Genomic DNA, 448,029 nt, shown 5'->3' with positions numbered 1-448,029 from the left:
CACAGTTTATAAATCTTTTATCCGCCCTGTCGTAACATACAGTTCATTGACCTGGCTCACAGCTGACAGACAACAATACGTGACCTTGCTTAAACTTGACAGACATGCTATGCGTATTGCATACCATCTCCCCTTTGACACCCCTTCTGCTGACTTCCAACCTCTTTATTCTTTCCCCACCATCCTTACTCATGACCATGATCTTCGTCTCAAATATTACAATCTGCCCTAGCCATCAATCATTCTGCGATTAAAGAAGCCCTCAACCTTTCTCCTCTTGCCACCGCTATCCTTAATAATGACCGCTCTCCTGCTATCTCTTACCTTTTCCCCACCCCTATCACGTAACTTCCCCCTCTGTCCCACTGCCTTTTTATTCTAACTTTTCTTTTACTGGATATTATGATGCTCCTCGCGGCAGTGGTACCGGCCTCCAATATCTGTGTCTGAGTGCTTTACGACACTACCAGTGTCATCTCTATCCGTGTTCATTTTCAATCATTCTGTGTTTTTCGCGTCCTCATTGTTTCACTAGTGTTCGTCCATTTCTTTCTGCTTTGTGTGCCAACCGAAATCAATGAAAAATAGACTGACATGGAAGAAATCACATAATATTTCCTTGTTATATACTTGTTTATGTTTTACATTTTCTCTGTTTCAATCTGTATTTGATTATGTTTTGTTTTCAGTATGTACGAGACATACTTCTATGTATGTGTTCCAAAATTCTACTTTTATGTACTCACTCACCGGCCAAAGAGCTACATGTTTAGCTGGTGGCCCGCCTGCCCCTTACCGGGCAGGAATGTAATAACTATTTGAATAAAGAATAAGAATTTTACCTGCATACACCCCAGCATCAGCGGGTAGGGTCTGACACATCCCACTCTGACGAGTCTAGTGTCAGACCTAAGACGAAATGCTGGTTAATAGAGCAAACGCCTGAAAAGCCATACATCTAATTTTTGATATGCTCTATTGGTGGAAAAATATCTAATTCCCTCCATGGGAATTTAGAATTTCCATTTGGAATTGCTAGGTGGGCATTAATTCCATTGTGGAAGTTTATCTCCCGTATAGGGATGGCAGTTTTTTTTTAAAAAAATACCGATATATCGATATATTGAAAACTTATTTTCGATAATCGATATTTATTGCACATAATATATCGGTATATTCAAGCGATATTGATATATCGTAACCCAAGAGTACAAGAGTAACTACAATATCATCACCAGACCTCAATGCATATATATCAATATTGGTTGATTCTGCCTGTGCACGCGACTGGTTGGTTGAGTTTATCTTGCTACTGGAATTCGCGGTTTAATTTTCCATGGAATATATCCATCAACGGCTGCTAATTTCAGATGACCACTAGCCTGCACGGTTGCTAGGGTTATACTATGGCTGGTCCTGGTTCGACAGCTCTGCACTCCGACCGACCGAGCAGAGGAGTGGCCACAGCTCTGCCATGGCTCTACGCTTAGGGATGGCAAAAAAAAAAAAAAAAAAAATTAAATACCGATATACTGATATTGCGATATATTGAAAACTTATTTTCGATAATCGATGTTTATAGCACATAATATATCGGTATATTCGAACGAAATCGATATATCGTTAATGATAACCTAAGAGTCCAAGACCAACAACAATATCATCAGACCTCAATGCATATATATCAATATTGGTATTCTGCCTGTGCACGCGATTGGTTGGTTGAGTTTATCTTGCTACTGGAATTCGCGGTTTAATCATGGAATGTATCCATCAACGGCTGCTAATTTCAGATGAGCACCAGCCTGCATGGTGCTAGGGTTATACTTCCGAAACGCAAATATTCATTGACCCTCAGTCACAAGATATACTTATGTCAATAGGCGCCAGCAATCAAGGCATAGACCCTGAATAATTAGCATTTTGAAAGAACTAAGTACACCTGTGAAAGAGAGTGAAAAAATAGTGTCAGTAATGCTTGATGAGGTCCGTATAAACCTCGTAAATTAGTAGGAATGGCCGAAAATAGTTAAGAATATGATGCAGAATCTACCGTGCAAGTATTTATGGCTTTATCATTGCATTCTGGGAATAAAGATATCATTGGTCTTTTTTTTCTGGAGAATAACAATAACTCAGACACTTAAAGTGTTAGAATTCATGGTTGAATTAGGTTTTGATGTTTTGTACTTTACTGCCGATACCATTTTACACAAAATATTTTGGTCATTATATTTGATTCCCTTAATTATCTTGTTTTTCTTGGAACTGTCGTGGTCCCCGTTTTATAGAACTTCAATATAATTTCAAATCCTTGTATTATGGAAAAAAAAATGATATCGAGATATATCGATATTTTGTTTTGATAGTAGGATATCCGCATATCGATATCGAAGGAAATATCGATATTTTAGTACGGTTTATCGGAACGTCCCTAGATGTTATCGTTACCTACGAGATAAGTAAAGGCCTCTGCATGCACGGTCTCTTCAAGTACTAAAATGACAGAGTAGCAGCAGTTCAAATGGCGCCGCTGGATGTCAGGTTTTCCCTCTATTCCTCAGCACGATTCCAATTGGCATTACGAAAATAACTTGCAGATAAAAGCACATTAGAAACATAAAACATTGCGTTTTGAGTAAGAAAGTGATATTTCTATGACGTTTAATGAAAAATAAATGTAGGCTACCACCCAGTAATTCAAGATGAGGTAGTATGATTGCAACCGGAAAGTTCACGTCCTAATAAATATGAAAATACTCCATAGCATATTTCAAAACACTGCAGTATTCACAAAGCGTACGTCGATGAAAGCAGAGTGGGTCTCGGTCCGCAAGTGGCCACGACTGGCCCGTGGTCCCACAGTTCTGCACTCCGACCGGCCAACCGAACAGAGGAGGGGTGGCCACGGCTCTACCGTGGCTCTTCACCTCTGTATTCGGAAGACGGGACAGGGCTGGACCTCACGGCTGGTCCCCACTGTCGACTGCCCTGAGAATGGTTTCCCGTGGTTTTCCATTCTCCTACACTAAGGCGAATGCCGGAACAATTCCTAGTATAGGCCACGGCCACCAACCCCCTCACCTTCTCCGAGCATCTCCTTCAACATGACAAATCTCCCAGCCTGAGAGACGGCGTCACCGTTTAAGAGGCCCGCCTCCTCCTTCAGGTGAGGAATGAGAACATGTTAGTAGTAGTACATAGCCTAGTCTTGCCATGCAAATATGATGGATACCCTGAAGAAAGTGTTGGCATTGATTGTGGCTAGTTTTAGTAGAAATGCTAAAGCATGTGCTTTCAAAATGTTTACTACATACTACAGACTTCGAGGAAGGTTGCCACATGCTATTCTTCTCGTCACCCCGACATGATATAATTTTGACCCATTTTTCTCGTAGTTCTACATTTGCTCGTGGAAAGAATGCCACTACCTTTCTGAAGTTTACTATGGCAGAATGGTACACAGCAATAAACCATTGTTTATCACGCGCAATAAACATCCTGTGAATATAATGTTTACAATAAACTCTATCTCGGCTCTTGTGTATTTATCAATATGCACAAAACATTTTCTTAATATAAATCCTCAGCTTGTTTAGTCATTTGACCGGGTCAGGAATGGAACGAATAAGGCCTCATCTAGCGGCGAGGATGGGAACTGTGTCGGCTGCCGAAGCCTGTCGCACTTTTTGGGGCAATTATTAATGGCTAACAGATGAAATGAAATGATAGTGGAGAAAGTTGCTGGAATGAAAGATGACAGGGAAAACCGGAGTACCTGGAGAATAACCTGTCCTGCCTCTGCTTTGTCCAGCACAAATCCCACATGGAGTGACCGGGATTTGAACCACGAAACCCAGCGGTGAGAGGCCGGCGCGCTGCCACCTGAGTCACGGAGGCTTCTATTTTCTTAATGTTACGTTTAAATATAAACCATATACTCACCCCAAGCTGAATACACAAATCAACGTCGCTTATAATTAATGTTAAGGCTTATCTCACATAAAAACTCACTGACTTACCTTTTTGCTTCACAGTTTCCTTATACGTCTGTGTTGTTAAACAATGGAGGGCTAACACGAAGTCTAGCGGCGACTCTGGAACTAGAACGTATTTCACGCTGCGTAAACTGCCATGCGGAGGCCTTATTACTAATCACGTAGGCAACGGTGTTACATATTCCACCATTTGTATTCGAATTATAATCCAGCCAATCAGAGGCTCAGAGCAAGGTATTGATTAAATTGGATATTTCCAGGTTGCAATTCCACTTTCACTAGCACCATCTCTTGAAGAATTATCGGCGTTCTCTAGTGCGGATGTATTCATGAAAATAATAATTCAAAGAAAAACGATACATTTACGGAAAAACCGATATATTATTCGGTAAATTGAATCAAAATTTCGGTATCGATATACCGATAAATCGTAAGGAAAATATCGGTATTTCGTAAAAACCGATATATCATTGCCATCCCTACTCCCGTATGCAGTTATCAGACTGTGCCTCATAAATAGGCTTCTGATAAATTTCACCTGCATACACCCCAGCATCAGTGGGTAGGGTCTGACACATCCCACTCTGACAAGTCTAGTGTCAGACCTAAGACGAAATGCTGGTTAATAGAGCAAACGCCTGAAAAGCCATACATCTAATTTTTGATCTGATTTTTGATATGCTCCATGGGAATTTAGAATTTCCAGACTATTTAAATGGTTTCAAGTTATGGGGGGGATATTGATGCAAGTGTAATGGACTAGTGTAACTTGGAAACAATTCTCTAACCCATGGAAACATCGAGCTCGATTATTATAATAATAATAATTATTATTATTATTATTATTATGACTTGTGAGGTGTGGCTATGAAGTTGTTTACATATATTAGTATTATTTATGTAATTATGTACAAACTTCATTTGGTATAAATCATGATCGTATTATTTGTGAGGTCATGTCATGAAACATCTGCTGTATGTATATTAATATGAGTTTATTTAATGTAAGAACACATAATTAATAGTATTTAATTTATTATTTACCTGTATATATGATGTATAAATCCAATGCAATGTTGTGCAACACACTGTAATAGTCCAGAACAACACATCTTGTGACGTACCCACTTGGCCCACAGATTAATGACAAATTTATAACGTGGCGGGTCACTTTAATATTAAAATAAATAAATGATATGTCATGGTTTCTCCAGAAACAGTATCCCAAGGGCGCCAGTCTTCAAGCTTATGGCTTGAAAACAAAAGTAGATAATTAATAATAATAATGATAAATAAAAAATACGTAATGAGACTCAAAAAACTCCCAGGGGTGAGGTGAACGGAACACAAATCATTAAGTACACTAACTTGGAATTTAAGGATCATTAATAATCATTTCATAAAATACAAATTAAAACAGCTATTTATTAAGATGAAAAACGTGACGTAACGGCGTATTAACGAAATCTGAACTTACGGAAGCAAAAGAAAAAGTGAATGAAATTAACTTTAAGAAAATGAACTGTTGCGCGAAGACTTGCAGTAACTTATGCCATAAGCTCACCAAATGTAGACTCTGTTGTCTTGAAGCTGAAGATGGGTGGATCTCTCGTACAGGCTGCCTCATCTGTTGTTGGATTCCAGTCCTACATCCACATTTCCTGTCTTTAACACTTCCTATTGTACTCCTTACATAAAGTCGTAATGAGTCCTAATTTTAAGTGCAAAACCACCATGGGTTATGTTCATGGAGAGAATACACTTGTATTCTTCCGAATTACGGAACAGTAGCGTAGCTAAACTCATAATAAAAGCTCTCCTGCCCTATACCAGTCAGAACCGGTCTCCCGTTGACTACCTCTCGTCATTGAGATAACAAGACCCAATGAGAGTAACTTTTGAGTAGAATATACTCCGATGCGAAGTGAACTAAGTTAAAATCTTCTCCGATGTGTAGACGTAGAATCGTAGTAAGAGTATCTTCCAAGCGTGAGAATCAGAATCAGAATGTCCGAATCTCCGAACGCGAGTCTGAATGTGAGAGAATGAGAGTGTCCTCTCCAGCCCTTGTCGGTGGTATATATTGGTTCAAAAGTCTCCTTCCATCAGCCCTATCACATGGTCCAGTAAAATTCGAGGTCTCATCCCTTCTCCGATGTATAGCTGTGCATCCATCACGTTGCTTCATTACGTTCATTCACATAGGCTGAACTTTCCCGCTGAAATAAAGCGTCCCCAAGCATAGTTTGAAAAGTGGGTGTTAATAATGTATCAACTGTCTCATCATGAGGTGGAGAGGGTAAGGTCTCTCGTAACCTCGATGACGTACTTTTCCTGGAATTGGGCTGGAATTAGCCTGCTGACTCTGGTCACCTCACAACGGCTATTGGAAAATTTACTGCAAGTTATAAATATGCGTGATGTTGAAATACTTTACCCAATAATTTGTTCGTTCAGAATACGTTATAGCCGCGATACAAAGAAATGAAATGATGATTGAAATGGATGATAAAAACCCTATATATATATATATATATATATATTGTAACAGTAACGCCCGTACTTCAGTTTATCGGAGAGCATGAGGAACGACAAGGCGTGTACGGCCCATGCTAAGAGAGTAAGAGAGAAGGGTAGTGAAAGAAAAATTCATGATTAAGTGGATCTTTCAGTTTATTCAATAAATAGGCAAATAATTATGTCACCTTTTATAGCTGAATTGTAGATTTGTCCCTGAGGGCGTGAAGAGGACGTTGTCCCGCGGCGGCTGCGTCGTCTTGCGGTCGGCGTCGGCGTTGTCTTCCGTCGTTGGTGTTTGTATTAGTGTTGATGACTCGAACCAGAGGCAGGAACGGGGAAATGTGGAGCTTCCACATTTGACGTCATGGGGTACTGGTGTGACACTTCCCTATGGCGAAGCACGCCGAAATAGTTCCCACAGTAGCAAGGATAAAGTTAGAGTCACAGTTCGTATTTGGAATAATACGCAAATGAAACAATCTAGAACCTTCCGAGGTGCGGTGATCAAGCACTTCATAAAGAAAATTACATTTATCGAGTACAGTCTCTGCACTGTACTCCACCAGCATAATACATTTGTTGAAATAAATGACAGTCCAAATTCCCGTGCGTCGTGATTTTCAGATTAACACTGGCACTTAAGATCATAATGCAACACAGTTCAACGGATAGACATAGTCTTTAAATGAAATTGAGGCTGGCTAGAAATACTACCGCTGCTTTCACACAGTCTTTGAACGAAATCAATGCTGGCACAGTTAATGCAAGAACACAGTCTTTAAATGAAATAAAGCTGACACAATTAATGCGAGAACACAGTTTTTAAACGAATTCAAAGCTGACACCGTTTATGTGAGAACACAGTCTTTAAACGAATTCAAGCTGGCGAGAACACAGTCTTTAAACGAATTCAAAGCTGACACAATTAATGCAAGGACACAGTCTTTAAACGAATTCAAAGCTGGCACAGTTTATGTGAGAACACAGTCTTTAAATGAATTCAAGCTGGCGAGAACACAGTCTTTAAACGAATTCAAAGCTGACACAATTAATGCAAGAACACAGTCTTTAAACGAATTCAAAGCTGGCACAGTTTATGTGAGAACACAGTCTTTAAATGAATTCAAGCTGGCGAGAACACAGTCTTTAAACGAATTCAAAGCTGACACAATTAATGCAAGAACACAGTCTTTAAACGAATTCAAAGCTGGCACAGTTTATGTGAGAACACAGTCTTTAAACGAATTCAAGCTGGCGAGAACACAGTCTTTAAACGAATTCAAAGCTGGCACAATTAATGCAAGAACACAGTCTTTAAACGAATTCAAATATACAGCCGGACCGAGAGACGAATTATGCCGCGACGGCTTACTTGCACACACTTCCTGATTCACGGCTTACTGCCGACTCACTCCACTCTCTGCCTTCAACACACTGCCGTCGCATACCGCGCACTCCCTCTGCTTTACTGCAGGCTCTCTGCTTACATTCTGCCTTACCCCAGGCTGGCGACTCGCTTATATTTCGTTCATGCAGCAATGGAACACGAAGGAACCTTCTGCGTGACGTCGCTTGTCCTTGGCCGGTGTTCTAGAAAGTCGCGAACTTACTCGCAGTTCCCACTATGCCAGTGCGCTCGGCGCAAGTTTTAAAGGCTTACGGCCGGGTGTTAGCGAGCTTCTCTTAATAAAAGAATGAAACGTGAATGCTCGTAGGGTGTTACCGTTTCATCTCCCCCCCTGCTCGGGAAAAAGAAAATTGCTGGGCGATTTTCTTTCGCTCATCTCCTAGTAAAGTATTTCAAAAACTTCAACAGTCTTCTCACTATAGCCAGAGGATTAATGTAAAGTGTGACGCATTTTGATATGATTCCATCATTCTCCATCTGTTTAATGATGACCCGTGCTTCTTCCAAGTACTTCATGGGTATCGGATAAGGCCGTTTCTTATAAGGTGATGTGTCAGTAACATCTAAGTGGTGCTTGAAACCCTTAATGACTCCAGGTTTCTCAGAAAATACATCTGGAAACTTCTTGAAAAGCTCTTGGATTGCCTTTATTACTTCATCATCATCGTAATCTGGGCTTTCAGCTACATTGGCGTAAAGCGTGAAGTTGTAGTGGTCCTCGTTAAACTCATCATCGATAATGGACGCCATCTGGTCCTCTACGGGTCCCACTTCCTCGGGTCGCCCCTCTTCGTGGACGCTTTCTTCGACAGGCGGAGCCTCGCTCATCTTGCCTTCTACTATGCCCACCGGGGTCTCACATTCCGGATTCTTCACGTCATTATAAGTAACCAACTGTAGCCCTACAGATTCGACGTGGAAAAATTTAATCACATTAGCGGGATAATCAATGATTCCCCCATGTTGAATGAGAAAGTCTGATTCAAGAATTAAGTCAAATTTCATTTGCGTCAAGATCAAAAATAGATGTTGGAACTTAACACCACCAATTTCTAACTCAAGAAACGCCTGGAATTTGCATTTAATAGCTTTGTCCGGAACTATGCCTTTAACCTTAACTTGAGCAACCGGCAAGATGGAGATGTAGGTCGTCTCCTGCGCCACATCTATTAATTTTTGCGAAATTAGTGAGGCCTGCGATCCTGAGTCTACTAAAGAGTGGACAATCATATTGCCTAACTTAATGATAATGATCGGCAAGCCGCGTTGTATCTGAGGCTGTCGTGGTGTTGAATCCTCATATAGTAAATCTGCATCCTCTAAATACCAATGGTTAATGAGTGCGCTACATACTACTTCTCCTCCCTCCGGGTTTTCAGGCAATCTCTTTATTGCTCCGACAAAGTTTTTTTTTTGGTACCCGTAGCTCTTGGATCCATTTCCGTTCTCTCATTTCTTCTCTGCATCTCTGCCTGGTATTCCAAAGAAGCTGCTCCAGGTAAGCCCTCTTCCCTGTTCTTATTCCTTACATATTCCGTAGTCTCTCTCCAACGTTTCTCTAATTCCTCCCGCTGGGAGTTCCTATTATCATTGGGTTGGTTAGCTGCCTGCCTCCATGAAGGTCCAGGTTGAAACTTAGCCCTCCCTTCGTAGGGACGATTCCTAGATCTTCTGTACCGAAACGGAATATCTCGGCGAGTTTCTCTTTCTTCTCGCGGTTCTGAATTTACTTGAACCGGAGTCTTCATTTCCGTAAAGTTGGTTGTAGTTTCTTTGGTTCGACCTGCTTTTGCTGCGCTCTGAGTGTGCGCAGTATCGAGTTTCCTCAGGACATCATCGAGCTGCTCCAAGTCCTGGACGTTTGCTGCCACCAATATTTCCTGAACATTTGGTGGAAATTGCAGCGTTATGACCTGAATAAGTTCTTGCTCCGGTAAAGGAGGGTCGAAAAACTGCATCTTTTTAAGCTGAGATATGAGATAATCTGAATATCGCGAGGAATTAACGGACGTGTTATACTTTCTAGAGTATAATTGAAGTTTTATCAGGTGCTGAGCCTCAGCACTCCAAAATCGTCGAAGTAAGGCTTCCTTAAACTCTTCGTAAGTGTTAATACTGAATTTAAAAGCGGTAAACCACATTAACGCCTTGATTTTCTAACAATCGAGATGCTATTCGCAAACGACGGTCGGTCTTAACGTGATTTTCTTGAAAGAATTCTTCGAGGTTGAGGAGAAACTCCTTAGCAGTATACTCCTCTTTCCCCGAAAATTTGGCTGGTTTTTCCTCAGTTATTTTAAAAATTGTGGAAACATTCATGGATTCTCCACTAGTGTTGTGAAGGTTAGATAATGAAACATCCTGTTCGATTTGCGATACTTTGCTGTTGAGAGCTTCTATACCCCCTTGGAGTTCAAGTTTTAGGGTTTTAATTTTCCCCTGTACAGAATTCTCAATTTCCTTGACCTCCTTTTCTATGTCGGTCTTGACTTCTGCTACGTCGCGACAGATACGAGTAATCTGCGTGTGAGCATTATCTAACTGAGTCTTAACACGTTTATCGGCCTCCTCTTGCTGACTTTTCAGAAGAGTAATTTCGTTTCCCAACTTCATGAAATTATTTTTAACAGATTCATGAAGTTTGTCTTGAATAGACGCGATTTTAGTTTGCGCAAGAGATAATTGAGCATGGGACTCTTGAAATTCTTCCTTTAAGCTTTCTACTTCCTTAAGGACTTCCTGAGAAGAAGACGGGAAAGCAAGTTTTAAGTCCTCCGCCACTTGTGATTTTATATCTTGCTTAATGGTTTCTAAGTCACGTGTTAATCTTTCATTTATTTCCGTAAACTTAGAATCCATCCTTTTGTTAGATTCTTTAAATCTTTTTTCAATTTCGGCACCTGCACTATTGAGCCTACGTTCCAAATTATTATTAACTTCTGCAAATTTTTGATCAACAGATTCTGTCAATTTTACAATGTTGGCATCATTAGCCTCCCTAAGTTGACCTATACTAGCCTTAGTGGCTTCCATACGACTTTCCAAGGCCGCGTTAGATTCTTTAAGTTGAGCTCCTAAAGTATTATTAGATTCAGCAATCCTACGCCCGAGATTAGTGTTACTTTCCGTAATCCTGTCATTTAGACTGATTTTTAAAGCCTCAATGGCAGCTAGTATATTTTCCATATTAATGTAGTTATTTTCACAAAATGCAGAAAATACAATCATTCACCTCATACGTAAAATCACCATTATTGTCCAACGGTAAAGTTCAAAATTTCACCAACACAAAATATCAAACACTTGTACATAAAATCAAATATCACCATTATTGTCCAATGGTAAAGTTCAAAATTTCACCAACATAAATATATAAGCCTGTGCATGAACATTATGCCTGAAATGTTTTACATAGCAAAAGAGAAAAAAAAAATCACTTGTGCCATAAACTTGATCAGAGTTCTGTGCCAAAAGTTTAAAATTTCATCAAAGTCATTGAATTGAACTTCGTAAAATTTCAACACGTTCACTGAACTGGAATTAACGTACGTACTATGCACTTTTATTTGAACTGGTAAGTTAAGATATCACTGATTTCAAAGTTAATTTTTATCACTTTACTCTCTTTAATCTGGCCCCAACGTCACGGGTGCCACTATTCACTACCTTCTCTCTGTAACAGTAACGCCCGTACTTCAGTTTATCGGAGAGCATGAGGAACGACAAGGCGTGTACGGCCCATGCTAAGAGAGTAAGAGAGAAGGGTAGTGAAAGAAAAATTCATGATTAAGTGGATCTTTCAGTTTATTCAATAAATAGGCAAATAATTATGTCACCTTTTATAGCTGAATTGTAGATTTGTCCCTGAGGGCGTGAAGAGGACGTTGTCCCGCGGCGGCTGCGTCGTCTTGCGGTCGGCGTCGGCGTTGTCTTCCGTCGTTGGTGTTTGTATTAGTGTTGATGACTCGAACCAGAGGCAGGAACGGGGAAATGTGGAGCTTCCACATTTGACGTCATGGGGTACTGGTGTGACACTTCCCTATGGCGAAGCACGCCGAAATAGTTCCCACAGTAGCAAGGATAAAGTTAGAGTCACAGTTCGTATTTGGAATAATACGCAAATGAAACAATCTAGAACCTTCCGAGGTGCGGTGATCAAGCACTTCATAAAGAAAATTACATTTATCGAGTACAGTCTCTGCACTGTACTCCACCAGCATAATACATTTGTTGAAATAAATGACAGTCCAAATTCCCGTGCGTCGTGATTTTCAGATTAACACTGGCACTTAAGATCATAATGCAACACAGTTCAACGGATAGACATAGTCTTTAAATGAAATTGAGGCTGGCTAGAAATACTACCGCTGCTTTCACACAGTCTTTGAACGAAATCAATGCTGGCACAGTTAATGCAAGAACACAGTCTTTAAATGAAATAAAGCTGACACAATTAATGCGAGAACACAGTTTTTAAACGAATTCAAAGCTGACACCGTTTATGTGAGAACACAGTCTTTAAACGAATTCAAGCTGGCGAGAACACAGTCTTTAAACGAATTCAAAGCTGGCACAGTTTATGTGAGAACACAGTCTTTAAATGAATTCAAGCTGGCGAGAACACAGTCTTTAAACGAATTCAAAGCTGACACAATTAATGCAAGAACACAGTCTTTAAACGAATTCAAAGCTGGCACAGTTTATGTGAGAACACAGTCTTTAAACGAATTCAAGCTGGCGAGAACACAGTCTTTAAACGAATTCAAAGCTGGCACAATTAATGCAAGAACACAGTCTTTAAACGAATTCAAATATACAGCCGGACCGAGAGACGAATTATGCCGCGACGGCTTACTTGCACACACTTCCTGATTCACGGCTTACTGCCGACTCACTCCACTCTCTGCCTTCAACACACTGCCGTCGCATACCGCGCACTCCCTCTGCTTTACTGCAGGCTCTCTGCTTACATTCTGCCTTACCCCAGGCTGGCGACTCGCTTATATTTCGTTCATGCAGCAATGGAACACGAAGGAACCTTCTGCGTGACGTCGCTTGTCCTTGGCCGGTGTTCTAGAAAGTCGCGAACTTACTCGCAGTTCCCACTATGCCAGTGCGCTCGGCGCAAGTTTTAAAGGCTTACGGCCGGGTGTTAGCGAGCTTCTCTTAATAAAAGAATGAAACGTGAATGCTCGTAGGGTGTTACCGTTTCAATATATATATATATACATATTAATTTAAATTGACCTATCAGTGATTAAATATATACATCTTATCAATTAAATATATAGTTCAATAATTAAAAATATACAGTGATGTCCCAAACATCACAATCTTGGCGCTGGAATTGCGTAGAAAATTCCTTCGTTTGTAAATAGGCTATTGGAGACTCTCAAATTTATTAGAAAAATGTTGTGTCATATTCTTCTAAAAGCCTGGCCAAGCAATGTGTATAAAGAGGCAGTCTTCAGAGTTGAGTGGAGTTGTTTTAGTGAGAGTTATGAGTGCAAGTCATTAATCGAGTATGTGAATTAGTTGCATTGGTGGTTGGTTGACATGCAAGTGTTGCAGTCTCTATAGCCGTCAAGTCTTAAAAATGGCAGTTTATTGATGCGTGTGTAATAGGTAAATAATTTGTAAATAAAACAGTGTACACAATTGACAGCGATGTGCGCCTTTGTGGATACAACACCATTTAGAAAGTAGTTACCCTGAAACAAAGGTCTGCACTGTCACTGAAATTGTCTCCATATTTTGATAGTTTCTGTGACCTAAAACAGCCTAACAGCCTGGAAGTTTCCCTCAAAGGAAAAAGAGTGTCCAGTGACCAAGAAAACTTTTGTACATAACAAAAGTTGTTTAATATGAAGGGAAGTTTTACATATAGCCCACAGATTTTACAAAAAATCAGTAGTATAAGAGAAAATGGAAGAAAACTGTTGTGGTTTTCCTATAAACCCGCAGTCTATTCAGTGAATGTTAAATCATATGCATATTTAAACCTTCCCCAGGATGAGTATACTTTAAATATGAAGTTTGGTCGAGATCTATCCACCCGTTTCGCCGTGACGGTGGAAGAGACGAGAAAAACAGACACGAATGCTAAAAAACTACTGATACAGTCTTGAGTTGACCTAAATAAGATAAATATCTGAAAAATTGACAAAACAAACAACATTTTTATAAGTGCAAACCTTCATTTTCAGATTTACTGCTTTTAAACGGTATGTCATATCGTCAAACAGATTTTGCCATCAGATGCCTCTTTTAATGTTCTATATGGCTGGTCCTATGTCATTTTCTTGTATTAATATATTTATGGGTTAGATTGAGTTAGAAGCATTGAATAGGGTAAAATTTGGGTACAGTTTTCACACATTACTATAAATCCCAGATCCAGAATATCGGTTGTAAGACGAATTTACTGTATTGTGATTTAAAAATATGTTTCAGTTGGTACTGCAAGTTTTATATGCAATATTAGTTTCCTGTTTCTTAACACAGTTAGTAATTTGATATATGGCTGGATTTGTGTAAGTGACTCACATGTGCTCAATGTAGTTTTTCGTTCGTTGGGCAGACAGGCCGTAGCTTCCAGGCCAGATATTTAGAACATTACAATGCATTAAGACATAACAAATATTCTGCGATGAGTTCCCACATGAGAGACAGGACAAAAATTTACCACAATAGAGCAAGATCTAAAAAACATAAAACGAATCAATAAAGGAAGTTTAATGACAGAGTTTGAAAATATATATATTTATTTAGATCAATATTTTAACAGTATCAAAATCTAAATGATGTAATAGAAATAAGTCCATTAATAGAACAAATTCCAAAATTACTAACAACTTTTAATATAAATAATACGAACTTTACAGAAATATTTAATTCTAAATTCATAAACATGTCCACTACACCGGCGGCAGCTGCTTCCCCAGCTCCCGGTCACGCTCATTCCCCTCCGCATACCACCAGCAATCCCAACGACCCGCCCACCCCTCCTTCCCCGACTCACTCCCCGCTACAACAGGCATGCCCCTATAACACGAGGAGAAGAAACAAACCTACTGTCAGTCTCTCTCATGCAGCCAACGCTGCAAGTCATTTCTCCAGCAGTCAAAGGGATAAACGTTAACAAGTTCAATTACTATTTTTTAAAAAGAAAAATTAGAATCCCTTCATATTCGATACTCACACATACTTTCCTTTTATTTGCAGACTTCAACACACATCTCATAGCGGCCTCTTAATTACATCTAATGTCCAAGCTAAACGTTCTCTTTAGACTTGCTCAGTTTACAAGATTACAAGTTCTTCCAACAAATGATAACAACAACAACAACAACACTATTTCTATATTTTTATAATAATATGAAGAGAGTCAACACTGACTTTAGTAAAACAATTCATTATAGTGAAGCTTATTATTCGTAACGACTGGTCACAAACCTGAAAACATGCTGTTCAACCAGTGATTTCATTTCAGTTTACTACGGAAAATATTGTTTTATATCTTACAATCTAAGTGATATTAAGAAGTTATTTTAACACTAAAAGTGTTTTCAATTAATCCACGCATCACAATCTAAATGTGGAATATACAAACAATAACTAAGTAATAATTGCACAGAACAATTGTATATACTGTATTATTAAACTTTTAAGTAATACGTTCTTTAACAACTATATTACAGCTGTGTTTTCACGACGCTAAGTTTACAACTTTTATTTCTTAAAGAGGTTAAGATATTAAGAACATTATAGAAGTTCTGGTTAGTAAAATGCTTTCAAAACTGTTTTAACTTACATTAATGTCCACTGTTTCCGAATTGTTTAAGTATAATAACTATGTGATATTCATACAAAATGTATGTAAGTAATAGACTTTGATGGGATAATCATATATATATATAACAACCAATTCAGGATCCTGATCTACCTTGGTAAGATAAGTAGCTGATGATGCTAGTATCACAAGTAAAACATGTCCCACAATAACTAATGTAAAACAAATTATATCCTAATCACAAGGTTGTATGGTATTGAATAGGTGGTTGTCAATAAACAAATTGTATTTTATAGTATACTGAAACTACAATACAGATAAAAAATGAGATTAATCACTTGTAATGAGATCTATCCAGCCGTTTTGCCGTGACGGTGATACAGACGGACAAACAGACACAGCTAAAAACCACTGATATGGTCATGAGTTGACCTAAATTGGATAAAAACCGAGTTCGATAACTGCAATCGCTTAAGTGCGGCCAGTATCCAGTATTCAGGAGATAGTGGGTTCGAACTCCACTGTTGGTAGCCCTGAATATGGTTTTCCGTGCTTTTCCATTTTCACACCAGGCAAATGCTGGAGCTGTTCTTTAATTAAGGCCACGACCCACGCCTAGAACTTTTCTGTCTCATCGTCACCATAAGACCTATCTGTGTCGGTGTGACGTAAAGCAACTTGAAAAAAGAAATGGATAAATATCTGAAAAATTGGCAAAACAAACTAAATTACAGACAGCGGACACCCTACAACTATGTTTATATAGATAATAACAGCCATTGTCTGCCTTCTACTCTTATACTGCTTCTCAGATATGGGACTGGCATGCATCATGCACACCTGCTAATAATATCATTGTCCTCCCATGATCTGATGCTGATGATGATGCTTGTTGTTTAAAGGGGCCTAACATCTAAGGTCATCGGTCTCTCCCATGATCTATACAGCCTGTGAAGATGAAGAATGTGTTATTTTTGGTGCAATTTTAATGGCAGCGCAGTTCAGCACCATGATATATATAAAACTGAACATAATACAAGCATTTCAAATTATAAATACAGTATTAAATTACAATTTCTTAGCCTTCTAATTGGGTGGTTTAGTTGATCTTTTTTATTTTTTTCTATTTGTTTTATGCTGTCTTATGGCAACAATGGGATAGGACAGATCTAGGAATGGGAACGAAGCAATCATGACCTTAATTAAAGTACAGAACCTTCATTTGCCTTGTGTAAAAATGGGAAACCCTAGAAAACCATCTTCAGGGCTGTCGACAGTAGGGTTAGAACCCACTACCTTCTAAATGCGCACTAACAGCTACAAGTCTTAAACCACATAGCCAGAATTAATTATTTTAACCATAATGGTCAACTCGCTCAGTGGTGGTTTAGTAGACTGTATGAGATAATTTGGTTGAATATTAAAAAGTTATGCCTGGTATTCAGGAAAGAGGGCTGACCTCCAAAGACCTCGCAAAACAAAGGGCAATGAAAGACAAAAACACACGGAGATGAGGAAAAGTGATGTCTATCCTCAGTTAAAGTAAACTCATGTCCTCATCCTCATCTGGCTCCATAGCTAAATGGTTAGCAAGCTGGCCTTTTGTCACAGGGAACTCTGGGTTCGATTCCCAGCAGGGTCAGGAATTTTAACCATAATTGGTCAATTTCCCTGGCACGGGGGCTGGGTGTATGTGTTGTCTTCATCATCATTTCATCCTCATCAAGACGCGCAGGTCACCTACGGGCATCAAATCAAAAAGACCTGCATCTGCCTAATTGTACTTGACCTCGGACACTCCCGGCACTAAAAGCCATACGCCATTTCATTTCTTCCTGAGGCGGTGCAGCTCTTATCAGGCACACCCCCAATGGAGGTGAGCTGCATGTACCATTTCAACCACATACCAGCCCTCCTGCCATTCTGGGAATCGAACCTGGGCCACCGAGGACAGCAGCTAATAGTGCTAACCGTTACTGTATGGAAGCGGACTATCCTCAGTTGTACAGTAGGATACTCACCAATTCTTTGAAACCATGAAGATTTTGATGGAAAATTAGGAGCTGTGGGTGCCAAGAATCATTTTTCCTCCATCAGAATGATCCACGAAACATATTAATTGAAGAATCTCTCCAAGCTAACTTGTACTATCAGGTGTGGCAAACTGACTTATGAGAAACAAAGAACTTTCAAGTAAAACTAACACAGCTTCAGAAATGTGAAAAGATGAGCACAATTTCTAGACAACATTGTTTTATTTTAAAAAAGTAATTACTTTGCTATAAATGGGGACTTACAAGTTACAAAAATGAAAATCAAGGGATTGTCAAGACTACTTTAGCTGGAAGTCATTGAACATGGTCATCCAGAAGCACTGAGGCCCAACCTGAAAGCTATCTCAACCATGTTCTGTGGGGCAGACTCATGGTAGCAAACGTATACTTCTCTTGGGTGTGGGGTGAAAAATAGACGCCTGAAAGAGAAAAAACAAAATTGTTAAAACAATAGTAAAAGAAGGGCAGATTATAGGCAATATTAAAGTGTGGGAAAAGGTTAAGAAGAATGAATGACTAGCTGAGAAACATAAGACAGAAACAACATGAAATTGGATGACTGAGAATTCAAAATACCTATAATTTGATGTTTTTTTTAAAAGTGAAAGCAAGAGGAGTGATATGGACATCAGCGGGCATACAAAGAGGATAATTACCGCATGGAGAGGAGTAAGAGTAAGATAAAAACAAGAGGCAAAAGGGAAGTCATTCACATCTGGGCCTCTTGGTTTAAGAATGAGTCGAGTCTCTGAGTGCAGCAAAGATATAAACAAAAAACCACACATCAAAAGCACTACTTCATGAGAAAAATCTCAGGACTTATGTCATACATGAGCAAACCTCGAATCAGTGAATAAGCAACCTGCAAAGCCAACAAACACTAAGTAGTTCAGAACAAACAATAAGTACAATGGAGATTGCTGATTCTTGGACAAATATTGATTATGGTTCGTATGTACACTCGAGCACAAACATTGGCTTGTTTTTCTCTCTCCCAAAATCCTCTTCTTTCAGAGGGGATGAACATATTCTGCAAGCGGTAGCATTCCACGTATCATCTATTCGGCCAGAGACTACCGACCGTTTACAAATATCGTCATATTTTGAGAATGTATAAAATTAAATATTTCACTGCCAGCCAATATTTGTGCACTTCGGCTTACTTTAAAGTACAGTAAACAAATAATAAAATATAAGATTTTATTATAATTACAATTCTTTTATTAAAATTTCAGTTTAGTTCAGTTAAAGTCATTTTCAGCTGTGCCGAATGGGATCTATATTTTTCACTTGGAATAGTTGGGAAAATAAAATTTTCAAACATTTTGCCAAATGTGATGTAAATTGGCAGCTAAAAGTAGAACATCAGCTGTGGACAGGATGAACTGCAGGAGGCCCATAAATATCCACACCTGGCTTGCTGGAGAATAGAATTCATGATGATGATGAGGATGAATAGTTCATTTGTGAAAACAGTTGCTCACACAAATACGTAGAAGCAAATATAGTCAAAAATATTAGCTGCAAATAATCATTTCATATTAACAGCAACAACCAAGTGCTTTAACCAAACCTCAATGTTGGTGATATAGTCGTAGTCCCTTGGCAAGGCACTTTTCTGGATTCACAGCGACTTTACTCGGCGTAACAGATACATTGGTCTCAGATATTTGAGTCACGCTTTTTCAATCAAAGTTGTTTTTGGGTCACTCAACATATTTGGGTCACTCATTCCTTTGATCAGAATTTCAAAAGGAAATCAATTTTTAATATTTTTGTGTGTGGCCTAAGCACTAGTTACTAGTGATCAACTTAATTATCAGTTTCTTCAGTATTCTGGCATAGACTGAATTTTGATGTGTACGCCAAAAACAGAGCTAGACCTTATTTTCAGGGAGGAGGGGTCCTAATCTAGAAGCAGGCTAACTTAAAAAAAATCTAACATGGAAGTTCTTAAATTCAAAAGTTTTTATTCTCTCCAGAGCAAATATATTTTACTTAGTTGCACTACTAGTCCTAAATACTAAACTGTTTTGATCTAGTCTCTTCATCACACACTTCTATTATATTTGCAATTGTATTGTGAGCCTCATTATGAATAACTTAACGAAGCATCCTTTTACTTGATTGTAATACTGTAGCTGACTCGTTCACTGACAAAGAGCGACTGATTTCCTAGTACACACTGTAGCGATTTAAACTCTTAACATTCAGGAGAGGCCCAGGAAAGGGATGAAATGGAAAGGTTCACATTTCTTTCAGACACGCAGAGTAGGAAGTCACACAGTAAACATAACATCAGGCCAACGTCCCGCTGCTAAGAGCAGCTGACGATGAGTTGTCATGATTTAGTTACAGGAGGTAGAAAGATGATTTATTGTAGAACCATTAACTTCTTGAACTGTCCAGCTCCATGGCTAAATGGTTAGCGTGCTGACCTTTGGTCACCGGAGTCCCGGGTTTGATTCCTGGCAGGGTTGGGAATTTTAACCATTGTTGGTTAATTTCTCTGGCATGGAGGCTGGGCGTATGTGTCGTCTTCATCATCATTTCATCCTCATAATGACGCGTAGGTCGCCTACGGGAGTCAAATCAAAAGACCTGCACCTGGCGAGTCGAACATGTCCTTGGAAACTCCCGGCACTAAAAGCCATACGCCATTACATTTCAACTTCTTGAATTTATAGGTTGCTACTGTGAACAAAGTGAGCTAATACAATATAAAATATAGGCCTACATCGAGTTCATTCCCAATTTAGCCGTTATCTCCCCCATTCCGAGTACCCTCCATCCATTGTTCCCATCTGTTTGTTCCAGCGATCATTCTCGCTACTTTCATATCCATTACTTCTAGCTTGTTGTTGTTGTTTGAGTCATCAGTCCATAGACTGGTTTGATGCAACCCTCCATGCCACCCTATCCTGAGCTAACCTTATCATTTCTACGTAACTATTGCATCCTACATCTGCTCTAATCTGCTTGTCATATTCATACCTTGGTCTACCCCTACCGTTCTTACCACCTACACTTCCTTCAAAAACAAACTGAACAAGTCCTGGGTGTCTTAAGATGTGTCCTATCATTCTATCTCTTCTTCTCGTCAAATTTAGCCAAATCGATCTTCTCTCACCAATTCGATTCAGTCTCTCTTCATTCATGATTCGATCTATCCATCTCACCTTCAGCATTCTTCTGTAACACCACATTTCAAAAGCTTCTATTCTCTTTCTTTCTGAGCTAGTTATCGTCCATGTTTCACATCCATACAATGCCACGCTCCACACGAAAGTCTTCAAAAACATCTTTCTAATTCCGATGTCAATGTTTGAAGTGAGCAAATTTCTTTTCTTAAGAAAGCTCTTCCTTGCTTGTGCTAGTCTGCATTTTATGTCCTCCTTACTTCTGCCATCGTTAGTTATTTTACTACCCAAGTAACAATATTCATCTACTTCCTTTACGACTTCATTTCCTAATCTAATATTTCCTGCATCACCTGCTTTCGTCGACTGCACTCCATTACTTTTGTTTTGGACTTATTTATTTTCATCTTGTACTCCTTACCCAAGACTTCATCCATACCATTCAGCAACTTCTCGAGATTTTCTGCAGTCTCAGATAAAATAACAATATCATCGGCAAATCTCAAGGTTTTGATTTCCTCTCCTTGGACTGTGATTCCCTTTTCAAATTTCTCTTTGATTTCCTTCACTGCTTGTTCTATGTAAACATTGAAAAGGAGAGGGGACAAACTGCAGCCTTGCCTCACTCCTTTCTGGATTGCTGCTTCTTTTTCAAAGCCCTCAATTCTTATCACTGCAGACTGATTTTTATACAGATTGTAGATAATTCTTCGTTCTCGGTATCTGATCCCTATCATCTTCAGAATCATAAATAGCTTGGTCCAAACAACATTATCGAATGCCTTTTCTAGATCTACGAATGCCATGTACGTGGGCTTGTCCTTCTTGATTCGATCCTCTAAGATCAAAGGTAAAGTGAGGATTGCTTCACGTGTTCCTACATTTCTTCTGAAGCCAAATTGATCTTCTCCCAACTCAGCTTCAACTTGTTTTTCCATTCTTCTGTAAATAATACGTGTTAAAATTTTGCAGGTATGAGATACTAAACTAATAGTGCGGTAGTTTTCATACCTGTCAGCACCGGCTTTCTTGGGAATAGGTATAACAACATTCTTCCGAAAATCGGATGGGACTTCTCCTGTCTCATACATCTTGCACACTAAATGAAATAACCTTGCCATGCTGGTTTCTCCTAAGGCAGTCAGTAATTCAGAGAGAATGTCATCAATTCCAGGTGCCTTGTTCCTATTGAGGTCACTCACAGCTCTGTCAAACTCTGACCTCAAAATTGGGTCTCCCATTTCATCAGCATCAACAGCATCTTCATGTTCCAGAACCAAATTATCTACATCTTTACCTTGATACAACTGTTGGATATGCTCCTGCCATCTTTCTGCTTTGTCTTCTTTCCCTAGAAGTGGCTTTCTATCTGAGCTCTTAATATTCATACACCTAGATTTCCTTTCTCCAAAGGTTTCCTTGATTTTGCTGTATGCAGCATCTACCTTTCCCAGGACCATGCAGTCTTCGACATCCTTGCACTTCTCCTTCAGCCATTCTTCCTTAGCTACCTTGCACTTTCTATCCACTTGATTCTTTAATCGCCTGTATTCTTTTCTGCCCTCTTCATTTCTAGCATTCTTGTATTTTCGTCGTTCATCAATCAGGTCTAGTATCTCCTGAGTTATCCACTGATTCTTAGTTGATCTTTTCTTCCTTCCTAACATTTCTTCAGCAGCCCTACTGACTTCATTTTTCATGACTCTCCACTCTTCTTCTATAGAGTTTCCTTCAGCCTTTTCATTTAGTCCTTGTGCAACATGTTCCTTGAAACAATCCCTCACACTCTTTTCTTTCAACTTGTCTAGATCCCATCTTTTTGCATTCTTTCCTTTCTTCAATTTCTTCAACTTCAGATGGCATTTCATGACCAACAAGTTGTGGTCAGAGTCCAAGTCTGCTCCTGGGAAAGTTTTGCAATCCAACACCTGGTTTCTGAATCTCTGCCTAATCATAATGAAGTCTATTTGATACCTTCCAGTGTCTCCAGGTCTCGTCCACGTATACAGCCGTCGTTTGTGGTGTTTGAACCAAGTATTGGCAAGGACTAAATTATGATCAGTGCAGAATTCAACCAGCCGACTTCCTCTTTCGTTCCTTTGTCCCAATCCAAATTCTCCTACTGTACTACCTTCTCTTCCTTGGCCTACCACTGCATTCCAGTCTCCCATCACAATTAGATTCTCGTCACCTTTTACATATTGTATTAAATCTTCTATCTCCTCATATATTCTTTCGATTTCTTCATCATCCGCTGTACTAGTGGTGGTGGTGCACTATTGTGGTGGGCATTGGTTTGGTGTCTATCTTGACGACAATAATTCTTTCACTATGCTGGTCGTAGTAGCTTACCCGCTGCCCTATTTTCTTATTCATGATTAAACCAACTCCTGCATTTCCCCTGTTTGATTTTGTGTTGATAATTCGATAGTCGCCTGATCAAAAATCTTTTTCTTCCTGCCAACGTACTTCACTTATACCAACTACATCTAACTTTAGCCTATCCATTTCCCTTTTCAGATTCTCTAACCTACCACAACGATTCAAACTTCTAACATTCCACGCTCCGACTCGCAGAATGTCAGTATCCATCTTCCTGATGATCGCCCCGTCTCGTGTAGTCTCCACCCGGAGATCCGAATGGGGGACTAGTTTACCTCCGGAATATTTTACCCGGGAGGAAGCCATCATCAGTACATCATTCATACAGAGAGAGCTGCATGTCCTCGGGAGTTAGTTACGGCTGTAGTTTCCCGTTGCTTTCAGCCGTGTAGCAGTATCAACACAGCTAAGCCATGTTGAGTATTATTACAAGGCCGTATCAGTCAATCATCTAGAATGCCGCCCTTGCAACTACCGAAAGGCTGCTACCCCCCTTTCGATCTTATGAATAAGATATCCTGACACCACCCAGCTTCCACTCCCGTAAAGCAAAGATATCAAAAAGCCACACGCTGATTATTCACTTTACCGTCACAAGGAAAGACTGACTATCCTCTCACTCAAGTCGATTCTGACAAGTTCAGATATCAACCAACTCTTCAGCTCACTGTAACACTCACTCTAACCCACACTTGACACTCTCTCTAGCTCCCACTCTCACTCTGGGCCTCTCAGTCTGTCAGCTCGATATATATACAGTTCGACAAACAGTTCAGAAATATCAACATCTGAAAATGTTCTTACAACACTCTAAATGGAACACATCAGAACATACAAGGAATAATCGATCAACCGGCCTCTCGAATGGAGTAGATCAAACTCGAACGTTCGATTACAGTTTACAAACACATAGTGACAAAAATCTACAAAATTCCTAATGTTTCTACATGTATCTGGATAATAAATCATTACAGTAAGTTTCCAGAAACCTCCATATGCTCCTTTATGTTGAGTTAAAACACTCCACAAGTTTCAGCATTTTGAATGAAGAAGATCCCTTACAACAGCTTTTATCTCAAACTTGAATACTGACTTGTTGAGTGTTTTAATTCAACATGAAGGAACATTTTATTTCATCATAAAAGTTTTTATTTCATTTATGTCAATTTTTGTATCTTTTTTAGCTGTAGATGTTCCACAATAGGAACAAAATATGTACTTTTTTAAATAATTTAATTAGATTTTAAGCTGGAATATGTTTTATAATTACAGGGCAACAGCTGCATCATCTTGTCCAGAAGTGAGTGGTGGATGAATCTCCCAATCTCCGGTGCCGTATAGCTGTCGACCAAGGAACAGTTCCGCTGGGGAATAGCCAGCGACACGGTTGATGCGTCGTCGCAGGGCAAAGAGTGACTGCGGTACCTGATGGTCCCAGAGTCGACGTTCTTTGCCTATCAGGTGGACCCATAGCATCCTTCTAAGCTCCTGGTTCTGCCGTTCCGTTGGATCGGCCCTTGGGTTATAGATGGGGGTGGTCCAGTGCTCCACACCCCAATCTGTCATCATTTGCTGCCACTTCCTCAACGTGAACTGACTTCCGTTGTCTGACAGAATGCACCATGGATAACCGTAGCGGCTGAATACCTCGCCTTGTAGCAGGCTGGTGATGCGTCCCGTCGTGGCTTCAGGTATCGGAAAGGCCTCAATCCATCCTGTGAAGAGGTCGGTGATTACTAGCAGTCCTGTTTTACCCCTTGGTGTTCCAGGATAAGGACCCATCAAGTCCAGGGCTATGACCTCCCACAGGCGTTGTGGCCGTCTTCCTCAATGGCTGGAATCCGCCTTCCTGTTGTTCGCCTTGGTGCAGGCACAGATGAAGAACCACTTCACGTAGTCCAGGATGTCTTTATGCATGTTGACCCAGAAACTTCTACGCTGGATAGACTGATACGTCTCTCTGCCTCGTGGATGTCCGGCTTCAGAGCTGTAGTGGAACTTCTCGAGGATGTCCGTCGTGTGTTGTCTGGGGATCACCACTATTGCAGGCGTGTCAGAGAGGTGTGACCTGTACATCAAGAGTCCTCTGTCCACCCAGAAGTTCTTGTATCACATCTTGAATTCCCTCGGGACGAGTCGACTATCAGTGTTCTGTCTCCTGATCAACTGCGTCACGGTCCTACAGGAATTGTCTTGTTCTTGCCATTGTTTAATTACTTCCAGATCAAGTTCCTTCTCGATGGTCACAAGAACAGGTTCCTTAGGCTCACATTGGTGTTTTCATGGGAACACCCTCTCGACAATGGTGCTCCTAACTTCAGGTTCCATCGCTGGGTGCCTAGCTAAACTGTTTGCTCCTATGTTTGTCGGTCCTGGGACGTGACACACATCAGAATCAAATTTTGTGATTGACAGAGCCCATCGCATCAATTTAGATTTTGAACCAGAGACTGAGTTCAACCATTTGAGAGCAGCATTGTTGGTATAGAGCTGGAACTTCCTTCCTTCCAAGTAGCCTCTGAATTTGCCCATGGCCCACATCACGGCTAAGGCTTCCTTACATAAAATCAGCTTCATGGTCCGTATCGCACTTCAATAGATTCACAATTAAGTATTTATTTATTTTCCACCTAGTCGATACAATGATTGCTTAAGGCAATTTAATGGTTAAAAGTGGTACATGTTTCGTATATTATCAACATCTTCAGCCACATAACACTGTTTAGATGAAAAATATATAAATTGACAAAGTAATGCTTTAGAGGAAGTGTCCTTAAAATTAACAGTAATTAACAATAATTTTAAGGACACTTCCTCTAAAGCATTACTTTGTCAATTTATATATTTTTCATCTAAACAGTGTTATGTGGCTGAAGATGTTGATAATATACGAAACATGTACCACTTTTAACCATTAAATTGCCTTAAGCAATCATTGTATCGACTAGGTGGAAAATAAATAAATACTTAATTGTGAACCTAAGGCTTCCTTGTCGGCAGTGCAGTAGCATTGTTCGGAGGAGATAGCTTCCTGCTGGCATACTCGATGATGTCCCTCCCGCTGTCACTCCTCTCCTGGAATAACACTGCTCCTAAGCCGGAGTCGCTGGCGTCTGTCTGCAGGCACATCTTCTGTTAAGGGTCCGGATGGGCTAAAGTGGGAGCATTGCATATCGCAGCCTTAATGTCTTGGAATGCTGCCTCTTCCTTGCCGGTCCATCGGAACAGGCGGTTGTTATGGAGTAGATCGGTGAGTGGTATTGTTTTCTCTTAAATAAGTGGCACAAAGCTGCTATATCAGAACTGATGTACTTGTCGCTTGGTCCGTGGGTGTTCAACTTCTTTGATAGCTCGATTCTTTTCATTGCCTTTCTAAGCCTTCAGATGTTAGGACATGGCCAAGATATTCTATGCGGGACTGGGCGAAGTGGCACTTTTCCAATTGGCAAGTCAGTCCATGAATCTTCAGTCATTCCAGTACTTTCCTCAGATGTACAAGGTGTTCTTGAAAATTCTTGCTGTGAATTAAAATGTCACCGAGATACACTTGGTAAAAATCTCCAACATACCCTGATAATACCTTATCCATCAGTCGCATGAAGGTGGCAGGAGCAATCTTCAATCCAAAGGTCATTCCTGCAAACTGGTACAATCCTTTCTGTGTCATGAAGGCGGTAAGTGGTCTAGAACTTTCCTCAACCTCCACTTGCCAGTATCCGGAGTTGAAATCCAGCGTGCCGAAAATCCTAGACCCACTTGTTCCAGCGAGTCTTTCAGTCCACACACAGTCGATACTTCCCATTCTTCTTCTTCTTCTCCTTCTTCTTCTTCTTCTTCTTCGGTAGGACGATAGGCAAAGCCCAACAGGATGTAGAGGGTTCGATGAGACCTTGCCCTTCCATCTCTTGAATCTTCTGGATGATGAAGTTGCGCTTATCCGGGCTGATTGGATATGGATGTTGCTTGATGGGTGAGGAAGCGCAGCATTCAATGGTGTGCATTACCGCAGTAGTCCGTCCTATTTTATTGGTGATGACTTCCGGTAAGTCCTTTAAGGTGTGTCTCAGGTCCTCTTCTTCACTCGGTCGAAGATGCGTGAACTGGATATCTCCCAGGTCTACGTCGACATCCGTATCTTTGTGAGTCTGGAGACCCTCAGACATCTGTCTTTTCCCCAAAAGACTTCATGAGCTGCATAGTCTAGGATCACCTATTCCACCAGAAAGTCATGTCCTAATATGACATCAAGTGCCAGGTTCTGAATCACTGCAACATCAATTACAATAGCCATACTCATACATTTAGCGGTTAGGTTAGTCTGTCCTTGGATGGAATAGGTTACCCCGTGTGCTTTTCCCACTACCTTTCCAAGGTGGTGAGACTTCACAGGCAGTAGTAATCTGGCAACAGTCCCGTTGACAAATGAACGGCTTGCTTGGCTGTCGAGTATGACTGAAAAATTCTCGCTGCCAATCCTTAAGATGATAGCTGGGCGGGGTTGGCCTGTTCTACTCACTATCTGACCAATCCCTCTCCTACTTGACCAGAGTTGCTCGTCTGTTAGGTCTTGAGGCATCTTCCTGTTCTTGGTCCCATCCCTCCTTAATCCAGAATGGGCAGGACCTAGTTTCTCCGACATCAGGGTTGGGCACTTGTTCTTCAGGTGTCCTGCTCTTCCACACTGGTAGCACTTCCATACTGCGCTGGTCTCTTCCGTACCTTTGCTCTTGTGCTCCTCCTCCAGCTGGGCGATGATTCTGCGCAGATCATCAAACGATCTCGGTTGTGATACTTTCACAAAGGTTCGAATCTTATCGTGGAGTAGCTCTGTGATGTCTGGTAAGATCTCAGTTTCGCTTCTATCCGGGTGCATACGCTTGAAGAGTTGGTACTTCTGTAGGACGACGGTGCTAGCTTTCATACCAGTGGGTTGTGCCTCAGTCAGTAGCTTCCTTTTCACGGAGCTCTTTACCCCTATGGAATTATACCTAATGAGGAATTCCCTCTTGAAGTCTGTCCAGTTTAAATTTAAACCTTTCAAGTTGTTCCACTGTGCAGTGGCTTGCCCCTTTAATCGCGGTGTGATGAGTTGCACGAAAATGTCCTCTGGTAAATTGGTCCTTCCTAATAGGCTGACAGATCCCTCGACGAACCTAGTCGGGTTCTCCTCCAGTCGCCCGTGATATTCTGGAAGGCTATCTATGATCCCCTTTGGGTCTATGTGTCGTGTATTGTCAGTTAGGTTTGAGGGGTTTAGAGGTGTGGCGGTACGTCCTGTTTGAGTTAATCTATTTTCTACTGTGTGAAGGATGCTTTCCCTTATATTCTGCACATCTCCCTTGATGGTCGAAATCTGGTTTTCTAACCTTCCTTCAACAGCAGAAATACAGCTCCCAAAATTTCCCTCGATGGCAGAGATAAGGCTTTCAAAACTTCCCTCAACGGTAGAAATTCTCCCCTCAACATGTTGCTTTATGCCGGAAACCTGGATTTCCACCTCCTCCTTAAGGTTCAACATATCCATTTCCAGTTGGCTTACTCAGCTATTGAACTGGTCAACCTGTCAAAGTTTTGACCTGATATCCGATATCTGCTGCGTTAATCGACCGGTGACGTCGCTAATTTGCGATGAAATTTTGTCATTTACGGTTGAAATTTTCGATTCTAGGCCCTGTTCTACATTGTAAAACTGTGTGTACACTTGTGCTATCTGTCTGGTTAAAACTGAGTTAGCCTGAGAACTTTCACCTGAAAGTTAGTCATTTACTTTCAAAATCTGGTCTGCAATCTGTTCTGTTAGGCCAGAATCGATGCCTGAAATTTTCTTGTTTAGTGCCTGCATCATGGTCATTAAGTTAGAACACATTTAGGTTATATTTACCTCTTCTTCTGTCTCCGAATCTTCGTCAACTTCGATGAAAAACTTTTCCCTTTTCCACAAGATTTTCCTGTAGCTGCGCCTGTAGTGATTTTTTTCTTCCCATTCGTCGGGAGATTCCTCTTGGTGAGTTCGTGTTTTTGTTTTAGCGACATTTTCTCTAATATCACTTGCATGTATTCACTCGTAAATTCTTACGTCCTTGTCACGGTCGCCAGTTTACAAAATGCTGTCAGTTGGTACAGTTATTTATTCACATCTATTTACAAATTAAACACTCACATAACCTTAATCACTGCTGTCACTAGCAAAATACACACATCAACAAGCCGCCATTTTTAACAATTGCTTACCACCGCACATGGAGATTGCAACCTTGAAACAGGTGAAACAGATGACTGCTCACAAGTATGTCACAACACGTGGTCACAAGTATAACCTGTTAACCCATAACTCTACTGAACAATAACTCGTCTCTACCATCAAGATCGCCTCCTTATATATGTCCTGGCCAGGCTTCTAGAAAGATTCGTTACAAAAAAAAAATACCTTCTCGTAAATTCTCGAGTGCCTAACAACATAGATATAGTGTACAGAATATTCTCCATCGTGTTCATCTACTCAGTGTCACTCTAGATGGTAAAGTGTGTTTCACAATTTTGTAGTGGATTACAAATCATTAATACAGGTAATAATAAATTATATACAGGTTCTTACATTAAGTAAACTCATATAAATATCTATACACAGCAAATCTTTCATGACATATCCTTACAAATAATGCTATCATAAACTAATAATGATACTAATAAGTGGAAACCTCCATGTGTGCAGCCACAGAATAAATTGTGCAGTTAATTTTGATTAAACAGACTGTGACTGACGGTGCTCCCTGGAAACGGTAGAGAGTGCATATATCTTCCATTCCAGAAGTGTTGAAAGATGATTTTTAAAAGGTCCTTTTCAGGACCACAGTTGTCGATTATGTCTATAAACATCGAAGGAATGTCCCTTGTAAAAGAAGAACTCTTGCAGTATTTATGTAAGGAACATGGCTGTGATGTCCTTTGTGTACCAGAAACCCATCGAGACACTAATCAGAGCAGGCCAAGAATTTCTGGCATGTGTTTAGTGGTAGAGAGACCAAGTCAACAGCATGGAAGTGCAATATTTGTCAAACCTGGTATAGCGGTCCTATCCACTGATATATCTGACTGTGCTGACGTAGAACTCCTTACAGTTGAGTTAAATCATTGCACTGTTTCCTCTATATATAAACCACCAAATTCTGCATTCCATTTCCAGAAACCAAGGAATTTCGACAATCAAGCCATCCACATTGTAATTGGTGACTTTAACATGCAAAGCAACGTCTGGGGATATGAACATGAGAATGAAGATGGAGAGGCTGTGCTGGAATGGGCTGAGACCCACCAGATGCTACTGTTACACGATGTTAAACTTCCTCCTTCTTTTAACAGCGGACGTTGGCAACAAGGTTTTAACCCTGATATAATCTTTGTTAGCGAAGGAATTGCTCAGCAGTGTATAAAGAACATCGGCACCCCAATACCACACACACAGCACAGACCCATCATGTGTCAGGTATTTGCTGTGGTACGTACTATGAGCGTACCTTTCCGCAGGTGATATAATTTTAAGAAAGCAGACTGGAACAAGTTTACTGCATATCTGGAAGATGCTGTATCTGATATAGGTATTTCTATGACTGACTACGATCTGTTTGTAGATGCAGTGAACAAGAGCTCCAGACAGTCAATTCCCAGAGGTTGTCGAATGAATTATGTTCCTGGTCTCAATCAACATTCCTCAGCTCTGCTGGCTGAATACATTGATCTATTCGAGACGAATCCCTTTGGCGAACAGACTGTGCAGAAAGGTCTAGAGTTGACAACAATGTTAGCGGAAGATAAACGAAATCGTTGGATATCTACCCTTGAAGAGCTGGACATGTCTAAAAGTAGTCAGAAAGTCTGGCGACTCTTAAAGAGGATTAATAATGACATCACAAAAGCCCCTGTACACGTCAATTTGTCCCCAGATGCCATTGCTCATCAACTTTTGCTCAATGGAAAAATAGGGGGTTATATGAATAGAGTTAAAATAGAATGCCAAATAGATAAGGAGTCTAGCAACCTCACTAATAATATCACCCTAGTGGAATTAGAGAAAGCCATAAACAAATCCAAAAATGGCAAGGCTACAGGTCTGGATGATATGAGAGTGGAACAAATAAAACATTTTGGTTCCAGAGCAAGGAAGTGGGTTGTTGATTTTCTAAACAATTGCCTGCAGAGTAAACAGATACCTAAGGTATGGAGGAAGTCTAGAGTGATAGCTATTTTGAAACCAGGTAAGGATCCATTAGATCCTATGAGCTACAGCAAATATCATTACTTTGTCACCTATATAAGATATTTGAGAGGATCCTACTTGAGTGCCTCACATCTAAAGTAGATCAACATCTTATTCCAGAACAGGCGGGCTTTAGATCCGGAAGGAACTGCACTTCACACGTGCTCAATTTAACTCAGCACATAGAGGATGGGTTTGAAAGACGTAAAATCACAGGTGTGGTACTTGTGGACCTTACAGCAGCATACGACACAGTGCATCATAGAACTTTGATCACCAAGCTCTATAACTTCACCAGAGACTATGGTTTCACGAAGATTATTGAAACTCTCCTGCAGAATCGCCGGTTCTTTGTTGAGTTTCAAGGAAAGTGCAGTAGGTGGAGGGACCAACGGAACGGACTTCCTCAGGGCAGTGTCTTCTCGCCAATCCTCTTTAACATCTACACAAATGACTAGCCAAGGCCTTCCTATACAAGAAGCTTCATTTATGCCGATGACCTGGCTTTAGCGGTCCAGTGCGAAGACTTTCAAACCACTGAAATGCAGCTCTCAAATCCACTTAAGGAACTTTCAGTGTACTATCAGAAGAACCGGCTACTGCAAAACCCGACTAAGACCCAGGCGTGTGCATTTCATCTTTGAAATCGAGAAGCTACTAGACAGCTGTGCATGACGTAGGAGAGTAAGCAACTGGAGCATTGTTTTACACCTAGGTACCTGGGTGTCACTTTAGACCGGACCTAAATACACAAGAAACACTGTGTTAACTCTGGACAGAAAGTCTCAGCCCGAAATAACATCCTCTGTAAACTTGGCTCAAGCAAATGGGGAGCCCATCCAACTCTGTTAAGAACCTCAGCTCTTGCTCTGAGTTTCTCTGCAGCTGAGTATGCGTGTCCTGTATGGTTTAGGTCAGCCCATACGAAGTGGGTGGATGCAGCCTTTAATGAAACATGTAGAATAGTAACTGGGTGTCTGAAACCTACTCCCACTGACAAACTCTACTGCTTGGTTGGTATTTCTCCTCCAGACATTCGGCAAGAAGTGTTTGCAAGGCAAGAGAGGTCGAAGGTGGATCTCACAAGCAACCACCTGTTATTTGGACATCGACCTCCACCCAGAAAACCGAAGTCCAGGAAATGTTTCCTCAATGTCTCCAAGGCTCTGAATAAACCAGCAAGAACAGCACGTTGTGATATGTGGCGAGCAAAAATGGAGCATCTTTCTAATTGGATGGTGCCTTCTGAATCTCCACCCCCTGATCATCATTTGGAATGGACAACCTGGAAGGCACTGAATCGTTTGAGGAGTTGAGTAGGTAAATCCAAGGATAACCTAAAAAAATGGGGTTATCTGAAAGATCAGTCAAGACTTCTGCGATTGTGGGGAGCAACAAACTACTCAACACCTGTATGACTGTCAGTCCTGCTTGTTGTTTTAAGGGGCCTAACATCGAAGGTCATCGGCCCAAGACTGTCAGTCCTGCCCTGTTCGTTGTACACTTCAAGACTTGATTCAAGCCACTGAAGAGGGAATTTCTGATGCCCATTTCTGGGCAGACATTGTGTGAAACATGTTTTGTGACATAAAATGTATTCTGTTTTATTTGTATATAATACCTTATTTATATTTTTAAGTTTCTCAACACTCTGACACAAAATAAATAAATAATAAATAAATAAATTAATAATAATAATAATAATAATAATAATAATAATAATAATAATAATAATAATAATAATAATAATAATAATAATAATAATAATAATAATAATAATAATAATAATAATAATAATAATAATAATTCGAGCATGATACTTGCATTATTTACCCATGGGTGAGAGAATATTGTTTTCAAGTTTATCAGTTTATCACATTTGTGGCAATAGAAAGAGAAATTTTCAGGAAGAAAGTTTTAAAGATGAAAGGATTCCAAGGGAGAGAGGCAAAGAAAACCAGCACAAAGTGGTCTGAAGAAAGGAAAAAAAGTAACATAGTGAAACAATGAAGGAATATTGGAAGATGAGGAAGGAACAACAACAAAGGATGAAGAATTGAAATTGGAACATGGTCCCTAATAGGGCCTAACGCAATAATAATAATAATAATAATAATAATAATAATAATAATAATAATAATAATAATAATAATATATGATATATTATAATAATATATAATATATAATAATAACAATAATAATAATTATTATTATTATTATTTATTTATTTATTTATTTATTTAGTAGCCTCCGTGGCTCAGACGGCAGCGCGTCGGCCTCTCACCGCTGGATACCGTGGTTCAAATCCCGGTGACACCATGTGAGATTTGTGCTGGACAAAGCGGAGGTGGGACAGGTTTTTCTCCGGGTACTCCGGTTTTCCCTGTCATATTTCATTCCAGCAAGACTCTCCATTATCATTTCATCGTATTTATCACTCATTAATAAAAATCACCTTGGGAGTGGCGACCCCATTGTAACAGCAGCCTATATATGTTTCATTCATTACATCCCTGACCCGGTCAATGACTGGAAAACAGGTTGTAGGTTTTCATTTTTCATTTATTTATTTATTTATTTTATTTTACATTTTAGGGCCTACTCTCTAGTCAATTATACAAAGGATTTATTGATTTCCAATCCGCCCAATATTTTTTCATTCTGAGAGTTGCTGCCTTCCTTTGTTCTGTTGAAAGTACCCTTCCATTGACCTTTTATTGATCTTGGCCTGTAGCCAGGTGTGTGTGTCTTGAAGTATCTTAAGTTTTTCTGTTTTGTTTTTGAGATTGTCTATTGTTATTTGTAGTTCTTTAATATCCTCCTTAATTTCCGTTATCCATTTAATCTTGGTCTTTCTATTTCATAATTTTTCAATTATACTTCTGCTAATTCTGGTGTCAGGTGTTCTGATAAGATGTCCAAAGAATGATATACGTTTTTTTCCTAATCGTGCTCAATACTGGTTCAATTTCTTTATAAACTGTTTTATTTGATGTTATTTTCCATTGTTCATTAACTTGATACTGTTTATTTATGCACAGTGGTTTTAAAAATGGGTTCACTAGCATAAGTTATTTCTGGCTGCTTGACTGTTTTATAATGTCTTAATTTTGCTGCTGTCGATAAGCTTTTTTTATAGTATGTAGTCTTGATAATATAATTTGCTTTGTTTAATTTATTTCTTCTGTTATGGCCAGCTGGTTTCTCACTAAGATTATAAGTTATGATTTTTCCTGAATACTTAAATTTATCAACAGTTTTGATTTCTGTTATTTTATTTACCAGTGGGGGATGTGTAAACATGAACTCAGTTTTTCAAAGGATATTGTAAGACCTATTTTTTGTGCTATTTCCTGTAGAGATTTTTTTTTTTTTTTTTTTTTTTGCTAGTCGCTTTACGTTGCACCGACACAGATAGGTCTTATGGCGACGATGGGACAGGAAAGGCCTAGGAATGAGAAGGAAGCGGCTGTGGCCTCAATTAAGGTACAGCCCCTGCATTTGCCTGGTGTGAAAATGGGAAACCACGGAAAACCATATTCAGGGCTGCCGACAGTGGGGTTCGAACCCACTATCTCCCGGGTGCAAGCTGGGAAGAAGATTATTATCTCCTTTTTCTATGAAGAGGGTGTATTAAGGCTGTTGTCCAATGTTTTGGAAACTGTTCATGATCAAATTTTTGTTAAAGACACGTGTAAGGAAATCCGAACCGTATTACTTGAATATTTCCACGTCTCTACAAAAACCTGGTCTTCTCCGCATGCCTTATATTTTTAAGTTCTTTTAGTGCTTGTTTTAGTTCTTCATATGTTGGAGGGTCTGTGTTATTAAATTTGGGTTTTATTGGAGTATTTGTATTCATTTGTAATAGTTCCATAGGTTCTTTACAGTTCAAAAGTTTACTGAATGCTTTTGCCATAATCTCAGCATTTCACTACTGCTATGTGCCTTTTTCTATTTTCGTCCTTCAACATTAATGTAGGAGCATATTTCTGTAGTTGTCTTCCAAAAATTTTATAATAGTCTTTAGAATTGGTGTTATGATAATTAACTTCAATGGAGTTTATTATTTCCTTATGAAATTCTCTCTTAATTTTTCTAATATTTTGCAAGAATTTCTTCCTGATATTTTTAGGTTGATAGCAGTTTCTTCTGATTTATGGGCATGGAACTTTGACCATGCCTGATGTCTCTCTTTATGAATTTCATCACATTCTGCCGTCTACCAGGCATGTTTTTTATGAGGGTTCAATGGAGCTAAATTTTCAGCTTGCTTTTTGAGAACTGGAATCAATTCTTCAAAGCCATCTGTCAGTTTTATTGTTTGTGAGACTTCCTTATATTTGTCATTTTTTATTAACTGGTGTTGGCCATAATTCCACTTTACTTTATTAGTTTTTGATATTCTTCTCTTTTAGTGGTGTGAATTTAAGTTTAATTTTTGACAATGTAGTGATCAGAACCAGTATCTATTCCTCTTATCATCATCATCATCATCATCATCATCATCATCATCATCATCATCATCATAATCATCATCAATAATATCAGAGACATTGAGAAAATGGAATGACATATACTGGGGAAAATATTCGGACCCTAGTTTGAAGATGGCATTTGGATGTGAAAACGCTCAGAGGAACTCTATTCATTGACTGAACGATTCGCTTCACTCGCACGCAAAAGATGTATGAAATTCTATCGGCATTTAGCATGAATGGATGACTCACGATTCACCAAGAAAATTTTTTTTCGTTACCAATGGAACACGACAAACCAAAGTGTGCTGGCTAGTAGACACCCAAAAAGATCTCTCAGAAGTCGACACTGACCCACTGGAAACCACAAGGACTTCATATGGACAAAAGATCAACACCCACAAGTTTGCGCCCAAGAAACAGATAGCAAGAAATTTGGAAATAAAAAACACGTGTACACAAGAAAGACGACAGGCCCATAGTGAAAGGATGAGGAAGTTTTGGGAAGATAAGAAGAACAAGAAGATTAAGAATACCAATGCTAAATAATGATTCTACGTGCTCCTTAGAGGGCCAAACACATGTATAAATAATAATAATAATAATAATAATAATAATAATAATAATAATAATAATAATAATAATAATAATAATAATAAAAAAGAATGTGATTACATGTGTTCTTTCAAGAACAAAACATGTCATTCTAGTGTTAAGTAGACTGCATTTTTTCAGGTATAATCTGTTCTTAACCCTTTCACCGCTAATATGTCAAGCGACAATCAGAACCCTCCATGCTGAATTATTTGTGCGAATATATAGTAATATCTAGAAATATATATGATATATATTAAAAGTGAACAAAAATAATAAGAAATCTCATCTCAACCAGCAAAAGAATTCAAAAATCTTTCAGTTTTATTATTTATTTTGCACAAAATGGTTAAGGACAGAGAAAATCAGGGTTGTCCATTAAGCCAAAACTAATAGTATCCTATAAAAAGGTCGATATTCAATCTCTGACATCGGAGTACTCATCTTCCAATTCAAGAGTATTCACAGCTTCTGGCATAGCAGTGTAAGTGTTAAACGTTTTCTTTTCCGGTATTTTTAAAATTTGATTTTATCCTGTATATTTTTGGCAAAAGCGTGCTGTACAGAAACTGCCTTAAAACTTGTTGTGGTCTCCCTTGATTTTGCAGTTTGTTCACCTGTCATTTTAAAGTGTGTTTCTTCAGGCATATCATAATAATTTCCTCTTCGGATCTGTGATGCTGTCTGATGTAGCACTATAAGTAAAAGTAATATTGTAATATCCTAGATGTTTAGTTTTCAGTCTTATTTTTTTATCCTCAGTAGGAAAATGTATCCTACACTTTTTTATGTATTCTTCGTATTATATTTTGTATATTAAATTATGAAAAATGAAATGAAATGTCGTATGGCTGTTAGTGCAGGGATATCCCAGGACAGGCCAGGTGCAGGTCTTTCTATTTGACTCCCGTAGGCGACCTGCGCGTCGTGATGAGGATGAAATGATGATGAAGACAACACATACACCCAGCCCCCGTGCCAATGGAATTAACCAATTAAGGTTAAAATCCCCGACACGGCCGGGAATCGAACCCGGGACCCTCTAAAACGAAGGCCAGTACGCTGACCGTTCAGCCAACGACTCATTAAATTATGCATTTAAGTTAAAGTGGCAGTTAGTTACAGCCAAAGGGACCTCTGGTCCTACTTGTAGTTCACTTTAAATAACTTGTGCTGTCTGACTTGCAGACTCATTGATGTGTTCCTCCGCACATCCTGTGACAGCACTGCATACTCGGCGAACTTGTGCTTTCACATCTGCAGGATGACTGTAATCTTCTGTTCCATCAGCAAACATTTCTATGTCAAAAAGACTCAAAGAAGTACCATCTTGCTGAACATGTCTCCCTGCCCTCACAATGTCAGTAATGACAAGTTTTCTGTTTTGTTGCATGTGTGAATTGGCAGCCAAATTCATTTTTTGTTCTTTGTGGACTGAATTATTTGTGCCATTTTCAGTACATTTGGTTATAATTCAGGACTTTATAAAAGCAGTGACAGAATGAGAATTCAAGTAATTCTAAACCAAATACGAACAATACAATTAAATGACCATTATGTCTGGGATAACAATACACATTATCCAGTTATTGTTGTACTGCAATGTCATAAGACCAAACAAATTTGTGACCTGGAGAGAGACCAAAACTGCCTGGAACACCTTTCTGCTCTTCTAGCCAACAGGACACGGTCTACCCATACAAGTGGAGACAAAACTCAATGTTGCTTAACTTTAGATATTTCACAGGATCTTGTGTTTCAATATGGCTGTCTTTGGCTTCATGTGCTTATCAAATAAAAAATGTTTGAATGTGTCTATATTAACTTTACCTTGACACATATGTTTAAGAAAAGTATAATTTTGCTCCAATATGAATTTAAGCTGCAAATTAAGGCTTACCTTTGCAGGCTGGACATGAATAAAATTCACAAAAAGGTGTAAATAATTTTTACAGGCTTTCGAAATATACAAATCGATTTTCTAAAAATTAAGTCTTGTGATTTTTCTAATAAGGGACTATACTTATCAACTGGTTTTTACTCAAAATTGAAAGGTAGAGTGCTCCGTGGACAAAGCAGGGAACTAGAAACTTGTATAAATTTAAGCAGAAGGAAACAAATTATAAATATTTCAAAATTCCTGTCACAAAGCCATGAGAATTAACGGCTGCAGTGGCTGAGTGTCTCTATGCATCGTCACAAAAATTAGGAAAGAACTTGAGGAATTAACTGCAAATACTAGTGAGGAACCATGATAATTTTAAACACCAACTAAAATTCATACAAGAAAGAAACCAATCAAAGAATTAGATGATTTTGACAAGGGTGGGGTGAGGCATTTAATTTATGACTTTTAAAACAGTGGAAAAATGGCTTCCTATTGCTATACTGCTTATAGCAGCACTAGAAAAAATATTGGGTTCAAAGGAAGTGAAAAGAGTGTCAAATCACTCCTAAAAATCATGGGATTTCAGTGGAAAAGAATTGAAAATAACAGGAAGCTGCGCACTGAGAAGACTGATATTAAAGGAAAAATAATAGCATATTTGCAAGCTATCACAACATATGGGGAAGAAGATAGGCCTATTATATACATGTCTTATTTGTTGTCTAGTCATGTGTCAGGTAAATCTTGGTCAGATGGACCGTCTGAGAGCATTCATATGCCTATCTGAAAGGCAGAAAGATTAATAATCATTCATACCGGAGGGGAAAAAGGATTTGTTCCCAATATGCTGATGATGTGGAAGTCAGGATGAAGTCAAATGAACAGATCAAATTACATGAAATGGTTTAAAGAAAAATTACCACCGAACCTTGAGCTATAAACAGTTCTCACCATAGACAATTCACCGTACCGCAATGTACAAGTGGATATGGCCTCAACTTCGAACAGTGACAAAGAAGATATGATAATAATTTAATGTTATTTGCTTAACGTCCCACTAACTATTTTTTTTTACAGTTTTCAGAGATGCCAAGGTGCCGGAATTTTGTCCAGCAGGAGTTCTTTAACGTGCCAGTAAATCTACCGACACGTTGCTGACGTATTTGAGCACCTTCAAATACTACCGGACTAAGCCAGGATCTAATCTGCCAAGTTGGGGTCAGAAGGCCAGTGCCTCAACCGTCAATCAATCAATCAATACTGATCTGCATTTAGGGCAGTTGCCCAGGTAGCCTCTTCCTAAATGATTTCAAAGAAATTGGAAATTTATTGAACATCTCCCTTGGTAAGTTATACCAATCCCTAACTCACCTTCCTATAAATGAATATTTGCCCCAGTTTGTCCTCTTGAATTCCATCTTCATATCTTCATATTGTGATCTTTCCTACTTTTATAAACGCCACTCAAACTTATTCGTCTACTAATGTCATTCCACGCTCTCTCTCTGCTGACAGCTTGGAACATACCACTTAGTTGAGCAGCTCTCCTTCTTTCTCTCAATTCTACCCAGCCCAAACTTTTCAACATATTTGTAATGCTACTCTTTTGTCAGAAATCACCCAGAACAAATCAAGCTGCTTTTCTTTGGATTTTTTCCAGTTCTTGAATCAGGTAACCCTGGTGAGGGTCCCATACACTGGAACCATACTCTAGTTGGGGTCTTACCAGAAACTTATATGCCCTCTCCTTTACATCTTTACTACAACCCCTAAACACCCTCATAACCATGTGCAGAGATGTGTACCCTTTATTTACAATCCCATTTATGTGATTACCCCAATGAAAATCTTTCCTGAGCCACTTAGCCCGGCACGAAGATATGAAATCATGGATGCGACATAATGGCATTCCTTTTGAAGGTACAATGCTTAAACAGCAGTTATGCAAATTGGTACAACTTTACAAACCCAAGCATAAGCATTGTTTGGTGAATGAAATTTTGGAAGAGCATGGCCATGAAGTGCTTTGCTTACCCCCTTACCACCTGGATTTAAATCCAATAGATGATGTTAAAAATTATGTTGCTGGCCACAAGCTGCAATATGGAATTCACAATGACATTTCTTAAAGCATTGTGTGAAGAGAAAATTTCACGGATGGGTCTAGCAGAACGGGCTTCGAAATGTGACCATGTTATAGAGACTGAACAGGAATACTTATCAAGGGAGCCTGTAATGGACAAAGTGTTGGACTCTCTTATTATTCTCTTAGATAAATCAGATAGTGGTAATGTTCACAGTTCAAGTTCAAGTGATGCTTCTGACACCTTATCAGCAATTAAAGAACTGAATTAAAACTTTAGAGAGGTGAACTAATTCACGTTTTTATTTTGTATGTGTGACTCCATAATAGGGAACTTGCATAATTTCCAAAAAATATTTTTTTTGAGAAGTACACCAATGAAATAGTACGTAAACGTATTACAATGAGGTAAGTTGCCTTGTTTTCTACCATTAAAAATATTCAAAAGTGCTTTTCCGCAAGGCGAGTGAAACGGCCTCTGACGTAAGCGGCGCGCTGTGACGTCACGATCCAGTACCGCACGCAGCTCTACCAGCCATTGTGCATCAGCCGTTACTAAAAGCCGATTGTTTATTATTCGTGATCGCGAATAGCCTCAAAATGACAGAAGAAAGGTTCAAAACAGCACAGTCAGAAAATCTATTATGTGTAGATGTCATCATTCTTGAAAAATAGTGACTTCTGTGGCTGCAGAAATTCGCGGATAAAAAGCAAGTTTGTAAGTGGCATCTTTTATATACGTGCAATGTATTGTAACTCATAGTATTAGGATAGCAACGAACCTGGTTAGAAATTACACCACTTTCAACATTTCCTTCTAGACTGATTCCCATATTAAAGAATACCATTACATTTTCGGGCTTTCAGCATTAGTAAAGTAAGAAATCGGATTTCAGCACTAACATAAACATATAGGTAGCATTATAGTACTACTCCGCCTCTGTGGTGTAGTGGTTAATGTGATTAGCTGCCACCCCTGGAGGCCCGCTTTCGATTCCCGGCTCTGCCATGTAAGTTGAAAACAAATAGTACGAGGGCTGGATCAGTGTCTACTCAGCCTCAGGAGATCAACAGAGTAGAGTGGTTTTGAATCCTACCTCAGCCATCCTCGAAGTGGTTTTTCGTATTTTCCCACTTCTCCTCCAGATACCTAAGGCCACGGCCGTTTCCTTCTCTCTTCCTTGTCTATCCCTTCCGATCTTTCCATCCTCCAACAAGGCCCCTGTTGAGCATAGCAGTTGAGGCCACCTGGGCGAGGTAATGACCCTCATCACCAGTTGTATCATCATACCCAAAGTCTCACGCTCCAGGACACTGCCCTTGAAGCGGTAGAGGTGAAACCCTCGCTGAGTGCGAGGGAAAAGCCAAACCTCAAGGATAAACTGATTAAGAAAGAGAGAAAGAAAGAAAGAAAGAAAGAAAGAAAGAAAGATCATAGTACTATAGGTCTATAATCTATCATTTCCGAAAAAATATATATTTACGGTTGGGGCAACTGGCCTACCCACTTCTGGGGCCCATGAAAGAGAAACATTAAATACCTTGGTGGAGGGAAAAAGTTAAACATGATAAAGATAAAGATAAATATGACTTCATCTAGTTTTCACAAGTCGGGCTGAGTGGTTCAGACGGTTGAGGTGCTAGCCTTCTGACCCCAACTTGGCAGGTTCGATCCTGGTTCAGTCCGGTGGTAGCTGAAGGTGCTCAAATACGTCAGCCTCGTGACGGTAGATTTACTGGCACGTAAAAGAACTCCTGCAGGACTAAATTCCTGCACATTGGCGTCTTAAATTCCTGCACATTGGCGTCTCCGAAAACCGTAGAAGTAGTTAGCGGGCATAATGCCAATAACATTAATTACATTTGGCTTTTAACAAGCTGAGCATATCACGCAAAAAAAGTGTCTTGGTGACATTTTAGTCGTTCAATACAGAAATGTCTTTGGGTACTGTGACTTTTACCTTTTTTTTCTATTTGCTTTACATCGCACAGTCACAGATAGGTCTTATGGTGACGATGGGACAGGAAAGGCCTAGGAATGGGAAGGAAGCGGCCGTGGCCTTAATTAAGGTACAGCCCCAGCATTTGCCTGGTGTGAAAATAACTGTCGCATGCCAAGATAAATTGGTATAATTAGAGCTGTCAATATGGTTCATAACCCCTTTGGTTTATTACCTAGACATGGATCACCCAAAACATAGGTTAGGTTTGGAGAATACTTTAATAATCAGCATGAATTAATGCACTGTTTATTACTTTCATATTCTTTAAAAAAATAAACTGTAGACTTTTCCGATATATCACCAGCATTTCTCCGGCTCGCCAAAATCCATTTCTCCCTAGTTTTAGCGTCTCTGGAACATTTATAAATAATTTGTTTGGGATGGTATGCGGTGTGCTATTGCTCATCAGAACTATACACCATTTATAAGTTTTCTGCCTCACGCAGCATTCATTTTAAGTCTAAAATATACCACTCAGATTATTATCCAATGTATAGACTTCGAATTTAACCAAACCAGATACTAACATAAAGTAGAAATACGCTCGTGTATCCTGCTTCTCACAGCACACTGTGTTATTTCGTCTGCTAATTCAGTCAACCTGTACGATGACGTCAGACCAATGAGATCGCGTACTTGCGTGACGTGACATTTTCGTACTTTAATTTAGATTTTTATCATGTTTGGAGTTATTATTTGTACATTTTGATCACATTTTTGAATTCTGCGTGAAATTTTGAATCAGATTAGCATATTTTTAATTAAAACCCCGGATCATGCATGTTCCTTATTGGACTGATTTCAATAAGCAACATGGATTGATGACCTCGTTGTTAAACCCTTTTAAGCTATCATCATTTTAATGCTATTCTGATTTAAATTGACTTGTTTTATTACTTTAAATAATTTAAAGTGGTTCTACTATGTAACATCAAAACGCATCATCAGAACGTGATTTAAAAAAAAAAGTGTCCCGTACAAGATTGCAAACTTACAAGAGTTTATCACTATAGCTTGTATTTATAGAAAACCTACACATATCAATAGATTTTATACTGATTAATATTTGAGAGGAAAATTTAGTGGGCAACAACAGCAACATAATGGCTGTGTTGAGTGTGTTGCCACATTGCTCTACTGGTTTTTTTTTTTTTTTTTTCCACTTGGTATTTCTGCTCAGGCCTGAATCATTTGGAATTCACGAAATACACTATATATACATTCTCAGCAATCTTTTATGTTTCCATTCTGAGTCAAGATGCCTTTGAGATATTGGTTTTCAGAAGCAGAGATCACGATTCTAAGCAGGATTTGCTTTTTTAAAACAGAAGGTGAAAATGCAAATGATAAAGGATATCCAGTTTATCAGAAAATATTGCAATGCCAACACAGTGGCAACACAATATCTGCAGGCCAGTGGAGTGTAGGTGTATTCCATGCTTGGTGCTCACGCAATTTACCTCTCATATAATAATTTGTATAAAATCTATGGATGCCTGTAAATTTTCTGTACATATCGGCTATGAAAACAGTATTTACAGTGCTCATAACGGTATTAACAACAGCTTTGTCAAACTTTGCAGAACTCGGAAACCCTTTACTAATTAAATTGATAACAACCTTTTAAGCTATAGTGATAAACTTTTGTAAGTTTGAAATCTTGTTTGGGATTCTTAAGGATACGGATACATAAAATCATCACGCTCGGATGACACGTTTTCATGTTACATAGTTTTAAAGTAAAGGTTTGTCCATAGAATGCCAGAAAAACAAGTTCTTTTCTCATTCTAATTACAACAGCTGCAGAAACGAACAATCTAAAGAAGTTGTATACTACTGTTAAACAAAGAAAGAATGGAGCTATAAGTAGGTGCGATTAAGTTTGAGATTGGTGCACTCATTCATCTCTTATAGAAGTTTAAACTTGAACTTTTGAATGTGACAGTAGCACACCAGTGCCGCTTAGCTTGGCTAATGTTTAGCACTGAATAAGTATGCAGGAGGAGTGGTATGAGGAAGTGAACAGCTGGCTGCCACTTACTACACTGCAGAGTAAATTAGTCCTACGGAATTCCAGACACTTATCATGACTTCTTAGTGGTGTTCAGCTATTCATGAATAGCAGGGTATTTCTTTGAGTACCTGGGGTCTATGATCACTGATGATGGCTGACTTACCTAAGTGGTAAAAGCAAGAATTCATACTGCATAGATGAATTACTGAATGACAACAGGTATCATCTGTGATCATAGGATGAACGAGCACCTACAATCAAAGATCTTACCATACTATCATTCATCCTCTTGCACTCTATGATACTGACAGCAGGCTGAACACCAGAGAGACAGAGAAACAAATATCGCTAACAAAAGAGCAAAGAAATGATTTGGTGTAGCAGCAATCGAGGAAAAAAATGTGAGAGGACTGCTTATGATGCTCTGAGCACGTGCTATGATCAGTAGTAAACACCATAAGAAGGGCTATACCCTGTAAGTTGCTGGAAAAAGACCATTGATGGTTTCTGGTTTAAGGGGGAAAAGATGCAGGTTATCAAAGCTTTCTAAAACATATAATCTAGGCCCTGGAATAAGTAACAATATCCACAGAACTTACCCAACGACCCAGTAAATGAAGGGAGTAGATGATTTCTTAGAAGTCTCTCCTTCAGATAAGTTGCATTCAAACAGCATCCCATGTTCCTTGATGGCAATTAGGGATTTGTTGATGACAGATTTTGTTACCTCTTGGCCCATAAGTTTCTGTTAACAGAGAAAGTAATTTTGTCAGCTCTTGGCCCATAAGTTTCTGTTAACAGAGAAAGTAATTTTGTCACCTCTTGGCCCATAAGTTTCTGTTAACAGGGAAAGTAAGGAGGAATTCCAAATGTTGAATATTATTACTTTAGAGAGTTTAATCCTTGAATGCCAACACTGATTATATCAATGCTCAGAAATGTTGCAAAAAGTGCCAGTATTGATATAATTAATGCTTCATTTAAAATGACATAGTTCTTTCTATATTCCCTAGATGTCACCAATACACTAGTATATTTTCCGACAGCAGGAATGCTGAGCTTCTTAATCTGACCACTATTTTCTTTGGAGGGAGTAACACCTGACTGATGTACAGCATGGCATCATCCAACTTTACTGCAGTCTCATACAACAAGAAATGAGAGCAGTTGGAAGTAAAGAGCGTATATAACTGAGGCAATATTTCTCACGCAAGAACTGCAAGCCCTTCATTGTCATTTTCTGTTATAACACTTTCTAACAGACAAAGAAGACTGCATAAGGTTTGTTCCAATGACAAAACCAAGAAATGGACTTCTACTGTGTGTGTCAAAAAGGACTGCATTGGACTACCGCAGGGCTATATGTAAATTCTGCAAGAGTTTGTGAGCTGTGAATGTTGAAATATGACCTAATGCTTTGGTTCATTCACTACTTGTAACTCCTGTAGTAAGATGTCTTCTTTCATGGGCATTTTTTTTTTCAAAAAGAATATGGCTATTATCTTTACAAATTCCAAAATAACAGTCAGTTAAGTGAGATGTTGCATTTTTATCAATTATTAACTGTTCTGTTTTTAATTACAGAATAGTTCTGAAACATTCCATTTAGTGCCATTTTTAGACTATAAAACAAACAAAAAATTTCAGAAGATTTTTGCTTTACAATTGGCCTTACGTCGCACCAACACAGATAGGCTGTATGGCGACAAAGGGGTAGGAAAGGGCTAGGAGTGGGAAGGAAGCGGCTGTGGCCTTAATTAAGATTTGTCTGGTGTGAAAATGGGAAACCATGGAAAACCATCTTCAGGGCTGATGACAGTGGGATTCAAACCACTATCTCCCAAATTCAAGGTCACAATTGTGATCCCCCTAACCGAATGACCAACTCGCTCGGTCAGAAGAAAAAAGTTTCTAAATTTATTATTTCATGTACTTGTCACTAATGATATTTAGATTTTTGGAATACTAAAAGACAGAATGGAATGTTGGGCAGCTAACAAAAATAAATAAATAAATAAATAAATAAATAAATAAATAAATAAATAAATAAATAAATAAATAAATAAATAAATAAATAAATAAAAATAGGTCAAGTGACTAACTTTACTAGCTAAGAAATTATCAATGTTTATCATAGGCTGTGCATTTTTAGGGAACTATGGAATTTCAGCTGGCACTCCAAGGTTTAGAGCAATAAATACAACAAAGCGACTCTATTTTTCAAGTAAAAGCATTAGAAGCTTGCTTAGGTAGGAAAAAAATTGTCAGATAGCAATAAACATTAATATCATGGACTGTTTTCTGGTCTATGTGATCTTCACATACAGACCCCCTGTGGGTGGGGGCGGTAGAATAACACCCACGGTATCCCCTGCCTGTCGTAAGAGGCGACTAAAAGGGGCCTCAGGGGCTCTGAACTTTGGAGCGTGGGCTGGCGACCACGGGGCCCTCAGCTGAGTCCTGGCATTGCTTCCACTTACTTGTGCCAGGCTCCTCACTTTCATCTATCCTGTCTGACCTCCCTTGGTCAACTCTTGTTCTTTTCCGACCCCGACGCTATTAGGTTTGCGAGGGCTAGGGAGTATTTCATTTTCATCCCCCTGTGGGTGGGGGCGGTAGAATAACACCCACGGTATCCCCTGCCTGTCGTAAGAGGCGGCTAAAAGGGGCCTCAGGGGCTCTGAACTTTGGAGCGTGGGTTGGCGACCATGGGGCCCTCAGCTGAGTCCTGGCATTGCTTCCACTTACTTGTGCCAGGCTCCTCACTTTCATCTATCCTATCCGATCTCTCTTGGTCAACTCTTGTTCTTTTCCGACCCCGACGCTATTAGGTTTGCGAGGGCTAGGGAGTCTTTCATTTTCACGCCCTTCGTGGCCCTTGTCTTCCTTTGGCCGATATCTTCATTTTTCGAAGTGTCGGACCCCTTCCATATTTTCCCTCTGATTAGTGTTATATAGAGGATGGTTGCCTAGTTGTACTTCCTCTTAAAACAATAATCACCACCACCACCACCACCTTCACATACAGATCTCATCATGCCTCAAAATACCACTATGCAAGTCTGCCAATGTTGGTATAGCACCAGGAAACGTTGCTGATGGAGATTAGCAGGAAGATTCTGTATGTTACTACTGATGCTTTTACAGCCCTTAATTGTAGACATGATTTAGGCCTTTTGGGCTTATGTTGTGTCAAGAAAATAAGGTGAAATTCTTTACGCTTATTGGAGAAGTCTTCCATGTGAATGGTCAACATTTTCTTCTGAAGATGCAGAGCAAAGTTCTCTGTGAAACATAAAGAATTTCTCCTCATTTTCTTCACATGGCATAAGTCCAAAAAGCCTATATCATGTCTGCAAGATTCTGTATGACTTCATGTTGAGCAATCTATATATAATAAAAGCCAAATAATAATTAAAAAAAAAAAAAAAAAACCACACACACGCATGCACGCACGCACGCACGCACGCACACACACACACACTTGATGAATTCACAAAGACGCACACAAAATGCTGTCACTTGCAAACACTAATTTATTTCCTACTTATTTTCACATTAAACACACATCAATAAACCACCATACAACTTATGTTCACATTAAACTCCTATTCACTTTATACATAAATGATATCACCAGATCAATTAAGCACTGCAAGTACCATCTTTATGCTGATGATCTGAAAATTTATTACCACACTAGAACTAATAATATACAAGCAATATGTAATGTAAATGCTAATCTTGAGCTAATGAATGGCTATGCAATTAAAAACCACCTTAAATTAAACCCCCATAAAACGCAACCCATTATCATGGGTACATCAAAAAATCTTGAAAAAGCTTGAAACTACAACGCACTCAAAAGGCTTGTTTTAGATATGCTGTGGATTTACGGTATGCCGCTTCTTGAGTTTCTCCCTACTATAAACAATTATCTTAGTTACGAGTAGACGGCAGGTGTAAACTACATTTAAATACTCTTGTGTACCAGGTACTTTCGGAAGACATCCCTGCTTATCTCTCCAGCAATTTTCGTCACCTTGGTTCTTTACATCTCCATGATACTCGCTCAGTGTCCCTCCTAGAAATACCTGTCCACCGAACAACCACATACCATTGATCATTTACTATCACCGCTTTGGGATGGTGGAATGCTCTTCTCAAAGACATTAAGGATGCTGCATCAAAAAGTATATTTAAAACTTCTTACCAGCAGTTCCTCGTTAAGTGCTTCCAGCAAGGAACCTGTATGAGTGGAACAAGTGATTATGTGTGAAAATGATATGAGATTATTGTGCAATAAAATAAAATATTGGGTTAATATGATTATTTGATTAAATTAAAAACATTCGTACTGGATTGACAAAGTAGAAGAAGCCTAAACATAGCTAGTAGTAACAACAGTATTTAACTTAGATCTAGTATTGCAAGGATACAATTAGTTAAATTTCATTTAATATTTTTATTTTTGCTAGTATTTTTATGTTCATATTTCTTTTGTTTTGTATTGAAATGAGTATTTTTTCAAATCTGTATTATGTAGGCAGTTCCTTCTTCTTTGTGTGTATATATTCATATTTTTTACTTAAACATTAGTGCTATTATAGTTAGTATTTTAAGTTAATCAGTGTCATTGTATTAACAAATGATAATATGTGTGTGGTTAAGTGTAAGAAAGGGCCAAGAGCCCTAACTTCGCCACAGAAAATAAAGGCTTTTATCTATCTATTTATCTCTCTAGCAATAACCCACCATTTTGAATAACTGCCAATCGCGAGAAGGAGACTGCACCAGAGGCATGTCAACTACCAACTCAACAAAACCAATTCACATACATCAAACACGACTTCTACACACGTCTCATGAAAACAAGTCTTGTTAAACAATAACTCCACTCCACCATCAAGACCGCCTCCTTATATATGTGTGCAGCCAGGCTTCTAGAAGGATATGTCACAACATATCTTCTTGTGAATTCTAGAGTGTCGAAAGGCATAGTTACAATGTAAGGAGGGTTCTACATAGTTCTCGTCATACATTCTGGATATTACTGTGTGTTGCACAATATTGTAGTGGAGTATACATCATATACAGGTAATAATAAATTATATACTATTAATTATGGATTCATACATTAACTAAACTCATATTAATATATATACAGCACATGTTTCATGACAAAACCTCACAAATAATACAGTCATCAGTAAATAATAATAATGCAAAGCAAAGCAAAGCAAAGCAAAGCAAAGCAAAGTCACCTCCGTACAGGCCATGAAGGCCCTTGGAGGAGTGGAAGGTAAAGGCTTCCACCATTGTTAACCTTGGCACGTGATGGGATAGAGTGGTTAGTTTTATGCCTGGCCGCCTCTGCCCCCAGGAATTAACCTGGTACTCATTTTTGGTGTAGGATGAGTGAACCTCAGGGCCATATGCACTGCCAGAAGTGGAAATCTCGTTTCTTAAATTTTACGACTTCCTGACGGGGATTCGAACCCACGTCCTTCCGGGCGAACCGAGCGTGCCTTTACCGCCTCAGCCAGGCAGCCCCTAAATAAAAATAATAATAATAATACTAAATGGACGTAAACACTACATAGCCACACCTAACAACAACAACAACAACAACAACACCACCACCACCACCACCACCACCACCACCACCACCACCACCACCACCACCACCACCACCACCACCACCACCAATAATACAAGCTTGATGCATTATTTACCCATGGGTTAAAGAATATTGTTTTCAAGTTATATCAGTCTATTACACTTCCATCACACTAATCATGAAATTTCCAGATCGTAAAGACCTAGAAAGCTGAAATTAGGCACATAGGTTCCTCTCTTGCCCTCAAGGTGCACTAAGAAAATATTTTTCAAAATTCAGAAGAAAACTAAATTTGTTGTAAAAGGACAAGACAAAGCTCATTTTAAGTCTACTCCACAACGCATGGAACAATTTTTTTTTTTTTTTTTGCTAGTTGATTTACGTCGCACTAACACAGATAGGTCTTATGGTGACAAAGGAATAGGAAAGGGCTAGGAATGCGAAGGAAGCGGCCATGGCCTTAATTAAGGTACAGCCTCAGCATTTGCCTGGTGTGAAAATGGGAAACCACGGAAAACAATCTTCAGGGCTGCCGTCACTGGGGTTCGAACCCACTATCTCCCAGATGCAAGCTCACAGCTGCGCGCCCCTAACCGTACGGCCAACTCACCCAGTGGAACAAATCTTGATATGTCCCTACGGGATTCTGAAAACCATGTTTTAAGGCCCTAAACCACCTGTTTTTGAGAAATTAGCACCACACTGCCACTGTTCTAGGTCAGATGTTCACAGACTCACGAAGCATTCAGCTTCCACTTGGGCAGACTGGGCGAGGCATGGAGAAAAATTGCAGGAAGAAGACATTCTGTGAGAGAATTTTACGGTGTTCACTGTTGGTTGTCTCATTTACAGCAATACAATCAGACATGCTTCTGCGTGCTGCTGTCTCATTCACAGTTATGTGATCAAATGTGCTTCTGCATTCTATCAGACAGCTTTATCATTTTATTCACAATGCCTTTTTTTAATTTTACAATTTGCTTTACGTCGCACCAACACAGATGGGCCTTATGGTAATGATAGGAGAGGAAAGGGCTAGGAGTGGGAAGGAAGCAACCATTGCCTTAATTAAGCATTTGCCCTGTGTGAAAATGGGTGGGTTCGAACTCACTATTTCCCATATGCAAGCTGATAGTTTCATCACCTTTGCTTGGTCACAATGCTATAGTTGTTCTACCACACTTTGCTAGAGCTCCTGTATACTGTAGTTCCAGTTACACATAGATGACTACTTTCTTTTCGATATAAATATGTCTTAGGGCTGGAGATCATCTGAAAATTTGCGCGATGTGACACGATGTATCAGAAGTGACGTCACAAAATATTTTACATCAAAGAAAGGACAATAGTTCCACCTTTTCAATACTATATATTGCGTGAAAGTTTTACATTATAGTTAAAACATCACAACTTTTGTACATTCGGTACCGGTTTCGACAGATTCCCTGTCATCATCAGCCGAGAATAATTAAACAAAGACAAGTATAGATCATGATTCTTATGGTGTGATTACAATGGTGGATTAAAAATATACATTATATGATTAAAATAGTATATATATATATATATATATATATATACACACAAATTAAAGATAAGTAAAATGGGAATGGTCATTATTCTATGAGGTGTACACCTTAATATTTCTAATTAAAAGGTTAATTTGTTAAAAGAAATTTTGTTCTTGTAATATATGATTAGGGCCTATAGTGAAATTTGATTGTAGGCTTAAATCTGTAATATTTTAACTTTTTGACCAGTCAATTCATTGAAGTTATGTAGCCATGTTTGACACATTAAAAAGGTAAACAAACATTTAGTCGAATGGTGTTCCACATAAAATATGTACAATAAAATTCGATTGGAGCTTCAACTTGGACTTAAGAATGGAAGAATTATATTAATGTTCAATGCAAGCAGAAATAGATGAGTTAATTTTTTCACTATGTATTAGTTAGAATGTCCATTGAACAGTTCAATATGTCGATTTATATTCTGGAATGGTTTACATTATTTTGAGGAATAGTAATTGAGATTCTTGCGAAGGTGGTACTTGTCCTTTCTTTGATGTAAATCTTGTTTCAATACGGAACCTAAATATGAAATTCTTAACGTTAAACAAAATATTTTATCTAGCAACAGTGACCTTGAGAGGTGTACAAGCTGTAGATTCGATTTTTTTTTAAACTACTCATCTCTGTGAAATGATGCAAATAAATTATTTGTTATCAATATTTGAGTTTCATTTATTTAAAGATATATTCATGATCACTAGCTTTTCGCAAAGGAAAAAGTTTACGTTTTTTTTGTATTAAAGCATCTTAAAAAGGATATCAGTGTTTTTATGATTACTAACGATTGATGGCCTGTGAATTCATTTTCAAAGAACTTGTCAATGTTCAGTTGTTAAGGTGGGCACACACGCTACGTTTTGCTTGATGATTTGCATGCGCAAACCAAATTTGCAGTGTAAAACTCAATGTGTGTGTTAATAAGTCGTACGATTTAGTAGGCTTGCGCAGTCTTGGGCATGGCATGATAGAAGTCTAGAGCTGCTTGAAATTTTTCTGCGTGTACAAGCAAGACGCTGTGCAAGTTGTAGCGTGTGTGGTGACCGATTGCGTTCAGTTCCAACTTGAGTTAAAACTGCGTAGGGAAATGTGTGATTTACATGTGTTACCGCGTACATTCTTAACAGAATTCATTTATATCTACAGACAAAATACTTGTCTGTGGAAAATTAAATCAAAGGAATATTCAGATGGGAATAAGAAACATGTTGCGTACGATTTGTTGACAGAAAAACTCAGAGGTTGATCCCGAAGCAAATAAAGATAGAGTTTTAAAAAAATTTAACTCGGTTCGAACCTGTTTCCGGAAGGAACTAAAGACAGTAGGAGACTCTAAGAGATCGGGAACTGGCACTGATGAACTGGTATTTTTGGCAGATCAAGAAACCACAAGATCAAGTGTCTGTACAATGCAGGAATGAATGCAAGAGGATGACATAATAAATCAGGTAAGGTAAAAAATATATTTAGAGGTATTATTGTGATATAATTATTATCTAATTAGTACAAATCATATGGAAGCCTTTATTTTACATGGAAGTTAAATTACTGTTTCCAGAATGATGACGACAATATTGATGAGGTTGAAATAGAAGAAGTGATATCAATGTCAGCTCCATCCTCTGTGTCCTCTTCATCAAGGCGTCCAAAGAGGAGTAAAAATCCCAACTCAGCTGATGAGGTACTGCAGATTGTTGCAAAAAAACGTAAGTCACAGGAGGAAGGAAAATATGTGACATTTGGCAGGCACATTGCAGAATTGACTGCACTTGATGACAACATGGCAACAATCTGCAAGAAAGTCATCAATGATGCAATTTTTGAGGCTCAGATGGGGACACTTAACCGAACATCAACAGTAGTGATGCAGGGAGTGTCATCCCACCCGCAGTCAGTTGTGTACATCCAGATAGAGGACAACATGCACTACGGAAGCTCAGAGATTTCCTCAAGCAGTGTCACTGGAGAATACCTATCAAGTTTTCAAGTAAGTAATAGCATAACGTTATCTAAGCCCACATTGAAAATCACTGTTACACTTAATCGATCATTCGGTCCTGCCATTCTACCCTGCCTTCATTATTAAAGAATTGCATGAACATATCTCTTACTTCCTTTGCCTCTTGACCATAATTCCTATTGCATCCTCTTTGTAGTGGAATTAACACATTATTGGCTAGCTCTGTATCTGCCAGATTCATTTCTTCATGACTGAAAGGTTGTGGAGACCAGTAAGATGCAGATCGACGATGTAAATAGTTATGCAAACAGCAACAAGCCAAAACAACAGTTTCTATACGATCTAATCTTAAATTGATTTCTGTATGAAAAAGTCTAAATCGTGAGGCCATTATTCCAAAAACATTTTCCACTATCCTTGCTCATGAAAGCCAGTAGTTAAACACTTTTCATTCTGGAGAGAGATCCTTTTGCCCGAAGGGCTTTAAAAACTCTCTGCGAAAGGCAAATGCTTCATCTCCCACAAACACAAACGGAAGTTTGATTGTGCTATTTTATGGACGTCTTGGTTTAGGCAACTGTAGATGACCAGCTGCTAATTTTTGGTAGAACCTTGTATTTTTCAATATTCCCCCATCTAAAATTAGGCCATTAGTTCCAATGTCACAGTAAATATATTCATAATTTGCATTCACAATAGCCATTAACACTAAACTGTTTTTTCCCTTGTAATTCCAAAAGAACGATCCACTTCCTCCAGGAGGGATTATTTTTATGTGTTTCCCGTCAACAGCCCCCAACCAATGTAGGAATTGCCATCTGTCTTCAAATGCTGCTGCAATTTGTAATCACTCTTTCTCCCTTGATGGGAACTAAAAAATAACAGAAATACAAATATTAGAACCTTTTCTCTTTTTTTTTCAGGCAGCAGAAAATGATCTGTGAAGAGCTGTGCACATGCACAAGTTGCAAATAACAACATTTATTTCTTACCGATGCTTATTTCTTTATAATTATAAATTTTGTATTACTCATCAATTTGAATAAATAATATCATATCTTGCAGTATTCTTCTTTTAGTTCGTCATAAATTGCTCTGCATGTTTCTGGAATAATTACTCCAAGGGCCTGACTAGAAATAGCAGCAGAGAACTTCAGATCTTCATAATTCCTTCCAGTGGCTAAGAAACGGAGTGTTACAGTGAGCCTTTCGTGTGGAGTAATTGCTTGTCTCATGACTGTGTCGGATTTTTTAATTTGAGGAGTTATCTTATTAAGAAGAGTTAAATACTTCTCTTCATCCATGCGCAAGTAATTATACCAGTCACCTGGTTCTAACCTCAATTCACTCAGTAATTTCGTGTGCAAAAAATCCTTTCGTTTCAGTAGTCAGTTCTTTGTCCATCTCTTTCTAGAAAGTGTTTTTCTTCCTTTCTCGTTTTGCAAATTATGGCAAGAGCTATGTATATACCATCGTCCGACATGTTTCCACATAAACTTGCAAACATAACTTCTGAGAAATACTGAATAGCGTGTGCCAGTCTCCGCGTTCCGTCTTGATAGTGACTTAGGTTTGCGCATGCAAATCATCAAGCAAAATGTAGTGTGTGTGGCCACCTTTAAACTTATGCCTCTCATTGTTAGATGGTAAGGGAGTGTCAACATGACAAGAGGATAAGGTGAAAATGAGCTGTGTGCAGGTGTCTCGTTTAAAGCAGTGCAATCAGATGTGCTTTTGCATATCATACAGTTTCATACAGCTCATTGATGTAACTTTTATTTGTCATACTCATCTTCTTATCTTCTCTTCTTTTTTTCTTTTATTCTTAATATTTTCCAACCTTCCAGGCTCATTCTGGTAACAATGCTATTGTTTTCCTTTCTGTTTATCTACAGCTCTTGTATACTGTAGTTCCTGCTTACCATTTTCTATTTCGCTTTTCTTTTCCATAATGGGATTCCTTAGGTATGGAGCTCATTGCCATTGGCGGTGTAATGGTACCTCACCGTGGTCTACCCACGAAGGGAGAAAGGTCCTCCTTTTTCCTATTTTCTATCTTACTTAACCCTGTGAGGTACAATAAATTTCCTGCCTGCATCAAGCACAGGTCCAATATAACATGAGGAATATATAGGAAGGAAATACATTAGTAAAATGCTGAATTTTTACATTAAAAATATGAACTGCACATTTCTTTATTACCCTCTATATTTATAAAATTATCAGCAATATTTTGTGAAAGTGTGGTACTTTTGGAGGCATTTGTTTGGGTGCAATCCTGGGCTCCCTGAACAGGTCTCCCAATAAAATTATGTCCCATTTCTGCCTCCTTTCAATTTCCTGTCAGAACAAATGGCACAGTCCTTAGTTTTATTGCTTCATGAGCATATATGATATGTAGCTTTCCATTCAGATAAAATTCTTCATCACAGCTGCTCCAAAGGTTGTGTTTGCAGGCATTTCTTTTTTGTAACATTCTCCATAAGACCTATAATAACTAGATCCCTGAAAGGCTTGTGACTCACTTCAGACTTATTTTCTGTCTTCTGACGCATATTATAAAGTTAAAAACTGTTCACTAAAGCTACCAGCTTATTTTCTGTATTAGGAGGCATGTATTCCACAGCAATATTTTTAAAAATTGTGGTCACCTTCTTCATTCATCACCCACTACACTACTTTTTTCACCACTGTCTTCCACCTCAATTTCCTCCTCCTCACTCAAAATATTGTTCTCAGATTCGGGATCACTATGTTAATAACAAATATAAATACAACAGCAACGAACAATCTCCAAAGAATAAGCACCTGATTTAAAAACAGTTAACAGCAGATGGTAATATGGAACATAGAACTGTCCAGGCTAAATACTGGGTAAAACTCAGAGCCATTTTTGATCCAACATACGAAATATACAACCTTAAAGTTGTGTCAGACTAGGTCAGACATAGGACCAGAATGGAAAATTAGCGGTAAGACTGAGTCCGACATTCGATCCCAATAGCTTAATGTAAGACACTGACTCACTGGCCGCACTGGCTTAATGAAAGAGCTATTCTCACGCCTAAAAAATGACACTGCAGCAAGCATCAATGATTCCTCACTGGACAAAATTCTTACTAAAATGGTGAGATATAACTCTGTGAACTCCATAGTGGAGATAGGCTTCACTACCTTGCAGAGTTCCTCCACACTTAAAATCCACAACGTTTTCCACCTCGCAATCTCAGTCTGAAAGTTGGAACTCAATCAATCAATGCTCAATCAATAGTGTTCTGCATTTAGGGCAGTCGCCCAGGTGGCAGATTCCCTATCTGTTGTTTTCCTAAATGATTTCAAAGAACATACATACATACATACATACATACATACATACATACATACATACATACATACATACATACATACATACATACATACATACATTATCATTATAGACTGTTATGCCTTTCAGCGTTCAGTCTACAAGCCCCTGTCAATTTACTAAATGTCGCCACAATCCTCGATTTGCAACTAGTGTTGTGGCCTCATTTAGTTCTATACCTCTTATCTTTAAATCGTTAGAAACCGAGTCTAACCATCGTCGTCTTGGTCTACCTCTACTTCTCTTACCCTCCATAGCAGAGTCTATTATTCTCCTAGGTAACCTATCCTTCTCCATTCGCCTCACATCCCCCCACCACCGAAGCCGGTTTATGCGTACAGCTTCATCCATCCAGTTTATTCCTAAATTAGCCTTTATCTCCTCATTCCGAGTACCCTCCTGCCATTGTTCCTACCTGTTTGTACCAGCAATCATTCTTGCTACTTTCATGTCTGTAACTTCTAACTTATGAATAAGATATCCTGAGTCAAACCAGCTTTCGCTCCCGTAAAGCAAAGTTGGTCTGAAAACAGACCGATGTAAAGATAGTTTCGTCTGGGAGCTCACTTCCTTCTTACAGAATACTGTTGATCGCAGCTGCAAGCTCACTGCATTAGCTTTACGACACCTTGATTCAATCTCACTTACTATATTACCATCCTGGGAGAACACACAACCTAAATACTTGAAATTATCGACCTGTTCTAGCTTTGTATCACCAATCTGACATTCAATTCTGTTGAATTTCTTACCTACTGACATCAATTTAGTCTTCGAGAGGCTAATTTTCATACCATACTCATTGCACCTATTTTCTAGTTCCATGATATTAGACTGTAGGCTTTCCGCACAATCTGCCATTAAGACCAAATTGTCAGCATAGGCCAGACTGCTTACTACATTTCCACCTAACTGAATCCCTCCCTGCCATTTTATACCTTTCAGCAGATGATCCATGTAAACTACGAACAGCAAAGGTGAAAGATTACAGCCTTGTCTAACCCCTGAAAGTACCCTGAACCAAGAACTCATTCTACGATCAACTCTCATTGAAGCCCAATTGTCAACATAAATGCTTTTGATTTTAATAATCTACCTTTAATTCCATAGTTCCCCAGTATGGCGAACATCTTTTCCCTCGGTACCCTGTCATATGCTTTCTCTAGATCTATAAAACATAAACACAACTGCCTATTCATCTCGTAGCATTTTTCAATTACCTGGCGCATACTGAAAATCTGATCCTGACAGCCTCTCTGTGGTCTGAAACCACACTGGTTTTCATCCAACTTCCTCTCAACGACTGATCGCACCCTCCCTTCCAAGATGCCAGTAAATACTTTGCCTGGTATGCTAATCAATGAGATACCTCGATAGTTGTTGCAATCCTTCCTGTTCCCTTGCTTATAGATAGGTGCAATTACTGCTTTTGCCCAATCTGAAGGTACCTTACCAACCCTCCATGCTAATTTTACTACTCTATGAAGCCATTTCATCCCTGCCTTCCCACTATACTTCACATTTCAGGTCTAATTTCATCTATTCCTGCTGCCTTATGACAATGGAGTTTATTTACCATCCTTTCCACTTCCTCAAGCATAATTTCACCAACATCATTTTCCTCCTCCCCATTTGCTTGGCTGTTCACAACACCACCAGGATGATTTCCTTTTACACTGAGAAGATGTTCAAAATATTCCCTCCAGCTCTCCAGTGATTCCCTGGGATCTATTATGAGTTCACCTGAATTACTCAAAACACTGTTCATTTCCTTTTTCCCTCCCTTCCTAAGATTCTTCATTACTGTCCAGAAAGGTTTCCCTGCTGCTTGACCTAGCCTTTCCAAGTTGTTACCAAAATCTTCCCAGGACTTCTTTTTGGATTCAACAACTATTTGTTTCGCTCTGTTTCTTTCATCTACGTACAACTCCCTGTCTGCCTCGGCCCTTGTTTGGAGCCATTTTTGATAAGCCTTCTTTTTACGTTTACAAGCTGCTCTCACTTCATCATTCCACCAAGATGTTTGCCTTTTCCCATCTTTGTACACAGTTGTTCCTAGGCATTCCCTTGCTGTTTCTACTACAGCATCCCTGTATGCCACCCATTCACTTTCTACATCCTGAACCTGCTTACTGTCTACTGTTCGAAACTTCTCACTAATCATATCCATGTACTTCCGTCTAATTTCCTCGTCCTGGAGATTTTCTACCCTTATTCGTTTGCAGACAGATTTCACTTTCTCTACCCTAGGCCTAGAGATACTTAGTTCAGTACAGATCAGATAGTGGTCTGTATCATCGAAAAATCTGCAAAAAACTCGTACATTCCTAACAGATTTCCTGAATTCAAAGTCTGTTAAGATACAGTCTATTATGGATCTGGTACCCCTAGCCTCCCATGTGTAGCGGTGAATAGCCTTATGCTTGAAGAATGTATTCGTAACAGCTAAACCCATACTAGCACAGAAGTCCAGCAAACGCCTCCCATTCCCATTAGCTTCCATATCTTCCCCACATTTACCAATCACCCTTTCGTATCCTTCAGTTCTATTCCCAACTCTCGCATTGAAATCGCCCATTAGCACTATTCTATCCTTGCTGCTGACCCTGACCACGATGTCACTCAATGCTTCATAAAACTTGTCAACTTCATCCTCATCTGCACCCTCACATGGTGAATACACGGACACAATTCTAGTCCTAATTCCTCCAACTGACAAATCTACCCACATCATTCGCTCATTTATGTGCCTAACAGAAACTATGTTGCGTGCAATGGTATTCCTGATAAAGAGCCCTACCCCAGACTCTGCCCTTCCATTTCTAACACCCGTCAAGTACACTTTATAATCTCCTATATCTTCCTCGTTATCTCCCTTTACCCGAATATCACTTACTCCTAGCACATCCAGATGCATCCTCTTTGCTGACTCAGCCAGTTCTACTTTCTTTCTTCCATAAGCCCCATTAATATTGATAGCTCCCCATAGAATTCCATTTCGTTCGCCAAGTTGTTTCCAAAGAGTCCCTCGCTTGTCAAATGGGAGTGGGACTCCATTACTCCCATAGGTCCGAGGTTTGCTTAAAATGTTCTGAGCTCGGTAGATTCATGAAACAGGATACTACCCTACTTGCACATAATCTCTCCTCTAACGGGTTATGGACCACCGGTGGATTGTATAGTCCTAGCCGCCTGAGCACAAGGAGGGCCAGGACTCAGAATATGTCCGAGATGCCCACTCCCATTCCATAGTAACTGGTATCCCGACTCTCAGGACCACTTATTAGGCCACTCAGCCGTTGCCCATGGTTCACGAACTAGGACGTGACTACAGTAACCCACAAACAAAGAAATTGGAAATTTATTGAACATCTCTCTTGGTAAGTTATTCCAATCCCTAACTTACTTACTTACTTACTGGTCGGCGCTACAGTCCTTGTAGGTCCTTGGCCTCCTTTATCACCTGCCTCCATTCATCTCGGTCCTCAGCTTTTCTTCTCCAACGTTTAACTCCTAACTTTCTAAGGTCATCCTCAACATCATCAATCCACCTTTTCCTGGGTCTTCCTCTCCTCCTCCTTCCATCAAGTTTCCCTATAAACACCTTTTTTACGGTGCAGGTTTCTGCCATTCTCTGAACATGACCGGCCCACCTAATTCTTCCCTGCTTAATTTTAGCAACAATATCTGGCTGGCCAAACAGTCCTTGCAGCTCTACATTTGTCCTCATTCTCCACCCATCCTGCTCTCTTACTGCACCGAATATCTTTCTCAATATCTTCCTTTCCCACCGTAACAGCCACTGTTCTTCTCTGGAGGTCATCACCCAGCATTCTGAGCCATACATAACTATTGGTCTTAGTACTGTTGTGTATATTTTAATTTTTGTATTCCTGCTGACATTCCTGGATTTAAACATATTTTGCAAGGCGTAAAAGCATCGGTTTCCACTTGTTATCCTCTCCTGTATTTCCACGGAGGTTTTATTGTCCTCTGTTATTATAGAGCCTAGATATTTGAAAGATGTGACTCTTTGATATTCCTTCCCATTTAATCTTACTGGGGTCCTTCCTCTTACTCCCTCTGTATCTCCCATCTTCATATATTTTGTTTTGTTTATATTCACTTCTAGTCCTAGGTCCCGTGCTTTCCCTTCTAATACTGAGTAGCTCTCTTCAAGAGCTCTTTCATTTCTTGCAATTATTGCTACATCATCAGCATATGCTATCACTTGTACTAATCTGTTCAAAATGGTTCCCCCTGGGTTGATGGGCAATTCACGGATTACTTTTTCCAATGCTAGGTTAAAAAGAAGTGTGGAAAGTACATCTCCCTGTCTTAGTCCTCTCTCCACTAAAAACTCCTCTGACAGATCTTGCTCCACTCTCACCTTGCATACCGTTGTTTTCAAAGTCATTTCTGTTAATCTAATCAATTTCCTTGGGATTCCAAATTCTTTCATAATCTTGTAAATTTTACCCCTATCTAGACTGTCATATGCCTGTTTAAAATCAACATACAGCTGATGTAGCTGTTTGTCATATTCATAAAATTTCTCTAGCACTTGTCGTAATATAAATATCTGATCCAGAGTAGAGCGATGTTTTCTAAAACCTGCTTGGTAATCCCCTAATATTCTTTCCATCCATAATTCCAATCTTAAGGCTAGTACCTTACCAAAAACCTTGTACGTTCCATCCAGCAAGGTGATCCCTCGATAATTTCCACATACTGCCTTATCTCCCTTTTTATGTAATGGGTAAATTATACCCAATGTCCAATCCTTGGGTATTTCCTCCTTTGTCCAAACCTCCTTAATCAATTCATAAACAGCCATTTCTATTCCTTCTCCCCCATATCTCAACAGCTCTGACTCCATTCCATCTTCACCTGGGGCTCTATTATTCTTTAATGCATTAATTGCAGCTTTGACCTCTTCTAAGTCTGGCTCTTTTACTGATTCCTCTTCCAATTCTCTTTCTTCCCCATCAACATTTATATTTTCCTCCTCTCTATCATCTTCATTATTTCCATTGAGTAACTCGTAAAAATACTCCTGCCATCTTCCAAGCACTTTGCTTTTATCACCCAGAAGGTTTCCATCTTTATCCTTGAAGAAAACAGCTCTTGGTTGAAACCCTCTCTTAATGTCTTTTGTTCTTTCATAGAACTTTCATACCTCGTTTCTATCCTTCATTTCATCCAGTTCTTCGATTCTCTTTCTTTCAAAAGCTCTTTTCTTATATCTACATATCTTATCTGCTCTTCTTCGTGTCTCTCTCTATACTCTTCTACTGTTTGTCTTGTTCTCCTTTGAAGCATTCTGTTTCTAGCATCATTCCTCTCTTGGATTAATGTTGAACATTCCTCATCAAACCATTCTGCTCTCTTTACCAATTTCTTCTTTCCCAGGGTACTATCTGCAACTTCACTGATAGTTGTTTTCAGTATCTCCCATTTATCTTCCACTTCTCCTTTCTCCCATAATTCCCTTTTTATTGCCAAAGATTCAGCTATTTTCTTTTTGTATTTCTCTTGCAATTCCTCATTTTTTAGTCCTTCAATATTGTGCTTTGCCTTTCTTGTTACTTTTTCCGTTCTTGCCAAATCTATTTTTTGTCTGTACTTGACTCTAACAAGATAGTGGTCTGTATCTGCATCAGCACCTCTGCAGCTTCTAACATCCATAATATCTGATGCATGTCGCCTGTCTATGATAACATGGTCTATTTGATTTCTTGTCACACCATCTGGTGAAATCCAGGTCTCCTTGTGAATGTTTTTCCTAGGATGCCAAGTACTTTTAATTATCATCTGCTTTCCACTCACAAAATCAATCAATCTCAATCCGTTATCATTACTTACTTCATGCAGGCTTTCTTTCCCTACTAAGTGTTTGTACACTTCTTCTCTTCCAATTTTTGCATTTAAATCTCCAAGGATAATTTTCACATCATGCCTTTGAACTTTATTAATTTCTTCCTCCAATTTGGTATAAAATGCATCTTTCTTCTCATCTTCTGCCTCCTCAGTAGGGGCGTACACACAAAACACAGTTACGTTGAAGAATTTTGCCCTAATTCTCACAGAGCACATCCTATCATTGATTGGAGTAAAGTTGATCACGCTTTGCTTTACTGACTTATGTATGAGGAATCCTGTGCCATTACTGCCTGCTTTTTCTCCACTGTACATCAAAATATGTTGTCCAGACATCATCATCCCTTGCCCTTTCCATCTTAGTTCCTGTAGAGCTGCTATTTTCACTCCATACTTATCCATTTCATTCCTTAATACTTTTAACTTGCCAGGTCTCTTCAATGTCTTAACATTCCACGTTGCTAATATAATATCATTTTTCCTTCTCTTTAGCCGTTTTTCTCGCCGGTTCGTCACCAAGTTTTCCAGTCCTGCATTATTCATTCTTAAGGTATCCGTAACAGTTGGTTTTTTTACGAGGTAGGGGAGTTAACCCTACGCTCAACCCCCAACCTGGAGGACCAGGGTATCACTCTTAGTCTGGATCATCACCTTAGACCTGTCCGGCTTGGGTGGCCCTACCAGGAGCAGATGCTCCCGCCGGCATAGCTCTAAGGATCATTTGACCACGCAAGCCTCCAATAAACACCCGGCAAAATATATTTTGCCTTCGTCAAGGTGGTGATACCTTCGGGAGGCCAATCCCTAACTCCCCTTCCTATAAATGAATATTTGCCCCAGTTTGTCCTCGTGAATTCCAACTTTATCTTCATATTGTGATCTTTCCTACTTTTATAAACGCCACTCAAACTTATTCGTCTACTAATGTCATTCCACGCCATCTCTCCGCTGACAGCTCGGAACATACCATTTAGTCGCGCAGCTCTTCTTCTTTCTCTCAATTCTACCCAGCCCAAACTTTGCAACATTTTTGTAACGCTACTCTTTTGTCGGAAATCACCCAGAACAAATCGAGCTGCTTTTCTTTGGATGTTTTCCAGTTCTTGAATCAGATAATCCTGGTGAGGGTCCCATACACTGGAACCATACTCTAGTTGGGGTCTTACCAGAGACTTATATGCCCTCTCCTTTACATCCTTACTACAACCCCTAAACACCCTCATAACCATGTGCAGAGATCTGTACCCTTTATTTACAATCCCATTTATGTGATTACCCCAATGAAGATCTTTCCTTATATTAACACCTAGATACTTACAATGATCCCCAAAAGCAACTTTCACCCCATCAACACAGTAATTAAAACTGAGAGGACTTTTCCTATTTGTGAAACTCACAACCTGACTTTTAACCCCGTTTATCAACATAGCATTGCCTGCTGTCCATCTCACAACATTTTTGAGGTCACGTTGCACTTGCTCACAATCTTATAACTTATTTATTACTCTATAGAGAATAATATCATTCGCAAAAAGCCTTACCTATGATTCCACTTTTTTGGTCATATCATTTATATATATAAGAAAACATGAAGGTCCGATAGTACTGCCTTGAGGAATTCCCCTCTTAATTATTACAGGGTCAGATAAAGCTTCACCTAGTCTAATTCTCTGAGATCTATTTTCTAGAAATATAGCAACCCATTCAGTCACTCTTTTGTCTAGTCCAATTGCACTTATTTTTGCCAGTAGTCTCCCATGATCCACCCTATCAAATGCTTTAGACAGGTCAATCGCATACAGTCCATTTGACCTCCTGAATCCAAGATATCTGCTATATCTTGTTGGAATCCTACAAGTTGAGCTTCAGTGGAATAACCTTTCCTAAAACCGAACTGCCTTCTATCGAACCAGTTATTAATTTCACAAACATGTCTAATATAATCAGAAAGTATGCCTTCCCAAAGCTTACATACAATGTATGTCAACTTACTAACCTGTAATTTTCAGCGTTATGTCTATCACCTATAATGCTGCTACGGAATCTGATATCTCCTAAGCTTTGTATTAGCACCAGGCTGCAAGTGAAGTCTTTACGCAGTAATGTGATCGAAGCAACCATTTTCACGGGATGTAGTGTAGGAGAAACAGTTTTCACCCCCACATTCCTTTGATTCCGTCCGACCACCACTTCCTACTCAAACGACTGCAATTTTCCATTAAAGTATGCTTCGCAATGACAATAAACAAAGCTCGCAGCAGTCTTAAAAAGTTGTTGGTGTGGATTTAAGGAATGATTGTTTTTCCCATGGCCAGTTACATGTAGCATGTTCACGTGTAAGCTCTTTTGACAGCCTTGTGATTCTGCAGCCACAAGGGTGAATGAAAAATGCACTTAACAAGGAAGTTTATAAAAACAACCTGACTTCAACAACAACAACCACCTTGGACAACATAATTTGAAGAGCAATAGAATTAAACTGTACCGGCTGTAGGCAAGGGAACTTGCCATTATAATGAGAACTTCCTAAGTTAAGTGTGACTGGCAGTAGGTAAGGGGGCCTGCCATTATAATGAAATCACTCCAACTTGACTGTGACTGGCAGTAGGAAATGTGGTCTGCCATTACACTGAAAACATACCAACCTGGACTTTACATGAGAAACGACGTATGACAACCTCCCCGTTGTGTTTCTTGGGTAATATTAAGAGCAAAGCAATGTAATAAAATCTTACTCACTGTATAGTATTTTACATAGAATTCCGTATAGAATTTAGAACTCCGTAACAAAGCATGGGTACACGAGCTAGTAATAATAATAATAATAATAATAATAATAATAATAATAATAATAATAATAATAATAATAATAATAATAATAATAATAAATCTGCTAGTGAAACACTTCAGATAATTAAACTAATTTATGGCAAAGAACATACATTAAATGCGTACATACATACATACATACATACATTACATACATACATCATACACTTTGGCGCCACACAGTTTCCACATCAGTTACAGTGTTTGAAGAGGATAAACGACAAGCACGGAAGCTCCGTCAAGCTCAGTCCCGCCCTCTCCCAGCAATTCCATGTGATCTGAGTAGACGTATGTTTCATGCCAAGATTGGGCTACTAAGTCATATGAAGCATATTCACAAAGCACTGTGAGTGTGAAAATGTGAAGTGCTGAATAATATGTTTACTTGGATACGAGTTGCAGTAGCTGATAACAACATACATACATACATACATACATAGTCGTCATCGGCTGTAACTCGATCTGAGTATATATAACTTCTTTCTGCATACATTGACCAGTTCAACTCAGTTTATGGATGTGTTTGCGATGACCAATCCTGGCATAAAACATACACCCACACAAATCACACTGAATGGATAGAGGAGGGCGGGTTTGTAATTGATGGAGTTTTCTTGCTTGTCGCTTGGCCTCTTGATGTCTGCGGCGTTCTCTTTCAAACAAGTTGACAGCGGAGGATGTAGTGTTCCGCCACAGTGAACGGTCCACAGCACATTCTTCCCATGTCTGTATATCTATACCAGTTGTCTTCATGATGTGTTTCATCTGGTTCTTAAAACGCTTAAGAGGGGCTCCATGAGGTCTATTGCCAGAGCAAAGTTCTTATCATAATAATAATAATGTTTTATGTGACCTTGCCGTGGTGGGGAGGCTTGCGTGTCCCAATGATGCAGATAGCCGAGCCGCAGGTGCAACCATATCGGATGGGTATCTGTTGAGAGACCAGACTAACGAATGGTTCATCGAAAGGGGGGTAGCAGCCTTTCGGTAGTTGCAAGGGCGGCAGTCTAGATGATTGACTGATACGGCCTTGTAATAATACTCAACATGGCTTAGCTGTGTTGATACTGCTACACGGCTGAAAGCAACGGGAAACTACAGCCGTAACTAACTCCCGAGGACATGCAGCTCTCTCTGTATGAATGATGTACTGATGATGGCTTCCTCCTGGGTAAAATATTCCGGAGGTAAACTAGTCCCCCATTCGGATCTCCGGGTGGGGACTACACGAGAGGGGGCGATCATCAGGAAGATAGATACTGACATTCTGCGAGTTGAAGCGTGGAATGTTAGAAGTTTGAATCGTTGTGGCAGGTTAGAGAATCTGAAAAGGGAGATGGATAGGCTAAAGTTAGATGTAGTTGGTATAAGTGAAGTACGTTGGCAGGAAGAACAAGATTTTTGGTCAGGCGACTACCGAATTATCAACACAAAATCAAACAGAGGAAATGCAGGAGTTGGTTTAATCATGAATAAGAAAATAGGGCAGCGGGTAAGCTACTACGACCAGCATAGTGAAAGAATTATTGTCGTCAAGATAGACACCAAACCAATGCCCACCACAATAGTGCACCACCACCACTAGTACAGCGGATGATGAAGAAATCGAAAGAATATATGAGGAGATAGAAGATTTAATACAATATGTAAAAGGTGACGAGAATCTAATTGTGATGGGAGACTGGAATGCAGTGGTAGGCCAAGGAAGAGAAGGTAGTACAGTAGGAGAATTTGGATTGGGACAAAGGAACGAAAGAGGAAGTCGGCTGGTTGAATTCTGCACTGATCATAATTTAGTCCTTGCCAATACTTGGTTCAAACACCACAAACGACGGCTGTATACGTGGACGAGACCTGGAGACACTGGAAGGTATCAAATAGACTTCATTATGATTAGGCAGAGATTCAGAAACCAGGTGTTGGATTGCAAAACTTTCCCAGGAGCAGACGTGGACTCTGACCACTACTTGTTGGTCATGAAATGCCATCTGAAGTTGAAGAAATTGAAGAAAGGAAAGAATGCAAAAAGATGGGATCTAGACAAGTTGAAAGAAAAGAGTGTGAGGGATTGTTTCAAGGAACATGTTGCACAGGGACTAAATGAAAAGGCTGAAGGAAAGACTATAGAGGAAGAGTGGAGAGTCATGAAAAATGAAGTCAGTAGGGCTGCTGAAGAAATGTTAGGAAGGAAGAAAAGATCAACTAAGAATCAGTGGATAACTCAGGAGATACTAGACCTGATTGACGAACGACGAAAATACAAGAATGCTAGAAATGAAGAGGGCAGAAAAGAATACAGGCGATTAAAGAATCAAGTGGATAGAAAGTGCAAGATAGCTAAGGAAGAATGGCTGAAGGAGAAGTGCAAGGATGTCGAAGGCTGTATGGTCCTGGGAAAGGTAGATGCTGCATACAGGAAAATCAAGGAAACCTTTGGAGAAAGGAAATCTAGGTGTATGAATATTAAGAGCTCAGATGGAAAACCACTTCTAGGGAAAGAAGACAAAGCAGAAAGATGGCAGGAGCATATCCAACAGTTGTATCAAGGTAAAGATGTAGATAATTTGGTTCTGGAACATGAAGAGGCTGTTGATGCTGATGAAATGGGAGACCCAATTTTGAGGTCAGAGTTTGACAGAGCTGTGAGTGACCTCAATAGGAACAAGGCACCTGGAATTGATGACATTCCCTCTGAATTACTGACTGCCTTAGGAGAAACCAGCATGGCAAGGTTATTTCATTTAGTGTGCAAGATGTATGAGACAGGAGAAGTCCCATCCGATTTTCAGAAGAATGTTGTTATACCTATTCCCAAGAAAGCCGGTGCTGACAGGTGTGAAAACTACCGCACCATTAGTTTAGTATCTCATGCCTGCAAAATTTTAACACGTATTATTTACAGAAGAATGGAAAAACAAGTTGAAGCTGAGTTGGAAGAAGATCAATTTGGCTTCAGAAGAAATGTAGGAACACGTGAAGCAATCCTGACTTTACGTCTGATCTTAGAGGATCGAATCAAGAAGGACAAGCCCACGTACATGGCATTCGTAGATCTAGAAAAGGCATTCGATAATGTTGATTGGACCAAGCTATTTATGATTCTGAAGATGATGGGGATCAGATACCGAGAACGAAGAATTATCTACAATCTGTATAAAAATCAGTCTGCAGTGATAAGAATCGAGGGCTTTGAAAAAGAAGCAGCAATCCAGAAAGGAGTGAGGCAAGGCTGCAGTTTGTCCCCTCTCCTTTTCAATGTTTACATAGAACAGGCAGTAAGGGAAATCAAAGAGAAATTTGGAAAGGGAATCACAGTCCAAGGAGAAGAAATCAAAACCTTGAGATTTGCCGATGATATTGTTATTTTATCTGAGACTGTAGAAGATCTCAAGAAGTTGCTGAATGGTATGGATGAAGTCTTGGGTAAGGAGTACAAGATGAAAATAAATAAGTCCAAAACAAAAGTAATGGAGTGCAGTCGAACGAAGGCAGGTGATGCAGGAAATATTAGATTAGGAAATGAAGTCTTAAAGGAAGTAGATGAATATTGTTACTTGGGTAGTAAAATAACTAACGATGGCAGAAGTAAGGAGGACATAAAATGCAGACTAGCACAAGCAAGGAAGAGCTTTCTTAAGAAAAGAAAATTGCTCACTTCAAACATTGATATCGGAATTAGAAAGATGTTTTTGAAGACGTTCGTGTGGAGCGTGGCAATGTATGGAAGTGAAACATGGACAATAACTGGCTCAGAAAGAAAGAGAATAGAAGCTTTTGAAATGTGGTGTTACAGAAGAATGCTGAAGGTGAGATGGATAGATCGAATCACGAATGAAGAGATACTGAATTGAATTGGTGAGAGGAGATCTATTTGGCTAAATGTGACGAGAAGAAGAGTTAGAATGATAGGACACATCTTAAGACACCCAGAACTTGTTCAGTTGGTTTTTGAAGGAAGTGTAGGGGGTAAGAACGGTAGGGGTAGGCCAAGGTATGAATATGACAAGCAGATTAGGGCAGACGTAGGATGCAATAGTTACGTAGAAATGAAAAGGTTAGCACAGGATAGGGTGGCATGGAGGGCTGCATCAAACCAGTCTATGGACTGATGACTCAAACAACAACATTTGTTTTACATCCCACTAACTACTCTTTTACAGTTTTCGAAGACGACGAGGTGCCGGAATTTAGTCCTGCAGGAGTTCTTTTACGTGCCAGTGGGGGAGCAAAGTTCATGATAAAGAATTCGGCAGGGAAGCCTGGTATCAGCCACGCGGTGAACATGGCTTAACCATCTCAGCTGATGAGTGATGATTGTTGCCTCAATGCTATTTAGGTGTGCTTTGTCAAGAACTGCCGTGTTGGTCACATAGTCCTCCTACTTAATATTCAAGATTAATCTAATTTTCTGATGGTGGAAGCGCTCAAGTTTTTTAATATCACGGCGATAGAGTGTCCAAGTTTCACAGCAACATAGCAGCGCGGAAATGACAACAGCTTTGTACACCATGAGTTTGGTATGCAGTTTTAGGTTGTTATTCATAAAGACTCTGTGCATTAACCCTCCGGAATATGCATGAGAAGCCCCAATTCTTTTATCAACATCTTATTTGCAGGTACACTGTTTAGAAAAGATGCTTCCAAGATATGAAAAGTGATCAACCTGTTCCAGTGTTGTGTCTAAGATGGAGATAGTGAATTCAGGAAGAATTTATTCTGGGGCAAGTTGTGTAAGTACCTTTGGGTTTTTTTTTTTTTTTTTTTTTTTTTTTTTTTTTTTTTTTTTTTTTTGCATTAATGGCAAGACCAAAACGATCACATGCAGTTTTAAAGCAGTTGACTGTCTGTTGTAGTTCTGCAGGTGTTAGAGCAGGAGATGCGGTGTCATCAGTATACTGCACTTCTGTCACCCGGGTAACCAGAGTAGGTCTTTGTGAGCAAAGTCTTGCCAGATTGAAAAGGCCTTCATCAAAACAAAATTTCATCTCCATGCCTAAGTTGTTTGCAGATGATTCATGCAGAATGGCAACCATATACAGTGCAAAGAGTGCAGGAGCAAGCACACAGCCTTGTTTCAATCCATGAGTGATTGGGAACGAATCTGATACTGAGTTACCATGAAGAACGTGTCCAGACTGGAATGGGAATCTTAGTGCACGGGGATATGGTACTACAGGCACACTTCGAGAAAATCGTATTCCTAAGGATTGTAATCTGAAATCTTCCGCTACAATGAAGAAAGAAAAACGGGGTACATATGATTACCTAAAGAGCTTGGAGGAAGGTGTTCAGGTTTGCTGTTGTGTGGATAATTCAGTAGTAACCGTAACATCTACGGGTTATGGAGTGCAACCTGATAAACAGGTATCTCATTATGTGAAAGAAAAAGGACAGGCTAGAGGTGGAAAAGTACGAGTGTCTCAGCCATACATGATTTCTCAGAACAATATGGGTATGGGAGGTACTGATCGTATAGGTCATAACTTGACAGATGTGCGAGTAGGAATACGAGGAAAAAAGAGGTAGTGGGCAATATTTGCCTGGCTCGTTGATGTAGGAATACATAATGCATGGCAGCTGAAACACATGTCTGGAGAATGCATTTCTCACCTTGATTTTTGATGAGCAATTGTCCAAGACTTATCTCACACGCTACAAAGCTGCTCCCTTGTTCAACAGATCTTATTGTTTTGTACATAATACAGTGCAGGAACTTCAGTACAATGGAATGCATCACTGGCCTTCTGCAATTCCAGAAACAAAGAGAGGAAGATGCGCATGAGAAAACTGCCTTGCTAGGCCTAGAACCCAATGTACCAAGTGCAATGTAGGTTTATGTGTAGACTATTTTACTGATTATCATACTCACAAAGGTAATAAGTAGTGTGTACGTGCCTTTCAGAACATCACCATTAGTGCAGTACTCATATCTCTGTACATACCGTTGCTATAATTCCTCATATAGACTGTCTAACTGCCTCACGATGTAATAAGTGATTTGGATAGCTTGTGAGATTTTAACATTATTATTTAAAATATAAATTAATTTCCTCATACAAGTAACAACTCAGGTCATTTACAACCCCTATACAATCATCCCTAGCACTAAAAATCAAACATCTAGGTATTTTTAATAGTTCTGGAACAACACAATTTTTGTAATATATGCAAATATTGAAGAAAAACTTGTATACTGATGATTTACAAAAGAAAGTGTTGGATAAAAGCACATCACTAAGCCAAATGCGGAATAACATCCAAATTACCAAATATGAAACAAAGACAGCACTACCGCCCAGCACGCCATATATGACACGGGCCTTTTCTCGAAAGTTACATGTCGAATAAATATAATTAAGGCTTTTCCGGGATGTTCATATGCAGATTATCCAACGGTAAAAGTTACAAGTTGATTCTCAAAAAATAAAATCTTGGGCGGATCCAGGTTAATAGGGACTTGTATGCTTAAACACTGTACCTCTTAAATTATAGCACAAAAATTATAACATGTCAGTCTTTTTAATTAATAAATATAAGAAAATAAAACTGACTTTTTATTTTGAGCACAATAAAAATCAAACTGGAATATCTTCAAAATATCAGTTTTTGTTGTTGCGATTATGGAATTTTATTTTAAATAATGTACCCCAGTCAGTACTTCGCTGTGTAGTGGGGGACAACTTTGTCATAGGTTATAATCATAGGTTTGTACTGTTTGTACTGTAATCACAATTGAATGTCAATGCTCCCTCGCTTCCCTGCAAAGTTTGTTCACTCTCGCTTCACTGTGACATAAGCTGCCCACATTTACATCAGGCCAGCTCGGCCGCATTGGGCTAGCCTCAACAGGCGCCCAGCTGAGCACCTCTGATGTAGAACAATTGTCTCATCCCTAGTTCCTAAGTTGGCAGCCTTTTGCACTGCACTATCACATCATCCGCAAGAAATAAACAAATGACTGTCATACCGGGCCTAGATGCCTGCACTGCAAGTGGTGACTCCTGGTACTAATGTTGAGCAGCACAAGGTAAAACTTTGGCCAACATACAAATTCTGCTGATAGAATCACAGTTTTTACTACTCAATATAGAGCTGTCCGCATCATTTTAACGTGTCTTGTGTCCGACTCGTTGGCTGAATGGACAGCATACTGGCCTTCGGTTCAGAGAGTCCCGGGTTCGATTCCCGGCCGGGTTGGGGATTTTAACCTCCATTGGTTAATTCCAATGGCTTGGGGGCTGGGTGTTTGTGCTGTCTCCAACATCCCTGCAACTAACACACCACACATAACACTACCCTCCACCACAATAACACGCAGTTACCTACACATGGCAGATGCCGCCCACCCTCATCCAAGGGTCTGCCTTGCAAGGGCTGCACTCGGCTAGAAATAGCCACATGAAATTAAAAAAATTAAATGTGCCTTGTTTAAATAACCTGCTTTAAGTTAAAACAGAAGTGTGTCCTATGTCAGGAACATGTGTTTCATAATCTTTCTACTTTAGCTTCATGCCACATGTCACTTCCCATGACTTTTGCATTGTACCTCTCCAATATCTGCAGCTAAAGTCCTGCTGTCAACAATGTCTATTTTAATGGTCGTATTTCTAACTGACCTGTATTTTGGTAACATAAGGAAATTCATATGTCTACAGCAGTTTTTGAATTCTGTTATGTACAAATCAACTTTATTCAAAAAATAGATGTCTGGCTCTTAATCTTTCTCTTTTAGTTAAAACCCACCACCAACAAAGGTGTTTTGATCAGAGGAAGTGCACATGTAGGCAACATTATTTTAACTTTGTTACATACAAATAAACTGTGTTTAACGAAAATTAGTATGTATAACACCAAATTACATATAAATGGGTTACGTACAAATGAGGTTTAATCAACAATTTTTTAGGTCATATTATGCAGGGACCTGCAGAAATGTATGTATAAAACAGAATTATGCAGAACTGAGTTGCATATAAACCAGTATCAACTGTATTTACTTACCTTAAACTGCACAGTATTCTGAAGTAAACTATGAATTGCCTGACAGCTACGCCGGAAATTGTACAGGATCTCTTGCAACCTAGTGGATTGCACCTGCTCACGATTCACAGGAGGGCAAAGCAGAATTCCTTCTGTAGTGTCAAGGTGCACATAATGGAATAGCACATTCTCCTCTCCTGCAGTCAATCTGAGGAAATATATTAGGATTTAAAATGATGTGAAAGTTTCTAATACTATATAATTTGAAACTGTGGTTAAAGAAGGATCTTGTGAGGAAATCTTAAAATGTTGTCAAAATGTTATTGGCAAAGACTTTCACAGTATGAGCCTGTGACCTTCTGATTTGACGGAGTGATCTTTGAAATTATTCCATATAGAGTGAATGTTTAGAAAACAAAAGTAAAAGTAAAGGAAAATTAAATGGGAAATGAAACAACATAAGGAAATATATGAGATACATCTTTAGGTGCCTTATAAACTAGTGTGTAGATACTCAATACCAACCCTAACAGATTGACTAATGGGGTATATAGGAATAGCTTATGGTGCTTGTGGGTGGGGAGGGTCATGTGGTGGGGATTAGGTATGGGTATATGAATTGGAGGGTTTAATGTTGTACTTTTATTGTTTTCTTTTGAAATAAATAGGAAGAATTATGTCAAAGAGAACGTTATGATTCTGATTAATTCCATTGATATTGTATGCTGTACTAAAAAATTGGCCTGTACAGTCACTGGAAGTTCTTGTAGCACATCTTGAATTCCCTCGGGACAAGTCGACTATTGGTGTTCTGTCTCCTAATCCACTGTGTCATGGTCCTACAGGGCTTGTCTTGTTGCCAATGTTTAATTACTTCCAGATCAAGTTCCTTCGTGATGGTCATAAGAACAGGTTCCTTGAGTTCACTCTGGTGTTTTTGTGGAAACTCCCTCTCGACAGTAGTTCTCCTAGCTTCAGGTTCCATCGCCGGGTGCCTAGAAGATGTCTTGCCTTAAAGCTGCATTAACTGGACATCTCCCAGGTCTACGTCGACTTCCGCATCCTTACGAGGCCGGAGATTTCCATCATGTATTTTCCCAAAAAGACTTCATGAGCTGCATAGTCCAGGATCACCTTGTACTCTTCCAGAAAGTCATGACCTAATATGATGTCAGGTATTAAGCTGTGAATCACTGAGGCGTTAGCTACAATCAGCAGGTCCATACATTTAGTAGTTGGGGCCGATGACCTTAGATGTTAGGCCCCTTTAAACAACAAACATCATCATCATTTAGCGGTTAGGTTAGTCTGTCCTTGGATGGAATAGGTTACCCCGTTCGCTGCTCCTATTACTCTTCCGAGGTGGTGAGACTTCATGGGCAGTAGTAATCTGGCAACAGTCCCATTTATAAACGAGTTACTTGCTTGGCTGTCGAGTATGGCTGAAAAGTTATCGTTGCCTATCCTCAAGATGATCGCTGGTCAAGATTGATCTGTTCTACCCACAATCTGACCAATCCCTCTCCTACTTGACCAGGGTAGCTTGTCTGTCGTGTCTTGAGGGGCATTCCTGTTCCCAGTCTTATCGCCCCTTAATCCTGAATGGGCCGGACCTAGTTTCTCCGACGTCGAGGTTGGGCACTTTCTTCAGGTGTCCTGTTCTTCCGCACTGGTAGCATTTTCTAACTGAGCTGGTCTCTTCTGTAGCTTTAATCTTGTGTTCCTCCTCTAACTGGGCGATGATCCTATGTAGATCATGAAAGGATCTCGGTTGGGATACTTTCACTAGGGGTCGAATCATATCGTGGAGTAGCTCTGTGATGTCTGGTAAGATCTCGTTCTTGCTTCCTTCCGGGTGCAGACGCTTGAAGAGCTGATACTTCTGTAGGACGAAAGCACTAGCTCTCATGCCAGTGGGTTGCGCCTCAGTCCGTAGCTTCCTTTTCACGGAGCTCTTCACCCCTTCAGAACTGAGCCTAGCACGGAATTCCCTGTTGAAGTCCGCCCGGTTTAAATTTAAACCCTTCAAGTTCTTTCACCAAGTAGAGGCTTGCCCCTTTAATCGCAGTGTGATGATTTGCACGAAGATGTCCTCTGATAGATTAGTCCTTCCTAATAGACTGACCGATCCCTCGAAGCTAATCAGCTTCTCTTCCAGTCGCCCGTGGAATTCCGGAAGGCTCTCTATAATCATCTTCGGGTCTAGGTGTCCTGTATTGTCAGTTAGGTTTGAGGGGTTTAGAGCTGGGACGGTACGTCCTGTTTGAGTTAATGTATCTTCTATTGCGTGAAGGATGCTATCTCTTATATTCTTGATGGTCGAAATCCAATTTTCTAATTTTCCTTCACTGCGTGTACCCTTGTGCTATCTGTCCGGTTACAACTGTATTACCTACAGAAATTTCATCTGAAATTTTGTCTTTTTCTTTTTTTCAAAATTTGGTCTGCAATCTGTTCTGTTAGGCCACAACTGACGCCTGAAATTTTGTCATTTACTTTCAAAATTTGGTCTGAAATTTTGTCATTTACTCGCGTTAAGGTGGAATTAACTCGTGAATCAACATCTGAGATTTTGTTCTTGAGTGCCTGCATCATGGTCATTAAGTTAGAACACATTTTTGTTATATTTACCTCTTCTTCTGATGACTCCGGATCTTCGTCGACCTCAATGAAAAACTTTTCGGGATATTCGCGTTTTTCTACGAGATCTTCTTGTAACTGCGTCTGCAGTGATATCTTCTTGCCGTTCGTTGGAAGATTTCTGTTGGCGAGTTTGTCTTTGAGCTGTTGTACGGACATATTTTCTAGTATCACTTGGATTTTGATCTATTTTGCACTTACACTCGTATTCACTCGTAAATTCGTACGTCCTCATCACGATCGCCAATGACGTAGTCACAAAGATGCACACGAAATGCTGTCAGTTGCATACATTAATTTATTTACAACTTCACATTACACACACATTAACAAACCACAATTTTTAACAACTGCCTATCACGAAGCAGCACAAGGAGACTGTAACCACTGCATATCAACTACCAACTCTACAAAACCAATTCATATACTTCAAACATGACTTCTACACATGTCTAATCAAAACAACTCCTGTTAAACAATAACCCAACTCCACCATCAAGACTGCTTCCTTACACAAGTTGCCTGGCCAGGCTATGTCACAACATATCTTTTCGTAAATTCTAGAGTGCCTATAGTATAGTTATAATGTAAAGAACATTCTACAACCATCTAGTGTCAAAGATACGTTATTCTGGATGTTCCTGTGTGTTGCACAATGCGACAGTGGATTATACATCATATATACAGGTAATAATAAATAATATACTATTAATTACAGGTTCTTAGATGAACTAAAATATATATACAGCACGTTTCATAACATAACCTCACCAAAAATACAATCGTCTGACTACGTAAATAATAATAATACTAATACTAATAAGTAGATGTAAACACTTCATAGCCATACCTCCCAATAATAATAATAATAATAATAATAATAATAATAATTGTAACCCGTAGTGGGTGACATGGTACCTGAGCTGCAAGAAAACGTTTAAGTTTTTATTCTGGATGAATCAAACTATTGGACGGCGATCTCAAGAGTGTTTCCTATACATCAAGAAATTGTAATTTTATTTTGTTTTCTCGGTGAAAATGTTTTGTGTATCTCGAGAAATTTTTTTTTTTGCTAGGCAAAGACTATCCGAAAATTATTTTGAAAGAAAATTATTTAGAAACAAACTGTTTGGACATATAAAGAAAAAATGTGTTATTATGTTTTGTGTATTTCAATTATTCCAGGGATAACTAGAGAACTTGAAGATTGTATAATTTGGTCTTGCTGATTTTATGTTTTAAAATTTTGGTCCAGTTTAAAAATGAACTCCCTATACCGACACGTGTAAGAAATTGATGGTTCAATTGTTGCGTCAGCAATTTCTTCATGGCTTGTTGTTTGCTTGATGCCCATATAAGGTTAGGGTTTTTGTAATTGGTTGTAATTAGAAGTGTTGTAATTTTTTTTTTTTTTTTGCTAGGGGCTTTACGTCGCACCGACATGTTTAACATGGAGGTGTTTTCCGATTGGCGGTTTGATATCGAACAATTTCCGGTATGATGTGAGGTACGCGTGTGCTACCGTTTTCTTGTCGTCTTTCGTTTTCGATCTTCGAAGGGGTCGGACGCGCGGTGCGCGTGGTCCGGGTCTATGGGGCAAACCTACCCTAAGGTAAGCACGTTTAATTATCTTAAAATTTTGTTTTTTTCTTTCTAAATTTAACTTTCATGTGTTTCGGCCTTTCTTCTTAAATTTCGCGAAATGTAAATGTTCTTATCCTGCCAGGAAATCACCTCAGATCTTAGTTTGGGCTATTTCATTTATGCCTCTGTGTTACACGAGGCCACCTTTTGGTTGGAGGTTTTCCAATTTTAAAATTTCTTTTATCCTTAATGTTGTAATTTGTTTAATTTTCCATCAGGTTGCCTCCAGTAGCTCTGTATAAAGAAATTATGAGAAAAGTTTGTTGTTGTCCTATGATGGACCAGCCAGAAGATTGTCTGTTATATCCTATTTGGTTTATTGTTCAAGATTCAAGTTGCAGTTGTATTTCTGTTCCTTTTCCACGAACTGTTTTCTATACGTTTCTGTTCTTTTCTTTGTTTTCCTAATTATATTTTATACGAAGGGTATGGGCAAGTACGTTCTTTTCCTTACAACATCCTACGATCTTACAGCCTCATAGGGTCCAAGTCCGCTTTCCACACTATTCCTGTCTGTAGTTGTCATTTAGACCTTTAAGTTTTAAGTATCCTATCCGCATCTTTTATTTCATTTACGATTTTATTTTATGTATGTAGCCAACCTTATCCTTGCTTCCCTTGTGTTTTGATAACTTGCGTGATACCGTTAATACCGTATTGCTGGTATCGGAATGATGGTGATGATTATCTTTTATTATTGTTATTATTACTTCGACGTTCACATTTTATGTATCTTTTGGCCGCGTAAATCAATCCTGGCTACATTAGCCAATTCCAGGCTGCTACTACTACTACTACTACTACTACTACTACTACTACTACTACTACTACTACTACTACTACTACTACTACAACAACAACAACAACAACAACAACAACAACAACAATAATAATAATAATAATAATAATAATAATAATTCAAGCTCAATATTGGCATTGTTTACCCATGGGTGAAAGAATATTGTTTACAAGTTATATCAGTCCATTACACTTGCATCATAGTATCACTCCAGAGGTTTCTGTGGCAAACTTTCCAGTTTTATTCAAACAGCATCACCTAAATTAAGCGCATATGGATCATAAAAACATATTTCAAGTGCCAGTAGAGCAATGGTCCACAAACCTACTATGCTGTCGTAGCTGGGTGGAGAGGTGATACTCTCACATGGAGCGTCCCAGGTGGTGGAAAGAGGGAGGGGGTCTTTACTGGCTTGCCAGTGGACTTGAGCGAAATAGAATAGCTCTCGTGGACCAAATACACATTCGACTGGGTGGAGGAGGGTGTTTGTTTATGCCTCAACAGTGAAAAAGGAAGAAGGAACCAAGAGTCAAAACACATTGCCTTGTAGGTGGTCGGGGGACCTACAAAAGCTAAGGGATCACCCCCGTCAGAAAAGGCAACCATCCAACAGGTTAGAAAGGGGCCACCTTCCTGATGGGTGTGCGCAGGGATGATTGCCCGGCCACATAAAATATCAATAGTTGAACGCGGATGAAAACTGGACTGCCTCTATGGGGACGACGAGGCGACAAATAAGGAAAAATGAACTAAGAATGCCTAAATTGAGTGAACCGAGTGTGGGAAGGGTGGGTCCATTCAGGAACTTGAAAGACCAGCTAAGAAAGTACAAAATAGAAATAACAGCAATAGAGGAGATCAGGTGGAGGAGACCTGCACCATGGACTCAGAGGATTGGAACAGGCTTCTTTGTACGCAGAGCATATAACCCAGCGATTCTAAACTTTGAACCAATAAATGGTAGGATGTGCACATTGAGAATTAAGATGAATTTTTTTAATCTGACGGTGATTTGTGCACATGTCCCAAGAGAGGAGGCAAGTGATGAGGATAAGGACTCATTTTACGAACAGCTGGTACGCACTTATGATACCCCAACAGCTAATGATGTGAAAATGATCCTGGGCAATATGAATGCTAAAGTGGGCAGGGAGGCTGCTTTCTGACCAAATGTGGGACCGCATAGTGTGCATGAGGAATGCAATAAAAATGGGCTGAGGTTGGTTGATTCTGCTATTAACAAAAATCTCAACATTGTTCCCACACAAACATATTCAAAAAGGCACACGGAAGTCTCCAGGCGGTGTGATGGTCAATCAGGTCGACCATATTCTGGTGCAAACAAGGCATGGTTCAGATATAACAGATGTTAAAGTGTGCAGGGAAGCAGATGCAGATTCGGACCATTTCATGGTGATTTAAAATACCAACAGAGAATATCTAATGCCAGATGCAAACAGTTAGAAAAGGAGAGGAAATTCAATATGGACAGTATCATCACAAATTAACAGGAAAGAGTAGAATTTCAGAGACAAATAGGTGAGGCAATTAGAACTATAGTTGTAAACGAAAATGATAGTCCTGAAGTGCATTGGAAAGTAATAGAAAGAAGAATATTGCAGACGATGGAATCGAAACTGCACACAAATAATATCAGTAGTGCCAGGCAAGGTTAACAGTTTGATGATGAAAGTGAAAAGGTTATCGAGAAGCGAAACATGGCAAGGAAGCGGATGTCCAAACATGAAACAAGAGCTACCAGACAGAATTATGAGACCAAGAGATTTACAGCTAAAAAGGTCTGCAGAAGGAAAAAGAGAACCTTAGAGAGGGATAGACTGAAGGAACTTGAGGACTCTAGAGATGAAAGAGATGTTAGAAGAATGTTCAAGAGAATAAAGGAAATAAAAAAAGGAGTGGCAACCTCGCACTACAAGTTGCAGAGATAGACCAGGGAATCTGATTGGTGATAAAGAGAGAATTATGACAGGTTGGGAGAATACTTTAAGGAACTATTGTATGCAGAAGAAATGCAAGAGGTAGAGAACCGGGATCATCATCATCATCATCATCATCATCATCATCATCATCATCATCATCATCATCATCATCATCATCATAATGGTGAAGAACCAAGTCAAAGAAGTGAGTGAAGCCATTAAGGAAATGAACAATCCTATAGCTGCAGGAAAGGATATGATAGGATACCTAGCACAGTTTTTAAGTATGGTAGTACTGAGCTATTAAAGGGAACACACAGACTGTCAGAAATAACTTATTTGACATATTGTCACAAGGCTTTGCACACACATAGGAAAACTCAAGAAGTTTTTTTGACATTTACAAATCTGTGATATGTGCCCCCTTAGTGATTCTGCAGACATCAAGCTTATACTTGGCGCAGCATATCCCTATCAATGTATTTGAAAGCACGGTTGATGCGAGCTCCCAGTTCTGATGGTTATGAATTTCATGTTTTTGGTCCGTATTGAACTGAGAATAATATATAAGTAATAATAATAACAACGTAAACGTTTCCACCTTTTCAATACTAAAATATATTCACAAAATTATAAATTACACGGTACTAGTTTCGACCCATCTAGGGGTCATCATCAGCCGTATTGGAGCAAAGATCATTTTTTTTTTGCTCCAATACGGCTGATGATGACCCCTAGATGGGTCGAAACTAGTACCGTGTAATTTATAATTTTGTGAATATATTTTAGTATTGAAAAGGTGGAAACGTTTACGTTGTTATTATTATTACTTATATATTACTCCCAGTTCTGGCAGGTTTGTTGGGAGAGGAGGTATAAACACTGAGTCTCTCACGTAATCCCACACAAAGAAATCGCATGGGGTTAAGTCAGGAGAGCATGGAGGCCATGACATGAACTGCCGATCATCAGCTCCATCATGACCGATCCACGGTTTAGCAATCTCCTATTTAGGAACTGACGAACATCACCATGGAACTGGGGTGGAGCACCATCCTGTTGGAAGATGAAGTCCGCGCTGTCCTCCAGTTGCGGCAAGAGCCAATTTTCCAGCATGTCCAGATACGTGTCCTGTAACGGATTTTTCGCAGAAGAACACATTAAATTTCGGTGAATTTCGAATGTGCTGCACGATAGCATGAGGATTCTCTACCCCCCAGATTTGCACATTGTTTCTGTTCACTGTACCATTAACAAAAAATGTTGCTTCATCACTGAAGACAAGTTTCATGCTAAACTCATCCTCTTCTATACACTCTTGCAACCACACCGAAAGTTCAAGGCGTTTGACTTTGTCATCGGGAGTCAGGGCTTGTAGCAACTGTAAGCGGTAAGGCTTCTGCTTTAGTCATTTCTGTAAGATTTTCCAAATGGTCGGCTGTGGTATGTTCAGCTCTCTGCTTGCTCTCTCCTTTGACTTCTGTGGCATACGTGTGAAAATTGCCTGCACACAATCAACTGTTTCTTCAGTCACTGCAGGCCGTCCCATTGATTTCCCCTTACAGAGATATCATGAAGCTTTAAACTGCGCATACCATCACTGAATGGAGTTAGCGGTTGGTGGATCTTTGTAGTACTTCCTCCTGAAGTGTCGTTGCACTGTTATGACAGACTGATATGAGTGCATTTCAAGCACAATAAACGCTCTCTCGGCTCCTGTCGTCATCTTGTCTCACTACAAACTTCTCACTGCTGCTGCACTCTCGTGGCAGAAATCTGAAGTGCGACTTCAGCAGACCAAAACTTTTGGAGTTTTTTTATACATGACTGTTGCCAACGGCCGTAGCTGTGTTGAAACACCGGATCCCGTGAGATCTCTGACGTTAAGCAACATTGGGCGTGGTCAAGAGTTGGATGGGTTGCCACGCGCTGTTGGTGGGGGGTAAGGGAATGGAGGAGCGGAAAGGAACTGGCCACCCTACCGCACGTAAACTCCGGCTCAGGAACACCTCTGCGGAGGTTCGGACCTGCCTTCGGACAGAACAACCCTTACCTACCTTACTACATGACTGTTGAGTTTCGTGATCATATGTCAATCCATGGAGCTACAGTGAAATTTATGAAATAGCTTCAATCATTTGTAATAATCCTGTAATGTCGACAAGTTGGAATACCTCCATAATCATACCAATCCTCAAGAAAGGGGACAGGTTGATTTGCAACAATAATAGGTAAATATCATTATTAACCCATTCAACGCCAAACCCATATATATACACTGACTGACAGAGCAAATGCAACACCAAGAAGGAGTGGTTCCAAAGGGATGAAAGTTGGGGAAAAAACAGAGACGGCACGGACGAATAATTGATGTTTATTTCAAACCCATATGCAGGTTACACAATGCGCACGGCATCGACTCAGTAGGATGTAGGACCACCGCGAGCGGCGATGCACGCAGAAACACGTCGAAGTACAGAGTCAATAAGAGTGCGGATGGTGTCCTGAGGGATGGTTCTCCATTCTCTGTCAACCATTTGCCACAGTTGGTCGTCCGTACGAGGCTGGGGCAGAGTTTGCAAACGGCGTCCAATGAGATCCCACACGTGTTCGATTGGTGAGAGATCCGGAGAGTACGCTGGCCACGGAAGCATCTGTACACCTCGTAGAGCCTGTTGGGAGATGCGAGCAGTGTGTGGGCGGGCATTATCCCGCTGAAACAGAGCATTGGGCAGCCCCTGAAGGTACGGGAGTGCCACTGGCCACAGCACATGCTGCACGTAGCGGTGGGCATTTAACGTGCCTTGAATACGCACTAGAGGTGACGTGGAATCATACGCAATAGCGCCCCAAACCATGATGCCGCGTTGTCTAGCGGTAGGGCGCTCCACAGTTACTGCCGGATTTGACCTTTCTCCACGCCGACGCCACACTCGTCTGCGGTGACTATCACTGACAGAACAGAAGCGTGACTCATCGGAGAACACGACGTTCCGCCATTCCCTCATCCAACTCGCTCTAGCCCGGCACCATGCCAGGCGTGCACGTCTATGCTGTGGAGTCAATGGTAGTCTTCTGAGCGGACGCCGGGAGTGCAGGCCTCCTTCAACCAATCGACGGGAAATTGTTCTGGTTGATATTGGAACAGCCAGGGTGTCTTGCACATGCTGAAGAATGGCGGTTGACGTGGCGTGCGGGGCTGCCACCGCTTGGCGGCGGATGCGCCGATCCTCGCGTGCTGATGTCACTCGGGCTGCGACTGGACCCCTCGCACGTGCCACATGTCCCTGCGCCAACCATCTTCGCCACAGGCGCTGCACCGTGGACACATCCCTATGGGTATCGGCTGTGATTTGACGAAGCGACCAACCTGCCCTTCTCAGCCCGATCACCATACCCCTCGTAAAGTCGTCTGTCTGCTGGAAATGCCTCCGTTGACGGCGGCCTGGCATTCTTAGCTATACACGTGTCCTGTGGCACACGACAACACGTTCTACAATGACTGTCGGCTGAGAAATCACGGTACGAAGTGGGCCATTCGCCAACGCCGTGTCCCATTTATCGTTCGCTACGTGCGCAGCACAGCGGCGCATTTCACATCATGAGCATACCTCAGTGACGTCAGTCTACCCTGCAATTGGCATAAAGTTCTGACCACTCCTTCTTGGTGTTGCATTTGCTCTGTCAGTCAGTGTATGTTATTGAACGCCGTGCCTCGTTTGCTAAACCCGTATATATACGTTTTGGCGATCTCGTATACGAACGAGATATAGTGTCCTCCCTTGCGAACCATGTAACCTTGCTGTGGTGGGGAGGCTTGCGAGTCCCAACGAAGCAGATAGCCGAGCCGCAGGTGCAACCATATCAGATCGGTATCTGTCGAGAGACCAGACTAACAAATGGTTCATAGAAAGGGGAGTAGCAGCCTTTCGGCAGTTTGCTCTACATCCTGTCTTAATTAATCCATATTGCTTTCTGTCAGGTTTTGCTTTCACCCTGTCTTAAAGAATGTCGTAGTGACTGGAAATGTGAATCAGTTGGACCGAATGTGGTGCGTTGGCGCCAAGCGGTCGGTCAGATCACGCTCATTAGGGGAGCAGGATTTAACTACAAGACTACTTTCGTCCAACTGACCGTAAATGGGCAACACAGACCTCTATTGGTCTTGTACCTTGGCACTCCCACTCTCATGTGTTTTAATGTCCTCCAACTACCTAGGGCAGATCACGACCACGAGTTGGGTCTTCTTTCACTAGGATGTCAGGATTGCCCAGTCATTTCCCCATTCGGCAAAGCGGTTTGTTTCCTGTGACCCCTTGAGGATCAGTGTTGAACACAAGAAATTCAGTAACAGAGTGTAAGAGAAGACGAGAGATCCCAAGACAACAATGGTTAAACTCAGTTTTTAATGATTTAAGGTTGAGATGCAGAAATAAATAAGGCCATGGAGTTAGTTGCAAATAGAGGACTTTGGAGGTGCAGTGTTAATTCAGACAGGTTTGCAGACTGAATGCTGATAGGCATAACAGTCTATACTGAGGATATATTATGTAGGCCTATGTCAGCCTTCTAGGATGAATGGTTAGCATAGTTGCCTTTGGTTCAAAGGACCTCAGGTTCAATTCCTGGGTAGGTTAGGGATTTTTACTGTGTCTGGTTAATTCCTCTGGTTTAGAGACTGGATGTTCATCTTAAAACTCTCTTCACATACAAACAACACACCATACTACCAACTGCCACAAAACCTGCAATAGTCAATACACTCCCCATACAGTTGGTGCTAGGAAGGACATCCAGCCATAAAACTGGAATTAATCTTCAAGAAGTGCCAACCCCAATAAACTGGGGAAACACCAGAAGAAGAAGAAGAAGAAGAAGAAGAAGAAGAAGAAGAAGAAGAAGAAGAAGTGTGTAATGTACATACATATGCATCTACACTGCATAGTATGAAGCGAAAAATATATAACCCTTGAAATAAGGGTCACCAAAGAAACTTACTTTGATGGTAACAAGTCCTCTACATCAGAAAGAAGAGTCTGTCTCACATCAGACAAGTCATAACTGCTAGTCATACTCCCATAGTGGTTCTGCTCCTGAAAACAAAAGGTATCACTGTGAGGGAGACTGACAGATTCGTTCATTCCCTTTCTCTTCTCTTCCTCTCTACTCACCCTGTATGCCTCCCAGTCTGAATCGGAATCATCTGAATGTTCGGAGTGAGAGTCAGTAAGTCTGCTCACGTTCACACTTGTGTTGCTGCTACGGTGACTGCCACGTTCTCGTTCGGCTCGACGTCCCAAGATAGGGGCAGCTTCATCACTTACTTCGCTCACCACACTTGCTGCTTGACTGGCAGAATCTTCAGAGGTGGAACCCTGCTGAGAGTGTGCTAAACAAACATACATTTCCATTAAACACCAAGAAGGTAAGTTTAATATCCCATTAGTATTTTAATACGATGGAATCCTGTTCGTAAGTTCCTCAGTAACATGTCTGCCTGTATACGACATTGAATTATAAAGGTCCCAGTCCCAAAAGCACTAAATACGCACAAAGTGAAGATTTAGCACATTACTACGTTCAAATATTGACATATCTCATTCAATATTTTGGCCCTTCCTTGTGCATTTGTCAGCCCAACTGGACCTGCAGCCAATGACACTCGTGCATCATAGTGACGTAGAGTAAGGTACAGAATGCTTAATTAGCCTTACAGACAGCGGGCATCCTGTATTTCATTTTGTAAACATTAGAGCAAGCTCTGGAGCAATGATACTCTTATTTCATGTCGTCGCACAGGGTCAGTTTTCTCTGCTAGCATTCGGAAACACGAGTCCTGAGAACAGCCGCAGTCTTATTACCTTCACATTCCTTTGTATTGTAAGGTATTTGAGCGATTGGCTTTCAGTTGCTGATAAATGCTATTTACAGCTTTGTTCCATGAAAGACTACTGTGGCAGTCTTCACTTTGAATGTCATACAGACATCGATATTGCTCATAAAGTTCTGTGAGTTTCAAAATACGATTTTTATTCCACGCAGACAGTATGGATTTTCCTGTAACTGCAAGCAACTGTGAAAACATTTTAACAGATGATCTCTGAACCAAGTTCAAGCACCGTTGGTTCAGATTGTGTCACTTTGTCTAAGGTAGAATAGAGTGAATGCTTTACCTTGGCACTTTATAGTTTATTATTTTCATGTCCGTATTGATAAAGTTCATGATTGTAAAATGGGGATAATTCCATCTAATCAATACTGCTTATTAAAAATACACTATTTGCAGTAACGATTTTGATCTGTATCGTTCATTCTCAGCTGCATTAAGAACATGGCATAAAACAACATGTACAAATCATTGGACATTACTTAGTTTAAGAATGTGATTAAAAAGCATGATGAACAACATTAATAACAAGTTAAAATCAATTATTTATTTATTAACTCATGTCAGAAGCAGACTTAATATATACAGTTAAAATAAAATAATAATAATTAAACTATTTGCAAAAATTACAAAAATTAACAAACAAAGGAAACATCAAATTTATAGTACATCTAGATGGTGTTTTTCCAAAATTGAGCCACACGTAGGGCAGAATTCATGGCATGTGACTTCTTGCTGAAATACCTCATAGCAAATATGGAAGTGCCATATTTACAAAACCTGAAACCTTGATTCTGTCAACGGCATTTACAGTAGAGAATGAGATCGAAAATACATAATGAACAACATTAATGACAAGTTAAAATCAATAAAATTTGAATTGCATCCATAGGTCCCTTATAGTGCCCGTTACACCTGTTGTAGTTCTGTCTTCTTCATAGTTACGATGGACTTAGGAGACCTGGTGTGTTACTAATTGAACACTTAGTATCTTGTGTGATACCCACTTATTCCAGTGAGGTGTGGGCTTGTCAAATATGGTGCTGAGGTGTCATGCTGTTATAGTACACTGAGGCGAAGTCTGAGTTCGATGACAGAGTACAGGTTTAAGATCATGATAAATGACCAAAATAATGATGATAATAATAATAATAAGGAAACACTATTGTCCGGGATGTAAAAGGGTGGTATCATCATCATCAATGTCCCACTCCAGTTGCCCAGGTGTGGTTAACAAGCCTCCTCCACTCCTTTCTGTCCTTCCACTTTTCCTGCTCCATTACTTCCGCCACATCCAATCCAGTTTCTCTAATGTCCTTCCAAATCTTATTCATCCACCTTCTTCTCGGTCTTCAAACCGGTCTCTTTCCCTTAACTTCTCTTTCCAATTCCCTTCTTGCTACCCGTTCCTTTCCAATTCTTTGTACATGTCTGTGGTATCAATGTGTACAATTAAAGGAAAGATAGTTTCGAATGTAACAACAACCACCTTTACTTCAATAAATATATATATGTGTGTGAACACTACCAACCAGCGGGGTACAAAAGAATAACAAATCATTGAAATGATAATTTGAGAAAAATTTCACAAGTGATGTTGAGGCAAGATATAGTGCGAGTAGATTACAAAGTGTGATGACAAACTTCAGTTTAAACAGTTGATCCAAATCGCTTGATGTACAAAGACTAGTGCCAAAATTGTTTTACAAAGAATAATCTACCAGGAGAATGTATAGAACAATGGAGTAAAAAGTATGCAAGTTTAAGTAACAAATGAGGCGGTCCGTTCCAAAACTCGTCTTATCCATTTAGAAAAAAAAAAATGAGTTAGAGGTAGCCTTCTTGGTGATGTTTGTGATAGTTCTATCACAAAATTAAGCACCAAAACTCGCCTTTTCCCATAGAAATCTGTCACCAAACTTAGCCTATTGTTCCATAACTCGCCTTATCCACGGCGCTTGTCATTCCAAAACTCGCTATATACAATCAACCAATAGAAATGGATAATTTCAGCACGTGACTCACGCTACAATTTACCCGCGTTTTATGCCAGTCTTTCCACTCCTTGAGTTGTTCTTGAACTGTGTTAGTCTTTCATGCAGTTGTGTGCTGTGAATAGAGTGTATTAAGATGACCGAAAATATTGCTCTTGTTGTGGAAGGTATATAAAACTTGCTAATACAGAACAGTTTCACATTCAGGTCTGCCAAAAGACATTCTTGAATGTATTGCATGTCAGCAAAGATCGGGTTCAGAGGATTGCCAGAAATCACTTCACGACAGGGTAACTTCCAACAGAAAAGAGGAGAGGAGCTAGGATCAAATCAGAGTACATTGAAAAGAGGCACTCTGTGAAACGTTTCATTGAAAGTTTGCAGTGTTGTGAAAGTCACTATTGCCGCGGAAAGTCACCGGTCAGACAGTATCTACCCTGAAATTTAAGCATCGCTAAGCTTTACAAAATGTATAACAAGAAATCACCTGAAGAACTCAGGGTGAAGCGGTGGTTCTTCCGTGAAATTTTTAAGCGTTGCTACAACATAGGATTCGGAACACCAGTTATTGACGCTTGCTCAAAGTGCATAGAGCTCAAGGAGAAAGTTCGAATGTATCACTGAAGAATGATTTAATCTTGGAACTTAGAGTACACAAACTAAGGGCTGCAGCTTTTTTCAAAAAGCTCCAAGAAGAAAGGGACAGCATGGCAATATTTTCATTTGACTGCCAAAAGAATCTTGTGAATCCAAAAGTTCCAGATCAAATTGCCTATTACAGTCGCCAATTGTACACCTATAATTTTACCATTGTGATGGGTGCCTCACATGCCAAGTTGACAAAGGAGAATGTTTTTACATACACATGGATGGAGCATGAATTCAACAAGGGGTCTAATGAAACGTCATCTGCAGTTTACCATCGATTATCACAAACTGATTTGTCAAACTTCATTACTATACGAATTCGTGCGGATGGCGGCGGAGGACAGAACCGCAATTCTACAATGATTGTAATGTGCTCATATTTCTTGGCACACACAGCTCCGCCTAATATAGAAAGTGTTGAATTGGTCTTTCCTATGACAGGCCACTCATTTCTGCCCTCTGACAGGGTATTTGCTCAAGTCGAGAGAGAGAGATACGGAAATGAACTATAATCTGTAATCCAGCAGAATATGAAGACATCTTTAGCAAACATGCTGAAGTCTTCAAGTTTGGCAGAGACTACTCGGTGAACAATTGGAAAATGGTTTCTGAAAATATGATGAAAATGCCTGCATCTTGGCACTGTGAATTTTCTTTAGTGAAACGATTTGTTATTAGCAAAGACTCACTGGGAAATGTCACCCTTATGGGGAGAACCTCATTACACCTCAGACATCGGTTTAGGAAAATCCGTAATGAAAAAGGGAAAACGCCTGCGAGATATGCTAATGCCACCTGAATTATTGCCAGGAGTAAACTTGAATCCTGCCAAAGTAAAGGACGTAAAAGGTTTGCTTGAAAAGCATTTTGGAATGGATTGGGATAGGAATGAGTTGCTTTCTTTTTATAAGAATCTGTGCACCTCAATTTCTGTAGACGAAAACAATCTTGTTGAAGAAACAGAAGTTCTTTGTGATGGATCTCAAGAGGAGGGAACAGATTTGAGAGTTTGATTAACAACAAAGTGATGTTTTATTGTTCAGGTTACTTCTATTGCGAGTGCAGTGTAGCCTATAAAGGAAGAATTCTCTCCAAATACTATGGATAGGATGTAAATATGATAAATCACACTGCTGTGTTTAATATTTTGAATTTTTTTGGGTGCTCCAAAACTCGTCTTATCCAAAATACAAATGTAATTTATTGACGTTCTACTAATTATATTTATAATTCTTCAGTAAGACGACCCTATGACATTGGACTTGAACGCGTCGTAATACATTTAAACAAGTCAGACTTATATTACAAAAATTACAGGTTTTTCGCTTTTCCTGAAAAATTACTTATGATGGATAAGACGAGTTTTGGAACGGACCGCCTCAAATAACCTTATTCAGCAAGATCAACTATGCCATTGATCTAAATAGTTAGACAAAGGTAACAAAATTCTTATACAAGTGTGTCATAAATCTATGTCCCATAAATGATACAAAATTGAAATAAGATATGGGGTAGAATGAGAGATGGAATGGGGATGAGGGAAACCGAGAGACACGACCAGTAAGAAAAATGTTCTCATTGGATGCCCAAGGAATAACTCGGAAAACACAAAGCTCTGGATTAGCCATAAAGGTTGGAGTAGTTTGATTGCACTGAAAGGTGTATGTCCAAGCTTGCTTTAAAGATCTGTAGGGCATGAACACAGAATGAAATTTAATGCTCTCTAACTTGGTGACTCTCCCAACTCCCTCACCATCCGGAGAAAGATGAATGAAAAGGTATGTTTACAGAATGTGATCTCTATGTCTCACCCGAAGAACAACAGCAGTCGATGGGAGCAGAGAGCCAGCTCTGTCCAATGTTATGTGCTTGCACATCCAGCGGGAAACAGTCTCTCGTTCAACCTGGCGAGTTTGGCTGGTTGGCAAGTATTTATACAATCTTAAAGAGTTCATTCTAGAAGTTGCAAGACATAAAATTGACGTCAGGGAAGCAGGAGAGTCAGCTGATTGTCCAAGATGGCGGTCAGTAAGTGCGAAACAAGGCCGGCAGAAGGTAGTGTAATATGAAGTGCCGGGGGATGTTAAGTTCTGGGCATCACAGCACAGTATGTTGCTTTTCGTGTCGGCAGGGCTGTCTTAAAGTCAAAATGAGTTAAGTTGGAGTTGACTAATATTCAAATTTGCTTGTGGAGATTGATGTCATGTTATTTTAGTAAAAGTTTTCTTGTTGTTTATTGTACATTTGGAGTAGGGAGAATCATCTATGGGATAGTAGTTGTAGAATCTAAATGAAAAAGAGGAAAGATTGTTGCGTATGAGAGGATGTCTGTTTTGTGTGATATGAAGTGGGAGCTATGTGTATTAGTTTACTCACTCAGTTGGAAAGGCTAGATGCTGTTGCCCTGCTGGAAGCATGTTGGGCACTGCTCCTTGTACGGCGAGGGTTAGTGCCGTGAGTAGTCGAGAAGGGAGGGAGGAGTGAGGGTGGGGATGGGGCGGTGATTTGGGTGGGTGGGTGCGTGTCTTGTGGGGGACCATTTGAGTGTTTTTGTTGTTTATTCCTTAGGTAATGGCTTTCGAGTAATGGAGTGATCGTGTCATAAAGGACATTTGTTTTATCTGTTAGTTCATTTAAGTTGTGAGTTGGATTAAAGTACTGGTCCATCTGTATACAGAAATCCTCATTAATATTGAGTAAAGTGCTTTTGGGGGCTATTTTTAGGACAGCCATGTTTCTTTCAATGTTGGAAAATTTATGTCCAGAATCTGCTATATATTGTCCAAAGGAAGAAAACCTGTTATACTCGACAGCATTAACATAATGTAAAACAAAAGCTAAAGGTTTCCACCTATTCAGTACTATTTATTGTAACCTTAAAAGAGTTACATATATTTGATGAAACTAGTTTCGGTCTTGATAGAGACCATCATCAGTCAAAATCAATAAAAGTTAAGGCAAGACATGACTTATAGATAAAATTTATGAAGCAAGCGTGTGTTGTTGAAATTCAGTGCAAGATAACTAAAAATTTGGATGTTACAACAATCATCACAATCACATGTCTTATGTAAGCTCTCAGTTTTTTTCTAATTTGAAGAATGCGCTTCACAGAAGAAACACTTAAAATACTAGCACTTGAAGAATCTTCTAGAATTACAACAACACATGCTTGCTTCATAAATATCATTTATAATTCATGTCTTGCCTTAACTTTTATCGATTTTGACTGATGGTCTCTATCAAGACCGAAACTAGTTTCATCAAATATATGTAACATTTTTAAGGTTTCAATAAATAGTATTGAATAAGTGGAAATCTTTTGATTTTGTTTTACATTATATTGCTCTTCAATATGGAATAATATGAAATTTATTACCTATGAGCATTAACATGTTCTGAATAGCGGGTGTTAAAACTTTGGCCAGTTTGTCCTACATAGCTTTTTTCACAAATCATGCATTCCAATCTATAGGCACCTGATTGGTTGTGCTTACTGTTCTTATTGACCAACTTGGTGTTGTAAATTATTACTGAACTGTTGTTAGTCATTTTGAAAGCTATGTTTAAGTTACGTCTTTTAAATATCTTTCTTAGAATTGGTTTCTTTGGTTAATTTAGTTTTAGGTCGATGTTTAAATTTTCTGAATGGTCTTATTTACTGACTCTTTAGAGTATCTGTTGTGTTTAGCTATTTGATGAATTGTGTCTAGTTCTTTAGTCAGGTTTTCATCCGATAGGGGAATGTTGAATGCTCTATTAATTATGCTGTAATAGGCCGCTTTTTCATGTGCCTCAGGGTGGGTGGAATTCTTTTTTCATGGTGTTAGTCGTGCTTGTAAGCTTCCTATAGATATTATATGTTAGGTGTTTGTCATGCCTGGTGACTGATATATCTAAGTGATTAAGAGTGCAATCTATCTCAGTCTCCATGGTGAATTTTATATTTTGGTCCCGTTTGTTGATTTGCTCCAGTGTGGTGTTGCCATTAGCGAACGGTTCATCTATTATGATGAAAATAATACTTGGCAAACCTACAACAAAAGAAGATGTTATCTATTCTACTAATTTTTGCGTGTTCCAGATGGTTTAAGTATATTTCGTACATGATTCTGGAAGCCGGCGATCCCATGAGGAGTCAATGTTGTTGGTATAAGGTATCATGAAACTTGAAGTAATTATTGCTGAGAACGAATGTCAACAATTTTACAAACTCCTCTATTTTCAAGATGCTTAGCCTGTTCTGTTTTTTTCAAGTTTGTTTCCATTAAGTCTATTGTCTTCTGGATAGGGATGTATGGATACATTGTAATATCATAAGAAGATAATGTGTGGTACTGTTCGATTCTTAGGTCCTTCGTGATTCTACAAAATTCTATTGTGTTCTGAATGGTTTTTTTGGCTGAAAATTCAAAGTGTTATTTAAAAAAATGGCTGAATGAACTGCGAGACTTTGTTGGTTGGGCTAGGTCTAAAATTTGTGATGGGCCTCATGGGTACGTCGGTTTTATGGATTTTGGGATACGACTTGGTTTTTGGCAACCTAGGGTTCATAACACTTAAACTAAGTAATGTCCAATGATTTATACATGTTGTTTTATATCAAGTTCTTAATCCAGCTGAGGATGATCGATACAGATTGAAACCGGTACTGCAAATAGTGTATTTTTAAGCATAAATACATTGTACTTTTAATAAGCAGTATTGATTTGGTGGAATTAGCCCCTTTTTTTACAATCGATAGCTTGGCACGGTAACATAGTCGAGAGCTCATTATCAGTTTACTTATTTATTTACTTATTTATTTATTTATTTATTTATTTATTTATTTATTTATTTATTTATTTATGACACATGTCTGTAACAGAGCTGCATTCCAATTACAACAGACATTACAAAATATAGTATTATGATATATAATGCAAAACAGAAAAGGATTACAAAAAATTAACAACAGATTTTGAAAAATTATAATAAACAAATTTAGAAAAAATGACAAAAACAACAAGTTTAAAAGTTGTCATATACAAATCAGGATTAGATAGTGTTGCAATTACTGGCTCCTGATTAGATAAGTAAGAAGAACTAAATATTTATGTGTAGGCACACACATATGCGAATAGGTCAGGTAAATGATTAACAGTGTAAAAATAATATCCCGAAGTTTATAGACAACTGAATTCCATTTGTTTTATTGACAAAGAGATAGTGTAATGAATTCTATTTACTTTTAATGAGATGCTATTTGTGAAGATAGTTGAAGTATATTCACTAAAGAAAATCATGGGCTCGATAGGGTCCTCAAAGATTACCTACTTCTATTCATTCAGTGACGATGGCTTGCCTTATAGTGTTGTTGTCATATATTAACTAGGGCTTTTCTATGTGTTGGCAATGGAAAGAAAGTGCAGCAAATAATACACAGTGAAAATCTAAAAAATTCTTCAAGAAGTCAATCGTAATGCAAATATGAAGCATGTGGATTAAGCATGGAAGTTAAACATTCCTCAGTCTTCTTTAAATAAGGTTGTTAGTAAACGCAAACTGATTGAAACTGCTTTTGAAGAAGGGAAAAGTGCCAAAAGAAAACTTAATCACGACGGTCAGTTTCAATTTTCAGAATCAGAAAGTTTTCTAAAGTGGTTTGTAGAAACGCGGGCTACAAACATGCCATTAGACAATACTATGGTCGAGCTCAGACAGCCCATTTAGCACAGAAGATGGGACCTGATGATTTTAAAACATCCAATGGCAGGATTGAAAGATTCAAGAGTTGATACGACTTAGTTTATATATGTGTGCGAGGGAAAGCTACCTCTCTGAATAATGACACTACACTATATGAAACTACTGAAACGTGGACAACTACACGGCTTTCAAACCAGTGTAAATATTTCAATCTGACTGTAAGATACAATGTGTTATTAGATTCTAAGATCATATATTCCAAAGTTTGTGGTTTTATTTTCATGTTTTCCCGTCTACAATGTCCAAATCCCTGGATCCCTTTAAAAACATACTAATGAGATTCCACTGTATTAATATATATTAATAAATAATAGTGTACAATGATAAAAGGAATTACCCAGAGTAGTGTAACTGAGAGAACGGTCCGGACTACCGCGTCGCTTTAGAATGGACGTGACCTCTGGAGGCTTCCTACTGCCAGGAGAGCCTGATGTAGCAGGATTGGTAGAGTTACTGCTGGCACTAGCACCACTCAGTGAGGCTCCTGTTAATAAAAGAAGAAATTTTAAAGGCTCATTATCCCATACAGCATAATTTATATGAGCTAATACATGTAATATGACAATGTAAATCGGTCTTTGTTTAATTTGAAGTCGTGTCACTTTTACACCACCACTTGGAAGACTTGTTGAATAAACGTCATAGTTAGCCTGTTTCATTGACATTATACATTTGTTCTGGTGTTAGATTGTGCTCCTTCACTGTTTACTCAAACTCGTAAATGTATTCTGTCACTGTCTGATGACTTCTTTTCACCAGTTAATATACATCTAATTTTCATATGCCATGGAAAGTCTAGAAACCAGCTAGCCAACCATCTTGAGGGGGACACTCCTCTGTTGGTTCCATGTTCTCATACAATTCTTCAGCCTTTTCTATAATCATGAGCCCAGAGACTGTTTGATTGTAAACCATTCATATCAAACAACGTCTAGTTACTCCAGCTTAGGTTTTCATAAAACACGGCATCCGATGATGGCCTTGGTTGATTCTTTAGTTGAACACAATTTCAGCAATTTGTCCTACATGTTCCGATGCCATAGTTGTTCATTGATTTATTATGGATTTTGACACACTAAACTCTATGACAATGTAATGATTTTCTTTTATTGTTAACACCACTTTTCTCGTCGTCTTACTTTCTCCTCCCATGAAACTGTAGTACTGTTCGAATGACAAAACAACATGGAACAAATTGAGAACAAAACTGTAATAATGGATGCAACAGTTAATTTAGTTACACCACACCATCTGGCGGAACACTTGCTGAACTGCACAGGATTTTCTAACTCTCGCAGCCAGTTGATGGGGAATAGTGAACCAGAACGAAGCATTTGATTGATTTTCCAGTTACACAGAACTTTCTGAATGGTTGACTAATGGATAAACCTGCTTCTACTGTGTTACACATTTAGAGTTCATGTCCTGTTTATACTTGATATAAACAAAACAAACAAAAAACAAAAAAAAAGTTCTGTACTCCAGGCCAAGAAAGAACAAATAAAAAAATCACTTGCATAATGGCCAGATGTATATTATAATTGAAATGTATTTTATTTATTTATAAAAACTTCCCTCAGTTATAGGTTGCCACAATGGACAAAGTATAACGAGACAATGAAATGTATCATTTTGGCTTACAATGGAAACATCAAAGAATGGACTGGAATTCACAGTGTTATCATCTAGCGAGAGATCGCACAATATTTGCCATAGCGATCGCCAACGTGAGGAGGAGGAGGAGTTTTTGTTGATTACATTATTCTTATAAGAGTTATAGCATACCGGTATCGCAATGATTTCCACGACAGATATGGAAATACAGAGTTCAAAAATATTTATCAATATGATCAGCAAACTAATTTAACATGCCCAATATCCTGATCAAAATGATTAGATAGTGGTCTGGTTCCCGTTATATATAACATTTCAAATATATATTTTAAAAAAATACAAGTTGCTTTACGTCGCACCAACACAGATAGGTCTTATGGCGCCGATGGGAAAGGAAAGGGCCAGGAGTGGGAAGGAAGTGGCCGTGGCCTTAATTAAGGTTCAGCCCCAGCATTTGCCTGGTGTGAAAATGGGAAACCACGGAAAACCATCTTCAGGGCTGTCGACAGTGGGGTTCGAACCCACTATCTCCTGAATACTGGATACTGGTTGCACTTAAGCGACTGCAGCTATCGAGCTTGGTCAAATATCTTTAAAGAACTGGAAAGGAACAAAGAAGTGACAAATCAAGTGATAAGAAAGACTGGAACATTAAAAGGAACACACAATAGGATGAAAACAGTGACGGGTCAGCATCAGAAAAGAGGACAAGGAAAAACATGAAAATCCAAAAGGACAAGGAGAATCTTCACATCTGTGTACAGTCCCATCTTCAAATACAGCCAAAACCATTTATTGCAACATCAATTTTAACAACATATTGGATATAATGGGAAAGACCCGCCTGGTGGCCATGATCGTTAAGGCGCTGAAGTCTAAAACGGTCTAACACCAAGGTTAGCCGGTTCGAGTCCCGTTGGTCGAAAAAATTTTCACCATCAGAATGTTGGCCGGCAGGGTAGGGGAGGTGGTGGTATACCATTTCTAATCACTAGATTGCGTGCCAAAAGCCTGGATTAAATTCCAAACCTCTCCGCAGTGCTCATATGGAGTGAGGGCATATGACGCTGTTGATGGTGATTCGTCCGTCGGATGGGGACGTTAAGCCTTGAGCAGACCCCTTGGTGCTATTCGACAGGAGTAGGCTATGTGCCGGCACCGGGTTTCACCCTCTCCCTACTATCATATATCACGTCATTCATTTCATCTCTCATTAACTCCTCTGATGAGGTTGACGTCAGGAAGGGCATCCGGTCATAAAAAACCGCCACGACAAACTCATCTCACCTCATACCCGACCCCGTAGGGAAACGGGACAAGGGCTGGACAAACATTGGATATAATGGGAAAATCTAACGGTCCCATCTAAATCCTATATAAGCACTGTACTTAAAAAATCGCTTAGTACAACATCACTTCTTACGACATATCGTAAAAATGACGAGCTTTTAACACATTTTCGGAGAAATGTATCAGCTATAACGTCCAATGTTGATTCTTGTTTGTTATGTATTTAGGGATTGCTGACAACAATGTAATGCTTATTTTCAAACTCCTGTTTTCAGTAGATTGTAGAATGCAAATCAGTCTGTCTGTTAAACAGTCAATGCAAGCATTGTTGTAAAGATGTCTCAAAAGAAAAATAATGTTTAATATTGAAGAAACGTCACACACAATATGGCGATTAGAAAATGGGGGAAACAAACGACAGCATCGCAAAGGAATTGGGTGCATCACACTCAACGATTTCTACTATGTGAAAGGACAGAGAGAAAATACAGTCTATTTTCGAACAAAATTTTTAAAGCTCAAGTGAGCCACATCATTTAAGCATAAAGATATATAAGTTTACTTAGATGATTAAAGCAGCAAAGAACAAATTATGTGCCAATCAATGGACCTATTCTTCAAGCAAAAGCCAATGAAATGATGAAAGCCATGATATTGTCGCTGGAGTATCTGATGGCGTAATATCGAGTGCCTGTCTAAGAAATGACCTGCTTTGTGTGAAGGTTACAAGTCACATGATGTATTCAATGCAGAAGAAACTGGATTGTTTTACAAAATAACCTCAGATCAGATACTGAAATTTAAAGGTAAATGGTGTTCGGGTGGGGAAATGCCTAAGAAAAGAATCACAGTTATGGGTGTTGCAAATATAACAGGATCATCTACACAGAAAAAAGGAAAGAAAAGAAAAAGCTTTTGGTCACTGGCAAATCAAGAAAACCAAGATGTTTTAAAAACATTCAGTTCCTACCTGCAATTTACGGAAACAAAGCAAAGTCTTGGATAACATTTCAGACAAATATATCGGCTATAACGTCCAATGTTGATTCTTGTCTGTTACGTATTTGGGGATTGCTGACAACAATGTAACGCTTATTTTCAAACTCCTGTTTTCAGTAGATTGTAGACTGCAAATCAGTCTGTCTGTTAAACAGTCTATGCAAGCATTGTTGTAAAGATGTCTCAAAAGAAAAGCAACTGGGATTCTCAGCTGAAATCAATGAAATGTAAAAATATTTTCTTGATCAATAACTGCCCAGCTCATCCGAGAGTCAACAACCTGCAGTTCATAAAACTTATGTTTTTACGTTCAAATGCCACTCCAGTTTTAAACCTATAGACTAGGCAGTTATAAAATCTTGTAAAGTGCAGTAAAGGAAACTTCAAGTGATCAACATGTTACAAAAGTTGAAGTACGTGAAGAAACTGTTCAGCATTCTTGATACAATTTTAATGATATTGGAAGCACATGAAAATGTCAGTCTTAGGACATTGCCAATGGTTTTAAACATGCAGGTTTCAGAGATCTTTCTTCACCATCCCACGGCGAGGGCAATAATTTTCCAGCAACAGCGGATGGCATTGATGATGAAGAAGAGAAGAATGACATTCTTTTAGTGCGATTAGTGCAAGAACTTGGTCCATCTTGTCAACTTGTGAAACAGAGGACTTTGCTGAGGTACCGTAAATAACAATCTTGCTGTGTGCACCTCAGCGAGTTAGGAAGAAACTGCAGCTGACATCCAAAGCAAACTCATCAGTGACAAGAATGAAAATGAGCAAGAAGAAAAGTTTGTTGTGTGGTCACTTAATGAAGCTCCCAGTGCAAATACAACTGTACAAAAATGTCTTATTTATAAAGAAGAGTTTAATACAAGGAATGCATCGTCAAATGCAAAATGCGCAAGCACAACTTAAGTGCAAAAAGCAAACAAATATAACTGATTACCTTAATTAGTAAGGTATACTACAGTATGTATTGCATTTTAAAGTCAAAGCAACTGGTTAAAAAAATTAAATAACACTGTCCTAGCTTATACTGTATTATGTTTTCACGACTGCATTGTTAGGAAATAGCATTTAATCAGCTTTTCAGTGTTTTCTGGTTATGTGTAATGGATTTTTCTAATCTGTAAGGTACAGTGCATCACATTTGTATACATTTTAAACAGAGAAAAAGGAGAAATTCTTAATTCATAATTTACAGTACTGCATTTACTGTAGGAGAGTAGATAATTTATGTATAGTATTTTCATTTTTGTACTGTAATACAGTAATTTATTTTTGTAATACAGAAACTGCCAACATCATGAAGGTGGACATAGTCAACCTTATGATCCTGACAGAAAAGGCAGAAGTGGTGGATTTTATGGAGAAAGAGGGTATAGAAATTATGGGATTGAGCAAAGTTAAATGGAAGGGGAAAGGAAAGAAGAGAATGATAAAAGGATATACACTATACTGGAGTGGTGGTCAAGAGGCAAAAAATGGAGTGGGTCTGATAATTTCAAAACAGCCAGAAGAGTATGTAGATATGGTAGAGTACATCAGTGACAGGATAATGAAAATTAGACTGACAATGACGAATGAAGTGAAGAACTTCATACAAGTGTATGCACCACAGACAGGGAATAAAGAGGAGACTATTGGGGAATTCCTGGAGAAACTAGAAAAGGAGATAACTGATGTGGAAATTATTATAATGGGAGACTTAAATGCACAGATGGGAAATGAAAGACAAGGAAAGGAAGAAATAATTGGAATGAAGAGGGAGGAATGGAATGATTTTGGACAACACATGGTTTTGGAAGAAAAACAGCAGGAAAATTACAAGATAATGGCTGGGGTGACAGAAGAATGTTTTTTTTTTCTATTTGCTTTACATCGCACCAACACAGATAGGTCTTATGGCGACGATGGGATAGGAAAGACCTAGGAATTTGAAGGAAGCGGCAGTGGCCTTAATTAAGGTACAGCCGTGGCATTTGCCTGGTGTGAAAATGGGAAACCATCTTCAGGGCTGCCGACAGGGGGACTCTAACCCACTATCTCCCGATTACTGGATACTGGCCACACTTAAGTGACTGCAGCTATCGAGTTTGGTGACAGAAGAATAAAATCAGTAACTGATTACTTTCTGGTGGAAAGGACAAATCGCATTCAGTTGATGGATGTAACAGTTTTACCAGGAGAAGCATTTGATGGAGATCATAGAGTTGTGATAGTAAAAACGAGAGTGGGAAAAATGGAAAAATTAAAAGAAATAAAAGATAGTAAAATAAAAGTGTGGAAATTAAAAGATAAGAATGTACATTATTGGCTTTACGTCCCACTAACTACTTTTATGGTTTTTGGAGGATAAGAATGGTACAGGAATAATTTCTGGAGACTGAAACAATGAATTCCAGTTACTGAAGTAGGAAATGTTGAAGATGAATGATCCAACTTCAAAAGGGCGTGAGGCAGAGAGTGCCTGCAGTAGAATGTCGATGAGAGTGAAAGAAAAGGAGACACTGTGGTGGAATGGTAAGGTGAGAGAAGCAGTGAAAGAAGAGAAGAAAGTATGGCAAGAATAGAATAGATTTAAAAAAAAGCATAAAGAAGTATCTTGGAAAATAAAAGGAAATGTAAGAAATTAGTAAGAGAAAAAAGTTGGGAAGAATTTACACAAAATATTTTCTTGATCAATAACTGCCCAGCTCATCCGAGAGTCAACAACCTGCAGTTCGTAAAATGAAAATGGGGAAGGCACCAGGGATGGATGAAATTAGTGTGGAAATGATAAAGCCTGTTGCACCTGTTGGACTGCAATGTCTGTACAAATTGTTAAAGTGCATATGGAAACAGAAACGTGTGCCAGAAGACTGGGGAAAGGGAATAATAATACCATTCTTTAAGAAGGGGGGACAAAATAGTGTGTGATAACTATAGAGGAATAAAATTCTTATCACAAGTGAAAAATGTACTGGAAAGAATATTAGAGAGGAGAACGAGAAGAAAGGTAGAAGGAGAGCTGCAAGAAGAACAGTATGGCTTTAGAAGTGCAAGATCTACAGTGGATTCAATCTTCTGCATGAAGCAATTGATGGAAAAGAATTGGGAATATGGAAAGGATCTGGGAACGACTTTCATACTCGTAGGTCTAACAAAGGCATATTATAGTTTTCCTAGGGAGAAGATGTGGGAAACCATGGTCAAAAAGAGACTGGGTATACAAACTGTAGAAATGGTGCAGGCAATGTACAAAAACTGTATTAGCAGAGTACAGACTCCGTTTGGAAAGACGGAATGAAAATGAACTAAGACAGGGGAGTGTTATGAATGAAATTGTAAAGGAGAAAAAGGAAGCATATGGGAATAGGGAGATGAAGTTATTAATATTTACAGACGATATTCTGGTCTGGGGAACAAACAGCAGAGAAGTACAACAACAACAACAACAACATCAACAACAACAACAACAACAACCTGATGCACTGAACAAGGAAATTGAAAAATATGGTATGAAAATCTGCACAGAGAAAAGCAAGACCACGGTGATATCAAGAGGAGAAAGACAAGGGGAATTGCTGACAGTTTCAAATAACTTACCTAGGGAGTGAATGAATGCAGAATACAAGGCTGCACATCGAGATTAGCAACAGGGCAATGTATTCTACCAGAGTGTAAGAAACCTTGTCTGGAATAAGGAAGTACCGAGGAAGTGTAAAGAGATAATGTACAAACAATGAAAGGTAGGGAGGAGAGTAGAATTCAAGTCAGCAAAACAAAATACCTATGAAGTACTGTATGTTAGGAAAGACAAGGAAAGTCATATTGAGAAATAAAGATGTGAGAAAGGATGTCAGAATGGGAAACCTAAATGAGAGAATTGATAGAAGTACACTAAGATGGTCTGGACATGTAAAGAGGATGGAGGAGAAAAGAATACCAAAATAGATGATGGAGATGAAGTTCGAGGGAAAGACGTGAGAAGGAGACGTAGAACAAGATGGATTAATTTGATAAAGAGGAGTGTAAGAAGGAGGAATCTGGACTGGGACAAAATGATAGAAGAGGAATGGTGGAAGGAGAGAGGAAGATAGAGAAGTGCCTTAAAATGCCCCAACCTGGCAGAAGGGGAAAGGTTTGCATCCGGCAGACAATCGGTTCGAACACCACTGTTGACAGCTCTGAAGATGGTTTTCTGTGGTTTCCCATTTTTACATCAAGCAAATGCTGGGCCACTTGTTTCCCACTCCTAGGCCTATCCCATCTGTGTCAGCACAACATAAAAAACAAAAAATAAAGGGGATGATGATGATGATGATGATGATGATGATGATGATGATGATGATGATGAATATCGTAACTGGATCGATGATGGCTACTATACTATATAGTGCAAGCATTAAGTTTAAAATATACTAAACATTTTATCACATTTACTGGCCAAGACCAATACAACATTATTGCTAGTTCTTTCCTCACTTATTATAGGTTTGCTGACATATCATTGTTGTATGGACTGTGTAAACATTAGATGGAAAATTCCTCACAATCCCACTCCACAAATACAGTACCTATTTCAGTTACGTGTTTTGAAGCTTTAACTCCCTCAAACAATGTACAGGTTACAGTAGGTGTACAAGAGGGAGGGGAAGGAAAGGGAGGAGTTGTAGAAGAAAGGTGGTCTAATGTTCTAAGGGGAAGAAGATTGCAGGCTAAGGGCTCTATTCAGGATCAGAATTCAGGACAGGTGTCTGTGCGAAATCGGTACGAGTCACTCCAGGTAGAACAACAGAGGGAAGATGAGGGACAGGGAACTGTTGCTGAGATGTGTGGAAGTAGGAGGAAGAGAAAAGGTAGGAAAGGAAAATGTAGAGTAGAGGATAGGAAAAGACAGGTGGAACAGGGTCATGGGAAGGAGAAAAGGGAGGAGGAAGTAGCTTCTGCAGCTATCAGGAAAGATAGGGCTGACCAGGAGGGGAGGGGATCAAATGAGATGGGTAGGGTTGAGGCTCTGGTCATGGGGGATTCCATCGTTAGACACGTGGGGAAAGTGTGTGGAGGAAAGGGTACCAGGGTAGAGTGTTATCCAGGAATTAGGTTGAGGCAGATGTTGAGGAAAGTAGAAGAGAGGGAGGAGGGGAAGGAGAAGGTGGTAGTGTTTCACGTTGGTACCAACAACGTAAGGCAAGCTGATATAAGTACCAACATAGTTGGAGATGTGTGGGATCTGGTAAATGCAGCACGGGTGAAGTTTAAGAAAGCGGAGATTGTTATTAGTGGAATACTGTGTAGAAGGGATACTGACTGGAGGGTGATTGGGGATTTAAATGAGACTATGGAATGGGTATGTGGGAAACTGGGAGTGAAATTTCTAGATCCTAATGGGTGGGTAGGAGATAGGGATCTGCGCTCAGATGGCCTTCATTTAAACCGCAGTGGTACGTATAAGTTAGGAAATTTGTTTGGAAGGGTAATAGGGAGGTACATTCAGGGAAACGGGATGGCCTAGGGAGCGGTGATAAGGGAACAGGGAACTGGAAATCAAGTAGGGATGACATAAAATTGTTAGTGTTGAACTGTAGAAGTATTGTAAGGAAAGGAATAGAATTAAGTAATTTAATAGATATATATTTACCAGATATTGTAATAGGAGTTGAATCATGGCTGAGAAATGATATAATGGATGCAGAAATTTTCTCACGGCACTGGAGTGTGTATCGTAGAGATAGGATAGGAAAGGTGGGAGGGGGAGTGTTCATTCTGGTGAAAGAAGAATTTGTAAGCTACGAAAAAGTTAAAGATGAGACACATGAAATTCTAGGTGTAAGGCTCATTTCTAAAGATAATAGGCAACTTGATATATTTGGAGTGTACAGATCGGGAAAGGGTAGCACTGACGCGGATTCAGAATTATTTGATAGGATAGTCAGCTATGCGGGAAACGACATGGAAAGAAATGTGATTGTAGCGGGAGATCTGAATTTGCCAGATGTCAATTGGGAAGGAAATGCGAACAACAGGAAGCATGACCAACAAATGGCAAATAAGTTAATATGGGAAGGACAGCTGATTCAGAAAGTGATGGAACCAACCAGAGGGAAAAATATCCTGGATGTTGTGCTGATAATAGAGAACCAGATGAGCTCTATAGGGAAACTGAAGTAATAGACGGTATTAGTGATCATGAAGCTGTTTTTGTGGTAGTTAAAAATAAATGTGATAGAAAGGAAGGTCTTAAAATTAGGACTATTAGGCAGTACCATATGGCTGATACAGCAGGCATGAGGCAGTTTCTAAAAAGTAACTATGATCGGTGGAAAACGGTAAATAAACATGTAAACAGACTCTGGGATGAGTTTAAAGAAATTGTTGAGGAATGCGAAAACAGGTTTGTACCATTAAGGGTGTTAAGGAATGGTAAAGGCCCACCTTATTATAATAGAGAAATAAAGAGACTAAGAAGGAGGTGCAGACTGGAAAGAAATAGAGTTAGAAATGGCTGTGTAAGTAAGGAGAAATTGAAGGAACTTACTAGAAAATTGAATCTAGCAAAGAAGGCAGCTAAGGATAACATGATGGCAAGCATAATTGGCAGTCATACGAATTTTAGTGAAAAATGGAAGGGTATGTATAGGTATTTTAAGGCAGAAACAGGTTCCAAGAAGGACACTCCAGGAATAATTAATGAACAAGGGGAGTGTGTATCTGAGGATCTTCAAAAGGCAGAAGTATTCAGTCAGCAGTATGTAAAGATTGTTGGTTACAAGGATAATGTCGAGATAGAGGAGGAGACTAAGGCTAAAGAAGTAATAAAATTTACATAGGATAACAATGACATTTACAATAAGATACAAAAGTTGAAAACTAGAAAAGCGGCTGGAATTGATCAGATTTCTGGGGATATACTAAAGACAATGGGTTGGGATATAGTACCATATCTGAAGTACTTATTTGATTATTGTTTGGTCAGAGGAGCTATACCAGATGAATGGAGAGTTGCTATAGTAGCCCCTGTGTATAAAGGAAAGGGTGATAGACATAAAGCTGAAAATTACAGGCCAGTAAGTTTGACATGCATTGTATGTAAGCTTTGGGAAGGCATTCTTTCTGATTATATTAGACATGTTTGTGAAATTAATAACTGGTTCGATAGAAGGCAATTCGGTTTTAGGAAAGGTTACTCCACTGAAGCTCAACTTGTAGGATTCCAGCAAGATATAGCAGATATCTTGGATTCTGGAGGTCAAATGGACTGTATTGCGATAGACCTGTCTAAAGCATTTGATAGGGTGGATCATGGGAGACTACTGGCAAAAATGAGTGCAATTGGACTAAACAAAAGAGTGACTGAATGGGTTGCTATATTTCTAGAAAATAGATCTCAGAGAATAAGGGTAGGTGAAGCTTTATCTGACCCTGTAATAATTAAGAGGGGAATTCCTCAAGGCAGTATTATCGGACCTTTATGTTTTCTTATATATATAAATGATATGAGTAAAGGAGTGGAATCGGAGGTAAGGCTTTTTGCGGATGATGTTATTCTCTATAGAGTGATAAATAAGTTACAAGATTGTGAGCAACTGCAACGTGACCTCGAAAATGTTGTGAGATGGTCAGCAGGCAATGGTATGTTGATAAACGGGGTTAAAAGTCAGGTAGTGAGTTTCACAAATAGGAAAAGTCCTCTCAGTTTTAATTACTGCGTTGATGGGGTGAAAGTTCCTTTTGGGGATCATAGTAAGTATCTAGGTGTTAATATAAGGAAAGATCTTCATTGGGGTAATCACATAAATGGGATTGTAAATAAAGGGTACAGATCTCTGCACATGGTTATGAGGGTGTTTAGGGGTTGTAGTAAGGATGTAAATGAGAGGGCATATAAGTCTCTGTTAAGACCCCAACTAGAGTATGGTTCCAGTGTATGGGACCCTCACCAGGATTACCTGATTCAAGAACTGGAAAAACTCCAAAGAAAAGCAGCTCGATTTGTTCTGGGTGATTTCCAACAAAAGAGTAGCGTTACAAAAATGTTGCAATGTTTGGGTTGGGAAGAATTGAGAGAATGAAGAAGAGCTGCTCGACTAAGTGGTATGTAATACCAATATAAATGGTCCGTTATTGGACATTATAAATTTTCCAGCTAGCTCATTCTTGGTTGCCAGCGTTTCGCCCTCGTGTGCTAGGGTGGGCTCATCAGTTGGTACCTAGCACACCTACCAATACGCTGGCTAGTGCATACCGTGGAGGCCACTGCGTAGGCTAACTGGAGCCACCGGCAGTGCCAATGCACTAAGAGACTTTGTCTCATCACTAAAAATTGATGCCTGCTTGGCCATCAGATGATATAGATGTTGATTCCCATAGGGAATCTGAAATATTTGTCCTGAATGAGCAAATTTATAATACCAATATAAATGGTCCGTTATTGGACATTATAAATTTTCCAGCTAGCTCATTCTTGGTTGCCAGCGTTTCGCCCTCGTGTGCTATGGTGGGCTCATCAGTTGGTACCTAGCACACCTACCAATACGCTGGCTAGTGCATACCGTGGAGGCCACTGCGTAGGCTAACTGGAGCCACCGGCAGTGCCAATGCACTAAGAGACTTTGTCTCATCACTAAAAATTGATGCCTGCTTGGCCATCAGATGATATATAAATGTTGATTCCCATAGGGAATCTGAAATATTTGTCCTGAATGAGCAAATTTATAATACCAATATAAATGGTCCATTATTGGACATTATAAATTTTCCAGCTAGCTCATTCTTGGTTGCCAGTGTTTCCAGCAATCGATTTCGTACTTCCCGGGTTAGGTCCAGTTATTCCACCCATTCAGTTGGGTCCCTAAATCTTTGCCATCTTTTCCTGTAAACATTTTTAATATGGATCAAATCCTTGAGGAGATCCGGCGTGGTGTCGTCTTGGGTACCTTGGCGATACTGAACCTACGGCCGGACTGCATTCGTAGTCATTAACCTACCATTCCTTATGCAGCCAGTCCCTGTTATGAATGGTGTGAAAATATCGCTCATAGGGTTGGTTGGTTGGTGCATACATTTCAGTGGGCTTGGCAGACTGATATGTAATAGCAACGGCTGGCTTGGTGAGGAAAGCAACAGGAAACTACCTCACTCCTCATTTCCCTAGTACGCCTCTTCAGTGACGCCTAGGCTATTTGTGACAGCTGTTGGCGGAGCTGCAGAGGACCAAACCAGCCTTCGGGCTGAATACCCAACATACATACATACATACATACCCACCCAGGACCCGTTTCCAGCGCGGTCCGCACATTTTGATGACGGTCCAGAACATTGTTGTTATTATTATTAGGGTGGGTGATATTAGTTAAATTTAGGTTGTTATTATTATTATTATTATTATTATTATTATTATTATTATTATTATTATTATTATTATTATTATTATTATTATTATTATTATCATCATTTTAGGAAGGCTCGGCTTGTGCCGGTAACATTATTATTATTATTATTATTATTATTATTATTATTATTATTATTATTATTATTATTATTATTATTATTATTGATGTTCTGGACCCCACAGCAAGATGCAAGACCGCTACTTGGCTGTAAATTACATCCGCTGCCATTGTCATTACTTACAATGTAAACAGCACCATTGCCGCGCGTAGGCAAGTGCGCAGGATTTCTGGCGATACGAATGATATACTGTACTTCCGAGCATTATTGACCTTATAGATGTGGACAATTGCACGGTCAATATAATTCCTATCGTTTATTTCAAATGTGTTTAAATTTTCAATCATATGCTAGAAGAATCTACTGTAATCTAACTTTAAGTTTTCCAAAGGAAAAAATGGCTCTTGGAAACAAACCCAGGAAAGATTAAAAATGATTGGTTTATGATCAGAATAAGTACATTATGAACAGTAAAATCAATTGGTCTCAACTACATTTTCACCCCACCGATGTTAATTTCATTTACCCCACCCCCCAAGAATGAAGAAGCATGTCTCTTTATGTTTAAAGGAGATTCCACGCCTGTTACCTTCAGTTTTGAGATATGAGTTTCCCCATAAAAGTAATTAACATTTTTCACTTCCTTTCACCCCCCCCCCCCCCCCAAGTGAATTTTCCGGCAAAAAATACTTGTTTCTTTAATAGTAAAGGATCTTCTAAATACCAATTATCCCGACTGTACCATCTTCAGTTTTTGAGATATGTGTCCTCATAAAAGGAATTCAACTCCTTTTCGCCCCCGTCTCCCAAGATGATTTCCCACAAAAACGCATTTTTCTTTGTTTTTAAAGGAGATACAAATACCAATTTTCACATCTGTAACATCTTTAGTTTTTATTCGATGTACGTATCCACATACAATTAATTCAATTCATTTTTCAATTCTTTCACCTCCGCCCCCCCCCCCCCACCTCCTTCATTGGATTTTCCGAGAATACGTGTTTCTTTTTTAAAGCAGATTCCAAGTACCAATGTTCACGCCTGCAAAATCTTTCGTTTTTGAGATAATAGTATCTGAATACAAATATTTCAACTATTTTTTCAATTACCCTCCCCACCTTTAAGTGGATTTCCAAAAACAAAAACTACATATTTCTTTATCTAAAGGAGATTTCAAATACCAAATTTCACGTCTGTAAAATCTTCAGTTTTTGAGATATCAGTATCCTAATTAAAAGAATTCAACCCCTTTTTCATTCACCCCTCCCCCCCTAAGTGTTTTATCCGAAAACAGAAAATACATGTTTCTTTATTTGTAATAGAGATAAAAATACCATTTTTCACTTCTGTAACATATTACGTTTTTGAGATATACTGTAGAAATGCTCATTTTAAAATTTCACCCCCTTTTTAGTTCCCCTTAAGTGGAGTTTCCAAAAACAAATCACCTATGTTTCTTTACCTTTACAGGAGATTCCAAATAGCAATGTTTACGTCTGTAACATTTTATGTTTCGGAGATACACTGTAGTTATAATCTTTCTAAAAATTCACCCCAATTTGTCGTTCCCGTTTAACCCCCATTAATTGGATTTTCCGAAAAGAAAAAAAAAGTGTTTCTTTGTTTTTAAGTGAGATCCCAAATACCAATTTTCAGGTGTGTAATATCTTCAGTTTCTGAGATATAAGTATCTTCATTAAAGGCATTTAACCGTTTCTTCATCCTTTTTCACCCCTCCTATTGCGATTTTCCGAAAACCAATAATAATTTTTTCTTTATTTTTAAAGGACATTCTAAATACCAATTTTTAGATCTGTAAACTTTTAAAGTTTTGAGATATAGATACACTCATTTCAAAAATTCACCCCCCCTTTTCACCCCCTTAGCGACGGAATATCTCACAATCCTCCCTTAGCGAGCACCTACATTGTAATATAAATGTGTTCTCAAAATTTCATTTCTATATGTCCAGTAGTTTTGGCTCGGCGATGATGAATCAGTCAGTCAGTCAGTCAGTCAGTCAGTCAGTCAGTCAGTCAGTACAAGTTACTTTATATATATAGATGTGTCCCTCTCTATGTTCAAAACTTTCACATTATCACTTAAATATTATTTTATATATCTTACAGATTATTTCTTACCATCAAAACATTTGCTTCCATTGTGCACCAATTCAATATAAAAATTAGTCGAGAGCCTAAAAAACCAGGATATTGATGGCCTAGATTGAATACCTCGTATCTCACGAAGTTCTTCCTATCCATTATCTTCCTTAAGACTGGTCACGCCTTCCAGCCGCATTTGGATATGCAGTCCATCAGAACAATGTTTGTTGGGTTAATTTTCCTATGCTTACGAGTAAAAGAAAATGAACCTTATAAAAATTATACTCTAGGAGTTAGTAAATACGTCACACAGACATACTTTCCTATAGTACGGTATGGTAAGGTTCATTTTCCTTCACACATCGGCAGAGGAAAAAAGAACACAACGAACATTGTTCTGATGGCCTGCATATTCATGTGTGGCTGGGAGACGTAACTAGTCTTAAGGGAAATAATGGATAGGAAGAACTTCGTGAGATACAGGTATTCATTCTAGGCCATTGAAAGGCCTATGTCAGCTTGCTTATCTTCACAACTGATTTTAAGTCGAGGCATTGGTGGTAACTATTGTTTAACCCAAGAAGTGCAAACCATCTTCCTAGAAGATGGTGAGGTATTTCACGAAGTGCAACCGTCTCTAAGAGAAACAATGTCTATATTCAGAAGTACAATGAAGACTGTCATCAATTTTATATTATGCAGGCTGCAGAGTGTTTTGTCTTTAGTTTAGAAAATCTTGAAGAAACAAACAACACTTGCAGGCGGTCAAAATACTGGAGAAGTGGGAATAATTTCACTACTTCTGAGGCCTGAGAAGCAATATGACTGCTAACGTTGTTGATGACTCTGAAACCGAGCGCTTAATTTTCAAAGATTTATGTGACAGTAATAACTGGAGCCCAGATTTTTTTGTAATATCAAAGTGTGAAATATGCACATAAAAATATACTAAATATCAATGAAATATATACTTACTTACTTTACTTTCTGTGTCCGGGAGAGACATTAAATTCTTCCTCTCCGGAACTCTGCAGCTCTTATCCCTCGGTCTGTGGCAAGCATAAGATCTTCCTGGGTTCAGCAGTCATTCATCTCTTGACATATGAGTAGGTGTTGTGGAGTCTGGATATCTTCACAGTCACACCTTGGATCTTCCGCATAACCCCATTTCACAAGATTACTACGGCACTTGGACACACCTGTTCTCATCCGGTTTAATGATTTAAGGTGATATCGGACAAACAGCTTCCACCACTCAGCTCTTCTTTAGGAGTAAACCCCTCTGGCAGTACTTGTTTCCAGAGTGATATATGTCGAACTTCTGGTTTCGTAGAGAGGGGTACTGCTCTTTTCATAAATCTCTTCCTGGATGTTAGGCAAGATGTGGTCACCTTGGATGTCTGGGATCTGACTCAATCTTGTGTCTCTCTTTCTCAGCTGCCACCTCGTGTCAAATAGCTGGAGATGCAATACCAGCGAGAGGGTAGGTCTTTAGTACTGGAATAGGTCTTAAACACCCAGTGACAGTACGAGTGAACTTGTTGAGAACTGTATCCAATAGCTTGGTATGGCCAGATGCTCCCCACACTGACGATCCATACTCTCCTGCAGCAAAGCACAGTCCCACAGCAGTTGAACGCAGAACAGTTGAACCAGTCAACTTCCACAGTCTACTATTCCTTGAGCTGATCTTGCATTTCAGCTCTCTACAATGTTTCTTGAAACTCAGGGAGCGATCAAGCTTGATTTCCAAATACTGAGGTGTATCACAATTCTCCTCGAGTGTCACTCCTTTCCAGACAACATTCAGCTCTTGTCGGGCCTCTCTGTTGCGAAGATGAAATGCGCAGACTTGTATCTTTCCTGGATTATGTTTCAGGTGACCGTGTGTGTAATAATTACCTAATCTCTCAAGAGCACTGGTCAGTATTCTTTCCACCTCTTCAAAGCTCCTACCCTGTGCAGCAATAGCAATGTCTAGGCATAGTTGAAGCACCATGCCTCTAGATATTCTGGCTGATCATTTGTATAGATGTTAAATAGTAATGGTGATAACACACTGCCTTGAGGTAATCTGTTTTCTGATTCCTCCATAGACTCTTTTATCCATGAAGTGTGACATAGAACCTTCTGTTCTGGAGCATTACTCATATGACATTTGTTAGTTTCATATCCTTGGTGGTGTTGTATAGCTTGGCAATGAGCTTCCTATGGTTCACTGTATCGTAAGATGCATTGAGATCTATGAAGGCAACACCAGTGATCAGTTTATTCTCATATCCATCCTTGATATGCTGCATTAGGTTCAAAACTTGGCTGCAACAAGATTTTTCTGGTCTAAATTCCGCTTGATTTTGAATCAGCTGGTCATCTATGAATGATGCACATCTCTCAAAGATCAACCTTTCAAAAGCCTTGTATAGGTGGCACAGGAGAGAGATAGGCTGGAAATTCTTTGCATCTGTTGGTGCTTTGCCTGGCTTTAGCAATGCGACAATGTGAGCTCTCCTCCATAGTGTTGGTCATTTGAGATTCTCGACGCATCTATTCATAATATTTACCAGCCAATAAATTGTCCCTGGACCAAAGTTCTTAATTTGTTCTGTCCTGATGTCATCCAGACCTGCAGCTTTCTTGACCTTCAGAAGTTTGATGGTATGTTCTAATTCTGCTGATGTGAATGGACAACCGAGGAAATTATTTTCCTCTGCAGTAGGTTTTAGTTTTACATGCTCAGTTTTCTTGGTGGTTTTCCCATTAGAGAGTAACTGGTGAGCTATTTGGTTTGGTGTAACTTTCGTGAGATTCTCTGATGGACTCTTAGGAGTGTTGCTCCAGTTCTTGATCAGTTTCCATGCTCTTCTACTGTTCTGGGTCATGTCTAGGTCTGCAAGTAGGTTCATCCATCTTTCCTTACTTCTGTCGGTGATGCTCTTCAAGAGTTCTTCACCTGTCTGAATGGTGTTGTCCGCAAAGGGATCCTTCTCGTATTTCTCCTGGTAGTCTTTTAACAGACTCTTGGAATCAGCATTGAGACCAGCAATGAACTGGGTTTGACAACCTCGGGGAATATGTTTACGGGAGATCTTCTTGACAAGTTCCAAGAAGTCTTCATAATGACTTGGCTCTGGTTGTAAATTGGTCAATGCCTCATCCAGCTTGGTGGAAAAGGTCTCCCAGTTTGCCTTTTTAAAACGGAAATGACGTTTGAAAGGAACTTCCTCATTGCTAACCACTCCTACAACTGAACAAGTGATTGGGCTATATTGAGTTCTAGAGATGGACTCCTCTACCATTTTGGTAACATGTTTAGTTAGTTGTCTGCTTATAAATATGTTTATCACAAATATTACAACAATATTTATTGAACCACCTATTCAATACATTCCACATTACTTGTAATATAAATATGTTGTCAGGGTTGTAACCTCTGCGCCATCTGCTGTTGTTGAAAGATGGTCTTAGTTTGGGATTGTGAATCAGTCTCATTCCTTCCTTTTCTGCCCACTGTTCGAGTTCCTCCCCATTCTTGTCTGTGCTGTTATATCCCTAACTGATGCACTTACAATTGAAATCTCCCAGGATAATTTTTTAAATTCTGCTTATCAAAGTTACTTGGCTTTTCAAAGGCAAAATTTTCACTGGGTGGTTTATAAATAGATGTTACAGAATATGATTCCAATTTTACAGTCAAGATTTCTATACCGTTTCTGAAGGTTATTTGAGATGACTTGACACTAATCTCCAGTCTGACAAATACAGCACTGCCATACTGTTCATGGAGGCGTTCAAGAATCAGTCACACCCCTTGTATTTTAGGTCTGTTGTTGTTGACCCCTCTGTGAGTTTCTTACACCACTAGTATGTCAATCTTTTTACGTTTGCACATATCAGAGAGTAAGATCGCTTTATCTCTGGATAAACCTCCAACGTTTATTGAAGTTATGCTTAGTCTTGAAAAAGACTGGTCGTTATATCTCCCGGTGGTTAAAGGATCAGCTGCTGGTCTATGACCACCGTTGCCCAGGGTACACCCAACTACAATATTCATAATTTTGCACTTATCTAGTAAATATTCACAATCTTCGGGGAGGCTCCTTCAGTGTACCCCAATAAAACATGCAATATTCACAAAATCACCATCATCTTCCTTCCAAGTATTGGGCCATGTGTCCCGTCATCTCTTCATCGTACATCCTACAGATCTTTTTCCTCTGGGTTGGTATCGAAGAATCTCTTCTGCCAATCTACCAGGTTCCGTCTTATGTATATGATATTTCCAGCTTTCATGATAACTGTAGATGTAGTCGGTTATCGGTTCTACTTTCAGTTCTTTTAGCACCTCTTCATTACTTTTATGGTCCCATTTTGTATATCCTACTGTACGACGCATGAATGTCATTTCTCATGCTGTAATTTGAGACAAGTCTTGAGATCTTAACATCCATGCCTCACAACATCCATAGCAAAGTGTTGGTTTAGCTAGGGTATTATAAAGGTGCAGGGGCTGCCTGGCCGAGGTGGTAAAGGCGTGCTCAGTTCGCTCGGAAGGACATGGGTTCAAATCCCCGTCAGGAAGTTGTAAAATTTAAGAAACGAGATCTCCACTTCCGGAGGTGCATATGGCCCTGAGGTTCACTCAGCCTACACAAAAAATGAGTACCAGGTTAATTCCTGGGGGCAAAGGCAGCCGGGCGTAGAGCTAACCACTCTACCCCATCACGTGCCATGGTTAACAATGGTGGAAGCCTTTACCGTCCACTCCTGCAAGGGCCTTCATGGCCTGTACGGAGGTGACTTTGCTTTGCTTTTATTATAAAGGTGCAATAGATTATGCTTCTGAACAAGTGATGGTTTCATGATGATGTTTATTATTCCTGTAGTTTTTGTGACTATTAATTTTTGCTGGCATATTAATTCTGTTTGGTATGATAAATTATAACCAAGATAATTGAACACATTTACTCCTTCCAATGTTGTATTATCTAAACATATTTTACTAGGAATCGGTTCTCTTCCCTGGAAGGCCACTATTTTTGTCTTTTCTGCTGAAATATTCATATTAAAATCTGAGGAAACATTTCTTAGATTGAAAACTGATCTTTGTAAGTCATCTTCTGTCATAGCCAGCAATGCAACATCATCAGCATATAATATGGCATCTAGGTGTTCGAGGCATCTAATTATTGATATTGATCCACGGCATTATATGCTCCATAGATATGCTCGAAAAAACATTATATGCGGTTAAATATGCAGACTATGCTCGAAAAACACCGTTAAAAACTACAGAAAGGAAAGTAAAACTAAAAAATCAATAACATATCTTTATATAGGCTACAAGCTTTATTTTCTAATTGTATGTATGATACACTGCGATATACTCGCATTCAAGTTTCAAGTATATATACAGTCAGTGGACAACGAATTAGGAATTTCCAGCAATTCTTATATTTTATAACTTTATTTCAATTTGCACAATATATTTACAATGCTTTTACCATGTTTCGTAAGTTTATAACTAATGAACTTATTTTCACACCATTTGAGACAGTCAGTACTTGGTAGTACCACCTTTAGCTTTAATAACAGCCGTAACACGTCGTGGCATGCTTTCAATACTCCGTGCCACCATTTCAGTAATAGCCGCATCATGTTGCCATACTCGTTGCAGACCTATCTGTGTCGGTGCGACGTAAAGCCCCTAGCAAAAAAAAAAAAAAAAATTAATTCAGGAATATTAGTGCACCTGGGACTACTGACCTTACTTTTCATAATATTCCATATCCCTTCTATGGGGTTCAGGTCTGGGCTGTTCCCTGGCCAGTCCAACACTTTGATTCCTACCTGCTGCAGATGATTCATGACAAATTTTGAAGTATGGCAGGGTGCCCCATCCTGCATGAAAATTCCATCATTTTATGGATACCACTCATTTATTTGAGGAACTAGGCAAGTGTCCAGGACATGTTTGTATTGTTCCTTCCTCATAGTACCCTCAACAAAATACAATGGCCCAGTGCCATGGACAGATATCACATTCCATACCATAATTTTACTGGGGTATTTAACAGTTTCCTTCATGCACTCGGACATCAACTGCTCTCCACGTCATCTCCACACATGCTGCTGACGATCTTGCATAATTTCTACTGTCAACTCATCCGAGAAGCAAACCTGCAACAAGGAAACGTATGGAGTAAAAAGTATAAAAAAAATCAACGACTCAAATTATTTTTGAAATTTGATAAAATTTTGATAAAGCCGACAACAAAGTGTGGTCAAAGGGCTGAATTAATTCACAAAACAATAGAAAAAATGAACTTACCTTTGACCAATCACTTGCAGTCCAATCTTTATGCCTCAATGCCCAAGATAAGCGCTTTCTCATCATGGCTGGTGTTAACTTTGGCTTTTTTTGGACGGAGAGATCGTAAACCGGACTCGTGAAGTCGCCTACGAACTGTCTTTGTGCTTCAATTACAACCTGCATCACTCAAGGCATCTCTAATGATCTTAACAGTAATCTTTCGGTTACACAAAGCAAGATTCCTGAGCATTCGTTCCTGTCTTGGCGTGGTCTTTCTCAGTCCCCTACAGTTTTGCCGCTTTGTTGGTGTAACTGGTTCACCTAAGTCCACCTTTCTTTTAATTCTTCCAACACTTTGTGGAGAAACATTACATTTTCTGGCAATTTCGTATGATTTTAGGTTTGAACATTTCAACAAAACCTCAATTTCCCTTTTCTTCCTTGGACTCAGGTCTCCTCTTTTACCCATTGTTATTTTGTCCTTATTAATCTCAGGAATAACAATAAATTAATATTATATTCACTTGGAAAACTTTGACAATTGCTAACCCACCAAATCAAGTTCAAAAAAACAACTTCCTTTATCAATATTCTGAAAAAAAAAAAACTAAGAGGCACAAAACTAGACACACTTTCACAATGGCACCACTTACACTATCTACCGGGAAAACTTAGAACTCTAAGACATCTAGCGGTGGAGAATTGAGTTATTACCACATTCAAGCCAAGAGAAGTGCCTCACATTCATTTCCACCAGAACAAATAACCTAAGTGAGTAAAAAGTTGATAAAAAGTCCTGAAACTGAATCAAAATTAAAAATTCCTAATTCGTTGTCCAGGCACTGTATATATATATATATATATATTGTGACATTTTGGTCTACTGTGATCGGCCGTGAATTTTATAAGACCGGACTGTACCCCAGGTGTCTCGCGCGGGTGCCGACAGAGAAACACAAAGGGATGATTTTTTTTCCAAATAAATGGGGTAACCTGCTGAGGAGTGAAAGACCATGTTATTACCACGAGAGAAGACGAGAAAAATTTTAATACAGCCGAACCTTTCACCCACGACAAGTATTACATTTAAAATCTTTCGTCAGATTAACACGTCAGATCCGACATCCTAATAGTCACTCTCCAACAAGTATGCATAAAACCGTGATACCATACTTCAGGAAGGCACGAATAGTAATAATTGAAAATTAAGTTAATTAGGAAATTAATTATATAATTATTTAACAAGAAATTAACGGACATCTCAATTACAACGCCGAGGAATTCAGGATGTCAGTTGAACCACGAGGTGTGACGTCAGAGCTCGGAACATCGGTGGCAAGCTAGTACTGGAATATTCGCAGTCATTCTCTCAAGTCTGTTTCGCTGCTGTGCTGGGTGATTGCTCGGGAAGCTACTACAGAAGATCTCGTACAAGCTTGGACAGCTGTTGTTCGCTCTACGAGGGGAGCCGTGTTATTTCAGTGCGGCTTTAACAGTTCATTTCAACATCCTCACAGACGTCAATAGTGTTAGGAAAGAAGGCACGTATCATCCTTTGCTAATTGTGAAACCACGAGTTCGATGCATTTGTGTTAATATTTTTGTGAAAGTTTCAGCGTACTACAAGTAATAAGAGTTCGATACCGGCCAAGGACATGGAAGCCTGCAGTGTGAAGTTCGTGTGCCTTGGAGACATCACTTGGATCATGATGCAGCACTAATAACCCAGAACCGACGCCAACGACGTCCTAATGCCTTGAATCCTGCCTAGAAGAACACCATGGTCATCAAGACATCCAAGTTAAGTCGACATTTCATTTATACTGGGTATTATCTGTTCTATGTAGCTGTAGTATGTAGTTAACTGTCTTCTTGAAGGGATTATTAATTGTACAGTAGTTTGAGTAGCTTTTTGATATCTTTACCATGTTAGTGTCTGGCGTTATTCGATGTTGGAGTTGCGGTTTCACTTACTACGTGATTTTAAGGTGGATGATGACAGGGTGTCAACATCATCGGCCATGCGGGTTTCAAATAGTAATGTCATCGGACATGTATCTGATTTAAATATCAGCCATCTACTAATCTTTAAGGAATTTTACATTTCTATTCGGTTACTATGATATTGAGGATTGTGTAAGCGTGATATTTTCATTCTTCGAAATATATTTCTCTTATATTTTGCCCTAAAGTGTTTGCTATATTTCACACGAGGCAACCGGCTCATCTGACATATTAACGCTGTGCTAACGATACGGATAGCTTTCTTTGAATCCTATTTCATACTTTTTTAAGGAAGGATAGTATCTTATTATTATATTTATATGTGGTTCAAGTCATTTATGTAAATGTTCCTGTAATATTTTGAACGGATGTTGCGAGTTATTTTCGCTATTTTACCTCTCACCTTGTGCCATGTGGTGAATTATGGCATGAATTATGCTGATTTTATGTGCTATTTGAAGGCGAATCTTCACGTCTCTATGGATAGAGGCACATTTAATATATTTTTGCGATGTTGAATGCATTGATGAACTGAGATTTTGGAATAATTTATCGTCATTTGACGCATGTGCGAGTTGTTATTTGTGAGCGGTAGGCGATAGCGTCTTCATTCAATAATGAATCACGAAGTAAACCACATGTCTTCCTTTCAAATAAAATTGAGTGTATGAGATAATTATTTGTCATACTGGATGAGCGTCATCACCAATGGTATTAAATCGAAGTTGTATAATATTATTCACTTCCTCAATATACGCTAAATGTTGGTAACGTAGATTGGCGATATTATTATTTTTTTTCTTTCAGTCATCATTACCTAGATTGTTTGTACCAGGTGGATTTTATACAGGTACAGATCATTATTTACAGGAGTCTGCTATTCCCAGGAGATGAATAGACAACGTGCGGGCAGATGTATATTTGTAAATATTACTCCTAGTTGTAGTGGGTTGTAATTGTTTTTCTTTGGTGGATGATGGTAATGGGAGATCACTGCGTGTATTTTATGTTGTTATTCCACAGGTTGTGTGACTTAATTTTGTCGTGCAATATCGATTTTTATGTGTAACCATCGTTGTTCCGAATTTCGGCGTTGTCAGGATTATGACACATGGTTAAGGATTTAATTTAAATTTTTTTTTTTCTTTCTCTCATTTGCTTGCCTACTTTGCCACGTAATATCACGTGTGTTATGTTACAACGAGCAGATAATTATTGAAAAGTCGATTTAAATTGGAAAGTAATTAAATTAAAAGTGAAATTAAGCGATAGAAGTAAATCGTTAAAATTCTTTTGTATTTTTATTTTTTTTTATTTTGCTCAGTCATAACTTCAATATTTAAAATCTTGTTCCAGATTTTCCGGCATGAATTGACATGCGTGCAAGCATCATTCTCTAGAAAATCAAAGATAATATTCAAAGCAATATTCACAAAACAATGTGACATGGACGAAACAATTTTGTCAGAATTAATAAGAATTCATTAACTTGTACCATCTCATTTGTTTTAATTTTTGGATGTACAGCAAGAGTTGATATAAAATTAAATTTTAGCGATCATTTCACATAATCATCATTTTTGAGGAAGGTATTATTTTCTTTTGGAATAAATCATCCACCATTTATTTGGATTTGATGGTTCATTATTTACGAATATCTGCCCATCTCCTTGATCCACACCATTTTATCATGGAACATGTCAATCCCTTACTGAGCACCCCTGAGAGGGTCGCGTGCCTCCAAATGCTAGTCGTGGCTTAAACGGGCAGAATATATATATGAGAAGTTTTCTTATAAAAGTTACAGTTTATAAGTGCATTTACAAGATGTTCAGAATTAGGCGAGTCATTGAAGTGGATCTGCATTGCTCTGTACAACAAGAATTTTTTCTGTGTTTTCAGTTCTGAATGATTTTCTTAAATCAGTCAATAAAAGTTTCAATGATGAGAACGATCTTTCGACGTCAACTGACACGAGTGGTAAATACTTGAACGATGCTGCTTCTTGTGCAGAGTAGTTTGGAAAATCCTCTGACGGTGAAGACTTGCCACGCAGCATCCTTTCCAAGTCCAACGCTGCACTCCAACCGGGATTTCGAGCCAGCACGAACTCCAATTTTTGTTTCACGGTTTTCCCAGTCTCTCCAGGCCATGAGTCGGCTTCTTGGATGACTCCTTCAAACAACTCCATCCCTCGCGATTCCAACTTTAGGATGGCCTCAGGAATGACGCTCATGTAGGCTTTTATGAAAGTCAAGGATGGCATCAAGCCCTTCATTTTCAAAGCAGCCTTAGCTTTCGCGATGTACTTGCTGTCCGCCTCATCAAACGTATTGATCACCTGGAAAAAATATAAATGAAAAACATCAGCTGAGGAGAATAACTGAGAAAATTACAAAATTAGGCGCTGTATGATGGAGTAAAGATAAAAGATATGAAAAATTATAGTGAGAACCTAAAAAATGAGAAGATTTTAAACATTTCAACTAGTCTTACCTCTTCAATTGCCCTATGATTTTCAGCATAATACAAGGCAGCCAATATCCAAGTTCCCCATCGTGTCAATATGGGCTCGGGAGGTAAAGGGAGCTCTGGATGTATCGTCTTGAAGGCACGGACGCGAGAAGGAGCCTTGACGAAAATTTTCTTCACTGAGGAAATGACGCTGTTCACGCTGGGCGATTTTTCGCGCAGCTCCTCAGCAACTCTGTGCATTGCATGGGCAAGACAAGTAACATGTAACATCTTCGGGTAGAGAAGCTTGAAGCTCTTCCCGGCTTTAATCATGTAGGGAGCAGCGTCAGTCACCAATGCGAGTACTTTGTTTACCTCCTCATCTGAAAAGGTTGGGCACAGCAAGCCTGAAACAGGAATGCATAAAAGGAAGGGTGAACCGTTCAGTTAATGGGATTCTGACATGTCGTATGACTGTAAGAGATATTTAACTATCAGAACTATCAGAGTCTTCACTGAGCATACGTAGAATGCATTGAAATTATAGCCAGACTGTACTTATTCTTCTTAGGCAAAACGCTCAAAAAATAAATTAACAAAAATATACTTACGCAGAGCTGCTTGTGCTGTTCGCACAATGGTACCATGGTTTGTCACATCTAGCTCCCTGCACAGAATTAGGTGGCCCTTCCCCGGTTCACTGGGATTGAGTTTTCCAACAATAATGTTGGCCATGTATCTTCCACAACTGTCTGTGGTCTCATCGATAGATAACCAAATTGGGTGGCTCCCGATGTCGTCCCTGATTGCGTGTAGAACCTGGTGAAGAAAGTACCTGAATGAATATTCTTTGTGGAATGAAGGAATATCGAGAGATTACCTTCATTACCACAGAGCCAGATCCATGTTAAAATTCTAAATTGTTTAAACGAGAATGCAGAATACGGCAATCTTGCATGAATTCATACCTTTTCATACTCTGAAGAAACGTAATTTTTACGTAGGGTCGACTCATGAGGCAACTCTCTTCCTGGAAAGTCCTTGAAGAGAGCTCTAATCTCAGCATGTTCGACCTTGTAGAGGGGTATGTTGGCACTTAAAAACGCCCTACAAACTCTGGAAGAGAACTCGTCTGAGTGCTGTTGCTGATTGAACAAAGGTTGTATCAGCACTTCTTTCTTCGATTTCCCTTTTTTTAAATTCTTCAACTTTTGCTGAGTGCCCACTTGTGGCTTTATGTTGAGAAAATTGAAAACCCTTCGAAACCTTGATTTGAAAATAAATAGGTAGGTATGCATAAGTGAGAAAAAATACATTGAATGAACAAAAATAAAGCATTGTGGACTATGAAATTATTTTCAACTATTGCAGTAGAAATACGAGCACCCTCTCAACGATCCCATGAAAAACCAGCAAATCCGAACGTCAATTTCCGTCTCGGAAATGTAAAATCTGAGGATCTAACGGGTCTACACTCCGAATTCTTAGACTTCTCTCTACTTACCTAGTAGGTAGGCACCGTATGCTGCACATACGGCTTACTTGAAATTTCAACCGTTTGACCAGTAATATCTTTAGGAACGTAGATGTGAAAATGTCAATAAGAACTTACCTTTTTTCGCACATTTTGCAGAAAAGAATTTTCCCGTCGGTAGAAAACGAGTCAGGGTCTTTCTTTGCACATCGTCGGAGCAAAACACTCAGAGATTCCTTAACTTTAGGCATCGCGTACTTGGAAATCACAAGAACTCAATAGGTACGTACGGATACGATTACGAACTGAAAACTCAGAGTAGAATACAGAAACTTCACTTGACCGGGTCGGATCTTCCACCACTTCATGAGAAAAGCCACCTAAACAATACTGGTTCCCAAAATAGGCACACCACTAAAATACCTCACATTTCAAAGTGAAAGGATGCTTGGGGCTTCCAGAGCTTATCTGACGAGTCACACTCTAATCCGGCAGAGGCCAATTAGTGCGTGTGAATAACCTCACTAAATGTTAAAAACCTGCGGTTCTATTATTTGCACCAGATAGGCTTTTCAATAATTATTTCTGTTTTAGAACCTTAAGGATGGTCAGGGCCCGAATTCGGGGGGGAGTTCGAAGAAAAACAAACTATTTAGACGAAAACCACAAAAATATGCATTTATATGCTTCTATTCTGAAAACCGCGGTTTTATGCATTTATATGCTCGATAAATTTAAAATTCTGTTGGTCCCAGAGAGATGAAAATACTACAGAAAGGCTTCTTTCAATGTGTACTATTCAGGAAAAAAATATGCTAATATGCTCGAATCCGAGCCCTAATAATAAACAATAAAATTATTTCAAATACCTCAATATTTTACAACAAAGGTATCGTTGTTGGTTGTTGCTTAAGATAATTGACATAGTCTACTGTTTTCTAATGTCGAGAGTAAGTTTATTTATTAAATAATCAAATTAAAGGCATACTCAAAATACTTCAAATATTTCAAAAGAATGTTAAGCACTGTAAATCCGTAGGGGCCGTATTTTTTTGTAATAACAATATGCACGAGTTTTTTTGATATCTTCTTTCTTGTCTATATATGACTTCTCAGATACTAAAAATACCGTATTTTAGCAAAACAAACTCGCAAAATATTGCAAAATCTGATTTATTGCACGAATTGCACAAATAATCACGAAATATACCCCACTTGGTGTGAAAAATGCGAAATGGCACTGGAAGAGCTCTCCTATAAACGTTTGAATGCTTTGAGAACTTGACTATCGTAGTTTCCTCCTCATTTGCTTGATAGAGCTGTATATTCTCTACACAAATGCACACAAAGCGGTACCAAGATGGTCTTGGCGGTACGCACTACGCACTGTGTATCGAAAGTATGTTTATTCAGTTTCGCGATCTCTAAGGCAGTCGTTAAAATACAATATCTGTTATCGATTACAGTAAATAGCATTGTGGTCATAACAAGATACAAGACCGGTTGTAGACGCAGATACAGCAGAGCGCAATGAGAGTTTGTTACTTACGAACATTTATCGGCAAATGTCCAACATTTAAGTATAAAAATGCTGAAAACTGAAGTCACAACAGGTTTTTCGAGGGCCGAGGAATACAACAGTAAGGGGTTCTATGTATTTGATGCTGCAAGAAAGATTCTAATGTATCAATAGTGTACCAGTAATAATCGTAAAGTGGAAATGTGTGATATACACTGCAGAGAATCAGAATGAAGCAAATGAACATAATTCTAAGTGGCAAATAACAATCGGCGATACTTTACAGATTGTAAAGGTGTTGGAACATTCCTCTAGAAAAATAGGATAATCCTGGCATGAAGAACAGAATGAATATAAAAGGAAAGATAAATAATAGTCTTTACTGCAAAATATGACGGTATTGGTAGGCCTATTGTAAATAAATCGCCTGTTTGAATAGTAATAATGTTATTGTTTTTAGGTCCCACTAACCACTTTTTTACGTTTTCCGGAGACGCAGAGATACTGGAATGTTGTCCCGCAGGAGTTCTTTTACGTGCCAGTAAACTAGTGACACAAAGCTGACGTATTTGAACTCCGGACTGAGCCAGAATCGAACCTGCCAAACTGGGGTCAGTAAGCCAGCGCCTTAACTATCTGAGCTATTCATCCCTGACTGGGGTAAAAGAGCATATCCATGAACATCTTCTTGCAAAATGCAATGAAAGCACATCTGGTTGAGGAAGTGAAAGAAAACAGTGTTAGCAAAGTTTTAGGAGGTTTTATGAAAGACCACAGTGAACTTGCACGTAAGTGTTCGCAAGCATTATGGTTTCCGACATCTAACGTGGTCAGCAAGAGAAGCTTCTCTACTTACACAAAGACACTTTCTGACTGTCACACAACTCTGCATCCTGATGTTGAAACCATGCTTAGTTTGTACTTTGGAGACAAGTAATTCAACGTCTAAAAATGTAGGCTATGTATAAATGTATATCACAGGGCAGATCACTTAACTTAATTTCGAAGTATCAGTGATTTATATACTTATTTCTATAACAATTTGCATATTTGGTTTTTCTAAGATTTAATAACAATGATACATTACAAGAGTTTACTTTAAAACCGCTTATCACAAAATTAGTTACATTTACTCCATACGCTACTACCAGGAAGATTTTGCAGGAAACATCGATCAGTATAACAATTTATTTCACGAAATACCTACCGAAATAGTGTCAGTTTCACCACCAAAATCAACAGTTTTATTTCACTAAAAAATAAGGCCCCTAAGTATATTACACAATTTATTGTTGTAGCTAATTTCCTGTTCCCCTCATGCCCTAAAAATGAAAAAAAAAAGTTACTATATAAAGTTAATATAGAATCTGTCTTTAAATTCCCTGTTAACAATGAGTATGGTACTTTTTCTTTTTATCATGATGCACCATGCATTCCATCGTGATGCTTTGGCGCTGGTCTGATAAAATTATTTTGTAGGCTGAGAACCATTCAACAACGCAGGAAGTCACCGGTGCATATTTTAAAAGATAAAACTTTCCGAGCAAAGCATCTTCCAGGAGTTCTTCCTGTTCACCATGAATGACCTTGCAAAAAGAAAGAAAAATTGTATAACTCGGATTTCATTTGAAGGCTGCATGGAGTTTGTTAGAAACGCTGATGCAGATTTGTCCTGCCATGGTACTACTAAGTTTCAATTTAGCATTCTCCATAACTGTCATAGATTCTTGAAGTGGTCTCTACTTTTGTAATGCTCTCTGCAATCCAAGTAAAATTACTCTGAATGTATGCAATATTGCTGACTATACTCTGTTCACTTAATGGAGTCTGCCGACTCGGGAGGAAATGAATCTACAACTGACTTAACAGCTTCAAAATGTTCATTGTAGAAACTAGCAGCTTGAAACCAAGTGCTCCATCATGTTAAAATAGGCAAGGCGCATGCAGTAAATGTCTTTTATAATACTGAAGTCTTGTTGGGACTTTCACAAGTACGTTTTTTTTTTTTTTATGCCATTAAATTATTTACGTTCATAAAATTACTTCTCACTTCTTCAGTGACATGTTTTAATGCATGTGCTAAGCATGTGAAATGAACAGTGTTAGGGTAAAAAAATTGCAGTGTTTTAGCGATTTTCAACGTATAGGCCGCAGCATCTGAATACAAAACAAGTACTTTATCTGCTTGTGAAGCCTCCGTGGCTGGCAGCACGTCGGCCTCTCACTACTGGGTTCCATGGTTCAAATGCCGGTCACTCCATGTGAGATTTGTGCTGGACAAAACGGAGGCGAGATAGGTTTTCCTCCGGGTGCTCCAGTTTTCCTTGTCATCTTTAATTCCAGCAACACTCTCCATTATCATTTCATTTCATCTGTCAGTCATTAATCATTGCCCCAGAGAAGTGCGACAGGCCTTGGCAGCCGGCACAATTCCTATCCTCGCTGCAAGATGAAGGCTTCATTCATTCCATCCCTGACTGGAAAACAGGTTGAAGTTTTTTCATCATATCTGCTTGTATGCCTTCATGCCAGAAAACTTTCAACCCTTCATTAACAAAATGTACAATTGTTGCATGGTTTGTTTGCTCCAGGATTCTCAAACAGATTAGGTGTGACTTATGAAGGGGCTTCTGGATCCAGTTTACCAACAGTGTCCCTAAGTGTCTGTCGTTTCATCTTCTGCAATCCAAATACGTTCTGAATATCACTTTGAACAGATGCCAGTGTATCCTGATAACATTCGTCTAGATAGTTTTTTCGAAGTGTAGATTCATCTGGAATTGCCCTAGTGCAATACCTTCCAAGAAATGAACGATATTCCAGCACCTGAAGTTTGTTCCACAGAATATTCTTAGCTATCATTGCCCAGCACACATCTTTTAAAACTCACTTTTAGAACCTGACTGTTCCATTTGAGTTAAGATTACCTGCTTAGATGACACACGATGTTTATTGTTTGTGTGCAATGCACTACGTAAATGACGGCGAAGTGGAGCACCCTATAGTTTAGTTACACATTTGGCACATTAACACTTTCCCGTCCATTGTAAAACATTCCTCAGTACTCGACCACGATCTTAGTTTTGACTCAAGACTAGATTTAATTGGTGCCATTTTTAAGAAGTCTACTTCACATACAGTAAGTACAGACTAATAAAACAGAACACCATTAATATACACTAGTCAGCAGTCGCAACTTCAAACCATTTGCTTCAGAGCGCTGGAGTTTTATGAGTGATTTGCCTGCTGTGCTTTCATCACATATGCGGTCATTAGAAGTGTATTGACAGAAATATTGTAGGATCTCGTGAAACTAGGCTGCATTCCCATAACTCAGCAAGCTTTCCACACCTTAATGACAGTCTTTCCTGTGTGTATTTCACATCATCTTCCTCTTAGTGATTATTTGTGTTCACACCATGCCGTCTACTTATCGCGGAGTAGGTTGGAAATCCAGTGTTAAAGAAACTATTCTCTACGGACAACTTTAGCAAATGAAATATTCTCTATATGAATGGAAATTTGTCAGTTACTTTATTAGAGTCTGAAAAATAAAACAAACTTTTTCTTTTTTTTACTAACTGCCTAGATATGTACAAAAATGTTACAATCTTCACATAATATGTAAAATTACTATGAATATGTAAAATGAAACACAAGTATAACCATATCAGAATCACAATTTGATGACATTTTTCATTTTCAGTTGTCTACAAGTACAGGAATGGAATATGTAATTACATAAAAATTTGGGCCCTAGTAATAACTGTGAAAATGGATGAAATGGCAATTTATCTTGACTGTTTCATAGATGATAACAATACAGGGAAAGAAAAACCAGAGATACGTCATAAGTGTTATTACTTTTGAAAGATCTAACAGGAATATTGAAAACTGTTGTGTAAAGAAATAAATGAATGCTGGATTAAAGCCACTATATTTATTTAATGAAGCAGAGCTTTCAGCCAAATTACATTGGCCTTCATCAGGGCATGTTAAGTTCTGCCTCCCGACAGTGAGCAAAGAAATTTGAAGGAACGTGGAAGTCATGACCGTTCTATCCACGGCCTACCCCACTAATTGGACTCGAGGATTGTGGTACTGTGATTCCCCGCCCTCTGTCGACAGTTTCGTGAGTGCGTCCCGCTGTTCCATGGTGGTGTTATGCATGTATTTCTGTAGTACAGGTCTCCATGTATTTGATAACTAGAAGCCATCTTCCCTGTTGATGTTAGTTGGGCGCAGCTCTATCTCTATGGCTTTCATTACCAGTCGAGCACAGAAGTCTTTTACAGGCGCGATGACCTACGCCTGATCAAAGAGGATTTCATGGCCTGTACTGTATAAATATTCTGCTATGACAGACTGGCTTATGGCATTCTCCGTGGTGTGTATATGAATTTATTACATTAGTTTAGGACTGTATAGAGTGTTATAGTTGGTAATTATATCTATCCCTGTTGAATTTTTAGAGCAACGCCACATTGTATAAATTTCAGCTAATAACAGTAGCTATTGATTCAAGCAGTATCGAAAATGTCCAATAATTTATATTAGGTTATAAAAATATATATATTTCAAGTGCAAGGGTGGAGGAGCCTGTGGTAATGAAGTCTTATGATAAGTCTTATGAAGTAACATTTTTATGATGTTACTTATCTGGGGAGTGCGTCATTAAGTTATGCCAATGATTTTATCAATAAATTTGATTGAAACTTCACAAGATAATATTTTTGTTACTTCTGCTATAATTATACAATATGAGTCTGTTACTAGTTAAAGGTATGTACACTGACTGACAGAGCAAATGCAACACCAAGAAGGAGTGGTCAGAACTTTATGCCAATTGCAGGGTAGACTGACGTCACTGAGGTATGCTCATGATGTGAAATGCGCCGCTGTGCTGCGCATGTAGCGAACGATAAATGGGACACGGCGTTGGCGAATGGCCCACTTCGTACCGTGATTTCTCAGCTGACAGTCATTGTAGAACGTGTTGTCGTGTGCCACAGGACACGTGTATAGCTAAGAATGCCAGGCCGCCATCAACGGAGGCATTTCCAGCAGACAGACGACTTTACGAGGGGTATGGTGATCGGGCTGAGAAGGGCAGGTTGGTCGCTTCGTCAAATCGCAGCCGATACCCATAGGGATGTGTCCACGGTGCAGCGCCTGTGGCGAAGATGGTTGGCGCAGGGACATGTGGCACGTGCGAGGGGTCCAGGCGCAGCCCGAGTGACGTCAGCACGCGAGGATCGGCGCATCCGCCGCCAAGCGGTGGCAGCCCCGCACGCCACGTCAACCGCCATTCTTCAGCATGTGCAAGACACCCTGGCTGTTCCAATATCGACCAGAACAATTTCCCGTCGATTGGTTGAAGGAGGCCTGCACTCCCGGCGTCCGCTCAGAAGACTACCATTGACTCCACAGCATAGACGTGCACGCCTGGCATGGTGCCGGGCTAGAGCGACTTCGATGAGGGAATGGCGGAACGTCGTGTTCTCCGATGAGTCACGCTTCTGTTCTGTCAGTGATAGTCACCGCATACGAGTGTGGCGTTGGCGTGGAGAAAGGTCAAATCCGGCAGTAACTGTGGAGCGCCCTACCGCTAGACAACGCGGCATCATGGTTTGGGGTGCTATTGCGTATGATTCCACGTCACCTCTAGTGCGTATTCAAGGCACGTTAAATGCCCACCGCTACATGCAGCATGTGCTGCGGCCGGTGGCACTCCCGTACCTTCAGGGGCTGCCCAATGCTCTGTTTCAGCAGGATAATGCCCGCCCACACACTGCTCGCATCTCCCAACAGGCTCTACGAGGTGTACAGATGCTTCCGTGGCCAGCGTACTCTCCGGATCTCTCACCAATCGAACACGTGTGGGATCTCATTGGACGCCGTTTGCAAACTCTGCCCCAGCCTTGTACGGACGACCAACTGTGGCAAATGGTTGACAGAGAATGGAGAACCATCCCTCAGGACACCATCCGCACTCTTATTGACTCTGTACCTCGACGTGTTTCTGCGTGCATCGCCGCTCGCGGTGGTCCTACATCCTACTGAGTCGATGCCGTGCGCATTGTGTAACCTGCATATTGGTTTGAAATAAACATCAATTATTCGTCCGTGCCGTCTCTGTTTTTTCCCCAACTTTCATCCCTTTCGAACCACTCCTCCTTGGTGTTGCATTTGCTCTGTCAGTCAGTGTATAATGTATAGATAATGTTTTCTGGGTAAAAGTAACTGTAGCACTTGATAGGCAAACCTGCAGCAGCTCACCGACACAGATAGGTCTTATGGCGACGATGGGACAGGAAATGCCTTGGACTGGGAAGGAAGTGGCCGTGGCCTGGTGTGAAAATGGGAAACTACGGAAAAACCATCTTCAGGGCTGCCGACAGTGGGGTCCGAACACACTATCTCCCGGATGCAAGCTCGCAGCTGCGCGACCCTAACCGCACAGCCAACTTGCCCGGTAGTTCACAGTTTAAAGGGAAGTACAGCAAGATAAGAATTCCCTCTTAACTTTAATCAGAAGAGAAAAAGGGAGCGTTCTGAATAAGTATGAAAATGGAAGACTCCCTTGAAAACCCAATACCATTACGTTGGAAGAGAACGAGATGGCTAAATGAAGTCAGCAGGAAAGATAGCCTGACACAAAAAGTGAGAGCAATGCCAGGATCAGTTAAAGATCCCGTGGTTGCTGTCAAACTCTCCCAAGTTAAGAACCCCTGCGGTTAGGTAGCAAATCACGTCTTATCCAAGTGCTTCTTCAAAGGTCCACATATTGCCCGTCAGTATTGGAAATGAAAAATCAAGTCATATACTGTAATTTAAGTCAGATAACTTCAAACATGTGCACCGCAGTGTTGAAATTTGGTTTGGATCGTAGCGGAACACACAGCTCAACAAGGCACCTGGTTTATTACCAACTGTCGGGAAACATTATCTTCAGAGAGTTATCTAACACAGTTTCAGCTGAAGTCTACTCACATAATAGCAAACAAATGTTATATAAAGTGATTAAAAATTAAGAACACTGAGATATGCCACTTTAAAATAGATCTCTTGTAACTCCCTGGGTGCTGTACTGCAACAATGCAGTTATTAAATATGTGATAAAAGCCCACAATCTTTCCTCTCTAGAAGAAAAGAATATGCTTCAGTAAAACGTTAAAATATTAAAACAAATTATAAGATGAATTCTTTTACCAGAGCTCACATTCCTGCAAGTCTAATCTAGTGCTCCATCAAATGGATCACTTTAAAAGTTTTAGTACACATTTTCTTGTCATTTGTTCCTCTGAACACTTCACAACATTCACAATGATACCTCTCTTCGAGCTGTGTATCGCAATATTGTTTTTCCTGAGTAGTAGTGTTTGCACATTATCAACATATATCAGGAAATAATGGGAAGTACTTTCAGCTGAATGTTTACAAATAAAAGAGTACACCTGCAGAGCAAGTGCACAGAATCATACTGCTGCCCTCTTCCCATCTCTTCACCTCAGAGCATGGTTTAAGCTATCTAAAGCAGGCACAAAAATGACAAGATCAATCAGATGGTGATAGTGGTAAAGGTGGTTTAAAGGGGAAAACAATGTGCCTGTAACCTCCAACATTTATGGTACATAAGCTGTGCCATTCTTTGACTGCAGAATCTAGAGTGTAATATGAATTACAACACATTTATTCAAAATGAAAATTTAAAGCAGTAACATTTTTCAAAAAGCTTCCTCATTAACCTTTATGTCAAATCTTTCAGTGACAATAGATCAAACTACCTGATGGCGGTACTGGCTTGGTTGGTGTAGTTGGCTCAGACTGACGGACAAACCCCAAGAAGTTATCTGCTCGTCTAGATGTTTTATTTGCAGATATGACTTCTGGTGTGGTAATCTGTGGTCTAGGATTTGTATCCAACCTGAAAAAGAACATCAAAATTTAATACCACAACAGAGGAAGTAGAACTCTGACATGATAGTAATAGAGGTCGAGCATTGGTTGTCTGACTTACGAAGATCCAGTGCTCTTGTTCATGAGTACAACAAGATCTGCAAGAATCCTCTGCTGATTGTTCTAAATGACATACTAACTCTTGGTCACCAAAGACTGAAATTATGACATCCACCCCTATGTGATGCTGCTCTGAAGACGTCTACCAACTTCAATGTTTTGGAGGAGTGGAAAGGCTGCTGGAATAACCCTCCTGACTTACCCCTGCATAACATCTTCAGACGGGAAAATATTGCAAACGGATTCCAACTGCCGCGTGCAACTTGGTCCAGATTGAACAGGATCAGATCAGGTCATGGAAGGTGCAGGGATTCTTTCTACAAGTGGAACTTTGTACCAACTCCAGACTATGATCGTGGAGCCCCTCACCAGACTATTCCCCCATTGTAAGCGAGTGTCAACTATGGGCTTATCCAGGTAGATTGGAAGACTTCCTATCGCTAACAGGGGAAGCACTACAGTGGAATCAAAAGTTGGACATTCAGATATAACAGATAACACTAATGCCTGAAGTGAATGAATGTTTTTTGTTATTGTATATATGTTGTATATTATGTATATAATTTTCTTGCCATATCTAATAATAATAATAATAATAATAATAATAATAATTGGTTGTTAGTTTCTTAAAATAAAAGAAGGAAGATTTTGTGGACATACTGCATAGTGTAGTTTCAAGCTGAGGAAAGAACTTGGGAAGTCATGCTAAACAAAAAAACAAACAGTTACAAAAAAAATCTTTTGACAATGTTCAACAAGATATCCTTACAAATCACCTGAAACATATTGGGCCTGAGAGCAAAGATGTGAACATCATCATCAAACTGCATTGGAACCAAACAGTTCACATCAAAATAGCAGACCACATTATTGAAGAGATAACAACACAAAAATGAATGAGACAAGGTTGTAACCTCTATCCAATCCTGTATAACTTATACTATGAAACCATTTTTTGAACTGCCCATCATGAAGCAAATAACCACCACCACCACCCATTTCGGAAAACAATATGAAACTAGCTGACAATTTAGAAGACCTTCTGAACAGCATCAGTGAAGCAAACAATAGAAAATCAAAATTCATGGTAATAGCAAGCAGTTACCTCCCTGTAAAGAAACACCATTGCAAAGGTATCATATTTCAAGTACCTAGGATGCTGGCTAACACAAGAATGAGATTCGGACACTGAAACCAAAACTAGAATTGGCATTATAAAAAATGTCACTGAACTTAAAATCTCTTGTGTGCAGCTATGACCTCTGATTTGATACTCAATGGTTATGCTTTATGGCGTTGAGGAATGGATGCTTAAGGCTTCATCAATGAATGGACTGCGGGCCTTTGAAATGTGGATGTATTGCAGAACATTCAAGATCCCATAGGTAATCCAAATCTTCCAAAATGACAAATACCCCTGATACAACAGTTCATAAAAGGCAAGATACAAGGGAAATGTGGATGGAGAACATTGTCCTTGGTGGTTTGACATAAACAATATGGCAACTCAGATAATGGAAATACAAAACAGGAAAAATTTGAAGAAGAAGAAGAAGAAGAAGAAGAAGAAGAAGAAGAAGAAGAAGAAGAAGTGGTATCTCTATATGACTCATGTATCCCCAACCCTTATCCCATTTCTCTACGGGGTCAGGGAGGAAGTGAGATGAATTTTCTTAGCGAGTTTTTATAACCGGATGCCCTTCCTAGCATCAGCCTCATCAGAGGAGTTAATGTGATGAAATTAATGATGTGACTTATGATAACAGGAAGGGAAAGTGTAAAACCCAGTGCCGGTACATAGTCTACTCCTGTGGAATGGCACTAAGGGGTCTGCTTGAGGCTTAACGTCCCCATCCGACAGACGAATCACCATCAACAACGTCATTTGCCCTCACTCCATATGAACACTGTGGAGAGGTTTGCAATTGAATCCAGACTTTTGGCAAGCAATCTAGTGATTACATAGTATATACCACCACTCTCCTACCCTGCTGCTCAACATTCCAACGGGACTTGAACCAGCTAACTGCGGTGTCAGACCACATATACTTGACGCTTTAACGATCATGGCCACCCGGCGGGCTTCTCTGCATAACTATGGACCTATTATTTGCCTTCACGGTTACAAGTCATAAAAGACTCAGGAGCAGTGAAAACAAAGTCTCTCTCTATTTTTAACCTCAGTACTAAGTGCAGCACAGAGTGGATCCCTGACCCATCCCTCCGCCCACCAAGGAATGGACCAGCATTGTTGTGATGATTGCTGAGCAAATCCTACATCTGTATGCATTTCCGAAAGTGGAAGCCTTGCCTCTGAAGTTTTTCAATTCTGACAGAGAATAATATAAAACATACAGTATATTCTCCCATGTGAGCCAACCATCCCTTCACTGCAGAGAGTCCCAGAACTAGGTTATAAATTTGTATTAATCAGAATGATTAATATAATAATGTTCTACGTATTCTGTATGCATAAACACTTTATATCCCAGCTAGGATTATGAAGCAATGATGTATGTTGCGTTGGAGAACACTTAAGGATGATATTAAAGTTATGTCTAGAATGTGGTGAATTTAAAATAGAATCTCTACGTCTTAGCACAGGACTATTGCTGGCAGATGAATCATCTGGAAGGAGAATTTACCATCTCACTCCCCTCTGTACACATAAAGTAGAGCCAAAATGTCACTACGATTGCCACTGCTACCATAAAAGGCTGAGGGACCGACCGACCGACCAATCACTACTGATCTGCATTTAGGGCAGTCACCCAGGTGTCAGATTCTCTATCTGTTGTTTTCCTAGCCTTTTTTAAACGATTGCAAAGAAATTGGAAATTTATTGAACATCTCCCTTGGTAAGTTATTCCATTCCCTAACTCCCCTTCCTATAAATGAATATTTGCCCCAATTTATCCTCTTCAATTCCAACTTTACCTTCAAACTGTGATCTTTCCTACTTTTAAAGACAACACTCAAACTTATTCGTCTACTGATGTCATTCCACGCTATCTCTCCACTGACAGCTCAGAACATACCACTTATAATACCAATGTAAATGGTCCATTATTGGACATTATAAATTTTCCGCCAGGCTGAATGGCTCAGACGGTTGAGGCGCTGGCCTTCTGACCCCAACTTGGCAGGTTTGATCCTGGCTCAGTCCGGTGGTATTTGAAGGGGCTCAAATACGCCAGCCTTGTGCCAGTAGATTTACTGGCACGTAAAAGAACTCCTGCGGGACTAAATTCCAGCGTCTCGGCGTCTCCGAAAACCGTAAAAGTAGTTAGTGGGACGTAAAGCTTATAGCATTATAAATTTTCCAGCTAAATCATTCCTGGTTGCCAGCATTTCGCCCTCGTGTGCTAGGCTGGGCTCATCAGTTGGTACTTAGCACACCTACCAAGACGCTGGCTAATGCATACCGTGAAGGCCATTGCGTAGGCTAATTGTAGCCACCGGCAGTGCCAATGCACTATGAGACACTCATGGGAATCAACATCTACAACATACCACTTAGTCGAGTGTCTCGTCTCCTTTCTCCCACGTCTTCCAAGCCCAAACTTTCCAACATTTTTGCAACGCTACTTTTGTCGGAAATCACCCAGAACAAAACAAGCTGCTTTTCTTTGGATTTTTTCCAGTTCTTGAATCAAGTAATCCTGGTGAGGGTCCCATACACTGGAACCATACTCTAGTTGGGGTCTTACCAGAGACTTATATGCCCTCTCCTTTACATCCTTACTACAACCCTTAAATACCCTCATAACCATGTGCAGAGATCTGTACGCTTTATTTACAATCATATTTATGTGATTACCCCAATGAAGATCTTTCCTTATATTAACACCTAGGTACTTACAATGATCCCCAAAAGGAACATTCACCCCAACAACACAGTAATTAAAACTGAGAGGATTTTCCTATTTGTGAAACTCACAACCTGACTTTCAACCCTGTTTATCATCATACCATTGCCTACTGGACATTATAAATTTTATAATTTTATAATTTATAATGTCCAATAACGGACCATTATATTGGTATTATAAATTTACTCATTCGGGACAAATAACTCAGATTCCCTATGGGAATCAACATCTATAACATTGCCTACTGTCCATTGCACAACATTATCAAGGTCATTTTTTAGTTGCTCACAATCTTGTAAATTATTTATTACTCTGTACAGAATAACATCATCTGCAAAAAGCCTTATCTCTGATTCCACTTCTTTACACATATCATTGATACACACAAGAAAATATAAAGGTCCAATAATACTGCCTTGAGGAATTCTCTTAATTATTACAGGGACAGATAAAGCTTCACCTACTCTAATTCTCTGAGTTCTATTTTTTAGAAACATAGCCACCATTCAGTCACTCTTTTGTCTAGTCCAATTGCACTCATTTTTGCCAGTAGTCCCCCATGATCTACCCTATCAAATGCCTTAGATAGGTCAATCGCAATACAGTCCATTTGACCTCCTGAATCCAGGATATCTGCTATATCTTGCTGGAATCCTACAAGATGAGCTTCAGTGGAATAACCTTTCCTAAACACAAACTGCCTTCTATCAAACCAGTTATTAATTTCACAAACATGTCCAATATAATCAGAAAGAATGTTTTCCCAAGGCTTACATGCAAGCATGTCAAACTGACTGGCCTGTAATTTTCAGCTTTATGTCTATCACCCTTTCCTTTATACACAGGGGCTATTATAGCAACTCTTCATTCATTTGGTATAGCTCCTTCATGCAAACAATAATCAAAGAAGTACTTCAGATATGGTACTATATCCCAACCCACTGTCTTTAGTATAACCCCAAAATCTTATCAATTCCAGCTGCTTTTCTAGTTTTCAACTTTTGTATCTTACTGTAAATGTCATTGTTGTCATAGGTATATTTTAATACTTCGTTGGTATTAGTCAATCCTTACAACACTGTCCCTTCCCAAAATACTTAGGTGTCACATTAGACAGATCCCTAACATATAAACATCATATTAACAACACAGCCGCCAAGATCAAAAGTCGGAATAATATTCTTCAAAAATTAGCCGGCACATCCTGGGGTGCAAACAACCAAGTGTTGAGATCTACTGCTCTAGCTCTTTGCTATTCAGTTGCCGAATACTGCGCTTCAACTTGGCTGAACAGTGCTCATACTGCGAAGATTGATGCTCAACTAAATCAAGCAATGCGCATCATAACTGGTTGTATTCGCTCTACAAACGTGGCCTGGCTGCCTACACTCAGTAATATTCCACCGCCTTGCTTAAGAAGGTCTGAAGCTCTTCTAAAACTGTGGAAGAAGACCAGCCTGGACTCCAACCTCCCCGTTCACCAGGATATTACTCAACCTGCCCCTCCACGACTTAAGTCTAGATCTCCACCCTGGCGCACTGCACTTACACTGGAAGAATCTGGGTTCTCCATCACGAACGCCTGGTTACACCATTGGCAGCAGTCTTCTGTTCCCAATCAACATCTTGTGACTCTACCTCATGTTCAACCTCCCGGATTCCATCTACCCAGACGTCAATGGAGGACTCTAAACAGGATAAGAGTCAATCAAGGAAGATGCGGCTATACTCTTTATAAATGGGGCTGGCAGAAGTCTTCTGGGTGTGATTGTGGAGCTACCTCACAGACCATCTACCACGTAATTGCCGAGTGTCCACAGAGAGCATTTCAAGGTTCTTTGGAGGACATTCATAATGCAACTGAGGAGGCCTTAAAATGGATCAATGGACTTGATTTGGAACTATAGGCTTCTGCTTGTATATATTGTGTATATATTGTATACTTATTTATATAATCTATCTGTGCACATCATATGATAAATAAATAAATAATTTCCTCTATCTGGACATTATCCTTGTAACCAACCATCTTTACATACTGCTGACTGAATACTTCTGCCTTCTGAAGATCCTCGCATACACACTCTCCTTGTTCATTAATGATTCCTGGAATGTCCTTCTTGGAACCTGTTTCTGCCTTAAAGTACCTATATATCAGGGGTGGCCACTAACCTTAATTTTGGGGTCTGCAAATTTAGGAGACAACATTGAGAGCATGTTTAAAAAATGGATTATAAAATGAAGACACGTTTTTCATTTTATAAAAAATGAAGGAACCTTTATTTTCTACACTACACAGAACATTATTGTTCAGGTACACATCAAGGAATGAGATTTTACTTTTGAGAATTGCTTTTTCGAGTGTTCATTTTTGCTGTTAAGTTTTTTGAAATCTGGCTGATAATTGGTAAGCGCAGTTCGCGCAAGTTCACTTTAATGTTCAACAGTTAGTTCAGATCGATATTTAGATTTAATGAATTTAAGCATTGAGTACAGTGATTCACACACATACGTAATCCCAAAGATTGAGATAAGTCTCTTAGCACACTCTTTTGTTAGTGGGTATTTTTCTTCTGGAGCATTCTTCCAAAATTCTATGGTAGAAACGCCACTTCGTTTGAGTCCTTTTACTCCTTCGCCCTCTTGCAGTTCTAGTAGCTCCAACTCTACAGCTGCTGTATCCTTTGTCATCGGTGGTGAAACAGGACAGCCATCGCCCACAACATCAACAGCAAAAGGATTTTCCAGGAATGAAAATGAAGGTTTAAGTGATCTCAAATCATTAAATAACGTTAAGCCAAACATCGCTGCTACTGACTGCCGCCGGCCGTGAGATGCTGTTAGTTTCTATTAATTATATAAATTAATTTTACTCTAAGATTGGTGTAAAGAGCCGTACGAGACTGAAACAAGAGCTGCATGCGACTCGCAAGCGGTGTTGTGGCCAGCTCGGCTATATATACTCTTCCATTTTTCACTAAAATTTGTATGACCGCCGATTATGCTTGCCATCATGTTATCCTTAGCTGAAGTTTTTGCTAGATTCAGTTTCCTAGTAAGTTCAATGTATTCAGTCCTACGAGGTACCCGCAGAATCGGTAGAGTAACAGAGCTTAGTGACTTTGAATGTGTAATGGTTACTCGTTGCCACATCAATAAACCGTCAGAGCCCTTTCTGCCCTTCTCAAATTGCCCAAGTCGACTTTGGGGGTGTGATTGTGAAGTTGAAACGAGAAGTCTCAACCATAACAAAACCATGGTTGGGTAGATCACGTGTGCTGACCATCAGGGACCATCAAGCACAGAAGAAGGTTTTTTTTTTTTTTTTTTTTTGCAAGTTCCTCTACGAGACACAGATAGGTCTTAGTGCGACGATGGGACAGGAAAGAGCTAGGAGTGGGAAGGAAGTGGCCGTGGCCTTAATTAAGGTACAGCCCCAGCATTTGCCTGGTGTGAAAATGGGAAACCATGGAAAACCATCTTCAGGACTGCCAACAGTGGGGTTCGAACCCACTATCTCTCTGGATACTGGCCGCACTTAAGCGACTGCAACTATCGAGCTCGGTGCACAGAAGAAGGTGGTACAGGTAAATAGCAAAACATCACATGATACCACCACTCATGAATATTGTAGTGCCACCAATAGGGATGTAGGCAGAGAAAGTTCGCGCCAGATAGCGCTCGTGTACTACTGGGTAAGCGCAAGGCGATCGTCTTATGTTTCTCCCAGTCAGCTGCGAGAAATATACAGATTGTGACCGAGTTTCCTAAGCTAAAGCCTACTATATATTCTCTAATTTTACTCCAAGACTATATTAATTATTTGTACAGGTATATCCCCTAGTATATTATGGACGATTTTCAGCGTTTAAGCGTTAAACAGCTGCAAAATGAGCTATGGACCAGAGGCGCTAAAACTAGCGGGAGGAAGGAAGAATTAGTACAGCGGTAATTACAAAATTCTAACATGTTTTATTATCTAAATAATAAATAGGAGTCAGCATGCCTTTTCCTACAGAATACAATTACTTGATTATTGTACATTGAGAAATATATAAATATACCTCCACAAGACTTAAATCATAAATAGAGATTTAAATACGCATTTACTCTACTTGCTTATAGTCTTCAATTCACGTATTTTTTTAGGTTGATGGCTTACATGAAACTGCAGAGACAGCCTTGTCCACCACCAAAGGCATGTGAATTTCTTCAGTTTCCTAGTACCGGTTCCTTTGAAGAATTGACTATCAGCCATAAGGTGAAGATCACCATCACAAATGTGCATTTGATGGATTATTTTGTATTTAGAAAATCGGAAATAGATGGAGCACCTGTTTCTAACTACAAATCATTGTGTGATGCTGGATACAGACTTTTCAGTGAAAAGTTTGTTTTGTTTATAAAATGTTTTTTTCAATTGGATGAAATTCTAATATGCAGTGCTGTGAAATCCGAGTACACAAAACATAAGAGCTATAATGTGAAGCTTATTTTAGGAGTACCTGGTGACATTATAGGAGCGGAATGTGAATGTGTTGCTGGAGCAGGCCCGAAGGCATATTGTAAGCATATTGCTGCTGTAAGCTATGCATTAGAGCACTTCTCCAAGACTGGTATTGTTCAGTGTTCAGAAACATGCACCCAAAATTTACAAACTTTTCACCATCCCCCTTCCAAATGGTTGAGGCCAGTTAACCCTATGAAAGTGGAATGTTTGCCCTTGGAACAAGTTTTCCAGGAACCCTGCCATGATGTTAGGCCATTGTCAGGAGTTAATCAGCCTGGATATCAGCAATATGTTGAAGGTATTGTGAAAAGTTCCCAACATAAGCTTGCTTTTTCTTTTGCTCTAAAAAAAAGAACAGGCCAGCTACTTTGATGTCATTCATGACCACCATTATGGTGTGGATCCATGTGCGACACAAGCTGAAAATCTTGTAAGAGTCAATGATGAGGAAAGGAAGAAAATTGAGGAAAATACTAGACAACAATCCCAGCAAAGTCTATGGTTCAAAGAGAGGAAATATCGTTTGACAGCAAGTAATTTTGGGAAAATCTGTCACTCAAAAACACCTAAAGCCCTAGCAAAATCGTTATTCAAGGGAAGTTTGTTTTGCTCCAGTGATATGAAATGGGGACTTCAAATGGAAGACTCAGCAAGGGACAGATATTCTCAGCTAACAGGCCATGTAGTCCAAAAGTGTGGCCTCATTATTCATCCTATCAGACATTATCTGGCAGCATCTTGTGATGGATTAATTGGACAGGATAGAGTCTTGGAACTTAAAGGGTTGCCAAGTAATAAAAATGAAGCTATTTCAATCAAATGTGTTTCATACTTGGGTGAGAGCAGTGGTGCAGTGATACTCAAGAAAAATCACAACCATTACTTCCAAGTGCAAGGCCAGCTGTTTGTTACAGGCAGACATTATTGTAGCTTTGTTGTGTACACTGCTGTTGACATGCTAGAGTTGGAAATAGAGAGAGATGACATTTTCATTCATGAAATGGTGACAAAATTAGACAAGTTTTACCATGAATATTTTGTTCCAGTCATCCTAACCTGACATAATGGTTTTCCTGAAATTGCATAACATAAAACATACAAATATTATCCTCCCTGAAAGACGAATTTTACTGACATGCAATTTTGACTGCAGTATTTTGTATGTTTTAGCAAGTCCTATAGCCCGTTCTATGTGTATTCTTTTAGAGGCTATCCTCCTTGTTTCAATGTTTTCTGATGGAGTAAACTGCCTTTTGCCTTTCAGAAATGGTGGTATATCTAATGTTACACCTTTAGTGCATAACAGATCCTGAATGTTGAACTCCCTATCTGCCATAACTGAATCTCCTTCTTCCAAGAGATCCAACATTCCTGATCTGATAAATAACTGCCTATCTGATATTGCCCCACCATATGCATCAGATATGAAACTTATGAAACCAGCTGGATTTATACCTATTAATACCTTTGGTGTGTTTGCATTTTTGTATGTAGAAAATTTAGCTTGCTGTGCTGTAGGGTTCTTAGGTTTTGCTATTGTAATCTCAGTTGCATCAATTATTACTCTAGTCGAGGGGTATTTCTGTCTAAAAGCAAGGGAGCTGTTTTCAAGGACAGTTTCTCTATCAGGCCATATGTTCAACTCTTTAAATTGGCAGTACATGAAATTAATTCAAACATTAAATATTCTTCCAACAGTAGTTTTATGGATTCCAAAGTTAAGGCCTAGTTCCTGGTCAGATTTGTTGGTCCTTAGCTTCATAAATGTCAATAAGAAACACAGTCTGGGTTCAAGAGGGAATATCTGTAAATTGTATCTGTTTTCTCCCAAAACAGCAAACACCAAATTAAAATGTTGGACGTCTGCAAACCCTGTATAAAGCAATACGGCATCAGGATTATTCATTATTTGCTCAACAACCAAATTACCTGTAGTATTTGTCTGAGTACTGACGTCTATGAAAATGGGAGTCACAGATGTTACATTCACTTCTTCGGGTATATTCACGATTTCTTCCCGTACTTCAATGGGGATGATTTCTGAAGATTCCAATATTGTAAGCTTATCGTGGTAATCCGGTGATTTTCTTGTGTATGGCCTCTTCCTTCTTTTTGTTGTGTTCGTGGTCCATGGAAAAAGCGATGGAACAGCGCCCGGTTTTAATCTTGCTCTCTCACCTTTAAATAGAAATATAAATTCTGTGGTTGTTATCGAAATGCCTAATCACTTTCTTCTTCTTCTTCTTCTTCTTCTTCTTCTTCTTCTTTTATGACCACATAGGATCACTTTAGTCAGTCCGTCGTTCAGGTCTCTTTGAAGGGATTGTTCGGGCTTTGCGGTCCTCCCAGTACTTCTTCAGACGCTCCGATCTTCGTGCCCTTTCCTCAGTTGAAAATGTGCGTGTTGTTGGTTTGTTTTGTGTAAGGGTAAAGCGGAGGTTTGTATTCTTGAGTTTTGTATTCAATTTTATCTTATTTTTGGTGTCTTCTGTTGTAAGGCCTATTTCCTTCAGATCCTCTCTTACTTCTCTGATCCATTTACATCCTGTTGTGGTATTTTTTGAGACGAGATTGTGTTGTACTAGTTGTTTCAGAAGTCTCGAGTCCTGCATCCTCATGATATGTCCAAAGAATCCCAGTCTCCTCTTACGCATAGTATCTGTAATGGGTTCTAGCTCTTTGTACACGACTTTGTTAGGTATTAACCACCACTGTCCATCTTTCTGATATTTTTTGTTGATACAGGTTCTTCCAATCCTCCTTTCAATTTTCTGAAGTCTGTCAGTCTTTGATTGTTTATTCAGGTAAAAGAGTGTTTCTGCTGCATATGTAGCTTCCGGTTTTATAACTGTGTTGTAGTGTTTTATTTTTTTATTTATTGATAGACATTTCTTTTTGTAGATATCCCATGTTAATTTTTGTGCTTTAGCTAATCTATTTGTTCTTACTTGGATTGAGATTTTTTCATTAAGTTATGTGTTATTACTTCTCCAAGATATTTAAACTGAGTTACTATTTTGATTTTATTACCATTTATGGTGACTTCTTTTAACTGTGTTGGTTTTTGGGGCATAATTTCTGTTTTTTCAAATGATATATTGAGGCCAATTTTATTTGCAATGTTTTGAAGTTCTGATATCTGGGTTTTTGCTTCTTTTATGTCCACTGCTAGTAATGCTAAATCGTCAGCAAAACCCAGGCAATTTGTTTTGATTTTTCGGCCAATCTTTATTTTGGGGGGACATTTTCTAAACCATTCCCTCATTACCATTTCTAGAGCACAGTTAAATAATAGTGGTGAGAGCCCATCTCCCTGCCGTAGTCCAGTTTTAATTTCAAATGTCTCTGATGTTTCACCCCTAAACTTCACTTTTGACTTGGTATTGGTGAGAGTCAATTTTATCATGTTTATTAATTTGGGGTGTAGTCCAAGGTGTCTTAAAATTTTAAACAGAGATTCTCTATGGATGCAATCATAAGCTTTCTTGAAATCTACAAATGTTATCACCATATCTCTGTTTCTTCTCCTGTTATAGTCCATTATCAACTTAAGACTCATGATCTGATCAGGACAGCTCCTCCAGGGTCTGAAACCTCCTTGATATTCTCCTAGTTCTTTCTCAAGTTGTAAACTTATCCTATTAAGGATGATTATTGAAAATATTTTGTATGTTATGTCTAGGAGAGAGATTCCCCTGTAGTTATTAGGGTCGGTTTTGTCCCCTTTTTTGTGCAGAGGATGAATGAGGGCTGTTGTCCAGTGTTCTGGTAGTTCTTCTTTAATCCAGATAGAGACAAGTTGTTGATGGAGGGCAACTTTTGCTGAGGTTCCTGCATATTTCCAGATTTCCGCAAAGGTCTGATCTTCTCCTGGCGCTTTGTAGTTTTTTAATTTATTCAGAGCTTGGTAGACTTCCTTTATTGTGGGGGGATTGATGTTTTCTGGTGATGTTTTTATCGGGGTGTTGGTGTACAAATGAAGGAGTTCTGTAGGTTCCTCACAATTTAAAAGCTTGTTGAAATGTTTAGCCAGAATTTCTGCATTGTCTTTATTGTTATGGGCCAGCTTACCATCTTCATCCTTCATCAGTAGGGTCGGGGGTTCATATTTTTGGAGCTGCTTTCTGAAGGTTTTGTAGTAGTCCCTTGATTTAGTTTTACTGAACTGTTCTTCAATGATGTTGTCTTTTTATTCTTAAGACTTGGGTAGTTTCTTTTCTCTGTTTTACTAGCTTTTGATAGGATATTTCTGTCTTTTGGGACTGATGTAATAGCCATGCCTGATGTCTTTTCTCCACTGTTTCATCACATTCACTGTTCCACCATTGGTGTTTTTTACGTGGTTTAATTGGAGCTAGGTCTTCTGCAATTTGTTTAAGGTTGTGTACTAAGTCTTCAAGTTTGTCTGTGATTTTTATTTTTTCAGTTGCTTTCTGGTAATTTTTGTTGTTGATTAGCTGGGTAGGATCTATTTTTCTTTTAGTTTTAAGGGCTTGCTTTTGTTGTCTCCTCTGGGGAGTGAGTTTAATTTTAATTTTAACTACGTAGTGATCTGAACCTGTGTCTATTCCTCGGAGGACTTTGACGTTATAGATCTCTTTGTGGTGGTATTTGTCCATGCAGACGTGGTCCAGTTGCCATTCTCCTTTAGTGTAGTCAGGGTGTTTCCATGTTTTGAGTTTTTGAGGTTTCCTCTTAAAACATGTAGATTTTGAGATTAAATTATGGTTTCTACACAGGTCAACTAGTCTCTCTCCATTTTTATTTGTTTTCTTGTGTGCTGGCCATTTTCCGATGATGTCACGGTATTTTCTTTCTCTGCCTAGTTGAGCGTTGAAGTCGCCTATTAATAATTTTATATGGTGTTTGGGGATGTTATCTATGGTCTGGTCCAATAGGTCCCAAAATTCTCCTGTTTCCTCCTGGTCTTTTGAGGAGTTGTTTTTATCATTAGTGGGAGCATGGGCATTTATTATAGTATAGATTTTATTAGATGCCTTTAAGGTGAGCGTTGAGAGTCGTGGAGACTGTGATCTGAATTCTTGAACTGAGTTTATTATTTTAAGGCTGACCAAAAATCCTGTTCCAAATTGTGGGACATTCTTCATCACTCTCTTCCCGGGTATACCTTTATAAAGTCTGTACCCTTGAGATTCCAAGGCATCCTGGTCAGTGTTTCTAATTTCCTGTAATCCCATGATAAGAATTTTGTGTTGGTCCATTATGTCGGTGATCACTTTTAGTTTACCGGTTTGCATGAGTGAGTTTATGTTGTGTGTAGAGAAGTATGTTATCTGCTTTGGTTTGATTCTTGATTTTGTCTCATTTGTGTATGTAGTACTGGGGTATTTCCGTGCCTCCGACTTCACGGTATCTTTCAGGTGGCAGCCCACCGTATCCGAATGCTGCCTTCTCCGAACTCTTGGTTCAGCCGGTGGAGTATTCCTTAAAAGACCTTCCATGGTTGACTGTCAAGGTGTCACCTGTGTGGGACTAGGTCCTGAATTACAACTCTGGATGTGATCCAGTGAGGTGATAATGAGGCCGCTCCTCTGGAGTACAGACGCCTTGTGCAGCCGCCCCTAACCTGGAGAACAGACGCTGCATAATGGATTCCAGTGGCATTTCCTCCACTGTGGGGACCATCACCCCACCCAAAGGGGCTCATTCGCCCGAAGCCGTTGGCCCCCTTAGGGAGTCAGGTTATTTCCCGCCGCCCAACACTCGGCGTTGGCAATTTTACAGCTGGGTGCCAGACCAGCAAACCCTCCTCCTTTCTCATTCCGGACTTGGGACCGGACAATGGCGGTAGAAAATACGAATTATTTCCGTTCGTAAGTCGCACTTACCCAACAAAGTTTTCGTGAAGTCTCCGGGTTGAAAATGATGGGAACACACTTTAATATTTTCGGTCAGATTCTTCTCACTGAAATGTTTCCTTCTAATAGTATGTAACCATTTCTTCCTCATTTCTTTATTTTGTGGAAACTGATGAAACGAAAACGAGCTTCCCTGATTTTTACAAAGAGGAACACTGCAATAGCTCGGCATAGTCATGAAAATAACAATTTAAACAACTTAAATTCGTGGATATTAGCGGCATGAGTACACAGGAGACAAATGAAGAGCGCCTTGCGCTTACCCAGTACAACAGCACTGCGCTCTATCGGTGCTAGTTCTATACATCCCTATTGTGCAGCTAGCATCATGATAGTGTGCAAGGAGATACGAGGACTGGGATTTAAGACTCCTGCACCTGCCCATAAACATTGAGTGCTGTTGTTAGAGGCTCTTCAATAGAAGGGAAATATACCTTTCTGTTCCTACAACACAGACCGGGCGTTTTCTTCTTTCCATTTTTTGCATGACACCACTTGCAATTGACTTTCAGGTCAACAGCAACAACCACGTAATTACTATCATCAGTATTGCGGTCATACTTGAATCCCGATAAAGATTTTGTTTTCCATTTCACTGTATCTCCTAACAGCTTTTTGACTGATTTCAGGATTTTTCTTAGTGTATTTCCTTATAGCCTCCCTATTAACATCAGGTTTTCTTCAGTATATATTTTTTCAGAATCCCAATGTGTTTAAAGATCTTAATACTATTGATGAATCTGCTGCAGTGCTTCTTTCCTCTTTGTTTTTCATTGGATGATGGAACTTTTGAACTGCTTATCGAGTCAGAGAGAAAATTTAGATCATTATCAAGCACAACACCCAGGACTTGTTCAGATGGTTTTTGAAGGAAGTGAAGGTGGTAAGAACGGTAGGGGTAGACCAAGGTATGAATATGACAAGCAGATTAGAGCAGATGTAGGATGCAATAGTTACATAGAAATGAAAAGGTTAGATAGCACAGGACAGGGTGGCATGGAGGGTTGCATCAGACCACTCTATGGACTGATGACTCAAACAACAACAACAACATCAAGCACAACAGAAACACATTTGTTTTTAGGAAGAGGATGATAATAAGTGAAAGGAAAAGGAAATTCACTGCCAGTTCTGTCACTGGCATAGCACTGAAAAAAACAAAACCCTGCAGGGATGATTACATTAAGTGAAGTAATGACACGGCTAGCAAAACAGGCGACTGTTGATGAGGAGAGACTTATTGAGGTATGAGTGGTTCAAAATGCAATGACATCATGAGGCCAGAGCACTTAAAACCTAATATGGCCCTTCCCTCAATAGGCTCTTCAGGCTGTGTTATCACATTCCCTTCACAATTCATCACCAGAGGGTAAATTTCAAAAGCAGCCACAATTTTGTAATGTGTGGCATATGAGGTGGGAAGGGACAAGTAAGCCTGGTATTCAACCATGATTCTGTACATGTATCCACATAGCATCATAGTAAACACTTGAAAGAGTTGCCAGTTATAACAAATGTGGTGTATGACACTAGCCTGCACCTGAGGTGCTAGGGAGTCAGTGCTGTACATTAAATACGAGAGGGAATATAAAAAACAGGACCCGCCTCCCTTTGTAGGTACAACACGGTGAGATACTGTTAGTCAGCCAATAGCAACAAGCTCCATGTCTAATGAATCCTATTATAGAAAACAAAAGGAAAATAGAGTTAGCTTGAGAAACAGGAACTATAGTATACAAGAGTTGTAGGTAAACAGAAAGTAAAACCTGATAGAAAAACTATAGTTTTGTGACCAAAATGAGTCTGAAAAGGTGGAAAGTATTAAGAATAAAAGTTTAGAAGATGTGTATGAGGAACAAAATTTACTTCAATGAGTTATTTCAATAAGCTGTATGAAGCAGAATGAAGCTGTAGTTTCTTAAAACTAAATACTCTTCATTTCAAGGATTTTGAAATTTGTGGGGAGACGAGGGACATGATCTCGAATTTTAAAAATACAGTAGAAGTTGTTATAGTGAGAATTCATAATGGCGAAAAATTTACTCGCTATAGTGGATTCAATATAATCACTGGAGTGCATAAATACCAATACAGTAGAACCTTGACTACATTCCCGGAAACTATGTTTCCCAGATTATTTGTTCAAATTACGTGGTCCCACGTGCATCCTAATTAAATCACGTTGTAAAAATCCTGAATTATCTGCTCCTCAAAGAAACAATTTCTCGGATCAACCGTCCTGAAATGTCAGTCCCATCAACGCTAAATCCTCGATCAAGCGTTTTTCAAGAAACTGTATCTCAGCAAAGGATGCCTATGGCATACTTACGGATCTTGGTGTTAAGCTCCTGTCATTACGATAATTAGAGCAAGTACCGGTAATGTACTGGAAAATCGATTGGCGGTGAACTTGCATAAGGTACTATCACATTCGGGTGGTATTGTTTAGAGAATCCTCGGAAATCATAAAGCACACAGTGGCTACAACAACTGGAAGGAGACAGAGTGCATTTCGACAGCTCCACTTGAAGACGGAATGGGTTTTGTCAAACATTCGTACTTGAAAAACATCTACATTGTTACGATCGCCGCATATACTACGTATATTCCCTACCTTGTATGCCTGCTTTTTTGCCGATCATGCCGCCGCTGCTCCACGCATTCAACTGCTCCGCTCACCTGTGGTCTGGTTACTCCATTCATCATGTGACTCTGACGTCATCCTCTCCACACTTCACTTTCTCCATCATGTGTACTGGTGCTTACCTATTGGACACGTGATAATGACGCTTCTGGAACTTGCTGGCTTTCAGCCTCTTTACTTTTCTCGATCTTTCTGTACTGCTATATATTCCCACTCCGCTGCTCCAAAAAATTGAGTCTGCCTTCATCTCGGAGTGGTGGAGCACCAAAATAACTGTGCTACGTTGTATATCACTTCCACCTGGACTGTTATTACTTCTAATTTGGTGAGCAAGACTTATTATCTGTTATTTGGACATTAAATTTTCTATTGGGCCATCTGCCACAGCTGAAAGTTTCTTCCGCTGACTTAAATTTGTATCTTCAAGTCACATATACAAGACTTTATTTCTGCAAAAACCTTTCAATCCCGAACTGCGCTACGGACAATGTAAAAATTGTAATCTCATCATCCGGCTCCTAGGACTTATGCTACTTTGTATTATAAATATTATAAATATCATAACAACAGATTCCGCAGCATAGACACACCCGGCGAAGAAAATCCTTTCCCAGTTCGATCCTTACCCCACTCCCCCTTTCCCTTCCTTTCGCATTTCTTTTCTTTCAGGTTTTGCTCCTTTTTTTTAAATTTCGCTTTTATATTCTTCATTGTACGCTTTGTATTTGATCATACGGTTTTTTGGATACATTTCTTATTTATATTGTAAATGTGGCACATTTTTCTTATCTTCTCAGGTTTCCTCTATATAATTCACTATCTATCAAACTTTTGTCTTCGATTTATTATTTTGCTGCAAAATGTTTCATTATTTATTTGTTTATTGTTAAATATATCTTATCTATATTGTTAACCTTTGGTTTTCTCTTGTTCCTATATTCTTTCATTTCTTGGCCTAGCTCCTTCTCACTGCGCGTTTCCATTGTTCAATTATTATTATTATTATTATTACTATTATTATTATTAGTATTTGTGCCTTTTCTTCTATGACCTTTTTGCTTTGGCTATATATATTAACTGATTCCATCTCAGCACCATATGTACATTACCACTACTGACGTGTATTACTACTACTGATCAACTATTGATAACACTAGCCAACATGATTTTGCGGTAACATGGAAAATATGTAATTCTTATGGAAATCGCTGCCCTGATTCCGAAAATGATGCTATTTTTTTCCTATCACATCTATTTTTGATGCAATTCGGTGTTTTAGTATCTGCATGAATTTGTAAGATGTAATGTTGAGAAATGTTCTCGCGCAACTATTTTTAGAATACAATTATGTGATTTGATTTTTTATTGTTTGCATTTTATTGTAGGTTTATTGCTGTCTAAATTTTCATTTTGTAGTTGGGGATTTCCTGGTAAATTCATAACAAACTCCCCCAGATACGTAATAGACCGCGAGGTATGTAGGATTGAAGATAAGACAGTTGAGAGTTTGTCTCTCACCTTAGACCACTTGAATAAACAGACGTATTAAAAGCCCCAGCCTTTATGCAATGTTTATGATGGACTGATAAAGCAGTTTCCTTTCAAAGATAACAGTCCGAAAGTATTATATTCAAGAAGATGAACTTGTATTTTGTACGGATGTTTCAAATCTTCTACGTCGATTGGGAGAGAAAGAGTATGATCCTAGTAACTGGCATGTTTTTATTGACTCTTTCAAAATAAGTTTAAAGGCTGTTTTGCTTCATAATATAAATGTTCTGGCATCTGTCCACTTGCACACTCCACAAAATTGTCTGAAACATATGAGACTTTAAAATTGGTGCTTGAAAAAATTAAATATTATGAACATGGGTGGCAAATTTGCGGTGATTTTAATATCATTGGATTGTTGCTGGGACAACAAAAAGGCTATACAAAATTTCCCTGTTTCCTATGCAATTGGGATAGCAGGGCACAGGATAAACATTGGGATACAGTGAATTGGACAGAAAGGAAACAACTACAACCAGAATCCAAAAATGTCTTGAATGTAAGTCTTATTGACGGTGAAAAAATTCTACCTCCACCCCTGCACATCAAATTTGGATTGATGAAACTGTATGTCGAGGCATTAGATAAAAGTAACCTATGATTCCAATATTTATCCACTAAATTTCCCTCATTATTAGATGCAAAAATCAAAGAAGGCGTATTTGATGGACCACAGTTTCATAAACAGATGAAGGATAAAATTTTCACAGACACGATGACCAAAATTGAGAAAGAGGCATGGAACGTATTCAAAGATGTAGTGACTAAATTCCTTGGCAACATTAAGGACTTCAATACAAAGAAATTGTAAGGAAAATGTTGGTAAAGTTTAAGGAACTCGGTTGTAATATGAGCCTTCAGCTTCATTTCTTAGCTTCGCATCTGGATTATTTCCCTCTAAATTTAGGAGCTGTCAGTGAAGAACAAGGTGAAAGGTTTCACCAGGATCTCAAAGATGCAGAATGACGCTATCAGGGACGTTGGGATGTGAATATGATGGCCGATTACTGTTGGTCGATTGCACGAGACGACCCTTCTAGAGATCATTCAAGAACTTCAAAAACCCGGAAATTCCAAGGAAAACAGGAAAAGACGGAAGTGTGCATCTAACCTGCACATAATGTAAGTAACAAAACTATGTATGTTTAACCATGTAATTTTTATTCAAGGTACGGTTATATTAATTTAAAAGCAACTGTACAGTCGAAACTAAATAGGCGCTTTATGCTTCAGTTTCACGAATTTCAATATACATTAAAAATATAATACATACTATCTACTTGCTTACAAAGCAGCATTTATGTGTATTCAATGCATGCAAAATATAATTACGTTTTGCAAGCTGAAATTGACATTAATACATCAAATTTAATTAATACTAAGTATCAACAATTTTACGTAAGAACAAAATAATATTTTGTAAAATTGCCACCAAACCAGACGTGATTCACCAAAGCTAATTTTTTTCTCAAATTCTGCGTTAAGAAATTCATAAAACCCACCTAGTTTCGTTTTTACCGCACAAAAAAACGTTTTATTTTGCAGGCTAGTGTAATCGCACGCTCCCAACAGTATGGTTCCAGAGCTACCAACAACATTATGCCCAGCGTTAGATGTTTATTTTTTTCTATTGTATCGGTGAACAGGTTTTTGGCACTTCCCTCAGGGCACTGTATAGTCACTAGGCTTTCAGGCAGGAATCGAAACTGTTCCTTTTTAACACAAATCTAGTATTTTAATATTATCGTATACGATTATGTTATCAAGACTAAAACAGATGTTACACCTTACAAGCATAATGCAACGGGAGAGCTTGGGATTGCCTATTACTGTTTTGGTCCTAATATAAGACAGGGAATTTGTGTTAAAATATTATAAAAACTGCAGTCATTTTATCTGTGCACGTTACATTTAAAAATTTTTTATTATCATTTCCCACTCGTACCGACTTGTACAGCGAGCGCGCTTTCCAGCTGAGTTCAAGGTCAAGAATAACCATAATTGCTGAAGTTTTCATGATATTTTCTCTATTTCCAATCTTATTGTGATTAGTGACTGGCAGAATTGAATATAATGCATTGAAGAAATTTTGAGAATCAATACATTCAAAACCATATTCTCAAGTTCAACATAACCTTTAAAAGCCGATGTAGGCCTAATTTAAGCGGTAGAAGATTTCCAGAAACTGATTATGAACAGTGTACCGGTGACCAAATTACAACAGAAGATTAAAAAAGGGATTTTACCATCACGTTGGGTGCTTTTGTATCTAATGTGCTTTATTTTACTAGATTAGAGAATTAAAAACTACTTGTGGTCGACTGTCGTTTGGCTTGACGTCATTTGATTTTTCGAAGAGTTTGGCTGATCAAAGTTGCTGAACTGAAAGAAGTTTTCACAGGAAACTGACGAAGTTTCTCCGGTAAAACTAAAAGTAAAGTTTCGAGATTTTTAACTTGCGTACCGGTAATTAATGTTGCAGCCGGCCCCACGGTCTAACTTGCCTGCCTTTCACTCAAAGGACCCGGGTTCGATTCTCGGCCAGGTCAGGCACTTTTGCCTGGATATGAGGGCTGGTTCCAGGTCCACTCAGCCTATGATTACCTTTAATTAAGGAGCTATTGAATGGTGAGATGGCGAACCTGATCTAGAGAGCCAGGAATAATGACCGAGAGGATTCGTCACACTGACCATGCGGCACCTCGTAATCTGCAGACTTTCAGGCTGAGGAGCAGTCGCTTGGTAGGCAAAGGCCCATGGGGTCTGCAGTTTGGTTTAGGAGTGTTTGTAAGATTATAATTATATTTATTTCATTTTTGTGATACTTCATATCGTTGATGGTTAATTCATTCCTGGATTTTCCGTTTTCCTGTGTTGTACGTATTTTTTCCGTGGTCCCTCCAAAAATGGAGAATCAAGGTTGCACTGTAATGGAAAAAATTTACACACACTTAATCACTCGTAATAATGAATGCATCAGTGATACGGTTCTCGCTGTAACCAAAGAATAATACACAGTTTAATATAGGAATTTTCAAGGGACAAAAAAAAAAAAAAAAAGCTGCCCGTTATAACGAAGTTCTCGCTATATGCCATACTCACTACAGCGGACTTCTACTGTATAGTTTCAGCTCCATTAGACAGAGATCTTAACATTTTTCGGTGCAATACTAAATTCACCTGAGAAAATATCAAGATACAAAACCAGTTACATACCATTTAGACGCAACTGTAGAAATCCCAAGGCGCTGGATATAGCCAAGAGTCTCCTGAGCTTCTTCCACATAACACACATCTGGTCCTGGATTGCCGACAGCTCTATAAAGACAATTAATTGATTACTGCATTTTAAAAATAAGGAAGAGGCATTGATGTATATAATGCTGAAACAATTACATTCCCTTTTCAATGGCTTTCATCAAGTTTTCCTTTAAGTCTTGAAACAATGTTGTAGTAGTGGTAGTAGATAGCCACATACTGTTTGTCACGATTCTTCAGTACTCTAGGTCGGACACCATGCTGTACAAATGATACGATGGAACAAGGAATATTACTGTAATTGCCCATATGCCTTTGAAAATGGAATACCCCATCTGACTAGTGCTAACAATTGAGTTCTGCTTAATCAATCATCAGGCTGCATCCCTATGACTAGACTGACTTATGTTTACACTTAACACAAAGAACTTTACAACTGATACATGACTGCTGTTTCCAAATTATTGTGGAACAGAGGTCCCACATAACTTCACCCTGTGGATGGTATCCCCTGCCTGTCATAAAAGGTGACTAAAATGGGCCCTTGGAAGCATGGGTTGGCAACCACAGGGTCCTTAGCTGACTCCTGGCATTGCTTCCACTTACTTGAGCCAGGCTCCTCCCTTTCATCTATCCTATCCGGCCTCCTTTGGTCAACTCTCTTTCTTTTCCGACCTCGACGGTATTAGATTTGCGAATCCAAGGGAGTCTTTCATTTTCACGCCCTTCGTGGCCCTTGTCTTTCTTTGGCCGATACCTGCACTTTTCGAAGTGTCGGGCCCCTTCGATTTTTTTCTCTCTAATTAGTGTTATATAGAGGATGGTTGCTTAGTTGTACTTCTTGTTAAAACAGTCATCACCATCACCTCCACCTATCACATAATAATTTCCATACTGTAGTACTGCTATTGTCCGAATTTGACATTTGAGTGTATAAGCTTACAGGCGACCATCATAAGTTTACATCATGTCACTACAATATCAGAGTACAAAGCGACTTTTTTCCTCTTCTTGGCCTTTTCCCAAATATCTGGGGTCAGCGCTTTGTATGGATTTAGCCCTGTTCCAAGGTTGGATGCCCTTCCTGGTGCCAAACTTAGGAGGAGGGATGTATTCACTATTGATTTTTTCTGTAGTGGTTGGTAGTGTGATGTACTGTATGTAAATTAAATATGTATATTAAGAGGAACACAACACACCCAGCCCCCGAGCCAGAGAAACTGACCAGACTCGGTTAAAATCCTGGGCATAACCAGAAATCGAACCTGGGGCCCTATGAACCAAAAGCCACTACTGAAAACCATTCAGCCAAGGAGTCAGAAGATGACTTCCTTATATTTTTCATTTTGTCTGCCCTTTACCAATTTAACAGCAGTGAAAATCAATGTGGGATCACTGAGGTTACATCACATACCTTTAAAGAAATATAATATATTTTTTCTTTTGCTAGTGGTTTAATGTTGCATTAACACATTGAAGGTTTTTGGTGATGCAAGGATGGGAAAGGGCTAGGATTGGGAAAAAAGCGGCCATGGCCTTAATTAAGGTAAGTCTAGTGTGAAAATGGGAAACCATAGAAAACCATCTTCAGGGCTGCAGACAGTGAGATTCGAACCCACCATCTCCTGAATGCAAGTTCACAGCAACGTGACCCTAACCACACAGCCAAATTTTTCTGTAAACAAATTTTCAAAGCTTTAAGATCTGTCACAACTATAGATGTGAATGTAAAAAGCGTACCTCTTATTTCTATGTTCTTGGTATTAGACATAAAAACTGACATTTACTCCAACATAATACAATTTTGCTTTACGCTGCACCAACACAGATAGGTTTTAAGGTGATGATGGGATAGGAAAGGTCTGAAAGCAGCAAGGAAGCAGCTGTGGCCTTAATTAAGGTACAGCCCCAACATTTGCCTGGTGTGAAAATGGAAAATCACGGAAAAACATCTTCAGGGCTGCCGAAAGAGGGATTCGAACCCACTACCTCTCGAATGCAAGCTCACAGCCGCACAACCCTAATCACATGGCCACCTTGCTTGGTCTTCTCCAATATAATTACAATTGCACTGGCTATGTGATGAATATACAATTTTGAATGTATTCTGTTTAAAAGAACACAAGATATTAACAGATCATGCAAATATTACCCCAACAAAACTCAATGCTGTGTTGTCACTGTGGTTATTGTTTGTTTTTTTGCTATTTGCTTTACGTCGCACCGACACAGATATGTCTTACGGCGACGATGGGATAGTAAAGGCCTAGGAATGGGAAGGAAGCGGCCGTGGCCTTAAGTAAGGTACAGCCCCAGCATTTGCCTGGTGTGAAAATAGGAAACCACGGAAAACCATCCTCAGGACTGCCGACAGTGGGATTCGAACCCACTATCTCCCGATTTTCGGATACTGGCCGCACTTAAGCGACTGCAGCTATCGAGCTCAGTGTCACTGTGTTTATCCGGTTATGTGTTCCTATTCATGTTTCTAGCATTGTGTATATGGTTTGACTTTTCACTAGTATTTTGTCATCTATACTCATCCTTATAATTTTGTCTCTTTCCATTTCATATGTTTATCCGGCCTTCTTCTTCTTATCCCACACTTCCCACATCCCGACTTGAGAACTAGCAAACAATGAATGAAGAAGCTTGCACTCCTGATGAAGCTGAGAACCAGAAATGAGCTTGTCAGGGGCTGTGCTGATAAACAGGGTGAAAAGTCAGGTTGTAAATTTCACCAGAAGGAAAAGTCCCTTCAGTTTTAATTACTGTGTTGATACAGTGAATGTACTTCATGGGGATTGCTGTAAGTACCTAGGAGTTAATATAAGGAAAGATCTTCACTGAAGTAATAACATTAACGAGATTGTAAATATTGGGTGTAATCTCTTCATATGGTTACTAGGATATTTAGGAGTCATAATAAGGATGTAAAGGAGAAGGTGTGCAAGTCACTGGTATCCCCATTAAAGCATGGTTCCAGTGTATGGGATCCTCACCATGATTACTTGATTCAAGAACTGGAAAAGATCCAAATAATAATAATAATATATTTCATTGCAGCCAATGGCCAAAAGATATTTACATGAATACACAGCATTAGTCATCTCTGCAGAAGGCTATCATCGATTCGCGCCGACAAGTACAAATCATGGCATGATAACGTTCACAGCTCTTACCATAACGTTCACATACACAGTCCGTGTCTGGTTGATGGAATTTCTTTGTTTTACACAGCTTATAATGAAATCCGTGAATTGCAAAGCGTGTAACCAAGTGTCTGAGCTCATATCCTCCTCCTTGCCAGTCTTTGTAAATCATTGCGTCCATTGAGTAAAATTCGCTCCATATGTCTCTCTACTTTGCTCTTAATTTCTCTAAGAACTGTAGATATGTTGGTGTAGTTGGTAGCGGTAGGTGACAACGGAGATCCTCTACATAGAAAGGTTTGCGAGTTAACTCACAAACAAGCCTTGAAGGCATATACTTCGAGACAATTAGCGCTTTCTTTCAGAAACATGGCTTTCACTTTTTCTAGTTGTTCGAACTGTTTCATTTTTAGATGTGGCCATACAATTTCTAATCCATAGGTGATCACTGGTGACACTTTGAGGTCAAATAATTCCAGGCCTGTTTTGATAGACAACTTATTCAAATTCTGTATGTTGTTGATGGCTCTGATTGCTGCATTTGTCCTGTCATTGATGTGGGTAGAGAAAACATTACCTCTAGTTTGTAGTATGACTCCCAAATACTTGAAGTTCGATACATTCTTTAGAGGTCTCCCATGTATATGAAACTCTGATGCTTTACCTCCTTTCCTAAATGTCATTGATACTGTCTTTTCCTCATTTAACTGAAGTTTATTCTCTTCTGTCCACTTCACCAACGCGTCAAGTGTCTCTTGCAGTTTCTCGCTGGACCTCGAGGCAATCACGATATTGTCTGCATACATATATATGCTTGTTTCTTCAGGGATTACTTCTATAATGTCCGCTGTAGCAATTATAAATAGTACTGGGCTTAGTGGATCCCCTTGCAGTACACCGGTGGTTTGTTGAATTGGGTTGGACTTCACTATTCTGTCACTAATTTCTATGCAGTTTGAGGCCAGTATGTTCTGAATTAGGCGTCTGAGACTTGCATTACTTCTCATTAATCTGTCTAGTTTCTCCATTATGATTTTTCGGCTGATAGAGTCCAAGGCTTTGGAGAAGTCTACAAAAATGGTGTACAGCCAAGGCCAACTCGATAGACAGGCCAGAAGGCTCCCCCTCCACTTTGGATGCTACGTCACACAAGTCGCCAGCCGCTTCACTTCTCGCCAGTTACTTGTAGACTGATATGAACCTCACAGCAGTGAGGCTATCGATGGTGTTGAATGATTTAAACGTGTGTGAACATTGTGAATTATGGCCATGTTGTGTTGTATACCTGGTTGTAGAATCAACTACAGTTCAAAACAGCCTAATATTTCAGTGTTCAAATTTCCTACTGACTTGTTTCGGAAACAAAAGTGGATCATAGCCATCTATCGAACCGAATTCGTCCCTTCAGCAAGCTCAGTTATGTGCATAAAACACTTCGACGAAGTTTCGTAATTAGGCACGATTCTGTTAAAAGACCTGATGAATCTATTTTAACTGTAAAACCTAACCATTTAAAACTCTCAAACGATGCTATTCCTAAGTTTGAAGATGTGCCTGCTTATCTGTCTAAAAATCTTCCAACACCGAGCAAAAATCCTATTCAAAGACAAGAAGAAATTGAAAAACGGGAAGAGGAAGGAAAGAGAGAAAGCTGAGGAAAAATATGACAGGATCAAGGACTTCGATGACGTTCAGGGTAATTTCAGTATTAAACGCAAATTAGATTTGGACAAAGTTTTCATCAATTTTAACAGCCAAAGTCTCTGTATTTTCAAAATGTATATGACTGAGGAAAATATTCCGAAAATTGGTACTTCCTTAACATTAAACGAGGCTCTTGATCTTAAAGCCGTTAAACATGATATTTTCATGAGTGATAACCCTGATATGCGTGCATTAGGTGACGCGGGCAAGATATTAAAATGATCATATTAGAAAAGTTAACTTCCTGTTTAAACCTGCTTGTAACTCAAAAGTGACTGTCCACGACAAAATAGAATCTGTGCACAAAATAACCGATGAAATTGAAAGTGAAGTTGATGAGTGTTTCATTATTGATAAATTTTGTAAATATAGCCTTTGCAAAGAAAGTATCTTACTCCTGTATACTAATAACATGGTTCAATTCAATATTTTTCGCATTTTCTGGGGCGTAAAAGAAGATAAGACTGTCAGCGATTCTTACAATGCCTCAACCGGTTATTCACAGTCTTTTGCTGCAAAACTAGGCACGGGAAATTTGGGTATTGATGATTCACATTGGAATTACTTGAAAAAGAAATTAAAGTTGTTAAAGGAGCATGAAAGATTTTTTAACTTGTTGAATGGAGTCTACGTAAAACGTGAGCTGACCTATAAAGGGGGCCGATGACCTTCGATGTTAGGCCCCTTAAAACAAGAAGCATCAAGAACTATAAAGGAGGAAAGGTTTTACCTTTTGTTTTTGCTAGTGGCTTTACGTCGCACCGGCACAGATAGGTCTTATGGCGACGATGGGATAGGAAAGGCCTAACAGTTGAAAGGAAGCGACCGTGGCCTTAAGGTACAGCCCCAGCATTTGCCTGGTGTGAAAATGGGAAACTACGGAAAACCATCTTCAGGGCTGCCGACAGTGGGATTCAAACCCACTATCTCCCGATGCAAGTTCACAGCCGCACGCCCCTAACCGCAGGCCAAATCGCCCGGTAGGAGGAAAGGTAGAGGGAGTTGCTTTTAGTAGTAAAAGTGGAGAAAATAACACTACATTAGCTACAACTGCACAAACTTTTATGTTGTCATCCAGTCTTTAAAAAAAAATAAAGACGTTGTTGATTTGTTTCCATGTAAGAACCTAATGTGACATTTCTTAGAAGAACTAACTTTGCAAGTCTTTGAAGTATTAACAGATAGGCCAATAGCTTATGAGGTAGCATGCATAATTTCTAATAATAACAGTGTTAGTAGGAAAATGTTTGAAAAGCTGTGCAAAAGCAATTTACAAACCACTTTTCAAAACCCATTTGACGAAACACAAAAAATAAATAATTGTTTGATACTGGTCATTTATTTAAAATCTTAATAAATAACTGGCTTAATCAAGCTGACAACTTAACCTGACTTTGACAACCCTGAGTCAGGCAAAAAAAGTCTATCTGAGTCTATCTAGTGCGGCCTTGGCTTGCTCATGCCCTGGACCAAAAGGTGTTGTACCAGACTCTTTTAGAGCTACAAAATGTAAACCTGTATACTAATGTTTTTACATGAGGATTCTCGGAGAAAAATTCTGATTTAGCTTGTCAACAATGCTCTGGAAAACGAAAACGTCATGTTTAAAACATGCAGTGATTAAATAAATAGTTTTAAACATTTCGCTGACAAATGTATATACATCTGTAATATATTATGGAATAACAATAGAAAAGTTACCGTAGACAAACTCATGGCTAAGAAGAAGAAATCCTCAGGAAAATAAAAAAAATGTATAAACTGAAACCTTAGGAATTGTTAGGTAAGTTTTAAGTTGCAGCTTAATTTCTAAGAAAGGTTTCAGACTATTATTGTGAATTGCCATCATGTATTTTCCTAGTAACATTACAACTATTTGTATACATATTATGCGTTCTAATCTTTTACATGATACCGTGTTCAGTTACAAGTGACAGATGTCAGCAGAATTTTACGTAAAGAAATGTACATATACTGCCCAGTCAGTTTTCTCCCCGCATAAAACTTGTGTAGTATACAAGCCTAAGTAAAGCCACAATTGAAGGAGTGTTCAATTATATCGTTAAGGTTGAATAAATGAACAATATCATGGTGAAAGTGAGAGTGGGGCCCTACACTGCCATGCTGAACGCCAGCCACTCTTGTTACGTCACGGTCCGAGCCTTGTGGCCTGTCTATCTAGTGCGGCCTTGGTACAGCTTGCCTCCCACTCTAGTTGTACCTGCTTGAATATCATCCAGTAGACACTTGATGGCCTGAATCGTGTTCCTCCCTCTTCTAAAACCGAGTTGTTCTTCTGGTAGTTTGGAATCGACTTCTCTAGTCAGGCGTTGACATAAGAGTTTTGTTAGGATATTTAGCATCGTACATTCGAGAGCGATGCCTCTATAAGCGTTTGGATCTTCATTGCTTCCCTTTCCTTTATATATCATTTTGACTGTGGACTTTCTCCAGCTGCTTGGAATCGTTCCTTGCTTAAGGCATTCGTCCAAGACATATGTTATTGCTTCTTTTAGTGTCGGGAAAGCAAGTTTGATGTGTTCATTGTAGATATTATCCGGACCGCAAGCCTTATTATTCTTGGAGCTCTTTATAGCATCTTCTGCTTCCTTGAATGTAAACCGTTCAGTGTTTAGGTCTTCTTCTCCCGTGGGTGTTTGAGCTAGAATACTGGAAGGACGTGTATCTCTTGTACTTAATACGTGGCCCATATGATTCTCCCAAACCTCAATAGGAATATTTCGCGGATATTTTGGGCGTCTTGGGTTAAGAGCTTTATACGGCCATTGCTCTGCTTTTTCTATCAATCTTTGTTCTTCCTGTTCCTGAAATAGCCTTTTCTCCTGCTTTATGAGTGCCTTATAGGTCCGTCTCTTGTTGGTGTAATCTTCCAGTAGATTGGTGCTTGGGGCTTTAAGGGCTGCGTGCAGCGTTTTCAGTGCAGTATTTCTTGCCTTGTAGCAATTTCTCTTAAACCAAGGCTTTGCTTTCCTTTTAAATGTAGGCTCTGAAATGTCTGCGCCTTGTAGTAAATCTTCTAGCTTGTTGGCCGCTTCCTCCAGGTTGCCTTCCACCACCATCTTCACAATTGCCTGGTTGTCTGTCTCACATATTTCGTGCTGGAGGAATTTCCTCGATATCCTACGGGTTTCAATCTCCTCTCAATCATAATCACCTTTATTCAGAAGCATGGTTTCTACCATCTGATGTTTCCTTACTGGGTTTAGGATAATTTTCTGTCCTATTGGTTTTAGTTTACTCAGGTTTGTAAAGATCAGGTCTATGGTGCTGGTGCCATTATGACTTATATATGTTTTGTCTTCGCTTCTGTTAACCATGGATAATCCTTCCTCTTCCAAGTATTCTAAGACTTCTCTTGATTTTTGCGAAGGAACATCTACTCTACAGTTGAAGTCACCCGCAAGGATGATGCCGTCATTTCTGTTTGTTGTGCTCAAGGCTGTGCCTATTTCATCTATCATTTGGAGAGAATTGAAGTCCGGTTGGAAGTACGCACAAATGAAAATACACAGTTTACTTTTTACTACTAAGACATTATTAGTTCTATGTATAGCTTTAATGGGCATGAATTTCGGCGTGAGGAGGCATGTGATTCCTCCTTTTGGTCTTCCTGTGAGTCCTTGTTCTGCTAGTACGTTAATTGTGTAATGCTTGTTTGCTGTCCACTCTGAGGTCAGGAAGGTTTCTAACATTATCACTGCGTCATAGTGATCAAAAATATCCTCTGGCTCTAAGTTGGCTACATTTAACAGGCCTTCAAAATTCCATAGTAATAGCTTCACTTCTGAGTCTGTCATTTGCCATGAAGTTTTACTGTCTATTTGAGCTGAAACGAAAGGGCCGAAAAATTACGTCCGTTGGCCAGAAAGCTGGCTTGTACACTTTATCTTTGCTTTCTAGAGGAATTCCGACCTTGAAGGCTTTATTTTCTCCTTTGGTTCGGAGTTCTTAACATTTAACTCCATGTAGTCGATTACATCATTTGGAGTTATGTCCTGGTGTACTTGTCCTATATAAATCCAAGCTATCCTGTCTGCCACCCTTAGTTTTAAGTTGCCTTTGGATGTTATAGCTGTCCCTCTTTGTGTTCTTTGTGTCATTTTGAGTCTGGTATTTTCAGCTTTTGCAGGTTCCCTCCCATCACTTCTCCAGGGGGTAGTGTCGCCCTCTCTTCGCACGGTAACTTCATGCCGGCCTGCATCTGTATAGCCGTCCGTATCTTTCCTTTCCCATCATCTGATGACTCCCTTCTGAACTTCGTTAGCGTCCTGTCTGGGTGTTAGTCTAAGTTGTCTCGTCATCTGAAAGACAATCCTATTTCTAACTTTGCTTGCGTCAGGCTTAAAACTACTGTTATCTTCTTCCACCATCTCGTAAACTTCCTCCCTCATCTGTGCTCCGTCTCGATTTCCACTTTTCCATGACTTATCATCATTGCCCTTCCCTTTCTTTTCATTTGCGTTGATCTTAGTAGCTTCAGCGGATGTGTTTATAATTATCTGCTAGTCTGGGGAGATCTCATATGATTGTTTTTCATTATTCACGCTGTTTCTGCAATCTTGCAGGGGGTGCGCTACTTCGTCCTCTGGCCTGGTCTCCTTTTCACTTATGTTCTTCCCTATATCTATATCTACATCTGTCTCCCTTACGCGGTTTCTTGAGGAGTTGTTGTCTACGAATATCAACTTCATATATTGCTTCATATCTTCCATATCTTTCATCATTCTGAACAGAGTGCTCTCATAATTTCCCAAGCTTTTCGTCTTTGCTTTACATTCATCACATACCCTTGTCAATTTGCAGTTAGTTCGTTTTAAAGTGTCGAATTCCCCCTGTGTTAAACCAGCACATTTCTTATGATGCCAAGTTTCGCATCCTTCGCATTCCACCGAATAGCAATCACTATCAAAATCGTTCTTGCAGGTTCTGCAGAAACCCTTTAGATTGCTTTGTGCAGCTATTTCCGGCATGTTGAAAACTCTCTAAGTGGCAGTGGCTACGATGACAAACGAAACAATTTCTGGGTGATTTTTGACAAAATAGTAGTGTTAGGAAAATGTTACAATCTTTCGGCTAGGAGACTTAAGAGTAAGGAGGCCGCTCAACACTAAGCGGTATGTTCTAAGCTGTTGGTGGGAAGATAGCATGGAATAACTAGTAGATGAATAAGCTTGAGTGAAGTTTTCAATGGTAGGAAAGAAGATCAAGTTGGAATTCAAGAAGACAAACTGGAGCATATATTAGTTTATAGGAAGAGGAATTAGGGATTGCAATAATATACCGAGGGAAACGCTTGATAAATTTCCAACTTCTTTGAAATTATTTAAGAAAAGATTAGGTAAACAACTCATAGGGATTCCTTGAGAAGCCTTTCTTGTGAATTTTCTTCTGATGACGCAGAGCAAAGTTCTCTGCGAAACGTAAAGAATTTCACCTTATTTTCTTGACACGGCATAAGCCCAAAAACATATATCATGTCTATAACTGATAGGGAATTTGCCACATGGGTGACAACCTTAAATACATATCTGTTTAAATGTAATGAAATGAAATGCAAAGTAATGAAAAGTAGATGTAGAAGAAAAATGGGGTTGATGTGGAGATTGTCCTTCCTTTTGTGTTTTCATATTTGTCTTTGTCTCTTTTTCTATTGCTCACTCAAATCAAATCAAAAATCAAATCAAATCAAAATCTCTTTATTTGCAAATGAGGTGTCTACCTCGGTGGCAAATGGTACACTAAAATACATTATTGTCAAGCACTAAATATTAAATTAACAAGAGAAGAAAATTTTTCCTATAATACAATATTATACAATTTACGCTAACAATGTTTTCTATTAAACACACAGCTCGTCCTTAATAAATTTATATTGTTTACAAAATTCTACTTATAATATCTCCTGTACTACTTACAAATATAGTCAACTGATATACAGTATGTGGAATTACTTCAAATGATACTATACAACTGGTATAAGATTAATATTTACATTGCATTTATTTATTTATTTTTTTTTTTTTTTTTACCCGTTCTGGATCCTAAGTAGCATAACGACCAGCTGCGTCTTAACCAGAGCCCCTTTTGCCACCACTTTTCAGAGTTCCTGAAGGGCCTTCACAGCTACCGTAGCGGTCCCAGGGCCCTCGAAGTCCCCACTGTACTTCACCCCTACAGGCAGTCCCCTACTTTGGCTGTCCAAACTCCTTAGACCAGGGGATGGAATTAATTTATTCACACACATTTTTTTTATTTACAATAACCTGCACTGGTCGAATGCCCTCTAACACTTCATTTATTTTCTCTGTTGCTGTTTATTCTCTTCTTGAATATCTGTACAGATTTTGGAAAAGGATCAAACACTACCCCTGGTAAACTGTTCCACTCCTTCACACCCTTCCCAATGAATGAAAATTTACCCCAATCGCTTCTGCTAAAATTCCTTCTAATTTTATATTTGTGGTCAGTCCTGCCGATATAATTATTTTCCAACTGAAGCCTCTCACGGATATCTCCCCATGCTTCTTCTCCTGTATAGGCTCTATATAATCCTGTAAGTCTAGTTTTCTCCCTTCTCTTACTTAAAGTTTCCCACCCAAGTTCCTTTAACATTTCTGATACACTACTCTTTCTCCTGAAATCCCCTGTTACAAATCTTGCTGCTTTCCTCTGCACACTATCTATTTCTTTTATTAGGTATTCATGGTGAGGATCCCAAACACTGTTTGCATATTCCAATAATGGACGAACCATACTCAAGTAACTTTTTTCTTTTAATTCTTTGTTGCATCCTTTAAGTAGCCTCATTATGACATGTAATGATCTGTATGCTTTCCCAACAATGTCATCAATATGATCCTTCCAGTGCAAATTACTTTCAAATCTCACACCTAAGTATTTGCACTTGCCATCTTTTGGGATAACTACCTCATCCAAAGTATATTCAAATTCAGTTTTAAAGCTCCTGTTTGTAAAAGTTGTAACAGTTGATTTGCCTCCATTAACCTTCATATTATTTTCTTCAACCCATTGTTGGATACTTTCAAGGTCCCTTTGCAATTCTGAACAATCCTCAATGTTATTTATTTCTCTATAAACAATTATGTCATCTGCATACAATCTTATTTTTGATGTTATATTGTTCCCTAAATCATTTGCGTATATTAAGAAAAGTAACGGACCGATTATACTACCCTGTGCAATTCCCTTCCAAACTTTCTCTTCCTGAGATACATTATTTCCTACTTTGACTTTCTGAACCCTTGAATTTAGAAATGCTTTTATCCAACGTGTAACCCTTACGTCCAATCCTATTCCCTCCAATTTCTTTAATAATATTCCATGTTCCACTCTATCAAAGGCTTTGGAAAGATCTATGGCTATGCAATCTAACTGACCTCCTGAATCCAACTGATCTGCTATGTCCTGCTGAAATCCCACCAGTTGTGCCTCACAAGAAAATTTCTTTCTAAATCCATACTGGCTCCTCATGAACCAATTTTTATCATCACATATCCCTCTGATGTACTTCGATATTAAACTCTCCAGAATTTTACAAACTATACTGGTCAGGCTGATTGGTCTGTAGTTCTCTGGTTTCCTTTTATCACCCTTTCCTTTATAAATTGGTATTATTATAGATTCCTTCCATTCCTTTGGTATTACACTATTATTTATGACATAGTCAAAGAGAAATTTTAAATAAGGCACTATGTACCACCCCATTGTCTTTAATACCTCCCCAGTAATTTGATCACTTCCTGCTGCTTTTCCTTGCTGAAGCAGTTGGATTTCTCTGAAAATATCTTCGTTTGTGAATGAGAAGCTTCTTGTTTCCCTCTGTCTCTCTCCCTCTCTATCTTCTGTTTCGGTTTCCAACTCTTGACAATCATCTACTGAATCTCTAAATTCCCTACTAAATAGGTTTGCTTTCTCAGTATCTGTTAAATAGTGTTCACCCCCTTCTCCCACCATTGTAGGAATTTGGATTCCTTTTCCTTTTTGATTCCTGATATATGAATACAGCTTTTTCCATTTCCCTTTGTGGTCATTACCCTCTTGAAGTATGCCATTCATATAATTCTCTTTTGCTTCCTTTTTCACTCTATTCAGTTCCCTCATTAGCTGTTTTCTAGTTTCTCTACTCTCCCTACCCTCTTTGATTTTCCTGTTTACTATTCTACATTTTCTTTTTAATTTTCTTATTTCCCTTGTATAATAAACAGGGTCTGAGGTCATTTTACCCTTCTTAACAGGTACAAATCTCTTCTCTCCTTCCCAAATAATTCCTTTAAATTTAGCCCAAAGTGTATCCACGTTACTCCCTTCACTTATCCAACAACTGAATTGTGATTTAAGGTAAGTCCCAAATTCATCAACTTTAGTTTTTCTGTACAATTTCTTGTCTTGTGTAACCCTCTTATTAAGCCTTTTTGGTACGAGTCCTACATCCATTATTACAGCCTTATGGTCTCCTATTCCTTCAATTACCTCAGTTTTATCAACAATTTCCCATGGTTTAACCAAGAATACATCTAGTAAGTTATTGAGACGAGTCAGTTCTTGTACTACTTGTGTAAATCCTCCCTCCCAAATTAACTTATTTGCCAGTTTCTGTTCATGGGCTTCACTTGCAGCTCCTTTCCATTCAACTTCAGGCAAATTTAGATCTCCCCCAATTATTACCATATCATTATTATTGTTTTTACGAGTATAATCTATTATTTTTTCAAAGATTTCCATGTCTCTTTCCTCTCTTCCAGGCCTGTATGTTCCTATAATTCCCACCTCCTTCATATTATCACAAACTAATTTTATCCCTAATATTTCATCCCTTTCATCGGTAAACCATTCATGTGAACAGTAAGTTTCCTTCACCAGAATAAACACACCCCCTCCCCTCTTCCAACACTGGCCTGTTATTGTGTTTATTCCATCATGTTTCTATCTTTTTGTGTATGATCTGATTAATCAAGAAACAACTAAACATAAATAAGAGTTTAATAACCAATGAGTTTGTTATATTACGAGGATTGGGGCAAAAGTCATGGCAGCTATTTTTTTTCTTGTAGATATGTGCACGGATCACAAACGTATATGTCTCGTGTGGAAGTTCTGCAGGCATAGTGTGTATGCAGAACAACAGATGGCTCTGTGATAGCTGGTAGTAGTGCAGCGAGGGCTGTGAAATCAGTCAGTTGGTGAGTGTCGTGCGAGATGGAAGTAACCTGTGTTCAGCAGTGCGCTTACATCAAAATAGCCATTCTCCACGGGAGAAATGTGATGGAATGTCACAGTGAATTAGTAGAAGCTCTTGGGAATAATGCCCTAACATACCATACAGTAGCACGGTGGGTACGAAAGTTTCAGCAAGGACGTGTGTCAACCAGTGATGAGCAAAGTTCGGGATGACCTGTCAGTGTGCGGACCGATGTGGCATGTGCCGTCATCGAGCAGCTCCTGGATGAAGACAGACGATGGATGCTACTGGAGTTAGAGAGGGCAAGTGGCATCGAGAAACGCACCGTCCACAGGATATTGCGTAATGAGCTGCAACTGCGCAAAACCGTATCACGGTGGGTACCACATGCACTGACGGAAGTTCAAAGGTGGGTGCGCTATGCAATATGCTCCGACCATCTTGCACACTGGCAACAGGACGGCGATCAATTCTTGTCACTAATAATCGCCATCAATGAACATTGGGTCAGGGCATACGAACCAGAACTGAAACGTCAGTCTGCGGAGTGGCGACATGTTGGATCACCAAGGAGGCAGAAGGTCCGTCAGAATCCTCCCCAGTCAAACTGATGGTGATCGTCGCGTATGACGTCAGGGGTGTCATTGTTTGCCACTTTGTTCCACAAGGCAGAACAGTGACTGCACAGTTCTACATGACTTTCTGGTGCGACAGGTATGACGTGGCTTTCGGGAGAAACGTCCGGATTTTGTGGACAGTGCAATAATCCTGCATGACAATGCAAAACCACATAAAGCAGAGTGTGTAGGGCAGCTACTGCAACGTTGGGGATGAGAAGAATTGGAGCACCCACCGTACTCTCCTGACATTTCGCCCTGTGACTTTGATCTCATTCGAAAGATTAAGGAACCAGGTAGGCGGTCTGCAACACGAGACGACATTGCTAATGCTGTGTGCCAACAGGTGACCCAATTCACACATGGTGCGGCAAATGCTGAAGCAGATGGTATTCAGCGCCCCCCACATCGTTGGCAGTGTGTGGTATCAGTAGCAGGGGACTACTTTGAGGGTCTTTAGACCCAGGTTTGTCATGTCAACTTTATGTGTACTGTGTTGTCATTCTTTTGCACGGGGAAGGCCATACTGTCCTGTATACTACCGTAATAAATTAGTGAGTTACGATATTTCAGTGCTATTCATTGTCCACACATGTAGTTAACACCTTGTTCTTTCATCTGTATATGTCACATTTTCCAACCGGACTGGTATCTTCAAGAAAAAAATAGTTGCCATGACTTTTGCCCCAACCCTCGTATATATAACCAAAGATCAACATTTATAGGTTTTCAGTCACTGAGGACATATAAAAACAAATGTATTAATAAAACAAAAATAAAATTATAAAAAGCAAGGCAGGTTAATTTTATATGGAGTAATGGAGTTGGAATAAAAATGTTTACAATCAGGATAATTTTAAAATGTGACTCCAAGTACAAAAAAAACAGAGTAAATTGCACTATTTTCATCTTTATGGCATAGGTAACTACCATATTATACATTGTTCTTTCAGATATAATCATTGACAAAAGTCTGTATTAAAGGAAAATATCAGTGAGCCTGCATCAATAGTCATTAGAGGAAAATAATATGTTAGTAATGAATTTGGAGGAGGAGTTCACATATTTATCTGATGAACAGAAATTACAAAAGAATTGGGAAGCAAAATTAAGAAAACTGAGTTTTGAAATTTGGAAAATACAGTTACATTTCACGAGAAGAAGTGTTAGAAAGTCATCAAACCAACAAAGCAATAGCGATATTGTCTACACAAATAAGGAGTGCAACTTCCTGTGAAAAGAGAAAAAAGAATGAGAAGCAAAAAGGGCCAATGTTTATAAACATTTTTTATTTTTTATTCTTACAATTTGCTTTACGTCGCACCAACATTAGATAGGTTTTATGGCAACGATGAGCTAGAATATATTAAGAGTGGAAAGGAATTGGCCGTAGTCTTAATTAAAGCACAGCCCCAGCATGTGTGAAAATGGGATACCACAGAACCATTTTCAGGGCTACCGACAGTGGGGTTCGAACCCACTATCTATCGGATGCAAGCTCACAGCTGCGTGCCCCTAACCGCGCAGCCAACTCGCCTGGTGTGTTTATAAAAGGTAACTGGCACCAATGATCAGATCATACTTACAAGGGATGGGAATTTTTATTCACATGAGTCTCTTGACACCAGGAGCCAAAATCTCAAATCAATGTGAATGATGTTGCGTTCTCTACATGCAAATCATAATGTGTTGAAAACATTTATCCTTCTATGTGCAAGACTTGGAGCTGTTTTAAAGGATCACATTTTTGGTTTAATCTGTTACAACGCACTGGCAACATCTGTTTAAAATGTTTTGCCTTTAGATTAAGGTTATACTGGATCTTCTTTGTTAATATTAACATAACTGCTTATATGGAAAATAAATGAAGAAGAGTTTACAAACTCTTGAAATAAAAACAAAATAGTATTTGCAATCAAATAAAATTGATTGTTGTCATTCCTTTGGATTACCATTTCTTTTTAGTTTCTCCAACAAAAAACTTTGTATTCGACTGTAAAATTATAACTACTACGTACATACATACATAATAATTATAGACCTTTATGCCCGTCAGCGTTCAGTCTGCAATACTCTGTGAATTTACTAAACGTCATCACAATCCTCTATTTGCAACTAGTGCTGTGGCTTCATTTAGTTCTAAACCTCTTATCTTTAAATAGTCAGAAACCGAGTCTAACCATCGTTGTCTTGGTCTCCCTCTACTCCTCTTGCCCTCCATAACAGGGTCCATTATTCTCCTAGGTATCCTATCCTCCTCCATTCGTCTCACATGACCCCACCACCAAAGCCCGTTTATGCGTACAGCTCCATCCATCGAGTTCATTCCTAACTTAGCCTTTATCTCCTCATTCCGAGTACCCTCCTGCCATTGTTCCTACCTGTTTGCACCAGCAATCATTCTCGCTACTTTCATGACCGTTACTTCTAACTTATGAATAAGATACCCTGAGTCCACCCAGCTTTCGCTCCCGTAAAGGAAAGTTGGTCTGAAAACAAACCGATGTAAAGATAGTTTCGTAAGGGAGATTATTTCCTTCTTACAGAACACTGATGATCGCAACTGCGATCACAACAACTCACTGCATTAGCTTTACTACACCTTGATTCAATCACCCTTACTATATTACCATCCTGGGAGAACACACAACCTAAATACTTAAAATTATCTACCTGTTCTAGCTTTGTATCACCAATCTGACATTCAATTCTGTTGAATTTCTTACCTACTGACATCAATTTAGTCTTCAAGAGGCTCATTTTCATACCATACTCATTGCACCTATTTTCAAGTTCTAAGATATTAGAATGCAGGCTTTCAGCACAATCTGCCATTAAGACCAAGTCGTCAGCATAGGCCAGAATGCTTACTACATTTCCACTTAACTGGTGGTGAGGGTAACTTGTTATGTTATGAGCTAAAGCTTATTGATTTCACTTCTGAATCAACATTCAACATGTTAGCTACATTCAACAGCCGCATTGCCTTTTCGATCAGCATGTCAACAAACCCACATTTTTAATACGTTATAACATCATATTAATGAGGTGATCCATGGAGGTCCAATATAAACGTCGTATATTACCATTCAACGACAACCTCGTACTTTTTCATCAAAGCGAACCACAACATCACCATATGTTATTGACCTTTGACTTACGTAAACGAATAATTACAAGTCACTTGACCATCTTTCAACTTTATTTTGTTCAACATTATATTTTAAAAATACGATTTTGAGCGTCATCCTCAATATTATCTAGTTCCAACCACTAGTTGGTCAACATTATTTTATAGCAATTTTACCACTTGTTTATAACAAACTGTTGCTCTATTCATTTACTTATAATATTAGTCTTTCAATGTTACTATTGTAAATACTTTCACCAATTATAAACTTCTCATTATAGCATTGTTTTTAAAACCAACATTGTTAATGTTAATTTTCTTTCAAGTCTCTTAAAGGCTTTTTATATATTAGTTTTATCTTATTTTTATGTAAATTAGGTGCCTGATTTTATTTCAAGGTTAAACCCATGGCAGATGATGCCTGTATGTAAGGCGAAACATGTACCATTTTAATTAACATGTCAATGTAACTCAACAAAGACAAGATTTATTGTATTGATTAGGTGGACAAATTAATAAAATAACTTACTGTTATTATATCAATCAAATATCAATATGGATCAAAAATGATATTTATCACATGTAATGTGAATTAATTACCGGTCACATACGAAAGCAACCCATGAAATCGCAGATGACAAACTCCATTTACAAATCTCGGATGCGTGGTATTGACGAGAAGTTTCAATGTGAAGGAAGGAAAGGTTAACAAATAACAAACAGAAGAGACTAATAGATTTTTTTCCAAAGGTGTTAACCGAAGTATGTTTCTTGTTTCACTACTGTATGTAGTGTAACCTGTCTTCTAAACAAGTTACTATAATAAGGGTTATAACTAAAGTGATGCCGTAAAATAGATTTTGTTTGTATATTTTTAAATAGTGTTAAAAATAATGTATTCATTGTTAGCCCGTAGATACATAAGATTCAATTATGTGCTATACATGCTCAAAAACATACATCTCGAAATTTTGATAACTCGAAATAAAATTTATCTCCCGAGGTGATTTGAGATGAAAACGAAATGGCGTATGGCTTTTAGTGTCGGGATGTGTCCGAGGACTTCGGCTCGCCAGGTGCAGGTCTTTTGATTTGACACCCGTAGGCGACCTGCCGTCGTGATGACGATGAAGTGAAGATGACACCCAGTCCCAGTGCCAGGGAAATTAACCAATTATGGTTAAAATTCTTAACCCTGCCAGGAATCGAACCTGGGACCCCTGTGACCAAAGGCCAGCATGTTAACCATTTAGCCATGGAGCTGTATGTGATTCGAGATATCAAGGTACCACTGTACAAACATTTTTGGAATAAAGAATTTGACTCATATCACTGTTATGTTTCATGTCATACCAACATAGGCACAGACAATGATGGAACAGGAGATAGCTAGGATTGGGAAGGAAGCGATCATGGACTTTTTTAAAATGCTATTTGTTTGGGGCATCGACCTTGAAAGATCTTTTTCCCCCTACTTGCACCACATGTTAGGAACCTGCACGTATCTGGAAATTGCGGAAGTGTAAAGTATTGAATGTGAGGAAAGGAATGTTAAGGACAACACAAACACCCAGTCCCCAGGCCAGGGATATATTTACAATTAAAAACCCCTGACCCGGCCGGGAATCGAACCTGGGGCCGCCGGGTGACAGGCGATGTGCTGCCCCCTACACCACGGGGCCGGATGATCATGGCCTTCATTATGGCACAGCCCCAGCAATTACCTGGTGTTACCTGGGAAACCATAAAGAAACATTTTCAGGGCTGCTGTTAGTTGGGCTCGAACTCACTATCCCTCAAATGCCCATCAATTCTTGGACGTCTATTTCCAAACTGTGACATGCCATACAGAACCAACTACATGGAGTGTTGGCATCAGGAATTCTTCTTCTACATGGCAGCATAAAAAACACAGATTGGTGCCTTCACACTCTAGAAATAGGGAGGGGAATTTCTTGACAACCCTTTTTGTAGTCCTGCCTTTGCATCTATATTCCTATAGCCCAAGAAATGCCTTGCATCTCAATGATCTGAAGAAACTGCAGTCATGAAAACAGCAGTGCAGGCCTGTTGAACTTCCAGGAGGCAGACATTTATGGTAAAGAAAATTAAAAATATCCGCAGTACCATAATAGTTTGGAAAACGATGAGACTATCAAGAAAAAAATGCATTTTTGTAACTAATAATAAGTGTTGCTACACTTCTCTTCTTATTGAAAATGACCAATTGCTGTTTTTATTTAAAACAGGGCTTTAATGGAGGAAGAGGAGAGGAGAAGGAGATTATTAAAGAGGTATTTTATTTTATAAGAGTATCCTCTGCTACAGTCATTTGTATAGAGGGTGTATCCAAGCATTTGTAACAAACGTCATGGGGTGATTTCTGAGTTCAGAACAAGAAAAAATGTCCCTATGAACATATACGTTGGCACCGAGGTACAGGCATTGCACATGGCCACTATCATACTAAAGTTTTTATCGTCCATCATCCATTTTGTTTGAGCACGAGGCCACATTTGCAAGAGATAGGATAATAAAATTGCATAACACATACACGTGCGAGAGCTGAAAATCTCCATGATATGGTTGTCATTAATTATCAACAGTGGTTTGGACGCAATGTGTGTAATTTTATTATTATTATTATTATTTTATTTTTTTTTACAAGCAGCTTTATGCCGTACCGATACCGACAGACAGCGGTTTCAGCAGCCCATGCTGAGGCTGCTCATCTCATGTCAAACACATTGTGGGACATATGACACCCTGTATATGTGAGTGTTGTTTAGAAAAAAAGACAACATAGGTAGCTCCTCAATATGTCTATGGAAGCTGAGCACCCGTTCAAATCCTTATCAATGTACTGAAAACATACCTGACAGTACAACCACCTGACTCCAACAATACCACCAACATTTCTTGATCCTGAAAAGAAATTACAAACCGTTACATGCAATACATAAATTCTTCAAACTGTAAACATTTAACCTCAGTTCTGTATCTATAAATGAAATATGACATTTAATGTTATGAAAAGTTCCAAGAATTGCTATACTGAGAAATACAATTTTTTTTGTCAACCTGAAGGAAATGTGCATACATTACCATCACGACGACAGAAGAGAAACAACACTATGATTCACAGCAGGGACCATGCTTTTTAAACAGTTCCAATTATCACATCAAAGCTCGAATATTTTCAGTTCTAGCCTTTAATTCAGTGTGTGGAATATATTTAATTTAGAACTCATACATTTTTCATTAGACCTTCCTTGTTTTTTTTTGTTTTGTCATAATGACGATGGCAGTAGTAAATTGTGAGTCTGAGAGGATAAGAATACCCATGGACAGCTAACCAGGTGAGTTTATTACATAATTTATAAGGGTTTACGACTGGGGTATAGGAACTTAAAGAAACAGATAGAATCATTTTTCCTCAGTAAGCTGTGTTTCATACGTCCATCAAAACTAAATATTTCTTAATAAAATGGATACCTGCCCCACTGATGCAAGTAGGAAGCAAAAATTAACTTGGTAGAGTCTGATAAGAAATTTCTACCAAAACGGGGGTAGATGTGGAGAAACACCATTTATAAGAAGACAGCAGTACACAAAGACGTGGAGTTTGTCTTTGACCATTTGTGTTTTAATGTTTATCCTTGTCTACTCTTTCTGTTGCTTCCTGTTCCCATACAGACCTGTTATGTTTATATTTTGTGTATATTACTATACTGATTATTAGCATTTTATTATAATTAAAAAATCAACACCATCCCTGACTCCATCTGCGTTGACATCAGAAGTAGAACTCGGATTTGAAAACTGTTGGTAACAATGTTGAACTGTCCAATAACAACTTACCCCTGATCAATCTCTCCGTCACGTTTCATCTTTCTCAAGAGCCCTCAGCCTCTAAATCAATTAAGGTGTCCAAGGCCATTACGACGGAACATTACTTGTACTGATTAGGCAGTATACTCTCCTTTCATAGTCCAAGGTGTACAGATGAACAATAAAAAAAAAAATTCTTTTCTGATAATATCTGAAGCCACCTCTTTTCATTTTCAACTCAATTAATTTATAACTGTTAGGTACTTCAGTCTGCTGAAACTAATTTTGAGTAACAAATATATACACCAGCTGAAAAAGAAAACATATGGTGACAGTATTACACATAAAAGAGAAACAACTTAAAAGGAACCAGGAAGTGTGATAGGCTCAAAAATGTCAATATTCATGTTTTGAGTTTTAAAAAATCTCCAATCTTTCCTGAATTATTGTGCTGAAGTTATATTTGAGGCAATAAAATTAGGTTTAAACATAACTCCATGCTGAATATAATTAGATGCCAGCTACCATTCTTTTTGGATTTTCCTTGTCATATTTTTTGAAATTTTGTGTACCTTTTCCTCAGAAAATATCACATCAATGTATCTGAAACTTGGCAGTCTCTTAGACACTATATATATATATATCTGCTTTCGGAAGTAAATTTAATCACATATCTTAATTAGTTCATTGAAGACAGCTTGAAAAGCACTGGAAATTCTACAGAAATTTGAAGTTTTCAGCCAGGATATTAAAAAAACTCAACTCCTGTAAACAATAGGACAATAATTTTACTTCAGCAGCTCAAAAAAAGTTTAAATATTACGAACGCAAAGTTTCTTGGGTTTTTATCGCCCATCATCCATTTTGTTCGAGGATGAGACCACATTTGCAAGAGATAGCATAATAAAATTGTATAACACATACATGTGTGAGGAGAAAGGTACATCAGTTGAGGGGATTTTAAAAATATTTTTAAATAATATTATTTACATAATGTCTTTCTGACATAAAATATTAACATAAAAGCTTCATATTATACCCAAATAATGATGAATGTATTCTGAATATACCAAAAGAACATTCAAGGAAATATTTCTTTTACTTTCTGAGATATGTAACTAAACATCGGAAGTTACATTTTTCTATCATTTCACACCTCCCGGTTCCCTTAATTAAAATAGAATGACATGTTTCATTCTTGAAAGAAATTTCTAAATATAATATTTCTAAATATTTGAGTGTGATTTGAAAGAAGCTGATAATGTTCTTTCAAGAACGAAACGAAAAATGTCATTCTATTTCAATTAAGTTGTTTCTTTCTCAAGTAAAATACTGTTACCATATGTTTTCTTTTTTAGGCAGTTTACAAATTTATTACACAAAATTAGTTTCAGCAGACTGAAGAACCTAACAGTTATAAATCAATAAAAAATTGTTGCATATTGGGGGACGTGAAATATAAGGAAGTCTACCTCATCTTTCTTTGGCTCTGTACTATCAACTGTATGCAATCTGCAACACAGCCCATAGTTCTTTCTCTCCCTTTTTATCCTTTACAATTTGATTTACATCACAATGACACAGATAGGTCTTATGGTGACGATGAAACAGGAAAGGGCTAGTACTGGGAAGGAAGCGGCCGTGGCCTTAACCCCTTCAGTGGCACGCCCGAGAAATTCTCGGGTGGCGCATGCCTGCCCATAACGTCACCGCCCGAGAAATTCTCGTTTAGCTGCAGTGTTCATTTCGCGATCGCCCAATAATTTCTCGGGTACTCTAATCGTTTGGGAAAATGTTTTCAAGTATTCTCAACAGATGGCGGGAGGATTTCCAGCTGTATTCACATAGCGTCTGGCTTAAAATATGCCTTATCTTCTCTACTTTACATATACAACCTCTGGCCAGCTGACGAGGTAAACAGAAATGGCGAGCGCGAAACGGAAGAGAAGTTTGTCTGAAGACAAAATAAGGAACTACATCAAAGATGAATCACTAAGTGACATTAGTATTTCTGATAGTAGCTATAATGATTCTATTGATTCTTCAGATGATGACCTTAGTAATTCTAGTGAAAGTGAAGAAGATATTACGTCAGACGCTAAGGTGATGGTAGATGTTGAATATACATTCGTTTGGAAAAAGTGTAAGCCTGGGGATAGTGTGTGAACTAATTTTATTCAATTTACGGGAAATCCTGGTGTGAGGCTTAGCTTATTACCAGAGGTGAGTGCGATTGACTGTTTTGAATGGATTCTAACAGATGAAGTTGTAAATTTGACAGTGACCGAAAAAAATTCGTTGGCCCTATGCTAAAAGTGCATTGAAAACCTTGTAAATAAATCTCCGCATGGAAGGGTACAGTTTTGGAAAAAAGAAGCTCTTACAAAATTTGGCAATTTATTGCGTTAGTATTGCTGATGGGAATAATACAAAAGCCTGAAATAAAAATGCATTGCTCACAGGACAGCATAGGCCCTACTCAAAACACCAATATTTTATGAAACTATATCACAGGCCTACTCTAAGAAGTGTAAATAGAGTGTAAAGTAAGTTTTTATTAACCTTGAATAATATATGAATGTGTTCCCTTAATAATTGTTACTCATTCCTTGCTTCCTAAAAATAAATAAATTCCTCCGAAAAAACCTCACTTTTCTGGCACAGGAGGTCTGCCAAAACCCGCCACCGAAGGGGTTAATTAAGGAACAGCCCTAGCTTCAGGGCTGCTGAATTGGGGATTGAACCTGTAGTTCTCACTCACTGTGTCAGTCACTCTCACTCTCCTCACTCCCTTCTCTCTCCTCCTCATGACATGCACTTGCATGCAGCACTACGAAATTATAAGCACATTGTGTCAGCTGTAGGCTGCAAAATTCATGCCTACCATAACAGCTACGGTTTGAATCCCGGTGTTAACATTTCTTACCAAATGAATACACTGTGATGACATCAGGAAACGAACACATCAAGTTTGGCTGAGCTAGCTTCAATGTGAAATGCTTCACTCCACTTTGACATGGCACACTATTCACACGTGACAAGACAGCAAGTGCTGGCTCTCACCCAACACGGTATTTTTAGCATGCGTGAGGCAGTGATCCAATGTGGCGTTTTGCTTAGGGCTGCTCAGAGATGGATTCGGCAGTGGTGGGTGTTCAGAGGACATAGGACATTTATCAGGCACTGGTTTAAAGTGACTTTTTGCTAGGGAAGAAGACAGACAAGAGTTTAGTTAAAACTTCACAGGAGTACCCATTCTTAAACTCGAAGGAGCTCGTGCAGACGACTAATTTTTCTGGATCTCCAAACACGGTCCGTAAACGATTACGAGAAGCCAGACTCCACTGCAGAAAAGCTAATGCCAAAGAGTCTCTCTCCGATGAACAGAAAGTCGATCGGTGCGCCTTTGCCAAGATGAAATTAAATAGTAATTGGGATCATGTGATCTTCTCTGACAAGACTTTCAGTTTGATGGACATCAGACCGGTTCATGTTTACAGACAACGGGGAGCCCAATACGACAAAAGATATACAGCCGAATGTTCATGCAGTTGTAACTCCCCTTCAAACTACTGAAATTCCTGAACAGATAAACGTTGACTCAAATAAGTGTAAATAACAAGGATAATGGGCGCCACCTGCAAAACACTTGCAGGAATATTTAATTATGTAGAGCAACGAGCCACTCCCTCTCCCAAGGGGACGGTCATCAGGCTGACGAGGCTCCAGACTTGCTTTGTAACCTTACCTGTTGCTATATAACCCCTGAAATTAAATTTGGGTAACATGCCAGGTTCAGCCTCACTCCACTGACAAAAGACTCACTTAAAGTTTGATTCTATGATTTTACTCCCAGAATAAGAACTAATATGTGACAAACACCAACAAAAATAAACACTTATGCAACCCACTTAGTGCTTGCTGTTTACATAGAGCTAATATACACAATACTATACAACAAAATCATCTCTACAAATCGAACATCATTATACTTTTAACATACCTCCAGGTAAGAGCCCCACTGCACTCCGCTGTTACCGTGAATCCTAATCTGGTAGAGAAAAGTACGACGACTATTTCTCTACATATGGATGCAACCTTCTTTACTAACAGCATCCCTAACCTATTTACACTTCTTCGTCGTCTTGAATTTCTTCACAATTGCTGGCTGGACAGACAGCGTTACATGTCCGGAGGCAAGCAAACAGCAAAATTCTCCACCAACTGAAGCTGCATACTCGGGTCACAAGTTCCAAACAAACACTTTCTTTTACAGAAAGTCCACTGCAATGCCGGTAAGTCGTTGAGATTATACCATGTTCACTCCGTAACAGATACTCCAAACAATAGCAGATCGTATAGCAAACTGCGCAAATACGTCGCTCCCGCAGACCAGTACAAATGAGAAACACACAGTATCAGCATCAGAGTCAGAAACACAATGAGAATCAGAATCAGAATCAGAATGCCTCGCCGCACACGCTTACCCACTTATATATCCTTGCTACGCGTGGTAATCGCGTCCTGAAAAGTTATTGGTAGCAACGCTCACACCGGCACTTCTTCCCGCGTCACTCTGTCAACACAAACCTCGCTCAAAACAAAGCCCTCGCATTGGCTATCGAGTATATGATGTGACATAGACCGTCCACTCATGTATGTCCACATTGATTCACCCCAATTCTTCAACCGATACAACCTGCCGTACCCCGTGTTTTCAAGCCACCTGTTGCAACACCTCCAACTGACTTCAACCGTCCTTCCCGATATAGTCGCAGTTTTCCCGGTTGCACAATCCTTACGGCTAGGCCATATTTACAGACTCTTACCCAAACGGAAATTTATACAAAATATAATGATGAACATATGCAATATTCCCTAACTATACATTCTTCTTATAATATTACGTTTTTACATGGTATATAAACAAAATTACATGATTTTAACCTAACAAACTATATACGAAAATTTCCTAACCTAAAAACTCGGGAGTCGTACATACGTACGGTTACAATACCTCCCCTTGATTTGTGAAGATTATAAACAATACATCTGAGCAAATCACAGTCTTTTCAGTACAGCAGCCTACACAGCCTGTCAAAGTCACTCAGGATTTAAAGAAAATTCACATATTCTTCTTAACATACACAAAACATCTGAACTTACAATACTTCACCTTACATACCTCTTAAGATTGTGAATATTGTGTGTACCAATCATGTCACCTTTGTTATTCAACAGGTGATAAGCACACTTGCCAACTTTCTTACCTACTGTATAAGGTCCCTGATACAATTTAAAAAACTTATGAATTTCTTTGTTGTCTGCAGATGAAATGTGTGGAACCTTAAGTAACACCTCCTCCCCTACTTCAAAACTATCTCCATGATGCCTCCCCTGCTGCATCATTCTCCTATCAGCTGCCTTCCTCAAATTCTGCCTCGCAAAATCAATCACCTTTGAAGATACCACTTCAGCTGAGGGTAGATCTACCCTGGTTGCCAATCTCACACAAAAACTCTCTTCCCATTCTTTCACACACAACTTACACAGACTTTCATTCGGAACACATATACATTTCACAATCATAACATCCCTCCTGTACTGAAAACACACCACAATCGCACCTCTTTCATCCATACTCTTCCACACTTCAATGAAATCATTCGTATGATCTTCAGCATCAGATATTCCACACAACATACGTTTGAATCGGCCTCCTGTTCTCTCATACACGTCACTCTCACTTTCTTTGAACTTTCTCCAAATACCAAAAAGCTTTCCAACACAATTACTCCTCATAAAATCTTCAAACCCTGAATCCCCATAATATTCACAACCACTCTTATGATTCTCATTATGCACAAAATGTGACCTAACCTCCACTTCACAAAGAATTTCACCCACAGCATCGACAGTTTTCCTCCACTCATCCTTATCGGACATACCAGCTTCAACCACCTCAATCTCATTCACACAACCCTTCTCACACTTTCCTTCACTCACACTCTCTCTCTTCCTGAAATCACTACTATCACTGAACTCGAGATCCCGACCATTACTACTAAATTCTCCCACTTCCATATCTTTCATCGCTGTTCCCACTCGCACATCATTCATGCCATCAACACTGTTGCTCTTGACCCTCTTAACGGAAGTTTCATTAATCTCAAAATCATCACTACTCAGACACATTATCGACGTAACATTAATCTCCTCAATTACACCATCCTCTACAACATGATATGTCTTCCTCCAAGACTCCTCCTCCACAAAATAATCTTCATCACCTTTACAACTAACTTCCTTTTCAATTTCTGCAACTTCCCAAAGAGCATCAATTACCACAGTGTTATCACCATCAATTTTAGCACATAGTAGGTCCTCCGACAAATCCTCCTCCTTTTCTTCACACCCCTTACCCCCAAAATCCCTCAAATCATCACCTTCCCTCCCTACATTATCAATTCCTTTCTCCACACTACTACCCCAATCATTAGCTGCCGTACAATGCTTATCAATTAAATTACTTACCTCCTCCCCTACATTACTAATTTTATCACTTAATTCCTTCCCCTGATTACTAATTTGACTACTTAAATTATTCCCTTGATCAATCAATTTATCACTTAATTTAGCCAACTGCTCTAATACTAACTTCATAAACTCATTATTACCCCCCATGTTACTTTGATTTTGCTCACTAGCTTCCCCTTCACCCCCCATTACAATTCCATACACTTTTTCCATAGACATATTATCACTCTGAAAACAACTTTCATCAAACTTTGTGTGCTTGTGCCACAACTGCTCTCCTCATCATTAACTGACATACTTCCTTTATGCACTTTTCTCCTTCTCAAATTCATTACACTACTATTACTCTTACTATTATTCATATTCCACTGATAAAACATAGAACTCAAAACATGACAACACCGATACATAACTCCTGACACAAGCCCACTAAAACACTGGACCAAATGTGCCTACCAAGGTTATATAGCAAGTCTGGATATCATTCTGCCTCACGTTGGCGGCGCCAATTGTAACTCCCCTTCAAACTACTGAAATTCCTGAACAGATAAACGTTGACTCAAATAAGTGTAAATAACAAGGATAATGGGCGCCACCTGCAAAACACTTGCAGGAATATTTAATTATGTAGAGCAACGAGCCACTCCCTCTCCCAAGGGGACGGTCATCAGGCTGACGAGGCTCCAGACTTGCTTTGTAACCTTACCTGTTGCTATATAACCCCTGAAATTAAATTTGGGTAACATGCCAGGTTCAGCCTCACTCCACTGACAAAAGACTCACTTAAAGTTTGATTCTATGATTTTACTCCCAGAATAAGAACTAATATGTGACAAACACCAACAAAAATAAACACTTATGCAACCCACTTAGTGCTTGCTGTTTACATAGAGCTAATATACACAATACTATACAACAAAATCATCTCTACAAATCGAACATCATTATACTTTTAACATACCTCCAGGTAAGAGCCCCACTGCACTCCGCTGTTACCGTGAATCCTAATCTGGTAGAGAAAAGTACGACGACTATTTCTCTACATATGGATGCAACCTTCTTTACTAACAGCATCCCTAACCTATTTACACTTCTTCGTCGTCTTGAATTTCTTCACAATTGCTGGCTGGACAGACAGCGTTACATGTCCGGAGGCAAGCAAACAGCAAAATTCTCCACCAACTGAAGCTGCATACTCGGGTCACAAGTTCCAAACAAACACTTTCTTTTACAGAAAGTCCACTGCAATGCCGGTAAGTCGTTGAGATTATACCATGTTCACTCCGTAACAGATACTCCAAACAATAGCAGATCGTATAGCAAACTGCGCAAATACGTCGCTCCCGCAGACCAGTACAAATGAGAAACACACAGTATCAGCATCAGAGTCAGAAACACAATGAGAATCAGAATCAGAATCAGAATGCCTCGCCGCACACGCTTACCCACTTATATATCCTTGCTACGCGTGGTAATCGCGTCCTGAAAAGTTATTGGTAGCAACGCTCACACCGGCACTTCTTCCCGCGTCACTCTGTCAACACAAACCTCGCTCAAAACAAAGCCCTCGCATTGGCTATCGAGTATATGATGTGACATAGACCGTCCACTCATGTATGTCCACATTGATTCACCCCAATTCTTCAACCGATACAACCTGCCGTACCCCGTGTTTTCAAGCCACCTGTTGCAACACCTCCAACTGACTTCAACCGTCCTTCCCGATATAGTCGCAGTTTTCCCGGTTGCACAATCCTTACGGCTAGGCCATATTTACAGACTCTTACCCAAACGGAAATTTATACAAAATATAATGATGAACATATGCAATATTCCCTAACTATACATTCTTCTTATAATATTACGTTTTTACATGGTATATAAACAAAATTACATGATTTTAACCTAACAAACTATATACGAAAATTTCCTAACCTAAAAACTCGGGAGTCGTACATACGTACGGTTACACAGTAGCCACATATCTGTGTCATGTTGAGGGTGGATATCGTCTGATGAGGCTGGAGAACTTCATCGGACAGATGCCCGTTCAACATCATTTGGACATTCTGCAGAATATTATCGTTCTGACTGTGACAGAGCAGTAATACAGATGAGTTCGTGCAAGACAACTCCCCAATCCACATGAGCAGTCGTGTTCAGGACTGGCTTTCTGTGCAAGACTCCACTGAACTGCTCAACTGGGCCCTTCAAGCTCGGGACTTGAACCCCACTGAACATGGGTAGGCAAGGTGAAAAGGCCATATAAAGAAATATTGGTTTCACCCTCCCCCACGTTCGGATGATGCTTTGTGGGTCATTTTACTGGTTGCATGGGAGGAGATCGCCCTCAATGAGGAATATTTTAGGAAGCTTGTTGAGTCAATGCCATGTCGGCTCCGACAAGTTGTTCATGCCGATGGGTACTGGACAAAGTATTAAAACATTAGGACTAACATAATTAAAAGCACAATGCCAGATTTTGCAATTAACAGAAATACACACATATTTGGTTAACACAACAGTCCAAAAGTTTAAAAAAGATAATGCATAGAGTAGGACTCAAACTCTGGTTCTCACCATGACAGGCAGGCATGCTTTCTCAGAGCTAACTGGCACTTGTATGAACAACACACTTAATATTGTATGGCTATTCCTCACTGTTCATGGCACATAGCATACTTATACCTCTATAACAGTCCTTTGGGGGCTAATGATAATAATCTACATGCTCATTGCAAACATTTTGAGTGGAAATGCAAATACGGTTAGTATGGCGCAGTTACAGAACATATAATGGATTCCAGTTTTTTTAAAATTGCCATTAACAGTATATGAATCCCAGATCTCCTGGTTGATAATCAAGGATCTTCACCCTACACTGATATACTGTGAAGTGCTTCACATAGGGTTTCACTTGCTGGGTATGTCCCTCCCTTCACTATTTATTTAACCATTATGGTAGTTTCTTGCCAATTTTGTGTATTCTTTTCTTTTATGTTATTCTGATATTAAAAGTTAGAAACTTCATTATGTTCTGTATTGAACTGGGATTACAATAAATTGAAAATGTTAAGGATTCACCCTTTCAATACAATGAAATAGTGAGTTAGATCACATGTTTATACAAGATTGGTTCTAGTTTCGACGCTCACTGAGCGTCATCATCAGCCAATGAATCAGTTGAGCAAATCATAACTAATCAAAAAACAATATAAAACACACGACAGCACCTACAATGATAAATGTTACATTGTAACAAGTTAAAATGGTGAGAGCATGGTACATCTGACATAATGTAAAATTCTATAAAATCTGAGAAGGTAACCCAGTTGTTAAGTCTTGATACACAAGGAAATAGTCCAGCTTGAGGTGTATGGTTCATAAGGTATATCTTTAGTCTTGTTAAAAATGAACTGTAAAACATGTGTTATCTGTGGGAAGAATAAATCTTGTTCTCTTAATCTGTGGTAATCAACAGGCTTAACTTAGGTGGTTCCACAGCAATCAATGTGGTCATATGAAGATCTTATTTTGAAACAATGTGATGATTCCCAGTTCGATATGGAATCGTGGAGATCAATAAACTCAGACACTGACCTAAGACCACTCTTACTAAAGAAAAATCTAAAGCTGCCACTTCTTCCACCTTTACTTTCTACAAAGATGTCTACAAAATTACCAATCTCTTCAGTAAACATAACGTAAAAATTTCCTTCAGAACTAATAATAGGAATTCAGAAATTCTGCACAATTCTCCATCAGTTAATGTATTCAACACTTTTTCAAGTGCAACGAATACAATTCTTCATTCGTGGGGCAGACACGACACAGTTTTACGACTAGGTATTTGGAGCATGTCAACGCTATAAAATATAATAGGTTTTCAGAAATAGGTCAGCAAATTTCTGACTCCAACCACAAGTTTACCGACATTGAGCATGATTTAGAGATCCTTCAAATGGCTAATAAAGGGCCTCTCATGAATATAATTAAAAACTGTTTTATCCATTTTGATCGGTACTTTAATCCTAACTTCAACTTAAATGAAATTTTTGAGAAGCTAACATCCTTTTCGATTTCCTAATTAACTGGTTTTAAAATAACAGAATTCCAAGCATGAGTGCAATCTTTCAAGCCATGCGCAATATGCATCCCTGTCACTTACCCCCACTTCCTCATCCCTCCACTCCACCTTAGCCCTACTCGCCTGCTTTGGCTCCTCCTCTCCCCCCCTCCCTAACCCTTACTCTCCCTTCCCCTCCACTACTCGGCCTCCATTATTGCTCTCTTCAGTAGCCCAACTTCACTCCTTTCAACAACTGCGCCAACACGCTGCTCAAGGTGAGTTGGGTGGTCACATGCCAAATCAAACCAAGCGCCAAAATCTGATTTTTTCGTAAACTGGTATAACGTGAATATAGATAGTAATATCTTTCTTGTGCCAAAGTGGTCTAAAGTTATCATGAGCCAGGAGGAAGTGACATAACAAAGTTGTTGTGGTATAAGGTTGGTTATACTGATTTCATTCTGCCAGAGTGAACCAAACACCGAAAGAAGATGGCTTCAAAAGGAAATGGTCCACGAGCGAGGCATTTAATTTCATCCAGAAACATCGCAGAAATAACAGCAGATATCCAGAGTGACTTCAGTTCTGGCTCCTCAGACCTGTTTGACCCTGATGACTGGGAAGAATGTACGAGTGAAGGTAAGTTTTGCAATATTTTTACAGTAAATAGTTTAGTTTATTTTGAGGTTAGTAAGAACAGCTATTCGTTTGCCAAAACGGACCATGCTTTTCACGCGTTTATACTCGAGCATAGCTACTCTTTTATTCTGAGAGCCAGTCTTACCATACTCGATTCATTGTATCCAAAGAATAAATAGATTCATTAGTTGTGTGAGTTCACGAATAGAGGTCGTAGTGGTACTGTCTTTGGAGTTGGTTCACTTTGGCATATGTTTCCAATAGTCGCTGTAATGTTGTATTTGGAGTTGGTCCGCTTTGGCAAACATTTCCAATGCAAAATTGTATCGCTTACAGATATTTTTCTATAACTTTTTCAGAGCCAAATACGGATGAAGAACAATGTAACGCAAAGAAGAAAAGGAAATTAACCAGCAGAAAAAGGGAAAATCGAACAGAAAATGGACGAAAGGAAGAAGAGAATGGAGCACCCATGTTCAGCCCCATTAAAAAGAAGAAAGGGGACCCTGCAAAGTGGAAAAGTCAACAGAATCAGAGGAAAGGCATACACAACTGTGAAAGGAAGACTAGTTCCTGAAAAACATGTCATAGATTATGAGTGTAAATGTTTAAAGAAGTGTCATACTAAAGTGTCAAAAGACGATAGGAGAGCATTGTTTGGTCAGTTTTACAACTGTGATTCTTGGGCTACACAAACAGCACTGATTATTGGCTCTATAAAATGCCATAGTGTCAGCCGCAGGGGAGTGAAAAATGTAGGCATTTCTTCAAGAAATCTCAGTCGAAAATACTTCAACTTCATCTACAGATGGGGACACTGAGGTATGCAAAGACATGTTTATGAAGACATTGCAAGTAAGCAGTGCTAAAATTCATAGGGCACTGCTGAAGGCTAAGACAGGTACAATACAAGACCAACAACGGGTGCATGAACCACTTAATAAAAGTACCTCCAGTACTGTAGACCTCATTAGAGAACACATTGAAAGCTTTCCTGCAGTTTATAGCCACTACACCAGGAAGGATTCAAATAAAAAGTACTTGAATTCTAAACTAAATTTAAGTTTAATGTACAGAATATTTGTTGAGAAAGTTAAACAAGAAGGTCGTGTTCAGAAGATGCCTTGTCAGTTGCTGTATGAGAGAGTCTTCAGGCGTGACTTCAATGTAACCTTCCGTCCCCCTAAAAAGGACACATGCCACACGTGATTGTGTGAAAATTCAAATTCAGTCAGCTGAAGCCAGTAATCTTCCTAATGATGTGACACAGTTGAAGGCAAAGCTAGAACTTCATCACCGTAAAGCAGAACGTGCAAGAGATGCTATGAAGAACGATGAATTGAAGAGCAAATCTGAAGATGGACGCAGCGTGATATCATTCAACATGCAGAAGGTAATGTCTTTACCTTGCTTAACCACAAACAAAGTCTACTACAAAAGACAGGTTTCTTGTTTCAATGTAGGAATCCATGATTTCTGCTCTGTGGCATCCAGAGGTGCACATGAGATAGGATCTTGCATCTTAAAATACCTGAAGAGTCATGGAATGAAAGAAAAGCTAATAGCATGGTCAGACAGCTGTGGTGGTCAGAACAGAAATTTCAAGATGGCTTGTTTCTGGATGTTTGTGGTCCAGTCTTCAGAGATAAGCATTGAAGAAGTTATCCACAAGTTCGCTGAACCAGAACATTCTTACCTACCTAACGACAGTGCATTTGGAGATATAGAGAGAAAGCTTAAGTATCAACCAGAGGTCTATGCTCCATCACAGTGGCGTGACATAATTTCATGTGCAAGAGTAAGGAAAAATGCTTTTGAAATAAGTGTAATGGAAACAGAAGATTTTAAATGTACTGAAATTCTGCAGCAATATCTTGTTAACCGTAAAAAGAATTATTCAGGTGACAAAGTTGAATGGCTTAAGATCAAAGAAATAAGATTTACGAAAGGAAAGCCTGGCATAATGGATTATAAATACGCTCACAACAAGGACTATAAATACTTTTCAGTGAACTTCAATAAAAGACTAAAGGGCAGACCAACAAACCCTGGTGAACTTGATCTTCCAATACTCTACCCAAAGGGTAGACCTCTCAGTGAAGACAAGCGTAAAGATGTGAAAAGTCTACTGAAATACGTCCCTCCAGTATATCATTCATTTTATGAAAGAATCACGAGTTCTAGTGAACAAAACATCACTACTCTTGAACATGACTGCTCTGACAATACCTGTGAGGAAATCGGAACTGAATCTGCATGAAGTATGCTTTTCAAGGGTATTCATATGCAATTTAATTTGAAAGGACACTGGTAAATGAATTTTATTTTACCAGGGGTATCAGTTGTTGTATTTTGTTAACTTTTATCTGTTCATCCATCTTTGTTTGTAATGTCTAAATGTGAATTAAGAGTATTGACCAATGCGATTTACGCATTATCAGCGCACTGTATTGGAATCAAACCGCAGATGTCAAAATTGACTAAAGAACATCAGAAGCGACTACAATCAGAAACGGTGTTCGTCAGGGTTGTGTGCTGTCACCTCTCTTATTCAACATTTATTCTGAGGCAATATTTAGGGAGGTGTTGTTGGAGGAAAACAGCGGGATAGTTATAAATGGACAGGCAATTAACAATATCAGGTACACAGATGATACTGTTGTCATAGCAAATGAATTATCTGTGATCCAACGCATGATAGACAAATTAGTCCAGCGCAGTGAAGAGTTTGGCCTGTTCATCAACGCTTCCAAAACCAAAGTTGTAGTCTTCTCAAAAAGAAAAATTCCAGCAACCCTGTCAATAAACGGCAGTAAGACTGAACAAGTATCCTCCTTCAAATACTTGGGTACTGTGCTAGATGAGGAATGTGATTCCAAGAGAGAGATAAAATCTAGAATAGAACAGGCCAGGAGGCAATTTTTTAGCATGAAACAGCTATTTACAAAATCGGATCTAAGTGTGCAATTAAGAATGCGAATGATTCGGTGTTATGTATTCACCATTTTTCTCTTTGGATGTGAAAGCTGGACCCTTGACCAAACTCTAGAAAAAAGAATTGATGCTTTTGGAATGTATCTATATCGCCGCCTACTCCGAATACCTTGGGTGCTGAAAATTTCAAAACACGAAGTCCTTCATCGCATGACGAAACAAAAAGAACTATTACTTACTGTTAAAAAAAAGAAAAACACAATATCTAGGGCACATTATGAGAGGCGAGAAGTACCAGCTATTACAACTCATCATTGAAGGCATAATACAGGGGAAAAGGTCTGTTGGCAGGAGGAGGAATTCATGGCTGAAGGACATCCGAAGATGGCACAACTGCACTTCAGAAGATGCTTTCCATACTGCAACATCACGTCCAGAGCTGGCTATGTGGACCGCCAACCTCCGCTAGGAGAAGGCACCTCAAGAAGAAGAAGAAAATACTTTGTATGCCAAAACGGACCATATCCCAATCATCTGGAAAAAGTAACGTAATTCAGAATGGAAATGTGCTGCATGGTTCCTGTAAGTATAAAAAGAAAAGTATAACTGTGTAAATTGTTGGTAAAAAATATTAGAAATCAGAGTCAACAGCAGATTTTACAATTTATCTGTAACTTTGAGCCTCAATTCCTCAGAATGTTTCTTTTGGCTTAGTTCGATTTGGCGTATGACCATCCAGTTTGCCTCCTTTCTCCCGACTTTCTTTTTGTCTATGTAAATTTTAATCACGCCTAATTTGACTTTCAATCTTTTCATCAGGTCTCCACGATTCCATATGGAACTGGGAATCATCACACTGGTTCAAAATAAGAGCTTCACATGACCACATTGTTTGCTTCGGAACCACCTGAGTTAAGCCCATTGATTACCACAGATTAAGAGAACAAGATTTACTCTTCCCACAGATAACACATGTTTTACAGTTTCTTTTTAACAAGACTAAAGATACACCTTATGATCCATACGCCTCAAGCTGGACTACCGTATCTCACGGCATAATCGTCGCACTTTTTAATACCAAAATTTTCGAAAAAAATTGTAGGGTGCGACCATTATATGATGAATATTTAATACCAGTATTTGTATTACTCAAAAAATGTATTTATAACTAAATTGTATTTGATACAAATTTAAGATGCACGTAATACTCGCGTTTATACATCAAAATAATTAAAATAGTCTAAAACAAAATTCATAATTTTTCGCAACAATTCGGCGAACGTTTTCCCAACCTGAAAATAAAAATGAACGTATTAAGTTAATTTGTCATTAATTTGAGTATTAAAGTTAAAATATTACACTTGCAAAAAATTATCGCTTTGTTGTGAAATGCGGACTTACCGGTACGCAATTTATTCCAAATCTTCGGTGTCGCTATCGCAGGTTTCGCTATCTGATGCGCCGTCCTCGCCTCTGTTAATACCAGTATCAGATTCTTCGTCTCCCTGCCACACTGCGTCATCTTCGGAACCGTCTAGTGCATTCGAAATCCCAGTCCTTTTGAAGCTCTTGGAGACTAGTTCAGGTGGTATAAGATCCCAACTCTTCTTCACCCACGAGCATAACAAGTCCAAGGGTGGACGCCTGATATTTCCGGCGGGCGTCAATTGCTGATGGCCGCTCATCATCCACTCGTTGTAAAATCGACGTAAGTGGTCTTTAAAGGGTTTATTAACACATACGTCTAGTGGCTGCAAAGCAGATGTTAGGCCACCAGGAATGACTATCTGTCGTGTCTTATTTGTAGTGAGAATTTGCTTCACTTCGTTCACGAGGTGACCTCGGAAACTATCTAAAACAAGCAGAGCTGGTTGTTTTAGTAGTGCACCAGGTCTTCTATTCCACACAGTTTTAACCCAGTCCAGCATGAGTTCTACGTCCATCCAACCCTTTGGTTGCACTCGTACATGAATTCCACGGGGAAACTGTATATTCTTAGGCATCGTTTTCCTCTTGAAAATGATGTAAGGCGGCAACTTTCTCCCGTCAGCTGTAATGGCTAGCATTGCCGTGCATCGCAACTTCTCACTACCGCTGGTTTTCATTAATACACTCCGTGATCCTTTTAGCGCAATAGTGCTGTTGCGAGGCATATCAAAAAAGATTGGAGTCTGATTGGCATTACCGATTTGAGAAAGCAAGTACGAAGTTTCCTTGCGCAAACGTATGACAAATCGGTGAAAATTTACAATCTTGTCCGTGTAATCAGCAGGCAACTTTTGGCTTAGTGTTGTTCTCCTTCGCACTGACAGATTGTGTCGTCGCATGAACCCCTTAATCCACCCACGAGTCGCCTTAAACTGAGTTACCGGTATGTTGTGTTTGCGCACTACCTCCTGTCCCTTAATTTGTAACATTTCATATGATACACTGCAGCCATTGTTACGTATTTCACTGACGTACCTAAACACTTCTTCGTCAATTATAGGAAACTTCCCTGTTTTAGGACCTCTAAACGCGCGTCTAGAAGGGTTTGTGCTTTTTAGCTTGTTTTTTACTTTCCGCCAGTCACGCACCAACTTTTCACTCACAGAAAATTTTCTTTCTGCAGCTCTGTTCCCGTGCTGTTCAGCGAAGGCAATTACGCTTAGCTTGAAGCCCGCAGAATAGTTTCTATATTTACCCATAATCGCTTATAAATGCTTCACACGTTAATGTTTTGCGATATAAATGACTTTCCGTAATTGTTCACTATGAAAACAAATTATTTCTGCAAACACCCAAAACACAAATTAAAAACTTAAATTCTCACGCACACATGTCTACAGTAATCACGTAAATCTGAAACAAATAAATGCATCTGTGATCTGTCCATTCCAGAGCAGTCAATACTGTTAGGCAGCAAGGAAGCATGCAACAATTTATCAGTTTAGCTCGTTGGTACACTACTGCGCTTGCGCAAAGCTCGCAAACCGGAGCTCTAGCTAGCGTGGTGTAGATCTACTGTATAGTTGACTGTATTCCGAGACGTCAGTAACAAATATTCATTGTTTTCAATTTCTTTTAAACATACGGTAATTAGGTTAATATTTCTTCCCAGTTATTGATGATTTTACATTACATTACTGACGAGTTTATAAAATAAAACTTTAATAGCATTGGATAATAATTATCTTGACTGCTTGGATAAAAGTTTTCATCCCATGCCCGGACACTTATGACGTAGTAGTAAGATAAGAGTCTAGCGATGACAACTGAGACATCGTAAATAATTCGGCTGAATAATTCAGTGGAAATCTGCGTTATCGTCTTGGATTTCACTTCGTGCGCAATAACACAGGAGCCGGCCCCATGGTGTAGGGGTAGCGTGCTTGCCTCTTACACGGACGCCTCGGGTTCAATTCACGGCCGGATCAGGGAATTTTACCTGTATCTGAGGGCTGGTTCGAGGTCCATTCAACCTACCTAGCCGGTATTTCCTGGCGACGTTGCCGATAAGCGATAACTTACAGCCTTACGTATTTCAAATGGGAACTCATAATATGTAGGTGGTGAATAAATAGTACACTGTCTCGCGACCACGTTGTCAAACTGCCGATAGCCTACCGGTAAGCATAATATGTAGGTGGTGAATAAATAGTACACTGTCTCGCGACCACGTTGTCAAACTGCCGATAGTCTACCGGTAAGCCATGCGTCGTACATATACCGGTATTATTTATTTATACGTTGTGCAACATGTCGCAAACGTGACTGTGTTGCCAAATTGCCCATAAACCATACACGTATTTAAATTGCGCATTCATGTGCAACTTACGTTAGAGTTCCATTTACCTTTTAACCAGATTAGTGAACAAAATTTGGACGTGCGACGATTATGTAATTAAAGGTTTAAAGTCCGATTTTTGTATTGAAAATAAAGGATGCGACGATTACGCGGTGGCGACGATTATGCGGTGAAATACGGTATTTCCTTGTGTATCAAGACTTAACAACAGGGTTACCTTGTCAGATTTTATAGAATTTTACTTTATGGTCAGACGCACCTTACTCTCATCATTATAACTTGTCACAATCTAACATTTTCAGGTAGCAGGTAGGGACCCTTTTCAGAGGCAGTCCTACCCAGGGAGTGGTGTCCCTGCCTATATGAGTCCCAGACCACACTGACCCGCTGTGTAACGTCTGGTAAGGGCCCCAGCTCAGGGTTGCGAGTGAAGATTTCAATGACTTCTACAGCGAAGAAGATGGACTTCAGTACGGTGGAGATGGCGGAAGAGGCAGCCCTGTATTCAGGGATTAATATGAGTACAACCTGCTGCCTTGTAGGTTGAGCTGACTGGACACCAAAGGCTAAGGGAGAAAACCCTGAAAGAAAATCTCCATCAGTGTTAGGCTCAGCAGGTCAACAGAGGGATTAAGAAAAAAGTTGCTTTCAAGAATAATACGAGCCTCGGATGTAGGAATTCACGATAACGACATCAGTTTGGTCCGAATTATGGTTTACAGCCCGATGTTACACCAGCTACCCAAACCAAACAAAGACAAAGTATCAGAGTGAGAACATTAAATATCCTGACATTGACAAACAAAACTGAAGAGCTGGTCGACCTCATGGAAAGGAGGAAACTTCTGATCATGGGCCTGAGTGGAACAAAGTGGAAGAAAACTGGAAAAATGAATATCAGATTGGACTATAGTCTCTACTGGTCTGAAAATGAAGTAGAGTCTAAGAATGGAGTAGGATTTTTAATACATAAAGACATAGATGCTTATAGTGAAGTTGAGTTTGTTAGTGAAAGAATAATTAAGTTATCTGTGAATTTAGGAGCAAAAAAGTACAATGTGATCCAAGTCTATGTTCCACAGGTAGGATGTTCAAAAGAGGAAAAGGCCAACTTCCTTAATAACTTGGAAGAACACACTGAGTATGACAATCTAATTGTAATGGGTGATTTTAATTCACAAGTTGGCTCACAACGACCAGGATATGAATCCACACTGGGCCCTCATGGAATGGGAAACAGAAATGAAAAGGGAGAATATATGCTAGATCTATGCATGAGAAACAACCTGATAGTGGGTAATACTTGGTTCAAGAAAAGGGACTCCCATAAAATCACAAGATATACCTGGGATAATAAAATAGGTACAGTAATAGATTATATTCTGACAGATCAAAATGTATGCAAAAATGTCAATGATGTCAAGGTCATTCCAAGTGAAGACCTTGGTAGAGACCATAGACTGTTGGTTGCAGTTATTAAAGAGTCCCAAAAATAAAGAAAGGAAGAATTCGGGGAAGGTGTCCACAGGTTGTTGCCAAGAGAAGAACTGAAATTAGTAGATGAAGAATGGAATACGCTAAAGAAGGTTGTGGTTGGTACAGCAGAAAAAGTATGTGGACGACAGAGTCAAATAAGAAAACCTAAAGAAACTGCCTGGTGGAATGATGATATTAAAAAGGCTATCAATGACAGAAACCGTGCAAGAAGATCCTTATATCAAGCAAAAACACAGGGAGAGCAACATGAAATAGAGGAGAAGCTGTCACTTTACAGAAAGAAAATATTACAGGTCAAACAGTTGGTTGTAGCTGAAAAGCACAAATGCAAGGAAGATCTGGCTACCAAAATAATGCAGGATGGAAATAAAAAACTGTTATACAGTATTGTTAAGAATAGAAGAACTCAAAATGAATCTATCAAATCTGTAGAACTTCCTAATGGTGAGGTGACTAGGGATAAGACCAAAACATTACAGGAGTTCCAAAGGCACTTTGGAACTTTGCTGAAATGTTTTGAAAATGTCACTCCATTACATGACGAACCTTATGATTTTGGCAGCACAAATACCACTAGCCTGACATGGTTGGAAGTAGAGACAGCAATATCTAAGCTGAAAAACAACCCATCAACTGGATCAGATGAATTAAGTGCTGAGATGATCAAAGCACTAGGAGAGGTTGGAGAACAGTGGATGTATAGGGTACTAAATAGAATCTGGAAAGAGAATCTAATATCCAATGACTGGAAGCAAGAAGTCATCATCCCATTGTTGAAAAAAGGTGGTAGAAAGAAATGTACCAACTACAGAGGTATAACTCTTGCTGTCACATGGCCTCAAAATCTACAAATCCATCCTTGAGAGCAGGATTGGAAAATATGTTGTACCTACACTTAAGGAGGTACAACATGGATTTAGACCTCATTTTTGCCACCAGAATGCTCTATGAGAAGTATTAGGAGAAAGGTAAAACACTTATAACTGTTTTTCGGGACATTGAGAAAGCATACGACCATGTATGCAGGCATATATGGGAATGTTTGAGACATAAGAAAGTGCCCGATGACATCATAGAACGAGTACAATGATTATATGATGAAACAAAGTGTTGTGTCCAGGTTCAGGATGGAAGGTCAGGTTGGTTCAAGACGAAGAGTGGAGTCCTGCAAGAAAGTTGCCTTTCACCACTTCTCTTCATAATCATAATGGATGAAGTTTTAAAAGCAGTTAAAAGAAAGGATCCAACAACTAATGCCCTGGTTTTTGCTGATGATGTAATGATATGGGGTGAGACAGAAGCAGAAGTACAAACTAGACTAGATCTCTAGCATCAAGCTTTTAAGGTCTCAAAATCAGCAAAACGAAGACAGTTGGCTTGGTGATGAGTAGAAACTCTCCAATTGTTCATCTAAGAATTGGAGATGAGAAGATGGATATTGTAGACAACTTCCAGTATTTATGTAGTGTTCTGTCATCAGACAATACCATACATCAAGAGATTAGCAACAGAATACAGAAAGCTTCCAAATTCTATCAAGCTGTACGTCAAATACTTTGGGATGAAACATTTCCATTAGTTTCCAAGATCAGCTTGTACAAAATATAAATAGTACCTAATTTGACGTATGGCTTGGAAGCAGCAACACTTATTGAACCAACAAAGAGTTGTCTTCAGGCAACAGAAATGAAGTTTCTCCGTTCTTGTCTACAAAAAACAAAAATGGATAACATAAGAAATGTGGATATCCGGCAACAGCTTGGATTGGAAAGAAGTTTGCTGGAGACTCTAGAAGTGAAGAGACTGCAATGGTATGGTCACATGAAAAGAATGGACCCTCACAGGACTCCTCGAACATACTTTGACCACAAGGTTCCTGGGAAGAGACCAAGAGGAAGACCTCGTGATGTTTGGGAAAAACAGATAATGAAGGACCTTGAAATCAGAGATGTGAACTGGCATCACATATATGAGCAGCATCTGTGGATGGATAGGACAAACTGCAGGAGGCTCATACACAACCGCACCCAGCTTGATGGAGCAATGAAATGATGATGATGACAATTTAACATTTGTCATTGTAGGTGCTGTCATGTGTATTATATTTTAACTTGTTACAATTTAATATTTGTCACTGTAGGTGATGTCATGTTTTTATATTTTTTTTTTATTAGTTATGATTTGCTCAATTGATTCATTGGCTGATGATGATGCACAATGAGCGTTGAAACTAGTACCAATCTTGTATAAACATGTGATGTAACTCACATCATTAAACTGTCATTGTATTGAAAAGGTGGATCTTTAACATTTTCAATTTATTGTTATTCTGATATGTGGACAGTTGCACTGTGTACTGACAGTCATATTTCATCAGGAACGTGTCGTTTAACAATAAGTGAGTAGCATCACCTTTTGTTGTAGCTGTACTGCCTCACCCAAGGAAGATACCTAACAGAGGACTTCAACATTTTTCATGTATAAATTTTTTATTGTTCAACTGTACATTACCTTTGGTTTGCTTCAAATTTTCCTTCCTTTCCCTCGCCGTCCACCTCAACAAAATTACTCAGAGTGAAAAAATTTGCTGGACTTGCACCACTAATGGATACCAATACCAGTATTTTCATCCCAATCTAACCAACTGTACCATGCTTGATGTGCACGTCCTCCGAACTGCAGGCTCAAAATGTTACTTTAACACATAAAAATGCAATTATCTGGCAAACAATTGGAGTTATGAAGAAAATTCATATGGACACTTTCATAGGAATTTATTTTTAAATCCTCCTCCTTTTCTGATACAACTAACATTGCCTGCACTATTTTGGTTTTTATCAGATAAAGCACGTACACTCAACCACACAAAAATTGGCCAGCAAAGAAATATTTAATTTGATACATTCTAGAAATGTGAGGATATTTGTAAATTGTGGATAGCTGGTGGCCAAAGAGATGATACTTGGAATCCTACTACCTGCACTATATGTTTATATTTCAAACACGAGAATGCCTGCCAACCTTTGAAAATGAAATCAGGAGGTAGTAGAAACATCGCTTTTCCCATCAGCTGATGCCAAAGAATTTGAAACTTTCCTTGATTCTGTAATGCATGGAAACTGTTTCAAAAACTGTTTAAACAAAATAGTCCTTTATATATTCTCACCATAATGAAATACCAAACCTGAATGAACAAAATATGCTGTATCATAATGGTGGTAAACAATACGATGTATTAAACTACCTCTTACACAAAATGTAGCACTGTCTCTGACTTTATAACATGAACAAACCCTTAACACCATTTTTGAAAACCAAAAGCATTTAACAACTGATCAAACAATCATGAGCACAGCAAAGAAAAACATAACGCTATGCAAGGGAGAAAAAGAACACCAGATTTGAGCGCAATATTCACTTTTAATTTAAAAGCCGCCAAAGAGAAAGGACTTCTGGCCACAGGGCAGCTAATAAGACATGTACCATCAGCCATTCAGACAACATCCTGAAATGGTGGGAGTTTCAAAACAAATTCTGCAATCATTGACTCAAAATCGGAAGAAACAATTCACTGAATGGAAGGTCGGGAAGCAAGATAAAAAATCAGAAGCCTCCCGCCTAAATCAGGAGAATTGGCATGTATGACCAACAATAAGACAGGATAGCACGCTTTCCCCTGGAAAACTGCTGGGTTTAAGAAGAAAATGCAATGGGTAGTTTTTGTAGAAAATTTCATTCTAATGCATGGTTTTTTATTGTTTTTTTTTGATACGACTAACAATTTACACATTCAGATACAGCATACACCAAAACACACATCAGAGGTATTCTTCCCTGGAAAACCAATAAAGAAAATGTATGTCACCTTTACAGTATAAAACTGAATTCTAAGTATGTTTTGTGAGTTTTATATTTTAATAAGACCAATAGTTCAGGTAGCATATTCATCTTTAAGGGTTCCGGACGCACAATTTTTCTGACATGGTTGAGCTACTTTGGAAAGATAAAAAAAACCTACTTGCTCTCTCCAATAAGCTAACATAATTATGCACGGCCTATAATAATATGAAAGAAATAAGCATTTTAATAGTAAAAGACCGAGCTCGATAGCTGCAGTCGCTTAAGTGCGGCCCGTATCCAGTATTCGGAAGATAGTAGGTTCGAACCCCACTGTCGGCAGCCCTGAAAATGGTTTTCCGTGGATACCCATTTTCACACCAGGCAAATGCTGGGGCTGTACCTTAATTAAGGCCACGACTGCTTCCTTCCCACTCCTAGCTCTTTCCTGTCCCATCGTCGCCATAACACCTATCTGTGTCGGTGTGACGTAAAGCAACTAGCAATATCTATATATATAAAGTAGCTTGTCCTGACTGACTGACTGACTGACTGACTGATTCATCATCGCCGAGCCAAAACTACTGGACATAAAGAAATGAAATTTTGAGGATATATTCATATTAAGATGTAGGTGCTCGCTAAGAGAGGATTTTTGGATATTCTGTCGCTAAGGGGGTGAAAAGGGGGGTGAAATTTTAAAATGAGTGTGTCTATATCTCAAAACTTTAAAAGTTTACAGATGTGAAAATTGGTATTTAGAATCTTCTTTAAAAATAAGGAAACACGTATTTTTTTGTTTTCAGACAATCCCAATAGGAGGGGTGAAAAAGGGTGAAAAAGGGGTTGAATGCCTTTAATCCAGATACGCTACTTATATCTCAGAAACTGAAGATATTACAGACCTCAAAATTGGTACTTTTGATCGCTGTGAAAAATAAAGAAACACATATTTTTTTGTTTTGGGAAAATCCAATTAATGCGAGGGTGAAAGGGGGGGGTGAATTTTTAAAATGAGTGCATCTATATCTCAAAAGTTTTAAAGTTTAGAGATGTAAAAATTAGTATTTAGAATCTTCATTAAAAATAAAGGAACACGTATTTTTTTGTTTTCGGAAAATCCCAATAGGAGGGGTGAAAAGGGGTGAAAAATGTGTTGAATGCCTTTAAAGAGAATACATATTACTCAGAAACTGAAGATATTACAGACCTCAAAATTGGTACTTTTGATCGCTTTCAAAAATAAAGAAACACATATATTTTTTGTTTTTGGAAAATCCAATTAATGCGAGGGTGAAAAGGGGGGTGAATTTTTAAAATGAGTGCATCTATATCTCAAAAGTTTTAAAGTTTAGAGATGTAAAAATTGGTATTTAGAATCTTCATAAAAAATAAAGGAACACGTATTTTTTTGTTTTTGGAAAATCCCAATAGGAGGGGTGAAAAGGGGTGAAAAATGGGTTGAATGCCTTTAAAGAGAATACTTATATCTTAGAAACTGAATATATTACAGACCTGAAAATTGGTATTTGGGATCTACTTTAAAAATAAAGAAACAGGTATTTTTTCGTTTTGGAAAAATCCAAATAATGGGGGGTGAAAAGGGGGATGAAATTTTTAAAATGAGTGTATCTATATCTCAAAACTTTTAAAGTTTATAGATGTAAAATTTGGTATTTAGAAATCTCCTTTAAAAATAAAGAAACACGTACTTTTTTGTTTTCGTTAAATCCTAATAGGAAGGGTGAAAAAGGGTGAAAAATAGGTTGAATGCCTTTAATGAGGCTACTTATATTTCAGAACCTGAAGATATTACAGACCTGAAAATTGGTATTTGGGATCTACTTTAAAAATAAAGAAACAGGTATTTTTTCGTTTTTGGAAAATCCAAATAATGGGGGGTGGAAAGGGGGGTGAATTTTTAAAATGAGTGTGTCTACATCTTAAAACTTTAAACGTTTACAGATGTAAAAATTGGTGTTTAGAATCTCCCTTAAAAATAAAGGAACACGTATTTCTTTTGTTTTCTCTAAATCCCAATAGGAGAGGTGTAAAAGGGTGAATAATGGGTTGAATGCCTTTAATGAGGATACATATATCCCAGAAACTGAAGATATTACAGAACTGAAAATTTGTAAATGGGATCTCCTTTAAAAATATAGAAAGACGTATATTTTTGCTTTTGGAAAATTCAATTAATGACGGTTAAACAGGAGTGGCAAATTGGGGTGAATTTTTTGAAAGACTATATCTACAGAATATCTGAGAAGCGTAAAATGTTACAGACGTAAATAGTGGGTATTTGGAATCTCCTGTAAGTGTAAACAAACATAGGTGATTTGTCTTTGGAAACTCCACTTAAGGGGAACTAAAATGGGGTGAAATTTTAAAATGAGAATTTCTACAGTATATCTCAAAAAACTTAACATGTACAGGAGTGCAAAATGGTCATTTTTTTATCCTATTAAAAATAAAGAAAAGTCTATTTTTAGTTTTCGGAAATACAACTTGGGTAGTGGGGGGTGGGGGGGGTAAAAGTGACTGAAAATGGTGTTGAATTCTTTTAATTAGGCTACTGATATCTCAAAAATGAAGATGTTACACACGTGAAATTTTATTTTTGGAATCTGCTTTAAAAGTAAACAAACACGTATTCTCGGAAAATCCAATGAAGGGGATTTGGAGTGTTAAAGGATAGAAAAAATTAATTGACTTAATTGTATGAGAATACATACATCTAATAAAAACTAAAGTTGTTACAGACGTGAAAATTGGTATTTTGATCTCTTTTAAAAACAAAGAAAAGCGCGTTTTGGGGGGGAAACAATCTTGGGGGGCAGTGAAAAGGAGTTGAATTCCTTTCATGAGGACACATAAATAAAAAACTGAAGAGGTTAGAGTGGTGATAATTGGTATTTAGAAGATCCTTTACTATTAAAGGAACAAGTATTTTTTGATTTAATATCACTTTGTGAGGGGGGGGGGGGGGAGTGTGGAAGGAAGTTAAAAATGTGAATTATTTTTAAGGGGATACTTATATCTCAAAACTGAAGGGAATAAACGTGAACATTGGTATTTGGAATCTCCTTTAAACATAAAGAAACACGCCTTCTTTTAATTTTTTGGAGGGTGGGGGTAAATAAACTTAACGGCGGTGGGGTGTAAAAGGAGGTGAGACCAATTGATTTTACTGTTCGTAATGTACTTATAAGGAGCCTCCGTTGCTCAGTCAGCAGCGCGCCGGCCTCTCACAGCTGGGTTCCGTGTTTCAAATCCCGGTCAATCCATGTGACATTCGTGCTGGACAAAATGGAGGCGGGACAGGTTTTTCTCCGCATACTCCGGCTTTCCCTGTCATCATTCATTCCAGCAACACTGTCCAATATTTCATTTCATTTGCCACTCATCGATCATTGCCCCAGAGGGGAGCTTCGGCAGCCGGCACAATTCCTATTGTCGCCGCTAGATGGGGCTTTATTCATTCCATCCCTGATCCTGTCGAATGATAGGAAACAGGCTGTAGACTTGCGATGTACTTATTCTGATCATAAACCGATCATTTTTAATCTTTCCTGGGTTCTTTTTCAACAGCCATATTTTCCTTCGGAGAACGTTCTTAGATTAGAGTAGATTCTCCTGGCATATAAATAAAAATTTACACACATTTGAAATAAACGATAGGAATGAGATTGGCCGTCAAATTGTTCACCTCTATAATAAGGTCAATAATACAGGGCGGTATGTCATTCGTATCGCCAGAAATTCCGCACACTTGCCTACGCGCAACAATGGTGCTGGTCACATTGTTAGCAATGACAATGGCAGCAGATGTATTTTACCGCCAAGTAGCGGTCTTGCATATTGCTGTGGGGTCCAGAACATATATAATAATAATAATAATAATAATAATAATAATAATAATAATAATAATAATAATAATAATAATAATAATAATAATAATGTTCTGGACCATCGTCAAATGTGCGGACCGCGCTGGAAACGGGTCCTGGACGGGCAGGCCCTAAGGACTAAGAATGCAGTCCGGTCGCGGGTTCAGTACCGCCAAGACACCCAAGACGACACCACGCCTGATCTGAAGGATTTGTTCCATAATAAAAATGCTTTTAGGAAAAGATGGCAAAGATTTAGGGACCTAAGTGACCGGGTGGTATACCTGGAACTAGCCCGGGAAGTACGAAATCGATTGCTGGAAGGAATGATTGAAAAGTGGGAGGAAACTTCCAGTAATCTATTAGAAAACGAGTCAGATCGAGAATTTCGGCTGATTCTCTCAGAAAAAGAGTCAGATTGCGAATTTCGGCGGATTATATATAAAACAATAAGCATTAAAATATAAATTTCAGTATAATACCGTAGTGAAGCACGGGTATCATGCTAGTATATATATAAAAAAGAATTACAGAAACCAGTTGAGTGATTCCTGAAGTTACCCTCCACATATGAACATATTAAAAAAAACTACTACTACTACTACTACTACTACTTTTTTGTTATGGCAGGGGAAAATCTTTTAAAGACACCACTCTGTGTGGGAGATTTCCACCAACTAAAAACCCCTGCCCTCTTCACTCAGCCAATTCTGGAACTGCTTGACGGCATGACATCAGAACGGAGTGATGTATATTATTAAGTTCTTCCTTTTTCTTCTTTCTCCTTCATCTCCATAATGCTTGTCGCCATTGCCTTTATTGTGTTCCAGGCAAGCATGCTCTCCAACATACTGTAATCTGAACCAGATTCCCCGGCGTGAGTCGACGGCCAAGTTGTTGGCAGGCTTTCCTTCGTTCTTCTTCCCATCGAACACAGTAGAAAAAAGTGTGTTCTACTGTATCCCTTTCTGAACAGTACCGACAACCATCTCCCTGCGTCTTTCCCATCTTCATGGCGTATACGCCGAATCTTCCATGTCCTGTCAGGATCTGCTACAGATAGTAATCTACCTGCCGATGTCTACATTTAAGCCAGTCTTCTATGTCAGGTATTAGCTTTTTTGTCCATTGGCCAACATCGGTTGTGCCATCCCATCGGTCTTGCCAGTCTAGTAAGAGTTGGTTCCTCAAGGCTTTCTTTTCTTCAGCAGATACGGTATAGTCGCACCCCTTTCATGCCAAAGTTTTCTCTCTACAACGAGGAGGTCAATGGGAATACTGGCAGCTACAACTTGTAAAGCTGCTGTCGAAACAGTTCGATATGCACAGGTAACTCTGAGCAGCATTTTCCTCTGTACTCTTTCCATAGCTCTTCGGTGAATCTTCCTCCTGAGTGCATTGTGCCAGATAGGTGCAGCATAAAGTAAAATGGAATATACTGCAGAGCACATAATCTGTCTCTTAACTGTTCTTGGTCCCCCGATGTTAGGCATAAGTCTGGCTAATGCCGATGCCTTCTTCTCTGCCTTTTGGGTTACTGTCTTCACATGTGCACCAAATGTGCAATTCCTGTCAATAAGAACCCCAAGGTATCATACAGACTTCCCTGGGATGATCACTGTATCATTTAATAAGAAACGGACATTTTTCAATTCCTGGAACCTTTCAAAATTACAGCCTCAGTCTTATGTGGAGTCAATCTCAATTTATTATTTACCATCCAAAGGTTAACTCGTCTCAGTGATTCATTTACTTGGAAGGTCAGTTCTTCTACAAGGTCATCTGCTAACCAAAAGATGTCCCTTTTGTCAGCTGCAGGCGTAAGACACCATCATATAGAATGTTCCACAAGGTGGGTCCTAGGACAGATCCCTGTGGAACGCCAGCACTCATTTCAAGGTCTTCTAAATCATCAAGTCGTATTCTTCGTCCTTTGAAGTACTTAACGATTATTTGTTGTAGATACCGAGAAATGTTCATCCTACGAAGTTCTCTCAAAATAATGCTCCAAGAAGCAGTGTTAAAAGCATTTTTGACATCTAGCGTTATCAAGGCAGCCCATTTCTCACTGCTTTCTGCCTGTATTTGAATCACCCTCTCAACAGCTTGGGTTGTGGTTCTACCCTTTCTAAATCCAAACTGGGAGGACTTTAGTAGTAGTAGTAGTAGTAGTAGTAGTAGTAGTAGTAGTAAGTAGTAAGTAGTAAATAATAATAATAATAATAATAATAATAATAATAATAATAATAATAATAATAATAATAATAATAATAATAATAATATAAAAATTAACCTATTTAAAGTTTAACAGCATCATGAACTCAGAACTGGTGGCCTTAAACAGAGGTATATTTTGTTATAATGTAACTGTGGGAGTAACCACAGTCCAGTGAACTATGCTTTACCTGTCCTACAGCTAGCAGGAACCACCGTCCCTGAGGTGGCTGGTACAAAGACACTCTACTAGGATCTTCCAGACCTCTTCCACATGATGCAGGGTAAACCTCTCGCCACAGCACCAGTGAACGCACAGGCTCGGATCGACCCAGGTGGAGCAGACCTTGTTGTCGACAGAATGCATGAATATCAACTAAGTCAGCCCGGGGTAAATGAGAAGCCAACAGATAACCCTGGAAAAGATGAGGATACAGGCAGAAGAATAATTCAGAGCTAGTAATGGACCTATGAAAAATGTACAATGTACAGTAACAAACAAATAAATGTTCACATTACAATTATTTATTCTAAAAGAAAACATAAGCCGTATATGTTATGAAAGAATGAAGACCTCCATAAATCGCAACTGATTATGATGATGACTGTTGTTTTAGGAGGCCTAACATCTAGGTCATCAGCCTCTTGTGGCATGAAATGAAATGAAATTTATCCAGTGACTAATATGAAAGTATACATAGTTTAAAATCAGTAGGCCTAGGTCTGATGCACTACGTGTTATCTTTCATTAAAACATGTAAAATGATTAAAAATATTATAAAATTTAATAAGGCAATGACTTAAAAAAGATTATTATAAAAGATTAAAAGGTAAAAAACAAATTTGAAACATGTCTAGTGGATTTTAAAAAAAGCATACTCTTGAACCATCTAGAGTCGACCAATATGAAGACTTCCTTTGCTAGTGTTTTAACATCACACTAACACATCAAAGGTTTTCGGTGATACAAAGGAGGAGGACTAGGATTGGCAAGGTAGTGGCCGTGGCCTTAATTGAGGTATAGCCCCAGAATTTGATTGGTGTGAAAATGGGAAACCTCAGAAAACTATATTTAGGGCTGCCAAAAGTGGGATCCAAACCCACCACCTCCCGAATACAAGCTCACATCTATGCAACCCTAACTGCACAGCCAACTCACTTGGTGTAGACTTTACTATTCCACATGTTTATCATTAAACAACTCACTATGAGCTGCCACTGCTGGCTGGCAGCTGACTGGCATGATTTCCTCTTACCACACGACATCATGGAAGTACAACTTGCTTTACGTCGCACCGACACAAATAGGTCTTATGGCAATGATGGGATAGGAAAGTGCTAAGAATGGGAAGGAAACGGTCGTGGCCTTAATTAAGGTACAGCTTCAGCGTTTGCCTGCTGTGAAAATGGGAAACCATGGAAAACCATCTTCAGGGGTGCCGACAGTGGAGTTCGAACCCACTATCTCCCGCATGCAGGCTCACAGCTGCACGCCCCTAACCACGCGGCCAACTCGCCTGGTTGACATGGACGTATCACAACTTTTATGCCCATTTTAAGGTCCCAAAACAGCGGGTGTGGCTATTACGCACAAACATTTTCAGACATTTTCTGAAGACCTGGGGGATATATCATACTGTATTATTAGAGAGGTATTTATGTAATAACAAAGAGATGCTGCACTATAGTCAATATGCCTTTTGACTAGTAAATCATCATAACATGGACTGAGACCGGTGCATCCATCATCAAATTAAACATACTGCATGATAACATAGTTAAAACAAGCAGTGATTTCAATACAACTTCACTAAAGACCATGATGGAATTTAATGGTACTGTATATCATTATGCATTACGACAGACTGAGAGCAGACAGTGATGCTGTTGCTTTTTATATAACGTGCTGTGGAAATATTAATTGCAATAATATAATATCCAGTCCATATGTGTTCAGTCCAATTACTCAAAACAAGTTACTGTGTGCCTTTAAAAGAACAACTGCACTACATGTCGAGATAATAGTCAAAACTTGAACTACCATATTACTCTGGGAGCATGCTCATGGATGATGTGTTTTGACCAGCTTATTTGTAATCAATACTGTTAAGTTTAACACTGTAGTGCATACTGTATGAAATGAGAAATGTTGCATGTATTGCTGAACTTATCTCACAAAATATTTTCACTGGATACACTCAAAAGATTTTATTAACAAACTTACAAAACACAAAGAAAGAGTGAACCTGAGCAAGGAGGCTATTAATTATTTAATAATCTACATATATATTTCGTATGGCATGAGGATACATTGTTACAATTTGGTTATTAACAAATATGTACAATTACATGAAAAACAGTTTCATCTATACACATAGAACAAGTACGTAATAAACAAACTATATTTATACATTTTAGCTCATCAATATCTGCATTGCTGCTAAAGCTGAATGTCCAGTTTTGTTAGCCAACTCACACCTTCATCACTGGCCTCGTGGATATCCTTTATTGTCCCACTGAATCTTCGGAGTGGGCACTCTGTGACGATATGTTGAACGGTCTGAGGCACGTCAGAGCAGTCGCAATAAGGATCGCTGGTAATCTTCCACTTGTGTTTCCAGTAGTTGCATCTGCCATGTTGAGTTCTGATCCGATTAAGTGATGCCCTAAGTGTCAGACATCTTGTTTTCCTACAATCCATCCATAGTAAACACTAGTCAGAGGGGCAATTTATTGTTCTTTCCTTATTTCTTTTTTTTTCTATCACTCTTACTGCCCTAAATGTCGGCCATTTTACACAGCCATGGAAACCACGATGCAGATGGGGACTCTACCCTACATTTTATGCGTTGCCTAGGCCACAGAGCTTAAATTGTTTATTTACACCTTCTGCCCTTACTTAGTCAGCCATCTTTAGAGCGGGGTTTTCGTTGCTACACGTCCGTAGGTTTAACCTCATATTACCCTACACGTGACCCCTGGGTGGTGCTAAGAGAGCAACAACTTTGGCTGCTGGACCCAAAGCTCTTCTTTGTGGATATCCCAGCAATTCAGAGGATTCATTAACTCAATATGAGAAATGTAATAATCTGTATCACTTGCAGAGAGGCTAGATTGTTAATATTCATAAAACGTGGGAGAAAAATACATAAAATTACAGTATCATTATTGTTCCCTAAAACAAATCTGTGTATGAATGCTGACTTGTAATCACTAGAAGAGTGGCTAGCATTTTTGCCTGTTGTTTAAAGAGACCTAACATCTAGATCATCAGCCCACTAGCACTTTTGTCAATGTCCATATCACTCTATGAACTATTCCGGTTTCCATCAGATCATAACAGGCTGACCGGTATATCCTCCATAAAATGAAGCATAGTAAATACTGTGTGACAACATGGTTAAAACAAACAGTAATTTCAATACAACTTCACTGAAATTTTATCTTTATTTTTATATACAAACAATTGGCTTTACGTCACACCGACACAAATAGGTTTTATGGCAACGATGGGATAAGGGCTCGGAGTGGGAAAGAAGTGGCCGTGGTCTTAATTAAGGTACATGCCCAGCATTTACCTGGTGTGAAAATGAGAAACCACGGAACACCATCTTCAGGGTCGACAGTAGGGTTTGAACCCACTATCTCCCAAATGCAAGCTCACAGCAGTGTGCTCCTAACGGCATATGAACAATTACCTTCAGTGCCATCAAGTGCATTGGAAATCTGTTTTCATGAAGCTCTTGGAGATGATTGCTTCTGACATGTTACCCTAAGCCTGAAGAACTCATTTACAGATGAGGTGGAGCAACGGACATTTCAACGCAACACTGCCTGTATGCTAGTATTCATGGTTTCCAGCAGTCATTGAGTCAGAATACTTTTGCCACAAATGGTCTGTAAATGGCTCGTTCACTGACATGTCCAAAGGTTGCAAGATCAATGTTAAGGGGCCCGCAGACGTGCAATATTATTGCGCAATATCGGGGTTTGTGCAATATAAATGATAGTGTGCATTTAACATTGAAGGGTTGTGCAATATATTGTACAAAATCAAAGAAGTTTGAAATATATTGCGCAAATTGCAAAATACTGTGCCATGTGTTGGCAATATTGTGCAATATCCCTCCTCCTGCCAGTTGGTATCAACAACTGGGGGAGAACGTGGCAGAAAAACAGAAGGAAAAAAAGCTTATTTTGGAGTTTATCGAAGTGTACCACGGCCTTCCGGCTCTATGGGACATTAAGAGCAAAGATTACAGTAATCGCGTTAAAAAAGGTGAAGAGAACAAGATGCTTATTGAGAAATATCGCAAAAAATACCCGAACGCCGACAAGCAAGAAGTTATTTTAAAAAATCAGTTCTCTGTGTACAAATTTCTGGAAGGAAGTGAAGCGGTTTCGTGATGCAGAAAAGTGTGTTCACCAAACAAAATACAGGGATGGACTGACTATATATTGCCACACATATTGTACATCTATGACTGCTTTGCACAATTTATTGCACAACCATCAATATTATCTCGACACGACTCTATTTATTGCACAAACCCGATTGTTGTACAATATTATTGTACGTCTGTGGGCAGCTAACAATATATTGTATAATCCATTTTGCGCAATAATATTGCACATCTATGGGCCCCTTTAGACCACCCAGAATCACAGCAAGATCGGTTTTATTATCTGTAAGCTGTTGCTTCACAGCATCAACAAGGTGGTCCCTAAGGCTGTCCAGCTGAAGTAAGGCCTGCTTTCAGAGCAGTGCACCAGGTCTTTGCTGCCACACAGAACGTATCCAGTCACACATCATTTTGTTGTCCACTCAACCTTTTACCTGAGCATGTACATGGATGCCCGTCAGGAATGTGATGTTCTTCCATAATGTTTTGCATTTAAATATAACGTACAGAGGTAGTTTATGGCCGTTGGCAGTAATGACCAACATCACTGTACAACGTAACATTTTGTTGCTGGTAGTTCTAATTAGAACACCTGCCATTCCCTCCTCAAAAACAGCAGTGTTCCTTGGCATGTTCAATTACACAGGGGTTCGGTCAGCATTGCCAGTCTGTGACAGGAGGTACAAGTTCTGCTGCCTTATTTTGATCACATGCTTGTGAAATTCTGTAACTTTATCGATGCAGTCTTTAGGCAGATTTTGGCACAAAGATGCTTTTCGATGCAATGACAGGTTATTACACTGTATGAACAGAGTTATCCAACTGCAAATTGCCTTGAATAAGTTCCCTAGAATACTGTCATAAAATCCAATTTCTCGTGCTTAAAGTATAACAATTGGTGGGAAACACTGCAACCGTTGGTCTGCATCTCTCTCATCTATTCCAGTAATGCTTCCTTAATACCTGGGAACTTGCCCCGTTTTGGATACAAATAGTACTCCTGGATGGACTAGGGTTTTCTTAAAATTTGACTTGCTGCTTTCTCCAAATCCTCACTTCTTTTTTGTGAACAGAAAACTCACAGCATGATGCTCTATTACCATTTTCTTCTGCAAATTTTACCACTTTTAACTCGAGTTAAGCTGCGTAGCTGTTAACTATTCCCATGAAAAATATTTACTAACAAACTCGACAATAGAAGGGTACAGACTGCTCTCAGCAGTGCCCCTTTCCTTTTTTTTTTACTGCAGATGCACATTCTTGCAACAAGCCGCGAATTGGGCGTGTGGCTCGTAATCAAGGCAAAAAATTTATGCAAATATTTCAGTCAAAATTTAGGGATGCGGCTGATAAATGATGGCAGTTGATATTTGAGCAAAAACGATACTTGTCAAACTCACAGAGACAAATCAAACGACACTCACATGATGTGCTATCAGGCTGGGCTCCAGAACTATACCAATTGTTAGCCATGCAGCATGGCGATTTTAGCATCTCAAGATGGCAATACTGTTACATTACCTGATAATATCACAGTGACATAAAACTTTTCTTATTAGATACAATAGTTGTTCCTCCTTACAATATTAAGCACTTTCGTTGGATGTGTTGTTTATAAATCATCTTTTTCAAAAGTTATGTTTTTGTACGGTTCTAAAACTACAGATGTATTCTACATCAAAAGAAAAAGAGCCATTCTATCCCTACTTACCATAAAAGGCTTCTCAGAAAGGAAGATCTATGGCCACTGGAAACAAAAAGTTTTGACTTTTGACATTTGACTTGGTCTCTTATGATTTATCTTCCCATTTATTACCTTAAGAGACACAACAGACAGCAATCATCGTCCTCCGAACAGGCATTAAGCCAAATGGCCCCCTACGGTCTCGAGCCATCTCTGGGCATCCAACAGAGCAACTTCCTCCAGGCTGGTATCATAAGAACTGCTTTGGGATTCTTTCCCTTCCAATTCAATTGATATGGTCCAATCAGTTCTTCCAGTTCTTCTAGGCATGTTCACACATCTCTACCTTCAGTTATTTCATTACTTCGTCATTCCTCTTGTGGTCTCATCATGTGTATCCTTATGTTATGGATCTCATCTCAGCAACAGTGATTCTGGTTCTGTCCCTTTCCCTGATGGACCATACTTCACTGTTGTACAAGAGAACAGGGAAAGATGGTTTCATTATAGAGTTTACAATACCCATGGTTTTGTTAAATTTTACAATGCTGTTAACCACTTGATGTACTTTGATGGATCTCTCCCTCCTGGCTCTCGACTGCATTCCGGTACAAAGACGGATCTCTCCATCCACGCATAGTGTTTATTTCCGGACCCACACCAAGCCGGTTTTCTTTATGAAAGGATTTTGTATTAGTAAGGTAACCTCTTGACAGGTGGAGGCACTGTTTTATTCCATTGATTATTCGATAAACACTTCTATGCAGTTATTCCATGGAACCTGTATCTCAGCAATCTCATCATAAGCAAAATCATGGATGCCTCCAAGTTCAGTGACGAAGCAATTATAAGGGAATTTTTAGAAGAGAGTGACATTGATATAGAAATAAGCGACGAAGAATTTAGTGGAAGTAAAAGTAGTGAAAGTAGTTTGTGTGACAGTGACGTGAGCATTGGTAGGGGTGAACAAAGTGCTGTTTTGCCATCAAATGCATCCCTGAATTTAGGCCTACATCTGATGCCACACCAATAGCTTCTAATCATATTTTACACGACAGGGAATGGAACTGGGAGCATGTAAGAAATAACCAGAGTATCACTCATGCATCACAACTGGTGAAATAAATAGTGTTGTTGAAAGGCGCCTAAGACAATGCCCGAACAAACTGCAAGTTGTGAATGAATTTCTAACAGCAGACTTTTGAGAACATCTAACCAAAGAGACAAATACTTATGCAAGTAAATGTCTTGTATCAGCTCCGAGGATATAAATAGGGTAATGTCATATGAAAAGGAACACTGGTTTCTTGTATCTGTGAATGAAATGAAGGCCAGATTACCTTAAAGTGGTAAAGTATGATGACAAGAAGAAGTTCAGACCCAACCTTGTTGTTGCCTACAACTGTGGAATGGGTGGTGTTGATTCCCATGACCAGAGACTCATGTCACTCCCCTTGATGAGGAAGTATGTAAAAGGATACAAAAAAATATACTTCTAAATGCTAGACATTACATTTCTGAATTCCAACATCATTCATCGCCTCCTCAACCCTGACAAGAAGCGAGTAGGCTTTACCAGCTTCCGGATCAATTTGGCCGAACAGCTGTTGGCAAGTGTGACCTTGCCTGAATATCCAAAACAAGGATGCCCAAGCCCTGGGGATACACCACTGAGACTTCAGGGGAGCACTGGGGATACTTTCCAACCAAAATACCCGCAACAGCGAAGAAGGTTATCCCATCACGGAGATGCAAAGTCTGTGTGACACGGGGTCTGAGGAAGGAAACTTCATTTGAATGCCATCGGTGCAAGGTGGCACTGCATGTAGATGAATATTTTATGATCTACCAAACACATGAAGACTTTACAAGGTACATCTGACAGTAGTTTGGATATTTCCTCTCATTAGGTTGCTGTAAGGCATGCTTTTTCAGTGTCGGTGATATTATCATGTAAAGTAATGAAAATAAGTGGTACGCCAAGGCATAAATAAGTTCAATTAAAAGGTATGTGAATGGGTTAAATGACAGGGAGAAGCCAAGATAGCTGAAGGAGTTAGTTCGTTCTACTAGCTTAATATTCAGCACAATTTCATCTGGAATTGGTTAGACTTTTAAAGTAAATATTATTGTCTTTTGCATTGATATTTCCATATACTATTCTTCAGCTATTTTATTATCATGGTGTATAGAAAATTGTATGTCATCATTCAGATAGGTAATCAGTATCATCAATTTTCCTCATCCAGCTTCGACTGGGTTGGGATGTTTATGGCACCTTTCCATCTTCCTCCATCCAACTGCCATTGTTCCTCCTTAACTGTGTTTCAATTCAGGTTCCCTCTACTTATATTATTCTTGATTGTTTTCAACCACCGTAGTTTGGGTCTCCTTCTTGCCCTCCTTCCTTCTATCTGGATCACCATCGATTGCTTCAATATTCTTCCTCTTAACCTATCCAAACCATGTAAGTTTATTTTTCTCCATTCTGTTGTAAAGTTTTTCCACTTTGATTTCCTTCCTGACATCCTCATTTCTTACTGTGGCCTTTCTTGCCTTTCCTACAAAACTTCTTAAAAATTTAATTTCACTGGGCTGGATTTTTATTCTTGTGCCTTTTTGTCAGTGTCCAGGTCTCCACTCTATATGTGAGTATTATACAAACATCACCTCTTTACACCTCAGAGGTACTTTCTTCCCCCACATCAAGTTTTTCACACGCTGGTAGAATGCATTTCCCCACTGAATCCTTTACTTTTCTCCATGTCCAGCCCTGCATCCTGCATCAGTTCACTTCCCAGCTACTCAAAGCTTTCTCAATTTCACGGTTTTGTCCCCTAATTTTTATAATTCCTTTCCCATCCCTTTTTCCTCTAGTCAATAACTGTTTCAATATTCTCACTCAACATGTCGAGTTGTCCTTGTGTTCCCTCTTTGCTTGCTCCCCACATCACAAAATCCTCTACAAAAATAATTACCTTCAACTCCATCCCTGTATTTTTCCTTTGCCTTCTTCACAATTTCATCCATAACCACTATGAATAACAGTGGTGACAGCACACTTCCTTATCATTGTCCAATTTCATTTCAAAATCACTCTGTCCTCTCCAGATGTGTCTGGACACTGCTGCAACAATTTTGGTACACTGCTTACACATATTCTAGCGTTTGTATTCCATATTGTAGGCCTCTTCTAAATCAATGAATGTCATCATCATATTTCTTCTGTACACAGCTGCACAGCTTACAAATGCCATCTTGAACATGTCTCATTCCACTTCCATACCCTCCACCTTTTTTACTTCCACATCTTTTAATTTCAAAACTTTTATTTTCTTCTCCCTCATTTCTTTAATTTTCACTACTTATCCAACTTTCGTTTTTGCTACCAATATTCTATGGACCCCATTAAATGCTACTTCTGGCAAGGCTGTTACATCTAATAACTTTTTATGATTTGCTCTTTCCACCAGGAAGTAATCAATTATTGTCCTTGTCCTGTTTCCTCAACCACATCTTGTAATCTTTCTTTCTGCTATTCTTCTTCCTGAACCACACTTAAACCATTTATCATAAAAATCTACCAACTTCTCTTCCTCTGTATTCTTCTCTCCATATCCAAAAGGTCCAATTACTTCTTCCATTCCTTTTCTGTCACCTCTCACTACTGCATTGAAATCTTCCACGACAAGCCACTTCCATAATCTTTTATTCCTCTCTCCAGTGTCTCCAGGAATTTGACCATATCTTCTTCTTTGCATCCAGTCTGAGGTGCACACACTTGGATGAAGTCCTTCATTCCATTCTCTGTCCTTAACTGTATCTTTATTATTCTATCACTTACGTAGTTGACTTCGTCCACATACTCATCTAAAATCTTATTAATTATTATTACCCAAACTCCATTCTTTCCCTTATGTCCTCCATTTCATGAGAGAGTGTATCCCTTCCTCAATTTACGCTTTCCTTTCCCCTCCACTTAACCTCACTCAATTCCATCACAGCTATATTCTCCTTCTCCATGAAATCAATTCTTCTGACTTTCTAGTGAGTGAAGTGAGGTTGATTATTGCTACCTTCACAACATTCTCTACTGGCCTCCCACTTCTCACAGTTCCCCCAGCATAAAAACTGTGCGCTATTTCTGGAGAATACCCTAGCCTTTTCCGAGGCTGATTTAAAGGTACCATTATTTTAGGCTGTTCTTATGATGGGATTGACATTCCCAAAGGCATTTTAGAACTACTGCCAGCAGGTCATAAGGTCGCTTGTAACATGAAGTAGAGACGCCTCTTGCAGCTGCCCCTGGCCCGGGATCACATACTTCTTGATGGGTTCCAGTGTCATTTCCTACAATAAGGGAACCATCACCCCACCTAAGAAAACTCATTCACCCAAAATTGTTGCTCCCCTTAGAGGATCGGGTTATTTACCTCCACCTGGGAGGCTGGCTATATGGTCTACTCATTACCACAGCATAAGTAATATCAACCAAAATCAATCAACAAATAAAGTAGTAGGTATCTTGTGTATAATGGCAGGAAGAACATTTACTACAGGCTAGTTTATCAAGGATAAATGAAAAAAGAGGATGGAAACCATGTACAAGTATCTGAAAGCTTTCACATTTATAAAAGCAAATTGGAATATTTAAGTCTACTTACACTATATTAATCACATTTCACCTCAAAGTAATATTACAAACCTTATGGTACAAACATGATCCAATGATGGTGTATAGCCTTTGGCACCCATTATGGTCTTCACTCTGAAAAAACCAGATAGATAATTACATTACAAGTAATATCAAGTCATACAGTAAAATTTTGCTGTAACAAACACCAATATATCAAAATATTCAGAATTGCAAAATTATTTTCAGGCACTTTCCCTTTTCCCTATCTTATATGTGTTAAAATATTTTATTTTAACGAATTTTGAATTTTCAGTGTAACATATTAATATTTAGCCTTTTTGCCCACATTTTACTTCATTTTTCAAACTATTATTGAAATTCATCCTGTTCTAATCGCAGGTCATTTCGCACAACACGCTCCTACTCAGCCAATACCAGACAGCACACTCATTAAATCACATAGGTGAAACTAACCAATTAAAATATAAGGGAAAGGTACGCAAACTGCATGACAAGTCTGATCGGCAGGTTGCCTGACCAGCAGCATGTGAAGAATATGATTTATATTTTATTAAGTTACAGAGTACACCATTTTAAATAAAGCACAAATTAAAGCCAATTTCCTGCAAAATAATGCCTTGGTGAGAGACAATGATATCAATATACTGGAAGCAATACAGATGTTCAATGCTGTATGCAGATTACTGAAAGAAGAAGTCATTGCAAAATGCTTTAGAAATGTTGGAGTTGTTTATAAAGAAGACATCACAGAAAGTGAAGTGTTTAATGATGCAGAAAGAAGGAAAAATCAAAGCGTTCGTGTGAAATGTTGGATGTGTCAAACGGTGTGAATCTTGCCGACTACATCAATGTGGTCTGTAATGTGTTAATGCAAGAAAAAAATCACTGATAATGAAATTGTGGCAGATATTATGAGTGGTAGAAATTGATGTGATGATGAGGTGGAAGAGGAAGATGTACCTCATAGTGTTTGACAGAGTATGAATCTTGTACATGCAACAAACATGGCTTCAATATTTTCTTCTGTCAAGAAGTAATGTGCCAGAATCTTTCTCTTTTTTTTCTCTCTCTCTCTTTTTTTTTTTTTGCTAGTGGCTTTACATCGCACCGACACAGATAGAACTTATGGCGATGATGGGATAGGAAAGGCCTGGGAGTTGGAAGGAAGCGGCTGTGGCCTTAATTAATACTAAGAAAAGCGACCACTTTTCGCATCGTAAGTGAGGCTCCACACACTCCCTTGTGCTCACAGCTGCGCAAACATAAGATAGGATGACTCGGACATCTTATCTTATGATAAATAAACCCTAGCTAGGCACTTTTAAAGGTAATAGGTTTTTTTTTTTTTTTTTTTTGCTAGGGGCTTTACGTCGCACCGACACAGATAGGTCTTATGGCGACGAGTTAATAGGTTTCATAAACATCCTGTCTCCTCCAAACATTTCCAATACCTATGCAGTCTTTCAGTGTATTCCATAGTGTGGAGAAGTGTGGTGTTTTCCTTATTTTTCATATTGTTAGAATTTAAGTTTATTAAAAAGTTTAAAAATAGATTAGGTTCCAAAATAAGGAGTAATAATTCTCACTATGTCAGAGTCTAGTGATGCAGCAGATGTTATTGTAAAAGCTTTAAACAATATGCAGACAGCGACTTGCTGCCAGAACTATCGAATGTTATTTCGGACTATTTCAGTGCACCCCTCGAGTTTGAAAATGAAAATTCTGGTGAGGATAGTGATTTTGAGGAAAATGAAACTTTTGAAATTTCCACAACAGACGAGTTGCAGGAGGACTCTACTGACACGGACGTAAGTATTCTACTTGATGTTCCCAAAATTCAAACAGCCTCCGATAATACAGAGGAGGTTAAAAAATTTGTAAACAAAGGTTGTGGCTGTACAAGAAATTGCACTGTGTGTCCTTCCCCGAAAGATTCATTCATTCTTCAAGAACAGAATGTCAGGAACTGGATTACAATTGTGGAGAACATGTCAATCACCACCGCATATTAATGATGGGTGCGATGAATGCTTTAGTATGAAACCAACCAATGACGACAGCTACTAAGAGAAAAAATTATGACAGGAAAGAAACTTACAAAACTTATCACTTCAGAGGGCAGGAGGTGTGTCAGTCATTCTTGACATTTGTATTCGCTTGTGGCTCTACGAGGCTAAAAAATTTAAAGGAACAATTCAAGAAAGAAGGGATGCAGCCTAAAATTCACCGAAATGTACTCAAGACTTCTCAGATAAAATCTATTTCTTTTGATGATGATAAATATGCAGTCAACTTTATGAATAATTTCAGTGAACAAAATGTACTTGTCACGCCAGGCCGGATCTCTACAAAACGAAGAAGTGATCTCATGCTTCTCCCGGCCATCATGTCTAAGAAGTATGTTCATACATTATACTCTGACAGTTGTAAATCATTAGAGAGAATTCCTGTATCATTCTTGTCCTGGTATTCCATCTGGTGTACATTTTGCAGTAACATAGTAGTTCAGAAATCCAAGACTGATCTTCGTATGACTTGTAGAAGCAATAGAACTGTAATAAGAACCTGCAGCTACTGTGGCGAGGTAGGACATCGGGACCAGATGGTGAAAGTGCATGTAATATGCCCAAAACACAGGCTTCAACATGAATAACTGATAATTGTCTTATGCTGGCTGTGTTTAACGATCATTAAGGTATGTGATAATTTTTGTAAAATCCAGTAGTGTTGAAATTAGTTGTCTTCAGCGACCTTCCGCAAGTCATCCTCAAAAACTTGGCATCGATAGATAGATCTTCATGAAAAGATTAGACTGTAAATAATATCTGTTGGTAATATTGGTTAAGAAAATCTCCATCAGAATACTGGTGAACATGAAAATGTAAATGCCAGCGTAACTTCCAAATAGTTAAGTAGTAATTTATGCCATGAAGTAACCAAATGTTTAACCCATTAGTGCATGAAGTTTTCTGGTTGCATTTTAGTTTATTTTTTTGTGTTTTCCTAACCATATGTAAATACATTAAATATATATTATGCTTAGAACACGGAATATTGAATACATTGGTAAGGAGGTGCGATCCGAAAAATTGGATCACATGCAAGTATAAAATACACTGGGGAATAGGGAGAGGAAGAGAAGACTCAATAACAGAAGACCAGTACAACACAACGATAGTTTCTTTATTGTTGATTTTGTCAGAAAATCAGTTAAAATACACTCACATACAAGAAACATGCTCAAATATTGATACAAACTTTTTTTTTTTGCTCAAAATTCTGTACTTCTATCATACTTCACATAATACTCTACATCACTCTGTAGAGTTCTTCAAGGAAACTGCCTAAGGCATAATACCACCACTGTTTTCTAGTATGAATGGTAGGCCTTGAAACATTTCGGGTGCAGGCCTATGTCACATTTGTCGAACATGAATTTTGCTTTACCTGAACACTGGCGACATTTCTTTTCTGTGCTCATGGAAATAATCCAATGGTTCCTTCCGTCAAAGCGACTATCTATGTTGGGATCACACGGTTGTTTTCCCCTTCTAGAAACAGTTCCATGCGTCTTCGGCAAACTAACGCATACGTCCCTTCGATACTTCAGGACCTTGCGATTTATCATCATCCGGCAAGACTTACGCATTATCAGCCATGCATTGACAATACAAACGTCCAGTAAGTAAACAAAGATTAGCCAGTACCATTTTTTTGACGTATTCTGGTTCTGTATGTTGCCACTAACTGAAGCATTAGATCTACACCCTCCATTCCTTTATTATAGGAGCCAAAAAGTGTAGACTGCTTATTGTCGCCTTTCCTTTCTTTTCCATGGACCATCTAGAGCAGGTTCCCTCTCTATTTTCACCATGGTTTGTTGCTATGGTAACAACATTGTTACCCTTCCACCTGACAGCAAGTATTTCACCCGTGGATCCACGTGGCAGTTTCTTCACTTTTGCTGTGCTAATGAGAAGGCAGTTCTCAGTACGGCCTTCTTGAATAGCTCCCGTTGCACAGTAACCTTCATCAGACAGGTGTTTCAGAAATTTTACTGACGTGAAATAGTTATCAAAGTATAGCTTGAACCCTTTGTGTAGAGGTACATCAGCCGATTTTATTCGTGAGATAACCGTATCATCACCTAAGCCAAACTGCTTCTCATCATTTTCTTCCTTCCCTGCATAAATTTTGAAGGACACCATATAACCAGATGAAGAACAAAGTGCCCAGTTCTTGAATCCAAATCTGATTGGTTTACCTCTTATATATTGCCTAACATAATGTTTCCCCTAGTATGGAATCATACTTTTGTCTATAGACAATTGCTCGTAAAGTCCACCATAGCTCCTGAAATTTTCGTTCAGTATATCGATAATAAGTCTCAGCTTGTATAGACGATCGTTCGGGTCAATGTTGTCATTGTCATTGAAATGCAGGTAGTGCAAAATACTTTCAAATCTATTACAGCGGATGCTGTAGGCTAAAAGCTTGGGAACATCTTCATCTTCTGACCAGTACATCCTTCTGTTGGGATATTTAGCATACCCTGATAAAAGCAGGCCTCCTATCAGCACCCAAAATTCAGACTCTGTTAGGCTGAGAATAACATTTTTCTGAGCTGCATATTTATTGCTTTCTTCTACAATTTTCTGTACCAAGTTCTTTGAATAAAACAACTGGAAAAAAACTGCAATGGTGTTTGGCATGGTTCTGCGGTCTTAGATTAATGGTATTGGTTTTCACTGAGTTTTGAAGACAGGATGAGGATCTGATTTCCTCCACATAAAATGTTGTTTTTCCCTCAGAGGAACACGTTTCTTCTTTTGCGGGAGTTCGCCATCTCCATCTGTTTCAGGTACCTGAACATCTTTTGAACCAGACGCGATAGGTGCTGGTTTAAGACCAAGAGAATTTTCGGCTTCTTCAAGGCCCGCGTCATTAGCCTGTATTTCACACGAGCTAATCATCATCCTCCAACCAAGGTGGTTAAGGTTACCCTCATGTGCGTCATCAGTTTTATCACTGTCAATGTCTGTCTCCCTACCCTCTGCTGGAACTGCAGCATATATTACACTCTGAGTGTCATCACTGTCTTCCTCATACTCTTCCTCAAGCATTTCAATTATCTTGGTCACAGCGAGACTGAAACTGAACTGAACTGAACTGAAGTGAAACAAAATGAAAAACAAATCTTCTACTCATTATGTTGAGATTAGAAACATCCTACAGCTCATCAGTTGGTAAATAGAGCACACCCACCAAGACACCTGGGTAGTGCATACCGTGGAGGCCACTGAGTAGGCTATATAGTAATGGTTATAGCGTCCGCCATGCCAAGTTGCTACGTGCCGGGGGCGTCATCGTTTCGGCCCTGCCCCCCTTACGCTCGAGCGCGCCAATCGCGAGCAGCACTTGGTGCTGGGCCGGCCCTCTTGCCTCCGTCCGCAGTCCCACAGCAGAGGACGACAGAAATTACTCGACTATTAATCTGGAGTCTTCTATCTCGAGAGGTTCCTGGATACATCTAGCATCAGGACTGTTCTGGAAGGCCCAGAAAAGGTATATCAAATCAAATCAAAAGCTCTTTATTTGCAAATGAGGTGTCTATCTCGGTGGCAAATGGTACACTAAAATACATTATTGTCAAGCACTAAATATTAAATTAACAAGAGAAGAAAATTTTTCCTATAATACAATATTATACAATTTACGCTAACAATGTTTTCTATTAAACACACAGCTCATCCTTAATAAATTTATATTGTTTACAAAATTCTACTTATAATATCTCCTGTACTACTTACAAATATAGTCAACTGATATACAGTATGTGGAATTACTTCAAATGATACTATACAACTGGTATAACATTAATATTTACACTGCATTTATTTATTTATTTACTTTTTTTTTTTTTTTTTTTACCCGTTCTGGATCCTAAGTAGCATAACGACCTGCTGCGTCTTAACCAGAGCCCCTTTTTCCACCACTTTTCAGAGTTCCTGAAGGGCCTTCACAGCTACCGTAGCGGTCCCAGGGCCCTCGAAGTCCCCACTGTACTTCACCCCTACAGGCAGTCCTCTACTGATGCTGTGTGTGCGTGCGTGCGTGTGTGTGTGTCTTGAAGCCGGCTGCTGGAGAAGAACCTTGGGTGTTCTGGAGCAGAGCGAAGGGAACACTGGGTGCCGACGTGTGCCGACTGTGAACGGAGTTCGACGGGTTGAGTGAACAGCAGATACTATCCCGACCTGCGAGACTGACGTGTAGGCCATGGACCGTGACAGCACTAACGAGTGTGATTGAGTAGCTGAGTGAGTGTAGTGTAAATAATCGATGACTCTGTGTGTGTGTCATTGTAGATGGACCATGAGAAACTAAGAGAGATAGCACGAACCATGTACGTGTACTTGTGTAACCTGTAATCTTGGCTATCGTCTGTGTGTGTGTAAATCTGTAATTGTAGTGTTAAGTTAATAAATCTTAGAAACAGGACGCTACCAGGTTCTGGACTCATTTAATTATTTATCTACCCCGCCAACACGTTACAACTGGGGTCAGAAGTGGGATGGACAAGTGTGATAAATTAGTGGATAAACTCTTACGTTAAAACTGGTGTCAGAATCGAGTACCTGGTAGCAAATTTTGTAGTCGACAGAAATTTCTACTATCCAAATTAATTCCGAACAGCTTCAGATTTTTCTAAGCAAGTTTAGTGAGCTTGAAAACAAAATCTTATCTACCTATGGCGAACTCATTAGTGAACTGAGATCTGAACGGAGTTCTATCCCGGACCAGCTGGAAACAGACTTAAGTGATCGGAAGAGTGAGCAGTTAAAGTCAGAAAACGAAGTGCGCTCTCTCGAAACCGAGGTCGACAATGACGAAGTGCGGGACGACAAGGAACAGGACGAGAAGCGATCCGAAGAGATGCTCACGGTTGTGGAGTCCGGAGTTCGAGGCCCAGCGGTGGAAGTAAGTGCCCTGCGTGCGGAAATGATGACTGTGGAGACGCGAATGAATCCTGCTAGCAGCAACGGCGGCTCCACCATCATGAAGTTGCAAACCCTACGGGACGACGGGATTACTTCCAAGAGAACATGCCGGACCCAGTTCGAGACCGGATCGACGTCCAAGAAGAGTCTCGAATACCCGATCGCTGGACTACGTGTACAGAAGATGACAGTACAACGCAGCCTCCAGCCAAGTTCAACCTACGAGGAGGTTATGGGAGTGCTGGACGTGCGCTGCGATGCCCAGCAACTGAGAGCCACCTAGCGAGTCCAGCTGCAGGAGAGGACTCAGAGCACCGATATAACGCTGCGAATAATCGACGCCGAAAACGAGCGACTAGGCGACGTGATTGTGCAAGAGTTACCCCGAGGTGACACCAAGCTCCAGACGGCTGACGCCTGTGATAAACTACGTGGCGCTGAGATCCGTCCAGGGAGGATGATCGGCAGGAAAGAGAACTACGAACAGGCTCCGACGATGGCCCGTGAGACAGAGGCAGCGACTGCAACGGCACGGCTGAAGGGACCCCTACTAGAAGACGGAGCACCAATGGAAGATGAACCGATGACCAACGAACGAGGATGCCACCTGACCACGATACTTGTTCCGACACGAAGCTGCATGCCAGTACGAACATCAATTCCGCACCCCGGAAGAAAAGGAAATTCAGCAGGGCTAAATCTGGGGCGAGCAAACCAGTCCCAGGCATCACACCAGAGGACTACGAAGGCGCTCAAGCTCTGAAAGTAGACGCGAGTGTGGACGAAAGGAAAACCACCGAAGATCCGGCTGCCATGCGAGGACTTGCTGATCGTTATCAACGGGAACGAGGACACCGTCGACCAGACCAAGCAGATCCCCCATGAGAAGGTGGTGGCCAACCAAACAAACCGTATTGCAGCGTATCGTGGAGCAGCCTTAAGGAGGGGGCAATGTAATGTTTATAGCGTCCACCATGCCAAGTCGTTATGCGCCGAGGGCGTCATCGTTTCGGCCCCGCCCCCCTTACGCTCGAGCGTGCCAATCACGAGCAGCACTTGGTGCAGGGCCAGCCCTCTCGCCTCCGTCCGCGGTCCCACAGCAGAGGACGACGGAAATTACTCGACTATTAATTTGGAGTCAACGAGTGTGACTGAGTGGCTGAGTGAGTGTAGTGTAAATAATCGATGACTCTGTGTGTGTTTCATTGTAGAACATGAGAAACTAAGAGAGAGAGACAGCGCGAACAGTGTAAGTGTACTTGTGTAACTTGTAATCTCGGCTATCATCTGTGTGTGTGTAAATCTGTAATTGTAGTGCTAAGTTAATAAATCTTAGAAATACGACACTACCAGGTTCTGTACTCATTTAATTATTTATTTACCCTGCCAAGACGTTACAGTACACTGGCACTGCCAGCTCCTAACTTAGCACACTGGGGAGAAACGCTGGCAACCAGGAATGAGTTAGCTGATAAATGTATAATGTCCAATAATGGACCATTTATACTGGTATTATAAATTGACTCATTCGGGACAAATATTTCAGGTTCCCTATGGGAATCAACATCTATATCAAACACCTGTTGTGTATAGAGGGAAGAGCAGAAGGTGAGAACTGTAGAGGATTTCAAAAATCAGACTTGATAACACTTCACTCCTAGTCCATTACTTCCTGTTGCTCGTTCACTTGTTCCACATATTCTCCATAAACTGGCTTCACATGTGCCTGGCAAATTTTTTTTTTTTGCACTTCACACAAAATGTTGTGGTTTTTCTTCCCTTTTTACTACCACGGTCTTCGCATCTTCCTGCCTGATGCTTTGTGAAGACTGTATATTTCATTTCTTCACATTTTCCAGAAAGTCACTGAACACGACTTTTGAGATTTGTTGGTGGAGTCGGTATTTTACTTCTCGATGCAAAATGTTTCTTTGTGAGATCCAACAACAGCATTTTCAAGCAATTTTGACGGAATGTAGGTTCAGAGTTGAGTTGAGATTGTTTGTTGTATAGAAGACTTGAGTATTTGAAACCTGATACAAATGAAAGGAAAAATGTGCCTGAACACTTTTTTTGACATTCTCAATTTCTCAGTTATCAGTAGCCACAATGCTGCTGTCTTCCTTGGGAGCAACAGGTTTATAATTTCCTTCTGCCTCGGAGCGAATCATATTCAGTTCCTGAAAGTCACTAAAATTTTGTGTAAACTAGCCAAAAAACGCATACATACCATAAAGTACACTTGTCTAATAATAGTTACTGCACTGTTCATCCGTAACAAAAAATATAGTAACAATAAACAAGAATGGTATTATGAAACGTGTGAGCGCATGCATGGGTGAAATTTACCCAGTCGATGTCTCACACTATGAGCAAAACTAAAAAACCCACGCAGCCGATTCAAGGTCATGCATGACCTTTGGAAGGGTTCACCCGAAATGTACTGAAGAGCACATTAGAAAGAACTGAAATACACATTTCAATTTTGCCTGGGTAATTTTTACCCGTATGCACATCCTTATGGGTTAACAAACACATTATAATCTTCATATGCTGTTTGGCAGGCAACCCACTGATCAGAATTGTCATGCAGTTTGCTTACCTTACCTTGATATCTGTAATCGGTTAGTTTCGCTTATGTGTTGTTGTAATGAGTGAGCTGTCTGGTATTAGCTGTATAGGAAAGTATTGTACGAAATGCCCAGTGATTACTACGAATTTAGATCAAATATAACTGGGAATTTGAGTGTACTGCTGCTGTTAGTAATAATTCTGAGGCCAGAATGTTGGTGGGTGTGTCTGGAGAAGGGTTTTGCGTGCACGAACGACGGTGGAGAGCTGGGCTACTTCAGTACACCATGAGTGAGCAAGAGGTGCACACGTCTGTTGCGCAATGCATCATTATCAAGTTTCTCGCAAAAGAGGGCACCAAACCTTCCGAAATTTTGAAATGGCTCTATGCACAGTTTCGGGAAGAAACTCTTTCACAGACTTGAGTGTATGAGCGGGCTAAAAAATTTGTGGCAGGAAGAGAAGCTGTGGAAAGTGAACTACATGAAAGGAGACTGCAGACGAGCATCACTGCAGACAACATCGTAGCCATTCGTGACATTATTGGTGAAGATCAGCGAATCAAAATTTTGCAGACTGTTTTAGCTGTAGGAATAAGTTACAGAAGTGTTCAAACCATCATCTGAGATGAACTCCATTTCAGAAAATTGTCTGCCAGGTGGATTCCTCATCTCCTCAACCAGGAACAAAAAACTTTTCGCCAGTAAGTTTGTCAGAGACTCCTACGTCCCTGCGAGGAAGAAGGAGAGGATTTCTTGCGTCGTATTGTAACTTGTGAAGAAACTTTGGTGCATCAGTACACCCTAGAGTCAAAGCAAGCAAGGAGTGGCGGTGAAGAGATGAAGCAGGTCCGGTCAAGGCCAAAACACGCCCATCTGCTGGAAAGGTGCTTGCAACCGTTTTCTAGGACTTCACAGGCATTTTGCTGGTGGATTTTCTTCACAAACAAAGGACAATTAATGCAGCCTATTACCGTCGCCTTTTGGATGAAGCAAAAGCTGTGTATCGCAACAAGCAACACCGGCAACCGATCCGAAATGTCATTCTTCTCCATGACAATGTAAGGCCGCATACTGCCGCTTTAATGCCGGAAAAACTGAAGGAAATTCGATGGACACCTCTGGAACAGCCTCCGTACAGTCTAGATTTATCGCCCTGCGAATACCATTTGTTTGGACCACTCAAACAGGACCTAGGAGGACAGCAGTTAGATGATGATGCAAGTGTAGAAAAGTTCATGCGCAACTGGCTCCGCACACGTCCCTCTTCTTTCTATCAGGACGGCATCAAAAACTTACCATTCCAATGGAGAAAATGTGTATCGAAAGCAGGACACTATCTATGTGTATTTTTTTTGGTTTATGCAATAAATTTTTTTAAAATTCCCGTTTATATTTCATCCGCCCTTTTATTTGGATTTTTTGAAGTTGCATTTTGTTTTATCACCAGTACAACTTTCTGTGACATCGTAGTTTCCTCTTGCTGCACAGTTTGCAGTGTTCTCTGCATCTTCAATAACCCTACGCTTTTTTTTAGTCATGAACGTGATATAAGAAGAACTTGTAGGCATAATTAACATTATGTGGTTCACAATTCATTTGCAATGTGCTACTGATTCCACTCAGACCGAGGATGGACAACAGACTAGTATAATGAGATCTACTGCATGAGGCGAAGTAGAACCAACCTTATTTCAAATAATACACGCACCTCAGTTTCTTTTCACTAAATTTCAGAAAAAATATGTGAAGAGTATTAATGTGTCTACAATATTATACATTCATTGATTGAAAGTGACAAGAAATAGGGATTGTTTTAACAGAAGAATAACTACAGAGGAGTAAGAATGTCACTTAGGTGCTTGTCACACTGTTAAGAAATGTTGTTGTAGTTGGGGTCATCAGTGCAGAGACTGGTTTGAAGTAGCACCCTATTTCCATGTACCGTAACTACTACATCCTACACCTACTTTAATTTGTTTAATCATGTCTTGGTCATACCATACTGTCCTTACCTCCCACAACACTTCTCTAAAATGCTAAATGAACAAGTCCTCAATGTCTCAAAATGTGTCTTATCTCTTTATCTGGTCAAATTTTGTCAAATAATTTTCTCACCTACTAGATTCATTATCCCTTCATTTGTGATCCCATCTACTCATCCCACCTTCAACATTTTCTGTAACGCCACATTTCAAAATCATCTACATTTCTTTCCTTCTGTAGATATTATTATTATTATTATTATTATTATTATTATTATTATTATTATTATTATTGTACGTCTTGGTAGTGACAAGATCAGCAAGTCTGTTGTGCATGCAATGATTGAAGCTTTCATTGGTAATCACCCGTATATTGACATGAAAAGTGAGTATAAGTAATATTTAATATACGTGCTTTCAATATTTAATAGGATAAACTACGGTAGTGGGTGTAAAGTTCAAGACACTGATATTGTGTGTTAGTGAAATTGTGTTTTTAGGTTACCTAGTTTCGTCCTAGAAAATAACAGAGAATAGATATTTCACTGCGACTTGAGTCACGGCGAGCTGGATTCCCTATACGGCACGATGTCGGGAGCTGGAATCCAGTGTGACTCTGTGGATTTGAATCCAGCATCTATGGAACATGGCCACAATATCACGGACGTGGAGTGCACGCATGATACATGCAATAGTAGTATTGAGCAGAATGCGAAAACGAATTTGAGGCTTGATATCACTCAACAAATTATGGAGGATATGTTAAAAGAGGAAGAAAAACTGGAAATCGCAAAGGGCCTGTAGAAAAGTATTCTTGCAATTCAGCAGAAAAAATATGAAGATGGAAATTCACCAAGGTTTAAAGAAATTGGAGGAAGCGCTAGATGCGGGATCTACGCACAGAAAAGCTTGGAAAGCAACTAGAGCATTAATGCAAAAGGATTTGCCCGTTCAAGAGAAGGTAGAACAGAGCACCATAAACAGAAACGTAGAACAGGATAAATGGGAAACAGCGTTATCCAAGAAGAAGAAGAGGGAACAGAAGCAGAAGAAGACAGATGAAGATGAAGGTACTCAACCTTAACCAGTACCACCGAGCTCGATAGCTGCAGTCACTTAAGTGCGGCCAGTATCCAGTATTCGGGAGATAGGTGGTTCGAACCCCACTGTCGGCAGCCCTGAAGATGGTTTTCCGTGGTTTCCCATTTACACACCAGGCAAATGCTGGGGCTGTACCTTAATTAAGGCCACGGCCGCTTCCTTCCCAGTCCTAGCCCTTCCCTTTCGCATCGTCGCCATAAGACCTATCTGTGTCGGTGCGACGTAAAGCCAATAGCAAAAAAAAAAAGAACCAGTACCGGTATCTGAAACTGTTAAAAAGAACGAGCAACGGAAACATTCAACTATAAGAAGCCGCCCAGAAGCCGTAATTATTAAACCAATGAATGGCAAGACTTTTCCAGATGTTGTGAAGGATATCCGCAGCAAGGTGAAGCCGGAAGACAGTGGCGCCGGTATTAGATCGATCAGGAAAACAATATCTGGAGCGGTTCTTCTTGAATTTAATAAGGCCATGGATAAGGAGAACAGAGAAAATTTTAATAAATCGTTTAAAGGTGCTCTTGGACATGATGGCAAAGTAAAGATTTTGACACCTAGAACTACATTGGAAATTCGGGATATGGACAGTGCCACCACTATTTCCGATGTAGAGGAGGCTGTAAGACGAGAATTAGAAAATCTTAATCAAGAATTGAAGGTCTCAATCACAAATCCGAACAGCAGGGGACAAAAACTCGCCATTGTGGAGATGGAAGACAGCGAGGCACGAAAGCTGTTAGACATAGGCAAAATTAAAGTAGGGTGGCTATACTGCAGAGTAAGAAGGTGGGCCGTAGTTCCTCGGTGCTTTAGATGTCTGTCATATGGGCATCAAGCACGAAACTGTAAAGGATTGGACAGAAGTAAATCTGCTTTAAGTGCGTGGAAGCTGGTCACAAGGCAGTAGGATGCAAAACAAATCCACGATGCATAATTTGCACAGATATGGGCGTTGAAGAGTCAAAAAGACGTCATGCTCTTGGCTCAGGCAAGTGTATTGTGTTTCGTGAAGCACTAGAAAAGGCCAAAAAGCAGTGGTGAATGGTACAAATCCTTCAAGCCAATATACACAGGAGTCTAACTGCCAATGATCTATTGACGCAGATGACCTATGAGATAGGAGCAGACATCTTGATTCTTAGCGAACAATATCAAGATAAAGATCAATCAAGCTGGTTTTCAGACAATCTAGGGACAGCTGCAATATGGGTACCAGACCTTGGAAAATATTCAGTTATAAATCAAGGATGCGGGGATGGGTTTGTCTGGGTCCAAGTTGAGAAGGTAATTTTTGTCAGCTGTTATTTTACCCTGAATGAGGCTATTTTTGACTTCCAGATAAAACTAGATGGGCTTGAAGATACTCTGCAAGGGATGAACACTAACCTAGTTGTTGCTGGTGATTTTAATGCTCAAGCAGTTGAATGGAACATGCCTCAAACAGATTCTAGAGGGCGGCGTACAATGGAGATGGTCGCCAGATTGAGATTAATGGTATTTATTTATTTCGTGTCAGAGTGTTGAGAAACTTAAAAATACATATAAGGTATTATATACAAATAAAACAGAATACATTTTATGTCACAAAACATGTTTCACACAATGTCTGCCCAGAAATGGGCAACAGAAATTCCCTCTTCCGTGGCTTGAATCAAGTCTTGAAGTGTACAACGAACAGGGCAGGACTGACAGTCATACAGGTGTTGGGTAGTTTGTTGCTCCCCACAATCGCAGAAGTCTGACTGATCTTTCAGATGGTTATCAACGTTGGTAATGTGACAACCTTGCAGCGACCAGGATGTCAGGGAACTATACCAGATGTAACCTTTGCTTCTGACGACAATGTGTCTAGGATAACTGAATGGCGAGCAATTGAAGAATATACTGGAAGCGATCATCAGTATATCACCTTTCGTGTACTTCAAGAGACTCCGCATCTAAGGATTACCACGTGCAAGCCAGAAAGATGGAACATAGCCACTATGGATAGAGAAAAATTTCATGAAGTAATACAGAATGGAATGGACTGTATGACGGATACATGTCACGGAGGCAAAAGAAGCATAATTGCTAATAAATGCGTGGAACACGCCATGAGACTCCTTCAGCAAGCATGTGACGCATCAATGACCAGAATCAAACAACAGAGAGGCAAGCGTCCAGCATATTGGTGGAATTAAGCTGAGGAAACAATGCCTGCGACTCAGACGAAGGACACAAAGGGCACGACATAACGATGAAGCTCTCTCAGTAAAGTATAAGACTATGAAGAAAAGACTACGAAATACAATTAAAAAGAGTAAAGCCGACAAGTGGTGGGAAATGTCTAAGGAAGTGGATGAAAATCCATGGGGATTAGGGTATAAATTCGTTATGAAGAAATTCGGGATGCTACCAAGCCCTATCATGGATCCACGCACCATAGTAGAAATAGTACACACATTATTCCATGATCATGCAGAGAGGATTGATGATGAGGCTGAGAAAGAACTAGATAATGTACCACCTTTTACAACTGAAGAATTGATAACAGCAATTAATTCCCTTAGAAATAAGAAAGCCCCTGGACTAGATGGCATTCCAGCAGAAGTACTAAAGGTGGCAATCGAATTATGTCTTCAACTGCTGTTGAGAACGTATAATCATTGTTTGAAGCGGGAATTTTTAGCTTTCATTGAAAGATAGCTAGATTGGTTCTGATCAGTAAAGGGAAAACTCGGGGTTACAGACCTCTATGTATGCTGGAGACTGCCAGGAAAGGTTTAGAGAAGCTACTACAGCCGAGAATACTAGCAGCAGTCCGATTAGCTGGCGATCTATCTGACCAACAACATGGATTTCGCAGAGGTCACTCAACGCTAGATGCTGTGAAGGAAGTGTTGAAGACAGCAGAACGAGGTCAAATGGGTAATCATTACTCTAGAAAGCCGACGCTTCTTGTGACTCTAGATATTAAAAATGCTTTCAACTCGGCAAAATGGAGTGATATTTTGGAAGCTCTACAAGAAACTTTCAAGCTACCAGAATATCTCATGTATATACTGCGAGACTATTTGAAAGACCGTACATTGTTATACGACACGGAAGGTGGTCAGAGAAGAAAACGGCTCACAGTGGTGCAGTGCAATGCTCAATTCTTGGACCACACCTTTGGAATATCATGTATGATGGTTTGTTACGGCTGGAGATGCCAGAAGATGTAAAACTTGTGGGTTATACTGATGATGTGGCTGCTCTGATAGTAACTCGTAACCTAGAGCTGGCTCAATTAAAATTGAATCAGGTGATGTGACGTGTTAAAGAATGGATGATAAATCACAAGTTAGAACTCGCAGATCATAAAGCGCAAATTGTCCTCCTGACGAGGAAAAGGATTAATACTGTTGTACCGATGCAGATCGGGCAGATAGCCATCGAAACAACTAGGAGCACAAAATATCTTGGTGTAACGCTTGATACTAAGCTTACATATTGGGACCACATCCAACGGGTAACAGATAAGGCAGCGAAAACCATAACTGCACTGAGTAGACTCATGGGAAATATCAAGGGGCCGAAATCTAGTAAAAGGCGGCTTCTCATGTCGACTGTCCAATCGATACTGCTATACAGTTCGGAAATTTGGGCTGAATCGTTAAAAATTGTGAAATATCGGACAAGAATTGCGGATGTACAACGGAGAGCAGCTTTACGAATTGCTTGCGCATATCGTACAGTATCAGAACCTACGATTCTAGTAGTAGCAGCAGTAGCTCCTATTGACTTGTTGGCTTTCGAAAGACAAGAAATTTGGCTCACACAAGAAGAGCTAGGAAGGAAAAGGGCAAAGGCTTGGCTCTTAGTCGCAGAATGCAACGATGGCAAACAAGATGGGAAGATGATTCTAGAGGAAAATGGACGAAAAGACTGATACCTTCTCTGGGCGTATGCGTGGCCGAAATCATGGTGAAGTGAACTACTATTTCACACAGTTCTTGACAGGTCATGTATACTTCCGAAAATTTCTTCATAGACTAGGCTAGCAACTAGTCCGATGTGCATATACTGCGGTGATATCGATGACGTATTACATAGTTTCTTTGTGTGTTCATTGGCTGCCACAAAGAAGATACTTAGAAGTTATGCAGGGAGAACTGACGCCAGAAGGGATCGTGTCAGTAATGCTACGAAGTCAAGAATCTTGGGACCAGGTGACAGTTTACATAGAAAATATTCTGCGTCAGAAGAAGAAGAACCTGGATGATTACGACAGACAGTAAAGCAGAAGAAGGAAGATGAAACACAAGATGTATTAAGCACGACATCCATCCTGAAGAAATGCGAGAGCGGTTTCCGGGGTGGAGATAAACGTTGTGGGAAAAGGGAGTGTGGTTTACAGTGGGTAAGAATCTCCACACACTTATTGAGTGCGGACCCTCACAAGCGTCTTATGAAAGATTTTCCACACTCCCGTGCAAAAAAAAAAAAAATAAAATCATCATTATCATTATTATTATTATTATTATTATTATTATTATTATTATTATTATAGGATGTTATTAATAAAGAAAACATATTTTGGCCGGGAGCAAGTGATATTTAATGCAGTAAAATTTTTCAGCAGATGACAATTCATTGAGACGGTGCGATAATGTGACAACATAACAGCTGCTTGGTTCGACAATTCTGAGTAGCCTCACACTTGACACACTGGAATAATTTTTATAGACGTCATCTTTCCTATTTATCTGAATATGAAAACTCACCAGGTCACCAAAATCATTGGCTTCAAGTTCACTTAAAGCTTCATCAATCTGGACCTACAAATAAAACAGTAAATTCAAATTATAAACAATACATTAACAGCCTGTTAAAAAAATTACCAAACTTTGAAAATAGTTATTTCGCTTATTCTGTAGCATAGCTAGCTTTCTCTCTTTTGAAGTACTCCTCTCTATTAAAACAATGCTCCTAACCCTCTTTCCACTTAAGAAAGAAGTCTCCTGGTAGGGAATTGGAGGACTGTGAGCAGTTCTGCCTGCGATTTCAGTTTGATCTCTTGCAATTACTGAAATGATTGTCCTTTCAGGCTGAATTTCAGTTTTGGGAACAGAAATAAGTCTGCCATGGCTAGGTCAGATAAGTAGGGTGGTTGGTAAAGCACAGCTGTCTTCATGTTCATCAAAAAAATTCACAAATCAACAACAATATGCGAGCTGGCATGTTGTCATGTTTGAGGCTCCAAGAATTGTTTCCGTAAAGCTGGTCTTTTTTCCACCCATATTCTCTCAAATGCCTCAAGACTTTGAGGTAATTCTGGCGGTTCACCACTGGACCCTCAAGCAGGAATTCCTGAGGCACAACACCAATGATGTCAAAAAGGACTAACAACAACACTTTCATGATCGACCTCACCTGCAATGCTTTCTTTAGTCTTGGCAAATGTATTCCAAGCCAATTTGTGGTCTCTGTAAATATTTTACTCAATTTGAAGCAGAAATGAATGTTATTCACGATGTAATATTTTTTGGGATTATGTCATGTAATAAACTATATAAACACACTGTAAGTGCGTTTTGAAAGGTACCTTGCCTTTCTTCATCAGGAGAAAACATAAAACAGAAACATGACACACTAATGATTGCTAAGAGAAAGCAACAAAGAACTTAAAATGGCGCCCTAAGATGTAATAGGGACGCCATTTTAGCCCCGTGCTAAGGACAACAAATGGCACGTTGAGTGTGTTTACATAGTTTATTACACGGCACAATCCTAAAAATATTACATCATGCATAGTTACAAGGCTGTGAAAGTCTAAATGATAATATTAGAAACAAATGTCTATAAGCTGCTTGTAATTATCAGACATTTTAACATTCACAACACCCACTCAACACACTCACAAACTAAAGCTGCTGACTGATAGCCAATTGTTTCAAAAATGCATGGCAAATTGCTAGTTACTTAGGAAGGATACTACTAAGCAAAGCTACTAACAGGAAACCACTCAGGCCAAATTCACATGGTATTTTCAATGTTTGGTTACTTTCTGAACAGGTCTGGAACAATTGTAAAGATTCTAAAGTATTCTCATTGTAAACATACATTTTATGATTGTATAATAAAAGGCATAGATGGAGAGATGGGAGATTCAAACCTGCACATGGCGAGGCAGAGGTACCCAGTGTGCAGCAGGGAGGAGGTCTTCAAACTGGGCAGGGGCTAGTTCGGCAGCTTTACTCTTGATATCTTCTAGCTGCACTGATTGCTGAGCACTGGGCCATAAGCCACTGGTCAACAGGCGGGTGAAGAATAAAGAAAAGAAATGGTCCAAGCTTGGATGATTCTCCTGATCTGAAAAACAACTGAATTTACACCTCTCTTAAAATGTATACAAATCCAACAAAGTAATTTAAAACGAGTTTTACTCTTAAATCTGTGTTTAGTTTCTTTAACTTTCCATTTAAAACCTGTTTTTTTTTTTCCCCCTCAGAATCATATGCCTGCATCAACCAGAGATCTTAGGATCAGGAGGCCAACACTACTGAACTCTAGATCTATAAGCAACTTGCTTGATGCATTAAGAAGTGTTGAGCATTTTCTGTTCATTTTTTAATGAACTGTCTGTATTCATAAGTAAACCAAAGCTCTGCTTTACAGTGTGGATTTGATAGTTTGCCACGTAAAGGATAAAATCACTCACACTACTGAATCAATGTCTGAGTAAGTAAAAGCAAGGTGTTAGTTTCAGACACCCAGTGATCAGTCTGACAGCATCATTTAACGTGACATCCACTTGGTTTGCATGGGTGGAGCTATACCATACAGGACATGCATACTCTCCTGCAGAGAAACAGCGCCATGACGGAAGTTCTTAAAACTTGAGGGTGGGTTCCCCAAGTACTGCCAGCGAGTTTCTGATCTTATTTCCGGCTGACACTTTTTGCTTTGTATTGAGACAGTGTTTGCTATATGTTAAAGACATGTCTAAAGTGACACCAAGGTATTTTGGCATAAAGCAGTGTTCCAATTCAGTGCCCTCCCAGTTAACCTTCAGTTTTCTATTTGCCTATTTGTTTTGGAGGTGGAAAGCACATACCTGAGTTTTCTGGGGATTTGGTTTCAGGTGGTTGTTACTATAATATTCAGTGGAAGTTTTCAGTGCTGTTGTAGGAATTTCACAATATAATTATTAAATTAATGTTGTAATGGTCCACCTTTCAATACTATAATATGCAATATTTTGCTTTACATTAACTAGGGACTTGATTCAGCTTGGGCTGGCCATCTTCAGCCTTAATATAAAACATCTAATAACTAAACAAATGTACATGCACATAACTGACATAAAACGAATGACGCAGAGAAATTTTGAATTTAAATTACTCTGTATAATACTTTTTTTTTTTTTAATGTAAGGGCAGTTTTGAATTAAAAGTCTGAATTTCGGTAATGGGACCAACATTGTTTTTCGAATTATGAATTATCAGTATTTCAAATCAAAAAATTTAAATAACATACAAAACCATACCTCATGTTTCCGGGAACGAGAGCTTCGAATTTCGAATTATCGAGGCTCTACTGTATTTGTTTCATATTTGTTCTCTCGTGTTTTTCACATCTTTTAATATTATCCTCTCAAATTTAGAAATGGTAGATATAGTTTTCACCGTACCCGCAGATACACAACGTAAAATGCCATCATGTCAGAAAAAATCGTATCTAGTATTTCCAGATCCCTGTTGGATAGTTTTTATTTGTGTATTCAGTAGTACATTTTGTCGCTTAACATGCTCTTCTTCCTTATCTCCTGCAGAAATGTCGTAACAAGGTTTTACTGTATCAATAAATTATATAAATTGACTGTAGATACTTCTTGACTTGCCCTAATGTATATATTAAACAGCACATGGAACAAGACACTTCCTTAGGACAAGCCATTCTTTTGGTTTCTCCAATGACTTCATCTTCCTAGAAATTCAATAAAGAACCTATGTTTGTACAGTAAAGTGCCAATTATTTCCATGAAGCCATAATCGTGTGTCATGTTGTGGATCTTCTGGAGTATTATATGACGTGGAACAGTATCGATAAATCAATAAAAGCAACTGAAGTGACATCACCTCACTCAAATCTGTCCTGAATATATTGAGGCTACTTGTGCTGTGCAATTTCTTTGGAGGTTTGAAGCCCGCTTGTTCAGGTATTAATAAACTATCTAATCAATAGAGGTCAAACAGTTCAAAGAAAGCCTTTCGAATACCTTATAAAGGTGACTTAAGAGTGAAATATGTCAATAACTTTTGGTTCTTTCCCAGGTTTGAGGATGGCAACTACTTTGGTTTTTCTCCATATTTTTGGAATCTTCTTCTGTTACAAACAGCTATTAAAGAATTCAACAAGCCATTTCATGGTTACTTGTCCAAATTGTTTTATTTGCTCTATCCGTATACCATCCAGTCCAGCTGTTTTATTATTCTTGCAGTCCGGTTCCATGACTAAATGGTTAGCTTGCTGGCCATTGATTCAAGGGGTCCCAGGTTCGATTCCCGGTCGGGTTGGGGATTTTAATTCATTAGTTAATTCCTATGGCTCGGGGGCTGGGTGTTTGTGACATCATCTGCATTATATTTCATCTTAGATATGGCTCCATCCTCACAGACTGCCTATACGGCGTCAACTCAAAAGACCTGCGCCTGGCCTCTCCGAAGGGGGGCCACACAAATCAGATGTAAGGCTTTTCAGGTGTTTGCTCTATTATTATTATTATTATTATTATTATTATTATTATTATTATTATTATTATTATTATTATTATTATTATTCTTTGTCGTTTAGGCCTACTGAGGACCAGGGGGCTCGTATCTCCTCTTCGGTAAAGTTGTTGCTTTATTATTACTGTATTATTATTATTATTATTATTATTATTATTATTATTATTATTATTATTATTATTATTATTATTATTATTATTATTCCTTGGTAAATTTGCAGGAGAGCTTGTTAGTTTCTACCTCAATCTCTAGATTTTAGATCCTGCACTGGATCGTCCGTTTTCCCATTTAAGAGAAGTTTTTTGGTTTTTTGGTAATAGTGCAGAATTCTATAGAATTTTTTACTGATGTTTTGTTTGAAAAATGATGTTTGGGTAGAAATCTTTGAACAAATTGAGAAATTTTGTAGGTAGGGCTTTTCTTGAAATTACTATTTTGAATGGGAATGTCCTTTTTTTTAAAAAATAAGTTTTGGGAACAGCTCTGGCAGTGAGTAAGCTGGAGTTCATATTGATGAATTTAGACAGTTCTTCATCATTGAAAAGTCTGGTTCCATGGCTAAACGGTTAGCGTGCTGGCCTTTGGTCACAGGGGTCCCGGGTTCGATTCCCGGCAGAGTCAGGAATTTTAACCAGCATTGGTTAATTTTGCTGGCACGGGGGCTGCGTGTATGCGTAGTCTTTATCATCATTTCATCCTCATCACGACGCGCAGGTCGCCTACGGGCATCAAATCAAAAGACCTGCACCTGGCGTGTCGAACATGTCCTTGGACACTCCCGGCACCAAAAGCCATACGCTATTTCATTATCATTGAAAAGGGAGGTAGAATTGCTCACAATGTTTTTAAGATTTTATTGAATTCTATTGGTACAATCTTTATTTGTTTTAATTAAGCTGATGTCTAAAAAAGAATGGCTCATTTTTTTAAAATATAATAATTCCTTTCTCATTAAAACTGTTGTATTTCCTTTATCAATCTTGCTTACTACTATGTTAGTTTTCATCTTCTGTTTCAGTTCTGCTATCTGTTTATGTGGAATAGTAGGTTCTGTAATGTGTCATTCTTTAAAATAACTTCCTTCTGACCTCAAATCTTGTCTCATCTTGTTTGTCAAAAGGTAACCTATTGAATGCGAGTTTGAATTTGGCTATTATGGTTTTAATTTCATTGAAGTTGGGGGTATTAGCCCAAATATCTTTGGATTCTCTACTTAATATGCTGCTTTCTACTTCACTGAGAGCTAAATCTGATAAGTTCTTAATTGGTGGGCGAAAGGTATGAGTGCTATTACTATGTGGAGTTTTAGATATACTATTGGCCTTGTTTACTGTTTTATTGACTTTCAGATTACTAACCCGTTTGTTTAAAGTATCCTATTTCTTAGATAAGATTTGAAAAAGATTTTGATTAGTGTGATTCCGAAAAGACACCCATTCTAAAAGGGCTAGAAGAAAAGAAGTTTCAAGGAGTACATCATAAAAGTTTGGTAAGAAAAATACTTCTTTTTGTAGAGGAATTTAATTTCGGCTTTTGTTTGTGTTGCATTCAATTTGTAAAACATCTTCCTTTCTCTTATAGTATTCTTCAAATTCTTGGGTTTAAAAAGTTTAAAAGTGACAAGAAAAAGTCCTCAGTCCTCTTCTACCAATGACAAAAATATACTACCAGGTATGGTTAATATTTTTTTCAAAAAAGAATAGAAAACCCGAGCACAGTCATCTCTCAAGTTTATCATAGTAACGTGACTGTAGACAGTATACTTTTTTGAACTCACTGATTTTATCAAAACTAACAATACTGACTGGATGAAACATGTGGGCCTTACTACAGACATAACTCAATGATGATGATGCTTGTTGTTCAAAAGGGCCTAACATCTAGGTCATTGGCTCCACACAGCTCGAGCTATGGCGGATTTTAAAATTGGCTTCATCCCTCAAGTTCAAGTGAAATTCAGTTGTAAGCAAACTGAGTGGAAGAACAGTTGTATGCTTCATTACTGACACTTCAGGATTTTATACTTTCCTCTGAACATGATCTACCTGATGAATTGTGACAGACAATTTCAATATATTTGAAAGAATCAGAGATTATTTCCTTGCTCCTGATTCTGACAACATGCAGATTCAGAATCCTTATATCAACTTGGAAACTAACAATATATTTGAAAAGGTAGCACAACTTGCTGAGTTATAATGTGATTCTACTTTGAAAACTGTTTATAGTGAGTGTCAGCTTTTCGATTTTTGGCTGAAAGTTCACGAAAAATACAAAAAGCTCTCAGAAAAGGCCTTGAAACATTTAATGCTAACCGTAGTACTTATTTGTGCGAGGAGACATTTTCTGCTCTTTGTGGAATCGAAAACACTTTTTTTTAAATGTGTAAATGTGGCAACAGGCTTGAGGTTGAAAATTTCTAACACTGAACCTAAATTTAAAGACATTTTAAGCACACACAAACAGTTTCACCATCCTCCCTGAAGCAGCAAATCACATAAACTATACTTGTTTGCTTTTAAAAAAAAATTCTTTGAAAAAGGTCATTATATACCTTTAAGAATGATATGAAAATTCTATATAAAAAACATATTAATATGGACCAGAAATGGGTTTTTCAGAACCTTTTGTGTAATTTGTCTTTTTGTATGCTGTTCTATAAACAAACATATTGAATTTTTACAATTGGCTTTACGTCGCACTGACACAGATAAGTGTTATGGCAACGATGAGACAGGAAAGGGCTAGGAGTGAGAAGGAAGCGGCCATGGCCTTAGTTAAGGTATGGCTCCAGCATTTGCCTGGTGTGAAAATGGGAAACCACGGAAAACCATTTTCAGGGCTGCTGACAGTGAGGTTTGAACCCACAATCTCCCAAATGCAAAATCACAACTGAGCGCTCCTAACTTGCATGGCCAACTCACTCGGTATAAACAAAGTGAAATGAATATTTATTCAATTTTGGAAACAATAACTAATACAATTAGGTATTTATTTTCACTGAATACTAATTTAAAATTCAACTTGGCCCTGATTCCAATTACATTTTTGAAGGGACGGAAAGCAGATTAAGCAAGTAAGATAATGACACGAGAATAAACCGTCTGCAAAAATGCTGGCCAATGAGGGGGCTCCCCAGTACTAATTACACTGCTATAAGGAAAAGTGTTTTCATGAGACTCATTGCTCAAATATAGAAATCTTGTCTATATCCTCAAAGAATTTAGTTCACTGCTCATTTAAGAAAATGAATTATGGGTCAACTTACTGTTTTCGCCAGATATGCTTCTGATCTGACTTACCTGGATAACGTTTGGTAAATAAACTTCAGATTGGTGGCCAGTTCGGCTGATACTTGTACAGCCTCTCGTATTGAGCACCTGCAATATAAAGAAGAATATTTCAATACACTATTGATTCTCCGAAGCTCAAACATTTCAAGGCAGTGCTAATAACAACAGCTGCACAATAAGCTTCATAAACAACAAATATAGCATTAAATATCCTGAATTGTGTTGCATGGAAAGCCTGCTGAAATAGCACCTAAATGGTTAGAAGCAGGTGAAAAATATACAATACTGGTCCAAGTATAAGACAGTGCTCTTTCTTTAAAATGTCCTTAAAAACTGCACTCTTCTAACAAGTAAAATCTAACATTTGTTAATTACAAAAGACCAAATACATGGTTGTCACTAAATTCCAATTCCCAACCGACTGATTATGTGTGTCCTTTATTTGATCACCGTCCGCCTCCGTAGCGTAACGGTTAGTGTTATTAGCTGCCGTCCTCGGGGGCCTGGGTTCGATTCCCGGTACTGCCAGAAATTTAAGAATGGCAGGAGGGCTGGTATGTGGTTGAAATGGTACATGCAGCTCACTTCCAATGGGGGTGTGCCTGAAAAGAGCTGCACCACCTCGGGATGAGGACATGAGTTTACTATTTGATCACCCATTGGCAACCTGCACATCTGGATATGTGGTGATGATGATAATAACGAGCTAGGGCGTACTCCTGTCGAATAACACCAAGGCGACTGCTCAAGGCTTTAACATACCCATCCAACGGACAAATCTCCATCAACAGTGTCATATGCCTTCACTCCATATGAACACCGTGGAGAGGTTTGGAACTGAACAGGGAATCTAGTGATTAGAAATTGTATATAACCACCTCTCTTACCCTCTGGGTCAACATTCTGATGGTGAAACTTTTTTTCACTGACAGGACTCAAACCAGCTAACCGTGGTGTCAGACCATAAGGGCTTTCCCCTTAATGATCATCCTAACATGTGCATACATGGCTACGGAGAATCTCATCAAATATCTGGCGGCTATAACAGATGAAACTTGAAATCACACCATCGATATCACCTGGATCAAGTGCACCAAGAAGATTCAGAATGAGATTGTTCTCCAGAGTTTGGAGGGACAACTTCGAAAGATCATTAAAATTTGGATGCTTCAGTACTTTTGTAATGTAATGAGGCACTCAGAAGGTTAAATTCGAACCTCACTACCAGCAGCCCTGAAGATAGTTTTCCATGGTTTCCCATTTTCATACCAGGCTGTACCTAAATTAAGGCCACTGCCACTTCCTTCCCACTCCTAAACCTTTCCTATCCCAACATCGCCGGTGTGTTGGTGCAACATAAAGCAATCTGTATATTAAAACAAAACAAAAACACACAACTTACAGCCTGCTGCATCTTATTTTACAAGGGAATATAGTGGAAAGAGGGGGCTTGGAAGACCAGGAACAACCTGGTTGCAGAACTTGCAGCAGTGGTTCAGGATGTCAAGTAAACAACTGTTCCAGGCTGTGGTCAAGAAACTTACAATAACCAATATGACTGACAGCATTCGATAACCGACATAGCAAAAAGAGGAACAAAAGAAGAAGAAGAAGAAGAATTACAATTACTGGTGGGGGAGTACTAAACGAGGATATAAGAGAGAGAATAAAGAAAAGTCAACTAAGATGGTATGGGCATGTCAAACGAATGAAAGACTCAACGACACCAAGATGAACGCATCGGATGGAAGTGGGTGACAAGAGGCCGAGGGGAAGACTGAGAGCTGGTCGAAGGGAATACAGGATAGTGTTATGAAGAGCGGAGAAGACTGAAACAGAGTGTCAACAGAGAGCTGGTAGAAACGACAGTACATGTAAGTATTGAAAAATTATGAACACATGACTTGCTTTCTAGTTAATGCAAAGTAATCAGAACCAACATATCTTCTGCCAGGTATGCTGTCAAGTCCTCAGCCTGAACAAGAGAACCACTATCAACTGCCAAAGATAGCACAGGTATCGCTGAAGAGGTGTGCAGTTGGGTAGCTTCCCACTGGAACATACAACTACGATCAAATATTTGGGGTCTATAACAGATGAAACTTGGAATTACACCATCAATATCAACTGGATCAGCCGCACCAAGAAGATTCAGAATGAGATTGGTAGGGAGAGATTGACAGAAAGCATCAAACTTCTACAGTCAAGTCAGAAATCTTCTCTGGGACTGCAAAATACTACAAAAAGTGAAAACAATCATGTAACCATACTTACTTCGTACCAATCCTCACGTACGGTTTAGAGACATGTACCCTACTAAACAAAGGCCTCAGCAGAATCCAAGCAACTGAAATGAGATTCATTAGAACCATGAACCAAACTACCAGAAAGGACAAGATCAGAAATGAAGTGAATAGGAAAGTAGCTGGTATTGAGGTTCCTATTACCAGTGTTATAAAGAAATACAGACTTTGGTGGTATGGGCACATGATGAGAATGAACAGGGAAAGACCCGCCAGAAAACATTTTGACCTTAATCTCATAGGAAGAAGACCACAGGGAAGACCAAGAAAACGTTGGATAGAGACTGTAAGATCAGATGTGGAGGACAGAGGACACAAATGGGAGGATGTACTGGAACAGAAAATGTATGAAGACAGAAGGAAATGGCAAGCGCTTGTACACCACACCCGGGAAACAGGAGTTGGGAAATTATGATGATGATGATGCCTGGACGACAGTCCCAAATGCAGATCAATGAAGACTCACTGACTGATTTCCTCACCAAGTCAGAAGGTGCCATTGCAAATCAGTCTGACATGGCCACTGAAATCCATACACCAACCATTCTATAAACAACACTTTCACACTATCAACTACAGGACCGGCTGTGTGAATATGAGATTTCAACACTGGTGGATATTTTGTTATTATCAGAATTTAAGAGCCTCCGTGGCTCAGGCGGCATCACGCTCGCCTCTCACCACTGGGTTCTGTGGTTCAAATCCTGGTCACTTCATGTGAGATTTGTGCTGGACAAAGCAGAGGCAGGACAGGTTTTTCTCCGGGTACTCCGGTTTTCCCTGTCATATTTCGTTCCAGCAACATACTCCAGTATCATTTCATTTCATCTGCCATTCATTAATCATTACCCCAGAGGAGTGTGACAAGTTTCGGCAGCCAACACAATTCCTATCCTCGCCGCTCGATGGGTCTTTATTCATTCCATTCCTGACCCGGTCGACCGACTGGAAACAGGCTGTGGAGTTTCATCAGAATTTAGGAGTACTGTAAAATCTGCCTTAACGGACACCTCTCACCAGCAGACATTCCTCCTTAGCGGACGATTTTCTAGGTCCATAATTAAATTCCATGTTGTGTATGAGTAATTTACCCCTCTTACACGGACACCCTCTATTACAGATGTGCACACACCATAGCCACTAGAAACTCCAATTAAATCTCTCCTAACGGACACTTCTTTTTTTCAAAAAATATTTGTGTCCTGTACAATATTCGCTTACTTTTTGCACAGGCGGTACTCCCAAGAATTGCAGACACCGTAACTTACAGTGCAGGTTGTACACATTCTTGGAAGGCAACACTCTCCTGGAAGTTGTGTGATCTGACATGCTTGACAGCGCTGGAATTCATACTTTCACTGTCAGGTTACTTTTAATTGATTTGTGGGTTTTTGAAGTGTTCAGTTTCACGTTAGTAAGTTGGTGTAATTTAACATGGCTCCAAGGAAGTTTTTAACTCTAACAGAAATGGTAGGCATAATAGACTCTCTCAAATGTGAGAAGTGTGGTGGTATTAAAAACAATTTAAAATAGTATGTGTTTGGTCCACTTTGTCAAGACACTTTTTATAATTGACAATTATATATTCATACATGTTTCACGAACATAGTACTATACGCGAACCTTTTCTTGAGCCCTGAGCTCCCTAGTGCTGAATCGGTAGACCTCGGTTATCTTCGACATCCATATTGGCAACCTTTGAAACACAAACTATGAATCACTCATGCATCGCTGTGCGACATCTGGCGCACACTTTACGAACTAGTACTGTTGTTGTTTACACAGCAAAGCCAAACTATATAATTCATGGTAGGAACAAGATTCGCATCGAGAAATGTTATATAAAGTTAAATAATGTATGTGTGACACAGTTGTTGGCGTGAGATAATAAATGTTTAGAAAATTCATATCGATCGATCATATTATCGATTCAATTCAGATTTCATTTCCATCCTGTTGGCAGTATAATGGGAACCGGCAGCGCTCCCTCCTTATTCCTCACCTCGTAAAAATCGGGCTCAAGAAAAGGTTCGCGTATAATACATTCTCTTCATCAGTGAAGTCCAATCAAAGAATAAAAACAATATAACACTATCTTTTGTTTAGCCCAAAATTTAAGGAAGTATTATATCATAATTCACCATATCAATGAAAAACAAACATTATTGAAATATTATGAAAATTATCATTACATAAAATTTTAACAGTTTGATGATGATGATGATGAGAATATCTAAATAAATTTATCTTCAAGTTTTTTCTTTTCTTTTTTTTTCCCATCAAAATATTAAAATTTTATGTAATGAAAATTTTCATATTTCACTAATGATTGTTTATTCATTAATATGGTGAATTATGATATAATACTTCTTTAAATTTTGGGCTAAACAAAAGATAGTGTTATACTGTTTTTATTCTTTGACTGGACTTCACCGATGAAGGGAATGTACTATGTTCCTGAAACATGAATGAATATATAATTTTCAATTATAAAAAGTGTATTGACAAGGTGGACCTAACACAAACTATTTTAAATAGTTTTTAATAGCTTCAGACAAGTCAGTACAGGATCAAATCAAATATTATGGTTTAAGTTTAATCAACACAAGTGTGGTGTGCATAAAATATCTGAAGTGTTCAAGATTGGAAAGACACAGGCAGGTGAAATTGTGAAAAATCAATAGGAACTCGTGAAGGAATGACATTTAAATGGCAACAAACAGCATATTAAACTGTTTCAAAGTGGTAGTGGAGCTCTCATTGACAAGGCAATGCTAGAGTGGTTCGATAAAACAAGAAGTCAGTATGTAACTGTGTGGGGACCAATGATACAAGCGGAAGTGTTAAAATTTGCGGCAGAATTAGGTATTGAATATTTCAAAGTCTCGAATGGTTGGATAGAAAAACCCAGAAAGCAATGTGGTATAAACTTCAGAGCAATATGCGGATAATCATCCAGTGTTAATATGGAGATTGTTGAAAACTGGCAAGAAAAATTACCTTCAATCACAGACAGGTATTCTCCGGAAAATATTTTGAATGTTGATTAAATTGGATTATTTTTCCTAGCTTTACCCAGAAAAAACTTTGTGTAAATTTATAATACCAGGAATGAGTTAGCTGGAAAATTTATAATGTCCAATAACGGACCATTTATATTGGTATTATAAATTTACTCATTCGGAACAATTATTTCAGATTCCCTATGGGAATCAACATCTATATCATTTGATGGCCAAGCAGGCATCAATTTTTGGTAATGAGACAGTCTCTCGTAGTGCATTGGCACTGCCGGTAGCTACAATTAGCCTACGCAGTGGCCTCCACGGTATGCACTAGCCAGCGTCTTGGTAGGTGTGCTAGGTACCAACTGATGAGCCCAGCCTAGCACACGGGGGCGAAACGCTGGCAACCAGGAATGAGTTAGCTGGAAAATTTATAATGTCCAATAACGGACCATTTATATTGGTATTATAAATTTACTCATTCGGAACAATTATTTCAGATTCCCTATGGGAATCAACATCTATATTGTATTGTAGAGACGCGTGAAATAGGTATTTCCGGCAAATTTTGAACGGGTTCTCTTCGATATTATGATGCCAATTATAAGTTAATGGTTATTAAACCCGCTGAAATAGAGAGTAATTGTGCAGCCGAAAAATAATACGCCATAACTAAAGCCAATGTTCAGCGTCTAAAAATAATCTAAAATGTGTACTGCATAAGAAAGGCATTCATATGATTTTACAAAGCACTCTTTAAGACTGATTTAAATTTGAAGGAAAAAGGAAAAGGTGGGGGCGTCTTGGATTCGGAGAAATACGGTACTATAAATTTTCAGAATGAAATTAAACATTCACTTTCACGTAATATCAGATTTCGAAAAATAACTCGTATGTTGTTCTTAATTTTACCATGGTGAATGGTAATAGTGTACAATGTGCTCAACAGAAGTTTCCATAGAAGTGTTTTTGTCTCTTTGATACACCACAGCTGCAGTAGCGCCTGTACAACTTCCCCGTGAGAGCATCATATTATTATTATTATTATTATTATTATTATTATTATTATTATTATTATTATTATTATTATTATGTGCGTATGGACCCAATGGATCACGCAAAGCTCTAACGATTCTGTTTTCTGAGTTGCCAAACAGCTCTCATCCTTTCTCCGTGGATCCTTTTTCATTCTTCTGTCCACTTTGCTCCAGTCTTCTTTTTCACTTCGTTCTCTGGTTGCACTTTCCATCCATTAATTTTTTTCCTATAAAGGTTTCTGTCCCCGGTGTCATTTGGGTTTATCTGGGCTTTTTCCAGATCCTTCTTCACTTCTAATACCCATGGAATATTTTTTAGATGTTCTATGTAGGTGAGAATCTTGTGTGTCAGTCTACTTGCCGGCAATCTGTGGACGTGCCCATAGAATTTCAGACGTCTTTTACGGATGTCTGCTGCAATGTTGGAATGCTCTTCTGTCTCTCTGCGTAACCTCAGTCTATATCCATCTTCTGTTTTTCGGGGGCCGAGAATTTTCCTCAGGATTCTCCTTTCTTCTTTTAAAATATTTTCTAGGTCACCTTTCCCGTTTAGTGTAAGGGTCTCACTGGCATATAAGACTTCGGGCTTTATTACTGTATTATAGTGTCTGATCTTTGCATGGCGGGACAAGCACTTTTTATTGTATATGTTGTGAACCCTACCGTAGGCTTTCCGAAATTTTTGTAGGCGAATTTTCTGGGCAACCTTCTCGCTTCCCGTTGGTTCAAGTATTTCTCCCAAGTACTTGAAGTGTGGTACTCGGTTGATTTGCCCATGTGTCGTGTTCAAAGTTTGGATGTCAAGTTTTGAGCAGAAGAACTTGGTCTTTTCAAAGGAAATTTGTAGGCCAACCTTTCCAGCACATTCGCTAAGGGTTTCAATTTGTTTAACGGCTGTGAATACATCATCTGTAAGTATGGCCAGGTCATCTGCAAAAGCGAGGCATGATATCTCAATACCGTCTTTGGGTCGTCCTAGTCGTATGGGGCGCCAGTATCCCTTGTCTTTATTATTATTATTATTATTATTATTATTATTATTATTGTTGTTGTTGTTGTTGTTGTTGTTGTTGTTACTACTACTACTACTACTACTACTACTACTACTACTAACTTCATTGGCCACATTGGACAACTTGAGTCTTCCATGTACCCTTTTTTTTTTTTTTTTTTTTTAAGGTTGTACTGTTTGATTCTTTATGATGATGATGATGATAACGCTTGTTGTTTAAAGGGGCCTAATATCTAGGTCTTCGGCCCCTAATGGTACGAAATGAGGCGAAATACAATGACAATTTAAAAGAACAAAATTCATCCACTGACCAGAATTCAAAACGTGATGATGAAGAATGAATGGATGAATATGAATTTAAAACTATATGACTGACCAGGGTACTGCTTCCAAAGCATAATCCTGAATCGATGATGCTTGTTGTCTAAAGGGGTTCAATATCCAGGTCAACGGTCCCTCATAATGGCACTTATCACTAGTACAGAAGAACCATGGTATTTCTCAAGTTGTGGTACTAATCAAAGGTAGCATAAACTCATGGTGTTCCAAACATTATGGTACTACTCACAAGTATTGTACATCGTACAGGTAACGCAGACCTATGATGTTTCTCACATTATGGTGCCATTCGTAGGCAATGCAAACCCATGGTGCACCTCACATAGGTGTACTTATCACAGGGACTCATACTATCCCATAGTGTTCCTCACATAGTGGGTACAAATCACAGGCAATGCAGACCAACAGGATTGGTCATATAGTGGTACTAATCACAGGCAACGTCCAGACCCGTGGTGTTTCTCTCTTAATGGTACAAATCACAGGCAACGAAAGCCTGTGATGTTCCACATATAGTGGTACAAACACAGGTACTGGAAACCCACAGTGAACCACTATCTGCTGCATCTGCAGGCAAAATTCTTGGCACATTTCCTAGAAAAAATACCTGCAACATCGAAAGCTAGGTCATCCCTAAGTGCAAAGTATGTACGCCAAAGGGAAAAGATCAAAAACTGTTTACCAGTGCAAGAAGTACCTTGCTCCTCTTCATTTGGAAGAAGGTTTCAAAACATACCACACAAACAAAAACTTTGAATGCCCCTGAAATGTTGTGTTCAGTTGTCAGTCTGGCCATATTAAGTCTATTTTTAAGTTAGTAAACAATTGTTTTTTAAAAAAACAGTGAATATTCCAGTGTTCTGATCTTCCAGGACAGTCATCCTTTACATCAGAACTAAGCTATATACTTGCCTGTTATCAGGTACAGCAAGAAGCAGGAGTTCCTTCCCCTGAGGAGTATATATAACGTGAGTTAGCTGGCCACGTAGCAGTATGGTAGAACTGCAACCAAAATTTAAAAAATATACCACTATACAAGTAACATTAGCATAGTATGAGAAGGAAATATTCTATCCTACAAAAAATATAAAAACACAACAAAAGTACACTTTTCTGATGTTAATATTTATGAAAATATATTTTATGTAACACTAACAGCTGTGATATAGAGATTAGGAGGAGAATCGTCACGGCCAAGAAAATCATGACTCAACTGTCTCATATTTGGAAGAATTGCTCATTTCAGTAAAGCTTAAAATTAGACTAGTCTCAGACTTCATTCTACATTCTGGACCATGCGAGCTAGAGAGCTGAGAAAGATTGACTCCTTTGAAATTTGATGCTGGAGAAGACTGCTTTGCATACCACGGACAGCATTTTGCACCCATGAGACCATTCTGAAGGAACTGAACCCCAGAACCAGGTTATCAGCAGTGTGTCAGCAAAGTAATCTCAAATTCTTTGGACAGATCATGCGAAGTGGTGAAGGGAACTTCAAAAGGCACATAATAGTAGGAAATGTACCAGGGAAGAGGGAACATCAAAGAGCCCCTACACACTGGACAGACTGCATACGCACAACCAAGATGTCCTTCCTAAAAGCAACACATCTGGCAGAAGATCACAAAGGATGGCAATGGACAAAATAATATCCTCAAAGATCATGATCCTCAGGATTGAGGGAACGATAGGAAGAGAGAGACTTTACCTCGAATACCATCACACAGAAACATACTGTACCATTACGTTACATTAGTGGCCGTCAATGTAATGGATACAGTGGACAAAGATGGCGGACAATAACTTCAGGTGCAAGTACACAGAGTAGTGATCCAATAAATCGATATCGTCCGGCCGCAAGGGAAAAGAATTTCAAGAGTTAAATAATGTCGGACGGAAAAATTTGAAAGAGAACGATTCTTGACTACTTTGTGAAGATAAAGCTACAAGTTGAAGGGAAGTTGCACGGCTTATAGAAAGATTATAGAAAAGGATCACCTCAACGTCAAATACGAAAATATTAGTATATTACCAGAATAGAAGACTATATCTGCAAGAACACAATACGGAAAAAGAGTAGATTTGAAAGAAATAGTCGTTATTGTGAGGCCAGAATTCAGAAACGGAAAGGAAGCTTCAGTTGAATTACACGTTGCCGAAATTAATACCATAGCGGCATAATTTGTTGTTTCCAGGGGGGAGACAATATCTGTTTAAGCAAAAGAAAGAGCAAGGAATAGGCCAAATTAGAGAAATCTATACATTTAAAGAAGAGAATATTTTCGTCTAACTCGAATCCAAAAACAAATATTGTGAATTGAATTGCCTATTATTCACCAGTATACTATGTACTCTACTATGGATTTGTTCTTTTATGATTGCATGATGACTGGTGACAAGGTGGACTCAGCTTAAACAGAAGGAATGTTTTGCTCAAGACTGATTAGCTCAAGCCAAGACCCAAGATGAAGCCGCAGATGACGTAGTCTTCGGATCGCAATGGTTGCCTACTCCGAGATGCCATAGTCCAGCAGAGATCCAGCGGCAAAATCCCGTTACGAGATAAGTATTATGAGTTGCATCGTAATAAATTTCAAATCAATTGATGAAAAATATTTATAGGTGTACAGGAGTGCTAGATATAAGAGATTAAGTGCCAATGAAAGGATATATGAATATAAATGCCAATTATTAGCCGATGAAATGTGCTATTTTATGCTATATAACTGCAGTGCTTATGTGATAATTTTAAGGTTATTGGAAGCTAGATCTGATTGAGTATTTGTGCATGTTTTGTGCCAATTAATACGTATAGACCGTGAAGCGTTTAACCAGTTATGGATGTAGAAATATAAGCAAGATATAAGACGTAACCTAGAACTTCAGGTCAATATGTATACCAATCATGGCCAGTATGATAATAATATGGTAAAGAAGTGTTTGGAATATTACGAAGTTGCAGTGTATAAGAGAATAATCAGGATAGTGAATATTGCGTCCGTAACACAGAGGTTATGTTAGTGGAATTGAGTGATGATATATTTTAAATATGGAGGAATATATATATACAGAGGAAATGAAGTGTTAATGTGGCATATTATAAGTAGAATGAGGAGATATGTTTCTGTTCGTTATTTAAGAATGGGATAGATAATTGAAATGCGAATTCCTGTGTTACATATTATGTTTAGATTTGGGTTAGCACTGCAAGTAAAGAAGATAGGCCATGTTGAGTTGAATGCATGTCTCGAGCCAAGCTGTATGTGTTTCGTTGTAACTTTCAGAGGAGGATATGGAGAGGTTACGTGTTTGTTATGCATTATGTTATATATATTTGGGAATAGAATGGAATCTCGCACATTTACGTATTTGAAGGTCAGTAAGTTAGCGCTTATACGGAGTACGGTTTGCTTTATCAAAACTATGGCACAGCGAAGAAATATTTGGGAGTATGTCAATATATTGGCACATGACTAGGGCTGTATGGCACGATTTTCGCAGATTAGAATGACGTACCGTCAAATCTATGGCACTCCGTACTAGATTTATTTCGTTTGAGTTGTACATATGGTGATGTACTGATTTAATTTATTCATTTGGGTTATGATAGGAATATTGGTAACTGCATGGGTGTTTTGAACCCATAATTAAACATGCTAATGCTTATCTCGTAACGTGGTGAGTCACAAACAAGAATCCAAACTTGTGTTTAAATAAATTTGTGGTCAAATAGACCGAAATCCAAAATGAAACTTAACTTATGCCCCAAAGAAAATCCCAAACAACATTAAATGAAAGATATTCCACTCCTCCTTGATTTAATAAAGTTCTGATCCCTATTTTCCCCTTTATATGAATTTAAATATGGAAGATATGGTATATTATGATATTGAATGAATATGTAAGCAAATATATTGAAGATTTAACTTCTTTCAAATATGTTTATCCCGGAAACCAAGCATTTTGAGAATGATACTTATAATACTATGATTTTCCTTTCCTTATTGCCAATGAATATATATTATTCAATTTTATTATACATTAGCATGCTAATAAATTAGATATAGATTTGATTTTGCATTTCTATTCTTTAAGTAAGGTGTAGTAGGTAGTAGTAGGATAGTTTTACGGAATTATTGAGTTAGCTTACGCTGAGTATTAGGTAAGGATCGGATAATTTCTTTTAACATAAGGATATGGTGTGACTATTTCAACGGATGGCTGGGAAAATTACAATAAACAAAAGATATTATCCTATATACAGTTTCTTCAACGGAATCCACGGTTTATTTAATGCATATAGGAACAACGAAGCGAATTTTTACCCTGGGAAATGATTATATGCCATATGTTGGAACTTATTTTCATAAATATTATTCCAGTTTGGAATCTGTGTATGACTTGCGACCCGATGTTTAGAATTTAGTGGCCGGAGCAATATTTAAATATGTGAATACTCAGATAATACTCCAATAACATGAGACAGAGATGCCGATAAAGGTCGCAAATCAAAAGTATGGCATAATACATTAGAATTTTAAAAAATTTTAATTTAAAAAGTATGATATGAAAATCAGCATTTCCAAGACTAAAGTGATGTCAGCTGGGAAAAAACCCCAAGAGGAATGAAATGTCAGGAAGGAAATAAAAAACTAATAATAATTTTGTGTGGCTATTGCTAGCATGGTGAAGCCCTTATAAGGTAGACCCTCCAACAAGGAGATACCCAACTGGAACAGCTAGATTTCTAGTACTGTTGGTAGATGAGAAGAATGCAAGGATGAGGAATGTGGCTGCAAACACAAACTTCCTGTTCTATCCACACCGATCTAATCTTATCGGCTACACATAAACATTGACTCACACTTTGCACAGTTCAGCGTCTTGCCTGATCATGATCAGATATGCAAACACTCAGACGAATTATAGGCGAATCTGTTTGATTTTTTCTCTAAGGTGATTCGTGTATTGCTGTGCTACAACTAGTAAGTGTACAACAAAAGTGCCTATACTGCATCTCCTAACAACCTATCTTTCTCGCAGAACTTATTTATCAGTTTGATGACATGTTGATCAAATTCTTCCCAGTTGATGGCTATTACCCTGCCACGATTAAAAGAACCCGTGCAAAGCTCATTTCTCTGCATATTCTCCCCGAGTGGACGTGTGACATCATAAAGGAGTGCTGGAGGGGGTCACATGCTGTCTGGCCACCGTACTGTGCACACTGAAGGCATGGCGACATGAGTTTCCTTGCCACTTCTGTATCTGTTTTCACGCTCGTGTTTTATCAGTTTTATACCCATTTTCTTTCTTTAGTTGTAGTCCTATAATCCTGTGTACTGCATTGGTAAATTATTTTATGTACATAGCAAGTATTTCTAGTGATAGTGTCATTTGAGTGTAGTTATGGCTGCTACTTTGAAGCCTGGCAGCAAATCTGGATGGCCATGAAGTGGACAAGCCTGAGAAATAGTTTATAACGTAGTTGCTTGCCTAGGAGAACAGAAAACCATTCTTAAACTTTATTATCTTGTTGTGACTTCAATAAGTGGAGCAACGGGAGTTTTAAAGTCATAGTGAAACTTATAATAGCGGAAAGAAAGACGTCTATGGGCAAAGGTTGTCTACAGTTTTCTATCGATGGCGAGAAAACAGTCCATAAGAAGAGGATCAAAAGAGACGACTTCACGAAAGGTGTGATACGTCGGAAAATAAGTGAATTTTACGTGGTGAAAAAAAAAAAAAAAAAAAAAAAAACTGTACCTACACTGAAGAAATTGAACAGTATGTTAAAATCAGAAAATGTACTTGACTGTAGCTGAGAGTATCTTTGAAGATTAATGAAAGAGATGCGTGTTTCGGTGAACTAGGTGCCGTAATTCTCAAATGTTGTTGATAGAAAAACCTGATAACGTGGCATGGAGGGGAAAGTACCCCAGAAAAAATCGTCAGTACAGAGAGAATGGTTAGAAAATAGTGTATTTAGACGAGACATTTCTTCATTCTACTCACTCTGTCCCATCATCCTGGTAATCTGATAGAGAGCTGGGAAAATTACAAGCTATAGGGAAAGATCCTCACGTTATTGTTGTGCACGCCAGGGGAGAGGAAGGCTTTGTAAACAACGCCTTATTGATTTTCAAATCAACCAAAACACAGGGGACTACCATGATGACATGAACTTTACCAATTTTTCAACCTGGGTGGAAAGGTAACTGCCACCAAACTTAATTCAAAACAGTGTGATAGTATTCGATAATGGTAGTTATCACAGTGCATAAGAGAATAGGAAGCCAATACTATCGTCGCTCAAAAAATACATAGTTGATTGACTTACGCACAACATCCTCTGCCCTGTGCGTATATGCTTATTTAAAATATGGTTCACAGCTTGGGAATCGTAAATAGTTCCCTTTTACTCCAGGCTTAATACTTTCAGTCATTTTACTTTCCTTCTTTAGTTGCACTGCAATTCCAGCATTAACAAAAGAATAGCTTCAATCGACGAGCCTGACTGCAGCTACTTACAGTGTGTGTTAACGACAGCTTGACAGCCAGCCTAGCAGATGCTTGTCCATGATCTCGTATCATCGGGGAAGATCAGGATGAGTGAGAGAGAGCTGCGCGAACCGAACTAGCCGAGGATTCTTTTGTTTGTTGCCGGTTTATATCACAGATGTGAGAGCATTCACCATCACTTCCTGCAGCTTCATTACCGAGGTGTTACCCATAATGTTTTGCTCTCATACAGTTCTTTTGTTTATGACCCAGCCAAGGTCGATGGCACTGATTTCACAAGTCAGGAAGCAAGCATAGACCCACGTGTCCATGCAATTTCAGTCATTCTTCGAACCGGTATTCTTTTCTGGATTTTTTAACTTCTTGATTGGCGCAGAAAGCTGAAGTTTCATCATTTCTTAATGATGTCACTTCGTTTTCTTTTAGCCATCTAACCACATCATTTTTATCGGCATATGGAAAGGGTAATTTGTTTTCTGCAGTACTGTGGTAAAGCGCATTGTCAACTATTGTAACACTTCTGGAAGGGAGAGCAGGAAGGAGTTTCCCACTCATCCACTTATAAAAATGTACCCCATTTATTTGGCCATGGTAATCTCCTGCACCCTTTCCTGATCTAAACATCAACTTTGCACCATTGATAAACCTACTATTAGAACTAGCATGGACGAGAATCAACCTGTTTGGAGAGCTCGTGTTGGTTGTAACTCCTTGAATGTTCTTACACTGTTAACATTTTAAAAGTTTTTATTTTTATGTCACACCGACACAGACATGTCTTATGGAAAAGGTTAGGACTGGGAAGTAAGCAGATGGGGCCTTTGCCCAGTGTGAAAATGGGGAAACTAAGGAAAACCACCTTCTGGGCTGCCGACAGTGGGGTTTGATCCCACTATCTCCCGAATGCAAGTTAAAAGTACTTGACCCAAATTGTATAGCCAACTTGCTCTGTCCAATGTTTATTAAATGTAAGATAATTGTTTACACGAGAGTCATCGATATGAATGATGTTCCTGTTCTGAGTACGGCATATTTTCATGCATCATAAATAGTTACCTCACCACTGAACAATATTTGGGAGTCAATCAGTATGTTTCTGTTACTGATCCACCTGAACCTCATACTATGCAACAAATTTCTTAAAGTGTGCACCTTCCATGGATAGTTTATTTTCTCTTTAACTGCCGTCAATAGCTTAGTTGCAGTGGGAACAATTCTCTGCATAGGATGGAAGTTGTTTACAAAGTCTCATATAACTCTTCTATCAAAGCCATAACAGTATTCCTCAGATTTAGGGGCCTTTTTACCTAGAGTAGGCTACTCATTAGAGACTCATCAGCAGGAAGTAATTCCTTCTGGATGGTTGAGATTGTTCAAACTGATAAATTACTCTAAATCGCAGCTAGCAAATTACTCTCTTTTATCAGGTATGCAAATTTTGAATTTTTCCCTGTTTAACTTCCTCATCACACTAGTTTACAATGTTCTTTATCACATCCCTAGCTTCACTGTAAGTTGGCTTCCCCTTCTTGCTAACAACAGACATTCCAGATGCTTTAAAAAATAGTTACTCACACCAAAATAAAAATAGAAATAAAGGGAAACAGCAGTAACAACGGATAAATGGCAAAAAAAAGTGAAAGAAATATGAACAAATGTGGCATAATACAATGGCAATGAACACAGATGGCTGGATTGCAACTGGCAGCACCAAGGGGTGATACTTGAGGGTAAAATGAGTGGACTGGGTAGTAGCAGGATTGTTATGGCAACAATTATGTCACAGACTTGGCTGGCAAAAACCCTTCTCCCTGAGCCACGCCTTCTTCTGATCTCCCAAAAGTATCTAGGATGTGTATTCTTCCAGGAAGATAGGTAGTACGTGAAAATGAATCTAGATGGAAAAAGCTAATATAGTGAGCTCGTAGTTACTATTAACAGTATTCTGTAAGATGGAAGTTAGCTGTGTATTAATCTGTTTTCACACCAACTTCGGTGTGTGGGAGTGAAAACTGGGTGGACCCACGATATCTTACTTAAAAATTGGAAATAACAGACATGAAGGTAGGAAGAATGATTGCCGGTAAAAGCAATGGCAGAAGGATACCCTGGAAGTGTAGATAAAGGCAATGTTAGGAATAATGAGCTTTTAGTACAAACTGACTTCATTGGTGGGGTGGTGTGAGGTGAATTGAATACGATAGGATAGTTTCCCTAGGAAAATAATGAACCTGGCCATGGAGGGTGGAGGATGACCAAGACAACGATGGTTAGTCGATTTTTGAAGATAAGAGATGCAGAACTAAATGAGGCCACAGAGTTAGTTGCAAACAGGAGATTTGAAGCCACATAGTTAAATCACAGAGGCTACGAGACTGAATGCTGAAAGGTATAATCTATAATTGTAGCACCTCTCTTTACGCAAACATAACATATTGGTATCCTTAGCAAAAAATCTACGACAATTAACACTTACTGACTTACCACCCGTGTTACAACACCACATGCAGGTCCAAAAATACCAAGACCTAGGATAGAAGCAGGTCCAGGAATATAATATTTAGGTTGAAAGAGGAATGGATCTGACGGCATAGAAAAGAACATGCAAGAAATACAAACAAGGGTTGCTTGAAAACTAATGAAAGAATGCCACGACTAATTCAAAGAAAAGAACTTAATTTACACTCAAAAGGAACTTGAAAGTAAAGTGAGAATTAACTAATGAAAAGGAACCTATATAATCACAATAAAAGAATCTTTTTGGAATATGTTCAGGTCACACATAAGCAACCATGGAAAATGCATCCCAGAGAATTTTTTTGGAACGCTTTCAGGTCACACGTAAGCAAACAAATAAAATCATCCCAGAGAAAATTGATCAAATATTCCAAGTTCTATGTGAATTGAGTAATACAAAGTTAAGTTAGGATGAAATCGCAACATGTAAATAATAATTATTAAACATGCAACACCCAGCTCGATAGCTGCAGTGGCTTAAGTGCGGCCAGTATCCAGTATTCGGGAGATAGTAGGTTCGAACCCCACTGTCGGCAGCCCTGAAAATGGTTTTCCGTGGTTTCCCATTTTCACACCAGGCAAATGCTGGGGCTGTACCTTAATTAATTAATTATTTGTACTACAGTAAAACAGAAAAAAATGTCCGTTATGAAGGGGTGACTGCCCGAGAGGGGTTATGAAACCGGTACCATTAAACATAAGTTGGAACACAATAACCCATGTACTGTATATGTTAACGATTCCCGCAAATGTACCTTTAATTGTATACTGTATACAGTATTGTACAATATACTGTTCAATGATTTCCTTTGAAACAAAAGTTTTGTTGGGTAAAGCACGGAATAATAATCCAGTTTCATCGGCATTCAAAATATTTACCGGAGCATACCCGTCTATGATTGAAGGTATTTTTCCTTGCCAGTTTTCAACAATCTCCATATTAACACTGGATGATTCTCCGCAAATCACTCTGAAGTTGATGCCATGTCGCTTTCTGAATCTTTCTAGCCAGTCATTCACGGCTTTGAAATCTCCAATACCTAATTCTGCCGCAAATTCTAACGCTTTTGCTTGTATCATTGGTCCTGACACAGGGACATTCTGACTTCTTATTTTAGCGAACCACTCTAGCGTTGCCTTGTCAATGAGAGCTCTACTATCACTTTGAAACAGTTTAATGCGCTGTTCGTTCCATTTATATGCTATTCTTTCACTAGTTCCTCTTGCTTTTTCACAGTTTCAGCTGCCCGTGTCTTTCCAATCTTGAACACTTCGGACAGTTTACGAACGCCACACTTCACACGTTTATGATCGTCTATTATGCCTATCTTTTCTTTTAGAGTTTAAACTTCCTCAGAGCCATGTTTACACCAACTTACTAACGTAAAACTGAACACATCAAAGGCCCACGAGTCAATGAAAAGTAACCTGACAGTGAAGGTACGAATTCCAGCGCTGTCGAGCATGTCAGATCACACAGCTTCCGGAAGTGATAGCGTAGCTTAATGTTGCCTTCCAAGAATGTGTACAGCCTGAACCAAAAGTTATGGTGTCTGCGATTCTTGGAAGTACCACCTGTGCAAAATGTAAGCAGATATATACTGTACAGGACACAAATACAGTATTTTTGAAAAAAAAAAAGTTTAATCAGAGTTTCTCGTGGCTATGGTATGTCCACGTCCATAATAAAGGGTGTCCGTGTAGAGGAGTAAATTACTCAAACACAACATGGTATTTAATTACGGACCTAGAAAATTGTCCGCCAATGAGGGGTGTCTGCTGGTGAGAGGTGTCCGTTAAGGCAGGTTTTACTGTATTGGAAAAAAGGAAACAGATTCATTGGAAGCAACTGAAATGTGGATTTGGAGGAAAATAACAAGGACACGCTGGACTTAACGGAGACTAATAAAGTATATGGAAAGAAGGAAGTTAAAACTTGTAGGTCATATCCTGAAACATAATGACTTCCTAGTAAACATCTCTGAAGGAAAAAATACTAAGAAAGAAAGGAAGAGGAAGACCAAGAAAGACATACTTCAAGGATGTAAGAAACTTGATGGGATGTAAAAACTGCATGGAAGTGAAGAGAAAAGCAGGATTGAGAGGAGAATGGCTGCAGCCTTTAGTGCATGATGATGAGATATTCAAGGTACATTTGATTAATGCAATCATTAGGGTGCTCAAAATGCTCACAATTAGCATCCAGACACTTCTGATTTGGCAAGAGCAACAGTGACTGAAGTGTTCAGAGGAATTGCTCTACAGGCCATAAGTCAGGGGAAATTGGCCAGGATTCAGCACCACCTCCCCGTCCAATCCAATGTTCTGGTAGCATATCAACAAACTATTGTACATAGATAACCAGTCAAATGATAGGCACAGCGTTTGATATACATGAGGCCAGCGATCTACTGTTAAAAAAAAAGAATGGTACTATTAACCGCCAGTAAACTGACTCCTTTGTCCACATGAGCATGCAGATTTTCTGGAGGCCAGCATACACAATCATGTCAGTTGAGTACCATTCAACATAAACTGAACTTCATCATAGAATCGCATGGTAAACCCTCTCCATTTCACATCTCCACTTAGAAATACCTTGTCTAAATGGTGTGACGTTGTTTGAACATCAAACATGCTTATGCCATTTTGTTTGACTCTCCTGATGAGTCATGATGGCATTCGTAACTTATAAACTTCATGTTCCATATTGATGGTATATGTACTAACTATACAAACCATTTGTATTTCGTACTGGTCGGTCGGTCGGTCGGTTCGTTTGTTTGTAAGATGGTGCAGCAATCATAGCTTTCTTTAGAGACAACATAATACTACACTTCCCTGCCATTGTTCAATTCAGATATTTTAAATTGCATAAATAACTGCTATAGAAATATGTACATTTTTTGAACCCTTCTGTATATTAACATAATTGGACTGGGTTGATTCATACAAAGACTGAACAAGAGTCTATGAAGGCAAAAGAAACTTTACCTGACAGGAGCTGATGGAGCCAAGTCAGGTATAAGGTGATGCAGTGTGAGGAAAGCTCCTCTAGCTGTAGCCAGTGGGTTCTGAAGAGCAGGGCCAGGATAGCAGTAGATTATCCCCTGATCTTCAGGACCACCTTCGGTGAGGCCCTCCTGAGTGAGGTAAAGCACACCTACGGGGAGCTCCCGTAGAATATTCTGTAACTCTTGGTCTTGGTCTTGGTCCCAAGCTACACCCACCAGCTGCCGCACCAGTTCTGACTGCTCTCTACCCTATGCATTAAAACAAGGCAAGATATACTAACTCACAACTATGCGTCCAGTTAAAAGGTAATGGAGTAACTCCACATGCCTGGTGTATAGGACTTGTTATTGCACAATTTATAAGCACTTGGGTCAAATTGAATTCTTGAGAATAGTTACTGTTCTATGATTACGATGTTATCCCAATGCAACACTTTAAGATTTTTATTAATGAGGAAGCCTGATCAAAAAGTCTTACAAAAATCATCCCCATATGCTAGATAAACAACAGTACAACCTTCGGGAAGAGAGGGAATCTTCTTACCTCGTCATATCCATTCTTCATGGAGTCTGACTCACTACTGCAGTCCTATCGCTCTGTGTGTGGTACCTGTCCAACATACTGCCATCTCGTGCTATGCCCATGTACTACGAGTGTCATGCTTTCCAAGACAAATGACCTTTATATGGAATCAATCAATCAATCAATCAATCAATCAATCAATCAATCAATCAATCAATCAATCAATCAATCAATCAATCAATCAATCAATCAATCAATCAATCAATCACAAATGATCTGCGTTTAGGACAGTCGCCCAGGAGGCAGATTTCCTATCAGTTATTTTCCTAGCCTTTTCTTAAATGATTGCAAAGAAATTGGAAATTTATTGAACATCTCCCTTGGTAAGATATTCTAATCCCTAATTCCCCTTCCTATGAATGAATATTTGCCCCAATTTGACCTCTTGAATTCCAACTTTAACTTCATATTGTGATCTTTCCTACTTTTAAAGACACCACTCAAACTTATTCGTCTATTAATGTCGATCCACGCCACCTCTCCACTGACAGCTCGGAACATACCGCTTACGATATAGATATTGATTCCCATAGGGAATGTGAAAAATTTGTCCGGAATGAGTAAATTTATAATACCAATATAGTTGGTCGGTTATTGGACATAAATTTTTCAGCTAACTCATTCCTGGTTACCAACGTTTCACCCCAGTATGCTAAACTGGGCTCACCAGTTGGTAAATAGCACACCTACCAAGACGCCTGGCTAGTGCATATTGTGAAGGCCACAGCGTAGGCTACTTGGAGCCACTGGCAGTGCCAATGCACTATGAGAGAATTTGTCTCATTTTCAAAAACTGATGCCTGCCTGGCCAACAGATGATATACCTGTTGATTCCCATAGGGAACGTGAAATATTTGTCCCAAATGAGTAAATTTATAATACCAGTATAGTTGGTCCGTTATTGGACATTATAAATTTTCCAGCTAACTCATTCCTGGTTGCCAGCATTTTGCCCCAGTGTACCAAACTGGGCTCATCAGTTGGTAAATAGCACACCTACCAAGATGCCTGGCTAGTGCATATCGTGGAGGCCACTGCGTAGGCTACTTGGAGCCACTGGCAGTGCCAATGCACTATGAGAGAATTTGTCTCATTTTCAAAAATTGATGCTTGCCTGGCCATCAGATGATGTACATGTTGATTCCCACAGAGAACGTGAAATATTTGTTGTCCCGAATGAGTAAATTTATAACACCAATATAGTTGGTGTTATTGGACATTATAAATTTTCCAGGTAACTCATGCCTGGTTGCCAGAGTTTCGCCCAAGTGTGCCAAATTGGGCTCATCCGTTGGTAAACAGCACACCTACCAAGACGCCTGGCTAGAGCATATCGTGAAAGCCACTGCATGGGCTACTTGGAACCACTGGCAGTGCCAATGCACTATGAGAGACTTTGTCTCATATGCACTAGACAGGCATCTTGGGAGGTGTGCTATTTACCAACTGATGAGCCCAATTTGGCACAAAGGGGCAAAATGCTGGCAATCAGGAATGAGTTACATGGAAAATTTATTATGTCCAATAACGGATCAACTATATTGGTATTACATACCACTTAGTTGAACAGCTCTTCTCCTTTCTCCCAAGTCTTCCCAGCCCAAACTTTGCAACATTTTTCTAACACTACTCTTTTGGTGGAAATCACCCAGAACAAATCGAGCTGCTTTTCTTTGGATTTTTTCCAATTCATGAATTAATAATCCTGGTGAGGGACCCATACACTAGAACCATACTCTATTTCAGGGTCTTACCAGAGACTTGCATGCCCTCTTCTTTACATCCTTACTACATACAACCCCTAAACAACCACATAACCATGTGCAGAGATATCTGTACCCTTTATTTACAATCATACTTATGTGATTACCCCAATGAAGTTCTTTTCTTATATTAACACCTAGGTACTTACAATGATTCCCATAAGGAGCTCTCACCCCATCACCACAGTAATTAAAACTGAGAGGACTTTTCCTATTTGTAAAACTCACACCCTGACGTTTAACCCCGTTTATCATCATACCATTGTGTACTGTCCATCTCACAACATTATCAAGGTCATTTTGCAGTTGCTCAGAATCTTGTAACTTATTTATTACTCTATACAGAATAACATTATTCGCAAAGATCTTTATCTCTGATTCCACTTCTTTATTCATATAATTTATATATACATACATAAAAATAAGAAAATATTAAGGTCCAATAATAATGCCTTGAAGAATTACCCTCATAATTACCGTATTTACCCATGCATTAAACCCATGTTTTTTACCACTTTTACACCCAAAAACAGTAAGGGTGGGTCCAATATGCGATAACCTCAAGTTTTGTGAGTGAATATATGGCTTCTAAGCTAAAAAGAGCTATAAATTATACATGAAAACATTCAACACTATTCTTTAACAAACTTATGAGTGTAATTGAATTATACTGGCTATTTTCATTGGAAGGCAGTATTTCTAAATGTAAAGAGACAATAAATGGTGAACACGACTTTTAGGCCTACCTATCAAATGCCTTAGACACGTCAATCGCGATACAATCCAACTGACCTCCTGAATCCAAGATATCTGCCATATCTTCCTGGAATCCTACGAGTTGAGTTTGAATGGAATAACCTTTACTAAACCTGAACTGCCTTCTAAAAAACCAGTTATTAATTTTGCAAACATGTCTAATATAATCAGAAAGAATGCTTTCCCAAAGCTTACATGCAATGCATGTCAAACTGACTGGTCTGTAATTTTCAGCTTTATGTCTATCACCCTTTCCTTTATACACAGGGGCTACTATAGCAACTTTCCATTCATCTGGTATAGATCCTTCATGCAAACAATAATCAAATAAGTACTTCAGATATGGTACTATATTACAAGTAATAAACTTCATTCCGGATCCATATTGACTTCGAATATCTAGGACGAAATTCTAAAAGAATTCAATTATATTAGGTCCACTTATTCCATACATTTCTGCCATATATTAAATGGTCTATTTGAAAATTACATAGTAGTTTAAAATACCGTGGACATGTTTTGACCTGACTTAAAGGTCATCAGCAGCAAAATAACAAAGAAGAAAGACATACAACATAAAACAATGATACATAAAAACCTGAGATAAAACACAGTCAGCAAATGCAATGGGAGTTTACATTAAAATGTTTCACCCACCCAACGCAACATCAGAACGGTTACCAGTCAGTGTGAAGGTCAACACCGACCCAACCTGATCTACACAAGCATAGGGCTGGAGGAAAGAGGACGTGAGTAATAGTTTACGATTCCTAATACTATCTTTAACCTATACTTCATTTTTTTGTTCTTGTACTCTGCTTTTTATTTTCCATTTTCAGATCCTGGTTTTACTAGTGTTCTCTGTGATGCATTAGAATGGAACTTTTATATAATTCACTCCATTTTCAAGAATATGACAGATCAGAACAACATCCAACTGTCTTCACTAGTGTTTAAATATGTCCTCCAGCTATGTAATATTGTACTGAATACGCTTGAACCCACACTATCAATTTATTTTGTCCAAGTTTATCCATGTACATTCTTAACAGTTTTCCATTGCATTTGTCCAATATATTTTTAATAGTGAAGCTATGTACATTTTAACGCAAACTCATATTGCCCTTGTTGTCTGTGTTTTATCTCAGATTTTTATGTATCATTGTTTTATGTTGTATGTCTTTCTTCTTTGTTATTTTGCTGATGATGAACTCTTAAGTCAGGTCGAAACATGTCCAAGGTATTTTCAATCAATCACTATTGATCTGCATTCAGGGCAGTCACCCAGGTGGCAGATTCTGTATCTGTTGTTTTCCTAGCCTTTTCTTGAATGATTGCAAAGAAATTGGAAATTTACTGAACACCTCCCTTGGTAAGTTATTCCAATCCCTAACTCCCCATCCTATAAACGAATATTTGCCCCAGTTTGTCCTCTTGAATTCCAACTTTATCTTCATATTGTGATCTTTCCTACTTTTAAAGACACCACTCAGACTTATTCATCTACTAATGTCATTCCATGCCATCTCTCCACTGACAGCTCGGAACATACCATTTAGTCTGGCACCTTGTCTTCTTTCTCCCAAGTCTTCCCAGCCTAAACTTTGCAACATTTTTGTAATGCTACTCTTTTGTCGGAAATCACCCAGAACAAAACGGGCTGTTTTTCTTTGGATTTTTTCCAGTAATGGATCAAGTAATCCTTGTGAGGGTCCCATACACTGGAACCATACTCAATTTGAGGATCGTACCAGAGACTTGTATGCCCTCTCCTTTACATCCTTACAACAACCCCTAAACACCCTCATAACCATGTGCAGACATCTGTACCCTTTATTTACAATCATATTTATGTGATTACCCCAATGAAGATCTTTCCTTATATTAACACCTAGATACTTACAGTGATCTCCATAAGGAACTTTCACCCCATCAACGCAGTAATTAAAACTGAGAGGACTTTTCCTATTTGTGAAACTCACAACCTGACTTTTAATCACGTTTATCACCATACCATTGCCTACTATTCATCTCACAACATTATCGAGGTCATTATGCAGTTGCTCACAATCTTGTAACTTATTTATTAATCAATACAGAATAACATCATCTGCAAAAAGCCTTATCACTGATTCCACTTCTTTACTCATATCATTTATATATATATAAGAAAACATAAAGGTCCAATAATACTGCCTTGAGGAATTCCCCAATTAATTATTACAGGGTCAGATAAAGCTTTGCCTAATTCTCTGAGACCTATTTTCTAGAAAAATAGCAACCCATTCAGTCACTCTTTTGTCTAGTCCAACTGCACTCATTTTTGCCAGTAGTCTCCCATGATCCACCTTATCAAATGCCTTACACAGGTCAATCAAGATACAGTCCATTTGACCTCCTGAACCATGATATTCTGCTATATCTCACTGGAATCCTACAAGTTGAGCTTCAGTGGAATAGCCTTTCCTAAACCCGAACTACCTTCTATCGAACCAGTTATTAATTTCACAAACATGTCTAATGTAATCAGAAAGAATGCTTTTCAAAACCTTCATCTTCTTATAGACATGTTACTGTGTAACGCTTTTGGGCTTGTGCCGTGTCAAGATAAGAAGGTGAAATTCTTTACATTTTGCAGAGAACGGCAACATTAAAAACAACCTCTTCTTCTTCTTTTCCTCACGGGGGCCACTAAATATTAGTTCATAATTAGCGTTGACCTCTAAGATCTTTTGCTACCCTGTTTTTCCTTCATTCCCACCTAGATATACCTGCTCCCTTCACAAAGCTGCAGGTTGCTCTTATTGGGTCTTCTTAGATTTTCTCTCTCTCTTCTGGTAGTCCTAGAGTGGAGAGTCTGATTCTACCCAGCGCCTCACATTTGAAAAGTTTGTGTTCAGCTGATTCCTCTGCTTCATTGCATTTCCCACATATTGTCTCTTATTACTCCAATTCTTTTTTTTTTTTTTTTTGCTAGGGGCTTTACGTCGCACCGACACAGATAGGTCTTATGGCGACGATGGGATAGGAAAGGCCTAGGAGTTGGAAGGAAGCGACCGTGGCCTTAATTAAGGTACAGCCCAGCATTTGCCTGGTGTGAAAATGGGAAACCACGGAAAACCATTTTCAGGGCTGCCGATAGTGGGATTCGAACCTACTATCTCCCGGATGCAAGCTCACAGCCGCGCACCTCTACGCGCACGGCCAACTCGCCCGGTACTCCAATTCTATGTAGGTGTTTTTTTCAGATGGCAGTGTCCTGTCAACAGTCCTACTACCCGTCTTATATTTTCTCTGCTGAGTTTCAACAGTTCTTTAGAATGCTTCTTGTTTGGTCCTTTTATCAGTTTCTTTGCAAGCTTGCACCCTGGAGTATTTTTCCAGTTCTCCATTTGTTTCTTTTGTACCCATTTTCCTATGTAGTGTCGGGCTTGTCCATAGGAAATCCTGCATACAGGTTCTGGGCCTACAAAATATATTTCTGCCCCTTTCCTGGCCAGTTTATCTGCCTTTTCATTTCCTTCTATACCTGCATGCCCTGGTACCCATATTATTTTGACAATGTTTTACTTTGCAAGCTTCAGGAGAAGTGAATGGCAATGCCAGACAATTCTGCATGTTATCCAGACTGCTTCTAGTGCCTTAATGGCCACTTGGCTGTCTGTGAAAATGTTCTTATTCCTATAGTTCATTTTCAGATTTTATTCAAGACATGTTGTGATAGCTATCACTTCAGCTTGAAAGACTGTAGTGCCTTTGCCCAGGCTCATCTGGATTGATCTCTCAGCTCTTCCCCATTGATCCCTCCCCCTGTGCCCTCCGCAGTCTTTGAGCCATCAGTCCACCACACTATATCTTCTCTTTCAGTATTATATTTGTTGCTATCCCAGTCTTCGTTTTTGGATTATCTGGGTCTCAAACGGTTTTTCAAAGTTGTACTTTGGTATCATATGATTAGAAGGCATGTGTAGAATTTCTGTTATTACTCTCTTAATTTTATAGTGTCCTAGATTGGGTCTTTGTGCATTCCAGCACTCTGATTGTGGTAATCTATATGAACTCATTCTAGCCTGTTCTTTTATAATTACTATGTAACTTTCAAATAGACCATTTAATAAATGGCAGAAATGTATTGAATAGTTAGACCTAATATAACTGAATTATTTTAGAATTTCGTCTTAGATGGTACTATATCCCAACCCATTATCTTTAGTATATCCCCCGAACTCTTATCAATTCCAGCTGCTTTTCCAGCTTTCAGCTTTTGTATCTTATTGTAAATGTTGTTGTTATCATAGGTAAATGTTAATACTTCTTTAGTATTAGTCACCCCCTCTAACTGGACATTATCCCTGTAACCAATAATCTTTACATACTGCTGACTGAATACTTCTGCCTTTTGAAGATCCTTGCATACACACTCCCCTTGTTCATTAATGATTCGTGGAATGTCCTTCTTGGAACCTGTTTCTGCCTTACAGTATCTATACATACCATTCCATTTTTCACTAAAATTTGTATGACTGCCAATTATGCTGGCAATCATGTTATCCTTAGCTGACTTCTTTGCTGGATTCAATTTCCTAGTAAGTTCCTTCAATTTCTCCTTACTTCCACAACCATTTCTAACTCTATTTCTTTCCAATCTGCACCTCCTTCCTAGTCTCATTATTTCGCGTGAGACCAGATAGAAATGAATAGGACAGCAATAACCACATCTAATATGAAAGGAATTTGTTTTAAATTACGATAGTAGATGGCCAAAGTGATTAAGAATAGTCAGACGCCTATAGGAAGCTAACCCTATGTAAGAACACATTTAGGAAAAGGCGTCAAACCCAATACTTGTGTGACAGCTGTTGACGCCTTTAGGCGTCAAACCCAGTTAAGGGGTTAACAGTAAAGGTGATCATACTTTTAATAGCTTCAGAATACTGTAATTCAATAATTTGTAGTCTAAAACTTTCAGCATTAAGAAATTAATCTGCTTACAGTAGAGTGCAAAGTAATCCAACCACAATAATTTATAAGACTATAACTAATGCTGGCAGAATCTAGCATACCCACTAAATACTGTTCCTGCTTTCAAGATAATTGCATTGTAGGTGTATGTTCTTTATAACACAGCAATTTGTTGAATGTTTCAGGGTATGGTCTTATACGTTTTCAGTATTGTGTCGTGCCACTGTACTGCAAATTGATAATGGATACCACCCCGCAGAAACATTAAAAAACTGTGACATTAGCTGAGCATAACTCTATGACACAAAGACAATGCATCACAATGTGGCATTGGTGTGGATACAGTAAATTCAATTTTGATGTGATACTGTGAAACTAGGTCATGTTTAGTGTTGAATGAAGAAAACTGCTGTAGTCAGAAATGCATGACTACACCAAAAAAAGATTGAGGAAGAGAAAAATAAACCCCTGGACTTAAACTAAGATTTAAGTCAGAATGGGCAAAATGTTCATATTACAACAGTTCGCTGCACACTATTGGAAGCAGGAAAAAGGGTGTGAAGACTAGCAAAGAAGCAGGCTTCTGATGGACATTATGTGCAAAAAGCAATTGATATAAGCTAAACTACATAAAGACTGGACTGTGGAAGATTGGAAGAAAGTCATATTTTCAGATGAAAGCCACTTCGAAGTTTGTGGTCAGTGTGTTCTTTATACACAGACATCAGAGAAAACGTCACTGGCTCATGTTCAACAAGCATCTAAACATCCTCCAAAAGTGACGTGCTGGGTATCTTTTACCAACAAGGCGCCAGGACCTTTAGTTCCTGTTAAGGGTATGATGAACAGTGACCAGATAAGAGAAATCCTTCAAAGGACGATAGTGTCAGAGTTGATGGGAAAAGTGTTTGTCAAAAAGATCTTGCATAATGCACACATCCAAAACGGTCAACCAATTCTCTGAAGAAAAAAATGTTGAAGTGCTACCTTGGACCAGTAACTCACCCGACATCAACCCCATCAAAAATTTCTGGACGATTTGTAAGAAGAGAATGGCAGAACTGGATAGATTAACGAAAATGAGTATAATATGTTCGCTTACCAAGGTTCGGTTTCACGATGAAATTATTAAGAATATTTGCAAAAAATTGGTGGAATCCATGCCAAAACATGTCAATGCTGTTTTGAAGAACAAAGGAGGTTACCAAGTATTAAGGTATGACTTTCTGTAATTGCAGAACTGACTTTTAATAGTTCTTGCAACTTTTATTATGAGTACACTTTTCTGTATCCTGTTCAGATTAATTTGCACACAAATGTACATAAGAGATTCAATTATTTTATTATGCAATCAACTTTTGTCATTACAACCATATGTTGTTTAACAACAATAAAATTATTCTATTCTATTCTTCTCTTAAACAATGGCATTCTCTACTAATTGCCCAAAATGCCGAGAGTCACTTTCCAAATACAATAGAACTCTTGGCAAGGTGCTTATTGGACAAATGTGTATTAAAGGGTAAGATTAGAAATATTTTATTATGAAAGTGTGTTCTGAAGAAAAGTCTGATGACCGGGCGAGTTGGCCGTGCGCGTAGAGGCGCGTGGCTGTGAGCTTGCATCCGGGAGATAGTAGGTTCGAATCCCACTATCGGCAGCCCTGAAAATGGTTTTCCGTGGTTTCCCATTTTCACACCAGGCAAATGCTGGGGCTGTACCTTAATTAAGGCCACGGCCGCTTCCTTCCAACTCCTAGGCCTTTCCTATCCCATCGTCGCCATAAGACCTATCTGTGTCGGTGCGACGTAAAGCCCCTAGCAAAAAAAAAAAAAAAAAAAAAAAAAAAAAGTCTGATGCTGATTCTTCTGTCCAAGAAACCGCTCAGTTCAGTTTTTGCATCTATTAGTAGAAAGTAAAAATGTGAGCATCTGGCTTCATATTTGAAAAAGATATAGAATTACTTACATGTATACAGGCATTAATCTCAGTTACAAATATAGAATCAACTAACTGTGAGTCAACTGCTAACCTTAGTCTGACTGCTTGGAGAGAGCTGGGCTGTAACTTCACATCCTGCTACTCGTTGTAATTTTAATTCAATCTGTTGACAAAACAGAACAAACCTGATGAGTCAGTTCAAAGTACAGTGGACGTCCTCTTAATCGGCCTCACCACCACTTGAGTACAATAGTCCTGCAGATATTTCCAACTGTACTACCGCTCATTTACTGTATATTTCCCAATTCCTAATTCATTATAAATTAACTGCATAGATTCATCTTTATCTTAAAGTTCTAACACATTAATTTTCTGCTTGATTGTTAAAATTTTCTGTGTATTTTTTCCAGAACTCATTATACAATCACTAAAGTAGTAAAGACCTGCTTACTGCACTGAATAAATCAGCAAGTTGACTAAAAATACTACCTTTATTGAAGGCGATAAGTAATATGAAACACAATGCATCTTGTCCACAAGCTGAGTGGGGAGAAAGGCAGCATGGGCATTCGTGACTATGGGAAATGGAAGCGACATTATTCATGAGGCCGGTTACAGGCTGTCCAATGTATAAAAACAAGGAAAAGTGCAATAAAACATGTTGTTCAAGAAAGAGAAAGAATGAAGCCAAAAAAAAATTATAAAAATACCTTGCAAGCAGTTTTTATTGTAGCCAGAACGGTATCAATGGTTTGGAAACTCACTTCTTGGCCATTAACAGAACGCAGCCAATCCCCTGAAAGAAAGATGTACTGTACATACAGAACCTCTAATTAAGCTTATATTTTTAAGACATCAATCATCAAAAATTGTAAATGATAGGAAGACATAAGACATTCTAAAAATCATGTACCTTCAGGGAGGGCAATTGGTCTTTAACTCTCAGTCAAAACCCAAACTAGCAGTATGTGGTTCAGGTCACAGCAGCCTGGAAGATGGCTTTCTGTCATCTCCCATCTTAACACGAGTTAAATGCTGGGGCTGTGCCATAATTAAAGCCAGACCCGCTACCTTCCCAATCCTAGCCTTTTCTCATCCTTGCATTGCCTTCTGTGTGCTAGTGCATCATTAAAGCAGAAGACAAAAAATTTACCAAACTGAGCCAAAGTTACTCCAGCAACCCCAGAAATACCTGGGAATGCAGCTGATTCTAAATAAAGAACAAGGAACTTCCTACAGACCCATACAAAAAATTGGACAAAAAGGGAACAAAATAAATGGTGAAAATGCAGTGTGTAACAATAATCATGGGAAAACACAGAGGCAGAACAAACTAATATACCACATGAAACTCTTTCTTACATGAAATGTTCAGAATGCCCTCTATAAGCATTGATACATGCACCAATATGCAGTCGCACTGAATATTGGATGCGCTGATTTATCCCAGCAGTATTGCATATGCATGCATAAATGCTAATGGAGGGCATTTTGAACATTTCATGTAAGAAAGAGTTTCATGTGGTATGCTGATACTTTGTGCTCCTGTGTGTTCCCCATGACCTATGTATTAATGTACTATGTAGAGTTGTAAAAAAAATTAGTTCTAACATGGAAATAAAGCATTTCTAGGCCCATGTCCATACAACATACTTTTTTCTTCTACACGTGAGGAATGTGCCCTGAAAGTTTGGGCTGTACCTTATTGTTATACCCTGTAAAATTTGGAAAGAGCAGTAATGTATTGTAGAAGCTCACTGTCCATGGAAGAGCAGCACAGTGAGATGTAACAAAATGATCACCAGCAGCTATGATTTTTAGTAATAAAGCTGAGCATGAGGAATTTAATGCACATTCGTTATGAAAGTTATTGCAGGGAAGGTATTATGTATATCCATCTATTTTTCAGAAATCTTTTAATGAAAGAATCTACCGTAGTAAATATATTCAATTAGTGGGATTTCAGATAGAATAGGTCATCAGCCCAAAAATGTGAAACCCAGAACTTTCCACTTTTCATGATGTAACATCAAACCCACTTAAGAGTAAACACCTTCACAGGGAAAGAACGAAGGTCAAGTGCCCAAATAAAAAAAAAGTGGGGTGGGAATGGGGTTCACTGCAGAATTTAAGGGATAAAATGCATAAAATTATGAGTCATTATTCAATCTTCTTTCTTCTCTTCCCTTGCATACAGAATCTGTTTAGTTATATAGAACAAATTTTACATGTTGAAGGAGAAAACACTAAAAATAACATTTTATAATAACAACTTGGGGCCAAGAACCTTGTTTTCATTTCACATTGTAAGCACACAAATTTTAAAAAACTAGCATAATTGTTCCACCTAATCAGTACTTCAAATGTATTCACAATTCAATTTGTTTTTTAAATATTTTTTCCGTTGCACTGACACAGATAGGTCTTATAGTGACGATGGAATAGGAAAGGCCTAGCAGTGGGAAGGAAGCGGCCGTGGCCTTAATTAAGGTAGAGCCCCAGCATTTGCCTGGTGTGAAAGTGGGAAACCACAGAAAACCATCTTCAGGGCTGCCGACAGTGGGGTTCAAACTCACTATCTCCCTAATGCAAGCTCACAGCTGCACAGCCCTAATCGCATGGCCAAGGGGCTTGGTTATTCATAATTCAAGATTGCAAAAACATCAGCTTAAATAAAAGTAACAGTACATGTTTTGGCCTTATTAGGCCATCTTCAGCTGTATAAAAATAACATTGGCTTAGAATTTAACATACTGAAATTACAAAAGTCGAACGTACTGATTTAGTATCAGCTTAGCCGGCGCACAAACATGTTATGAGGCGAATACAGAGCTGTTGAAAATTTCACATCTCCCAAGATGACTTGACAACAGTTCATTTTCTACACTACTGTCTGACTGGCATTACACTTAACTTACTCTATATTTGTAAATTCAAATATTTTAGATGCTTTCACATTAAGTGAAACAACAATTCTAATTAATTAGATTTTTGTACTGTCAGCATTTTACCTGGAACAAAAATTTAAGGTGTAAGAAAATTTTCATTATAATACTGTCATACATCACCTAAAACTGTTCATTTTCAGACCTATTCGCATTTCATTATACCACATTGGACAACTTCCCCATCTAGTGATGTTTTAGCATGCATCTATTTTATCTTAAAGTATTTCTTATGAATGTATATTCTATTCATATTTTTGAGCTGTGAACATTTTACCTGGAACAAAATATTAAGGAGCAAGAAAATTTTTATTATAATATCATCGTTGGTGTTAATTACATGGAACTGAAACGAACAGCCAATGAAAGAAAAGAGTGGTTGCATCGACAAGGCAGCCTTTAGGATATTGATTGATTGATTGATCATTGTTGCAATAAACATTTTACCTGGAACAAAATTTTAAGGAGCAAGAAAATTTTTATTATAATATCATTGTCATACATCACCAAACACTGTTCATTTTCAGACCCATTTGTACTTCATTATACCACACTGGGCGACTCTCTCATCTAACGACGTTTTAGCACAAGTCTATTTTATCTTAAAGTATATGTTATGAATGTAAATTCTATTCATATTTTGTAATTTCAATACATTAAATTCTAAGCCAATGTTATTATTATGCAGCTGAAGATGGCCTAATGAGGCCAAAACATGTACTGTTACTTTTAATCCAATGTTTCTGCAATCTTGAATTGTGAATAAATTTGAATGTACTGATGAGGCGAAACACTTAAACTAGTTTGTTTTTTTAATTTATATAACACAATCGTCAATACAGAACCAAAATTAAGTTCATTTCAAGCGCATAAATGTTTCAGTTTTACAGGTACTTCCTGATTTTGCATCCCTCTTGTTAGCATCTTTTCTGTTGGAAATATAACCATCATAATCACTTTCTGCATCCATTTTCACAAACTTACAGCACTGACTGAGACATAAATTTGAATTTTAATATACTTAATGTTAAAAACTTGGTTGTGCACAAATATTTCAGCATATAAAACTGACTCTACATTTGAAAATTCAAATATTTTAGATGTTTTCACATTAAGTGAAACAATTCTAATTAATTAGATTTTTGTACTGTCAGCATTTTACCTGGAATAAAATTTTAAAGAGCAAGAAAATTTTCACTATATTATTGTCATACATCACCTAAAACTGTTCATTTTCAGACCTATTCGTACTTCATTATACCACATTGGACGACTCTCTTCGGCCGCTTCCTTCCCACTCCTAGGCCTTTGCTATTCCATCGTCACTGTAAGACGTATGTGTGTCAGTGCAATGGAAAAAATATTTAAAAAACAAATTGAATTGTGAATACATTTGAAGTATTGATTAGGTGAAAGAATTATCCAGGTGCTAAATACCCTAAATTAGATGACAGCATGGGCAATATCTTATTATCAATTGCTGAAACCATCAAAAGTCAGTTGGTTGCAGAGTAGGCTTCAGCCTACAAGTTGGCCATGGCTGGTCCATGGTTTTTGTGTGGTTTTCCATTCTCCTGCACTAAGATGAATGCCGGGAAAGTTCATAGTAAAGGCCATGGCTGCCAACCCCCTCACCTTCTCTGAGCATCCCCACCATAACATATCTCCTAGCCTGAGATGGTATCACCATCTAGGAAGCCTGCCTCCCCACTTCAGAAGAAGAATGAAAACAATTTAGGGATGATGATGATGATGCTAGTTGTTTAAAGGGGCCTAACATTGAGGTCATCGGCCCCTAATGATACGAAATGAAATAACAAAAAGTTAATTCATCCACTGACCAAAATAAATTAAAAAATGTCATGAAGAATGAATGGATGGACATGAACCCAACAAAAAACTAAAAACAAACAAAAAACAAACAGACTCGAAAAAAAAATCGTAAATAATAGTATTACTGACCAAGGGACCACTTATAAAGCACAATGATGCTTGATGTCTACAGGGTGCAAAATCCACGTCTAAGGAACCACAGAATGGTACATGTCGCGAGTAAAGTAGAACCATGGTATTTGTCATGTTGGGATACTAATCAAAAGTACTACTCACAAGTATTGTACTTCATATAGGTAACGCAAACCTATGGTGTTTCTCACACAATGCCACCATTCATAGCCAACGCAAACCGATAAGGTTCCTCACCGAGGTGTACTAACCACACTATCCCGTGGTGTTCCTCACATAGTGGGTACTAATCACAGGCAATGCAGACCCACGGTGTCGCTCATATAGTGGTACAACTCACAAGCAACGCCCAGACCCGCGGTGTTGCTCACATGGGTACGATGCACGGGTACTGGAAAACCCCAGGCCAGGCTCTTGGCTGCTACTAATCACAAACCTATTTCGTACCTAATATAGTGGTACTACTCGTAAGTACAGGCAACCTATGGTGCTCCCCGCGTGATGGTACAAATCAAAAATAGTTTCATGGTTCTAAGTCAATCATCCCTTGGTCGCCCCTTTTATCGCCTCTCACGACAGGCAGGGGATACCGTGGGTGTATTCTTCATCTGTGTCCCCCACTCACAGGGGGTAGTGTGTTTGGTCTGCGAGAGGTATTTTATTTCCCTCAAGTCCGCCGGCAAGCCGGTTAGGACCCCCCTATCCGCCACCTGGAACGCGCCACGTGGGAGTATCACCCCTCCCCCTGCTACGCCAGAGTAGTAGGTTCATGGAAACAATTTAGGATTAGCAGTAGTAACCATCAAATATCTTCACAAGAAAGATGCACATGAATATAACAATAAATTGTAATTAAAAACATCTGAGGCAATTTAAAAAGTCTCAAAATATATGACAGTCCTGTAAAATTTGGGATGGCCACCCTAAATCCACTGGTAAATTCCTCTGCTAGTCTTAGTACATCTGCAAGATGTACTGAATACCAAGAATAAATTCACTTTCGAATGATTTGAACTCTATTACTTTCCATAAATTTGATTCATGCTAACACATAGCTTACCATGATTATAGCAATTACTAGTGTGCTCATTAGAAGAAAATATTGTGTGACTAATACACACTAGTTTTTCTCCATCACATTATTCCAATACATTCAAAAGAGCCAGCAGCTAGCTAGTTAGCATACAGAGGGCACTGACTGGGTATAATCCAACCTCATACAAATAAACAAATAATTAATAATGTTACTGATTTTATGTTCCATTAACTATTTTTAAAGTTTCCAGAGATGCCATATAAACAAAGAAACTTCTCAGTCAGAAGTTCGTACACCTAATCTACAAAAGCAGAAATAAAACTAATTTGTAAACTGCATTTCGGAAAGAAACACAAACCAAAACATCTTAAAAGATAAAGTCTAATCCTTCTGTCAACAAACCAATTTTAATACTGCGGTGCTTGATAGCTTCTCCATTAGGAATGAATCCAGCGACCATGATCCTTGTTTCGTCAGCAAACGTACTTATAACTAGACCCAAGAGGACTTCAGTCAGCGTAGCTCGTCGACCCAAATTATGACGAGCACGAGGATCTACCGTAACCATCACTTCCCTCACTTCACCTTCCTGTAAAGTAATTTAAAACTGTTATACCACAGAGACAGAGAGAAGGCAGGATACATTATATTCAGTTTCTTAGCATCAGTAAAATTAAACATATGCATACCTGCCAACTCTGTGGAATGAAAATTCTTAAAATATTTCCACACTGTCAAACAAATGAGGCATAGCAAAAAATTGGTAATCACTATATACAGTAATACAAATGCTTAATATATTATTTGCAAATAGGCAGGTCATCATGTATCACAGTAGTACACTCCAATAAATTCACATACCCATATTATTTAAAAAAACAGAAGAACAGTTAAGGTCCACGACAGTAGGCCTACATGTATACATATTTCAGATGTTCCCATTATACTCACACTATTGAAAGTAAGGATCAAGTAAGGACACAACACTAAAACAACACACCACAACACATGTATAGCCACATACGACACATTAAAATTAAATTAACCTAAGATCGTGCTCTACCAAAAGTAATGAAAAGACTATCAAACAACTCCTCCATACACTTATCCTCATCAGCAATTGGAAGTACAGTACAAGAGGATATCAGAATGTATTGAAACACATCTCCGTTCACAATCTCCAACTATCGACCACTAGAGAAAGTATATTTTAGAGCGATTTCAAAATGCATCTTTTGATTGAAATTTGTAAAATATCATAGCTCACCCATAAAGTGGTAAAATATAATGTTTTCCACAAATTTTATGAACTAATTGTAAAAGTTGGTATGTATGCATAGGTAGATAAATCAATACCATTGTCAAATCAAATTTCAAGAAAAAGGAATGAACTCAGAGAACGATACAGTATAATGTACTGATTCGAGATAGTGAATGTGAAGGCAACTACACACTTCCCCATTCTCCAGTTATGACTTCACAGCTGTACATATATATCATAGAATATAAACTTTATGTTTTTGATCCATAATGAATTGTGATAACTAGAGCCCAGATTTCCATGCAAATGCATGTTTTTAAATAAGCTGGTTACTGTTCTCAAACTTAGCAAATATTCACTGTATGTCTTAACGATTCCAAATAACCGTTCTTTTTCCGTGGATGTTTGTATGTTTTGGCCTTTTAAGGAGAAAATTCATGCATAATGCATATTTTAAAATTTTGGGTTTAATAGCAAATATTTGAACATTTAATATTGCATAATATGACTTTTCTTCTGACTTTGGTGATTATATGTTAACTGGCATGATAGTGCCTTTTATGAATGTTGGTTTGCAGAATTTGGGACCATTTTTCCTCGAAGGAGTGCATAGAATCAATCAATCAATACTGATCTGCATTTAGGGCAGTCGCCCAGGTGGCAGATTCCCTATCTGTTGCTTTCCTAGCCTTTTCCTAAATGATTTCAAAGAAATTGGAAATTTATTGAACATCTCCCTTGGTAAGTTATTCCAATCCCTAACTCCCCTTCCTATAAATTAATATTTGCCCCAGTTTGTCCTCTTGAATTCCAACTTTATCTTCATATTGTGATCTTTCCTACTTTTATAAACGCCATTCAAACTTATTCGTCTACTAATGTCATTCCACGCCATCTCTCCGCTGACAGCTCGGAACATACCACTTATAATACCAATATAAATGGTCCGTTATTGGACATTATAAATTTTCCAGCCAACTCATTCCTGGTTGCCAGCGCCTCGCCCCCGTGTGCTAGGTTGGGCTCATCAGTTGGTATCTAGCACACCTACCAAGACGCTGGCTAGTGCATACCGTGGAGGCCACTGCGAAGGCTAATTGTAGCCACAGGCAGTGCCAATGCACTATGAGAGACTTAGTCTCATTATCTGCTTGGCCATCAGATGATATAGATGTTGATTCCCATAGGGAATCTGAAATATTTGTTCCGCACACGGGGGCGAAGCGCTGGCAACCAGGAATGAGTTGGCTGGAAAATTTATAATGTCCAATAACGCACCATTTATATTGGTATTATAAATTTACTCATTCGGAACAAATATTTCAGATTCCCTATGGGAATCAACATCTATATCATATACCACTTAGTCGAGCAGCTCTTCTTCTTTCTCTCAATTCTTCCCAACCCAAACATTGCAACATTTTTGTAACGCTACTCTTTTGTCGGAAATCACCCAGAACAAATCGAGCTGCTTTTCTTTGGATTTTTTCCAGTTCTTGAATCAGGTAATCCTGGTGAGGGTCCCATACACTGAAACCATACTCTAGTTGGGGTCTTACCAGAGACTTATATGCACTCTCCTTTACATCCTTACTACAACCCCTAAACACCCTCATAACCTTTGTTTACAATCCCATTTATGTGATTACCCCAATGAAGATCATTCCTTATATTAACACCTAGATACTTACAATGATCCCCAAAAGGAACTTTCACCCCCATCAACGCAGTAATTAAAACTGAGAGGACATTTCCTATTTGTGAAACTCACAACCAGACTTTTAAACCCCGTTTATCAACATACCATTGCCTGCTGTCCATCTCACAATATTTTCAAGGTCACGTTGCAGTTGCTCACAATCTTGTAACTTATTTATCACTCTATAGAGAATAACATCATCCGCAAAAAGCCTTACCTCCGATTCCACTCCTTTACTCATATCATTTATATATATATAAGAAAACATAAAGGTCCGCTAATACTGCCTTGAGGAATTCCCCTCTTAATTATTACAGGGTCAGATAAAGCTTCACCTACTCTAACTCTCTGAGATCTATTTTCTAGAAATATAGCAACCCATTCAGTCACTCTTTTGTCTAGTCCAATTGCACTCATTTTTGCCAGTAGTCTCCCATGATCCACCCTATCAAATGCTTTAGACAGGTCAATCGCGATACAGTCCATTTGACCTCCAGAATCCAAGATATCTGCTATATCTTGCTGGAATCCTACAAGTTGAGCTTCAGTGGAATAACCTTTCCTAAAACCGAACTGCCTTCTATCGAACCAGTTATTAATTTCACAAACATGTCTAATATAATCAGAAAGAATGCCTTCCCAAAGCTGACATACAATGCATGTCAAACTTACTGGCCTGTAATTTTCAGCTTTATGTCTATCACCCTTTCCTTTATACACAGGGGCTACTATAGCAACTCTCCATTCATCTGGTATAGCTCCTCCGACCAAACAATAATCAAATAAGTACTTCAGATATGGTACTATATCCCAACCCATTGTCTTTAGTATATCCCCAGAAATCTGATCAATTCCAGCCGCTTTTCTAGTTTTCAAGTTTTGTATCTTATTGTAAATGTCATTGTTATCATATGTAAATTTTATTACTTCTTTGGCCTTAGTCTCCTCCTCTATCTCGACATCATCCTTGTAACCAACAATTTTTACATACTTCTGACTGAATACTTCTGCCTTTTGTTGATCCTCACATACACACTCCCCTTTTTCATTAATTATTCCTGGAATGTCCTTCTTGGAACCTGTTTCTGCCTTAAAATACCCATACATACCCTTCCATTTTTCACTAAAATTTGTATGACTGCCAATTATGCTTGCCATCATGTTATCCTTAGCTGCCTTCTTTGCTAGATCAATTTTCTAGTAAGTTCCTTCAATTTTTCCTTACTTCCACAGCCATTTCTAACTCTATTTCTTTCCAGTCTGCACCTCCTTCTTAGTTCTTTATTTCTCTATTATAATAAGGTGGGTCTTTACCATTCCTTACCACCCTTAAAGGTACAAACCTGTTTTCGCATTCCTCAACAATTTCTTTAAACCCATCTCAGAGTCTGTTTACATTTTTATTTACCGTTTTCCACCGATCATAGTTATTTTTTAGAAACTGCCTCATGCCTGCTTTATCAGCAATATGGTACTGCCTAACAGTCCTAATTTTAAGACCTTCCTTTCTATCACATTTATTTTGAACTACGACAAAAACAGCTTCATGATCACTAATACCATCTATTACTTCAGTTTCCTTATAGAGCTCATCTGGTTTTATCAGCACGACATCCAGGATATTTTTCCCTCTGGTTGGTTCCATCACTTTCTGAATCAGCTGTCCTTCCCACATTAACTTATTTGCCATTTGTTGGTCATGCTGCCTGTCGTTCACATTTCCTTCCCAATTGACATCTGGCAAATTCAGATCTCCCGCTACAATCACATTTCTTTCCATGTTGTTTCCCACATAGCTGACTATCCTATCAAATAATTCCGAATCCGCGTCAGTGCTACCCTTTTCCGATCTGTACACTCCAAATATATCAAGTTGCCTATTATCTTTAGAAATGAGCCTTACACCTAGAATTTCATGTGTCTCATCTTTAACTTTTTCGTAGCTTACAAATTCTTCTATCACCAGAATGAACACTCTCCCTCCCACCATTCCTATCCTATCTCTACGATACACACTACAGTGCCTTGAGAAAATTTCTGCATCCATTATATCATTTCTCAGCCATGATTCAACTCCTATTACAATATCTGGTAAATATATATCTATTAAATTACTTAATTCTATTCCTTTCTTTACAATACTTCTACAGTTCAACACTAACAATTTTATGTCAACCCTACTTGATTTCCAGTTTCCTGTTCCCTTATCACCACTCCCTAGGCCATCCCGTTTCCCTGAATGTACCTCCCTATTACCCTTCCAAACAAATTTCCTAACTTATACGTACGACTGCGGTTTAAATGAAGGCCATCCAAGCACAGATCCCTATCTCCTACCCACCCATTAGGATCTAGAAATTTCACTCCCAGTTTCCCACATACCCACTCCATAGTCTCATTTAAATCCCTAATCACCCTCCAGTCAGTATCCCCCCTACACAGTATTCCACTAATAACAATCTCCGCTTTCTTAAACTTCACCCTGCTGCATTTACCAGATCCCACACATCTCCAACTATGTTGGTACTTATATCAGCTTGCTTTACGTTGTTGGTACCAACGTGAAACACTACCACCTTCCCATTCCCCTCCTCCCTCTCTTCTACTTTCCTCAACATCTGCCTCAACCTAATTCCTGGATAACATTCTACCCTGGTTCCCTTTCCTCCACACACTTTCCCCACGTGTCTAACGATGGAATCCCTCATGACCAGAGCCTCAACCCTACCCATCTCATTTGATCCCCTCCCCTCCTGGTCAGCCCTATCTGTCCTGATAGCTGCAGAAGCTACTTCCTCCTCCCTTTTCTCCTTCCCATGACCCTGTTCCAGCTGTCTTTTCCTATCCTCTACTCTACATTTCCCTTTCCTACCTTTGCCCTTCCTCCCACTTCCACACATCTCAGCAACAGTTCCCTGTCCCTTATCTTCCCTCTGTTGTTCTACCTGGAGTGACTCGTACCGATTTCGCACAGACACCTGTCCTGAATTCTGATCCTGAATAGAGCCCTTAGCCTGCAATCTCCTTCCCCTTAGAACATTAGACCACCTGTCTTCTACAACTCCTCCCTCTCCTTCCCCTCCCTCTTGTACACCAACTGTAACCTGTACATTGTTTGCGAGAGTTCTATCTTCCTTCCTGTCTTCTGTGAGAATCCTAATTATCTCCCTCAAACTTTCCAACTCCTCCCTCATACCCCTCAATGCCTCGCCACACCCACAGTTCATACACTCGCGCTCCTTAGCCATTCTTTACGGGGAAAAAAAATGAAATTAAAAATAAAATAACTTATTTGCAATGTACGAGTTTTCCGGGGATTTTTCGATGATACAGACCACTATCTGATCTGTAGTGAACTAAGTATCTCTAGGCCTAAGGTAGAGAAGTGAAATCTGTCTGCAAACGAATAAGGGTAGAAAATCTCCAGGACGAGGAAAGTAGACGGAAGAACATGGATATGATTAGTGAGAAGTTTCGAACAGTAGACATTAAGCAGGTTCATGATATAGAAAGTGAATGGGTGGCATATAGGGATGCTGTAGTAGAAACAGCCAGGGAATGCCTTGGAACAACTGTGTGTAAAGACGAGAAAAGGCGAACATCTTGGTGGAATGATGAAGTGAGAGCAGCTTGTAAACGTAAAAAGAAGGCTTATAAGAAATGGCTCCAAACAAGGGCCGAGGCAGATAGGGAGTTGTATGTAGATGAAAGAAACAGAGCGAAACAAATAATTGTTGAATCCAAAAAGAAGTCATGGGAAGATTTTGGTAACAACCTGGAAACGCTAGGTCAAGCAGCAGGGAAACCTTTCTGGACAGTAATAAAGAATCTTAGGAAGGGGGGGAAAAAGGAAATGGACAGTGTTTGGAGTAATTCAGGTGAACTCATAGATCCCAGGGAATCACTGGAGAGGTGGAGGGAATATTTTGAACATCTTCTCAATGTAAAAGGAAATCATCCTGGTGGTGGTGTGAACAGCCAAGCTCATGGGGAGGAGGAAAATGATGTTGGTGAAATTATGCTTGAGGAAGTGGAAAGGATGGTAAATAAACTCCATTGTCGTAAGGCAGCAGGGATAGATTAAATTAGACCTGAAATGGTGAAGTATAGTGGGAAGGCAGGGATGAAACGGCTTCATAGAGTAGTAAAATTACCATAGAGTGTTGGTAAGGTACCTTCAGGCAAAAGCAGTAATTGCACCTATCTATAAGCAAGGGAACAGGAAGGATTGCAACAACTATCGAGGTATCTCATTGATTAGTATACCAGGCAAAGTATTCACTGGCATCTTGGAAGGGAGGGTGCGATCAGTCGTTGAAAGGAAGTTGGATGAAAACCAGTGTGGTTTCAGACCACAGAGAGGCTGTCAGGATCAGATTTTCAGTATGCGCCAGGTAATTGAAAAATGCTACGAGAGGAATAGGCAGTTGTGTTTATGTTTCGTAGATCTAGAGAAAGCATATGACAGGGTACCGAGGGAAAAGATGTTCGTCATACTGGGGGACTATGGAATTAAAGGCAGATTATTAAAAACAATCAAAGGCATTTATGTTGACAATTGGGCTTCAGTGAGAATTGATGGCAGAATGAGTTCTTGGTTCAGGGTACTTACAGGGGTTAGACAAGGCTGTAATCTTTCACCTTTGCTGTTTGTAGTTTACATGGATCATCTGCTGAAAGGTATAAAATGGCAGGGAGGGATTCAATTAGGTGGAAATGTAGTAAGCAGTCTTGCCTATGCTGACGACTTGGTCTTAATGGCAGATTGTGCCGAAAGCCTACAGTCTAATATCGTGGAGCTTGAAAATAGGTGCAATGAGTATGGTATGAAAATTAGCCTCTCGAAAACTAAATTGATGTCAGTAGGTAAGAAATTCAACAGAATTGAATGTCAGATTGGTGATACAAAGCTAGAACAGGTCGATAATTTCAAGTATTTAGGTTGTGTGTTCTCCCAGGATGGTAATATAGTAAGTGAGATTGAATCAAGGTGCCGTAAAGCTAATGCAGTGAGCCCGCAGCTGCGATCGACTGTATTCTGTAAGAAGGAAGTCAGCTCCCAGACGAAACTATCTTTACATCGGTCTGTTTTCAGACCAACTTTGCTTTACGGGAGCGAAAGCTGGGTGGACTCAGGATATCTTATTCACAAGTTAGAATTAACAGACATGAAAGTAGCAAGAATGATTGCTGGTACAAACAGGTGGGAACAATGGCAGGAGGGCACTGGGAATGAAGAAATAAAGGCTAATTTAGGAATGAACTCGATGGATGAAGCTGTACGCATAAACCGGCTTCGGTGGTGGGGTCATGTGAGGCGAATGGAGGAGGATAGGTTACCTAGGAGAATAATGGACTCTGCTATGGAGGGTAAGAGAAGTAGAGGTAGACCAAGACGACGATGGTTAGACTCGGTTTCTAACGATTTAAAGATAAGATGTATAGAACTAAATGAGGCCACAACACTAGTTGCAAATCGAGGATTGTGGCGACGTTTAGTAAATTCACAGAGGCTTGCAGACTGAACGCTGAAAGGCATAACAGTCTATAATGATAATGTATGTATGTATGCAAAAAATAAATGAACGGAGGGCTATATTATCTGGGATAGTACACAACAATAAGGTAATTAATATACGACTACACTACAATACTACTTAATCGTGCTCTATTTTTTTTATATCCTACAACCCCTAACAGGATAAAAACTGCTGTTAATTACTGAATATCGAAAGTAATACACAAGAACTACACAATTCCAAACTGCAATTAAGCCTATCCCAATTACAACAACAGTTATTTCAGTAAGAGTTTCTACGGATACCTCTACTACACCAGTACTACACAAATATTTTACAATAATAAAATAAGCACACTAAATTCTAATAGGATATTACTCGTATACTACTGTACAGTACACTACAGTAATTTAAAACTACTTTCAGACGTATCCTAATTACGATACCAGTACCGTACCGTATGTCACTACTAAGCTCAACAGAAATGAAATTTGCAAGAACTACTGTACTCAAAGATTACCAACGAAGCTAAATGCTTAGACAAATTATTATTAGTATTACGGTCTAATAGATACACACGAATATAGCAGGCAAGATACGGCACTATCTAAATGTACCATACTGTATCTATACTACAATGTATCTACACTACACTACACTGCGTTTGGTTAAATGCTTAAGTATCGAAAGGATTGCCGTACACGAAGAAAAACACGAATATAACCGGCAAGATACTATCTAATATATTATACCTTACTTTCACTACAATTCAACTGAAATGTGGTTATGTGATTATTACAGCTGGTGGATTACTATTATTTTCCCTACTCCATGGGACGGAGAATAAAAGTGTCCTTAATTAGGCCTACTGAAAAATACAAGGTTGTCTACAATAATTTCTCAAATATTTCTATCAAAACTACGACTACTACTCCAGGGACTTGAACTGCAATTACTGGGATATATGAAATTTATTATTATTAGCTAACCGCTCATAAATACTGAAAGATCGAGGGAGCGAAATATAAATTATGGATACTTTAACTACCTACTCAGAAGTACAAATGAATGGAATACAAGGTCAGCTGATTTTTATTTATATTTACTTGACTACACTACACCCTTTGTTCACGACTGTAGCCAACAATGCAATATTTGAATATGAGGAGCGAGAATAATCAATAACAATACGACTGTTAACTATTACCGTGTAATCTCTTTAACTTCTTTTTAAATAGAAGTTTACAGGCGTATCGTGTTTTTTAATGTAGTAAATTATTACCTTCGCAATAGTTTGAACGGATATCTATACGAAATACCGGAGAAGTTGCTGCAGAAGTTACGGTACTATTCCTTATGATAATCTGCCTTTGTAAGTATAACCAACGAACCTACAGATATTTACAAATATTTTTAAAGTTAATATTATTACCTAAAGTATTTCCTAAACCTAAATTCGAAACAAGGTACACCTGGCTAGCCTACTTAACCTAGAAATCGTAATTTACTGAAGACCAACTGAATTACTTGTTACAAAATTTAAATAAATATCACTACTCCCAATTTCTACCAACAGCACTAAACACCACTATATAAACAGCACTAAATGAATCAGATATACACAAAATTAAGCTATTTCAATAGGTTTTCACGACTTTATCACTACAATAATGCAAGAGCTCTCTCAACAGCCAACCGTTCTCAAGCGCATGTGGTGCTACATTGCTACAATTGAACATGCAGGACAATTGTTCGGTTGTGACTCGATGATTACACTTTCAGGTCCCTCTGACCGCAAGTTTGGACAACAATCAATACAGGATGTGCCCACTACGAGCTGCAATACATTGATGAATTCGTCGAGGCATAGAGTCAATAAGGCCCTGGATCGCTTCCTGAGGAATTGTGGCCCATGTTTGCTGCAGTGCACGGGTCAGTTATTCCAGAGATGTGGGTGGCTGAGGACGGTTGGCCAGTTGTCGACCCATCATGTCCCACACATGCTCAATAGGACTGAGGTCCGGAGATCTGGCGGGCCATTCTAAGGTTGTGATGTCGTGGAGAGCTTCTCTGGAGATGCGTGCAGTGTGAACCCGGGCATTGTCCTGCTGAAACATCCCATTAGCAATGTTCGTCATCATAGGAACAACCACTGGATTGAGTACCCTATCAACGTACTGTCGAGCAGTCATAGGCCCTCAACAAGCACCAATTGTGATTTCACATTAAAGCCAATAGCTCCCCAGACCATAATGCTTGGTGTTGGCCCTGTGTGCCTCTCGACAATAAGATCTGGGCGGCCCCTCTCCCCGGTACGTCGGCGCACACGATTCCGGCGATCACTGCGGGCAAGACAGAAGCACGATTCATCACTAAAGATGACCCTATGCCATTCGTCGACCCACGTCGATCTTTCTCGACACCAGGCCACCCTTACATGTCGCTGTTGTGGAGTCAATGAACACCTTCTGCAGGGACATGGGCTCGTAAGCCAGCTGCACGCAGGCTATTACCAACTATTTGTTGTGTAATGTGGGGTGCCACAGCTGCTCGAATTTGCGCTGCTGTTGCATGGGGTTCCATCCAGGCCATCCGAATGATGCGGCGATCCTCTCTCACAGTTGTCTGTCATGCTGGGCCTGTGCCAGGTCTACGAGTGTGGATACCTTCATTTGACCATTGCGGCCATACACGTTGTACCGTAGATGCCTGTCGGCCAACATGTGCAGCGACAGTCCTTAGCAATAATCCAGCCTCACACAGCCCAATTATCCGAGCCCTCTCAAACGGCGACAGTTGTTAATAGCGTGCTCTTCTCTGTCATCGAGGCATGTTTGTCGGGGAACACTTCACTGCACAGACTGCAAGTCAACTATGCTACACCAGAGTCCGTATACTGGAGTTGATTCCTCTGCTACCAATCACGTGGGGAAACCTGTAGCAACAATCCAATGCGTCTGAAACTTTGATCGTTTACATATCTACATAGCATCGTTCCATATCTTGAAAATCAACACAAATGACCAATGCCTTCATGGTGTTGCAATTTCCATTTTCTTAAGTGTATGTCTATAAAAACGGAGAGAATGTATTCCTGGCATTCCATGTGACAACCAAAGTTAGTACATATGGTAGAGGTCCTATAATCCTTGCTTGCTATTTGCTTAACGTCGCACCGACACAGATAGGTCTTATGGCGACGATGGGACAGGAAAGGCCTAGGAATGGGAAGGGATCGGCTGTGGCCTTAATTAAGGTACAGCCCCAGCATTTGGCTGGTGTGAAAATGGGAAACCATGGAAAACAATTTTCAGGGCTGCCGACAGTGGGATTCGAACCCACTATCTCCCGGATACGAGATCACAGTTGCGCGCTCCTAACCGCATGGCCAACTCGCCCGGTGGTCCTATAATCCAATTAACCAAGCACTTTCTTATCTGTTGCTTGAGTAAACATTGACGTAGGCCAGAAGGCCCTACGCCTATCTCTGCAATTCTTAGGAATAAAGTGTCTCAGTAATGGCGAGTGGCGAGTGGTCTCCGGAGAGGCCTGGTGCAGGTCTTTTTGATTTTACACCCATAGGCATCCTGCGCGTCATGATGAGGATGAAATGATGAAGAAGATGACACATACACCCAGTCACCATGCCAAGGAAATTAACCAATATTATAGTTAAAATTCCTGACCCTGCCTGGAATCGAACCCGGGACCTCTGTGACCAAAGGACAGCACGCTAACCATTTAGTCAGTCCCAGTAATAATAATGGTGTATGGCCTCCGGAAAGGCCTGGTGCGGGTCTTTTTCTCGTAGACAGCCTATTAGGCGACCTGCATGTCTGTGAAGATGAGGGCCCTACCTAGGATGATTTCTAATGCTGAACACACCACACAAATCCAGCCCCCAAGCCATTGGAATTATTCGGTTAAGGTTAAAATCCCCGCCCCAGCCGGGAATCGAACCCGGTACCCTCTGAACCGAAGGCCAATACGCTGACCATTCAGCCAACGAGTTAGTGTCCCAGTAATACATTGCTGTAAATTGAATCGTAATTTGTATATTACACATTGACGGAAGTGATCCGTTGAAATCCTTATTTTGAATTCTTCAAGCTTTTCAAAGACGTGTTGTGGTGAAAAGGCAAAAGACGCGCAATTTAACCTCACTTTGTCCCAAATGTCTTCATTTAAGTATGCATGTGTCACTTCTTGTGACATAGAAAGATCAGTTTCTGTGCTTAAGAACATGCTGACAGATAAACGGATGAGCTTAAATCAAGAAAATTTGAAGAAATTACGGTTGTTGTATAAAGTATAAAGGAACTGAATTTTGATAGTGCATATTTTTCAGTTCATTGCGCATGTTTTGCCATATGATAGCGCATGAATGCATGTATATTTTGAGATTTGCCAGCGCATGGAAATCCGGGCTCTAGTGATCACAATAATAACTAAACTTATGTCGTAATGGTCCACCTTTTCAATACTACATTATGTAATGTTGACATTACATTTTTAGTCAAGGAACTAGTTTCGGCCTTGGCTGCCCATCATCAGCCATAATATAAAACTGGACAAACACATCTAATATTTAAAACAAATGTAAAAACATACACAAATGGCGTTAAAAGGTATTATAAACATCTGGAGTTCCTAAAATGAACTACGTGCACAACACATAAAATATAAGATGAAATCAAAGTAAGGCTCTTAGTGAGATCTAAAATCCTTAGATGCATTACATCATGTTAAAATATTTCATTAGTGCTTCCTGTTAAAATATCTTGAAATCCCTGAAAAAGTTCCTCTATTGGAAGTTGTCAAATGTTCGAGTCAGGATGGCACATGAAGATATGTTTAAATAACTGGCACGTTCTTACATTACAGCTGGTAGAGATTCGCAATTCAATGTGGTGTCCATGAAATTAACCTAAATGAATGATAGTCAAAAATGAAGAAATGAAAGGGGAGTGTGTGCTAATCATATGGCATAGGTTATATGAGACTTACCTTTCTTCGCAGCATATGGTGTGTAGTCTACCGTTGTGTGCCTCATGCTAACGGGGAGAAGTTGAGATTGGATCGTAAGACTCGAAGTGATACTTGAAAAGGGACAGGGAGGGGCAAGGAGAGAGGAGAGGGCAGAAAAAGCAAAGGGGACAGGGGAAGGGGGATTAAGGCAGAGGTGAAGTATGTGGGAAAACAGATAGCTAATGAGAAAGGGTGCTGTGAATAGTATGAAAAATTGAATTATGACTTTCTGGTTTAACGTTTCTAAAAATGGGAATTAGTAGATCAAACAGGATATTTGGCTTTTTGGAAATGTCATTAAGATTATAATTCAGGTTAAAATATTGATCTATCTGTATGAAGCAGCTTTCTATAATGTTAAGAAGTGCTCCTCTGTTGAGATTTTGAGAATTTCCATATGTTGTTTTATGTCTGTGAATTTGTGATTATAGTCACGCATATGCTGTCCCATAGCCGAAAACCTATTGTACTTCAGGGCATTAACATGTTCTAAGTATCTTATATTAAAGCTCCTTCCAGTCTGTCCAATGTAAGGGAACCATAACTTACTGTTGCAATAAATCCTGTACACTCCTGATTTTGAGAAACTATTGAACTTGTTTATGGATGTAGCATTATGTAAGGCATCTGCATTCCTATTATTGGTTTTGAAAACTACTTTTACACCATGCTTTTTAAAGATGTTGGAGACTTTGTAAATTTGTTTGTTGAACATCAAGGTAGAAAAAGAGTTGCTGTTTTGTTTATCATTTTTCCCAAGTAGTTCTGGGGCAATATTTATATTAATGATTATTCTTTCAATAAAGAATCTGTTGTATCCATTAGATTTAGCAATATTACGAATAGTGTTCAACTCATTTTTGAGGTCACTTTTTGACAATGGAGCATCGAAGGCTCGGTATACCCTGATGTTGTATGCTGCTCATTTGTGAATTTGAGGGTGTGAAGAATCTTGACAGATTGTAGTGACTATGTTGGGTGGGTTTTCTGAAAATCTTATATCTTAAGGAGCCTGGGTGCCTAAAATATAATTTTCTACACAATTTTGGATTCAAGTGTAAATTTTATACGTGGATCAATGTTATTTAGATTAATGAGCGTCTGTTATGCTCCCATTCATAATTACTATTGTGTCATCTATGTATCTTGCCCAGAAAGGGATGTTGTCAAATCATCATCATCCTCCTCCTAAACCATCACTAGTTTCCCAGATGTGGTATATGAGCCTCCTCCATCTCATCCTGTCCTTGTACCATTCCTCCTCCACCAACCTGCCCCAATCACGACCTCTCAGCAGTACATCGTTCTTAACTAAATCTATCCATTTCCTTCGTGGCCTTCCCACAGGTTGTCTTCCTTCTACTTTTCTGTCAAATTCCTCCCTTGCAGTTCTGTTAACTGGCATCCTCTTCATGTGACCAAACCACTTCAGTCTTGATATCTGAATCTTATTGAGGAGAGAATCATCTATTCCTACTTCGTCTCTAATTTTCTCATTCCTAATCTTGTCTTTCCTGGTTTTCTGGATCATAGTGCGTAGGAATTTCTTTTCAGCTTCCTGGAGTTTGGAATTATCTCTACTGGTCAGTGTTGTGGTTTCGAGACTGTATTTAAGAATTGGTGTATAATAGGACTTGTACAATGTCATTTTTGTTTTCATAGGTATTTGCTCATCCCACAGCAGGTGTCTTACCTGGTGGTAAAATTATGTTGCCTTATTGATTCGATTGTTCACTTCATGTTTTGCTAGGTTGTCATTTGATAGAACGCTACCCAAGTATTTGAAAACTGGAACGCTGTCCAGTTGAGCTGCATTTAACATGACTATTGGTTTTACTCCTTCCCCATACACTTTCATCACCACTGTCTTGGTCTTACTGATGTTTAAACCATATTTCTTAAACTCCTCATTCCAGCTTTGCATTCTCCCTCCCAATTACTCTTCTGAGTCACTCCAGATCAAAACATCATCTGTAAATGTGAAGGCTTTGATACCTCCATGTTCTTCCCTTTTAATAGATTTCATTACTACATCCATCACAATAATAAATAGAAGTGGTGACAATGAGCTGCCCTGCTGCACTCCTCTCTTTGTTTCAAACCAGTCTGACAAACCACGTCCTACTTGAATACAACTTATATTCCCACTATACAACATTTTCACTTTGTCTATGAGGCTGTCTCGCACTTGAAGTTCTTTCATGCATTGCCAAATTCTTTCCCTTGGTACACTGTCGTAGGCTTTCTCAATGTCCAAAAATATTAGAAATAAAGGCTTGTTCTTCTCCCAGTATTTTCCCAGTTTTCCATGTTGTCAAAGTTATTATTATTATCATCAATTTTGGTATGTTCCAAAAAATCCAAGTAAATCTTGGCCAAGATACCCGAGGCTGGTGATCCCATAGCCAATCCTTCTTGTTGATAAATAACATTACCAAAAGTGAAATAATTGTAGTTTACAACTAATCTAACAATAGATATGAAATCCTGTATTTCTAATGTACTTAGGAAGCTGTATTTGCTTAAATTGTTTTGAATGATGGGGTATACCTTGGAAATTTGTATACTAGGATACATGTTCGCAATATCAAATCAATGAAGAGAATGATTGGATTGAATATTAAACTTTTTTAATTTGTTGATCAATTCTTTAGTGTTTTAATGGATTTTTTTTAGATAAACATCAAAGTTCGTTCTTAAAAACTCTTGAATGAATTGTCACACTTGATATTAAGGACTTGGTCTATAGTCAATGATTGGGTGAATGGGGATGCCGGGCTTGTGTATCTTGGGGAGGGCTTTGGCAGTAGGTAGGCCTGGGTTCATACTAATCAGTTTAGTTTTTTCTTGATCTGCCAATAAGTATGAAGTATTCTTGAGGGTTTGCTTAAGCTGACGTTGGATTCTCGAGGTAGGGTACTTCTTCACTGTAGAAAATGAGCTATCTTTAAAAAGTTGATTTGATTTACTTATATAAGTTATTCATTTTTATCCATTATAACATTATATTATTATATACCCTTATCTGCTTTCATAATGATAAGATTATTATCATTAATCTTCTTTTTGAGAGCATGTATTTGCTTTTCCACAAGAAACGAATCTTTATAGCTATTGTTGTTATGAGTAGTAAGGTGTGAATTAGGGGAGTTAATGTTGTTTTTTGGGTTAAGAATATTGTTCAATTTTCTTTTTTTTACTTCAATTCTTACTTCATCCTGTTTTTCTGCTGGCAATTTGCTAATGGCTATTTCTGCTTCTACTGTTGTAGTGATGGCTGTATTAGGAGTGTTAAAATTAGGCCCATTGTATTTAGGACCCCTGGCTAAAATGGAACATTCGTCATCATTCAATGACACCTTGGACAAATTTATGATCGAAGGGTGAAATTGGTTGGGCATGTTAGTGCTTTGGCTGTTTTTTTAGCATAGCTATTGTTGAGTATGGAGTTCATTAACATGTGCAGCTTTTTCTCCAGAGTTTATAGCTTCTTTGATAACACAATAAATAATCTACTGTCAACTTGAGTTTGAAAAATGTGCCAGTGAGCATCCGAAAGTAAACTTGTACTTTCGAGGCGAGTCTCATATAATGTATGGTAGAGAAAGGATTTTTTCTTGTACAACAATCTAATCTCCCCTCTCAGGCTTATTTGTTCTAGTTTGGGCCTTTGTAATTTTAAATAAGAACAATGTCTCTTAAAATTGCCCTAAAGAAAGTTGGGTGTCAAACTGTAAGCGACAGACTGAGAAATTTGATGTCTTTGCCCAGTTTGGCTATTTTGACTTTACGACCTAAATATAAATAGGCTTTTTGCCTTGCCTGGTTGGCTGCATAATCATAGGATATAAACTTCACATTTTTGATGCATGTTGAATTGGTGATCACAATAATCACTGTACTGGAGGAACAGCAACTCCATACATTTAAAACGAGCACCTTTTACAAGGCCATCTCTAATACGAACTGTGAAACTTCTAGTGGAAGGAGTTTGAACATTTATCGTCAGATGTCTCTACGGTCAACTTCTGTGCTCCCTCTGGTGAGAGGATGGACAGTTAATTTTCGAGATAAATTTTGTAGTCATTAGTTGGTAAAACTGAATTGTTTGTAGATTGTTTTTTGTGTTCTAAGGTTATCAGCACTTCTATCTCTTTCCGCTGGCTTTAAAAGTTAACCAATAAGGAATTTTAGAAATTTATTTCATCAACTAATAGAATTTGTGGGTGTGTACAGTGCTTTGGTCCAGAGAATTCTGCAACCTTCCTCTCTGCTATAAAAGCTGAGACCTTTTGGGCCATGTTGTCTTTTGATTGCTCCAGTCCAGCAGCAGAGCGTGTTCATAGAGGAGGCAGGGGATACGCCTCGCCCATCTCCGGGAGGCCCTCCAGCTCAAGGTAATTGCAGACATCTTGTAATAACGCAATAGCCTCAGAGAGTGTGTTTGAGGAGAAGGTTTCAAATTATTTTGTAATGTAACCTTAAATGTAATTTTTCAAACACGTCCAAAGACCTTAGGGTAACTTAGGGAATAAACGTGTAAACACTTTTGTATTCCCCTTCAATATGGTCAGGAAGTGACTACGTTTTTGTAAACTTTAAAATTCATCTCTTCTCTGAAATTTAAAACTTTTTCTCCATCTAGTCACCTCCGTAGTATAGACTTAGCCTCTGTAACTTTGGGCCATAAGCCCACATATAGTTTTAAGTATTTTCAAGTGTTTTTCAAAGATATGGTCAGGAAGTGACTACGTTTTTGTAAACTTTAAAATTCATCTCTTCTCTGAAATTTAAAACTTTTTCTCCATCTAGTCACCTCCGTAGTATAGGCTTAGCCTCTGTAACTTTGGGCCATAAGCCCACATATAGTTTTAAATATTTTCAAGTGTTTTTCAAAGGAGTGCAAGTGCTCGCCTCCTAACGTTTTGATTTTTGACCAAAGGTCAGGTAGAATGGGCATTTATTGCCCCTGTTGAAATTTACTTTCAATTTAAATGTAATGTAGACTGTCGAGCGATTAAGACAGTGGAAACTGGTTGTTGTTAACCTAATGTAAAAGCTGAATTGTGCCTTTGAAAGGCTGAAAGCTTGTACATTTTGGAGAGTAGTCTCCTAGGTAATTATGTGGGGCTAAAAAACTTGACACATTCGGGGGAGCAGAGAATGTGGTCGCAGACGGGTTAAGCCGCATTTTTTTAATGGTGACGTTGATTCCATTGAGCAGGAGGAAAGTTCTCCTCCTTCTATTTCTATATCTTCTGGTGTTTGTGCTCTTTTGACTGATACCTCTATATTATTCCATGACATCGAAAAATATCAATGGGAAGATCCAGTGCTGGCTCCTATTACGGAAACCGTTTTTTCTGGGGAACATGTTGTCCCTAATGTTCTGAGGAATGGGGTTCTGTGTTGCCCTTTGAGGCATGATCAAAAGATGAAAGTTGTTGTTCCAACTGTTCTTGTGCCCATGATCTTGAAGTATTATCATGAGACCCAATTAGTGGGACATTTAGGCATCTTCAAAACTAGAGATAAAATTAGAGAAATATTCATATGGAAGAGTAAGGATGGAAAAATTAGGGAAAAGGTTAAAGCTTGTAAATCTTGCCTGCTTAGTAAGCCCACTTTGTCCGCCAATACAATAACCACAAAAAAAAAAAAAAAAAACACATGAAACAATTCGTTTCATAAGATGTATAACACTATCACAGAAAAAAATGTGTTTGTCCTGCCAATTAACCTTCAAGAAAACCAATGGATAACATCCTAAAGATCTATCACTTCACTACAATTCACTCTCATACACAAAAACTAGTATAAGGAAATCTTAACCTTCAAAGAATATAAATAGTAACCATCACTAATCTATTACAACACCATAATTTTCACATTTTCCCAAAAACTACTAAAAAATTCAGGACACCAGTGAATGTATGTATCAAAGATGACTTGAAGTAACAGAACTACAGCAACAAATGCAAATAAATTCAGAAAAACCATACAGTAGAACCTCACTAATTCAAAATCGTACTCAGAAAGATGAGGTATGGTTTTGTATGTTATTATTTTAACGGTTTAATTTGAAATACAGACAATTCGTCATTTGAAGAACAATGTCGGTCCCATTAACAAAATTTAGACTTTTAATACAAAACTGCCTTTACATTATTAAAAAAATAGTATTTTGCAGAGTAATTTAAAATTAAAATGTCTTCATGTTACAATACAACACGTCTTCCAGGATGTGCAGGGGTAGCTTTCCTCACCTTCACTCACTTCAGTGTGTTTACAGTTTGCTTCATAGTTGCTAAGTTTGAGTGAAATCTGAATTCTTTTGTATGGAGCATTTTAAGGAACGGCACAATGTCATGCAGCAGGCAGTGTGCAGAGAAGCAGAATTCATGAACACTGGCGATGCCGATGTTTGGCGAAAAAGCATGGCTCATATAGCCAAATCAATTTGTACGCACCGAACAATATTGTCAATGCCCATGGAACTGAATTATTTTTATTTTTTTATGTCGGGCCCAAACAGATTTATGGTTTTAAAGGAGAGAAGTTCCAGGCCGGGAAATCGTACAAGGGTGGAGGTCACTGTACTGCGCTGCAATGCAGACGGAAGCGAGAGACTTCCTCCCCTTGTATTAGGAAAGTTTGATGAGCCACGATATTTTAAAGGTATTGGGTACTCTCCGTGCAAGTATAAGGAATCTAAAATTCATGAAAATGAAAATCCACAGCCTGTTTCCAGTCATTCAACTGGGTCAGGAATGGAATGAATGAAGCCCCCGTCTAGCGGTGAGAATAGGAATTGTGCCGGCTGCCGAAGCCTGTCGCACTCCCCTGGGGCAATGATTAATGAATGAAAGATGAAATGAAATGATATTGGAGAGTGCTGCTGGAATGAAATATGACAGGGAAAACTGGAGTACCTGCAGAAAATCCTGTCACGCCTCTGCTTTGTCCAGCACAAATCTCACATCGAGTGACCGGGATTTAAACTATGAAACCCAACAGTGAGAGGCCAGCGCGCAGCGGTCTGAGCCATGGAGGCTCAACAAGGAATCTAATATGCATACAGTACAGTAATCCAATGAATAAAGCACTTGCACAGGGAAGCCACGTTAGATTTCTTCTCATCTTTGAATCTCTTTTTTTTCTCTTTTTCGTTTTGTTGCGTGAGATTATGTTTGCCAGTGAGTTATCCAAGTGCATTATTTGAATACTGTAAATGCACCTTGTTGGATATATTCTGGAAATAGTTTCTCCATGGAATTTTAAAGGTTTATACTGTGAATCAAGGTTAATTGCATGCAGTAACGGGTCTTAGAATATTCTGTGATGCAGCAAGGGTTGCCATTTTTTAATTACGAGTAGGCAGTTAATTCAAAATCATGTAATTCGAAGTCTGATTTTTACATCCCAATGAATCTGAATTAACAAGGTTTTACCGTAATTATAATAGTATTAATACCTAACAAAAAGCCTAATATGAATTAATGCATCCGGGAGATAGTGGGTTCGAGCCCCACTGACAGCAGCCCAGAATATGGTTTTCCGTGGTTTCCCATTTTCACACCAGGCAAATGCTGGGACTGTATCTTAATTAAGGCGATGGCCACTTTCTTCCCACTCCTAGGCTTTTCTATCCCATGGTTGCCATAAGACTTATCTGTGCTGATGCGACATAAAGCCAATTCTATAAATTAAAAAAAATAAAAATATTGTGTAAAACAAGGTGGAATAGTTTAAATTAAGTCTAGCACTATTACTGGATAGGTTCTTTATTTTAATATTGGCATTTAACCGCTCATTTCACTATCAAACCAAGGGTCCACCCCTAGCAGGCCAGTTAAGGGAAGTCCAGAAGTCCATGGTACATAAAAGCAACAGGTTTTTTTTAAATCCTGTAATATTTGATGTGAAAAGTAATACACAAACAGATATAAAGCTATGTTATTTCCCCCCCCTTCAACCTTCATCATCATGCCACAAACACATTATTGGCTTATCAGTATCTTGAAGTTGTACACAAGATGTATAAATTAAATAAGTTAGTACATTAGGTAATTATTCAACCACTTGCACCAGCTAATGCATGCTTCTAAGAAGGAAATCATGAGATTCTTAATTTCTTATAAATGAGTAATACTAACAAAAAGAAGAAGAAACTAATGAGTTAGACTTTAAAATACTTACCTGCATATCATGAAAAGTAACTTTATTATTGCTTGTGTTACGAGGTGGGGCAGCATCTCCACTACCAGAGGGAGATACCACCGATTGACCCTCCGTCACATTGGCTGCATTATGATGGCGGAAACGTTTACTGTTTCGTCTCCTGATTAAACGTGCCAACTTTCCTGACAACATACAGAATATTAAAGTTTTATGAACTAGTCTGACACTATCAATACTAATTAGATTTTTTGATGAAGGTGTTGGTTGTATCAATTATACATCGTAATTTATGAGTCAATAACATTGTTCATAAGTTCAGTGGAACAAGAGGAGTTATTCTAACTTCATAAAGAAGGAGTTAAAAGAAAAGTGAGGGAAGTCCTGAAAGAAGGGAAAATGAAACACCGTAAACTTAGTAAAAAAAATTAGCTGTTCCACAGGATTTCAGTAATGTTTTCCTTGAGTTGTACCACAAACTGAAAGCACAGTTATAGAATATTTATTAAATTCCCAACCACAATACCATCTGTACTCATCTTTACCTTTTTCGTTTGTTTATCCAGCTTTCTTCTTATCCTACACTTCCCACATCAAGATTGAAGATCCGTCAAGATGAGTGTTGAAGCTCACCCTCCTGGTGAAGCAGGGAAACAGAAATCAGCTTGTCGGGTGCTGGGAATGAATGGATGTAGAAGAACTAGGATTGATGAAGAGAGAGCCAATCTGTATGTAGATGGCACTGTATGATGATGTGGGAGATTGTCCTTGTCCTTTTGTGTTTTCTTTCAGTTTCTCCCTCTTCCCACACCGACCTGCCACTGTGCTTTTCTCGCTAAGTATTCTTTTCATTGTTCCTGTCTTTCTACGTACGATTCAGCCACAGAATTAGTTGTTGTTGCTTGGGTCATCAGTCCATAAAATGGTTTGATACACATCTCCATGCTACTGTATCCTATGCTAACCTTTTCATTTCTACGTAACTACTGCATCCTAGCTTTACTCTAATCTATTTGTCATATTCATACCTTGATATACCCCTGCCATTTTTACCACCTACACTTTCCTCAAAAACTAACTGAACAAGCCCTGGGTGTGTCTATCACTCTATCTCTCCTTGTCATCAAATTTAGCCAAATCATTCTCCTCTCACGAATTCAATTCAGTATATCTTCAATCATGGTTTGATCTATTCATCTCACCTTCAGCATTCACATTTCAAAAGTTTCATTCTCTTTCTTTCTGAGCTAGTTATTGTCCATGTTTCGCTTCCATACAATGCCATGCTCCAGATGAAAGTCTTCAAAAACATCTTCCCAATTCCTATATCAATGTTCGAAGTGAGCAAATTTCTTTTCTTAAGAAAGGCCTTCCTTGCTTGTCCTAATCTGCATTTTTTGTCCCCCTTACTTCTGCCATCATTAGTTACTTTGTATCCAAGTAACAATATTCATCTACCTCCTTTAAAACTTCATTTGCTAATCTAATATTTTCTGCATCAATCAATCCCTACTGATCTCCATTTTGGCCAGTTGCCCAGGAGGCAGATTCCCTATCTGTTGTTTTCGTAGCTTTTTCTTGAATGATTTCAAAGAAATTGGAAATTTATTGAACATCTCCCTTGGTAAGTTATTCCAATCCCCAACTCCCCTTCCTATAAATGAATATTTGCCCCAATTTGTCCTCTTGAATTCCGACTTTATCTTCATATTATGATCTTTCCTAATTTTAAAGACACCACTCACACTTATTTGTCTACTATTGTCATTCCATGCTATCTCTCCACTGACAGCTCGGAACATACCATTTATAATACTAATATAAATGGTCTGTTATTGGACACTATGAATTTTCCAGCTAACACATTCCTGGTTGCGAGCGCTTCCCTCCGTGTGCTAAGTTGGGCTCATCTGTTGGTACATAGCACACCCACCAAGACGCATGGCCAGGGCATACCATGGAGGCCACTGCATAGGCTACTTGGAGCCACTGGCAGTGCCAATGCACTATGAGAGACTTTGTCTCATTACCAAAAATTGATGCCTGCTTGGCCATCAGATGATATAGATGTTGATTCCTATAGGGACCTGAAATATTTGTCCCAAATAAAAATTTATAATATGGTCCGTTATTGGACATTATAAATTTTCCAGCTACCTCATTCCTGGTTGCCAAGGGGCAAAATTTATAATGTCCAATAACGAATCATTTATATTGGTATTATAAAATTACTCATTCGGGACAAATATTTCAGGTTATCTTGTAACATCTGGGTACTCACAGTGATCCCCATAAGGAACTTTCACCCCATCAACACAGTAATTAAAACTGAGAGGACTTTTCCTATTTGTGAAACTCACAACCCGACTTTTAACACCGTTTATCACCATACCATTGCCTGCTGTCTATCTCACAACATTATAGAGGTCATTTTGCAGTTGCTCACAATCTTGTAATTTATTTATTACTCTATACAGGATTACACCATCCGCAAAAAGCCTTATCACCGATTCCACTTCTTTACTCAAACCAGTTATTAATTTCACAAACATATCTAATATAATCGGAAAGAATGCTTTCCCAAAGCTTACATGCAACGCATGTCAAACTTACTAGCCTGTAATTTTCAGCTTTGGTCTATCACCCTTTCCTTTACACACAGGGGCTACTATAGCAACTCTCCATTCATCTGGTATAGCTCCTCCGACCAAACAATAATCAAATAAGTACCTCAGATATGGTACTATATCCCAACCCATCGTCTTTAGTATATCCCCAGAAAAATGATCAATTCCAGCTGCTTTTCTAGTTTTCAACTTTTGTATCTTATTGTAAATGTCATTGTTATCATAGGTAAATTTTAATACTTCTTTAGCATTAGTCACCTCCTCTATCTGGACATTATCCTTGTAACCAACAATACATACTGTTGACTGAATACTTCTGCCTTCTGGAGTTCCTCGCATACAGACTCTCCTTGTTCATTAATCATTCCTGGAATTTCCTTCTTGGAACCTGTTTCTGCCTGAAAGTACCTATACATACCCTTCCATTTTTCACTAAAATTTGTATAACTGCCAATTACACTTGCCATCATGTCATCCTTAGCTGACTTCTTTGCTAGATACAATTTCCTAGTAAGTTCCTTCAATTTTTCCTTACTTCCACAGCCATTTCTAACTCTATTTCTTTCGAATCTGCACCTTCTTCTCGGTCCTTTTCTTTCTCTGTAATAATAAAGCAGGCATTTACCATTCCTTACCACCCTTAATGGTACAAACCTGTTTTCACATTCCTCAACAATTTCTTTAAACCCATCCCAGAGTCTGTTTACATTTTTATTTATCGTTTTCCACCGATCATTGTTACTTTTTTTAAACTCCCTCATGCCTGTTTTATCAGCCATATGGTACTGCCTAATAGTCCTACTTTTATGACCGTCCTTTCTATCACATTTATTTTTAACTACGACAAAAACAACTTTGTGATCACTAATACCATCTATTACTTTGGTTCCTCTATAGAGCTCATCTGGTTTTACCAACACCACATCCAGTATATTCTTCCCTCTAGTTGGTTCCATCACTTTCTGAATCAACTGTCCTTCCTGTCTTTTGTTTTTTCTATTTGTTTTACGTCGCACCGACACAGATAGGTCATATGGCGACGATGGGAGAGGAAAGGCCTAGGAATGGGAAGCGGGAGGAAGCGGCCGTAGCCTTAATTAAGGTACAGCCCGAGCATTTGCATGGTGTGAAAATGGGAAACCACGGAAAACCATCTTCAGGGCCGCTGACAGTGGGGTTCGAACCCAAAATCTCCCGAATGCAAGCTCACAGCTGCGTGCTCCTAACTGCACGGCCAACTCGCCCGGTCCTTCCCAAATGACATTTGGTAAATTGAGATCTCCCACTACAATCACATTCCTTTCCATGTCCTTTCCCCACATGGCTGATTATCTTATCAAATAATTCTGAATCAGCATTAGCGCTACCTTTTCCCAGTCTGTACACTCCAAAGACATCAAGTTGCCAATTATCTTTAGAAATGAGCCTTACACCTAGAATTTCATATTTATCATCTTTAACTTTTTTGTAGCTTACAAATTCTTCTTTCACCAGAATGAATATTCCCCCTCCTACCGTTCCTGTCCTATCCTACGATACAAACTCCAATTCCGTGAGAAAATTTCTAAATCCATTATATCATTTTTCAGCCAGGATTCAACTCCTATTACAATATCTGGCAAGTATATATCTATTAAATTACTAATTCTATTCCTTTACAATTTTCTACAGTTCAACGCTAACATTTTTATGTCATCCCTACTTGACATCCGAATCCCTGTACCCTTACCACCGCTCCCTAGACCACCCCGTTTCCCTGAATGTACCTCCCTGAAACCCTTCTAAACAAATTTTCTAACTTATACGTACCACTGCGGTTTACGTGAAGGCCATCTGAGTGCAGATCCCTATCTCCTACCCACCCATTAGGATCTAGAAATCACACTCCCAGTTTCCCACAATCCCACTCCAACACCTGACTTCATTCGACTGAACTCACTTACTTTTGTTTTGGACTTATTTTCATCTTGTACTCTTTCACCAAGACTGTGTCCATACCATTCAGCAATTTCTCAAGATCTTCTGCAGACTCAGATAAAATAACAATATCATCGGCAAATATCAAGAGTTTTGATTACCTCTGCTTGGATTGTGATTCATTTTCCAAGTTCCTACTCGATTTCTTTTACCACCTGTTCTATGTAAATATTAAAAAGGAGAGGAGAAAAACTGCAGCCTTGCCTCATTCCTTTCTGGACAACTGCTTTTTTTTTCATAAACTTTGATTCTTATCACTGCAGACTGATTTTTGTACAGATAATTATTCTTCCTAGGTATCTGATCCGTATCATCTTCAGAATCTCGAATAGCTTCGTCCAATCAACATCATCGATTGCCTTTCCTAGATCTATGAATGCCATGTTCATGGCCTTGTCTTTATTAATTCGATCCCCTATGATCAAAAGCACCGGACGAGTTGGCCGTGCAGTTAGGGGCGCACAGATGTAAACTTGCATATGGGTGATAGTGGGTTCGAGCCCCACTATCGGCAGCCCTGAAGATGGTCTTCCATTGTTTCTCATTTTCACACCAGGCAAATGCTGGGGCTGTACCTTAAATAATGCCACGGCCGCTTCCTTCCCACTCTTAGGCCTTTCCTATCCCTTCGCCACCATAAGACCTATCTGTGTTGGTGTGACATAAAACAAATCTTCCAAAAAAAAGATCAGAAGTAAAGTCGGAATTGCTTCCTATGTTCCTATATTTCTTCTGAAGCCAAACTGATCTTCTCCTGACTCAGATTAATCTTGTCTTTCCATTCTTCTCCAAATAATATATGTTAACATTTCACAGGTGTGAGATACTAAACTAAGGGTGTGGTAGTTTTCACACTTGTCAACACTTGATTTCTTGGGTTCTTCCAAAAACTGGATGGCACTTCTCCTGTATCAAGCATCCTGCACATAAGACGGTAAAACCTCCCCAGGCTGGTTTCTCCTAGGGCGGTCAGTAATTCTGAGGGTATGTCATAAATTACAAGTGTCCTGTTGCTATTTAGAGATCTCTCAAAGCTGTGTCAAATTCTAACTTCAAAATGGGGTCTCCCATTTCATCAGCATCAACAACCTCTTCTTGTTCCAGAACCATACCATCTACTTCTTTCCCTTGGTACAATTGTTTAATATGTTTGTGCCATCCTTCTGCCTTGTCTTTTGTCACAAGAAATGGTTTTCCATCTGAGCACTTAATATTCATACACCTAGTTTTCCTTTCTGCAAAGGTTTCCTTGATTTTCCTGCATGTAGCATCTACTTTTCCTTCAACCATACAACCTTTAACATCCTTCCACTTCTCTTTCAGCCATTCTTCCTTAGCTGACCTGCACTATCTATCTACTTCATTCTTTAATCACCATCTTTTTGTAATCTTGCATTTTTGCCATTCGTCAATCAGATCTAATATCTACCGAGTTATCCACTGATTCTTACTTATCTTACCTTTATTCCTAACTTCTCTTCAGCAGCCCTTCTGATCTCATTCTTCCCGATTATCCATTCTTCATTTACTGTGTTTCCTTCAGCCTTTTCATTTAGTCCTTGTGCAACATGTTCCTTGAAGCAATCCAACACACACTTTTTGTTTCAACTTGTCTAGATCCCACCTTTTTGCATTCCTACCTTTCTTCAATTTCTTCAACTTCAGATAGCATTTCTTGACCAGCAAGTTGTGGTCAGAGTCCATGTCTCCTCCTAGGAAAGTCTTGCAGTCCAACACCTGGATTCTGAATCTCTGCCTAATCACAATGAAGTCTATTTGATACCTCTTTGTGTCTCCAGGTCTTGTCCATGTGTACAGCCATCGTTTGTGGTGTTTGAACCAATTATTAACAAGAACTAACTTGTGATTAGTGCAGTATTCAACTAGTCGACTGCCTTAGTTCTTACAATTAGTATAGGAAAATATATATTTGAGACATCATGATTTAACAGTGAAAAAGTTTGATGATATTAGAGCTTGTTTAATAGTTGCAAAAATCTTTCTTAAAGGTAGGCTGGCAACCAGGGTCACACGTATATCAACAAACATGCTAAAAAAAACACTGAACCTTGTCAATACACGATAGTGTACATCCCAAGGATCTGCAAAATACATAAACTTTTGCACCTGGCTTCTTCAGCCCATGAATGATGATATTTTAAACCCACAATTAACTTTTTTCAGTGACATCCACTTGTATGGCCTATTTAACAGTCACAGTAATGGGTAGCGATCACCAGATAAAGGGGTCAAACACATTTGAGCAACATTCAGTGTGCGGTGCGCCATAAGTGTGAATGGAACAATCAAACCTTTCGGTATTCAATTTTTATTATTATTAATAATTATTATTACTTTTACAATACATCTAAATGATTAAAAAATTTTGACTGTCAGATCACTATTTCTCAGACTAGTTATAAACAAAGAGAAAGTTCTTCTCTCTAAAAATATCCAGTTACAAATTCCCAAAATTAATCTTACCAAAGATGATGGTCAGAGATTTTTGAATTAATCAACCCCTTGTTAACAAATATTGTGGTTCTGTATACATTTCTCAAATATTTTTTAAAAATTCACTGTAACATTTTGATGCTGTTAACACAGGCAGAATACAAGCAATGTCATCAAGCTAGAATTAACTCCTTTCACCTCATGAGAGAGATAGGTGTGTTGTGAAAACCAACAGGACACAGATAAGATCCAGTGAACTCATTGACTGCACCGGCTTGCTCTACCGCTCCTGTATCTTCAGCCTGACAACATACAATATATTTAAGAAAATTAGGATAGCTTTCTAAATTTATCAAGGGAAATGTGAAAAGGCTAGGTTAACAATTGATAGAGAATCTGCTATCTGGATGACAGCCAGTGTTGCCAACTCATAAACACAAAAAGTAGCTACACTGTATTAAAAATATAGCTAAAAATAAAATAACCAACTAGAATACTTAAGAAAAGGGCTAGATGAACTCACCGAGCTCCAACATGTGGTCGCTAGTGAGCAGAGCACAATGTTCTGACAAAAACAATGCTATTTTACTCTCTGCCTCACGTATGCCTAATGAGCTTGTAGTGTGGATGTTTATTGTTTATAACATTGTGCATGTGATCTTAAATCAAACAACATTGATTTTATTTCACACTTACAGTATTTGCAATATGCTTTAGTTTTATCATTGGAAACAGGTTGAAGTCACCTTTTAAATTCCACCAAAGAAATTCTCTCTCTTCTATACCGTTGCCTATACTTAGGCAGCATTTTTGCTATATATTAAAACTATACTACTCACTAATCTTAACTATGTACACTATACATTGTTACACTATCACTTTCAGTCACATACAGTATTTCACTAATTTAGCAACTGCACTGGTTTAAACGTTGTCTCTCAGCCAACCAGGAAGCTAATCAATGGAAGTCAGTAATTTACTGAGTGATGGAATGTTTGATACCCTGTAATGATGCAATGTAGTTCTTTGTTTTTTTTCTTTGCTAGTTGTTTTACGTCGCACAGACACAGATAGGTCTTACGGCGACGATGGGACAGGAAAGGGCTAGGAGTGGGAAGGAAGCGGCCGTGGCCTTAATTAAGGTACAGCCCCAGCATTTGCCTGGTGTGAAAATGGGAAACCACGGAAAACCATTTTCAGGGCTGCCGACAGTGGGGTTCGAACCTACTATCTCCCGAATACTGGATGCACTTAAGCGACTGCAGCTATCGAGCTTGGTAGCAATGTAGTTCTGAAATCAGTGTGTTGTGAGTAATGTAATTAATAATCGTTGCACCATTTTGTCAAAGGTCGCCTATAAGTTGAACATGCATTACAACTCGTGTGTCATTCATCATGAATTTTTACAAAAATGACCAGTACACAAGTCCATTTTCTCCATTTGACGAGATGGGTGATTATTTAAAAAAATGGCGCCTGAAACCTAGTCCACTAAAGACAGAGGTAGCTACGTTCCACCTAAATAACAGGCTGGCAAAATATCAACCTACAATCAGGTTCGGAAACCACACACTGCACTGTAATACCAACCCAAAATATCTTGGTGTAACTTTAGACAGGTCCTTAACCTATCGACGCTATCTTGTGAAACTGGCTGCTAATCTTAAAAGCCTTAACAACTTGCTGGGTAGACTAGCTGGTACTTCATGGGACGCAGATGCATGCACACTACGAACAACTGCATTAGCAATAGTATATTCACCAGCTGAATATTGCTCCTCTGTATGGCTCAATAGCTCCCACACTAGTATGGTTGATGTCCAACTGCACCACACAATGAGAATTATATTTGGTACATTGCGCTCTACTCCTATTCAATGGTTACCATTACTGAGCAACATTCAGGCTCCTCACATCAGACGGCAAAGCGCCCTTGTTAGACTGTGGACCAGGATAGCTAAGAACAGTTAACTCCCAATATATCAGGATATAGATGAAAATGCCGTAATGAGACTCAAGTCACGGAAACCTGCCTGGAAGATGGCAAAGGAATTCGTTAATTCACATTTCAAGCCTGACGAAATATGGAAACACGAATGGTCTCAATCACACCCTCATGGCATTATCAACATCAGGGATCCAACTACGAAGTTGCCTGAGTTCAACCTTCCTCGCTCCACCTGGACCACACTCAACAGGATACGCTGCGGAGTAGGAAGAAGTGCTTCTGCTCTGCATCAGTGGGGCTGGAAAGACTCTCCAGCTTGTGACTGTGGTGCTGAAGTGCAAACCATCCTGCACATTCTGAAGGACGGCCCTCTGCGAGCTTTTGCTGGTTCCATCGAAAACATTCGAGTGACCCCTGAGGCACTCTCTTGGCTGGAAGAGCTGGACATTCGTCTCTAAGAGACTGAAAGACCCCTCACATTAACCTTTCTAATGTGGAGTTTGTATATACTGTATATATATATTTTATGTACATAGAGTCTTTTTTTTTTTTTGGTGCCTGTTAATAAATTTACATAGTCAATCGTCACTGAAGCATAAATAAAATAATAATAATAATTTACAAAAATCCATTAATTACTAAAGAAAAGCATTAGAAAGAGAGATGGCCAAATTAGCTCAAATATGAAAATTTATAGCTAAAAATGTAGCTAATAGCTAAACTCAAAATTTTGTAGCAAATGACTTTTCAAAATAGCCAGCTATAAAATGACTAAATTGGCAACACTGATGACAGCCCTAAATACATATCATTGATGATTCAATGAGTTGAAAAGTTGGACATACTCGGTCCTTCTCTTGAGAGGACATGGTGACTGTCACTAAATTATTTTCCTGTAGTCATCCCTTGTTTGACATTAGCCCGCCTGGTGACCATAAGGCACTGAAGTCTAAAACGATCTGACACCGAGGTTAGCCAGTTCGGGGCCCGTTGGTCGAAAAAATTTTCACCATCAGAATGTTGGCCGGCAAGGTAGGGGAGGTGGTGGTATACACTTTCTAATCACTAGATTGCATGCCAAAAACCTGGATTAAATTCCAAACCTCTCTGCAGTGCTCATATGGAGTGAAGGCATATAACGCTGTTGATGGTGATTCATCCGTCGGATGGAGACGTTAAGCCATGAGCAGACCCCTTGGTGCTATTCGACAGGAGTAGGCTATATGTCGGCAGCGGGTTTCACCCTCTCCCTACTATCATATATCACGTCATTAATTTAATTTCATTAACTCCTCTGATGAGGTTGACACCAGGAAGGGCATCCGGTCATAAAAACCCACCACGACAGATTCATCTCACCTCATACCTGACCCAGTAGGAAAACGGGACAAGGGTTGGACAAACAGTCGTCCCTTGTTTGACATGTACACAGCTCTTTGTAGACATCTCCTGATATCCCAGTATAATTCACAATGTGACTTACTCAATGCATTGACAGAAGCCTCCTTGCATCAAAGTAAACAGAATCCCTCCAAGATTAGCTTGCCCAATGAGCTATCTCTTTCTATGCGTTCTATGCTTTTTTATGTATCTTGTTAACAAAGCGGTGAACAAAGTACATCCCTATTATACACTGACTGACAGAGCAAATGCAACACCAAGGAGGAGTGGTTCGAAAGGGATGAAAGTTGGGGAAAAAACAGAGACGGCACGGACGAATAATTGATGTTTACTTCAAACCGATATGCAGGTTACACAATGCGCACGGCATCGACTCAGTAGGATGTAGGACCACCGCGAGCGGCGATGCATGCAGAAACACGTCGAGGTACAGAGTCAATAAGAGTGCGGATGGTGTCCTGTGTAACGGTTCAAATCCCGTTACAAGGTGATATCTGTATTTTTATTATTGTATGATTTTATCTGTATTTTATTATTATTATTATTATTATTATTATTATTATTATTATTATTATTATTATGTCAGTATTATTATTAGGTTATCTGTGATATTGTTACTATTATTGTAATTATCAGTCTTATTCAATTCCCTTACGCAATGCCTGTCGCTTGCGTATTTGTAATTGAGGGTATGCATATATACGTATATGTAGATTAACATTAAATACCTGTACAGTGAGAGTTTCGATGTATCAGATGTGGAAGTGACGTTGTTATATTGCTATACCACTGGCGATTCTGCCAAGTCATTGCCACTTCATGGCTACGTCATCGTATTTATTTAGCAATGCGCTCAGAAAGTCGGCCGCCCCGGGCTATTTCACCACTGTATGTAATATCTGTCGCGTAGGTGGAAGTATGTCATTGTTATTTCTGGAGATTACGTAGCTGTGTTTTTTTTTTTTCTAGGGGCTTTACGTCGCACCGCCACAGATAGGTCTTATAGCGACGATGGTATAGGAAAGGCCTAGGAGTTGGAAGGAAGTGGCCGTGGCCTTAATTAAGGTACAGCCCCAGCATTTGCCTGGTGTGAAAATGGGAAACCACGGAAAACCATTTTCAGGGCTGCCGATAGTGGGATTCGAACCTACGTAGCTGTGTCAACCAACGTCTATAAAAGGTGGGTGCATATTGTAGCGTCAGTCATTAGTTATACGGATGCAGTACAGTGAAGAAGTCTACTAGATCAAGAGGCCTTAGTTGCTCAGTCAACGAGTGTGAACGAGAGATGGTGAAGACTCAGTGAGCCATTAATTATTGGTCATTAAGAGAGTGAGACCAAAAGGTTGGTCGCTCACTCAGTTGAAGACACGGACGCAAGGGCTTACCATGGAGTCAGAGAGGGCAACCCTGGACCTGCCAAGAGGTAATACCATATTGACTTACAAAGAAGTCAGATGATATGGAGAAGAAGCAGTCACAAGGATGTATCACCAAGTTAGGCGTGACACATCTACAGTAAACACCAGAGCAATGGATTACGTCGTATTTACACTCAAAGTGTTGAAGGTACAGTCAAGTGAATCAGTGAGGGAAATATTTCGTATAAATTGTTAAATGTCCGGTCAAGAAGAATTCAAATTCATGCCTAGTTTCTTTCAGTTGCAATGTCATAATTCATATTCTCATCTGTTTTATCGCAACAAGACTCACTATTTTTTGATATATTTTTTAAAGAATATATATTGTTCTATCAAACGAATTCATAGTTTTATTTCAATGAAAGTAAAATATCTTAACCTCAAAATTAATGGGGAAACCGAACGCCAATCTCCTTTTTCCCAGAACTTATATGGTATGTTGTCAAATGTAAGCTTATTACCCCACACCCTAGAGATAGTCAAGAGTCTCATTCTATTATTGCTGCTCTGAGTGGCAGCTGGCGCCCTTCAAATAACGTATGTGTAAGTAAGCAGGTAACAAGTAAGTGTGAGTACAAGGTCCGACGAGTGTGTACTTTATTTAATGAATGTTAATTTTCATAATTTCCATTTTAATTGCAGATATTTCATATTTTTCAAGTAAAATCCAGTTTTATAATATGTTTCAAAAGTTAGTCAGCGATTTTAGGAAAATTACAATGTGTCGACGCAACGTGGGACACGAAGAAATTCAGAATTTGTTCTGAATGACAGCATATCATAGGTTCATTTTGGGAAGAGTGTGCGCATTTAAGCCAACGGAAATTATTACCGGTAAATGTCAGGAGTGTAACTTTGTGATATATATTTGTATTTTGGGGATATGTCAAGGGATTTGAAGAGGGAAATTAATTTGAGATCGCGGACTATTACTAGTGAACCAAAGATGGACACGGAAGACAGTAACAAGTCATGTAACGACGAGGTCATTGCTTCTGCGGACATCCAAGGTGAAATTCAGAGTAGGGAGCCGGTGAATACGATGGAACCTTCTGAGGAAATTCAGGAAAGTGCAGAAATTGAGAAGCATACTGAAACCCAAAAGGAAATCACGGGGGGAATGAACCAAGATATTCTAAATTTGCTGATGGCCAGACTTACCGAGCTCAGTAATGAAAATAAGAAGCTCAGTGAAAAGATTGATACTAGTAGTGAAAAGAGTCAAAAAAGAATGGAGGAAAAGATTGATATTAGTAGCGAAAATAGTCAGAAAAGAATGGAGGAAAAGATTGATATTAGTAGCGAAAATAGTAATAAACGAATGGAACAAATAATTAGTAGTAACGAAAATAGTAAGGAAGAGATGAAAGAATTAATTAGTACTAATAATGAAAATTGTAATAAACAGATTAACTCTTTAAGTAGTAAAATCGAAGAATTGATTAATGGTAACAGTGCGATTAATGATAAAATAGATGGGTTAAGAGAATCACTAAATTCTAAAATAGATACTAAGATAGTAGAGGTAACTAGTCAAATATGCAAGTTAGAGAATAAGTTAAACAAAGAGTGTGTTGACCTTAGAGAAGGTGAAATGAAGTTGAATCGGAGCAATATTCATATTCAGACCGAGCAAGTCAAAGAAATATGTACAGAGAATATCGTAGAATTAAGTGATAAAAGTTCTAGTAATCGGGAAGAAATTCATGAGATAGTCGAGAAGAAATTGGACGAGATTTGCAATGCAGTTGGGGAAGAGATGGGGGAACAGATTAGTAGAAATGAGCAAGTCGAAAGCAAACTTGTGGAGGTCACTGAACTACGGAACGAACAGGAAACGCTATCACAGCAGGTAAGAGAAAGAGAGGAAGAATTGAAGGAAGAAGTGAGAATAGTGGAAGAGAATTCTGAGAGAGCAGCGGAAGAAGAAGAAGAAGAAGAAGAAGAAGAAGAAGAAGAAGAAGAAGAAGAAGAAGAAGAAGAAGAAGAAGAAGTTGTAAACTGCCAGGAAGTGATACGGCAGGAAGGTAGAGGTGAGACGGCGGGAGAAATGATAGTAGCAAGTGGTTTGTTCAGTAGGGATCGTGATTTAACCAAGTTTTCTGGAAAACAGTTCAGTACTACAGAATTTGTAAAAGTAGTCGAGAAAAGATTTGCAAGTAAGTTGAGGAATAATGTTATTGAATGGGAATATGTGTTGGAGATTTTGTCTAATGTTTTTATCGGTGGAAGTAAAATATGGTTTCGAGTGTACTGGGATAATATGTCTAATTTGGGAGAATTTAGAGAAAATTTCATTGACAGGCTTTGGAAGGAATGTGTGGAAGGGCGCGCGCGCGCGAGAGAGAGAGCGCATGATAGCTGAGGAAAGTAGTATAGTAGAGAGAGAGGGAAAAATGTTAGCCGTGTATCAGAGGAGAGGGGGTGATCATGATGAGCAGAGGATTAATAGTTGTGTCAATGGTGAGAGGGGTCAGAGGAGTAACCAGAGAGAATTGGAAGATGGGAGGCGTATGTATTTGCGTTATGAGAGAGAAGGTCAGAAGAGTAATCGGAGAGAATCGAAAGATGGGAGGCGTATGTATTTGAGTTATGAGAGAGAAGGTCAGAACAGTAATCAGAGAGAATCGGAAGATGGGAGGCGTATGTATTTGAGTTATGAGAGAGAAGGTCAGAGGAGTAATCAGAGAGAATCGGAATATGGGAGGCGTAGGGATTTGAGGTATAACAGAGAGGGTCAGAGGAGTAACCAAAGAGAATCGGAAGATGGGAGGCGTACGGATTTGAGTTATCAGAGGGATTATGATAGTCTCAATATGAATGTTATCAAGGTGTCGTTATCGAGCCAGAGTATTTCAGATTCACAGGGAATCGGGTAAGTTACCGGTAAGTGGACAGGCTGAAGGTAGAAAATGAACAGGTATTTAGTATTAGTAGTTATGTAGTGAAAGTAGATTTAAGAGTAGTGTGATTGTGACCTAAGTAATGTTAAGTGAGATATTTAAGTAGTGACGTGGTCGTAGATAATGAAGTAATTAATGGTAGTAGTAAGTTCGACGTAAGAAGTGTTCTGTTAAGTGATGTAAGTACTTGTAATGCCGAGAATATGACGTAAGTAGTGAGGTAGTAACTCCGATGATGGAAACTGTGATATGAAGAAGGTAAGTGAAGGTACTATCAGATCTTATAACAACCGTTGGGTGAGTCAAAGTGAGTAAATAAAATGATAGCGGTACCAATTACGATTGAAGATAATTGTAAGTTTCAGCCACGCCTTGTTGTACCAAAACTTGTGTATTCAGTTATTATAGGAGCTGACTTGGTTGCAAATCATGGAAGTAGAGAAGACTTTCATTTTGGTAGTGTGTGTTTGTTCTGGGAGTAAATCTAGCAAAGAAGTGCGTGTTAATTATGATGGTCTGAGGTAAGTGTTTGGTAACATGTGTTCTTTGAAATATATGAGAGGTAAGTGAAGTTGCTCCTAGTGAGAGGAAATGTTTTGTTGGGTGTGTTACATGCCTGTACGACCAGTATCCGAGGGATAGTCGGTATGAGGCAGTGACGTGAGGTAATTTGAGCGAATTACAGGAGGAGTAATTGTGTTCGATGTTAGGTAAGCATCGAGATGTATTTAGTGGTAATTGAGGAAGAACACGTATTTGAACATAAATTTGTAGTACATGACCATTCATCGTTTGTGGGAGGTAAGTACCCCATTCAACTTAAAAATGCTAGTGACGTCTAAGAACAAATAAACATTATGCTGGATTACGGAATAATTGAACCATCTTGTAGCTATGGTATTGAACCTTTAATTATTGTTGCCAAGAAGGATGTGATTTATTGATATATGTAAGTCAATGAGGGCAAAATTGATTCAGTTTGAGTGACAGAGTGCTACTCAGAGTTCCATTTCATCATATGCAGAGGCGGGAAATATGTTGAAGTTATATTTTATCAGGGGTATTTCACTATTGTGAACCGTATCGGGGAGTGTGCATATTCTTATAAATTCAGGAAGAGGATATTGTCGGTATTTGTAGTATTATATATGTAAAGAAGTACTTCACGTGAGATTTTTTTGAGAGAATAATAAGATGATTAATTTTTGTAAGAAACTGGCAAAATAAAGCTAACATATATGAATTTGCGTGTTAACCAAGTGTCGTATTGGTGTATTGGAAGAATAAGTGCTACAGTGTCATGTACTGTGTGACAAAAGCGTAGAACAGGACATTGGACAGTTATCTGCGATAACAATATGCAAGAAAAGTTCTCATATAAGTGAATTTTCACAAAATATTTTGATATGTTAAAAAATAAAGGAGAAGAATGTTGTATATTGATTGAAAATTATTTGTGTGTGTTAAATTAAGGGCTATGCTCTTGTGTATTGTATGAGAATGGGACACTGGACAGTTATCTGCGATGACAATGTGCGAGAAAAATTCTCATACCTTTGATATTTTATAAAATGTATGGATGTTGAAAAAGAAAATTATAGTTGTATACTCATTTAAAGTGTTTATATGTGTCAATGTTATATTTATATTATGTTGTTCATAAAACAATCGATTCTTTGTTCTTCGATTTATTTATGAGGGAGGCGAATTGTAACGGTTCAAATCCCATTACAAGGTGATATCTGTATTCTTATTATTGTATGATTTTATCTGTATTTTATTATTATTATTATTATTATTATTATTATTATTATGTCAGTATTATTTTTAGGTTATCTGTGATACTGTTACTATTATTGTAATTATCAGTCTTATTCAATTCCCTTACGCAATGCCTGTCGCTTGCGTATTTGTAATTGAGTGTATGCATATATACGTATATGTAGATTAACATTAAATACCTGTACAGTGAGAGTTTCGATGTATCAGATGTGGAAGTGACGTTGTTATATTGCTATACCACTGGCGATTCTGCCAAGTCATCGCCACTTCATGGCTACGTCATCGTATTTATTTAGCAATGCGCTCAGAAAGTCGGCCGCCCCGGGCTATTTCACCACTGTATGTAATATCTGTCGCGTAGGTGGGAGTATGTCATTGTTATTTCTGGAGATTACGTAGCTGTGTCAACCAACGTCTATAAAAGGTGGGTGCATATTGTAGCGTCAGTCATTAGTTATACGGATGCAGTACAGTGAAGAAGTCTACTAGATCAAGAGGCCTTAGTTGCTCAGTCAACGAGTGTGAACGAGAGATGGTGAAGACTCAGTGAGCCATTAATTATTGGTCATTAAGAGAGTGAGACCAAAAGGTTGGTCGCTCACTCAGTTGAAGACACGGACGCAAGGGCTTACCATGGAGTCAGAGAGGGCAACCCTGGACCTGCCAAGAGGTAATACCATATTGACTTACAAAGAAGTCAGATGATATGGAGAAGAAGCAGTCACAAGGATGTATCACCAAGTTAGGCGTGACACATCTACAGTAAACACCAGAGCAATGGATTACGTCGTATTTACACTCAAAGTGTTGAAGGTACAGTCAAGTGAATCAGTGAGGGAAATATTTCGTATAAATTGTTAAATGTCCGGTCAAGAAGAATTCAAATTCATGCCTAGTTTCTTTCAGTTGCAATGTCATAATTTCATATTCTCATCTGTTTTATCGCAACAAGACTCACTATTTTTTGATATATTTTTTAAAGAATATATATTGTTCTATCAAACGAATTCATAGTTTTATTTCAATGAAAGTAAAATATCTTAACCTCAAAATTAATGGGGAAATCGATCGCCAATCTCCTTTTCCCAGAACTTATATGGTATGTTGTCAAAAGTAAGCTTATTACCCCACACCCTAGAGATAGTCAAGAGTCTCATTCTATTATTGCTGCACTGAGTGGCAGCTGGCGCCCTTCAAATAACGTATGTGTAAGTAAGCAGGTAACAAGTAAGTGTGAGTACAAGGTCCGACGAGTGTGTACTTTATTTAATGAATGTTAATTTTCATAATTTCCATTTTAATTGCAGATATTCCATATTTTTCAAGTAAAATCCAGTTTTATAATATGTTTCAAAAGTTAGTCAGCGATTTTAGGAAAATTACACCTGAGAGATGGTTCTCCATTCTCTGTCAACCATTTGCCACAGTTGGTCGTCCGTACGAGGCTGGGGCAGAGTTTGCAAACGCCGTCCAATGAGATCCCACACGTGTTCGATTGGTGAGAGATCCGGAGAGTACGCTGGCCATGGAAGCATCTGTACACCTCGTAGAGCCTGTTGGGAGATGCGAGCAGTGTGTGGGCGGGCATTATCCTGCTGAAACAGAGCATTGGGCAGCCCCTGAAGGTACGGGAGTGCCACCGGCCGCAGCACATGCTGCACGTAGCGGTGGGCATTTAACGTGCCTTGAATACGCACTAGAGGTGACGTGGAATCATACGCAATAGCGCCCCAAACCATGATGCCGCGTTGTCTTGCGGTAGGGCGCTCCACAGTTACGGCCGGATTTGACCTTTCTCCACGCCGACGCCACACGCGTCTGCGGTGACTATCACTGACAGAACAGAAGCGTGACTCATCGGAGAACACGACGTTCCGCCATTTCCTCATCCAAGTCGCTCTAGCCCGGCACCATGCCAGGCGTGCACGTCTATGCTGTGGAGTCAATGGTAGTCTTCTGAGCGGACGCCGGGAGTGCAGGCCTCCTTCAACCAATCGACGGGAAATTGTTCTGGTCGATATTGGAACAGCCAGGGTGTCTTGCACATGCTGAAGAATGGCGGTTGACGTGGCGTGCAGGGCTGCCACCGCTTCGCGGCGGATGCGCCGATCCTCGCGTGCTGACGTCACTCGGGCTGCGCCTGGACCCTTCGCACGTGCCACATGTCTCTGCACCAACCATCTTCGCCACAGGCGCTGCACCGTGGACACATCCCTATGGGTATCGGCTGCGATTTGACGAAGCGACCAACCTGCCCTTCTCAGCCCGATCACCATACCCCTCGTAAAGTCGTCTGTCTGCTGGAAATGCCTCCGTTGATGGCAGCCTGGCATTCTTAGCTATACACGTGTCCTGTGGCACATTTAAACCTAAGAATTTCATTTTTTGTCCGTATTGAACTGAGAAGGATGATAGGAAAAACTTAAAACGGTCCACCTTTTCAATACAAAATGTTATATTTTATTTATAACATGTATTTGTACTTGGAACTAGTTTCGACGCTGTGTTTGCGTCATCATCAGCCAAAATGGGAAACAGGCAAGCATGTAGGCATTTATGTTACACAAGGCGTTACATTAAACAATACACATCTTACAAGGAGATAAAAACAGGGACGAATATAGAAAACAAATGAATCGTTGAGAAAACAAAAGTTATACAAATTAAAAATAACCTTAACCACACATCTTGCAGTGCGAAAGTGTTCTTCTTGAATGATTCCTGAATGTAAAACACACGCGCACACATTTCTGAGGAGCCAGCAGGCAGGACAAAGTAAAGTGAAACCTTAAGAGTTCTTCTGAGAAGAGTTCATCATTTTTCTATGTTCCGACTAACTAATGAAGTCTCCCTTGAGTTCCTGATAAACATACACAACAGGAAATTCTCCTTCACTCTCAACAGTAGCTATAAAGAACAACGGTAAAATTTTAAATATTGCGCAGAGATGTGAAAGCATGATTTTGAACATGATATAACTCCTTCAGATAACCCAGTTTTTACACAAGGTGTTAAATTAATTAAAACATATCTTACGAAGAGATAAAAACAGGGACGAATGTGGAAACACATGCATCGTTGAGAAAGCAAAGTTATACATATTAAAAATAAGCTTAACCACACAACTTGCAGTGCGAAAATATTTGTCTTGAATGATTCCTGAATACAAAACGCACGCGCACACACTTCTAAAGAGCCAGCAGGCAGGAAAAAGTAAGGTGAAACCTTGAGAGTTCTTCTGAGAAGAGTTCATCATTCTTTCTATGATCTGACTAACTAATGAAGTCTCCCTTGAGTTCCTGATAAACATACACAACAGGAAAATTAAACAATACACATCTTACAAGGAGATAAAAACAGGGAAAGTTATACATATTAAAAATAACCTTAACCACATATCTTGTAGTGCGAAAGGAGAATTTCCTGTTGTGTATGTTTATCAGGAACTCAAGGGAGACTTCATTAGTTAGTCGGAACATAGAAAAAATGATGAACTCTTCTCAGAAGAACTCTTAAGGTTTCACTTTACTTTTTCCTGCCTCCTGGCTCTTCAGAAATGTGTGCGCGTGTGTTTTGTATTCAGGAATCATTCAAGACGAATATTTTCGCACTACAAGATATGTGGTTAAGGTTATTTTTAATATGTATAACTTTCCCTGTTTTTATCTCCTTGTAAGATGTGTATTGTTTAATTTTCCTGTTGTGTATGTTTATCAGGAACTCAAGGGAGACTTCATTAGTTAGTCAGATCATAGAAAGAATGATGAACTCTTCTCAGAAGAACTCTCAAGGTTTCACCTTACTTTTTCCTGCCTGCTGGCTCTTTAGAAGTGTGTGCGCGTGCGTTTTGTATTCAGGAATCATTCAAGACAAATATTTTCGCACTGCAAGTTGTGTGGTTAAGCTTATTTTTAATATGTATAACTTTGCTTTCTCAACGATGCATGTGTTTCCACATTCGTCCCTGTTTTTATCTCCTCGTAAGATATGTTTTAATTAATTTAACACCTTGTGTAAAAACTGGGTTATCTGAAGGAGTTATATCATGTTCAAAATCATGCTTTCACGTCTCTGCGCAATATTTAAAATTTTACCGTTGTTCTTTATAGCTATTGTTGAGAGTGAAGGAGAATTTCCTGTTGTGTATGTTTATCAGGAACTCAAGGGAGACTTCATTAGTTAGTCGGAACATAGAAAAATGATGAACTCTTCTCAGAAGAACTCTTAAGGTTTCACTTTACTTTGTCCTGCCTGCTGGCTCCTCAGAAATGTGTGCGCGTGTGTTTTACATTCAGGAATCATTCAAGAAGAACACTTTCGCACTGCAAGATGTGTGGTTAAGGTTATTTTTAATTTGTATAACTTTTGTTTTCTCAACGATTCATTTGTTTTCTATATTCGTCCCTGTTTTTATCTCCTTGTAAGATGTGTATTGTTTAATGTAACGCCTTGTGTAACATAAATGCCTACATGCTTGCCTGTTTCCCATTTTGGCTGATGATGACGCAAACACAGCGTCGAAACTAGTTCCAAGTACAAATACATGTTATAAATAAAATATAACATTTTGTATTGAAAAGGTGGACCGTTTTAAGTTTTTCCTATCATCCTGTGGCACATGACAACACGTTCTACAATGACTGTCGGCTGAGAAATCACGGTACGAAGTGGGCCATTCGCCAACGCCGCGTCCCATTTATCGTTCGCTACGTGCGCAGCACAGCGGCGCATTTCACATCATGAGCATACCTCAGTGACGTCAGTCTACCCTGCAATTGGCATAAAGTTCTGACCACTCCTTCTTGGTGTTGCATTTGCTCTGTCAGTCAGTGTATAAAGCCACAACTTCAACGCATAAAATATCTGTTGATGACATTTGTTCACTATTCAACTTTTGTAGGGGTAGCATATTAGTCATCTACCTGAAGGCCCTGTGTTTGTTACCTGACTTGTCCAAGGATTTTAGCCGTGAACATTGGGCCAAACAGGTTTCATGACACCAACTAAGGATCTGATGTGAGAGTAATCAGACCTGGTCAGGAAGGCCAAGGAATATGGCTTATGATGTTATCATACTGACCATATGGCACTCCAATATCTGCAGGCTGTCTACCTGGGTAGCAGCCATCTTGGCAGGCTGAAGCCAAATTTTAGAATTTTCCAGTAAGTTGTGCTGTATAGTAACATTTGATGTAGGCCCTACATTTCTGAAACAATTAGTTATCTTCATCATTTTTAAATTTGCAAGTGTGATAAGACTGTTGAGATGTCAGAATATTACGAGCAGAATATCAACATTCACTCCAGCTTCAAACTGCGGAAAACATTCATGGAGACACGAAGTGGCACAGAAAAAATTTACCGAGACCGAAAAAAGTGTGACATCGATAGTATCGTGCACCATTAATTCCTAACTAAGGATCAAGTAGTGAACCACTGGTATTATCACAAAGTTTTGAGATATTTTATAGAAAATGACAGGAGAAAAAGACCAGACTTCTGCAGAAAAAATTCCTGAAGCATCCATCATGACAATGTGCCACTTCATGAATCACACCCATCTTACTTGTCCACAACTCTTCTTCTTACACCACACACTCAGCACGCTAAACAAGACTCACCACCCTGTTGAACTGAGACCAACCAGAGGGAAAAATTACCTGGATGTGGTGCTGATAAAACCAGATGAGCTCTATAGGGAAACTGAAGTAATAGATGGTATTAGTGATCATGAAGCTGTTTTTGTGGTAGTTAAAAATAAATGTGATAGAAAGGAAGGTCTTAAAAGTAGGACTTTTAGGCAGTACCATATGGCTGATAAAGCAGGCATGAGGCAGTTTCTAAAAAGTAACTATGATCGGTGGAAAATGGTAAATAAAAATGTAAACAGACTTGGGATGGATTTAAAGAAATTGTTGAGGAATGCGAAAACAGGTTTGTACCTTTAAGGGTGGTTAGGAATGGTAAAGACCCACCTTATTATAATAGAGAAATAAAGAGACTAAGAAGGAGGTGCAGACTGGAAAGAAATAGAGTAGAAATGGTTGTGGAAGTAAGGAGAAACTGAAGAAACTTACTAGAAAATTGAATCTAGCAAAGAAGGCAGCTACGAATAAGATGATGGCAAGCATAATTGGCAGTCATACAAATTTTAGTGAAAAATGGAAGGGTATGTTTAGGTATTTTAAGGCAGAAAAAAGTTCCAAGAAGGACATTCCAGGAATAATTAATGAACAAGGGGAGTGTGTATGTGAGGATCTTCAAAAGGCAGAAGTATTCAGTCAGCAGTATGTAAAGATTGTTGGTTACAAGGATAATGTCGAGATAGAGGAGGAGACTAAGGCCAAAGAAGTAACAAAATTTACATATGATAACAATGACATTTACAATAAGATACAAAAGTTGAAAACCAGAAAAGCAGTTGGAAGTGATCAGATTTCTGGGGATATACACTGACTGACAGAGCAAATGCAACACCAAGGAGGAGTGGTTCGAAAGGGATGAAAGTTGGAGAAAAAACAGAGTCGGCACGGAAGAATAATTGATGTTTATTTCAAACCGATATGCAGGTTACACAATGCGCACGGCATCGACTCAGTAGGATGTAGGACCACCGCGAGCGGCGATGCACGCAGAAACACGTCGAGGTACAGAGTCAATAAGAGTGCGGATGGTGTCCTGAGGGATGGTTCTCCATTCTCTGTCAACCATTTGCCACAGTTGGTCGTCTGTACGAGGCTGGGGCAGAGTTTGCAAACGGCGTCCAATGAGATCCCACACGTGTTCGATTGGTGAGAGATCTGGAGAGTACGCTGGCCACAGAAGCATCTGTACACCTCGTACAGCCTGTTGGGAGATGCGAGCAGTGTGTGGGCGGGCATTATCCTGCTGAAACAGAGCATTGGGCAGCCCCTGAAGGTACGGGAGTGCCACCGGCCGCAGCACATGCTGCACGTAGCGGTGGGCATTTAACGTGCCTTGAATACGCACTAGAGGTGACGTGGAATCATACGCAATAGCACCCCAAACCATGATGCCGCGTTGTCTAGCGGTAGGGCGCTCCACAGTTACTGCCGGATTTGACCTTTCTCCACGCCGACGCCACACTCGTCTGCGGTGACTATCACTGACAGAACAGAAGCGTGACTCATCGGAGAACACGACGTTCCACCATTCCCTCATCCAAGTCGCTCTAGCCCGGCACCATGCCAGGCGTGCACGTCTATGCTGTGGAGTCAATGGTAGTCTTCTGAGCGGACGCCGGGAGTGCAGGCCTCCTTCAACCAATCGACGGGAAATTGTTCTGGTCGATATTGGAACAGCCAGGGTGTCTTGCACATGCTGAAAAATGGCGGTTGACGTGGCGTGCGGGGCTGCCACCGCTTGGCGGCGGATGCGCCGATCCTCGCGTGCTGACGTCACTCGGGCTGCGCCTGGACCCCTCGCACGTGCCACATGTCCCTGCGCCAACCATCTTCGCCACAGGCGCTGCACCGTGGACACATCCCTATGGGTATCGGCTGCGATTTGACGAAGCGACCAACCTGCCCTTCTCAGCCCGATCACCATACCCCTCGTAAAGTCGTCTGTCTGCTGGAAATGCCTCCGTTGACGGCGGCCTGGCATTCTTAGCTATACACGTGTCCTGTGGCACACGACAACACGTTCTACAATGACTGTCGGCTGAGATATCACGGTACGAAGTGGGCCATTCGCCAACGCCGTGTCCCATTTATCATTCGCTACGTGCGCAGCACAGCGGCGCATTTCACATCATGAGCATACCTCAGTGACGTCAGTCTACCCTGCACTTGGCATAAAGTTCTGACCACTTCTTCTTGGTGTTGCATTTGCTCTGTCAGTCAGTGTACTAAAGACAATGGGTTGGGATATAGTACCATATCTGAAGTACTTATTTGATTATTGTTTGGTCGGAGGAGCTATACCAGATGAATGGAGAGTTGCTATAGTAGCCCCTGTGTATAAAGGAAAGGGTGATAGACATAAAGCTGAAAATTACAGGCCAGTAAGTTTGACATGCATTGTATGTAAGCTTTGGAAAGGCATTCTTTCTGATTATATTAGATATGTTTGTAAAATTAATAATTGGTTCGATAGAAGGCAGTTCGGTTTTAGGAAAGGTTATTCCACTGAAGCTCAACTTGTAGGATTCTTGCAAGATATAGCAGATATCTTGGATTCTGGAGGTCAAATGGACTGTATCGCGATTGACCTGTCTAAAGCATTTGATAGGATGGATCATGGGAGACTGCAAGCAAAAATGAGTGCAATTGGACTAGACAAAAGAGTGACTGAATGGGCTGCTATATTTCTAGAAAATAGTTCTCAGATAATTAGAGTAGGTGAAGCTTTATCTGACCCTGTAATAATTAAGAGGGGAATTCCTTAAGGCAGTATTATCGGACCTTTATGTTTTCTTATATATATAAATGATATGAGTAAAGGAGTGGAATCGGAGGTAAGGTTTTTTGCGGATGATGTTATTCTCTATAGAGTGGTAAATAAGTTACAAGATTGTGAGCAACTGCAACGTGACCTCGAAAATGTTGTGAGATGGACAGCAGGCAATGGTATGTTGATAAACGGGGTTAAAAGTCAGGTTGTGAGATTCACAAATAGGAAAAGTCCTCTCAGTTTTAATTACTGCATTGAGGGGGTGAAGGTTCCTTTTGGGGATCATTGTAAGTGTCTGGGAGTTAATATAAGGATAGATCTTCATTGGGGTAATCACATAAATGGGATTGTAAATAAAGGGTACAGATCTCTGCACATGGTTATGAGGGTGTTTAGGGGTTGTAGTAAGGATGTAAAGGAGAGGGCATATAAGTCTCTGGTAAGACCCCAACTAGAGTAAGGTTCCAGTGTATGGGACCCTCACCAGGATTACCTGATTCAAGAACTGGAAAAAATCCAAAGAAAAGCAGCTCGATTTGTTCTGGGTGATTTCCGACAAAAGAGTAGCGTTACAAAAATGATGCAAAGTTTGGGTTGGAAAGAATTGAGAGAAAGAAGAAGAGCTGCTCGACTAAGTGGTATGTTACAAGGAACTATTCTCATTTTGCTTCCGTATTGAAGTTGACGTATGGTATGTTCCGAGCTGTCACTGGAGAGATGACGTGGAGTGACATTAGTAAACGAATAAGTTTGAGTGGCGTTTATAAAAGTAGGAAAGATCACAATATGAAGATGAAGTTGGAATTCAAGAGGACAAACTGGGGCAAATATTCATTTATAGGAAGGGGAGTTAGGGATTGGAATAACTTACCAAGGGAGACGTTCAATAAATTTCCAATTTCTCTGAAATCATTTAGGAAAAGGCTAGGAAAGCAACAGATAGGGAATCTGCCACCTGGGCGACTGCCCTAAATGCAGATCAGTATTGACTGATTGATATTGATTGATTAATATCACAGAGTCGAAAGAAAACTAATGTGAAGGCCTGCAATATAGAAAGCTCAAACTTTATCAACAATAACATTACATTGACCATTGTTTGTTTTGATGTGCTTTTTGTCTTCTGTTTCCACTCATCCCCAATAGATAGGATTACTGCAGCGTACCGAGTATTTTTTAAATTTGCTTGACGTCGCACCGACAGAGTTAGATATCTTTCTTCTTTAGCATGCCATTCCTCTGGTTCATACATTTTATGATATTACTGGTACGTAACACACTGGTTCATCATAGTATTCGAGCTATTCAGTCCCTACTCTGAGGCACTGATTGGAATGAGTAGTGTGCATATTTAACGGAATAATGACAGAAGAGTGTTCACGGCAGTCTGCAACCTGGTTTTTCCAGCTCTGGAACTTTGGACTGTTGTATCGGCACCTCAGTACTGTTCGTTGAAAGTGAGAAAGTGTGCGGTTTTTCATTTGATTGAGTATTTTATATGATAACATTGCTCTCAATCGCTACATTCCTACTGACGTTTTTGTAATGACCTATGTTGAATTCAGTTAGGAAAACCACCTAGTCAGTCTTTCTGAGAATCCCGTAGCGAAGCATGGGTACATCAGCTAGTCCTATCTATAATGAACCCAAATCCTCCTAATTTTCAAGACTGATAAGTAGCAAATTCAACCTTTTCTATCAATTATGCAGGCATAATGTGAATTTCTTTTAGAAATACATCCAGAACAACAATATTCAAGTAATTCAAAGTTTTGACATGTGAACTCTTAAAACCTGCTCTCTTACCACCTGTGCTTCGATGGCCATCTTGCAGTGGACTGGGACCTTCCAATAAACGTGGTTCTATTTTTATATCTGTGTCACTCAAAGGGTCAGCTGGGGGTACTGACTGTATGTAGAATAAATCTCCACGAGGGTTCACTTCTGACTCCCATTCTTGAACAGACCTATTCAAAGAGAAATAAAAATCAGTAAATGATGAATATTTGACAGTTTGACAGATGGAATTCTTTGGGAATTACACATCAAGGGAAGTGATAAGTTTGAAAAAGGAGGCAAAGATGAAACATACAAATCACTGTAACCACTTAAGGTATTATTATTATTCCCTGTTCTTTTTCCCAGTTATGTGAGATTGGCACTAATATAGATTAAGCCCTTTTGTTATGGCTGGATATCTGTTTTGATGCCAACCTTACATATTCACTATTGCGTATTTCTGTGGTGGTCAGTAGTGTATAAATTAAGGTGTCTATTAAAATGATCACAAACACCCAGCCGCAGAGGTACAGGAATTAATCAAACGCAGTTAAAATTCTTGGCCTGGCCGTTATCAAACCCGTGTCCCTATGAACTGAACTGAAGACCACTGCAATAACCATTCAGCCAAGGAACTGGACAACATAAGGATTACCTAAACATTGTACCAGTAATTAAAGTTTAAATAATTTAATATAGAACATAAATTTAGTGTTACTGAAAAAATAGTATATTCTAATGCCCAGGCACTTGGATAAGAGTCCACTGGCCACCATGATGGGCGGTTTGTAATCTTCATTTTTATCCGACTTTGGTCAAGCCGTGAGTTATTCTGTGCCTCAGAGGCAAAGATCTATTACCGTGTCCATTGTGATGACTGCATGTTACGTATTGTGCCGTGTATGATAAAGATACGGTAGACCATCTTGTATTTGACCTTGGGATATCTAATTACCCTCTGTGTGAGAGATGTCACTGAGATTACCAAGGGAGACCTTAATGATGAACTGTTGTTCTGCAAACTGATGAATTTTAAGAAAGAAACAAAGAGAATAATCACTCTGCAGCCACATAAGTGTTTGAGGTCATTCTGAAATACATCAAACAGGGCCCAGTGGCAATACTTATAAACATGTTGCGAGTGTAGAAAAGGGGTAATGCTTCCCCAAAATCAAGAATGTAACATTCTATTGTTTCAAATTAGACTGACTTTTTCAATTGAATTAACTCTGCAAAGTAATTTTTATATAGTAAGTTACTGTATGTTAAAATATTTTATCAACAAGTGAAAGACAGATCACATTAACAGTTCAAAACAACATTTCAAAAATACCTCTCTTTTTTCCCAAAAATTCAGTAAATTAGAGTAAAAAACAGCATTCAAAATCACCACAAAATAACTCAAGTTTACTTTCAGCATTAGGGAAGAAAGGCATGTGATCTTTAAACATTTCTGAGCTTTAACCCCACGGGCTAATTACATTCTTTACCTTATTTCATCACCGTGATAAGCATTACAGACACTGAGACTCTTTTTAAAAACGTTATTCCAAAAGTCATAATTTCTAATTATGTTAAAGAGTTGACCAAGGGAGGTCGCATAGGATAGATGGAAGTGAGGAGCCTGGACAAGTGAAAGCAATGCCAGGACTCAGCCGAGCGCTCCATGGTCGCACGCCCAGACTTTATTTTTGACATATTGTTCATCTAATTATGTGTATCAATTGTGAGGAACTGCATACTCTTAAAATAGATTCTTGAACTGGGAGTGATGAGGAGAGAGCCTATCTATTTGAAGATGTCAGTGTCTGAAGATAGCAAAAAGTGTCCTTGTCCTTTTGTGTTTTTTCATCATCATCTTCCTTCCAAGTATTGGGCCATGTGACCCGTTACGGTCTTGCATTTTACTTTTTGCAAGACTTGAAAGCAATCAAATGTCCTTCCGACGGGTTGCTAGCCTGAAGGAAGTAAGACCATTGGTGGGGCTGCCACCTCTCAGCTAATGGACTAGCTGAAATCACAGCATTTCCTCCATAATGGATGTAACGGTTATACCGCCATGACTCTGTCAACAGGGCTGGGAACAGGTTTTTTCATCTCGGGAAGGTGAGGTTGGTGTTTGGGCAGGAGAGGTTATGTCATAATCATCATCATCCTTCCAAGTACTGGGCCATGTGGCCTGTTACGGTCTTGCATTTTCTTTCCATCGCTTCATTGGACGTCCTATAGATCTCTGTCCTCTTGGTTGATAGCGTAGGATCTCCTTTGGTAGTCTTCCAGATTCCATCCTTTGAACATGACATTTCCAGTTTTCTTGGTAATCTTAGATGTAATTGATTACTGATTTCACATTCAGTCCCTTAAGCACATCTTCATTTCTTATACGATCCCATTTCGTATAGCCTGTTGTTCTGCACATGAATGTCATTTCACGTGCTGTAATTCTGGAAATGTCTTGAGTTCTTATTGTCCATGCCTCACTGCCGTAGCAAAGCGTTGGTCTGGCTAAAGTGTTATAAAGACGTAAGCGAGTGTGTTTTTGGACAAGATGGCTTCATGATATGATTTATGATTCCTGTTGTTCTGGTAAATTTGGTTATTTTTGCAGAGATATCAATTTCCCCTTGGTAAAATAAATTGTATCCCAGATAATTGAATTCGTTGACTCTTTCCAAAATTTTATTATCTAAACAGATTTTACTTGGGATAGGGTCCTTCCCCTTAAAGGCCATTATTTTGCTCTTTTGTGGTGAAATGATCATGTCGAATTTTGAAGAGACTTTCTGGAGATTAAATACTGACCACTGAAGATCATCTTCTGATGATGCTACCAATGCAACATCATCAGCAAAGAGTATGGCATCTAGATGTGTGAGATATCTGCTGACTGGGATTGATCCATGCCTTTCATGCCTCCATTCCTGTATTATGTTGTTCATATAGATTATGAACAACAAAGGAGAAAGTCCACAACCTTGTCTCACACCTCTGCTGATCGGTTTCCATTCAGTCTGATGATTACCTAACTTTATTGCAATAAGGTTGTCACTGTACATGTTGTATATGTTATCTATTAACTGTTGTGGGACATTATCTTCTGCTAAGATATTAAGAAGTCTGTTCCTATTAACTAGGTCAAAGGCTTTCTTAAAATCAACAAATGCTATGTGAGTTTCCAAGTTAAATTCCCTGCGTTTTTCGACTGAGATTTTCAAGGTAAAGTAAGCATCAACACATGAGCGTCCCTTTCGAAATCCATGTTGTTCATTTCCAATCACATTTTCATAATACCTGAATAATTTTTCTCTGACAATATTTGAGTAAATTTTGTAACCTGAGTTGAGTATACTTATCCCTCTGTAATTTCCACAATCTTTCACACTGCCCTTCTTATGAAGAGGAATAACTATAGCTTTTTGCCAATTCTCTGGTGGTCTGTTGCCATTCCAAATTAAATTGATGAATTTGAGAAATCTTTGCTTGAAGATGTCACTGGAATACTTGAATAATTCTGCATTTATTGAATCTTCTCCAGATGCTTTTCCATTTCTAAGTTTTCTGAGTATTAGCTCCAGTTCTTCGAGTGTAATGATTTCCGAAGACTTGTTAAGAGATGTTGGCAGAAGAAATGGCTCAATATTTGAACCTCTCCAAAGGTTCCAAAAATAAATGAGCCACTCCGTTAGAGGTATTGCATTAATGCGTATGTCTTCTTTTACATCATTATTTAGTTTCTTGAGTATTTTATAGGTCTGTGGTTGTGGTCTTATTATATCAGTCTCCAGTTGTGAAACAAAGTTTTCCCAACTCTTTCTGTGCTTTTTCCGCACTTCCCTTTTTGCTATTGCTCTCTTGTGGTGATACTCTATTTTATCTTCTAATTTGCCAGTTGACAAAAAATTTTTATACGCATTTCTTTTGTCTGAAATAACCTTTTCAATCTCTTCATCCCAGATTCTTAAACCCTTTTTCCTCTGCCATTTTTTCTTAACTCCCAAACTCTCAAAAGCAGACTGCTTTAAAATTGAACACAAATTAGACCACTCCATTTCCACATTGTCACTAACTGGTCTCATCTGTGCAAGTTCGTTAAGTCTGTTCTGGTACAGCCATTTTATACTGGGGCCTCTTAATAGGTTAACCTTATAAGAAGTTTTAATTTCTTGTGTTGTTTGTGTGTTTCTTTTATACCATCTAGCCTTCAGACGAATAGGTGCTACTAATAGATAGTGATCAGTTTCCAATTCAGGGCCTCGATAGACTCTTGTATCCAAGACTAAATCTGCCAATTTACTATTACAAATTATATAATCTATAATTGATTTCTGATTTCGTGCAGACCACGTATACTTGTGGGTGTCCTTGTGTGGGAACATTGTGTTCATAATCTTTAACTGATTGAAGACAGTGAAATCTATTAATTTCGTTCCATTGTTATTACGGGTTGTTTCTCCGTGGATTCCGATGTGATTCTGAATTTTCTCATTACCAACTCTGGCATTGAAGTCTCCCAGTAATAGTAGCATATCTTGTTTGTTAATTTTATTGACTATCTTTTGCAGATCATTATAGAACCCATCACTTTCGTTTGAATTGCCCTCCACTGGAGCGTATACCCCTATAACAGTAAGATAACCCCTGAATAGTTTTAGTCTTAATTGGATAATCCTTTCATTCCAAAAAGTGTAGTTATCAATTGTTGATCTTAATCTTTTGTGTACCATGAGCAGTACACCCGCCTGTGCTCTAGTATCTCCGTCAACCCCACTGTAAAACTGTAAATAATTTACTGTCTCTTTTGATCCCTGAAGCTTTCTTTTGTTTCTGAAATTGCCGCAGTTAAAATGTCTTTTTTTGCGAGAATGTCGTCCAGCTGGTCATCTTTGTGTGAGATACCTTGTACATTCCAGGTAGCACATCTAAAAGTATTTTTCTTCTTCCAATCTTTGTCCATTTCACTGTCCTTTTCAATGCCAGGAGAGGTTATGTATTCCACATAAAGTTAATTTTAGATAATATACAGAACAATAACAAATAGGTAATATGCCAAGTTCTTCATGATATAGATAAAATACATATAAAGTGTATAAAATATCATAATTTTAAAATATTCACCGTATAAGGAAACTTCAATCTTCAAAGAATATAAAAGACTTGTTTATAATAACCATAGCAACTGTCACTAATCCTTCACAGCACCATAATTTTCACATTTTCCAAAAAAAAATACTATAAAATTCAGGACACCAGTAAGTGTATATTACAAAGATGACTTTTAAGTTTCATAACAACAGCATCAAATCTATATCAATTCAGAAAAAACAGAATGATAAAAGTACTAATACAGAGCTTCTCATTAAATTCCTTTTGTGTGTGTTTTTTTTTTAATGTCCTTCTCTCCTTTTCTACTGGTTCCTCTTCCGATGCTCACTGATTATTGTGCTTATCCTAGGTATGGAAGTAAACGAGACCACAGAGTTAGCTGCAAACAGAGGATTGTGAAGGCACTTAGTTAACTCGTAGAGACTTGCAGACTGAATGCTGAAAGGCGTAACAGTCTAGAATGAATGAATGAATGAATGAATGAATGTATTTACTGTGTTTATGTAAAACACAGAAAGCTAACATCTAAGTTACTACAGTGTGGGAGAAAAATTGCATTACCCAAAAAACTGAAAGCTCAGGTCATGAAGTTTGTTCAAAATGGAAACCCTGTTTCATGAAGCACAATTCACACTGTTTAGGCACCGATTTACAGATGGTGGACATAACTGCTGTTGTTTGAGGGTATATTACATTTGCTTTTCTTAATTTTGAGTACTAGGTGGCAGGCTGTCAGGAAGCATGTGGTAACCAACAAAAACTGCTAGGCACCTTATGGTATGTATGTTGAGTATTCAGCCTACAACCTAATAAGATCCTCAACAGCTACACCATCAGCTCTCATGTATGGCCTAGGCGTCACTGCAGAGGCATAGTAGAGAAATGAGTTGTGAAGTAATGCTAATACATATCAGTTGCCAAGCCTCCTGAAATGCACACACGACCAGACCAAGACTGGCTGCAGAAAGAATGATATTACTAGCATCGCTCATACCTCAGTAACTTTCATATTATCAGAGCCAAGGATGAGACTGAAACAGGTCAATGAAAATCACAATTTTGATATACCCCATACCAGAAGATGTGCACTATAACCACTAGGTCTCGCAAGCAAAGCCATTACCTTATGGTGTTCTTATTCATTTTCCTAAATTTTGATATGGCTTAACTTGTCACTTGTTTGATCTTTCCTATTACTTATACTGTTCAAGAACAATAAACTGAATTTTAGGAAGAATCGCAAGTATTGATCCAGGATTTCTGGAACACATTAAAAAATATTTAAAATATCTAAGGTCTGAGAGGAAACTGCAGTAGGTGTTCATTTATCAGAGCACCATATCAGTCATCAGTAGACCTACATGGATGACATGTTAAATGCTATGTTTAATTATAAGACGCTGATCAAATATTAGTGGTTACAGAAAATTAAAAGAAAAAGCAGCGCATCATAGCTATCATGCTTGATAATGATTTTTTTAAGAACTTGATCAAGTGAACCTCAATACACTAAAAGAATTAACTGTAGTGTCACTACAGGGAAATATCAAAATATATACGAACCCTTGATCAGAAAATGATCCCGAACAGTACGAAGAACTACAACTTGAGCCACTTCCTGTCCCCGAACCCCACCAATCGTCCGAGTGGCTACAAGAATCTTCTCCAGAACTTGACCCGCCATCTCCACGATAGGGCTTATTCCTGGGTCCTAAGTCTTTCATCAAAAGAGCCTGGTTCTCACCATTGTCGTTCATTGCAATTCATTTGTATTAACACTATCATATACAGAGTTCTTTCACATTTCATCAAATGACACTGCAAATCCCTGACAGGAGAATAAAACACGTGCTATTGTATATAAACAAAATTCATAAACGTCATATCATATGCAACGAGTACACAATACGTGATGCAAGGAGCAAAGAGGATAATTATGTAGCGCACCGCCGTTTATATAGGATTGAGACGGCGGTGATGTAGTGTCAAATAAGTAGTCCTATACGGCATGTTAAGGACATTCATCTCAAAGTAGTGTCTCAACTGCAATGTGTACCAGATATGTATACAATCCCTACTTCAAAACACATAAAAAGTATGTGTGACTTTATAGGTATATTCACTGGGGTGCGCAACGCAACGCACGAGCGCATAGATAGATAAGCCTTTATTTTCTGTGGCGAAGTTAGGACTCTTGGCCCTTTCTTACACTTAACCACACACATATTATTATTATTATTATTATTATTCCATACAATGACATTAACTTAAAATACTAAGAATTACAAATAACACTAAATTTTAAGACAAAAATATGAATATATACATGCAAAGAAGAATGAAAGAAAAAGTAACTGCCTACATAATACAGGTTTGAGGAAAAAGAAAACAAAAAAAATCAATACACAACAAAAGAAATAAGAATGTAAAAATACTAATAAGCTTAATAAAAATACTAAATGAAAATTTAACTAATTGTATCCTTGCAAGACTAGATCTAAGTTAAATACTGTACTTACTACTAGCTATGTTTAGACTACTTCTACTTCGTAAATACAATGTGGATGTTTTTAATTTAATTTAAATTATTATATTAAACCAATATTTATTTTATTGTGCAATAATCTCATATCATTTTCACACACAATCACTCGTTCCACTCATACAGGTACTGTACCTTGCTGGAAGCACTTAACGAGGAACTGCTGGTAGGAGGTTTTAAATATACTTTTTGATGCAGCATCCTTGATGTCTTTGGGAAGAGCATTCCACCATCCCGAAGCGGTGATAGTAAATGACCGATGGTATGTGGTTGTTTGGTGGACAGGTATTTCTAGGAGGGACACTGAGCGAGTATCATGGAGATGTAAAGAACCAAGGTGACGAAAATTGCTGGAGAGATAAGCAGGGATGTCTTCCGAAAGTACCTGGTACATAAGAGTATTTGCATGTAGTTTACGCCTGTCGTCTAGTCGTAACCAAGATAATTGTTTATAGTAGGGAGAAACTCGAGCGTCATACCGTAAATCCATAGCATATCTAAGATAAGCATTTTGAGTGCGTTGTAGATTCAAGATTAATTCTTTTGTTATATCCGTAAGAATTACACCACAGTAGTCAAAAAAGGGAAATAATAATGACCGAACAAGTTGAATTTTTAGTGATCGAGGGAATACATTTCTGAAACGTTTTAAGGGGTGCAAGCCACACTAAACCTTTTTGCAGATATTCTTAACTTGCGCTGACCAGTTTAGAGTTTCCGTTATAATAACACCAAGGTTAGAAACTGATTCACAATAAGGTATAACAGTACTATTTAAAGTTACGGGAGGAATGCAATTTTGTTTTAAAATGTGAAGATTCTTTGATGTACCGATGATAATGGCTTGCGTTTTATGGGGATTTAATTTAAGGTTGTTTTTAATTGCATAGCTATCTATTTGCTCAAGGTCAGCGTTTACATTACATATTGCTTGTTGTATATTATTAGTTCTAGTGTGGTAATAAATTTGCAGATCATCAGCATAAAGATGGTACTTGCAGTGCTTAATTGATCTGGTGATATCATTTATATATAAAGTGAATAGGAGAGGGCCTAGGACTGACCCTTGTGGAACACCAATATCTTTTGTTCGCCACGTTGATTTATTATTATTTGCAACCACACACTGCCGGCGGTTTGTGAGGTAAGAATAGAAAAATTCCAGCACTTTCTGGCTAAAGTTTAAGGACTGTAATTTGGAAAGAAGCAACCTAGGATCGACAGTATCAAATGCGCTACTGAAATCTAAAAGAGTAAGTATTGTCACTTGTTTGTTGTCCATTGCATATCTAATGTCATCTGTCACTTTCAGCAGAGCTGTCATGGTACTATGTTTTTTCTTAAAGCCTGATTGGTAAGAGTCGAGTAAAGCATATTTATGTAAGTACGTAAGGATTTGCTCATGTACCAGGCGTTCCAGCACTTTGGACAGGGGTGGTAGGATAGAAACTGGTCGGTAATCTGAAGGAATACTGGGTCCATCCTTTTTTGGGATTGGGATGACGAGGGCATCCTTCCACGCCGTAGGGAAAATTCCTTGGGTTAAACAGTAGTTAATAATGTGTGTTACGATCGGCAGGATGGCACCAATGATATATTTGTAGAAAGACAGAGGTATGCCATCGTGTCCAGCAGCATCTGATCTGAGAGAATACATAACTCGTTTTACGTCATTTATACCAACCTCTTTAAACACAAATGTATCTTGAATTGGCATAAAATGATTATTATTATTATTATTATTATTATTATTATTATTATTATTATTATTATTATTATTATTATTATTATTATTATTATTATTATTATTATTATTATTATTATTATTTGCTCTTACAGTGGATTCGGCCGACGTGAAGTGTAAATTTAAGTCATCAAGGGATACATTCAGCGCCTGCTTTGATAACGTTCGACCTATACCCATCGTTCGTAATTGTTTCCATATTTCTGTCCAGTTCTTGCATTTCGATACTTGACATATGTGTTTATATTTACTGTTTCTGATGAACTGTTTAACCCTGTTGCGGAGAACGCGGTAATTTTCAAAGTCATTAGCATTACCCGTTCGTTTAAACCTTCTGTACCATGAATCACGCTTTGCCATTTCTGATTTAATCTCACTAGTCAGCCACGGAGAAGGTGGTCGAGTCACCCGGATCTCTTTCTTGGGAGCAAATCTGTCATACAGTTCTAACACCAGATCAGATAGTTTATTTATTTTTACGTCAATATCATCCATGTGTAAAATATCGTTCCACGGCAGATAATATGCTTCGTGTCGTATTCTTTCCTTGTCCAGATTTTTTATATCCCTGCGTGTTATATATTTAGTTTCATATTTTGGCATCTTTAATGAATAGCAGACATATATTAGATCATGGGTAGAAATACCTGGCACTGCAAGCTGTCCGTGATTTAAAACTTTCTAAGTATTGTTAGTTATGATCAACTCAATCAAAGTATGAGTCGTCCGGTTTACTGTATGTAGATGGTTAGTAGCATTTAGATGTAGGATGTTCAGGTCTAAGCTAAAGAACATATTTTGTAAATGTAATGAGTCGATTGTCGCAGTCAGCAGATTTGTATTAAAATCTCCAAGTATAATTATATTTTCGTACAGTGGAATTAACTTTGCTAAGCAAATTTCAAGGCCCGATATATGTCTTACGTCTGGGGGTTTGTAAACTACTCCGATCAGTACTTTTTGATTGTTAGCCAAAACTTCTATAAACATAAACTCAGGTCGATTGGGAATCGTCTGGTCTGAAGTAGCCACTATTTTACTTTTGAGATCATTACGACAGTATATAGCACACCCTCCCCCTATACGTTTTCTTCGGTCTAGACGATGTAAAGTCATGTTATTTAATTCAACCAGACCTGAGTTAAGTGAGGGTTGTAACCAAGTCTCAGTTACACATATGCAGTGCAAGGTATTACTATCATGAAAGAGGGATTGTATTTCGTCAATGTGAGCCATTAACGATTGCGCGTTAATATGACAACACTGTAGGGCTCGCCGATATCTTGAAAGACTTTCCCTGAGAATGTTTCCCGCTGACGCTGCTGAAGGGTAGGGTGAGGGGGGCGACTGGGAAAGGGGTGGGAGCGGGTCACTGACATCAAGGTTACTACAATCGGTAGAAATAGCACTTGTATTGTGACTAGCCATTATCTAGAAAAGACTTCTGCTTACTCACCTTGTTTTCACCACAAGTACTTCCAGGGGCACAATCACATTCACTCACACACATACACGCACATTTACTTAAAACTACAACATTATCCATTAATGCCATCTCATTAATGAGTCCGTATCAATGCTCACTCGTGTTTTACATTAAACTAACAAGTTGTACCATTGTTGTAATTAACACCTTTCGTCCATTGTCACATAGCACAACAATGCGACCGTCCTGGCTCCAGACACGATTTAGGCCAAAGTGATCTCGTGCACGATTTAAAATGTTTTTCCTGGTACCCGTGAGCGATTCCGTCAGGAGAAGGTGCGTGCCTTTTAGCCGACGTTTAGCCCTCCAAATGCGGTCACGATCCTGGTACCGCAGGAACTTAATAATCAGTGGGCGTTTACCCGTGGCAACCACATCAGCCGTTGTTCGCTTCGGATCACCTAGGCGATGGCAACGGTCAATGTCTGACATATTAAGCTCAATATCCAGTTTTTCTTTAATAGTTGATAATACTTTAGCGTACACGTTTTCACCTGGTGCTTCCGGGACGCCATGCAAAATTAGACAGTTTCGGCGGCTGTATTGTTCCGCTTCGTCCATCCGTTCTCTTTGCTCGTCCAGCTTTTCTTCTATTTTTAAAATATTGTTTTTTATGTCTTTCAGTTCACCAGACACTTTCTCTTGAAACGCACAGAACTCCTCCTCCAGCCGCTGTAGTTTCTCATCCCGGTTGGCGCTGCTGGTCGCCTCCTTGAGTTGGGCGCGAAAATGCTGCATCGCATCTTCAATTGCCGATACCTTTTGAACTACATCCCGTAGCGTCATGATTTTTGTCAGTATTGGACGGTGATTATTAAAACTATGGAGATTAGGTCGCGAACGGCACTTAGTTGCTGTTTATCTTGCAGATTTACGAGTTAGCCTTGACACACACTTTACACTATGACTGAGCTCTCCGCCATCTTTGTTCTATTGGAATTGCGACGATGTTAAAAAAATTTCATTTGTTGGACAATGTTACATACGTTGATAACACCATGTGAAAGTGTTTGAAGGAGAATTTGTGTATATACATGAGTAATGAAATTCAGTCGTATAAAATTCCTCCCAACTCGACGTTGAGGTTGAAAAAATTTAATGGACATGGAAACAACGATCTTTAGCCGGTAGCAATAGACGAATATGTCAGTTCAGTTCGAAATATGCACTCGCCTTAAGTAAAACAAGAAGGGCCTTAACACGGAACGGATATAGGGTCATTAGAGTATTCGAAATATTAATAATAATAATAATAATAATAATAATAATAATAATAATAATAATAATAATAATAATAATAATAATAATAATAATAATAATAATAATCATAATCATAATAATTTGTATTCCATTTATGTTCATGAGTTCGTTTTTTTCTTCCGAATGAAATCAATCAATCAATCAATCAATCAATCAATCAATCAATCAATCAATCAATCAATCAATACTGATCTGCATTTAGGGCAGTCGCCAAGGTGGCAGATTCCCTATCTGTTGCTTTCCTAGCCTTTTCCTAAATTATTTCAAAGAAATTGGAAATTTATTGAACATCTCCCTTGGTAAGTTATTCCAATCCCTAACTCCCCTTCCTATAAATGAATATTTGCCCCAGTTTGTCCTCTTGAATTCCAACTTTATTTTCATATTGTGATCTTTCCTAATTTTATAAACGCCATTCAAACTTATTCGTCTACTAATGTCATTCCACGCCACCTCTCCGCTGAGAGCTCGGAATATACCACTTAGTCGAGCAGCTCTTCTTCTTTCTCTCAATTCTTTCCAACCCAAACATTGCAATATTTTTGTAACGCTACTCTTTTGTCGGAAATCACCCAGAACAAATCGAGCTGCTTTTCTTTGGACTTTTTTCAGTTCTTGAATCAGGTAATCCTGGTGAGGGTCCCATACACTGGAACCACACTCTAGTTGGGGTCTTACCAGAGACTTATATGCAATCTCCTTTACATCCTTACTACAACCCCTAAACACCCTCATAACCATGTGCAGAGATCGGTACCCTTTGTTTACAATCCCATTTATGTTATTACCCCAATGAAGATCTTTCCTTATATTAACACCTAGATACTTACAATGATACCCAAAAGGAACTTTCACCCCATCAACGCAGTAATTAAAACTGAGAGGACTTTTCCTATTTGTGAAACTCACAACCTGACTTTTAACCCCGTTTATCAACATACCATTGCCTGCTGTCCATCTCACAACATTTTCGAAGTCACGTTGCAGTTGCTCACAATCTTGTAACTTATTTATCACTCTATAGAGAATAACATCATCCGCAAAAAGCCTTACCTCCGATTCCACTCCTTTACACATATCATTTATATATACAAGAAAACATAAAGGTCCGATAATACTGCCTTGAGGAATTCCCCTCTTAATTATTACAGGGTCAGATAAAGCTTCACCTACTCTAATTCTCTGTGATCTATTTTCTAGAAATATAGAAACCCATTCAGTCACTCTTTTGTCTAGTCCAATTACACTCATTTTTGCCAGTAGTCTCCCATGATCCACCCTATCAAATGCTTTAGACAGGTCAATCGCGATACAGTACATTTGACCTCCAAAGTCCAAGATATCTGCTATATCTTGCTGGAATCCTACAAGTTGAGCTTCAGTGGAATAACCTTTCCTAAAACCGAACTGCCTTCTATCGAACCAATTATTAATTTTACAAACATATCTAATACAATCAGAAAGAATGCCTTCCCAAAGCTTACATACAATGCATGTCAAACTTACTGGCCTGTAATTTTCAGCTTTATGTCTATCACCATTTCCTTTATACACAGGGGCTACTATAGCAACTCTCCATTCATCTGGTATAGCTCCTCCGACCAAACAATAATCAAATAAGTACTTCAGATATTGTACTATATCCCAACCCATTGTCTTTAGTATATCCCCAGAAATCTGATCAATTCCAGCCGCTTTTCTAGTTTTCAACTTTTGTATCTTATTGTAAATGTCATTGTTATCATATATAAATTTTATTACTTCTTTGGCCTTAGTCTCCACCTCTATCTCGACATTATCCTTGTAACCAACAATCTTTACATACTGCTGACTGAATACTTCTGCCTTTTGAAGATCCTCACATACACACTCCCCTTGTTCATTAATTATTCCTGGAATGTCCTTCTTGGAACCTGTTTCTGCCTTAAAATACCAATACATACCCTTCCATTTTTCACTAAAATTCGTATGACTGCCAATTATGCTTGCCATCATGTTATCCTTAGCTGCCTTCTTTGCTAGATTCAATTTTCTAGTAAGTTCCTTCAATTTCTCCTTACTTCCACAGCCATTTCTAACTCTATTTCTTTCCAGTCTGCACCTCCTTCTTAGTCTCTTTATTTCTCTATTATAATAAGGTGGGTCTTTACCATTCCTTACCACCCTTAATGGTACAAACCTGTTTTCGCATTCCTCAACAATTTCTTTAAACCCATCCCAGAGTCTGTTTACATTTTTATTTACCGTTTTCCACCGATCATAGTTACTTTTTAGAAACTGCCTCGTGCCTGCTTTATCAGCCATATGGTACTGCCTAATAGTCCTACATTTAAGACCTTCCTTTCTATCACATTTATTCTTAACTACCACAAAAACAGCTTCATGATCACTAATACCATCTATTACTTCAGTTTCCCTATAGAGCTCATCTGGTTTTATAAGCACGACATCCAGGATATTTTTCCCTCTAGTTGGTTCCAACACTTTCTGAATCAGCTGTCCTTCCCATATTAACTTATTTGCCATTTGTTGGTCATGCTTCCTGTCGTTCGTATCTCCTTCCCAATTGTCATCTGATCTCCCGCTACAATCACATTTCTTTCCATGTCGTTTCCCACATAGCCGACTATCCTATCAAATAATTCCGAATCAGCGTCAGTGCTGCCCTTTCCCGATCTGTACACTCCAAATATATCAAGTTGCCTATTATCTTTAGAAATGAGCCTTACACCTAGAATTTCATGTGTCTCATCTTTAACATTTTCGTAGCTTACAAATTCTTCTTTCACCAGAATGAACACTCCCCCTCCCACCATTGCTATCCTATCTCTACGATACACACTCCAGTGCCGTGAGAAAATTTCTGCATCCATTATATCATTTCTCAGCCATGATTCAATTCCTATTACAATATCTGGTAAATATATATCTATTAAATTACTTAATTCTATTCCTTTCCTTACAATACTTCTACAGTTCAACACTAACAAATTTATGTCATCCCTACTTGATTTCCAGTTCCCTGTTCCCTTATCACCGCTCCCTAGGTCATCCCGTTTCCCTGAATGTACCTCCCTATTACCCTTCCAAACAAATTTCCTAACTTATACGTACCACTGCGGTTTAAATGAAGGCCATCCGAGCGCAGATCCCTATCTCCTACCCACCCATTAGGATCTAGAAATTTCACTCCCAGTTTCCCACATACCCACTCCATAGTCTCATTTAAATCCCCAATCACCCTCCAGTCAATATCCCTTCTACACAGTATTCCACGAATAACAATCTCCGCTTTCTTAAACTTCACCCGTGCTGCATTTACCAGATCCCACACATCTCCAACTATGTTGGTACTTATATCAGCTTGCCTTACGTTGTTGGTACCAACGTGAAACACTACCACCTTCTCATTCCCCTCCTCCCTCTCTTCTACTTTCCTCAATATCTGCCCCAACCTAATTCCTGGATAACACTCTACCCTGGTACCCTTTCCTCCACACACTTTCCCCACGTGTCTAACGATGGAATCCCCCATGACCAGAGCCTCAACCCAACCCACCTCATTTGATCTCCTTCCCTCCTGGTCAGCCCTATCTTTTCTGATAGCTACAGAAGCTACTTCCTCCTCCCTTTTCTCCTTCCCATGACCCTGTTCTACCTGCCTTTTCCTATCCTCTACTCTACATTTTCCTTTCCTACCTTTTCCCTTCCTCCTACTTCCACACATCTCAGCAACATTTCCCTGTCCCTCATCTTCCCTCTGTTGTTCTACCTGGAGTGACTCGTACCGATTTTGCACAGACACCTGTCCTGAATTCTGATCCTGAATAGAGCCCTTAGCCTGCAATCTCCTTCCCCTTAGAACATTAGACCACCTGTCTTCTACAACTCCTCCCTTTCCTTCCCCTCCCTCTTGTACACCTACTGTAACCTGTACATTGGTTGAGGGAGTCCTATCTTCCTTCCTGTCTTCTGTGAGAATCCTAATTATCTCCCTCAAACTTTCCAACTCCTCCCACATACCCCTCAGTGCCTCGCCACACCTACAGTAAGTACACTCTTAGCCATTCTTTACGGGGGGGAAATGAAATTAAAAATAAAAGAACTTATTTGCAAAAAATAAATGAACGGAGGGATATATTATCTGGGATAGTACACAACAATAAGGTAATTAATGTACGACTACACTACAATACTACTTAGTCGTGCTATATTTTTTTATCCTACAACCCCTGACAGGATAAAAACTGCTGTTAATTACTGAATATCGAAAGTAATAGCCTACACAAGAACTACACAATTCCAAACTGCAATTAAGCCTATTCTAATTACAACAACAGTATTTTAGTAAGAGTTTCTACGGATACCTCTACTACACCAGTACTACACAAATATTTTACAATAATAAAATAATCACACTAAAGTCTAATAGGATATTACTCGTATACTACTGTACAGTACACTACAGTAATTTTAAACTACTTTCAGACGTATCCTAATTACGATACCGGTACCGTACCGTATGTCACTAAATTAAGCACAACAGAAATGAAATTTACAAGAACTACTGTACTCCAAGATTACCAACGAAGCTAAATGCTTAGACAAATTATTATTAGTATTACGGTCTAATAGATACACACGAAAAATAACACACGAATATAGCAGGCAAGATACGGCACTATCTAAATGTACTGTATCTATACTACAATGTATCTACACTACACTACACTGCGTTTGGTTAAATGCTTAAGTATCGAAAGGATTGCCGTACACGAAGAAAAACACGAATATAATCGGCAAGATACTATCTAATATATTATACCTTATCTTCACTACAATTCTACTGAAATGTGGTTATGTGATTATTACAGCTGGTGGATTACTATTATTTTCCCTACTCCATGGGACGGAGAATAAAAGTGTCCTTAATTAGGCCTACTGAAAAATACGAGGTTGTCTACAGTAATTTCTCAAATATTTCTATCAAAACTACTACTACTCCAGGGACTTGAACTGCAATTACTGGGATATATGAACTTTATTATTATTTGCTAACCGCTCATAAATACTGAAAGATCGAGGGAGCGAAATATAAATTACGGATACTTTAACTACCTACTCAGAAGTACAAATGAATTATATACAAGGTCAGCTGATTTTTATTTATATTTACTTGACTACACTACACCCTTTGTTCACGACTGTAACCAACAATGAAATATTTGAATATGAGGAGCGACAATAATCAATAACAATACAACGACTGTTAACTATTACCGTGTAATCTCTTTATCTTCTTTTTAGATGGAAGTTTACAGGCGTATCGTGTTTTTTAATGTAGTAAATTATTACCTTCGCGATAGTTTGAACGGATATCTATACGAAATAACGGAGGAGTTGCTGCAGAAGTTACGGTACTATTCCTTAAGATAATTTGCCTTTGTAAGTATAACCAACGAACCTACAGATATTTACAAATATTTTTTACAACATTCCTGGAAGCACTATATTTTGCAATCCCTGTCATAGGTGGGTTTTCAGCTTGTTGAATTGTGAAAAACTACCACTGACAGTCATTGCACGAGAGCGAAATCGTATACTTATGCTGTAAGTCCCCATGTGCCTCACACAAATTGCATTATGAAATAAAAATAAACCTTGCTTCTCTCGCCTCGGTATTCGTCAGTAATCTGTAGGTTTTACATGGTCAATAAAGGAATAAATATGCATCAAAATACAACTATATGAAAAGAAGTGATTTCTTTTGATGCTTCAATATTCGAGAATGAAGTACTTGTCAGATAGACATACGACGTTAATAATAAGCTGGTTGTGGCGGAGATGGAGAACGGAGACGGGAAGGGGGAACAGAGGACGTGCTCACATGCGGAAGGATTCTTTTAATAAGCTTTTGAGTTCAGTATAGTGTTCTGTCTGCAGCTTCGATTTGGGCTTTCTATTTGTGTGTCCTCAGTCCCCTGTAGAAGTGAGCCCAGTTTTCTTTCGAATTTTCCCCATTTGACTGCTTTAAATTTGAATCAGCGGTTGGAGTTATTATCATATTCCTCTGGGTTCGCATTCAGTGTAAATAGCACTGGTTGGTGCCTTGTTCCTAGGTCGTTTATTACTGTTATGCTATGCCCTTGAAGAATAGGTTGCAGTAGGGCTATATCTAATATGTCGAAGACCTGTCCCTTTGGTGCTAGGAACATGGGCTCGCTGGGGGGTGGTTACCACGTAGTCCTGAGATATCATGTGGTTGTACAGCGTTGTGCCTTCTGAATTTGGTCTCAGGCATCCCCAGCTGGCGTGCTTCGAATTTAGGTCTCCTCCTAGTATTGTGTTTCGATTTAGCCTTAGTACAGCTTCTATGTCTTGTGTGTGTAGGCTTTTCGGTCTGGCGTATGCCAATATGACATTAATGAGTGTTCCTCGCACGTTGGGAGCGGTGGGGGCTGTGTCACGTGTGCAGTTTGACTGGTGGCAGGTTTCCTGCGAGGGGTGACGATGGCTAAGGGCGGAGCCTGGGGCAGCTCGGGGGCAGCTTGCGTGAACTTGTCCTGTATTTTGTTTGTTGGAGGGAGCTGGACTTCTTATTTCTCCTATTTTTGAAGGTCTTACTTTGGACGGTGGTGGGGGGTGGCTGGGCTGAGGGCCCAGGGGTGGGTTCTCCCTCCGTCCGTGGGGGTTGCAAATTGATTTTGCCTCCGTCTGAAAGGCCAGATTTGCCTGACGGGCTTGTTTTAAGCCCCTTTTACCTGAAGGACATGCGGGATCTGAAGGGTCCTTTTACGCCTGGTTCCTTTTTGCCTGAAGGACCTGTGCCTGAGAGGCCAGCTTCGGCTTTAGAGTCGCCACGCTTGTCACCATTTCGCCCTTTGCTTTGAAAAGCGGCTGGGACATTCCTTAAAATTAGCCGCGTGTTTCCCCCCGCAGTTAGCGCACTTAGAGTATGCGGGTTCGTTGCCGTGGGGGCAGCCGCGAGACAAGTGAGAGGTGGCGCATCTGCGGCATCGGGGATCCAGTCGGCCGGCCGCGCCCGGATGCTCGTGCCTTTGGCACACTCCACATTTGGGGCCGGTACGGCTCGTCGACACCAACTTATTCGAGAGCATCCGCATTTTACTCAGGTTGCCCGCTCCTGGGGTGTTCGCCAAGGCAACCAGGAAGAGGCAGCGACACGGTAAGAGCGTGGAATCCCTGGGCTTTCAGCGCAAACCCGATATCCTCTGACTCATATGTGTTGATGGGCGTCTACAAATCGCTTCAATATGGCGTTGGGCAACATCCTTACAAATTTGATATTTAACCCGTTCACCACTCTGATAGCGATTTCGTAGGTGCCAAAGGTGGACATGTGTAGCCGGACTGCTTCGTGCGCATTTACTCTCAGCCTGGAGAAATAATAGTTTCTCTGTCCATGTGTCAGCTTTCTTAAAAGCTCCATTTTGATTATTTTTGTATTGTTAGTATATACCGTAAGGGGTGCGGGTCGACACCTTACGGGTGGTTGTTTTTGTAGGTTGTGGGGGTTGAGGTAGTTTCTGCCGTGTCTGCCTCGTGTGTGTTGTGTTCTGTGTTTTCGTGAGTGGTGGCTGAATGAAGACGACAGATCTGTCGGTAGAGCTATCGGATCGGGTACTCTGTTACTGAGCCCCGCCTTCTGGACCTTGCGTCACAGCGGCTGATGGTCTTTCCTTTTCGCCTTGCTCCTCTTCCTCCCCTTGGCTTCCCTGTAACCGTCGCTCTGGTTTCCCTGTTGGTTGGCTGGGTCCAAGGCTTCGGTCACCCGTGTGCGCGTAGCTCGTCTCCCTCAGGACTCCCAGAGGCTGCCTCCCGGAATATACCTGACAGGTTCATCACCAGTTGAGCCTAGTCCGAGTCAAAGTCCGAGTTGCCCGCTCACTCGGGAGGGGGCCTTTAGGTGGCGCCATCCGCCGAGTCCGTTCATTTTTGTCCCTTTTACTTCCCCGGTGCGCCGCCTCTTCGCTCGGATTGGTGGAACTAGGTCCCGGTTTCCGGCGTCCGGCAGGCTGACCGGTAGGTTGGGTACGAGGGTGTAGTTTGTGTTGGGGGAGAGGTAGTCTCCTGTTCGTGTTTCTCCTTCTCGGTCACTGGCTCAGGGAAGTCCTGTGACTGCTCCTTCCCATGTGCGAGTTTCCGGCGCTTCGGGGCTTAGCTCCGGTTCCCCTTTGCTCGTACATAACGTCATGCCTTCCGCTTCGCTTTTCCAGTGCGGCATGCTCCTGTTTCAGGGCTCAGCCCGAGAACTGGCCGGCCAAATGGGCAGCGGCTGCACTGGTATGTGCTTCCCAGTGGCCACTGACGGGGTGGTTGCAGTAGTGGTTCTTGTTTTTGTTGTGGTGGTTGTGTTGTTATAGGTGGTGAGCGCAAAGTGCCGTATAGCGCACACCGTTACGTAAACTTCTTGTGTCAGGTTTACTTGCAGTGAATCAGGGGGTTAAGTCTTCTCTGCTCCTCTGACGCATTTCGTTCACTGTTCACGGAACAATTGCGACGGTGAGTCGCCACTGGTCCCCGCTCGACCGGGTCATTGACCGTAGCGAGGGCCGTTAGCTATATGAGCTCGTGCAGCTTCTGTAGGGCTCCCTTGGGGCATTTTAAGGAAGTTATCCTAAAGATGTCCCGGTAAGACGGTATGGGGCGTGTCAGCCCTACCGTCCTGGGAGTGGTTGGCAGGGGGGGTAGTGAAGTGAGAACTGCGCTGTGCACTCCGCTGATGGGTTGACGGGCGCTGAGTTGTCAGAGTGCCGTAATAACGGCAGCTAATCACTCTTCGTCAGCTTTCGAAGTTTTTGGGGTTTGACGAGTGTCTGTGAGGTACCAGGATCATTGACTATTGCTCTTTCGAAAGATTGCTCTTTTGGAAAGAATAAACCTGGTCCTGTGTATGTAGTTGTGGGGACGAGGTAGTTCGAACTAGTAAGCGGGGGCTGGTCCGACACGAACAGGTCCCTGACTTAGAGCATTTCCCATCTAACCCTAGGTACCGAGGAGCGGTAACCGGCTGCGTCGAGTGTGTGTCCATCTTGAAGTTCTGGAAGATCTCGTAGCAGGGCGAGTAGTCCATGGCACTACCCAGAGTCGTTGAGAAGAGAGACAGCGCGGAGTGAGAGGCACGTACGTCCTTGCACTTCGACAGTCGAGCTGCTCCTTCCGAGGCGTGTTTTTTAAATTTCTTTTCGGGCCCCCCCCCCCCGAAGCCCGCTCGCCCCGCGTGGCAATCGACACAATGTACATTGGCTCCGACATGCTAATAATTTTTAAGAAGAAAAGGGATAGCAGGGAAGAGTGAGAAAGGTACCGCAGGAGTGCCTACCTGTTTGCACGTTAGACGCGTTACCAGGCAAGGTTTGTGTTGGTAAGGTGGTATTAAGGCGTGGTATTGAGGGTCAGGGAAAAACCACATAGGCAGAAAAGAGAAACAGCCTACATGTAAAATATGACATCTTTTGATAGTTCATGTAAGGATGTGGGTTGGAATAGTCCAGAAGTTGTGTTAGTGTTCCGGGGTATTCTGTGGAACGCAGAGATGAAAGAAGGTGCGGGCTTGAATGGGTCTATCTTTGACAGTCAGAAGACTCATCTAAAATTTTGAAAATTAAAGTTATAATTCTTTTGATTTCTTCTCAGAAATAAAAATGTTAACAATCAATTCGCTTTGCGAAAACATGATTCCAGTTACAGAACTAGTTAGTTAGATCAGGTAAAAGGTAGGTAACATCATAAACATATATATTAGGGACCTGAGATTGTCGCTCTTTAAATTAACAATTTAACAAGAGCACTGAAGCTCCTTTCTAACACATTCAAGGAAAAAGATCTCCCAATTTTCTTTTACAGGATATTTAAAATTACACCATTATCAAGAGCACCTTTGCTCCAAAATATTACAAGTTACGGCCTTCCAAAGGCACCCAGTTTACATTACAAGAAAGAGCTTGTATGCTCTACAAATTATACCAGGGAGACTGCGCTCCCAACCCCATAGAGCCTACTCAAGACGGTTTTTTTTTTTTTGCTCTATGTCGCACCGAAGGCAACGTTTATCTTTTACATTTGCTCAATAAACCTTACTATTTCTGGCTCACTAGCACGATCTAAATTAATAAGACCGTATTGGTAGTCTTTTAAGTTTTTCATGAAATAAATATTACAGGGGTATTGAGTACACATTCTACCGGGCCTTTGTGGAAAACAACAGGTTCAATTACTGACCCAAAACTCAAAATGTATGGAGGCGAAACTTGCGCTCCCTGAAATCAAAGATATAAAACCCTATTTCGGCTTTCAGCCCGACGATGCAGAGGCTAAACCCGCATTACTGAGATGACTAGATGGATAAGTTAAGTTACAAGTCTACAGATAGAAAACGGTTACAAAAACATAGTCACCTCAAATACAAGTTGATTGGGAACTCGAGAGGGTGTTACACTCTCTATTCCCGAATTTCAGTTAAATACACTTGATTTACTCGAACTTTTAATTGAGAAGAAAGAGAAGTTTATATTTTATGAAATGGACGCTTACATAGTTTGGAAACTTCCCATCGAATCACCTTGCGGAGATAACTACTGTGATAGAAATATGGTGCCTATTACCTTAAATGATATTCTGCTCGCCGACGGATGAGGCCCCGCCTCCTCTCTTAGCACACACACACTCAATAGCACAACGATCAAATAGACAAGTTAACTCGAAAAGCGTCAGCTTTTATACCCGAGAGGAAGGTTCGAGAAGGCCCTGGACTAAAACCAGACACACCCTCTCACGTTATTGGCAGATCAAATAGGTACAAGAAGCGTTTGATTGGCTGAGAAATAAATACACAAAATTTCTGATTGGCCAGACTCCAAAGCTGGCGGGATGAGTAAGAAGTGTTGCAAACCTTGAAGTATCAAATACAAGGAAAGTCAATTCAGTTCAGAAAACCTATAAACACAACATTCTTTAAATTTCTAGTTATTCCACTTTGCACCAGAGTGCCTGACGTCAGTGTTGTAAAAGAGACATCTATGGAGAAAAGTCTAAATTTCTTGAACTAGTTGTTGCAAACTGTGATACACCAAAATAAATCCAGTCAGTTTAGGAAACCTTAAAATAACCCATTACTCTATCACCTTAGTAGTGACATCTGTTAATCAACGTCCCAACTTCTTGCACTAGTTTTTTTTTTTCAATTTTCATGTGACAGCGTTCTTCTAGGAGCTTCATTTAAATGCACGGGGTTGAGTGAGGTGTACCTCCCGGTACAGTTAGGAATATGGGTCATGCAGTCGTAACAATTTTCCTTGCGTGTGTTTGTTATTATGGGGATCAGTCCTTCATGTCACTGCCTGGTGCGGCTCGAGTCCACTGGCGACTGGGGTTTGGGCCAAAGGTTAGTCCCTTGGTCCAGCAAACAGCGGTCCCTGGTGCCAAGTCTCCTTTAAGGAGACGCGAAATAGAGCCAAGCCTTGCTTAAGGTAAGGGGCTTCTTTTTCGCCTGATGACGTCCCTTCTTTGCGGTGTTGGAGGCACACACTTGTCACTACACACTGCGTCTATGTACATTTATACACTTCTCAGTAGAGTGCGGGCCGCTCTTCCGCTCTCGTGACCTGTAAAACAAGTAAATGATAAATGGGAAATTTTAACTGGGGAAGTGGGTTTTCTGTCCACTCCCTTGTCACTGGCTAGGGGCGGAGGTGGATTGGGTCGTCTCTTATTATGGCTGTGTTGCCTTCGTCATTTGAATTTCTTCTCTCAATCCTTCCTCGCTTGCTTCCCTGTGATGGTTAGATCTGTAACATAATAGACATAAATAGACATAATAGACATGTACATATATACAAGTGTTTGCAGAGTGGTGTGCGTGCGCAATATTGAGTGGTGCGATGTAGTGAGTGGGTACCAGTTTAGGAGGGGGGGTGGTGTGTTTTTGGAGCTCTGGCCTCTTAACCCTGTGGCTGAACAGAATGTGTTTCGTGGTGGAATGATTTGTGTACAGATCGAGCCCTAGCGTCCTATTCCACTTGTGGGTTCATCTTATTACCCCATGACTTCGTGTACATTCGGAGTGTTTGTTTACGAATGTGTCGCCTTATCGAGCTGACTTTCGCAATTTTGCATAGGTGGCGTATTGGGAGTCTAGCAGCTACTCGAATGCATTTGTTTTGTACTAATCCCAGCTTATCCAGGTTCGTCATAGCGGTGTGGTCCCAGGTAGAGGTTGCGTACGTGATTATTGGCCTAATTAAGGCCTTGTACATGTTAGTTGTTCTTCTCGTGTCAGACACAGCCAAGGCCAACTAATCTATCTAGTGCGGCCTTGACACAGCACGTTCGGTACTGGCACATTCCAAGGAGCAAGGGGGAAGTTTTCAGTCCGCCACCTAGAAGGTTACGCCTTCTCTCTGGCCAGGAGATTTGGCGGGTTTGAGGGATTTGGTGGAGTTGGAAGAGAGGGATGGAGATTTGCTATGTTGAAGGAGTTGGGAGGGGGTCCCGAACTCTTGGCTTAGTGTTTATTGATCTTTCAATTTGTACAATCTGGTTACAATTTGCATGTGTTTTTACATGAATAACTGTTTCATTTTTCATTATTTTCTTGATTATTGACGTCTCCTATAATATTTTGAAATATATCCCTTACCCCCGTTTTGGGGGTTTATTAGGATATTTACAGTGGTGTTGTTACAGGTTATTTACAATACATTTCTTGATTACAAAGTTACAAGTTATTTACAATACATTTGTTGTTACCAGTGTATTTACAGTTGTTGATTATTAAATGATTTACATTGCGGATATTTACAATTACTAGTTATTTGCAAAATTTTACAGGATTTGTTGTATTTGTTGTTGGTTACAAAGTTATTTACGTTGCTTGTAGTTGGTATACACTGTTTCTGAAACATACAAGAGGTACATTCATACATGCGCTTATATTTTAATATTAAAATCTGATGGTGGGGAGGAGGTCGTCGAGGGCTCATTGGGTATTTTGGTTGGGCACATTCCAGCTGACGCGGAGCATGTCATATTGCCTCTCGAAGTTCTCTCTACGACGCAGTAACAGTCCTGTGTCCTGTGTCCCGGCACTCTGTGCCGAAACACTCCGCCTCAAGCTCCTAATGTTGCGGAACAACTGAATGGTCCGATCTGCCCAACCTTAGTTCGCAGTGGTACTTGTAGCCTCTTTCGGGTGCACGCTAGGTGAAGGTGTTTTACTGTGATAGCAATGTCCTCAGCGTAGAGGTGAGTGGTAGTGTGTTCCACTGTTGGCATGTTGTTCGTAAATAGGACGAACAGGATTGGGCCTATTAGTGACCCCTGGGCTGCGCCCGCCCTAATCGTTCGCGTGTTTGTCAGTGTGTTGTGAATATCTACTTGGAACTCTCGGCCTTCCAGGTATGATTTAATTAATCGTATGTACCCTGGGTGGAATTCGTGGTCTATTAATTTCGCTACTAGGCCTTCGTGTCACACTTATCAAATGCCTTCTGAATATCAAGGAATACCGTGCCTGTGTCTCTCCGCTGGTTTAGTCCGATGGCTGCTTGTTCTATGACGCGGGTAAGCAGTTACGGGCCGGAGTGGACATTCCTAAAACCGGATTGTTCGTTTCGAATGATTCCTTTTACCTTGATATGTGCTACTAGCCACTTTTCTCGAATACTTTGCTGAGGACGTCGAGGAGGCTGATGGGTCCGTAGTTATTTGGGTCAGATATGTCATTGCCTGGTTTCCCAAACACAAGGATTCTCACCTTTTTCCACTGCTCTGGGTAATACTGGAATTGGAACATTGCATTGCATATTATCCTGGATCCTGTTTCATAAAACTAACTCATAATATTAGAACTGATAAAACTAATTATTAGTTACCAAATTCTGTTTCATAAAGTTTTGCATATGACTAATAAAATATCTTCACTCATAATATTAGTTCATTAGTCAGGTGATACAAATGGAGGTTGAACCTGTCTGTTGCATATGTTCTTGGTTTGGGTTTATTCCTAACAGTAGGCTAGTGCTTGACTATCACCGGCTATTAATCCACGTGTTCGAGAGACTCACTTGATATTTTCGTTGTTGTGAGAATGGATAAACGAAGTGAAAATAATGTGAGAGAAGAAAGTTTCTTTGCGGAAAGTGATCGAGTTAAAGTATCAACTATTTTCAGGCTTTTGCACACTATAACCCTCCTTGTTTTTTTTTTTGTTTTTTTAGTTTATGTGCTCTTAAACATCTTTGTTGAGACGGAGTAGCAAAATCTTGGTTTACTACCCTCCTGTTGGTGGAGACGGTAGAATAATAGCCATGGCTTACCCTGCCTGTCGTAAGAGGCGACTAAAAGGGGTCCCAAGGCTCTCAGCTTGGGAGCCTGGGTTGACGACCACGGGGCATTGAGATAAGTCCTGCCATTGCTTCCATATACTTGTGCTAGAATCCTCACTTTCACCTACCCTTCCGACCTGCCTTGTTCAACTCTTGTTCTCTTCCGACTCCGACGGTATTTGGTTGCGAGGCCCAGAGATTCTTTCATTTTCACGCCCTTCATGGCCCTTCTCTTTCTTTGGCCGATACCTTCATTTTTCGAAATGTCGGATCCTTTCCATTTTCTATCTGATTAGTGTTATTATAGATTATGGTTGACCAGTTGTAGCCTACTCTCTCTTAAAACAATAATCATCACCACCATAATCTTGGTTTACTTATGGTATAAGCCAAGATTTTAAAGGATAGCTGGAGTGTCCCAGCATAACTGCGTCTTTCATTGCAGTGCAACGTTCTATTACAATCATATCGAGAAAATATTTTGAAATCTAACCTAAATCTCCCATTGTATTCATATGTGTGTTACATGCCAGTACAGGCTGTTTTTGACGTAACGGTTATTGAACGGTGAATACCTACACTCGTTCCTCATCACTATTTCAATCAGAGTCGACCATTTCAGTGATCTTCACGATTTTATGCCAAAATATTAAAATACCACTCACTTTGGCTTCACTAGATTCAAAATACACTCATGGAAATAATCCCAATAATATGAGTAACTTTTATTAGTCATGTTGTCTATGAAACAATTTAGTAATATTATTAGGAATATCTACCAATAATTTTGACTCATAAACTAATTACTAATATTATAAAAAATAACTATGAAACATAAAACTTATTTGCTAGTGGCTTTAAGTCGCACTGACACAGATAGGTCTTATGGAGACGATGGAATAGGAAAGCCCTAGGAGTTGGAAGGAAGCGGCCGTAGCCTTAATTAATGTACAGCCCCAGCATTTGCCTGGTGTTAAAATGGGAAACCACGGAAAACCATCTTCAGGGCTGCGCACAGTGGAATTCGAACCCACTGTCTCCCGGATGCAAGCTCACAGCCGCGCGCCCCTAACTGCTTGGCGAATTCGCCCTGTGAAACATAATACTAATATTATTATTATTTAATATTATTGGTTTCTCAGTAATAATATTAGTGAAAGATGTTTTATGAAGCAGGTCCCTTGTGTATAGTGCGAGGGCTCTCTGAGTTAGTTTCTTGAGTAGGTATTATATTTTGGAACTCGTCTGGGCCGGGTGCTTTATTCGGGTTAAGATGATCCACTTAATTTCGTGTATATTAGTCTTCTTGACATCGAGCTTGGGTGCGTTTGCGAGGAATTCCGCTACCTTAGCCTCTGTTCGTCTAGTGAAAGCGGGATCGGACGGTTCCTCGTTGGGCGTAATAGTCGCTTCCAGTGAGTCTGCTATAACCTCAGCTTTATCTCGGTTCTGTCCGGTTCCATGGTTAAATGGTTAGCGTGCTGGCCTTTGGTCACAGGGGTCACGGGTTCGATTCCCGGAAGGTTCGTGAATTGTAACCTTAATTGGCTAATTTCGCTGGCACGGGGGCTGGGTGTATGTGTCGTCTTCATCATCATTCCATCCTCATCACGACGCGCAGGTCGCCTACGGGGGTCAAATCAAAAGACCTACATCTGGCGAGCCGAACTTTTCCTCGGACACTCCCGGCACTAAAAGTCATAGGCCATTTCATATCGCTTTTCGTATACTGGTCCATTTGTTCGCTTGATTGGTGAGATCACGTGTGGTTCTAGCGTGAAATATTTCGCAAAGTTCCACACCGGGCTGGTTTTTGTGTCAAACGTACTCACTTCCCACGGCCTGTGTTCCAGTAATTTGGTTTCGATTTCGGCTCTAAGGTGGTTTTTAATTTCCCGGTCTTCATCGCGGTGGAATCAGGCCCAGTTGCGTCTGCGTTGGTTGCGCTTGTGGATTAGGTCTTTAATTTAGGCCGGTATCTCGATGTTGGTGTGATGTTTACGCTTGTGTACCAGGACGCCGCTGTTGCGACTGCCTGGATCGCATCTACGAGTGTTTTGATTGTTTCATCAATTTGGGCTGGGCTTTCTATTTGTATGTCCTCAGTCCCCTGTAGAAGTGAGTCCAGTTTTCTTTCGAATTTACCCCATTTGGCTGCTTTGTAGTTGAGCCGGCGCTTGGGGTTACTCTCATATTCCTCTGGGTTCGCATTTAGTGTAAATATAACTGGTTGGTGCCTCGACCCAAGGTCGTTTATTACTGTTACGCTATGCCCTTGAAATCTGTATGGACTAAGGATGGACAAACCATTTTTCTAAGCTCTGATGGGAAAAATTACAAGTGACCACACGAGCTGACCTTAACAATGTTATTCAAGGAGCTAGGATGTGAAACAATGTAGTGAAGTAACGACAATGTGGATAAGTGTAAGTTTGTACTATACTGCATTGTTATTGAGTGTAAATGTGGTTGAGTGCATGATAAGTCGGCGCGATATCAGAGGAGATACGGAGTAAGAAACATGTATTCATCTTAGTGTTTATTGATCTTTCAATTTGTACAATCTGGTTACAATTTGCATGTGTTTTTACATGAATAACTGTTTCATTTTTCATTATTTTCTTGATTATTGACGTCTCCTATAATATTTTGAAATATATCCCTTACCCCCGTTTTGGGGGTTTATTAGGATATTTACAGTGGTGTTGTTACAGGTTATTTACAATACATTTCTTGATTACAAAGTTACAAGTTATTTACAATACATTTGTTGTTACCAGTGTATTTACAGTTGTTGATTATTAAATGATTTACATTGCGGATATTTACAATTACTAGTTATTTGCAAAATTTTACAGGATTTGTTGTATTTGTTGTTGGTTACAAAGTTATTTACGTTGCTTGTAGTTGGTATACACTGTTTCTGAAACATACAAGAGGTACATTCATACATGCGCTTATATTTTAATATTAAAATCTGATGGTGGGGAGGAGGTCGTCGAGGGCTCATTGGGTATTTTGGTTGGGCACATTCCAGCTGACGCGGAGCATGTCATATTGCCTCTCGAAGTTCTCTCTACGACGCAGTAACAGTCCTGTGTCCTGTGTCCCGGCACTCTGTGCCGAAACACTCCGCCTCAAGCTCCTAATGTTGCGGAACAACTGAATGGTCCGATCTGCCCAACCTTAGTTCGCAGTGGTACTTGTAGCCTCTTTCGGGTGCACGCTAGGTGAAGGTGTTTTACTGTGATAGCAATGTCCTCAGCGTAGAGGTGAGTGGTAGTGTGTTCCACTGTTGGCATGTTGTTCGTAAATAGGACGAACAGGATTGGGCCTATTAGTGACCCCTGGGCTGCGCCCGCCCTAATCGTTCGCGTGCTTGTCAGTGTGTTGTGAATATCTACTTGGAACTCTCGGCCTTCCAGGTATGATTTAATTAATCGTATGTACCCTGGGTGGAATTCGTGGTCTATTAATTTCGCTAATAGGCCTTCGTGTCACACTTATCAAATGCCTTCTGAATATCAAGGAATACCGTGCCTGTGTCTCTCCGCTGGTTTAGTCCGATGGCTGCTTGTTCTATGACGCGGGTAAGCAGTTACGGGCCGGAGTGGACATTCCTAAAACCGGATTGTTCGTTTCGAATGATTCCTTTTACCTTGATATGTGCTACTAGCCACTTTTCTCGAATACTTTGCTGAGGACGTCGAGGAGGCTGATGGGTCCGTAGTTATTTGGGTCAGATATGTCATTGCCTGGTTTCCCAAACACAAGGATTCTCACCTTTTTCCACTGCTCTGGGTAATACTGGAATTGGAACATTGCATTGCATATTATCCTGGATCCTGTTTCATAAAACTAACTCATAATATTAGAACTGATAAAACTAATTATTAGTTACCAAATTCTGTTTCATAAAGTTTTGCATATGACTAATAAAATATCTTCACTCATAATATTAGTTCATTAGTCAGGTGATACAAATGGAGGTTGAACCTGTCTGTTGCATATGTTCTTGGTTTGGGTTTATTCCTAACAGTAGGCTAGTGCTTGACTATCACCGGCTATTAATCCACGTGTTCGAGAGACTCACTTGATATTTTCGTTGTTGTGAGAATGGATAAACGAAGTGAAAATAATGTGAGAGAAGAAAGTTTCTTTGCGGAAAGTGATCGAGTTAAAGTATCAACTATTTTCAGGCTTTTGCACACTATAACCCTCCTTGTTTTTTTTTGGTTTTTTTAGTTTATGTGCTCTTAAACATCTTTGTTGAGACGGAGTAGCAAAATCTTGGTTTACTACCCTCCTGTTGGTGGAGACGGTAGAATAATAGCCATGGCTTACCCTGCCTGTCGTAAGAGGCGACTAAAAGGGGTCCCAAGGCTCTCAGCTTGGGAGCCTGGGTTGACGACCACGGGGCATTGAGATAAGTCCTGCCATTGCTTCCATATACTTGTGCTAGAATCCTCACTTTCACCTACCCTTCCGACCTGCCTTGTTCAACTCTTGTTCTCTTCCGACTCCGACGGTATTTGGTTGCGAGGCCCAGAGATTCTTTCATTTTCACGCCCTTCATGGCCCTTCTCTTTCTTTGGCCGATACCTTCATTTTTCGAAATGTCGGATCCTTTCCATTTTCTATCTGATTAGTGTTATTATAGATTATGGTTGACCAGTTGTAGCCTACTCTCTCTTAAAACAATAATCATCACCACCATAATCTTGGTTTACTTATGGTATAAGCCAAGATTTTAAAGGATAGCTGGAGTGTCCCAGCATAACTGCGTCTTTCATTGCAGTGCAACGTTCTATTACCAATCATATCGAGAAAATATTTTGAAATCTAACCTAAATCTCCCATTGTATTCATATGTGTGTTACATGCCAGTACAGGCTGTTTTTGACGTAACGGTTATTGAACGGTGGATACCTACACTCGTTCCTCATCACTATTTCAATCAGAGTCGACCATTTCAGTGATCTTCACGATTTTATGCCAAAATATTAAAATACCACTCACTTTGGCTTCACTAGATTCAAAATACACTCATGGAAATAATCCCAATAATATGAGTAACTTTTATTAGTCATGTTGTCTATGAAACAATTTAGTAATATTATTAGGAATATCTACCAATAATTTTGACTCATAAACTAATTACTAATATTATAAAAAATAACTATGAAACATAAAACTTATTTGCTAGTGGCTTTAAGTCGCACTGACACAGATAGGTCTTATGGAGACGATGGAATAGGAAAGCCCTAGGAGTTGGAAGGAAGCGGCCGTAGCCTTAATTAATGTACAGCCCCAGCATTTGCCTGGTGTTAAAATGGGAAACCACGGAAAACCATCTTCAGGGCTGCGCACAGTGGAATTCGAACCCACTGTCTCCCGGATGCAAGCTCACAGCCGCGCGCCCCTAACTGCTTGGCGAATTCGCCCTGTGAAACATAATACTAATATTATTATTATTTAATATTATTGGTTTCTCAGTAATAATATTAGTGAAAGATGTTTTATGAAGCAGGTCCCTTGTGTATAGTGCGAGGGCTCTCTGAGTTAGTTTCTTGAGTAGGTATTATATTTTGGAACTCGTCTGGGCCGGGTGCTTTATTCGGGTTAAGATGATCCACTTAATTTCGTGTATATTAGTCTTCTTGACATCGAGCTTGGGTGCGTTTGCGAGGAATTCCGCTACCTTAGCCTCTGTTCGTCTAGTGAAAGCGGGATCGGACGGTTCCTCGTTGGGCGTAATAGTCGCTTCCAGTGAGTCTGCTATAACCTCAGCTTTATCTCGGTTCTGTCCGGTTCCATGGTTAAATGGTTAGCGTGCTGGCCTTTGGTCACAGGGGTCACGGGTTCGATTCCCGGAAGGTTCGTGAATTGTAACCTTAATTGGCTAATTTCGCTGGCACGGGGGCTGGGTGTATGTGTCGTCTTCATCATCATTCCATCCTCATCACGACGCGCAGGTCGCCTACGGGGGTCAAATCAAAAGACCTACATCTGGCGAGCCGAACTTTTCCTCGGACACTCCCGGCACTAAAAGTCATAGGCCATTTCATATCGCTTTTCGTATACTGGTCCATTTGTTCGCTTGATTGGTGAGATCACGTGTGGTTCTAGCGTGAAATATTTCGCAAAGTTCCACACCGGGCTGGTTTTTGTGTCAAACGTACTCACTTCCCACGGCCTGTGTTCCAGTAATTTGGTTTCGATTTCGGCTCTAAGGTGGTTTTTAATTTCCCGGTCTTCATCGCGGTGGAATCAGGCCCAGTTGCGTCTGCGTTGGTTGCGCTTGTGGATTAGGTCTTTAATTTAGGCCGGTATCTCGATGTTGGTGTGATGTTTACGCTTGTGTACCAGGACGCCGCTGTTGCGACTGCCTGGATCGCATCTACGAGTGTTTTGATTGTTTCATCAATTTGGGCTGGGCTTTCTATTTGTATGTCCTCAGTCCCCTGTAGAAGTGAGTCCAGTTTTCTTTCGAATTTACCCCATTTGGCTGCTTTGTAGTTGAGCCGGCGCTTGGGGTTACTCTCATATTCCTCTGGGTTCGCATTTAGTGTAAATATAACTGGTTGGTGCCTCGACCCAAGGTCGTTTATTACTGTTACGCTATGCCCTTGAAATCTGTATGGACTAAGGATGGACAAACCATTTTTCTAAGCTCTGATGGGAAAAATTACAAGTGACCACACGAGCTGACCTTAACAATGTTATTCAAGGAGCTAGGATGTGAAACAATGTAGTGAAGTAACGACAATGTGGATAAGTGTAAGTTTGTACTATACTGCATTGTTATTGAGTGTAAATGTGGTTGAGTGCATGATAAGTCGGCGCGATATCAGAGGAGATACGGAGTAAGAAACATGTATTCATCTTAGTGTTTATTGATCTTTCAATTTGTACAATCTGGTTACAATTTGCATGTGTTTTTACATGAATAACTGTTTCATTTTTCATTATTTTCTTGATTATTGACGTCTCCTATAATATTTTGAAATATATCCCTTACCCCCGTTTTGGGGGTTTATTAGGATATTTACAGTGGTGTTGTTACAGGTTATTTACAATACATTTCTTGATTACAAAGTTACAAGTTATTTACAATACATTTGTTGTTACCAGTGTATTTACAGTTGTTGATTATTAAATGATTTACATTGCGGATATTTACAATTACTAGTTATTTGCAAAATTTTACAGGATTTGTTGTATTTGTTGTTGGTTACAAAGTTATTTACGTTGCTTGTAGTTGGTATACACTGTTTCTGAAACATACAAGAGGTACATTCATACATGCGCTTATATTTTAATATTAAAATCTGATGGTGGGGAGGAGGTCGTCGAGGGCTCATTGGGTATTTTGGTTGGGCACATTCCAGCTGACGCGGAGCATGTCATATTGCCTCTCGAAGTTCTCTCTACGACGCAGTAACAGTCCTGTGTCCTGTGTCCCGGCACTCTGTGCCGAAACACTCCGCCTCAAGCTCCTAATGTTGCGGAACAACTGAATGGTCCGATCTGCCCAACCTTAGTTCGCAGTGGTACTTGTAGCCTCTTTCGGGTGCACGCTAGGTGAAGGTGTTTTACTGTGATAGCAATGTCCTCAGCGTAGAGGTGAGTGGTAGTGTGTTCCACTGTTGGCATGTTGTTCGTAAATAGGACGAACAGGATTGGGCCTATTAGTGACCCCTGGGCTGCGCCCGCCCTAATCGTTCGCGTGTTTGTCAGTGTGTTGTGAATATCTACTTGGAACTCTCGGCCTTCCAGGTATGATTTAATTAATCGTATGTACCCTGGGTGGAATTCGTGGTCTATTAATTTCGCTACTAGGCCTTCGTGTCACACTTATCAAATGCCTTCTGAATATCAAGGAATACCGTGCCTGTGTCTCTCCGCTGGTTTAGTCCGATGGCTGCTTGTTCTATGACGCGGGTAAGCAGTTACGGGCCGGAGTGGACATTCCTAAAACCGGATTGTTCGTTTCGAATGATTCCTTTTACCTTGATATGTGCTACTAGCCACTTTTCTCGAATACTTTGCTGAGGACGTCGAGGAGGCTGATGGGTCCGTAGTTATTTGGGTCAGATATGTCATTGCCTGGTTTCCCAAACACAAGGATTCTCACCTTTTTCCACTGCTCTGGGTAATACTGGAATTGGAACATTGCATTGCATATTATCCTGGATCCTGTTTCATAAAACTAACTCATAATATTAGAACTGATAAAACTAATTATTAGTTACCAAATTCTGTTTCATAAAGTTTTGCATATGACTAATAAAATATCTTCACTCATAATATTAGTTCATTAGTCAGGTGATACAAATGGAGGTTGAACCTGTCTGTTGCATATGTTCTTGGTTTGGGTTTATTCCTAACAGTAGGCTAGTGCTTGACTATCACCGGCTATTAATCCACGTGTTCGAGAGACTCACTTGATATTTTCGTTGTTGTGAGAATGGATAAACGAAGTGAAAATAATGTGAGAGAAGAAAGTTTCTTTGCGGAAAGTGATCGAGTTAAAGTATCAACTATTTTCAGGCTTTTGCACACTATAACCCTCCTTGTTTTTTTTTTTTGTTTTTTTAGTTTATGTGCTCTTAAACATCTTTGTTGAGACGGAGTAGCAAAATCTTGGTTTACTACCCTCCTGTTGGTGGAGACGGTAGAATAATAGCCATGGCTTACCCTGCCTGTCGTAAGAGGCGACTAAAAGGGGTCCCAAGGCTCTCAGCTTGGGAGCCTGGGTTGACGACCACGGGGCATTGAGATAAGTCCTGCCATTGCTTCCATATACTTGTGCTAGAATCCTCACTTTCACCTACCCTTCCGACCTGCCTTGTTCAACTCTTGTTCTCTTCCGACTCCGACGGTATTTGGTTGCGAGGCCCAGAGATTCTTTCATTTTCACGCCCTTCATGGCCCTTCTCTTTCTTTGGCCGATACCTTCATTTTTCGAAATGTCGGATCCTTTCCATTTTCTATCTGATTAGTGTTATTATAGATTATGGTTGACCAGTTGTAGCCTACTCTCTCTTAAAACAATAATCATCACCACCATAATCTTGGTTTACTTATGGTATAAGCCAAGATTTTAAAGGATAGCTGGAGTGTCCCAGCATAACTGCGTCTTTCATTGCAGTGCAACGTTCTATTACCAATCATATCGAGAAAATATTTTGAAATCTAACCTAAATCTCCCATTGTATTCATATGTGTGTTACATGCCAGTACAGGCTGTTTTTGACGTAACGGTTATTGAACGGTGGATACCTACACTCGTTCCTCATCACTATTTCAATCAGAGTCGACCATTTCAGTGATCTTCACGATTTTATGCCAAAATATTAAAATACCACTCACTTTGGCTTCACTAGATTCAAAATACACTCATGGAAATAATCCCAATAATATGAGTAACTTTTATTAGTCATGTTGTCTATGAAACAATTTAGTAATATTATTAGGAATATCTACCAATAATTTTGACTCATAAACTAATTACTAATATTATAAAAAATAACTATGAAACATAAAACTTATTTGCTAGTGGCTTTAAGTCGCACTGACACAGATAGGTCTTATGGAGACGATGGAATAGGAAAGCCCTAGGAGTTGGAAGGAAGCGGCCGTAGCCTTAATTAATGTACAGCCCCAGCATTTGCCTGGTGTTAAAATGGGAAACCACGGAAAACCATCTTCAGGGCTGCGCACAGTGGAATTCGAACCCACTGTCTCCCGGATGCAAGCTCACAGCCGCGCGCCCCTAACTGCTTGGCGAATTCGCCCTGTGAAACATAATACTAATATTATTATTATTTAATATTATTGGTTTCTCAGTAATAATATTAGTGAAAGATGTTTTATGAAGCAGGTCCCTTGTGTATAGTGCGAGGGCTCTCTGAGTTAGTTTCTTGAGTAGGTATTATATTTTGGAACTCGTCTGGGCCGGGTGCTTTATTCGGGTTAAGATGATCCACTTAATTTCGTGTATATTAGTCTTCTTGACATCGAGCTTGGGTGCGTTTGCGAGGAATTCCGCTACCTTAGCCTCTGTTCGTCTAGTGAAAGCGGGATCGGACGGTTCCTCGTTGGGCGTAATAGTCGCTTCCAGTGAGTCTGCTATAACCTCAGCTTTATCTCGGTTCTGTCCGGTTCCATGGTTAAATGGTTAGCGTGCTGGCCTTTGGTCACAGGGGTCACGGGTTCGATTCCCGGAAGGTTCGTGAATTGTAACCTTAATTGGCTAATTTCGCTGGCACGGGGGCTGGGTGTATGTGTCGTCTTCATCATCATTCCATCCTCATCACGACGCGCAGGTCGCCTACGGGGGTCAAATCAAAAGACCTACATCTGGCGAGCCGAACTTTTCCTCGGACACTCCCGGCACTAAAAGTCATAGGCCATTTCATATCGCTTTTCGTATACTGGTCCATTTGTTCGCTTGATTGGTGAGATCACGTGTGGTTCTAGCGTGAAATATTTCGCAAAGTTCCACACCGGGCTGGTTTTTGTGTCAAACGTACTCACTTCCCACGGCCTGTGTTCCAGTAATTTGGTTTCGATTTCGGCTCTAAGGTGGTTTTTAATTTCCCGGTCTTCATCGCGGTGGAATCAGGCCCAGTTGCGTCTGCGTTGGTTGCGCTTGTGGATTAGGTCTTTAATTTAGGCCGGTATCTCGATGTTGGTGTGATGTTTACGCTTGTGTACCAGGACGCCGCTGTTGCGACTGCCTGGATCGCATCTACGAGTGTTTTGATTGTTTCATCAATTTGGGCTGGGCTTTCTATTTGTATGTCCTCAGTCCCCTGTAGAAGTGAGTCCAGTTTTCTTTCGAATTTACCCCATTTGGCTGCTTTGTAGTTGAGCCGGCGCTTGGGGTTACTCTCATATTCCTCTGGGTTCGCATTTAGTGTAAATATAACTGGTTGGTGCCTCGACCCAAGGTCGTTTATTACTGTTACGCTATGCCCTTGAAATCTGTATGGACTAAGGATGGACAAACCATTTTTCTAAGCTCTGATGGGAAAAATTACAAGTGACCACACGAGCTGACCTTAACAATGTTATTCAAGGAGCTAGGATGTGAAACAATGTAGTGAAGTAACGACAATGTGGATAAGTGTAAGTTTGTACTATACTGCATTGTTATTGAGTGTAAATGTGGTTGAGTGCATGATAAGTCGGCGCGATATCAGAGGAGATACGGAGTAAGAAACATGTATTCATCTTAGTGTTTATTGATCTTTCAATTTGTACAATCTGGTTACAATTTGCATGTGTTTTTACATGAATAACTGTTTCATTTTTCATTATTTTCTTGATTATTGACGTCTCCTATAATATTTTGAAATATATCCCTTACCCCCGTTTTGGGGGTTTATTAGGATATTTACAGTGGTGTTGTTACAGGTTATTTACAATACATTTCTTGATTACAAAGTTACAAGTTATTTACAATACATTTGTTGTTACCAGTGTATTTACAGTTGTTGATTATTAAATGATTTACATTGCGGATATTTACAATTACTAGTTATTTGCAAAATTTTACAGGATTTGTTGTATTTGTTGTTGGTTACAAAGTTATTTACGTTGCTTGTAGTTGGTATACACTGTTTCTGAAACATACAAGAGGTACATTCATACATGCGCTTATATTTTAATATTAAAATCTGATGGTGGGGAGGAGGTCGTCGAGGGCTCATTGGGTATTTTGGTTGGGCACATTCCAGCTGACGCGGAGCATGTCATATTGCCTCTCGAAGTTCTCTCTACGACGCAGTAACAGTCCTGTGTCCTGTGTCCCGGCACTCTGTGCCGAAACACTCCGCCTCAAGCTCCTAATGTTGCGGAACAACTGAATGGTCCGATCTGCCCAACCTTAGTTCGCAGTGGTACTTGTAGCCTCTTTCGGGTGCACGCTAGGTGAAGGTGTTTTACTGTGATAGCAATGTCCTCAGCGTAGAGGTGAGTGGTAGTGTGTTCCACTGTTGGCATGTTGTTCGTAAATAGGACGAACAGGATTGGGCCTATTAGTGACCCCTGGGCTGCGCCCGCCCTAATCGTTCGCGTGCTTGTCAGTGTGTTGTGAATATCTACTTGGAACTCTCGGCCTTCCAGGTATGATTTAATTAATCGTATGTACCCTGGGTGGAATTCGTGGTCTATTAATTTCGCTAATAGGCCTTCGTGTCACACTTATCAAATGCCTTCTGAATATCAAGGAATACCGTGCCTGTGTCTCTCCGCTGGTTTAGTCCGATGGCTGCTTGTTCTATGACGCGGGTAAGCAGTTACGGGCCGGAGTGGACATTCCTAAAACCGGATTGTTCGTTTCGAATGATTCCTTTTACCTTGATATGTGCTACTAGCCACTTTTCTCGAATACTTTGCTGAGGACGTCGAGGAGGCTGATGGGTCCGTAGTTATTTGGGTCAGATATGTCATTGCCTGGTTTCCCAAACACAAGGATTCTCACCTTTTTCCACTGCTCTGGGTAATACTGGAATTGGAACATTGCATTGCATATTATCCTGGATCCTGTTTCATAAAACTAACTCATAATATTAGAACTGATAAAACTAATTATTAGTTACCAAATTCTGTTTCATAAAGTTTTGCATATGACTAATAAAATATCTTCACTCATAATATTAGTTCATTAGTCAGGTGATACAAATGGAGGTTGAACCTGTCTGTTGCATATGTTCTTGGTTTGGGTTTATTCCTAACAGTAGGCTAGTGCTTGACTATCACCGGCTATTAATCCACGTGTTCGAGAGACTCACTTGATATTTTCGTTGTTGTGAGAATGGATAAACGAAGTGAAAATAATGTGAGAGAAGAAAGTTTCTTTGCGGAAAGTGATCGAGTTAAAGTATCAACTATTTTCAGGCTTTTGCACACTATAACCCTCCTTGTTTTTTTTTGTTTTTTTAGTTTATGTGCTCTTAAACATCTTTGTTGAGACGGAGTAGCAAAATCTTGGTTTACTACCCTCCTGTTGGTGGAGACGGTAGAATAATAGCCATGGCTTACCCTGCCTGTCGTAAGAGGCGACTAAAAGGGGTCCCAAGGCTCTCAGCTTGGGAGCCTGGGTTGACGACCACGGGGCATTGAGATAAGTCCTGCCATTGCTTCCATATACTTGTGCTAGAATCCTCACTTTCACCTACCCTTCCGACCTGCCTTGTTCAACTCTTGTTCTCTTCCGACTCCGACGGTATTTGGTTGCGAGGCCCAGAGATTCTTTCATTTTCACGCCCTTCATGGCCCTTCTCTTTCTTTGGCCGATACCTTCATTTTTCGAAATGTCGGATCCTTTCCATTTTCTATCTGATTAGTGTTATTATAGATTATGGTTGACCAGTTGTAGCCTACTCTCTCTTAAAACAATAATCATCACCACCATAATCTTGGTTTACTTATGGTATAAGCCAAGATTTTAAAGGATAGCTGGAGTGTCCCAGCATAACTGCGTCTTTCATTGCAGTGCAACGTTCTATTACCAATCATATCGAGAAAATATTTTGAAATCTAACCTAAATCTCCCATTGTATTCATATGTGTGTTACATGCCAGTACAGGCTGTTTTTGACGTAGCGGTTATTGAACGGTGGATACCTACACTCGTTCCTCATCACTATTTCAATCAGAGTCGACCATTTCAGTGATCTTCACGATTTTATGCCAAAATATTAAAATACCACTCACTTTGGCTTCACTAGATTCAAAATACACTCATGGAAATAATCCCAATAATATGAGTAACTTTTATTAGTCATGTTGTCTATGAAACAATTTAGTAATATTATTAGGAATATCTACCAATAATTTTGACTCATAAACTAATTACTAATATTATAAAAAATAACTATGAAACATAAAACTTATTTGCTAGTGGCTTTAAGTCGCACTGACACAGATAGGTCTTATGGAGACGATGGAATAGGAAAGCCCTAGGAGTTGGAAGGAAGCGGCCGTAGCCTTAATTAATGTACAGCCCCAGCATTTGCCTGGTGTTAAAATGGGAAACCACGGAAAACCATCTTCAGGGCTGCGCACAGTGGAATTCGAACCCACTGTCTCCCGGATGCAAGCTCACAGCCGCGCGCCCCTAACTGCTTGGCGAATTCGCCCTGTGAAACATAATACTAATATTATTATTATTTAATATTATTGGTTTCTCAGTAATAATATTAGTGAAAGATGTTTTATGAAACAGGTCCCTTGTGTATAGTGCGAGGGCTCTCTGAGTTAGTTTCTTGAGTAGGTATTATATTTTGGATCTCGTCTGGGCCGGGTGCTTTATTCGGGTTAAGATGATCCACTTAATTTCGTGTATATTAGTCTTCTTGACATCGAGCTTGGGTGCGTTTGCGAGGAATTCCGCTACCTTAGCCTCTGTTCGTCTAGTGAAAGCGGGATCGGACGGTTCCTCGTTGGGCGTAATAGTCGCTTCCAGTGAGTCTGCTATAACCTCAGCTTTATCTCGGTTCTGTCCGGTTCCATGGTTAAATGGTTAGCGTGCTGGCCTTTGGTCACAGGGGTCACGGGTTCGATTCCCGGAAGGTTCGTGAATTGTAACCTTAATTGGCTAATTTCGCTGGCACGGGGGCTGGGTGTATGTGTCGTCTTCATCATCATTCCATCCTCATCACGACGCGCAGGTCGCCTACGGGGGTCAAATCAAAAGACCTACATCTGGCGAGCCGAACTTTTCCTCGGACACTCCCGGCACTAAAAGTCATAGGCCATTTCATATCGCTTTTCGTATACTGGTCCATTTGTTCGCTTGATTGGTGAGATCACGTGTGGTTCTAGCGTGAAATATTTCGCAAAGTTCCACACCGGGCTGGTTTTTGTGTCAAACGTACTCACTTCCCACGGCCTGTGTTCCAGTAATTTGGTTTCGATTTCGGCTCTAAGGTGGTTTTTAATTTCCCGGTCTTCATCGCGGTGGAATCAGGCCCAGTTGCGTCTGCGTTGGTTGCGCTTGTGGATTAGGTCTTTAATTTAGGCCGGTATCTCGATGTTGGTGTGATGTTTACGCTTGTGTACCAGGACGCCGCTGTTGCGACTGCCTGGATCGCATCTACGAGTGTTTTGATTGTTTCATCAATTTGGGCTGGGCTTTCTATTTGTATGTCCTCAGTCCCCTGTAGAAGTGAGTCCAGTTTTCTTTCGAATTTACCCCATTTGGCTGCTTTGTAGTTGAGCCGGCGCTTGGGGTTACTCTCATATTCCTCTGGGTTCGCATTTAGTGTAAATATAACTGGTTGGTGCCTCGACCCAAGGTCGTTTATTACTGTTACGCTATGCCCTTGAAATCTGTATGGACTAAGGATGGACAAACCATTTTTCTAAGCTCTGATGGGAAAAATTACAAGTGACCACACGAGCTGACCTTAACAATGTTATTCAAGGAGCTAGGATGTGAAACAATGTAGTGAAGTAACGACAATGTGGATAAGTGTAAGTTTGTACTATACTGCATTGTTATTGAGTGTAAATGTGGTTGAGTGCATGATAAGTCGGCGCGATATCAGAGGAGATACGGAGTAAGAAACATGTATTCATCTTAGTTGCCTGCTTTGTGTGATGTGTTATGTTGGTAAACGTATCTGCCCCTTATGTCAACGATCCACATTCCTCGCCTCCCCTCTTAACTCAACCCTCCCATACCTTGAGGCAACGGCATCCATTCTGAGGCGACAGCTGATGAATCACACGAGAGCTCTCTCCTGTTGCCACCTAAATTCACTATCCATTTCAGCTCACCTGGAAGAACTACGGACTCTTTTCGAAAATAATAAGGTGCAATGTATTGGCATATCAGAAAGCTGGTTACGTGGAGATTTGCCGTCTTGTGCTGTAAATCTCGACGGATACTCGCTCTTACGACATGACCGCACTGACAGACGACGTGGTGGAGTAGCCTTTTACTACAGCAATGATTTAAAATGCAAGGTTATCTGCACCTCAGACCCAAGACTTCCCCTGCGACCTGAGTATATGTTTGTTGAACTCGACTGCAATAAGAAAATATTAATAGGAGTTGTATATAAGCCACCTAATATTAGACAAATGGAGGATTTTTGAAGCAGCTTTACACATCTTATCTCGGTCTACGAAGATGTCACAGTCATGGGCGACTTTAATACTGATTTGTTAAAACAAACCAGTGAATTGGATAAGTTGCGTCACGCGTTCCATGCCCTGAGCATGGAAATTCTACCGCTTAACGCTATGAACCACGTCTACTATCCTGACCACTAGACTCACACATTAATTGACCTTGTAATTTCAATTCAACCCCAGAAAGTCATTAAGCACGGACAGATCCCATCTCCTGGGAACTCAACTCACGACTTATTGTACTTATGTTACTCTGTCCGAGGACCGAAGTATAAAGCACGCTACGTTATTTTAAGAGACATAAAACATTGAATTAGATGACGTATGCAATGACGCATATAACTTACCGTGGGATGACATGCGTAATCTTTATGACAATGACTCAAAAGTTAACAAATTCAATTATTTAGTGCTAAACTTGTATGACAAACATACTCCGGAGAGGCAGGTAAGATTTACCCGTCACCCTCCCCCCTGGCTGACGACCGTGATAAGATCTGCTATGGCCAGCTATGACCGTTGGTGCAGAGAATTCAGACGAACACGTGACAAAGATAACTTTGAGCAATACAGGAAACTGAGAAACAAAGTTAAACAGCTAATTAGAAACAGTAAATGACACTGCTTTCAACAGTTAGCGGGAAATAATAATTTAAACTAAACATGGAAGAAGCTACGGTCTTTGGGCATAGGCAAAGCCGTAGAAGAGCACATTCCCACCATATCTCTAGATACCGTACGTTAAATGATTACTTTTCTCAGCCTAAAGTCTGACCAGTTCCATTACCGGCTAATCCCACAAACTCAGCATGCCGTTCCGAGCGCGACCAGTTCTCTTTCCACACCGTTAACGCAAATGATGTTAAACGTGTGCTGTACACTTATCACTTCCGATGCGACAGGTAATGACGGTATCTCAATAAAATTAATTAAAATCATCATCTGGGCTGTACTGCCAATACTGACTCACATATTCAATTACTGCCTGACCAATGGAGTATTCTCTAACGTTTGGAAAGACGCACTAATAAGGCCAATCCCGAAAAACATTACCTTGTATCCTCCATCAGATTACCGCCCTGTGTCCATTTTACCACCCCTCACAAAAGCACTCGAACGTCTGATTCATGCACAAATCTCAGTGTACCTGACCCAGAATTCCCCCTTTGACCCTTTTCAATTCGGCTTTAGAAAAGGATACAGTACCGCGGCAGCATTACTGCGGGTTGCGGACGATATCAGATATGCAATACACCAACGATATGAGGCTGTAGCAACATTACTAGACCTAAGCAGCGCCTTTCACACAGTTAGCCCTGGGTTACTACTGCTAAAACTCCGCAGTCTCAACTTTAATGAGACATCTCTTAAATTTTTAGCTTCTACCTTACTGACCCGCCTGTTGCTATTTTTTGATGGATGAAGTACTTTTGTATCCGTCTCTTGGCACAGGCCAGAGAAAAGTGTAGCTTCCACTGAAGTCCCAGTCTCATCCATGGCTGTGACAATATGGAAGTTGCTGGGGTATGGGTGGTGCTGAATAATGACAAACGGAACACAACTAGTGTCTGAGTGTTATGAAAGGTATTGCTCACAAGGTCAGTCGTGCTGCAGTGGCACATTCTGACCCAGTGAGGAAAGCAATGGCAAACTACCTCTCTCCTCATCTTGCCTAGTACGCCTCATTTGGGCTCTACCATCGGTTTTTGCTGTTTCCCTATAACTGCATAGCCTTTGATGGTGCTATTTGAGGATCCAACCAGCCTCTGGGCTGATGACCTAACAGACAGACACCTTACTGACCGTCGGCAACGAGTATCAGTGGGAACAATGTACTCAGTATGGCATAACTGGTCAATAGGTGTCCCGCAGGGGGTCGGTTTTTGGCCTACTTTCATTTGTTGTTAGTGTGAAAGACATAGGGGACGCATTGAAATATAGCAAGTACCATATCTATGCAGATGATCTTCAGATTTATTATCACTCATATTCACAAGACGTAGATGTAGCCATTGACAGAGTAAATTTTCACTTACGACGACTGAATGACTATGCCAAAAATAACAGTTTGTTAATAAATCCTAACAAAACTCAGACTATTACAGTTGGTACCAAATGAAACCTTAACTTGTTAGAAAGTAGACATGTACCCACAATTATTTTAAATAATACTGTCGTGCCCTATTGTACGTCATTAAGAAACTTAGGTGTTATAATGACTGTAACACTAAACTGGATTGAACAAGTGACAAATACTTGCCGTAAAGTGCAGAAATCCATTTTTTCTCTCAAACGCTACTCTACCATATTTCCAAAACATCTTAAAATACAACTGGTAAAATCCCTAATCTTACCAATTCTAGACTACTGCGACACTGTGCTTACGGACATATCTCAAGACAGTAACAGGATGCTCGAACGAGTTTAAACACCTGTATTCGATTTATATTTAAGCTGCGATATGATTCTCACATTTCACCTTATTATCGGGAGTTGTCATGGCTTCATGTTCATGAGCGTCGCGGTCTCACCATGTTGCCCCTTCCACATGGTGTTCTAAACTCACGCGTACCGAATTATCTCCCATCAAACTTTAATTACATCTCCTCCTATCATAACCACGATACGCGATCTGGCTCCTGTTTAACAATATCTCTGTCACTCCTGGAATTACAACCGCTCATTTGTAGTCACCCTCCCTGCTACCATTAGGGATTTACGTTCTCGTAGGAGATTTAAGATGGATTGCCGAAATCACTTGCTGAATGCCTCTAGCTGACTTGTTCGATGTGCGTAGTGTGAATGAGTGCGCGAATGAGCTTATTTTCATAAAAATTGGAATTGCATTTGCTAGTTATAGGTTTTAATTGTGTTTCATTCTTTTATTATTACTAGTGTTATTTCTAAAATTATTATCATGTTCATTTATATTCTCATGTTGTACATTCTATAATTATTTCTTATATTAACGGTACTATCTCCATATTTGCTTTTAGTACTTTATTATTTTTTTTAAAAAAAATGTTGTATTTAAAAATATATGTACGTTAATTATTTTAAATGTTGTGGTTAAGTGTAAGAGAGGGCGTTGAGCCCTAACTTCGCCACGAATAAAGACGAATTACTTACTTACCTCATCCCTGTATCTCGTTAACAGTGTTCCTCGGACCACCCATGAATATGAGCAGGTCCGTACGGCCATTCAACATGATGCCGCCCCACACCATGACGCCACCACCACCATACTGGTCCCGTTCCACGATGTTCCTGTAGTTGTATCGGCTACACGGTTCTCTTCAGAGTAATGTGCGACGGGAATCGTTCTGCAAACTGAAGCGGGATTCATCTGTGAAGAGCACATGCCTCCATTCATTCATGGTCCACTTTCGATGTTGACGGCTCCATAGTAAACGGGCCCGTCTCTCTGCTGGAGTGAGCGAGATGCACACCGCTGGACGGCGGACAAACAGCACTACTGTTCTGAGCCTCCCGCACACAGTTTGCCGGGAAACGGCAATCCCTGAGACGGCTGCAAGCTCCGCCGATAATTGCGTTGCAGGTGCACTCCGATTTCGTGGGGCGGTTAAGGCCAGATATCAGTACTGCTGTGGAGTGGTTACCCTTGGTTGACCTGGTACTGGCCTACGACTAACAGCTGCTGTGTCTCGAAACTGTCTCCAAAGCCTGGAAATGACACTTTGTGGCGCATTCAAAGATACGGCGACTTCGGTTTGTGTCCGGCTTGCTTCCAGGCGGCCAAGTATTCTACCCTGCAAAACGGAGTCCAAATGGCGTCGTTGTGCCATTATGTTGTCACGTTCACCACGAGGCTACACTCCGTACACTATAACAGGGCAAACACGATTGAGGGAATACGGGGTGCAGGCATTGGCTGTGTTTTCTTTGCGGTTACGCCGCTAGTCAAAGCAGGGAACACTCCTTTCCTATACAGAGCGAACACGTAAGGTTAGTATGTGCATATGTCGTGCGATTTGCGGTCTATTTCCACTTGCCCTGCTTACTCGTAACTTATGCTTAACTTTTGGACACTAGTGTATTTCCTATGTCCTAGTATTAAATGATGGAAACTGAAATATGAATTCAAAATTTAACAGTTATTCATCATTTCAGGTTGAACTTACATGCGAAGCTGTTCCATTCCTTGATGAAGTCCCTGTAGTTGGAGACTGGGAAGTACTGATGGCAGTTCCATCAACATCTAGTGATGTACCACCACAGTTAATCGCGGTACCTTCACGCTCATCACCAAATCAACCATCACCACACGAAAAGCGCATATCAAAAGGCCAAAAAGGATACTAATTGTGCAAGAGTGCAGTTCTGGGCTCCGTGACAAGGGAGAAATTCCAGCTGTCTGATCTGGATGCAGCTGGATTGTTTGTTTCTACTTCATTAAAACAACTAAAAACAAAGACCTTGTCGTTCAAGGTAAGAGAGCAATATTTGATATTATACTGAGTCTGTAAGAAGAAGACCTCCGGCTGAGAGAGTATTAAAGGAAGGCTGGTTGAGAGATTTTAAATTTAAATACTGCACGTTTCTTCTTTAATTATTTTACACTGTTATGATTTTTCATATACAACACAGTCAAATTAAAATACTAGCACATACATGTGGAATGATAGAAGCATAGCAGATTAAAATATGAAGTATGATACGGTTTTCATTTCTAGCTTAGTTAGTGCAAGAAATTAAACATTATGAACATTTAGTCAAATTTATAGGAACTCCACATTCCACATAGTTTAAATTATACAAGGTGTTTCTATATTCCCATTATAGACCTCGAGGGCATGTAGTGGGGACCAAGACGGTTAAGTTTAGCATAGGAACTTGTGTGCGAAACGTACCGTCTTCCCGCTATTAGTAAAAATCCACCACAGCACACGTTCAAATCTCCCGCATTTTCGGCGCCACTGACTAGAGTACGTACGTCATTGAACGATCACGTGTTGCCCCATACCCCTACAGGTTTGTTGAAATTCCATACCATTCAGTTGAGTGTGTGATCAGCTCGCAGACGTGTTGTACCTGGTACTGTACTTGTGATTTTCGTTCATACTACAGTACAGCAGTAATTCTTTACTACATACACAACAGTAAGCTGTATGTACAGTAGTTCATCTGCACTAAAGATTTGGGCAATAGTGGATAGGTCAAAGTGGTCCGATTGCTTCGCCTGCACGTTCAGCCGACTTGACACCGCTAGACTACTACCTGTGGGGTCGTATGAAAACTTGATTTACGAGACCCCTATGGCATCTGAGGAAGATCTACTGGCGCGGGTTATGGCTGCGGCGGATGTTGGAGGACCAGGTGTTGATGATCGTGTGTACACGAATATGATACGTAGGTACCATCCGTGTCTGTGTTGACGTCAGTTGTCGTCATATGGAGCTCCGCCAGTAATTGGACCCAGACGACTAGCAGCAGAAGTCGGACAAAGTGCCGACAATGCAGGAGCTGTGAAAGTGTGCTGTGGTGGTTTTTTTACAGGTAGCGGAAGGACGGTACGTTTCCGACACAAGTTCCTATGATAAACTTAACCGTCTTGGTCTCCTCTGCAAGCCCTCAAAGTCTGTAATGGGAATTTAGAAACACCTTGTATTTATTTTATTCTCATTTATTGTAAGCCATTTTCAAAATAGATTTCTGAATTATGTTAATAATTACAATACTTTATCGACTCCCACTACCATGGCACAAAACTGGTAGTATTAAAATGTTCCCGGTAAGTATCTCTTACTTCTCTAGCATCTTCTGCAGACCTCTGCGTCCCTAACCCCTGTAATCCTACAAGATTCTCATTCCTCCACCCACCAGGAACAACTACACACTGTTCTGTGTCTTCCCTGTCTTCTAGTTGCCTTAGTCCTACATATTTTATATTACCTGTAGCTATAAAATTGTGCAGTGCACAGACAGATATTATTTCAGCTGCCTCCACAGGAAGCTCAATTCTTCCAATAAAATTCTAAATCTGTTGCACAATATGCCAAATGCATTTTCTGATGTACGCCTAGTCCTGCTCAAGCGATAATTAGATATTTTCTGCTGCTGAGTGAAATTCCCTTTGTAAGGCTTCATGTTTTCTTGTAGAGGGAAAGAATCATCTGCAACTACCACATAGGGAAATTTAACAGTGCTCCCTGGTAATTGTCCTGACAAAGGGAAATTGGCTAAATTTTTGTACATTATTGTATGTAATGTACTATTTCTTAACACACCCCCATCACTTATTCGTCCATTGCATCCTACATCTACATACAGACATTTATCTCCTGCATCAACTAAAACAAATAACACTATGCTGTTTCCTCCTTTGTAATTGAAATAGTATGGACCCATGCGCTTTGGTAGCCTAAATTCAACATGTTTTCTATCAAGAGTACCAGGGCAAATGGGGAAGTTTCACACTTCTCCATACTGCTTGGATATCTCATGCCACTCATTTTCTGTTGATAGCATCTGAAAAAAATGTGCTCTGCATAAGTTCCATTAAAACCAAAGCAAACCCCATAGCACTACAGCCCTTGAAGTGCCTTGGCCTACCAAGCGACCGTTGCTCAGCCCGAAGGCTTGCAGATTACGAGGTGTCGCGTGGTGACCACGACGAATCCTCTCGGTCGTTATTCTTGGCTTTCTAGACCGATAAGTTCGATTGCAGAGTATACATATAATAATGAAGCCTACAAACTCAACAAATAATGTTACTAACCTGTAGCATGAAACATTTATTTAAATCAAGTTAAATAAAAAATAATTTGTTTTGAAAAATATTGGTTTACATATTGCAGAAATTAGGCCTATAGTAGGCTATAGTTGCCATAAGCTGATGAAAAATATAGATACTATAGCACATATCCCTGGTACCTACTAAGCATGCTAACCTCTACCAACATAGGCCTAAGTATAATTAAATCTGTAGGCCTACCTTCAAGTATTCATCCTTCAGGCTTTCATATATAGCTGTACATGTTTCTGGAATTGTTGTTGAGATAGCACTCGCAGAAATCCTAAAAGAATGCATCAAATTTGTGTAGCTTTCTCCAGTTACCAGGAACCTCAATATGAGCACTAATCTGTTGAAAGGGGAAATAGTGTCACAGTAATATTTTAGTTTTAAGTTATGTAGGTTATAGTGTTTTAAATAGAAACTATGTAAAATTCATATACGGTACGTACCTCATTGATGTTGAAATATTTTCCCCGCATGTTGGTGTTCATCTTTAGATTCGGGGTTCTACCAAATTTAAAAGCCGGTTACGTGAACGCTTCTGATCCACGAAATATCACTGTAATATTTGTCACATATGAAAGGTAATCATTGATTTACTCAAATAAAGTATAAAATCCCAGGTAGATTAAGAAATAATGGAAATATTTAATTTTACAGAATACATAATTTACTGCCTTACAGCTATATACAATTTTTTCTGCGTCGCAGGGCTTCCGTGTTTTGTTTGTGTGTAACAACACTTTCGTGTGTCATGTCTTTGCTCACGGTAATGCTTTGGTGTCGTCACTTCAAGTGTCAATTGTCTAATAGTGCTATTCCTTTAATAAAGTAATATATCTATTGGTCCAGGGATCATGCTATTTTCCGGTTGCTTCGGCACGAGATTTAGGTCTTGTAATTTCCTTATTACATGGTGATTTTCGTCGTAAAAAAAAGCGATAACATCCTTAATGTTGTTCACCTCCATTTTGCTTTTTGAACTGTCCGCGCTAGACAAATGCACAAAGATAATAAGAATTCACAGACATGGCAATCCCATTCATCGGTGCCAACCCTGGACCTCAAGGAACAAACAAAAGACGGCGCGAGCAGCGGAATGCAACATGATGGACTCCTGTTTACAGCTCATAAGTACATATTCATATTTCTTGCTAGTAACGACGGCATTTCTTAATCTACCTGGGATTCGAGACTTTATTTGAGTAAATCAATGATTACCTTTCACATGTGACAAATATTACAGTGATATTTCGTGGATCAGTAGCGTTCATATAACCTTAAAAGCCTTGTGAACTGTATTATCTGCGCACTTTTTAGTGATAAGGGCTCCATACACGCGCAGACTTCTGGAATACTTACCTGCACAGACTTGCCTCTGGGAGGTAAGTCGGAAGTATGCAGTTGCCCACACACGCTCAGACTAAATGATTATTTACCGAGGAGGTTGAATACGACACACTCAGCTGTTTTCTATTTAAGATTATGCACTTCGGATGGTTGAAAAATATATACGGACCGAAATTAATTAGATAGTCGGTATAGAAGATGAGTTGTTATTTGGACATAATGTAGCGCTCTGCACGAAGAAGACGCTCAAAAAATGATTTCAGTTTTCATATTTGTAGGTTACCACGTTTACATTTATTGCCGCAACTCTAAGATAGCGCTTTTGTCGCAAAGTCTCCAACTGAATTCAAGCAGCGCCAGAATGTCAGAGACTTGCCTGCGGACTTTTTGTCGGCAGACTTATCGGCCATACACACAGAGCCATGTCTGAAGAGACTGGTTTGCGCAGACTTACCTCCGACTAAGTCTGCGCGTGTATGGGGCCCTATAGTTTTACACCCTAGTGCTGAAGCGGTCAACTTTGGTTATCTTCGAGATTCGTATTGGCAACCTTTGAAACACAAACTAAGAATCGCTTATCATCGCTGTGCGCCATCTGGCGTACACTTTAAGTACTCGTACTGTTGTTGTTTACACAGCAAAGCCAAACTATAGAATTCATGCTAGGAACACGTTTCGCAACGGGAAATGTTATATAGTATTAAATATTGTGTGTGTGACACAGTTGTTTGCTTAAAATAATAAAGGTTTATAAAATTCATATCGATCGATCATATTATCAATTCAGATTTCATTTCCATTCAGTTGGCAGTATTAACGGAACCCTTCTTACTTATCCAACGAGTACAAAAATCTATCACTAAAAATTGCGCGGATAATACTTCATCCATTCTCAAGAATTATTTTTGTAGGATTCAAGTCGTAGCTCGTTATTTAAGAAGTTTTGCAATTCTCTACCATCTACATCACGCCTTTGAATCCATGGTCCAGTCCACCACCTTCTACTGAACCGCCGTAATTTTCTTCTCGTGCGACGTCGACAAATCACGACAATAATAACTGCAGCTAAAGCGGCTATCGTCCTCGTATCTTCGGCGTCAGCCATTTTCTAGTAATAACTTGCCACGGGAATGGTACGCGTGTGTACAAGGACAAGTTCCCGTACAATTTTCTTCTTCTTCTTCTTCTTGAAAGGTGTGGTTGGACTCATGTGTTATCGTCCAGTCACGAAAACATTAATTACTTTAACAATGACACATGTATCACTCGTATTGTACTTTAAAATGTAATTGATAGAAAAAAACATACCATAGGAGTCACACAAGAAACGATGATAACATATAGACAGAGGGTAAAGAGATTTATATCCTACCAAAATTATGATAAACATTTTGCAATGGAAGAGTGAGCATAAAGAGACAGTCAGAGGATTATAATATAATATGTGCATCATCAAGAAACTGATTTATGCTGTTCACAAGAGTAGGAGTTAGAGAGGATAATAAACACGTAATACTTGTGGGGAAGGGGATGCCCATGTTAAGCAAAGAGGATAGGAAGCGCTGGCGGGGAACATCAAAAGCAGGACATTTTAATGGAAGGTGATTACTGTCAGTATCAGACAAGCCACAAGCACAGGAAGTTGGGGGAGGAAGATGAAAACGGTTTTTATATTGGGGAGTAAGGGCATGATTAAAACGTAGACGTATAATAGATGTGATATTGCGCCGAGAGTACGTACCATAATAAAACCACGGTTTAAGAGGAATAACAGGTTGTAATTGATGATAAAAACATCCCTTTTCTCGTGACGTTTCATTCCAATCGGACTGCCAATGTCGATATGCTATATCCCGCACTTCATGAATGAGATCAGAAGGGGGGATCGCAAGAAAAAGAGGGGGGGATTGTTGTGATGCTCGTTTAGCTGCCTGATCAGCAGTCTCATTCCCCATGATACCAGAGTGACTGGCAACCCAAACTAGAGTTATACAAACACCAGAACGAGTAAGGATATATAAGAGATAATTAACGCTATATAAGTACCAATTAGGGGAAGAGAGAGGCGAGCATAAGGCATGCAGAACATTTTGTGCATCCGTGAAAATCGTAACCTTATCATAAGCATGTGACCTGATGGTAATGAGGGCTTGTAGAATAGCAAACAATTCGGCGGTAAAAACAGAAAAGGCAGAAGGGAGGGAAAACTCAGAGAGAGTATACGGTTGGGGAATATGAAAGGCTGCTCTAACGCCGTGTGCTGATTTTGATCCGTCAGTAAAAATACTTACTTCCCTTATGTAGAGGGAAAGTCGAATACGTTTAGTTGCAAGAGGGGAAAGAGGAGTAGAATGTGTTAGACAAGAAAATGATTCAGAAGAAGATATAATTACTTGAGGACAAAAGGACTGACTGTCATAAGGGATAGAGTATAAAGGCAATGTGGGTAAACGGAGGAGCTCAAATTCTCTTGGTATAAGAGAACGAAATGCGGTATATAAAGCAGGGACACGGTTTCCACGGGGAGATTTGGAAGAATAATAAGAATGTAAAAGTCGTAGCTTGGGGATAAGCTGAGACCGGGTGACAGTAAAATGTTTGAGGACATACTTAGCGGCTATGGTCTGTCGCCGAATCTTAAAAAGGCTGTTCACCGGCTTCTATTAATAAGGCATTGGTAGGTGTAGTTTTAAGTGCTCCTAAACAGACACGTAGTGCGCGGTATTGTATTGTATTTAAACGTGCAAGGGTAGTAGCAGAAGCGGTGTCGATAAAAAGAGCACAATAATCTGGTGAGGATCGAATAGTTGCTCTGTAAAGGAGAATAGCTGTAACGGGGTCAGCGCCCCAACTTCGACGGGTGATCGTACGTAATATAGAAATAAAACGATCAGTTTTACGTTGAAGAGAGACCACATAAGGAGTCCATGATAATTTGTGGTCCAATATGACTCCAAGGTAGGGATGCTGATTAACAAAGGGGATGGTAAGACGATCAAGAAGGAGAGGAGAACGGTTAGGTGCGCGAGTATGGGCAAAAAGGATTGCAGCACATTTGGAAGGCGAGAGTGAGAAGCCATGTTCATGTAACCAGAGAGCAACCTCATGAAGGACACACTCTTTTTTTCTCCTACACACATCAACACTATCATGTGATACGTATAAAACATAGTCGTCTGCGTAAGCTAAAACTCGTGCGTTCTTTGTAATTATACGTTCTAAATCTCGCATATAAAGCTCAAAGAGGATACCGCTTAGTATATCACCCTGTGGGACTCCATGTGAAACGTGTCTTCCTGGAAACGGGGGGTAGGGGGATTTGAGAATGAGAGTACGAGAAGTATATAGGCGTTCTAATAGAGAAATAAAAGCAGAGGGAAAGCCAAGCGAATCAAGGCAAGACCATAATAGGTGTAAAGGAACGGAATCATAAGCTCCTTGAATATCAAGAAAAACAGTAATAGTGCTATGTTTACGATGTCTAGCTAGTAGGAGATCAGTCAACAAAATATTGAGTGGATCTTGTGTGCTACGTCCTTTAAAAAAGGCATACTGATATTTAGGAAGGATTTGATGTTTCTCCATAACCCAGAGAAGACGCCGTAGTAGAATTTTTTGAAAAAGTTTCCTAACACAGGAACTTAAAACAATGCCACGATAACTTAAAGGAGAAGAGGGATCTTTCCCAGGTTTAAGAATTGGGACTAAATGAAAGTTGTTCCACTGTGTCGGTACCTGTAAGGTGAGAAGGATATTATTAAAAAGAGAAAGTAAAACAAGAAGACCGGTATGGGGTAAAAGTCGGAGCATAGTGTAAGTGATACTATCAGGACCAGGAGATGAACTACGAACTGCTTGTAAAACGGACTGTAATTCGGACAGTTGGATGGGTTGAAGTAAAACAGAAAATTGGGGGGATATGGGACGGAAGGAAGAAAAGGGAGGCGGAATTGTGAAGTCAGGTGTTATAGTATATAGAAAAGAAAGAAGGACATTAGGCAGAATAATCGAATGCGCAGGGTGTACAGAAGTAACAGGGGTGAGCGCGCGAATGGCGTTCCAAAGGGATGTTGCAGATACGCGATGATTAAGAGAGGAGATGAAGGCCTTCCAAGACTCGCGTCTCTTTGCATTAAATATGCGTTTGATACATGTATTATGACGTTTCAATGTTAAATAATTAGTTAGCGTCATATTATTACGATACAATTTAAATAAAGCTGTTCGCCGCAGTATTAACTTGTGACATTCGTCGTCCCACCAATGTATTTTCTGATAAGGACGGGGACAGAGGGAGGGGATAAATTTGAATGGATGGAAAGTCTCAACATATGAAGAGAGAATGCGTAGAAGGGTAAGATAGTCTAAGGTATTGGGCGTGTTTTGAAGGAAATGGGTGTGAAGGAAACTACAATACGATTGTTTATCAAAATTTCGGAAAGACCGAATATTACTGAGCTGAGAGGGTGGGGATGAGGAAAAGGGTGGTTTACAAACACCAAAAGAAATAAGAATAGGGAAATGATCACTCAGATGAGTGTCACGGAGTACATGCCACACGGTATTAGGAGTCATGTGGTCATGGTAGAGCGAAAGATCAACAGAACTAGGGGGTGAACCAGGAGGGGTGAGTCGAGTTGGGGACCCGTCATTTAAAAGGGTAAAGTGATGGGATTGAGTTGCCGTAAGAAAATTTGTCCCTTTAGATGTATCTTTAGAACTACCCCAGGCAGTATGGGAACAATTAAAATCACCAAAGAGAAAAACATTGTCAATGGAATCAAATTGGGTAAGGAAGTGGGACCAGTGAGAGGTAGAGATATAATCATCAGGAGGACAACACACATTGATGAAATATATATTTCGCACGATAATACCTAAAACAAGAGTATTTGGAATGCAATGCGTCAGAGGAAAGGGGACATATGGAATAGACTTATGAATAAAAATGGCAAGCCCTTCACTTCCATTAGTATCAAGGCGTTCGACACGAAAATCAGGAAGATGAAAAAGGGTGTCTGCATAAAACCACGTTTCTTGTATTATAATGATGTTAGCACATGTTTCCTGAATTAATAGTTGAAGTTCATGTTTTTTATGAAAAAGACTTCTAGCGTTCCACTGCAAAACGCGTATCATTTAGGGTAAGGATATGAGCGATGCGATCTCGTAGTTGATAAATTACCGGTGAAATGGGAGACTCTCCTCCCACATTCTGAAGAAGCAAGAATAAGATTTGTTGGATTTCTTGATGTACTTGGTTTCTTTGCATTAACAGTTGCGAGTCGTGGGATCGGGGCGGGTAACTAGGACCCGAAGTAGAGGAAGGTGATGCTGTGGGAAGAGAAGATGATGTTGTAGCAGGCGGAGGAGATGATAATGGAACCCGGCCCGTAGAACCAGGGTCAGGGCGTACCAAGGCAAGATAACCAGTTCTATCATAACCCGGAGTCAAAGGCGGAGGGGCAGATTTCTGGATTACTTGTGTAAATTTACGTTTTCTAGAAAAATCTTGAACAGGGGAAGAAGAGACTTGTTCTGGTACCAGGGGGGGGGGAATCCTGGGGGTGTTGAGACGGATGATAATGAGGGAGGGAAGTCTTGTTCTTAGCATCTTGAAATTAGATATGTTCCGTGCTCATGACCTTCTTTATCTCTTGTTGATATTTGTGTTGCGGACAAATTATTGCTCCCGTTGGATGTGGGCCTTTGCAATAAACACATTTTGCAATCTGAGATGTACAATGATCGGTGGCGTGCTCCATTGAGCACTTCCCGCAGCGTGCTACCTGTGCACGACATTGGGCCTGTGTATGACCATATCGGAGGCATTTTCTGCAGAGAACAGGGGAAAAAATGAAAGGCTCAACATGCAAGTAGACTTGGAAAAGAGACACTTGTGTAGGCAACTTTTGGGCTCGAAAAGTAATTTTAATTGACCCAGTGGATACATAACCAACACCATCATTGGAAACAATGCGACGATTGAGACTGCTTTAACCGGTACGGTTGAAGTAAGAGAAAGTCGAATGTCGTCTTCAGAAAGGTTCTTATCCACATCTCGAATAATCCCCACACGAAAAATATTAGAAGACGGGATGTATGCCTTAAGATGTAGAGATGTGAGCAGAGGGTGGCACAGAAAATCGTTGGCTTGCCCCGCATTATTAAAAATTATTTGTAGGCGATTACGACCTTTACGGGAGATAGACTGGACGGAAATATTACGTTCATAAAAATGTCTCCCAAGGGCCATAGGATGGAGTTTCCCTAAATTTTTGTTTTCCAGAGATTCAACGTATACAATACAAGGTCCAAGGTGTGAATGGGAATACTGTTCACGTTCCATAGGCGGCAGTACATTGTCACCATTAGAATTAGAATTTGGTGATAATTGTGAGTCTGTCAAAAATGATTGAGCTGCCAGGTTTCCAGAAGATTCGTCTTGCATCCGAACTTCTTCCTCCTGCGCGACAACTAACTTATCACCTAACAAAAGGCTATCACCTCCACTGGAGGCAGCCATTATAACACACGGCACTAGCACTAAAACAAGAAAAAAGAATCCTCACAACCAAATACTGAAAACACGGAGCACACGACTAAGCGTATCGTAATGTTTAAGTACTAGGTAGCGACTGGAGGCACAAAGTTCTTCAAAATATACCAGTAAATAAACTTCAAACTATTTGCTGAAGTTCAAACAACACCTCTCTACGGTTGCCAAGGAAAATAAACACAAGTTCCCGTACAAGATTGCATTCAGGGCAGTGGAGCAAAATGTTGTACCATCACATGGCGCCATCTGTTGAACAATAAATATCCTCATCTGTTCATGGCTTAGAGATACGTGGTGGAACGAAATGAGATGGTGGTTAAAATTTTAAAATCTATCCACTGACTAGAATATAAACGAAATAACGATGAAAACTGTTCATTAATTTAAAATAATCAGTGGATCTAATTCGCAATGCCTTATTTTCTTATAAAATTATAGAGAAAATAGATCAAGGTAGAATAAAGCATTGCCTTCAAGTGTAATTATATATACCATTCAAGTTAAAAAAAACACAGAAATTACACCAAACAAACTAAAGCAGAATTAACGGAATAAAACATGTAATAAAATGCAGATAACAAACTTTTCTACACGATAAACAGACCACTATTCCTCACAAAACGGACGACGGGGCCTGCTGACTGCTTGTCAAGCTTGTAAAACAAGGGAGATTGAACTCGAAAGTTATAAACTACGGCGCAGATCGGCCAGGTCCACGTACTCCATAAGGATGTGTACTACGTCAGATGACCGCCGCAAGTACATACTGGGGAGAGCGGTTCTCCCTTCAGTAAGTAGGTGTGCGTTGCTGCATCATGGCCGATCGGAAGACAACATAATACCACTGATTCCCTTCGAGAAACCCGAAGTAGTTCCTTTTATCGCTCTCACACCTTATTTGGATGAGGGGTGGCCTGCCACTCCATCTTCCAATGGTGCATAACCGAATGTCTCAGCTGAGAACGAATATCACTAGCTGGAACTCGGTAAGGCAACGGGCAATGTGATCGCCTCCTTGGCAGCCCTATTCGCTACCGGTAACTCGTTTCCCGCTATACCCTGGTAGCTTGGAAGCCACAACGTGATTCTGGTGATAGCACTTCCACACCCGGCTAGCAGGTCCTGGATACCCTACACCAAAGTATGCTGCGGGAAACATATTTCAATAGATTGTAACGAGCTCAAGGAGTCGGTACATAGCAGAAAGTGCTGGCGTTCATTTGAAAGCGAGAAACGCAGAGCTTCAAGGATAGCATAGAGCTCTGAAGAAAAATAAACCTGTTATTATCGACAACGTACGCACAGCCTACCTCCTCGAACCATCCGTGTAAACAACGACTGAATCTGGATACCGACCAACAACGGACAGGAACAGCTTCTGATATATGGAGGAATCCGAGTTCTCTTTTGGGCCGATGTGCAGATTCAGGATTATTTCAGGTCGTCGTAGTGTCCACGGAGGTACTTTACTTGGTGGTCTGACAAGACAAGGAACCGGAGGTACGTCAAACAATCTGTATCTGCTATTCAAGAGTAAACTAACCGGCTGCGTTGCTCCTGGATAGACAGCGTACAGCAGAGGACCTCCATTTTGGAATACGCACGGATAGTTTGAGTGAAGTGGCATCTGTCGCAAATTTGCAGCATAGGACAGTATCTGATGCCTCAGGTATAAAGGCGGCACACCATATTTACTGCGCACGCTGGCAGTGGGGCTTGTACGGAATGTTCCCGTTGCCAAACAACTCCGGAGTGGTAGGTGCTATTCAAGTGAGCATTTGTCCTATAAAATCGTCGGAACACCGTGCGGTCTGCCTCCCCCCAAGTAGTGCCGCTAAGAAACTTCAAAATATTCAGACTAGCGCATTTGGCTTTTAACGCACGTGTGGCTCCCATGATAATTTTCTATCGAAAGGAGCCTAAGACATCGGTACGTGTTAACTACAGGAAGAGCGACATCCCCTAAATAAGTCTCAGGATGGGGGTGAAATGTGCGCTTCCGGCAAAAGTGAAGAACAGAGATCTTTGCAGCTGAAGCCCGAAAGCTATGTTCTAAGGTCCACTGTTCCACTCTCCTAATTACTTGCTGCAACTGTCGCTCTGCGACCGCCGTATTTTGAGAGCTATAATGCAGAGCAAAGTCACCTACATATAGCGACGGTTTACTGCTGAACCAGCAGCAGCGACTATACCGTTTATACCAATCGCGAACAGAATGACATTTGAGACCGATCCCCGTTGGACTCAATATTCCTGAACATGACATTACGAATATGCCCTCTCTACTCGGTCATGGAATAGACAGAGGGACAAGAAATCCGCAATTGAAACCGGCAAGTTACCACGGAATGTCCATTGATGCAGGATTGAGAGGATGCCGTATCACCATACTCAACCCTCTACCCTCCCATCCTTTGAAATATGGCGCCGGCAAAATCCCAGGGTCGTACACGGGTAATACCCAGAGATATCTTCGAGTAAAAATAACTAAACTTAAATTAATGAGCAGGTAGGATAAGAGAGAAAAATATGAAAAGAAGAAGATCTAAATGAGAACATTGTTGCAAACTTTGGCAAAGCAAAAAACAAGAAAAATAAATTAAAAATGAAAAAACACCTTGCTATACAAATTTGTCACTCACACACTAGGTCAAATGAAATCCTTATTAATTATTTCGTATCATAAAATTCATCAGATCCACTTATAATTTACTCCAAGTGAGCACGAATGCTTTCATTTATTGAATTTCACAAGTCGGCTTAATTTCAAGCGAATTCAATTTTACTCATAAATTTACTAACACAAAAGAACAATCTCCCTTCGTAAACTCCAAATCCAAATAAGTGCATTTTCATTGGTTGAAATGTATTATCACTTAACAAATCATTTTTACAACTTCGTTATAACAAATACCACTGAGATCAATATAATTAACTAATCCATTTAATTACTACATATCGGGTTTCATTATTATTGACTTATTAACATTTTTTTCAAAAATTTCAGTGACCTATGTTATCTACCTCAACTTCATTTTGAGTGACATTTGAAACCAAACAATTATAACTACGGTTCTTCTATACATGAACTGTTTACTCGATCTTTCATATTATCTTCATCTAGTGGATTAATTCCTTTCATTTACAAACAAATATCGTGAAAACCAAAACCGGAACGATGTGTACAATCGGACACGACTACTATAGAATATCATTCTGATTTTGGCTTAAAAACATAAACTCCACACATACATAATCGGCTGTTTGTATATCACACTAAATAAAAACAAACTCGTAGCGAAGGGCCCCGCAACTAATACAAATCCCCCAAAAGCTTATATCTACACTGACCCTACTATAAAAGTAATCGCCGCGTAAGGAAATACCCCAGAAAGTAAATATCGCCGCCCGATGCTCTTCTTTTCTCTTTTTTGTAATGGCTGATCACTGCTGCCAACCTGCCTGGTTACATATTAAAATCACCAGACGTAACCATAACATACTAACCTCAATGTAAACACCGATAATGAATGTGTCCCTACCCTAGTAAATGCTAAAAGTTAAGATGAAATAAATCAAGATATTCATAATTAAGTCGGTTTCCAAGCTCAATGAGGAATTAAGGAAATAAACACACTTTCTCACTCAAATTAATGTTACATGTATCTGTCTTTATTTTGATATACAGTACTAACCATATTCTTGAAAAGAGGGGCGTGTTAAACGATACAATTTATTTAATAAATCTTTGCAGTGTGATTTTCGAAAGTTCCAGACATCCAATGACTTCTCTTTCTTTTGCGCGAACATTTCCTTCTCTCTTCAATACCGGTAACCAGTAAGGAGAGAGATTACTGGGCATATTTTCAGCCTGCAGGCTGGTTATATCTTCAAGCTTACCAGGAAACATATAGGAATACTAATGTGCCAAGCTCCGTGAACGGAAATTAGGTCAGCTTTCAAGTTCACTGCGGATTTGAAAATAACAATGTAATAAGTTCTACTGCCAAAAAATTTCGTCCCGCAAGAGTTATTTCATGTACCGGTAGATCTAGACATGACACTGGCGTATTTGAGCACTTTCAAATACCGCCGGACTCGAACCCACCATATAAGAACACTAATGTGCCAAGCTACGTGAACGGAAATTAGGTCAGCTTTCAAGCTCACTGCAGAATTGAATATTACTTCTACTATCTACTTCTATCGTTTTCATATACGCCGAGGTGCCAGTATTTCGTCCCGCAAGAGTTCTTTATGTACCGGTAGATCTAGACATGAGGCTGGCGTATTTGAGCACTTTCAAATACCGCCTAACTTGAATCCGCCAACCTGAGCTAGTCATACATTCTCTCCTTCACTTGCTTAAATTAATTTTAAAAAATCCTGCCTTTATTCTGATGTACGCATTACTATAACTGCATTCTTAAAGGAAGGGGGACCGAGCTCAATAGCTGCAGTCGCTTAAGTGCGGCCAGTATCCAGTAATCGGGAGATAGTGGGTTCGAGCCCCGCTGTCGGCAGCCCTGAAGATGGTTTTCCGTGGTTTCCCATTTTCACACCAGGCAAATGCCGGGGCTGTACCTTAATCAAGGCCACGGCCGCTTCCTTCCACTTCCTAGGCCTTTCCTCTCCTATCGTCGCCATAAGACCTATCCGTGTCGGTGCGACGTAAAGCAAAACAGCAAAAAATAAAAAAAGGAAGGGGGGTCGTCGCCATAAGACCTATCTGTGTCGGAGCGACGTAAAGCAAAAAAAAAAAAGAGGAAGGGGGAGGGAATATAGATTGTATTTCTGCAAGTTCAAGGACTTACCACATAAGACACATCTGTCCTTCCTTTTAATAATAATGCTAACAGCTTCACATCCCACTAAGTACTTTTACGGCATTTGGCATTTGAAAAATATTTTCAGCTTACAAGTTGGTGTATCTCAAGCTTACAACATTACAGAAACCAATGTACAGGAGCACTATGAGTCAAACAACATTACCAGATTTTTACATAAACATTGCCTTAAATCACATGAAGACAGGTTGTGAGGCAAGAATGGGATAGGAAAGAGGGCTAAGATTTCAAACGTTTAAAATGTACATAAGCGTACAGACACAGCACTAGCCTGAAATGAAAATGACGGGCGAAAACAAACTTCAGACCTGCCGAGTGTGGGGTTCAAATCCATCACCATTTCCTGATACCAAGCTCACAGCAATGTGATCAAACTGCACAGCCAGTTCACTCAGTTTCCTATGACGCGTAATAGGCCTACCACATGGGCGACCCACTTACCTGTATATGGATCTTCAGTTCTTCAATTATACATGTATGCAAAAACATTATGCACCTTAGTAAAAGGTACTTCCCTAGTTGGTTCTCTGATTGGTGCACGTATAACAAATACGTTTGGGAAGAAATACTTTCATTTTATATTTATTTATATCATAAAGAACTAATGTTGTCATAGCAAAAAGAATATGCAACGAAAAAATGAATCCAAAGAGTTAAACATTATTTACTGTATTAAATATTAGTTTATTTACATGTTAAGCGATATGTAGCAGTAATAATAATAACAATAAACATGTGCAATATGGAAAAAGGAAATAAATACAAGTAAATATAAATATAATTTACTACATTTAGAGCCATTCCATTGAATTACAAAGCAGGGGTATGAATAAACAAACATAATAAACATGAATACTAATATTTAAAAAGCAAAAAGCAAAGTCATCTCCGTACAAACCATGAAAGCCATTGGAAGGGTGGAAGGTGAAGGCTTCCACTATCCATAACGTTGGCACTTGGTGGAGTGGAGTGGTTAGCTCTACGCATGCCGCCCTTGCCCCCCCAGTAGTTAACCTGGTACTCGTTTATCATACGCAAAACATTCCTTCCAAATTACGTTAAACACCTGTCACTCATTATTATTGTTATTATTATTATTATTATTATTATTATTATTATTATTATTATTATTATTATTATTATTATTATTATTATTATTATTATTATTATTAAATTGCAAATGGGAAATATCCCGGTGGCAACGGTCACTTACAGTAATGTAATAATAAAGTAAAGTTAACATAATTACCCAACAACAACAAACAAAAAACAAACAAACAAGCAAAGAACAAGAGTACAAGAAGCAGATATATGGAAGGAAAATATTACAAGCATTACTGCTAGTTTAATATTCTAAATCGAGCAACATCATATACAAATTCTCACACAACTTAAGTATTTATAGTGCTTAACAATATGGCTTACAATATTATAGGTTGACCTTACTACTAGCTTACCATTATAAGTGATAATAAAGTGAAGTTAAACCGTAATTACCCTACAACAACGACATTACAACAAGCAAGAAATACTAGTAATTTAACTTTCTAAATCCAGTGTCATTATATACATATTCGCACACAACTTAAGTATTTCCAGTACTTAACACTACAAATTACAATACTACAGACTGAACTTGCTACTAGCTTAACACTACAAGTGATGATAAAGTTAAAACCTACTACCCAACAACTACAACAACTCAAGTATCGGTACAAAAAGGAATTCCATAAAAAATATTACAAGAAATACTACTAGTCGTTTTAAATCCAGCATCATGTACAGTTTCACACACAATTTAATTATAACATTGTTAATTAACCAAGAACAACAACAATTACAAAAACATGAGTACAGCAAGCAATTTCCTGGAAAGAGAATACCACAAGTGAAAACCTCCCAGTTTCACAATCGAATCCAAGCAGAAAATCACAAATTCAGTGCCCATAATTTACAACTTTTACTTTTCACTTTACACAAACACTAATGGTCTTCTTAAATGACTTGATACCAGAAGGGAATCTATCAAAGACTGCTGCAGGTAATTTATTCCAATCCCTTACGATCCTGTTGACGAAGGAAAACTTGCCCACATCCGTATGCTGTTTTTTATGCTTATGATAATTTCTCGATAAGTATGAGGGAGGTTCCAAATTATTCCTAATACAACTCCAAGCAGCCCTTTCCGTATAGCTCTTATAAAGACCACACAGACGAGCTCTAGTTCTTCTAGATTCAAGACTTCCCCAATTAATGGTATTCCTCCTATTCCCAGTTACGAAACGCATCGCTCTTCTTTGAACTTTCTCTAGGGAATTTATTAAACCCATCCTGTACGCATCCCAGCATGCAGATCCATATTCGAGAATGGGTCTTACGAAGCATTTATAAGGTTTATTTAAACCTACTAGGGCGGTGAACACATAAATAAGAATTCCAATGAAAGTATTTTCCTTCTGGACCTTCATGTCAGACAGATTTTTTTAAAACAATTTTTTTTCACTATAATATGATTTATCTATAGAGCGAAACCGCTATGCAGTGTGCGTTTCATAGCTATCGAGATGGAATTGGTAATGCACTATGTATCTGTAGAGCCTATATACAAGACTTTTTACAATTACCTCTAAAGTGACATTTCAGCTGTGTGACAACGCTAAAAAGACTATGGACTTTGAGATTGGCATTCCTGAAGAGGGTTTTCTGCACTTTCCCATTTTCACACATTGATTCAAGAGTCTGTATTGGCTTGTGACAAAACCACAGTATTCTTCCGAAAACCACTGATAGGGACAGGTTTGGTTGTGATCCACCGAGAACAAATTATAATGACCGGTTAGGTTGTGATCCACCGAAAACCACTGATTGTCACAGGGTTAGGTTAGATTCGACAGGAATTGTACTCGAGCGACTGTTGTCATTGAAAGCACTGCCGTGACGACTGAAGGCAATAAACATAAAACTGAATCCATTGATCTACAAAGTTTTCATTCAGTAGATACACTAGGAACTGGCGAACCAACACCGTACCGGTAATACAAAGTTTACAGGAATCAACAAAACAGGATATTAATTCGTGGTACTCACTGTTCTTTAAAGAGAAGAAATATCCAGTCAACAATAGCTGCAGTGAACGTGGTTTTTCACTATTATTGTCCGGCCCCATGGCTAAATGGTTAGCGTGCTGGCCTTTGGTCACAGGATGCGGGTTCGATTCCCGACAGGGTCACGAATTTGAACCACCGTTGGTTAATATCTCTGGCACGGGGGCTGGGTGTATGTCGTCTTCATCAACATTTCACTATTATTGTGTAAAATAGAAACTTACTAGTTTTGACAAGTACAGTATGTTCAACAGCGACTCATGAATGATGACGGGCAGGATGTCCAACCTCACTAATCTATGTTGACGATGTATTTCATGGTAAAGACAGCTGCCTCTGTGGATCAGTGGTAGAGTGACGGCCTCCGGATCCCAAGGTAGCGGGTTCAAACCCGGCAGAGGTAGTCGGATTTTTGAAGGGCGGAAAAAAGTCCATTCGACACTCCATGCCGTACGATATCGGCATGTAAAAAAATCTCTGGCGACACATTTTGTGTTTACCTGACAAAATTAATTAAATCTCAGCCAGAGACGCCCAAGAGAGTTTCGGTATACTTGGTCTGCCATCTAGTGGGCCTAGAATAAAACGGAACGTCAAAATTGACGAGCAGACAGCCAGATGGCGTCAACTTGAAATGTCTACACACGGTAACTGAGGCCATACGATTATGATTATTATTATTATTATTATTATTATTATTATTATTATTATTATTATTATTATTATTATTATTATTATTATTATTATTATTATTGTAAAGACGAATTACTTTGCAATGCTATCTGTCTTAATGGTAATGTACTATGTACCTGTACTAATGTTGGCTACTGAGTGCATGATTCGAAGCAGTGTATCGATTCATTCAAGTGTCTGAGTGAATCGATTCACAGGAACGGCAAGCTCACGGCACACAAATCATGCACAATCACGGCTCAGTGAGCCACATGACACACACGGCTCCGTATCGGCACAATGGACACTGGCGGGAAGCCGAGCTTCCGTTGCAGCGAGACACAGTGAATCATGGCACACTGAAAGAATCGTACGTATTCACGGATCAGTGAGACACAACACACACACGGCTCATTATCGGTACACTGGACATTGGCGGGGAGCCAAACTTCCTCTGAAGCAATACATACAGAGTCATGGTACACTGGAAAAATCATATGCTACAATGGACTCTCGAGCTCAGCTCATTTGAAAATAATACCCACTCGCATTCACTGTCCTCTTCTTACAGGGAGTTTTAAATAATAGATGGATTTATTTGCAGTGTTAAAACGATAGTCAGAACATAATTCCAAAGTACCTAGCTTGTAAGTAGGTAGGCAATTAGGTTATTCTAATTACCGTATTAGTTTAATCAATCAGTATTTTTATAACTAGTTGACGTTCGACAATTACTTAAACTCAGCTCTCTAGCCTCCATGCCTGTCTGAATGGCTCAGACGGATGAGGCGCTGGCCTTCTGAACCCAACTTGGCAGGGCCGAGCTCAGTGCGATGGCATTTGAAGGTGCTCAGCCTCGTGTCAGTAGATTTACTGGCACATAAAAGAGCTCCTGCAGGACTAAATTCCAGCACGTCGACATCTCAAAAAAACCATAAAAAGTTGTTAGTGGGACATAAAGCCAATAACATTATTATTTAGCCTACCCTATGACTATGAGTTATGCTCATGACCACTCGAAATTGTCTCAGTTTGTATGTCGCATCATTGCACAATGCTTCAATAATCGAATCACCAGGTTACCGGTATACGTGGACAGTGAGTATGTAAGTAGACTGATGCGATAGCTTAAATAAATGATGTTTAATCAGAAAACCAGTGGGCTACTGTCCATCTCGCGTAGCCTATACAAAATATGATGATTTAAAAAAAGCCTCTGCTGATAGAAAAAGACATTTTCAAAGATGACCCAGTTAGTTGGCCGACTCGACAATCTTCTTCTCAGTGTGTTTCACTTCATTTCTCCACATCTCTGCTGTCACCTGTAGGATATATTGAAGTATCGCAACCTGACAAGTATATTATAAACTCCACTTGCCTATATCCAATAAATAACATTTCCACTTGGCCTACCTGATCAAGAGATTCTTTCCACACAGCTGTAGCTCTGTCCAATCCATGACCACGTCTTGAAGCCACTGTTTTGTTATAATACTGTTTTGCCACAGACCATGCAAATTCGATGGCATTGAAAAATGAGTGGTACGGAGGAAATCGTAGGACAGTATGGCCTTCACTGTGCAGCATCTCGTCAACAATGTACCTGGTTTTAAAGAAACAGAGAAATATTGTTATGCATACATGAAAGTCAACAACATGAATGTAAACAACATTATCTAAACTTATGTTTAGGTGCTTCTGTACCTCTTTAAGTGACTTCGATTCATATTACACAACCTTTGCAGCTCATATTTTGTAGCATAATCTTGATTTCTCTTCAAGTTTGTAGCATCAAATCAGCACCTGTAAGAATTTTAAGTTTTAGTATGAAGTTATTTCTTCTAAAAAAAGTATTCGCTAAAACTATGAGATCACTCCTCTTCAAGGATAGGCCTATTAATTGATAAAAAATGTTATTTCTGTTGAATGATACAAAAAGATGTCTGATTACCAACTACTGTGTAGCAAAGTCACCTGATGATGAAGTCAATGAATTACTACTTACACTAAGATTTATTAAAATAATTACAGGCTTACCAATATGTACAGCGAATAGTGGAGCAAGATTAATGTGTACTGACATTAATATAAAAGTGGATATAATTAAGAGATTAATAAAATATTGGTTTAGGTTAAAAAGGGGAGGAGGGGAGAAATTCTAGATATAGCTTACCGACACCAAATGAGGTATGAGGATGGGTACTGGGCGGGCAACTTAAAGAAAATATTAGAAGGAATTGGGATGGGGAACTATTGGGACAACGATTTAGAAGAAAGAAAAGTCTGTGGGAGAGTGGCACAGAGGGTAGCAGATATAGAAATACAAAGGCTAAGAGCTGAGGGTAATAATAGAAGAACTCTGGAGGAATTCATGAATATATACCCAGGTATGAAAATAATACATGATAAATTAACCAAAAGGGAATACAGGGGAATGATATGGTGGTTGATGGGAGTTTATAAAAATAAGGCATTTACAGAAGTCGCAAATACATGTTTATTGTGTGAAAAGGAGTTAGGAAATGCACATTTCTTGAGACAGTGTGAAAGTACAAGAGCATTACGGGTTAAATACTTGGAAGCGGAAGAGATAAATAAAATGGAAAGAGAATCTGAGTACTATACTCTTGTCAAATTAATAAACAGGGAATGGAGAAGGCCAGGGAAACTATTAAAATTATTCACAATTATAAAAAGCTTGTGGGAGAAAAAAATGAAATTAGTGCATGAGGGAAGGGGCACATGCTGCTGAAAAAAATGATGAAACAGCGTAATTAGCACGAGTGCACATGGTTAAAAGGATATTATGGGACACTTAAGCTACACATACAGGAATGCATGCTAGTATTTCAGGATGAACCACGTCTCGGCTCTCCTACTTCGGACGACCGAAGTTGGAAGAGGGAGACTCCAAATCGACCAGTTACCCGTACACTGAATAAGAAGTTTAAAATTGATTATAGTCAGTAGAAGAAAACATACGGAGAGTAGTTATCTCTGAAGTATCATCTCTGTATGGGTTAATAATAACGAAGTTTTGTAATCATGTATGTACATAAAACAACTTTGATTCACAGATATGGAACACTATAGAGTTTAACTCACTAATAACTAAGGGCGACAATAATTATAAGTTTAGTATTATTTTCGTTTTTCATATCTGTTCAGTTTTGTTCCCTTGTTCCTTAGGTATTGTTGTTTGTCTGCCTGTTTTATTTTCTTTGGTTTTGTTAGTTAGTTTGTTTTGGCTACCTTCTAATGAGATTGTTGGTTGTTTGTCTGCCCGTTTTATTTTATTTTATTTTGGTTTTATTTTAGTTTGGTTTTGTTAGTTTATTTGCTTTTGGCTGATGACGTACAGTGGAGTTGGAAGAGGCGGGGATAGGCCTGACCTATCTCAAGCTAAAGTGTTGATTCGGTACGTCTGCACATGTAAAGTAGAGTAAAGTAGTGAATAGTGTTAGGTTAGAGGAAGTAAGTTGTCAATGAGACAGTGAAAGATGAGCCGAGTTATGGAATCCGTCTCGGCAGTGAAATATAGGTGTGACAGCCTACATGTAGAGCTAGGCAATCCGCACACATGTGGGTTGTTACAGGAAGGAGTGGTGAGGAAATAACATTGCCAGCTTAAAGGGTCTATGAGGTATCGGTTTCCGAGCCTCATGAGACATGTCTGGTCGTGACATCCCAGGGAAGTGTGGTAGCAGTTCCTCACCAGGGTTGATGTCGCGGCCAGACAGATTTAGGATAGATTTAGTATATATTCATGTAGTAAAGTAGTTAGTTTAGTTAGGTGGTGTGTTGCATGTGGAGCTGGCGATCCGCCCATGTGCAAGATGCTACAAAGTAGATTTAGAAGTAGTTAAGTAGTATATTCATGTAGTAAAGTAGTTAGTTTAGTTAGGTGGTGTGCTACATGTGGAGCTGGCGATCCGCCCATGTGCAGGATGCTACAAAGTAGATTTAGAAGTAGTTAAGTAGTAAGTAGTTAGTATCTAGCTATAAACAGTCTGTGAGTGTTTATTTTATTGGAACATTGTAACTGGGCGAAAGCCTGTTATGTTCAGTTCAATAAATTCATTCAATACTACTTACACTACTTTATCCTAACATCTCTCATGAATTTATTTCCATTAGTAGGCCTATATCTGGATTAGAAGTCCACGATCACTTGCATTAAAGATATAAGTATAAACACCCATTTCAATACCTTAGAACAAATGTAATTGCTGCGAACACTGAACCTATATCAGGCAGTAAGAAATAAGAAGCTTGGAAGGTGTTGAACAGTCAGGTATCAAGCACCGATTCAGGTGGAGATTGTCGAATGCAGAATAAACATAATAAATAGGCCTGCAATACAAGTAATTTACTGATACAAATATCCAGTAATATTATATGAAAATACATGGGGAAGTTTTGATTGAAGTACCTCTCTAAGGTTAATCATTGGCCTAAAGTGAATACCTGCAAGTCTTTTTAATAACCAAGAGATCCCTTGACAGTGGAGAAGTCAAAATCAAAAACCACGTACAGAACCCAATGAGCGGTAAGTTATAATGCCACTACCGATCTCGTGCCAGTCAATTTCAATCAATCGGGGCACCACTGATCTGCACTTATATCAGTCGCCCAGGTGGAAGATGCAGTTTCAGGGATAGGCCTAGTCTTTTCTTCAATAATTGCAAAGAATTTGGAAATTTATTGAAATCTCCCTTGGTAAATTACTCCAATTCCTAACTCCCTTCTTAAAAAAACAAAAACAAATTTTTGCCCCACTTTTCATCCTCAACTTTATAATTGTACTGTGATCTTACCTACTTTTAAAATACCACTGAAACGTATTCTTCTACCAATGTCATTCCACACCACCTCTCCACCGACAGCTCGGAACACACCACTTAGTCCAGCCACTCGTCTCCTTTCACCCAAGTCTTCCCAGCCCAAACTCGACAAAATTTTTGTAACGCTACTCTTTTGTCAGAAATCACCCACAACAAATCGTGCTTCTTTCTTTTGAACTTTTCCAGTTCTCAAATCAAGTAATCCTAGTGAGGGTCTCATACACAGGAACTGTACTCAAGTTGGGGTTTTATCAGAGACTTACGTGCCCTCCCCCTTTACATCCGTACTACAAACCCTAAATACCCTCATAACTATGTAAAGAGAGATCACCTCACTATAATAAAATGAAGTAAAATAAAGTAAGAACATACCAGGTACAAAGCCATCTTTCTTTCCAGCATGAACAATAACCAGTCTTCCTCCCTCAGACACAGGTCGACGAATTACTCCTTGAACATCATGTCCAGATTTGTGTGGTTTATTCCAGGAGTATGTGGGCGACCCTGAAAGAGAAATGCACATTTGAAACCAAAGACACCTGATGAAGATAAATTATTCTAATATTTTTAAATAAAATATAATATATAACATATATATTCACCACTACCCTGTAAGAATACACACACAGAAATATATTACATACACATACACCGTACGTCAACAGGAATACACAAAGGTTAAGTCTACAAACCGTATCGAAGTCGACACAAGACATGGTATAGGCCTACATGATTAGGTTAGGTTAGGTTCAGAATGAAATACTGCTCCATTTGAACTGATTGTAATTATGTCAGAAACTTATAGAAACAAGATAAAAACGAACACTTACCCCAGTTAATAATGAAACTCTTGCCATTAGCTTCGTATCACTGCGACTGATACCTTCTTCGTCGTAGTTCGTGTTTCAATTGCTCGTAGCAATGTACAAGCATTTCTTGAACTGATGTTTGTAAAGGACGTAACCTTGTTTTCCTTTTCGGAGGAGTTCTTGCAGATTTTTCTTCATTCTTAGACATCCCAATCGAATTCTGTTCGTATAAGTATGGGACGAAATAGGAACGTAATTAATAAAATGTTGTGCTCATCATTTCACACAAACTATGTTATTAAATGCATTATCCGAACATGCCACAATTCTACTTACCTGGTATTAGCCAAATAGATTTACAATCCCACAGAAAAAGAAAATATTCTTTAAATATTCTCGCAAATGTATCATTAGTGACTTTAATACCAATGCGGTGACAACACGCAATTCACGCTAGAACAGTGATTGAACATTGCCAACGTGCCAGATTAACGGTAAATGTAAGACGTCGTATCGGCAAGTAGGGTCCCTAAACTGTATGGTTACCGACACTGAAAAAGACCCAACAGCAAGAAAAGTTACTATAAATCAATACTTTAATATTACAGGGGAGAAAGGGTAAGGTTGCACCCTTAGGGTACGTCCTTACACGGGGACGACTATACAGTAGGACAGAGCCTCTGCATCAGAACATGGCAACCACCTGAAATAAAATCCATCAATCAAAACATTACACCCACAAATCAGGATTTGCGATGCCAAAATGTACAATAAAACAGTTTGCATAAGCAAACAAAATAAATTCATACACCAATAATAACCACCAGGAAATACCAAGTCCATTGACCTGGTCGAGAGTCGAATTGACGACCATCAGGATTGTGACATTACAGTGACCTGAAAATTCCTACCTTTAATTGAAACATTTTAAATAGTATTAAATCTTTAAATCTCTATGTGCTGTTACCTAAGAATTCAATCTGAATTAAATAATAAATGACATCATAACTATCCTTTGATGACCCTATTTCAATGGAGTTTATTCTTTACCTCGAAACGCATAGCAGTGAAAGCATCTTACCTTGAAACTCGAGCTCATTTATTTTCCTCGCACATTCAGCGGTATATCTGTCAACTAAACCAATATCTCCGCGTCCACGGCAATCATATAATTCCTCTCAAATCGCACTCCACATAAAGCAGACCTCCACTGGCTTATAATCTCAATTGTTCCTTTGGATTTTACTTTTAAAATACACAACGTCTGGCATATACACCATATATCCACTGATTCTAATTTCACCAGGATTTACATTATCTTACTTCGAGAACACTTCATTTCTTTGCCTTGAATATTCTTAATGGTATCTCGTTCCATATTATCCTTGGATCACTGCCTAGTACTAGCATTTTTAGTGTTAAAATGCCTAATCCGAAACTAAGCTCGAAACAAATTACAGAATGAAGTATATAAAAATATATAAAGTAGCTCACAGCGTAAATCATTTGCCTGACAAGTAAAATCTCTTATCGATAAACAAGAATCTAAATATTCACTGTAATGTCTGTAGAATAGTCACTGGTTCATACCCGCAACTCAATATCAATGAACTTTCTCGAAGATTATGAATATACATGCAACATGCCACTTACTATAATTAACATGCCCCAAGAACTACTAAATATTGTACTAAATGCCATTTACCAATATCATAATATTCACACACACGAGTACTATTTAGAAGATCACGCGCTTATATTATTCCAGAAGATTATACTGCAACCACACGGTTATGAAATATATTTTAAAGATCACAATAACATTAACACACGCAAATCAACATGTACAAAATACTCACTCCCCTAAGGCATTAGTACTATAAATAAAATATCTAATCCTAGCTGACTCTTGCTACGTTTAAAATAAAAAGTGAAATTTAACCATCGCATGCAGGAAGTTAATATTTACAAAATTTAAGTAACAGGCTGACCATGCATATGTAAAGTATATAAAATCAGAATGTATTCATCTTAGTACGGCCTCGTTCTGCGTTCAGCCACACACCATTTTGGCCGTCTTATCGGCCCACCGACCTTGTGCTCACACAATCATGACGGTGTCGTTACTTTCTGCGGAGATTCCTCTCTTGAAGTCCATGTTCATAACACAGTTTGCGTACGGAATAACACACGTTTCCGCACTTGATTGACACACTGAGCATACACAAGAGAAAAATTACAACTTAATTATATTACGACTATTTTTATTATTAATACAACTTCCCCCATAAGGAGGCTGCCACAAGGACAAAGTATATCAATTACACAGTATTTTGTCTTCTAAGTTTGCTAGTATGCCAGACAGAAATACCCATCACAAGACTCAGCAATGAGCTCGGAACGAATTTGGAATGTGGTATGATGTATGGTTCTTCAAATGTTATATAGATGGTTGCGGAGTATGGTTACTGAACCTCGCGAACGACACACATTTTAGCTGTCATCTTGAAGGCCTCTCTCCATTCCGCACAGGATAAGCCTCAGTGATCTCTTATCCATTTGTTCCCTGGCGTGTATTCCTGGAAGCGTCCAACGCCCTTTCCTTTGTGCGGCACTTCTTCCATGACTGAACTTCTCTGTCTCGTAGTATCTGTCGGACTTTCCTTACATTTGAAAGATGACTGTTTTTGGACATAACTTGATCATTCATTTCTATGCATAGAGCTTGCAAACAAATTGCTCGTTCTTGCTCCTAGTTCCTAGTTGCATTAATGTAGCCGTTATTAGCAAGCGTTAATTTATTACAGATGTTAATACGCTGTAGTTTGGCTTCCCAAGTGGCGCGAAACAAACTGAGGCCTAATACTTCCTTTCGGTGCACACCATGTGATCCAGAACGTCTGCTGGAAGTTGTAATAATTCTTTAGTTCCACTCTTTAATATTTTATCTGCATCTGATAGAATAGTTTGAGGGATCTTGTTTAGGGGAGTAACTTGGAGTGGGTAAATAAAAATAGGTGATATTGAACTATTTAAAATTGAACATTTATGGTCGGATTGCAGCAATGGTGAGGTAACCAGGGTGTCAATCTTGTTTCGCGTCTTGTCAAGTACGGCTTGTGGATCCAGTTTAAGTTCATTTATGAAGTTCACACCTAAGTAGCGAATAGCACTTCCGTTGCACTGTGATTTAATTACACAGTCGTCATTTATGATGATATTCTCCTCCATTAGCTGCTGTTTCTTGATAGAGAGACAAGCTGATTTTGAAGCGGTGATGTCCAGGCCGAGTTCCTTAATTCTTTCTATGGCGATCCTAGCTAGTTCGGGAGCAGATTCGGTGTTTTCCCCAAATATTACGTATCATCGGCGAAAAACGTTATGTGAGGTTAGGCTGCTCGTTTCAATCGAGTAACCGTAATTGCCTGTTAAAGATAGTTCTTCCACAATATGATTGGTAACGATGTTAAATAATGCCGGTGACAATGGGGAGTCTTGAAGCACACCGCGATTAATTTTGATGGGTTTTGCTCCCTGTTTTCGGGTCTGAATCTGTGTTACGTTTCCGTCTTATAGTGCAATTAGCAGCCTCGTCAGTTTTCCGGGCACTCCGACCGACTCCAATGTGCTCTGGCGGTGCGCATGTCCGACGTTATCAAAAGCTTTTCGAAAGTCCAGAAATATAATTCATGCATCGTTCTTTTCTTACCTAGTGTGCTGTAAAACGGCTTCCAAAATTAAGGTGTTTCTCTAAGTACCAGGTGTATTGGTGAAAACCCTTTGATTTTCGTGAAACACAATGTAGTTCCGAAATTGTTTAACAACTTTCTCGATGACTCGTCTAATAATGGAGCATATAGTAATTGGACGCCAGTTACTGGGATCATTTACATCACCACCTTTATGAAGCAGAATTGTATCGGCTTTCTTGAAAGCCGGTGGTACTAACTCTGTTGATAGCATTGTAGTGGCGATGATTGCGATTATCTCTGAAACAGTGGCGGCTCGTTTGGGAGGCGCTAAGGCGCGCGCCCCCCACGGGGTTCCATTAAATTAGGGAATTTTAATCTTAAATGTTAACAAGGGAAACATTTTACTATTATTATCAAGGGCGCGAGTTGTACTGTACTGCGGCCCGATGCGCTGCTGGCCCTGCGTGGAAGGGCGCTCTCTCATAGCGGACCAAATACTCCGAGTCTCGCTGGACTGGCCTTGAGCGAGCCAATCAGAAACACAGTAGAGATGTGCTGTTCTAACGGAGATTCCGGCGCGTTTCTGCCGCGGCCTATCGTTGCAGCCAACCTACCCGAAACATTGCTGATTTGATTTCTATTTAACAGGGGTCAGTTTGTGCCATTTCTCTCCTAAAACTAGGAACTATTTTACTGAGCCACTTACCTGAGTTAAATGTGCCGGTATATATTTAAAATAGTCTTGTAATTTTTAATTATTAACTAACGAAAGGAGTAACGACTGTAACTACTGTCTCCTCGCACTTGACTCATGTTGGCCATACTCACCGGAGAGCGCGATGTTTAGCTTTGTGTTGATGAATGATCTCGTGAGGTGACTGTGACGAGGTGAAATTAGGAGAAAGGTTGTGATTTATATGTAGGCGTAGTGTTATGTTTGCACTTCGTATAGTATGATTACCGTCGAACATATTAAAGAACTAACGTTTTCTTCTCTTTCTAAAGAAAAGAAAGTCGAACTGAAGGAGTGTGGTAGGCCGATACCAGACTTCTCGTTGAAAAAACCGCAGGCCAAGGAAAATGAAAATAGGGCATTTCAAAGACAAATTAATTCTCCTGACGTATATAACAAGAACACGCGGATATGTGGAAGTGATATCTCAGAAACCTTTTACTGCATTTCTTGCCTGCTATTCTCCCGTTCTAGGAAAGGAGATAAATGGAACACCACATGGGTGGTATCAATAGTACCATGGACTCTGAAATGCTTGGTAAAGTGAATGTCGTGTCTTGTTTGAGTGACCACTACAGTGAAACATAATTCGATCGTGGACAAGAACAGGCAAATAATAATAATAATAATAATAATAATAATAATAATAATAATAATAATAATAATAATAATAATAATAATAATAATAATAATAATAATAATAATAATAATAATAATAATAATAATGCAACAAACAAAAGCGGACATGAAGGACGCACAAATTCAACCCGAAGACATTTTTAATCGAAATATATATTGAAAGAAAATTGACAAGTGGGAAGTTGCTCCAGAGAATGAAGTACCAAAAAGAGCAGGTACCAAGTGGACGGAAGAAAGGAAAAGGATCTTTAGTCAACAGATGAAAGCATCCTGGATCCTCCGCAAATGAAATCATAAATAAAGCTTCGTGTGTTCCGAAAGGGACCATTCATGCATAATAATAATAATAATAATAATAATAATAATAATAATAATAATAATAATAATAATAATAATAATAATAATAATAATAATAATTGCATATGCATTGCACCGTATAGTGTTCGAAGTGTGTATCTTGATAACATGGTTTGAAGAACTTGAGATATATTATAGAATCTGAAACTAAGACGCGCCCCCCACTGCTGATATCCACGAGCCGCCACTGCTCTGAAATCGTGCTGTTTTAATAGCTCGGACGATTACGTGGTCAGGACCGCTTGCAGTGTCTATCTTGATTATTATGCACAAAAATTACAATCTTCTCACACGCGTACAATTTCCATAACAGTATAATCAGAATTATATCTCGGCAAGAATCCACGACTACATAATAAACTGCACTCCAAACACGTTCCGAAACATCACTTATAATCACGTTTACATCTGCAGGGCAAACAGGTTATCGGCGCTCGATACTTAATATTTCAGATTTATGATAATTTTAGTATCTAATTCCCTTATAGAAATAATCCAGGTGGATTAAGTTCTACTTTAGCAATTTAAGAAGTGCAAGTTAAGAAATGCTCACGTCCGCGTTCTTCCAACGGCGACCACACATGACTTCCGACCTGTTCCAAAGTTCACGTTCACATTGGTGTCACTGCTATTGCATCACTTCGCTCCTCGCGCGCCCCCTTGCGATTCGCTGGTTCAAAAGTCCTTCCAACTTAATTCTTGGATAGCTCTGTCGCCTAACTCATACACTTCTCTGTCTAGAGTGGAAGATTCCAATGCCTCTGTTCTTGTGCAATATCTGCCAACCTTGACACGTGCGCTATTGGACTTAGCAGGCTAGATTGCTTTGCCTCATATAATATTACTTCAATACAATTTTTACAATTATATGCCACTGACATGAACCAATTGGGTTCAATACGGAGTCATAGGACTTTTCTAAATAAGGGAAAACAGCCACCAAATGCTGTTTTCGGAGAAATGCGACCTGGATACGGGGTGACCAACCGTCCGGCATTTGCCGGACATGTCCGCCTTTTATAATGCTTGTCCTCTGTCCGACAGACATTTATTATTAACTATTAAATGTCCGGGTTTTTGTATATCGTGTTCTAAGTTATTCAGTTTCCTATTGTTTTCTCTCCTGCAAAGCTATTTTTGTTGAATTTCCTCCATTTTAATCCATATTCTGGATACCCCTGTCAGAATACACCATTTACTCACTTGGTTATTGGATGTGTATGCTCTCCGATTTCGTCAGTAATGAAATCTCGCAATGCAATTGCAAGCTGCACATTCGTTCATGTTCTCCCCCCTTCCTCTGGCTTTCAGATGAACAAAGACGTGTATTCACCATTGCAAGATTTTATGATAGGATGGAAAATAAATGTATACCTCTCAAAGTCGGACAGTTTCTAAAATCACTCACTGAAAATGGTGTCGAAAGAGAATACATTGCATTTGTAGAATTTTTTGGTTTTTATGAAATGTCCATTTAATATCTATTAAAGCGGAGTAACTCTATGATGGAAGAATTTATGTGTTTCCAATGGATGAAGCTCCATAGTATGAAAAACATTAAATTTGAAGATTTTCTTCCTTGTCTCGAGTATCGGTATATTGAATCTTGAGGTGTGGAGATAGACGCATCCAATTTTTTGACCAATTTTGCAATGTTCGGAATTACACTAGGAGTTCCAAAATTGATAAACATACAACATTAGATAAGCAGTAGTGTGAGTTTTCCAAATGTAGCCCTGACATTGAAACATTTAGTGAGCTGCTTAAAATTTGACACTTTTATTTCGCCATACCAGGTTGCGATGCAACCGTTGAAAGGGTGTTTTTCCTGAATAATACTTAGTGGTCAGAAAAAAGAAGCCATTTGCTGACCGAGTCAGTTAAGGGTATTTTTATAGTGGAGTACAACTTTAAAATCATGCCATGTGGAAAGTTCTACAATTACTTATTACAAGGAAACAATTCATTTTTGCTATCAAAAGTAGGTGCAGGTGATAAATATCAGCAAAAAATAGCTACAACTTCAGCATCTTCATCAACATAACAATAATAATGTATGTAATACTAAACTTTGTATTTAAAAATTAAAATATCCTTTGTCCTCCATTTTTATGAAAAGTCCTCCTTTTATAAAGATTATATCCTCCATTTGAAAATTTAGAGTTGGTCACCCTAACTGGATAGAACTCTCCAGGCGTACCAAGTGGTCAGTGGTGGAGCGCGCGTCTAGAATACCACATTGGTACTCAAACAAAAATCCTCTTTTCTCCAAACACCATGTACACAAGTCGGCTATTCACCATCCTCTCAAATAGTGTTTAAAGAGACAATAAGACAAATAGGTCCGTAACTTCCTGCATACTTCGGATTTTAGTCAGGCTTGAGGATAAGTATTACTATTCCCTCTCGGCACTGCGACGGAATCTCTCCCTCTATCGGAATTCTGTTGAACACACCAAGGAGATATAAGAGGCTATCCTAAGTGAGGTTTTCAGCATCTGGTTATGGACATTACCTGGTCTTTGCAAAGTCCTAAGGCGCTGCTGAGTTCCGGAAAGCGTACTTTTTAGACCTCTGAAGCTTGAGCGGCAAAACTATGATGATGACGTTTTGCCTCCGCTTCACAGTCAGGAAATCACTATGGCAATTCCCGCAACCAAACATATCTGCAAAATGATTTGCTAGATGGTTAGCAATCGTGGGTGTATCAGCTACGATACTGCCTGAAATGGACATTTCCGGTACTGAGGATGGTCCTTGTACTCCGGAAATACGTTGAAGTTTTAGTCCACAGTTTAGACGATGGCATAAGTGACGTCATAAACGACAAATCTTTCCCATGAAGCTTTCTAACTCCGTCGAATAAGAACTCGCGTCTTAGCGCGGATTTTTTAAAATGTTACAAGGTCGGCCACAGTAGGCTGCCTACGATAGCGTTTATGAGCGCGACGTCCTTTTATAGCTGCTGCAGTTCCTTCGTACCACCAAGGAACTCGTTTTCGTCGCGGAGTCCCAGATGAAATGGACTGCTCAGCAGCAGCAAGACTAACTTGTGTGAGATAAGTTATATCGTCGTCTACTCTGTGGAATTTGCATAGTTAGAGACAGCTAGTGATGTGAACCTCGGGCAAACAGCACATTAAAGAATCCAACAGGGAGAAGCCTCGATGTATTTTTGTTACTTCAAAGTAAGAATTACAGGGAAAACGTCACTGTCTCAGAGGTCATCCTGCCCATCCCACTGAAGAAGGGGAACAATTGCTCGGCTGTATAGACTAATGTCAGTATTTATCGTAAAGACGGGATAAATTCTATAGGAGATGGAGTATTCAGACTGGAGAAATAGTAATTTGTAAGCTATGGGAAATTTAATTTGAGAAACATGAAATGATGTATGTAACGATCATCTCTAAAGATAATAGGCAACTCGATGGTTTTAGGTTGCACAGAATTGGAAGTGGTGTGACTGACACTGACACAGGATTATCTGGTAAGATAAAAAACTATGTGGGGAATGACATGGAAATTAATACGATTGTAGCAGGTGATCTCAATGTACCAAATGCTTACTGAAAAAAGTAATGTGATGACAGAAAGTATGACAGTAGTATAAATCACGGGTTCGGCCGCCGCCACCACCACCACCGGCAACCTGAGGCCCGCTCCACCGCCTCTTCCCGGTGGCCTTCCTAGGGGCCCGTTCCTCCTCCTCCACCTCCCGGGGGCCTTCCCTGGGGTCTCTTCCTCCTCCCGCGGCACATTTGAATTTTCGCGAGAGATTTGAATTTGTAAACAAAGCCACGTGCTTTTTGACAGCTGTCATCGACAACAACGCATCACTAACCCCACTGCTGTCATCTTGACGGGCCTAAACCTCAGTGCTACCAACTTAACCTCACTAGCGCGAGATTTGAATGGGTAAACAAAGCCACGTGCTTTTATGAGAGCTACATGCTTTTTTGACAGCTATCATCGACAACAACGCATCGCTAACCTCACTGCTGCTATCTTGACAGGCCTAAACCTTAGTGCTGCCAACTTAACCTCACTAGCGCGAGATTTGAATCGGTAAACAAAGCCACGTGCTTCTTCGACAGCTACCATCAGCCATCTTGCATCGCTAACCTCAGTGCTGCACTCTTTAGCTACCTTTGAAGAGTGGTGGCGGCAATTTGAAAAATTCCACGTGCTCTTGTTTGGAAACAAACACACGTGCTTTTTTGACAGCTGTCATCCGCCATCTTTAATCAAAAGAGCACCGTGCTGCTATCTTTATCGTAGTAGCGGACAATTTAAAAAAATTTCGTCATCTGTCATCCGCCATCTTGCATCGCAAACCTCACTGCTGCACTCTCTACCTACTTACCTTTGAAATGTGGTGGCAGATAATTTTAAAAATCTACAGGAGCCATCTCTCGACGCTAATTTCACAAGACGGCGGCTATACATGACTCCTTAAGGGTGCTTACGCAGGATGGCTGCTATACATAGGTTCTTATGAGACCCCTGGGATGTTTGCGCAAGATGGCGGCTGTACATCGCTCCTTATGAGACACCTTAAGGGCGCTTGCGCAAGATGGCGGCTGCTCTTATAAGACGGCTTAAGGGTGCTTGCACAAGATGGTTTGAGACACCCTAAGGATGCTTGCACAAGATGGCGGCTATACACGGCTCCTTATGAGACGCCTTAAGGGCGCTTGTGCACGATGACTGCTGCTCTTATCAAGAAAGCTAGCTTAGAGGCTGACATGACGTGCTAGTTCGATTCATTAAATTTGAGGCTTAAATGCAAAATGTTAAATATCTCGCAAACGGTGCATCGTAGAGCAAAACGGACAACAGTGAACGCCGAACACCCAGGATCGCAATATGAGGAACATGATAGCATAAGAAAAACATAGTCTAATGATGAGATCAACGGTTCGGTTCCTACTTAGGCCCTTTAGCATTTGCTCTGTTTTAGCTTATATTGAAGCAAGATTTGTAACATGATCAGGTCTAGCTATGGTAGAGAGTATAACGTGCCGTGCCGGTTAGACTCATTAAATTTGGGGCTTAAATGCAAAATGTTAAATATCTCGAAAACGGTGCATCGTAGAGCAAAACGGACAGCAATTTTCCGCCCAATGCATACGTTCGCAGTATCAGGAACATGATAGCATAAGGAAAACATAGTCTAATGATGAGATCAACGGTTCGGTTCCTACTTAGGCCCTTTGGCATTTGCTCTGTTTTAGCTTGTATTGAAGCAAGATTTTGTAAAATGATCAGGTCTACCTATGGTAGAGAGTATAACGTGCCGTGCTGGTTCGATTCATCAAATTAGGGGCTTAAATGCAAAATGTTAAATATCTCGAAAACGGTACGTCGTAGAGCAAAAGGGACAAAATTTTTCTACATAGTACGTGGGTTCGCAGTATCAGGAACATGATAGCATAAGAAAAACATAGTCTAATGATGAGATCAACGGTTCGGTTCCTACTTAGGCCCTTTGGCATTTGCTCTGTTTTAGCTTGTATTGAAGCAATTTTTGTAACATGATCAGGTCTAGCTATGGTAGAGAGTATAACGTGCTGTGCTGGTTCGATTTATTAAATTTGGGGCTTAAATGCAAAATGTTAAATATCTCGAAAAGGGTACGTCGTAGAGCAAAACGGACAATTTTTTTTTGCCCAATACGTAGCTGCGCTGTATCAGGAACATTATAGAATAAGAAAAAGTAGTTTAATGATGAGATCAACGGTTCGGTTCCTATTTAGGCCCTTTGGCATTGACGGCTATCTAAATCTACAAGATGGTGGCTGCTCTTATGAGACAGCTTAAGGGTGCTTGCAAAAGATAGCTGATTCTCTTATGAGACTCCCTAGGGATGCTTGCGCAAGATGGGTGACACAAAATGGTGGCTATACATAGCTCCTTAATAGACGGCTTAAGAGCGCTTGTACAAGATGGCTGCTATACATAGGCTCTTATGAGACGCGCTAAGGGTGCTTGCGCAAGCTAGCAGCAACAAGATGGTGACTATAAACAGCTCGTTATGATACGGCCTAGGGGTGCTCGCACAAGATGGCGGCTACTCTTATGAAGAAAGCTAGCTTAGGGGCTACTGCGCAAGATGGCGGCTGCTGTTATGCATGCGGTGGAGGGCAATTTGAAATTCCATGTGCTTGCGCCCATCTTTAATCAACAGAGCACCGTGCTGCTATCTTCAGGTACTACCTTTGAAATGTGGTGGTAGTAATTTGAAAAAAATTCTACGTGGTGTTTTGACAGCAGTCATCTTTACACAATGGCGGCTATACATAGGCTGTTAAGGCCTCATCATTCTCCTTCTCCTCCTCTACCTCCTCCTCCTCCTCCGCCTCCTATGTCAAGGGATAGCTTTATCGAACATTCATCGCGAAGGCAAGAGTGTGCAGCGATAACATCATTGTGCATGTTTAGACTTGCAGATTACAAAAGAAACCTAACAAGGCTAGAATTAAACAATGTACTCGATGTCGTTAACCTCAACATGTGATCAGAACATTGATTGATGTGTTCAGAACAGTACATAAGTGATTAAGACTAGAATCGAACACTGTACTCGATACAACATGCGTTTAGAACATGTTAGGGGATACCTTTGTTCTAAGAAGATCAGACTGAAACATAACAAGACTAGAATCGAACACTTTAGTCGATGTTGTTAACTTCAACATGTGATCAGAACATTGTTTGATGTGTTCAGAGCAAAAGTACAATTTCAATTATTTGTCTAGTGTAAAAGTGCAAGTTAACTCGCTCAATAAACGATATTGAAAAAGTACAACTTCAATGATTTGCCTAGTGTAAAAATAAAAAACACACCGTGCACATACTGCGTAGCCAACACGCTCGGTAAACGATATAGCAAAAGTACAACTTCAAATGATTTACCTTCTATCATCCGTCTTGTGCGAAATTCGAAAAAAATTCTGAAAACTATACTGCGTAGCCAACTCGCACGGTAAACGATAATCTGATTTAGTTACAATAGAAAAAAAATAGATTCAAACCCTGTTCTATTATTGCAAACACGGAGAGTAAAATTAAACAGAACGATTGGTGCTATAAGAAATACATTGGTTACATTGAAGTCCCTAGCAGTCGAACTAGTTATCGCATAAACATGAAATATCAGTCAATCTGTTAGCATGAGTTACAAGCATGTAGCTCATGCGGAAAGTAAAATTAATCAGAACTCTAGTGCTATAAGAATACACTGCTTACATTTAAGTCCCTAGCTGTTGAACAAGTTATCACATAAACATGTAACATGAAATATCGGTTCGGAAACATATTGTTTCAATCTGTTAACATGGGTTACAAGCATGTACCTTGTGTAGGAGAGGACTACTATGCAAGATGATTACAAAATGCTGAACCGAAAAATAATCGTGATAGGGAATGGAACCCAGGGGTTACGTCTTATCATAGGGGCAAAATGACTTTTCCTCTACCTTCTCCTCCTCCTCCTAGGGCTAATGGGCCAAAGGGCTCCTCTACTACCTCACCACATCCTCCTCCTCCCGGAAGGAGATAGCTGAAGTTGGTACATTTTTAACATAAAATCCCCGAGGTGCGTTGAGTTGCCTTTTCCTAACAGAAAACAGTATCTGCTTGATTGTTTTAAGTGTTTGGAACACTAAAATTTTCAAGATGACAGCAGTGAGATTTGCGATGTTCTGTTGTTGGATTTTAAATTCCGCGCTACGACATGCATAAGGTAGCAGCCTTGAGGTTTAGCGCCGTAGAGATCAATAAATCAATCAATCAATCAATCAATCAATCAATCAATCAATCAATCAATCAATCAATCAATCAATCAATCAATCAATCAATCAATCAATCAATCAATCAATCAATCAATACTGATCTGCATTTAGGGCAGTCGCCAAGGTGGCAGATTCCCTATCTGTTGCTTTCCTAGCCTTTTCCGAAATGATTTCAAAGAAATTGGAAATTTATTGAACATCTCCCTTGGTAAGTTATTCCAATCCCTAACTCCCCTTCCTATAAATGAATATTTGCCCCAGTTTGTCCTCTTGAATTCCAACTTTATCTTCATATTGTGATCTTTCCTACTTTTATAAACGCCATTCAAACTTATTCGTCTACTAATGTCATTCCACGCCATCTCTCCGCTGACAGCTCGGAACATACCACTTAGTCGAGCAGCTCTTCTTCTTTCTCTCAATTCTTCCCAACCCAAACATCGCAACATTTTTCTAACGCTACTCTTTTGTCGGAAATCACCCAGAACAAATCGACCTGCTTTTCTTTGGATTTTTTCCAGTTCTTGAATCAGGTAATCCTGGTGAGGGTCCCATACACTGGAACCACACTCTAGTTGGGGTCTTACCAGAGACTTATATGCACTCTCCTTTACATCCTTACTACAACCCCTAAACACCCTCATAACCATGTGCAGAGATCTGTACCCTTTATTTACAATCCCAATTATGTGATTACCCCAATGAAGATCTTTCCTTATATTAACACCTAGATACTTACAATGATCCCCAAAAGGAACTTTCACCCCATCAACGCAGTATTTAAAACTGAGAGGACTTTTCCTATTTGTGAAACTCACAACCTGACTTTTAACCCCGTTTATCAACATATCATTGCCTGCTGTCCAACTCACAACATTTTCGAGGTCACGTTGCAGTTGCTCACAATCTTGTAACTTATTTATCACTCTATAGAGAATAACATCATCCGCAAAAAGCCTTACCTCCGATTCCATTCCTTTACTCATATCATTTATATATATAAGAAAACATAAAGGTCCGGTAATACTGCCTTGAGGAATTCCCCTCTTAATTATTACAGGGTCAGATAAAGCTTCACCTACTCTAATTATCTGAGAACTATTTTCTAGAAATATAGCAACCCATTCAGTTACTCTTTTGTCTAGTCCAATTGCACTCATTTTTGCTAGTAGTCTCCCATGATCCACCCTATCAAATGCTTTAGACAGGTCAATCGCGATACAGTCCATTTGACCTCCAGAATCCAAGATATCTGCTATATCTTGCTGGAATCCTACAAGTTGAGCTTCAGTGGAATAACCTTTCGTAAAACCGAATTGCCTTCTATCGAACCAGTTATTAATTTCACAAACATGTCTAATATAATCAGAAAGAATGCCTTCCCAAAGCTTACATACAATGCATGTCAAACTTACTGGCCTGTAATTTTCAGCTTTATGTCTATCACCCTTTCCTTTATACACAGGGGCTACTATAGCAACTCTCCATTCATCTGGTATAGCTCCTCCGACCAAACAATTATCAAATAAGTACTTCAGATATGGTACACTATCCCAACCCATTGTCTTTAGTATATCCCCAGAAATCTGATCAATTCCAGCCGCTTTTCTAGTTTTCAACTTTTGTATCTTATTGTAAATGTCATTGTTATCATATGTAAATTTTATTACTTCTTTGGCCTTAGTCTCCTCCTCTATATCGACATCATCCTTGTAATCAACAATCTTCACATACTGCTGACTGAATACTTCTGCCTTTTGAAGATCCTCACATACACACTCCCCTTGTTCATGAATTATTCTTGGAATGTCCTTCTTGGAACCTGTTTCTGCCTTAAAATACCTATACATACCCTTCCATTTTTCACTAAAATTCGTATGACTGCCAATTATGCTTGCCATCATGTTATCCTTAGCTGCCTTCCTTGCTAGATTCAATTTTCTACTAAGTTCCTTCAATTTCTCCTTACTTCCACAGCCATTTCTAACTCTATTTCTTTCCAGTCTGCACCTCCTTCTTAGTCTCTTTATTTCTCTATTATAATAAGGTGGGTCTTTACCATTCCCAACCACCCTTAAAGGTACAAAACTTTTTTCGCATTCCTCAAAATTTTCTTTAAACCCATCCCAGAGTCTGTTTACATTTTTATTTCCCGTTTTCCACCGATCATAGTTACTTTTTAGAAACTGCCTCATGCCTGCTTTATCAGCCATATGGTACTGCCTAACAGTCCTAATTTTAAGACCTTCCTTTCTATCACATTTATTTTTAACTCTCACAAAAACAGCTTCATGATCACTAATACCATCTATTACTTCAATTTCCCTATACAGCTCATTCGGTTTTATCAGCACGACATCCAGAATATTTTTCCGTCTGGTTGGTTCCATCACTTTCTGAATCAGCTGTCCTTCCCATATTAACTTATTTGCCATTTGTTGGTCATGCTTCCTGTCGTTCGCATTTCCTTCCCAACTGACATCTGGAAAATTCAAATCTCCCGCTACAATCACATTTCTTTTCATGTCGTTTCCCACATAGCTGACTATCCTATCAAATAATTCCGAATCCGCGTCAGTGCTACCCTTTCCCGATCTGTACACTCCAAATATATCAAGTTGCCTATTATCTTTAGAAATGAGCCTTACACCTAGAATTTCATGTGTCTCATCTTTATAACTTTTTCGTAGCTTACAAATTCTTCTTTCACCAGAATGAACACTCCCCCTCCCACCATTCCTATCCTATCTCTACGATACACACTCCGGTGCCTTGAAATAATTGATGGCAGCAGTGAGGTTAGCGATGCTCTATTGTCCTCCAAAGTGAGGTTAGTGTCCGTCAAGGTGACAGCTGTCAAAAAAGCACGTGGCTCTGTTTACAACAAGAGCACGTGGTCGTGACGTCACGGTCACGTGGTATGCTACGCCTACGTAGTTAATATTCTGCTATGTTCACAAGGTTTTTACACATAGTTATTCTTTATGCTTTAAGTTCGTGCACATACGTTATGTTAAGATAGCAGCACATGTACAAGCGATGGTCGCACGCTCTAGTAGAAGATGCATTCATCTTCGATAGGTGATGTGTACACGCTTTTAAACCTTGTTATTCTTACTGCTACTATGTTCGCAAGATTTTTAAACATCGCTATTATTTGTGCTTTTAAGTTCGTAGCTATAGGTCATGTTAAAATAGCAGCGCAAACACATGTGAACGTTGTATATTCTAGGGGAGTAAGTTTAGTACGATAGTTGATACATGCATTATTGATAGGTGATGTGTACACGCTTTTAAACCTTGTTATTCTTACTGCTGCTATGTTCGCAAGATTTTTAAACATAGCTATTCTTTGTGCTTTAAGTTCGCTCACATAAGTCATGCTAAGATAGCAGTACGCACATGCGATCGTTGTACATTCCAATAGAATAGGTTTAGTATCATATTCGATGCATTTATTATCGATAGGTGATGCGTACGCGCTTATAAACTTTGCTATTCTTACTGCTGCTATGTTCACAAGATATTTAAACATCGCTATTCTTTGTGCTTTAAGTTCGTGCGTATAGGTTATGCTAAGATAGCACTACACTTATACAATTTTAGCATAATCTAGCGGGAAATGTTTAGAACGATAATCGATAGGTGATGTGTACACGCTTTGAAACATAGCTTTTCTTTCTGCTTTAAGTTCGTGCGTATAGGTTATGATAAGCAACATGCTTATACGATTTCTACACAATCTAGCGGAAGAAGTTTAGTACGATAGTCGATGCATGCATCATCGATAGGTGGTGTGTACACGCTTTTAAAAATGGCTATTTTTTGTGCTTTAAGTTCGTGCACATAAGTTAGTAATACACATATGCGATTGGTACATGCTCTAGCGGAAGAAGTTTAGAACAATAGCCGATGCATGCATCATCGATACGTGATGTGTACACGCTTTTAAACATAGCTTTTCTTTGTGCTGTAAGTTTATGCACATAGGTTAGAAGCACACAATTGCGATCGTTGTACACTCTAGCGGAAAAATAGTCGATGCATGCAAAATCGATAGATAATGCGTACACGGTCTTAAATATCGTTATTCTTTGTGCTTTAAGTTCGTGCGTATAGGTTATGCTAAGATAGCAGCACACTTATACGATTTTAGCACAATCTAGTGGAAAATTCGTGAAAAATCAATAGGTAATGTATACACGCTTTGAAACATGGCTATTCTTTGTACTTTAAGTTCATGCATATAGGTTATGCTAAGATAGAGGCACTATCTAGCGGAAGGAATTTAGTACGAAGGTCGATGCATGCAAAATCAATATGTGATGTGTACACGCTTTGAAACATGGCTATTCTTTGTACCTTAAGTTTCTAGTTATAGGTTATGCTACGATAGCAGTACAATCTAGCGGAAGAAGTTTAGTACGATAGTTGATGCATGCAAAATCGATAGGTGATGTGTACAGGCTTTAAAACATGGCTATTATTTGTAATTTAAGTTCATGCACATAGGTTATGCTAAGTCTTGTCTTGTCTTGCCGATATTTATTTGGGACTAAATATATTCTTTCCCAGTCACGAGTCCAATGAAATATTTCAGTTATATCACAACAGCACACGTTTACATCATTAATGACCGGTTTTAGCACGATTACACTTAGATAGATGAACTGAAAGAAGCACTGTTATATCGTGTATATGTAGGTTCATGAAAGTATTAACTATGTGCACTGGTCGAATACACAGATAACCTATTAATCTTGGGCAATAGAAACGTGTTGCACTGTACAAGATTGGAGAGTAATAAAAACTCTTGTTGCGAGATCCACTCACCCGGAACATAGAAATGCCACTTCACAAACATGTCGAAAAAAAACAACTGAAAATCTAGATCGTAATTACAATTTGATGTGAGTGTTATCAAGGTATTCGTTTAAGATAGCAATGATCATAGGCGAAGGTTGATACAACAAAGCTGAAAGTCGTGTAGGGAAAGGTACGTGGACATTTCTGCATTAAAATGGCCTGCTGGCGTGCATATTGGGGGCAATGAAAAAATAAATGGTCACTATCTCCCTGAGGTTCCCCACAGGAACAAGTTGGGTCGTTAGTAATATGAAATCGAGATAAATATACCGGGGTTAAGGAATGATTAAAACGTAGTCTGATGATGTTTGTAATGTGACGTCGTGAATGCGTACCATTTGCAAACCACGGAAGTGTGGGAATACTCCGTTGAATTTGATAGTAATAGTGGCCTTTCATACTAGCTGATAACCGCCATTTTGTGCACCATGTGTGTTTAGCTTCATTTTTGACATATGGAAAGAAGTCAGAAAACGGGATTTTGATTTGTATTAAGTTCGCCGTATCTGCACTGGCTTCTTTTGCTGCTATATCGGCCATGTCGTTGCCTACGTGCCGGTTATGCCCTTTAATCCATATTAATGTTATAACAAAACCCGATGTTTCGAGTTGAAAAATAAGGTGTTTAACTTCGTAGACATATGTATTTTGACTATGGGCGAAGGATTGGAGAGCTTGTAATACACTTTGAGAATCGCTGAATATATTTATTTTTTGGATTGCAACTATTGGGCATATAATTCTGCTGTAAAGATAGTTAAATTATTAGGCAACGGATATTTAAAGCTAGTTTGTGTTTGTGCATCATAAAATGCTGCTCCGACTCCAGTAGTCGATTTTGATCCATCGGTAAAAAGGTGATAATCCGGTGAGGTTATTGAACATTTAAATTTCTTAAGAGCGTATAATTTGAGATGAGGTGAATACATTGATTGTTTTAATGAATCAGAAGGGGTAATGATAATAGAAGGACGGAATGTTTGAATACCATAGTCATATGAATACAAATTTACGCGTGGTGTGCGAAGTATAGTCTCAGTAAGATGGTGGAGTTCAGCATACGCCATATATATGGCGGGGTACTGATGATGAGGTGGAGGACGCTGTTGATCATATTCATATAATAATTTTAATTTAGGGACGATAAGGGAGTTCGAATCGTCGCCATAAGACCTATCTGTGTCGGTGCGACGTAAAGCCCCTAGCAAAAAAAAAAAAGGGAGTTCGATCTGCTAATATGTTTAAGTAGGATTTTTTTTGAAATTTTTATCCTGCGAATATACAGTGGTTCTTCTGTAGTTTCTACTAGTAAAGCGTTAGTTGGTGTTGTTCGGAGGACACCCACACTAATACGTAGTGCTGAAAATTGAAGACGATCCAAAGCTAGTAAACTGTGTTTAGCGGGTAAATCAATAATATGGGCGCTATAATGAAGTATGGACCGAATGGTTGCACGATATATTTGTAATGCTGACAAGGGGTCAGCACCCCATGCACGTTTCGTTACCGTTCGTAAGATAGTAATATAACGATCAGATTTCCGAATTAAATACTGTATTTGGGGTTGCCATGTAAGTGTTTGGTCGATGTATATGCCTAAATATACGTGTTGTGGGACAAAGGGGATGCTATAGGTATCAAAGTTAATAGGGCTTTTATCAAAGGTTCGTTTATTTGTAAAGATCATCGCTGCACATTTAGCGATTGAAAGTGAAAGACCATGGGTTGTTAGCCACCGAAGGACTAAACTTAAAACGCGAGATATTGTGGCTCTAAAAAGGTCAATGTTGGAGTGAGAACAATAAATACCATAATCATCCGCGTGAGCGAGAATTCGAGCGTTTGGGGTCACAATAGATTCGAGGTCTTTCATATAAAGGGCAAACAAAATTCCACTTAGTATCGAACCCTGTGGTAATCCTTGTGATGTATAGCGGCTTTTAATTGTGTGTTGTGTTGATTTAATGGTTAACCGGCGATTGGTACATAGTTGATTAAAAATAGAAAGGAATTTGATGGGAAATCCAGAAATAAATAATTTCTCCCAGAGAATATGCAATAACACAGCATCATAGACACCTTTAATATCCAAAAAGACTGCCACGGTAGATTGTTTCCGCCATTTTGCCAATAAGATGTCGAGTAGGAAAATAATGATAGGTTCCTGTGTACTATTACCACGTCTAAAAGCGAACTGATACTTAGGTAATAGCGAGTGATATTCCAATAACCACGCCATTCGTTTCATGAGGATTTTACAGAAGACTTTCCGTATACATGATCCCAAAACTATGCCACGAAAATTTTCAGGTTCGGTAGGTCGTTTTGTTGGTTTCAAATAGGAGTTATGAAAAAAATCGTTCCATGTTGTTGGTACGTGTAATGTCTCAAGAATACTATTATAATATTGTAGTAAATAAATTTGGGCGTGAGGGGGTAGGGCCCTGAGCATGAGATAAGTAATTGCATCAGGTCCTGGGTACGAGCTATTAACGGTACATAATACAGATTGTAGTTCGTTATATGTAATTGGCTTTAATAACGAAGTAAAAGAACGAGAACTGTCTTGTGAGGTGGGTAGAAATGGCGGATTTACTGATACTGGGGGGAGGGTATATAAAAAGTCTTCTAAAACTTGTCGCGGATAGGAAGAATAAGTTTGGTATTGGAATGTTCGCATTATCATCATGCGGATCACGTTCCAGAATTTCGCTGCTGGTAATTGCGGAGTTAATGTAGAAATAAAGGCCTGCCAAGCTTTTCGTTTTTTAGCATTAAAGACAAGCTTTGTTTTTGCAATATGATTTCGCAATTGGAAATAATGCTGCTGAGTCATTGATTGGCGGTATTGTTTAAATAATTGTTTTCGCTGGTGAATGAGATTGTGACATTCTTTATCCCACCATTTTATTTCATATTCCTGTGGGTGGGTCGTCACTTTAAGCGGTCGACACGGATGAAACATATTTAAATATTGGGTTAAATAAGGGAATAAGGTTGGAAAGGTAATAGGTGACTCGTGTTCCTGCTGCAAAATATGATTGAGATATGATTGATAGTTTGAAATATTGAAATTTTTATAAGACCAGACATTACTTATACATGAAGGTGTCTTAAACTGGGAAATTATTGGGCGATTACCATATGTTATGATGATGGGGAAGTGGTCACTGGTGTAGGTATCAGATAATGTGTGCCAGGTGGTGACAGGGACCATGGATGGACGACATAATGTAAAGTCTACGGCACTGGGTGGAGATCCAGGCGGAGTTAAACGGGTCGGGGAACCATCGTTTAAAATAAACAGATTCTGATGATTTGAGGTAGCAAATAAATTGGAGCCTCTTATTGTATCTATGATACACCCCCATTCAGTGTGATGGCAATTGAAATCACCAAGAATGAAAAGGTGTTGGAATGTTGTAAATTGTTGGAAAAATTGCGTCCATTGATTCCGAGTAATGTAAATGTAGGGGGGGGGGATAGATATTTATAAAACAAGTATTATGGTGTACTATCCCTACTGCATAAGTGTGTGGGATGAAATATTGCAAAGCTAATTGTGTACAGGGTAGTGAAGTTTTTACACATGTGGCGACTCCATCGAAACCGTTACCATCGTATCGGAATACTTGATAACCTCTTAATCTGAAAATGAAATGTGGTTGAAACCACGTTTCTTGTAAGCAAATAATATTAGCTTGCGTTTCGTTTATTAATATTTGTAACTCATGTCGTTTAGAGGTGGCACTTCGACAATTCCATTGGAGTAATGTAATCATGCAAGAATGTTCGTGATCGAATCTCGTAGTTTATATAATACATGGTGAATCTGAGGCTCGTGGCTCATACTTTGGATTAACATTACCAGCAATTGCTGGATTTCTTGTTGAAGTCGTTCCTTGGTAGGAGGGTAGCTTATGTCATGGGGGGGGGGGCTGCGGAAGGTTGCTGCCAATTAGATGGTGATGAACTTGATGGGTATGATAAATGAAGAGGTTGTTGCATGGCACTCGTTGACGGGAATGAATTTACTGGAACCGAAGACTCATTTCGCAGGATGGCCATGTATCCTTGCCGATCAAAGCCGGGCTCGAGTGTAGGAGGGGGAGATTACATGATGACTTGAGTAAACTTACGTTTACGGGGGTTTGGTGTCGGAGGAGATGGGGGATTCGATGGTAGAGGAGGGAACTGATGTTCTTGTTGTTCGGAATGGTAAATTGGAACGGCAATTCGAGCTTTAGCTTCGGGAAAAGACAGGTATTCTGTACTCATTAACCTTTTAATGTTAACTTGATACTTGTGTTCAGGACAAGATGAGGAACCCGTAACATAATTTTTCTTACAGTAGGCGCATTGCGTGAATTGCTCAGTACAAGCCTGGGTTTCATGCTGCTGCGAACATTTCCCGCAACGTGCGTTTTTGGCTTGACATTGCCGAATTGTATGTCCATAGCGCTGGCATTTACGACAGCGAATAGGTGAAAAGATGTAAGGTTCAACTGCCATATACACCTTATATAAGGCTACATGGGATGGGAGCGTTTGAGCCCTGAAAACTATTTTTATAGAACCTGTAGGAAGGTATTGGGTTTCTCCATCTTGAATTGCACGACGATTAAGACGTTGCACGCTTTTAACGGGTGCCTCAGATTCCAGATACTGTAAGATTTCATCATTCGATAGGCCTTTTTCAACTCCACGAATAATTCCGACTCGTAACACTTGTGAAGATGGAATATAAGCTTTAATTTTTAGGGTTTCAAGAAGGCATTGGCTTGAGAGGCCGTATGGAAAGTGACTTGTAGTCAATTGCGTCCCTTACGTTGGAAAGATTTGACGTTCAGCTTAGTTTCATAGAATCGGCGACCAAGTGCCATAGAGTGTAAACTGCCTATGTTTTGATCGTTAATAGATTCAACGAATACAAAGAAGGGTCCATGATGAAGGCGATTATAATATTCCGGGGGAGAAGCTACGGGGGACACCTCGGAGTGATTGTTATGTTGTTCGGGATTAGAACGGTCTGCCACTTCCGTACTACGCCTTTGTACATTAGTCTCAGGTGACTGAGAACCTTGCTGTTGTGTCGTATTACTAGGTAAATCAGTTATGGATCCCTCATCCATGGGTACGACAATCTCACGTTCCACTCTTAGATTATGCCCACCCACTTTCAACGTTCCGCCACTGTCGGTCTCCATAACTTCTCACTCCTTCACCACACTTAAGCAAAACACAATTGATTACCACTACCGCGCACCAGTGACTCGCACAACTAAGGTAGTGTACCGTACAACGATCACTGCGTGATTGATAGGTTATGCTAAGATAGAGGCACTATCCAGCGGAAGGAGTTTAGTACGAAGGTCGATGCATGCAAAATCAATGTGATGTGTGTACGCTTTGAAACATGGCTATTCTTTGTACTTTAAGTTCATACGTATAGGTTATGCTAAGATAGCAGTACCGTTGCCTACATGATTAGTAATAAGGCCTCCGCGTGGCAGCTTATGCAGCGTGCAATACGTTCTAGTTCCAGACTCGCCGCCAGACTGCGTGTTACTCCTCCACTGTTTAACATAGACTTATACGGAAATAGTGTACAAAAAGTTAAGTTAGTGAGTTTTTAGGTGATATAGGCCTTAAAATTAATTATACAAAGCCTTGATTTGTGTATTCAGCTTGTGGTGAGTACATAGTTTCTATTTAAACATAAAATTAAGATAATTTCTGATGAATATTCATGAATATACAAGGTTCTGTATTTGGCGCCGAGAGAGTTATTTTCTGTAAACATTATATTCACAGGATGTATATTGCACGTGATAAACAATGGTTTATTGCTGTGTTCCATTCTGCAAAAGTAAACTGCAGAAAGGTAGTGGGATTTCTTTCCACGAGTTCCCAATAAATGCAGAATTACGAGAAAAATGGGTCAAAGTTATATCTCGTCGGGGTAACGAGAAAAATAGCATGAGGCAACCTTCCTCGAAATCTGTAGTATGTAGCGAACATTTTGAAAGCACGTGCTTCAGCATTTCTACTAAAATCAGACGCCTTCTTCCAAATTCAATTCCAACGCTTTTTTCAGGGTACCCATCGTATTTGCATGACAAGAGTAGGCTTAATAAAACGCGTAAGCTACCCAAGAAACGAAACTATGAAAATGCATTCACGCAGCCAAGTACAAATGTTTCACATGACATACAAGTAGAGCGAAGAGAAGACGAACAAGCCATCTCACGTTCAGTCCAAGTTGACATGACCCCCCAGTATAAAAACAGTAAACTTCCACAACCAAGGTAAATGCGAGACAACTGGCATCCCGTACTCTCAAAAGGAAAAACCTTATCATAAAACAATTAAGGTGCAAGAATAGGAAGTTGCTTGCTGAAGTGAAGAAACGAAAGAGAAAATCGTATGCAGATAAACTCTTTGCTACACTGCAGGTTTCTAGTGAAGCGAAGGACTTGAAAGCTACGATTTTACTTGAACAAATGAAGGCATTTGACAAGAAAAAGATACAGTATACAGAAGATATTATAAAAATTTGTGTTCTCTGGCAGAGGAAATCACCAAAAGGCTACGAATTTGCTAGGCAGATGGAAATGTTGCATTTGCCACACAAAAGTACGCTAATGAAATATATTGGCAGATCATCTGGAGAAACTGGAGTTACACAGGAGATAAAAGATAGGTTGGAAGCAGAATTACAGACACTTTCTACGGAATAGGAAAAGGTTGGCTCTCTTATTATCGACGAAATGGCAATACAGCCGAAACTTATATATGATCGACAATTAGACCAGTTTCATGGGGGCAATGAACTTGTTACGGAAGGAGAATTAGCTAACAGATTGCTTTGCGTTATGTTCAGAGGTCTGACAGCAAGATTTCGTATCCCCGTGGCGTTTTTCTTTTGCTGTAATTTGGACGGAACTGAGCACCAAAGAAGAACGCTGCAAGTAATAGCAGCTGTAGAAGGATTTACGGTGTTGAGAATCGTGACCGATAATACCAAAGTGAATGTGTCTATGTATGAAAAGTTATGTGATGGGCATGTTAAACCAGAAACGGCCCATCCTTTAGATGAAACTCGCAAACTATTTCTGAGCTATGATCAAAGTCACATAATCAAGAATGTTCGGTCACAGTTTCTAGAAAAGTCATTTCAAGATGACAAGAAATTTCAGGAAAGCACGTAAAAACTCTGTACAGACTACAGAGAAACTTAATTTTTTTCTCCAGTTCGCTACTTGACCAGAAAGATGGTATACCCCTCCAGTTTTGAGAAAATGAACGTTAAGCGTGCGAAACTTTTTTTTCAGTCTCAATTACAGCTGCTCTGGAAACCTGTAGTTCTGTTGCAAGTGAACATTTTCCCGATAAGGAGAGTCTTAATGCTACGGTACACTTCATGAATGTAATGAGGAAGTGGTTCGATATCCACGATGTTTGCAATCGAACTCATGCTTTATTCTCACGAAATTCTGATAAGTTGCATTTCTTTTCCGTTAGTGATGAAAGACTTGAATGGCTAACTGATACCTTTTTGCCTTATATTGGGAAACTTCAGGGTGCAGGAAGAAACAAAAATGAGACGTTAAGTACGGAGACTTACCGTGCTCTTGGCATTACCACACAGTCGACGGTTGCGTGTATCAAGTACTTGTTAACTATGGGCTTCCACTGTGTGTTAACGCGAAATTTCTCCAGTGACGATGTTGAACTGTTTTTAGTCACCTCAGGCAATTGGGAGGATTTAATGATATGATGGATGCTCGTGCTTGTACGCATGGAATTGAGACCACGCTGAAAAGTGGAATCATACGTGCATCTATGCATGCAAATGTCGAGATGAATCCTGATAATTTTTCACGAAATTGGCTCGGAACTCAGCATAAATAGACTCAGATGGAGATGGCAGAAATTCAGCTACCAAATGCTGTGATGGAAATATTAATGCGCCCTTTAAGTAGTAAGTAAGAATAATCACATTATATTTATTCTAATGTTAACATATTTTTTGAAACAAAAATGTTATTATGAAAGCATGGATGTGACCTTACAAGCAAGGATAGCTTTTTTCCGATTTTGCTTGCTTGCTTGTTGTTTAAAGGGGCCTAACATCTAAGGTCATCGGCCTTTTCCGATTTTCTTATGGAGATGTGATGAGGGAGAAATAAGTAAAATTGTTGAGCATACGAACTACAACATGGAAAGATAATGAAGCTAAAGGAGGAAGTACAGTCCATTGGAAAAATTCGTACTTTAGATTTTTTATCTAATATTTATTTTCTTACAAGTTGTTTTACATCGCACCGACACAGATACCGGTAGGCCTTATGGTGACGATAGGAGAGGAAAGGCTTACGAGTAGGAAGGAAACCACCGTGGCATTAAGTGAGGTACAGCCCCAGCATTTGCCTGGTGTGAAAATGGGAAATCATGGAAACCATCTTCAGGGCTGCCGACAGTGGGGCTCGAACCCACTATTTCCCGAATGCAAGCTCACAGTTGCGCGCCCTAACCGCGCGGCCACCTCGCCCGGTATTAGTATTTAATGACAAAGTGTGTTAAAATGGGAGCATATTATGTACATTTCTACAATTAATATTAGGTACCGGCAAGTTATTCTAAAACCTTACATATTTAAAAATGTTCTTTTTGCAGTAGTTGCAAAATACAACCATGGAACATGCAATCAAATGTATTTACAATATTTCTAAAAAGTAAATAAATCAGTAAATAAATATTATGAAGTAATTGGAATTTGGAAAGGAAGTCATGGAAGAGGGTGGGGGGTTGTAGGTTTTAGCCATTTCTTAAAGGAAAATAACAAGTGGCACAGTCAACAGTGGAGAATAACAAACCATCGTTTGTGTCTCTGGTGCTAATTCTTGTGGATTTTTGCTCTAATGCTATTCCACTTTTGCCGAGAAGAAATGTTAGAGCAAAACTGTTTAAGTATTGTAAAACCACGTTTTTTAATGAACTGAAATGCAGTGAATGTGACAATGATAAACTTTGCTCTCTTTTGCTCATCAAGATGTTGAATCCTCTATTGGACAATGTTGGCAGAAAAGTGACGGAAAAACACGGTCGTGCGAAGCAGTACAGTTTTAAGCCACTCAACAGGAAAGTTATGTTGTAGATGTACACCGACGTGACGCAATTACCACAAGAAACATATCGGTAAGTGAAGTTTTCATAATATTAAATCCTGCTATGTGAATACTGAAGCGGTTTTAAATATACAGTGGAGTATTTTCATATTTTCATTTCGACTTGGATGTGATCTTTCCGGTAGCAATTATACGACGTGACTCGTATGAGCTCTTCTTGAATTACTGCGTGATACATTTATTTTTATTTATTAAGTATCATAGAAATATCGCTTTTCTACTCAAAACTCAGTGTTTTACCTCCGCAATGTGCTTTTATGTGCAAATTATTCTCGTTATGCCAATTGGGATCGTGCTAAAGAATGGAGGGCTCGCCTGACATCTAGCGGCGGTATTTGAACTGCTTCTGCCCTGCCACGGCCGACTGGATGACTGGATACCTCGCTGCGCTCCTTATACCGGCCTTGACAATCGCTTGTGAGGCCCAGCATAGAGCTGTAATTGGTAAGTTTCACCATTATGCCGCTGGAGCGCTGGCCTACTACCCACTGACAGGAAGCTGTATACCGTAAATTGCCGCATTTCCAGTTTTATTTTTTGGTTTTGCTGTCGTAAATGGCGATGTGTTCGCAATGAGGTGCTTGTTGGCTTGATACTGAGATCTGATAGTTATGCGCTAGTGAGTTTATTTTTTATTGTGTAGTGTGGTGATAATATTTTTTAAATTGTGTTTACAAATCTTGGAATTTGAGACATTCTTGTGCACCTTTTCGTACTTCAAGCAGAAATTTTATGGAAACAAGAACAAATTGATTTCTCGCTGTAACTTCGTCCTGAACAAGGATTTTAATTTATGTGCTAATTCGTTTTTTAATGGTGTGTTGATTTGCTTTCCTTTAACTGTGTTAAGAAATATTCGAATATATATTGCTGTGTGCCTTTTTTGTATTTCGAACAGGAAAAAAAAAGCAAAGGGACACTGTCATTTCACGGATTCTCTGTAGACCAGGATAAAACTACGGAGTGGCTAAAAGCAGGTAACACCTCAAGGGCAGTATCCTGGAGCGTGAGACTGCGGGTCGGGGGATACAACTGGGAAGGATGACCAGTACTTCGCCCAGGCGGCCGCAACTTCTATGCTGAACAGGGGCCTTGTGTTGGGGATGGGAAGATTGGAAGGCATAGCCAAGGAAGAGGGAAGGAAGCAGCCGTGGCCGTAAGTTAGTTACTTTCGCGGCATTTGCTTGGAGGAGAAGTGGGAAACTATGGAAAACCACTTCGAGGATGTCTGAGGTGGGAATCGATACCACCCTCTACACAGTTGACCTCCCAAGGCTAAATGGACCCCGTTCCAGCCTCCGTACCACTTTTGAAATTTCGTGGCAGGGCCTGGAATCGAACCCGGGCCTCCGTGAGTGGCCGCTAATCACGCTAATCAGGTATCTTTACCCATGAATTTTCTTTCATAGAATAATCCTTTGGGCGGTGTCGTATTTGCCATATGACAGCAACACAACACATTTTTGTTCTAGATAATCTGAACTTTAACATTTAAACATTGACAAGTAAGATTCACTACTGCTATGACGGTAAGGCCAACGTATGAAGTGTTGTTACCTGAGCAATGGGGCCGATGACCTAGATATTAGGCCCCTTTAGACAACAAGCATCATCATCATCATCGAGCAGAGAACAGTTTACATTTTATTTACTCAAAATACTCTTCTCTCACTGAATTTTTATTTAAAATTCTTCTTCTTCTTTCGATATTTGTTTTACGTCGCACCGACACAGACAGGTCTTATGACGCCGGTGGAATAGGAATGGGCTAGCAGTGGGAAGGAATCGGCAGTGGCCTTAATTGAGGTACAGCCTGATGTGAAAATAGGAAACCACGGAAAACCATCTCCAGAGCTGCCGACGGTGGGTTTCGAACGCACCATTTCCCGGATGCAAGCTCACAGCTGCACGCCGCGCGGCCAACTTTTTCCACCCTACTGCATTTCAAGTAAAATTGGTTTTCTGAATTTAGCATGGCCAGCTTGCCCGGTATTTAATATTCTAGTGAAAGGTATGAATGAAATGTAATCTGAAACTATATATATTGAAATTAACATTTAAACATGTTTGAGTCAAAATATTTGTGTTCTGCATACAACGAATATGGAAAAAATAAGAGACTTATGTTTTGTCCAGCCCCCTTCCTGACAGCAGCGCTTGAAGAATCTTAAAACTCTAATTGAACAATGACTCCTAATCTCAATATTAACATCAGAAGACAAAATCATTGTGGTAAGTTCTGCTATGTAGCTAAATGCCATGATAATAAAAACGATTACCGGTACCATTATTCCTCACAATTAAGGAACGTCAGTTGGACTACCGGTACTCCATCCTCCGCAGTTTCATTTCACGACGTTGTTTTGGCACATATCAATGAAAGTAGCCTTTAGGATTAATCATTTTAACAATATTAGTTAGTATTACATACTATTTTATTCCCTAAATTAAGATACATCGGCAATCAGAGTCAATATCAGAAAGTCAGCTGGACTAAGTCATCTCCCCGCAGTTTCATTTCACGACATCATTTTGGCAAATATCAACGAAAGTAACCTTTAAGATTAATCATTTTAACAGTATTAACCCATGTAACACTCTCCATAGCTGTAAATTACGATAAATCGGCAACCAAAGTCATTATATCTTCCATAAGGAAGTATGCATTTCTACCGCAAATAGGTCGGCCACCAGCGCCATGTGTCGAGCTGTGTAACTACTCCGATTACAGTGCGTGGACCCGATTGTCAAGGCCGGTAAGGAGCTAGCTAGAGCGACGCATCAAGTCGGCCGTGGCTCTGCCAATTTAATGCTTGAAAACACCGCGCATGCAGAGGCCTGTACTTATCTCATAGGCAACGGCAGTACAATCTAGCGGAAGAAGTTTAGTACGATAGTTGACGCATGCAAAATCGATAGGTGATGTGTACACGCTTTAGGACATAGCTATTCTTTGCACTTTAAGTTCATGCACATAGGCACTGCCTTCGTAATGTCCAGGCCGTATTGTACCTCTGATGACGTCACGCTTTGGGGGGGACTTGAAGGCGATACGCATACGCTCCGCTTGAATAACACACTCGTTTAAATTACTTAAAGAACTGTTAACACCTTATAAAACCAAAACCTATCCTCAAATATTTGTTAATTCTGACATACAATGCATATTCTTCTCCGTAACGTTGTATTTCTCGCATATATACGTTCGTTTGCGTGAGTACAGCAAATGTACTTTGAGACATGTTCTTGCGATTTTAACCATTTTCTGGTCAACTGGAACATTCACATCATACACACTGACAGAAAACATACAGCCAATTACCATTACTATTCATTTATTACAAATATAAATTATTTCTGTACCGTACCTCACTGTTTCTATTCCATGAACATTGCAGCTTTCCTGGACCTCTTGCAGGATGTTACACCAGTATGGAGTAGGTCTGCTCTCTTTGAAGCACTTTGTTGAATACACAAGTCGGTGTGAATTTTAAATAAGTTATTTAAAAATATATTCACCCAAATATATATAGGCCTACAGTGTCCAGCCAGGTCTTCCATTTTTTTCCCGCAGTCACAAATGACTAGGGAATCTGCCAACTGCATTGACTCCAAAGCCAAGGATTTTGTGACACACTTAGGATTGTCTGAATTTAGAGATACCATCTTATATGTATCTGACACTAACACACAAAATACTTTGTACACCTCAATTCCATGTTCTATTGACATGTCTATTGACATGACAGCCCCCTCGATTTAGGAAATTCAGATATCTTACTTCTGAAGGTAATTCATAAATAAGATCTGAATCAGTCAGAAGATAAGATTCACGTAAATCACACTGCTGTTTGATAATCATAAATTATTATTATTATTATTATTTTGCTATTTGCTTTTCGTCGCACCGACACAGATAGGTCTTACGGCGACAACGGGACAGGAAAGGTCTAGGAATGGCAAGCGGCCGTGACCTTAATTAAGGTACAGCCCCAGCATTTGCCTGGCGTGAAAATGGGAAATCACGTAAAACCATCTTCAGGGGTGCCGACAGTGGGGTTCGAACCCACTGTCTCCCGAATACTGGATACTGGCCGCACTTAAGCGACTGCAGCAATCGAGCTCGGTGATACTCATAAATATGACTTGCATGTTCAAATTCACCGAATTCAGATAAGCCGTACGTCTGATTACATAAACATATAGGGCTACCTAATGTTACCCATGTTTATGACATAATAAAAAAATTTAACTCACCATCTGGACGGGACACTCTTATTTCTCTCAGGATGTGATTTTCAGGAAAGTGCTTGATACACAACTGTGTTGTGATTAACTATTAAATTCTCCCTGGGAATAGCCTTCTTCCATAACTTAACTCGTTCTTCATCAGAAGGAAACACAAATACCGGAGTGTACTCTCCTTGTTTATAATTGGCTTTGCAGCCAGGCACACAGCAACTCTTAGGCATGATGATTTCCCTCACTGATCATCTTAATTCAAGTATATACAATTCGTGGTTAATAATAAAACACAGAATGCACTAACTCAATTAATTTTACACTATAAATATCACTTTATACAAATAAACTACAAAATTAAAACACTGAAGAACGATCTTCTTAACCTATAGCTTCACATAAATACACGCTCACACTAAGTTTTCTTCACTAATTAACGACTTTCCACTTAATAATGCAGTCGATGACGACTCATTCTCGCATATATCTGAGTGAACATGCGTCCACTGGTAAAAATTTCAATAAAACTGCGAAAATCTATGTTTAACTCTACTAACTCATGTGCTAAATTTCCCCCCTAACGATCAGCTGATTGCTTTCCCGCGCTCGGTACAGTACGGCCTGGACATCACGAAGGCAGTGACATAGGTTATGCTAAGATAGAGGCACAATCTAGCGGAAGAAGTTTAGTACGAAAGTCAATGCATGCAAAATAAACATGTGTACACGCTTTGAAACATGGCTATTCTTTGTGCTTTAAGTTCATGCGTATAGTTCATGCTAAGATAGCAGCACAGTTATACGATTTTTGCACAATCTAGCGGGAGAAGTTTCGTACGAGAGTCGATGCATGCAAAATCAATAGGTGATGTGCACACGCTTTTAATCATAGCGATTTTTACTGCTGTTCTATTTCCAAGACTTTTAAACATAGCTAATCCTAACGCTGCTCTTAACGACGTAGAGCTTAGAATTGATTACATGACCGTGACATCACAACCACGTGCACTTGTTGGTAAACAAAGCCACGTGTTTTTTTTACAGCTGTCATCTTGACGGACCCTAACCTCACTTTGAAGGGCAATAAACAACGAGTTAGAAAGAGGACTCTTTCTAGCTCGTTGGCAATAAAGCATCGCTAACCTCACTGCTGCCATCTTTACGGCGCTAAACCTCAAGGCTGCCACCTTGTTCATGTCGTAGCGCGGAATTTAAAATCCAACAACAGAAGATTGCTAACCTCACTGCTGCCATCTTTACTGCGCTAAACCTCAAGGCTGCCACCTTGTGCATGTCGTAGCGCGGAATTTAAAATCCAACAACAGAACATCGCTAAACTCACTGCTGTCATCTTGAAAAGTTCAGTGTTCCAAACACTTAAAACAATGAAGCAGATACTGATTTCTGTTAGGAAAAGGCAACTCATCGCACCTCGGGGATTTTATGTTAAAAATGTACCAACTTCAACTAACTCCTACCGGGAGGGGAGGAGGAGGATGTGGAGAGATTGTAGAGGAGCCCTTTGGCCCATTAGGAGGAGGCAGAGGAAGAGTCCTTTTGCCCTTATGATAAGACGTAACCCCTGGGTTCCATTCCCTATCACGATTATTTTTTCGGTTCAGCATTTTGCAATCATCTTGCATAGTAGTCCACTCCTACACAAGCTACATGCTTGTAACCCATGTTAACAGATTGAAACAGTATGTTTCCGAACCGATATTTCATGTTACATGTTTATGTGATAACTTGTTCAACAGCTAGGGACTTAAATGTAAGCAGTGTATTTCTTATAGCACTAGCGTCCTGTTTAATTTTACCTTCCGCACATGCTTGTAACCCATGCCTACAAATTGACTGATATTTCATGTTCATGCGATAACTAGTTCGACTGCTAGGGACTTCAATGTAACCAATGTATTTCTTATAGCACCAATCGTTCTGTTTAATTTTACTCTCCGTGTTTGCGATAATAGAACAGGGTTTGAATCTATTTTTTTTCTATTGTAACTAAATCAGATTATCGTTTACCGTGCCAGTTGGCTACGCAGTATAGTTTTTCAGTATTTTTTTTTTTTGAATTTCGCACAAGACGAATGATAGAAGGTAAATAATTTGAAGTTGTACTTTTGCTATATCGTTTACCGAGCGAGTTAGCTACGCGATATGTGCACAGTGTTTTGATTTTTATTTTTACACTAGGCAAATAATTGAAATTGTGCTTTTCTCTGAACACATCAAACAATGTTCTGATCACATGTTGAAGTTAACAACATCGATTACAGTGTTCGATTCTAGTCTTGTTATGTTTCAGTCTGATCTTCTTAGAAAAAAAGGTATCCCCTAACATGTTCTTAACAATGTTGTATCGAGTACAGTGTTCGATTCTAGTCTTAATCACTTATGTACTGTTCTGAACACATCAATCAATGTTCTGATCACATGTTGAGGTTAACGACATCGAGTACAGTGTTTAATTCTAGCCTTGTTAGGTTTCTTTTGTAATCTGCAAGTCTAAACATGCACGATGATGTTATCGCTGCACACTCTTGCCTTCGCGATGAATGTTCGATAAAGCTATCCCTTGACATAGGAGGCGCTGGAGGAGGTAGAGGAGAAGGAGAATGACGAGACCTTAACAGCCTATGTATAGCCGCCATTGTTTAAAGATGACAGCTGTCGAACTACGTAGAATTTTTTCAAATTGCTACCATCACATTTCAAAGGTAGTAGCTAAAGATAGCAGCACGGTGCTCTGTTGATTAAAGATGGCCGCAAGCACATGGAATTTCAAATTGCCCTCCACCGCATGCATAACAGCAGCCGCCATCTTGTGCAGTAGCCTCTAAGCTAGCTTTTTTCATAAGAGTAGCCACCATCTTGTGCGAGCAACCCTAGGCGGTATCATAAGGTGCTGTGTATAGTCACCAGCTTGTCGCTGCTATCTTGCGCAAGCATCCCTAGGGCGTCTCATAAGGAGCTATGTATAGCCACCATATTGTGTCCGCCATCATGCGCAAGCATCCCTAGGGCGTCTCATAAGAGAAGCAGCCATCTTGTGCAAGCACCCTTAAGCTGTCTCATAAGAGCAGCCACCATCTTGTAGAATTAGATAGCCGTCAATGCCAAAGGGTCTAAGTAGGAACCGAACCGTTGATCTTATCATTAACCTACTTTTTTCTTATGCTATTATGTTCCTGATACTGCGAAGCTACGTATTGGGCAGAAAAATTTTGTCCGTTTTGCTCTACGACGTACCGTTTTCGAGATATTTAACATTTTGCAATTAAGCCCCAAATTTAATGAATCGAACAAGCACACCACGTTATACTCTCTACCATAGCTAGACTTGATCATGTTACAAAGCTTGCTTCAATATAAGCTAAAACAGAGCAAATTCCAAAGGGCCTAAGTAGGAACCGAACCGTTGATCTCATCATTAGACTATGTTTTTCTTATGCTATCATGTTCCTGATACTGCGAACCTACGCGCTCGGCGCAAAAATTTTGTCCGTTTTGCTCTACGATGCACCGTTTTCGAGATATTTAACATTTGGCATTTAAGCCCCAAATTTAATGAATCGAACTGGTACGGCACGTTATACTCTCTACCATAGCTAGACCTGATCATGTTACAAAAACTTGCTTCAATACAAGCTAAAACAGAGCAAATGCCAAAGGGCCTAAGTAGGAACCGAACCGTTGATCTCATCATTAGACTATGTTTTTCTTATGCTATCATGTTCCTCATACTGCGAACCTGGGTATTGGCCGGAAAAATGTTGCCCGTTTTGCTCTACGATGCATCGTTTTCGAGATATTTAACATTTTGCATTTAAGCCTCAAATTTAATGAATCGAACTAGCACGGAACGTTAGCCTCTAAGCTAGCTTTCTTGATAAGAACAGCAGCCATCTTGCGCAAGCATCCTTAAGCCGTGTTATAAGAGCAGCCGCCATCTTACGCAAGCGCCCTTAAGGCGTCTCATAAGGAGCCATGTATAGCCGCCATCTTGCGCAAGCATCCCAAGGGCGTCTCATAAGTACCTATGTATAGCAGCCATCTTGCAGCCACCATCTTGCATAAGCACCCTTAAGGAGTCATGTATAGCCGCCATCTCGTGCAATTAGCGTCGAGAGATGGCTGCTGTAGAATTTTTTAAATTATCAGCCACCACATTTCAAGGGTAAGTAGCTAAGGAGTGCATCACTGAGGTTTGCGATGCAAGATGGCGGATGACAGCTGACGGAAGTTTTAAATTGTCCGCCACTACGATAAAGATAGCAGCACGGTGCTCTCTTGATTAAAGATGGCGGATGACAGCTGATGGAATTACCCGCTACTACGATAAAGATAGCAGCACGGTGCTCTGTTGATTAAAGATGACGGATGACAGCTGTCAAAAAAGCACGTGGGTTTGTTTCCAAACAAGAGCACGTGGAATTTGCCGCCACCACATTTCAAAGGTAAGTAGCTAAAGAGTGCAGCACTGAGGTTAGCGATGAAAGATGGCTGATGGTAGCTGTCAAAAAAGCACGTGGCTTTGTTTACCGATTCAAATCTCGCGCTAGTGAGGTTAAGTTGGCAGCACTGAGGTTTAGGCCCGTCAAGATGGCAGCAATGGCGTTAGCGATGCGTTGTTGTCGATGATAGCTGTCAAAAAAGCACCTGGCTTTGTTTACCCATTCAAATCTCGCGCTAGTGAGGTTAAGTTGGTAGCACTGAGGTTTTGGCCCATCAAGATGGCAGCAGTGGGGTTAGCGATGCGTTGTTTGTCGATGACAGCTGTCAAAAAGCATGTGGCTTTGTGTACAAATTCAAATCTCGCGCTAAAATTCAAATTTCCCGCGGGAGGATGAAGAGGCCCCTGGGACGGCCCCCCGGGAGGGGGAGGAAGAGCGGGCCCCTGGTAGCCGGCGGCGGCGGTGGAGCGGGCGCCTGGGAGCTGGTGGTGGTGGCGGCCGAACCCGTGATTTATACTACTTACGACTTCTAACAAGAAGTTAATCTGGAAAGGACAGCCGATTCAGGAAGTGATGGAACCTATTAGGTGGAAGGATATTCTAGATGTGCTGCCAGTTAAACCAGATGAGCTATATATAGAAACTGGCGTGATACATGGCGTAAGTGATCACAAATAGGTTTTTTTCCCTTAGTTAAAAATAAATGCGATAGAAAGGAAGGTGGTAAAAGTAGGACTGTTAGGCAGTACTATATGATTGATCAGACAGGATGAGGGAATTTTTAAAAAGTAATTATGATCAGAGGATAATTGCAAATAAAATTGTAAACAATTCATGGGATGGGTTGAGGAGCGTAAAAACAGGTGTGTATGTACCTCTAAAGATGGCAATGACTGTTAAAGACCAATCAGCACAGAATAATATTGAGTCACTGATGTGCTTCCAGACCTGAAGCCAGCAGACGTGTAGTTGCTATATTGGTTAGATTAAAACACTGGAGACAGTTTGCTGTTTGGTGTACATAATTGATCAATGTACCACTTTCCTAGTAAATAGGAAGGTTTTATGTTATTATTTGAGCCCACCACGAATATATAATGTATTGTAATGGTTATAGCGTCCGCCATGCCAACTTGCTACGGGCTGAGCTTGTCACCCATCGCCCCACCCCCCTTACGCTCGACCGCGCCAATCGCGAACAACACTTAAGCGCTGGGACGGCCCTTCTCTCTTCTATCCGTGGTCGCGCTGCATGGGACGACGGAAATGACTCCACGATTAATCTGGAGTCTTCCTTTTTGCGAGGTTCCTCGATCCATCAAGCATCCGGAGTATTCTAGAAGGGCGAGCGCAGGTATGTAAGAGAGGAACGACCTGCCTGCAGGGAGCGAGAGTGAGTTAGTGAGTGAGTGAGTAAGAGCAAGATTGAGTTCGCTGGTGTCAGTTAGCGAAGAGCGCAGTCAGTGATATAGCCTGGGCTGAGATGTCAGCCTCATGGAGTGTCTGCCTGTAGGAGCGGAGGACTCGTTCCTGTTTCCCTGATGTTGTGTGTGTGTGTGTGTGTGTGTATGTGTGTGTGTGTCCCTTGAGGCCAGCTGCTGGAGAAAAACCTTGGGTTTCTGGAGCAGAGCGAAGGGAACACTGGGTGCCGATTGCGAACGGAGTTCGACGGATTGAGTGAACAGCGGATACTATCCCGACCTGCGAGATAGTCCACGCTGTGGACCGTGACAGCGCTAACGAGTGTGACTGAGTGAGTGTAGTGTAAATAATCGATGACTGTGTGTGTGTCATCGTTGATGGAACATGAGAAACTAAGAGAGAGCGCGTGAACTTGTGTTAAGTGTGTAACTGCGTACGTGTGTAAGTTGTAAGCTCGGCTATCGTCTGTGTGTGTAAATCTGTAATTGTAGTGCTTAGTTAATAAATCTTAGAATAGGACGCTACCAGGTTCTGTACTCATTTATTCATTTATTTACCCCGCCAACACGCGACAGTATTGTAACAGAGGAAGGAATGTACTTTGGAAATAACATTTTCAAATTACCGGTACACATGAATTACAGGAACTTAAACATGAATTTCAAATTGGATGCGTGAATTTTGAACCAGTACGTTTGTAATAATCTACTACACTATGCAAGTACATACACCATATCGGAGGTTTTAAGGTTTGTGAGGCTTCACATTATACTAATATTCTCTTTGTCATCCTGATTATATATTTGTAAAGCCATGGCAGACAGGCCATTTAAGAAATTTAAAGAATATTTATGGAATCAAGGATTTCCTTAAGCAGGCTAACTAGTACATTTGTGTCATTTACAGAAAGGATTCGGTGAAATGACCACATATGTATTCACTATATAAACAGGAGTCTTTTTCCCCTCAATATTAAGAAAGAATACCATTGCAATGTGTGATTTCTTTGTTGGAGATTCATCTGACAAATTTTCACTGAAGTATTTTCTCTACAAAGAAGTAAACAAAACTCCACCAGAATATCATTACAAGTGTAATATTTACAGATTTTATGTGTAACATATGTTATTTTGTCGTGACAATTCCACATAGCCCCACCCCCACACGGTCTAGGAATAGTGAGCATGCCTCTTACCTAGAGATTCCGGGTTGAGATTCCAGGCCAGGTCAAGGATTTTTACTTGGATTTAAGAGCTGGTTCAAAGTCTACTCTGCCTACGTGAGGACAATCGAGGAGCTATCTGATGGTAGGATAGCGGTCCAGGTCTAGACGGCTGAGAATAACGGCCGAAAGGATTCGTCGCACCGCCCAGGCGTCACCTCATAATCTGCAGATCTTCGGGCTGAGCAGTGGTCCTTTGATAGGATAAGCCTTTTAAGGCTGTAACATTACAGGGGTTTAGTTTATTGTAGAAGAGAAATATAAGCCATTAATTTTACGTAACAGTTGATATCCTGACCACAGCCATGGGACTCATCTTCTTCACACATCTCCTCCTCTGATACATTTAGTAGTAGTAGTATGGCCAATCTGAACTAAAGGCATGTGACATTTCTTTTCAAAAATTCCACATCCACTGGCCGAGAGTCGACATCTGGCCGCTATGGTGAGTAGCCAGTGACTATGCCATTCGGCTATCACTTAATTCCTGAAGTATGCCGGGACAGTTCCTAGTTTAGGCCACGGCCGCCAATCCCCTCACCTTCTCCACACATCTCCTTCTCTGATACAAATCTCCTGGCCTGAGAGACGGCGTCACCGTCTAGGAGACCCCGCCTCCCCCTTCAGGGGAGGAACGAAAACATTTAGTAGTAGTAGTAGTCTCTGGCAACAAACTATATTTTGATACCTTTGTCAATTTTTCACAAGCAAGGGGTTTAAACATCGCAGAGCTTTAATAAAATCACAATCTTTCATTGTGTTTTCAATCAAATAATTATATCCAAAAACATAATGCTCTTTAGCACTGTTCATGAAAACCAAGCATTCCTTTTCCAGACGATGTGTAAAGTTTGTTTTTAATTGTCTATGAAGCAACAATATCTTTCACGGGCAATATTTTTTTAATCGAGTTACACATTTAGAACAAAGTTACCAACGGAAGTAGACTTGCAAACATGTGCAGCCACTTTTCTTAACAGGTTGTACTGTATAAGCTGTATAAGGAAACTTAGATGAAAAATATTGGACAATAAGCACAAGCGTTAATCTTTAGGTTATCGAAAAAATATTTGCTGTGTTGATTGTTTGACTGGTAAAAGTTTTTTGGTATCTTCTCAGTTATAAAAAATGGCAGTTATCTGGTTAGGGCAGCTTGCCTCACATTATATAACATATCTTGGAAAGATGTTTAATCTGCCCCGCAGATTTCCTTATACAGCTGATGATGATCACTAAGTGGTCGAAACATGTTCTGTGAGTGATAATGTATATTTAATTTTGCCCAACGCAAAAAATAAAGTATCGATTAGGTGGTTCTTTAATTATTCTTGTTGACCAATAGAGCTTGTCAAAAAACAGATCGATGTAAGGCTTTTCAGGAGTTTGCTCTATTAACCAGCGTTTCGTCTTAGGTCTGACACTAAGTGGTCGAAACATGTTCTGTGAGTGATAATGTATATTTAATTTTGCCCAACGCAAAAAATACAGTATCGATTAGGTGGTTCTTTAATTATTCTTGTTGACCAATAGAGCTTGTCAAAAAACAGATCGATGTAAGGCTTTTCAGGAGTTTGCTCTATTAACCAGCGTTTCGTCTTAGGTCTGACACTAGACTCATCAGAGTGGGATGTGTTTAGAGAGGTTCGGATGTACACAGATGAAAACAACTTAGGTGAGGCAATGTCTGACCCATCACGAGTATTAACGGTGATGAGAGTAATTGAAATGCTGAAATGTGGTTTTGGAGAAGAATTACACTTAAAAAAACAAATGACTTTGTTTTAAAGAACATAAAAGAGGACCAATGTTTATTAAATACGATAAAGAAGAGGAAAACAAAGTTCCTTGGACATGTACTGAGACATGACTCTTTTCTCCGAACCATCATTGAAGGTAAATTACTGGGAAAGAGACCCAGGGAATGACCAAGGATGTCATACATCAAGAACTCTGTTGGTGAAGTGGCATGTGGTTCATATAGCAAAATGAAGAGGGTAGCAGAAGATCGTCAGATGTGGCTACAGCAACAAGCCATTGCCTTTAGTAGATTACGAGAGTAATTTTCAAACTTGTCTCCAAGAACTGGGAAGGTCTTCAACCCGAAAGGTTCCAAGAAAGTGTATTCAACAGAGCCAGGTGTATCCAAAGATAATTTGACCAAAATGTTAACTTGTTCGGCACGTGGATTAGTTTGTTGCCCTATGATTGTTTATGCATACCAAAGAATATCTGAAAAAAAATTGCTGAGTCCATTCCAAATGGTTGGGGTGTAGGAAGAAGTGATAGTGGTTGGATAGCAGCTGAGGTTTCTACAAATACATCAGCAATGTCTTCCACCCCTTCCTCTTGGAACAACAGATAAAATTCCCAGTGGTTCTCTTCGTTGATGAACACAAAACCCACTTAACATACCAAGTAAGCCAGCTGTGTTCAGAACTCCAAATTCAACTCATTGCTCTCTATCCTAATGCGACTTGTATTCTACAACCAGCAAATGTTGTCAGCATTCCATCCACTGAAAGTTTCTTAGAGAAAGGCTGTTAGGGAATTGTACACAAATCACCCCCATGAAGTTATAAACAAAGCAAACTTTGCACCTATTTTGAAGGAAGTTGTACATACAAGTATAAAACCTGAATCGTTGATAAATGGTTTTCGTATATGTGGGTTGTAGCCTTTTGACCCCAATGCAGCTGATTATACCAAATGCATAGTGTCATCAAGAAGTGAGAGAGAAGCAATAGGCCTTCTGCCTCGTTTACAACCAGATGTCACTTCTATAAGTTATGAAGGATTCTCTAAAATTGTTGGAGGAGAAAAGATTAAATAGTTTGAAATTATTCAGGATATTATGGGTCAGGAGACAAATAAAATGAGGAGTTCATCATTCTTTTCCATCTATGGAGAAAGTTTAAAGCCAATAATGGGAAATCAGATGGGAGGGCTGAATCATTACAAGCTAATTCCCAGACATCAGAGGAAATACCTGCAAACCTACAACTTCGAGTGATACCACCTCACACGTAAATGATGAACAACAGTTAGAGGGTAATCCCAACATATCCAACAATCCTATCCAGGGAAGACATTTACAAGAATCCAATAAATCATATGTCATAAGAGTGGCTAAAAATGAACACACGGGTGAATTCTTAGTTTGGCCTGAAACACCTAAAAGGAAAGGCAAGCGCGTGTCTGAGAGATTTCCATTTGCAATTACATCTCAAAAATACAAACACATGTATCAAAACAAACAAGAGGTAAAAATTAAAGCCTAAAAAAGGTAAAGAAGAAAGGAAAAGAAAACAGCAAGAGAAGAAATGCATACCCAGCCAAGCAAAGAAATCACGTATACCTACAGCTGAAACATCAAAACGTAGCGAAAGAGCAGCAGGGAAGGAATATTCACCTACGGAAGGGCAGTCTTTAGGGGTAAATACACAAACAGTGAAGTCAAATCAGGTTCCATCCAGGCCTACTGTGATCGAAACGAACAGAAACTCAGGTGAAATTTCTCCACACCAAGACAATTCACCTACACATTTCAGTTATGACCATGCAAAGAGAAGACTCCTTTTACAAAGCACTCTGATGAAAGCATGTGTCAAATGTTGCATCTGCAAGAAAACAATGATTCCTCACAACAGTGTTGTTTGTGACTATTGTAGCAAAATGTACCAGAAAGTGTGAACCAAAATACCACCAGGTTCACATGCCTGAAAGCGATGAAGAGGATTTTCTTTGCCACGATTGCTACAAAGAGGACAATTATGACTACCCTTAAATGTAAAGTATCATCAGATGATGAACTCTACAAACTGAATACATTAACGAAATAAAAATTGAATCATCTTTGATGACTATAGCACGAAACGTCAACTAATTTATCCTATTTTAAAGTCGAGTGATATCAGCACTATGGACGGAAATCATTAATTATTATACTGGCTGGTATCAGTGCGTAGAAGGAATGTATATTACTTCTGTAATTCAATCACCTCAGAATTGATGTACTTTGTGTCAATTAATTGCTTTAATTTAAATAAGGAACAAGTGCCCAATCACTGAAATGATACTGGCCAATAACTATCTTTTAGCATTTTTTTTTTTTTGCTAATGGCTTTACGTCACGCCGATACAGATAGGTCTTATGGCGACAATGGGATAGGAAAGGCCTAGGAGATGGAAGGAAGTGGCCATGGCCTTAATTAAGGTATAGCCCCAGCATTTGCCTTGTGTGAAAATGTGAAACAACGGAAAACCATCTTCAGGGATGCCGACAGTGAGATTCGAACCCACTATCTCCCGGATGCAAGCTCATCACAGCCGCGCGCCTCTAACCGCACGGCCAACTCGCCCGGTTTAGCATCTTTTTAAACTTACTAAAATTTGGGAATTATTTTATTGTCTGATCAAATAGAAATTGTACTGCACGTTAGCAGACACTACATAGATGTTAATAATACTTGATAAAAAAAATTAAACTATATATCTCAATTAGTTTCTTTGTGTAATATATATAAAAAATCCTTAAGTGGCCAATCACTATATGGTATGTTTTTTTTGCTATTAGCTTTATGTCGCACCGACGCAGATAGGTCTTATGGTGACAATGGGATAGGAAAGGCCTAGGAATTGGAAGGAAGCGGCCGAGGTCTTAACTAAGGTACAGCCCCGGCATTTGCCTGGTGTGAAAATGGGAAACCACGGAAAACCATCTTCAGGGCTGCCGACAGTGGGGCTCAAACCCACTATCTTCCGATTACTGGATACTGGCCGCACTTAAGCGACTGCAGCTAATGAGCTCGGTACTATATGGTTTACCCTACTTGTTACTAATACTGGCAACATAGGAAAATGGCAGACACCACACACAGTCAAAGCATATTCTGAACCGTCACCTACGTAATACTAAAAAGGCTGGCAGATAAGCAGCTGATGGAGGGTGGCAAGCTAATAGTTCAACAATCAACAGGTTTGTAGTTAAGCTCCCGATTAGTGCAGTATAGGGAGTCCTCCATCCCAGAGGTGAACTGAGGAACTACATAGAACCAAGCTTTACAGACGACAAGTTTGTTTTATCTTGTTTAATTTCTTTAGGAATAAAATGTGGCAAAGGAGCCAAAAGAGTATTACACAAGTGGAAAAAGGTGCTGCCATTAAGAAAAGGTGCAAAAAGGTGCTTGCATGTATAAAAGGTGGAAAAAATTGCAACTAAAACACAGTTAAGGGTGTTCGTTTATATTTTCTTTACAAGACAAGCTAATTTGGGCATTTTAATATCAAAAAAGAATGAAGGTGCTATAACCTTTCAATGGTCTCTAGGTCGAGTATGAAGGATCCATTGAAAGTTATAATAAAAATAGATCAACAGAAACTGTGCATAAGTACACATCCAGCGGGAATACGTCCAATCTATACGTCCAGCTACGTATGTAAACCGAGATAACTCGCTCATTTAAGAGGAAATTTAATGGAATGAAATCAAGAGAAATTCATAAGCTCAGAACCCCGTGGTATTCAGATGATTGAAATAAGAAAACATGAGTTGGGATACGAACAGAGACCAGCAAATAAAAGATTACATCAACAGCTGTGAAGAAGTTAAATCTCATATGTAACATTCAGATCTCGGAATGTCACGCGGCAGAGGCCATGGAACGGTTTGGAATAGAGCAAGTTTAATCATCAAGAAGGCGTGTGCGGAGTAATGGATTATATGCATTAAGAAGATGAATGAATGGCAGAGTGTGTTCCTTCGCACATTTCCTTGAATGAAGAGAGCGACTGTATTAGACAAAATGTTCCTCAAATGTCAATAACAGATATAAGGGAGATTACAGCTTAGTAATTTTAGTAGGAATTATGAAAGGCGAACCGAAGTATTATTGTAATATTATAAAAATACGGTTTTGTTTTTATGACAATGAATGAGAAAAAACGTCGAAGAAGGTTGATTAAAGAACAGCCCTGGTATACGTTGAGAAGGAATTGATGAGATTATAAAGAATTTAAAGATATTGTAAGGTTTTAAGAGCTCAATAACAGATTAAACAACGCTAATATATGGAAGGCGAGTGTCGTAAACAAAACTGGGATATGTCCATGGTTACCACAACCAAAAAGATGGGATGAACACCAGAGTCGTCAAATGATAAGCACCCAGGCATTGTCTTCCTTTATTCTATCTGTAGAGAGCTTATAGTAGTATTAGATTTATTACCATATGATTCTTTTTTTTTTCTTTTTCTGCTAGTTGCTTTACGTCGCACCGACACAGATAGGTCTTATGGCGATGAACCATATGGTAATACTGAGTGCTACGTATGTAATTCTAGTGAGTGATTATACGTAACTAACGTCAGTGTCGAGATCTTCTAAAGAATGACTTGGTCGCGTAATAATTTAGTGAAGTGCGAGTATGCTGTCAATTATGAGATGATTTTATATGTGAATAGTTGAGGTTCTTCGGATATATGCGCTTGTGTATTTAGAATGATGATATAGGCATGGTGCACATTTTGAGGTAAGATATGGTAAATGTTAGGTCGTTGAGTATATTATGGTGATGTAATGCGATTATTATGATAATGTGGTTTGTTGAGATTGATACTACGGTAATGTAGTGAGTCTTCGAGAATGTCAATGAACCTAAATTGGAATGGTTAAAATGAGATGTTCATCATGCGATGTTTTAACGATTTTCGGATAGGCAAGCGATATAATGTGATGTTAGTGTTTCAAAAGGTATCCCGGAGATATTAAATGTTGAGCATGTGGAAATCATTGAAATATGAATTTATGGCATGGCATGAAGGTAAGACGAGTGTATTAACGGAGGAATTTGAGAGGATCTTCGATAAATTATAAGAATAAACAGTGAGATGTGTTGTTCAAGAGATTAATGTCACCTGTTGCAGTACGTTAGTATTCAGAGCAGCTGCTTGCTGTAGTTGATTTTTGAGCAGTAGTGTTACTTACAGGAAAGCTTTGGAGGAGAACGGACGCAGTGTGGACATCCCGATATTACCGTTTACATTGAATATCCCAGTAGTTAGATGTTGTTTATTTTAGGTACGACGAAGTTGAAAGTTCCAGATGAGTGCTGTCATCACCATGATTGGTTTATTTATTGAATTTATTTGGTCACTTTGGCTGCTTAATGGATGATTATATATTTATGCAATGTTAGGAAGACTGGATCGTTGGGATATTCAAGTGGTATGTTAGATAGTTAGATAGTTAAATGATCAAAACAGATAGAATATGGGAAGGCAGACTGTGGGCTGATATGTGACTCAGATGAATGAACAAAGTGAATGATACCGGGACTGTTCATCACCATGCCATAGGCATGTTAGGTGGTTTAGTCAATCATATATGCAGTTTTCCACAACATTCTGTGACATATAATGTTGTAATTAGCAGTCCACATGCCGAACCGGGATGTGATTTGCAATACGCCAGCCCAAAGGGAGCAGTTTTCTACGCTGTAATGAGAAAAGGATAGCGCAGTACTGCTGAACCTTGAAATCGTGCTCTCTTTTCATGCGAGCGAGAAGGAGAGATGACACTACGCGTGGAAATGCAGGTTGTCGGAGAGTGGGCTGAATTAAGGTGTGTTAACCCCCAAGAAATAAATATCCTTTACTAACTGAACACCGCATTCATTGGTGCCACTTCACCATAATTAACTAAAAAGAGGAAGAAGGAGAACACCTTCATCTGAGATAATTTCTGGAAATTTATGAGTCATGTCTCATTCGAACCGATGTATTTAATGCTATTTGTTGATGCATATAGATACAATACTTGAATAGTGGATCGGTAATGACATCTGTCATATAGTAGTACACAGATTAAAGGTGACTGCTGAAATCTGACAACGTGTGGAAAAAAGTGGGAGGTCTTGCGTGATGAACCATGACGCGTGAATTTCTAAAAGAACGCTTTTGAGATTGTGAATGACCCACTGATCATTTTGGTTTTTAATGAGATCAGTAGAAAGTAGGGGTCACGAGCTATAATTTGATTGCTTTCACGTCGCTGAAAGATTCCGTTTACCGGAGCTTCATTTCGACCAGCGGCGTAGTTTACCTCCCTCCCCCCCGACCACTCAGCCCGGATGCTGTAAGTAGAACCTGGACTTAGATACGAATGGATGAAAACCATAACGGTATAAGTGACTTTAAAAAAAAAAAAAAAAAAAAAATGAGTTAAATACAGGATGTAACTCCGGGAGGATGCATCCTTTCACCAGCAAAGAGATACAAGTGATAGCGGTAATATTCTGCGCCCTAGTGATGGGTGGTATAACTACAAATACCATGCTTTATATGAGTGTTAAGATGTTTAAATGCCTTTTTCTCTGAATGACCAAAATGCTACTTATACCGTTATGGTTTTCATCCATTCAAGTATCCCATTGTAATTTTTGTACCCACAGTACTCACACGTTAGAAGTGAACTTGGATATCAGTGTATGAAGTATTATGTCGAGGAAGAAAAACACATCAGTGCAATGTACAATATAGCGAAATAAGCCATGTGGTACAGGATAATGTACAGTGGTGATGAATAGAGGTCTTATCTCAACATTTAATCTTTTAAATATCTACGACAGTCAGTTGCAGCTCATGATGCAATCATTAGTGAAAGGGCAAACGCATCAGGTTGTTTAGAGTTAGTGAGACAGCCAATTACGTTCAGTAATTAATAGAGACTGATCTAAAGCATTTTAAGAGTGAGTGACGTTCAGTAAAATTAAAGAACTACTCCTGATAAAATTAACGTTTGCATACTCCATGGACACTCGTGGTGATAGACTGTGTGATTAATGGGGAAATGAATAGTGATTTATACAAACTTGCCATTATTTGCATTAATCTATTTAAAGTTATTAGTGGATCTTATCACCAGTAGATTCTTTGAAAGCACATAAACAGTGTTTAGTAACTGATTTCCCATTTCTGCCTGTATGTTCATTCGTGATTGTCGAACCCCGAGAACTGGAGCCTATGAGAATCGCGCCTAAGTGCCTGTAGTCATTTCTACAGGGGACGTCTAGAGACTCCACTAAGAAGACCACAGTTCAAGACATGGATCATGTTAGGATGAAGAGGAACCAAGGACTATTAAAGAGAAGAGCACTCATCATGGTCGTGTAAAATCTCAAGTGTACCTCGAGATGACAGCAAACCATACCCAGCATTCGATAAGTACATTTAATTTGAATATATTAAACCACGAGATTTGCATGCCAGTAGCAATTTTTATTTTGTAAATATTAAAATGTTATAATGTAGGGAACACTATATGCGTGTGACTGGGAAAAGATTATTATTTTAATTAGGGTTTTTAGGTGATTCAAGAATAATCATTGATATTTAGTGAACGTATTTGCATGAATTAGTATATAGATCCCATAAATTCTTAGTGCATATGAAGCACATATTTTGAGAAGAATAGCGCTTTAGCTAAATTTATAATTTCTTCGTAATGTTACTATCTGGTAAAGATTTCCATAGTAATTTGAATATAGACTATGTGTTTGCTTCAAGGTGATTCAGGTATTTATAAATCCCATATGATAATAAATGATCAATGAAGATGTCCAAACCGAGGTAATATGTGAATTATATAGATATGCGAGAATTAGTTAAACAACCTGTGAGAATGGAGTCTTCTCTGTAAATTAATAGAATGGATCTGAGATGCAGTGGTATAATATGGGAAGGTGAAGCTTGTGAGATGTTTGAGATGTTGGAATGATAAAGGATTATAATAATTATGGCTGTTGTGATACATTAAATTGGGCTGAATATAGCCAGATAATAAATAATAACAAGTGATGGCTCTCGAATGCGTACTTGAGAACGAGCCAAGATGATTTAAAGGAAAAAGAAAGAAAGAAAGAAAGAAAGAAAGAAAGAAAGAAAGAAAGAAAGAAAGAAAGAAATAAGGAAATACAATATAGTTTTGTAGCCGCAGAGCTGGACACACAGCTATTGTCATGACTGATGGATTTACGACGTAAGGACTTGTAGGGTCTGAGGGGAGATTGTGTTGTTTCCAACAAGCTTAGTGGCTACCTCCAAGCTTCCTTTCATTTGCCAGTGCAGTATCGATCCCATTCTAATGATACGTTATGAGTGACGTGGATAATTTTATGATTTTGTGAAGGATGGACTCTTCCCCAGTTTTATGCATTAAATTAGCTCGTGATAGGAGTTCCAGATTTTTTTACCTTGGAAGCTGAAGAACTTGAGTTCGACTCATGTTGGAACCATGGGTTTATCCTGATACTATGGCTTGATTAAGCCATATCTCCAAGATGTATTGTGTGGTATATGTTTGATATTTTTCTATGCAATGTGTTTACGCGTTTTATTATTCCCAAAGTGTTTTATGGTGATGGGTTCGATACCAGCGTTGGTTGATTTTACTTTGAATATAATTTGTTAGGTAAACCCAGGATACGCGTATATGTTCAGTGTAATATATAATTGTCGTGGTCAAATAGACGATGTGTTTGATATACGGCGATGCAATCTTGCGTGTAAAAGTAAAGGTACTATTGGACTGCATACATTCCACAACCATAATAGTTAATCAAAGATACGATTCAACAGGAAGGTGCCATTTTTATTAGCCTATTAAAATAGATCATTTAATATCAGTTATAGATAAATAAATCCACGTATCAGTGCGTATTAATAAAATGATTTAAGGTATGCCAAACGACAACTACAAATGTGAATAAACTAAAAGGACGTTAAGGCATACTGTATATAATTATTGCTTCAGCCCTGATTATTTCTTTCTTTATATGTTGTAATATGGCATCATCTCGTGTACTTACCGAATGATTTTATCAGTATAATAAAATGTTTAGCAAATATTTTCAACGAAGATTCTTCTCATTTAATAATATTAGTGTATTCCTCTCACATTATAGAGAATCCTATTTTCGTTATATTTTATGTAGTGCCTATTTTCTCTTATGAACATTCCACTGCCCGTATGCTTTGTGAGCTCTAGCCGTAGACGCAATGAAAGTAGGGAGGACGAGACTTCAAGCTCAGGAATGACTTCTGAAGGTTCTCATCCAACAATTCCATTTATACATCTGTTTGTGAAACCGAATTACGTAATAGTTGCCCTAATATGCCCGGGATGGGTACAATACCTTATGATTGGCAGATTTTCGGAGAACTATTAATAATTCATTGTTTTGTGGACAAGAATTTCAGAAATATTGTGATGAATTTATTTATGAATTTTATTATTTAACATCAGATAATGTTTATAATGTTAGTGGAAACCAACAAAGATTAATCAATGTGGTATTTTTATTATTCTCCATCATGTTGTCTAGTCAAATGATTATTATTATTTCTCTTTTATGAATAGTTAAAGTGGAATATCCTTCCGAAGTTATACTGCGATCTTCTCATTTCATAAATTATAATTTAATAGCCTTATGCAGTTAGGTAGGACATAGAACTTACTCTGTGTTTTGAGCCCGACGTTGGAAAGGGATATAACCGGTACTCGCCAAATGACCATGCCCATGAGTGGAATTTCTTGCGAACCGCTGACACTAGCCGAGGTCTAATTGAAAACAAAACATGTAATTTCGAACCACCCACATCCACGAATGGTTATAGTGCTGCATCTAAAATTCCTAGCTCTACTCATGATTCCTCTAATGAACGACAGGTCATTGCAGATCCCATCTCTGACTGCCCATCTAGGTCAAAGGAAAAGTACTGGGTGTCCACAATTCAGCGTGGTACAGCATGGGCTGTAATGATCGTACGAGTCTGAAATTTCTTACATATGCTAACTAAGCAATACGCTCGCGAATTATGCAACAAAAATTATTACTTTCAAGTTTTGCCACTAGGCGAAAATATGGCGCTGTTAGCAATGGTAGGGGTCAAAGAAAAAGGACAAGAAAGATCAAACACATGATAACTGTGATTCTGGGAGGTTTATTAGCATTTATGGTTACAAACACTGCTCGATATGGCCTCCGAACTCAGCAACATGCTGCATCCGTAATACAGCATGGTCGAAAGTTGCCCACAGCATATCGGGTGAACTCAGAGAGACATGTTGTTGTGTGCTAGCCTTTAGATCTGGCAGACTGGACATGCCCCTGACAGACACAATCTTTCAAATATCCCCACAACCAGAAGTCACACGGATTTAGGTCGAGGGACCTCGAAGGCCACGCACCTGGAAAATGCCTAGAAATAATGCGATCGTTACTAAAGGTTTTTCGAACCAATTCTTTCACCGGGCGAACAATATGTGGTGTAGCCCCATCTTGCATGAAAACAGTTGTGGTCAAAGAAAAATGGACCGAGAATGAAGAAGCTTGTATTGTAAAACCACACCAAACAGTCATGTAAGCTGAATGCAATGGTTGTTCCTGCACAACATTTGGAGGAGTTGACCCCATATGCGACAGTTCTGTGCATTTACTACACTCTCCAGAGTAAAATATGTTGTCGGTCCACAGAATATTCCCTGGCCACATGTTGTCCACTTTTCACGCACGCCAGATACCGAAGGGCAAAGTCACGGAGTTGTGCAACATCTTGGGGTTTCAATTCGTGAACACTATGAAGTCTGTAGGGATACCAGTGTAGAATGTGCCGTAAAATCTTGTGAACTGTTGACCAAGGTAGTGACAATTCACGTGACAGCTCAAGCGCTGTCACAGAATTGGGATAATGTGCTGCATGGTCTGCTACTGCAACTTCATCAACAACATCCATGGGGATGGGCCGCTGTTCTCTCCCTGGTGCAACACCTAATTCACCTGTTTCCTCAAATGTCTTAATAATTTTCTTCATCACATTACTTGTCATGGGACCTCTTCTCTGCTGTTTCTGTTAGCGATATTCTCGCAATGCTGCCATTCTGATAAAACAACTTCACTAGTAGTGCACGGTCTCTCGTCTCAATAGGCATTACGTCTCAATGCAAAAGTTCAACTTTCTTAAGTTACAACAAAGATTCACTTCCCAAAGGGAATCAACATGCGTCACCAAGCAACAACCAAGGACTGACACAACGCAATTATACGGGAAGAACATTTTGACGTTGGAGTTAAAGAATGTTTCACGTTCTGATAGCTTACAGCGCCACATTTCTGCCTTGGAACTAATCATTTTTGTGG

At 39.4% G+C, this 448,029-nt stretch overlaps 1 protein-coding gene across 3 annotated transcripts; it reads right to left on the bottom strand.

Moving 5' to 3' along the window:
- Positions 1 to 17,965: 17,965 nt before the first annotated feature.
- On the bottom strand, positions 17,966 to 331,775 carry LOC136866189 (protein inturned). 3 transcript variants are annotated; one of them, XM_068226644.1, is made up of 22 exons: positions 331,310 to 331,775; positions 324,671 to 324,831; positions 297,958 to 298,121; positions 276,654 to 276,840; positions 271,016 to 271,101; positions 270,397 to 270,468; positions 260,281 to 260,549; positions 249,160 to 249,249; positions 240,561 to 240,638; positions 234,642 to 234,849; positions 233,251 to 233,304; positions 215,900 to 215,962; positions 205,299 to 205,523; positions 174,748 to 174,797; positions 154,008 to 154,109; positions 132,104 to 132,243; positions 95,450 to 95,596; positions 86,007 to 86,224; positions 85,834 to 85,928; positions 73,834 to 74,020; positions 45,208 to 45,353; positions 17,966 to 18,191 (listed from the first exon to the last, which is right to left on the bottom strand). In XM_068226644.1, exons 1-22 carry the CDS (start codon positions 331,501 to 331,503, stop codon positions 18,080 to 18,082), a joined length of 3,048 nt encoding a protein of 1,015 aa, XP_068082745.1. In that variant the 5' UTR covers positions 331,504 to 331,775; the 3' UTR covers positions 17,966 to 18,079. The 3 variants fall into 3 exon arrangements, with proteins under 3 accessions (XP_068082745.1, XP_066999031.2, XP_068082746.1); XM_067142930.2 differs by lacking the exons at positions 324,671 to 324,831; positions 331,310 to 331,775 and adding an exon at positions 298,482 to 298,526; XM_068226645.1 differs by lacking the exon at positions 45,208 to 45,353 and having other exon boundaries at positions 17,999 to 18,191.
- Positions 331,776 to 448,029: the final 116,254 nt, after the last annotated feature.

The sequence above is a fragment of the Anabrus simplex genome, chromosome 3 (assembly GCF_040414725.1).
Source record: "Anabrus simplex isolate iqAnaSimp1 chromosome 3, ASM4041472v1, whole genome shotgun sequence".
NCBI lineage: Eukaryota > Metazoa > Arthropoda > Insecta > Orthoptera > Tettigoniidae > Anabrus > Anabrus simplex.
The sequence above is the reverse complement of the archived record's forward strand: the minus strand, read 5'-3'. Positions and strand labels throughout refer to the sequence as shown.

What these genes read in the sequence shown, in the direction of transcription:
- LOC136866189 (XM_068226644.1), bottom strand. Translation starts at nt 331,503, where the DNA reads ATGAACGACAATGGTGAGAACCAGGCTCTTTTGATGAAAGACTTAGGA. An exon ending in GGATCATTTTCTGATCAAGG is followed by an intron (nt 324,832 to 331,309) that starts GTTCGTATATAT and finishes CTCTTTGAATAG; the next exon opens with GTCTGTTCAAGAATGGGAGT. An exon ending in TCCTGCTAGCTGTAGGACAG is followed by an intron (nt 174,798 to 205,298) that starts GTAAAGCATAGT and finishes ATTTCTTTTCAG; the next exon opens with GATCAAGAAATGTTGGTGGT.